This window comes from Trachypithecus francoisi, unplaced genomic scaffold (assembly GCF_009764315.1).
Source record: "Trachypithecus francoisi isolate TF-2019V2 unplaced genomic scaffold, Tfra_2.0 Lachesis_group20, whole genome shotgun sequence".
Taxonomy (NCBI): domain Eukaryota; kingdom Metazoa; phylum Chordata; class Mammalia; order Primates; family Cercopithecidae; genus Trachypithecus; species Trachypithecus francoisi.
Window position 1 is genome coordinate 13,256,726 of NW_022681466.1, and position 547,737 is coordinate 13,804,462.

The 547,737-nt window shown below is 56.0% G+C and overlaps 25 protein-coding genes, 3 long non-coding RNA genes, 1 other non-coding gene and 1 pseudogene across 115 annotated transcripts; 11 read left to right on the forward strand and 19 right to left on the reverse strand.

Moving 5' to 3' along the window:
- Nucleotides 1-1,154: 1,154 nt before the first annotated feature.
- On the reverse strand, nt 1,155-12,677 carry MCRIP1 (MAPK regulated corepressor interacting protein 1). 7 transcript variants are annotated; one of them, XR_004430518.1, is made up of 7 exons: nt 11,896-11,910; nt 7,078-7,165; nt 5,107-5,245; nt 3,222-3,277; nt 3,009-3,127; nt 2,152-2,253; nt 1,155-2,050 (listed from the first exon to the last, which is right to left on the reverse strand). XR_004430518.1 is itself a non-coding variant. In XM_033182635.1 (6 exons), exons 2-5 carry the CDS (start codon nt 3,227-3,229, stop codon nt 1,986-1,988), a joined length of 294 nt encoding a protein of 97 aa, XP_033038526.1. In that variant the 5' UTR covers nt 3,230-3,277; nt 12,603-12,677; the 3' UTR covers nt 1,155-1,647; nt 1,948-1,985. The 7 variants fall into 7 exon arrangements, 6 of the variants coding, with proteins under 6 accessions (XP_033038526.1, XP_033038522.1, XP_033038523.1 ...); XM_033182635.1 differs by lacking the exons at nt 5,107-5,245; nt 7,078-7,165; nt 11,896-11,910 and adding an exon at nt 12,603-12,677 and having other exon boundaries at nt 1,155-1,647; nt 1,948-2,050; XM_033182631.1 differs by lacking the exons at nt 7,078-7,165; nt 11,896-11,910 and having other exon boundaries at nt 1,155-1,647; nt 1,948-2,050; nt 5,107-5,240.
- Nucleotides 12,678-12,857: 180 nt separating this feature from the next.
- On the reverse strand, nt 12,858-14,452 carry PPP1R27 (protein phosphatase 1 regulatory subunit 27). The gene is made up of 3 exons (XM_033182636.1): nt 14,144-14,452; nt 13,884-14,034; nt 12,858-13,217 (listed from the first exon to the last, which is right to left on the reverse strand). The coding sequence occupies exons 1-3, from the start codon at nt 14,334-14,336 to the stop codon at nt 13,094-13,096; spliced, it is 468 nt and encodes a 155-aa protein (XP_033038527.1). The 5' UTR covers nt 14,337-14,452; the 3' UTR covers nt 12,858-13,093.
- Nucleotides 14,453-22,988: 8,536 nt separating this feature from the next.
- P4HB (prolyl 4-hydroxylase subunit beta) lies at nt 22,989-42,526 on the reverse strand. Its single transcript, XM_033182624.1, has 11 exons — nt 42,156-42,526; nt 41,026-41,232; nt 36,818-36,951; nt 36,502-36,639; nt 27,136-27,240; nt 26,832-26,957; nt 26,256-26,456; nt 25,704-25,824; nt 25,393-25,574; nt 24,969-25,055; nt 22,989-23,921 (listed from the first exon to the last, which is right to left on the reverse strand). The coding sequence occupies exons 1-11, from the start codon at nt 42,304-42,306 to the stop codon at nt 23,841-23,843; spliced, it is 1,533 nt and encodes a 510-aa protein (XP_033038515.1). The 5' UTR covers nt 42,307-42,526; the 3' UTR covers nt 22,989-23,840.
- An 8,301-nt stretch (nt 42,527-50,827) lies between these two features.
- On the reverse strand, nt 50,828-54,503 carry ARHGDIA (Rho GDP dissociation inhibitor alpha). 3 transcript variants are annotated; one of them, XM_033182640.1, is made up of 6 exons: nt 54,383-54,503; nt 52,834-53,050; nt 52,635-52,718; nt 52,423-52,499; nt 52,278-52,341; nt 50,828-52,181 (listed from the first exon to the last, which is right to left on the reverse strand). In XM_033182640.1, exons 2-6 carry the CDS (start codon nt 53,021-53,023, stop codon nt 51,982-51,984), a joined length of 615 nt encoding a protein of 204 aa, XP_033038531.1. In that variant the 5' UTR covers nt 53,024-53,050; nt 54,383-54,503; the 3' UTR covers nt 50,828-51,981. The 3 variants fall into 3 exon arrangements, with proteins under 3 accessions (XP_033038531.1, XP_033038528.1, XP_033038529.1); XM_033182637.1 differs by having other exon boundaries at nt 52,423-52,718; XM_033182638.1 differs by having other exon boundaries at nt 52,423-52,718; nt 52,834-53,080; nt 54,383-54,470.
- Nucleotides 54,504-74,675: 20,172 nt separating this feature from the next.
- On the reverse strand, nt 74,676-78,533 carry ALYREF (Aly/REF export factor). The gene is made up of 6 exons (XM_033181605.1): nt 78,148-78,533; nt 77,518-77,649; nt 76,019-76,166; nt 75,357-75,420; nt 75,078-75,255; nt 74,676-74,984 (listed from the first exon to the last, which is right to left on the reverse strand). The coding sequence occupies exons 1-6, from the start codon at nt 78,403-78,405 to the stop codon at nt 74,970-74,972; spliced, it is 795 nt and encodes a 264-aa protein (XP_033037496.1). The 5' UTR covers nt 78,406-78,533; the 3' UTR covers nt 74,676-74,969.
- Nucleotides 78,534-78,537: 4 nt separating this feature from the next.
- On the forward strand, nt 78,538-87,394 carry ANAPC11 (anaphase promoting complex subunit 11). 6 transcript variants are annotated; one of them, XM_033181608.1, is made up of 4 exons: nt 78,544-78,689; nt 80,814-80,876; nt 81,727-81,846; nt 86,952-87,332. In XM_033181608.1, exons 3-4 carry the CDS (start codon nt 81,738-81,740, stop codon nt 87,095-87,097), a joined length of 255 nt encoding a protein of 84 aa, XP_033037499.1. In that variant the 5' UTR covers nt 78,544-78,689; nt 80,814-80,876; nt 81,727-81,737; the 3' UTR covers nt 87,098-87,332. The 6 variants fall into 6 exon arrangements, with proteins under 6 accessions (XP_033037498.1, XP_033037499.1, XP_033037502.1 ...); XM_033181611.1 differs by having other exon boundaries at nt 78,546-78,679; XM_033181612.1 differs by lacking the exon at nt 78,544-78,689 and adding an exon at nt 78,719-78,930 and having other exon boundaries at nt 86,952-87,394.
- Nucleotides 87,395-89,144: 1,750 nt separating this feature from the next.
- On the forward strand, nt 89,145-89,943 carry NPB (neuropeptide B). Its single transcript, XM_033181606.1, has 2 exons — nt 89,145-89,557; nt 89,653-89,943. Exons 1-2 carry the CDS (start codon nt 89,309-89,311, stop codon nt 89,779-89,781), a joined length of 378 nt encoding a protein of 125 aa, XP_033037497.1. The 5' UTR covers nt 89,145-89,308; the 3' UTR covers nt 89,782-89,943.
- Nucleotides 89,939-98,421, reverse strand: PCYT2 (phosphate cytidylyltransferase 2, ethanolamine). Of its 10 annotated transcripts, none has more exons than XM_033181593.1 (14): nt 98,217-98,421; nt 96,462-96,550; nt 95,828-95,989; nt 95,519-95,585; nt 94,726-94,810; nt 94,507-94,551; nt 94,155-94,208; nt 93,712-93,850; nt 93,421-93,503; nt 93,062-93,139; nt 92,640-92,705; nt 92,366-92,431; nt 92,055-92,241; nt 89,939-91,980 (listed from the first exon to the last, which is right to left on the reverse strand). In XM_033181593.1, exons 1-14 carry the CDS (start codon nt 98,303-98,305, stop codon nt 91,292-91,294), a joined length of 1,899 nt encoding a protein of 632 aa, XP_033037484.1. In that variant the 5' UTR covers nt 98,306-98,421; the 3' UTR covers nt 89,939-91,291. The 10 variants fall into 10 exon arrangements, with proteins under 10 accessions (XP_033037484.1, XP_033037486.1, XP_033037485.1 ...); XM_033181595.1 differs by lacking the exon at nt 98,217-98,421 and adding an exon at nt 97,854-98,162; XM_033181599.1 differs by having other exon boundaries at nt 89,943-91,980; nt 92,055-92,143; nt 98,217-98,398.
- A 464-nt stretch (nt 98,422-98,885) lies between these two features.
- SIRT7 (sirtuin 7) lies at nt 98,886-105,439 on the reverse strand. 2 transcript variants are annotated; one of them, XR_004430294.1, is made up of 11 exons: nt 105,280-105,439; nt 105,071-105,208; nt 104,854-104,958; nt 102,528-102,598; nt 102,357-102,429; nt 101,547-101,645; nt 101,237-101,473; nt 101,037-101,117; nt 100,724-100,830; nt 100,157-100,243; nt 99,418-99,557 (listed from the first exon to the last, which is right to left on the reverse strand). XR_004430294.1 is itself a non-coding variant. In XM_033181604.1 (10 exons), the coding sequence occupies exons 1-10, from the start codon at nt 105,433-105,435 to the stop codon at nt 99,359-99,361; spliced, it is 1,266 nt and encodes a 421-aa protein (XP_033037495.1). In that variant the 5' UTR covers nt 105,436-105,439; the 3' UTR covers nt 98,886-99,358. The 2 variants fall into 2 exon arrangements, 1 of the variants encoding a protein (XP_033037495.1); XM_033181604.1 differs by lacking the exon at nt 100,157-100,243 and having other exon boundaries at nt 98,886-99,557.
- Nucleotides 105,440-105,510: 71 nt separating this feature from the next.
- MAFG (MAF bZIP transcription factor G) lies at nt 105,511-114,674 on the reverse strand. Of its 3 annotated transcripts, none has more exons than XM_033181615.1 (3): nt 114,449-114,674; nt 110,437-110,501; nt 105,511-110,344 (listed from the first exon to the last, which is right to left on the reverse strand). In XM_033181615.1, the coding sequence occupies exons 2-3, from the start codon at nt 110,470-110,472 to the stop codon at nt 109,892-109,894; spliced, it is 489 nt and encodes a 162-aa protein (XP_033037506.1). In that variant the 5' UTR covers nt 110,473-110,501; nt 114,449-114,674; the 3' UTR covers nt 105,511-109,891. The 3 variants fall into 3 exon arrangements, with proteins under 3 accessions (XP_033037506.1, XP_033037505.1, XP_033037507.1); XM_033181614.1 differs by lacking the exon at nt 114,449-114,674 and adding an exon at nt 111,190-112,128; XM_033181616.1 differs by lacking the exon at nt 114,449-114,674 and adding an exon at nt 110,623-111,029.
- A 75-nt stretch (nt 114,675-114,749) lies between these two features.
- LOC117066354 lies at nt 114,750-117,259 on the forward strand. The gene is made up of 2 exons (XR_004430295.1): nt 114,750-115,364; nt 116,420-117,259. It is a non-coding gene; the product is annotated as an uncharacterized LOC117066354 (long non-coding RNA).
- A 1,841-nt stretch (nt 117,260-119,100) lies between these two features.
- Nucleotides 119,101-129,215, reverse strand: PYCR1 (pyrroline-5-carboxylate reductase 1). 2 transcript variants are annotated; one of them, XM_033181620.1, is made up of 8 exons: nt 129,013-129,215; nt 123,099-123,225; nt 122,797-122,867; nt 122,028-122,204; nt 121,619-121,840; nt 121,347-121,439; nt 121,020-121,183; nt 119,101-120,077 (listed from the first exon to the last, which is right to left on the reverse strand). In XM_033181620.1, exons 1-8 carry the CDS (start codon nt 129,016-129,018, stop codon nt 119,915-119,917), a joined length of 1,023 nt encoding a protein of 340 aa, XP_033037511.1. In that variant the 5' UTR covers nt 129,019-129,215; the 3' UTR covers nt 119,101-119,914. The 2 variants fall into 2 exon arrangements, with proteins under 2 accessions (XP_033037511.1, XP_033037510.1); XM_033181619.1 differs by having other exon boundaries at nt 122,028-122,207; nt 129,013-129,204.
- Nucleotides 127,710-128,839, reverse strand: MYADML2 (myeloid associated differentiation marker like 2). The gene has a single exon (XM_033181621.1). The coding sequence runs from the start codon at nt 128,663-128,665 to the stop codon at nt 127,742-127,744; it is 924 nt and encodes a 307-aa protein (XP_033037512.1). The 5' UTR covers nt 128,666-128,839; the 3' UTR covers nt 127,710-127,741.
- A 13,272-nt stretch (nt 129,216-142,487) lies between the features above and the next one.
- Nucleotides 142,488-152,248, reverse strand: NOTUM (notum, palmitoleoyl-protein carboxylesterase). Of its 2 annotated transcripts, XM_033181618.1 has the most exons (12): nt 152,152-152,248; nt 151,014-151,348; nt 150,079-150,131; nt 149,908-150,003; nt 149,378-149,438; nt 148,527-148,585; nt 148,026-148,128; nt 147,100-147,291; nt 146,867-146,967; nt 145,733-145,880; nt 144,268-144,315; nt 142,488-143,253 (listed from the first exon to the last, which is right to left on the reverse strand). In XM_033181618.1, the coding sequence occupies exons 2-12, from the start codon at nt 151,334-151,336 to the stop codon at nt 142,947-142,949; spliced, it is 1,491 nt and encodes a 496-aa protein (XP_033037509.1). In that variant the 5' UTR covers nt 151,337-151,348; nt 152,152-152,248; the 3' UTR covers nt 142,488-142,946. The 2 variants fall into 2 exon arrangements, with proteins under 2 accessions (XP_033037509.1, XP_033037508.1); XM_033181617.1 differs by lacking the exon at nt 152,152-152,248 and having other exon boundaries at nt 151,014-151,885.
- A 16,655-nt stretch (nt 152,249-168,903) lies between these two features.
- On the forward strand, nt 168,904-215,105 carry ASPSCR1 (ASPSCR1 tether for SLC2A4, UBX domain containing). 9 transcript variants are annotated; one of them, XR_004430297.1, is made up of 17 exons: nt 168,907-169,103; nt 170,535-170,590; nt 175,521-175,635; nt 178,459-178,559; nt 187,852-187,909; nt 189,394-189,467; nt 190,163-190,574; nt 206,588-206,742; nt 207,039-207,120; nt 208,284-208,350; nt 209,006-209,068; nt 209,684-209,736; nt 211,651-211,789; nt 213,864-213,915; nt 214,195-214,264; nt 214,336-214,483; nt 214,704-214,802. XR_004430297.1 is itself a non-coding variant. In XM_033181624.1 (16 exons), exons 1-16 carry the CDS (start codon nt 169,002-169,004, stop codon nt 215,088-215,090), a joined length of 1,980 nt encoding a protein of 659 aa, XP_033037515.1. In that variant the 5' UTR covers nt 168,904-169,001; the 3' UTR covers nt 215,091-215,105. The 9 variants fall into 9 exon arrangements, 7 of the variants coding, with proteins under 7 accessions (XP_033037515.1, XP_033037514.1, XP_033037516.1 ...); XR_004430296.1 differs by having other exon boundaries at nt 214,336-214,508; nt 214,704-214,801; XM_033181624.1 differs by lacking the exon at nt 211,651-211,789 and having other exon boundaries at nt 168,904-169,103; nt 206,603-206,742; nt 214,704-215,105.
- Nucleotides 215,106-216,091: 986 nt separating this feature from the next.
- On the reverse strand, nt 216,092-221,008 carry CENPX (centromere protein X). 7 transcript variants are annotated; one of them, XM_033181642.1, is made up of 6 exons: nt 220,598-221,008; nt 218,440-218,543; nt 217,238-217,289; nt 217,023-217,076; nt 216,695-216,768; nt 216,092-216,606 (listed from the first exon to the last, which is right to left on the reverse strand). In XM_033181642.1, the coding sequence occupies exons 1-6, from the start codon at nt 220,914-220,916 to the stop codon at nt 216,592-216,594; spliced, it is 618 nt and encodes a 205-aa protein (XP_033037533.1). In that variant the 5' UTR covers nt 220,917-221,008; the 3' UTR covers nt 216,092-216,591. The 7 variants fall into 7 exon arrangements, with proteins under 7 accessions (XP_033037533.1, XP_033037532.1, XP_033037535.1 ...); XM_033181641.1 differs by having other exon boundaries at nt 216,680-216,768; nt 220,598-220,956; XM_033181644.1 differs by lacking the exon at nt 220,598-221,008 and adding an exon at nt 219,013-220,577 and having other exon boundaries at nt 216,680-216,768; nt 218,440-218,566.
- A 36-nt stretch (nt 221,009-221,044) lies between these two features.
- LRRC45 (leucine rich repeat containing 45) lies at nt 221,045-228,910 on the forward strand. 5 transcript variants are annotated; one of them, XM_033181630.1, is made up of 17 exons: nt 221,045-221,628; nt 222,042-222,103; nt 222,453-222,523; nt 222,768-223,006; nt 223,140-223,268; nt 224,700-224,812; nt 225,179-225,237; nt 225,465-225,542; nt 225,801-225,936; nt 226,023-226,100; nt 226,151-226,289; nt 226,392-226,462; nt 226,882-226,974; nt 227,334-227,426; nt 227,819-227,992; nt 228,074-228,221; nt 228,364-228,910. In XM_033181630.1, exons 1-17 carry the CDS (start codon nt 221,409-221,411, stop codon nt 228,558-228,560), a joined length of 2,100 nt encoding a protein of 699 aa, XP_033037521.1. In that variant the 5' UTR covers nt 221,045-221,408; the 3' UTR covers nt 228,561-228,910. The 5 variants fall into 5 exon arrangements, with proteins under 5 accessions (XP_033037521.1, XP_033037522.1, XP_033037523.1 ...); XM_033181631.1 differs by having other exon boundaries at nt 226,178-226,289; XM_033181632.1 differs by having other exon boundaries at nt 222,768-222,946; nt 223,128-223,268.
- Nucleotides 228,911-229,376: 466 nt separating this feature from the next.
- RAC3 (Rac family small GTPase 3) lies at nt 229,377-247,445 on the forward strand. Of its 5 annotated transcripts, none has more exons than XM_033181637.1 (6): nt 229,377-229,544; nt 230,134-230,205; nt 230,498-230,615; nt 230,734-230,796; nt 231,202-231,361; nt 231,448-231,949. In XM_033181637.1, the coding sequence occupies exons 1-6, from the start codon at nt 229,510-229,512 to the stop codon at nt 231,576-231,578; spliced, it is 579 nt and encodes a 192-aa protein (XP_033037528.1). In that variant the 5' UTR covers nt 229,377-229,509; the 3' UTR covers nt 231,579-231,949. The 5 variants fall into 5 exon arrangements, 4 of the variants coding, with proteins under 4 accessions (XP_033037528.1, XP_033037529.1, XP_033037530.1 ...); XM_033181638.1 differs by having other exon boundaries at nt 231,202-231,365; nt 231,448-231,948; XR_004430298.1 differs by lacking the exon at nt 229,377-229,544 and adding an exon at nt 247,434-247,445 and having other exon boundaries at nt 229,630-230,205; nt 231,448-231,645.
- Nucleotides 233,455-235,352, reverse strand: DCXR (dicarbonyl and L-xylulose reductase). Its single transcript, XM_033181640.1, has 8 exons — nt 235,208-235,352; nt 235,026-235,123; nt 234,435-234,589; nt 234,298-234,340; nt 234,121-234,220; nt 233,961-234,025; nt 233,768-233,885; nt 233,455-233,640 (listed from the first exon to the last, which is right to left on the reverse strand). Exons 1-8 carry the CDS (start codon nt 235,257-235,259, stop codon nt 233,537-233,539), a joined length of 735 nt encoding a protein of 244 aa, XP_033037531.1. The 5' UTR covers nt 235,260-235,352; the 3' UTR covers nt 233,455-233,536.
- Nucleotides 247,446-259,536: 12,091 nt separating the features above from the next.
- On the reverse strand, nt 259,537-262,832 carry RFNG (RFNG O-fucosylpeptide 3-beta-N-acetylglucosaminyltransferase). 2 transcript variants are annotated; one of them, XM_033181672.1, is made up of 8 exons: nt 262,518-262,832; nt 262,312-262,360; nt 261,682-261,787; nt 261,426-261,579; nt 260,958-261,046; nt 260,717-260,882; nt 260,073-260,158; nt 259,537-259,943 (listed from the first exon to the last, which is right to left on the reverse strand). In XM_033181672.1, exons 1-8 carry the CDS (start codon nt 262,782-262,784, stop codon nt 259,862-259,864), a joined length of 999 nt encoding a protein of 332 aa, XP_033037563.1. In that variant the 5' UTR covers nt 262,785-262,832; the 3' UTR covers nt 259,537-259,861. The 2 variants fall into 2 exon arrangements, 1 of the variants encoding a protein (XP_033037563.1); XR_004430299.1 differs by having other exon boundaries at nt 259,800-259,943; nt 260,545-260,882.
- Nucleotides 262,833-262,849: 17 nt separating this feature from the next.
- On the forward strand, nt 262,850-268,578 carry GPS1 (G protein pathway suppressor 1). 17 transcript variants are annotated; one of them, XM_033181665.1, is made up of 14 exons: nt 262,926-262,981; nt 263,392-263,476; nt 264,281-264,373; nt 264,874-265,055; nt 265,498-265,798; nt 265,892-265,969; nt 266,155-266,215; nt 266,726-266,811; nt 266,988-267,082; nt 267,262-267,367; nt 267,447-267,527; nt 267,606-267,743; nt 267,817-267,951; nt 268,028-268,444. In XM_033181665.1, exons 3-14 carry the CDS (start codon nt 264,296-264,298, stop codon nt 268,100-268,102), a joined length of 1,416 nt encoding a protein of 471 aa, XP_033037556.1. In that variant the 5' UTR covers nt 262,926-262,981; nt 263,392-263,476; nt 264,281-264,295; the 3' UTR covers nt 268,103-268,444. The 17 variants fall into 17 exon arrangements, with proteins under 17 accessions (XP_033037546.1, XP_033037547.1, XP_033037557.1 ...); XM_033181658.1 differs by having other exon boundaries at nt 262,949-262,981; nt 263,273-263,476; nt 265,486-265,798; XM_033181659.1 differs by having other exon boundaries at nt 262,949-262,981; nt 263,273-263,476; nt 268,028-268,441.
- Nucleotides 268,579-268,823: 245 nt separating this feature from the next.
- On the reverse strand, nt 268,824-276,935 carry DUS1L (dihydrouridine synthase 1 like). Of its 5 annotated transcripts, none has more exons than XM_033181671.1 (14): nt 276,667-276,935; nt 275,850-276,096; nt 275,143-275,251; nt 274,484-274,534; nt 273,879-273,991; nt 272,270-272,352; nt 271,925-272,028; nt 271,519-271,663; nt 271,175-271,271; nt 271,012-271,094; nt 270,252-270,397; nt 269,691-269,728; nt 269,279-269,346; nt 268,824-269,197 (listed from the first exon to the last, which is right to left on the reverse strand). In XM_033181671.1, the coding sequence occupies exons 2-14, from the start codon at nt 276,084-276,086 to the stop codon at nt 269,179-269,181; spliced, it is 1,293 nt and encodes a 430-aa protein (XP_033037562.1). In that variant the 5' UTR covers nt 276,087-276,096; nt 276,667-276,935; the 3' UTR covers nt 268,824-269,178. The 5 variants fall into 5 exon arrangements, with proteins under 5 accessions (XP_033037562.1, XP_033037561.1, XP_033037560.1 ...); XM_033181670.1 differs by having other exon boundaries at nt 269,279-269,354; XM_033181669.1 differs by having other exon boundaries at nt 269,279-269,396.
- Nucleotides 276,936-294,065: 17,130 nt separating this feature from the next.
- On the reverse strand, nt 294,066-314,404 carry FASN (fatty acid synthase). The gene is made up of 43 exons (XM_033181673.1): nt 314,089-314,404; nt 312,336-312,469; nt 311,411-311,563; nt 309,079-309,252; nt 308,700-308,900; nt 308,387-308,509; nt 308,195-308,310; nt 307,958-308,092; nt 306,745-307,207; nt 306,405-306,592; nt 305,907-306,096; nt 305,161-305,255; nt 304,799-304,933; nt 304,518-304,721; nt 304,310-304,425; nt 303,942-304,114; nt 303,678-303,869; nt 303,517-303,597; nt 303,248-303,424; nt 302,888-303,067; nt 302,614-302,817; nt 301,820-302,124; nt 301,054-301,443; nt 300,811-300,975; nt 300,592-300,713; nt 300,356-300,510; nt 300,071-300,274; nt 299,794-299,944; nt 299,535-299,713; nt 299,332-299,451; nt 299,071-299,193; nt 298,759-298,979; nt 298,468-298,669; nt 298,079-298,230; nt 297,898-297,989; nt 297,584-297,735; nt 297,237-297,479; nt 296,798-296,986; nt 296,330-296,560; nt 296,008-296,228; nt 295,778-295,876; nt 295,042-295,293; nt 294,066-294,972 (listed from the first exon to the last, which is right to left on the reverse strand). The coding sequence occupies exons 2-43, from the start codon at nt 312,460-312,462 to the stop codon at nt 294,835-294,837; spliced, it is 7,533 nt and encodes a 2,510-aa protein (XP_033037564.1). The 5' UTR covers nt 312,463-312,469; nt 314,089-314,404; the 3' UTR covers nt 294,066-294,834.
- A 2,883-nt stretch (nt 314,405-317,287) lies between these two features.
- Nucleotides 317,288-454,822, reverse strand: CCDC57 (coiled-coil domain containing 57). 5 transcript variants are annotated; one of them, XM_033181674.1, is made up of 20 exons: nt 453,727-454,819; nt 447,582-447,767; nt 440,784-441,198; nt 437,551-437,659; nt 434,769-434,870; nt 433,480-433,637; nt 433,254-433,328; nt 422,649-422,849; nt 416,064-416,222; nt 406,830-406,992; nt 405,957-406,088; nt 401,056-401,278; nt 399,806-399,958; nt 391,207-391,337; nt 385,142-385,342; nt 378,959-379,172; nt 348,264-348,385; nt 344,363-344,467; nt 343,570-343,786; nt 317,288-317,690 (listed from the first exon to the last, which is right to left on the reverse strand). In XM_033181674.1, the coding sequence occupies exons 3-20, from the start codon at nt 441,188-441,190 to the stop codon at nt 317,506-317,508; spliced, it is 3,057 nt and encodes a 1,018-aa protein (XP_033037565.1). In that variant the 5' UTR covers nt 441,191-441,198; nt 447,582-447,767; nt 453,727-454,819; the 3' UTR covers nt 317,288-317,505. The 5 variants fall into 5 exon arrangements, 4 of the variants coding, with proteins under 4 accessions (XP_033037565.1, XP_033037567.1, XP_033037566.1 ...); XM_033181675.1 differs by lacking the exon at nt 317,288-317,690 and adding an exon at nt 328,371-328,737 and having other exon boundaries at nt 453,727-454,821; XM_033181677.1 differs by lacking the exon at nt 317,288-317,690 and adding an exon at nt 334,192-335,251 and having other exon boundaries at nt 453,727-454,821.
- LOC117068119 lies at nt 356,289-356,392 on the forward strand. Its single transcript, XR_004430980.1, has one exon. It is a non-coding gene; the product is annotated as a small nucleolar RNA U13 (small nucleolar RNA).
- LOC117066373 lies at nt 367,571-371,186 on the forward strand (annotated as a pseudogene). Its single transcript, XR_004430301.1, has one exon. The product of XR_004430301.1 is annotated as an NADH-ubiquinone oxidoreductase chain 5-like (transcript).
- LOC117066374 lies at nt 444,953-447,520 on the forward strand. Of its 3 annotated transcripts, none has more exons than XR_004430302.1 (3): nt 444,953-445,136; nt 445,688-445,788; nt 447,221-447,520. It is a non-coding gene; the product is annotated as an uncharacterized LOC117066374 (long non-coding RNA). The 3 variants fall into 3 exon arrangements; XR_004430303.1 differs by having other exon boundaries at nt 445,688-445,778; nt 447,221-447,518; XR_004430304.1 differs by lacking the exon at nt 444,953-445,136 and adding an exon at nt 445,174-445,392 and having other exon boundaries at nt 445,688-445,778.
- Nucleotides 454,823-467,847: 13,025 nt separating the features above from the next.
- On the reverse strand, nt 467,848-468,657 carry LOC117066375. Its single transcript, XR_004430305.1, has 2 exons — nt 468,214-468,657; nt 467,848-468,057 (listed from the first exon to the last, which is right to left on the reverse strand). It is a non-coding gene; the product is annotated as an uncharacterized LOC117066375 (long non-coding RNA).
- Nucleotides 468,658-472,142: 3,485 nt separating this feature from the next.
- SLC16A3 (solute carrier family 16 member 3) lies at nt 472,143-482,969 on the forward strand. Of its 3 annotated transcripts, none has more exons than XM_033181680.1 (5): nt 472,143-472,303; nt 479,436-479,684; nt 480,183-480,326; nt 480,600-481,355; nt 482,199-482,969. In XM_033181680.1, the coding sequence occupies exons 2-5, from the start codon at nt 479,462-479,464 to the stop codon at nt 482,471-482,473; spliced, it is 1,398 nt and encodes a 465-aa protein (XP_033037571.1). In that variant the 5' UTR covers nt 472,143-472,303; nt 479,436-479,461; the 3' UTR covers nt 482,474-482,969. The 3 variants fall into 3 exon arrangements, with proteins under 3 accessions (XP_033037571.1, XP_033037570.1, XP_033037569.1); XM_033181679.1 differs by having other exon boundaries at nt 472,169-472,319; XM_033181678.1 differs by lacking the exon at nt 472,143-472,303 and adding an exon at nt 472,761-472,879.
- Nucleotides 482,512-516,209, reverse strand: CSNK1D (casein kinase 1 delta). Of its 8 annotated transcripts, none has more exons than XR_004430306.1 (10): nt 515,775-516,209; nt 507,540-507,650; nt 496,708-496,856; nt 495,891-496,119; nt 495,363-495,533; nt 494,650-494,798; nt 492,897-493,068; nt 492,346-492,598; nt 489,468-489,531; nt 486,143-488,318 (listed from the first exon to the last, which is right to left on the reverse strand). XR_004430306.1 is itself a non-coding variant. In XM_033181685.1 (10 exons), the coding sequence occupies exons 1-9, from the start codon at nt 515,848-515,850 to the stop codon at nt 489,499-489,501; spliced, it is 1,230 nt and encodes a 409-aa protein (XP_033037576.1). In that variant the 5' UTR covers nt 515,851-516,209; the 3' UTR covers nt 486,143-488,318; nt 489,468-489,498. The 8 variants fall into 8 exon arrangements, 5 of the variants coding, with proteins under 5 accessions (XP_033037572.1, XP_033037576.1, XP_033037574.1 ...); XM_033181685.1 differs by having other exon boundaries at nt 492,346-492,485; XR_004430308.1 differs by lacking the exons at nt 486,143-488,318; nt 489,468-489,531 and adding an exon at nt 482,512-483,548.
- Between the last annotated feature and the right edge of the window lie 31,528 nt (nt 516,210-547,737).

A 547,737-nucleotide genomic window follows, 5' to 3' on the forward strand; every position in this document is an offset into this window, starting at 1 on the left:
GTCACCCAGGATGTAGGTAGCCATCACCACCTGAAGAAACCGAGGCTGAGACTCCAACCTGCTCATGGCCATGGTGCAGCAATGTCCTGGCCAGGGCTCAAGCCTACCCTCCTCCTCCTGGGAATCTAGGAACCCCACGTTCGAGTGGACCTCTCTTTGCGGGACCTCTGTTGGCCGTGGCAACTACCACTGTACAGAAGGCACACAGGGAGGGGCCTTGTCCCCAGGAGACTCGGTGAGTGGAGAGCACACGGCACGAGGACTGCTGTGAGCTGCCCGCCCCTCATCCCCGTGGCGGTGTCCCCCAAGCTGCATCGGCTCGACAGCAGGGGCCAGCTTGGGTCACCCTAGCCTGGTGGGCATCGCAACGCTCCTCAAAGGACTCACAGGCCCACAGGGGATAGGTAAGGCCATGTGTTTACAGGGAGTTGTCTCGGGGCTGGGTACTGCTGTGCACACTGGCTGCCAGGCAGAAGCTGAGCTGGTTTATTACTGGAACACCCTTCCCTGCTCCTCCTCCCCAGGGAGGCCGGCCCTGCGCCAGCATCTCCTGCACCAGCCCACCCACCAGGAGGCGCCTGTGGGGCCACTCAAGCCCGGAACACTCTTCTGGGAAAGGGTGTTCCTGGAATAAATTCTGGTTTGGCTTCCAACAGGAGCAAGAATAGAGTTCCCTGTCTGGCCTGCCAGCGCGGCTTCCAGGTTTGAAGGTCAAGTGCACGCAGCTCTATCCTGGGCCCAGCGGCAGCCCCTTCACCTGGTCAGCGTAGGAGCCCAGCGGCACCCCCTTCACCTGGTCAGGGGAGGAGCCCAGCAGCACCCCCTTCACCTGGACAGGGGAGGAGTCAGCTCCTGGAGGGGCCACAGTACCCCAGGGGGTGGGTTCAGGGTGGCGCCTACTACCCCTGGGGCTCCCCGGGGACCCCCTGTAGCAGAACAAGGGTGGGGATATCAGGCAGCCCAGTCTCTCCCTCCAGAATGCCCTCCCCGCCACCACCTGCCCTAGGAGGCCTGACCACCCCCAGTGGCTTAGACTGAGAATTTCTGGGCTTGAGGAACCTTCACCATGATCTGGGGTTTCCAGCCCTGCCCGGGAGCTGGCTGTGCATGTGTGCTGCAGGGGCAGAGGCCTGACAGACCGCCAAGAGGCCACGCCCAGTGCCACTGCCTTTATTAACAGACCCTGGAGCTCCACAGCCACACAGACACTTGGCTTTCAGAGGGCACAGGAAGAAAAAGGGACCTGGTGACCCTCCCAGCATACCCCAGAGCCAAGACAGACCCAGCAGCAGCACCTCAGGGTCAGCCTGGGTGCCCCTACCCGTGGGGCCACTATGACCACAGATACCAGGAGACCAGGCCTGGTTGCTGAGGACCCCTTTGGGGGGCCCGGCAGCATCCTAGGCCCAAAGAGCTGGTGCCATCTTGAAGCTGATTCAGGGAAGGGGCCAGGCTGGACAGTAGGGGTGGTGTGAGAAGCCCCCCAGCATGTCCAGGCCACAGGAGCAGCAAGGGTCTGTGGGGGGGTCCCAGGTTGGATGGGGTGGGGCTGCCCTTGTCCTGCGTCCCGGCCATTTCAAGGACAAAACCAGCCCAGTCCCAGCAGCCTGGGAGGCAGCAGAGGCTCCTTCTTCTCCCCTCCTGATTCTGCAGTGGCCAAGGACAGGAGGGTGAGGGGAGAGGAAAGAGGGCAGGTCAGGGTCCCTGGGGGCCAGGCAGCTTCAAAAACGCAGCCAGGTGGCTGGGGGAGGGCAGGAGGGTGGGGAGGGCCCAGACCCCCATGATGGGGGCAGCCTGAGACCCCCAAGGAGGAAGGAGGGGATTTGGGAAGGAGAGGTAGGCCTCAGCCGTCAGTCACACTGGTGCTGGGGTCTGCAGCCCGCTGGAGCAAGACACCCCCATCCCAGGAGCAGGGCCACAGGACAGGAGGGAGCCGACACCTCACACCCTGATCTTCCAGAGGCCGGGGAGGGGCGCTGGGCGCTCTAGGACTTCTTGGCATCCTGCGTGCTCCGGCGCTTCAGATCACTCAGGTCGATGGGCTTGAAGGCTGCCAGGGAACAATGCGGTAGGTGGTAGGCACAGGCCCCCTCCTGCTGATGAGGCCCGGCCTGCCAGCCCAGCTCTGCCCCCAGGTCAGCCCCCACTCACTCTTCAGACTGGGATTAGGGACCTTCTCCACATACTCCTCCACCAGGCCCCGCTCGCCGCCCGGCACCTGGCTTCGCAGGTCTCGCTCCACGCCCTGCCAGGCTGCAGAGGCAGAGGGCAGTGTGCTCAGAGCCCCCTGCCCCAGGGGCTGGTGTCCACGTCAGGAGAGTGCCTACCCTCAGCTCCTGCCCTCCCAGACCCTTTTCTCCCTCAGAAGTGTCCTCCATGCTCCCCCACGGCCCTCTACCCACCCCAGCCTCACTCACCTGTAGACCCCGTCCCTGCTCCTCCCGCAGGCCTGTCCCTCCCCCGCAAGATGACCAGGACTGTGATCGGAGGGACCCCTACGACCCTACCCCAGGCTTCCCTGCGCCTCGGGGGCAGCACAACCTCCTCAGCTAGGCCTCTACCTTTCCCACCTCATCCACGCACCTCCCCAGCCCCAGCACATCACACACTCCCCTAATCCCAGACAACCACCTCCTGGCCACTTTTGCAACATGCCCCTTCATGGCTGGGTGCGTGCCTGTCTGTCTTCAAAGGCCCCTCCCTTTCCCCAGCAAGCTCCTTTAGCACTGCTAGCATGGATGACTGGCTCCCAACGCAGCCTCTATCTGGGGCATGGCCCACTCCTAGCCCCTCCTGGGTTCCCCCCCATGATCAGAAGCAGGTCTCCTCTCCACACAGGGTCCCCTCGGCCACCCCCATCCACCTGGGCCCTGAAGGCTGTGGACACAGTGATGGAGGAGCAGGGGCAGGGGCTGCAGGAGGTTCCTCAGAAACCTGGGTCCTGGGCTGGGGGCAGAGCTGACTCAGTCAAGGACAGGGCAGGAGCTGGGTGTGGCAGGCCCACCCACCTTCGTAAATGAAGCGGACGTTCTCCTCGTGGGCTGGGGTGAAGATCTCGCTGCTGCTGGGTGGGGAGCGGGGGCTGCTGGTCCTCTTGCCGTTGTACACGACTCTGGAGACAGGGGAGCTGGGGGAGCCTGGCGCATGAGGCAGGGCACGCAGCAGGGTGGGAACCCACACCCCCGCCCCGGTGGAGACCACCCCACCTGCCTGAGACCTACCTGGTCATTGCGGGGGCGTCTGATCCTAGCGCTCCACCGCCAGATCCCCTCAGCCTCTGAAACAGAAGCCAGCGCAGGAGTGGGACGCAGGGCCACCCTCTCCAGCATGGGAGGAGGGGGAGGCACAGGGTACACCTGCCTCCTCCCCTCAGATGTGAACAAAGTGCATAGTCTCCCTGCCTACCAGGGGGTCCCCCACAGGCTGGGGTCCAGCCACAGGCAGCCAGTGGGCTCCAGGTAACCCCAGGAGGTAGCAGGGAGCTGGCCAGAGCCAGCCAGACACACACACGACTTGAAGCAATCAAGTCCACTCAGCGGCCTGAGCTCTGCAAGATGTGGAGGCCTCAGCCTCAGCACAAGGAGCACCGTGGCCAGAGCCCCTCCCACCGCGGGCTGATGGGACCGTCAGCATCTCTGATGTCTGGCTGCTTCTCACTGCAGCAGAGCGCCTGCAGCCCCTGAGGAAACTGACTCTGCTCTCCCTGGTACAGGGCTGGGCACACGGCTTCCGCTGAGCCTTGATTTCCTTTCCGTAAAATGGGGATGAGCTTCCTAACGGTGATCCCAGCTCCACAGCACCTACCCAGACTCAGCTTCCTGGTTCCCTGGAGCATGAGCCACATCAGCACCCTGGAGATGGAACCAAACTCCAGCTCCCCTGGTGGGCAGAGGGGGTGACCCTGGAGGAAGCTGCCGGGCCTGACCTGGTGACCAGGACCCTGGGGTGCTGCCGTTTATAAACTCTCAGCCCAGGAGAATCCACAGCTCTGGAGAAAGGGAGTCTATTTTGAGGCTCAGACCCCCACACTGGCAAGCTGGACAGTGTCCCCACTCCAGCTGAGGGCACACAACCCCAAGGTGGGGAAGCCAACAGGGCTGGTCTCCAGCCTGCCGTGTTCCAGAGGGGCAAATCCAGGTTTGCGGGGAAGGGAGTCCCAGGATTCCCAGGAGGGGGCTTTTAGCACAAGCGACTCCCCTGCCCACCCCAGGGACCAAGGCTGCAGATACTCCAGGGCACACGGCTGCTGCACTCACAGAGGGCCAGGAGCACTGAGGCTTCGAGTCCTCTCTGGCCCGTTCTGCCTCATGTCAATGGTCCAGCCCTCAAACACCACATGTGATCAGAAGCCCACAGCTCAAGGGCAAAACCAGCAAAGAGCAGAAAACCAGCTCCCAGTCCTGAAAACCATCCCAGGCCAGGAGTGGGGTCCAAACAGGGCCAGGGGCTCCCCACCCATGGCAGCACCCAGTTTGCTCACAAAGTCACCTCTCCTTTCTTGGACTCTGGGATCTCTCTGCCCAGTCCTCCCGCCAGGGACTCCAGCCCACGAACACCAGACAATGCAGGGAAAGGCCTGTTTGGGTTGAGGGTCCACAGGGACACGCTACCTGCTGGGAAGCTCTCGTTACAGAGAACGGCAGGGCTCAGGTTAACAGGTGGACTGGCCAGCCCCCTGCCTCGCCCCCTGCTGGCTCTCACCACAGACCGACTGCTGCTTCAGGGGTACCCGCCTCCCAGCCTGCCCTCCCCAGTGGCTCTTCTCCCCATGCATCCTCTGCCTCCAGTGGTGACTTGGCCTTTATGCAGCCACACCTTTGGCCTGGGGTCCCCTGCTGAGCTCGGTTGTCACTCCTGCCCCAGATCCCACTGATGGCCCCACATCCTCCCAAGCAACTACCCTTCCAGGCTTCCTTTGCCTTGCTGCATGCATGCAGGCACACACACACACACACACACACACACACACACACACACCTGCCCCCACACACCTTAGCTGAATACACCTGCCACACACACATGCCTACACACAACCGCCCACGCCTGCACACACCTGTCTGTACATATCTGCCCACACACATGCTGCAGACACCCATCTGAACACACCTGGTGTGGCAGCATGCACTTGTAGTCCCAGCGACTCAGAGGCTGGGGTGGGAGGACTGCTTGAGCCCAGGAGGTCAAGGCTGCAGTGAGCCAAGATCGTGGCACTGCACTCCAGTCCAGGCAACAACAGAGCAAGACCCTGTGTCAAAAAAAAAAAAAAAAGCCCAGGGCATGATGGCTCACGCTTGTAATTCCAACACTTTGGGAGGTTGAGGGGGGTGGATCACCTGAGGTCAGGAGTTTGAGAGCAGCTTGGTGAACATGGTAAAACCCTGTCTCTACTAAAAACACAAAAATTAACTGGCCATGGCAGGCACCATTACTCGGGAGGCTGAGACAGGAGAATTGCTTGAACCCGGGAAACGGAGGTTGCAGTGAGCTGAGATCCCGCCAATGCACTCCAGCCTGGGTGACAGAGCAAGACTCCGACTCGAAAAAAAAAAAAAAAAAAAAAGGCGGGCTTGGTGGCTCATGCCTGTAATTCCAGCACTTTGGAAGGCTGAGGTGGGTGGATCACAAGGTCAGGAATTCAAGACCAGCCTGGCCAACATGGTGAAACCCTGTCTCTAATAAAAATACAAAAATTAGCCAGACATGGTGGTGGGTGCCTGGGGTCCCAGCTACTCAGGAGGCTGAGGCAGGAGAAGTACTCGAACCTGGGAGGTGGAGATTGCAGTGAGTCAAGATCACGCCACTGCACTCCAGCTTAGGTGACAGGGCAAGACTCCGTCTCAAAAAAAACAAAAACCAAAACAAAAAAGGCCAGGCACAGTTGCGGGCCTATTAAAATCGGCCTGTAATCCCAACACTTTGGGAGGCTGAAGAGGGCAGATCACTTGAGCCCAAGAGTTCAAGACCAGCCTGGGCAACATGGCAAAATCCCATTTCTACAAAAATACAAAAACTTCGCCAGGAGTGATGGCTGAGGTGGTAGGATTGCCTGAGACTGCAAGGTGGAGGCTGTGGTGAGCCATGATCATACCACTGCGCTCCAGCCTGGGTGACAGAACGAGACTCTGTCTCTAAATAAACAAATTTAAAACCCCATAAACATATACACCTATTGTGCACCCATACTTTTTTTTTTTTTTTTTGAGACAGTCTCGCTCTGTTGCCCAGGCTGGAATGCAGTGGTGCTATCTCAGCTCACTGCAAGCTCCACCTCCCGGGTTCACGCCATTCTCCTGACTCAGCCTCCCGAGTCGCTGGGACTACAGGCGCGCGCCACCGTGCCCAGCTAATTTTCTGTATTTTTAGTAGAGATGGGGTTTCACCGCGTTAGCCAAGATGGTCTCGATCTCCTGACCTTGTGATCCGCCCGCCTCGGTCTCCCAAAGTTCTGGGATTAGAGGCATGAGCTACCACGCCCAGCCGCATCCATACATTTTTTAAGTCAATAAGGAGTCCCGTTTGCCTCCTCTTGTTAGGAGAAGAAATGTACCCACACCCTCAACACCACAGGCTGTGTCCTCTAAGTCTTCCCAGACACGAGGAGCCCTTCCCACCTCTTCCTACTTCTTCCTCCAGCTCAGCAATCCCCAGGGCCTCATGCTGGCCCCACACCTGCACATATAGCCCCAGGCTTTCCAGCTCAGCTACCACCCCCAGGCCTCATGCTGGCCCCATTCCTGCACACATAGCCCCAGGCTTTCCTGGATGTGCCAGCAGTTCCCAAGAGGCCAGGGACCTGTTGTCCCCCTGGAAGCAAAAGAAACGGTTCTGCAGTTCACTCAACCTCACTGCCTCCTGGGGCTCTCCCAAGGAGCTCTGCTCAATTCTTCTGGGTCAATTTCTTCTGGGTCAGAATTGGGCAATAAATTTTCCATTAAAAATCAAGTATCTGTACACTCTATGACCCAGCCATTCTGCTCCTAGGTACACACACCCAAGATGCACACAAGGACAGCTGGAGAATCTCCACTTGCAATTACCCAAAGGGAAGAGCCACCGCCGAAGGGTATCAGTGCACACCTGGCCTATTCCCATAAGGGAATCAGCATCTGGAGGGGGCATTACAGCCCCTGCAGCAGAGACGGACACCAAGCACAAGAGGCAGGACCTGAGGGGCCACAGACAGGCCCTGAGACACACAGCATGGGAGGAAGCTGCAGAGGGCCGAGGCACAGGCAGGACCGGAGCCAGGGCCAGGACGGTGTCTGTGAGGGCAAGAAGGAGCCCTCCACGGAGAGGGCGGGAGGTCAAGCGAGCTCTGAACCAAGAGGTCACCATGGAGCCACAATGAGAAGGCCTCCAACAGCCTCAGCAGGGCAGCCAAGCACAGTGAGGCACACAGCTGAGGGGGGAGGGCAGGAAGTGTGGCTGGCAGGCAGCTCAGCCCTAGCTCAGGCCCAGTGGGCAGAAGGCTGGTGTCTGGCTAAGCAGAGGGAACCCTGAGGCACAACATGCATGCATCCCTGAGATGGTGGATGTGGAGGGACCCAGGACCACAGTGGGTGAGAGTGAGCAGGAGACAATGGCACAGGCCCAGAGAAGCACCAGGGACAGCCTGAAAAGACTTAGCACACGGCAGATGGCCACCTGAGGTGGCGGCCCCTGAGCCAGCAGGACACTGACCTGTTGCTCAGCTGCCCAGGTAAAGGGGAGTGGTGGCCTGATCGAGGTTGACCATAGGTGAAGGGTGGGAGGGAGGTGGCTCCATTCAACCCAGAGAGACAGCCCCACTTCGGAGGTCTCGAGACCCCACCCAGCCCAGCCCCCCAGCCTTCATCCCACCTGGGCCACCACCAGGGTGAGAGCAGCGAGGGAGGGTCAGGCAATGCCTCAGTCCCGTTTTCCTTCCCTCTTTCAGTCAGAATCAAGACCGAGCGTGCCGATGTCCCGGCCCCGGCCCCGGCCCCGCACTCCTCAGTCGCTACACCACGCCCCACTGCCTCTGAGAGTTTTCCTTCATAGTTTTCATATTTTAATATATTTGAAACTGGGTTGCACCTGACGATTGCTAACACGTCAGAGTTTAACCAATGGTGGTTTTTCTTTCTCAGTGTACTGTGAAACACAGTGCAGCTCATCATGGCTGGGGTCTCACATGGAAGGACCCTCAATGACACTCTCCTGACCCAGGACCACCCTTCCAGAGCCCCTCAAGCTACATAGTATTTAGGTACTTTCTCCCTTTCCCCTCAAAGCCTTCCACACCCCATGCCACTCCACCCCACCCCACCCAGGGCTGGAATAACCTCCGGTTCCAGACCCCCAGTGTCAGGACCGGTGGACACAGATGTCTACGTGATCTTCCTGACACCCTTTCCCCAAGTCACTTACCACTAGGATGTCACCCAGGCCCTCTGCTGCCATCAAGCCCACTGTCCAGTCCCCACTTGTTTCATCAGGTGTCACCTGCTGCTCCACTCCTGCCCCAACAGCCTTTGCCACAGGACCACCTGCCACCAGCCACCCAGAGTGCAGGCAACCTGCAGGTCTGTGCATTCTGCAGGACCTGACTGCCTGCTTCTGTGGCTGTCCAGCCTACAGGGCCTGGCCTACTGGGCTGCAGGTATTACCCTACTCTGGGGCCCCAGGAAAGCTCCTCTGAGCCTCGGCATCCTCATTCAAAGTGATGCAGCCCACAGGGATGCTCGCCTGTTCCAACAGGGACAGAAGCACAGCCATGGGAAGCGAGCAGCTCAGTGAGGTCTCTGTGGCTCCTTATCCAATACAATGATGGACAGGACAAGCATGTGCCATATCGTTCAACTGGATGCTGTTAAGAATGAAAGGGACCAGACGCAGTGGCTCATGCCTGTAATCTCAGCACTCTGGGAGGCCGAGGCAGGCAGATCACGAGGTCAGCAGGTCGAGACCATCCTGGCTAACACAATGAAACCCTATCTCTACTAAAAATACAAAAAAATTAGCCAGGCATAGTGGTGGGCGCCTGTAGTCCCAGCTACTCAGGAGCTGAGGCAGGAGAATGGCGTGAACCCAGAAGGTGGAGCTTGCAGTGAGCCAAGATCGTGCCACTGCACTCCAGCCTGGGCGACAGACTCCGGTGGCTCACACCTGTAATCCCAGCACTTTGGGAGGCTGAGGTGGGCGGATCACCTGAGGTCAGGAGTTCGAGACCAGCCTGGCCAACATGGAGAAACCCCATCTCAACTAAAAATACAAAAATTAGCCGGGCGCGGTGGCTCAGCCTGTAATCCCAGCACTTTGGGAGGCCGAGACGGGCGGATCACGAGGTCAGGAGATCGAGACCATCCTGGCTAACACGGTGAAACCCCGTCTCTACTAAAAATACAAAAACTAGCCGGGCGAGGTGGCGGGCGCCTGTAGTCCCAGCTACTCGGGAGGCTGAGGCAGGAGAATGGCGTAAACCTGGGAGACGGAGCTTGCAGTGAGCTGAGATCCGGCCACTGCACTCCAGTCCGGGCGACAGAGCGAGACTCCGCCTCAAAAAAAAAAAAAAAATTAGCCAGGCGTGGTGGCAGGCGCCTATAATCCCAGCTACTCGAGAGGCTGAGGCAGGAGAATCGCTTGAACCCTGGAGGTAGAGGTTGCAGTGAGCCAAGATCATGCCATTGCACTCTTTTACTGGGGTAAAAGAGTGAGACTTCATCTCAAAAAAAAAAGAAAAAGAAAAAAGAAAGGGGCTTAGTGTGGTGGTAATCCTAGCACTTTGGGAGGCCAGGAGTTCAAGACCAGCCTGGGCAACATAGAAAGAGCCCCATCTCGGCCAGGCGCGGTGGCTCAAGCCTGTAATCCCAGCACTTCGGGAGGCCGAGACGGGCGGATCACAAGGTCAGGAGATCGAGACCATCCTGGCTAACACGGTGAAACCCCGTCTCTACTAAAAATACAAAAAACTAGCTGGGCGAGGTGACAGGCGCCTGTAGTCCCAGCTACTCGGGAGGCTGAGACAGGAGAATGGCGTAAACCCAGGAGGCGGAGGTTGCAGTGAGCTGAGATCCGGCCACTGCACTCCAGCCTGGGCGACAGAGCGAGACTCTGTTTCCAAAAAAAAAAAAAAAAAAAAAAAAAAAAAACAGCCTCATCTCTACCAGGTGCGGTGACTCACGCCTGCAATCCCAGCACTCTGGGAGGCTGAGGTGGGCAGATCACCAGAGGTTAGGCGTTTGAGACCAGCCTGGCCAACATGGCGAAACCCTATCGCTACTAAAAAAAAAAAAAAAAAAAAAAATCAGGCAGGGTGCAGTGGCTCAGCTTGCAATTCCAGCACTTTGGGAGGCCGAGGTGGGCGGATCACCTGAGGTCAGGAGTTCCAGACCGGCCTGGCCAACACACAGTGAAACCCCATCTCTACTAAATAATATAAAAATTAGCTGGGCGTAGTAGCACACGCCTGTAGTCCCAGCTATTTGGGAAGCTGAGGCAGGAGAATCACTTGAACCCAGGAAGCAGAGGTTACAGTGAGCCGAGATCACGCCACTGCACTTCAGTCTGGGCAACACAGCGAGACTCTATCTCAAAAAAAAAAAAAAAAAAAAAAGTTAGCCAGGCATGGTAGTATGCACCTGTAATCTCAGCTTCTCAGGCGAATCACTTTAAACCCGGGAGGTGGAGGTTGCAGTGAAGGGAGATCATGCCACTGCACTCCAGTTTGGAAGACAGAGACAGAGCAAGATTCCATCTCAAAAAAGTGCCCCATCTCTGCTCTCTGCCCTCCAAAAAAAAAAAAAAAGAACGAAAGGGATGCTGTTGATTACTAAGCATGAAACAACTCTTCTGGGAAAACTGGAACGTAGAGTCAGCCCACTCTTAGGGAGGTGGAGGCACAGAAAAGCACTGGGGACGGAAAGAAGAGACTGCCACCAGCCACAGCAAACACTTGTCAGGGACTAAGGGCAGGGCAGCCACCACACTGGGTCCTTACACACACTGCCCACGTCCCCACAGCTGAGCCAGAAAGATACCCTGAGAACTCCCAGTTCAGCGCTGTGCTGCCACCAAGCAGCGGTGCCCCTCCCAGCGCCTCCAGGGCTACAGCAGTTGGGGCTCGGCCCGAATGCTGCAGCTGGCCTCAGCCTCCCCAAAGCCTGCCTCCACTCTGCCTGCACTTCACAGCAGGTTTCTGGACTCCCTGAAAGCCCCATTCCCCACTGATACCCGTGTGGCTTTGCTCAGAGACTGGCCCTCCCTCCAGATAGAGAGGGGAGTCTTATTGGGTAGAACTATAGAGAATCTTCCTCCTCCAGGGGACCCAAGGGCTTCAGAGCCTTCCTGGTGGGGAGGGGACAGAACCCCAGTCTCTGGCCTCCCAGTCTCAAATTCTTTCCCCCACACAGCCACGTCTAAGAACAGGACATGAGGTAACACTCCAGCAACGTGACAATATTGTGAGGTTCCAGAGTTAGAATCGGTGACGCCATCGCTATTCTGTGCTCCTCTGGAGTTTCTGAGATTCTAAGACTCCACTTTCTCTTCGTGTTCTGTGTCTTTTTCAGCCACTCCACTTTCTCTTCGTGTTCTGTGTCTTTTTCAGCCAATCAGGCTAGAATATGATCTACTACCCAAGCAGGTGCACAAGGATACCGCTGTCACAGCTGATACACTGGCACCTCGTGGTTCCTGGAAGACCCCCAGAGAAAGCCTCTAAGAGTTGCCCCACCTCCTCACCCTCTCCCCTGGGTGGTGGCAGCAACAGACTAGGCATGTGCGCCCTCCTCCCCATCCTGATCCCACTCAAACCACAACCTCCCCTGACTCGCCCCAGATCCAGCCCTGTCTTTTAGGAAGAGTTGGCTCTTCTTCACGTCCCACCTCCCACCCTCTCTACACGTTCTCGCCACATCCCACCCAAAGTCCACTCACGGGTCCCCGTTTACACCTCAAGGCCTTTGGTCAAGCTGTGTTCTCTGCCCAAAACTATCCTACTCATCCTTGGGGGTCCAGCTCAAAGACCACCTTTCTGCGACGGTTACCCTGGGGCAGGACGGAGAGAAGCACAGCCCGTGCCCCGTGTGGCTGCCGCCCCCGCGGTCACAACCACCGCCCAGTGAGTGCCTCGAAGGCAGGCGGAGGCCCGTTCTCCCCGTTAGGCCCAGCACCACTGCCTGGGTAGACGGGAAAGAGGGCAAGGCCGGAAAATGGACAGAAGAATGCGGACGGCCGGGCCCGCGGCGCTCCGAGCGTCGGAGGCATCCTCAGGCACGGTCCCTCCGGGAGAAAGCGGGGCTCTGTCAGCCCCACAGCCCCGACGGTGGCAGAAGGCGGGCCCTCCGCGAGCGTGCGGCGGCGCTGGGTCCCCGGCCCCTGCCCCGGCCTGGGCGGGAAAGGCGCTCAGTCCGACTCGCGCCCTCCCCACGCGCGCTCCCAAGTGCCCCGCGGGCCGCGCCCTCCCGCAGGTGCCGGGCAGGGAATGCGGGCTCCTCCCTCGGACCCCGGCCGCTCGGCCACTCCCCCGCGCCCGGCCCCGCCCGGCCCTGCAGGGCACCCGCGGCCGCCCGGCGACACCAGGGCGGGGCCCAGCCGCGCCCGCCCCGCCCCGTCCCCGCCGCCCGGCGCCGCACCCGCCTCACCTCACCCCGACCCGCCGCCACCGCCTCTTCCAGCTGGGAGGCCCCGCCGGAAGTGACGCCACGGCCGGCTGCGCAAGCGCAGACGCAGCGCGCTCCAACGTGACCACCCGGCACGCGGAGGGCGGGGGCGGCCGGGATTCCCGGGCGGGGTCGGGGCCGGTGGCGGCAGCTCTGGGCCGCCCCGGCCTGGACGGTGAGCGGCGCTGGCCACGGGCAGCGGCTGGAGCCCAGTAATCAGGACACCACCACAAGCACCACCTGTGTAGACCCAGGCCCCCTCACCTGGGAGTCACGTTTATTGAAAAAGTAAAAAGTGGCACAGTAAAAAATTCACCTGGAGACAAAGCCAGGCCTAGGAGGGGTGGCGGGGTCGTGGAGGGACGGGTCCGGCCGCCCCTGGCCCACGGGTGGGGCACGTGCTGGCCCCTGGGCGACGTGCGGCTTCCCCAGGGAGGCGGCCCTGGGCGCGGGGGCGGGCGGGCAGAGCTGGCTCAGTCCATCGTGGCCCCTTTGAAGAGCTCCACCAGCTCCTTGAAGTCCGGGTCGATGAGGTCGGAGGGCAGGTCACCATCGTCGTTGGCTGCGTCCCTGTCCGCTCCCAGGGAGATAAGGTACCTGGGGTGCAAAGGTCGCCCTGGCTGAAGCGGGGAGGAGCCGGGAGAGTGCTCGCCCCCACCCAGGTCAGAGGGCCAGAGTCCTGGGGTCACCTGTGTGTCCCCCACCTTCGGGTCTCAAGGTCCGGGTAGGGTGAAGAGGAAGAAACCTGACCCTTTGGAAGCTGTGGCCAGCTTTTCAAGTTGGCTCTATTGAGGACAAGGGCAGAAACAGGATTCCAGAAGCTTTTAGGGTTTGTAGGGTTCTTTTTTTGTTATTGTTGCTGCTGTTTTTAGAGACAGAGTTTCGCTCTTATCACCCAGGCTGGAGTGCAATGGCATGATCTCCACTCACGGCAACCTCCGCCTCCCGGGTTCAAGCGATTCTCCTGCCTCAGCCTTGAGTAGCTGGGATTACAGGCATGCGCCACCACGCCCGGCTAATTTTGTATTTTTAGTAGTGAAGGGGTTTCTCCATGTTGGGCAGGCTGGTCACGAACTCCTGACCTCAGGTGATCCGCCCACCTCAGCCTCCCAAAGGGCTGGGATTACAGGCCTGAGGCACCAAGCTCAGTCTGTATGGTTCTTGCCTACACCACCAGGATCACATTTTGGGGCCCACATCCTGGGGGCCCACTGAGGCCTGGAGGGGTCGACTTCAACCCTGTGTAGACCCAGGTCCCCTCACCTGGCTATGTCGGGGTACCCATCGCTGCAGGCAATGTGCAGGGGCGTCCAGCCCTCCTCATCTCGCTGGTGAATGTCCGCTCCGTATTTGACCAGCAGCTTCACGCATTCCAGGTTTCCAGAGAGCACGGCTTCATGCAAGGCGGCCAGGCCTGGGCAGGGAGGAAGGGAGGGGTCAAGACTGAGCCTCAGGTCGGGTCCTCCTTGCTGGCTTCCCCACCACCCCACAGCCCCTGGCCAGCTCTTCCAGGGCTTGCTCACCTGAGGGATGTATTGTGGCCAGGGAGACTTTCTGAGCTCGGATGAAACGCCTCACCTGCTCCAGGTCACCCTGACGGATGTGGTCCAAGAACAGGACATCATTAGGGAAACGCACGCTGCGATCAGCCAGCATCCGCCGCCGCCGCCGCTGCCGTGGGCTGTAGCGGGCATAGCGGGCAGTTCTGCTAGGCATCTTGGGCGCTGTGGGGCCGGCTGCCCCTGGGGACTGTACTGCGCTGGGGTTAATAATGTGTCCGGCCCCGACCAGATCAGCTTGAGGGCTCCTGTCGGTCGAGCCCCGGCCTCTGACTTGCTTATATAGGGCTCAGGGGCTATATAAAGCTGCATGGTCATCCTCCCCGGCGCGAGGGGCTGAAACTGAGCTGCACCCCCGCCCCGCGCCCCAGATCATGTTTAGTGACTCATCTTTCAGCCCACCTGTCACCGTGCCCGGCCAAAGGGGTCAGATCATTCCTGCCTGTCGCTCCCTGCCGCACAGCTGGACCTAGAAGGTGCCTTACCGAGGGTGGGAGGAGGCACTGGTGCAGAGCCCATGAGATAGCTAGGAATGCGAGGTCAAAGGCACAGTAGGTACGAAGGTCATTGGAAGGGCTTGCTGTCTACCTCCTGGAGAGTGAGGGGTGGCCACCCCCTTCACATCTGCAGAAGCACAAGTCCACTGTGCCATGGGGAAACAGGTCTGAGCCCCAGCGGCCGCCCTATCTGCATCTACAGAAGCACGGGTCCACTGTGCCATGGGGAAACAGGCCTGAGCCCCTCCATCTCACTACCTGTCAGTTTTTACCTTCTAGCGTGGCTTGCCTCACTCTCAGTAGTTTTCCCAAAACTACTCTGATGCACGAGGTGGGTGGATCACAAGGTCAGGAGATCGAGACCATCGTGGCTAACACGGTGAAACCCCCATCTCTACTAAAAATATGAAAAAATTAGCTGGGCGTGATGGTGGGCGCCTGTAGTCCCAGCTACTTGGGAGGCTGAGGCAGGAGAATGGCGTGAACCCGGGAGGCGGAGCTTGCAGTGAGCCTGAGATCATGCCACTGCACTCCAGCCTGGGCGACAAAAACTACTCTGATGGTGTTGCCTCCTGCTCAGAAACCCCCCAGGCATCCTTGGCTGGGATCTCCGTGCCTCAGGCTTCCTGCTCAGTCAGTCCTGCGACCTTTCCTCCACGTGCCTGGCTCCCCTGCCTCACCTCCCTGCAGGGGCAGGGTGTCCCCCACACACTCATGGGTTCACCCTGCACGGTGTCCTGCATGCCAAGTTTGACACACGCACTCACACGTAAGGTGGTGTCCAGTTTGCTCTCCATGTTCAGGGACCATCACACCCTGGGTAGTGTGCTCTCTCTGCCCTGCCCGTGTGATCTTACTTCTAGAAGAACAGCCAAGGGATTTATTTGTTTATTTATTTTATTTTATTTATTTATTTTTTTTGAGACGGAGTCTCGCTCTGCCGCCCAGGCTGGAGTGCTGTGGCCATATCTCAGCTCACTGCAAGCTCCGCCTCCCGGGTTCACGCCATTCTCCTATCTCAGCCTCCCGAGTAGCTGGGATTATAGGCGCCCGCCACCTCGCCGGCTAATTTTTTTGTATTTTTTAGTAGAGACGGGGTTTCACCGTGTTAGCCAGGATGGTCTCGATCTCCTGACCTCGTGATCCGCCCGTCTCGGCCTCCCAAAGTGCTGGGATTACAGGCTTGAGCCACCGCGCCCGGCCTTTTTTTTTTTTTTTAAGACGGAGTCTCGCTTTGTCACCCAGGCTGGAGTGCAGTGGCGCAATCTCGGCTCACTGCAAGCTCTGCCTCCTGGGTTCACGCCATTCTCCTGCCTCAGCCTCCCAAGTAGCTGGGACTACAGGCGCCTGCCATCACGCCCAGCTAATTTTTTCTTATTTTTAGTACAGACGGGGTTTCACCGTGTTAGCCAGGATGGTCTCGATCTCCTGACCTTGTGATCCGCCCGCCTCGGCCTCCCAAAGTGCTGGGATTACAGGCGTGAGCCACCGCGCCCAGCCAAGGGAATTTTTAAAACTCATGTTCCAACAGGCTCTTCACTGCTGGCTGCCTTTACTTTTGCAACAGCCCCAGTGGAGGTCCAAAGTGGGGCTTGGACTACAGGACGTGAGCAAGTGGATGGGACTGGACACAGACACAGAGTTGACCAGGGAGGTGTTTGTGGTCAGGGACAGCCATCGATTGTGCTGGGAACACTGCAGCACTTGAAGCTGGCTGGATGAGTCCGCTGGGGCTGTCTTGACAGACCACAGACTGAGTGGCTTAAAAAAACAGATGATCGGCCAGGTGCAGTGGCTCACCCCTGTAATCCCAAAACTTTGGGAGGCCGAGGTAGGTGGATCACCTGAGGTCAGGTGTTCGAGATCAGCCTGACCAACCTGGTGAAACCCTGTCTCTACTAAATATACAAAAAATTAGCCGGGCGTGGTGGCGGGTGCCTGTAGTCCTAGCTACTGCTCGGGAGGCTGAGGCAGGAGAATGGTGTGAACCCGGGAGGCGGAGCTTGTAGTGAGCCGAGATCGCACCTCTGCACTCCAGCCTAGGCAACAGAGCAAGATTCCATCTCAAAAAAACAAAACAAAACAAAACAAAAAAACTCTAGTCCTTCCCAGAGGTCTGGAAGCTGAAGTCTGGAATCCGGGTTTCAACAGGGCAGGTTCCTCCTGAGGCTCTGAGGAGCGTCTGTCTCAGGCCTCTCCCCGGTTTCCAGTGCTGCTGGCAATCCTAGTGTCCTTGGCTCTGGCAGCATCACCATGATCTCGGCCTTCATCTCCACGGTGTTCTCCCAGCCTTTGTCACTGTTCACATCTCCCCCTTGTATAAGGATACCAGTCATAGTTGGATATTGCCTCATCTTAACCAGTGACTTCTGCAAGCACCCTATTTCCAAACAACTGTCACATTCTGAGGTCTTGAGGGCTAGGACTTCAACGTTAATTAAGGAGACACACGCGTCAACCCGTAATGCTGGTAAAACCTTGCAGGTGGTCACTAAAGGCCTGAATAAGGACAGAACCAAGACTGGCCAGCAGCTCTTTGCAGGGGCAGAGGAGCTGGGCCACAAACAGCCTTGCATCATTAAGCTGATCTGCATCCAGCGAAATCAAATCAGCAAACATATTAGACACCTCTAGGTGCAAAGCCTTGGCCAAATGCTATGGGAGGGCTGGGCGCAATGGCTCATGCCTGTAATCCCGGCACTTTGGGAAGCCAAGACTGGAGGGTCAGTTGAAGCGAGGGGTTTAAAAAGACCAGCCTTGGCCAGGCACGGTAGCTCGAGCCTGTAATCCCAACACTTTGGGAGGCTGAGACCGGCGGATCATGAGGTCAGGAGATCGAGACCATCCTGGCTAACACGGTGAAACCCCGTTTCTACTAAAAAAATACAAAAAACTAGCCGGGCAAGGTGACGGGCGCTTGTAGTCCCAGCTACTCGGGAGGCTGAGGCAGGAGAATGGCGTAAACCCGGGAGGTGGGGCTTACAGTGAGCTGAGATCCGGCCACTGCACTTCAGCCTGGGCAACAGAGCGAGACTCCATCTCAAAAAAAAAAAAAAACAAAAAACAGCCTGGGCAACATAGTGAGACCCCTTCACTTTAAAAACATTTAAAACTGGCCGGGCGCGGTGGCTCGCACCTGTAATCCCAGCACTTTGGGAGGCCAAGGCAGGTGGATCACGAGGTCAGGAGATCGAGACTATCCTGGCTAACACAGTGAAACCCCGTCTCTATTAAAAATACAAAAAATTAGCTGCGTGTGGTGGTGGGCGCCTGTAGTCCCAGCTACTCAGGAGGCTGAGGCAGGAGAACAGCTGTGAACCCGGAAGGTGGAGCTTGCAGTGAGCCGAGATTGTGCCACTGCACTCCAGCCTGGGCGACAGAGCGAGACCTTATCTCAAAAAAAAAAAAAAAAAAAATTTAAAACTGGCGGGCACAGTGGCTCACACCTTTAATCCCAGCATTTTGGGAGGCCGAGGCAGACGGATCACATGAAGCCAGGAGTTCGAGACCAGTCTGAGCAACATGGAGAAACCCTGTCTATACTAAAAATACAAAAATTAACCGGGCATGGTGGTGTGTGTCTGTAATCCCAGCTATTCAGGAGGCTGAGGCAGGAGAATCTCTTGAACCCAGGAGGCGGTGGTCATAGTGAGCCGAGATCGCACCACTGCACTCAAGCCTGGGCGACAGAGCAAGACTCGCCTCAAAAAATAATAATAATAAAAAAATTTAAAAATAAAAAAAAAAGTAAAAAGAAAAATGCTGCTGCAGAAACGGCCCTGACGGAGGGTCCCTGCCTGGTGGAGGTTTCCTTGACCTGCGTTGGTGCCCAGGTACACCCCCTGCCCCCTCCCCTGCCCCCGGGCCCCTCGCCACGGGTACACCACCTCTCCAGGCACACACTGGAGTGGCCCTGGAGCCTCTAGCCAGGCCCAGGCCTGCAGACACCCGGAGCGGGGTCGGCTCCCAGTGTGGCTGCATATTAGGGACTCAGGGAAGGCGTGGATGGTAGGAATTCCGGGTCCCTTGGGAGGAGCAAGGTCCTTTTTTCTGGCTTGTTTACGTGAAGCCTAGAGACGCAAGGTGCTACACTGGAGACAGGAGGCAGAGGCTCCTCTGATGTGAAACTGCCTTTTCTCATGTTGTGGAAAGTTCTGTCTGCCCTTCCCCCTCAGAGGATCAGATGAAAGCACGCTGGATGAAGCTGACACCAACAGTGTGACCAGAAGGAACGCCCTTTCCAGGAGTGACTGGGCCTCAGGCTAGAGACGCGGTGGGGGCAGGCCCATCCGGTGAGCCTGTCTGGTGACCCCAAGCAAGCCTCTGTGTCCCTCCTGCTGAAGGTGAGCTGAGAGCATGCAGAGCTTTTGCTTTTGGGGTTTCTATCTGGATCACCGAAGGGATTGGTGCCCGAAGCCTCGCCAGTCACAACAGATCCCTTGAAAGCTATTTTTGTGCCTTTTATTCTAATAAGAATGTGGGAACTGTGTGTTCTACGCCATGATGGACACTGCCTGGAGCTCCTCACCCTTGGAACTTTCCATCAGAAGCTGGCCGTAAACAGTCGTACCTGCTCACTGTGGGGAGAATGTGCTGCTCATGCAGCATGACGTCAGAGCAAAACCTGTCTTCATGGAGTTTTGTCCCCTGATTCTTCTTGGTCCATATGAACTTGCAAATTGACCTAATTTGCATGATTTTAAGTTTCTGCCTTCTGGAGGATGAACTAGAACATCTAATTCACAAGGTTTACCATCCAACTTTTAAAAGTCCAGTGAGGCCTAACTGGGCTCAGTAGCTCATGCCTGTAATCCCAGCACTTGGGGAGGCCAAGGTGGAAGGATCACTTGAAGCCAGGAGTTCAAGACCAGCCTGCGCAACATAGGGAGACCACCTTCTCTTCAAAACATTTAAAAATTTGCCGGGGTGCCTATGGTCCCAGTTACTTGGAATGCTGAGGTGCAAAAGATTGCTTGAGCCCTGGAGTTTGAGGCTGCAGTGAGCTACAGTCATACCACTCCACCCTAACCTGGGCAACAGAGCAAGATCCTGTCTCAAAAAAAAAAAAAAAAGTCCAGTGAATGCAACCAGCAGTGTTCTGCAAAAGCACTCAGGAGACCCTGTTAGAAAAGTCAGCTGAGGCCGGGCGCAGTGGCTCACGCCTGTAATCCCAGTACTCCAGTACTCTGGGAGGCCAAGGTGGGTGGATCACCCACAGTCAGGAGTTCGAGACCAGCCTGGCCAACATGGTGAAACCCCGTCTCTACTAAAAATACAAAGATTAGCCGGGCCTGGTGGTGCATGCCTGTAATCCCAGTTACTCAGGACGCTGAGGCAGGAGAATCGCTTGAGTCCAGGAGGCAGAGGTTGCAGGGAGCTGAGATCGCAGCACTGAACTCCAGCCTGGGCAACAGGGTGAGACTCCGTCTCAAAAAAAAAAAAAAAAAAAAAAGGGAAAAGTCAGTGCAGGTCGCGCTGCAGTCCGGCAGGAGGCAGGAGGGTCAGCCTAGGGCCAGAAGGGTCCTTCCCTCCCTGAGGTCAGAGGACCCCCAGGGTGTAGTACATAGGTCTAGCAATCACAGTTTTAGGCTCCAGGCCAGTGGCTCCCTGGCACCTGGAGAGACAGAGGGTTGGGAAGTCCCAGGCTGCTAAGCCCTAACTGCCTCCCCCCAGAGCCTTCAAAGTCTCCCTACTAATCCAGCAGTCCAGCCAAAGAGGTTTTGGACATTGCCCCACCACCTTCCAGCAACAGCCAAGCCCAGGAATGTGCTCATCAGCTGCCTCTGCAAAACGGGAAAGGTATCAGTGACTCCCTCCCCTCCCCAGAGCACATGACACCAGTGCTCTGGGCAGCTGCGCTGTGTCCCGGCGTTCTCTCCAGAGGGCCAGCTCCCCACACAGCGGGTCCACAGAGTCACTGCACCCCATCCCAGAGCCAGGGAGCACAGGAACAAATGCAGCCCACCCCTTTAGCTGTGACTCAAGACAGCCTCCCTCCTCAGAGACCTTGCAAGGAGCCACAGCTCTCGGGGCTCTGCTCATATCTTGGGGGCAGAGCTAACATCCTCCCACGGCACCTCCAGATGCCTGTGCCCACTTTTCCGTGAGTATGTGGCTCACTGTGTCGCAGGACCCAGGCATGGCACGCAAACCCCGCTGAGGCCCTGGAGCTGAACTAGCCAGAAACCAGCCCCAACAGGGGCTGTCTCCAAAACCCACGGAGCTAGGGTCCAGGGCAGATGGCAGCACCCAGACTGCTGAGCTGGTGTGAGCCGTGTTGGGCCAAGGACATGTGGGCAAACCGGGCTGGTTGGTGCTGGCAACGTGCTGACACAGGTCCTTGCGGTATGCCGGCCGGATACTCCACAGCCTAGAGTGGAGGCAGGAGCGGGAGCGGCTGGGTTTGTGGAGGGCCCCTGGGGCTGACCAGGGCGGTAGCGGGGAGAACAGGAGAACTGGACCCCCAGCGAGGCCTGGTCTGGCTTGAGAGCTGTCTCTGGCTCCAGCAGCTGCAACCAGCCCACAAGCTCGGGAACAAGCTCTGAAACTGGGAGGACACCTGGGAATCTCAGCAGTGCGGAAGCTCGTACTCCGGGAAGCACGTCAGGACGTGAAGTTGGCAGGGATCAGAGTCACAGGCAGGGCTCCTCAAGGCAGCCTGGTGAGAGCCGCTTGTTCTGTCCGAGTTTCTGAGGGCCGAGCAGCCTCCCTAGAGCCACAACTCCACCCCCACTCCCTCCTGCACCCTTGGGCTCCTTCCTCCTGCCTTACCTGCCCTCTGAGACCACCATGAGCCCTGCTGGATCCTCAGGGCTTCTGCTGTTGCCCTGAGTGGAACCCACAGACACCACAGAGCTCCTGTTGCCTCCCCTGCAGAGAAGCAGCAAATCCAGGCTCAGCAGAGCCATCACCCAGCCCTGCACACAGGCCGCAGCTTTCTGTCTGGAGAAAAATCAACTGTTGGCTGGGCGCGGTGGCTCATGCCCATAATCCCAGCACTTTGGGAGGCTGAGGTGGGTGGATCACGAGGTCAGCCAGCAGATCCTGGCTAACACAGTGAAACCCCCTCTCTACTAAAAATACAAAAAATTAGCCGGGCGCGCGGTGGCTGGCACCTGTAATCCCAGCTACTCAGGAGGCTGAGGCAGGAGAATCACTTGAACCCGGGAGGTGAGGTTGCAGTGAGCTGAGATCGCACCATTGCACTCCAGCCTGGGCGACTCTGTGTCAAAAAAAAAAAAAAAAAATCAACAGTCTATGTGTTTTCCTGTACGTGAAGCACAAGAGCGCTGAGGTTAAGCCAAATTACAACTTAGACCAGAAGATGGCCGGGCGCAGTGGTTCACGCCTGTAATCCCAGCACTTTGGGAGGACGAGGCGGGCGGATCCCAAGGTCAGGGAGATCGAGACCATCCTGGCTAACACGGTGAAACCCCATCTCTACTAAAAATACAAAAAAAAAAAAAAAAGTTGGTTGGGCATGGTGGTGGGCACCTGTAGTCCCAGCTACTCAGGAGGCTAAGGCAGAGGAATGGTGTGAACCCAGGAGGTGGAGCTTGCAGTGAGCCGAGATCGTGCCACTGCGCTCCAGCCTGGGTGACAGAGCGAGACTCTGTCTCAAAAAAAAAAAAAAAAAAAGGACCAGGAGATTCTTCTTTTTAGAGACAGGGTCTCACTCTCACCCAGGCTGGAGTGCAGTGGTGCAATCTCCACTCACTGCAGTCTTGACCTCCTGGGATCAAGTGATCCTCCTGCCTCAAACTCCCGAGTAGCTGGGGCTGTAGGTGCAAACCATGCCCAGCTAATTTCTAAGTTTTTCGTAGAGACAGGGTCTCCCCATGTTGCCCCAGCACTGGGATTCCAGGCGCACGTCCCTGCACCCAGTCCAGCCTTTATCGTGTGAAGGGTTAGTGGTAAGCAGGACACCCTGTTCCTCTCATCCGCCCTTAAAGCCTGAGTCCACCTGATTTCTCGTCACTCCACAGCGGGGATGGGAGGGAACGACCTGGAGTCTGTGAGCATCACGTGGGGCCGTGTGGCTCCACCTGTGTCCACGTCCAGGGTCCAGAATCACAGAAGCCCTATCGCAGTCCAGGTGAAGCAGCCGGCAGGCAGGGAAGGCATCCTCGCCAGGAACCACCAGCCTGCACAGCTCCACCAGGGAGACAGGCGCCTGTTTCTGCATCTGCACCTCACTCCAGGACGAGGCCTCTCAACACCAGTGACCCCACCAAGGCCTGGCAGATGGCCTTGGCGTCAGCATTCCAGCCCAGCTCCCCAGGCTTGGCGAGATCATAAACCCGAGGCAAGGACAGGTGGTAAAATTTCAACTTTATTTGTCCAATGTGTTCAATTCCAGATTGTGAAATAGAAATGCCTCAAGAACTGTCAACGTCTGATTCAGCTCCAGCATCCTTGGCCACCTCCCCGCCTGGGAGTCAAGGGTCCTGGTTCTGCCTCAAGCAGGCCACAAACCATGCTGTAGAGAGGCCAGTGGTCACAAGCAATGAGCCCACGACAGGATGTGGAGCCCTGGCTTGAGGGAAGGGGAAGGCCCAGGCCTGTGCTGGGCTCCAGGGCTGGCAGCCACCAGCTCTTCCTCCAGGCATGGGGGACACCCTGACAGGATCTGGAAGTCTCCATTTACCCAAAAAATGCAAGAGCCATGATCAGTCATGGCAACACTGCACGCGGTACTGAGTGACTGTGTCCAGTCTGGCTCCGTCCCTCACACACGGGGGACAAGCTTCTCCAAAGAAGCCTGGCCAAGGTGGAACAAATACCCTGATGTCGAAAAATGTCTAAAAATCCCACAAATGGAATTTTCAAAGAGAGCAGAAACCTCCCGCAGGAGGGAGGCAGCGAGACTCTGAACACTCTAGCGAGTGCTCTGGACAGATCCATAAGTACATCGTGGTTTCAAGAAACAAGCCCCACCGGGGTGGGCTGCCTGGAGATGGATCCCTTTCCAAAAACTGAAAAGCAGAAGGAAGAGACGGGGGTGAATGGACGGTGTGTGGGGGCGAGGCGTCACTTCAGAAAGGTTCCCTGGGTTTCCGGCGACGCCCTCCTTCAGGTGAGGGCCGCAGGCTTCAGAGGCGTGCGCTGCTGCTGGGTGTGCGGCCCCGAGAGGTCTAGGCAGCGCCCCGGTCTGGCTTTCCGTCTTACAGTTCATCTTTCACAGCTTTCTGATCATCATCTTCCTCCATGTCTGGCTCCTCTGCTTCTTCCAGGTCCTCGAGATCCTGGGATACAGGAAAAGGCAGGGGACACGTTGGCTGCAACGGCTGAGGCTGCCGGCACCCAGAACCCCACGCTGCTCACACTGGGGACCAGCCGGCCACGTTGGACATGGCCACCGGCCACTGGAGCAGCCAACCCTGGTCTTTACGAGATACACGGGGTCTTCCCAGGAAGAGTGAGGCCTGGGGGATTTCTACCTATAGCAGGATGAATCAGAGTCCCCACTGTGTCAGGAACCCTAGGAGTCCCAGCTCAGCCTCAGACCCTTCCACTGGGCATGGCAGGCGTATGTGTGCCTCCCAGCTTGGCACCATGGAGCCTACAGAGAGTCCACATCTTGGCAGGGACGACAGCCCCAGCATGATGTTCAGGCAGAGTCACCACTGGGGTGACCATTCTACTTCCAACCCTCAGGCTCTGGCCAGCGACAGACCACAGGCAGCACAAGGGGGCGGCCCCCCGTCCCCAGCCTGGGCAGGGTGTTCCCACCTCCCACTCTGCACCAGCACTCCCAGCCAGCCCTGCCAGCCTAGGCTGACCACGCCCTCATCTCCCTCACCATGGCCAAGCACCCTGCCCCTGCTACATCCTCCCAACACCAGCCCTCCTGCTTCTCCGGCAGCGTCACCACTGCTGCTGGCCACGCGCTGACAGGCAGGACTCAGTTCCTGAGGGCGTCAGACCCATGTCTGCTCCCTTGTGCCCGGGCTCCGCCAGTGGGCTGGGGATGGACATGTGAGTCCAAGTTAGCAGCATGTGAGGAACCGGTGCCATGCGTCTGAAAACGTTTTCTAAGCAAAATCTGGTTTTTAAAGATGTCTTTGACCTCGCCCCCTAAAGAAGTGCTGGCCAGGGAGAGCTGTTTCAACAGAGCGCTGGGAGCACATCCCTTGCCCTGCTGGGTAGAGGTGTGGAGCCCCAGAGCCCTGGATGCACAGACGTGCCTCCGACAGCACCGTTCTCATCACAAGTCAAGCCCAAGTGGGCACGTCCCATGGGGCTGCGGGGCTGAATCCCAGAGACCGGCCCAGGGCTGTGACCCCACTCACGTCATCATCCCCTGCCCCATCCTGGCCACCGCTCTCCAGGAACTTCTTAAAACCATCCAGTGTGCGTTCCCCATTGTAATCGATGACCTGTGGAAGACAGGGATGAGTGCAGGGGCTGGTCCTGGCCCAGAACCAATCTCCCAGCATTGGCTCCTCCTCCCTAGAGAAAGGCAGAGCAGGCCCAGCCCGGTGGCTCACGCCTGGAATCCAGCATTTTGGGAGTTCAAAACCAGCCTAGGCAATATAGTGAGATCCCATCTCTCTCAAAAAAGAAAAAAAGGTGGGTGCTTCTGAAGGAGCTCCCACAGCTCTTCTCCCACCCAGCTAGCCCCAGGCTCCTTCCAGACAAAGAAGCACCCGGCCTGGCGTGGAGACCATTGCTTTCCCAGGGCCCGCCCTGGCCGCATCTAGAGGGAAGGCGCACCGTCCTGTCGACGCTGGCAGGAAAGAACTTGAGTGTGGGGAAGCTGTGCACTTTGACAGCCTCCACCTCATTGGCGGTCGAGTCCATCTTGGCGATAACGATGTTCTCATGGTCCTTGTACGTTTCTCCCAGTTTATCCCAAATGGGAGCCAACTGTTTGCAGTGACCACACCACGGGGCATCTGAAAAGAAAGCAGTTCTAGGGTGTGTCCTGGACCACAAAGTCGCTGGCAGATGCTTCCCCGGGAGTCCGCACACCTCCCGTGTGCCCTGGTGGCACGGACCTGGGAAGTAGAAGGGGCAACACTTACAGAACTCCACGAAGACGTTCTTTTTCTCATCAAAAGCCACCTCTTCAAAGTTCTTCCCAACAAGCACCTTGACAGGCTGCTTGTCCCAGTCCTCCGGCAGCTCCTGGCTCATCAGGTGGGGCTGGAGGGCAGGCAGGGCACGGTGAGGGGCGGTGCCACCTGGGGGACCACAGAGCTCCACAACCCTCACCCCTGCCTGGCTGAGGTGCATGGCTGCCCTTGGCATCACCAGGATGGCAGCCGCGGAAGCCAACAGTGCCAAGAATCCAGGAAGAGAAGGCTGAGCCAGTGGGCTGGGCCCAATGAGCCCACGCAGGCCACACCCTCGCCGGCCAGGAGGCTTCCCTGAGGAGCATCTGGACCACCAGCGTCACCAAGAGGCTCCTACAGGTCCCCACGGGTGTGACAACAGTGGTCTTCACACGACCTTGGGCTCCGTCCTCTTATCAGAAGATCTTACTTTGAGGATGAAGCCCAGGACACTGAGAGCCCAGAGACCCTAAGGTGGCAGCTCTACCTGGGGGGCACCCCTGGCCCGGGACGTGCCCGCACCTTGATTTTGCCCTCCAGGAAACGGTGACAGAACTCTGTGATCCTCTCTGCTGTCAGCTCATCCGATTCGGGCTTGTACTTGGTCATCTCCTCCTCCAGGGTGATGAGGCGCACGGCCGGGCACTCTTCCTTCTTCAGGCCAAAGAACTCAAGGATGCGCTGGTTGTCGGTGTGGTCGCTGTCGATGAAGATGAACAGGATCTGGGGGAGAAAAGGAGGTTGCACAGGTGCGGGAGATGGCTGGCCTCTGCCTTCAGCCCTGACGTCGCTCAGAAGGTGCGGGAGACGGCTGGCAGGACAGCCTCTGCCTCCAGCCCTGGCTTCGCTCAGAAGCAGATGGTGCCCCTGGTGCCTTTCCTCCAACCTGGACTCTGGGGTTGCCCAGCCAGACCAGCAGGTGACTGGGAGCAGAGGTCTGGCCTGGCTGGCCCCTCATCTACATCCAGGCTCTCCTGAATCGGGTGCCCGGTCCGGTCCAGCAGGCAGCCTCAGGAAGGCCCCACATTTCTGTCACCTCAGGAAGAGTTGTACGGTTCCCTGGCACCGCCCTACGAGCCACCCAGAGGAGCAGCTCACCTTGCCCTTAAAGCTCTCGGCTGCTGTTTTGAAGTTGCTCAGTTTGCCGTCATAGTCAGACACGCTCTTGGGCAGGAACAGCAGGATGTGAGTCTTGATTTCACCTCCAAAAATCTTCGGGGCTGTCTGTGTTATAAACTTAAGTTACTGGGTCTGAGTCACACGCTATTAATGCAGAATGTTCTCCCAATGGCCTCCAATGCTAGACGGCGGACAGCAGAGGTGACCGGGAGCCTCATGCTACCCCCAACCCACTCCTCCCCATCCCCAGCCTGGGGGCTGCAGGGCAGCAGGGGAGCCGCACCTGCTCAGTGAACTCGATGACAAGGGGCAGCTGGTTGTATTTGATAAAGTCCAGCAGGTTCTCCTTGGTGACCTCCCCTTCAAAGTTGTTCCGGCCTTCATCAAACTGTGGACAGAAAGGGGGCCCTGACTGAGCACTGCTGCCAGGAGCACAGCCCCTGAGCCCGCATTTCCCTGGACGTGGGAAGTCACAACAGCCAGCAGCCCTGCCCTCCTGTGGGGTTTTGAGCCACAGGCCCAGCAATGGGTATAGGACATGACTGTTCCCTGACAGCCAGACTGGCTCTGGCCACGGCCTTATGGCTGCCAGTGAATTCAACGGCTGGTTTTACACCCACAACTTGAGCCTGGCGCATGTGGTTCCAGCAACCCTTGAAGTGTGGCCCATCCCCAGGGCCCCCAACCCTTTCAGAGCACCCATGTGGTCAAAGCTATTTTCTTATTTTTTCTTTTTTTTAAGACGGAGCCTTGCTCTGTCGCCCAGGCTGGAGTGCAGTGGCGCAATCTCGGCTCACTGCAAGCTCCGCCTCCCGGGTTCACGCCATTCTCCTGCCTCAGCCTCCCGAGTAGCTGGGACTACAGGCACCCGCCACCTCGCCCGGCTAGTTTTGTGTTTTTTAGTAGAGACGGGGTTTCACCATGTTAGCCAGGATGGTCTCGATCTCCCGACCTCGTGATCCGCCCATCTCGGCCTCCCAAAGTGCTGGGATTACAGGCTTGAGCCACCGCGCCCGGCCCAAAGCTATTTTCTTTTGTATTTATTTCTGAGGCAGAGTCTTGCTCTGTTGCCCAGGCTGGAGTGCAGTGGCACGATCTTGGCTCACTGCAACCTCCGCCTCCTGGGTTCAAGTGATTCTCCTGCCTTGGCCTCCCGAGTAGCTGAGACTACAGGAGCCTGCCACCACGCCCAGCTCATTTTTTTTTTTTTTTTGTATTTTTAGTACAGATGGAGTATTTTAATAGATAGTTTCATCATGTTGGCCACGAAGGTCTCGATCTCTTGACCTCATGATCCACGTGCCTTGGCCTCCCAAAGTGCTGGGATTACAGGCGTGAACCACCGCACCCCACCGGTCAAAGCTGTTTTCACACTCACACTTCCCTAGCCTTTGCCTTTGCACTCTCCCGCTCACGTGCTGCAGCACAGACTCACAGAGGCTGCTGGCTGTGTGGTGTCGCAACAGCGGGAGGGCAGGAGAGGAGGATCCTGCTGGAGGAATCTAAAACACCACTTAGCAGTAAATTGTTTTTGTCTGGGAAAAATTAGTTTCCATAAAGGTGTGATTTATGATAACATGTAATGGGATGATTATTGTTTTAAATTAACTTGGCCACAGTGGCTCACGCCTGTAAGTCCAGCATTTTGGGAGGCCAAGATGGGTGGACTGCTTGAGGCCAGGAGTTCGAACTCAGCCTGGACGACATGGTGAAACCCCATCTCTACTAAAAATACAAAAATAAGCTGGGCGTGGTGGTGGGCACCTGTAATCTCAGGTACTTGGGAGGCTGAGACAGGAGAATGGCTTGAACCTGGGAGGTGGAGGTTGCAGTGAGCTGAGATTGTGCCACTGTACCCCAGCCTGGGCAACAAGAGCAAAACTGTCTCAAAAAAAAAAGACGGGCCGGGTGCAGTGGCTCACACCTGTAATCCTAGAAGTTTAGGAGGCTGAAGCAGGTGGATCACTTGAGTTCACGAGTTCGAGACCAGCCTGGCCAACATGGTGAAACCCCCCCTCTACCAAAAATACAAAAAAATAGCTGTGTGTGGTGGTGCGTGCCCGTAATCCCAGCTGCTTGGGAGACTGAGGCAGGAGAATCACTTGAACCCAGGAGGTGGAGGTTGCAGTGAGCCAAGATCGTGCCATTGCACTCCAGCCTAGGCAACAGAGCAAGACTCTGTCTCAAAAAAAAAAATACGGCCGGGTGCGGGGCTCAAGCCTGTAATCCCAGCACTTTGGCAGGCCGAGACGGGCGGATGATGAGGTCAGGAGATCGAGACCATCCAGGCTAACACAGTGAAACCCTGTCTCTACTAAAAAATACAAAAAACTAGCCGGGCGAGGTGGTGGGCGCCTGTAGTCCCAGCTACTCGGGAGGCGGAGCTTGCAGTGAGCTGAGATCCAGCCACTACACTCCAGCCTGGGCGACAGAGCGAGACTCCGTCTCAAAAAAACAATCAAACAAACAAAAACAAAAATCAGTTGGGTGTGGTGACACCTGCCTGTAATCCTAGCTACTCGAGAAGCTGATGCAGGAGGACTGCTTGAGCCTGGTAGGTAGACATTGCAGTGAGATCACACCACTGCACTCTAGTCTGAGTGACAAGAGTGAAACAGGCCGGGCGTGGTGGCTCACGCCTGTAATCCTAGTACTTTGGGAGGCTGAGGCGGGGGACCACCTAAAGCCAGGAGTTTCAGAGCAGCCTAGTGCAACATGGTGAAACCCCGTCTTTACTAAAAATACAAAAATTAGCCGGGCGTGGTGGCGGGCACCTGTAATCCCAGCTATTTGGGAGGCTGAGAGGCGGAGGTTGCAGTGAGCCAAGATTGCACCACTGCATTCGAGCCTGGCAACAGAGTGAGACTCCATCTCAAAAAATAAAAAATAAAGAAAGAAAAAAAAGAGAAGAAACAAAAGCATTTTTTACATTCTTAGTTCTAGTTTCGAATACAGCAGATCCTGAAAGGCGCCATCCATATGCCCGTGAGGCTCTGGCGATCCCTAACAATGTGCGGCAGCTTCAGGGAGTGCTCAGGCCACAAGATGGAGAGGCTGTGGCAGCCCAACCACCAGGGGTCAGTCTGCAGCTGAGGATGCGGCCTCGGCTCAGGCTCAGAGAGGCGCTCCTGGGCTGAGGCTCTTCAAGTGAGAATTTTGGGTGAGCCTTCCATCATTCCCTCTGAACTACTTTTTTATTTAAAAAAATTATTTTATTTTTTTATTTCTTGAGATGGAGTTTTGCTCTTGTCACCCAGGCTAGAGTGCAATGGCGTGATCTTGGCTCACTGCAACCTCCACCTCCCGAGTTCCAGTGATTCTCCTGCCTCAGCCTCCCGAGTAGCTGGGATTATAGGCATGTGCCACCACGCCTGGCTAATTTTTGTAGTTTCAGTAGAGACAGGGTTTCACCATGTTGGCCAGGGTGGTCTCGAACTCCTGACCCCAGGTGATCCACTTGCCTTGGCCTCCCAAAGTGCTGGGATTACAGGCGTGAGCCACTGAGCCTGGCCCGAAATATTTTTTTTTTTTTTGAGACGGAGTTTCACTCTTGTTGCCCCGGCTGGAGTGCAATGGCATGTTCTCGATCTTGCCTCATTCCAACCTCCGCCTCCCAGGTTTAAATAATTCTCCTGCCTCAGCCTCCCAAGTTGCTGGGATTATAGGCATGTGCCACCATGCCTGGCAGATTTTGTATTTTTATTAGAGATGGGATTTCTCCATGTTAGTCAGGCTGGTCTCAAACTCCCGACCTCAAGTGATCCACCTGCCTCGGCCTCCCAAAGTGCTAGGATTACAGGCGTGAGCCACCACATCCAGCCAAAAAAATTTATTTTACTTTTATTTTTTGTAGAGACAGTCTTACCATGTTGCCGAGGCTGGTCTCGGACTCCTGGCCTCAAGCAATCCTCTTGCCTCGGCCTCCCCGAGTGCTGGGATCACAGGTGTGAGCCACCAAGACTGGTGCCCTCCCCTCGAACTTTTTTATTTTTATTTTTTATTTTTTTGAGACGGAGTCTCACTCTGTCGCCCAGGCTGGAGTGCAGTGGCTGGATCTCAGCTCACTGCAAGCTCCGCCTCCCGGGTTCACGCCATTCTCCTGCCTCAGCCTCCCGAGTAGCTGGGACTACAGGCGCCCGCCACCTCACCCGGCTAGTTTTTTGTATTTTTTAGTAGAGACGGGGTTTCACCGTGTTCGCCAGGATGGTCTCAATCTCCTGACCTCGTGATCCACCCGTCTCGGCCTCCCAAAGTGCTGGGATTACAGGCTTGAGCCACCGCGCCCGGCCCCCTCGACCTTTTTTTTTTGAGAGAGAGTCTTGCTTTGCCGCCCAGGCTGGAGTGCAGTGGCGCAATCTTGGCTCACCACAAGCTCCACCTCCCGGGTTCTCGCCATTCTCCTGCCTCAGCCTCCCGAGTAGCTGGGATTAGAGGTGCCCACCACCACGCCCGGCTAAATGTTTGTATTTTTAGTAGAGATAGGGTTTCACCGTGTTAGCCAGAATGGTCTCGATCTCCTGACCTCGTGATCCACCGCCTTGGGCTCCCAAAGTGCTGGGATTACGGGTGTGAGCCACCGCGTCCGGCCCCCTTGAACTTCTTAAATGAGACTTGGGGAAATGAATCACTCGTCCTTTCTTACTGGCCATTTCTCTTCATGCGTCCTCAGAGTAAACCAGGTGCCATTTCCTGCTCTTGTGCACGCTGTGCCCACGTCACCCTGACCGGGCCTGACCACCAAAGAGCTGATACTAAACCAGGCCAGGAGCACCCGTCACCCCTGCCCAAGTCCTAGGGGCAGAGACTTCCAAGCCTGTTACATCTTCCCCGGAGGGGCAAAGGTGGATAAAAAGAGGCAGGAAAGCCGTGGCCGGGCGCGGTGGCTCAAGCCTGTAATCCCAGCACTTTGGGAGGCCGAGACGGGCGGATCACGAGGTCAGGAGATCGAGACTATCCTGGCTAACATGGTGAAACCCCGTCTCTACTAAAAAAATACAAAAAACTAGCAGGGCAAGGTGGCGGGCGCCTGTAGTCCCAGCTACTCGGGAAGCTGAGGCAGGAGAACAGCGTAAACCTGGGAGGCGGAGCTTGCAGTGAGCTGAGATCCGGCCACTGCACTCCAGCCTGGGCCACAGAGCGAGACTCCGTCTCAAAAAAAAAAAAAAGAGGCCGGGCGCGGTGGCTCAAGCCTGTAATCCCAGCACTTTGGGAGGCCGAGACGGGCGGATCACGAGGTCAGGAGATCGAGACCATCCTGGCTAACACGGTGAAACCCCGTCTCTACTAAAATATACAAAAAATTAGCCGGGCGAGATGGCGGGCGCCTGAAGTCCCAGCTACTCGGGAGGCTGAGGCAGGAGAATGGCGTAAACCCGGGAGGCGGAGCTTGCAGTGAGCTGAGATCTGGCCACTGCACTCCAGCCTGGGCGACAGAGCGAGACTCCGTCTCAAAAAAAAAAAAAAAAAAAAAAAGAGGCAGGAAAGCCAAGGTCAGGAGGCCCTTGGAGGGAATCCTTTGGAACATGAGCTGCTGATCACAGCCGGGCTCCCAGTGGCACTGGTGGGCTCGCACTCTGCCCAGGAGTAACACTGGGCTGCAGCTGCAGGAAACAGAAAATCCCCCCAACCCTGCAGAACAGCGTCTCCAGCTCCCTCCAGAGTGTCAGGTGCTGCCTACATCATCTCATACCAAGAAGCCAGGAGGAGACACTGCCGCAGTTGTCCCAAGGCTGCCATCGTTTCAGCAGAGATGCCACATCACACTCGATCACGGTCTACTGTGATAAGGGAAACTGGTCCCCTTAGCAGGGCACAGCAGCAGGAGGCCAGCCCTGCCAGGCCACAGTGACAAACAACATAGAAAGGCCCAATGCAGGCCAGGTGATGTAGCTCACACCTGTAATCCCAACGCTTTGGCAGGCCGAGGCAGGAGGATTGCTTGAGCTCAGAAGTTTGAGACCAGCCTGGACAACACAGTGAAACCCCATTTCTACAAAAATATTAAAAAATAGCCAGGTGCGGTGGCGCACACCTGTAGTCCCAGCTACTCAGCAGGCTGAGGTGGGAGGATTGCTTGAGCCCAGGAGGTTGAAGCTGCAGTGAACTGTGATTGTACCACCACACTCCAGCCTGGTAACAGAGCAAGACCCTTTCTCAAACAACAACAGGCCCGGTGCTGCCGGGTGGTGGAGAAGACAAAACGAACTATCAGAAGCTGTCACACCCATGGTCCCAGTGACCAGCGGCCCCCGCAGAGGCTTTCCTGGGCTGCAGTGCCCGCTAGGGAAGGAAGGGAAGAGCAGGCAAGAGCGGGCCACATAAAAGCACCTGACTCAGCCAGGCTGCCCACTGTGGCCACTGAACGCACAGGAAGACCTCACTCACTTTGAGGGATAGAAGTTAATACCCTGGAGGAAAAGGAACAAGTTGGACTCATCCTCTCAGCTGTGGGGCGAGCTCTGACTTCCAGCGCAGCCACTACTGTGTGCACAGCACAGGGGGTCGGGCTTCTGCCTGCAACCACCATGTTCACCATCACAGACACCTGGGCCACCTTCGGTGGGCAAGAAAGCACCACCCACCAACCGGCATCAGACCCAAGTGGGGTTGTCTGTGCCCAGCTCTAGTGGACTCCAGAGAATCGAGGCAGAATGTTAACCCATGGGGAGCCCACATGGATGGCCACGTGTGAGCATTGGCAGGCAAGAGCAATGAAACCGCCCTCCCGGCCTTCGCGGACACATGATCACCACTGTCCACAGAGTCCCAACGGCCGCGCCAGACATCCAGGGCATTGAAGGAGCTGTGGGCTGTGTGACAAAACAGGGCTCGCAAGTTTCATGGGCCCTGGAGAAAGTCTCCCCCAGAACCCAAGTTTCAAGACAAGACTCGGAACCTTCTCTCTTTTTTTTTGAGACGGAGTTTCGCTCTTGTTGCCCAGGCTGGAGTGCAATGGCGTGATCTCAGCTCACTGCAACCTCTGCCTCCCGGGTTCAAGCAATTCTCCTGCCTCAGCCTCCCGAGTAGCTGGGATTACAGGCGTGTGCCACTACCCAGGCTAATTTTGTATTTTTAGTAGAGACAGGGTTTCTCCATGTTGGTCAGGCTGGTTTTGAACTCCTGACCTCAGGTGATCCGCCCACTTCGGCCTCCTAAAGTGCTGGGATTACAGGTGTGAGCCACCGCGCCCGGCCCGGAACCTTCTTTCTAATAAAAGCTCTAAAAAGACCTTTGGTTCCCTCAACTTTATCCAACACCACACTGGCTTTTTCTAGTCAGATGTTTAATTTCCAGGGCACCCTGCAATGGTAACTGTGTCATTTAGAAAAACCCTCTTCCTTTCAGGAATATCAGGAAAACGTCTCCTGGTAAAGAGCATCTACTGTCTTGAGTTATCTTGAGGAAGTGGCTGCAAAAACAGCTAAGTGACAAGAACAAGGACATGGAAGCAAGCCGTCCTGACCCACCCGCACCACCACACTCCAGGAAGGTGGCTGTACCCTCTCTCCTACCCGGTCCCAGGGAGTGCTGGATGCTCAGTGCTTACTACAGAAAGTGAATGGGTTGGTGGCTCACACCTATAATCCCAGAACTTTGGGAGGCCAAGGCGGATGGATCATGAGGTCAGGAGATCAAGACTATCCTGGCTAATACGGTGAAACTCCATCTCTACTAAAAATACAAAAAATTTAGCAGGGCATGGTGGCGGGCGCCTGAAGTCCCAGCTACTCAGGAGGCTGAGGCAGGAGAATGGCGTGGACCCGGGAGGCTGAGCTTGCAGTGAGCCGAGATCGCACCACTCACTCCAGCCTGGGCGACAGAGTGAGACTCTGTCTCAAAAAAAGAAAAAGAAGGCCGGACGCAGTGGCTCACGCCTGTAATCCCAGCACTTTGGGAGGCTGAGGCGGGTGGATCACGAGGTCAGGAGATGGAGACCATCCTGGCTAACACAGTGACACCCCGTCTCTACCAAAAACACGAAAAAATTAGCCAGGCGTGGTCGTGGGCGCTTGTAGTTCCAGCTACTCAGGAGGGTGAGGTTAGAGGATCACTTGAGCCTGGGAAGCACAAGTTGCTGTGAGCTGAGATTGCACCACTGTGCTCCAGCCTGGGCAGCAGAGTGAGAAACCCTATCTCAAAAAAAAAGGGCAGCCAGGCGCGGTGGCTCACGCCTCTAATCCCAGCACTTTAGGAGGCCGAGGTGGGTCGATCACCTGAGGTCGGGAGTTCAAGACCAGCCTGACCACATGGAGAACCCCGTGTCTACTAGAAGTACAAAATTAGCCAGGCATGGTGGTGCGTGCCTGTAATCCCAGCTCCTAGGGAGGCTGAGGCAAGAGAATCACTTGAAGCCGGGAGGCGGAGGTTGTGGTGAGCCGAGATCGTGCCATTGCACTCCAGCCTGGGCAAAAAAAGCAAAACTCCATCTCAAAAAAAAAAAAAAAAAAAGGCAAATGGGGCTGGGTGTAGTGGTTCACGTCTGTAATCCAGCACTTTGGGAGGCTGAGGCGGGTGGATCACGAGGTCAGGAGATGGAGACCATCCTGGCTAACACAGTGACACCCCGTCTCTACCAAAAACACGAAAAAATTAGCCAGGCGTGGTCGTGGGCGCTTGTAGTTCCAGCTACTCAGGAGGGTGAGGTTAGAGGATCACTTGAGCCTGGGAAGCACAAGTTGCTGTGAGCTGAGATTGCACCACTGTGCTCCAGCCTGGGCAGCAGAGTGAGAAACCCTATCTCAAAAAAAAAGGGCAGCCAGGCGCGGTGGCTCACGCCTCTAATCCCAGCACTTTAGGAGGCCGAGGTGGGTCGATCACCTGAGGTCGGGAGTTCAAGACCAGCCTGACCAACATGGAGAAACCCCGTGTCTACTAGAAGTACAAAATTAGCCAGGCATGGTGGTGCGTGCCTGTAATCCCAGCTCCTAGGGAGGCTGAGGCAAGAGAATCACTTGAAGCCGGGAGGCGGAGGTTGTGGTGAGCCGAGATCGTGCCATTGCACTCCAGCCTGGGCAAAAAAAGCAAAACTCCATCTCAAAAAAAAAAAAAAAAAAAGGCAAATGGGGCTGGGTGTAGTGGTTCACGTCTGTAATCCCAGCACTTTGGGAGGCTGAGACAGGTGGATCATGAGGTCAAGAGATTGAGACCATCCTGGCTAACATGGTGAAACCCCGTCTCTACTAAAACAAAAATTAGCTGGGCATGGTGCACACCTGTAGTCCCAGCTACTTGGGAGGCTGAGGCAGGAGGATCGCTTGAACCCAGGAAGTGGAGGTTGCAGTGAGCCGAGATTGCACCACTGCACTCCAGTCTGGCAACAGAGCAAGACACCGTCTCAAAATAATAAATAAATAAGGCAAATGTTGTTACATGTTTTATCCTAAATGGAAAAAAAAAAAAAAAAAAGCTAACAGTCAAAAGCAGCACTTTTGGGATGGCTGTGGCAGGAGAGTGGCCAGAGGGCCCACGGCTGAATGCAAAGGCCACAAGTGTCAGTGCTGCTTACAACCCAACTTGGCAAAGCTGCAGAACATACCTACTGGGCCAAAGGTGCCAGGAGCAAAGTTCCCCTAATGATAAGGAGAGCAACGCCACCCTCTGCAGACCAACCCCGGAACTAACCCGGGCAGAGCTGCCTGGGCCCACTCACCTTCTTAAAGAGGACAACCCCATCTTTGTCGAGCTGGTATTTGGAGAACACGTCACTGTTGGAAGTGATCCCAAATGGTATGTCATCGATGGCCTCTGCTGCCTGCAAGAACTGCTTGGCAGAGTCTGACTCCACGTCCTGAATGAGGAGGGAAAAGCAGAGATAGTCACAAGCCCACAGCACCAAGCAGTAGGGGCAGACCCTGTAATGCCTGGGCCCGGGGGGGACATATGCAGAACTGCCAGCCGCAGGCCGTGGACCCCTCCTCAATGGATGACAGAAAAAAGAAAGACTGGAATGACGCTCTGGTCTCTACCTTGAAGAAGCCGATGACAGCCACCTCGCTGGACTCCACCAAGGACTCTGCAGCTGCGCCGTCAGGCAGGGTGGTGGCAGCCGGGCCCGTGCGCTTCTTCAGCCAGTTCACGATGTCATCAGCCTCTCTGCCAGCTAACCCCAAACAAATGTAGGTTCCACTCTCAAACAGGGAGTGCCGCCCGCCATGCCGGGCCTGTTCCCGTCTCTACTCTCTGCCAGCCAGGTTGAGGACACCTAACTCACCCTAAGCAAGATGTTTTCCCACCACGGAAGAGGTTTGGTGTCATCGGCCCGCCTCCTAAACCCCAGTGTATATGCGACTGTGGTTGTCTTTATGGCGAGTGGGGAGGAAAGAGGATGATTCTCGCTATGAATAACAGGATCACAAACCCATTTTTTCCCTCTGATCTCTTGGCATTTTGTTTTCTCTTTTGACACAGGGGCTCACTGTTACCCAGCTGGAGGCAGGATCTTGGCTAACTGCAGCCTCCACCCACTGGGCTCAAGCAATCTTCCCAACCTCAGCCTCTCAAGTAGCTGGGGTACAGGCGCACACTATCATACCCAGCTCATTTTTGTATTTATTGTAGAGACGGGGTTTTGCCATGTTGCCCAGGCTGGTCTTTAACTCCCATGCTCAAGCACTTTGCTCACCGCGACTTCCCAAAGTGCTGGGATTATACGCATGAGCCACCAATCCCAGCCTTTTTTTTTTGGAAGATAGGGTCTTGCTCTGTCACCCAGGTTAGAGTGCAGTGGCGTGATCATGGCTCACTGCGACCTCAAACTTCTGGGCTCAAGCAATCTTCCCACCTCAGGCTCCCAAGTAGCAGGGACCACAGGCATGTGCCCCCACACCCAGCTAACTGTTTTTTTTTTTTTTTTTTTTTTCCAGACAGTTTCGCTCTTGTTGCCCAGGTTGGAGTGCAATAGTGCAATCTCGGCTCACTGCAATCTCCACTCCCGGGTTCAAGCAATTCTGCCTGAGCCTCCCAAGTAGCTGGGGATTATAGGTGCCCACCACCGCACCTGGCTAATTTTTAGTAGAGACAGGGTTCCCCATGTTGGCCAGGCTGGTCTCACTCCTGACCTCAGGTGATGCACCTGCCTCGGTCTCCCAAAGTGCTGGGATTACAGAGGTGAGCCACTGCACCCGACAAATTTTTTTTTCTTTTTTTTGAGACAGAATCTACCTCTGTTACCCAGGCTGGCGAGTGCAGTGGCGCGACCTTGGCTCACTGCAACCTCCTCCTCCCAGATTTAAGTAATTCTCCTGCCTCAGCCTCCCAAGTAGCTGGTATTACAGGAGCCCGCCACCACGCCCAGCTAATTTTTGTATTTTTAGTAGAGACGGGGTTTCACTGTGTTGGCCAGGCTGGCCTTGAACTCCTGACCTTGTGATCCGCCCGCCTCAGCCTCCCAAAGTGCTGGGATTACATGCATGAGCCACCGTGCCCGGCCAATTTTTCTATTTTTTGTAGAGATGGGTTTCGCCATGTTGCCCAGGCTGGTCTCAAACTCCTGGGATCAAGCAATCCACCCACCTCGGCCTCTCAGTGCTGGGATTACTGGGATGAGCCACTGTGCCCAGCCCCAGTTAATTTTTTTTTTTTTTTTTTTTTTTTTGAGACGGAGTCTCGCTCTGTCGCCCAGGCTGGAGTGCAGTGGCGCGATCTTGGCTCCCTGCAAGCTCCGCCTCCTGGGTTCACGCCATTCTCCTGCCTCAGCCTCCCCAGTAGGTGGGACTACAGGCGCCCGCCACCGGTCCGGCTCATTTTTTGTATTTTCAGTAGAGACGGGGTTTCACTGTGTTAGCCGGGATGGTCTTGATCTCCTGATCTCGTGATCTGCCCGCCTCGCCCTCCCAAAGTGCTAGGATTACAGGCGTGAGCCACCGTACCTGGCCTGCCCCAGCTAATTTTTCTATTTTTTGTACACAGGGTTTCACCATGTTGCCCAGGCTGGTCCTCTGTATTTTTAAAATTTTATTTTTTGAGATGAAGTCTCACTCTCTTGCCCAGGCTGGAGTGCAGTGGCACAATGTCAGTTCATTGCAACCTCCATCTCCCGGGTTCAAGTGATTCTCCTGTGTCAGCCTCCGGAGTAGCTAGGATTATAGGCGCGCACCACCACGCCTGGCTAATTTTTGTATTTTTAGTAGAGATGGGGTTTCACCATATTGGCCAGGCTGGTCTCGAACTCCTGACCTCAGGGGATCCACCCATCTCAGCCTCCCAAAGTGCTGGGATTACAGGCATGAACCACCGCGCCAACCTGCCCTCTGCGTTTTCTAAATTTTCTTTGACATGTACATTAATCAAACACACATGTTCTCACCCAGGAGTCTGACACCACCAGGCCTCATCTTAAGAGAGCTGGTCAGTAACTCAAAACTCAGTGCCAGTTTTTCTACCTGTGGGAACAGGCTGACACCTAGTCCACCTAACTCCCGCCTCCTAACTTATCCCAGGCATTTCAGGAGTTCTCGCCAATGGCCCACCCTACGTGTCTCCCAGACTAGGAAGATGACACGCTTTATGCCACCAAAGGCAATCAAACGACAGGGAAGAAACCTACTCCTCCTGGGAGACTGAGGCTAAGGAAAGCTGACCCTTTCCCTCTTTGACCTTGACTCCCTGGTCCGAATGGGGAAAACCCCATTCAGATGTAGAAGGATTCTGCCAGTGCTAACAAGACGGTCACCAGTGACAAGTGGATTTAGGAGTGCTCATCTCATCTGCAAACCTGAGTGTTAGTGACAGAACCACGGTGACTTTGCACAGAGCACTTCCCATTCCAAAAGTGAACATGTGTAAAAAATGGAAACATCAATCATGCCTGTAATCCCAGCACTTCGGGAGGCTGAGGCAGGCAGATCACGAGGTCAAGAGATCGAGACCATCCTGGCCAACATGGCGAAACCCCATCTCTCCTAAAAATACAAAAATTAGGCCGGACACGGTGGGTCACGCCTGTAATCCCAGCACTTCGGGAGGCCGAGGCGGGCAGATCAAGAGGTCAAGAGATTGAGACCATCCTGGCCAACATGGTGAAACCCCATCTCTCCTAAAAATACAAAAATTAGGCCGGACGCGGTGGGTCACGCCTGTAATCCCAGCACTTCGGGAGGCCGAGGCGGGAAGATCAAGAGGTCAAGAGATTGAGACCATCCTGGCCAACATGGTGAAATCCCATCTCTACTAAAAATACAAAAATTATCCAGGCTTGATGGTATGCACCTGTAGCCCCAGCTACTCAGGAAGTTGAGGCAGGAAAGTCACTTGTACCCGGGAAGCAGAGGTTGCAGTGAGCAGAGATCACACGGCACTCCAGCCTGGTGACAGAGCGAGACTGTCTCAAAAAAAAAAAAAAAAAAAAGAAAAAAAGAAAAAAAAGAGAGAACATCAAAACAGCCAAGTAAGAGGCAACCACAGAGTTGCTGCCACTAGAACAGGACAGGGCACACCTGCTTACGGGGACAACCCTGCTAACACTGGAATGAACTGCTTTCAGGCCGCCCATCATGTGCATCTGATGTGCCACAGAACTGGTTTTATAGATGAGTCTTCTTTTGCCACAGTCACTGATTTGGCTACACAGGGGCTCCGCCTTCACGAAGGCAGCTTCAGAGGTGGCAGATGAGCAGCTGAGGGCCTGTGCTACAGACAGAGCCGGGTGGGCTTAGATTCGAGGTCTGCTACCGACAGGCACAATGCTGTTACTCAGCTGCTCTAAGCCTCAGCCCTTTGTCTGGGAAAGGCCTGCCTCACAGAGAGGATGCAAGGAGAAATCACACAAGCACGTGGAGCGGCAGCTGGCACACTACAAACAATAGTTAGCAGGTGTCACCCCGAGAGCTACAGCTACGCTGCTGCTCCTAGGAAGAGGGGCAGCACAAAGAGCCCATGTGGCCAGAAAGGCACCAGTCTCCCTCTCCTCGCTAGTCAGTCTCCAAACAGACCTCAGTCAGCCAACCCCTGAGTGGCACCTGACAAGACAGGTTCTCTACTCGAAGGTTCTTCCAGGATGAAAACTTTCCTCACAGGACCCTCAGGACACAACCAGGAGAACCCGGCCTGAGGAACGGGATCCCTCCAAGCCTCTGGAACCCGGCCTCCCCACCGCTCAGACTGCTGCCCGTGCCCTTCCAAGCCGACAGACCAGTCCCTCTCTAAAGACAGTTCAAGGGCAGTGCCACAGCCACACCTGTATATTCCTTGGGGGAAGCCGTGTCTCCGTTCCTGAAGAACTTGATGGTGGGATAGCCGCGCACGCCGTACTGCTGGGCCAGGTCAGACTCCTCCGTGGCGTCCACCTTGGCCAACCTGATCTCGGAACCTTCTGCCTTCAGCTTCCCAGCGGCTTTGGCATACTCAGGGGCCAGAGCCTTGCAGTGGCCACACCAAGGGGCATCTGGAAGCGGAAATGAGATGCTAGAAAGCAGCCTTGATCTCTCGGCACTGCTTCCCTTTCTCCTCTGGCACTTCTCTTCATAAAAACCTTATCTACTCACCAAGATAACCCCTCCTAATGCACAAGGCTGAGCTGATAGCCTGGTGCTCTTGGGCAATATCAGGACGGAGGCCGTGAACGACAAACCACTACCAACCAACACCAGCGCCCACTCTGCTATGTCACCGTCAGCACAGGAAGACAAACCTCTCAATGGTTGCTGACTTCTTATTACCTGTAGGCAACCAAGGCAAGGGTCTCTCTAGAATTTCCCTGAAGAGTACAGACAAAAGTGAAGAAGTGAACGTGGCGGCCTGTACCAGCACTGGCTGTGAGTATGGGATGCACATCCGTGCACACAGGCCCTGAGTTGCTTAGAGTGCGGGAATAAGACGATCTGTCAACAGAGTTAGCAACTGTGTCCGGCACAAGATTCCCACCCCAGGGACAGAGCTCAAATCCTTATGGACGTGAGAAGGCTTCGGATTCTCGTCCGAGACACCATCGGAATGACTATTGTGGCAAGGTGAAGGTGGGGTGGGCAGGAGCGGGGCGCCTTCCGGGTCGGCCCCCGGGGACGACTCGGCAGGGCTGGACCCTGGCGTGCTCTGTTGGCTCACACAGGTCGATCCTGTCCTTCTCGCACTAACAGGAAGATACTGCCGTGCGCAGGGCGCGTACCTGGACGGCCCCCCGGCTCCCAACCAGGCTCTCATCCCCGAGAAACCCCGGACACGGCCCCCAAGGCGGGCAGGAAGGGCGCCCTTCAGTCCCGGGCGCGCCGGGGATCCCGACTCCGGGGGCGGCCGTGCCGTGCCTGCGTCCCAGAGCCTGGCCCGACGGCCCCGAGCCCCGCCCGCCCGCCCGCCAGGCCCGGCGCTCACAGAACTCCACCAGCAGGTACTTGTGGGCCGCCAGCGCCTCCGCAAAGTTGCTTTTCCGCAGCACCAGGACGTGGTCCTCCTCCTCGGGGGCGTCGGCGTACACCCGGGCGGCCGCGGCCACGGCCAGGCACAGCAAAGCGCGGCGCAGCATGTCGCACACGGAGCAGGCGGGGCGCTTCGGTTGGCGCCGCCGGGACAGCGGGGGCGACGAGAGCGCGCGCCGGTCCCGGCCTCGCCTTTATAAATCCTGGGTCCGGGGCGCGCCTGCCCCCCCCGCCCGGGCGCGCTGGCCGCGGCGCGCACGCGTCCCTGAGCCCGCCTTCGATTGGCCGGCGGACTTCGAGGCTCGTCTTTGCCGCTCTGGGATTGGACACTCACACTAGGCCCGGCCCCGGATTCGGAAACCCTCCTGAGGCCTCCCTGGCCTTCGCCCGGGATTGGCCGAGGACCTCGCGCTCGCTGTCTTTCTTAGCCTTTCATTGGCTGCCGACGAGAACTTTTTCTGCCTTGGCTTCTAATTGGTGGCTTTCTCCCACACCTTCTACGGGTCTGGAATGGCTGCCACTTTCGGTAGCCGGAGCTCTGCGCCTCCTGATTGGCCAAGGGATGCGCGCACTCTGCGCGTTCCTTCGTCGAACGTGGCAGTGGGGCGGAGTTCCCAGTCTAGGGGCGGAGCTGCGGCTGTGCCTCCGAAACCCCTCGTGTTGCATTCTGACTGGACCGCGTACCCAACTGGCACGCCCCCTGGACCCCGGGCGAAGCTGGGGTGACGCAATTTCCGGCGCGCGTGTCAAGCGTGCGGCGGCGGCCCTGGCAGGTGGGGTCCGTTGCTTAGGGGCGGCGGTGGGCTCTGTCTGTGATATCCGGCGCGGTCCGACGCGCTCCGCGAGGTCACGCAAGACACCCACCGAGGCATGACGGCAGGGCCTTGGCACGGGAATCGTGCGCACAGGTCGAGGAAGCCTCGGAGGGATGAGAGCACAGGGGCGGGGGGTTACGAGAATGGGGCTGGAGAGACGGGCGGGAGGGGCGGGACCTGGGCGCTGGGGACCTGCCGGCTCCCAGGCCCCAGGAAGACGCCGCCCCTGCGTTGAGTGACCATAGGAAAGGTCCTCCCGGCTAAGGCCTTCAGGGAGCGGCCCTTTGCCCTGTACGATCTCTTCCCTCCCTTCCCACTGGTTGCCAAATCCTGTGAAGCTGTCCCTACTCTGGTGCTTCTCAGATGCTCTGGTCGGTTCAGGAGACCTCCCAGCCGTTATACAGCTGTGGAAATACCTTGGGCGCTGGGCGCTGCTTCACTCCGAAGGCAGCAGCTGGGTTTGCCTCCCAACTTGACCCGCCACCGAGGCTCCTGAGCACTTGAAATGTGGCCAGTCCACCCGAGACGGGCTGTGAGTGCGCAATGCACATCAAACTTCTAAGACTGAGTGTGCAGGGCCAGGCGCGGTGGCTCATGCCTGTAATCCCAGCACTTTGGGAGGCCGAGGCGGGCGGATCACGAGGTCAGGAGTTCGAGACCGGCTTGATCGTGGTGAAATCCCTACTAGAAATACAAAAATTAGCCGTGCCTGATGGCGGACGCCTGTAATCCCAGCTACTCGGGAGGCTGAGGCAGGAGAATCGCTTGAACCCGGGAGGCAGAGGTTGCAGTGAGCCGAGATCACGCCATTGCACTCCAGCCTCGGCAACAGAGCAAGACTCCGTCTCAAAAAAAAAAAAAAAGACTGAATGTGCGTGTAGGGGCTGGGGGACACAAGGTACAGTATTTCGTTAATAACTTTACTACATGTTGAAATACTCTGTATACATACGTTGGATTACATAATAATACTGAGGCCAGGTGCTGTGTGACTCACTCCTGTAATCCCACCGCTTTTGGAGACCGAGGCAGGAGGATCCCTTCAGCCCAGGAGTTAGAGACCAGCCTGGGCAACATAGTGAGACCCCGCCCCCCGTCTCTACAAAAAATACATTTTAAAAATTAGCCAGGCGCTGTGGTGTACACCTGTGGTCCCAGCTACTTGGGAGGCTGAGGTGGGAGAATCACTTGAGCCCAGGAGGCTGAGGCTGCAGTGAGCCATGATCCCACCACTGCACTCCAGCCTGGATAACAGGTAGACATCCTATCTCAAAAAATAATATTTGTTTACTCTTATCTTTTTTTTTTTTTTTGGAGACAGTGTCTCACTTTGTCATCCAGGCTGGAGTGCAGTGGGCAATCTTGGCTCACTCCGCCTCCCGGGTTCAAGCGATTTTCCTGCCTCAGCCTCCTGAGTAGCTGGGATTACAGGCAACTGCCACCACGCCCAGCTAATTTTTGTATTTTTAGTAGAGACAGGGTTTTACCATGTTGGCCAGGCTGGTCTCGAACTCCTGACGTAGGTGATCCACCTGCCTCGCCTTCCAAAGTGCTGGGATTACAGGTGTGAGCCACCGCACCCGGCCTCCTCTATCTTTTAATGTGGCTTTTAGAAACTTTAAAATTACATAGAAGGTCTGCATTTTGTTACTGTTGGACACTGGCAGCCCTCCCTCTCCCGCACTGCCTGGAACCTGCTGCTCTCCTTTTCCCCAGGTGCCTGCCCTCTCCATTCCCCTCACTTTCCTTTGCTGGGAAGCAGCACCACCACTGATTTTAAAGTTGAAACTTGGCAGGGAAAAGGGAAATGCTCCCATGTTAAATGTATACACATTGAGTGCAATAGCATCCTGACTTTTGAAATGGTAAAACGTAGAGTAAGTTGCTTTTGTACTTTGAGAGTTTGTGTTTGTTAATCAGTTGTTCCTGAGAGCATGCTTCTCATCCTTCACACAGGGAACTCCCTCCACTAGAATGTGAGTTCCTTGTGGTCAAGACTGGGTCCTCTGTGCCCCTCCCCCCAGTGCCAGCAGAGCAAAGGTCAGTCAGAGGCATAGGTTGTAACTGCTGGGAGAACTGTCTGCTTCCTCTGGGTGATTTTTCCGGCCTAGAAGGAATATGAGTATGTGCCTCGCTGAGCACTGGCCTGGAGCCGACTCGGGAAACACCATCTCTTCAGAGCTTGTTTTGATTGCAGGCACGGTCCCTTCTGCCCTCTGGACAGATGGAAATTGCTTCAGGTTGCTGCACTATCTTCCAGCGTTTTTGTGGTTGCCGTGAGCTGTTTTACAGACCACAATTTGGGGCCTGAGACAAGCTGGGCATGGTGTTGCCTGCCTATAATCTCAGCTGTTTGGGAAAGTGAGGCAGGAAAACAGCTTGGGCCCAGGAGGTTGAAGCTGCAGTGAGCCATGATCATACCACTGCACTTCTGTCTGGGTGACAGAGACCCTGTATCTTACAAAAAACCCCACCCCACATTTGTACCACATCTAGGTACGAGGTCAGAGTTCAGATGCCTAAATATTGGAGCTTGTGTTTTGTCCACTGTTGGGGAAAGAGTGAAGAGATTTAACTAACATAATGTTGATTAGCTTGTGATGGTTTGGCGGCAGCTTAGTCCAGAGCATACAGTGAAGTAAAAAGGAAAAGTGTTCACAGACAATGAGAACTAGGACCAAGTGGAGAAGACTGAAGGCACACAGACCCGGCAAGGATCCCAGTGGCTGTGGATAAGTCTCAGGGCACACAGACCAGACAAGGATCCCAGTGGCCATGGATAAGTCTCAGGGCACACAGACCCGGCAAGGATCCCAGTGGCCATGGATAAGTCTCAGGGCACACAGACCCGACAAGGATCCCAGTGGCTGTGGATAAGTCTCAGGGCACACAGACCAGACAAGGATCCCAGTGGCCATGGATAAGTCTCAGGCTGGCTCTGGGCCGGTGGAACACATCTCAGTGCTGGTGAAGGCCTGGCCAGGGTAGCAGAGGACAGGGCTGCATCAGCCCAGGAGGCTGTGGCCGACCTGACATCCTTCTGTGAAAACCAGGGTGCCCAACCAGAACTAACCTAGATAGATGGCAGCATTTTTGTTTTTTTCTTTGAAGATGGGATCTTGCTATGTTGCTCAGGATGGTCTCGAACTCCTGACCTCAAAGGATCCTCCCCTCTTCAGCTTCCCAAAGCGCTGGGGTTACAGGTGTGAGCCAGCATGCGCAGCCAAATCACAGTATTTTAGACGGATGCCATGGCTGCCCAGAGTGTCCTCTTAAGGTGCCTCTGCCCTTGGACTGGCTTCCTGCACCAAACCAACAGGGGCAGCAAAGGTGGGCTCTGGGAACGCTGGAGGGAGGAAGCCTGGTCTACGATGGCCTGAGATGCCCTCCTCTGTGGGGGTTCAGTGGATGGAAATGTGCAGGGCATGGGTCCTGCCCCCAAGAGTGCAGGCTGGTTCCGCTGGGCACCTGTAGAGGGCTGAGGGTCCTTTTCCTGAGGTCTGCTCATGTGCCTTCTAACCCTAGGGTGAAAAGATGGGCTGTGTTCACCTCATGCCCAGGCCCTTCGAGGAGTGTGTCCTTGGGGGTCAGGGCCCTCCTGTGGCTGGCATTTCTTTGGATCATCACAGGTGCTCCAGACATCCTTTAGGGAGTCTCAGGCTTGGGGAAGGGACCCATTAAATATTGGTTACTTTTTTTTTTTTTTTCTGAGACAAAGTCTCGCTCTGTTGCCCAGGCTGGAGTGCAGTGGCGCAATCTTGGCTCACTGCAACCTCTGCCTCCCAGGTTCAAGTGATTCTCCTGCCTCAGCCTCCTGAGTAGCTGGGATTATAGGCGTCCACCACCACACCTGGCTAATTTTTTTTTTTTTTTTTTTTTTGAGACGGAGTCTCACTCTGTCACCCAGGCTGGAGTGCAGTGGCACAATCTCAGCTCACTGCAAGCTCCGCCTCCTGGGTTCACGCCATTCTCCCACCTCAGCCTCCTGAGTAGCTGGGACTGCAGGCGCCCGCCACCATGCCTGGCTAATTTTTTGTGTCTTTTAGTAGAGATGGGGTTTCACCGTGGTAACCAGGATTGTCTCGATCTCCTGACCTCGTGATCCACCTGCCTCGGCCTCCCAAAGTGCTGGGATTACAGGCGTGAGCCAATGCGGCCAGCCAATTTTTATATTTTTAGTAGAGACAGAGTTTCACCATGTTGGTCAGGCTGGTCTCGAACTCCTGACCTCGTGATCCGCCCACTTTGGCTTCCCAAAGTGCTGCAATTACAGGCGAGAGCCATCATGCCCGACCAACTGGTTAGTGATTAAATGTTTTGATTGATGCATTTTTTTTTTTTTCCTTGAGACAGAATTTTGCTCTTGTTGTCCCGGCTGGAGTGCAACAGCGCAATCTCGATTCACCGCAACCTCTGACTCCCTGGTTCAAGCAATTCTCCTGCCTCAGCCTCCCGAGTAGCTGGGATTACAGGCATGTACCATCATGCCCAGCTAATTTTTTGTATTTTTAGTAGAGACGGGGTTTCACCATGTTGGCCAGGCTGGTTTCAAACTCCTGACCTCAGGTGACCTGCCCATCTCGGCTTTCTAAAGTGCTGGGATTATAGGCATGAGCCACCGCGCCCGGTGATTTTTAAATGTACTGCGTGTACAATATTACTCTTTTGAGACAGGGTCTTGCTGTGTCACTCAGGCTGGAGCACAGTGGTACAGTCATGGCTCACTGCAACCTCCGCCTTCTGGCCTCAAGTGATCCTCCTGCCTCAGCCTCCTGAGTAGCTGGGACTACAGGTGTACACCACCATGCCCACCTAATTTTTATTTTTTTAGAGATAGAGTTTCCCTGTGTTGCCCAGGCTGGTTTTGAACTGCTGAGCTCAAGTGATCTTCTAGCCAGATACTACTCTTCTTCTTAGCGGAGCTTGCTCTGAAGGCTGGATGCAGTGGCCGGATCTCAGCTCACTGCAAGCTCCGCCTGGGTTTAATACTCTCAGCCTGGAGTAGCTGGACTACGGCACCTCGCCCGGCTAGTTTTTGTATTTTTTAGAGAGCTTTTCACCGTATTAGCCAGGATGGTCTCGATCTCCTGACTCGTGATCGCCGTCTCGCCTAAATGCTGGGATACAGGCTTGAGCCACCGCGAGATACTACTCTTAAAAATATAGTTCTCGGCCAGGTGCGGTGGCTCACGCCTGTAATCCCAGCACTTTGGGAGGCTAAGGCAGACGGATCACGAGGTCAGGAGATCGAGACCATCCTGGCTAACATGGTGAAACCCCATCTCTACTAAAAAATACACAAAAAATCAGCTGGGCGTGGTGGCGGGCGCCTGTAGTCCCAGCTACTAGGGAGGCTGAGGCAGGAGAATGGCGTGAACGCAGGAGGCGGAGCTTGCAGTGAGCCGAGATCGTGCCACTGCACTCCAGTCTGGGCGACAGAGCCAGACTTCGTCTCAAAAAAACAACAAAAAAAATAGAGCTCTTAGAGCAAAACAGCTCCCTTTCAGCCTGCAGTCTGGTCGAAGTTGTGGTGGGGGTAGCAGCAGGCTCATGGGCACCTGAGCAGTGCTCTGAAGTCCCTCCTGTGTTCCCACTGAGCAGCAGCCCGCCGTGCCCAGAGTGGAGGGAGAAATCCAGCAGCAGCGCGGTGGTGAGCATGGGCCCTGTGGAGTGTGGTAGGTGCTCATGGTGCAGGGCAGTGCTGGGCACAGAGAAGGTTCTCAGAAATCATGGTAACCCGTGGTTATTTGGTCACATCCCAGACCCTGACCTAGCACTGGCTGGCACTGACATGTCACCCTCCTGAATGGAAGAAGTGTCCACCTGGGGGTGGCTGAGGAGGTGGATGCTAGGGGACTGCTGGGAGCTATGGACCTGCGGAGGTTGGGAGAGGAGACTTTAGGTGCAGGCTGCTGGAGGCGGGGAGGCCTGTCTGGAGCACCAGGCAGTACAAACAGGTCCCAAGTGGGGCCACGAGGATCAAGTTAGACTTGGGACCCGAGAGACACGTCATGCCCACTGTGCAGGTGTCACCTCATGTTACCCTGCACCAGGGGAGGAGCCAGCCCAAAGTCCTGGCTGCTGGCAGCATGCCCGTACAGCTTGGCACCCGGGTCTGAGTTCACATGTCTAGCAAAGCTGGGAAAATCCAGGAGCAAGAAGGTGAAGCCTTTTGGCTCAGCCCGAGCTCCGAAGGCCGTCGCCTGATGAGCCGAACTGCTGACGACATCCTGGCACTGGGCTTGGGGACTCTGCTGGAGCATGTAAGAAGCGAACCGGGAGCATGGAGGAAACTGCCTGGCAGGGGCAGCTGCCGTGGAGCTCACCCTCCCTGGCTGGGCTGCTGTCTGTCCAGTGGGGTGACCCTCCAGCCTGTGGTTTCACCACCCCACCACCTCTCTCCCCCACAGCACAGGCAGAAGCAGCAATGCGACACGAGACCACCTCACTTGGGGCCAGGAGCAGTTCTGGGAGAGGCTGGGTAGGGTCTTTGCTCCCTGCGGAATCAAGGGCTGGGGGCTGACCCAGCCTTTCTCTCTGACTGCTCTCAGATCTGGGTCTGGACCAGCTTCTGCAGGAAGGTGCCATTCTGTTGGGGTGTCTAACACAGGGTCAGCTCTAGGCTCAGCCTCTGTGGCCCCACAAAAGCCTGGCAAGGATGGGGTGAGGGGGCAGTGGAGCCCACATGCAATGCCCTGGCACAGGTGTGTGGTTAGTGACCTGAGGCATGAAGGTGTCTCCCTGCCCACCCCAGCCCTGCTGATAAACCCGAGCACCATGGCCTGTGTCGGAATGACCGGTAGGAGGCCCCAGGGTAGCAGCTGCGCAGCCCAGCTGCCTCTGTGCGGAGTATGATTTTTCTCAACACCTTACCACAGAAGGCAGTTTGAATTTGGCATCAGGCCAGAAAAGGTAATTTCTGAATGGACACTTGTAAGTGGTTCTTTGTTACTCCTCTGCCTCTTCTCCTTGCACCGTAGAGGGGCATGGGTTTGAAGTTCCTGAAGCCTCTTGGAGATAGAGCAGGAGGAGGAGGCAATGCTACCCCCACGTGACTGCAGACACAGAAGAGCTGGGCTGTCCTGATGCTGCAATGGTTGGGGCCCCTGACTGAACGCACCTGCCCCAGGAGGCCCTGCATGGTTCCCCAGTAGCCCCTTTGCACCATACTGCAGTGACGATGCCCTTAGTCTTCTGCCAATCCCATCACACTAAGCCTTTTCACTGTTGGGTTTCTGGCACTGCCCGATCCTGGAGGGCACCTGGCTGTGGCTGTGAAGGGCTGGTACTGTAGGCACCTCTGTGGCCCCCACTACCTGGGTACTGACTTCCTGCCTCAGCCACAGCCACACCCACATGTGTCAGGGGCTACCAGGCCAACCCTGACTTGGGCCTGTTCCTCCCTGGGTTTCCTTGGGATCGTCCTTGGAGGGCACGCTCACAGCCGAGCCAACTTGACACCCCGGAGCCCAGCCAGGGAATCAAGCAGCTCTCCCTCTGGCAGCATCCGAGCTGCACAGGCCAGGCCTGCCTCCCCATTCCCTAGGCAGGGACCGGCAACCGCAGCCGAGGTTGTCTGCACTGTTCTAGGCTGTGCTGCCTAGGGCTGGTGTCGCCAGGAGTCACTTTTTTTTCTTCCCAGATAGTTGCAAGGGGCCCAGCAGCCACGGCACTTCATGGGGGCCCTGCCCTCCCCTCCTACCACCCACGAGCGTCCTCATCTTCCCGTTTGTCTCCTAAAGCCTGTCGGGCAGCAGAGGAGCCAGGCCCTCCCCTGCAAGACCCTGGAGATGCCAAGCAGCAGACAGCCCCGGCTCCTTCAGGGGCATTTATTTCCCGGTCAGAAAAGGAGAAGCAGGGACAGGTGCCTCTGCCTGAGCCTGGCAGACACAACATGAAGACCAGGGACGGGGTGGGGGAGGCACAGGAGACGGCTCTCAGCAATGTGTGCACTTGGTCCCTTGTTTGTTCTTGGCTGGGTCAGGGAGGGCCTGCTGGGGGTGGTGGCACCGAGAGCCTGGGGAGACAGGCGGCAGGCCAGCGGCCCAGGGACAGCATGGACGGAGGCAATAAATACTGATGGCCAGGCGGGGCTCCTGGCTGGGCCCAGGTGAGGTGAGTGAGGCTGTCCATTGACGGCTCTCTTGGGGGTAGGTTCTGGGCGCTGTCCGCTGAGACAGAAAAGGCAGAGGCAGGACAACACCCAGCCTCCTGGATGGTACTGAGGTGACTTGAGTTTTGGCAATTTGGCTTTCCCCAAGCCGCTGGAGCCATCCCGCAGTCCTGGCCATGGGAGGGGGCGGGCTGACCAGGCACTGGTGGGCTGGGGAGCAGCAGCAGCACACCCCACATGTCCCTGGGTCACTGGGTTCGCCACCGGGGAAGGGATGGGGAGGCCACATGCTCATGCAGACACAGGGAGTTAGAGGCTGGTGAGGCCCCACGGCACACTCCACGTTAAGGCATCATGGTTAGACGGGACTGACAGTGACAAAGGGGCTGGCCAGGGAGCAGCAGGGCTGGAGGATGACCCGGCCCCCACAAGACCCTGCATCCCACACCCCAGCTCCACCATGGAGCAGCAGACGCACACATCCAGGGGCAACCACGGGGCCTGGAGAATGGCTGCTCCGCTCCTTCCTTAAGCCAGGCCTCAGGTGTGACGGAGACAGAACCTGGGGGCACGGAAAGGGCAGCAGAGGCCTGGCCGGGGCCTCTCTCCCACACAGCACAGGCAGAAGCAGCAACGAGACACAAGACCACCGAGGAGGCTGGGCCTGTGGGCGGGGGAGGGCCGAGGAGGGGGATCGGAGGCACTCGGTTGAGCCAGGCCAGGGAGGCGGACCAGGGTGGGAGGGGCACGGAGGGCCTGTCAGCACTTTGGTATTGGGAGGGGAGGGGCTGGGGGGACACATCCGCCTGTCCGTCGTCCGTCCGTCCGTCTGCCCTGCCTGCCTCTGGCTGGGCTCAGTCCTTCCAGTCCTTCTTGATGGTGAGATTCCACTCCCAGGAAAGGTGGTCGGTCTTGTCGTCGTCTGTGAAGCGGGACTTGATGCTGTAGCTGCCCCGGGCCAGCATACCCTTGGGTGCCTCCTCCACGGGGGTCAGGAACTCGTACTCCTCGGCCCGGGGCCCATAGCTGCCTACCATGTAGTCAGTCTTGTCAACTGCGGCACAAGGAAGAGGGCGGTCAGCCGCCCTGCTTCCCGGCTTGGCAGCGCGCACCCAAAGGGCCCCTCCGCCCTGCCTGGGGCCCCACTCACTCTTGACGCCTTTCCTGTACGTGTGCTGGATGTACTTCATGCCGGACACGATCTCTCTGTTAACCTGCAGGACCCGAAGCCAAGATCAGGGAAGGCCGGCCCCAGTCCCGCCTCCATTCCCTGGCCACAACAGCCTATAGCTTACCCGGAAAGAGATTTTTATCCGGTACTCTACACCCTCTTTCAGCACAAACGACTGCTTCTTGAAGCTCTCCAGGTCACCTGTTGGAGGGACCTCTCCTTCAAGGACTGCCCAGCAGCCAGCCCCGCGCCCCCAGCCCTGCGCGGCCCCTTGGCTGCACTTCCCAGGATCCCCACCAGGGGCCGCCCGAGCCCCCGCAGCCGCAGGGCGCTCACCTGTCAGGTCCAGCTCCAGGGGGCCCGGGGCCGAGCTGCACACCAGGGTCAGGCCAGTCACGACGACGTTGGGGACGTTGGGGTCTGGGGAGTAACAGGAGGTGAGGGCCTCACCCCCACCAGTGGAAGTAGAGGCTGAGGAGCGGCAAGACAGCTGGAGTGCACGGGTGCTCACCCGGCTCCCGCAGCCCAGACTCACCTGCTGAAACGGCCACGCGGCCCAGCAGGGCCTCCTTGTACTTTCGCAGGCTCTCGTCATCCTTGTCCAGCTCCTGGATCTCCTGGATGCTCTTCTGGGCCGGGGGCTTGTAGTTGACCGAGTGCTCATCTTCTTCGTTCTCTGCTGCAATCTGGGCCAGCTGCTCGGCTGTGGGCTCCTGCTCAGCCATGCTCACGCTTAGCCTGGGTCAGGACACCTGTGGGCAGGACGGTGGCAGGCCTTGGACCTGGATCCCCAACGGAAGCGCACTTTCTGAGCAGAAGTGTGGACTGCAGCCAGCGCTCCAAAAGGGCTCCAAAGGGGCCACCCTCGCTCCTCTCCACCGCCCAGCTCCTCCTCAGGGGCATCCTCTGGGGCAGTGTGAGGTGCCCTCACGCCAGGTATAACATCTAAGACAAAATGGGCACTGCAGCCGGTGCTGGGGAGAGAGAGCACACCTCCCCCTCCACGATGGAGGAAGCAGCAGCCCGGCATGCGTGGGGCGGGGCTAGCAGGCCCCAGATCCAACTGGCAAGGCCCACACTAAAACCTCTCTTAGGGTCTTGCTGCTCCTGCGCTGCCCAGGCCCTCGCCCTACCGGGTAACGGCGCTGGGTATCCCTCAGTAGGGATGCTCCTCTGGCCGTGCTAGTCACATGTAAACCTGTGTGGTCGGCTCATCCTCATCCTTCAAACAGGATGCCCCTGGAGCTCGGATGCTAGGGGCAGCCAGAATACCGCAGGGAGCCAACGGGGCACGAGGATCCTAAGTATCTCCGGTTTCTCTACAATTGTGAGTCTGTGACCTACACTTGGGAGCTACCACAGCCACTCAGTACTGTCGGGCCCTCTTGTAGATCGGGAGCCATGAGTGCCCGGGGCAGCACTGACCCGGCAGGGAGCTGAGCGCGGGAATATCAGGCTCAGATTCTTCCAAGCAGCGTGGGAGGTGGGTCAGGGAGCAGCCCACCCGGGACGCCCAGGGCGAGGTCCAGGCCGCCCTGCTTCCTCCAGGCGCTGAGGCCTCTGCGTCGCGCGAGGGTGGCCGCAGGCGCCGGGATCCTAGGGCGCGGCCCGCACTTCCGCAGGGCCCGCAATCCGCGCCGGGCGTGGCCCGGGCGCTGGGGGAGGCCGCGCCCCAATCCCCGCGTCGCCCCGAAACGCGATAGGCCGCGGTTGCCGGCCCAGCGCCCCCCGCGTCCCCAGGGAGGGACCCTCCGGTCTGGCCCGGACCCCACGCGCCTCGGCGGCCATGAAAGAAGCTCAGGGGCGCTCGGGCGGGGCTCGCAGTCCCCTGGCCCCCGCCGCCCCTCCGGCCCGGGCCCCGCACGTGGGGCCGGGGCCGCCACCGCCCGGTCCCGCCCCGGCCCCGCCCTGGCCCGCGCCGCCCTGGCCCGCTGTCACCGCGCCCCCGCCCGCCGAGACCCCGCCGCGGGCTCAGGGCGGGGCGCGAACAAAGGCGGAAGCCCCTACCCCGGCGCCCCCCGCCTCCGCCGGCGCCGCCGGTCCCCGCCCCGGTCCGCCGCCTCCGCCCCGCCACGGCCACTCACCGGAGGGTTCGGCCGCGCGGCTCAGGCTCCCTCCCGCACTAAATGACGAACGTCGTCGGCCGCCCCGCCCGCCCTGCCTGTCACTTCCGGGGTCACGAGACTTCCGTTCGCTCGGGCGGGGAAGGCCAGGGCGCATGCGCGGCGCGCGGGTGGCTGGGGGCACGGCGTCGCCATCTTGCGGCCGGGCCTCGTGGGCGCGTTCCGCGTGGGTTCTGGAGTCGTCACCTTCCACCCCGAGCCTTGTCAGTGGTCACCTCTGTAAGCCAGGGCACTTCCCCCACGCGAGCCCAGGGCGCCGGTGCCCAGGAGGCGAGGTCCCATCCCGCCTCGCCGCTGTCCAACCCGCGCCGACTGCAGGCCTGGGGCGGCCGCGTGGGCTGTGGAAGCCCGCGCAGGTGCAGTGCGCTGCCCTCCCCGGCCCTGTCGGTCCGACTGCGACTCTTGTTTCGGGACCTTGTTATCTAGTCCAGGGACTTCGGGGAGGTAAGGGGCACGGGGATTAAGTTCTCGTTAAACATGGGCGAGTGCGCCGGCGCGCGGGCTGCTCCAGCGCCTTGGTGTCTCCCGTGGAAGGACAGGGCTTCGGGACAAGGAGGAGCCCCTTGCACGCCCAGGCCCCGTGGAAAGCTCGTGGTGGGCGAGGGCGCAGCCAGAGCTTTTTTCTCCAGGCTGAGACAGAAGTCATGTGCAGCTCGCGTGGCTACTTCGCGCAGGCACAGCTGCAGAGGCCCTAGTACCCCTCAGGAATGTCGCGACTCCTCAGGACCAGAAGGCAGAGACCTCCTGGCACCGTGAGCAGATGACGGGCTTCCTTGGCCTGGGCTTCACCGCAGACGCTCAGTTCCTCACTCCACTTGTTCCGAGATTTCACACATTCGCCCATAAGGACCGTGTTGAAGCATCAGGAACGGCCGCATAACGTGAGTGGCCTGGCCCAGCTGTAGTGCTCGCACCCAGCCCTGTGCTCTCCTGTACTGGAGGCCAAGCCCCTTAAGGCCCTGCACCAGACACTGGCTGGGACGCTGCCCCACGTCCAGCCCGCAGCACTTGTTAGGACTGTGGACTCGTTAGCGTGGACTCCTCTTTTTATTTATTTATTTATTTTTTGAGACGTAGTCTCTGTCACCCAGGCTTGAGTACAATGGCACAATCTCGGCTCACTGCAACCTCCACCTCTCAGGTTCAAGCAATTCTCCTGCCTCAGCCTCCCGAGTAGTTAGGACTACAGGCGTGAACCAACATGCCCAGCCAAATTTTGTATTTTTAGTAGAGACAGGGTTTCACCACGTTGGCCAAGCTGGTCTCGAACTCCTGACCTCAGGTGATCCACCCGCCTCAGCCTCCCAAAGTGCTGGGATTACAGGCATGAGCCACCGTGCCCTGCCTCTTTAAGACACGGTCTTGCTCTGTTGCCCAGGCTGGAGTGCAGTGGTGCAGTCTCAGCTCACTGCAGCCTCAATCTCCTGGGCTCAAGCAGTCCTCCCACCTCAGCCTCCCGAGTAGCTGGGACTACAGGTGTGCACTACTATGTCCAGCTGATTTTTTATTTCTTGTAGAGATGGGGTCTTACTATGTTGCCCAGGCTGGTCTTGAACCCCTTAGCTCCAGCGAGCCTCCTGCCTCAGCCTCCCAAAGTGCTGGGATTACAGGTGTGAGCCACCATGCCTGGCCACCACCTTTTTAAATCACTCTTGAGTTCCATGCAGACAGGGCCCTGTCTGTTTGGCCCATACTGCCAGGCTTCTGGCAGGGAACCCAGGCTGGCCAAGAGAAGCAGAGACCACACGCACACACGCGCGCAGCTGCTTTGTTCAGACACATAAATGAACACAGGAAGGCATTTTTGGGAGCCACTCTGCCCAGCCCCAAATTCTTTTGAGCTATTTTCAGGTGATGCCTGCTCCCACCACCCACACTCTACACCCTACACCCTGTCCCAGGCAATCACAATCCTGCTTTTAGTATCTCTAAACTTGCCTCTGATGGACACTTCACATAAATGACGATTATACTGTGTAATGTTTTTGAGGCTCACTCATGTTTTAGAGAGTATTTTATCCTTTTAAGATTCGATTGTGTGGGTATACATTTTGTTTGTAACCATTCCAGTTGGCAAACATTTGGATGGTTTCTTCTTTGTGCATTATGAATAATGCCGCCATAAACATTTAGGAACATTATAAACCATTACAAACATTGCATTAAGCCTTTTCATGAACATGTGCTTTCATTTCTCTTGGGTAGATTCCTGAGTGGAAGTCCCCAAATGTTTCCCAATGTAGGTGTGCCACTTTGCACCCCCTAGCAACGCTGGGCTGCTCCAGGTGGCCACAGGGTTGGCAACACCTGCTGTGCTCAATCCCAGCTGTACAAATGTGAAGCAGTGTCGTGTCACACTGTGGGTTGCATCTGCATTTCCCTGATGCGTCTTCCTGGGCAGAAACCTATTTAAATCTTTCCTCATTTTTAATTGGGCTGAGTTATGAGTAGTAACATATCCTGTATACAGTCCTTTATCAGATATATGAGACGGGGCGCTGTAGCTCACACCTGTAATCCCAGCACTTTGGGAGACTGAGGCGGGCGGATCACCTGAGGCCAGGAGTTCGAGACCAGCCTGGCCAACATAGTGAAACACAATCGCTACCAAAAATACAAAAATTAGCTGGATGTGGAGGCGCACGCCTGTAGTCCCAGCTATTTGGGAGGCTGAGGCAGGAGAATTGCTTGATCCCAGAAGGCAGAGGCTGCAGTGAGCAGAGATCACGCCATTGCACTCCAGCCTGGGCAACAAGAGCAAAACTCAGTCTCAAAAAAAAAAAAAAGAGATATGTGATTTGCAGACATTTTATGTGGTTTGTCTTTCATTTTCTTAATGATGTCTTCTAAGGGGCAAAACCTTTTCTTCTAGTGAAGTAGTTTTTTTCCACATGGCTCATGCCTTTGCTATCCTGAGAACTCCTGAGCTGCGGAAGGCAGATCACTTGAGCCCGTGGTGTCAAGGCTGCTCTCCAGCCTGGGTGACAGAGCGAGACTCTGTTTTGTTATCTCAAAAACAAACTCTTAGCCCAACTGGATATTGTAAAGATTTTCCCTCGTATTTTCTTCTGTGATCTTCTGCTATAGTTTATGCTTGTTGACACTTAGATCTACAGTCCATATTTTTTGGGTTAACTTTTGCATACGGAGTGAACATCTTTTCTGTGTGTAGGAACATCCACCTGTCCTGGCACCTCTTGTTGAGAAACTGTGATTTCCCCCAGTGCAATGCCTCACCGTCTTTGTTGAAAATTTATTCACCATAGGCTGGGCATGGTGGCTCACGCCTGTAATCCCAGCACTTTGGGAGGCCGAGGAGGGTGGATCACATGAGGTCAGGAGTTTAAGACCAGCCTGGCCAACATGGTGAAATGTGGTCTCTACTAAAAAATATAAAACTAGCCAGGCGTGGTGGCGCATGCCTGTAATCCTAGCTACTCGGGAGGCTGCGGCAGGAGAATTGCTTGAAACCAGGAGGCAGAAATTGCAGTGAGCCGAGATTGTGCCATTGCACTCTAGCCTGGGTGACAAGAGCAAAACTCTGTCTCCAAAAAAAACCAAAAAAAGGCTGAGCGCGGTGGCTCACACCTGTAATCCCAGCATGTTGGGAGGCTGAGGCAGATGGATCACAAGGTCAGGAGATAGAGACCATCCTGGCTAACACAGTGAAACCCCGTCTCTACTAAAAATACAAAAAATTAGCTGGGCATGGTGGCAGGCACCTGTAGTCCCAGCTACTTGGGAGGCTGAGGCAGGATGATGGTGTGAACTAGGGAGGCAGAGCTTGCAGTGAGCTGAGATCGCACCACTGCACTCCAGCCTGGGCGACAGAGCGAGACTCCATCTCAAAAAAAAAAAAAAAAGAGGCCAGGCACGGTGGCTTAAGCCTGTAATCCCAGCACTTTGGGAGGCTGAGATGGGCAGATCACGAGGTCAGGAGATCGAGACCATCCTGGCTAACACGGTGAAACCCCGTCTCTACTAAAAAAATACAAAAAATCTAGCTGGGCAAGGTGGTGGGCGCCTGTAGTCCCAGCTACTCGGGAATCTGAGGCAGAATGGCGTGAACCTGGGAGGCGGAGCTTGCAGTGAGCTGAGATCTGGTCATTGCACTCCAGCCTGGGCAACAGAGCGAGACTCCGTCTCAAAAAAAAAAAGACCCTGTTTCAAAATAAAAAATTGTTTTGACTACTATAGGTCCTATAAATGTTTACATAACTTTATTAATATACATTTAACTTATATTTTATTAATACAGGCCTGGGAAAAGGAATTTGATAGGAATTCTGTTGACTCTATAGAACAATCTGGGGAGAACTACCAACTTAACAATACTGTATCTCCCAAACCATAAAAGTGGAAATTTAGCTCAGTATTTTAGCTTTCAGTGCACAAGTCTGGCACTTTATTGTTAAATTTGTTCCTAAGTATTTTAGTCTCTCTAGTACTGTGTGATTGGAATTTTCTTAATGTCATTTTTGGCTTGTTGGTTGCTAATATATAAAATACAACTGATTAATATGTTGATTTTATATCCTGCAACCCTGAAAACTCACGGGTCTGTAAGATTCTTTTTTTTTTTTTTTTTTTTTTTTTTTTTTGAGACGGAGTCTCGCTCTGTCGCCCGGGCGGGAGTGCAGTGGCCGGATCTCAGCTCACTGCAAGCTCCGCCTCCCGGGTTTACGCCATTCTCCTGCCTCAGCCTCCCGAGTAGCTGGGACTACAGGCGCCCGCCACCTTGCCCGGCTAGTTTTTTTGTATTTTTTAGTAGAGACGGGGTTTCACCGTGTTAGCCAGGATGGTCTCGATCTCCTGACCTCGTGATCCGCCCGTCTCGGCCTCCCAAAGTGCTGGGATTACAGGCTTGAGCCACCGCGCCCGGCCTGTAAGATTCTTCAAAATTTTATACACATAGGGCCAGGCATGGTGGCTCGTGCCTGTAATCCCAGCACTTTGGGAGGCCGAGGCGGGCGGATCACCTGAGGTCAGGAGTTCAAGACCAGCCTGGCAAATATGGTAAAATTCCCATCTCTACTAAAAATACAAAATTAACCGCGTGTGGTGGTAGATGCCTGTAATCCCAGATACTCGGGAGGCTAAGGCAGAAGAACTGCTTGAACCCGGGAGCGGATGTTGCAGTGAGTTGAGATGGCACCATTGCACTCCAGCCTGGGCAGCAGAGAGACCCTGTCTCTCAAAAAAAAAAAAACAAAAAGACACACACACAGACATATGTCTTTGCCAATGCTATGTCCTAGAATGATGGCATCACATTATTTTAACTGACTTTCTTGCATCACTAAAAGGCTGGAACTTTTAAAATAATTTTGTTTTTTAAAAACCTTTTTTTTTGAGGCGGAGTCTCGCTCTGTCGCCCAGACTGGAGTGCAGTGGCCGGATCTCGGCTCACTGCAAGCTCCGCCTCCTGGGTTCACGCCATTCTCCTGCCTCAGCCTCTGGAGTAGCTGGGACTACAGGCGCCCGCCACCTCGCCCGGCTAGTTTTTTGTATTTCTTAGTAGAGACGGGGTTTCACCTTGTTAGCCAGGATGGTCTCCATCTCCTGACCTCGTGATCCACCCGTCTCAGCCTCCCAAAGTGCTGGGATTACAGGCTTGAGCCACCGTGCCTGGCCCTTTTTTTTTTTTTTTTGAGATGGAGTGCAGTGGCACGATCTCGGCTCACTGAAAGCTCCACCTCCTGGGTTCAAGCGATTCTCCTGCCTCAGCCTCCTGAGAAGCTTGGGACTACAGGCACGTGCTACCATGCCCAGCTAATATTTGTATTTTTAGTAGAGATGAGGTTTCACCATTGTGGCCAGGATGGTTTCGATCTCTTGACCTTGTGATCTGCCTGCCTCAGCCTCCCAAAGTGCTGGGATTACAGGCATGAGCCACCACACGCGGCCGAAACTTTTTTTTTTTTTTTTTTTTTTTTTGTTGAGACGGAGTCTCGCTCTGTCACCCAGGCTGGAGTGCAGTGGCCGGATCTCAGCTCACTGCAAGCTCCGCCTCCCGGGTTCCCGCCATTCTCCTGCCTCAGCCTCCCGAGTAGCTGGGACTACAGGCGCCGCCACCTCGCCCGGCTAGTTTTTTTTTTGTATTTTTAGTAGAGACGGGGTTTCACCGTGTTAGCCAGGATGGTCTCGATCTCCTGACCTTGTGATCTGCCCGTCTTGGCCTCCCAAAGTGCTGGGATTACAGGCTTGAGCCACCGCGCCCGGCCCGAAACTTTTTAAGATAGGATCTATGTTGTTCGAGATGGATTCAAATTCCTGGGCTCAAGTGATCCTCCTCCCTCAGCCTCCCAGGTAGCTGGGACTATAGGCTTGTACTACTTCGTCCAGCTTCCAGCTTTTTCCATGTTTGTGAACTGCCTATTCATGTTCTTGGTGGTAATTGTTTCCCAAGATTCTGTTTGTTTTGAGTTTGTGAGACTGTCTGATTTACAGAAGTTTTTGTTTTTTGAGTCTTGCTCTGTCATCCAGGCAGTACAGTGGCACAATCTTGGCTCCTGGCAGCCTCGACCTCTGGAGCTCACGGGATCCTCCCACCTCATCCTCCCAAGTAGTTGGGACCACAGGTGGCACCACCATGCCAATTTTTTTTTTTTTTTTTATGTTACAGCAATGAGTCTGGGTACTTTTTGTATTTTTTTGTAGAGATGGGTTTTGCCATGTTGCCCAGGTTGGTGACTTACAGAAGTTTAAAAAGTCCTTACTGTCCTGCAAAGATAGGGACTCTTCTTTTTTTTTTTTTTTTTTTTGAGACAGAGTCTCGCTCTGTCGCCCAGGCTGGAGTGCAGTGGCCGGATCTCAGCTCACTGCAAGCTCCGCCTCCGGGTTCCCGCCATTCTCCTGCCTCAGCCTCCCGAGTAGCTGGGACTACAGGCGCCGCCACCTCGCCCGGCTAGTTTTTTGTATTTTTTAGTAGAGACGGGGTTTCACCGTGTTAGCCAGGATGGTCTCGATCTCCCGACCTCGTGATCCGCCCGTCTCGGCCTCCCAAAGTGCTGGGATGACAGGCTTGAGCCACCGCGCCCGGCTGGACTCTTCTTTTTTACCTAACGATACCATGAACACGCCCACCAAAACTGACAATGCTTTCTGACATCTAATAGTCTCTGCTCAATTTTCCCCAAGTTTCTTCTTGCCATCATGTCCCCACATCAGGGTCTGGACAGAGGCCACGCTGTGCACTGGGATGCCACTGCCTCTATTTCGTCCTCTGCGCTTCGTGCCGCTCAGGTGCTGAGGAGCCGGGGTGTCTTGCTGACAGTGTCCTGTGCTCTGGATTTGCCGGGCTGATCCCTCCGGTGCCCTGAGAACCCTCTCCCGTCGTCTGCACTTCTTAGGCAGGATGAGCCCGTCCGAGTGCTAGAGGCTGCTGGGGCCTTCTGCTGCTTTACCTCATCGGACTTGTCTTCTGGTCCTACCTGTAGTGAGGTATAGTTGGTTCTGGGAAGCTGGGCTGGTCCGGTCCACCCATTATCAGTGGCCTCCTCAACTGTCATCGCCAGTTTTCACTGTTTCTGACATGCATCATCATTGGGCACTGCAAAATGCTGATTTTCTAATTTTGGGTTCTTTTTGAGAAAGTCTTGCTCTTTTGCCTAGGCTGGAGTGCAGGGGCACACTCGTGGCTCACTGCGACCTCCGCCTCCTGGGTTCAAGTGATTCTCATGCCTTGGCCTCCCAAAGTGTTGGGGTTACAGGCGTGAGCCACCGTGCCTGGCCTGATTTTCTAATTATTTCTGTACTTCTTAGCTGGAATTCTTTATTTTTTTAAAAAAGGACCCCCTGTCATCAATTGTTGCCCCAAAATTAAATACTTCATACAGAAAAGACAAATGCCTGATTCTTTCCTTTTATTTCCCAGTTTTTATAAGTCAGTGCCCTTACAACTTCCAAAAGTAAACATGAGGTTTCTTTCCTTAAGCAGCATCATCAACTCTTGGATGTTGATATATTCAACACAAGCTAAAAAAAAGGAATCTTAAGTCTTAAGATATCATTAAGAGTAACTTGAATTACTTATGAAGGATTTATATACTAAATATATGCTCACATTAATTTTCATATAGATATTAATTTACAAGTAATAAACATGCTAAAACATTTTATAATTCACTTCAATAATGTGTAGAGATAACATAAAAATTAATTCTAGCCTACCTTAGGCTACATGATCACAGACAAGCTGATGTAATTAAAAGAAAAGATTTATTTCCTGGTACTTTCATGGCTTTATTTTTACATTAAAATTTTTCATGATGTATTATTTATTGCTATCTTTCACCAAATGGTTGGCCAGTCAATCCCAGGGTGACTTCTTAATAATAACAGCTAATACATGTAAACCATAAACATTTATGAAAATTATACACCCTCATATAAATTTCATTATAACATACATAAATTACAAAAGAAAGAAAAAGTCAACGAGGATATGGGGGTAGCCAAAAGGAATACAAACTAACAAATGAACCTAACTATGTACAAATTATGCAAATCACATAATTTGCAGGAGGAGGTGGAAAGAAAGAAAAGAACTCATCTAGGCAGCGTTTGAAACCAGTACTGTAGACGCTACAGATCAAACACAAAAACAACAGTGCACAATTAAGGAAGGTGCCCTCCATAGTGACTGTGCCTCCTGGGGGCACAGGTTGAGCAGTTCACCTGCAGCACTGACATGGCCTAAGTGAATGTCGTGTCAATCTGAGAGCCAGGTTTACCCCGTCACAGGAAGAAACTACACATAAGGAAAGGGGCAGGTGAGACAGGAACAGTAGGAACTAGACAGCTACAGAAACCAGTGGGGGTAAATGCATAAGCACGTGTCACAGATCCACTTCCCAGCTCTGTCCGAGGAGGGCCCAGAAGCAACAAGCACAGCCAGTGCCCAAGTCTTGGTTACTAAATCCCAGTCTCCAGTGAGGGAGGGCTCCCTGGAGAAGAAGCTGGGTCCAGAGCTGGGACAAGGAAAACCGAAGACATCCCAAAATAAGGAAGTGCTTAAATAAGGACGGGGCACAGGAGCAAATCTCCAGGAGCCCCCAGTGGCCAAAGCATGGAAACAGTATCAGATTATGACTCACGGAATCAAACATCCCTTGAGTTCATACTGATCCACACATGTAAAGAAAGAAACGGTAGGCCGGGCGCAGTGGCTCACGCCTGCAATCCCAGCACTTTGGGAGGCCAAGGCGGGCGGATCACTTGAGCTCGAGAATTTGAGACCAGCCTGAGCAACATGAGGAAACCCCATCTCTACAAGAAATACAAAAACTTAGCTGTGCATGGTGGTGAGCACCTGTGGTTCCAGCTACTCAGGAGGCTGAGATGGAAGGATCACTTGAGTCCGGGAGGTCGAGGCTGCAGTGAGCCATGACTGAGCCACTGCACTGCAACCTGAGCGACAGAGTAAGACCCTGTCTCAGAAAAAAAAAGCTGGAGAAGGGACTGCTCTTTCTTAGAGACGAATTCCAATTAATAAACGTCAAAGGAATGAGGAAAATGCAAAAATCACCTTTGAAAACTAAGTTGTTAATTACTGCATTGCAAGACCCACCAGCGGATGCTGAAATCGGTGGGTTGGCCGGGCGCGGTGGCTCACGCCTGTAATCCTAGCACCTTGGGAGGCCGAGGTGGGTGGATTGCCTGAGCTCAGGAGTCCAAGACCAGCCTGGGCAACATGGTGAAACCCCGTCTCTACTAAAAATACAAAAAAATTACCTGGGCATGGTGGGCGTGTGCCTGTAATCCCAGCTGCTTGGGAGGCTGAGATGGGAATTGCTTGAAGCTGGGAGGCGGAGGTTGCAGTGAGCTGAGATTGTGCCACTGCACTCCAGCCTGGGTAACAGAGACTCCATCTCAAAAAAAAAAAAAAAAATTAGTGGGTAAAACTTGGAAGAGAAACAGACATTCACTTAGTCTGGAAGTATATCCCCAAAGTATTTATGGATGACAAAGGGAAAACAGTAACTATGTAGTGGAGAAGCCCCGGCAGCCGCAGCTGCCACCTAAACTAGTATGACCAGGAGTTGGACAGACTGACATTGCATATCTCCACGATGCATTGAGAAGAGGACATCCCAGCTGTGGTATTCATGCCAAAAAATAAACCAGCAGGGCATGGTGGCTCAGGCCTGTAATCCCAGCACTTTGGGAGGCCAAGGCAGATGGATCACAAGGTCAGGAGTTCAAGATCAGCCTGGCCAGCATGGTGAAACCTTGTCTCTACTAAAAATACAAAAATTAGCCAGGTGTGGTGGCGGGCACCTGTAATCCCAGCTACTTGGGAGGCGGAGGCAGGAGAATCGCTTGAACCTGGGAGGCAGAGGTTGCAGTGAGCTGAGATCACACCACTGCACTCCAAATTGGGAGACAGAGTCAGACTCCATCTCAAAAAAAAAAAAAAAAAAAAAAAAAACCTTGTCCAGTCATAAGGTCAGAGTCCCCAATGCGAGGGGCATTCTACGAAATAGCTGACAGTACCCTTCAGAAGTGTCAAGGTCATAAAAGACAAAAGCTTCTTTTCTATAAATCTGAATATAAAAATGGTAACATTTCAGGAAATTCGTAAATAGAGAAATAGACTGACATTAATAGGCTGTGTTGGGTGTGGTGGCTCACACTTGTAATCCCAACACTTTGGGAGACCAAGGCAGGAGGATCCCTAGAGTGCAAGAGTTCGAGACCAACCTGGGCAACATGGTGAGACCCCATCTATACAAAGTTTTAAAAATCAGCCAGGCGCGGTGGTGGGTGCCTGTAGTCCCAGCTACTAAGGAGGCTGAGGTGGGAGATCCCTTGATCCTGGGAGTTCCAGGATGCAGTTAGCTGTGTTTGTGCCACTGCACTCCAGCCTGGACACCAGAGGGAGACCTTGCTTCAAAACTCAATTTTTAAAAATTTAGTTTTTTTTTTTTTTTTTTAAAGATACTGAGATGCTACTATGTCCATTTCAGGAAGAATATCATAGCACTTTTGAGACAAGTTTTTTTTTCTTTTTTTTTGAGACAGAGTCTCACTCTGTCACCCCGGCTGGAGTGCAGTCGTGCGATTTTGGCTCACTACAAGCTCTGCCTCCCAGGTTCACGCCATTGTCCTGCCTCAGCCTCCCAAGTAGCTGGGACTACAGGTGCCCACCACCACGCCTAGCTAATTTTTTGTATTTTTAGTAGAGATGGGGTTTCACTGTGTTAGCCAGGATGGTCTCCATCTCCTGACTTTGTGATCCACCTGCCTCAGCCTCCCAGCGTGCTGGAAATACAGGCGTGAGCCACCGTGCCTGGCCTGAGACAAGTTTTTCTATAAAACTTAATGACATAAAGTAATAGCTGGAGTTCAGGTATTCATTATGCTCAACAAAATCAATCTTTTATGACGCTACTTTGTTGAATGCCACTGATAATAGGACATTTAATTCCATTTAGGATATATGTATTTCCCAGTAAAGTCCTTCTAAATCTGCCACGGTGGCAATTTATCCATGGTAACGTCTATTCAGTCCAGACATAAAAAAGATAGAGATGAAAGACATTAAAAAAAAAGAATTACAAAGAAAAAACTGCAAAGCAAAACCACAATGAGATATTACTTCACACCCAGTAGGATGACTAAACTATAAAAGATGAGTGTTGGTGAGAATGTGGAGAAATTGGAACCCTCATACATTGCTGGTAGAAATATAAAATGCTGCAGCTGCTTCGGAAAAGTCTGGCAGTTCCTCAAAAAATTAAAGTTACCTCATGACCCAGCAATTCTACTCGAGAATTGAAAAGATGTTAATATAAAATGTATATAAAAATGTTCACAGCAGCATCATTCTTATAACGTCACGGAGTGGAGGCAACCCCAATGTCCATGAACAGATGAATAGACAAACAAACCATGTGGTGTATCCATGCCAGTCGTCGGCCATAAGAAGGAATAGTCTTAGACACAGCACAACACAGATGCACCTTAAAAACGCCGGCTGGGGATGCGCATGGTGGCGCACGCCTGTAATCCTAGCACTTTGGGAGGCCAAGATGGGCAGATCAGGAGATAGAGACCATCCTGGCTAACAGGGTGAAATGCCGTCTCTACTAAAAATACTAAACACATTTGCCGGCCGTGGTGGTGGGTGCCTGTAGTCCCAGCTACTCAGGAGGCTGAGGGAGAATGGTGTGAACCCAGGACACGGAGCTTGCAGTGAACCAAGATGACACCACTACACTCCAGCCTGGGAGACAGCGAGACTCCGTCTCAAAAAACAAAAACAAAAAACACTGGCTGGAAGCTGGGCTTGATGGCTCATGCCTGTAATCCCAGCACTTTGGGAGGCCAAGGTAGGCAGATCACCTGAGGTCAGGAGTTCAAGACCAGCCTAGCCAACATGGGGAAACCCCGTCTCTACTAAAAATACAGAAAATTAGTGGCTGGGCACAGTGGCTCACCCCTGTAATTCTAGCACTTTGAGAGGCCAAGGTGGGCGGATCAGGAGGTCAAGAGATCGAGACCATCCTGGCTAACATGGTGGAGCCCTGTTTCTACTAAAAATACAAAAAATTAGCCAGGCATGGTGGCAGGCGCCTATAGTCCCAGCTACTCGGGAGGCTGAGGCAGAAGAATGGCATGAACCCGGGAGGCGGAGCTTGCGATGAGCTAAGATCATGCCACTGCACTCCAGCCTGGGCGACAGAGCGAGACTCCGTCTCAAAAGAAAAAAAAAAGAAAAAAATTAACTGGGCATGGTGGCGGGTGCCTGTAATCCCAGCTTCTTGGGAAGCTGAGGCAGGAGAATCAGTTGAACCCAGGAGGCAGAGGTTGCAGTGAGCCGAGATTGCGCCATGGCACTCCAGCCCAGGTGAGAAGAGTGAAACTCCATCTCAAAAAAAAAGAAAAAAAAAGAAAAAACAACTTGCTGGATGTGGCAGCATGTGCCTGTGGTCTCAGTTACTTGGGAGGCTGAGGTGGGAAGATTGCTTAAGCCCAGGATTTGCATTTACAGTAAGCTATGACTGAGCTACCACACTCCAGCCTACTGACAGAGGAAGACCCTGTCTCTTAAAAAAAGAAACCTGGCCGGGCGCGGTGGCTCACGCCTGTAATCTCAGCACTTTGGGAGGCCCAGGTGGATGGATCATGAGGTCAGGAGATCGAGATCATCCTGGCTAACATGATGAAATCGTCTCTACTAAAAATACAAAAACAAAATTAGCTGGGTGTTGTGGTCAGCGCCTGTAGACCCATCTACTTGGGAGGCTGAGGTGGGAGAATGGCGTGAGCCCAGAAGGCAGAGCTTGCGGTGAGCTGAGATTGCACCACTGCACTCCAGCCTGGGCGACAGAGCGCCTCCGTCTCAAAAAAAAGAAATCTATTATGTTAAGTCAAAGAAGATAGATACTAGTGACACTGATTTTATGAAATGTCCAGAATAGGCAAATCCAGAGACAAAATGAAGGTTAGTGGTTGCTGGGGCTAGGGAGTGACTGCTAGTGGGTAGTTTTTTGTTTTTTTTTTTTAAGACGGAGTTTCACTCTTGTTGCCCGGGCTGGAGTGCAATGGCACGATCTTGGCTTACTGCAACCTCCACCTCCCAGGTTCAAGCAATTCTCCTGCCTCAGTCTCCCTAGTAGCTAGGATTACAGGCATGTGCCACCACGCCCGGCTAATTTTGTATTTTTAGTAGAGACAGGGTTTCTCCATGTTGGTCAGGCTGGTCTCGAACTCCTGACCTCAGGTGATCCGCCTGCCTCGGCCTCCCAAAGTGCTGGGATGACAGGCGTGAGCCACCGCGCCTGGCCTAACTAGTGGGTGGGTTTTTTTTCTGAAATTCGATGGTGGTGGATGTGTGACACAGTAAATACAGGGAAAGCTGCTGACCTGTGCAGTGACTTTAAGTGGGTGAACTTCATAATGTTAATTACATCTCAATAAAGCTCTTACTTCAGACAACCCTGCAGTAACAGCATTCTCTCTGGAGGGTCCTGGGAAGGCAATTTAGTTCGCACCAATTTGTACCAAATGGAACCACAAAAGGGTAAATCACCCTTTTGTGATTACTGAATGCTACTTTTTGAACTAAAAAACTGGTTTTCTTTTTTTGTACTTTTTACTGGGGGGTGGTGGGACAGGGTCTCACTGTATTGCCCAGGCTGGATTCAAACCTCTGGGCTTAAGCAACCTTCCCAAGTAGCTGGATTACAAGGAAACACCACCATACCCCGGTATAAACAAGTTTTAACAACAGTTTAGGCCGGGCGCGGTGGCTCAAGCCTGTAATCCCAGCACTTTGGGAGGTCGAGACGGGCGGATCACAAGGTCAGGAGATCAAGACCATCCTGGCTAACATAGTGAAACCCCGTCTCTACTAAAAAATAAAAAAAAACTAGCCGGTTGAGGTGGCGGACACCTGTAGTCCCAGCTCCTCGGGAGGCTGAGGCAGGAGAATGGCGTAAACCCGGGAGGCGGAGCTTGCAGTGAGCTGAGATCCGGCCACTGCACTCCAGCCTGGGCGACAGAGTGAGACTCCGTCTCAAAAACAAAAACAAAAACAAAAAACAACAGTTTAGGCTGGGTGTGGTGGCTCACAGTGGTTCACACTTGTAATCCCAGCACTTTGGGAGACTGAGGTGGGCACTTGAGGTCAGGAGTTTGAGACCAGCCTGACCAACATGGTGGAACCCCATCTCTTATTAAAAATACAAAAATTAGCTGGGAGTGGTGGAGCACAGGTGAAGTCCCAGCTACTCAGGAGGCTGCAGGCTGAGGCGGGAGAATCGCTTGAATTTTGGAAGTGGAGGTTGCAGTGAGCTGAGATCACGCCACTGCACTCTAGCCTGGGTGACAGACTCTGTCTCAAACAAAAAAAAAAAAAAAAAGAAAGCACTTTGTATTATATATATGTACATATATGTATGTATGTGTATATATACGTATATGTACATATATGTATGTATGTGTATATATACGTCTCTGTGTGTGTGTGTATATATATATTTTTTTGAGACGGAGTCTCACTCTGTCGCCAGGCTGGAGAGCAGTGGCGCAATCTCAGCTCACTGCAACCTCCGACTCCTGGGTTCAAGCAATTCTACTGCCTCAGCCTCCCGAGTAGCTGGGATTACAGGCACGCACCACCATGCCCAGCTAATTTTTGTATTTTTAGTAGAGACGGGGGTTTCACCATGTTGGCCAGGATGGTCTCGATCTTCTGACCTCGTGATTTGCGCCCTCCTCAGCCTCCCAGAGTGCTGGAATTACAGGCGTGAACCACCAAGACCGGCCTATATTTTATATATTTTTAAAACAAAACAGAAGTCAGTCTACTCCACGTCCTCTGCCTTCGGGTATCATCCACATCGAGGCCCTCCATGCCGGGCCCCAGCCCATGGCCTCCCCACACTGGCTGGCTCTTCCCCAGGCTAGACCACAACCTCTGGATGATGTCCTCACAGGGCTCCTTCCTTCATGGCCTAGCAGGGGCGAGATATTAATGCCGTGTCAACTGCCCACCCTGGCCATGCTGGGGGCCTGGCTTGTTCTTGAGCCTTCCAAGTGTGTTCTCAGCTTGGGACCTTTGCACCTGCCATTCTCTGCCAGTGAAGCTTCCCCCATACCCATTTATTTGTTGAGGGCAGGCCTCTGACCCTGAAGAACTAAGACTGGCCGGGTCCCTTTGTTTTCTTCCACAGCCTCTTCACCATCTAACATCCTGTATTTCACTGTCTTCTGTCTTTTCCTCATTAGAATGTGTGCTCTCTGGCTGGGCGTGGTGGCTCAAGCCTGTCATCCCAGCACTTTGGGAGGCTGAGGCGGGCGGATCACGAGGTCAGGAGTTCGAGACCAGCCTGGCCAACACAGTGAAACCCTGTTGCTATTAAAAATACAAAAATTAGCTGGGCGTGGTGGCAGGCACCTGTAATCCCAGCTACTAGGAGGCTGAGGCAGGGGAATTGCTTGAACCAGGGAGATGAAGGTTTCAGTGCTCCCTAAAAAAAAAAAAAAAAAAAAAACTCTAAAATGAAAGACTGTATTACTAGATTGCTGAGAGGATAAATGAAATGTATGCAGAACATCCAGCAGAGCTGCAGCCACGGACACTGGCTGGCCATTTGTGCAGCCTGAGAGAGGAGTGCTCTTGTAGCCCGTGTTCCTACCATGCCCCACACTCCACTCCTGTGAGGCTTGACTGCAGCCTGTCACTTGTATGTTTCCTCTATCAGACCCAAAAGTTACTCATTTACACAACTCTGTTGCCAGATACAGACATGACCATCTCATGAGATCTGAAAGGATTTCTGAGAGCAACAATATCGCCCCTTAACCCACAGAAGGCTGAACATGATTCAGTTAGCTTCCTAGTCCAGACTGCTTGTTAGATCTCTGTGCACACCAGCCAGAAGCCAGAGCACCTGTGGGAGCTGCACGCTGACACCTGAGACTCTCTCCAAGGACCCCAGGCTGAAGACAGAGCTGGGCAGGCCATGAGCCACCCTGGAAGAGCTCCAAGTCCCACAGGAATGCTGCCTCTCCTGCCTGGGGCTGGCCAGTTCCTACTCTCAACCCATGCCAGCGAGGGAAAGGGACCAGGAAGAACAGGGCTTCCCTTTTCTCCCCACATTTGAACACCCTGAGTGTAATTTGGCTTTGCTACCCTTCAGTCATATGTCCAATCTGGGTCAATCCCTGTGCTTTCTTTTTTTTCCAAGATGGAGTTGTACTCTTTTTCATCCAGGCTGGAGTGCAATGGCGTGATCTTGGCTCACTGCAACCTCCACCTCCCGGGTTCAAGCGATTCTCCTGCCTCAGCCTCCGGAGTAGCTGGGATTACAGGTGCATGGCACCACGGAACCACAGGACTGCCAGAGGCAGAGAAGGTTCCCCCCGAGTGCCCATGGGGCAAAGGCTGTCAGTTCAGTTTGTCAGCTATAGCTTGCTGCCTGAGCAAGCATCACTCAGTCACCAGGTGGGGGGCAGCAGGGCGCTGGGCAGTGTGGAGTGTCTGCCCTGCAAGGCCCTGTGCCCGGAGGACTGGCAGCACCTTTCAGGAGGGGACCAGACAGCCCAGCTGGCCAAGAGCTCAGGTCTACTTGCTGTCTGTGCAGTCAGTGGAAGAGCCCACTCTTGTCTCATACGCCCCTCAATGGGACAATAAATTAAATAGTCCTCTAGCCTTGGAAGTAAAGTAAGGTTTTGTGTTTTATGAATAAAGAAATGAAGGCTGAGTACGATGAGGCTCAGCCCAGCTACCTGACCTGCTGCCCACCAAAAGCCCCAGTGGCTTCCAGACCCAGCCTCTACCCTAGTTATAAATGGCCAGCCCTGCCCCCACCCCAGGAACAGAATCAGGTCATTCTCCTTTGACCACTCGGCAGCACCTGCCTCAAAGATCCCACCACTGGACCCCCAGCAAATGCCAGCTGTTGCTTCTATGACATCATTTTCTCTACTTCCATAACCTCCAACCCTCCCAAGACCATGCCACATGTGGACACTACCTCAACGTATCCACGTGCTATCAGCTGACAAACTGGAGGTCTGGCTCTAGGCAGTGATCTGCTGTGGGCCAGCTGGTGCCTCTGCCTAGCCTGTCCGATGCGGAGCACTCCAGATGCTGACACCCCTCAGCTGGCTCCTTCCTGGGGCCTTCTCTCCAACGACACCTACCCACCCAGTCCCCCAAGGCCTCATAATACTTCATTCCCATGCCCCTCATTCCTGAGAATGCCAGTAAGCCCCAAATGCCAGTAAGTCATTCCTCCCTCCAAATGTCTGCTACATCACTACTGCACAACCAAAGCAGTGCTGCCTGTCAGTCCTGCCATTTGTCACACCCTACAGAGGCTGATCATACTAGTCCACCAGGTGCCCTCTCCACTTCTTTTTTTTTTTTTTTTTTTTTGAGACGGAGTCTCGCTCTGTGGCCCAGGCTGGAGTGCAGTGGCCGGATCTCAGCTCATTGCAAGCTCCGCCTCCCGGGTTCACGCCATTCTCCTGCCTCAGCCTCCCGAGTAGCTGGGACTACAGGCGCCGCCACCTCGCCTGGCTATTTTTTTGTATTTTTAGTAGAGACGGGGTTTCACCGTGTTAGCCAGGATGGTCTCGATCTCCTGACCTCGTGATCCGCCCGTCTCGGCCTCCCAAAGTGCTGGGATTACAGGCTTGAGCCACCGCGCCCAGCCCCCCCTCCACTTCCTAAGCAGCAGGGAGCCAGTCCTAGCACGGCCCCAGAGAGCATCCCCCCTGCCTGGCATAAGCCTGCTCAGGCCTTGCTCCAACACTGAGGCCAGGCCAAGGGCACCTGCTTGGGGATAACCTGATTCCAACTCACCGAACTGATGACATTTTCCTGTCACATTCACAGCAACTAAAGCTGGGTACTTAGTAATCCTTTCTCCTGCTAGATAGACTGGGCTTCTGGAAGGGCCAAGATTAGTCATCCTGCTCATCTGGGTTTCTAGATGTGGCCCTGGCAGGCACGGGGCAAGCTGCTTAGATGGCAGCTGCTGACCTGTAGTGACATCTGTGACCAACAGTGAAAGGGCCACCCTTAGTCACACTCCCCTGGCCCATGACTCAGCCAGGCCCATCCCAGCGTGGAAGCAAGCTTAGCCTGGGATGTGTGCCCGCAGGAGCTGCTGGTGGAAGGAAAGGTTTCTGCAGACACGGCATACATTCCTGTCTGTCTCTCCACTAGCACTACCCACTGCCCTGGTCTTCCATACATCCCAGCAGTGGGACAGTGGCGTCAGGCAAAACTCGGGAGCTTCCTTGTCCCCCTTCCCATCTCATTCTCAAAGTGCTGTCACCAATCCAGCATCGGGGGCATAAGGCTCTCTCTCCACTGCCCAGCTTGGAGTGCAGGGGCGTGATAATGGCTCACAGCAGCCTCGACCTCCAGGGCTCAAGCGATCCTCCCACCTCAGCCTTTAGACTAGCTGAGACTACAGGAGCATGCCACCACACCCAGCTAATTTTTGTATTTTTAGTAAAGACGGGGTGTTGCCATGTTGCCTAGGCTGGTCTCCAACTTCTGGGCTCAAGAGATCCTCCTGCCCTGACTTCCCAAAGTGCTGGGATTACAGGTATCAGGCGTTGCCCCACTCTTTTTTGAGACGGAGTTTTACTCTTGTTGCCCAGACTGGAGTGCAATGGCACAATCTCAGCTCACTGCAACCTCCACCTCCCTGGTTCAGGCGATCCTCTTGCCTCAGCCTCCCGAGTAGCTGGGATTACAGGCATGCGCCACCACACCCAGCTAATTTTGTATTTTTAGTAGAGATGCGGTTTCACCATGTTGGTCAGGCTGCTCTTGAACTCCTGACATCAGGTGATCCGCCTACCTCAGCCTCCCAAAGTGCTGGGGATTACAGGTGTGAGCCACCACGCCCAGCCGCCCCACTTTTTTTTTTTTCTGAGACGGAGTCTCGCTCTGTCGCCCAGGCTGGAGTGCAGTGGCGCGATCTCGGCTCACTGCAAGCTCCGCCTCCCGGGTTCACGCCATTCTCCTGCCTCAGCCTCCTGAGTAGCTGGGACTACAGGCGCCCGCCACCGCACCCGGCTAATTTTTTGTATTTTTAGTAGAGACGGGGTTTCACCATGGTTTCGATCTCCTGACCTTGTGATCCGCCCGTCTCGGCCTCCCAAAGTGCTGGGATTACAGGCGTGAGCCACCGTGCCCGGCCTCCGCCCCACTCTTAAATGGACAGATTGTCACAGCTTCCACCAGTCACTTCATCAAATATACAACTAAGAATCCTCATACCTTGCTCTGTGGCAACGTTAAAAAAAAAACCAGAAAAACAAAGGAATTACACTACAAAGGCAAAACTGCTGAATCCACGTTTCTCTGAAAACCAGAGTACGAGAAAGAAAGGAACAGCCCAGAGATGCTCTGGCTGTGGGAAGTCTGTGGACAGCACAGGGCAGCCCGCCCCACCCCAACCTCCCCTCACCTGGAGGCACAGGCACAAGGGTCAACAGGTGGCTCCCGGCAAAGGTGTCCTCCCACCTGGTGAGTTAGAGAGGAAGGCGTTAGGTGTGAGGCAGGAAAGAGGATGAGAAAGGAAGCAGGCAGCTTCGGCCCTCCAGGAGTGGGGACCCCTCACCACCCCATAACCCATGACAGCGTCAGGCGCCCAATACCCCATGGGGCTGCACCCTCCATCCCCAACTCAGGTTCCCCCACCCCCCTCCCAGCTGGACAGACACCAAAGTCCTGGCCCAGGCTTGGACTCCAACAGTGGGACGAATCAAACAGTTCCAGTTCTACACACATTTCTATTTTATTATGGAAAAGGTGGAAACGCCACCTTCTCCACAACAGCAACCGGTAAAATTTATCCCAAAAATAACTCGGTACAAAACAGGTCTGTTTCAGAATTTAAAAAAAAAAAAAAGGAAAAAAAAAAAAGCCTTTCCATGAGTTTGTAAATCCTATTTTAAAACATGAAAGAAACAAATCCACCACTGGCCGCCCAGCCCCGGCCGCCGCCCGCCCGGCCAGGAGCACGAGGGAGCGCCTGGGCCCGTTCCACACGCGGGTGTGCCGGTCCGCTTAGCTGCTGTCCATCTGAAACACAGAGGAAAAGAGGCTCGCGTTCACAGAAGGCCTGCCCCCACGGTGGCTCCGACCAGGCCCCCAGCTGGCTCCCCCAGGACTCACTCTTGCATTATAGGCGTCCAGCTGGGCATCCAGCTCCTCTGCCGAAAGCTGCTGCTTTGAATGTCTGCCGGCACCTCTGCCTCTTCCACGGGCGCCTCCACGGGTGCCCCTCCGAGTGCCTCCACCACCACCAAAACCTCCAGCGCCACGGCTTCTAGTCATGCCACCTCTGTTTACGCTAGCAAGAAAAACAACACCGTTGACATAGCTGGAAGGACCCCAAGGGCGATACAGCTAGACCCTAGGCCAACACCCTTCCCTAGAGGCCCCGGAAGTCACCTCTGTGCAGGTCTCCGCTGTGTATCAATCTGTGATGTGACAAGCTGAATGTTCATGGGGCGGCCTGCGGCAAAGAATACAAAAGGGCACGTTCTAATGAGAGGCTGTGAAACCAACCCAGCTGGCACCACACCCTGGTCTCCATGCAAACACTGGAAAGGGCCTCTGTGTGTCTCAAATGCCCCCGACAAGGGAAATGGCCTGGAGATACTGGTGGGAGAACAAAATGGCAAGGAAGCACCCCCACCAACACCTCCTCACTCCTTCTCAGTCCAGACGAGGTGGGCTGCTTGCTGAGGTGTCGGGGTGCTCGTGGGTGGAGAGGTGTGGGTGACCTGACGAAGAAGAACCGGTACCTTTGTCTTTACGACTACAGCCCCGCACTCAGAGGTGTACTATGGCGGTTCTGAGAAGGCTTCACAGAAGTGAATCTTCCGGAAGGAGCTGAAGGAGGGGAGGGATGTAGCTTGCTGGATGGGGGTTCACAAGAGGTTGGTCCAGATGTGTGGGGCAGCATGAGAGGTGGCAGATGGAAGAGAGAGACAAAGGGGCAAATGCAAAGTGTCCTCAGCCACAGGGGTACCCCATTTTCCTACCTGGACAGGTGCCAGCCCCAAACTCCACAAGCCCCACAGTCAGCGTGGGTCCAACCCCAGACTCACCATCCAGAGGGACACCGTTGTACTGCTTCATGGCCTTCAGGGCATCTGCTTTCCGCTCAAAGTGCACGTCTGCTGTTCCTAAGCTGCGGCCAGAGCGATCATAGTGCACAGCCGCCTTCTTCAGCGTTCCAAATTCAGCAAAGAGTTCCTGGGAGTTGCAAAGAGCAGTTGTCAGAAAACCAAAAAAACTGGGTTCCTTCTGGTGGCCCAGGGGCAGGCCCTGGAAGCGTGAGTTGCTTTGGGGGTGGTTCCCTGGGAGGCACGACAGTGGTAACGGGACATGAGGGAAGGGCGGGGCAGGAGGGACAGCAACTTCCAAGAGCACCTGGGTCTGAGGGCTCCTGCCATTGTGGGGACCTGACACGTGTACCATGATGCAGGCAGAGGAAGTCGCGAAGCCCCCTAGCAAGGGGCACAACATTGAGTCACTATCCTCCTCACCGAAGGAAAACTGACAACACCCCCAAGGGCTGTTCCAAGAAACGGTCAAGGCTAAGAGCAAGGGAAGCAGCCGGCACCAGACCAGCCTGAAGGGCCTGTCGATCGGGAGCCCTGACCCCAGCCCCTCCCCCAAAGGCAGGTTCTGGCTCACCTTTCCCTCTCCTCCTACTCAAGCCTGCCGCAAAGTCTGAAGTCAAGCGCTGCCATGGAAACTGCCCTGACCTCAGGCAGGCTGGGAGTTGGAGAGGGAACCCAGAGTGTGGGGATACTCCGGCCGCAGGCACACAGCGGGAACTGGAGTTCACCAAAAGCGGTTTCCAGTGGATGCTAGAAACCACCTTAAAAAAAGTGTTGAGACACTGTGAGTGCTCACTGGCCCTACTCTGTCCTCCCAAGGCAAATGGCTGGGCTGTGGGCAACTGAACCCTGCCCAGCCATCTCCAAAACTGATTCCCAAAAAATCATTTCTTCACCAGAAAACAAGTTTAAATGCCATTGGGATGCAATTTTTCTTTTTTTAAAAAAGAAAAGCTTCAACCAAAGATGGGCTTGAGACTCATGTCACTGAAGGGACACGGAGGTGGGGAGTGACAAAACCACAGCGCACAACGCCTTTGCAAGACAACACTCAAGGCAAACAGAGCCAGAAAAATCACACAGGCTTCCTGGGCTTCATAAGGGACATAAAGATTCTTTTTCTCACACGAAGCCACTAAAACGGGCACAAAATTTAAAGAGCAACTGGGCTGGGTTAAACAGCCAAGAACCACTCACATTTGGTCAGTCTTGGTCCCTGTTAGAAACTGGAAGCCCTGACAGGGGATTGTCACTCACAGAACCCATCTTCAGACTATCAGCAGCAGGTCCTCAGGCTCGGCTAGGCTCGCACCTGCCTGCGGACTGAGCCCGGCTTCACTAGAGCTAGGTCTGTCCTGCAGCCCTTCAGAGCTGGGAGGGCTCCCTTCGCTAAGGCGGGAAGGGGACTCAGGGCCCCATCCCCAAATCACGATCCGTCCTGTGCAGGGCGAACGGCTCACCGAGAAGCCCTCGTCTCTTACCTGAATATCGGCGTCTGAAACTCCAAAATCCAGATTGGACACCAGCAGTTTCCCACCCGTCTCCACGCCGGCACCACCCCCGAAGCCACTGTCGAAAAGATCGTGCTGCCACTTGTCGGGAAGTTGTTTTGGCTGAAAAGAAAACCGTAACAACAGCAGATGTGTGAGTCTCAGTCCAGGCTTTCCTGGCCCTCACGGCTACTCCGGACCCTCCCTCTTCCCGGCCTGAGAGGATCCGGCCGAGACGCGGCCGCCAGCGCTCCCTCCGGCGCAGCAGCTGCCCCAGCCCGAGGCGGCATGGTCCCACCACGGCCGCACAACTTCAGTTCCCTTCGACTAACTTCCCGCCGCCGGTGCCGCGCCCAGCGTCCCCTCCTCTCCTGCCGCCACGAGGCCCCGGCGGCCGGAACAGACAAAGAGCCGGGAAGGGTCTCAGCCTCCGGGACCGGGCCCCGAAAGAACGACCTCGCTCCCGCCCACCACCCCCTGCGCACCCACACGCACCCTCCGGACCTCCGGGCGGCCGCTCCACCGGCCCTATCTGTCCGTCGGCCCAGGTCTCCACCGCGAGACGCCCTGGCCCCGGCTGGTCCCCTCCCGCTCTCCGGCGCGGCCGGCCTCCGCACTCACCCTGCTGTAGGGCGCCGGTCGGTTCCTGCCGCCTCCGCCGGCCGCGCCGCGGGCGATGGCCGGCCGGTTCCGGATGGGCCCGCCGCCTCGACTCACTCGCGCGGCAGCCTGCGCCCCACCGCCGCGGCCGCCCTGGGAGCCGGCCCGGCCGCGGCCCCGGCCCCCGCCGCGGCCGCCTCGCTGGCTCCGGTTCAGTTTAATGATGTCGTCCAGAGACATGTCCATTTTGTCGGCCATGGCGGGCGCGGAATCGGGCATCGGCTCGAGCCCGCGCGTCAGCACGCCGGCGCGTCACTTCCGGCGCCGCGTGAGGCCTTCCGGTGCCACGGACTCGGAGCCACTGCTGATTGGCCGCCGGCGGACGGCTGCGCGCGCGGGACGGCGGTGAGGCGGGAAGGCGCGTGCGCACTGGCTCGCGGGACTCGGCGGGCGCTGCTGAGGGAGCCGGGCCGCGACTGAGGTCGTTTTTATACCTTCCCGCGCGGACGCCGGCGCTGCCAACGGAAGGGCAGGCAGGGCGGCGCGTGATTAGGTTGGCGAAGGTGCGAGGGCGCAGGGGGTGGGGCGGCAGCCGTTGGGGGCGGAGCCTGCGCGCCCCTCCCTTCCCGCACGCCCCGCCCGATCGCCCTGGGCTAGGGGCGCTGGGGGCCCTGCGAGCGCGGCGGGTGCCCGGGAGCCGCTGGGAGTCCTTGTTTCCACTCCCGCCCAGGACTGCGCTCGGCTCGCGGCGGGGTCCCGCGGGCGCGGCCTCAGCGGGCGACAGCCGCCGCAGACGAGCTGCGGGTTGGTTGATTGGTCCCCACCTGCAGACCCCCCGAGTCTGCACTCGCACAATTTGCTAGTCATATCCTTTACAAGTTTTCGTACGTGGTCACGCCTGTAATCCCAGCGCTTTGCGAGGCCGAGGCAAGATGTTCGCTTCAGCCCAGCAGTTTGAGACCAGCTGGGGCAACATAGTGAGACCCCATCTGTTAAAAAAAATTAGTTGGGCTTGGTGGTGCACTTTTGTAGTACTAGCTACTTGGGAGGCCGAGGTGGGAGGATTGCTTGAGCCCAGGAGGTCGAGGCTGCAGTGAGCCATGATGGCACCACTGCACTCCAGCCTGGGCGACAGAACCAGACCCTGTCTCCAAAAGAAATTATATGACATATTTGCAACTTATTAATGAAAACCAATGTGCTATTTCATGGATTTTTTTTTTTTTTTTGAGACAGAGTCTCCTTTCGCCCAGGCTAGAGTGCAGTGGGGCAGTCTCGGCTCACTGCAACCACTGCCTCCTGGGTTCAGGCTATTCTCCTGCCTCAGCCTCCCAAGTAGCTGACATTACAGGCATGTGCCACCACACCCGGCTAATTGTTGTATTTTTAGTAGAGACAGGGTTTCGCCATGTTGGTCAGAGTGGTCTTAAACTCCTGACTTCAGGTGATCCGCCCGCCTTGGCCTCCCCAAGTACTGGGATTACAGGCGTGAGCCACCGCGCCCGGCCCATTTCATGAATTTTAAGTTGTTTTGAGATATTTGCTTTTGTTTTTGTTTTTGTTTTTGTTTTTTTTTGAGTCAGGGCCAGCCCATTTCATGAATTTTAAGTTGTTTTGAGATATTTGCTTTTGTTTTTGTTTTTTTTTTTTTGAGACCGAGTCTCGCTCTGTCGCCCAGGCTGGAGTGCAGTGGCCGGATCTCAGCTCACGGCAAGCTCCGCCTGCCGGGTTCACGCCATTCTCCGGCCTCAGCCTCCCGAGTAGCTAGGACTACAGATGCCCGCCACCTCGTCCGGCTAGCTTTTTTTGTATTTTTTTTTTAGTAGAGATGGGGTTTTACCGTGTTAGCCAGGATGGTCTCGATCTCCTGACCTCATGATCCACCCGTCTCAGCCTCCCAAAGTGCTGGAATTACAGGCTTGAGCCACCGCACCCGGCCATGTTTTTGTTTTTTGAGCCAGGGTCTCCCCCTTCACCCAGACTGGAGTGCAGTGGTGTGATCTTGGCTCACTGCAGCCTTGAACTCCTGGACTCCAGCTATCCTCTCGCCTCAGCCTCTCAGGCAGCTGGTGCAGGCCACCACAGCAGGCTTTTTTTTTTTTTTTTTGAGACAGTCTCACTGTGTCGCCCAGGCTAGAGTGCAGTGCTGTGGTCTTGGCTCACTGCAACCTCTGCCTCCTGGGTCCAAGCGATTTTTGTGCCTCAGCCTCCCGAATAGCTGGGTGCTGGGATTATAGGTGTGCGCCACCACGCCTGGCTAATTTTGTGTGTGTGCGTGTGACGGAGCCTCACTCTGTTGCCCAGGCTGGAATGCAAAGGCGTGATCTCGGCTCACTGTAACCTCTGCTTCCCAGGTTCAAGTGATTCTCCTGCCTCACCCTCCCGAGTAGCTGGGATAATAGGTGCCCACCACCACACCCAGCTAATTTTTTGTATTCTTAGTAGAGACAGGGTTTCAGTATGTTGGCCAAGCTGGTCTCGAACTCCTGACCTTGTGATCTGCCCGCCTCGGCCTCCATGCTGGCCTCTAATTTTTGTTTTTTTAGTAGAGACGGGGGTTTCACCATGTTGGCCAGCCTGGTCTCGAACTCCTGACCTCAAGTGATCCACCTTCCTCAGCCTCCCAAAGTGCTGGGATTACAGGCGTGAGCCGCCACCCACGGCTAATATTTTTGTATTTTTTGTAGAGACGGGGTTTCGTCATGTTGGCCAGGCCCACTTGAGATCTTTGAAGATATCCTCAACGTGAGGTAAAATGAAACTCCTGACAGTGTGATCTCCTTGTCCGTGAGGAGCTGAGTTCCCTCCCTTGGAGAGAAAAGTGTGCCCTTTCTCTAGATGGCTAAAGAAACCTCACAGATAGTTCTTTTTTTCCTTTTCTTTTCTTTTCTTTTCTTTTCTTTTTTTTTTTTTTTTTGGTAGAGACAGTCTCACTGTGTTACACAGGCTGGTCTCAAACTCCTGGGCTCAGGCGATCCTCCCAAGTTGGCCTCCCAGAGTGCTGGGATTCCAGTCGTGAGCCACAGCGGTTTGCTGCCAGGGCTCGCTGTTCTGCAGTAGCTCCCCTGTAGCCCTGACCCTCTGGACCCAGAGCCCTTTACCTGTTATTTGTTTTAATAGAAACGGGGCTCACAGCAGGGCACGGTGGTTCACACCTGTAATCCCAGTACTTTGGGAGGCCGAGGCGGCAGATCGCTTGAGGCCAGGAGTTCAAGACCAGGCTGGCCTACGTGGTGAAACCTCGACTACTAAAAATACAAAAATTAGTCTGGTGTGGAGTCGCGTGCCTATAGTCTCAGCTACTCAGGAGGCAGAGGCGCAAGAAATGAGGTGAGATCATGCCACTGCACTCCAGCCTGGGTGACAGAGACTCCGTCTCAAAAAAAAAAAATTAATAAAAATAAAAGTAAAATAAAATAGAAACAGAGCTCATGATGTTTCCCAGGCTGGGTTCAGACTCCTGGGCTGGAGTGTTCCTCCTGCCTTGGCTCCCTGAGTAGCTGGGATTACACCGTGCCAGGCTTATACCTATTTTGGTGCCTAAATGTTCTAGCTTTGCAGACTCAGTTTAGCCAGTCGTCCTGTTCCCCTCCACCACAGGCTCTGTTGCCATGAAGGTGAAGATTAAGTGTTGGAACGGCGTGGCCACTTGGCTCTGGGTGGCCAACGATGAGAACTGTGGCATCTGCAGGATGGCATTTAACGGCTGCTGCCCCGACTGTGAGTGTCCCCTCCATGCTGTCTGAGCTGCCCCGACTGTGAGCGTCCCCTCCGTGCTGTCTGAGCTGCCCCGACTGTGAGCGTCCCCTCCGTGCTGTCTGAGCTGCCCCGACTGTGAGCGTCCCCTCCGTGCTGTCTGAGCTGCCCCGACTGTGAGCATCCCCTTCGCGCTGCCTGAGCTGCCCCGACTGTGAATGTCCCCTCCGTGCTGCCTGCTGCACTAGCCTCGGTGGCTCCTGTTAAACCTGCACGACATCCCCACAGTTCCTTTTCTCTTCTTTTTTTTTTTTTTTGAGACAGAGTTTCGCTCCTGTTGCCCAGGCTGGAGTGCAGTGGCGCAATCTCGGCTCACCGCAACCTCCGCCTCCTGGGCTCAAGCGATTCTTCTGCCCCAGCCTCCTGAGTACCTGGGATCACAGGCGTGCGCCACCACACTCGGTTAATTTTGTATTTTTCAGTAGAGACGGGGTTTCTCATGTTAGGCTGGTCTCAAACTGTCAACCTCAGGTGATTCACCTGCTTCAGCCTCCCAAAGTGATGAGATTACAGGCATGAGCCACTGCACTCCCCCAACATTTTCATTGTCATTTCATGAAGAAAAGTTGATAGAAAAAAAGCCAGGTGGTTGGGACTCATGTTTGTATAAAGATCCTGCACAGACTTGATAGCATGAAACTCAGCTGTGAAATACATGGGATTAAAAAGGGATTAGAGGCCAGGCGGGCGGCCTACACCTGTCATTCCAGCATTGTGGGAGGCCAAGGTGGGCGGATCACAAGGTCAAGAGATCGAGGCCAGCACGGTGGCTCACACCTGTCATCCCAGCACTGTGGGAGGCTAAGGCAGGCAGATCACAGGGTCAGGAGATCGAGGCAGGTGTGGTGGCCCACACCTGTCATCCCAGCACTATGGGAGGCTAAGGCAGGCAGATCACAGGGTCAGGAGATCGAGGCAGGGTGTGGTGGCCCACACCTGTCATCCCAGCACTGTGGGAGGCTGAGGGAGGCAGATCTCGAGGTCAGGAGACCATTCTGGCCAACATGGTGAAATGCCATCTCTACTAAAAATACAAAAATTAGCTGGGCATGTGGTGTGTGCCTGTAATCTCAGCTACTGGAGAGGATGAGGCAGGAGAATCGCTTGAGTCTGGGAGACGGAGGTTGCCATGAGCCAAGAGCAAGACTCTGTCTCAAAAAAAAAAAAAAAAAAGAGTTTAAACTTTTTATTTGAAAATTCTCAAAATTGAATGGCATAGGCTAGGCGCAGTGGCTCACGCCTATAATCCCAACACTTTGGGAGGCCAAGGCAGGCGGATTGCTTCAGGCCAGGAGTTCGAGACCAGCCTGGCCAACATGGCAAAACCCCATCTCTACTAAAAATTTAAAAAAATTTTTTTTTTTTTTTTTTTTTTGAGACGGAGTCTTGCTCTGTCGCCGGGGCTGGAGTGCAGTGGCCAGATCTCAGCTCACTGCAAGCTCCGCCTCCCGGGTTCACGCCATTCTCCTGCCTCAGCCTCCCGAGTAGCTGGGACTACAGACGCCCGCCACCTCGCCCGGCTAGTTTTTTGTATTTTTTAGTAGAGACGGGGTTTCACAGTGTTCGCCAGGATGGTCTCGATCTCCTGACCTCGTGATCCGCCCGCCTCGGCCTCCCAAAGTGCTGGGATTACAGGCTTGAGCCACCGCGCCCGGCCTTTAAAAAAATTAGCCGGGCATAGTGGCAGGCGCCTGTAAATCCCAGCACTTTGGGAGGCCAAGGCGGACGGATCACCTGAGGTCAGGAGTTTGAGACCAGCCTGGCCAACATGATAAAACCTCGTCTCTACTAAAAATACAAAAAAAGTAGCCAGGCGTGGTGGCGCATGCCTGTAATCCCAGCTACTCAGGAGGCTGAGGCAAGAGAATCACTTGAACTTGGGAGGCAGAGGTTGTGGTGAGCCAAGGTCGCACCATTGCACTCCAGCCTGGGCAACAAGAGTGAAACTCCGTCTAAAAAAAAAAAAAAAAGTTTGATTACATTTAGGTTGAATGCAGAGTTTTGTATCAGCAAAATGGTTTTTCATGAGACCAAAATGAACATAAAGCAGAAGCAAGGGTCAAGGTTTTGCCCAGGGAGGACAAGAAGAACTCCCCAGAGGACAGTGGGCAATGGAGAGGACAGCAGGGAATGGGGAGGACCGAGAAGCTCCCCACTATCCCAAGTAACCTGGCGTATTTTTGTGGGGCCAGGTGTATGCCCATATTGATTGACAGGGTCTCACTATGTTGCCCAAGCTGGACTTGAACTTCAGCAATCTTACTGCCTCAGCCTTGCAAGTACACACCACCACACTCATCTGGCTTTGCTTTTTTTTTTTTCTTTTTTTGAGATAGAGTCTTGCCCTGTTGCCCAGGCTGGAGTACAGTGGCACCATCTCAGCTCACCACAACACCCGCCCTTCTGAGTTGAAGTGATTCTCCAGCCTCAGCCTCCCAAGTAGCTGGAATTACAGGTGCGCACCACCACGGCCAGCTAATTTGTTATATTTTTAGCAGAGACAAGGTTTTATCATGTTGGCCAGGTTGGTCTCAAACTCCTGACCTCAGGTGATCCGTCCGCCTCAGCCTCCCAAAATACTGGGATTACAGGTGTGAGCCACTGCGCCCACCCCCATCTTTGCTTCTTTAGGTGAAATTGAAATGACTGAATCTTAGTACAATTTTTTTTTTTTTTTTTTTTTTGAGACAGGGTCTTGCTCTGTCACCCAGGCAGCAGTGCAGTGGCAAAATCATAGCTCACTGTAGCCTTCAATTCCTGGGCTCAAGTGATTCTCCCACCTCAGCCTCTCAAGTAGCTGGGACTGCAGGCAGGCTCCACGATACCTGGCTAATTTGTGTTTTAATTTTTTGTGGAGGCAGGGTTTTGCTGTGTTGCCAAGGCTAGTCTTGAACTCCTGGGCTCAAGGGATCTGCCTGCCTGGGCCTACCAAGGTGCCGGGATTACAGACGTGAGCCACCATGCCTGAACAAAACTACATAAATTTTTAATTTTTTTTTTTTTTGTGGAAATGGAGTCTCACTGTGTTTCCCAGGCTGGTCTCAAACTCTTGATTCTGTCCTGCCACAGCCTCCCAAAGTGCTGGGATTATAGGCATGGTGCCTAGCCAGTACAAATACTTGTTATTCTAGGCTTACCTTTTACATTGGCCCTAACTAAACAGAAATCTCATTACTCAGGAATTAATCCTCATTTAATCAAATGGGTAGGGTGTAATATTAGGAAATTATTGATTGACTCTGCCTGATTGGATTTGTACTTAATAGCTAATTAGGTTAATAACTAAATTCACAAGGCATGGTTTTATTTGATCTCTTTTAAATTGCTCTGAAGGATGTAATAAAGACAGCACGGGGTACCCTAAGGGCAGTCACTCAACTTCTGGAGCAGCAGGTTAACTTCTGAAATTCCTCCAAACCATGTGTCCACGCCTAGTCTGGCTGCATCTGTGGGCCAGATGTGGGTGGTGAATCCTGTGGATGAGAGGCGGCACTAGGCAGCCCCCGACTGACTGCATTGGTGGGTCCACAGGCAGCCTGCAGAGCCCGGCCTGCACCATGCCAGCTGGGCCTGTGATGGGACATCCAGAGGGGTGTTACCTGAACTCTCAGCATCTCTCCACTGGCACAGTACGCCCAGGCTTTGTTAAAATGGGGCCTGTTGGCTGCACACTAAGGAGTTGAGAGTCTGATTTTTGGACCTGCTGATGGTTAAGTTATAATGAGTCAGTGTTAATGCGCAAAGCGTTTGACAAGTCTAATGTGCTTCCGGGCTGAGCAGCACCAGGTTTATTTTGCTAAAATTGAACTCCTTTGAAAAATTCAGAGTGGCTAAGTTCAACAAAGACCGTGGGAGCCCGAGGCTGGTAAACAGTGAGTCTATCCCGCATCCCAGAGGACTCTCGTGGCAATGCAGTTTTGCCGAGAGGAGTTTTAATTTAAAGAAATGCAATCAGGAGATCAGCAGGTCCTTGAATGAGTCAGCCTCAGTGCATCTGCGGACTCATCAGACACCCCAGGCCGGCTTTGGGTGGGTTACGCACTAGAACGAAGCGGCACCTTTGCCCAACGGGGCCTCTCCTGCGTACTCAGACCCCGCTCCTCGGGGCTAGCAGGCTTCAGCTCTCATTTGAAAGGGGTGATTTCAAGCAGAGTTGTGCTGAGGCTAGAAAGCCCCCATGGGCAGGTCTTCCCAGGGCTGAGAGTGGGCATGCTGTGGGGCCGGTGCCGCCAGGACAGGAGGGCGGCCACGAGCTCCAGCGCCACAATGCCAGACCGACCCTGCCCCGGGGCTGGGGCTGGGGCTGGGACTTGCCGTGCTCTGCTGGCAGCAGCTGTTTCATGGGGTTTTCCAGGCTCTTGGAGATCAGGGACACTTGTTTCTGTTAATCATGGCTGATAGGAGTATCCCTCTCTGTCAGGCCCTCTCCATGGAGAAAGCATTTCTAGGTGTTTGGGCTCATGCCCGCAGCCTGTGCCTGTCCTGGGAGGCAGGGCCCGTCAACACGACGTCCCCAGTGCCTGGGCGGCACCCCGGATTCCTGATGTCTAGGGAAGAGTCTTCTAGGTCCCCAAGCCCCACCCCTCATGCCCTTGATCAAGAGACCAGTTCACTACTCAGATGTGTGTCTCCTTGGTGCCTTGACCATTCATGTGACCTTTTTGGCATCACAGATCAAGTGTCTGCAGGTGGGCCCAGGGCCTGTAGGTCAGACGATGCCCTTTCTCCCCAGCCTCAAGCACAGGGAACAGTGGTCTAGACCAGAGTGCCTCCTCCCTGATGCCGCCTCCTCAGCAAGGTTCCTGGGCTCCCTGCTGAGCATGATGAGCCTGGGCGTGGTTGCCCCAGGTGGAGGCCTCATGTCTGGTGTAGTTGCTGGTCTTCGCCTGGGGGCAGGCTGGTCAGGAGACCGATTGGGTAACACTCCTGATTTCAGCTTCTCTGAAACATGAGAGGCTGCAGTGCTGGAGCCACTGCCCAGGGTCCCAACCTGCACCCCTGCCTGGCTTGTCACGTGCTCTGTGTCCAGCCTGGTCATGCCTGTCCTTTTCCCCACCTCCCCTCTGTAGGCAAGGTGCCTGGCGACGACTGCCCGCTGGTGTGGGGCCAGTGCTCCCACTGCTTCCACATGCACTGCATCCTCAAGTGGCTGCACGCGCAGCAGGTGCAGCAGCACTGCCCCATGTGTCGCCAGGAATGGAAGTTCAAGGAGTGAGGCCCGGCCTGGCCCTCGCTGGAGGGGGCGTCCCGCGGCCCCTTCCTCATGCTGGCGCTGATGGCTGCGGTAGCTGCTGCTGGGGACAGCGCCCCTGGGCTGTAACAAGGTGGAAACAAGGGCTGGAGCTGCATTTGTTTTCCTATCACTATGTTGACACTTTTATCCAATAAGTAAAAACTCATTAAACTACTCAAATCTTGCTGGAGGCCGCTGGGTGCCTGTGTTCTCAGCATATTGATGTGGTCTCGGTGTGTTTTGATATGAAAACTCTCATGAATAAACATCTCCGTGAAACGCTGTCAAGGCACTCATCAAACCCTGAGTCACAACTGGGAGGAGAAGGAGCGGGAGGGTAGAGCCTGAGGCATGCTCTTGCCTGCTGGATGGCCAGGCGGCCCTGGACCCTCCCTGGGGCTGGCTCTGAGGGACTCTGGCTGTGCACAGCTGGCGGCTGCTGCTTGTGGTGTCCCCAGACTGAAGGCCACCATCTCTAAGTAGGCGTCCATGGTTCTCACTGGTACTGTCTGCAGCTCCTCGCTGGAGCTGGGCCTCCCACAGTGTGGGGATCGGTGTCTTGACACTGGGAAGTGTGTCCACACATGTCTGAGGCTTCCCTACCTAGGGAAGGGTGGCCCTGGGTGGCTCCCTTGCTCCCCACAATTGTGGTGGGAAGGGGCCACTGGGGGAGCGGCAGCCCCGGGGTCTCAGGCTGCTTCTGGACAGAGCGCAGGCTGTGTCTCTAGTAACCTAGGGAGCCCTTGGCATTCATGGGGCCAGTGCCCTGTGCCCAGTGGGAGCCTCTTGACACTTCCTTCCTCACAGCACCCGGGAGTGGACCAGGCCTCACCTGAAATCTGTGTCAGAGCTCCCTAGAGACAGGACTCTCTATATGAAGAGTATATATGAAGAGTTTGTTGGGAGTATTGACTCACACTATCACAAGGTGAAGTCGCACAATAAGCCATCTGCAAGATGAGGAGCAAGGAAGCCAGTCTGAGTCCCAAAACAAAAGTAGAGAAGCCGACAGTGCAGCCTTCAGTCTGTGGCCAAAGGGCGGAGAGCCCCTGGCAAGCCACTGGTGTGGGTCCAAGAGTCCGAAAGCTGAAGAACTTGGGAGTCTGATGTTCGAGAGCAGGAAGCATCCAGCACAGGAGAAAGATGGAGGCCAGACTCAGCCAGTCTACTCTTTCCACGTTCCTCTGCCTGCTTGTCTCCTGGCTGTGCTGGCAGCTGATTAGGTGGTGCCCACCTGGATTGAGGGTGGGTCTGCCTCTCCCAGCCACTGACTCAAAGGGGAATCTCCTCTGGCAACGTCCTCACGGACACACCAGGGACAATACTTTGCATCCTTTGATCCCATCAAAATAACACTCAGTGTTCACCATCACACCCGGCAAGCATGGAACCCAGAAACAAGTACCAGGGCTCCAGTGCCAGTGCCTGTCCTGGGGTCCCAAAAGAAGACGTGACCAGGACCTTGGGGGAGCATGAAATGGTGAGGGCACAGTGAGCTTGAAGGCGGATGTCACCTGCCAAGAGAGTGGCTGGCAGTCCTGCCTGGTGCCCTTCCAGGGGCAGAGCTGGCAGAGAGGGGCCTCCAGGAATCGTGGAACCCCAGTGCCTTGGTGTGGCTTTCCTGAGGTCAGTGCCTGACCTTCTTCCCCGCTCCCAGAGCACCCCGTCAGTAGCAGCCCTGCTGGTGGAACCTTCCCCAAAGGGCACGAAGGAAATGAGGGCCCCACAAGCCACATGGACTCATGCCTGGAGCCAAGAATACCCCTCGGGGTGGGAAAACCGCCCCCTGGGCACTGCGCGGTGTGGCTGGCTCTCCAGCCTCAGGAGTCCTGGGGACTTCCTGGGGGACGACTCCTAGGGCTGAGCGCCCGTGGGCCCTCCCCTGCTCCCACTGAGGCCCACGCAGGCCGGGCCTGAAGGACGCGAGCGGCGTGGGTGGGGAGCTTGAGGGGGCGTCGGGCTCCGACCAAGCGCCAGATCCCCGCGCGCCTCCAGCGCTCACCCGCGCGGCTGGTTCCTCTGGGATGCGAAGGTGCGACGGGTCCTCCGCGCGCGCCGGCTGCACCCCCAGCCCGCCCGCCGCCCCTCCCGGCCCCCCGCAGCCTCGGCCCGCCCCCGCCGCAGATATAAGGCGGCCCAGGTGGTGGCTGCTCCGAGCCCCGACGCCGCCGCCGCCCGCCCGCCCGCGTCCCCATGGCCCGGCCCGCGACACTGGCGGCCGCCACCCTGGCGCTGTGCCTGCTGCTGGCGCCGCCCGGCCTCGCGTGGTACAAGCCGGCGGCGGGGCGCAGCTCCTACTCTGTGGGCCGCGCCGCGGGGCTGCTGTCCGGCTTCCGCAGGTCCCCGTACGCGCGGCGCTCCCAGGCCCACAGAGGGGCGGAACCCCCGGGCCGAGCCGGCGCCTCCCCGGAGCTGCAACTGCACCCCAGACTGCGGAGCCTCGTGAGTCCAGCGGGCGGGCCGGGGGCTGGCGGGGGAGCGGCGGCAGGACGGGGTGGGGGCGCGGCGGCCTCTTAGCCTCTGCCCGGCCGCCCCAGGCCGTGTGCGTCCAGGACGTCGCTCCGAACCTGCAGAGGTGCGAGCGGCTGCCCGACGGCCGCGGGACCTTCCAGTGCAAGGCGGACGTCTTCCTGTCCCTGCGCTCAGCCGACTGCCGCGCCCCCTGAGCCCGGAACCCGGACCTCTCCTGGCACTGCTGGGGACCCCCGCCGCCATCGTCCTACTCGGGGACCGCAGGCCCCGCCGGCGCGGGATGGCGCCCCAGCTCTCCCCTACTCCGCCCACCCCGCAGTTCGTGGTAAACAAATAAATAATGAGGTGGCCTCGGAGTGAGGGGTACTGGAGGACTGGCAGCCAGGCCACGAGGGGATCGGGACCTGGAAGTCCCCAAGCCTGGGTATGAGAGGGCAGCCGGGTGTGCAGCGGCAGGGCAAGGTTGGCGTGGGCCGCCCAGAGGTCTTCAGACCCAGGGGCCAAGCTGGCCACGACCCAGCCCCGCGGTGAAGCTGCGCCTAACCTTGGTGTTCCCTGGGGGAAACTGCAGGGCCACTGCTGGCCTGGTCCCCAGTGTCTTCCCCATCCCTTTGCTCCCCCCCTCGAGAGGCAAATCTGTGAGGGAATGGGCTGGAGCCCCTGGCTGCTTTCCTCTTGCCCCCATCCCTTCTGGCCAGGCCAAGTCCGAGGGTGCAGGGGCAAGGAGGAGAGCTGGGGGTCTGAGCCCTGGCCCCAGAGACCCAGAGCATGCTTCCCCAGAGCTGAGGGTGGGAGACAGGTGGGTTCTCCCTCGGCGGTTGGGTGACTCCAGCACTGGCTCGGGCCCTGGCCTCCAATGCTTCCAAGGGAACAGGGCCAGGCCCACTTCCGGGCCCAGGCAGCAACAGGCGAGGCCTTTCCACCCTCCCCAAGCCTGGGGCCCAGGCAGCCCCTGTCCTGCACCAATCTGTCTCTGGGGAAGTGGCTGGTCCCTCTGCTCAGGGGACCCTGCAGCCCAGGGGTCTGAGTGGGAGCCTCGGCACCACCCCACCTCTGAAAGCAGGGGCCTGACAGCATGAGGATGGCCTGTGCGCCTCACACCTTGGCCCCTGGCTCGGAGAGCAGGGTGAGAGGCTGCCTTCCTGGGCTGTGGGGAGCCTCATGTGCAGCTCGCCTCCGGCTCCTGTGCTGGGTCATGAGGTCAACCTCACAACAGCAGCAGACAGGCCCACGGAGGCCCCACATGGGTCAGGTGCTGTAGGGCAGGGCCCATTCTGGTGAGGAGTGTGGGGCTGAAAAAAGTCCTGATCATAAGCCTCATTTTGAGTGCGGCGAGACCAGGCAGTCTATGGGCTCCCCAGACACCTCCCAGAGGCTGCAGTAAGAGCCTCTTCAGCCTCTGGGCTGCTCCAGGCGGGCCCTGACAGGCGTGCAGGAGACAGAGATCCCATGGCCCCTGGAGGGGCCAAGGGGCAAGGAGCCTCAGCCCTGGCTCTCCTTCCTGTTCCAGCATCGCCTGCTATAGGGGGTGGCCCCTGGCTTTGGAGGGTTGGAGGCCGGGGTTTCACTCACTGCCAGGCTGCCCGCTGCACACCCGGCTGCTGGCTGCATGGTCAGGGCAGGGCCAAGAGGCTCTGCTTGCTGGGTGGTTCCCTGGTCCTTCCCAGCAGGGCTGGGAGCCCCATGCAACAGTGCCACCAGGCTTTATTCGGTTGTACCAAAGAGATTTACATCAGCCATGTACAAACAGAACAGAGTCCATAAGGAGAGCGGCGAAACGGCCGGGAATGAAGGCAAGCGTGTTTTCCTGGAGCCAGGCGCCGGGTGGCAGGACACCGTGTTGGGGGGTGCCAAGTGGGAGGTGTGGTCTGCACCCAGAGAACTAAAGGGGTGACCGTAGTCGCTGCTCCCTAAAGCCCTCCACTCTGCACCTCCCGCCACAGCTGGGTGGGCAGTCAGTGTGGCCTCTGTCCAGGTGGTGGGGACATCCGGGGACCAGGTGGGGGCGCACGCAGGAGTGCTGCATTTCGGGCTGCAGGTGCTGTCTGCCCGTCTCACTGCCGGCCTCTCCACTGTGCTGGACACTCTCTCTGAGCAGCTTCGCTGGAAAGGGTGGAAAGTGCTGCAAACCAGGCACCTTAAAGGCAGGCAGGAGGCAGAGTCGTCACCAGCCCTTCTAGAGCCAGGCCAATTAGAGAGGGCGGCCCTGCAGAGCCCTATGTCCAAATGCAGAAGGTGCAGAAGCCGAGCAGGGGGAGGGCCGGCCAGGGCCTCCACCAGGTCAGAAGTCGCCATCGCGCTCCCCCAGGGGCTGTGCCGCCTGCCGCCTGGCGGCCTCCAGAAAGGCCAGCTCCTTGGCTTCTTTCTTCTGGTTTCTTGCCTCATACTCCAACCTGGGGGGAGGGCAGGGTAAGTCTAGTGGAGAGCGCCTACGAGGCGGCTCCGAGGTGCCCCCACCCAGCTGCACCTGTTGGTGATGATCCGCTGCACGATGAGGTCCGTGGTGAGGTTGCTGCCACTGTCAATCTGACGGAAGATGCCCCTTCTCTTGGGTTCCTGGGGGTCCAGAGAGGAGGAGTGGGATGAAGGTCCCTGCTGACCTCCCCAAGACCCATCCGGTGCCCTGCCCCAGAGAGAGACCAGTGCCCAGGGTCCTGTGGGAGTGGTGTAGTCAGAGCAGCTGCAGCCACCATGCCCGTTTCCCAGGTAGGCACAGTGAGACATTAAATGGCTGGGAGGTGCCAACCCCTGTGCCCAGCAAGGGCCAGCATGACCCACCTGGTATGGGTCGGAGCCGTCCCTGTCAGGGATAATTTCCGTCTTGCCGTGACACACCAGGTCCACCTGGAGAAGGAGTGGGAGGTCAGGAGCCCTCCCTGGGGAGGCAGCTGCCATAGCCACCCACAGCCCAGCACAGGCCCTGGGGGTTGGGAGAGCCGACCCTGCCCCTTCCTCAGCCCAGGCACCTCCTAGGCCCTGTGCAGGAGGAGCCCATAGCCCGCCTGTGTTCCCAGCCCATGTGGGAACGAGGTGAGCCCATGCGGAGCCTCACCTTGAAGTGACTCAGGAGCTCTGCTGTGACCGCGTACGGGGCCCCAATCACCACTTCAGACACGTACTGCGGGGACAGTAGCACAAAGACTTGCTCGGTCCCTGCTACTGGTAAGCCAGGACCACAGGGTGGTGGGAGATGGCCCAGACATGGGGCTGGGCTTCCAGTGAGTAGCAGGGATAGGCTGGGCAGGCTGAGGACCCCTGGGGCTCCTCCATGAGGCAAGAAGGAACAGCACCTGGAGACCCGAGCACCCCTCCTCCTGCCTCAACAAACAGGTCTGGGCATGTGCCACAGAGCTCGGGGTGCTGGGTGCGGCTCTGCCAGGACCCAAGCCCCCTGCCCTGGCTCAAGGAGGCCCTTGGTGGGGGGATGTTGTGGGAAGGCCCCCCGTCCCTGGGCCGGCTCCTGGCCCCACTCACCCGGCAGGCCAACACGCTCAAGGTCCGCTCGTGCAGGTTCATGATGGGGTAGTTCTTCCCCTTGTAGCGATTGACCTCCTGCGGCCAGAGTGCGGCTAGCTCAGCCCCGAACCCTCGGGGGCCGGGTGTGCCCCTCCCAGCTGTCCCTTATGGGAAAAAGTCGGGAAGGGTGCCCGCCCTTGTGGGGATGCCCCAGACAGGATAGCTCTGGACCCCAGAAGCCCACGATCACCCCCCCAGGGTCTCCTCTGACTTCACCTGGGGCCTCCTCCTAGAGACCACCTGCACCCAACACCAACCCTTAGGGCCCCTCGAGCCCATCAGCTGCTCAGGGGCCCAGGGAGCAAGAGGGCAGTGACCTGGTCAAAGTGTAAGCCTGCGATGATATAGGGCCTCTCTGCCAGCCTGTGCACCTTCTCCAGGAAGTCCACATGCCCGATGTCTGCGCCCAGGTTAAGAAGCAGTCGGGATGGAGATGACAGGGAGCAGCTCCCTGACAGCTCATGCCTAAGGGCCTCCCCACCATCCTCCCTGCCGACAGCTGCTCCCCTGCAAACCAGCCCAGTCTGGGGCCCCAAGGAGTCAAACTGAGGCCTCCGGGTCCCACCCCACGTGGCACACGTAGGGAGCAGCAGAGGCTCAGAGGATACGGAACAGGTCGAAGGCGCCAGCCACGTAGATGACTGTCTCCCCTGGCTGGGGCTCCTTCCCGGAAGCAAACTGGATGATCTTCTGAGATGTCTGCAGGAACTGGGATACCCCGGTCCAGGGGTTCCGCCCACCAGGGCACTGCAAGCCAAGAGAGGGAGCAGGTTGGCTGGGGAGGCCTCCCAGGTGCTGCCCTCGCCAGGTCACCAAACCCTCAGCTGTCGCCTGCCAGCAATCCCATTTCCAGCCAGTCACCTCGGGCAGGGGACACACTGCCAGGCCAGGTGGCAGGCGGGACTGTGGCGCCACCCCACAGCCACAGCAGGTACCACAGCTGACACCACTTCAGCCCAGCCAGCGACCGCCAGGAGGAGGCAAGGAGCCCGGTGGCGAGTGCACACAGCCCTTGGGAGGGACCCGGCACCCTGAGACCACTGTCTGTCACCTGGGAGGATCCTTCTGAGGAAAGTATGTCCCCAGCGGGTATCGGGTGAGGGGGCTACAAAGGGAGAGAGGGCCAGGCCACTTGGTTAGAGAACACCTGTCCACAGGCAAGTCCTTGCTCCTCCTCCAAGCAGTGGCTGCCATGACCGGCCAGCCGGTGCTGCCGCTGCCTGCCCTCCCTCCCGGCATCCACCAGTCGGCCAAACCTGGCAGTCAGTGCCTGGTCAGTGCCAGGGAGGGAGAGAGGAGGGTGAGGCTCTGGGCTGGCCTTTCCCCAAGGGATGACCAGGACAGGTGGCCGGGGGAGCCCCCTGCAGCTGTGTGCTCAGCTTCCCCTCCACGGCCGCACTCACCTTGCCAAAACTGTCTGCATACTCCCGGTACTCAGAAGACATCTCCTGCACAGAAGGGCAGAGCAGGGCTGAGGGGCCTGCCCTCTAGGCGTGGCTACCCCAGGACTGGGTGGGGATGGGGAGCAGTGGGCAGGAGGGCCCTGAGGGGGCAGGGAGGTGCCCCTCCTTTCCCCTGGCGACCTTGACCCAGGGTCCTTGGGGATTCCGCCCTTGACTCACCTGGCTGCTGTGGTGGGCTTTGGTCACCAGCAGCATGCGGCCCACGAGGTCTGTGGTGGACACCCCTTGTGTGCGCTTGCACTCTCTGGGGGACAGAGCAGGAGTGGGGTCTCATCCTGGGACACTTGGAAGGCTGTCTCCTGCTACCACCACTAGGGACACTAGCGGCCCTGCTGTGGCAGAACCCATGGCTGCCCCAAAGACTAAGGGTCCCCTCCCTGCACAAGGCTATAACAGAAAACCTGGGTTGGGAATGTGGGGAAGGCCTCCACGCTTTTACTGACTGAAGGGAGTGACAGGAGCATGGAAAAGGACCCTTGCTAGGGCTCAGGTGTGCAATGCCGGGGAGAGGGCGGGCACTTGGGCAGTGGCTCTGCTCCCCGCCTCCCTCACGCCCACGTCCTGAACGCTGAGCATCTGCGGCCGAGTGAATTCTCAGCTGCAGCATCCCGTGCAGGAGCCACTGGCCTCATGTCTCTGACGCCTGGTAATTCAGATATAGTGCCAGTTCCATAGCAGTGCCAGCCACGTCCCCCGAGTTCAACAGCTGCCACCTCACAAAGCTGTGCCTTTGGAGCCCTGAGGCCACGGGTCTGCAGCACCAAATGGTGAGGGCCTCCAGGCCACCCCACAATGGCACCTCCATTCCTCAAGTTCCCGGTCCTTGGAGTGAGGAACATGGCCCAGGGCCCAGACGCTCCCCTCACGGGCTCCCGGGAAATAGCAAAGCATGAGCCAGGAGGGAGCCCCGTGTCCAGCTCCCTGGATGGCCAGGTCCACGGTGGAGACTCACCTGTACCTGCCGGCCTGCTTTACCTCCTCATAGGTGTCCCGGCCGTCTACAGTCAGGGTGATGTCATCTAAGCAGTGACACACAAGGACAAGGATCCTTAACCCAAAGCCATCAGACCGTTCAGAGCCCAGGACCCCCTCAGCCCCTGGCCTGCCCTAGTGCCACATGCCCATTTCTAGGTAGGGGCCCGGAAATATCTCAGATCCTCGAAGGGCATGGAGGTCCCCTGTTCCCAGATGTCCCACCAGCAGATCTGATCCTGAGCCACCTGATGTCCCCAGGCCCCCAGGCCCCAGGCCCACCACTCACTGCCGTGAACACAGAAGTCACAGTTGTATTTGTCCAGGGTCTCTAGCGTAGTGACGTAGGGGGCGGCTGGCACCACCTCGTCCACCCATTTGATGGCCTGCACCATCTTGTATCTCTCCTCCTGAGTGAACACCGGGGGCCCCTTGTGCTTGGCGATCTCCTCTAGGGAAAGGACAACAAGGAGACTGGGGACCCCAGCCCACCGCCCCTTGCGTACGAGGCCCCTTCCCAGCACCCAGCTGTAGCCACACACGAGGGCCGGTGGGGGCAGGCTGGCTGTCTTTCCTGGCCCTTAGCCCACTAGTGCTGGTCAACTGGGTGGCTGTCTCCCCTGTGAGGGTCTCAGGCAAAGGCAGAGATTCCTTCTGAAGAGCAGGTGCTCAGCCTCTCAAGGCTTGAGAGCCACACTGGCAGTGGTGGGGAGCAGCTCCCCTTCTCTTTCGCTGGGACAGGAAGTGCAAGATGGGAAAGGCATTAGGCCATCCTCAGCTGGGGCCGGGCTGGGTGAGCCCACAGTGCTGTCCCCTACAGCTGAGCCCTGGCAAGGCAGCCCAGGCCTGCAGGCTTTCAGTCAATGGGCGCAACCCCCAGGAGGGCTGGGGGGCCGTGAGTGGGCGAGGCCACCTGTGCGTACCATCAGTGTGCACGCCTACGATGAGGTAGTCGCCCATGGCCCGTGCCTGGCGCAGCTGGTTAGAGTGGCCGTAATGCACCATGTCATAGCTGTGGAGACAAAGAGAGTGGGTGGTGCCTGTGCCAAGGGTGGGGGCCAGGTGACCCTGTGGCTTAGGGGCAGAGTTTTGCTCCTCTGAGGACTCCTTAGGAAGCACTTTGAGAAGCTGCTGCTGGGAGCCCTGGGACTGGGATTCAGAAGATGTAGGTGCTCAGCTCTCCACCCCACTGGCTCCTGGGCCTGACGGTGGGACCCCTGTGCCAGATCTAGAAAGGGTGGCGGGGGCAGAGACGTCAAGGCCTGGCTGGGTCTGGAGGACTGGTGGGTGCAGGACAGACTGGAGCCCACAGTGAACTGCAGGGCCACGTGTCCTAGCCCCTCACCGAATATCAACTGCCCTGGGCAGTCACTTTAAAATAGGTCAATGTTAACTTTTGGGGTAGGGTTGGATCCTAGACTATGACAAGCGAACAGTCCCTGGGGCTAACCCAAAACAAATCCAACCACAAAATAAAACCCTGAAAACCCTGAAAATCGCCCTGAAAATCCTGTTTCCTCCTCCCCGACGGCCTCTGAAGCTCCCCAGACTTAACACTAAGGGTGTACAGCCACTGCCTTGCCACCTGGTTCTAGAGTTTTCATTCATAAATCTGAGTCTGCTAACATGTGAACTCTGAAGCCCAAAGCTACACAGCCCTGCCACCAACTGGGCCCCGCTGCCCTGGCTTGTTCGTCACTTCCTTACAGCAGCTGCCCACCCCCTCAAGAGTGGACGAAGCTGTCCCTGCCTCTCCAGGAGAGGTGTGACCCTGGCAGCCCACACAGTGCACAGAGCTGCTCCACTGCACACCACGCTTCCTCCCAGCACCCCTGCCACAGTGCACGGAGTCCCAGCAGACATGCAGGGTGAAGTCTGGCGGGCCCATGTACCCACTGGACAGGCTGGAGGGGAGGAGGGATCAGAGGCTAGGCCAGGGGACCACAGCCTGGAACGAGGCTGGGGCCTGGTCAGGGCAAGGTCAAAGTCCACTGACACAAAGCCACATTCCTTCTCCCAGAGGTGACTCAGGCACAGGGAACAAGGCCCTGCCTGCTCTCCTGGGAAGGGCTAATCAGAGGCGCTTGCTTTGGGGATTCCATGCGGCAGGCACGTGAAAGGGTCAGAGGTAGCAAATTATCAGTAACGGTCATCTCTTCACTTGTTGACAACACCAAACTTTTCTTAAAACAATGCCCTGTGTCTGACTGGCCAGAGAAGACCGATTGCATTTTAGCCCCGGGGAGGAGGACCCGGGAGCCCGCGGGCTTCACTGCGGGTCCCGGACAGGCAGGTCACACCCGATGTCCACCTACAGGGACGCTCGCTCGGAGGCCAGGGGAACCCCTGGACCGGAGCCGGGCAAGCTGGTTGCTGCTGGTTACGGAGAAGCAGGGAGGCCGTGGCTCCAGATCCCAGTGCGGTGGCTGCACCGGAGAGGTCGGCGTGACCGGGCGGGGCCTCCGCCAGGGATAGACGGGGGCGCCCACGGCAGGTCGCGGAGCCTCCGCAGCCCAACCCTCCCGGCGGGCCCGGCCCCGCAGCCTGCCATCCCCGGCCCACGCCGGACGAGGACGCCACCCAGAAGGCGGGCCCGGTCCCCGGGCAACGGCTGGCGCGGCGCCCCGGAAGGAAGCCGACCCCGGCGTCCCCGCGGCCCGCCCCGGTCCCGCGCTCACCAGCCGTCGCACCACACCCTCACGGCGCGCCTGTCCCCCGGGCCCGGCTGCTCTGCGCCGCCTGCAGCCCCGCGCCCGTTCCGGATCATGGCCCCGCAGAGGCGGCGCGGACAGCCCGGCAGCTCCCGGCGACTCCAGCGCCACCACCCGCCCCGCCAGGCGCACGCTCAGCGGCCGTCACGCGGGCCTCACCCGCTGCACACGGCCAATGGCGTGCGCCATTCGGCCCGAGCCCCGCCCCCACCGCCCCCGCCCGCCGCGCGCCCTCCGGCCGACGCCCCGCCCCCGAAGGCCGCGCCCCACCGCACCTCCGCGCGAGGCCAATGGCGTGAGCCCCTGACAGAGCCCCACCCCCTCCAAACGCACAGCCAATGGCGTGTGCCGCGCGGCCCGAGACCCGCCTCCGGCCCACACCTGGCCTCTCCGTACCGTCCACACCTGGTGCTGGGATGGCGGGGCAGTGCCGCGAGGGGGCGTCCCGCCGCCGCCACCTCCGGGAACCTCCAGGGGGCGCTGTGCCAACCAGGGGAGTTTTTCTCTAGTTATTTTTTGGCACAATAATCTACAGTTGTCCCTTCTCCAACCAAGGCGGTTTTAAGCCAGGACCGCGCTGCCAGGCAGCAGACCTGAGCCCGGGGAGCCCGCGCCGACCACCTGGGGACACTGGAAACCAGTGCAGAAACGTTTAATAGAAATAAAAAGGTCTGCATAGAGCCAAGGCTCGGAGCCACCCCTCTGCCGCACGTCCAGTACAGAGAGGGTTCTATAAAGTTTTCACACTTTTTCATTAAGAAGTAGTAGAAATAGGGTGAGGCCCTGAGACTGGCCTGGTGAGTGAGGAAAGGCCGCTGGGCACTTCCACTCTGCCGGCCGGGGCTGAAATAACCCGAGTTCCGTTCTCACAGAAAGGTGCGGCTGCCACCTCTTGACAGAGGCCGGATGGGCAGGTGTCCTCGATGGCCAAGTCGTATCGGGGGACAACCGCAGCAGTGCAAGGGGCTTCCGCGAGGACAAATGGCCAAAAATGTCACGGTGAAAACGTCATCCCCAAAGAGTTCTCACTAGACCCGTGGGGACAACCCAGCCTTCACCGTGACACTGGCCATCTGCAAAGTGCCAACTGTTCTTCATGGAGCACCAGGTTACGTCACTTTCTTCCTTTTTGTGCGTTTTGTGCAGCCCCTGCCAAACCAGCCTCCTAGGATGGGGGCCGAGCTAAGTGGTCCACCCCGGTCCCCAGGTGGGGCTTCCTCTCTGCTTCTGCACAGCGACTTCCGACTGTGGCTGCCTTCTTCGCCAGCACGCAGGGGAGTCGCCAGTGAGAAAATGGGATCCTGCCACCTGCCAAAAAGGGAAAGCGGCATCAGTCGGGCCTGGGACCCTCTCACAGCCACACCCGCCCCAGCTCGGGAAAGCTGCCTGCGGTCCCTGCCTTCCCATCCCCTTCCCGCCCGTGTCAACTGCGGCTGAGCTCTGGTTGGTGGCAGCTTCATTGTTATCAAGCTGCAGAACGGATGCAGGAGAGGTCACCTCTTAGGTGGTGACTCAAAGGTCAGCACCCACACTAGCTTGGTCTCCTCAGAACTCCGTGTCCTCGTCCACCACTGAGCGGCGTGTACACACAGGACAGGGCAGCAGTGGCCCCAGGGCTGCCTCCGTCTCCAGGGATGAGTCACTAGCAACTCTGGGCCCCACCTTCCACTTGTACCGCCAGGGGCAGGTGGACCAGACCCTCTCCCCCTTCCCAGCTGACTAGGGAGGCGTGGCCTACAGAGGACACCGTGAAGAAAGCATGTGTCTGACTGAGATGCAGAACCACAGATCATAACTTAAGATACAGATACGCACTGATAAGGAAAATGAGCTAAGTTAATGTAAAAAAAAAAAAAAAATACAGTACACGATAGCCCACATCACAGAACACCACACACATAACATACAAGAAGTGCCAGGCCCAGAAGGTGAAGGGATCCTTAATTTCTTGAACCCTTTGATTAAAAGAAGTTATTGATTTCCCCTATAAGACCCTGAAAATTCACAGAGAAAGAGAGTGTAAACTTTTTACTCAATACATACACCATGTCTAAATTATCACAATTTCTGTATTAAGGCACAGTCTGTTTAAGCTTTCCCAAAGTACGCCAACTCCCAAAACCAAGCACACAGATTCTGTCTGGCCAGAGCTGCCGAGTGCCCGTCCCCTTGAGATGCTTCCCACCAGGCATCTCGGAGAGCTCCATGGGGAGGCCTGGAGCAGGAGCACGTGGGCAGAATCCCTCTCCCCGCGGGGACTGTGTGTGCCACATCAGCCAGGGCAGGAGTGGCACATGCAGGGTCTCCGCCAACCACTGAGGTCAGGCCCTCTGGAGACCACCACGCTTCAGTCATGCCTCAGACACCACTGCAAACGCCTCAGAGCTTCCTCCACGCTCAGCTCACGAGAGAAGACAGACAAGGCCCAGCACACACAGGTGCAGGGAAGCAGGCTGCTGCAGGGGGCCTCTCACCTGCTGTAGGCGGGGATCTCCAAGCCCAGCTCGGCCATGAGGAGCCGCATGACATCGTCACACTTCCCGTGTAGCTTCAGAGCAGCCCAGTCATCCTTCGGGGTCCACTGAGGACAGGGAAAGCCGAGTGAGAGTAAAAGCAGCCCAACCCTTCCTGGTGGCCTGTCAGCCTCGGCCCCTGTGGGCTCGATCAGTGCTCCCTGAGCACCCACGGGGGCCCTATCAGACCGCCCTGGTGCATGGGTGTGGGATGTCTCCGGCTCTGCGTTCTAAGACCCAGGTCTAAGGATGTGGCTCTCAGAACCCAAGTTACCTGCAAGTTCACAATGTAGAGTTTCGGCCGCCGGCTAGGAGGCTTGGTCATGCACCAGAGGCGTGGATACTTCTTTAGAACCTGTGGAAACAGACAGACACACACACACAGGGGACAAGTTTGTAGAGTGCTGGGCAACAGAGCTGGACACCCTCGGGCAGGCGGGAGCTCGGCTCATTCCTGATGTCATCGGCACGTACCTTCAGGCTAGACCCTAGACACAGGATGGTATCTGCTCTGCTGGCAGCCTCAGTTGCCGCTTCCCAGTTCAGAGGCTGCCCCAACGTCCCCCTCTCTCCAAAGTGCACAATGGTGTCCCGAAGCTGGGTCCCACACTTGTGGCAGGTCCGGCCTGTCTGGTGTCTGTGGAGGGCGGTGCGTTCCGTCACATCGAACACTCGCACGTACTCCCTGTTGGGAACGCAGGAGGTGCAGACCTGGAGGCAAGAGGGCACAGTGAGTGGGACCCGCCTGCCCGTGGAGACCCTGGCTCACCGCAGGACTGCTCACTTCAATGTACATGTTCCCGTGGAGCTCTGAGATGGCCGTGCGCGGCAGCCCACTTCTCAGATGGAGCCCGTCACAGTTCTGAGACACCACATGCCGCACCTGGAAGGCAGAATGGGTGGTGATGGGGAGGTCAGTACTCAGCCACAGCGAGGCTGTTATGAGCCCAGCTGATGGCTCCCAAGACCAGGGGTAGCTCCAACCCTGCAGAGAACCTTAGAAAGTAAAACACACAACAGGTCCAACCACCAGAACTCAAGAGGGCCTATGGTGGGGAGGGGAGGGGCTATGTCCTTCCTCCAGCGCTGATGCACCTCTGGAGTGGCTGGGAGGGCAAGAGGCTGCACTGTCAAGGCAAGGATGGGAAGTGGCTCGGGGCTTTGGCAAGGGCCACTCCACCCCGGATCCATGCTCTCTTGGGTCATGACATTTCAGGTGCCTGGGGACCTAGGTAGGTCGACCCCTACACCCCCTTGGTTGAGGGTGTTCAGCAGAAGGTCCCCAGAGATGTCCTATAAGTCTCCCCTGTGACTAGGATGGCTTCTGAGGTCCACAGAAAGATGCAATGGAATCACAAAGGGGAAAGGCCACCAGCAGCTCTGAGGCTGGCTATGGATGGGAAGGTTCAGAGGGACGCTCCCCTTCTGTTCTGGAGAGGAAGCATGGGAGGGTCAAATCTGGGGCCTAACCCACTTGGTGGGTGGTCATGATGGGAGTCAACTGGCAGACGGAGGGAGGATGCAGTTGCCCACTGGACACCAAGCTGCTCTGCCTGTGTCCCAGGCAAGTGTACCAGCCACCCAGGGCTCTTACCAGCTTCTGCTCATGCAAACGAGTGATGCTCATGTGGGTGAGGGTTGGCTCGGCCTCACTCAGGTCCGCAGCACTGCCAGGCAGAAAGGAAGGCAAGGTGAGGGCAGCCGGAGCTCAGGCCCATGCTGCCTCTGCTCAGCCTATGTGGGAGGCCGCACCTGGCCCGCTTACCTCACGCTTCTCCCTTTCTGAAGCAGTGTCCACACTCCATTAGGGCCCCTGTAGTCTGGGATAGATGCTGCCTGCATGTCGAGAAAAAAAGTAATCCAAGTAAAAAGGCACCACCGTAGGTACTGGCAGAATTCCCAGAAACGGGAAGCCACTGTCGCTCCTGCCACATTCCAGGCCGGCCTGCATGTTGGCATCTATTCATTCCACAGGCTGACCTGCCTGAGCCCATATGAAGTGCACCCCAATTCGGCTCCTCCCTTCACCTGGACTTCTGTTTCCCGCCTGGCCTGGCTCATCCTTCCAGGCTGCACGCAGCCCTGCCTGTCCCCGGACGCCTCTCTGGCACCGAGCACAAAGCTGGGCTCTGTGGCACGTGTCCTCCACACTGCAGGGGAAGACTAATCACATTCCTAAGTGCCCCCAGGGCCGAGCCCACGGCTCACACATTTAGCAAAAGGTGAATCCCTAGGTGGGGGCAGGCAACTGTCCATTCTCACGTCCCAGTGTGACTGATCCTGCTCCACCTTAACAAAGGCAGAATAGGCCGGGCGCGGTGGCTCAAGCCTGTAATCCCAGCACTGTGGGAGGCCCAGATGGGTGGATCACAAGGTCAGGAGATCGAGACCATCCTGGCTAACACGGTGAAACCCCATCTCTACTAAAAATACAAAAAATTAGCTGGACATGGTGGTGGGCACCTGTAGTCCCAGCTACTTGGGAGGCTGAGGCAGCAGAATGGCGTGAACCCGGGAGGCAGAGCTTGCAGTGAGCTGAGATTGTGCCACTGCGGTCCAGCCTGGGTGACAGAGCCAGACTCCATCTCAAAAAGAGAACACAAACAAACAAACAAACAAAAAAAGGCAGAACAACTTCTCCAGATAAGATAAGCATCTAACTTTCCAGGATTTCAATCCTGTGAAACAAACTGGGGCCCAGAGAGGGCCCAGAAGATATGCCAGGATCAGGTATCTCCCGTTCCCTTTTGGGGACTCCTGACTCCTGCTTAAACTCAGAAAAATGCACCATCCCCTGGCAGTGCTTTGGACAGTCACATTCAAGATGGAAACCTCAGTTACACTCAGATGAAATCCACAAGCTGCATGTGCTTCTAGTCGCCATTGGAAGCTCCATAAGAGGACACATGACTGTTACATAATTACATGACTGGACCTTTTTTTTTTTTTTGAGACAGAGTTTCACTCTTTCGCTCAGGCTGGAGCACAGTGGCATGATCTAGGCTCACTGCAACCTCTGCCTTCCAGTTTCAAGTGATTTTCCTGCCTCAGCCACCCGAGTAGCTGGGATTGCAGGTGTCTGCCACCACGCCCGGCTAATTTTTGTATTTTTAGTAGAGACAGGGTTTCACCATGTTGGCCAGGCTGTTCTTGAACCACTGACCTCATGATCTGCCCACCTTGGCCTCCCAAAGTGCTGGGATTACAGGCATGAGCCACCGCGCCCAGCATGACTGGACTTTTACATGTGACTTGTGGAGGGAGGAGACCAAACACCAGGGCTCCAGGTATTTGAGTCACCAGTGAACTCCCTTTCTGCATTCTTCCTGCTAAGCCTCTGCTCTTCTTTGCTTGGAGTGCCTCATTCCCACCTTCTCCTGTAAATCTCACCCATCCTTCAAGGCCCAATCAAGGCTACCTCCCACAAAAAGCCAACCCAGGTAGGTCTCCCAACTCAAAGAGCACATAGTGTGTGTCTGGGTTTGTTCTAGTGACCCAGCACAGCCAGCTTTACATTATGGTTATTTGTTCACATACCTGATTCTTCTCACCTAAAGGATTCCTGAAAACAGAAATCACCTGGCGTTCAGATCTGCTACGCCTACGCATGACCAGCATGTCACACTCACCCATCGGATCAGATGGACGACGTGCCAGCTACACTTTCAAAGCTAGTGATGTCCCACAGCCCAGGATAACTTGTCAGTGAAACTTCTCAAAACACAATGCAATTCTCTCCTTCACCTGGTGTATTCTGGCTCTTCCTGTGTCACTTTCTACTTATCTTCCCTCAACATGGAGAGAACACAGTGAGAATCACGACAGCTTTGGGCTTAGCTCTGTCCACATAACCTGGGGGTGACTGCGAGCAGTCGGCTACTACACCCCATTCGTATCTCTGCTCCTTGTTTGTTTTTAACTGGCTGTACCACAAACCAAGCGTTTAAAAAGCGTTTACCTTAGGTAAGTTTTGGTCATTTTGTGTTTCTCTAAGAAAGAGAAAAAACCTTAAAGCTGCTTTAAAGGCGAGTTTTTCGCGATTACCGGAGCGCGTACTCCGTCCTGGGGTCCGCCCCCGCCTCCCTCCCTACCGTGCTGATTCCCGCGCCTGTGTAGACGACCAAGTATTTGGCGTTCCGGACGGCGCTGGCCAGCTCCCGGACTTTCCCTCGCAGCTCCTCCGGGTCGTCGCACACCTGCCAAGACGCCAGGGTGGTCACCGCCCCGGGCCGCCCCACCCGGGACCGCCCGTCGCCCTGGCTGCTCCCGAAACCGGGGGCGCCCGCGGCCGCCGCGCGCGGAACTCGCCTCCTCCTGCCGCCGCTTCAGGCCCTCGCGCCGCCGGCTCCGGCCCTGCAGCTCCGTTACCAGGTCCGCGCTCTCGGCCAGCAACCGGCCCTCCTCGGCGCTGCGCTCCGCCGCCGCCTTTCTCAGGATGCGCGACACCTGCGGGCAGGCGGGCGGTGAGCGGCGGCGCGGGCCGGGCATAGCTGGACCGGGGAGCGATGGCGGCGTACCTGGCGGAGGCGCTCCCTCTGCTGCTCCTCCCGCAACCTCCGGACCCGCTCCGCCGCTTTGCGTTCCGAGCGGCTCAGACCCCCGGCTGCCATCGCTCCCCTGGAGACCCGCTCTTCCGCTTCCGCCTCACACGGCAGGCCGCGCTCAGGGCGCATGCGCAAGACGGGCCCCGCCCCCACCCACCTCTTCCGGCTCCGCCCGCCGCGTCGCCCCAAAGAAGCACCTGCCAGTCTCTTTAAAAGGTTTATTGATCATATACAAAATAAAGAAAACCTTATATATCACAAACATACACTATGTACAGCAATAAATACCCGGGGGGCCAGGCCCAGTGCTGCCCCTCCTGGACAATAATTTAGCAATAAATACTGCGCTGGGCAGGGGTGGGGCACCAAGGCCACTGCCCTGCCCGAGGTCAGGCCCCTGCCAGCCCTACACGAAGTGTGAGCGCTCGGGCCTCACCCCGCATCCAAACCCCAGCCCCTCCTCATTCAGATCTTTAATAATCTCCATCCCACCCCAGCACATCCCGGGGTCTTCTCCCCCACACACACAACCTCCCCTGGCTAGACCTAGGCAGGGCTGGCAGGGGGACTGATCAACTCTGCTTGGACCCACCTCTCAGTGCCAGGAGAGCAACAGGGCTGGACACACGGGCAGCCCTTGTCCTGTTGCCAGGAGAAGGCTTTCTGTGCCCACTCCCGTTTGGTTAAAGGCTTCAGGGACTAGCAGATTGAGGGGTGGGAAGAGGGCAGGGATGGGAGACAAGGTTTGCTGGAGGGTCAAAGCCCAACTGGGGTCACCAAGAACAGGGAGGTCTCACAGTTTATCGGGGACACACTCTAGCTCAGACTCAAGGGACACCCATGGTATCAAAGCTGCTGCTCCAGGGGCAGGGTGGAAATGTGTGGGACTGGCCCAGCAGGTACGGCACACACCCAGGACACAGGCCAGAGGCAGGACAGGCATCAGTCTCAGACATGCCCTGCCTCTGTGCGGCACTGATTATGTACTTTACTCTCCCGACCTGCTCCAAGGCCAGACAGCCAACAGGAAGGCAAAAATACACCAAAAAGAATTATTCAGTGGCTTCTGGGGGGAAAAATCGTTAATGTGTTGGTTCCTTTCACCAAACCACAGCCTAAAAAAGTAACTCACAAGATCCCAGAGCGGAAACGGTGCAGCAGGCCACAGCTCAGACTTTCCAGATGTGGATGGGAGCTTTGGCCAAGTGGCCACTCCAGAGGGAGGCAGCAGGGACAACATGGGACCTGACCATTGTCCCACAGCAGGCTGCAGCCACTCAGGGCCGTGGGCCGGGCCCTGCCACCGGTCAGAAGTGCGCGCGCATATCTGAAACGTGCACCGAGAGCCAAAGCCCCAGCAACACCAGCGCCACCCGGAGCAGCAGCCAGGGGCCTCACTCTCCCGGTGGGACCTGACTTATCCCTGCTGGGTATTCCTCTGAAATCTGAGTGTCCATGTTAGGATAAAGGAGGAGTTGGGGCAAAGTCAAGGTGGAAGGGAAGACAAATATCACGGTTTACTTGGCGGACAAGTTTGAGAGACCTGGCCTTGGCCAAAGCCCTCGATTCGCTGTGTCAGAAAAACTGAGGTGAGAAGAGACCACCACCCTCTCAGTAGGAAAGCGGGATTAACAGAGATCAGAAGGACAGCACATTCACATCTGCACATGAACACAGCATCTATGTCAGGAAATCCAGGGGAAGGGGAAGAGGGGCAGAGTGGCTCCACAGGGCTGGCCTGACAGGGGATAGGAACACTCCCCTAGACCCAAGGAAGCCGCTCCAAATCCAAAGCTCTCGAAAGGAGGTATGGCCTCGCAACCCCAGAAGCCTCTGCTGCCAACGCACCCAGGACCTGCACCTCCCATTCAGCACCTGCACCTCCCATTCAGTACGCGCTGACCCTTACACCCTCCTCTTCTGCACTCCCTTTGCCTCCAGGTCTGCAGCCTGGCAGAGGTGCTCAAAATGGAGGGCTACCTGCAGCCAGGACAAAAGTGGGAGCCGCACAAGGACAGGGAGGGCCTATTAATCCCTGCTCCAAGGCAGATCATGACGTTTTCTTTATGGATACTTATGACTCCAACTAACGCCTGGATTCTACTTAGACAAGATCAGACTGAGGGGAGGGGGATGAAGTCACTAAATGACATGAATCTACAGCCAAAATTTCCATTTTCAGGCTGACCCAGGTAGAAACAGGACTTGTCTCTGAATGCTTAGAGCAAAGAAAAGCTCATTAAGATGACAAGGGTTGATGGTACATCCCTGTTCCCATCTCATGGGCACACCAGGCCAAACTCTTGGGTCAAAATCCCACCACCCACAGGGTTAAGCCCTGTCAGGCCAGTTTTTCATCTTACCAGCCCCCATTTGTGTGCTTTACAGGAGTCTGGGCCCCACAGAGAAGAAACCAGCAACCCTGGCGAAAGGCCAAGGCTCACATGGCCAGACACAGGGCTGTAGCCTCTTAGAGGTGGGTGGGGGCACCCCTTCCCCGTCATATGCCTATAAGGAGCCTCCTGAGCCCAGCCGGGAAGGGCAGCAGCCTCTGGCGAGGAACTGGGAGCAGGAGGCAGGTTGGGCCCCCAGAGGGAGGCACCTCCAGCAGAAGCCAAGCAGCTGATCCCTGGAAGACACAGATCCCAAAGGGAGGCAGAAGGCAGGCCCAAAGCCAAGAGCTGCCAGCGTGGACCAGTGGAGAAGAGGGACAAGACCGGCCCTGGAGACTGTAGCCCTTGTCTGCACTGGTGGACACTCCCAAGGCTCTCAGAGTGAGGCAGGGACAAGGAAGAAAGGGTTGCCCCTGGTGGGCCCCCAACCACTCTGCCTGGAAGCACCACCAGCAGCATGGAAACACCTCAGGGATCAAGTAGGCAGTAAAACCTGCAGCCCATGGTGCGGGTCCCTGGGGTTCCCTGGCTGAGGCCCCACATGAAGCCTATAGGAACAAAACTGAGGCCAGAGGAAGATAGCCAGAGAACGCTTGGCCACAGCCCTGTGGCCACCCACAGTGACTCCTTGGTCCCTGCAACACCACCACCCAAGGCCAGAGATGGTAGGTGTGGAGCAGTGTGGGGGGGCCCCAAGGGGCCCCCAGTTTCAGCTACCTGGCCACCAGATCAGCCCAAGCCCTAGACACAGATGTAGCCAAGGCTCAGTCGGGGGGGAGTGTGACAGAACCCCACATCTCACCTCCCAGGGACCAGGAGCTGGTGGTGGGCACAGACTCCTTGAGTTCTGATGCAGCAGGTGCCACCTGGCACCCCAGCCCAGGTCCGGCAAGCCAGCAGAAGCAAAAGCACAACTAAACCCAAAAAACGAACACGGGAAAACAGACACAAGAAGTGACACCCACAGGTCAAAGGTCACCAGAAGCACCAGCACTTTACCGCTGCACAAAACCTCACCAGGCACGGACGACACCACGGCACCGGCAAGAGACGGAAGCAGGAAGGGCAGAGGAGTAAGTCACTTTCGGTACAATTGCAAAAGATATCAAAGAGGACGGCCTTCTGGTCGGCTCACGGCTTGGCTTTTTTTTTTTGTCTTTTTTTAAACTAAGTTTTATAAATAATGTCTGATAACTCTGTGTATATAAAAACTAAACTCCAACAGCCACAAAGAGTTGTCCGTAAGTTTACAAGAAAGGGATTTTTTTTGTTTTTTTTTTTTTGTTTTTTTTTTAACTAGCAAAGTTTCTATTATACTTTCTTCCCTTTTCCATTTATACGGTCAAATGGTCTTCTTGCTTGTTTTTTTTTTTCTAAAAGACAGTTTTATAAATACTCTGCAGCTCTTTTTTTCTTTAACTTTTAAACATATAATTAATTTAATAACTTTGTAAAAGGAACTTCTCTCTTTTAAATAAAGGGCTATATAACCACACAAATAGGTCATGTAAACAGTGACACGGGACCCATCGCAGGGCACACTGGACTCACCCTCACGTAAGTGCACAGCCAGCGATTTGGTCTTGTTCAGTGCAACGGGTCAGGCCTGAGCGCACAGCCCTTGGCCCCAACTGCACGCCCCCAGCACCACTGTGCCCAGGCTGGTGGTCCACCCATCAGGGCCTTCAAGGCTGCCCTACTCTCAGAGCAGAGCCCATCTCTTTGTGCTGGGCTAAGCTGAGCTGCCCTCCTGGGGCCAAAGAGAGTGAATCCTTTCCAGCCCACAAGCCTGTGGCCACTCGGGAGTGGAGGGCACACTGGAACCCTCACTGCTCGGGGACACGTGAGGCCCAGCGTGCCTTCTCCTTCTCTTTCCCGCAACTCTCTCAAGTCCATTCCCACAGCACCAACTCTGGACTCCAAGACTGCATGGCCCTGGTACAAAAGGGGTTGGGGCGACCCCACGTCACCGCCGAACTGACCAATCCCAACATACAAAACACACGACGACAATGACGAGATCAAAGGGGCTCAGCCCGGCGCCCCGGGGTACAGGTTGTGCTTTGCAGGGAAGAGAGAAGGGCGGGGAAGAGAGGGAGGAGAGAGAAGAGAAGGAAACAGAGGGACAGGGCAGCCGAATTCGCCATGTGCCTAGTGGCCCCGCAAAGACCCGCCTGGGCAGACGCGCGTCCCTACGATCGGGCATCCGTCTTGGACTTTACTATTGTGATGACGCTGGTGGCGGCCACCTTGCCTGGGACGAGGGGCCCCAGGCCGGCGGCAAGGGGGCCCCGGGCTGGTGCCACGGGGCTGCGGGCCACCGTCCGGGCGAAGGTCTGCAGCGCCTCGTACTTGGAGCGCAGTGCGTCGAGCTCCAACTTCATGCTGGCGTTCTCCGAGGCCAGCTTCTCCACCTCCTGCTGCAGCTCCGCCTTTTGCTTCTCCAGCTCCTCCTTCTGCGTCACCCGCTTCACGCGGCAGCTGGCAGCGTAGCCGCGGTTCTTGAGCGTGCGCCGGCGCTGCTTCAGCTGGACAATCTCCTCCTTGGACAGGCCACGCAGGTGCTGGTTCAGCTCCCGCACCGACATGGTCACCAGCTCCTCATCCGTCAGGCTGGTGCCATTCTCACCCGGCTCCCGCTTCACCTGGGGCACAGTGCACAGGGTCACAGGCCAAGCGGGCATGCCCACTGTGCCCCCCAACCCCGGGCCTGAAGGCTCCTCCCCTGCCCACTCACCTTCAAGGCCTTGTTTCCTTTATTGGGGGTCGTCATAACCCGGGGGCACAGCGAGCAGGCGCTCTCTGCAAGACATGGGGCAGAGGTCAGTACCCTGGAGACCACCCTCGCCTCCCACCCCAGTTCACAGAGCCCTTGCCGCACAGTCCACCCCAGCCTGCTGCCCAGGTGCCCAGCCCCCAATACCTGATCGGAGGCAGCCCTTGACCTCTCCCAGGCTAGGCTGAGCTGCTTCCTGTCTACCCTACCCTCAGAGAACCAGGTGGGAGGTCAGGAAGGTCTGATGGGAGAAGGGAAACTGAAGGCTGTTAGGGAGGCAGGCGCAAGACAAGGGGCGGGGGAGAGATTAGAAGGAATAAGACGCGGGAGAGGCAGGCCTAGAAGGAAGCCGGGAGCTTTAAAAATAACCCCAGCACTGCCCCAGAGCACGGCTGTTCCTGGCGAGTCACGCTGACTCAGCACATTGCCTCCCGCTCCCCCGCCGCGCCCGCACTCCCTGGGTCCGCCAGCCAACAGCGCCCCAGGAGAGCCGCAGCCGAGCTGCTGGGGGCCAGAAAGGCCAGCCTGACCAATAGCAGGTGAGGGCCAGCCAGTGACCCTGTGCGTGCATCTTTCCAGGGTCCTACCTCCTACAACCACTTCCCCTGAGCTGGCCTGGGACAAAGCCCCCTGCTCCCTGGGTGCACAGGGGCCCCACTGGGGACCTAGCCAGAGAGGAGGCTGAGGGAACCCCGAGTGTCCCAGTCTCCTAACTTTGAGAAGCTGAGGGTGGGCCGTCCATCTAGCTCTGGTCTGTTGGCAGGACTGACCAGGGAGTTCCCCCACCTTCCAGGTGGCAGGCCATCAGCTGGGAGGAGCCTGACCCGAGGCCCCTCCGGCCCTCCCAGTCTGCCTCCTCCACTGATGGAGTAACCATCCTGTGGCTTTGGGTTGCAGGAAGCAGCCCCTGCCCCACCCCATCCAGGGTATTTCACAAGGGCTCCCACAGTGAGCCACCCCGGGGCCTGCTCAACTGAAGGCTGGCAGAGTCAGCCCCTCCGAGTGGCAGCCTGCTCTCTGGTCCCTGCCCCGGGTCAATTCCCACAGGGTCAGGGAGCAAAAACAAAAGTGCTGGGGAGGCTGGACTAAACAATCAACTCTCGCCCACTCGGGTCCCTCCAGCACTCCACTCTCACTTTCTTGCTAAGGACATTTCTGTGCACCTCATCCCAGAAACCCATCTGGGATTCCCAGCTCAGTCCAGCTCCCACCAGACCCTTGGGCACGGACCCCACCTCATGCTCCATCCCCCACTTTCCAGGTTGGATGCAGACAGATGGGAGTCTCCTCTAGCCAGGAGCATTTCAGGAAATTATGGGCTGGGGGGCTTCTTACTCTCACCAGGGTCAAGACGCCACCTCACTCAGCCTTGGACCAGGAGGTGAGGCTGCAAGCCCAGAGCAGGGAGGGGAAGCCAGAGACCCCTCTCCACAGTCAAGCCAGCTCAGAAGCAAGGTCCCAAGACTCCAGCCACTGGATTCTTCCAGATAAAGGATGGGGAAGACCTGAGCTGGAGGTCAGAAGGCCCACAGGAGCTCTTTCTTATACATCTGGCAGGACACTGCCCCAGGAGACAGGTCCCCAGCCTTGAGTCAGGGTGCAGGGACACTGCCCTGGCCCCAGCTTCTCCCACCCCCATCGCCCCCACCCCTGCTGCTAAGCATAATGACAGCGGTGACTTCCTGAAGAGATCACACGGAAAAGTGCCTCCTCGACAGATTTTGCCCTCCGCAGAAGGCCTGAACTCAGCACAAGTGCAACCCATCGCCTCCTAATCAAAGGTGTGCCTGGGGCGGGGGAGGGGCAGGCCTGAGCACAGCCAGTGCTTCCAGGCTCCTGGCCTGGCCTCTGGCAAACCCGGATACACAGACACAGGCAGAGCAGAGACAGCCTCAGGAGCTGGGCTCAGAGGGACGATGCAGGGATCCCAGGAGCTGGACTGAGGAGAAGCTGCCCCAACCCCAGTCCTCCTCCAGCCCTCAAGGCTGGCCAGAGCTGGGTCCTGTCACGCACCCTCTGCTCCCGCAAAAGCTAAGCCCACCTCACACAGGAGGCACAGGTGGTCAAGGCTCCGCAACCTGCCAGGGTACCTGGTCCACCCATTCACACTGAGAGCCAGGAAAGGGAGAGAGATTTGGGAGCTCCGTCTCCTTTGGCTAAAGTAGAAACTCCCGTGCCTGAACAAAGACAGCCCCACTCGGCTGCACAGCCCAGTGGCCGAAACTCCCTGGCACTCGTGGTCTCTGCTCTATAAGCTCTCAGCTCGTGAAAGTCACTCTTTGAACAGAACCTAAAACTTAGTTTCCACTGATGCATAAGTGACTGAGAAGATGCACATAAACGCCCCTCCAGGACCCTGAAATTTTCCCAGGGCATCAAACTCTAGGTCAAAGGTCAGCTGAAGCATTGAAACATCTGGAATCTATAAGCCCCGGGCTCACTGAGAGTGGAACTGTGTTTGTGTGCATGTGTGTGTGCATGCGCGGGGATGTGGAGGGAGGATCACTGAGGGCAAAACACCAAGTAGCCTAACCCAGCCATAAACTCCTGGGCAAAGGAAGTCTACCTTCGTGAATTTCCACACACCCAAGGAAAGGTGGCTCTGGCCACATCGCCCCCAGGCTGCCACTTTCTAAGTGTCCTGCGCCAGGCCAGACACCCAGCAGGGCCACTCCCTTTGCTAACTTCACACAACACTGAGACCCCACTTCAGGTAGGGGCAACTCTGGGGTGATTGGGTGCTGCGTTCTGCCACCCTGTGCCACCCACACCAGCCCATCTGCTGCACCCCAAGGCTAGGCACCCTGAAGCTCCCACTACCTACAGTCTCAACCCAGACTCCAGCGCCAGCTGGGGACAGAGGCAGGGCTGCTTCCTTCCCCTTGCTGTTTCCTGGTAGAGCTGTCCCTGCTTCCTCCCCACCCAATCCACTGTCACCCAGGGCTTGGTACACACACCGCTCTTTCTCCCAGGGCCTCGATCTCTAGCCAGCGGCTGTCCAACCAGGCCAGTCCCAGGGAAAGCTGACTTCCCCTTTGGCTAGCTCAACCCACCGAAGCTCCTCCCCTCCCTCACTCAGGGAACTATTTCCCAGTTTGGGAAACTGCTCCAGACGTGGGACCAGGACCAGCTGCCGGAAAAGAGCCGCCTGGGAAGGGGTGGACCGCCCGGGGCTTCACCTTTGACCCCGGGAGAGCACATGCAGCGAGCCACCCCCACTTCCTCTTCAAGCACCCCAGCCTTCAACTGGATCGCTCCGCGCTCACTTAAACAGGCACCCCAAGGCGCCGGGCCTGGCCCCCTCCCACATCCCCAAGGCTCCCTCCCACCTCCCGCTGGCGGCCTTTTAGTCCCCGAGGCCCCTCGCTCCAATCCCCTCCGATATCAGCTTGAGCACCGAGTGACCTCATGCTGATGACTCAGCAAGTCTCCCTCCGGGCTCTGGCACGCGACTGACGGAACCCGAGCCCGAGCCAGGGGCAAGGTCTTCCCCGCAGCCCCCCACCGCCGCCCCTCCTCCCGGGCTTGTCGCGGACCCCCGCGCCCGGGGAGCGCTGACGCGGCCACCTGATGAATCAGCAGCTGCGGGCCGGGCCGCCGGGCCCTGGCGCGGACCCCCGGGTGCCTCACTCGACCCCACCCTTTCCTCCCGCCGTCCGGTGCCCCTCCCTCCAGGACGCCCGGGTCTCCGAGTCCGCTCCGCACTCGCCCGGCTCCGCGGGTCCGCCGCCGCCCGCGGCCCACCCCCAGCACCCAGGCAGCAGGGGCAGGAGCTAGCTCCTGACCGCTGGGGAAATCGAGGCACGGACCGCCAGCAGGGTGCGCGGCAGACCCGAAACCAGCGGCCCCCGCCACCGGGCCTCCAGCCGCCCGCCGAGCTCCGGGAGGAGCGCAACCCGCGCGCCTTCTCGGCCCCCGCCGCCCCCGCCGCGCCGCCCCCGCCGCCCGGGCCCGCCGCCGCCGCCGCACTCACCACACTGCGGGCCCGGCGGGCCGAGGCCGGGACGGGGCGGGGCCGCGCGCGCTCCGAGGCCACGCGGGGCAGGGACCGGCGCGAGGGGTCCGGGCCCGGGGCTCGGGGGACTCGCCGCCTGCGCGGGCCGGGCCGAGCGCGCTGGGAAGGCCGGGCCGGACCAGGCTCAGGATCCACCGCCGCCGCCGCCGCTCCACAGACGTCACATGATGTTTGGTCACGTGGGCTCCATTCATGAAGCGGCGACGCGGCCGGCCGGCGCTTAAAGGGGAAGGCGCGGCGGCGGGAGGGCAAACTGCGCATGCGCAACCCGCGCGCCGTTGTCCCTGGCAACACTGGCTGCGCCAGCCCAGGTCGGCGTCTCACTGGCCGGGCCTGGGCGCTCCGGCAGAGCGCCAGGTCCCCACCCCCAGCTCCCGGCGTCCTGCAGCCTGAGCCCGCCTCGTCTGGCTCCTGCGCCCGCCCTCCAGGGCCCCTGCCCAAGCTCGCAGACGCCGGCGGCGTTCTCCAGCTCGAGTGCCCGGGCTAGGGCAGGTTCTGAGTGGTGGCGGCGCTGGCCTGGGCCCTGCCACGCAGAGGCGCTCTTGCGTCAGGACGGTGCCGCCGGGGTCCCGCGATTCCCACTCGGGGGTCCCGGAGAGGCGCGGGGCGGGAACGGCCTGGCAGCTCCCAGCACCAAGGGGCGATCCCCCCCCGCCCCGCAGCAGACCCCGAGCTGCCGGGCCCCTCCTGCGCCGCGTGTGCCCAGAGCTCCGCCCGGGGAAGACTTCGCTGCTTGTTGGAGATGCCCAGCGGCAGGGGTCGAGGACTCAGGAGGAAGGGAAACGGGGGATCCCGTGTCTGGACTTTCTCCTCCACCCTCTTCCCTTCGCAGCTGTAAAGCCGGGGAGGGGAAGGGTGGCCGCCCCGCCAGCAGGTGAGCGGGGAGGAAGGGGCGGGGACAGGCTGTGGGGTCCTCCTGGGCTCCGTCCGTGAATGATGCAGGTGGACAGAGGCCGGCCCCGGAGTCCCGAAGCCGTGCGGTGTAAGGCTCAGAAGCGTCCCTCCGCCCGTCCCTGCCAGACCCCAGGAAGTCCTCCCAGCCCCACAGCACGTTGTCGCCATGTGCGCTGTGGGGCTGCGTGTGGTTCTTATGGTGGTGTCCTTGGTCGTCGGGGTCGTGCACCCCCTGCTCTGGGCACAGCCCGAGTCTCACAGGCTCTAGGGGCATGATATGGTCCTGGTGTGGCTTCTGAGGCCTCAACCTTAGTGTACAAAACAGCACACGGGGCCCTGAGGCCGGGAGTGCAGCCCCGCCTCCTGCCTCTCCTCCCTGCTCCGGTCCTCATCCTACCACACCACACTGGGCTGGCTCGGGGAGGGCGCCTTGAGCTGCCAGGCATCCTGCTCCGCGGGAGTGTGCAGTCATGCATTGCTAGGCTGTGAGGGCTGGGTCCACACAGCGGGGACCTGGCGGGCCCCCGAGTCTCCTCAGGACCCGCCCTCGATGCCACATAGCAGGAGCTGGAGCCACGGTGCTGTCAGGAGCCAGGGGTGACTGGCCCTGGGGCTGGCAGCCCCCACCCCGCGGCAGACACTCACCAGGTTGTCCCCACTCACTCCCGCACCCCGACTCCTCCTCACAGGGTCGAGCCTGCTCTCATTTGCACCCTCGGCGCCGACTTGGAATGGATTTATGAATCCTCCTCACTGTGGTGCTGTCTTCTACTCCTGGGAAGGAGCCTCACTCACCCCCCCCCCCCCCCCCGCCCCCGCACTGTCATAGAGATGGGTGGGATGGGCTGACGAGGACACTCGGGGACTTCCCAGGCTCTTTTGCTGTCCGTCACCCCAGAATCTTCTTGGGGTGGGTGGGGTCCCAGGTCATCTGCAGAGTACCAGACAGTGGCTTGTAGAAAGGGTGTTGAGGGGAGGTGCCTCGTGGAAACAGCCCAAGCCAAACCCCCAGGACCTGTCTCCTCGTCATCCTAGAGAGCCCAAGGTGTTCCATGGTCAGTGAGGGCCGGCACTGGCTCTGCTCGAAGATCTCATCACCTCCCCAGTGGCTCCTGGCCAGCTCCCCACAGACAGCCCGGGGCACTTGTCCCTGGAAATGGTGGTGCAGCCATGCTTGGGCCAAAGCCCATGAGGGCACCAGAACCACGAAAGGCTACTCTACTGAGAGGGATACTGTGAGAGAGGTCCACGGGTTTCCAAGCATTCTCTCACTCCACACAGTCATCTCCATGACCAGCTTTAAGTGCCACCTTGAGGCCTGACTCCCCGATTGGACTTTGCTGCACCTCCAGGAGCTCACTTCCCATCACAGCCGGACGCCTCCCTCCCGCAGGCACCTCCCCAGCATCCTCCTGCCCCAGGCTACACCTTCTGTGGGACTGACCTTAAGACCCCATTGGTTCCTCCTGGGAGCAGCAGGTCTCAACCAGATGCTGCCAGGAGGCAGGTGCTAGCGTCCACACCCAGACATGGGTCCAGTCCAGCCCCGCTCTCCCTGGTCTCCAGGCAGGGCCCTCCCAGGCTGGACATTTCCCATCTCCGCCTGGCCAGGGGCTGTTCTGGAGCCTGAGCCTGTCCTGCACAAGTACCATGGACAGGGGTCAGCCGGGCACTGAAGAGGAGTGGCACAATGGGCAGGGCAAGGGCCCCAGCTGGCAAGCTGGCGTCAGGGTAATTCCAACCAAGAAACGGTGGCAGGCCAGCTGTGGTGTCTCACGCCTGTCATCCCAGCACTTTGGGAGGCAGTAGGGGAATCGCTTGAGCCCAGAAGTTTGAGACCAGCATTGGCAACATAGAGATACCCTATCACTACAAAAAAAAAAAAAATGGGCATGGTGGTGCACACCTGTTGTCCCAGCTACTCAGGAGGCTGAGGTGGGAGGATTGCTTGTGCCCAACGGTTGCAGGCTGCAGTGAGCTGTGATCGTACGACCACTCCAGCCTGGGCGACAGAGAACCTATCTCTAAAAAAACAAGTAAAATAAAATGAACAATAAACTGGGGCAGAAGCTGAGCCAAGCAGAGGCGGGCAGCTCTTCCTCCAGGGCCCACCTGGCTTGCTAGGGACTCACTCCAAACTGCTTGATTTTTGGAGGGGGCTTTACAGAACTGAGAGGTGTCAGAGCTGCTGGTGACAGGAGCAGGGAAACCACCATCCAGCCAGCCCACAGGGCCCCATGTAGGGTTCCTCTGCCTGGCAGCATTTCGATGCTTCCTAGCAGGATTCTTGGGTCGTTGGCCCCCAGAGCCATCTCCCTCCTCGACCTGCTGCACACCCACATAAAACGTGATGCTGCTTGGCTTGGGTCTGTCCTCACACTCTGTGGCTTCCTGGGTGTCTGCCTCCCCACAGCCTGCCTCATGTACCTCCCCAGACTTCTCATGCATGTCAGGAGCCTCCTGTGGACTCTGGCTCTACCTGCCTCTGCTTAATCAGGAACCCACAGCGGGAAGGCTCCTAGGGCCCGCCTGCTGAAGCAAAACCTCCCTGCAAAGCCTCTCCGCACCCCCTGCCCCGCCACCTCCTCACCTCCCCACCTCCCTGTGCTTCCTCTGGGGCCCAACACCTGTCTGCCTCACTTGAAACCCATGTTGCCTGCTGGCTTTGTGTCCTCAGGGCAGAAGCACCTTTGGCAGCCCCACACCCCTCATCTTGCTCTGCGTCAGCACCTGAGAGTGGCGCTGGCAGGGAAACTGGCTTTGAGGGGAACAGTCAGGGGGCAGCTTTGGTCGTGGGACAGGCCTGTGGCCTGTGGGACAATCTCTTCTGGGAGCACCTCTGCCCAGGTAGGAGGGATGCCAGGGTCTCCCAGCACTGCCGGGCACTTTGCTGGGGCAGGGGGTGATTCTATTGCTCACAGCCCTGACACAAGGGCATTCCCCGCCCGCTTGATGCCCACGTCCACCCACGCAGGAGGGGACCTTCAGGGGGCTGCAGGGACTCCTGGCCCAGCACTGGCCATCTGTGTCCCCTGCTTAGCTCCTGCACTGCCAGATCCCAGCCAGACAGCAGGCACTCACCCCACCTGCCATCCCCTTTGTGCCTGGGTGGGGTGGGTGCTCAGTTTGTGGGGAGCGGCCAGGACTCTCGCCAGGTGGAGAGTGGCAGTGGAGGATGTACCCATGCCATCTGCCCTGCCGCAGCGTTTCCTTCCTGTTCCCCTGCATGTCTTCCCTCCCTCGGAGGGAAGTGCTGGAGTCTGTCCCCCAAGCGCCCCTCCACATGCCTCATACATACCAAGCATCATTCTGCTGTGGGCCTGTGGGGGCTCTGGAAATGAGTTCCCATGATGAAGTTCCAGAAAGCTGCTCAGCTCTCCTAACCCCTGCACACCCTGACACCCTGCTGCCACCCAGCCCACCTCCCCTCACACAGTGTGCACTGCCTCTGGAGGGAAGGAGGCCTCATCTTGCTGTCTCCATACTCAGTAACTATGTGTTGGCTGAAGGAATCAGAGCATCCCTGGCCCTTGTAACCCAACCCTCAGCAGCTCCTCCAATCCTGTGGGCCTCCTGGGATCCTGGGATGGCTGACTGTATGTGTCCACTTGACTGGCCACAGGGTGCGTGAGCGTTTGGTCAAACATTATTCTGTTTCTGGCGGGGGTGGGGGTGGGGTTGCATGAGACTAATGCTTGACTCTGCAGACTTTTGCATTAGATTACATTGACATTTTAATCAGTAAGGCTCCAAGATGTGGGCAGGCCTTGTCTAATCAGTTGAAGGCCCCACTATTCCATCCACCGTGACCACCCTCCCTGACAGGCAGGGCCTCCCTCCTCATCTGGCAAACAGAAGTCAGGGCACTAGGGGTTGGAAACCAATTTATAAAACTGGAAGGGCCAGGACAGAAGTGATAGCACCCTGCCAGGGAGGTCAGGAGCAGGAGGCGGTGGCCACAGGAAGTTCACCGGCAACCCAAGGAGCCCTTTCCCCAAATGTCTGTGGGATCTGGGTGCTTGGCAGCCAAGAGGGGCTGTGGCCCTTCACGCTGGACTCGGGATGCATGGACCCTCCGGGCCTTCTCACACGGGAAGGAAAGGTTTCTCCCTGAATGGAGGGCAGGGAGGGGCCAGGAGGGGGTGTGGGATCCCACCTCTGCTGAGCCTTCACAGAGGGGACCCTTGACCTTTGCACTCAGGAAGGAGCCCATGCCAGCTGACACTGGAGTAAGAGTGGGTGAAGACCCTCCGGGCTCCTGAGCGCTAGAGGAAGGTGGTCCTGACATGGTTTGGGAGCAGAGGAGAAAGGAGGTTGAGGTTGGGGAATCCGCCCCTGTTCTGGGCTGGGAAGCACTTGCAGACCACAGAGATTTCCAGTGGGAAGTGACGTGGCCCCTCCCTGGCTATGTCCCTGGCTGGCCCCTGCGCTGATCAGAGCCAGACAGTGGGCCACTATCGGGGACCCCCTAGTCCCCCTAGTGATGACAGAAGAGAAAGTGGTGGCAGGGTGGTGGTCAGGCAGGACATGTCAATCCTTGCCCACTGGCGCCAGGCTGCGGGGGAGCAGCTTCGTGTGGCCAGAAGGCGACAGAGAGGTCCCTGCAGGGGATTCCAGCTTCACCTTGTCCAGGATGGTCTTCTTGATGGCGGCTGGTGACACCTGCTCCTGGTCAGCCATGGACTGCAGCTCCCTGGAGAGGCAGGGAGAGGTTGGGTTTGGAGCACAAGCGTACACCCAGGAAGAGAGAGCGAAGCCCACAGCTCCCAGTGCCAGTCAGCCCTGGGCAATGCTGTCACCCTCATCTCAGCACCTTTATTCCCCTCTGCCAGCGACACACCCCCACACAGCTGCTGGGCTCCTCTCACTGGAATCAGCTCAGCATCCCCAAATCTCCCCGCAGCACCCCCCAGACCTGAGTTCTCATGGCCCCACCACAGGATGTGGGTTTATGCCCGTCTCTCCTGCAGGCTGGAGGTGAGGCCAGGCCCCTCATGTTCCCCTCACTGTTATAGGGTGGCACTCGCAGAGTCTGAGAGTGTCTGGACTGGAGAGTGGGCAGTGTGGCAAGAAGGACGTCCTCACTCGCCCTGCAGACCTGAACTGGGGACAGCAGCTCTCAGCCTGGCTCTGCCTTTGACCAGCTGTGGGATCCCAGGCAAACAGCAAACTGTCTCTCTCCTGCTCTTTCCTTCTTTCACCTTCCATGGAATTTTCCTTGTGCCTGGATGCTGCTGTGTGTCCTGCTGGTCTAACTTAATCCCCCAGCGAGGGCAGGGGGAAGGTGGAACCAGGCACACAGAGGTTTCCTAACGTGCCTGGCCACCCCGCCACCCTACTGGTGTGGCCCCTGGCTCGAATGACGCTCCTGGCTATGACGATGGTGGACCTATGTGGGGAGCACAGGGCAGAGCATCCGGGTCCCTCTGTGGATGTCCCCTCCTCAGGAAACGGAAGGTGGGGAGGAGCACTGCACACGGTAACCCAGGGAACCTCAGGGCCCCGTGTCCTGCCCAACGCCAGGCTGGAGTTCAATACATATCTGCTGAGTGCGTGAATGAGCCGATGTACGCGAGATGGAGGCCTCGCCATGCAAGGACTGGAGACCAGGGAAGTGGGCAGGGTGGGGGCCCACCGTGTGCGGACGCAGGAGGCCTCCACAGCGTTGATGAGCAGGGAGCGGAAGCCCCCACTCTCCAGCACATGCAAGGCATGGATGGTGGCCCCACCCGGAGAGCTGACGTTGTCCTTGAGCTGGCCTGGGTGCTGTTCTGAGTGCAGCAGCATCTTGGCAGCCCCCTGCAGCCAGAAGAAAGGCTGACAGCTGTGAGCACCCACCTGCCTCCGCAGGGGACTGCCCCAGCCACCGCAGCACCCACTGACTCCCCACTTGGCTCCTCCCAGTGAGGCCCCAGGGCCCTGCACGGAGTGGCCCCACCAGAGGGTCAGGAAACACACTGACCAGGAGGGCCTGGGCCCCGAGGCGGACTGCCAGGCGCCGTGGAAGTCCCATCTTCACGCCCCCGTCAGCCAGGGCATCCAGGGCTGTGAATGCCTGTGGGGAGAAGGCACCCTGAGCCTCTCTCCTGGGCTTCTCCTCCTTCCCTTCTGGGCAAGCTCCAGTTCCCACAGCCTTGGAGCCCTCCACCGTGGCCCTCCCAGGGGGGCAGGGACAGATGTGCCCTGTGGTCCTGGGAAGTGTCCGCCGCTGCCATCTGTCCCCACAGTCCTCACGTAGGCGGGGCCGCTGCCACTGAGCCCCGTGACGGCATCGATCAGGTCCTCTTCCACCTCTGTGCAGAAGCCCACGCTGCTCAGCAGCTGCTCCAAGAGCCTCCCGTCCTCCACCTGGGCGTGTGTGCCTGTGGCGTACACGGTGGCCCCCTCCCGCACCACGACGGGGGTGTTGGTCATGCAGCGGATGACCCTAGGGGCCGGCCGAAACGCTGACAGCTTCTGGAAGAGAAACCAGTGTGTCTGTCTGGCCTTGGACGCAGTGCCTAGATGCACCCACCCCCCGAGCAGCGCCCGAGCTGTCCCAGTGGGCCGGACACTGCAACCCTTTTGCAGACGAACACTGAGGTACTGAGGGCCAGGGCTGCAGACAGCCCCTCTCCACACCCCACTAGGCCTGCAGTGCTACCTTCTCTATGGAGCCGATGGTGACGCCTGCCGCACAGGACACCACGATGTGCCTGTCCTCAATGTGGGTGCCTATCTCATCCAGGATGAAGGGGATGATGTGTGGCTTTACGGCCAGGAAGAGCACATCACTGTGCTGCACGGTCTCCTTGTTGTGGGGTGTCAGCTTCACCCCCATCTTCTGTGGGGCAACAGGTGGGCTTAGCCTGTTCCTGTGGCTGTCTGCACCCCCACCAAGCGAAGAGCCCCACAGGTAGAACGGCACAGACAATGCGAGTTGGGCGTGGGCAGGGCTGGGGGCTCAGGGCTCTGACCACCGCCTTGATGACCGTTCCCACCCAGAAATGGAGGAACTCTGTATGGAATGTGTCCCTATTGCAGACAGAAAAGGAGCCTCCATCCACACCACCACCCTGCCACCAGCCTCAGACTGCCGTTCCCCAGACCCCTGCTCTCCACGTGTGAGTGGTGGTCTCAAGCACCCCCCAGATGTGCTCTGTGGCTGCCCGGCTGTGGCCCCACCTGCCAGGCCCTCAGAGGACCCCTCGAAACTTTAACTCTGTGCAGGGAGCTCCGTTCCAGAGCAACACCCTCCTATTAGCTGTATACACTCACCACCCAGGTCCCAAGAGAAACTGGCAGGGCAAGGAGGCAGGGTCCATGAGACTCCAGCCCAGGGCCCCTGCCCTCACTGGGTGGGAGCACTCCTGCATCTCCACTCCCAGCCCCACAGGGACTCAGTCTCCTTTCCCCCTTTCACCTGCACCTACCCTGAGGGCAGAAACCGTGGCCAGGTCCATGTCTGGGGAGCTAGCCATTATCTTGTGGGCAGCCAAGATGCCTGAGAGGGGAAAGAGTTCCTCTTCATGGCCAGTTCTGGCTTCCCTCCCTCCGCATCCCCAGGAAGAAGAGTAAGACAGCACAGGTAAAGCCCCAAACACACAGAAGCTGCCAGTTCCCCCAGGATTCAGGTCTTGTGACCCAGCCCCCACCTTCAGCCCCCAGCCCTGCAGAAGTGGAAACGGGGCAGTCTGTCTCAGTGGACCTCACCGTCCCCCACCTGGGGACCTACCTGCTGCTGTGAAGCCCTTGACCAGGGCAAAAGCCAGCTGGCCAGCGCCGATGAAGCCCACGCTCATGCTGTCGGGAGACCCCCGGCCCAAAGCCCCCACAGATGGCACCGGCTCTGCGGGATGAGACTGGCAGGATCAAAGCAAGTTAGGAGGGCAGTGCCAGCCTGACCGCTCCTGCCGCAGCCGGGTGCCCACCCGGCTTTCCACTTTGCTGTCCGATGGCCCTGGCCCGCTAACTGCTCCGGATCCCCTAGCCAGAGCGGCGAGGGGTCCCGCACCCACTGCAGGGGTAGCGGCTCCGCAGAGGAAATGACTGGGAAGGGGGAAAAGTACGGGCAGGACCCGGCGCCCCGGGGGTCCCCCGCCCGGGCTCCCACCCCGCCCGGAGCTAGGCTACCGTCGCGCCCCACCCGGCAGCCGCGGCCCACCATTCCCGGAGCCCGACCCAACCCAGCTACCGTACGCAGATCGTCCCCAACCCTCCGCGCCGCGCCCGCCACGCGGCACCCGCACCCCCGCCCCGCCCCCGTCGCGCCAGCAAATCCGGGCGCGGCCGCCAGGCGCTGGCCAATCAGAGCGCGCGGCGGCGCCAAAGCGGTTGCATCATCCGCGCGCCCCTCCCGCGCCGTCCGCCGGGCCGCGCCGCTCCCGTGCCCTGGGATCCCCCGACCCCCGGACGCACAGCCTCTCAGGCTCGCGGTCCCCTGACCCGCGCTCCTCCGGGTCGCGCTTCCTGGGACCTACACGTGGGGTCCGAGGACGCGGGCGGAGGGGGCGGTCCGAGGCGGCCCTGCACGCAGGGCTTTGTCTTGGGCCACCCGGACACGGACGCGTCAAGCTGGCGGCCTTGGGCGCGTGGCCGGTGCTCTCCGAGAATCAGTCCCTTCTACTGTCATCGAGTTTGGAGAAGCCCGGCTGCACCGCGTTTTCTTTCCTTTTGTGTGTGTGTGTGTGTGCGGGGTCGGGGTTGAAAACAATTTGCCAAGTGGAAATATTTTAAATATAACACTATTTCCGCTGGGCGCGTTGGCTCACTCCTGTAATCCCAGCACTTTGGGAGGCCGAAGTGGGCGGATCACCTGAGGTCAGGAGTTCGAGACCAGCCTGGCCAGCATGGTGAAACCCCATCTCTACTAAAAATACAAAAAATTAGCCGGGTGTGGTGGCGGACGTCTGTAATCCCAGCTACTTGAGAAGCTGAGGCAGGAGAATCGCTTGAACCCGGGAGGTGGAGGTTGCAGTGAGCCGGGATTGGGCCTCTGCACTCCAGCCTGGGCAACAAGAGTAAGACTCCACCTAAAAAAAAAAGAAGAAGAAGAAGAAGAAAAGAAGAAAGGAAAAGAAAAGAAAGACATGACATTGCAGCCACGGGTGTTCTTCTAACTGGGCACACAGTGGTGCTCCGCTAGCAAACGCAAGACGCCCACCCCATCGTGCCCCCCTCCCATGCGACCCGGAGCATCCTCCAATAGCCAAACATCACGCCTGCCCTGGATTTTAGGGAGAGTGAAGCTCCAGTCACTTCCCCCTGAGAGCATGCTCAGAGTTCATCTGATTCGGGCTCTGGATAGTCAGGGTCCCTGTCGGTGGCGAGATTAAGGGCGAAGTCAGAAGGGATCACTGGCAGCCCATTCCCCTGCCAGGGGGTGAGAGGAGCTACCTTATTTTTTCTGTGCTGTATCTTAGATGATGACAGGCTATTCTAGCACATCATTTCAGAAGGTCTGGGACGCTCCTGCCACAGCGGCGGGACCACGTGTTCTGGCTGTCTGTCTCCCTGTTCCCCCCACTGTAGACATGTAATGACCACCACCAACACTGGGAGGCTGCTCTGTGGTGGCCATGGGAGGAGCTTGTCCAGATGGACAGCTCAAACCTGGGGCACAAAGGCTCGCATCGCCATGGTGCTTTGAGAGCCAAGCTCCCAGGCCATTTCAAAATCAGTTTTCCCCAAGTGATAACAACAAGTAACTATTTTACCTAAAAACCCAAATATCCAAAATGGACAGCCCTCTGGGCCAGGGATACACCATCAACAGCATTAACTCTGAAGGAAGCCTCCAGCCAGACCTCCTAGCCCTGGGCCTCCTCCCCTTCCTTTCTCTCCCTCAGGACCTTTGAGAAGGTGGCAGAAGGCCACTGTACAGGGAGGAAATTGGGAAGTTGGTGACAATTAACTCATTTCAGAATTCTGGCCAGCAGAAAAAAGGAGAGGAGGCTGGGTCCCCTGCAAGACTGGTGCCCAGGTCTCCCCTGAGTCAGGAGGCAGGTGATCCCTGCACCCCCTCCCCGCCACCCTCAGCCAACGGCAGGCCCCACAGCTGACTGCCCTTGTCTGGGATCTGCCATTGACCCACCCGCTCTGAGTAAAGGACGTCAGCCAGACCCTGTTTGTTGGCTAACGTGAGCAAGACCTCTCCTCAGCGGCCAGCGAGGCCCCTTCCTTATATTCTTTTTTGTTGTTGTTGTTGAGACGGAGTCTCGCTCTGTCGCCCAGACTGGAGTGCAGTGGCCGGATCTCAGCTCACTGCAAGCTCCGCCTCCCGGGTTTACGCCATTCTCCTGCCTCAGCCTCCCGAGTAGCTGGGACTACAGGCGCCCGCCACCTCGCCCGGCTAGTTTTTTGTATTTTTTTTTAGTAGAGACGGGGTTTCACGGTGTTAGCCAGGATGGTCTTGATCTCCTGACCTCGTGATCCGCCCGTCTCGGCCTCCCAAAGTGCTGGGATTACAGGCTTGAGCCACCGTGCCCGGCCCCCTTATATTCTTCATGGCAGCAGCACGGGCCTGGTTGTGGGGACCGCCATCCAAAAGGAGCAACAATGCGTCTGTCTATCGCTGTGTCCAGGGCCTCTCAAGACCCCCAGATGGGCATGGGGGAGGAGGTGAGCGCTGCAGGCCTCTGGGAGGGATGGGCATGAGCCACAGGTGCCTGTCGGAGCCAGGCTGACCTGTCACCCCTCTGAGGCAGAGGACACTACCTGACCCTTCCCCAGGAGGCTGCTCAGACCCTTAGGAGCCCAGCCTGCCCTGACCGCAATCCCAGGCCACTTCTTCCTCAGCCTTCCCCCAGAGCATGCTAGGAGGGGCCGCCAGGAGGGGCAGGTGCCCACGGTCCCCTCAGAAGAAACTGCTGGTCCAGAGGCAGGGTGCATCTAAATGTCAGCGTTTATTTCCTGCTCAAGGACGTCAGTGGGACCCAGTCAATGGGCTGAGGGGCTGTTGTGCCACTGCCCACCCGGCTTGGACTCGGGGCGGCCAGTGGGTCAGCTCCTGGCTGGTCCAGGCTGGGCTTCTGTGCAGGAGAAGCTGGCTGGAGCGTGGAGGATGATGGCCTCGGCGTCAGGAGTGTTTGGGCAACTGGACCCTTGAGCAGAGGCAAACAGTGCCCAGACTCTGTGTCCAGCGGCTGTCCTCAGCTGGGCTCCCCCCCAGTGCCACAGAGGCCCACAGTGCACAGATGCCCACCCGGCCACTGCTGAAGCTGCTTTGTCACAGCCGATGGTGGGTGTCCAGGTGGGGCTCTGTGGCTATGGCAGAACCAGGTCCTCCCCATCCACTGTGCACTTGCCGCCGCTGGGCTCTGTAGGCTCTTCCAGGCCACCTGCACCACTTCCAGCCTGCGGACACCGCGGAGGCAGCCTGCTTCCAAAGGCTGTGGCTACTAGCCCGGAGGCTTCCCAGACATGGGTGGGAGAGGCTGGTCCAGATTTCTGGCTCCTCTGTGCGCCGGCACAGCTCCCCAGGCAGGCCCCTCTTCCCAGGGTTCTGGGAGCTGCCTCTCTGAGCCAGGAGTGGTTCCGGCTCCCCACGCCCCTCCCTCCCCTCAATTGGCCCAGCTGCTCTCCTGGGTGCCTTTCCTCTGGAAGTCATTCATTTTTCAGCTTGCCTTACCCAGCCTGAGTGTGGTCTATAGACACTAATGGAGGTACTGGGTGCCTCGCAAATCCTTCTAGCCTCAGCGTCCCCAGCTGCAAAATGGGTCACAGCAGCAGCGGCTTTAAAGTTTTCCCTTATGTGGCCGGGCGCGGTGGCTCAAGCCTGTAATCCCAGCACTTTGGGAGGCCGAGACGGGCGGATCACGAGGTCAGGAGATCCAGACCATCCTGGCTAACACGGTGAAACCCCGTCTCTACTAAAAAAATACAAAAAATTAGCCGGGCGAGATGGCGGGCGCCTGTAGTCCCAGCTACTCGGGAGGCTGAGGCGAGAGAATGGCATAAACCCGGGAGGCGGAGCTTGCAGTGAGCTGAGATCCGGCCACTGCACTCCAGCCTGGGCGACAGAGCGAGACTCCGTCTCAAAAAAAAAAAAAAAAAAGTTTTCCCTTATGTTACAGTGACCAGCACTGAGCCCCAGGAGCGCCGGGAAATGCTGAGAGAGAGAGAGCTGGGGATTGGTCTAGGTGAGGCCCTCCCCTGCGTCTGCTCAGGGCCTCAGTCCTGCTGTCCTGCCCCGTCCCTCCATTCCTCCGTGAGCCCAGCCTGGAAGTCAGGGAGCGACCTCTCCCGTTGTACTCCATCTGCCCTGAGCCCGCGACTTCCCTCCTACTCGCTACTTGACACCTTGGTTCACCTGAGTTTCCCTTGCAGGGCCTGGAGCTGCTGGCCAGAGAGCAGAGGTGGGCGGGCTGCCGCTGTGGGCTACAGGCTGGGCACGAAGCGAATCCTCTGGGAGTAGGCGAGGTCAGCGACGTACAGGAGCAGGTTGACATAGGTGAAGATGGCCACCACCAGCTGGCTGTCCCAGGGACAGTTGCCTCGAGCGCAGTCAGGGGGCCGTTTGGGCTCGCCATACTTGGGATCGAAACAGAAGACTGGCCAGATCACGGCGGCACTGAGGTACAGGAGCACAGCCAGGAACGTGTACACCACCACCAGCCGGTCAAAGGGGCAGCCCAGGCCCCCTGTGTGGCCCATCACACTCAGGGCCACCACGGCCACTGTGGCAAGGAAGCACAGGCTATAGACGGCGACGCACCACTGGGTGGCCACATAGCGCCCGTAGCGGCTGTCGTGGACCAGCGCCCCAAAGATGATGCAGGCCACAAAGGCCTGGACGATCTTGAGGAGCCCTGACACTGTGGCCATGTAGCTGGTCACCTGGCCGGGCCGGGCCCGCGTCAGGGCCACCTCCATGGCGTAGGCCAGAAAGAGGAGCCCGGCGAAGACGCTGGCTGCCAGGCGGAAGTCCCTGACAGCACAGCCGGCAGGCTCGGGGGGACACTCCCGCCGGGCGAAGTACAGCGGGTACAGGACCGCAGCCGTGGCGCACAGCAGGGTGGCCAGCATGGCGAAGGCGGCGGTGAAGTTGCCCCAGGAGAGCCGCAGGCAGCCATGGAGCCGTGTGAACTCACAGGCCACCACCAGTGCGGAGACAGCAAAGCAGAAGCCCCAGGCAGCCATGCAGAAAGTGCCCTGGACGCCCGTGAAGCCGCCCCGGTGGGCCACCAGGCTGAAGGTGGTGCAGCCAAAGGCCAGCTGCAGCACGCGGGCTGTGCCCACAGGGGACGTCACGGCGCCCAGGTGCAGGTATGCACTCCCAGGGGGCTCCATGGCGCTGCCCATCTGGCCAGCCACGTTTCCGGCTCACACAGTGCTCCAAGGCCCTGGGGTCCCTGCTGGACCAAGACCCCTCAGTTCCCTGCAGTAGTGGCAGGCGCCCGCAGCCTGCAGAGGCGGTGACGACGGTGACATTGCAGCAGGGCAGCCTCTCTGCTGCCTATGTGAGGCGGCCCCCCCAGCGCTATAAATAGACAGCTGTGATCAGAGCCCTAGAATAGCAGCCCACGTGCCTGTCCCCATCTTAGAGAGACATCTGACCCCTGGTCCGCTGTGGAGCCCCTGCCGGGACCATTAACCCGTTGGCTGCTGGCACCACCCCCACCTCCACCTTCCGCTGCCTCCCGGCGCACCTGCATCTGTCAGTCTGGTGAGTTGGTTTCACAGCTCTCGGGGGAGGGGGAGGGAGAAGGAAGGGAGCAGAGAGCATGAGGGTCCCCAGGGTAACCCCAGCTCCAGCAGCCTCCAGGGCCAGCTGTGTGGGGGAGGGGTGTAGGAGGCGGGAGGCAGCCAGGGCTCGCGGCGGGTAAGGGGATTTCCCCAGCACTTATCCCACCTCTTCTGGATGGCCGTGTGGTTCAGAGCCTGCGCGGGCTTCAGGATCCTGCTGTCATAGCCTGAGGTTCACAGGGCTCTACTGTGGCCATGGGGGGAGCAGAGCATGGAGACCGTGGCTCTACTCCCCAAGCCCCCCTCCCCACCCTCATTCTGCCTGGGGCAGAGACGTTTGACTGTTAGTTACCGTCTGCAGGGGCCATTCCGGGCTCTTCATTTGTTCTTCACATTAAACACCTAGACAAACACTCAACTCTTCCCTTTTTTTTGAGATGGAGCCTTGCTGTGTCGCCCAGGCTGGAGTGCGATGGTGCGATCTTGGCTCCCGCGTTCAAGCAGTTATCCTGCCTCAGCCTCCCGAGTAGCTGGGATTACAGGCGTGAGGCACCGCGCCCGGCTAATTTTTTTTGTATTTTTAACAGAGACGGGGTTTCACTATGTTGGCCAGGCTGGTCTTGATCTCTTGACCTCTTGATCCGCCTGCCTCGGCCTCCCAAAGCGCTGGGATTACAGGTGTGAGCCCCTAGGCCCGGCCCCTCTTTTTTTTCCAAGGCAGGGTCTAGCTCTGTCACCCAGGTTGGAATGCAGTGGTGAGATCACAGCTCACTGCAGCCTCAACCTCCCAGGCTTAAGTGATCCTCCTGCCTCTTTTTATTTATTTATTTATTTATTATTTATTTATTTATTTACTTATTTATTTAACCATTTGCAGTCACTCCCAAATCTTCCATTTTTAAACTAAAATATGAAATGTTTTTGAAAAGGAAAAAAAAAGATTTCTTTTTGTTTTCTTTTTTTTAAACGAAGTCTCACTCTGTTGCTCAGGCTGGGGTGCAGTGGTGAGATCTCGGCTCACTGCAAGTTCCGCCTCACTGGTTCAAGCCATTCTCCTGCCTCAGCCTCCCGAGTAGCTGGGACTACAGGCGCCCACCACCACGCCCGGCTAATTTTTTGTATTTTTAGTTGAGACGGGGTTTCACCATGTTTGCCAGGATGGTCTCGATTTCCCGACCTCGTGATCCACCCGCCTTGGCCTCCCAAAGTGCTGGGATTACAGGCGTGAGCCACTGTGCCTGGCTGGAAAAAAAAAATTATTTCTTACCAAATTTTAAAGTTTTTTCTTTCTTTCTTTTTTTTTTTTTGAGACGGAGTCTTGCTCTGTGCCCCAGGCTGGAGTACAGTGGCGCTATCTTGGCTCGCTGCAAGCTCCGCCCCCCGGGTTCACGCCTTTCTCCTGCCTCAGCCTCCCGCGTAGCTGGGACTACAGGTGCCCGCCACCACGCCTGGCTAGTTTTTTGTGTCGTTTAGTAGAGATGGGGTTTCACGGTGTTAGCCAGGATGGTTGCGATCTCCTGACCTTGTGATCCACCCGCCTCGGCCTCCCAAAGTGCTGGGATTACAGGCTTGAGCCACTGTGCCCGGCCAATTTTTTCTTTTTTTGAGATGGAGTTTTGCTCTTCCCAGGCTGGAGTGCAATGGCGAAATCTCGGCTCACTGCAACCTCTGCCTCCCGGGTTCGAGCGATTCTCCTGCCTCAGCCACCCTAGCAGCTGGGATTACAGGCGCCTGCAACCATGCCCAGCTAAATTTTTGTATTTTTAGTAGAAACGGGGTTTTACTATGTTGGCCAGGCTGGTTTAGAACTTCTGACCTCAGGCAATCCACCCGCCTCAGCCTCCCAAAGTGTTGGAATTACAGGCGTGAACCACCGCGTCCAGCTTTGTTACTACGAAGAGAAACAAAAATTGCCTGTAATTGCATCACCTGGATTCAACCACTTTGAACATTTTCTGGTAGATCCTTGTAGGCATTTCCTGAACGTTTTAGTTAGAAAAACTTAAATCCACAGAAGGGCTACAAAATAGCGTGACAGACATTCACATACCCTTCATCTCGTCACGTCTGAGCTCTCCCTCCCACCAGACACTTAATTTAATTCTTCGATTATGACGATGTGACCTTAGATTTCACAGACCTGGTCTTCCTTTTTCTTTTTTTTCTTTTTTCTTTTTCTTTTTTTTTTTTTTTGAGACGAAGTCTCACTCTGTCACCTAGACTGGAGTGCAGTGGTGCAATCTCAGTTTACTGCAACCTCCACCTCCCAGGTTAAAGCAATTCTCCTTCCTCAGCCTCCCGAGTAGCTGGGACTACAGGCGTGCACCACGATGCCCGGCTAATTTTGTATTTTTAGTAGAGATGGGGTTTCTCCATGTTGGTCAGACTGGTCTGGACCTCCCGACCCCAGGTGATCCAACTGCCTGGCCTCCCAGAGCATTGGGATTGCAGGCGTGAGCCACCGTGCCCAGCCTTAGAACATTTTTCGATTAGCAGAAAAATTGACCAGGTAGTACAGCCTCCCACACAGCCCTTACCCAGCCTTCCTGTGGTTAACCTCCTAGTGAGCTGTGCCGGTCGGGCTTTGTTACAGTGAATGAATCACAGCCAATACTGACACATTGTTATAGACTAAGGCTCGCACTTGATTCCTATTGCCTCAGTTTCACTCGCTGTCCTTTTCCTGTCCCTGGAGCCCATCCCGGACCCCACAGCACACTCAGTCCTCAGGTCTCAGGCTCCTCTTGGCTTCTCTCGTGTTCGATGACCTTGGCAGTTTTGAGGAGCGCTGGCAGGTGTTTTGGAGCGTGTCTCTCTGTTGGGATTGGTCTGATATCTTTCTCTTGGTTAGACAGGGGATGTGGGTTTTGGGAGGAAGACCACAGAGTTGAAGTCCCCTCCTCATCCCGGCCTGTCAAGGACATATGCTCTCCACCTGCCAGGTCATGGGTGGGGCTGGCCTGGGCCACCTGGCTGACTCAGAGCCTGTCAGGTTTCTCTACTGTGAAGTCCTCCTGTTCACATGGTGCCCTTTGTGGAGAAGTCACAATTTGCAGCCCCCAAGGAAGAAGTGGGGGTTAGGTTCCCCCTCCCTAGGGGCAGAGTGTCTACAAAAATTACGTAGAATTTTTCTGCAAAGGAGACTTGTCTCCTCCCCCATTTATTTGTTTGTTCAGTGATATGTCTATAGCAGTGTGGATTTACAGATGTTTCTACTTTGTTGGTGGTGGCGTGTTTTTTTTTGTTTGTTTGTTTTGTTTTTTTGAGATGGAGTCTAGCTCTGTCACCCAGGCTGGGGTGCAGTGACATGATCTTGACTCACTGCAACCTCCACCTCCCAGGTTCAAGCAATTTTCCTGCTTCAGCCTCCCGAGTAGCTGGGACAACAGGTGCGTGCCACCATGCTCAGGTAATTTTTGTATCTTCAGTAGAGACAGGGTTTCACTATGTTGACCAGATGGTCTTGATCTCTTGACCTTGTGATCCACCTGCCTTGGCCTCCCAAAGTGCTGGGATTACAGGCATGAGCCATCACACCTGTCCTGTTGTTGTATTTTTGAGATGGAGTCTTACTCTGTCACCCAGACTGGAGTGCAGTGGCACGATCTTGGCTCACTGCAACCTCCGTCTCCTGGGTTCAAGTGATTCTCCAGCCTCAGCCTCCTGAGTAGCTGGGCTTACAGGCGCTGGTCACTACACTAAGCTAATATTTGTATTTTTAGTAGAGATGGGGGTTCACCATGTTGACTAGCCTGGTCTTGAACTCCTGACCTCAAGTGATCCACCTGCCTCAGCTTCCTGAAGTGCTGGTATTACAGGCTGAGCCACCCTGCCTGACTGGGTGTTTATAGTTTGGATTAGAATCCGGAGCTACAGGGGCTCTTGTGGTCTGCCAGGCCCCCCGACATGCTTCCATCAATGTGTGTGTGTGTGTGTAAGCACTTCCTTTTTGGCACTACAAGATATTCCAGGTTCAACCTGTGTATTTCCTGTGATACTGTGATATAATAAATGCGCCGGGCACGGTGGCTCACGCCTGTCATCCCAGCACGTTGAGAGGTTGAGGCGGGCAGATCACCTGAGGTCAGGAGTTTGAGACCAGCCAGGCCAACATGGTAAAACCCCATCTCTACTAAAAATACAAACATTGGCCGTGCATGGTGGTGGGCATCTGTAGTCCCAGCTACTCGAAAGGCTGAGGCAGGAGAATGGCGTGAACCCGGGAGGCAGAGGTTGCAGTGAGCCGAGAATGTGCCACTGCACTGTAGCCTGGGCGACAGAGCGAGATTCTGTCTCAAAAAAAAAAAAAAAAAGGCCGGGGCAGGGCGCGGTGGCTCAAGCCTGTAATCCCAGCACTTTGGGAGGCCGAGACGGGTGGATCACGAGGTCAAGAGATCGAGACCATCCTGGCTAACACGGTGAAACCCCGTCTCTACTAAAAAATACAAAAAAACTAGCCGGGCGAGGTGGCGGGCGCCTGTAGTCCCAGATACTCGGGAGGCTGAGGCAGGAGAATGGCGTGAACCCGGGAGGTGGAGCTTGTAGTGAGCTGAGATCCAGCCACTGCACTCCAGCCCGGGCGACAGAGTGAGACTCCGTCTCAAAAAAAAAAAAAAAAAGGCCAGGCGCAGAGGCTCACGCCTGTAATCCCAGCACTTTGGGAGGCCGAGACGGGCGGATCACCAGGTCAGGAGATAGAGACCATCCTGGCTAACATGGTGAAACCCCGTCTTTACAAAAATACAAAAAACTAGCCGGGCGTGGTGGCAGGTGCCTGTAGTCCCAGCTACTTGGGAGGCTGAGGCAGGAGAAGGGCATGAACCTAGGAGGCGGAGCTTGCAGTGAGTGGAGATCATGCTGCTGCACTCCAGCCTGGGCGACAGAGTGAGACTCTGTCTCAGAAAAAAAAAAAAAAAAAAAAATTGGCTGGGTGTCGTGTCACATGCCTGTAATCTCAGCTCCTGGGGAGGCTGAGGTAGAATCAGTTGAACGCAGGAGACCGAGGTTGCCATGAGCTGAGATCGCACCACTGCACTTCAGCCTGGGCGACAGGGTGAGAGAGACTCTGTCTCAAAAAAAAAAAAATGAGTTGGGAGTGGTGATGCACACCTGTAATCCCAGCTACTTGGGAGGTTGAGGTGGGAGGATTGCTTGAACCCAGCAGGTTGAGGGTGCAGTGAACTGTGATTATGCCATCACATTGCAGCCTGGGCAACACAGTAAGACCCCATCTCCGAAAGTAAATCAATAAATAATAAAATGAGGAAAGTACTTCCCTGAATTCTGTGTCACTCCAGCAAAGTCACTAAACTGGAGGAGGGGCCATGGGAACCTCAGTTGGCCCGAAGGTGGGTGATACCTGCTACATTTGGCCATCTGTCCTCGGTTTCCATATCCAAGTATTCAACAAACCTCGAACTGAAAATACAAAATATACTGACCCAGCACAGTGGGTCATGCCTGTAATCCCAGCGCGTTGAGAGGTTGAGGCAGGCAGATCACCTGAGGTCAGGAGTTTGAGACCAGCCAGGCCATCATGGTGAAACCCCGTTTGTACTAAAAATACAAAAATTGGCCGTGCGTGGTGGCAGGTGCCTGTAGTCCCAGCTACTTGGGAGGCTGAGGCAGGAGAATGGCAGGAACCAGGGAGGCAGAGGTTGCAGTGAGCTGAGATCGTGCCACTGCACTCCAGCCTGGGTGGCAGAGCGAGACTCCATTTCTTTTTTTTTTTTTTTTTTTTTGAGACGGAGTCTTGCTCTGTTGCCCGGTCTGGAGTGCAGTGGCCGGATCTCAGCTCACTGCAAGCTCCGCCTCCCGGGTTCACGCCATTCTCCTGCCTCAGCCTCCCAAGTAGCTGGGACTACAGGCGCCCGCCACCTCGCCCGGCTAGTTTTTTGTATTTTTAGTAGAGACGGGGTTTCACCGTGTTAGCCAGGCTGGTCTCGATCTCCTGACCTCGTGATCCACCCGTCTCGGCCTCCCAAAGTGCTGGGATTACAGGCTTGAGCCACCGCGCCCGGCCGAGACTCCATTTCAAAGAAAAAGAAAAGAAAATACAAAAACCAAAAATAAAACAGTAAATAAGGCTGGGCACGGTGGCTCATGCCTGTACACCCAGCACTGTGGGAGGCCGAGGTGGGTGGATCACCTGAAGTAAGGAGTTTGAGACCAGCCTGACCAACCAACGTGGTGAAATCCCGTCTCTACTAAAAATACAAAAATTAACCAGTCGTGGTGGTGGGTGCCTGTAATCCCAGCTACTCCGGAGGCTGAGGCAGGAGACTCACTTGAACCTGAGAGGTGGAGATTGCAGTGAGCCGAGATCACGCCACTGTACTTTAGCCTGGATGACAGAGGGAGACTCCATCTCAAAAATAATAATAATAATACAAATAATACAAATCTAGAAAGCAATATGATGTAACAACTGTTTACGTAGAATTTACATACCAGGTGTTATAAGTAATCTAGAGGTAATTTGAGTCCACAGGAGGCGGTGCAGAGGTTATATGCAAATAACATGCCATTTTGTATCAGGGACTCCAGCCTTGTGGATTTTGGTGTTTTGGAGGTCCTGGATCCCATCCCCCAAGGATACAAAGGGACAGCTGTACTTGGGACTGGCATCAGAAATGGAGGACACACTTGTGGGACTGAGACCTTAGCCTGCAGGATCCGATACCGTCTGCAGGGAGAAAGTGTCACTATGGAACAGGGCTGGAGGACGCCCAACGCGAGTCTGCTGGAGACTCACTTGGTGTTTGGGGAAAATCCCCACACACATTTTGGTGACCAGAGGTGAAGTATTCTGTGTTGGATGTTGACTGTTGAGGATGTGAGAGCAGGGAAAACACTGTTTTTTTTTCCTGTCTCAGACACCAGCCCAGCCCTGGAGTCAGCCATGTCTCTCCCAGGAACCTGGTTCCTTGTGTTGGGGGAGTGGCATCAGAGACCAAGATAAGGGGGCCAGGCACATTTGTTGCTACTGCGGTATACATTCACAAATATTTTTATTTTTACTTATTTATTTATTGAAGATGGGGTCTCGCTCCGTTGCCCAGGCTGGAGTGCAGTGTCGTGATCTCAGCTCACTGCAACCTCCACCTCCTGGGTTCAAGAGATTCTCCCGCCTCAGCCTCCTGGGTAGCTGGAATTACAGGGACGCAGCACCACACCTGGCTAATTTTTCTATTTTTAGTAGAGATGGGGTTTCACCATGTTGGTCAGGCTGATCTTGAACTCCTGACCTCAGGTGATCCGTCCACCTTGGCCTCCCAAAGTGCCGGGATTACCAGAGTGAACCACCGCGCCCGGTGGGCTTTTTTTTTTTAAGTACAAAGTTTAAATTTGTAATGGATATTGTCACACAGTGGAAGTTCCTTGTCTCCGGTCCCTGGATAGCAAAGGCTACGCCTCGGCCATCGCTGCTGGAAGAGACACGGCTCAGTGTTGGGTGAATGTCCTGAGTGTTTTCACTCCGGAGAATGAAAGGCGCCAACCGTCCTGGGAAAGGTGAGAAGTCAGCGTGGACAGCCTGGGGTCATCGTCACCACGGAGCTACAGGCCAGCGTCCTGTTCGTGTCCTAGGGCTCGTTTGCCCCTGGTCCTGCAGGAGAGTGTAGCACCAATTGACCGACTGACCATCAGATGAGCTGGGCCTCTCTCTCTTTCGGCACAAACATGGGAAGAAAGGGTTTATTCATTGGTGAAATCCCTGTGGGCCCAACCCACAAGTGTCCTGTTCAGTGAGCTTGGTCCCTCAACATACCACCATCTGCCCTCAGGTCCCTTTCAGCCACCTCAGAGGAGCAAACGTCACGGCTGCTGGACCGCAGTGCTCAAGCCAGAGTTGGCCAGGAGCCAGCACCTCGCATGTGGTTCCCCAGCTCGGACAGCACTGCAGGCCCCGCCCTCCCAGCAAAGCCTCCCCAGACAGGGCGACAGCCAGGCCTCTTTCAGGTCCCCCAGCCCCCTCTCCCTCCGGAGCTCTGTCCTTGTGGGGAGTCCTGTCCGAGGCCCTGCCTGGAGGTTTGGCTCTGGAGGCACCGAGGAGGAGGCCACCAGACTCCCCAGACCCCTTCTCTCACCTCCAGCCCTTGGTCTCCACGTCTCTGACTTTGTTGTCTCCTGTGGCTGCTGAGACTGCATGGATTCCCACCAGAGACTACATAGGAGCCCAGAGGGGGATGGTGGACAGGCCACTTGGCTCTGCCTGGGGTGGCAGACACCTGCTGATGGGCACCAGTCCTTCCCAGGTATTCTCGGGCCCAGGGCAGCCCTGACGCATTGGCACAGAGAGTCAGACCCCAGGACATGTCCCCAGGGCACAGGGTCTCTACAGTCCTGGTCACTCTGGGAATGGAGCTGTGGCCGCAGGGCAGGTGTGGAGCTCAGGCTGACCTGGCCCCAGCATCCTCCTCTGACCCTTATGGTCACACTGCCTCTCTGGGCCTGTTTCTTTGTAAACTGGAGTATTTTATTTTATTTTATTTTTTGAGTCAGAATCTTGCTCTGTCACCCAGGCTGGAATGCAGTGTTGTGATCTTGGCTTACTGCAACCTCTGCCTCCTGGGTTCAAGCAATTCTCATGCCTCAGCCTCCCAAGTAGCTGCGACTACAAGCACCTGCCACCACACCCAGCTAATTTTTTGTATTTTTAGTAGAGATGGGGTTTCACCGTGTTAGCCAGGATGGTCTCAATCTCCTGACCTCGTGATCTGCCCGCCTCAGTCTCCCAAAGTGCTGGGATTACAGGCATGAGCCACTGCGCCTGGCCTTTTTTTTGGTATTTTTAGTAGAGACGGGGTTTCACCGTGTCGCCCAGGCTAGTCTCAAACTCCTGGCCTCAAGCAATCTGCCCACCTTGGCCTCCCAAAGTGCTGAGATGACAGGCATGAGCTAGTGAGCCTGGCCTGTAAACTGGCGTTTGTGATGAAACCTACCTAGTGGGGCTACTTGGGGATCACATGACAATTGGCATGAAATGCTTTGCTCAGAAAGCTCCACCCACAACGGTGCCCAAGGTTAGCATTGGTGTGACCTCGGTATCATCAAAACTACAGAGATGTGTGTGTGTGTGTGTGTATGTGTGTGTGTGTGTGTTTTGAGACAGAGTCTTGCTCTGTCGCCCAGGCTGGAGTGCCGTGGTACAATCTTGGCTCACTGCAACCTCCACCTCCCGGGTTCAAGCAATTCTCCTGCCACAGCCTACCAAGTAGCTGGGATTACAGGTGTGTGCCCCCACATCCGGCTAATTTTTGTATTTTTAGTAGAGACAGGATTTCACCTGGTCTTGATTTCACTTGGCCAGGCTGGTGTTGAACTTCTGACCTCAAGTGATCCGCCTGCCTCAGCCTCCCAAAGTGCTGGGATTATAGGTGTGAGCCACTGCGTCTGGCCTATTTTTTGTTTTGTTTTGTTTTTTTTGAGATGGAGTCTCGCTCTGTCGCCCAGGCTGGAGTGCAGTGGCCGGATCTCAGCTCACTGCAAGCTCCGCCTCCCGGGTTCACGCCATTCTCCTGCCTCAGCCTCCCGAGTAGCTGGGACTACAGGCGCCCGCCACCTCGCCCGGCTAGTTTTTTGTGTTTTTTAGTAGAGATGGGGTTTCACCATGTTAGCCAGGATGGTCTTGATCTCCTTACCTCATGATCCGCCCGTCTCGGCCTCCCAAAATGCTGGGATTACAGGCTTGAGCCACTGCGCCCGGCCTGTTTTGTTTTGTTTTGTTTTTTTTGAGACAGGGTCTTGCTCTGTCACTCAGGCTGGAGTGCACTGGCACAATCACTGCTTGCTGCAGCTGTGACTTCCCAGGTTTAAGCAATCCTCCTACCTCGGCCTCCCAAGTAGCTAGGACCAGAGTTGTGCATCACCACCCCCAGCCAATGTTTTAATTTTCTTTTTTTTTTTTTTTTTTTAGAGACAGGGGTCTCCCGGCCGGGCGCGGTGGCTCAAGCCTGTAATCCCAGCACTTTGGGAGGCCGAGACGGGTGGATCACGAGGTCAGGAGATCGAGACCATCCTGGCTAACATGGTGAAACCCCGTCTCTACTAAAAAATACAAAAAAATTAGCCGGGCGAGGTGGCGGGCGCCTGTAGTCCCAGCCACTCGGGAGGCTGAGGCAGGAGAATGGCGTGAACCCGGGAGGCGGAGCTTGCAGTGAGCTGAGATCCGGCCACTGCACTCCAGCCTGGGCGACAGAGTGAGACTCCGTCTCAAAAAAAAAAAAAAAAAAAAAGAGACAGGGGTCTCCCTATGTTGCCCAGGCTGGTCTCAAACTCCTGGGCCAAAGCGATCATCTCACCCTGGCCTCCCAAAGTGCTGGGGAGACAGGCTAGAGCTTCATGTTCTTGTCCCAGGAATCCCACATCTGGGGTTTAGCCACGGACATACTTGCCCTTATGCAACGTGGTGCCCACACGACAAGGCTGTGCACGAGCACCCTTTGCACCTGAGTGTGCAGGAGAGCCCTCCGCAGGCCCTGGACTGTCACACCTGCGGCAGCTTGCTGCGCACCCTGAGATACAGTGTTAAGAGGAGGAGACACCAGTGTGTGATGTGTAGCCATCTGTGTAAAAGAAAAAACTGCATGCATGCCAATGTGTGTGGGCGCAAGCCACCCAGGTGCCGAGGCAAGAGACTGAGGACACGAGCTGTTCCAGTCTAATAAAATATATAAAACAACAAGAGATATAGTAGATCTAGATCATACACGATTATATATGAGTATCATTAATCATTAGTTTGTAACAATTACTCTTTCCTCCAATATTATAATAATCCTCCCTCTACCATCATAACCTAGGAAAAACCAGGCCATACAGAGATAGGAGCTGAGGGGGCATAGTGAGACGCGACCAGAAGACCGGAGTGCGAGCCTTCTGTGATGCCCGGGCAGGGCCACCAGAGGGCTCCCTGGTCTAGCGGTAACGCCAGTGTCTGGGAAGACGCCCGTTGCCAAGCGGACGGTGGTCTAGTGGTAGCGTCAGTGCCAAGGAAAACCACCCACTACTTAGCAGACCGGGAAAGGGAGTCTCCTTTTCCCGGGGGGGAGTTTAGAGAAGACTCTGCTCCTCCCTGTCTTGTGGAGGGCCTGACATCAGTCAGACCCGCCCACAGTTATCCAAAGGCCTAACGTCTCCTTGTGATGCTGTGCTTTAGTGGTCCCACTGGTCCGCCTTCATGTTCCATCCTGTACACCTGGCTCTGCCTTCTAGGTAGTAGTAGCAAAATTAGTGAAAGTACTAAAAGTCTCTGATATGCAGAAATAATGGCACATAGGCTGTCTCCCCTCTCTCTCTCTCTCTCCTCTGTTTCTCTCTGCATCGGCTCCCAGGCAGGGAAGGGCCCCCTGTCCAGTGGACACATGACCCACGTGACCTTACGTATCTTTGGAGATGGCTCACACTCCTTACCCTGTGCCTTTGTTTTGTGTCTAATAAATATCAGCGCAGCCTGGCATTCGGGGCCACTGCTGGTCTCTGTGTTTTGGTGGTAGAAGTCCCCTGGGCCCAGCTGTCTTGTCTTTTCTCTCTTTGTCTTGCGTCTTTATTTCTACAATCTCTTTGTCTCTGCACACGGGGAGAAAAACCCACCGATCCTGTGGGGCTGGTCGCTACAAATATGTGCACCTGTTTACTGGAATTTTCACAGAATGATCTCTGGGAATATCCACAAGGTAATGCTGTTTGCCCTTGGAAGCAGAGCCAGGGAACCTGGGCTGGGGGGGAAATGGACATTCACCTTCATACCTTCTGCATCTTTTGAATTTTGAACCATGTGCATGAATGACCTAGTAGAAATGAATAAAATGCAAACGTTTAAGGAATTGTCAGCTGGGTAGGAAGTGTTCTGGGTTGATAAGAGTTTTGAAACTAGGGGCTGGGCAGTGGCTCACACCTGTAATTCCAGCACTTTGGGAGGCCGAGGCGGGCGGATCACCTGAGGTCAAGAGTTTGAGACCAGCCTGGCCAACATGGCGAAACCCCATCTCTACTAAAAATATAAAAATTAGCCGGGCATGGTGGCACATGCCTATGATTCCAGCTACTCAGGAGGCTGAGGCAGGAGAATCACTTGAGCCCAGAAGGCAGAGGTTGCAATGAGCCGAGATTGCACCACTGCACTCCAGCCTGGGAGATACAGCGAGACTCCGTCTCAAGAAAAAAAAAAGTTTTTTTTTTGTTTTGTTTTGTTGTTTTTTGTTTGTTTTTTTTGAGACGGAGTCTTGCTCTGTTGCCCAGGCTGCAGTGCAGTGGTGCAATGTCGGCTCAGTGCAACCTCTGCCTCCTGGGCTCAATCAATTCTGCCTCAGCCTTCTGAGTAGCTGGGATTACAGATGCATGCCACCACACCCAGCTAACTTTTTATATTCTTGGTAGAGACAGAGTTTCATCATGTTGGTCAGACTGGTCTCAAACCCCTGACCTCGTGATCTGCCTGCCTCAGTCTCCCAAAGTGCTGGGATTACAGGTGTGAGCCACTGCGTCTGGAAAGAGTTTTGAAACGAGAGAGAACCAGGGATCGCATAGCTCTCTGAATGTGACAAATGCCTCTGAGTCGCTCACTTGGAAATGGTTCATCCTATGTTACGCGAATTTTTTTTTTTTTTTTTTTGAGACGGAGTCTCGCTCTGTCGCCCAGGCTGGAGTGCAGTGGCCGGATCTCAGCTCACTGCAAGCTCCGCCTCCCGGGTTTACGCCATTCTCCTGTCTCAGCCTCCCAAGTAGCTGGGACTACAGGCGCCCACCACCTCGCCTGGCTAGTTTTTTGTATTTTTTAGTAGAGACGGGGTTTCACCGGGTTAGCCAGGATGGTCTCGATTTCCTGACCTCGTGATCTGCCCGTCTCTGGGATTACAGGCTTGAGCCACCGCGCCCGGCCTGTTATGCGAATTTCTTCCCAATAAAAAATATAAAAAGGGGCCAAGTACAGTGCCTCACACCTGTAATCCCAGCATATTGGGAGGCTGAGCAGCGAGGGTGGCTTGAGCCCAGGAGTTCAAGACCAGTCTGGGCAAAAAAGGGAGATTCCATCTCTACAAAAAATTCAAACAGTAGCTGGGTGTGGTGGCGCGTGCCTGTAACCCCAGCTATTTGCGAGGCTGAAGTGGGGGAATTGCTTGAGCCCAGGAGTTCAAGGCTGCAGTGAGCTGTGATTGTGCCACTGCACTCCAGCCTGGGCAACATGAGATTCTGTCTCTAAATAAATGAATAAGTAATAAGAAACGCAGCTACTACCATCCACCCTGGGAAGTGGGCATCTACAGAAGGGTTGAAGGGAAGCAGGGCCCCTCCAGAAGACCCTGCTCTGAGTCTGTGCATCCAACAAGGGGTCAGGGCTGGGGAGTCCCCATGGCTCCTCCCTGTGTCTCCTGCTGCGCTGGGGCTGGGGAGGGGAGGGAGAGGTGTGCAGCGTGCGAAGCACATAAACACGCCAGCATTGAGGTTCTTTTTTGTCTCTTTTTTAAAAATCATTTTTAAAAAGTTACAAAACAATATCATTCATCATATATTTCTTATTTTCCTTTTTTAAAAAATTAAAGTAATAAAAAAGTCACTTTATAAAATAATATAAAAGGGCTTGATAGGCGGGGCCAGGTGGGGCGTGTCTGAGCTGGTGGGCTGAGGAATCCAGTGCTTCTCTTCTGGCTCCCCACTCGTCATCGGGAAGGGCCCCCAGGTTACAGCTGGGGGTGACAGCAGGTCCTTTCTCTCTGGCTGGGCTGTGGGAGAGGGGCAGGGAAAGCTGGGGCAGGGAGGGTGGCGGGCAGACCCAGGCAGAGGGATGGCTGGGGCCCTGTCCTGAAGAGATGGGAGGGCCTGCTGGTGGGGGGTGAGGTGGCACTGGGGCAGCGGTGGCTGGGCCCCTCCGTGCTGGCGTCTCCTCCAAACGGTCCGCCTAGCTTCCGTCGCTCAGCAGCCCCAGCAGCTTGCTGGGCTCCAGTCCCTGCTGCTGGGCCACCGTCTGCACGTCAAAGCCCATGTGCATGAGGAACTGGGCCACGTTCATCTCTTGCCCCGTGAACTGGTCTCGGACGGTGGGGCATGAGGGGTTGCAGTGGGGCCAGGGGCAGCTGTCCACCAGGTGGACGGGGCAGCCCTTGAGGGGGCTCTTGCTGGTCTTGTGGCTGTCATGGAGGCTCCTGTCCCAGCAGTGCAGTGCTCGGGGCAGCGATGTCCCCTTCACCTGGACATCAGTCCAGTGGCTGCAGAGGAAAACCAGGCGGGTCACATGTGGGGAGGGGCATCAACACTGAGGCGGCGGTTTTTTTTTTTTTTTTTTTGAGACCAGGCTAGAGTGCAGTGGCACGATCTTGGCTCACTGCAACCTCCGTCTCCTGGGTTCAAGCGATTCTCCTGCCTCAGCCTCCTGAGTAGCTGGGATTACAGGTGTGCACCACCACATCTGGCTAATTTTTTTATTTTTAGTACAAATGGGGTTTCACTATGTTGGCCAGGCTGGTCTCGAACTAACTTCAGGTGATCTGCCCACCTCAACCTCCCAAAGTGCTGAGATTACAGGCGTAAACCACCATATCTAGCCTGGCTTTTTTTTTTTTTTTTTTTTTTTTGAGACAAGATCTCCCTCTGCGCCTCAGGCTACAATGCAGTGGTACGATCACTGCTCGCTGCAGCCTCAACCTCCTGAGTTCAAGTGATTCTCCCACTTCAGTCTTCTGAGTAGCCGGGATTACAGGTGGGAGCCACTGCTGTCATGGGGCTGAGCCTTTGTTTTCTTTTCTTTTTTTTTGAGATGAAGTTTCACTCTTGTTGCCCCCAAGGTAGAGTGCAATGTCGCAATCTTGGCTCACTGTAACCTCCGTCTCCTGGGTTCAAGCGATTCTCCTGCCTCAGCCTCCCGAGTAGCTGGATTATAGGCGCCCGCCACCATGCCCGGCTAATTTTTTGTATTTTTAGTAGAGACGGTGTTTCACTACATTGACCAGGCTGGTCTTGAACTCCTGACCTCAGGTGATCCGCCCGCCTCGGCCTCCCAAAGTGCTGGGATTACAGGCGCGAGCCACTGTGCCCAGCCCAGGGTTGAGTCTTAATTCTTGCCATACAGCTGTTGGTACAAGTGGCTCTGGCACCCCTACAAGGAAATCCCGCCCCTAGAAGGGCCAAGAAGAGACCCGTGGGAGGCCAAGTGCGGTTGAAGAACCTGTGGACTTTTGAAGTTGATGTCAGGGACGCAAGCTGCCCAGAGCAAGGACACTGACCTCCGGATGATGATCTCATGGGAGAGGCAGGCAGGGGCAAAGCTGGCCCTGTTGGAGAGGAGACAGTGGCTTGTGAGCTCCCCACCCCCTCAGCCCCTTTTCCACCCCTACTCCCCTAGAGCTGTCCCCGGCCTGGCCATCGCCCCTTCCTGTTGTTGTGGCTGCCAGCTGCTCCTCTGACCCGGGCCTCCCCCTAGTCGGCCAGCTCCCGGCTGACCCTTATCCCTTTGTGCCTCAAATCCCTGCTCAGAGTCCACCTCTTCCAGGCAGGCCCTCCCAGGTGGTGGCAGGAGGTTGTCCTAGACAGGCAAATATTCTGCTACTATCCAGAACTCTTTTTATTTTATTTTGAGTTGGGGTCTGGCTCTATCGCCCCAGCTGGAGTGTAGCGGTACAATCAAAGCTTGCTTGCCTCCCGCAGGCAAGGTTAGCTCACTGTAACCTTGAACTCCTGGGCTCAAGTGATCCTCCTGCCTCAGCCTCCTGAGTAGCTGGGATTACAGGTGACACCACCATGCCTGGATAATTTTTTTATGTGCAGTAGAGACACGGTTTCACCGTATTGCCCAGGCTGGTCCTGGACTCCTGGCCTCCAGCAATCCCGCTGCCTCGGCCTCCCAAAGGGGTGGGATCACAGCCGTGAGCCAGCGTGCCAGGCCCAAGACCTCTGTCTCTCTCTGTATATACAGAGAGATAAGAGATGTTATATATACATATATGTGTGTGTGCGTGTGTGTGTATATGTGTATTTTTTTTTTTTTTTTTTTTTTTGAGACAGAGTCTCGCTCTGCCGCCCAGGCTGGAGTGCAGTGGCCGGTCTCAGCTCACTGCAAGCTCCGCCTCCTGGGTTTACGCCATTCTCCTGCCTCAGCCTCCAAGCAGCTGGGACTACAGGCGCCCGCCATGTCGCCCGCTAGTTTTTTGTATTTTTAGTAGAGACGGGGTTTCACCATGTTAGCCAGGATGGTCTCGATCTCCTGACCTCGTGATCCGCCCGTCTCGCCTCCCAAAGTGCTGGGATTACAGGCTTGAGCCACCGCGCCCGGCCTATATGTGTATTTTTTGAGACGGAGTCTTATTCTGTCACGCGGGCTGGAGTGCAGTGGCACGATCTCAGCTCACTGCAACCTCCGCCTCCTGGTTCAAGTGATTCTCCTGCCTCAGCCTCTTGAATAGCTGGGATTACAGGTGCCTGCCACTACACCAGACTAATTTTTGCATATTTTGTGGAGATGGGGTTTTGCCATATTGGCTGGGCTGGTCTCGCACTCCTGACCTCAGGTGATCCGCCTGCATGGGCATCCCAAAGTGCTGGGATTACAGACGTGAGTCACCGCGCCCAGCCTACAAAACCTCTATTTTTTTTTGTTTTGTTTTGTTTTTCTTCTTTTGCTTTTTCAGGACCTCTATTTGTAAATCAAGAGGGAGCTACTTGGCGTGGGGCTCCCAGGGCCCATGCACTCACGGCACGTCCTTGAGCGTGTGGCGCAGCTCGCGGCCGAGGTTCTGGATGTACAGTCGTTGGCTCTCCTGCACTGGCTGCCCCGTCAGGTGCACGTTATCCACCGTCAGCTGTGCCTCGTCAAACAGCCACTGCACCACGAACACGGGGCCTGCGGGCAGCGGGGCTCAGTTCGGCCTCCCCATGACCCCTGCTGCTGCCACACACCCCAGGCTCAGAGCTCAGCACCCCCAGGCCCCCTGCAGTACCGCTCACCCCAGGCTCAGAGCTCAGCACTCCCAGGTCCCCGCTGCTGCCCCTGACCCCAGGCTCAGAGCTCAGCAGACCCCCGGCCCCCTGCAGTACCGCTCACCCCAGGCTCAGAGCTCAGCACCCCCAGGCCCCCTGCAGTACCGCTCACCCCAGGCTCAGAGCTCAGCACCCCCAGGCCCCCTGCAGTACCGCTCACTCCAGGCTCAGAGCTCAGCACTCCCAGGTCCCCGCTGCTGGCCCTGACCCCAGGCTCAGAGCTCAGCAGACCCCCGGCCCCCTGCAGTGCCGCTGAGGCTCACAGGCCAGCCACCCTTGGCCCAACTCTCCCCGGGGTGCCAGTCACAAGCCCCCACAGAATGTGGCTTCCTTCTTTCAAACCAGCCTTTTTATAATCCATAGGTTCATAATTAACTAACTACATAAACTGCCTTTCTTTGAAGAAGGGCTCTTATTAACTCCTCCATGACCTTGGCCTGGTTCTCAGCGACTCCACTTTCACCGAAATTTGGTGATGATGGCCTTGCACATAACCTCACCATTCCTCAGAGTGTGGGACTGGGGAGGAACTGGCCCAGGGTCCTGCAGCAGGGAGGGGCAGCATGGGGATGAGCTCCAAAGCACATCCCTAGCCCCCGGTATAGACAGGGTGACCGACCACCTGCCCCACTTTGCCTGGGACTGGGGGGTGTCAGTGCTGAGGGCAGACAAGTCCCAGGCACGCCACAGCGACTGGTCGCCCTGGTACACAGCCGGCCTCCTCCCTGGACCAGGGCAGTGGTTTCTAAGCCCAGCCCAAGAGACTGGAGTCCACGCTGGATTTTCAGAAGCAAGGAAGTGTGGCCACTCCACTGCTGCCCTGTGTGCTCTGCTCAGCTGCCCACTCACAGCGCAGAGTCGGGTAGATCTTATAGCCAAAGAAGCAGTTCCACTCCTCGCCCTCCTGGAACTGGCGTCGGCAGCGCTCCGGGACCACCCCGTTCCAGTACCTGGAGCCATAAACACAGGTTAGGCGGCCATGGGCCTCATCCCCCGGAGCTCCCTGCCCACAAATGCCACTCCACCCAGGCCCTTTTAGGGCAGAGCTGAAGCACAGGAATGGGCCCTCCCCACTGGTGCACCTGATGCCACGGCGGATGGCCTCTGTGGGCGCACACGTGATGGTGTCAACGCAGTCTGTATGGCGATACTGCTTGTTGTCCAGGAACCAGCCGGAATCAGCCAGGCCTCGTACCTGGATGGCGGGGTAGCCCAGCTCCTCCAGCTGCTCAGCCACACGGTCCACATTCAGCAGCACCCCAGTGCCCCCCGCACTGCAAGGAGGGCCAGATGTGAGGCCAGGTGGTTGCGGAGAGGCACTCACCTCCTCCCAGAGTCTGCTCAGTGTCAACCCGTGCCCCAAGGTGGGCAGGAGTCCTGATGCGTTCTGAACTGCAGATGCATTCTGCATTCTCTGTTCATGTGCAAGACCCATGGTTGTCCCCTCCACAACAGTCCAGGGCTGAGGCTGGCAGGTCACATCTCCTTGACACAGCCAGGCTCTCCCCTCTCTCCTCCCTTTCCTCTCTCTGTCTCTTTACCTCAGTTTCCTTATCGGAAAATGAAGATAAACTACATGGCCTCAGGCCCCTTCATGTGTTCCCCATATGTCCCCTGGGTCTCCTGCATGCCTGCTGGGATACAGGGACCCACAGGGGTGATCCTCACCTACTGGGCCCTGGAGAAGGGGTGTTAGTCCACGACCAACCTCTAACCAACGACCTAGGTCCCTGCGGCCCAAACCTTCCGCTATATCCAACAACCATGGGGTCCAGAAACATCCTCTAGACAGCGTCCGGTTACCCAGCACTCTGAAGCCAGGCCTCGGAGACATCCCCAATGATGTGGGTTCTCTCAGCTCCAGCCTCTCACCCTCCCAGCCACCTGCCAAGATATGCACAGACTCCACCCCCTCCTCGCCTCCCATACACCCCCACCCCACACCCCTTCTATGTACCCTGCACACCGTCCTCGCCCCTCACCTCCAGCCCCTGCCCGCCCTGCCCACCTGCTCCCGGCCAGCAGCAGCACCTTGGCCCCGCTCAGCCCTCTGCCCAGAAGCTCCCGCACCACCTCCTGGATGATGAGGGCGCCCATGAAGGCATACTCGTCTGCAAGAGGGACGGGGTGGCCTCAGGTGGGGGCCTGGGCAGAGAGAACCACCTCCTACCCCAGAATGGCTGGCAGAGGAGTTCTTGCCCCGCTGGGGGCTAGGGGGAATCTTCTGAGGAGGGGTCAGGGGTGGGGTAGACTGGAGGAACGTGGGTGCACCAGGCCATGCTGGGGCCTCCTCCCCAGAGAATATTCAGAAATAAGGACCCCTACAGTCGGGGACAAGCGAGCAGTGAATGCGTGGGTCAGACACCCTGGGACATACTGTCAAGGGCTTTGAAAGTGAGACAAAGCTGAGAGTCAGCTTTTCCCCAGAACCCCCCGTCCCGCCTCGTCCCTGCCCTGCCGCCCTGCCTTGTCCCTGCCCTGCTGTGCCCTGGGAAGGTTGGGGACTCACTCTTCTCAGACTTGGATGAAGCCCCACTCCAAACATCACTGGAGCAGTAGGGGATGAAGCTGCAAGACAGAACAGAGTGAGCCTGTCACAGAGCCTGCTGCCCGGCAGCCTCCAGAAAGGATCCCCAGGACAGGACCCCCAGAAAAGACCGACCAGGACAGGACACCCCCAGGAAGAGCCAACCCAGGACAGAACCCCTCCCCCAAGACCCAGGACAGGACCCCCCTGAGGAAGGACCATACCAAGACAGGACCCCCCAGGAAAGGCCAACCTGGGACAGGACCCCCCCAGGAAGGGCCAACCCGGGACAGGACCCCCCCAGGAAGGACCATCCCAGGACAGGAACCCCCAGCAAGGAAGGACCATCCCAGGACAGGAACTCCCCCCAGGAAGGACCAACTCAGGATAGAAGCCACGCCCCAGGAAGGGCCAGCCCAGGCTAGGACCCCCCCAGCAAAGAAGGACCATCCCAGAATAGAACTCTCCCCAAGAAAGACCCCCAGGATAGAACCCCCTAGGAACGACCATCCCAGGACAGGACTCCCCCAGGAAGGACCAACCAGGACAGGACCCCCTCAGGAATGATCATCCCAGGATAGAGCCCCCCCAGGAAGGACCGTCCCAGGACAGGCCCCCCCTCCCCCGCAGGAAGCACCATTCCAGGACAGGACCCCCTCACCGCCAGGGAAGAAACGCCTCCAGAACCCCTCTAGGACAGGACCTCCCCAGAAGAACCATCCAGAACAGGACCCCCAGGAAAGACCATTCCAGGACATGACCCCCCAGGAAGGACCCCCGGAAAGAACCACCCTCCAGGCAGGACTCCCAGGCAGGACCCTGCACCCCCTTACACCATGTTTGCGTTCCACCAGTAGGGGTTCTCCTCCGGCTGTGAGGACAGGATCCCTGTGCCTGGGGACACAGAGGCGGTGGGTCTTTCTAGTGGGAGGAGGCTGTGTAGGGACGGGTCTGGGAACCCCTGGCGAGGAGTAGGGGTTCCTACTTGGCCCCAGCAAGGGAGGTGCTGCTGGCCCGAATCAAGGTCGCCGGGAAAGTGCAGGGTAGTCGGGTGTAGTTACCCCGTGAAGACACCACGGCCACGGTGCCCGGCTGGGCTATGACACCAGGTCTGACCTTGACTTCAACTCCCTGCCCTGCTTTGACCCCGGGAAGGGCCAGAATTGCCCGGCAAGCGCCTGAATGTTAATGTGGAATGGACCCCAAAGGGCGAGAGTGAAGGGCGCCCCCTGCTCTTAGGAAACCCGGGCGCCGGGCTGGGCACGATGTGCGGCGCGGGGGCCTCGCTGGGGCTCCAGGGCGCGGGCGCGGCTTCCTCCCCGGCCTCACGTCGAGGCCGCCTTCTCCAGGGCCCGCCGCTGACCTGTACGAGTGCGCGGCCAGTCCCGGGAGCTCATGAGGCGCCGCATGGTGTTGTATCTGGAGTCGCAGTTCTCGCGGTTGAAGCAGTACCAGCCGCCTGCGGACACGGCCACCGCTCAGGCCGGCGCGCGCAGAGAGCCCTGGCCTCCCCCAGCCTCGACCCCGGACGCACCTTCCAGGAAGAGGAGCCACCGCCGGCTGCCCCTGGACTCTTTCAGGTAGTAGCTGCGGGGAGGACGCACCGTGGGGGGTCGGCCGGGGCTACAGACCCGCCGCGCCCCGCGCGCCCAGCTCTGGCGGAGGGAACGCGCCACCTGTTCCGGCCGTGCGCGGCGGTCGCACGGGGGCGCCCTCGGCCAGGCCCACGCGGAGCTCAGGGACGGCGGCGGTCCCGGGAGGTGGCGCTCGCGGGTCGCGAACGGGCCGCGCGGGGCTGTGGTGCGTGGAAAATCCCCACGTCCAGCCCAGCGCGCGTCCCGTTGTCACCTCGGCGCGGGCGGTGGTCCTCCCGGGGCGCTCGGCGGCTCTCGAAGCATGAAACGCGTCGGCACGGAAGGAGCGCGCATGGCGGGGGCACGGGACGCTGTGGGGAGCGCGGGAGGCACCGACACGGCGGGGGAGCCTTCCTACCGAGCCCCGACCCCACGCCCACGTCTCCCGCTGTCCCTGGGTGTCCTCGGCCTGTTGAGCGCGTGGGCGCCCCCACCACTCCCCGACCTCCGGCCTCACGTCTTCTATCTACTTCGGGGCTATGGGGAGGTGGGCAACAAGCCTCTCCCGCCCCCCGGTGTCGCCGGTTCCCGCTAGAGCCAGGCGCGCTCTCGGGCTGCCATCTCCCCGCCCCGGGACCGAAGGACGCCAGCAGAGCGGCTGGGCCCGGAGGCCGAAGGGTCAGTGCCCGAGCTGGCCGGGGACCAGCCCTTCCAGGGCCGCTCCGCTCCCCACATGGAGAGTCACCGAGCCGGGCCCTCCTCGGGGCCAGCACTGCGGGGCGCCCGACGGAAGCCCTTTCTCCCCGGGGAGAGAACGGCCGCGGCCCGCAGGGAAGGTCCAGCCGGAGACCAGGCGCGTCGGGCGGGGCGGGGAGGCGCAGGGCGCCGGCCTTACCCGGCGGGGCTGCCGTCGTTGCAGGTCACCGAGGTGTTGAGCAGGAGGTGCAGGCGCAGGTCCTCGTTGAGCTGCTGCGCGGAGCAGGGGTACAGGGACTGCGCCAGGCTCTTGACCTGCGCCATGAAGCTGTCCATGTTGCCCTCCACGGCCGTGAAGTCCAGCGGGAAGCTCTCCACGGGCTGTCCGGCCGCCGGCGCCGCCTCGGTCCGCGGGGGAGGCGGCGGCTGCTGACCCCGGCGCCGCCAGGTCTTCCTGCCCTCGCTGCCCCCAGCGCAGTGCAGTAGGCCCAGCAGCAGCAGCACACGCACCCCTCGACCCATGGCCGCGTCCACCTGCGGGGAGCGGGCGTCCTTGAGGCGGCGGCGGCGGAGGGTGCCGGGCCGGGGATGCCGGGGGCACTGGTGGTCCTGCTCCTTCGCCCCCGCTCCCGCCTGCCGGGCCTGGCAGAGAAGGCGCGCGCGGCTGGGCGTCGAGGCTCTCGGGGCTGGGTGCCGTCGGCCTCCGCAGCTGGGGCTCCGCGCCCGGCCGTCCGAGGGCAGCGCAGGGTCTGGGTGCGCTGGCTGCGGCCCGCGCCAATGAGCGGCGGGGGCCGAGGCTGGGCTTATTTGCGGGGGCCGCGGCGGCCCGGGTGCCCGCGCGTTAGATGTGCCGCCGCCGCCGCCCGGGCTCGGCGGAGGGGGGAGGGGGCCGCGCTCGCTCTTTTCTTGGCGGAGGCATCGCCTTTTCTTCCCAAACCGCAAGCCTGACGGAGGGGCCTGGACTACCCCGCCGCGGCCGCCGGAGGCGCTCCCGGCCCGGCTCCGTGGGGGGGCAGCGCGGCCGGGCGGCCCCGGCGGCTCCATTCACCGCGGCCAGCCCGGCGCCGCCGCCCCCGCCCCCGGGGCAGCTGGAAGGGGCGGCGGCGACGGGGAGGGGCGAGGCTTTTCCGCGCCGGCGGGGGGGAGCGGGACGGGGAACTCCGCCCGTGGCGCAGCTGGCCGCGGCCGACGGGCTGGGGGCGCGGGGCGGGCGAGCTCACCTGGAGCCGCCAGTGTCCCTCCCATCCCCCAGGGCCCAGGCCCAGAGCAGGCCGTGGGGCACTCGGACCCCGGCCCGCCTCTCTCCACCCCGCGCAGCCCTGGGGCCCCGCTCTCACCGCGGACAGCGCGGGCGACCCAGTGGCCCCGTCCTCTCAGCGCCCCTGGCCCTGCGCCGTCCCGCTGGTGCGCCCGGCTCCGCTGCGCTCCCCCTCTGGCGCTGGCGCGGAGCCGCCAGGGACTTTTATCCAGCAGGGCCCCCCGGGATCAAAGCGGCGGCGGACACAGGGCTTCGAGCCGAGGGCTCGGCAGCAGCGGCGCGGGGGCCTCCTAGAGAAGCGGACAGGTGGGGCGCAAGGTCCTCGTTCCCTGGGAGACCTGCGAGATGGACCGCGCGCCCCAGCAAGGCGCCGCAGGGTAGTCGCCCAGTTCTGGGGCGCTCCTGCTGGCGCTGGGGTCAGAGAAGAAGCTACAACTTAAGGAGATCACGGGGCCAGAGGTGAGGTTCTGGATCTCCACCCGCCCCAGCCTGGCTGCTGGCCCCATGACGAGGACCCCAGCCGCCACTAGGGGAGGAGGCCAAGGGTCCAGTGGCTGCCCGCTAGGCCTCTGCTTGGGGGCCTTCATGCCACGAAGGGCACCTGGAGATGCTTCACCTTGGAGAGCACCTCTGTCCACTACTGAGGTTCCAGGTGGTGGTGTCAGAACAAGGTTCCTGTGGGAAATCAATACTGGACCTGGGTGGACAGGAGGGGCTCAGGAGGCTTCCTGCTGTGGGCAGGAGGTGGGATGGACAAAAGAAAGGGCGTACACAGGGCCAATGGGGCCGGGCAGACTTTCTCCTTGACCCTCTGGTCTGCAGCCTGCTGAGCACCATGACACCCATTTTAAAGATAGGAAACAGGTCTTACGTTTCAGGACAAGGATCTAGACCCAAGCAGAGCTTCCAGAACCCCTCCTAATTCAGGACAGTGGGGAGTCTACAGCACCACGTGGGGCAGGAGAGCAGAAGTGCAGGGCTGTGACTGCAGCCAGGATGTCCCCTGAGCCGAGGGCCGGGGCCCTGTGGATGTCCTCCTTGCCAGCCCCGGGCTGAGTGAGGAGCTTAGGCAGAAAGTCCTAGCACCGCTGGCACCTGCAGACAACCGCGTTGCCTGGGCTCTTGTGAAACAGAGAGACCGAACCCTGAGAGCTGTTGACCCATGCGTTTGATGGGTGTAAGGCACCCCAGTGTAAACCACAAAGCCTAAGATCAGGCTGGGGTGCCCTGGAGGTCAGCCCGGCCAGGGACATTTTCAAAGAGGCAGGCTGTTATGAACTCAAGTCCATTCCACAGCCTCCCCCTTCATCACAGGGCGGGTTGCAGCATTTCCCTGACAAGGGGAACTGAGGTTCAGGGACGCTAACAGAAGAGCTGAGACTCGCCCTTAGCTCTCTACTCACTCAAAAATCCTCCCTGCTGTCCCTCCGTCATCGGGTCAGTTTAAAGGCCACGTGTCGGGCTGGCCAGGGCAGTAGCTTCAGATGCAGGTCCCATCCTGAGGTGTTCTCCCACCCACACCCTGGCGGGGAATGCTGACCCAGGGCAGATTTCAGCATCCAACAGGAACCTGTCTGGAGGAGGCCTCTCCCGCCGGGTACCTGCTATTCCAAGTCCAGAGTGTGATGGCATCTTCCAGTTGGCTGCACAGGGTTGATCTCCAAACCACCCTGGCTCTGAGCCATCTCCTGGTGCGGTGTGGAGATGCCAGGCAAGGCCTGTGACCTTTCCCTATGCTTCGGCTTTCTCTTATTTATTTATTTATTTATCTTTTTTGAGATGGAGTCTTGCTCTGTTGCCCAGGCTGGAGTGCAGTGACGTGATCTTGGCTCACTGCAACCTCTGCCTTTCAGGTTCAAGAAGTTCTCCTGCCTCAGCCTCCCAAGTAGCTGGGACTCCAGGCGTGTGCAATCATGCCTGGCTAATTTTTTTGTATTTTTAGTAGAGACGGGATTTCACTGTATTAGTCAGGATGGTCTCCTGGCCTCTCGATCCACCCACCTTGGCCTCCCGAAGTGCTGCGATTACAGGTGTGAGCCACCATGCCCAGCCGCTTTCTCTCCTTTAAAATGGGGCGATGGCCGTGCCTCCATCAGAGGACTGTTGTGGGATTATAAGAGCCCATGTGTGAAAGTACATGGCAGGGGTGGCAGTTATGATCGCCAATGAAAATTGCAGGACGGGAGAAGAATACGCGTGTTATAGTCTCTCTGACATCTCCTGCAATGCAGATGAACCTGCATGTTGAACCACAGTGAGTTCATGTTTTGGTTTATTCAACACTGGTAGCATATACAAGAAGGGGCTCAAACCCAAGACTTCCCCAGAACCTCTCTGCCTTTCTGTCTACCTCTCCCATCCCCCTCTCCCCTGAAGCCCCTGCCATGACCGGATGACTGACAAGGCTGCAACCACATGACTGGGAACAGGACTCCTGAGGCTCTGCAGCTGCTCACACCCATGTCCTCCTCTTGACTCACACCGACTGGCTCTGTCCTCACACTCCCCCAGCCCCTGGGGCAGCTTTATCCTCTGCACCTGGAACTCCCCACCCAGAATTTTGAGCACCCAGAGTCTGGCAGCAGCTCCCGTGGCGGGTCCTGTGGGCCAGCAGGTGCTGGGCCTCTGCTTCTAGTCCACATGCATCAAGACGGGGCCACCCTGGCCCTGACAGGTATAAGGAAGGGGGACCCAGGTCCACCAGTAGTGGGTCAGATGCTACCTCATGCCCACTAAGATGACCATGATCAAAAACAGAAAATAACAAGTGTGGATGCAGCTGCGGCAACACTGGAGCCCTAGAGCATCGCTGTGGGGATAGACAGTGCGGTGGCCACGTCCCTCACCGTGGAAAACAGGTTGGTGGCTCCTCAGTATGTTGCACAGAACACGTGACCCAGCAGGCCCGCTCCCAGGGATACACCCAGAGAATTGAAGACAAGTGTTCAAACAAAAACTGGCTCATGGATGTTCACAGCAGGACTAGTCACAATAGCCAAAAGGCGGAAAACAGCCCCAAAATCCATCGGCAGATGAGGGGGTAAAGACAACGGAACACAGCCATACAACGGAATATATTCTAGCCCTAAAACGAACGAAGTTCTGCCATATGCTGCACTGTGGACGAATCTTGAGGATATCAGCCAAGTGACATGAGCAGGACGCTGAAGGGCACATGCGGTATGATTGAGTTCATTTCGAGTGTCCAGAAGAGGCAACTTCATAGAGACAGAAAGTCCGCTGGTGGTTTCCAGGAGGTGGGGAGAAACAGAAACAGGGAGTGATTACTATTGGGTACAGGGTTTCTGTCTCTCTCTTTTTTTTGTTGTTTTTTTTTGGTGAGGCAGAGTTTTGCTCTGTTACCCAGGCTGGAGTGCAGTGATGCGATCTCGGCTCACTGCAACTTCCGACTCTGAGGTTCCAGCAATTCTCCTGCATAGCTGGGATTACAGGCGTGCACCACCACACCCAGCTAATTGTTTGTATTTTTAGTAGAGATGGGGTTTCACCATGTTGGTCAGCTGATGTTGAACTCCTGATCTCAGGTGATCCACCCACCTTGGCCTTCCAAAGTGCTGGGATTATAGGCATGAGCCACTGTGCCCAGCCGGTACAGGGTTTCTTTTTGGGGTGATTAAAATGTTCTAAAATGGATTGTGGTGGTTGCACAATTTTCTGAGTGTACTCTGTCATGTGATTAGATTTTCTTTTTTTTTTTTTTTATGTATTTTTATTTTTTTGAGACGGAGTCTCGCTCTGTCGCCCAGGCTGGAGTGCAGTGGCCAGATCTCAGCTCACTGCAAGCTCCGCCTCCCGGGTTTACGCCATTCTCCTGCCTCAGCCTCCCGAGTAGCTAGGACTACAGGCGCCCGCCACCTCGCCCGGCTAGTTTTTTGTATTTTTAGTAGAGACGGGGTTTCACCGTGTTAGCCAGGATGGTCTCGATCTCCTGACCTCGTGATCAGCCCGTCTCAGCCTCCCAAAGTGCTGGGATTACAGGCTTGAGCCACCGCGCCTGGCCCTTTTTTTTTTTTTTGAGATGGAGTTTTACTCTTGTTGCCCAGGCTGAAATGCAATGGCTCGATCTTGGCTCACTGCAACCTCCCCCTCCCAGGTTCAAGCGATTCTCCTGCCTCAGACTCCTGAGTAACTGGGATTATAGACATGCGCCACCATGCTCAGCTAATTTTTTTTTTTTTTTTTTTAGTAGAGACGGGGTTTCACCATGTTAGTCAGGCTGGTCTCGAACTCCTGACCTCAGGTGATCCACCTGCCTTGTTCTCCCAAGTGGTGGGATTACAGGCATGAGCCACCGCACCCAGCCTGATATTTTAAAGTAATTAGTTTTGACGGGGCATGGTGGCTCACACCTATAATCCCAGCACTTTAGGAGGCCCTGGCAGAAGGATTGCTTGAGCCCAAGGGTTTGAGACCAGCCTGGGCAGCATAGCAAGACCCTGCTTCTAGCTAAAAGAATCAGTGGGTAAGACCAATGACCATCAGGCTGGGTACAGGGCACCAGGCGGCAGGGGTGAGGCCTGAGGCCTGGTGAGGGGAGTGGCCAGCTTCGGATGGGGTGGGCTGGCTCCACTCTAGAAATCTTCCTGGCAGGTAGGGTGTTTCAGAACCCTCCTTTTGCCTATTAGACAGATACCTACTTCCTCTGCACCAGAACGGATGGGGTAGGACAGCCAAGTACCAGCCGCTGCAGGGCCTGCAGTTGGGTCTCGAGTTCCTCATCTGTCAAACGGGGATGAGAACAGCACCTGCCTCACAGGGTCCTCGTGAGCATCAAAGGTGCAGGATGTTTGGGGGCTCTGCTCAGCGTCTCTGGCAATGACCATGTGGTAAATGGCAGTTATGCTGCCCAGGCACCGTGGGGGTGCTGGCGATCCCCCAGGGACCAAGATTGACTGCGAGGGCCCGGGAGGAGAAGCAGCACCATGCCTCATCCCAGGCTGCATGGTTCTGTGTGGTGTCTCTCTCAGGGTGTGCCCTTCTCTGCTTCCCTGGCCCTGCCCCATCCCCACTGTCCCGTTCAGGGAGGACCATGCCGGGTTCCCCAGGCTCCCATTCAGGTGGCGCTGGGGCTTCTGACTGAGCCTAGACTCTGTGTGCCCCACGGCAGGAAAGCTGGGGAGACGAAGGTCCAGAGGGGACTCTGTCCTTCAGGAGAGGCACCCCGAGACAGGATGGGGTGAGGGTTCAGTTTACTGCCTCCCCCCTGGGGAGAGAGCTGGGGATGCCCAGGTGGTTCTGAGTCAACCCACCGGGGTCACGGCTGTGCTGGGGGGCTGGAGCCCACTCCCTGGGAAAAGGGGTCAAGATGGAACGTTTCAGGAAGCAAGGGCCCAGGCTGGCGGGCGGGCGCAGGCGGAGAGGGAGGAGGGTGTGATGGAGGGCGGTTGGCGGTACAGGGGTCCCCTCGAGACCTCGTGTGGGGCCCTGGAGCTTGGTGATATGAGCCTCCAGCACACAGCATGTCAGGCAGCCGCGGACCCGGCTTCCCTGTCCAGACTGGAGGCGGCTCCCTGCCGCACATCCCGGGCCCCTCCCCCAAGGGCCTTGAGCGCCAGGGCCGCTCTGGGCTCCAGCTGCTGCCGGCCGTCTGGGGCCCAGCTGTTGTGTGCTGGCCTCAGCCGCCCCTCCCCGCCTGGCCACCTGGGCTGCCCTGCGCCCCAGCTGCTGGCCTCTGAGGCCCAAGTGAGCAGGGAAGTGAGGCGGGCCACCCGCTTCCCCATGTGGCAGTCTCTTGGGGGAGGCCGCCCACTTTCCCCTTGGTTGGCTCTTGAGGGAGGCCCTGCTCTGCAGCCGGCTCAGAGTGGGGGAGGTGCCCTGAGGCCAGGCCCTGCCGTCGCAGAGCTTGGCCTCCTTTTGGTTTTCCCCAACCTCCTTTTCTAGTCACCCCATCCATCAGAAGGACCCTTCTTGGCCTCATATCCTGGGACCTTAATGAGCCAAGTCCCTTGTCAGGAGCTGCTGTGGCTCTCGCCCAGGTCCTCGGAGGGGCGAGGGGGGCCACCGGGCGGGGCGGCTGCTACTGGGCTTGGTGTTGCGGCTGCCCTCTCCCCGGCCCCAGTGCCCGGAGTGAGTGGCCTCTGGGTTCCGTGGTGGAGAGGATGGGCCTTGCCCTAGGATGTCCTTCACCCAGGTGAGAGCTCCTGGAACCCAGCGGGGAGGCGAGGCTGTCATTTTTGGACCCAGGTATTTGGCGGGATCTGCCCCTCTTGGCACCCCTGCAGCTGAGCCCCACCCCATCCCGCCTCCTCCCTAAGGCTTCACCTGGCTGGTGCCAACATGTAGCCTACTGGGAGTGGCAGGCCCACCAGGAAAAGGCCACCTTCCAGAGCTGGGGTAGGAGGGGCATGGGGATGGGAGAGTCCCAGCTCATCAGTGGAGATGCAGCCTCTTGGGACATCACGCAGAGTGTGTGTGGCTCCTTCCTGGACAGGTGAGGGAGGCTGGAGGTCAGGCTCCCGGATGCCAAGGGGAGGGGCAGAGAGGCTGGTCCTTTGCCCTCCCAGCTGCCAGGCTCCACCGCCCTCATGAGCTGCAGGCCGCGGCCCCCACCCGTCCAGCCTGCTGGTCCCCACGCTCCTGCTCCTGCCGCAACAGCGGCAGCAGGCCAGGAGGCCATGTGACCTTCGCTCGCCCTCCCTCCCTCCCTGTGATCCCCACGTGGCCTCTGGGGAGGCAGAAACAAGCCCTCAGATCTTGCCACTGGGAACCTTTCAGCGCCAGCGACATCAAAGAGGGGCGGCGGCAGCGGGGGCGGCCAGCGGATGCTTCTCTTAAAGGGCCACGCCATTTTTAATTCAAAGCAGATCCTGGGAGCAGCTGTCTAGCTGCTGTCTGGGAGGGAAGGTGGCAGCTGAGCCCTCTCCAGACCCGGCTACAGTTGCTCCTCAGAACTAGTTAAACTGGGCTGGGTGCTATGGCTCATGCCTGTAATCCCAGCACTTTGGGAGGCCGAGGCAGGCAGAATACCTGAGGTCAGAAGTTCGAGACCAGCCTGGCCAACATGGTGAAACCCTGTCTCTGCTAAAAACAGAAAAATCATTACAGAAGGAAAATCCATCAGCCAGGCATGGTGGTGGTGCGTGCCTCTGTAATCCCAGCTACTTGGGATGCTGAGGCACGAGAATTCCGTCTTTTTGTTTTTGTGTGTGTATGTTTTGAGACGGAGTATTGCTTTGTTGCCCAAGCTGGAGTGCAGTGGCGGGATCTCGGCTCACTGCAAGCTCTGCCTTCCGGGTTCATGCCATTCTCATGCCTCAGCCTCCCGAGTAGCTGGGACTACAGGCGCCCGCCACCACGCCCGGCTAATTTTTTCATATTTTTAGTAGAGACGGGGTTTCACCGTGTTAGCCAGGATGGCCTCGATCTTTTGACCTCGAGAGCCACCCCCCTTGGCCTTCCACAGTGCTGGGATTATAGGCGTGAGCCACCGCGCCTGGCCGAGAACTCCTTGAACCCAGGAGATGGAGGTTAGAATGAGCTGAGATCACGCCACTGCACTCCAGCCTGGGTGACAGAGTGAGACTCTGTATCAAACAAACAAACAAACAAACAAACAAAAAACTAGTTAAACCAGAGAGGGGTCGGACCAAGAAGAACAACCAGCACTATGCTGTCCTCAGAACTGAGGCTGAGCGAGGTCCCAAGTGGCCAGACGGCAGCAACATAGAAACTAGATTCGTTTAATAAAATAAATATCGTGAGCCTTCTCGCACATTTATGTATGAGCTGTGATTCTTCTATTATTATTATTTTTAGAGACAAGGTCCCACCCTGTGTTGCCAGGCTGGAGTGCAGTGGTGCGATCACTGCCTGAGCCCTGAACTCCCAGGCTCAAGTGATCCTCCTGCCTCAGCCTCCTGAGTACCTTGGACTACATCCTCCTCCTTAGCCGCCCCAGATGCTGGGATTACAGCGGTGTGCCACCCTGCCTGGCCCTGAGGTGGGATTGTGAACCTGCCCAGGTATCCATCCTCCCTGGAGGCCACTGACTGAGGCCAGAAGTTAGCCAGCTCCATGAGCCACAGGAAGGTTCCCTGACCACTTCCCATTTATTCGCCTGAGCCCTGTCCCAGGCATGGGAAGGTGGGGCTGGGATAGCAGACATGCCTTTGCAGGGCTTGTCTTCTGGAAGAGGCAGATGATGAAAAGTAGCTGTTCAAGGAGCTCCCTGACAGGGTGACGGGAAGGGAAGACGGGAAAGCCAGGCAGAAAACAGCCCCTGTGCTGGGCATTCAGTGGGCCTGGCAGAGGCCTGGGTCAGCCCTGGGATTGACTTTGTGCAGCCTGGGGCGAGGAACCCAAACTCATCTTCTGGCCTGGCTCAGGCTTCCTGCAGCCCACCAGGGACTCACTACCTGCAATGACCTCTTGGCCTTCCTGTGCCAAGTCAGGGTCCACTCACTTGTCTGGCGGGTGCTACAGGTGAGGATCCGAGGCCTGGGCAGGCGAGTTCTATGCTGGAGACCAGCACAGACCAGGTCAAAGTTCAGTTCAGTGCAGGTAGGGGGCTGGACCTCATGCCTGGACCACTCCACACCTGGACACTGTGACTTCCCATGCAACATCCAGCAGTGAGCATTTTGTGCTATTGACTTAGTGCATGGTGGAGAAGAATAGAGTCACAGGTGGCTACAGAGTGGGATCATGCATAAATCTTTGAAAACGTGGGCTGCAGTGATAACAGCAAAAGAGACTGTGGTATCCTGTGGTCACCTGTTGTATAAGGAGGAAGGGAGGTTAAGAATCTACATCTGGCTGGGTGTGGTGGCTCACGCCTGTAATCGCAGCACTTTGGGAGGCTGAGGTCGGTGGTTCACTTGAGGTCAGGAGTTCAAGACCAGCCCGATCAACATGGTAAAACTCCATCTCTACTAAAAATACAAAAATTAGCCAGGTGTGGTGGCGGGTGACCATAATTCCAGCTACTCTGGAGGCTGAGGCAGGAGAATCACTTGAACCCGTGAGGTGGAGGTTGTGGTGAGCCGAGATCACGCCACTGTTCTTGCACTCCAGCCTGGGCAACAGAGCAAGACTCTGTCTCAGAAAAAAAAAAAAAAAGGATCCACGTATGTGCCCACCTGGCACCTGACACAGGAATTTGCTCATCTTTGCAAAAAGAAAAACAAGCAGGCTACCCTAGAAGTTAATGAAAATGGTTTTCTTGGATAGGTGCGGTGGTTCACGCCTGTAATCCCAGCACTTTGGGAAGCTGAGGCAGGCCGATCATGAGGTCAGGAGTTCGAGACCAGCCTGACCAACGTGGTGAAACCCCATCTACTAAAAACACAAAAATTGGCCCAGCGTGGTGGTGCACACCTGTAATCCCAGTTACTGAGGAGGCTGACACAGGAGAATTGCTTGAACCCAGGAGGCAGAGGTTGCAGTGAGCCGACAGCACCACTACACTCCAGCCTGGGCAACAGAGCGAGACTCCATCTCAAAAAAAAAAAAAAAAATTAGCCAGGTGTGGTGGTGTGTGCCTGTAGTCCCAGCTACTCAGGAGGCTGAGGCCGGAGTTTGAGGCTGCAGTGAGCTGTGGTCTCACCACTGCACTCCAGGAGGCTGGGCAACAGAGCGAGACTCCATCTCTAAAAAGAGAAAACAAAAGAAAATGGTTTTCTGGCCGAGCGCGGTGGCTCAAGCCTGCAATCCCAGCACTTTGGGAGGGCAGGACGGGCGGATCACGAGGTCAGGAGATCGAGACCATCCTGGCTAACACGGTGAAACCCCGTCTCTACTAAAAAATACAAAAAACTAGCCGGGCGAGGTGGCGGGCGCCTGTAGTCCCAGCTACTCGGGAGGCTGAGGCAGGAGAATGGCGTAAACCCAGGAGGCGGAGCTTGCAGTGAGCTGAGATCCGGCCACTGCACTCCAGCCCGGGCGACAGAGCGAGACTCCGTCTAAAAAAAAAATTAAAAAATTAAAAAAATTAAAAATTAAAAAATTTTTAAAAATTAAAAAAGAAAATGGTTTTCCATTGGGATGAGTGGGAGAAGAAATAGGTCAGGCCATGTCTTTATACTTTGGAGTCAGATATATACACATATATATGTATATATATATACACACAGATATATACACACATATATATGCATATACACGTGTATGTATACACATGTATGTATATATACATGCACACATATATATGTGTGTGTGTGTGTGTATATATATATTTTTTGAGACTGCGTCTCACTCTGTTACCCAGATGGGAGTGTGGTGGCGTGATCTCAGCTCACCACAAACTCCACCTCCCGGGTTCAAGTGATTCTCCTGCCTCAGCCTCCAGAGTAGCTGGGATTACAGGCATGCACCACCACACCCAGCTAAATTTTATATTTTTAGTAGAGGTGGTGTTTTATCATGTTGGCCAGGCTGGTCTCAAACTCCTGACCTCAGGTGATCCACCCATTTTGGCCTCCCAAAGTGCTGGGATTACAGGCGTGAGTCACCACACCCTGCCTGAATCAAATACACATTCTGAACAATGAAAATATAGCACTATAAAAAGGATGAAGAAAAAAAAGAAACCCCAAATTTAGTAAAAACCAAAATAAATAAACCTAACCTAACTATGTATCAAATTGTTAAATGAACCTAACCTGACTATAATGGTTAATTTTATGTGTCAACTTGACCAGGCTAAGGGATACCCAGAGAGTTGGTAAAACCTCATGGCTGGGTGTGTCTGCAAGGGTGTTTCTGGAAGAAATTAGCATTTGGATCAGTGGCCCAAGTAAGAAGATCCACCCTCACCACAGCGGGCAGGAGTCATCCAATCTGTTGAGGGCCCAGATAGAACAAAAAGGTGGAAGAAGGACAAATTCTCTCTTCTTGAGCTGGGACATCCATCCTCCTGCCCTTGGACATTGGAGAAGGCAACCTGGTTCTCAGGCTTTTGGACTCCAGGACTTACACCAGCCACCCATCCTACACTTCTTGGGCTTCAGGATAGGAGTTACACCTCTCGCTCCCCTGGTTCTCAGACCTGCAGACTTCGATTGAATTCAATTATATTATAAACCAGTATATTGGGTTATACAGTGATTTGGGGTATTGAGTTTTACACTGGTTTGAGTATTTAATTACACACTGGTTTATAATACACTGGTTTTCCTGTCTCAAGTTTGCAGACAACAGATCACAGGACTTCTTTTTTTTTCTTTTTCTTTTTTTTTTTTTTTTTGAGACGGAGTCTCGCTCTGTGGCCCGGGCTGGAGTGCAGTGGCCGGATCTCAGCTCACTGCAAGCTCCGCCTCCGGGGTTTACGCCATTCTCTGGCCTCAGCCTCCCGAGTAGCTGGGACTACAGGTACCAGCCACCTCGCCCGGCTAGTTTTTTGTATTTTTTAGTAGAGACAGGGTTTCACCGTGTTAGCCAGGATGGTCTCGATCTCCTGACCTCGTGCGTGATCCACCCGTCTCAACCTCCCAAAGTGCTGGGATTACAGGCTTGAGCCACCGCGCCCGGCTACACAGGACTTCTTTCTCAGCCTCCATAATCATTTGAGCCAATTCCCATAATACATTTCCTCTTTTTTTTTGAGACGGAGTCTCGCTCTGTCGCCCGGGCTGGAGTGCAGTGGCCGGATCTCAGCTCACTGCAAGCTCCGCCTCCGGGGTTTACGCCATTCTCCTGCCTCAGCCTCCCAAGTAGCTGGGACTACAAGCACCCGCCACCTCACCCGGCTGTTTTTTTTGTATTTTTAGTAGAGACGGGGTTGCACCGTGTTAGCCAGGATGGTCTCAATCTCCTGACCTCGTGATCCGCCCGTCTCAGCCTCCCAAAGTGCTGGGATTACAGGCTTGAGCCACCGTGCCCGGCCTTTTTTTTTTTTTTTTTTGAGATGGAGTCTTGCTCTGTCACCAAGGCTAAAGTACAGTGGTGTGATCCTGGCTCACTGCAACCTCCACCTCCCGGGTTCAAGTGATTCGCTTCCCTCAGCCTCCCGAGTAGCTGGGACTATAGGTGTGTAGCAACATGGCTGGCTAATTTTTGTATTTTTAGTAGAAATGGGGATTTCCCGTGTTGGCCAGGCTGTCCTCCTGTATATATCTATGCATATCCTATTGGTTTTGTTTCTCTGGAGAACCCTATAATACACTAACCTAACCTAACACAAAAAAACATAAATTAATTCAAATAACTTTTGAACACAATACTCTGTATTTCTCTAATGGGACATACTCTAAAGGACAAAAATAGCTACAAAGAGATCTTGAAATTTCCATAGTAGGTCTGTTGTTAATGGCAAGATTGCCACAGTACCTCTGAAACTATTTGGAGGGCATTTTAGAACAAACCAAATGAATAAATATATTGATTTACTGACAATTAGGGTTCTCACTGTGGACAAAGGAGGTATTAGATTGAACCATATAGGTTTTGTCATTTTTTTGTAGATCAAAAACGATTAGCTGGGTGCAGTGGCTCACGCCTATAATCCCAGTACTTTTGAGAGGCGGAGGTAGGAGGATCACCTGAGGTCTGGAGTTCAAGACGAGCCTGGCCAACATAGCAAAACCACATAGCTACTAAAAATACAAAGATTAGCTGGGCATGGTGGGAGGCACTTGTAATCCCAGCTATTCAGGAGGCTGAGGAAGGAGAATTGCTTGAACCGGGGAGGTGGGGGTTGCATTGAGCCGAGATCATGCCACTGTATTCCAGCCTGGGCAATAGAGTGAGACTCTGTCTCAAGAAAAAAAAGAAAGAAAAAAAGATCAATTAGGGCAATTTAACAGAATTCAACCCAATACAAATATGGAATGAAGGAAGAAGGGGGAAAAGGCTGAGGTGTGGCTTAGAAATATTCAGATGAACTCAGGACACTAACTGTGTCCCCTGAGAGGGCCCAGAAAGCAGTGACACCCCAGTAGCCATGAGCACATTCAGCACCCAGAGCTTGGTCTCTAAATCCCATTTCCTTGTAAAAGAGATTGGAGTTTCTCTGAAAAATGGCTGACTTCGGGCCTTGGGCAGGGAGGAGGTGCCCAAAGAATAATGGAAATGTCAAAAGGATACAGGAAAGATGTCCACACTTGGACAATTAACTGTGGATTAACTCAGAATATGATATCAAAGTTAGATTTCCCAATTTTGTATGAAATTATGGTAGCTATATAAGAGGCTGGCCTTACTTTTTTTTTTTTTGGACAGAGTCTTGCTCTGTTGTCCAGGCTGGAGTGCAATGGTGTGATCTTGGCTCACTGTAACCTCCACCTCCTGGGATCAAGCAATTCGCCCACCTCAGCCTCCCAAGTAGCCGGAATTACAGGCACCCACTGTCATGCCCGGCTACTTTTTGTATTTTTTTGTAGAGATAGGTTTCACGCTGGCCAGGCTGGTTTTGAACTCCTGACCTCAGGTGATCCACCCGCCTTGGTCTCCCAAAGTACTGGGATTACAGGCATGAATCCCCACGCCTGGCTGAGACTGGCCTTATTCTTAGGAAATACACAAACTGAAGTATTTAGTGGCAAAGGTGCACAATGTCTTTACTGCAGCCTCGACCTCCTGGGTTCAAGTGACCCTCCTGCTTCAGTCTTTCAAATCTCTGGGACTACAGGGACATGCCACCATGCCTAGCTAACTTTTGTACTTTTTGTAGAGCTGGAGTCTCACTATGTTGCCCAGGGTGGTCTCAAACTCCTAGGCTCAGATGATCCTCCTACTTCGGCCTCCCAAAGTGGTGGGATTATAGGTGTAAGCCACTGTGCCTGGCCAGAAAAAGTTTTTTACATATATATGGAGAGAGAGAGAGAGAATATGATAAAGCAAATGGGGTGACATGTAAACACTGATTTATCTGGCTAAAACATATACAGGAGGCCAGGCGTGGTGGCTTGTAATTCCAGCACTTGGGGAGGCCAAGGTGGGCAGATCACGAGGTCAGGAGATCGAGACCATCCTGGCTAACATGGTGAAACCCCGTCTCTACTAAAAAATACAAAAAAATTAGTCTGGCATGGTGGCGGGCGCCTGTAGTCCTAGCTACTTGGGAGGCTGAGGCAGGAGAATGGTGTGAAACTGGGAAGCGGAGCTTGCAGTGAGCCAAGATCGCACCACTGCACTCCAGCCTGGGCAAGAGAGAGAGACTCCGTCTCAAAACAAAACAAAAAAATTAGCTGGGTGTGGTGGTGCACACCTGTAGTCCCAGCTACTTGGGAGGCTGAGGCAGGAGAATTGCTTGAACCCGGGAGGCAGAGGTTGCAGTGAGCTGAGATTGCACCACTGCACTCCCGCCTGGCGACAGAGGGAGACTCCATCTCAAAAAAAAAAAAAAAGATATACAGGAATTCTTCATACTGCTTTTGCAAACTTTTCTTCTCCTTCTTCCTCCTTCCTCCTTCTTCTTCTTTCTTCTCCTTCTCCTTTTTTGAGACGACATCGTACTATATTGCTGGGGCTGAGGTGCAGTAGTTATTCACAGGTACGATAGTCATTCACTAAGGCTGGAACTTGGACTCAAGCAATCCACCTGCCTCGGCTACCTGAGTAGCTAAGACTACAGATGTGAGCCACCTTGCTCAGCTAAGTTTGAAATAATATTAGGATAAAAAGTCATCCCTCCCATCAAAAAAAGCATAGGACCCAGCTTAAAGGAGGTCTCACTGGCCAAATTTGGACCCATTTGAGCATCAAAATGCATGCTGACTGAAAATGAAAAAAATACATGAGTTCATATTAATATTATATACATATATATATATTTTTGAGACAGTTTCACTCTTGTCACCCAGGCTGGAGGGCAATGGCGCGATCTCAGCTCACTGTAACCTCCGCCTTCCAGGTTCAAGTGATTCTCCTACCTCAGCCTCCCGAATAGCTGGGATAACAGGCACGCGCCACCATGGCCAGCTAATTTTTGTACTTTTTTTTTTTTAGTAGAGACAGGATTTCACCATGTTGACCAAGATGGTCTCAATCTCTTGACCTTATGATCCGCCCAACTCAGCCTCCCAAAGTGCTGGGATTGTAGGCGTGAGCCACCGTGCCCAGCCATATTTAATTTTTTTTTTTTTTTTTGGAGACAGAGTCTCGCTCTGCCGCCCAGACTGGAGTGCAGTGGCGTGATCTTGGCTCATTGCAAGCTCTGCCTCCCAGGTTCACGCCATTCTCCTGCCTCAGCCTCCCAAATATTTGATAATTTTTTAAAGGAGGGGAAAGTTGACCGAAAGTGCCAATAAATGTAGAAGAAACAATAAACTTGGGAAGCCATGATTTTGCAGCTTCATGGTGTAACAATGAATCTACTCATTAACTGATGCTAAAACTGTTGGGCAAATGGTTATTGGAAAAACTTGATATTTGTGGTCTAAAAGAATGACCTCACACATGCCTTAATTACTCCACAAGGAGCAAGACACCTTGACCATGGAGGAATTTCGCAGACCCGAAGTTGACCAACTGGTTAAGCTTCATGTCCTCACTCATGGCCATGCTGATGTCCTGCACCTCCTGCTGACTTGTCACCTCCCTTCACCATTGCCCCAAACGTTTAACCAAGGATCCAGACTGTGGGACAGTCTAAGGAAAATAGGAACAGACGTTTCAAAAACACCACTGAAGAATTAAAACCCACCAGGTGATGTGTGGTTCAGTAAGGCTCTGAGGTTGCACAGGGCATGGGACTGGCTGGTTGGATGGGAGGGCTGTGGCTAACCTGAGGCTTTCCCCAGGTTTCTCCAATGTACATAGGTGTCCGTGTTTGCCAGCATACAGGTGTGTGTGTGACATGGATATGTCATCGACAGGAAGGCACAACAGCACCCACGCAGAGGAGGTGTCCTTAGACTCAGCAACGACTGCCGGGTGCGGTGGCTCCCAGCACTGTGGGAGGATTGACTGATAACTGCACCAGTTCCCCCTTCCACAGGCTTCTGCGCATCTGAGCCCTGGCCAGGAGTCCGCAGAGACAGACAGGCACATGGAGAGAGGAGCACCAGGCCCGGTTGAGCCGTGGAGGGGGCGGGGCGGGGGGGAACACGTGTAAGTGCTGTCCATGACTGGGCCAGGTGCTGGGAGCTAAGCACATTCGATGGCTGCGAGTCAGGACGGTAGCTCCTTCTGAAAGCCTGGAGCTGGTGGCACGTGGCCCTGGTGGCAGTAAGGCCAGGTGCTTTCCCTGCTGCGGCGGCCGGGGATGAAGGTGTTTTCCGGGACTTCCACCAAGCCCCTCCTCAGCACGGGTTGGTGCCGCAAGTCCTCGAATGCCTGTGGGTCCGCAGGAGCTCCGGGGAGACTCAAGTTCGCTCACCCCACGGTTCTGAAACCGGCCTCCCGCCTTTCCTACCCTCAGGTTTAGGGACCGTCTCAGCAGCCTCAGGGCTGCCAGATATTGCACTCCCATTTTAGGATGAAGGAAATCAGGTCTAGACTGAGGGTCACGAGTCCCAACACCCAGGGAGGATCCGTACAGGGGCGGGGGGCCTGCCGCAAAGCATAAAGGTCAGGAGGTGGACGCTGACCACAGGGACAGGTGCGCAGGGAAGAGGCTCAGCTGCTGGAGTGGAGGAAGCCGGGAGGGTCGGGAGAGCAGGGCACCCAGATGAGGACCGGTCAGGGACGAAGCGAGGATGGGCGAGCGCGGACGACTGGGACCCCGCGGCCCAGTGCCGCTCACTGGGGGTGACCGCGCGCCCAGCCCCGGCCCAGCCTGGCCCCGGCGAGCCCGTCCGAGCCGAGCTTCCCAGAGGTAGAGAGATCTGCCGCGCTCTCCGGGTCGCCTGGTCTGGCGCTGGCTTCGGCGGCCCCAGGGCGGGACGGTGCGCCCTGGGCGGGGAAAAGGCGGGGCCTGGCGGGACCCGGAAGCGCGCTGCGGCCCCGCCCTAGGCCGCGTGGCTGCGCGTCCCGGCTGTTGCCGATAAAGTTGTTTGACGCCGGGCCGGCGGCTGGTCACGTGAGCTGAAAATGGCGGCCCCGGCAGGCGGCGGAGGCTCCGCGGTGTCGGTGCTGGCCCCGAACGGCCGGCGCCACACGGTGAAGGTGACGCCGAGCACCGTGCTACTTCAGGTGCGGCCGCCGGCCCGTGGCGGACGGGTGGGCGGGTGTGGGGGGGGGGGGTGCCGCGCCGAGGCCCCGCCCACTGCGGTCGGCGTCCGGGTGTTCGGGGGCGGGGCCTCGGCGGCCAATGAGCGGCCTCCTGCGCGGCGGCCCCGCCCCCTGTTCGCGGGCACCTGCGCTTCCGCGGGGGTCCCGGGGGTCCCAAGTAGGGGGCGGGTGGCGAGCCCTCCCAGGGGTGCGGTAGGAACGGCGCCGCGTCTCACCCCATCGAGTACTCGGCGCCCGGCCGAGCCCAGCTCGCGAGGGCGCCGGGAAGAGGGAAGAGTGGAGCCCTAGACCCGCGTTCCCATCCCGGGGTGTCCCCCGGAGCGGGAGCCCGGGTTGCGCGGTGGCAAGTGTCCCGGCTGTGGGGTCTGGAGGCGATTTTTAACGAGTCACGCACTGCACTTTTAGTCGGGCACCTTGTGACCTCGAATCAATTACATGTAAAAGTATTGGCCGGGCGCGGAGGCTCACGCCTGTAATCCCAGCACTGTGGGAGGCCGAGGCGGGTGGATCACGAGGTCAAGAGATCGAGACCATCCTGGTTAACACGGTGAAACCCCGTCTCTACTAAAAAAATTAAAAAAAAAAAATTAGCCGGGCGTGGTGGTGGGCGCCTGTAGTCCCAGCTACTCGGGAGGCTGAGGCAGGAGAATGGCGTGAACCCGGGAGGCGGAGCTTGCAGTGAGCTGAGATTGCGCCACTGCACTCCAGCCTGGGAGACAGAGCGAGACTGCGTCTCAAAAAAAAAAAAAAAAAGTATTTACTGAGCCTCTGCTGCGTGGGGGACCGTGAGGACCTGAAGGTGCACACGACTCAGAGTTTGCGGGAGCAGCCCACGGCGTGGGGTCACTGGGCCTGGGCAGGTGAAGGGTGCAGCCAGGAGGCTGTTGGTGCCAGGCGTACAGTGTGCGGAAGTGGGGCGCTCCCACAGAGGCTGCGCAGGACCCCTTGGTGCCAGGGCCACGGCTTTGGCTCATGGAGAAGAGGGGCGGAGGAGGTGCAGGCAGTGGGAGCAGGTGTACAGAACCGTGCCAGAGCCAAGGGGTAGCCTGTGCTGGGCAGGTTTAAGGCAGGTTGCAGAACTACAAGGTTTGAAGGAGAGCCCAGGGTGTGTGCCAGGAAGATGCCCATGTTGCTGTACTGCAGGGAAACCCTGAGTGGAGTTTTCCTACAAAACTGAGGGGATGGTGAGGAAGGGAGATAGAGTGGACAGGATTTGCAGGTGAGAGCCTGCAGCTGTTGCAGGGACCGTCCATAGTGTGGTCTTGTGCTTGGCTTTGCCTGAGCAGAGCCACCTGGCTCACCAGGAAGCTGAGTGCTCTTGGCTGGCCTGGCCCACTGCGCCTGCCAGCCCTGTGCACTCAGCGGTTCACCGTCCTTTCATCTCATCTCCAGGTTCTGGAGGACACGTGCCGGCGACAGGACTTCAACCCCTGTGAATATGATCTGAAGTGAGTTTGCTCCAGCTCAGCAGCAGGATCTGAGTATATCTGTGCCCCTGCCCCCTGAATATACTGGCTCTCACTTGGAAAAGCCCCCAGGTGGTTTTAAACAGTCATATATTGCCTCCCAGCTCTGGAGACCCAAGGTCTTGGCAGGGCCACACTCTCTCCGAATGCCCTAAGGGAGAATCCCTCTTGCCTCTTCCAGCTTCCCGTTCCTTGGCTTGTGGCCGCATTGCTGTCTGTCTCCAATTTCTTGTGGCCTTTTCCTGTTTTCTCTGTGTCTTGGGAAGACCCTTGTCATTGGATTTTGGGTCCTCTTGGATAATCTAGAATGATTTATCAATTACATCTCCCAAGACCAGGATACCCAGTAAGATGTTCAGAGATCCTGGGGGTTAGGACATTGACCTGTCTTTTTTTGGGGGAGCCACCATTCAACCTCCTATAGGTTTTATGGCATTGGGTTGTATAAGTTCCCAGTGGGGCTCTGAGGGGAAAGAGCTGGCCATGGAGAACTAGGATGCCCTGAAAACTGCGGGTGGATCTCTGCAGTCTCAGCCCTGGGAATTACACGCACGGGTCTGTGTGGGGGTATTGTTCCCAAGAGAGGGCTTCTGCCAGACTCTCAAGGAGTCTGAGCAGAAGGGTCAGAGCCCTCATATGAGTAGGACATGCATGTCTATCCCACACGCGAAGCTTTTCACTTTATTTATTTATTTTTTGTTTTTGAGATGGAGTCTCGCTCTGTCTCCCAGGCTGGAGTGCAGTGGCACGATCTCAGCTCACTGCAAGCTCCGCCTCCCGGATTTATGCCATTCTCCTGCCTCAGCCTCCCGAGTAGCTGGGACTACAGGTGCCCGCCACCTCGCCCGGCTAGTTTTTTGTATTTTTTAGTAGAGACAGGGTTTCACCGTGTTAGCCAGGATGGTCTCGATCTCCTGACCTCGTGATCCGCCCGTCTCGGCCTCCCAAAGTGCTGGGATTACAGGCTTGAGCCACCGCGCCCGGCCGTTTTTTGTATTTTTTAGTAGAGACGGGGTTTCACCATGTTAGCCAGGATGGTCTTGATCTCCTGACCTCGTGATCCGCCCGTCTCGGCCTCCCAAAGTGCTGGGATTACAGGCTTGAGCCACCGCGCCCGGCAGCTTTTCACTTTAAAAACCTGTTTTGCGGTTTGTTTGTTTTTTTTGAGACAGGGTTTCACTCTTGTCGCCCAGGCTGGAATGCAGTGGTGCGGTCTCAGCTCACTGCAACTTCCACCTCCTAGGTTCAAATGATTCTCCTGCCTCAGCCTCCCAAGTAGCTGAGATTAGAGGTGCTCGCCACCACGCCCAGCTAATTTTTGTATTTTTAGTAGATACAGGGTTTCACCACATTGGCCAGGATGGCCTAGAACTCCTGACCTTGTGATCCGCCCGCCTCGGCATCCCAAAGTGCTGGGATTACAGACATGAGCCACCGCACTTGGCCTTAAAGACCTGTTTTTATAGTACTGTTGTCCTAACACTGGGGGCAGAGGGCAGGAGACTGTCCTCCCGGCCTTGCCCACCCTGCCTTATGGGGCTCTCCTGGCAGGAGTTTCTTAGGGGTGATATCTGCCAAGTCATTCCAGTCTTCTACTTTGTGTCTGGACCATGTGATAATCCCAGGACCTGTGCTCTGAGTGCCAGGTGGTCTTGGGCTTCCTGCCGCTGACTTCCCACCATCCTTCTCCAGTCTCTCTTGTCAACTGAAGAATGAGGTTCATACGTTTGGAAAGGAGGGCTTTATTTCTCATAACCGGTTGCAGCTTGCAGAGTGGCCATTCTAACAGGCCAGGATGTGTAGCCTCCAGCCAGAAGCTGGAAACTGACACTTCAAGAGAGGGAAGAATAAAACAGGGATTTACACCAAATGGGGTGGTTGATACAGACGTACTTAATACACTATAGGAGGATCGTGAGTATTCATGAAAGGAGAACTGTGCACACAGTTGAGCTTTCTGCCTCTCCATGGGTCCTGTGTTCAAAAATTGGCAGCGCCAGCATGACCTGAGGGTGGAATTTTTGGCCTCTGAAGTCAGAGGTGAAGCAGGCTGGGTGAAGTGGCTCATGCCTGTAATCCCAGCACGTTGGGAGCCTGAGGCAGAGGATTGCTTGAGCCTAGGAATTCTAGATCAGCCTGGGGAACATAGTGAGACCCTGTCTCTACAAAAAAAGTAAATAAATAAATAAATTAAATAAATAAATAAATGGCAAACCAGCGGACATGAAGACCCTGACCATGCAACAAAAACCCTGACCATGCCACGAGAACCCTGACTGTGCCAGAACTACTCCATGGTTGGTGGTTTCTTATCAGGAAGAAATACCTGTAGGTTGTTTTGAAGAAACCGCAAGAGAGAAGGGCCTGGCGGAAGGTTGGCTGATGTCAGATACCAGCGCAAGAGTCTTTGGAAAGGCTGCTTTCTGTTTATCCCTTAGGGAAGAAAGCCTGTAGGCGTGTCTGATCTCCCACCCAGCCATGGCCAGGAACTCAGCTTTCAAGGTTTCCGGGGTCCCCTGGGCCAAGAAGAGGCCGGTTTAGTTGGTTGGGGGCTTAGGGTTTCCTTTTTAGTTCTTTTTTATTTTATTATTATTTTTTGAGATGGAGTCTCACTCTGTCACACAGGCTGTAGTGCAGTGGTACTGTCTCAGCCCACTACCACCTCCGTCTCCCAGGTTCAAGCGATTCTCCTACCCCAGCCTCCTGATAGGTGGGATTACAGGCATGTGCCACCATGTCCAGCTAATTTTTGTATTTTTAGTAGAGACGGGGTTTCACCATGTTGGTGAGGCTGGTCTTGAACTCCTGACCTCAGGTGGTCCGCCCACCTTGGTCTCCCAAAGTGTTGGGGTTACAGGCATGAGTCACCGTGCCCTGGCCGTTATTTCGACACAGAGTCTTGCTCTGTCACCTAGGCTGGAGTGCAGTGGCATGATCTCAGCTCGCCGCAACCTCTGCCTCCCGGGTTCAAGCGATTCTTGTGCCTCAGCATCTTGAGTAGGTGGAATTACAGTCACGTGCCATGCCCAGCTATTTTTTGTATTTTTAGTAAAGACAGGGTTTCACCATGTTGGCCAGGCTGGTCTCAAATTCCTGACCTCAAGTTATCCGCACGCCTTGGCCTCCTAAAGTGCTGGGTTGATAGGCGTGAGCCACCGCACCTGGCCTCATTTTTATTTCTTTCTTTCTTTTTTTTTTTTTTTTTTTGAGACGGAGTCTCGCTCTGTCACCCAGGCTGGAATGCAATGGCACAATCTCGGCCCACTACAACCTCTGCCTCCTGGGTTGAAGCACTTCTCCCACCTCAGCCTCCCGAGTAGCTGGGACTAGAGGCGTGCACTGCCACGCCTGGCTAATTTTTGTATTGTTAGTAGAGATGGGATTTCACCACATTGGCCAGACTGCTCTCAAACTTCTGACCTCAAGTGATCCGCCCGTCTTGGCCTCCCAAATTGCTGGGATTACAGGCGTGAGCCACCATGCCTGGCCCATTGTTACTTCTTTTTCTTTTTTTTTTTTTTTTTGAGACGGAGTCTCGCTCTGTCGCCCAGGCTGGAGTGCAGTGGCATGATCTCAGCTCACTGCAGTCTCCGCCTCCCGGGTTCACGCCATTCTCCTGCCTCAGCCTCCCGAGTAGCTGGGACTACAGGCGCCCGCCACCTCGCCTGGCTAGTTTTTTGTATTTTTTTAGTAGAGACGGGGTTTCACCATGTTAGCCAGGATGGTCTCGATCTCCTGACCTCGTGATCCGCCCATCTCGGCCTCCCAAAGTGCTAGGATTAAAGGCTTGAGCCACCGCGCCCGGCCCCATTGTTACTTCTGATTGCTCACCTGCCCATGGTCTGTGTGGTGGTGTCTGGTGGGAACCAGTGAGTGCGATTTTGAGGCAGGTCCTGCAGCACCATGGCCATTTTTTCAAATCTCCTTTTCCCCTGCTAATGGTACCACTTGCTTACAAAGCACAGCCAGTGCAGAGGAATGCAGCCCCGTGCATGAACAGTGCCCTCCTCTCCAAGCTTCCCCGCCTGCCTGCCCTGGAGTTCCCCCGATCTGCTATCTTGTCTTGCCCTAGACATTTCAGGTGGCAATTTTCCAGAGTCACTTTCTGGCCAGTATTGAAGATTGATAGCAAAGTTTGTTCTCTCTTAATTCTTCCAGATGGCCCCAGGCTTTCTAAACTCTCTTCACTAGTTGTCTTCAACAGCAGCTTGTGTTTCCAAAGTGGGGCCAACCACTTTGAGTATATTCAGATTTCTTTTTTTGAGACGGAGTTTTGCTCTTGCTGCCCAGGCTGGAGTGCAGTGGCACGATCTCGGCTTACTGCAGCCTCTGCCTCCTGGGTTCAAGTGATTCTCCTGCCTCCGCCTCCCAAGTAGCTGGGATTACAGGCCTGAGCCACCATGCCTGGCTTTTTTTTTTGTATTTTTAGTAGAGACGGGGTTTCACCATGTTGGCCAGGCTAGTCTCAAATTCCCGATCTCAGGTGATCCACCCTCCTCGGCCTCCCAAAGTGCTGGGATTATAGGCGTGAGCCACCGCGCCTGGGCAGCCGGGTTTTCTGTGGTGGCTCCAGCTCTGATGGCCAGGGGCTGTAATACCCCTGCTTCTGTGAGTGCAGCAGCATTCACGCCCCAGTTGTTCTCTCTGTTTTCCAAGCGTCTGCACTGGAGCTGTCAGCACCCCAGACTCTGAAGGAGCAACCCCCTCGGCGTGCCCCAAGGCCCAGTTCTCCCTTTTCCCTGCTCCCTTCTGCTTGCAGGAGGCCCCATGTGATCAGGGACCCGCGTTGTGCCTCTGCAGGTCATGACCTCCTGCTGTTGGGGAGCTGCCATAGGACATGGATGGCGGGACGTGGATGGCAGGGCGCATCAGGGTCTGCAGGGCAGTGAGTGGGCTCTGGTCTGTCTTGCAGGTTTCAGAGGAGTGTGCTCGACCTTTCTCTGCAGTGGAGATTTGCCAACCTACCCAACAATGCCAAGCTGGAGATGGTGCCTGCTTCCCGGAGCCGTGAGGGGCCCGAGAACATGGTGGGCTGTGCTCTGGGGCAGACTGACTGTGTGGAGCACAGAATCGTTCAGCTGGCTGGGGACGGAGGGTGGTCGGGGGTGCTGGGGAAGGAGGACATGAGTCTTAGCACCAATTCTGCCTTCCCTGGGTTGGGTCCAAGCAACTTTCTGTGTTTTGATAACTAGCAACTGAAAATGAGCATTTCATGTTTTTTTTTTTTTTTTTTTTTTTTTTTTCAGACGGAGTCTCGCTCTGTCACCCAGGCTGGAGGGCAGTGGTGCAACCTTGGCTCACTGCAAGCTCTACCTCCCAGGTTCATGCTGTTCTCCTGCCTCAGCCTCCCGAGTAGCTGGGAGTATAGGCACCTGCCACCATGCCCTGCTCATTTTTTGTATTTTTAGCAGAGACGGGGTTTCACCGTGTTAGCCAGGATGGTCTCGATCTCCTGACCTCATGATCCACCTGCCTCGGCCTCCTAAAGTGCTCCCAAAGGATTGCAGGCATAAGCCCCTGCACCCGGCCCGCATCATTCTTTGTGTGGAAGTTTTGCTTGCTTTCTGGTGGGGTCAGTTATGCCCTCCCCGGCTTGGGGTGTCAGCAGCATTCACCCGCCAGCCTGACCACCTGCTCATAGAATTGCCCAGAATGTTAGAGCCCAAAGCGCTGCATGGACGCCGCAAGGGCAGCCTGTGATCCGGGCAGTTTGGGAGGCCGAGGTGGGCAGATCACCTGAGGTCAGGACTTTGGAACCAGCCTGGCCAACATAATGAAACCCTGTCTCTACTAAAAATACAAAAATTAGCCAGGTGCGGTGGCGGATGCCTGTAGTCCCAGCTACTCGGGAGGCTGAGGCAGGAGAATGGCGTGAACCCGGGAGGCGGAGCTTGCAGTGAGCCGAGATCACGCCACTCACTCCAGCCTGGGTGACAGAGCAAGACTCCATCTCAAGAAAAAAAGAAAAAAAAAAATTGGGATGTTAAGACATAGTGGACCAGGCACGGTGGCTCAGCTGTAATCCTATAATCCCAGTGCTTTGGGAGGCCGAGGCAGGGGGATCATGAGGTCAAGAAATTGAGACCATCCTGGCCAACATGGTGAAACCCTGTTTTTACTAAAAAACAGGCCGGGCGCGGTGGCTCAAGCCTGTAATCCCAGCACTTTGGGAGGCCGAGACGGGTGGATCACGAGGTCAGGAGATCGAGACCATCCTGACTAACACGGTGAAACCCCGTCTCTACTAAAAAATACAAAAAACTAGCCGGGCGAGGTGGCGGAGCTTGCAGTGAGCTGAGATCCGGCCACTGCACTCCAGCCTGGGCGACAGAGCGAGACTCCGTCTCAAAAAAAAAAAAAAAAAAAAAAAATACAAAAAGCAGCTGGATGTGGTGGCACATACCTGTAATCCCAGCTACTTGGGAGGCTGAGGCAGGGGAATCGCTTGAACCCGGGAGGTGGAGTTGTCGTGAACTGAGATGGCTCCACTGCACTCCAGTCTGGTGACAGTTTGAGCCTCTGTCTCCAAAAAAAAAAAAAAAAAAAAGACATCACAAACATTTACCATCTCATGTGGTTTCTGAGCGTCAGGAATCTGGGAGCACCTTAGTTCAGGGTCTCTCCTGAGGCTGCAGTCAGGTTCTGTGGAGCTGCAATCTTTTGAAGCCCCCACTGGGACACGAGGAGTGTCTCCAACACAGTTCCCTCCCGTGGCGCCTGCACACACACCACACACACACCACACACACCACACACACCACACACACCACACACCACACACACACCACACACCACACACACCACACACACCACACACCACACACCACACACACACCACACACACCTGCACACACACCTGCACACACACCACACACACCACACACACACACACACACCACACCACACACACCACACACACCACACACACACCTGCACACACATACACACCTGCACACACACCACACACACACATGCACACACACACACCTGCACACACACCACACACACACATGCACACACACACACATGCACACACACCACACACACACATGCACACACATACACACCTGCACACACACCACACACACATACACACCTGCACACACACCACACACACACATGCGTGGGTGCAGACACACCCCACACACCCCTGCACACACACCTGCACCCACCCACACAGAAACATGCACACACCTGTACACACCACACACACACCTCCACACACCACACACCTGCACACACACACACCTGCACACACCCGCACACACCTGCACACAAACATACACACACACCTGCACACACCCACACACACCTGCACCCACCCACACAGAAACATGCACACACCTGTACACACCACACACACACCTCCACACACCACACACACACCTGCACACACACACACCTGCACACACCCTCACACAGACATGTACATACCCGCACACATACTTGCACATGCACATGCACACACCTGCACGCCCACACACCCATCCACACACATATCTGCGGACACATCTGCACACACACCTGTACACACCCCCACACACACGCTCACACACCCCCACACACCCGCACACACCTGGACACACCCGCACACACAAATACCTGCACACACCCTCGCACACACCCGCACACACATGTGCACAGACACATGCTGCTGCAGCCCTGCCAGGGAGCCTCCATGGCCCTCCCTCCAGAGTACACAGGAGGGCAGCCTTCTCCGTGGGGGTCAGCCTCTCCCCGAAGGCCGGGGCAGGGCAGTCGCCCTCTCTCTGTCTGGAGAATCAGTCGGGGTTGAGATGGAATGGGTGCCTTTCTTCCTAAGGAAGTTTCTCATGTCTGGTGCTCTCCAGGTTCGCATTGCTTTGCAGCTGGACGACGGCTCCAGGTTGCAGGACTCTTTCTGTTCAGGCCAGACCCTCTGGGAGCTTCTCAGCCATTTTGCACAGACCAGGTGAGCATCAGTGGGCCAGTGGGCTCTTCCCTACCCTGTTTGGTGGGAAAGCTGTTGTGGTTACTGGGTCTGGTCCAGAGCTGAACACCCAAGCTCTGTGCTGGCCTGTGGTGCCTCTTGGCACTTTGCACTCCTCGGTAGAGGAGGGGTATGTGGGCTGCCGGTTCACGAGCAGCAGCCTCGGGGGGATGGGCTGGTCACGGCTCATCATTCTGAGCTTCATGGGCCCAGCAGCCCAGCCTTGCCCTCCTAGAAGAGCAGGGATGTGCTTCTGTCATTGTGGGGGCCTGGTGAGCGCTAAGGGGAGACGTTTGCTGCTGGGGACAGGGCTCCCTGTGCTTGATTTCCCTGGATGGGCTCATAAAGTCTTTTTTTTTAAGAGGCAGGGTCTCACTGTGTTGGTCGCTTAGGCTGCTCTTGAACCCATGGGCTCAAGCAATCCTCCCATCCATCTCAGCTGCCCAAACTGTGGGATTACAGGCGTGAGCTCCTGTGATCCACCAGAAAATCTTTTTTTTTTTTTTTTTTTTTTGAAGTGGAGTCTCACTCTGTCGCAGGCTGGAGCGCAGTGGCGTGATCTCGGCTCACTGCAAGCTCCGCCTCCCGGGTTCACACCATTCTCCTGTCTCAGCCTCCTGAGTAGCTGGGACTACAGGCGCCCACCACCACGTCCGGCTAGTTTATTGTATTTTTTAGTAGAGACGGGGTTTCACCGTGTTAGCCAGGATGGTCTCGATCTCCTGATCTCGTGATCCGCCCGTCTCGGCTTCCCAAAGTGCTGGCATTACAGGCTTGAGCCACCGCTCCCAGCCAGAAAATCTTAATAGTAATTGGCTGGCTGGGCACAGTGGCTGACACCTGTAATCCCAGCACTCCAGGAGGTCGAAGCTGGCGGATCGCTTGAGCTCATGAGTTCGAGACCAGCCTTGGCAACATAGTGAAACCCCTTCTCTACAAAAAATAACAATGTTAGGCCAGGCATGGTGGTGCATGCCTGTGGTCCCAGCTACCCCGGAGGCTGAGGTGGGAGGGTCACTTGAGCCCGGGAGGTGGAGGTAGCAGTGAGCTGAGATCACACCAGTGCATTCCAGCCTGAGTGACAGAATGAGACTCTATCTCAGAAAAAAAAAAATAAAAACAAGTAATTGGTGTGTATCAGTTTCTATCTGTCGCTTAATGGTTTAAACGTTGTTCCTGAATGGGTAAAAATGGGCGCTTTGTCAATTTGGGTCTTTTCATTGTGGCTGGAAGTCTTGGTCCACAGTAAAAGGCTCCGCCAGCAGAATGGAAGGACTCAGGGCTGGGGTTTGCTGTGAGCCTGAGAGGTTCTCACCCTCCCTGGGCCTCGGTTTCCTCACCTGTACCCCAGCTGGTGTGTGGATGGAGTGAGTTCACGTCTTGAGGACCGAGCGTGGGGCCTGTGGGAAGGTGTCTGTGCGTCAGGAGCTGGGAAGGTGGCTGTGCATCAGGCACTGGGAAGGTGGCTGTGCGTCGGGAGCTGGGAAGGTGGCTGTGCGTCGGGAGCTGGGAAGGTGGCTGTGCGTCGGGCGCTGGGAAGGTGGCTGTGCGTCGGGCGCTGGGAAGGTGGCTGTGCGTCGGGAGCTGGGAAGGTGACTGTGCGTCAGGCTCTGGGAAGGTGGCTGTGCGTCAGGAGCTGGGAAGGTGGCTGTGCGTCGGGCGCTGGGAAGGTGACTGTGCGTCGGGCGCTGGGAAGGTAGCTGTGCGTCGGGCGCTGGGAAGGTGGCTGTGCGTCGGGCGCTCCAGGTGGCCGCAGGGCCGGGCCTGCTCCCGCTGCGTGGCACAGGTGTTGCGCTCATGGGTGAGGGCCCTGAGGTCTGCAGGTTGGGTCTCAGTGGTCATGGGGATGGAGGCCACCCTGGCAGGTGTCGGGGTGAATGGAGACCTCTGGGGATGGCAGCGGGTTAAGGACAAGCACAGAATTTTCCCTCCAAAATGCAACTCAAACAACAGTAATGGAGCCTAAGAGCAAAACCGAAGCCACAGGCAGGGGTGAGCGGGACCCGAGGCAGGAGGTGACAGAGCCTAAGAGAAAAGCGAAGCCTCGGGCAGGGGTGAGCGGAACTCGAGGCAGGAGTGGCGCCAGGCAGGGAGGCAGTGACCCCAGGCGCTGTGTGGGCGCTGGGTGAGGAATGGGGATCCCGGCGCCCTGGCTCTGTGCTGCTTCCTGAGAGAACAGTGGCAGAGGGCGAGAAGAAAACCAAATAGCACGGGGAACAGAAGTCAGGAAAGATGAAGGTCCTGAAGGAAATGTCCCCGGGCCGGGCGGCGCCCCCGAGCGTGAGCAGAGTCCAGTGCTCCCACGGGTGTGGGTGCTTGGTGAGGGCTGTCCTCCCTGGCTGTGCTGTCCTCAGATGGGGATGGAGGTAAGGAAATGGCCCAGAGTAGCCCCGGGCTGCCACTGGGGAGGAGCCTGAGGGTGTCTGGAGAGGTGGGGCGGGCACTGCGGTAGGATAAGCCTCTTCAACAGACTTTGTAAACCTCGTGTGAAACTTAGTTTAAGAAGCAACAGGTGTGGCCGGGCGTGGTGGTTCTGGAGGTAGCTTTGGCGGTGGCTATGGGGGTGGGTTTGGGCGCTTTGGAGGAGGTGGCAGCGAGCTGAGATTGCACCACTGCACTCCAGCCTGGGCAACAAGAGCAAAACTCCATCTCAAAAAAAAAAAAAAAACAGTAACAAGAAACAACAGGGCGGGGCGCGGGGGCTCACCCCTGCAATCGCAGCACTGTGGGAGGCCTAGGCGGGCGGATCATGAGGTCAGGAGTTCGAGATCAGCCTGGCCAATATGGTGAAACCCCATCTCTACTAAAAATACAAAAATTAGCCGGGCGTGGTGGTGGGCGCCTGTAGTCCCAGCTACTTAGGAGGCTGAGGCAGAGAATTGCTTGAACCCAGGAGGTGGAGATTTCAGTGAGCCAAGATTGCGCCACTGCACTCTAGCCTGGGCAACAGCGCGAGACTCCGTCTCAAAAAAAAAAAAAAAAAAAAATCTGGAGCAAGTGGGGCAGGTCTTTCGAGAAACCGGGACAGCAGGAGGTGGTGGGGCCATTGGTAGTGAAGCCCGGGGCCCTCAGCCTGTCGCCCTGATCTGTGTGGCAGTGTGGGTCTGTGTGCGGGTGTGTCTGCACGTACATCTCATTTGCTGAACACTCATGCCTGGGGTGCAGAGTGATTTGTGGCTGACTCTTATTGCTGGTGAATATGCTGTGGACATCTTCCTGAAAGGTCCCACACCTGTCACTCCTCACAGCCATGCTGTTCCATCATGTGGGTGTCATGTGGGTGTTGCAGGGTGTCTGGCTGTGTCTCAGGGGCATCCTGGGCAGGGCTGGAGCAGAGCCTGCAGCTGGAGGCCTTTGCACCTGGTCACCCACCCCAGCTCCTCCCGTGGGCTAAATTCCAGAGGTGGAATTTAAGACAGGGTTTCTTTACATTTTATCTCTGGGATGGGCATGGCGGCTCTCACGTGTAATCCCAGCACTTTGGGAGGCTGAGGCAGGCAGATCACCTGAGGTCAGGAGTTTGAGACCAGCCTGGCCAACATGGTGAAACCCTGTCTCTACTAAAAATACAAAAATTAGCCGGGTGTGGTGGCAGGTGCCTGTAAACCCAGCTACTCAGGAAGTTAAGGCAGGAGAATCACTTGAACCCAGGAGGTGGAGGTTGCAGTGAGCCGACATCACACCACTGCATTCCAGCCTGGGTGACAGAGTGAGACTCTGTCTCAAAAATAAATAAATAATAATCAAATACATTTCTAAAAGCTCAGACCCAAGCTTCGTCCCAGAAGCTGGAGTTTGCTAACCATGGAGCAGGATGTGGACGAGGTTTTGTGGTGGGTGGCGTTACCAGCCCCACGGTGAGGGTGGAGTGCCTCGTGGGCTCTGTGCTGGGAGCTGGTCCCCAGCAGGTCTGCATGAGGGAGGGAGGCTGTCTCGTGCCTAGTGTTCCTGCACTGGCCCAGGAGGCTTGGGGAGGCCTTGGGAACTCCAGGTGTTCGCAGAGTGGGACAGGTGGGAAGCTGTTGTTTCTCTCTTCGTGTGTTTCGGAGGAGGTCTGAGTCCAGGGACAGTGTAAGCGCTGTGCTTGGAAGGGGTGTTCCAAGGCTGGGGGCTGCAGGCCTGTAGCCTGCCCAGGAGTTGCCCTGGGACAGAGCCTGCTTTGTGTATTTGGGGACCGCTGGGTGACTTCCTTGGATGAAGACCGCCACATGTTTGAAAGGTCACAGCTCCACTGCAAGGGTGTCACCATAGCACGCAGCCCTGGCCTGACCAGCGACTTGAGCAGCAGGGGCGTTGGGGATGCCAGTGAGCCACACATGTCGGCCACGGAGTTGACTCACATTTTCTTTTCTTTCACCCAGGCTGGAGTGCAGTGGTGCCATCTTGGCTCACTGCAATCTCCGCCTCCCAGGTTCAAGCAATTCTCCTGCCTCAGCCACCCGAGTAGCTGGGATTACTGGTGCGCGCCATCATGCCTGGTTAATCTTTGTATTTTTTTTAGAGACGGGGTTTCACCATGTTGGCCAGGCTTGTCTGGAACTCTAGACCTCAGGTGATCTACCCCACCCCGGCCTCCCAAAATGCTGGGATTACAGGCGTGAGCCACCGCACCTGGACAGTGACTCACTTTTTCTTGTTACCACATTAAAGAAGAAATAAAAACAGGTGTCATTAGCTTTAGTAATATGTGTAATTAACTCAGTATACCCAAAATACGACTTCCTGGACATGTAGTCAGTAGAAAAGCAAGCCATCTCAGTAGAAAAGCAAGCCATCTCAGTAGAAAAGCAAGCCATCTCGGTAGAAAAGCAAGCCATCTCATGCTTTTGTTGTGCAAAGTCTTTGAGATCTGCGTGTACTGTGCACTTGGAGCATCTCGGTCTGGGCCGGGTCCTTGTGGACTGGCCGCTCCTCCGCTCTGCCTCTCGGGCTCTGCCGCAAGGAGGCAGGAGACGGAGGCTGCACGCTGCTGGCTTCAAGCTTTCCCATTTTCTCTGTGATCTGAAGGTTCTGCCCAACAGAGGGGTGTGAACAGCCACGCTGAGCTCTGGAGGACACTGTTGTCCACCTGCCTGGTGGGCCTGTGTCTGAGTTTGGGATCTTTGTGTTGGGGAGTGTGCCTTCCGTGATAGGAGACACATGAGGTGGAAATGAGGATTTTATTGCCTACAGGCCCTCTGGAGGCACCCGGAGAAGGAAAGGGAGCACTTTTCTGGCCAGCATCTTTGCTGGGGTACAGGTTGTTAATGCTAAAGGATTTTCTATGAGGAGTTTCTCTCTGTGGGTTTAGCGCCAGCAGGCAGAGCCCCAGGAGGTCATACTGCGACTCGGGAGGTGCTGTGGCACGTCTGGGCAGTGCACGGGGGCAGGCGAGCGAGTCCCATAGCTTGAACCCCAAGTCCTGTAGAGACCTGGTTGCCATGGAGCAGTGGTGAAAGGCAGGGGTGTGGACGGACAATGCTGAGCTGCTGAGCAGGAAGAGAAGCGGGGACTGTTGGGGTGACTGAGGGTGAGCCGAGGGACCTCACAGCAGCTGAGCTGCTTTCCGTCTGAAGACCGTGAGGGAGCAGCGTGGGCTTTCTGTAAATGTCAGACTCGAGCTCAGCCATGGAGGGGATTTGCCCTCTCTCAGAGGTGCCCCCGGGCTGTGCTGGCGTGGGCACCCACCCCAACTGGGAGTGGCCCCCCGGTGTGCCCGGCCCCCGGCTGGATCTCTTCCCAGGTGCCCAGCCCTCTGCTCCCAGCCTTAACTCAGCGCTTGGGGTCTGGCTGAGTCCATCCCAGCCTGTTCCTCCTTCTGTAGGTAAAGCTGTGACTTCAGGAAAGCCGGGTAATTTCTGTAGCCCTCTGGCTGTGCTGGGCTGTAGGGAGGGGCTGCTGGTGAGAACAGGGCTCTGCCAGGTGGAGCACCGGCCCGTGGCCACACTCAGGGTGGGTCTATGCATGCTGCCAGGCTAGCTCAGAGCTCTGGGGCCCATCCCTGTCCATCCCTGTCCATCCCTGTTCATCCCTGTTCATCCTTGTCCATCCCTGTCCGGACCTGGCTGGGTTGGGACGGCCGGAGGCTGCCTTCCCCTGAGACTCTCCCAGGCTCTTTCCAGCCCACTTCTCGGCTGGGCTGTCGCGTGGTGGGTGGTGCCCTCTGCGGGCCTCCCCGAGCCGAGTGGCTCCTGGCCTGCAGCCACAGCTCTGCGGGCTTCTGTTCCCAGCAGGGCGCGTGCTGCTGCCTAGGCTCTCGTCAGCACCTGTGTTTGCACCCGGCTTTGTCAGACCCAGACAGGACATGAACACGGAGGGCTCCAGACTCACTGCCTTGTCCCCAGCACACAGCCGAGCCTTGCTGGAGCGGGGCCCCACCGGGGCGGGGTTTGTGGTGCATAAAGAATATGCCCGCGAAGCCAGCAGCAGAGGCGTGTCTGCCCTCCTGGCCGTCCCGCTGGCTTCTGGCCCTGGCCAAGTGGGGAGCTCTGCTGGCTGCAGAGTCCGTGAGAGTGTGCCAGTACCCTGCTGCGAGCAGGCACCCGCGGACGCGCCCAACAGCACCCTGTCTTGCGTTTCTGGCTTCGGAGCACCGTGTCTGGTGGCCTGGACTGGCCTGGGGTCCCCGGGAGGCCCTGGGTCTTGCCCCTGCAGACATTGGGCCTTGCAGAGGTCTGTGTAGGGGGCAGGCGGGGAGTGGCTTCGCCATGCACAAGGGGCTGTGTCTCCTCGGGCGCTGGAATTTCCCCCGGGCTATGTCGTCCTGCGCGCTGGGCCGGCGCAGAAGGTCTGGAACCGATTGCCGGCCGCCCCTCCCCTCGGCTGGCCGCCACACAACGTGTGCACAAGCCGCTCCCTCAGATCCCGCACGAGGGAATCTGATCCCTCTGGAGGAGCCGCACATCAAAGCCCGGCTGGCGTTTGATGTCACGCTGCTGTGCTCTGTCCCTGTTTGTGATTTGAGGTCCCCAAGCTGGCGGTCGGTGCTGGGGAAGGACTGTGAGTTGGGACTCCGGCCACCACACGGCCCAGGGCTACCCAGCCATAGATAAGTGGCCTCATGGCTATCTCCGGCCCCTGGCCATCCCTGTCACGCTGGGGAGCTGGACCCTCGGCCCTCCCCGCTCCCCTTCCTGGCCCAGGGGGTTGTGCTTCCCTGAGGCCGCGCTCCGCCTCTGTCCAGGCTCTGCTACCGTGCGTTTTGGGGCCTTGTGTTTTCCTGAGCCCTGGGTCTCGGGGCCTCTGAGCCGAGTCTCCAGCCATTTGGAGGGAAGGCAAATCCAAGGCCCTTTGTTGGCTGCTCTGTGGGATGGGAGCTCAGCGAGTGTGTCCCAGCCTGTGTGCAGAGGACACCCGCCATGTGCGTGGTGCGCACGTGCTCCACAGGCCAGAGGCCATCGGGGAAGGGGCTCCATTGTAGGCAGTGGGTCCAGGGAGAGCATGGGGCTAAGTTCACGGCCCTGTGGGGCCTCTGCAGCCAGACCAGGCTGTCAGAGTTGGGGCCGGGGTGGGGAAGGGATGCCCTCCCCTAGGAGTGAGGACATGAAAAATAGAGGCCACGAAACAAAAGAAAACACGTCAAACCCACACACGTGGCTGAGTCCTCAGGTGGCGGGGCTGGGCCTGTCCTGGGTGTGGCACCTCGGGCTTTTCTGCTTGGTCCGTTCCCATTTCACGGAGGTGAGTCCTGACCTTTTTTTTTTTTTGAGACAGAGTCTCGCTCTGTGGCCCAGGCTGGAGTGCAGTGGCGCCATCTCGGCTCACTGGAAGCTCCGCCTCCCGGGTTCACGCCATTCTCCTGCCTCAGCCTCCCGAGTAGCTGGGACTACAGGCGCCCGCCACCTCGCCCGGCTAGTTTTTTGTATTTTTTTTTAGTAGAGACGGGGTTTCACCGTGTTAGCCAAGATGGTCTCAATCTCCTGACCTTGTGGTCTGCCCTTCTCAGCCCCCCAAAGTGCAGGCGGGAGCCACTGCGCCCGGCTGAGTCCTGCCCTTTTGAGTAGGTCAGCAGATCCCAGGGTCGGGAGCACGGCGAGTGCACGGTGGGCCCACGATGGGCCCCTGCGGGCCTGTAAGCACGCAGGTGGGTTCAGGCGGAGGCTGAGCGCTCCTGTCCCAGGAGCCCACTCTGTGCACGTACATGTATGGGTGTCTCGACCTGGACACTGCAGGCACCCTGTCCTCTGACCCTTCCATCCCAGGGTGTTGCTATAAGCAGTTTGCAGCCCAGTTCTTACCTTATCTTTATGCCCTGTATTCTGGTCACCACCTGACCTGAAGACAGGTGTCTTCCTGTCCCACCTGAGCCCCGGCAAGCCACACTGGCCATAGGGTCCGGCAGGGCACCTGCATGACCTGAGGCCAACCCTGGCCTCCCCTTTGCCTAGGCTCTGGCCACCTGCCCCCTCCTCTCAGATTCCCCTCCCTGGAGAGGGACTGATCAGGGGCGTCTCCAAGGAAGGCCTGAGACGGGCTTTTGTTTTTCTCAGTGGGGAGGAATTCACGGTGGGGAGTTAGAAACACAGGCGCGCCCCTGTTATTCAGCAGGTGCCGCCAGCAGTTCACATGCTCTGGAGCTGTACGTGGCGGCATGTGCCTGTCTCCCAGGCTGCTGTGCACATCAGGCCTGTGTGGGAGGCATGCTGTATATGCACGCCCACTTATGCACGGGTCCAGCTGTGTCTCCTGGGGGGCAAGGCTCAGAAAGACACTGGTGGCAGAGTCCGACATGGACTTACAAGTACGACCTCCCTGGCCACGGGCAAGCGGGCGTGAGCGGAGGCAGCACCCCTCCCCCCATGCTTTGGTGACATCAGGCGTCGGCACTGAGGGAGGACGGCAGGCAGTGGAGACAGGGGCACCTCCTCTTAGTGGGCGGCTTTAGATGAAAGCCCAGACCTTGGGACCCTCACGCTCAGGCTTCTGAGTGCAGGTGGCCATGAGCCGCATTCGGGAGCCAGCGCTGCTTGTCCCTCCCGTGTGGTCCCTGGGCCGTATCGGCGGCTTCATGTCCTGCCAGCGGCCCCAAGACTGGAGGTGGGGGGAACCCCCAGGCCGCGCACCGTAGGCCATGCTCCTTGGGAGTGCCTCCAGCTGTCAGGTGTCTCCTCCTGGTGGTTGTGGGGCACAGTGGGGGCCTGGGCTGAGGGCTGTGACCTGGGCCTGGGACGCTGTCCTGGGTAGGGGGTGGGTGAGGGCCCCACACCTTTGCCTTCTGAGTCTCCTGCCCCGGGGCCTCCGTGGCACTGGCTGAGGTGCCCTGGGCTACCTGACGGTTTCTTCCCTCTCCTCCCAGGGAGTGCCTGCAGCACCCCAGCGGGGCCACCCCAGTCTGCGTGTACACGAGGGACGAGGTAGGCGGCCCACTCTTGCCCACCCAGTCCTCACTCACTCTCAGCCCACTTCCCAACTGGAAAACCCGCTCTCCCGCAGCCGTCTCGGGGCAGTGGCGGGAGACTCGGGCTCTTGAAAGCACGACGTGTTTCATGGAAAAAGAGGGAGTGGCCGGCCCTCGGAGCCCGGGCTGCCCCGAAACCTCCCTCGGCGCCCTGTTTGTTTTTTCAGCTTCTCTCAAAGCCCAAGAGTTACAAAAGTGGTTTCATTTAATAAATATTTGCTTAGCTCGGTGTTTTGATCATTTTCAAAACCGAGTGTGGCGTGGCGCAAGCAAAGCCCGCCGTGGGGGGACCCTCCTAGCGCTCGTCCCTGGCCTCACAGGGGCCTTTTGTTTCCACCCTGGCTGAGTGCCCTTTGCTGCGGTGGGGGGCACTGTCCCGGAGGAGCCCTGGGGGCCCCTGGTGTGGACGGGACACTCCCCCCATTTATCCCTAGTTGGAAGCTCCCCGGCCAGGGCTGTGAGGGGGAGGCTCAGGTCTACGTCCTCCCTCGAGGGGAGAGCCACGGGGCTCAGGACCCAGGCCCAGCACTGGCCTGAGGCTGGGGTCCCTGGGGACCCTTACACCCTTTGGCTTTTGTGCTGGGCCCTTGACTGTGCCCTTGCTGGAGGCAGCTTCTCCACCCCTTCCTCACAGGTCAGAGCTAGCGTGTGGGATGTGGCCAGCCAGGCCCGAGCCCTGCCCACCCCGAGCCGAGCCCCAGGAATGCCCTGAGAGCAGGAGAGTCGGAGGAGGACGGGACACTGTCCCAAGGCAGCCGGGCCGCTGTGACCCATGGGGGAGGCGGCCGTGGGGTGGGTCTCGCCCTGGCCAGACACCAGAGCCTGTGAAGCCGTATGTTGTGATTTTGGGGCCCACTCAGCTCAGAGGCTTTTGAAGAGTGGGTGCTGCTGGCCTGACCTCCACCCACCAGATGGGGGAGGGCTCCCGGCAGGGACTGGGCCTGCAGAGGGCTGGCAAGCATCATGGAGCTGGGGTGACCCTGGCCCAGAGGCCCGGCCGGCTCAGTCTCAGATGTGCTTGTCTTGCCCAGGCCTCCTCCCCGCCCCCATGGGTGACAGCACGTTCCTGCCTCTCCCGCTCCGGGCAGGGGGTCCTGGCTCCAGGGCCTCTTCCTTGCAGCCCAGCTCTGCCAGTCCAGGCCTCAGTGAGCTTGGGTGCCAGCTGTGGAGACCAGGCTGGGGGAGACTCACTCAGGCATGGGCAGCAGGTCCTGCCCCGGCTGCAGACCAGACTCAAGCTGGGCCTTGCGGAGGGTGTGGACCGGCAGGGGCCAGATGTGGGAGTGGGTAGGACGGAGGCCGGAGAGGGCATGTGGCCTGTGGTCCTGGTGATGCCGGTGCCCAGAGGTGATGTGGTGGCTGGAGCCAGAGCCCAGAGGGTTTCCCTGGGCTCTGGGGTCCCAGTGCGAGGCCCACCTGTCCTGGCTGCTTCTCCCACAGGTGATGGGTGAAGCCGCCCTGCGGGGCACGACGCTGCAGTCGCTGGGCCTGACCGGGGGCAGCGCCACCATCAGGTAAGGGCGGTGCCGCTGGGGCCGAGGAGTCTATTTAGCTACAAAAAGTGGTCTTGGCCGGGCGCGGTGGCTCACACCTGTAATCCCAGCACTTTGGGAGGCCGAGACGGGCAGATCACGAGGTCAGGAGATCGAGACCATCCTGGCTAACACGGTGAAACCCTGTCTCTACTAAAAAATACAAAAAATTAGCCGGGCGAGGTGGTGGGTGCCTGTAGTCCCAGCTACTTGGGAGGCTGAGGCAGGAGAATGGCGTGAACCCGGGAGGCGGAGCTTGCAGTGAGCTGAGACCTGGCCACTGCACTGCAGCCTGGGGGACAGAGTGAGACTCCGTTTCAAAAAAAAAAAAAAAAAAAAAGTGGTCTCAAAGGAAAGGAGAAAGGACATGTGGCAAGTGGGGAGAAGGTGTACCTGGGCCCTCGTCATGGAGGGCGCCTGGCGGCCTCCGCCTGCCTGTGAGCGTAGGGACCAGGCTGCGGTGGCCTCATCTCTGTGTCCCCCAGAGGGGAGGTGGATCTTGGGAGGGTGCATGGGATGAGAGAGGGTGAGCCGGGGGCAGGAGAGGGTGAGCCGGGGGCGGGAGAGGGTGAGCCGGGGGCGGGAGAGGGTGAGCCGGGGGCGGGAGAGGGTGAGCCGGGGCAGGCGGCAGGCAGGGCCACCACAGGGTGCTTCCCTTGTTCTCTGGCCCCACTCAGGTTTGTCATGAAGTGCTACGACCCTGTGGACAAGACCCCAGGAAGCCTGGGCTCGTCGGTGTCGTCAGTGTCGGCTGGCCAGGCGCCCGCCAGCACTTCACTTCCCTTGGAGTCTGGGGAGCTCAGCCGCGGCGACCTGAGCCGTTGGGAGGACGCGGACACCTCAGGGCCCTGCTGCGAGGACACTCAGGAGAAGCAGAGCACGAGGGCGCCCGCACCTGCCCCCTTTGTTCCTTTCTCAGGCGGGGGACAGAGACTGGGGGGCCCTCCTGGGCCCACAAGGCCTCTGACATCATCTTCAGTCACGTTGCCGAAGTCCCTCTCCAGCCCTGGAGGCCCCTCCAAGCCAAAGAAGTCCAAGTCGGGCCAGGATCCCCAGCAGGAGCAGGAGCAGGAGCGGGAGCCGGAGCCGGTAAAAGGGGCCCTAGGCCTTGGTCCTTTCTCCTGACATGGTAGCCCTGCGTGGCTTTAGCTGGTCAGCCTGGTGGCATGGCAGTGATGCAGGGCAGAGGAACCCGAAAGTGGGGCTCTGGCCAGGAGGGTTCTGGCTTTGCCCAGGAAGGGATTCGGGGTAGGCAGGTGGTAGAGAAAGTAGCTTTACTGAGACGGTGGCTCTGTCTGGTCCCGCATGAGGCTGTGTCTGCTCCGGGACGAGGCCGTGTCCACTCCTGGATGAGGCTGTGTGGGCTCTAGGATGAGGCATGTCTGCTCCAGGTTGAGTCCATATCCGCTCTTGGATGAGGCCGTGTCTGCTCCGGGATGAGGCTGTGTGGGCTCCGGGATGAGGCCGTGTCCGCTCCGGGATGAGGCCGTGTTGGCTCCATGACGAGGCGGGAACCATGTCAGCTCCGTGTTGGCTCCGTGATATGGCACAGAGCGGGGCTGCCCTGGGGTGGTACATGGAGGGCAGCAGCTCAGGGCATGGCCGCGGTCACATTTACATCCACATGTACATCCACATTTATATCCACGTGCACGTTCAGGGGTGGGGTATTCAGAAATCTCCAAAAAAGGGGTGGTAACTTCTGGGTTATGGCCAGGGAAAGGGTGAGTTGTGGCGTTGGTGGACGCATCAGCCACTCTTCAACCTGGTTTGGAATCAAGCTCCTCTTCCTACCTGCGCAGGGTCTGGGCTTGTTCTTAGCTTCTCAGGGAGGTGATTTTATTTTTTTTTGAGACAGAGTCTAACTCTATCACCAGGTGGGAATGCAGTGGCGCGATCTCGGCTCACAGCAACCCAACTTCTACCTCCCAAGTTCAAGTGATTCTCCTGCCTCAGCCTCCTGAGTAGCTGGGACTACAGGTGCACACCACCATGCCCAGCTAATTTTTTTGTATTTTTAGTACAGACAGGGTTTCACCATGTTGGCCAGGATGGTCTCAATCTCTTGACCTCACGATCCGCCCACCTTGGCCTCCCAAAGTGCTGAGATTACAGGCGTGAGCCACCGCCTCCAGCCCTTTTTTCTGGTTTTAAACCCCCTTTACTGAGGCACCGACTTTTTTTTTTTTTGAGATGGAGTTTTGCTCTTGTCGCCCAGGCTGGAGTGTAATGGTGCACTTTCAGCTCACCGCAACCTCCACCTCCCGGGTCCAAGCGATTCTCCTTCCTCAGCCTCCCGAGTAGCTGGGACTACAGGCCCCACCATGCTCGGCGAATTTTTGTATTTTTACTAGAGACGTGGTTTCACCATGTTGACCAGGCTGGTCTCAAACTCCTGACCTTAGGTGATCCACCCACCTCAGCCTCCCAAAATGTTGGGATTACAGGTATGAGCCACTGCGCCTTGCCTTTTCTTCGTTTTTTCGAAACAGAGTCTCGCTCTGTCACCCAGGCTGGAGTGCAGTGGTGCGATCTTGGCTCACTGCAACCTCCACCTCCTGGGTTCAAGCGGTTCTCTTGCCTCAGCCTCCCGAGTAGCTGGGATTACAGGCACCTGTCACCATGCATGGCTAATTTTTGTATTTTTAGTAGGGATGGGATTTCACCATGTCGGCCAGTCTGGTCTCAAACTCTTGATCTCAGGTGATCTGCCCACCTCGGCCCCCCACAGTGCTGTGATCACAGGCATGAGCCACCGCACCTGGCTGGCCCCACATTTGGATCACGCTGATCGTGCGGAGCCTTGTGTGCCTCAGGGTTCTGCCCATCACCAATGTCCGCCTCCCCCTTCCCTGTGCTGCCCGCTGGCCGTCAGCCTCCAGGGTTGTCTCTGGTGCTTTGGGTCAAGCTGGGCTTGCAGGGCCCCTCCCTGGCCCACTGCAGCCACGTCAGAGCTCAGAGGAGGAGCACGTGGCGTGGGTCACCCATCCATCAACTGCTGCCTGGAAGCTGATGTGGAATTTTCCCCCTGGAGCCCCGAGCCATCCAGTTGCCTTCCCAGTGTCCCCGTGGGCTTCCTTGGAGGTACAGCTTGGTGGGCGTCCTCGCCGGGAGACTCGTGTGGGTTCCGCCTTCTTGGGACTCCACTGGGCCATGGCCCCTTCAGAAATACCGTGAAACCCGTCCACCCCGTGGGAGTGAAGGCATCACTGCGGATTCCCCAGGAAGTCCCTTGGGCTCTTGGAACATCCCAGGCTCCTCTCCTCCTTGGGCTTGTTCCCGGAGGTGCTGGGTCTTCCTCCCAAAGCCCAGCCCCTGATTGCCTGCTCCTGCTCAGGACAGGGTAGGGCCTGTCCCTGTGGCCATGCATTGCTGCCGGTTAGCACTCAGGCTGGCAACATGGATGCTAAGCATGTCTTCTGCTCCCTTCGTGTGTGGGGAAGGTTAGGGACCCCACCTGCGCTCCCCCCACACGTCCACAAAGCCACCAGGTGATCCCCAAACCTCAGAGTGTCCTGAGAAGGGCCCAGAGCCAACCCTGATGCCCTCGAGGCCCCACGCAGGCTGGGAGAGTGGCCGCCCCGCACTTACAGAGCTGGATGCAAGGTCCGAGAAAAGTTTGCGGGAGGACAGGCGTGGGAGTGCTGGAACCGGAGGGAGGAGGAGCCACCAGTGACAGACACAGCCACACACATGGGTATTCTTTTTCCAAAACGCCTACAAGGGGGTTGGTTCGAGAGCGTGCCATTCAGTGGCACAAATTTTTTTTAATTTTTTGAGACGGGAGTCTTGCCCTGTGGCCCAGGCTGGAGTACAGTGGTGTGCTCTTGGTTCACTGTAGTCTTGACCTCTTGGTCTCAAGCCATCCTCTCCCCTCAGCCTCCTAAGTAGCTGGGACCACAGATGTACACCACCATGCCGGGCTAATTTATTTATTTATTTTTATTATTTTTTTTTGAGACAGACTCTCGCTCTGTCACCCAGGCTGGAGTGGGTAGGATCTCAGTTCACTGCAACCTCCGTCTCCTGGGTTCAAGTGATCCCCCCACCTCAGCCTCCCGAGCAGCTGGGACCACAGGTGTGAGCCAACACACCCGGCTAATATATATATATTTATTTATGTATGTATGAGATGAGGAGTCTTGCTCTGTCGCCCAGGCTGCAGTGCAGTGGTGTGATCTCAGCTCACTGCAATCTCCGCCTCCTGGGTTCCAGTGATTCTCCTGCCTCAGCCTCCCAGGTAGCTGGGATTACAGGCACCCACCATCACGCCGGCTAATTTTTGTATTTTTAAAAGAGATGGGGTTTCACCATGTCGGCCAGGCTAGTCTCAAACTCCTGACCTCAGGTGATCCACCCGCCTCGGCCTCCCAAAGCGCTGGGATTATGGGCATGAGCCACCACGCCCAGCCTAATTTATTTTTATTTTTCGTAAAGACAAAGTCTCCCTCTGTTGCCCAGGCTGGTCTCAAATTCCTGGGCTCAAGCAATCCTCTTATCTCAGCCACCTAAAATGCTGGGATTACAATTGTGAGCCACCTCACCCGCCTGAAAGTTACTTTTTATAGTATTATGGATAGTATCATGCTTCCTGTTACATTGTTGACTGACTGACTCCTTGTTAATTCTAGTGGGGTCTTGGGTTCTGTTGGGGTCTCTGCAGACCTCTTTCCCTTTTCCTGTCATCGTTTCTCTTCCTGTGTTGCAGCGACTGGGCCTCTGGTGCTTTTGGATAGTGGCGATCTTAGTGGACATCCTTCCTTGTCTTGATTGTAACAGGAATTACTAGTAGTTTCTCTGCCAAGGAGGATGTGTGCTATAAAAAGCCTTTATCAAGCTGAGAAAGTCACTGTTCCTAACTTTCTGATATTTAAAACAATCTTAAGTGGGTGTTGAACTGTTCCAGTGTTTTCAGCATCAATAGAGATGACCGTATGCTTTGTTTTATTGGCTTGTGCCTGTGTGTTCGTGAGACAGACTTTTTTCCTTGCTCTCTCTTCATCCAGTTTGGGAATCAAATTTCACCTGGCTCACAAGGGAACTGGGCAGTGGCCCCTCTTTTCTGGGTTCTGGAAATTCTCCGAAGGTTATGGCCACTGCTCACTGCAGACTCCACCCACCACTGGGGCACTGGGCCCTCGGCGGGGAGTGTGTGCAGGCAGGCGGCCAGGTGCTGACCTCCGAGCATGCCTGTGTGGGGTTGTGGCCTGACCCTCTGTCTCATGCCTCCCCCACACCGTGAGGACCTCGTGTCTGTGGGGTCCCTGGCCGTGTGGCTGACTTTTCCTTTGTCCCTGTCCTGACCCCGCATCAGAGCCCTGCACCTGGGCTACTGGAACCTGACTTCCTTAGCTTCCTCACCTGCAGAACTAGGGTGTTTGTGGCATTTATGGATTTTGTGCCAAAAGAGGCAGACTGGGGGACTGTCATGCAGCTGTCAGTGAGGGATGGGGGTAGGCTGTTTCGCAGCCCTTGTGTCCCCTGAGGGCCAGGCTGCCAGCTGCCAGCCACAGCACAGAGGCTGGGTCAGAGCTTCCTGTGCTCCTGCTGACCTAGTGGGCCTGGAAGGCCCCCATGCCTCCATCTCCTGTGGACATTTAAAATATTTGTGTCTGGGCCGGGCGCAGTGGCTCACAGCACTTTGGGAGACCGAGGTGGGCAGATCACCTGAGGTCAGGAGTTTGAGACCAGCCTGGACAACATGGCAAAACCCTGTCTCTACTAAAAATACAAAAATTAGCTGGGATTAGGTGGCAGGCGCCTGTAATCCCAGCTACTTGGTAGTCTGAGGCAGGAGAATCACTTGAACCCAGGAGGCAGAGGTTGCAGTGAGCTGAGATCGCACCACTGCATTCCAGCCTGGGTGACAGAGTGAAACTCCGTCTCAAAAAAGAAAAGAAAAGAAAAGAAAAGAAGTGGCCAGGAGGACTCTGTGCACATAGCCCTGGCCTCGGCTGTGCCCTGGGCACTCGTGCTCCATGTCCCGGACCTCAGGGAGGGCTCTGTGCACATAGCCCTGGCCTCGGCTGTGCCCTGGGCGCTCGGGCTCCGTGTCCCGGACCTCAGGGAGGGCTCTGTGCACATAGCCCTGGCCTCGGCTGTGCCCTGGGCGCTCGTGCTCCGTGTCCCGGACCTCAGGGAGGGCTCTGTGCACATAGCCCTGGCCTCGGCTGTGCCCTGGGCGCTCGGGCTCCGTGTCCCGACCTCAGGGAGGGCTCTGTGCACATAGCCCTGGCCTCGGCTGTGCCCTGGGCGCTCGGGCTCCGTGTCCCGGACCTCAGGGAGGGCTCTGTGCACATAGCCCTGGCCTCGGCTGTGCCCTGGGCGCTCGGGCTCCGTGTCCCGGACCTCAGGGAGGGCTCTGTGCACATAGCCCTGGCCTCGGCTGTGCCTGGGCGCTCGGGCTCCGTGTCCCGGACCTCAGGAGGGCTCTGTGCACATAGCCCTGGCCTCGGCTGTGCCCTGGCGCTCGGGCTCCGTGTCCCGGACCTCAGGGAGGGCTCTGTGCACGTAGCCCTGGCCTCGGCTGTGCCCTGGCGCTCGGGCTCCGTGTCCCGGACCTCAGGGAGGGCTCTGTGCACGTAGCCCTGGCCTCGGCTGTGCCCTGGGCGCTCGGGCTCCGTGTCCCGGACCTCAGGGAGGGCTCTGTGCACGTAGCCCTGGCCTCGGCTGTGCCCTGGGCGCTCGGGCTCCGTGTCCCGGACCTCAGGGAGGGCTCTGTGCACGTAGCCCTGCCTCGGCTGTGCCCTGGGCGCTCGGGCTCCGTGTCCCGGACCTCAGGGAGGGCTCTGTGCACGTAGCCTGGCCTCGGCTGTGCCCTGGGCGCTCGGGCTCCGTGTCCCGGACCTCAGGGAGGGCTCTGTGCACGTAGCCCTGGCCTCGGCTGTGCCCTGGGCGCTCGGGCTCCGTGTCCCGGACCTCAGGTGAGGTCAGGAGTTTGCTTCATCCTCCTCTGGCCACTTCTGAGTGAAGCAGCCTCATGCCTCCCACTTGCCTCCTGGCCACACACCTGGGAGGGCAGAGGCCGGGCGTCCGCACCATGTCGGATGTAGGGGCTTCCATCCAGCCCGGCGTCAGGGTCCAGTCCCTCTGCTTTCTGTCCCCCTGGCTGTCCTGGGACTGTCCCTGTTGAGTGGACAAGGGAGTGGGGAGTGAGGGCGCTGGGTCCATTCTGGGACTATGATGGTGTTGGCACGCCATCCTCCCTCTGGGAACTCGGCTGAACTCTGCACTGTGACACCTGAGTCCCCATGAAGCGCTTGTGCCCCTCGACCCAGAGTCAGGCTGGAGACAGACGCGTGTGCTCTGGGTGAGCAGGGGTGACCCCCTCTAGGCCTGGTCTTGTGGGGACCCCTCGGTGTGAGGGACACTGGCTGTCACGTTCCCCCATTCTAGAGGTGTGGGCCTCAGCCCTTTCTTCCCTCCGTGCCCAGGGCGGGTCTTGTCTGCGGAGCGTGGGGTGTGGAGCACGGGGCTCGCAGCCCAGAGCAGTGCCCGCCCGTGCTCGCCCGTCGGGAGGTGCTGTTGGGGTGGGGTCCCGGCTGGCAGGCGAGGTCCAGGAGAGGGAGCGTGTGCCTGGCCTGCGCAGCGTGCTGAGGGCCTTTGATCTGGGACTGAGGCAGCTGATTGACAGAGGGCGTCCTGCCTGCCCCGCGCCTCTGTCGCTGCCAGCCGCACACGCAGAGGGCCCGCAGCCACATGCCGCTGCTGGGTCCTTTCAGTGCTGGGGGGGAGGGGAGAAGGGAACAAAACAGAACTTTTTTGGGGAACTTCAAAGGTACACTTTAGTAAGCAAAAAGCGTTTCCAAGTTTCCCATGAATGTTTTGCCTGTGTGTGGTTTTTGGATTTAAATAAAGAGTCAGAAGAAAGAGACAGGAGAAAATACAGGCAGGTCCTCGGCCGAGGCCCGGGGTGGTTCACAGACCCGGGCGGTTCCTGCCTTTGATGTCAGGCATTAATTATTAGAAGGTAGTTTTACTGGCGATCAGAACCGGGCGCTGGGAGAGGCTGGGGCTGCCCGGCGCCCCCTGGCCCTGTCTTTGAAGTGACTCCACGGGCCGGGAGGCCGCCCTGCAGCCCTGTGCTGGGCTGGGACGCCAGTCCCTGCAGACACCCCCCACGACTCGGCCTCCCGGCAGCTGGCACAAGGGCCGCTCCTGATCAAAGGCTGGGTCTGCCCGCATGGACTGGCGGCTGCTGCCCTGCCTGCCCCTCCTGCCTGCCTCGGGGGTGAACCTTGCTCCTGGAGCCGGGGCCTGAGGTTTCCTCAGCACCCCTGCTCACCCCTGGCCCTCCGTGGCCAACGGCTGGTGTGGGACTCGTGGGGCGGGGAGGAGCCTGTCCCAGGGTTTCGGGGGTAAACCAGCGGGGAGGAGGCTGGGTCTGGAGCGGGTCATGCACTGGGTGTGGTGAACACACCCTGCCTGGGACCCCCGTGTGCCTGGCAGGGCAGGTGCTGTTGTCCCTGGGCAGTAGGCATCCTCAGAGGGGCCAGGGGCTCCTGCCCGTGCTGTCCCTGCGGCCAGCCCAGTCAGTGGCCAGGGTGGCCTGGGTCCCTGCTATGCCTCCTGGGTGTCTGAGGACAACCGTGGGCTCTGAGGCAGGGCCCAGGCTGTCCCTAGAGGCGCAGCCTGTGGCCTTGATTGGAATGGCCATGAAGCGTGGCTGGCAGATGGGTCAGCGATGTTGCAGGTGGCTGGCTGAGTCCCGGCTGTTCAGAAGCCTGGTGACTGACAGGCACTTGTGTTTCAGTGAGGAACCCGGGGAGTGGGGGTGGGTGCTCGCCACTGGGGCTGTGGGGAGAACCGGGAGTGTGGGGGCTCCATGCTGGGTGAGTTGGCGGCTGCAGAGCGCAGACCCCACTGGCCCCTCCTGGCCTGGACTCCCCTCCCTGCTGGACCCAAGATCCCCTGGTTGGGATTGTTCCAGGAACTCAGGTCAGGGGCCCTGTCAGCCCTTCCCTGGCTCCTCCAGGAGCAGCCTCCAGACTCCACCCTGCGGATGAGCCCCCTTGCCAAACCGCTTCTCCTGCCTCTCCGTGGGTGTTGGTACACTTTATCCACGGTGACACACGCCTGCCACACCGTAACGTGCCCAGCTCCGGACAGGCTCATGGTCAGCCCAGGCTCCAGGAATCCTGTTCTTATTTTTCTTTTCTTTTTTTTTTTTTTTTTGAGACAGGGTCTTGCTCTGTTGCCCAGGCAGGAGTGCAGGGGCGCAATTATGGCTCACAGCAGTCTTGACCTCCCATCTCAGCCTCCTGAGTAGCTGGGACTGCTACTGCTACTCAGCCTCCCGAGTAGCTGGGACTGCAGATGTGAGCCACTGCACCTGGCCTCTATTTTCATCTTTTAAAATATTTTTCTTTTTAAAATTAAAAAATGATTTTTTTCTCATGAGCACTTCATGCTTTATATTTTCATCTTTTCATATTTATTTTATTTTATTTTTTATTTTTTTGAGACAGAGTCTCGTGCTGTCACCCAGGCTGGAGTACAATGGCACGATCTCAGCTCACTGCCACCTTTGCCTTCCAATTCAAGTAATTCTCCTGCCTCAGCCTCCCAAGTAGCTGGGATTGATTACAGGTGCCCGCTCCCTGTAATTTTTGTGTTTTTTGTAGGGAAGGGGTTTTGCCATGTTGGTCAGGCTGGTCTCGATCTCCTGACCTCTGGTGACCCACCTGCATCGGCCTCCCAAAGTGCTGACATTATAGGCGTGAGCCTCCATGCCCAGCCTTTTTTTTTTTTTTTTTTGAGACGGAGTCTCGCTCTGTCGCCCAGGCTGGAGTGCAGTGGCACAATCTCAGCTCACTGCAAGCTCCGCCTCCTGGGTTCACGCCATTCTCCTGCCTCAGCCTCCCGAGTAACTGGGATTACAGGCGCCCGCCACCGCGCCCGGCTAATTTTTTTGTATTTTTAGTAGAGATGGGGTTTCATCGTGTTAACCAGGATAGTCTCGATCTCCTGACCTTGTCATCCGCTCACCTTGGTGTCCCAAAGTGCTGGGATTACAGGCGTGAGCCATAGCGCCCGGCCTTATTTTTATTTTTACTTTTTGAGACAGAGTCACACTCTGTCGCCCAGGCTGGAGTGCAATGGCATGATCTCAGCTCACTGCAATCTCCACTTCTGGGTTCAAGTGATTCTGCTACCTCAGCCTCCCGAGTAGCTGGGATAAGAGGCGTGTACCACCATGCCTGGCTAATTTTTGTATTTTTAGTAGAGTTGGGGTTTTACCATGTTTGTCAGGCTGATCTCAAACTCCTGACCTCAGGTGATCCGCCTGCTTCAGCCTCCCAAATTGCTAGGATTACAGGTGTGAGCCACCGCGCCCGGCCTGTTTTCATCTTTTTAAAAGAACTTTTTTTTTTTTTGAGGCAGGGTCTGTCTGTTGCCCAGGCTGGAGTGTGGTGGTGTGATCTCTGCTCACTACAACCTCCACCTCCTGGGTTCAAGAGATTCTTGTGTCTCAGCCTCCTGAATAGCTGGGATTACAGATGCCCACCACCACACCTGGCTAATTTTTGTATTTTTAGTAGAGATGGAGTTTTCATCATGTTGACCAGGCTGCTCTTGAACTCCTGACCTTAAGTGATCTCCCCGCCTTGGCCTCCCAAAGTGCTGGGATTACAGGTTTGAGCCAGCGCACCCTAACATGAGGCCCTAATAGAACTTTTCTTGGCCAGGTAAAGTGGCTCCCACCTGTAATCCCAGCACTTTGGGAGGCTGAGCTGGGAGGATCACTTGAGCCTAGGGGTTCGAGACCAGCCTGGACAACGTAACGAGACCCCATCTCTACAAAGAAAATTTAAAAATTAGCAGGGCGTGGTGGTGTGTGCCTGTAGCCCCAGCTACTTGGGAGGCTGAGACGGGAGGATTGCCTGACTTGAGAGATCGAGGCTGCGGTGAGCTGAGATTGCACCGCTGCACTCCAGCCTGGGCAAGACGTTGTCTCAAAACTGAAACATCCCTGCTTTGGGCCTTCCTTGTTGGCCTCTCCCCAGCCGTGTGGCTGCTCGCTGGCAGGCTCAGACTGTGGGCATCGGTGCGGATGTTGTGCTCAGCCTGGGTGAGGCGCTGTCTCCTCTGAGTGGGATTCGAGGCCCGAGGCCTCTGCTTGGTGCAGGCGGGATGTGTGCTGAGGGTGTTCCCCATGCTTTGGCTGTAAAATTTGGGCATGGAGTTTGTGGTGTCTTCAGAGGCAGTCCCACCTGCGTCCTGTGTGAGCGCCTGTCCACGTCGGTCGCAGTGGTGTCTCCACGGAGCCTGCGTCCATGCCCAGGCCTGCCTCTCGCCCTGGCACAGCCTCTCCTGCTGTGCACGTCCCAGGCCTTTGATGGCATCCACGTGCTCCGCCGCCTGCCTCAGAGGGTGGCCGGGGCACTGAGTAACTCGGGAGGTTTGGCCCGTGTCTGGCGTAGTGATTCATTTAAGCTCAGAGCCTCCGGGGAAACTGCACACTCCCCTCTCACCAGGGCCCTGGTGGGGCAGGCCAGGCCGAGACAGGAGAGGGAGGGAAGGCCGGGAGGGAAAACACAAACCCTCAGAGACGCTGGAAACTCTGAGGTTGGGGCCACCTCTGAATGGGTTCGCATTTTTCCTCTGTGTGTCATCACATCCTGGAAAATTACTGTCAAGAAAAGGAGACCTCTGGGTAGTGTCCCGGCCCGTGTGCATGCCCCTGGCGCCCTTGCCCCACAGCCCCCAGCCTCCCTCCCCTTGGGTTCCCAGCTCACCGGCCCGGGGCTGCCCCAGCACCATCTGTCATCGGGCTGTGCGCCCAGAGGGCTGCCCCCAGCATCCCCGACTGCGTCCCTGTCCTCAGTCCTGCCCGTCCTTTCGGGCCTTTCTCCGGCCCCCTTCCTGTTTCCCTGTCCTCAGTCCTGCCCGTCCTTTCTGGCCTTTCTCCGGCCCCCTTCCAGTTTCAGGGCATCTGGATAAATGGTTAGCATTGTTGCGGCCCAGTCCGTGCAGCCCTCCTGGAGGCTGTGACCTGGGGGTCCGCAGGGGACCTGGGTTTGCAGGAGACAGGAAGGGGCCAAAGGGGCAGAAGCTTGCGGGGGCTTCACCTGCAGGAGGAGTTGGGTCTTTCACAGCTGCCCGGCCACCCTCGGAGCCTGAGAGGCCAGCACCCCTTCCCCTCATGGTGCCGGCTGGACCCTGCACTCTCCGTGCCTCTGTGTGTCATGTGGCCATAGTCGCCCCAGCCTTGTGGCGTATTTTGAGCTTCCGAGGAGCTCAGCACACACAGCCCCTGTGAGAACGCTGGCGCTGGCGCTGGCGCTGGACCCTGCTGTGTCTCTGGCATCGTCCCCATCCTCTGAGACCTCTCTGGCTCTGCCTAGCAAGAGGGGCAGGGCCGGGAAGAAGGGGGTGTGGGGCCTTTGGGAGCTGGGCCCGGGTGCTGAGGCGGAAACCAGGCCGGGCTCAGCATGCCAAGCTCCTGGTGGAGGCACTGGTGTCCGTGCGTGTCAGCGGCGCAGAGAAGGTTCCAGGCTCCGTCTCCTGAACCTGTCTGGAAGAGCCCAGCTGCTCCCACGGACCTGTGACCTGCCGCCGGGGGCCGGGGGTCTGGGCCTCTTTGCATCGGCTCAGGGGAGGCCATCCACGGCTGGGTGAGGGTCAGCGGCCATTTGGATGCCCCAGCAGCCGCGGGGCTCTCGCCTCTGCCAGAGCAGGCAGCGTCCGAGCTGGCAAGGGCTTTGGGGAGCAGCGGGAGGCCTGAGGGTGCCGAGTGCTCTGAAAATATTGCTGGTTCTTCAGGGGCAGGCCTGGCCCGCTGGGCAGAGCAGAACACGGCCTCCACTCAGAGGTGGGGTGGGGGCGCCGGGATGGCGGAAACATGAGGCCGCGTGAAGTGGTCATCAGCTGGACCTTGGGGTTTGGGCTTGGAGGCCTGCAGGGCAGTGGTCCCCTGGCTCTTGCTGCCCTGTGGTTCAGTTCCTCCTGCTGCCGCACCTGTGTGCCCTGTGGGTCGGCAGGTCTTGTGAGAGGCCTAATCTGAGACAGGAAGCCCCACACAGGCTTCTGGAAGGCTCTGTCCCGGCTCTCGGCCACCCTATTGGCTGAGACCGACCCCAGCGGCTTCCTGAGGCTTGGTGAGGCCCCCAGGGTCACCTGCTGGTCACACACCTGGGGGACCCCACCAAGGCTGAGCCCAGGTTGGGGCCCCCGCACTCTGCTGAGGTTGGGGCCTCATTCCCCGCTGGCCCACCCTCCCCTCGGGAACGTTCCAGGTGGGGACGTTTGTAGTGACAGTGGTATGACATCCAGTTATCTCCTCCCTGAAACCTTCACCCTGAACCTCACTCAGCACAGGGAATTGGTCAGACTGTGGTGGGTGCAGGTGTCCTGCTGACACAGCCCCTGCTGGGACGTGGGAAGAGTTCTGAGGCACAGCTCTGGCCCCAGCATGATGGTGCATGTGGGAAAACTGCCCGGGTACTTGGGGACAGCAGGAACAGTTCCAGCGTGGGTGTGTGAGTGCCACCTCCCCCGTGTGGTGGGCATTGGTGTGATGCTGGCAGCTGGGACCGGGGTCCTCTTCTCAGCAGATGCTGCTGTGTTCCTGGGGGACAGTCTGTGGTTTTCTTTTGTGTGCCTGTGTGTGCTTGGGTGTGTGTGTGTGCGTGTCCTTGCGTGTGCACGTCTGTGGGTGTGTCTGCACACATGTCTGCGTGTGTGTATGTCCTTGCGTGTGCACGTCTGTGGGTGTGTCTGCACACATGTCTGCGTGTGTGTGCGTGTCCTTGCGTGTGCACGTCTGTGGGTGTGTCTGCACACATGTCTGCGTGTGTGTGCGTGTCCTTGCGTGTGCACGTCTGTGGGTGTGTCTGCACACATGTCTGCGTGTGTGTGCGTGTCCTTGCGTGTGCACGTCTGTGGGTGTGTCTGCACACATGTCTGCGTGTGTGTGCGTGTCCTTGCGTGTGCACGTCTGTGGGTGTGTCTGCACACATGTCTGCGTGTGTGTGCGTGTCCTTGCGTGTGCACGTCTGTGGGTGTGTCTGCACACATGTCTGCGTGTGTGTACATGTCCTTGTGTGTGCACGTGTGCTTGGGTGCATGCAGGTGTGTGTATGTGCATGTCTGTGTGTGCACGTGTGTGCGTGCATGTTTGCCCCAGAGCGGAAGGAAAGAGAATGCAGCCGGACGATCATATCTGCGTGAGGGGTGTTCACTTTGTGTCTGGCAGTCTTTCTGTGGAATGAAATATTTCAAAATAAGAAATTGAGGGGAAAGGCCGGGCGCGGTGGCTCAAGCCTGTAATCCCAGCACTTTGGGAGGCCGAGACGGGCGGATCACGAGGTCAGGAGATCGAGACCATCCTGGCTAACACGGTGAAACCCCGTCTCTACTAAAAAAATACAAAAAAATTAGCCGGGCGAGGTGGCGGGCGCCTGTAGTCCCAGCTGCTCGGGAGGCTGAGACAGGAGAATGGCGTAAACCCGGGAGACGGAGCTTGCAGTGAGCTGAGATCCGGCCACAGCACTCCAGCCTGGGCGGCAGAGCGAGACTCCGTCTCAAAAAAAAAAAAAAAAAAAAGAAATTGAGGGGAAAGAGAAAGGAGGGTGCTTGTCTCTCTCCTCGCCTCCTGCTCTTCCTCCCTGTGTTGGAGGCTCCAGGACGCCTCACCCCAGGTTGACGTCATTTTTGGCCTGCAGAGGCAGCCCCTTTCTTTTCTCCGGGCACCAGCGAGGAGGCTGGGCTCCAGCTGACGGCAGCCCCTGCAGGAGCCAGGGCTTGACTCCCGTGCAGGACCATCGCTGTTGCTTTTTTCCCTCACGATGTCTCATCCACCAACCTCTGTTCTCCGTCCAAAGACCTCTCAGTGAATCCACCTGGCGTGGCAGCAGCGCTGATGCCGCAAATGCGGGCCAGGCTGCCGGGCAGAGCTCGCCAGTCAGCAGGGCCAGGTATGGCTGGGGCAGCCGTGAGACCCCAGGCCCCGCCACTGCGGCTCCCGCTTCCTGGTCCCTCTTCTCTGTGGGATGGAAAGCCTCTCTCCGGGGGAAGGCTCGGGGCTAAGCTGATGGATGCTTGAAGTTTCTCCACACACAGGGTCCCCTGGCATCTCCCTCTGTCATTTGGCGGCCAAGTGACATTTCCCAGCAGCCCTGCTGCAGACGCCGTCTGTTCTCGGGGGAGAGTTAGGTGGCCTGGGCCCTCGCGGCGGCCGTTCATCCAGCCTGACCCCAGGCTGCAGTGAGGCTGCTTCCGATCGGGGCTTCTCTGCCCAGGTGAAGGGCGGGCATGGGAGGTTTCTGTAGAGGCCGCTCTCCCCTGCTGCCCCAGCCCCGTGTGGGGCCCTGAGTCCGTCTGATAGACGGAAGCTTCCTGAGCCGGGCCCTTGGGATGATGAGTAGGAAACTAGGGAGGATCCACAGGAATTTTAGAGATTTCATCAGTTTTGTTTTCCAAGTGAAACTCAACAGTCCCCTAGCAGCGTGACGCTGATGGCCCCATCCCCTATGGCCCCCATCCTGGAGGCACCCTGGTGCGGGCTGTGGGCCTGGGGATCCTTGGCGCTGTCCAGCATGCAGACGTGCCAGCAGCCCACGTTTCCCCCAGTGACTCGAGGCTGTGCCCTGGATGTGGCTGGCTGAGCACGTTGTGTCCCGGGGACAGGGCCCCGTCTGGTGGTCAGGCTCAGTGCGTGCCCATCGGGGTGCTCTGCCCGCTCGGGGAGACAACGTGGCTTCCAGGGGGCTCTTCCAGGGAGGCTCTGGACCAGGCTGCAGCGGATGCCAACCTGCCACAGGCTGGCCTGGCCGCTCATGGACATGGTGGCTCCTGGCCCAGGGTGCACCGCGTCCTGCCCTCCTCTCCCCTGGGAACCCAGGCGTGCTGGCGGCCCTCTGGAATGCAAGCGCTGGGGCTGTGGGGGGCCGCCTGGCGCCTGGCATCTCGTTATAAAAAGCTCTGGCGCAGGCTGCTCTCGGTGGCTGTAGGATGGTTGTGGCTTTGGAAGGGCAACCCCCAGGGACCTTGGTCAGCCACCTGTGGCCCCACTGCTGGGCCGTGGTCAGCCCTTGCTGGCTGCCCTGCCACGACGCTGCCAAAGCCAGTGGGGCTTCTGCCAGACTCCCGTGACAAGTCATGACAGAGCCACGTGCTGGGTGGCTGCAGGGCCCTGTCGCCCACGGCAGTCAAGGTCTTATGTGTCTGTCTGGAGGGCAGCCCTGGAGACACCTGGGACAGGTGTACCTCTGGCAGGCGCACCCTGGCTGTCACCCAGTGTGGGCATGGTGGGGCGCTGGAATGCTGTGCAGGGCAGGAGGCAGTGGCCCGTGGCTGCGTGGGAGACTGCAGGGGAGACGGGACCAGACCAGGAGGGTTGTTCCCAGGGCCTGCCAAGCCATCCCCAGGTGTTGAGAGTTGGAGGTAGGGGTGGGAGCCCAGAGCCAGCTCCAGGCCACCCGCACTCCCAACGCCTCTCGGCTGTTCTGTGTGAGGGGGACAGGGCCGAGTGTGGTGTGCCACTCACTCCAACACTGGGCTGAATGCACCGAAATCACTGCCCAGGGCTCCGGGAGCTGCATGGCCCAGCTTTGTCAATTTCATTGCTGTGATGCCAATTAGGGGTGACACTGTCCCTCCCGCATCCCAGGGTGGGCAGAGGGAAGGGCTGACTTGTTCCCTGGGGGCAGGCGTGCATGGAGTCAGCCTGGCCATGGAGCTGTGGCCAAAAGGGCAGTGGGGACAGCGGGGGCAGCTGGGCTGGGGTTTTTGCCGACGCTCTAATTTGGCGGCTGTCGCCACCCCTGCCCCCCACACAGACCCTGACGTGGCCTGAGCCAGACTCCAGGGGCCGTGCACCCTGATGGGTGGGGAGCAGGGGCTCAGCGTCAGGTCTGGTGCACTGACTGGGAGAAGAGGGGTCTCCAGCCCTGGACAGGCCCTGAGTGGGGTGGGGGCCCCCAGCTGCTGTGCCCAGCCCTGCCCCCAGGACCTGGCCCTGGCACTGTGCTGGCCGGGGCCAGGGAGAGAGTGGGCCCAGCTCCCATGTCTGTGTGCCCACCTCAGCTGGGGGCGCCGACAGCCCGGGGTGTGGAGGGCCCCCCGTGACACCCACCGTCAGCCGCGCCCTCTGCCTCTAGCCTGTGGACCTGGAGCCCGTGGACCGGGAGCCTGTGGTGTGCCACCCTGACCTGGAGGAGCGGCTGCAGGCCTGGCCAGCGGAGCTGCCCGACGAGTTCTTTGAACTGACGGTGGACGACGTGAGAAGGCGCTTGGCCCAGCTCAAGAGTGAGCGGTGGGTGCTCCCTTGGTGCCTCCCAGCTTCTTCGAGTCAGGGTTTGCCCCATCAGGTGCCTGTGCTGCCCGCCGTCCCCAGGTGCCAGCACTGGCTCCTGGCCCAGGTCCCTGACAGGCTGCCCTTAAGAGCACCTCAGAGGGTTGGGGCCCAGGGAGGGGCGTTCAGATCTTCCTGCCTTGTGCGGGGAGAGCAGTCCACTTCCACCCTGGCGGGTGCAGGTGAGCAGCCCGGGGCCTGTTGCCGTGGCCCCCATTCCGACCAGAAGCCCTGTTCCCTTCCCCTCCTCACCACAGGAAGCGCCTGGAAGAAGCACCCTTGGTGACCAAGGCCTTCAGGGAGGCGCAGATAAAGGAGAAGCTGGAGCGCTACCCAAAGGTCTGCAGACGGGATGTGGGGGCAGCAGAGGCACAGCTCTGAGTGGGCCCCCCCCCGAGGTCTATGGACGGGATGTGGGGGCAGCGGAGGCACAGCTCTGAGGGGGCCCCCCGTCAGTTCTGTGGACGGGACGTGGTGGGCAACTGATGCACAGCTCTGAGCAGGGACCCCCTGAGGTCTGTGGGTGGGATGTGGGGGCAGCGGAGGCACAGCTCTGAGCAGGACCCCCCCCCCCGTGGTGGCATGCCTGCCCCTAGTGGCCAGTCCATCCTCCCCTGCTCATGATTTAGAATGAAACTTTTTTGTTGTTGTTGAGACGGAGTTTCTCTCTGTCGCCCAGGTTGGAGTCAGTGGCACGATCTTAGCGTACTGCAAGCTCCGCCTCCTGGGTTCACGCTGTTCTCCCGCCTCAGCCTCCCGAGTAGCTGGAACTACAGGCGCCCGCCACTCACGCCCAGCTAATTTTGTTTTTGTATTTTTTAGTAGAGACAGGGTTTCACCGTGTTAGCCAGGATGGTCTCAATCTCCTGACCTCGTGATCCGCCTGCCTCAGCCTCCCAAAGTGCTGGGATTACAGGCGTGAGCCACAGTGCCCGGCCTTTTTTTTTTTTTTGACATGGAGCTTTGCTGTCGCCCAGGCTGGAGTGTGGTGGTGTGATCTCGCCTCACCACAGCCTCCGCCTCCTGGTTCAAGCGGTTCTCCTGCCTCAGCCTCCTGAGCAGCTGAGATTTCAGGTGCCCACTACCACTAGCTCGGCTAATTTTTTGATTTTTTTAAGTAGAGATGGGGTTTCACTATGTTGGCCAGGCTGTTCTTGAACTCCTAACCTCAGGTGATCCACCCGCCTCGACCTCCCAAAGTTCTGGGATCACAGGTGTGAGCCACCGCCCCTGGTCGAATGAAATTTTAAACAGCAAATTTGAACACAGGTCAATGTGGTTTTAGAACTCAGGCCACCGTGCGCACGCACGGTACTCGGCTGTCTCCGTGCCCAGCCTGCCACGGGGGAGTCGAGGCCCGGGCCCTGATTGGGGGTGGCTGCTGCTTCTGCCTGCCCCAGCCCTGGCATCTGTGGCCTGGCGTGGGCCGAGCGGGGAGGCCATGCCCTGGTCCCTGGTGCAGCTCCGGCCGTCCCTCCGACCCCTCCACTTGTCTGGCCTAGGTGGCTCTGAGGGTTCTGTTCCCCGACCGCTACGTCCTACAGGGCTTCTTCCGCCCCAGCGAGACAGGTGGGCAACGCTGCCGGGTGTCCGGGGGTGGGGGACGGGGGCCCACAGAGCCCCTCCTGGCTCCTTCCTTCCAGGCCACAGGACGGCAGCCACCTGGCCTGCGGGTCCCTGGGCACTGGGCAGGTGCAGGTGCTGGGGTCCCCTTGGGGATGCAGAGGCGACCCAGTTTGCAGAGTGTCAGGCAGGCTGGGCACTCGCTACAGGTGAGCCTGTGGTCCTGAGTGCTCACGTCACCCACCTACTGGGCACGGCTGGGGCAGAGGGGCACCCAGAGGAAGGCACCATACCCTGGGAGGAGGGCAGTGGTGCTGTGACATTCAGGGGCTTGTGACCTGTACCTCAGACAGCTGGGTGGCAGCAACCCAAGGTCGCAGGGACCTCCCCCAGGGAAGCACTGAGGCTGGGGCGGGGCGTGGGACTCGGGGGTACGGGCTGGCAGCGGGAGTGCCCTCCTGCAGCAGGGCGGGGGTCCCAAGTGTGGCCCGCATGGGGGCCCAGCCACGTCGAGCACCTGGGGTGCTGTGGGAGGAACAGGGCTGAATTCCCACCCCTCGGGGTAAGGCCCAGGAGGGTGGGAACAGTGGCCCAGTGCCCGGGGCAGCCCGGGGCTGGTGTGGAGGAAGAGCTGTCTGTACGTTCTCTTTCTCCTCTGCAGTGGGGCACTTGCGAGACTTCGTGAGGAGCCACCTGAGGAACCCCGAGCTGTCGTTTTACCTGTGTAAGTTTTTTCTCCTGAGCCCACTCCTGCCTCCAGTGCTCAAGACCCTGGTGCTGTGGGCACACTGCCCGTCCCAGCTGGGGCTCGCAGCAGCTTCTCCACAGGAGCAGCATCTGTGGCCTCCCGCCCAGCTGCCTCCTGCAGCCCGTGGTGTCTGTGTGGGGACCTAGCAGGGCCCTTCTCCCTGAGCCGGGCCGTGGGAGCCAGGCTTCCTGCCTTCTGTCCCGGCGCCCCGTTCCCCTCTGGAGCCCTGCTGCCACCCAGCCTGGTCCCCACCCCGGGGCTCAGGCCACTCCTGCCCGAGGACTGTGGGAAGGGTAGGTGGACAGGAGGCGGCTGGCCTCCGTTGGAGTGTCTAGGTGGCAAACGGTTAGGCTGCCCACGCCAAGGGGAGCTGGGCTGCATGGGTGGTGACCCCTGCAGTTGGGCCTGCCCCGCCCCGGCCCCTCCGAGCCCCCAGCTGGGGTTTCTGCAGCAGGAGTGTGGGCATGGGGCGTAATCATGAGGGGCTCTTCTGCCCCACTTGAGGTGTCACCCACATCTTCAGGCCTGTCTTCCTTTGGGACATGGATGGGGACCGCAGTGCTTCCTAACACAGATGCCTTCTCTCCTCAGTCATCACCCCTCCAAAAACAGTCCTGGACGACCCCACGCGGACCCTCTTTCAGGTACCTGAAGGCCTCCCTGGGGTGCTGCGGGGCGGGGCCCTCCAGGGAGGGCAGGACACGAGGGTGAGGCCTGCAGTCAGGAAGGAGTGGCTTGGCAGGCGCTGGTGTGGGATAATCAAGCCTTTGAGAGCGGGTGGGTTCAGAGGGGGCCGTGCGCCTCTGAAGTTGTTTCTGACAGGTCTTTCCAGCCTCCTCTGCTTCCTGCCTGGCCCCGGGTGAGAAAGGGCCTGCTAGGCGGCCTGCCTGAACTGAGGCCGCTTGGAGGTCTCGGCCCCCCTGGGCTGCTGTGCTGGGGCCAAGGCAGCACCAGTCCCCGCCCAGGCGTCTGGGTGAGGAAGGGCCTGGCAGGCCTGGGAGCAGGGCTTGGGGAGCCCCAGAGGGATCAGGCCCTCAGCTGGAGACGGCTGCCTGGGGCTTCAGCTGCAAAGTCTGCGTTCCTGCCCCTTCCCCCTTCCCGGCCTCTCCCGCTGGCCCCACTGGCCCCTGCTAGGAATGCCCTGGTACCCATAGCTGTGCGCTGCTTCTGTGGGTCCCTGCCACCTCCCTGAGAGCTCCTGAGGGTGGGGCCAGAGTGAGGGTGCCCGGTCCCCAGCCCTGCTGGGCCGCCCTCCAGAGCCAGAAGCAATGAATGTCCTGTCCTTGGCCTGTGGGAGAGCCGCCTGGGGCCTTCCGAAGCCCTCTGGCCTAATGTTTCCTCTTCAAAGCCTCTTCAGATATTTTAATTAGCAACAGAGGCTTTTTTTTTTTTTTAAGTGGCCACAGGCCTCTGCAGAGGCCTGGGCTGGAGGTGAGAAGTTTGCTTGCTGCCTGGGGCTGCAGCCACTTGCTGAGATGGGGCAAGAAGGCTGGCAGCTGCCAGGGGTGATCAGGAGCAGTACTGAGCGGGGTTGCCTGAGGCGGAGGCAGGGAAGGGGTGAGACAGTTCCCTCTGAGCCCCCGAGCTGCCGGGTGGACTCTGGGCCTCCTTCCTCCGTCTCCACCCCCTCCTTTGCTGGCCAGCCAGTTGATAAACATTGAATTTGGAAGATGCTTTGGGATGGAGGAGGACCAGTGCCCAGGCCTGCAGCCCACCCTCCCACTGGGAGGCCCCCTAAGAGCCCTGGGGTGCTGCTGCCCTGTTCCTGGGGATACATGGCTTCCCCGCCAGCCACCATCTCCTGCCCTCCGTCAGCTCGGCTCTAGTCTGGAGGCCTCTTGGGGTGGCGTCCCTGGTGACGTTCCTGCCTGCCTGCCGTCAGAGAGCTGGCAGGGCTGAGGGAGGGAAGCCTGCCTCCGTGGCAGGCAAGCAGGCGGTGGGCGTGGAAGCACCAGCTTTCATGTCTGTCTCTGGCAGGGCCCTGCTCCGGCTGCCTGCTGCCTGGGGGGTGTCCAGGGGCCAGCCCCCTGCTTCTGAGAGGGACAGCGTGCGTGGGTGTGGGGGCTCGGGTCGCCTGGCAGCCCTCTGTGGCCCTGGCCCAGGAGAGCACAGGTTTTCTGGGAGGGCCGGGAGGAGGCGGCCAGGATCGAGGACAGGGAATTGTGAGCAGTGTGGAGGCACCACTGTGGGAACAAAGCCCCCACTGCTGCCTGAAACCTGCTTCCTGGCCCTGGGCGTCAGGGCTGGCACGGTCACCTCTGTGTGCGGTCCGCGTCCTCATGTCATAAGGAAGGTCATCCTGGACTAGGCCCACCTTTGATGTCACGGTCACCTCACTTATCTCTTCAAAGTCTCTGCTGTTTGGGCTTCCTTCCGTTGGCTTTGGTGGGGCAAGCCTGGCTCCTAACACCCTCTGTTTGTTGGAGCTCTCAGGCTGCCTCGGGGGACCCTCTGCCAGGACACTGGCCACCCACCTGGGAGGGAGTGACTGGCACTTCCGGCCTGAGTGCCTGCTGGGCGCCCACCCCTAGCCAGTTCTGTCCTCCCTTTCCACCCAGGACAGCCCCGTCCTGTACTGCTCTGTTGCCCACTGCCAGGGCCTCTCTGGGAACGACAGGCCCCTTCCTCCCACCCACCAGGCCCTGCCCCACCTGGACCCTCTGAAATGTTCCTCGTTGCCAAATGGTCTTGCAGAAGGTGGGATGGCGCCTGCAGTCCCTGCTCCCGCTCTGTGGGTGGATGCCCCGTCTCTCCCTCCCGGGCACCGTGGTGCCGCCTCCCGGGCACTGTGGTGCCATCTCCCTGCCCAGGCACCATGGTGCCACCTCCCTCCCCGGTGTCTTGGGCTGTAAGGGCTCCTCTCTTGGCTTCATTTCCCCGAGGGTGGTGCCGTTCTCTTTGGAGGGGGCGACCAGGGCTCTGGACCACGTGTGCATGCAGCCCCTGCAGAGTTGCTGCCCCGTGGGGGTTGGCGTGGGCCTCCTTTTGGAAACTCTTCCTGGCAACACTGAGTGGGGTAAGGGGCTGGCAGCAGAGAGGTGGCCGGATTTGGGACCCCAGTGTCCTGGACAGCAGCTAGGGAGGGGCCGGCTCCAGGCCCTCAGGCTGTGTCAGGGCAGGGCGGGCGCCCCCACTTCTCCCTGTCAGCCGAGGGAGCCAGGCAGGGGCAGCCTGAGACCTCCTGGGACAGTGCTGGTGGGGAAAGGCCCCTCAGCCTGAGCCTCCCTCCAAGGCCCGTCCTGGGCCCTGCTCTGGGTGGCTGGGGGGATGGTGTGACCCACCTTCCTTTTCTCACCCCAGCTTGGTGACCGGGTGGTTCCATTCACCTGGGGTCCCTTACTGAAATGGCGCCTGGGAACCAGGGCAGAGAACACCCTTTCCACCGGTGGGGGATGGAGGTGACATGGACTCGCGGAGGCTCCTTTTTTGGGGTCCATCCAGAGGCCGAGCCTTTCCAAGCACTGGTCAGCCTCCATGCCGCCCAGTCTGCTGACCCTCCTCTCCACCATCCCCTCGTCCGAGCAGTGGGATCCCTCCTGAGTCAAGGCTGGGCACAAGCATGTGGGGACAGGCTGGGTAGGCTGCCTGGCTCAGTGCTCCCTGCACAGAGGCGCAGACAGAGCCCGGGTGCCCCAGGCCCGGCCACCAAGCCTACTTCCCTCCACTGGCGTTCCCGAGTCCTGCCTGCCCCTTTCTGTGCATCCCACGGGGCAGTGCCGGGTGAGGGTCCTGGCCTGTGTGGCTGTGATGAACACCAGGTGCCTCTCTGCATCGGTGGCTTCTGAGGGAGCCCTCTTGCCCCTTGCAGGTGGACTGCAGGTGGGGCTGGCCAGGACTCCTGTGCCCACAGCGGCCTCTGGGCAGTGTCCCCTGGGCTTCTGTGAGCAGTTGCAGCCTGGGTGTGAATCTTGGAGGCCCCATGGTGACGGAGCATGCCGTCCGCCTGTGAGAGGCTGAGACCGCTCCTGGCGCCGTCCTCCTCGTGCTCCCTTCCTGGGCCGTCCGCCTGTGAGAGGCCGAGACCGCTCCCGGCGCCGTCCTCCCCGTGCTCCCTTCCTGGCTCCCCAGCTTCCGGCGCCTCTTCAGGGCCACTCGGGCAGCCCCTGCCCACCCCACAGGCCCTTCTCTCCTCACAAGGCTTTGATCCCAGGCGGCACAATTGGGTTTTCAAAGCATTCACGGCCCTTGTTTGTGTCCCTGGGCCCCTGGCTGGAGGCTGAGGTTTCAGTGTTCCTGGGTCTGGCCTTTGAAGCTTCCTCTTATTAATCTTTTAACATCCCCCAGCCCCACTCCCACCCCCAGCCCGTGGCCCCAAGCAGCCTGGAGCCGGGAGGGGGAATCTGGATCTAGGAGGGGGATACCCCACCCTGGCAGCTGCACCTCTCCACGGTGGTCCCGGCACATACGCCAGGACCCGCCACGCCTGGCCCCACCTTCCTCAGGTGCAGAGGCCAGAGGAGGGAGGACTGTGATGCTGCGTGGCTTGAGGACCCTCGAGGCTGCAGCCTTCAGCTGGCTTGGGGCTTGGGGTGGTCCCATGGAGGGCGCTGGTCCCAGGGCACCCTGGCCTTGCATACAGGGGTAGGGTTGGTGCCAGACAGGAAGCTGGGCGAAGAGGGGTTCATGGGGGCTGGGCAGGCAGAGCCCGCCTGATGGTGGAGCTGTGGCCATCAGCAGGGCCGGGCCCTGGGGGTGTGGCTGCCTCCACCGCAGGGGGGGGTGCTCTGCCCACGGTGCCCACCCGGCCCCTGACCCCCCGCCCTCCCTGCAGGCAAACCTCTTCCCGGCCGCTCTGGTACACTTTGGAGCCAAGGAGCCGGCAGGTGAGTGTCGGTGGTTGGGGCCGGTGTTAGAGCCCGGCCAGCCTGTCTCTGGACCTCAGAGCCAGCTGCCTGGAAGGGCGTTCAGTCTGGGGCCTCCTTTGGGTCTGAGAGGGAGCTCTGCGGCCCCCAATAACCACCTCCCCGAGAGAGGGCTGGGACAGCCACTTGCTGGTCACCGCCCTCCCAGAGCCGAGTGCTGGTGGGCAGATGCTGGGCGGATGGCGGATGGCGGGTGGGCCCCCCCTCAGAGGCTCAGGGTGAGCTTGGGCCTCCTTGCAGGTGTCTACCTGGAGCCTGGCCTGCTGGAGCACGCCATCTCCCCATCTGCAGCCGACATGCTGGTGGCCAGGTAAGTGCCTGTGGGTCTGGGGGCACCTCCCATGGTGGCACTCACCACCCTGCATCTTCGCCTCCCCCTAGGTGCATGTCCAGGGTCGCCGGGTCCCCTTCCCCATCGCCAGCCCCTGACCCTGCACCTGAGTCTGAACCAACTGCTGAGGAGGGGGCACTGGGTCCCCCTGAGCCCATCCCAGGGATGGCCCAGCCTGTGAAGAGGAGCCTGGGCAAGGTGCCCAAGTGGCTGAAGCTTCCGGGTACTGCGGCCGGGTGGAAGGCAGGGTGCTGTGGCCGGGTGGAGGGTGGGGGGCCGGGTGCTGTGGCAGGGCCATTGGGCTGAAGGGCTAGGTGCTGTGGCCAGCAGGGCCGAGTGCTTCAGCTGGGCTGGTGGGCGGGTGGCCGGGCGGCAGGAGCCCAGGGCCTGTGGTCACCCTGGTGTGTTTGTACTACAGCCAGCAAGAGGTGAGAGCCACCAGCCCGAGGTGCCCACTCTGCCACCCACAGGACCACCTCCCCTGCCAGCAGGAATAAAGACTTGTGCATCCCTCAACGCATTCCTGTCGTGCTTCCTCCAGAAAAGGGCCCCCATCCTCTGCCCTGGCTCAGCTGGACCGCAGTTTCCAGGCCTGAGAGCCTGGTGGACCGTGGTGTGGGCCCCCGAGGAGCCTGGTGGACCGTGGTGTTGCATCCTGAACCCACATGGGTCCTCTTCATTTTTACCTAACAGTTATTTATCCCTCCTCCAAGGAGAACAGAAGTGCTGGAAGAAAGGCTTTTTTGGGGAAATTACCTGCAACCCAGGAGCCAAGCCCTGGGCCAAGAGCTGGGGGAGGAGTTAGTAGGTCCCCCCACATCTGCAGGGCAGGGCCTGACCTTGGGCCTCCCACTGCCCCTGAGCGGCTATAGTGCTGGGTTCTGGCCCTGGCCCACCCCACAGCCAGCCTCCCCAGCAAGTCTGATGATTTCCACAGGCTCCCAGGGCTTTCAAACTGACCTACTGAGGTGGGCAGAGCGGGAAAGGGGTGGGTCTCAGCAGCCCTGCCTTCCCGGGGCCAGTGGGGCTCAATCAAGGATGAAGAGGCTTGCCTCAAAGTTGTCTTTGGGCACCAGGGCAGGAGAGAGGCTGGGCCACCTCTGATGGGTCCCACGGGGCAGCTCTTGTGCTTCCCACCCTGACTCCCTACCCCTTGCCCTCCCTGCGTGGGGCACCAGGATGGCACTCAGCTGAGAGCCCCTGGGCTGCTTCCAGTCCTGGGCTCTGACGAGAGAGAGTGAGGTGGGCTGGAGGGGAAGTGGCCAAGGCTCTGCCCACTTCCCAAGCGTTGGCACAAGTGGAGCTTATGCCAGAGGCCCCCGAGAGTCAGAGGGCAGCCAGACTTGGGTGGGGCATCCAGGCAGGTCCCACAGCCCTGTGTCTCCAAGGGTGGGCAGAGGGCATGGCTGAGGGGCTGACCTGCACCCCCATGGCACTGCTTGGGACCAGTGTCGGAGAAAAGGGGAGGCCTGTTCTTCATTTCAGCAGGCTGTTGGGCCAGGGACTCTCTCACCCTGTGCGTCTTGGTCCTGCCTGTGGCCACTGCCTGCGGCCACAGGAACATTCCTGGAAGCCACTGCCCACTGTGGCTGCCCCAACCCCTGGGGCAGGAGGAACATTTTGCAGGCGGGTGTGCGCGGTCCGGGTTCCGCAGCGCCTGGGGGCGGGGCCGAGTCACTCGCACACATGCTGGGTGTTAGTGCGTCCTCCTGGTGCTTTGCTTTCTTACCAGGAGTGGAAGGTGCACACGGGGAGTGAGGCTTTGAAGCAGTTTGACTTTGGTGATTAATGGCAAGAAGGCCAAGCTGGGAGAGACAGTTTTGATTTATTGATGTTGCTTTGTGAGAACAAATTTATAGCCTGGGGAAGCATCTTCCAAGGGGAATATCGCATGGCTGGAAAGGTCACACGCCAGCTTTGATGTCGGGTGGCAGGAATGTGGGCAGGAGGCGGCGCTGCCAGCCGCTGTTTGTCAAACACACAGGCTACCTGCTGGCCGGGCCTTTCCCAGCACCTGCCTGTAGGACCCTGGGTGGTACGCACTGTTGCCCCAGGGAGGAGAGGCAGGGACTCCCCAGGTGCTGCCCCTTCCCACACCAGTGTCCCCACTGGACACTCCAAGGGCAGCAGTGCACCGCAGTCCTGCTCCTTCTGCACAGGCTGGAGACACCTGGGGATCTTGCTTGAATCAACTCTAAACCCCTCAGGTCCTTCCCCGCCTGTTATCAGAGGCCGCTGGAAACACAAGGCCTGCTTCTATGGACCAGGGGCTCCTCTGGGGGTGGCCTCAGCCACGGCTGCGATCCCTAGAAGTCCAGGAGCTGTGGGGGAGAGAAGTGCTTAGGGCCAGCCAGCTGGGCACCTCCATTGGCGCCGTGACCCACGCTCACCCACCAGCTGCGGGAGCACCTTCTCCAGCTGGTCCACATCCACACGGGGCGCGTCTTCTGCCTGGGCCTGCCGCACCCCGCGGACTGCTGCTTCTGCGGTGAGAAACGCGCGAGGTGGGGGATCTTAAACCCAAGCCCAGCGAGGGCCACAGCCTGGGCCGGTGCCCCTACCCACACCCACGGGCAGCCCCCAGAACCAGGCCACAGCACCTGACAAACAGGCTCAGGAGACCCAAGTTTAGGACCTTGTGGGAAACTGGGGAAAACACCTCTTGGTTTTCCCGCTGTGAAAACACAAAAAGAATTCTGGACGCGGTGCCTGGAGGGAGTGTGGGCCCCGGACTCACCCACAACAAAGATCTTCAGCAACTCCGCCGTGAGCTGCAGCGCGTCCCCGCTCACTGCAAGGCAGAGGAGGTCATGTGGGACCCTCACCCACTGCTCCGGCTGGGGCCTCCAGACCTACCCCCGCCCTCCCCAGGCCTTGGCCCTGCGGACTTGCGGGAAAGGGTCTCTGAGGACAAGTACGGGGACCACCTCCCGCCCACACCCCTACCCGCACCTTTGGTCTTGTCATCCTTAAAGTGCAGGTGCAGCAGCCTGCTCACCAGCTCCTGGAGGGAAGGGGGTGTCAGTGCCAGGCCCCGCCCTCCCCCCGCACCCCCCAGGGTGGTGATCATTCTGGGTGACGGTGGCTGTGATTTCCGGCTGGAGATGCCCTCTGTGCTTGGGCCTCTCCCAGGGCAGGGGACAAGGGCCAGCCTAGTGGTTAGGGTGGCAGAAGCTGGAGAAGCAGGATGTGTGGGCAGCTCCACTTGGGGCGCCAGGACTCTTCACAAGGTCTGTGCAAGGAGCCTCCCTACAGCGTGAGTGGTTGTAGACACGGGAGCAGGCCCTGCTGCTGGGGCTCCAGGGAGAGTGGAGAAAGGCCTCGTTGAGTCTGGCCTGATCTTGCACTCCCATCCCCGGCGGAGGGCCATGGCTCTGCTCTCCTTGTGGAGAGGCAGGGAAGGCAGAGCCCAGGTTGGGTCTGGAGGCTGGAGGTGGCTGCTCCCAGGTGGGCTGGACTGAGGGAGTGCCACCCGTAAGGCCTTGCTTGTGCCAACTCTGTTCTGGGTGCTGGGTCAGCTCCACCGGTCCTGCCCTGGTGCTCATGATCCTGCAGGAGGTTCTGGTGTCCTGGGAGTACAGAGCTAGGCTGTGCCAGCGTGGTCCGCAGGCTGGAGTGAGGGGTGGGCCAGACGCTGAGGGCCCAGGGCCTGATCAGCTCTCCGTGGCAGGCAACTGGGAGTCCTTTCTAGGTTTTTTGTGGAAAGCAGTACCGGCATTTGAAAGGACCACTCTGGCTGCCAAGCCCAGGGTGGGGGAAGGGAGGGGCTGCGGAGCCAGGGCCTTTCTGCCTTCCTGATGGACGGAGGACAGGGACAAGGGAGGAGTCCACACTGAGACCCCAAAAGGATAGCACTGCTCTGAGGAGATGGGGGGCTGTGGGCATGTGTATTTTGGAGCCAGGACGCAGGAGCTCAGTTTGGGATGCATTGTGTGAACACAGGAGCTATCCACAGAGTGGCGGGTGGCAGCGGCAGTGGTGGCGGCCGAGACTCAGGAGGGCAGCCCCGGGTGGCTGGTGGAGCCACCAGACTCAGTGAGGCGGCCCAGGCCAGGCACTGGCCCACAGTGGCTGGGAAAGGAGCCAGCATGGAGTGTCCGGGGCTGGGGGCAGGGGCAGTGGGCACCCAGGAGCCCAGAAACACAGGCACTAACCTGTGAACAACCGGCCAGGCCGCCAGCATCGGCCACAGGGAGGTCACAGCACCTCACCCTGAGCAGTCCAGCAGGTGACAAGCAGAGCATGGATGGGTGAAGCCCTGAGACGCGGGAGGTGAAGAATGTTCCCCAGCCGGGCGCGGTGGCTCAAGCCTGTAATCCCAGCACTTTGGGAGGCCGAGATGGGCGGATCACGAGGTCAGGAGATCGAGACCATCCTGGCTAACACGGTGAAACCCCGTCTCTACTAAAAATACAAAAACTAGGCCGGGCGCGGTGGCTCAAGCCTGTAATCCCGGCACTTTGGGAGGCCGAGACGGGCGAATCACGAGGTCAGGAGATTGAGACCCTCCTGGCTAACACGGTGAAACCCCGTCTCTACTAAAAAATACAAAAAACTAGCCGGGCGAGGTGGCGGGCGCCTGTAGCCCCAGCTACTCGGGAGGCTGAGGCAGGAGAATGGCGTGAACCCGGGAGGCGGAGCTTGCAGTGAGCTGAGATCTGGCCACTGCACTCCAGCCCGGGCGACAGAGCGAGACTCCGCCTCAAAAAAAAAAAAAAAAAAAAAATGTTCCCCAGCAGGGGGCAGCAGGGTCCAGCATCCCGGCTCGTCCTGAGCCCTCGCTGTCCCCTAGCCAGGGTCCCAGTCACCACCCGCATGAGCTCAGCGCCACCTGCTGGTCCTTCCTGCTGCTTACAGCCAGCAATACCGGAAAGGCACCAGAAGACGTAGAGAAGGCACTAGCTTCCCACCTGCTCCGGGACCCCACGCCAGAGAGTGGCGGATGCCAGAGCTGCCTTGACAATCCAAGGGGCTGCTCCGTACACCGGCAGCGGCCTCGGAAGGCAGGCCCAGCACTGGGGCAGTTGTGGGAGGGCCTGGGACACACCCAGCTTTGCCCCATGACCTGTGGGTGCCACACCAGGGCTGCAGGACCCCTGCTCCCCATCGTCTTCACACTCATCCTCTGCAATGACCACAACTCCAGCTCTGGCCAGAGCCCCCGGGCCTCTAGTTGTCAGGTGGGCTTGATGGAGAGAACACATGACCTCCTGGGGTGTGTACCCAGTAACCCCTCTCCGGCAGTGGCCTTTGAGCTACTCTAACCTGGGGGATTCTCCCAACCACCCAGTGAGGTGGCCCATGCCTCAGTGACTTTCTGAGTTCTGGCGAGAATCTTCAGCAACTCCACCAGAGTGCCTCACACTGACCCCCTGCTGTCTTGGGTGATAAACAAGGGCCTGATGCAGGAGAAACAAAGAGTTCTCCCTGCGTCTACAGGACTTCCCTGAAGTCCTCCCCCCACGATGGGTTCACAAGGGCCTGAGACCCTCCCTTCCCAGGCCACAGAGGCCCACGAGGCCCTGCTGACATCGAGGAAGCTCAGTGCCCCAACCTTCAGGTAGAGCAAAAGAAAGAAAGGCTCAGAAACCATTCTGCCTGCACTGATGGGGCCCCGCACACGGACTCTGCACATGACACCCTGTGAGAGCTCCACTTGCCAGGGGCAGGGAAGAGCGGGGCACGCCCTGCAGCCTGAGCGGATCCTGGCTCAGACGGCCTGGGTCTGACCCTAGCTCTGCTGAGTCACTTAACGCCCCCGTGCCTCAGTTTTCCCACTCGCGGGTGGGGTTAATCCGTGTCAAGTGTGAGTAACGTGGAGTACCGAGGAAACCACGCGTTCCTAGCCCAGTGCTGGTGCCCACTATGGAGCAGGCAAAAGGGAAACCACTGTGCCTGGCGGCTAGGGTAGGTCCTGCCGGCTCCTCGGGCTGGACGGTCTCACTGTCCCCGTCCTGGGGCCTGATCTCCCCTTAACAGGAGACCCCAGGCTCAGGGCGCAGGGCAGCGGCCCAGCTCCTCTCTTCGCCGGCTTGGACTCCGCCATGACGGCGCCCACCCCTGCCTGTTTCTGCAGACCCTTTCCACCTTCCCGCAGCCCCGGCTGCCCCACGCGCCCTCCTACTAGCTGCGAGACCCCCGCCCAGGAGGGCGCGGGGCGCGCGGCCGGGCTGGGGTCGGAGTCTGAGAACGGGCCCAACCTCAAAGACACAGGTGGGCGGCGCGGGGGCTGGCGTCTGGCCCTCACGGTGTCACGCGTGGGGTCGGGACGGAGCGTCCACACCCGCCTGGCCCCTGCCTGCCGGCCCTCACCTTCCGGAAGCCGGCTCCAGCTCCGGCTCCCTCCATGATCGCAGCCTCGACGCACGCCCTCCGGAACCCCGCCCCTCCAGCCAATGAGAGCAGAGCGCGTCCTCGGAGCCCCGCCCCGCTCCCCTAGCCAAAGAACCCGGAACGCCTTCTCTCGGAGCCCGCCCCAATGCCTCAGCCAATGAGGCTGGAGCGCGCCCTCCAGCAGCCCCGCCCCCACATCCCTCAGCCAATGAACCCGGAGCGCGCCCTTCCGGGGCACCACCCTCACGCCCGTCAGCCAATGAGCCTGGAGCATGCCCCCTCGGGGCCCCACCCTCATGCCGCTAGCCAATGAACCTGGAGCGCGCTGCCCCCTTTCAGCCTGCGGCCCGAAGGGCGCGCCAGTTCCTTTGCTTTCATTGGCCCGCACCGAGAGCTGCCTGCGCAGAGCCTGCTGGGAGTTGTAGTTCCCGCGGCCTCTCCCGGCACGCCTTGTTCTTCCTGGATACTGAGGCCCAGACGCGGCAGCCGAGAGGGCGGGGGTCGGGGCTGCAGGCGCGGCAGGGCCGGGTGGGGTCGCGCGACGCGCCTGCCTGCTTCCTGCACGGGTAGTCCCCAAGCACTGGGGGGCCCCAGCCCAAAGCGGACCTTGACTACCGCCCAGCCCCGCGCTCCAGGACCTCCCGCCCGCGGAGCCCACTCGGATTGCTCTTCGTCTGGGTCAGCGGAGGCCCCGTCTCCCGTACTCGGCGCTGGGACTGCTCCGCACCGGGCGGCTCCCTTTAAGCAGCTGCGGGAGCATGCGGAGGAGGCCCTGCCGGCCCCGCGGGTCATGGAGGAGTTCCGGCGCTCCTACAGCCGCCTGTGCAGGGAGAGTGGGGCCGAGCCCCAGGAGGCTGTCCTGCAGCAGCTGCACCAGCTTCCCAGGGGCCGGCTGGACCTGGCCACGCAGAGCCTGACGGTGGAGACCTGCAGGGCCCTGGGCAAGCTGCTGCCGAGGGAGATGCTGTGCACGGAGCTGGTCCTGAGTGACTGCATGCTCAGCGAGGAAGGTGGGCAGGCGTGGCGGGGTGGATCCCTCTGCTCCTTAGCTGCCCACACCGTTGCCTCGGCAGCCCCAGAGGTCGCTTCCTCTCCAGGCTCTCCTCTTTCTGTGACGTAGTTAAAGCGAGCAGGGGCGCCCCTTCCTGCACCTGGGAGTAGAGGACAGTTCCTCTGTATGACAGGGGAGAGACCTTGACATGCCCCGCTTACCTGGGTCCCCGTGTGCTGAGCCGGCTTGGTGCCTGACAGGGGCCGCCGGTGTTTCAAACATGACTTCATAGCGAGACTTGGCCAGCGCCAACCCAGACCACCGGGACAGTTGTCCCTCCCTGGGTGTAGGGAGATGCCCTGAAAAGGGGCCAACGGGGAGGATCTTGGGGTCAGCAGGGGCAGAGAGTGACCGCTGGCCCCCCTTACACAGGGGCCATACTGCTGCTCCGAGGCCTGTGTGCCAACACCGTGCTGCGCTTTCTGGACTTAAAGGTGAGATACCTGCGCTCTTGAGTGTCCAAGTGTGCCACCCAAGGGCAAGAGGAGAGGGGGAAGATGCCAGGTCTCAGGGGCCGGGGGTCTGGGCAGGTGGCTGGAAACTGTGAGTCCCCAGGCTGTTCTCTGATGGCCTCCTGTGTGTGACCATCTCCGGAGCAAGAGTTCATGTCGACAAACAAGCCGGCCCTTGGAAGCCCCCTGAAGGCAGGGAGCCCAGGAGCTGAGGGAGGCTGCACCTCCCTGCAGAGTGCACCCCAGCCTTGTCCCCTGGCTGACCAAGGCCCTTGGGAAATTCAGAGCCAATCAGGGCACGGGAGTGACTGACGGCCTGTTTCTCTCCTAGGGCAACAACCTTCGGGCCGCAGGGGCCGAGGCTCTGGGAAAACTCCTCCAACAGAACAAGTCCATTCAGAGGTGGGGGGTGGTCCGGACCCACCATCACTGCAGGCCCTGTCTCTGTGGTTGAGGACTGGCCCCAGAGCACATGGTTCTGCAGCCCGAGTTCCACACTGCCAGTTGCCCGTGTTTCACATACGCTGGCAGGGAGTAGTCAGAGGCTCCGGCCCATCAGACCCCAAGCCCACACCTGTCCCTAAGCCCTGGACCCCACAGGCCAGGCAGTCCCCTAGGCGAACTCTGGCTCCTGCCCCTCCTGCAGCCTTACGCTGGAGTGGAACAGCCTGGGCACGTGGGACGATGCCTTTGCCACCTTCTGCGGGGGCCTGGCGGCCAACGGCACCCTGCAGCAGCTGGACCTCCGCAACAACCAGATCAATCACCAGGGTGCTGAGGAGCTGGCCCTCGCCCTGAAGGGCAACACCACCCTCCAGCAGCTGGGTGAGGCCCCCAGGCGCCTCAGGCTCCTTCATCCCTCTGAGGCTGCCTTTGCTCTTGGAAGTAAGGGGCTAGGGGACTTGCCTGCGTTCCTGCTCTGTTGACCACAAGGCAGTGCCCCCAGGGAAGCACCCCAGCCAGGCCAGCTCCCCTCTGCCAGGTGCATTCTGTCTTGTGACTACAGGTTTCCTTCCAGACCTGCGCTGGAATAACATTGGCCTCCTGGGAGGCCGGGCCCTCATGAACTGTCTCCCCAGCAACAGAACGCTGTGGAGGCTGGACCTGGCTGGGAACAACGTCCCCGGAGATGTCCTCAGAGCCGTGGGTACGGTGCGGGGCTGTGTGGAGCCACCTCAGAGCCGTGGGTACGGTGCGGGGCTGTGTGGAGCCACCTCAGAGCCGTGGGTACGGTGCAGGGCTGTGTGGAGCCACGTGTCAGCCTTTGACAGAGGCCTGTCCGCGGAGGTCGGGGTGCTCGGCTCAGGACTGGAACTGATGAGGAGAGCAGCCTGAGAGCCCGGGGAAGCGGGAAGGAGCAGAGGGGTCGTGGGGCACCTGTTTGGCACTTGATTGGCGTTGACCACACATTGGCACTGAGGCGCCCTGTGTGCTTGCTGAGTTCTTAGGACCTGTGCGGTGTCAGGGTGCCCATTTCACAGCTGGGAAAGCTGAAGCCGTGTGGCTCACAGCCCTGGCCTTGATGGCTTTGCTGATGTTTCAGGTGGCCCAGGCCTGGGCCAGGAAGGCTCCCTGGTCACCCTGAGTTTGTGGCTCTGCATGTGAGTCATGAGAGGTGGGGCCGCCTGGCCTGTGCTGGCCTCCACATTCCCTCCCACCAGCGACCCTAAATCCTTGCAGCTGATGTCTCAGCCTTAGGCCCCAGTGCCCCAGAGCCCCAGACCCAGCTGAGAACTTTGCCAGGCCCCGTACTCCCTAATCCGCGCACAGCGGCAGCCTCTTCCGGCCCCTGTGCTGAGGCTCCCCCCTTCTGCTGGCTCTGCCTGGCCTCTGGCTCCAGCTGCACCGTCCCTGGCTTTGCCTCAGTGCTGCCCTGGGTGTTGTCATCGCTCCTGACCTCTGCCCCCTAGCCACATGCCACCCAGATCTTTCCAGAACATGAGCTGGGCACAGCGTTCGCCTCAGCATTGTGTGGTGCCCCTTGACCTTTGGGATAGTGGCCAGATGCCCCAGGATGGCCCTCGTCTTTTGCAATGTAGCACCCCCCACCACCTCTGCCACACGTGTGCCCGTGCCCAACACCAGGTGCCTCCTGCTTACAGCCCCAACCCCATGAAGCACCTTCCACCCTCATGCACTGAGGGGCACCCCTTACGTGCCAGGGGAGACGCTGCCCTACAAGGGCAACCAGCAGCCAGCTGCCGGGTGCAGGGCCGGTGGTCACCAGCCACTCCTGAGGCTAAGCAGCTCCAGGGCGACACAGCTCCTTGTGTGTGTGTGTGACAGTTCGCTCTGTCACCCAGGCTGGAGTGCAGTGGCACAATCCCGGCTCACTGCAACTTCCACCTCCCGGGTTCAAGCGATTCTCCTGCCTCAGCCTCCCGAGTAGCTGGGATTACAGGTGTGCAATACTATGCATGGCTAATTTTTTGCATTTTTAGTAGAGATAGGGTTTCACCATGTTGGCCAGGCTGGTCTCAAACCCCCGACCTCAGGTGATCCACCCACCTCAACCTCCCAAAGTGCTGGGATTCCACGCATGAGCCCCTGCGCCCGGCTGACACAGCTCCTTCTGCAGAGCAAGCCATGGGCCACAGCCAGGACCGGCTCACCACCTTCCAGGAGAACCAAGCCCGCACTCACGTCCTCAGCAAGGAGGTCCAGCACCTCCGGGAGGAGAAGTCCAAGCAGGTGAGAATGGCGCCTTCGCTGAGCTTGGAGCTGCTCGTGGCTGGAGGGCCTGGCCATGTCCTGCCTCCCTCGGCCCCGTGGTCTACCCACCTGGGGCCCCAGAGCCTGTCTGAGTGGCTCGTACCAGGAAGCAGGGGCGGCCTCCTGGTCTGATCTCCTGCAGGTGGGCTTCCTTGGGGAGCTGGTGTCTGAGCCCCAAGGCCTCACTCTGCAGGAGCCACCCTTCCTGTGAAGGAGACAGGGCGCTGTGGGTGGAACCTTTTGCTGCCTTGCTGTGTTGGTGGGCGCCGGCTCTCCTTCCCCGGAGAAGATTGGGTGCACACGCTGTAGGTGCTCTGACAGGGCTGTGGCTGTCTCTGTCCCCAGTTTCTGGACTTGATGGAGACCATTGATAAGCAGCGGGAAGAGATGGCCAAGAGCAGCAGGTGAGCGGGCCCAGGGCAGGGGCAAGGCAAGGCTTCAGGGATCGGGTCCTGGCTCAGACTCAGGTGGGACCAACCTGAGCCCACAAGTGAGGCCACGAGGTGGTGGCTGGAGGCTCAGTGCCCAGGCGACCGTAGATGCTTAAGGAACAGCAGCAGCTACCAAGGCCAGAGGCGTACAGGAGCGCTCTGGGGTTTGGGTGACTCTGCACCCTCCTCTCTGCCCACAGGGCATCGGCAGCCCGTGTAGGACAGCTTCAGGAAGCCCTGAATGAGAGGCACTCCATCATCAACGCTCTCAAGGCCAAGTAAGTAGGGGGTGGCTCAGGATACTTCAGAGACGTGCCCACAGCACAGAGAAGGGTGGTGTGAGCCTGTGTGCAAGTCCTGTTTGCAAAGTAGAGTTGGGAAATGGTGAGGCTGGGGCAGTAACCCAGAAGTCTTCCTGGAGGAGGCGGGTGCTGGCTGGGATTGACTAGGTGCCCAGCAACAGTGAGAGCAGCGAGGACTTTGTAAGGCACATGAAGCTCCAGCCGGGGCGGGGGTGCTGCCCTTCCATTCCGCAGGCTGCAGATGACGGAGGCCGCCCTGGCTCTGTCAGAGCAGAAGGCCCAGGACCTGGGGGAACTCCTGGCCACAGCGGAGCAGGAGCAGCTGAGCCTATCGCAGAGGCAGGCCAAGGAGCTCAAGCTGGAGCAGCAGGTGGGTGGGCGGCTTTGAGAGGGGTGGGCCAAGGGGTGGGTGGCAGCTTCGTGACCCTCACAGCCCATACCACGTTCCCCTCCCAGGAAGCTGCGGAGCGGGAGTCTAAGCTCCTCAGAGACTTGTCTGCTGCCAATGAAAAGAACCTGCTTCTGCAAAACCAGGTAGCTGTGGGGGAGCCAGGGAGCCCAGGGTGGGCACGGCAGGGCTGCAGCTTCCCTCTCTGGTACCGGCTTTCCAGGTAGAGGAGTTGGAGCGGAAGGTCAGGTGTCAGCAGGAGCAGCTGTTCCAGACCAAGCAGGAACTGACCAGCACATCAGCCGAGCTGAAGATGCGGGCCATCCAGGCCGAGGGTGGGCATGGGCAGGCCTGCTGTGGAAGGGTTGGGGATGGGCACCCTGGGGACAGGGTCCCCCAGGGGATGCTTACACACGCTCTGCCCCCTGGGCTTCCAGAGCGCCTGGACATGGAGAAGAAAAGGTGCAGACAGAGCCTGGAGGACTCGGAAAGCCTGCGCATCAAGGAGGTGCCCTCTTTGTTGGCCTCATCTGGCCTTTAACGCTCCTCAGCCTCTGTCCTTGGTGTCATGCAGGTGTCCCCAAAGCACATGCCTGGTGGGAGCTCCCCTTGCCAACCTGGGGTCACTGGGTGGCTGTATTTTGCCAGCCTGAGCGGATGTCAGACCCGGAACCTTCTATTGGGGCTGGGAGGAGACCCCGGCCATGCCTCAGCCGTAGTGCAGGCTGCCACTGAAGAGACACCAAGCCCCGCCTGTGCAGGGTGCGCATGCTAGGGTAGTTTCCTGCTAGGCCACCCGAGGCAGTGCTTTCTCAGAATGAACAAGGATCCCAAGAGACGCCTGCCTTCCAGGGTGGGGAGTCCATTGGGGGAAGGTAGGGAGGCCTGGCTCTCCAGCCTGGCCCCACAATTCCTGCCCCTGAGCAGGTGGAGCACATGACCCGGCACCTGGAGGAGAGTGAGAGGGCCATGCAGGAGCGGGTGCAGAGGCTGGAGGCTGCTCGGCTGTCCCTGGAAGAGGTGAGTGCCCACCAGGCAGGGCCAAGCTCTGCCTTAACCCTGGGCTGAACAAGGCAGGCACCCCTGATGTTCACCACCTCAGGACCACAGAGACCCCTTCCTGGCCTCAGAGCCTCATAAGTCCCACTTTGGGGACCCACCCACCAGTGTGCCCAAGAAGCCAGAGGGACTTAGGTGGCATTCGGGCTCCGTTGGCCGTAAGCACCTTGCCCAGCGAGCTAGGTGGCAGAGCAGCTGCGTGGCCCTCAGGAGGCTGGCAGAGAGGAGCTCCCCTGGTTGGTGTTGGCTGGATGGGCCAGAGAGAGAAGGGCCTTGGGCCAGGGACAGGAGAACGCGCTGGCAGGTGGCCGTCTATGTAGGAGTTGGGCCGAGTGAAAGCAGCGGCACTCAGCGAGCGTGGCCAGGCGGAGGAGGAGCTGATCAAGGCCAAGAACCAGGCCCACCTGGAGGAGGTGAGCCACACAGATGTCCGCCACCCTCCAGGCTGCCCAACATCACGATCCGCATGCAGACTCCAGAGCTGCGGTCTGAGTGGGGAGGCGGGAGTGTGGTGTTGAGGTCAGCTTCAGCCTTAGATCAGGGCCTGAGATAGTGGAAAGGTTTGGCTCATCTCTGCAGCCTGTGACTACACGCATGGAGGGACTGGAAGGGTGGTGTGACCGGAGAGGGAGGAGGGAAGCCCAGAGGGCATCTGAAGGAGGTGGCTGCCAGGGGAGCGGGTTCAGAGTTGTAGTAACTAGAGCAGCCAGTCCTGCAGAGGGGTGGGGTCGTGCCCATGCAGACATTCCCTCAGGTGAGCTCAGGCTGAGCCCCTCATTCTCCATGGCGGCTCCTGTGCTCACAGCGACAGCGTCTGGCTCACCTGGAGGACAAGCTGCGACTGCTGGCGCAGGCACGGGACGAGGCGCAGGGCGCTTGCCTGCAGCAGAGGCAGGCGGTGGCCGAGGCCCAGACCCGGGCCAGCCAGCTGGGCCTGCAAGTCGAGAGCCTGCGGCGGCGCCTGGAAGAGCTGCAGCAGGTAGCCGGGACTCCAGCGGGGGCCCCCGGGCATGCTAGGCCCCGATCCCGCACCTTACTCCCCGACCTTCGTGCCTGGCAGGAGCTGAGCCTCAAGGACCAGGAAAGGGTGACCGAGGTGAGCAGGGTGCGCGTGGAGCTGCAGGAGCAGAACGGCCGGCTGCAGGCAGAGCTGGCGGCTCAGGAGGCGCTGAGGGAGAAGGCGGCGGCCCTGGAGCGCCAGTTGAAAGGTGAGCCAGACCCTCGCCCTCCCGCCGCCCACTAGTGGGACGTGAGGCTAGCCAGAGAGCGGGGCTGGCCAGGTCTCCCGTGCTGAGGCCGTGCCACGGTGCGCTGGGACTGCGCCCGCTCAGTGCGCTCCTTGCCCTGCAGTGATGGCGAGCGACCACCGAGAGGCGCTGCTGGACAGGGAGAGCGAAAACGCGTCTCTCCGGGAGAAACTGCGGCTCCGGGAGGCGGAGATCGCCCGCATCCGGGACGAGGAGGCCCAGAGAGCGAGCTTCCTGCAGAACGCCGTCCTGGCTTACGTGCAGGGGTCCCCCGTGAGGACCCTAAGCCCCCCAAAGTGAGGCAGGCCGGGAGGACCCGGGCGCAGTAGGAGTACATCAGGCGGCGCCCGAGATTTCTTGGACCGGGGGCCGCCTCCCGCCCGGGCCGCCTCTTGAGACCCGGGTCGTCTGTTCCACGCGGGGGTTGCGGCGACTGGAGGTGGTGCCGCGGCTGCCGGGCGATCCCGTGGGAGGCGCCTGGGAAGGGCTTCCTCGCTGCCCCTTCTTCCCGGTCGATGCCACCTGGAAGCGCACCGGGAAGGGGTCCCGCGGGCACGTCTCTCCCTCGCCTTTTGCGATGTCACCGTGAACGCTGCGGCTGCCTGCGCGCGGCGGGGTTTGGAAATACAGCGCGTTTGCACTTTGTGATACATTCTGGCCCCGCCTCTCCCTCCAAACGCGCGACCCTCCGTGCCTCTCTCCAAACGCGCGGCCCTCTGCCCCCAGCCCTGCAGGGAGGGCCTGCCGGGGTGCGGCCGTTCGCCCCTCCTCGCCGCTGCCTGGAGGGACGGGAGGGCCGCTGGGGCTGTCCGTCTGGGGGTTCGGGCGGCTGCAGACCCCGGAGTTCCCAGCTGGCTCCCGGCAGCAGGGGGCGGGTCCCCGAGAACGCGCAGCGCGCGCAGCCGTCCCCGCTGGGTCCAGGTCGCTGGGCTCTCTCCGGCCTGCGAGGCGCCCCGAGGGACCTGCAGGAGACCCCCGGGCCGGGGACGCGCTGGAGGCGGGGGCTCCGCGGCTCGCGCAGCTCTGCCCGGGTTCGGGCGGCCCCGCCCCCAAAGCCGCGCGGCCGGGCGCCCCCGTCCCCGCCCCCGCCCCCAGCCGGCCGCGCTCGGCTGTCTCCGCGCCCGGCGCTCGGCGCCGCTCGGCTGTCTCCGGCCGCTCGCTCGGCGCTCGGGTCCGCGGCCGCTGCGGCGCCGGGCATTTCTCCGCAGCTCGGCTCGCGGCCGCGCCCGCCGCCGCCCGGCCCGCGCCCATGCAGGCCATCAAGTGCGTGGTGGTCGGCGACGGGTGAGTGCGCGGCCCGGAGGTCGCTCGGCTGGGCTGGGCCGAGGGAGCTCGGGGGCTCAGGGCGCAGCCCGGGCGGGGCGGGGGTGGCGCCCGGGTCCTCGCGAGGCGGCCCCGCAGTACCCCGCCCGAGCCGCGTGCACCCCGGGGCCGAGGGGGGCGGGGTGGGGCGGGGCGGGTTCCGCGGGCCTCCAGCTCGGGCCCACCTGATGCTGCCCGGCTCCCGCCCGGGCTGGTTGCCGACGAGGCGGGGCCGCCGCCTTGTCCTCCCAGTGGGTGGGGCCAGGCCTCTCACCTGGGCTGAACCCTTCGCCGGCCCCACCCTCTCCTGCCGCCACCCTCGGAGTCGGGGCCTCTGCCTGGGGCCCCAATGTTGGGCGCCCTGCGCCCCCATTCACCACCCCAGCCCCCGGAGCTCGGCCTGCCCTGGTCGTCCTCCAGCCCTAGGTCGCCGCGGATCTGGTGGGCTGGGACCCCCGTCTCCACCCCAGACGCCCCTAACTCGCCTCTGGCTGCTGGGGAGGGGTTTGCCCTTGTTGGGCAGAGGGTCCGAGGCCGGGCCTGGGAGCCACGTGGCTTGCCCTGTCCGCAGCGCCGTGGGGAAGACATGCTTGCTGATCAGCTACACGACCAACGCCTTCCCCGGAGAGTACATCCCCACCGTGTGAGTGTGGGGGCTTCCCGGGAGAGCACAGGCCCTCCGTGTGAGTGTGGGGGCTTCCCGGGAGAGCACAGGCCCTCCGTGTGAGTGTGGCATGGGGGATTCATGGGCAGGATCTCCCCTGGGCTTCCATGTCGGCTCAGGTGGCCCTGTCTCTGGGCTTCCCGGCTGGGGCTGAGATGCTGGCTAGAGTTCTAGTTCCGTGCAGAGTTGTGAAACCCAAGACACAGGCCGGCAGGGCCAGGGGTTTCTGGGACCCCTCCGAAGCCCTGACCCTGCCCTCACTACTCTGCAGTTTTGACAACTACTCGGCCAACGTGATGGTGGACGGGAAGCCGGTCAACCTGGGGCTGTGGGACACGGCGGGGCAGGAGGACTATGATCGGCTGCGGCCACTTTCCTACCCCCAAACTGTAGGTGACAACGGGGCCAGCCCCGGGAGCTGGGTGGGTCCCTGAGGTCCGGAAGAGGGAGGGAGCAGTGCCCTGGGGAGCCCTTGACCACTCCAGCAGGCCCCACCTTCTTCCCAAGGACGTCTTTCTGATCTGCTTCTCCCTGGTGAGCCCGGCCTCCTTTGAGAACGTTCGTGCCAAGGTAGGGCAAAGCTGGGGGCCCCTGTGGGGAGAGGGCTTGCCCCAGAACCTGCCCCAACAAGTTGTTTTTTAGAGGCAGTTGAGATACGGTTCTGCCTGGAGTAGGCACATGGGGTGGGGTCTGAAAATGATCGTGGGGGCTGATGGGGTGGCGTAGTGGTGGTGGGCGCAGCTCTCAGAACGGAGGGGCTATCTGCCTGCTGAGAATGGGCCTTGGCTGGAAGGCCCTGGGAGGTCTCCAGGTTCTCCGGCTGCGTATTTTTTCTCAGTATCTCCCCACCAAATACGCCCCTGGTCACCCCTTTAAGGAAGAAGAGCCAAGTGTAGCTCTGGAGCAGTGGGGAAAGTCCCGGAGGGCCGTGACTTGCTCAGGTGGGCCTAGGGGTCAGAGCGTTTGTCCCTGCAGTGGTACCCGGAGGTGCGGCACCACTGCCCCCACACGCCCATCCTCCTGGTGGGCACCAAGCTGGACCTCCGCGACGACAAGGACACCATTGAGCGGCTGCGGGACAAGAAGCTGGCGCCCATCACCTACCCACAGGGCCTGGCCATGGCCCGGGAGATTGGTGGGTAGGCGCAGGCGGCCTGCAGGGGAGGGGTGGGGAGGCTTCGCTGTACCCGACCCTCATTGTCTCCCCGCCTCACTGCCTAGGCTCTGTGAAGTACCTGGAGTGCTCAGCCCTGACCCAGCGGGGCCTGAAGACAGTGTTTGACGAGGCAATCCGCGCAGTGCTCTGCCCGCCCCCAGTGAAGAAGCCAGGGAAGAAGTGCACGGTCTTCTAGAGCCCTGGCACACCTGAGCCTGAGGGCTGGCGGGGAGCAGCCCTAGACATGTCTGCTGTTGTGTGGTGTCCCTGAGTCGGCTGTGGGGAGCGGTTAGGGTGGGCAGGGGGGAAGCATGGGGATGAGGCTGGGCGGCAGGATCCTGTCCTCTCTGCTGCCTCCTTCTGGGGTGTGGCTCCAGCCTTCCCTGGCCCCCGCCGGAGGCCAGGAGGGAGCAGGGTCTCCCTCAGGGCTGCAGGGGCAGGTGCAGGTGCAGGGAAGCCCCAGGACGGGCTTCCCTGGAGGGGGAGGGTGGGGGGGAGTTCTGTCCATTGCGCCCCGAGGCGGGGCGGCCCCTTCTTATTTTATACAATAAACATTCTCCACCTACACCTCTTGCCTCTCACTACCTGCCCTTCTGCCCTGGGGCAGTTTGCTCCTAATTCCCCCAAGTGATGGTGCAGAGCGGGTTGCCACCCCAGCCGCACCTCACCTCGGAGCCGAGTTCCTAGAGGGCAGCACTAAGCTTCCTCCACCCCACCCCAGGGAAGAGGGGCCTGCTGAGCCCCCAAAGGAGCCCACCCAGATCAAAGCAATAGCTCGTGCATTGAGCGCTTGGGATGTTTGCTTGGCTGTGTACAAGGCCTCCCTCAGGCTGATGTGCGCCTCTGGGAGGGCACATGTCGGGGAGAGGCAGGCCTGGTTCTCAGGCAGCTCCTGTTGTGCTGACTGGGACAGTCTGAAGAGACTGAAGCAGGTCAGGCCTCATGGAGCCCCATGGGAGCCAGGGCACCCTCCCCCCATCCCTCGGCTCCTCTGGCTGGCACTGGGAGTAAGGGCAATCCAGGTGGAGGGGCAGGGTGGAGGAGGGCACGGGGGTCGGGGGGTGGTGTGGAAAGCAAAGAGAGCAGCGACCCAGCACAGTCTGCTGACGCTGAAGCCAGCAGCAGGTTCAGGTGGGCCCTGAACCAAGGTCCCAGGCCTGGAGTCACGCGGGATTGGAGGGGCCACCGTCTGCTTCCGCCTGGTGCTGTGTGGGGGCAGCTCCTACTGGCTGGGGAAAGCCGACTGCGGAATTCTCAAGAATTTTGCTAGCCAGTTGTTAATGATCATTAACAATTAAGTTATAGAAGTTTACAATTTGTGTTATTAAAAGCAAAATCAACAAACATCACTTCCTAGTTATTTCTGCACACATGGCTTTCTCTGCCCCTGGGTTATGTACATCTGCAGGACCTATGGACACAGACACCACATAATGGGGTGTTGAGGGCATCTCTTCCAGCTCCACATTCAATGGCATCTAACTGGTAGCTTGCAATCAGCTGTGGTGGGAGTGTTTACACCATGGGAATTGGCAAATTCTTCATATTGGGACTTGATTTACAGTTACTTGTCTAGACTTAAGATGATTAAACTGTAGATTAGACTTCAGGGTGCTGTGTCTGCTCATTACATTGTGAACAGCACAAGTTGAGGAAATGCTGTTCTCGTATCCAAAAACCATCTGATTCAACAAAGTGGCTCAGGCCACTGACAAATGGAGAAGCGTCACATCCTCGTTTCCCCTTTTGTCTTACTCATTAGCTTAAAGGAGGAGGAGCCAACCGTACACTCACAGAGCAGGTGATCAACACGTACATGCACACACTGTCGCACCCCAGAGGTTCTGGACAGGTCCAAAGGCCAACCTTGCTGACATTCACCACCCTCTTTAGGAGCTGGCCTTTCACCGCCTCCTACCTCCCTGACAGCAAACTGGCCAGGCCTGAAGACCTCAGGAGTGGGAGCTGGGCTCCGCCTTGGATTGGAATATGAACCTCATGGGTCTCTGCCCGCATTCCATACCAGGCCCCAAGACCCCAGCTACCTGCTGGCAGCCTAGGAATAGCACATAGCCTGGGCAGCAGAATCAGGTTTATTGGAGGGATTGGGGGTAGGATGGGCACGGCATGGGGTTTGAGGTGTGTGGAGGGAGCTCAGTTGGCCCAGAAGCCCCCTTCCACCGGCAGAGTGGAGCCCGTGGTCATGCCGCTTCGGTCACTCAGCAGAAAGAGGATGGCATCCACCACATGCTCTACCTCTGTGGGCAGGGTGGGGGTCAGGGGCATGGATGAAGGAGGCTGTCGCCCATCTTTCCCTCCCACCCCTGCCCAGGGCACGCACAGGGGCTGCTGGCACCACGCTGGCTGATCTCCCACCTGACTCACCAGCAAACTTGCCAAGTGGGATTCGGTCCAGTATAGTCTTGGCCTTGTAGGGGTCACTCCAGTTGGCCTGGCCCATGTGCGTCATCACCACTGTGGGGTTTACTGCATTCACTCGGATCTACACCGGGACAGCTGGGGTCAGCAGGGCGAGTAGGGTGCCCTAGGTTGGGGGAGGTACCCCAGCCCTGCTCACCTTGTGGGGCCCGAGCTCTAGGGCCATCACCTTGGTCAGCATGTCCAGGGCACCCTTGGTGGAGCCTGTGAAGAGGAACCCAAGCTGGCTGTGGCTGGGGTTGGTGATGAGGGTGAGGCTGGGGTGGGGGTGGGGCTGAAGGCACAGCTGGGGTACTCACAGTAGACGCTATGGTTAGTTACTGCCCGCTGGGAGCACTGGCTGGAGATATTCACGATGGCCCCCGGGGCTCCCCGGGCTATTAAGCCCCTGGCCACAATCTGAAATTGCAGTGAGACCGTGAGGCAGAGCTGGCACCACTCATCAGAATTCTCGTCCAGCCCGCAGGGCAGCTCACCTGTGACACCTGGATGACCGCACGCAGGTTCACTTCAAAGGATCTAGAGGCCGAGGCACAGACCTGGTCAGAGATTAGGGCTGCTGCCTCCTCCGGGACAGCCCCTCCCTGAGGTTTCTCCGCCCTCACAGGCTCACCTGTCAAAGGCGTCCTTGGTGACCTCCAGGAAGGGTTGCAGCAGGGCGACAGCGGCGTTGTTCACCAGCAGGTCCACGGGGCCCACGCTGCCCAGCGCCCGTTCGGTGGCCTCCCAGTCACCCAGGTCCACGCACACGGGCTCTATCCCCGGGCACTGTGTGTATCAGGGGGCAGTTACCAGAGGCTTTGTGCCCAGCAAGCGGCACAGCTGGGGGCTGGGGCTGGTGACCTTTCAGCTGGACAAGGAAAGGAGTTAGGAGTTCCGGAGGTGTCAGGACTGTGGGGCCAGCAGCCAGGCGCTACCTCCGGCCGGTTCACTTCCTCCCTGCGTCCGAGCGACTCCTGCCCGGGGCCTGCTCCGCAGCCATTTCGGCCTCTTTCTGAGCCCGGCAGCCCTGGCAGCTCTGCCGGCCACCCGACCTCCCACGCAGGCCACCAGCCCCGGAAGACGGTGCGAGGGCGCCCAGGCCGCGGTGAGAAGCGCAGCGCTCGCGAGGGGAGGCGAAGTCGCGCACAGGGATACCGCCCCCGCCGGCTGGCGCCCCCTCCTGGCTCGCCGCCTCGCAGCCCTGGGACCCGGCGGGGCCTACCTCGCGGACAAGGCTGTCAAGATCCGCCTGTGTTCGGCTCACAGCCACTACCCGCGCGCCCGCCGCGTGCAGCGCCTGGACCGTGCCGCGCCCGATACCTGCCGGGAGCGCGGCTCAGTGAGGACATCCCCTGCCCACCTCTGCCCTCCGCTGGCCTTTACCGACCTTTCCCCGCCGCCCACCTTTGCCCGCCCCGGTGACCAGCACCCGGCGGCCGGCGAGACCCAACTCCATGTCGGCACAGTCTCCGCCCTGCGTACTGGGGCCGCTGGACGTGAAGGTCTGGCCACGGTGGGCGGGGCGGGGCGGGGCCAATGGCAGGGCGGCCTTCAGATAGGGGGCGGGGCCATTCAAATAGCTGCTCCCCGCTGCGGTGATTGACGGAAAGGAGTGGGCACACGGAGGAGGGGCAGGGTCTCCGCTGCCGCAGAGACGGGCCTTTTTTTTTTTTTTTTTTTTGAGACAGAGTCTCGCTCTCTGTCGCCCAGGCTGGAGTGCAGTGGCCGGATCTCAGCTCACTGCAAGCTCCGCCTCTCGGGTTTACGCCATTCTCCTGCCTCAGCCTCCCGAGTACCTGGGACTACAGGCGCCCGCCACCTCGCCCGGCTAGTTTTTTGTATTTTTTTTGTAAAGACGGGGTTTCACCGTGTTCGCCAGGATGGTCTCAATCTCCTGACCTCGTGATCCGCCCGTCTCGGCCTCCCAAAGTGCTGGGATTACAGGCGTGAGCCACCGCGTCCAGCCCAGGGACGGGTCTTTTGAACTGCCTGGTGTGACCCATCCTCCGTGCTTAAAATCGATTTAGTGGACCTTGGCTAGCATATTTTCCCCTGCCAAGATTATTGCAAAAAGACGATGTGGTGGTTAATGTTAGAAAGAACGTGTGGTTAATATCAGGAAGAACACGTGAAATGGAGAATTCAGGGCTAACATTGCTTGTTTTGTTTCTGAAAACATCCGCATGTCCTAAAAAGTGTCGCCTGTGCCCATCATCTCTCAGGCTTGACAGCAGGACACCGCTGGCTCACTTGTAAAGCCAAGGGAAAGAATTTGGACCACCAAGTACGTCTGGAGAAGACACCAACGTCAGCAGCGCTCTGCTTTCATCTGTGGGCGGAGGATTACCTAGGTACCGAAGCCAGAGACTGAAGACACAAACTGTTTCAGTATAATAAAGAAAATAGCGGCCGGGCGCGGTGGCTGAAGCCTGTAATCCCAGCACTTTGGGAGGCCGAGACGGGCGGATCACGAGGTCAGGAGATCGAGACCATCCTGGCTAACATGGTGAAACCCCGTCTCTACTAAAAAATACAAAAAACTAGCCGGGCGAGGTGGCGGGCGCCTGTAGTCCCAGCTACTCGGGAGGCTGAGGCAGGAGAATGGCGTAAACCCGGGAGGCGGAGCTTGCGGTGAGCTGAGATCCGGCCACTGCACTCTAGCCTGGGCGACAGAGCGAGACTCCGTCTCAAAAAAAAAAAAGAATAAATAAAAAATAAAGAAAATGCTGACGTATGCTGTCTTCTCTCTGTTTCAGCTACTTAAAAGGGAAGGGCCCCCCTGTGCTATGATCACATGACTTGCTTGACCTTATCAATCACTTGAAAGATTCACCCTCCTTACCCTGCCCCCCTTGTTTTGTGTGCAATAAATATCAGTGCGCCCACCCATTCAGAGCCACTATTGGTCTCCGTGTCTTGATGGTAGTGGGCCCCTGGGCCTAGCTGTTTTCTCTTTATCTCTTTGTCGTGTGTCTTTATTTCTCACAATCTCTTGTCTCCGCACACGGGGAGAAAACCCGCTAAGCCCCATGGGGCTGGACCCTACCTTCATCTGAAAGGGACCTGAACCCCAGGTCACCTCGGTCAGCCAGCATCCGCCCAGGGGCACCTTTTAGAAGTTGAATAAGATAGGAAGGGAGGCCGGGCGCGGTGGCTCAAGCCTGTAATCCCAGCACTTTGGGAGGCCGAGACGGGCGGATCACGAGGTCAGGAGATCGAGACCATCCTGGCTAATACGCTGAAACCCCGTCTCTACTAAAAATACAAAAACTAGCCGGGCGAGGTGGCTGGCGCCTGTAGTCCCAGCTACTCGGGAGGCTGAGGCAGGAGAATGGCGTAAACCCAGGAGGCAGAGCTTGCAGTGAGCTGAGATCTGGCCACTGCACTCCAGTCCGGGCGACAGAGCAAGACTCCGTCTCAAAAAAAAAAAAAAAAAAAAAAAAAAAAGATAGGAAGGGATTGGTGTCATGAAAGTACATGGTGGTCCAGCAAAGACCAGCATTGCTTCCCAAGGCTTTGGGATTGTAGCAGGACGAGCTGCAGACAAAACTCCTCAGACACCGGGTTAAAGAAGGAAGAGGTTTTTTATTTGTCCGGGAGTGTCGGCAGACTCACGTCTTAAGAGCCGAGCTCTCTGAAAAAGAAATGCTTGGCCTTTTTAAAGGCTTACAACTTTAAGGGGTCCACGTGAAAGGGTCGTGATAAATCAAGCAAGCGTGGGAAACGTGACTGGGGGCTACACACATCAGCTAACAGAACATAAAGTTTTACAATGCTTTTTTTCATAGTGTCTGGAATTTACAGACAACACAAGTAGTTTAGGTCAGGGGTTGATGTTATTATTACTACTTTTATTTTAACTCCTGGGGCCGGGTGGTGGTGCCAAGGTTGTCTGGCTATTTATCTTACTTTTGTTTCTTTCTCTCTTTCCTCCCGTCTTGTGAACTAGGCAAGGTTGGGGGGAGGAGGGCAGCAGGAGTAGCAGTGGTCTCCTTCCTTAATGCCTGTCTTACTATAATCTCTTAATCCTGTTATCTTCGTAAGTTGATGACGTACATCACCTCAGGACCACTGTGATAATTGTGTTAACTGTACAAATTGATTGTAAAACGTGTGTTTGAACAATATGAAATCAGTGCACCTTAAAAAGAACAGAATAACAGCGATTTTTAGGGAACAAGGGAAGACAATCATAAGGTCTGACTGCCTGTGGGGTGAGGCAAAAAGAGCCATATTTTTCTTCTTGTGGCGAGCCTATAAAGGGATGTGTAAGTAGGGAAAATATCGCTAAATTCTTTTCCTAGCAAGGAATATTAATACCCTGGGAAAGGAATGCATTCCTGTGGGGAGGTCTATAAATGTCTGCTCTGGGAATGTCTATCTTATGCAGTTGAGATAAGGACTGAGATACACCCTGGCCTCCTGCAGTACCCTCAGGCTTATTAGGATGGAGAAAAACTCCGCCCTGGTAAATTTGTGGTCAGACTGATTCTCTGCTCTCAAACCCTGTTTTCTGTTGTTTAAGATGTTTATCAAGACAATATGTGCACCACTGAACATAGACCCTCATCAGTAATTCTGTTTTTGCCCTTTGCCTTCTGATCTTTGTTGGACACTTATCAGTAGTTCTGTTTTTTGCCCTTTTAAGCATGTGATCTTTGTACCTACTCCCTGTGCTTACACCTCTTTCCCTTTTCAAACCCTTAATAAAAGTTGCTGGTTTTGAGGCTCGGGTGGGCATCACAGTCCTACCGATATGTGATGTCATCCCTGGCAGCCCAGCTGTAAAATTCCTCTCTTTGTACTCTTTATTTCTCAGCCGGCTGACACTTACGGAAAATAAAAAGAAATATTGGGGGCAAGTTCCCCCAATAGGGGACCGTGGGCACACCTCTCATCCTGCATGAGGCGATTGAGCCTGCAGACCCTGATGCCAGCCCACTCCACCGCAGACCACACCTGAGGACGAAAGGGCAGCAACTCTTCTGCAAGGATAATCCTGCTGTCCATGGCCCTTCTCTCCACACCCAGCCAGTCATGGGCAGAGGACAGACAACAGCCTGCACACCTCTCCCCTGCAACTCTGGCCCCGTCCTTCAGCCCAGCTCACCGGCTCTGAACCGGCCTGTTCAGAAAAATGAGGGGCGCATCCTGGACCTGAGGCCCTCCATAGGGAAGGTGGGGCTGAGAGTTCCGCTGGAACTGCAGAGGTAGGGTCATGTTGCAGCAAATCTAGCTTATCCTCCCCCAGAGAATGCACATCCACTTCTGGGTGCACCTCTCACTTAAGGCCACCCATAAGAGGCTGCCCAAGTTGGAGGTCCAGCTCCCAGTTCTGCTGAAAGAGAACCCATGGACTGAATCTGGGCTCAACAGCTCTGCAGCCCAGGCCTGGCCTGAGGGTCTTACAGGCCCTGAAGTTTTCAGCTGTGCTTGCCTCAGCCAGGCCCTGGCGTCACCATACCACCTGGGGAGCTATAGGCCTGGGGTGGACGGGCACAGGGCCCAATGCTGGGCAAGAGAGCAGAGGGCTAGGGACCAGGATCGGGCCCTCCAGGCAGTGGTTGGGAGGGCACAGGGCACAGGGTAGGGGTGGGGGAAGCCAAGGGTGCTTCTGACCAGCCAGCAGGACTCATAGGGCGCAAGTCTTGAGCCATAGATCTCTGGACCAGTGAGGCCTGGGCCACTCTCCTGGGGGCATGTGCAGGCCGTTGGAGGGGTCTAAGCAGATGGGCCTTCCAGGAAGGACAGGTTGAGGGGTGTCCTTCCCTTGGCTGCTGGCAGGCAGAGAGCAGGCTCCAAGGGTAGGGGCAGAAAGCAGAGTTTACAGGGCAGTCAAGGCAGGGGCGGTGGACTGGCCGCAGTGCCAGGTCTGATGGGGACAATGCACTGGGCTGTCCTCCAGAACAAACCAGGACCTTGCCTCCTGCTGTTCTTGGCCACCCTTGCCTCCGGCCTATCCACCTCTCCGGGCCCAAAGCCCCAGATGATGCAAAGGCCCTCCAGTCACCAATTCCATACTCCTGGCCACAGAAGGTCCTCCGGGCAGTAGTTCTAGACTTTCCTACCATGACCCACAGAACAAAGCAGCTTTTACATGGAGGCCCAGTGTGTGCAGGTGCACACACACGCATCTGTAACTGATCCTAAGGAAGGAGACCACTACTCCTCCTGCTGCCCTCCTCCCCCCGACCTTGCCTAGTTCACAAGACAGGAAGAAAGAGAGAAAGCAAAAAGTTAGAAAGAAACAAAAGTAAGATAAATAGCCAGACAACCTTGGCACCACCACCCGGCCCTAGGAGTTAAAAAAAGTAATAATAATAACATCAACCCCAACCTAAACTACTTGTGTTATTTGTAAATTCTAGACACTGTATGAAAAAAAGCATTGTAAAACTTTTTGTTCTGTTAGTTGATGCAGGTAGCCCCCAGTCACGTTTCCCTCGCTTGCTTGATTTATCACCACCCTTTCGCATGGGCCCCTTAAAGTTGTAAGCCTTTAAAAAGGCCAAGAATTTCTTTTTCGGGGAGCTCGACTCTTTAGACATCAGTCTGCCGATGCTCCCGGACAAACAAAAAACTGACATTTATCAGTTCCCCAAATTAAGCATAATAAATTATAAAAGTATTATTTGGGAACTGATAAATGTCCACATTAAAATGAAATCTTCACAATTTATGTTCCTCTGCTGTGGCTCCAGCCGGTCCCTCCGTTCGGGGTCCCTGACTTCCTGTAACAGTCCCTGTTTCTCCTGTTCTTAGCCTCATGGCAGCTAGCCCAGAATCCTGGTCTGTGCTGGTCCAGGGAGAAGGGCTTCTATTTATTAAAACCCATCCACACCAACTCAGGGGGGACACAGTGCGTGGGGGAGACAAAGGTGGTGTGTCACCATAGCCCCTGATGTGGACGTGGGGGAGCGTGGTGGGGCGATGGGTGTGACCCAGGCCTGGGCGAGCAGGGCAGGTATAGAGGCCTTGGAGGTGCTGGAGCAGGCGTGGCCTGGGAAGGGCGTGGTGGGGATGGCAATGGGGCGGGGAGTTAGCAGGCCTGTTAGGGGCAGAGTCTGGGATAAGTAAGGGCATGGGGGACGCGCTGCGGGTGACTACTGAGTGGGGTCGTGAGAGGAGGGCCTGGCACAGGCCGGGTGGGGACCCAAGGGCCGGACAGGCGCATGACCGTGGCGTGTCCCGAGCCTGGGCGCAAGTGGGGAGGGTTAGTGGGTGTGGTGGGTCTGAGCTGGGGGAGGCAGAGTGTGGGTTGTGGGCATGCGCAAGGCGTGGCGTGGGGATGAGTCAGGAGGAGGTGGGGCTGTGGTGGGACTGGGGCCTGATCAAGAGTGAGGTCAGGGCAGGGAGGGGTGGGCCTGAGCGAGGGCGGGGACAAGGTGGGGCACGTGAATGGGCTGGTTGTGGGGGGTCAGGAGGAGGCAGGGTGTGGGTGGGGCGGGAGCTTGAGTGGTAGCACAGCAGGGGCGGGGTCATGAACGTGGCGTGGGTGGGACACCAACCCTGTCATGGCAGGCCTTAGCTTGGGGCGGGGTCAGGGCAGGAGCCCCTAGCTGCTCTAGATGACTGGGTACCTGGTGTCTATAAGGGTGTCCGAGTTGCTGGGGAGGTGCTGCAGTCCCTGAGCAAGAAAAGGATGCTGGGGAACAAATCCTCCACCTCTGTGGAGGCAGCAGCCTGTCAGGGCAGTTGGGCTAGGCTCCCCAGGTCGCCCCACTGACAAGGTGACGCTGACCTGCAGTCTTCCTCAGTGGGTGGCACTCATCTTCCAGCAGAGCTGGGATGGGACAGTTCTTTCTGGTCCCTGGCTGTCAGCACCACCATGGAGCTCAGGGAATCACCCGGATCTGGGAGTGGAGCCAGAGGTGGTGGCCTCAGCCTGTGCACCAGCCCCCTGTTCCCACAGTCCCTGGGCACCCCCAGGCCTGAGGGTACTTCTTGTGTTTGGCCAGTTCCCATCCCCTCTGCCTAGAGCCTTGTGTGGTCTCCGTTCTCCCCATTCTCATCACCAGCCCCCAGCCCTGCCTCCCAGTACCTGCTTTGCACTCCTAAGGCCTGGTCCCCAGCCCCACCCCCACAACCACCTTGTGTGACCCCGGCTTGGTGGCCATGGCTTCTGTCAGCGTGGGCTTTGCACCTTTGGTGGAGCCTGCTGAGAGGCAACACTGAGGACCTTTAGGGACTGAGCCCTCCTTCCAGGGAGGCCCGTCTGCAGAGCCAGGGGCCTGCTTGATGGACTCAGTGTGCAGGTGGGGCAGAGGGACTCACTGTAGGTGATGGGGTTGGGAAGGCAACATGGGCCACGATGGAGATTTTGACCATGGAGCTGGGCACTCCGTGGTCCATAAGGCCTCAGACTATGATCTGAAAGCAGAGTGGGGGACAACTCACCCCACCCCACCCCACTCCCACCCGGCCCACTCAGCGATGGGCCTCCCCCTCCCACTGGCTCACCTGGGACACCTGGGGTGCAGAGCACAGATTCATACTGAAGGACCTGGCAGGAGAGAGCGACCATGGCCACCTCCACTGGCCCATCCTCAGCAGCTCCCCTGCCTGACTGTTGTCCCTGTTTCCCACTTGTCACAGGCCTCCTTGGTAACCTCCGGGAAAGGCTGCAGCAGGGCCACAGCACCATTGTTCACCAGCAGGTCTACGGGGCCCACGCTGACCAGCGCCTGCTCAGCGGTCTCCCAGTGACCCAGATCCACGCACATGGGATCTAACCCGTAACACTGTGGGATGCTGGGCAGTGGCCTGGGAGTGGCCTGCCAGGCGGGTGAAGCATCCCTGAGGGTGGTGGGTGCAGGCACAGGCCACACCAAACTGCATGCCTCATCTCCTTGGGGAGGTCAACCAGGTCAGTGCTGGTGCGGCTCACAGCCCCCACTCTAGCTCCCAAGGTATGCAAGGCCTCTGCAGGTTTCCACCCTGTCCCTGGCAGTGTTGGGGGACTCGGTGGGTAAATGGCCCTGCATATGTGGTCAAGGCTGGGGTCAGGGAAGCAGGCAGGAGTGGGAGCTGCAGCCCCTGCTGCCCAGAAATGACCAGTGAGGGGCTGGAGGCCCAACAGTGGGCAGAGCCCGAATCTGAGACCCAGCTGACCAGTAGCAGGACTAGGGAGGCCCCTGAGGGCAGCCCCTCCCACTGGACCCAGGGAGGAGGCCTGCCTGTGTGGTCTGGGTCTGGGGGTTGGCCTGGGGAAAAGACAAGCTCACTCCTCTCTTGGGGGTCTTATGTTGACCACGGAGGGGCTGGTGTCCTGTCCCAGTGGGTGTCCTGTGCTAGCCAGGGTGGAGAGCAGCTCAGGGCCAGGGCCCAGGGCCTGCAGTGAGTGGGTGGGTTCAGCTGCAGGTGGGAGCCTGACCAGTGGGACTCAGGGCCTGCACCAGGCCTCTGTGAATCTTGCAGCCCGGCCACCTTGCTCTCCCAGCCAGTCCCTCCTGTACCTCCACCTCTCCTGCTTACACCCACCTTCCCCTGCCCCAGTCACCAGGGCCGTTGCAGCCCGGCCACCTTGCTCTCCCAGCCAGCACCTCCTGCACCTCCACCTCTCCTGTTCACACCCACCTTTCCCTGCCCCAGTCACCAGGGCCAGAAGGCTGCTGAACTTCAGCTGCATGGTGCTGACTCCCAGCCTGGTCCTGCAGTGAAGAAAAGATGTGCAGGTTTATAGGTCTAGGCTGGCAAGTGGGGCCAGGTGACCTGGAAGGGGCACCGGGAGGTGAGCAGGGCAGAACCATTCCCCTCAAGAGGTAGCCCTGCTCACCTACTCCCTAGGCCTGCCAGCTAGAAGCTCCATCCTGGGTTCTGGAAAAGAAAGAAAAATTGGATTGCATGTGTGCATGTATGCGTGCAGTACTGTGGCGGGGAGCGGGAGAGGGACAGGGCAGTAGAATTTTGGTGTCTTTCCGTTTTTTTTGGTCTGAACAGAAATATTACCCTGTAACAGCTTCTACTGGAAGGGGAAATCTAGCTTCCCCATCAGCTGGGGGTAGGGCAGTGGATGACATGGGGATGGGGCATGGACTGTGACTCTGGCCCTGCGTAGCTACACTGAGGTTTAACTCTTGCAAAACGGGGCCTGGCCAGGTATCAGGGGAACCCACCTGCAATATTTCAACGTAAGTTCTATTTTCTTTTTTTTTTTTTTTGAGACGGAGTCTCGCTCTGTCGCCCAGGCTAGAGTGCAGTGGCCGGATCTCAGCTCACTGCAAGCTCCGCCTCCCGGGTTTATGCCATTCTCCTGCCTCAGCCTCCCGAGTAGCTGGCACTACAGGCGCCCGCCACCTTGCCTGGCTAGTTTTTTGTATTGTTAGTAGACACGGGGTTTCACCGTGTTAACCAGGATGGTCTCGAACTCCTGACCTCGTGACCCGCCCGTCTCGGCCTCCCAAAGTGCTGGGATTACAGGCTTGTGCCACCGCGCCTGGCCAGTCTCCATTCACAGCCAGAGTCCACCACTCCTCACCACACCCGACGGCCCCCTTCCGCGGGAACAATCACCATGCAGGTGACCGAAAGTGCCTTTGGGAGGATGGAAGATAGAATGACCGTAGGAGGTTCTGGCTGTGGAACACGATCCTTTCTTGATTCAAGGGGCCCCGGGTCTGGAGCCTGGGGATCAAGATCCTTACCTCAATGACATCTGCAAAATTCCCTTTCCTAAATAAGGGCACAGTTGCAGAGTCCAGGGACGCGAGTGACCATCCCCGCAACTTCCTCTCTTTCCGTGCTCTTGTTCAGGGAAAGCTCCTGGGGTGGTGAGAAGCTGTTCTCACCACCTCCTTCCTACAATGACAACTGTGGACAGAACTTGGCCCCTGCTGCCTGCGCTGGGGTCAGCTCCAACCAGGTGGGGTCTGCCTACGCTTCAGCAGCTCAGCCTCAGGCTCTTTTACCCAGGGTCTTCCCGGGGGCTCTAGTGCAGGACCCTGTCTGGCCCCTCCCAGCTTCTGGGGGCCCCTGTTGCACCTGTATCCCACATGGGTTCTTGGATTTAGGGTCACTTATTGTTGGGTTTAGGGCCCTCTGGATGATCCAGGGTGGCCTCATCTCCAGCTCCCCTCTCCATGACAGCTGCGAAGACGCTCACTCCAAATAAGGTCTCAGTCATGGTCCCAGGGATTAGCAGGTGGACTTGTCTCTGGGCTTCCAGTTGGCCCAGTTGGCCTCTTAACTGACTCTGGTTTAGGCCTCCCACTGCTGTGGGGATGGGGTGCTGGGTGAATGAATGGGTGTCCCCTGTTGGGTTGGCATGGCAGGGCTGGGAGGTGAAAGTCTTGGGCAGAGCTGGCCCGGCCACCACCACTTGCTGCCCTACCTCCAGGATGGGCCGCAGGGTGGACACCAGGTGCCACTTGGCCCTGGGCTTCCTTCTGGGGGAGCGTGTGGGAGGCGAGGCATGCACCCTGGCACTGACACAGTCACATGGGTGTGCACACGCAGGCATGCACACTCCCAACAGCAAGGCTCACCTGGGAGACCAGGGAGGGGGAGGGCTCTGTGGGTGGTGGGGTCTGAGGGTCTGGGATGACAGGGCTGGAGGAACAGGGTAAGTGCTCCACAGGGGTGAGTATGGGGGTGAACGTGGGGGTAAGCGTGGGGGCCTGGCATCTCAGGAGAGCCTGGGAGTAGAGTCGCCGCCATGAGTATGCGTGAAGGACTCCATGCTTGTAGGTAATGGTGTTCGTGGCCCTTCTCATGTGGGCTGCAGGGGGTCTGTGCTGGGCTGGACCTGGACAAATGTCCTTCCAGAAACTTCTTTTTTTTTTTTTTTTGAGACGGAGTCTCGCTCTGCCCCGCCCAGGCGGAGTGCAGTGGCCGGATCTCAGCTCACTGCAAGCTCCGCCTCCTGGGTTTACGCCATTCTCCTGCCTCAGCCTCCCAAGCAGCTGGGACTACAGGCGCCCGCCACGTCGCCCGGCTAGTTTTTTGTATTTTTTAGTAGAGACGGGGTTTCACCATGTTAGCCAGGATGGTCTCGATCTCCTGACCTCGTGATCCGCCCGTCTCGGCCTCCCAAAGTGCTGGGATTACAGGCTTGAGCCACCGCGCCCGGCCATTCCAGAAACTTCTGAGCTTCCCTCTCAAATTCCTTCCTGTGGAGCCCCTTGAAAGGGGGAGTTTATTTGCTTTTCCTGTTTCTCAGAATGAGGCAAGTGCCCTTGAACAAAACTGCCTGAAACTGGAGCCAGACAAGCCTACAGGGGAACCTGAGCAGGAGTGAGCGGGGCTGTAGGTTCAGGGTTCAGAGCCAAGTTCAGGGAGAAGTGAGATCTGGGGGTGTTGGAGGGACTGCCCTCGGGCATCTGCTGGGAAAAAGCTGCCTGGCTGAGCTTAGGGCCTCGAAGAGGACAGTGTCCAGGTGGGGCGGGGTGGGGTGGGGGTGAATGGGTTCAGGGTGCCCGACAGAGCTGGAGAAGTAGGGGGACACAGTACATGGCCCTGACCCAAGGCCCCTCCTGACGTGGGGCAGCTTATACCAGGGACCCCTCAGAAAAGGGGCACCTCTGCAGGCCAGGTCCCACCAGTGTCCCGGAGCAGGAGGTGGCTTGAAGGTCCTTGGAAACCCCCACATCTGGAAGGTGGGGCCAGGGGAATCCGTGGCCGTATTCTCAGGGCCCCAGAACATGGTGTGGCAGGATGGTCCCTGGGCCTCCCACACAGGGTGCCCCAAGCGCAGAGAGGGCTGTGGCTGAGGGGACCCCGTACCACCACCCTGGCCTTGCCTCCTCATGGCTCAGCCAGAGCCTCTGCTTGTTCCAGACCCGTCCTGGTCCTCCATGGGCTACCTGGTGACCCCTGGCCCTACCGCTTCTACTGCATTAGAAGCTTTCAATCTGCCCCTGTCCCCTCTCCCCAAGGCAGGATCACTGTGTGGCTTCTGGGCCTCCACCCCAGCCTCCCGCCTGGCCACCTGGCTCTGCTGCCTGAACCTGCCCAGCTCCCAGCCTCACTCCTGCAAGTCTACCCCCCGCCTCTGGGTGAAGTTGTAACCTCGAGTCACTCGAGCCCTGCCTGTCCACAGTCACGCAGGGCTCAGCACCAGCCACTGCCCGCTGCGCTCTTCACTTCCTCTTGGCCTCTGTACTCAGCTGGGAGTCAGCTGCTCTGAAGGTCACCCCTCCGGGCTCCTGTGCCCACGATGTGGCTCTCAGTCCCACACCCCATATCACTCACGTTCTCCACGTCTCACAGGAGCCGGAGCCCAGAGGAGGTGCCCCAGCACCCGGCCGGCCGAGTGTGCTTCCCATGGCTGCTGAGAAGCAACGAAAGAGTGAAGGGAGCAGGGGAGACGGAGCCTGGGGACAAGGGGCGGGAGGGAACAGGCTCAGGGGAGACGGAGCCTGGGGGTGAGGGGTGGGAGGGAACAGCCCAGGGGAGACGGAGCCTGGGGACGAGGGGTGGGAGGGAACAGGCCCAGGGGAGACGGAGCCTGGGGACGAGGGGTGGGAGGGAACAGGCCCAGAGGCATGATTTAAGAGAACAGCAACAAAGACTTCTGCCCCGTGGCTGGTTCCAGGCCTGAGGAGGAGTGCTTTGTCACTCTCCTGGGACCATCAGTAAGAATCGTCAGGACTGAGCCCTCACTGGGAGCATAAATTGGTTCAACCATTGGGAGGACGTGTGGTGATTCCTCAAGGATCTAGAACCAGAAATACCACTTGATTGAGCAATCCCATTATGGGGTATATACCCAAAGGATTATAAATCATTCTACTATAAAGACACATGCACATGTATGCAGCACTACTCACAATAGCAAAGACTTGGAACCAACGCAAATGCCCATCAATGATAAACTGGGTAATTAAAATGTGGCAGGCCAGGCGCAGTGGCTCACGCCTGTAATCCCAGCACTGTGGGAGACCGAGGCAAGTGGATCACATGATGTCCGGAGTTCGAGCCCAGCCTGACTAACATGGAGAAACCCCATCTCTACTAAAAATACAAAATTAGCCAGGCGTGGTGGCACATGCTTATAATCCCAGCTACTCAGGAGGCTGAGGCCAGAGAATTGCTTGAATCTGGGGGGCGGAGGTTGTGGTGAGCCAAAATCATGCCATCGCACTCCAGCCTGGGCAACAAGAATGAAACTCTATTTTAAAAAAAAAAAAAAAAGGCCGGGCGCGGTGGCTCACGCCTGTAATCCCAACACTTTGGGAGGCGGAGGCGGGCAGATCACAAGGTCAGGAGATTGAGACCACGGTAAAACCCCATCTCTACTAAAAATACAAAAAATTAGCCAGGCACAGTGGCAGGTGACTGTAGGCCCAGCTACTCAGGAGGCTGAGGCAGGAGAATGGCATGAACCCAGGAGGCGGAGCTTGCAGTGAGCCGAGATCACACCACTGCACTCCAGCCTGGGCGAGAGAGCGAGACTCCATCTCAAAAAAAAAAAAAAGAAGAAGAAGAAGAAAATGTGGCATATATATGCCATGGAATACTGTGCAGCCATAAAAAAGAGTGAGTTTGTGTCCTTTGCAGGGGCAGGGATGAAGCTGGAAGCTATCATTCTCAGCAAACTAACACAGGAACAGAAAATCAAGCATCACATATTCTCACTCATAAGTGGGAGTTGAACAATGAGAACACATGGACTCAGGGAAGGGAACATCACACACTGGGGCCTGTCAGAGAGTTGGGGGCTAGGGGAGGGAGAGCGTTAGGACAGAACCTAGTTCATCTGGGGCTTAAAACCTAGATGATGGGTTGATGGGTGCAGCAAACCACCATGGCACACATATACCTATGTAACAAACCTGCACATTCTGCATATGTATCTCAGAACTTAAAGTTAAAAAAAAAAAAAAAAAGGCCAGGCGCAGTGTCTCACGCCTGTATTCCCAGCACTTTTTTTTTTTTTTTTTTGAGACGGAGTCTCGCTCTGTCGCCCAGGCTGGAGTGCAGTGGCCGGATCTCAGCTCACTGCAAGCTCCGCTTCCCGGGTTTACGCCATTCTCCTGCCTCAGCCTCCCGAGTAGCTGGGACTACAGGCGCCCGCCACCTCGCCCGGCTAGTTTTTTTTTTGTATTTTTTAGTAGAGACGGGGTTTCACCATGTTAGCCAGGATGGTCTCGATCTCCTGACCTCGTGATCCGCCCGTCTCGGCCTCCCAAAGTGCTGGGATTACAGGCTTGAGCCACCGCGCCCGGCCGTATTCCCAGCACTTTAGGAGGCCAAGGCAGGTGGATCACCTAAGGTTAGGAGTTTGAGACCAGCCTGGCCAGTGTGGTGACACCTCGCCTCTACTAGAAATACAAAAATTAGCCAGATGTGGTGGCGTGTGCCTGTAATCTCAGCTACTCAGGAGGTGGAGGCAAGAGAATGATTTGCACCTGGGAAGCAGAGGTTGCAGTGAGCCAAGGTTGCACCATTGCACTCCAGCCTGGGTGACAAGAGTGAAACTCCATCTCAGAAAAATAAAAAAAAAAAAAAGTTTTTAAAAAAAATTTAAAATGAGGCCAGGCGCAGTGGCTCAAGCCTGTATTCCCAGCACTTTGGGAGGCCGAGTCGGGTGGATCACGAGGTCAGGAGATCGAGACCATCCTGCCTAACATGGTGAAATCCCGCCTCTACTAAAAATACAAAAAATCAGCCAGGCCTGTTGGCAGGCACCTGTAGTCCCAGGTACATGGGAGGCTGAGACAGGAGAATGGCATGAACCTGGGAGGCGGACTTGCAGTGAGCGAGAATGTGCCGCTGCACTCCAGCCTGGGCGACAGGGTGAGACTCCGTCTCAAAAAAATAAAGATTGAGCCCTCGGAGACACAACTGCAGTGAAACCATTAAGTGGAGGCCGGCAGCACGAGAACCACACAGGCAGGGCCAGAGGGATCACAGGGGCTTCCTGGAGAGGCAGGCGGCAGGCATGGCTGAGAGAGAGCACAGGGGACCCTGGGAGGGAGAGGTCACCTGTTCGGGGCATCATGTCTGTGTGCACACAGAGGCACAAGCCGATGTGAGCACATGTACTTGGGCATCCACACAGGGACACACACAGGCACACACGGGTGTAGGCACACATGGGCTTGCACCCGGGGACACACACACACATGCACACGGTCATGCACACTTGAGCACACATGGCAACACATGGACTAGACAGCCACATAAGTGCACACATGAAGCACATGTGAGCATGCAAGCCTGAGCATGGGGGTGCACACACAGTGGCCAACAGACCCACAGACATGTGTGTGTACACATATGTACCCACACCCCCACAGGCACGCACCAGTGAATATGTGTGTAGACACTCTGGCCCACGGCGGTGAAGAGGACCCTGGAAATCAGCAGCTTCGGCCTTGATGTTGCTCTCTGTGAGGGTCCCTGCTAGGAGCCAGGGTTGGCCAGGACCCTGTCCCTGGGCTCAAGTCCTCCTCCAGGAGAGCCACCATGTGGTGACAGGTCTTGGGTGGCTGCTGGCCTTCCTGGCTGAGCCAGGTTTGCACCTGGTGCTGGGAGCTGGGCCTGGTTCTGGAGCCCTGCAAAGTGGCCATAAGTAGGGGCTGGAGAAAGGCTCCCCCTCCAGGAGGAAAGCCAAGGACTCCCTAAGGCCATATTCTTTCTTCTGGGCAATGAGGGGGTTGAAAAGACCTAAGATCCCCCAGCTCCCATCTTCCCCAGGACAACTGGCCAGTCCTTCCAGCTCTCAGGATGGTCCCATGTGGTGAGGCACCAGCAGGGGCCACTGTCCCTAAGATGACTGGGTGGGAGTGGGGCCCTCCTGTTTGCGTCCACACACCCACACATACACACACTTCCCACACCCACGGACACATACCCCCACACACATTCACACACCCACACAAAACACACCTGCACACACACCTATATCCACATCCACACACACGTCCACACATCCCACACACAATCTCCCCGCACACACCCACACCCCCACACACCCTCACATGCCAACACACGCACACACACTCCCACACACCTACACCCACACACGCCCACACACCCCAACACATCCACACATACACATCACACACCCACTCACACCCCCCACACACCCACACCCTCCACACACCCCACAGACACACACCAAACACATACCCACACACCCCCACCCCCACCCCACAGACACATACACCCCAAACACACCCACCAAACCCATCCACACACCTCACATCCACATACATTCACACCCTTACACACACCCATACACACATACACCAACAACCACAAACTCCTACATCCCCCTACACCCACACCCACCCTCACACACATCCCCACGTGCACCCACACATCACACACACACACCCTGCACTCACACCCACACACCTCCCCCCACACACCCACACACATCCATACACTTGCCCCCACACACACCCACACACGCAGCCTCACACCCACCCCTCCACACACACCCACAAACGCACCCTCACACACCCCCACCACCCTACACCTTCCCACACTCCCACACACACCCACATACACCCACACTCACCCACACCTATGTAAACACACCCACCCACCCACACACCCACACCCGCCCATACACACTCCACACAAACACCCACACCCCACACCCCACACATCCATCACCACACAACCCCGCACACATACCCACACACCCCAACACACACCCACAAACCACAGATGCACACCACACACCCACCCACATGCACTCACACATTTCCGTGCACACATACACACATTCCACACACTTGTGCACACCCACACAGTCCCACACACACTTGCAAACACACATACCCACACACACAGCCCCACCCCCTACACCCCTTCCACACACACACCCATGCCGCCCCCACACACACACCCACACACTGACACACCCACACACACCCCTACCCCTCTACACACTTCTCCAAACACCCACAGCCACCCACAGCCACCCACACACCCATACCCCACACACACACTCCCACACACACACCCACACACACCCATATCTCCCACATACACACTCCCCCCACACACCCCCACAGATACCCACACAGACACCCACACACCCATACCCCCCACACACACTCCCACACACACACCCACACACACCCCTACCTCCTACATACACACTACCCCCATACACACTGCCACAGACACCCACACACCCACACCAACACACTCATACCCCCCACACAGACACTCCCCACACACACACCCCCCACACACACACCCAGCTTCAGGGCGCTTTCACAGGCATGCATGTGTACACACTGGTTGTTCCACAGGGCACTGAGATAGCAACACAGCCTCCGGGAGGGCCTCCCAGGACAGCTTTGCCTGGTTTCCCTTGTTTCCTGCAGGACCCTGTGTGGTGTCCCCCGTTGTGGAGGGGCTGCCGGGCTGCAGGCTGGAGGGCTGCCTGGAAGTGCCTAGCCGGGCTGCAGGCTGGAGGGCTGCCTGGAAGTGCCTAGCCGGGCTGTTCCTCAAGCCTGGCTGTGTTCTGTGCGGCAGACCCCTGGGAGGCGAAGCTGGCCTCGTGCTCCTGCACCCGGGCCCCGCCGCGGTTCCTCAGGGCTTCTCAGGAGAGGACACCCTCCAGGCGCAGCTGGCTGCTGGGTAGGCTCTGCCTTTCCACGTACACAGGGCCCACTGCCTGCTGGCACTGAGGCTCATCTGCCAGGCCTGGGAAGCTCCATTTGGGATGTCCACCCTAGACCATCGCTGCAACCTGGCCACCCGAGACTCCACACCTGCTGTGCTGTACCCGAGACATGCACAGAACATCTCAGCAAATGGGCAAATCCTCGAGTGCAGCGTGGGCAAGTGATGAGAGTGGATCACTGTAGAAAGCAAGCCATGCTCCACATCCCCAGATGCCTGCGCCCAGCCACCAGCCTCTGCCACTGTCCCTATGCATCGTTCATGCATAGTTCATGTCTGCCACTGTCCCTATGCATTGGCCTGTTCTGCATAGTTCGTGTCTCTGCCTCTGTCCCTATGCGTCAGCCTGTTCTGCATAGCTCGTGTAAGCAGAATCAGACAGTGTGGTCTTTGGTGACAGGCATCACTCACTGACCATGTTTCCGGGCCCATCCTTGTGGAAAGTCTGGGTCCAAACTTCACTCTGTGTGTGAACGAAGGGCAGCATCTTGTATGGGCAGACCACAGTTCGTGCATCTAACCATCAATCAATTGGCGCTGTTTCCACCTCTTGGCTATCATGAACAAAGCTGCTGAGAACATTCGTGTACATGTTTTTTTTGTGTGGACACATGGGTTTTTTTTCGAGACGGAGTCTCACTCTGTTGCCCAGTCTGGATGCAATGTCGCCATCTCAGCTCACTGCAACCTCCACCTCCCAGGTTCAAGAGATCCTCCAGCCTCAGCCTCCTGAGTAGTTACGATTACAGGTGCCCACCACCACGCCCAGCTAATTTTTATATTTTTAGTAGAGATGGGGTTTCACCATGTTGGCCAGGCTGGTCTTGATCTCCTGACCTTGTGATCCACCCACCTTGGCCTCCCAAAGTGCTGAGATCACAGACATGAGAAACCATGCCCGGCCCCAGCTTTCATTCTTTTGCATGTGTATGTCCACTTGTTCCAGCATCCTTTGTTGAAAAGACTTCTTTGCCCCACTGAATTATCTTGGCACGCATGTCAAAAATCATTTGGCTACAAGTGCCAGACTTTATTTCTAGACTCCATTCTCCTCAGTGACTGTATTTCCATCTTCTGTCGGTGCCTTTCTACCTGATTCTTGCAGTTTTGTGCTGTTTGGAAATCCTCCAGTTTTCTTCTTTATCAGGATTGTTTCGCCTCTCCTGAGTTCCTTGTATTTCCACGTGAATTTTAGGATAAGTCTGTGTTTGTCAGCGTCTTCGAAAACGCCGGTGGGGCTTTGATGGTGACTGTGCTGTGCATGCTGGGAGTGTCTGGGGAGCATGGCCGGCCACTCCAGCGGTGCTGTCTTCTGATCGCAGCCACGGGATGTCTCTCCATTTACTTGGAGCTTCTTCCTTTCTTTCTACAATGTTTTGCTGTTTTCTGAGTATAATTTTGTGCTTCTTTTTGCTGAATTCATTCCTAAGTATTTTATTCTTTTTGGTACTATTGGAAACTGCGCAATCACAGCTCACTGCAGCCTCAAACTCCTGGGTTCAAACCATCCTCCCACTTCAGCCTCCCTAGTAGCTGGGACCACAGGTGTGCACCACCACAGCCGGCTAATTTTTTTAAAATTTTTTTGTAGAGATGGAGTTTCACTTTGTTGCCCAGGCTGGCCTTGAACTCCTGGGCTCAAACGATCCTCCCCCTTGGTCTCCCAAAGCACTGGGATTGCAGGCATGAACCACATTGTGTCTGGCTTGGAATTGTTTTCTTGATTTCACTTTAAAGTTACGTGTTGCTTGTATATAGAAAAATAAATGTATTCATTTGTACTTTGTTCCATGTGAGATTAAGAATGGTTTCTTGTCTACTGATCCTGCAAGCATGTGAACTCATTATTAGTTTGAATAGCTTTTTGTGAATGCCTTCAGATTTTGTACATATAAGATTGTGTAATTCACTGTCGGATGTGGTGGCTCACACCTGTAATCCCAGTACTTTGAGAGGCTGAGGTAGGCAGATCACCTGAAGTCAGGAGTTCGGACCAGCCTGACCAACATGGTGAAACCCCAACTCTACTAAAACACAAAAATTAGCTGGGCGGAGTGGTGGGCGCCTGTAATCTCAGCTACTTGGGAGGCTGAGGTGGGAGAATCGCTGGAAACCAGGAGGTGGAGGTTGCGGTGAGCCGAGATTGCACCACTGCACTTCAGCCTGGGCGGCAAGAGTGAGATTCCGTCTAAAAAAAAAAAAAAAAAAAGATTGTGTAATTCACAATCCTTTCTTTCCAACGTGCATGACTTTTTTTTTCTTGCCTAATTGCCGGGGATAGATCCTGCAGTCGAAGAGTGAGAGCAGACACCCTTGTTTTCTTGCTGTTCTTAAGGGGAAAGCATCCCCTTCTCCACCAATACATATGACTTACTTGCACGTGTGTGTTTGCTGAACAGACGCTCTTCATCGGGCTGATGACTCTCTCTTCGTGGTCTGGTTCGTTGAGTGTTTTCTCGTGGAGGCGTGCCGAGTTTTCTCCTACGGGTTTTCCGCATCTCGATGATAGTGTGTGTCTGTTTTTTATGCTATCGCTATGAGGTATTCCATTATTTTAGTTTATTATTAGTTTTTGAGACAGGATCTGGCTCTGTTGCCCAGGCTGGAGTAGAGTGGTTCAACCTTCGGCTCACTGCAACCTCTGCCTCCCTGGCTCAAGTGATCCTCCTACCTCACAGGTGCATGCCATCAGGTCTGGCTAATTTGGGGGAGTGTGTGTGTGTGTGTGTGTGTGTGTGTGTGTGTGTGTATTTTTTGCCATGTTGCCCAAGCTAGTCTCAAATTCCTGGGTTGAAGCCATCTGCCCACCTTGGCCTCCCGAAGTGCTGGGATTATACAGGCATGAGTCGCCTGGCCTGGCCCGGCCCATTAATTGAGTTGTGTGTGTGAAGTCAACCTTGTATTCCTGGAACAAATACCACTAGGCTATGGCGCATCATTCTTTTCTATGTTGCTAGACTCAGTTTGCTAGTACTTTGTTGAGGATTTTTGCATCTATATTCATAAGAACGACTGGTCTGTAGTTTTCTTGTGATGCCTTTGTCTGGTTTTGGTATTAAGATAACATTGGCCTCATAGTATGAATTGGAAAGTGTTCCCTTCTCTTTTCTTTTTTGAAAAAGTTTGTGTTAATTCTCAAAACTTGGTAAAATTCACCAGCAAAATCGTCTGAGTTTAAGCTTGTTTTTGTGGGAATAATTTTTTTTATTACTAATTCCATCTCTTTGTTACAGGTGTATCCAGATGTTCTAGTTCTTTTTTTTTTTTTGAGACGGAGTCTTGCGTTGTTGCCCAGGCTGGAGTGCAGTGGCGCGATCTCGGCTCACTGCAAGCTCCAACTCCCAGGTTCAAGCGATTCTTCTGCCTCAGCCTGATTGGCTGGGACTACAGACCTGTGCCACTATGACTGTAAATTGTTGTATTTTTAGTAGAGATGGGGGTTTCACCATGTTGGCCAGGCTGGTCTCGAACTCCTGATCTCAAGTGATCTGCCCACCTCAGCCTCCCAAAGTGCTGGAATTACAGGCGTGAGCCGTCGGGCCCCGCTTTTTTTTTTTAGACCGAGTTTCACTCTTATCACCCAGGCTGGAGTGCAATGGTGCAATCTTGGCTCACCGCAACCCCCTCCTGGGTTTAAGTGATTCTCGTGCCTCAGCCTCCTGAGTAGCTGGGATTACAGACACCTGGCTAATTTTTGTATTTTTAGTAGAGACAGGGTTTCACCATGCTTGGCCAGGCTGGTCTCAAACTGCTGACCTCATATGATATGACCACCTCCGCCTCCCAAAGTGCTGGGATTACAGGCATGAGCCACTGCACCCGGCCAGTTCTTCTTTAAATGTTTGGTAGAATTTACCACTGAAGCCATCAGGCTGAAGACTTTTCCTTGTCAGGAGGTTTTTGATTACTGACAAGGCTGGAGTGCAGTGGCACCATCACAGCTCACTGTAGCCTCAACTTTATGGGCTGAAGTCATCCTCCTGCCTCAGCCTTCTGAGTAGCTAGGATTTCATGTACACACCACTGTGCCTAATTATCAATTTTTTTTTTTTGTAAAGATAGGGTCTTGCTAAATTGCCCAGGTTGTGTTCAGGTGATCCTCCCATCTCAGCCTTGCAAAGCACTGAGATTATAAGCATGAACCACCATGCCTAGCCTCTTTTTAAATTATTATTTTATTATTTTTAAAATTTTGTGTGGGTACATAGGAGGCATATTTATGGGGTACCTGGGATGTTGTGATACAGGCATGTAGTGCGACAGGCACACATCACAGAGAATGAGTGTCCCCCCGCAAGCATTTATACTCCTTTTAGTATTACTATTTTTTATTATTATTTATTTTTTTGAGACGGAGTCTCGCTCTGTTGCCCAGGCTGGAGTGCAGTGGCGCGATCTCGGCTCACTGCAAGCTCCGCCTCCCGGGTTCACACCATCATCCTGCCTCAGCCTCCCAAGTAGCTGGGACTACAGGCGCCCGCCACCATGCCTGGCTAATTTTTTTTATTTTTAGTAGAGATGGAGTTTCACCGTGTTCGCCAGGATGGTCTCGATCTCCTGACCTTGTGATCTACCTGCCTCAGCCTCCCAAAGTGCTGGGATTACAGGCATGAGCCACTGCGCCCAGCCTATTTTAGTATTATTTTTAAGCTGCTCCACACAGAGCAGGGCTATGCCACAGGCAGCGTGGTCCAGAGTAGCCTTGTTTTCTAACGTAAAGTTTGCGACTATAAATAACTCCATTAGCAAAACGGCATCTCCTAAATTTTAAGTTCTCACCCTTGTCCATGCTATCTCTCTGCAGCTGAAGCCAACTGGGTCCAGCAGGGACTTGGGCCTGGGACAGCCAGAGTCTCTTCCCAGAACATTGAGTCTGGGACTGGCCCTGCCTGGGAATGGTTATCTGAATCAAAGTGGAAAACTGCTAGTTTGAAACGTCTATAAACATAACCCAACAATACAAAAGGGAGCAGCGTAACTGATCGCTTAGGAGAAAAGACTCAGGACCTCATGGACCCGAACTTAGACAAAAAAAAAAGAGGATAAAGGAAACACGGTAAGCTCTCGGACTGGGCACTGCGCAGCCTCAGAGTGCGGCTTCAACATGAATGACCATCTCCCTTCAGGAGACAGCAATAAAATGCGTTAGGTTTTAAGACTAGTGTTGACAGAGTTGAGGTAAAACGGATACATTGTTTTCTCAGAGGAGCTGCAAGCTGGACTCTTTTAGAAAGCACGTGTCCACCAAGATTTGCTAGAGCCTCATGCGCTGGAAAAACCCACTCGGAGCACTTTGTCCCTAGACACCCTTTCTGGTGGTGCGAACGCACTCTAGTCCATGTTCCCCACACTCCAAGGACACCAGGCCTGTGTGGCACAGGCTTGGGAGGGAGGGAGGGCCACGAGGTCAGAGGAAGACGAGTGTGCAACCCCCAAACCGCGCATCCAGGGGAGCCAGCGTGAGGGACCCGAGGCCATGCGGCCAGACGCCCACCACGGACACGGGATACCTTCTCTTGGGGCGTCCACAATTCTGCAGCAACTTTCAAAAATTCGCTATTTTCTCGTTTCTGTTGAAATGCAGGCTTTGGACTTGCTGAAATTCACCCCTGCCACTTGTTCTGAGCCCCAGAATTCCTCTCCCAGCCCAGAGCCTGCAGTGGACAAAGCCAGGGGCCTAGGCTTTTGGCAGTCCCAGGCCCTGAGGACCCAATCATGATTAACCTCAAGTCTCCTTAGGGTGCCTTCTACTCCAGGCTGAGCATGAACAAATGAGACAGAAACCAGTGAACACGCGGGTTATGTGGGGCCTCCTCTCTGCCCTCCACACACCCGTGCACAAGTGCACACACCCACGCATGCAGACACTGCCACGCACACACCCACTGATGCACACGGACACACACATGGGTAGATACTCACCTGTATGCACGTACACACCCGCTCTCCATGTGTCCACTCAGCCTTGTGTACACGGCCATGCACACCCACCCTCATATACACCCACCCTCACACACACCCACGTGCACCTGGCTCCACACAACACACATGAGAAGGCAAACATGACGCTCAGGAAGGTGGCCTCTCGGGGCAGCGTCCAGTGTCCGTCCCTCCCGGCAGGACCCCCACATGCCACCCCTGCTGGAGGCTTTGGCTTCCAAAGAAGAATCTAGTAGGTTCGAGGCTGGGTGGGCAGGACGGCAAGGATATAGCCCTGCCTGGGACAGAGCCTTCCTGGGGAAGGAGGGGGGCACGGCAGGGACCCAGGGAGAGCTGCGCTGGTGGGTGATTAAGACAGGAGCCGTGTGGAGTAAGAACAAAGCCTTTACTCACGTTCGGCAACAGCAAAGCAGGAGGCAGAGGGGAGATGATGGCCCCTGGCCCATTTCCCTCCATGGAAGGCAGCAGGCGGGGAGGTGGGTCTGCTGGGATGGGTGGGTCAGGGCAGTCTCACCCCATGGGGCCCCAAACAAAAGGCTCCTGCGTTTATGGGCCCAGGCACAGTGGGGCAGGAGCACGACCCAGGAAGGAGTCCTGAGCCACAAGTCAGAGCAGAGCAAACACCTCTGTGGTCCCAGTCAAGAGGCCTCCGAATGAGGGACCTGGGCTGGGAGCAAAGCTCTGGCTGAAAGCATGACCTTCCCGGGCCTGAGTCCCACTGCGGTGCCCGGCTGTGCACCCAGCCTGCAGCAGAGAGGGCAGCATCCCCCACAAAGCCTGCCAGGCTAAGTCCTTGCAATGGCTGTGGCTGGGCCAGGACCTTGACCTGGATCCTGCTCCTTGGCACCTAGCCAGCCTGGCACCCACCTTCAACAACAGGTAAAAGCCGGGCGCGGTGGCTCACGCCTGTAATCCCAGCACTTTGGGAGGCCGAGACGGGCGGATCACGAGGTCAGGAGATCGTAGACCATCCTGGCTAATACGGTGAAACCCCGTCTCTACTAAAAAATACAAAAAAAAACTAGCTGGGCGACGAGGCGGGCGCCTGTAGTCCCAGCTACTCGGGAGGCTGAGGCAGGAGAATGGCGTGAACCCGGGAGGCGGAGCTTGCAGTGAGCTGAGAGCCGGCCACTGCACTCCAGCCTGGGCGGCAGAGCAAGACTCTGTCTCAAAAAAAAAAAAAAAAAAAAAAAAAAAACAGGTAATGGAGCCTGGATGGCAGCTCCCTCCCAGGTGCCCGGTGCTAGGGTGGACGCCTGTTCCCGTGGGATCAACCCTGAGGCTGGGTCAGTGGGAGGGGCACTGCGGCCCCAGCCCTCAGCCTGGCTGTCTTTGTTCTCCCAAAACACCCATCAATGCAGTCCACCAGGGGCTGGGAGAGGGGACTGCAGGCTAGCCAGAGGGTGTGCCAGGTGCCTACATCTCACTGGTATGGCCATGGCACCTGAGGGAGTCCACTGAGGCCATGGGGGGCTCCAGCTCCCCGCACCTGGGACAGAGCGAGGCAGCCCTGGGTCGGGGTGGTTAGTGTCACCGAGGGATCGGGGCACCCTGCTTCTGCCTGGGACACCAGTCCGTGTCTGGGTAGAGAAGGCAGTGGACAGACTTAAACCTGGGGAAGGAAGAAGTGGGGGTCAGGGCTGTGGGTGGAGGGAGCAGCGGGGGTCAGGGCTGTGGGTGGGCGTGCTGATGCCAGAGCCCCTGTGGGGCTGAGGGCCTGCCCATACCACTGGCCACTCACCGTGTGGGGTCCTGCTGTACGCTGAAGCCTCCAGCCACGTTCACCACATTATGTGGGTTCTCAAGACCCCCATAGCTCAAGGTAACCTGGGAGAGAACGGTGTAGGCAGAGAGTGTGGCCTGGTCCGGTCTCGGGCCACGCCTCCCCCTGGTCAGGAGCCCTGCTGCAGCCCCGTTGCCCACCCACTTCTCCCCAAGTCCTCAGGGAGGCCAGGCTTGGGAACAGCATTGAAAGGTGCCATGAGCTGAGTGGGGGCACCTCAGGCGGAGCCTGGGGGACAGGAGCGAGGGACCTGAACCCTCCAGAGCAAAGCTGACCCTCATTCCCTCTCTGCTCCACGTGACGGGACCTGCTCGAGTCCCCATCACCACACAGACCATGCCCACTGCCCAGCTGGCGTGGGGCCTCCCTGGCCCGAGAACTGTGCTTTTCCCCTCGTCCCTCCACCCCAGACACCACACCCCATCTGTACCTGAAGACCCTGTATCCAGCAGACCAAGGGGCCTTTCCAGGGTCCATCCCCAGCCACATGCAAATCCCACCTGCCTGCTCAGCCGGGCATCAGGCCAGGGCAGTGGGGCCCCTGGGGGAGTCAGGGTGAGGCAAAGCCCACGTGGCAGAAGGACACAAAGTGGCGCCGGTACCTGCTGGAGCAAGGTGTCTGGCGGTAGCCTCTGCAGGTTCTCCAAGTGGGAGTGGAAGAGGGGGCTGTGCAGCAGGCGGGCGCCCAGAAGCCCCTCCACGATGTAGCCCACCGTGCAGTCATCCGGCAGCCGCACCTGCTCAGCCGTGCTCATGAAGCTGCCCAGGCTGGGGGGAGGCCGGTCAGCAGCTTTCAGGTCTCAGCCTCCGCCTCCCAGCCCAGGCAGCTGAACCCCCACTCACCTGGCCCACGGGCTCATCTTGAGGGCGAGGCCTCTGCTGAGGCAGAACCCGGCCCCACCAGTAGCAAACCAGAACTTGACCGTGGTCACCTGGGGATGGGGTGCCAGTCAGAGCTTCCGGGGCAGCGCTTCTCACCCCTGACTCTTCATGGGACTCCCCAGGCATTTTTCTTAAGCTGCCCCTTAGGAGATCCCACCCAGGTAACAGAAGCTTCCTGGGGCAAGAGGGGCTGGGGGCTTCTGCAGGCCATTGATCCGCGGCCTCCAGACCCTCCCCACCTGGTCCAGACACCCCCTCTCTGCCCAGTACAATGAGGGCCTCTTGGCCTGCTCCTGAAACACCACGTGCAAACCACCTGGGTGGATCAGCTTGGGCCCCCAGCCCTATGCCCTTCTCAAGCCAGCTTTCCACGCTCTCTGCTGTGCCTCCTGGGCTGGCATCAAGAAAGGAATCTGCTCTGGCACTCACAGTTCTGCCACCCTGGACCCTCTCGTTGGCCTCGATGGGGTGGTCCAGGCTGGGCCGCCCCAGGTAGATGTCCTGGCTGGGTGAGAAGCTGGAGAGCAGGTGTAGGAGGCTCCTAGGGTTCACATAATTGTCATCGTCCACGTGGCAAAACCACCTGTGGGCGAGGGAAGTCCTCATGAGGGCCTGGCACGCTGGACAGGAGGTCCCCACCCAGCTTGGCTCTGGGCTCTCCGTGGGTCGGGTCAGTGCCGCATACTTGCGCCCAGACTCGATGAACTTGTCGTACTCCACGGACATCTTGCAGCAGAGGGCCTGGCGGGTGCGCAGCGCTGAGCAGTTGGTGTTGATGACACGGCCACTACCTGCAAGTCGGAGACAGGGGAAGCACGCAGGTAGAGGCTGGCACAGGAGTCAGGATGTGGCCTGTGCCCCACCTGCCCCCAAGGGCCAGGGCACCATGTGGCTGTGTGACATGCCTGGACTCCTTGCCTGGGTCCAACCACAGCCCTAGCCCTCACGCGCTGACCCTGCTGGTGCCCCCGAGGCTGAAGCAGGCGGCCATCAGTTGGGATCTCTTCGAAAGGAAACAGGACGGAGGCAGGTCGTCCTGACCTGGCCTGGAAGGGCGGACTCCCTGCTGGAGCTCCTTCAGGAGACGTGGCACTAGCCCCACGCCCCGGGAAGCAGCCAGTGTGAGAGGCTGGTGGGGAGCAGAGCTTGGCTGGCAGGGTGGGCCCTCCGCAGGCCGTGTGACCTGGGCAGCGTCGTGGGCCTCCCCGGGCCTCCGGAGCCTCGACAGAGAGGGGCACCCACAGCAGCGCAGTGGCCGCGGCTCCGGGCTCTCGGGGGCCAAGTCCCGCGGGCTCCAGGGCTGGGGGACACTCACCACCCTGGAGCTCGAGCTCAGGGTCGTCCCCGTCGGTGAAGATGAACGTCTGGGGGAGAAACAATCTATGAGGCGTCGGGGGCGCTGCCCAGGCCGGGGACCGACCCGCCCCGCGCGGAGCCTCCGGGGGCCTGGGCTGGGCCTAGACCCTGGGATCCGGGGAGGGTGGGCGTGGGGCTCGCCGTTGGGGTCGGGGTCCGGCGCACCTGCCTGCGGGCCTGGGAGATCCAGGTGTGCAGCAGCAGCCGCAGGCGCGGCCCGTGGTTCTTCCGGGTGGTCTTGACGGCTATGAAGACGTCGTCGGGCCGCAGGCTGGGGGCGGCGGGCCGGGACGGAGGCGCGTGCAGGGCCGGGGCGGGGGTCCGGGCCGGGACGGGCGCACGGGGCAGCGGCAGCGGCAGTAGCAGCAGCGCGGCCAGGGCCGCGGCCAGCGCGAGGCAGGCCCGGCACAGCGCCCCACGCGCGCGGCTCATGCGGCCACCGGACCCCCGGCGCCGGGAGAGGCGAACTGGGCCGGAGCCGTGGGTGGGCGGCGTCCCCTTTAAGAACGCAGCGGTCCCGCCCCGCCCCGCGCCCCGGAAGCGACGGCTCCGCTGCCCCGGAAGTGGACGGCACGCCGCGGCGGGGTGGGTGCAAGATGCCGCTGCCGGTTCAGGTGTTTAACTTGCAGGTAATGAGCCGAGGCCGCGCCAGGCCTCCGCGCCCCCGCGCCCCCCGCCGCTGGGACCGGGCTGAGGTCGAGCAGGGGCGCGGGGCCTGCGCCAGGAGTCGACCGGGCGCGCTCCGTGCCGGGTCTCCGCGGGCAGCGCGCGTCGGGGGCTGCAGGGCCGAGGGCGCGTCTCCGCGGTGGCTGCGCGCTGCGGTCCGGGGCCGCCGGGCCGCGCCCGCCCCGCCTCCCCTCCCAGCAGCTCACGGGAGAGGTTCCCGGCCGCCCCGACGCTAACGCTCTTTCTCCCTTCAGCAGCCAGCCAGCTCTGTGTCAGGGTCGGGGGGTGCAGAAAGTCAGGACAGAATGAGGGATAGCTCGGCCCCCAGCTCGGCCTCCTCGTCAGTGACAGATCTGTACTGCACCCCTCACAGCAGTAGGTCAGACCTCCTCCTGCCCGGTACGGCCGGGGACTTCAGCCTGAGCGCCAGCCTGTCGGCCTGTACGCTGCTCTACGAGGTACCTTCCAGGACAGGGACCCCCGAGCGAGGGAGGGGGGAGCAGGGCCCCGGCCGCCCCTGCTGTGGCTGGGCCCCTGCTGCTCTGCCGGCTGAGGACAGGGACGCAGTGCCAAGCGCAGGAGGGGAAGGTGCCCTAGTGGGCCCGGGGCCTGCGGAGGGAACCGAGCTCTTGGTGCTTTTTCCGAAGGAGCGCGGGAGGCTCACGGGTCCGGCGGGTGCCCGGCATGGCGGCTTTTCCAGCCTGCTTTAAGCCGAGGTCCTGGCTCCTCTGTTCTCCCAGCTGGGGGCCGTGGGGCTCCCTGAGATGACTCTTTTCCCCTTCTCCCAACCCTGTGGCGTGATTCTCAGCCCAGTATTGCTGCTCCGGACAGATTCCGGGAGCTGGTCCTCCTGCCTCCTGGGGTTGAGGTGGCGTCCCGTTCTTCTCCGTGGCTTGGAGGAAACTGCATCAGGATGGTGGCTGGGAACGTGTAGGGGCCTTCAGGGGTCCCTGTGTATGTAGTTGGTTGTCCCATGTCTGCTTTCTGGCTTTCAGAGACGAGCGTCTAGAATCAGGCGAGGGGTTTCTGCTTCTGAGCCTTAGAGTCTTGTGAGGAGACCCCTCCCTGATGTGGTGGCACAGGAGCCTGGCTGGGGGCGAGGGTGACTGGGAGGGCACGCCTGGGGGACAGTAATGGTGGGAGTGTGGTCCGATTGGCCTGGAAGATCTCGGGCGGAGCTGACCTCAGAGAAGAGTGCGGGTCTCTCGCCCTCCTGGGGCAGTCCCCAGGACGAGGTGCCAGGTGCCTGGCCCATGTTGCAGGGGGCTGTGGAGCCCATGCAGATCGACGTGGACCCCCAGGAAGACCCGCAGAATGCACCCGACGTCAACTATGTGGTGGAGAACCCCAGCCTGGTACGGAGCCCCGTGGGGGAACCTTGGGTGTCTCAGTCCTACTGAGGGGTCCAGGGCAGACTCCCCACTGCAGCCTGCACAGCAGGTAGAATGATCCTTCTCAGTGATCTCTGTTCTCTTTTCCTGATCCCAAAACCATCCGGATTTCTGATTGCCCACTCATGTGAGGCTTGTAGCCCAGCTTCAGATACTGCTGATGGAGAAACCAGGGCAGGTCTCCTCCCCGCTCAGCCTAGCGACCAGCAATCAGTAGTGGGTGTCCATTCCCGAAACCCCCCAGTGCAGAGCCCCACTCCCAAGGCTCCTACCCCAGGCCCACCCCAGGGGTCTCTGCAGGGCCTGGAACAGCAGTCAGTCTCGCACCCCCATGCCCGGTTCCTGTTACAGGCCCAGGGTGACATTCTGGCTAGGACAGTCAGGCCCCAACTCCTGACCCTCAGGGCCTAGGGCCAGGGTCCCACCTCACACCTTGCCTGACCCTCGTGTGCACCTGCTCCCAGGATCTGGAGCAGTACGCAGCGAGTTACAGCGGCCTGATGCGCATCGAACGGCTGCAGTTCATTGCTGATCACTGCCCCACGCTGCGGGTGGAGGCCCTGAAGATGGCCCTCTCCTTCGTGCAGAGAACCTTTAATGTGGACATGTATGAGGAGATCCACCGCAAGCTCTCAGAGGCCACCAGGTGAGGCCAGGGGCTTGGTAAGAGGAAGTAGAGGCCACCAAGGGAGCAGGTGCCTGGGGCTGGGCCCCCTTCCTGTGTCCTGAAACTCCCACCCCTGCGCTGGGAAGTTGGGCAGGTAGATTTCTTGCTGTCTCTTGGCCAGGAGTAGAAGTGCCCTGTGTGTGTGCACGCAGGGATTTGATTCCAAGGGGAGCTGTTGGAGACTGTGGCTCAGGGGCTGCCTCCCTGCTGGCTTCCCCACCTGGCTGCAGGCTCCTGGGGGCAGCAGTTATCTCTGTGTCTCTGGTGCAGACTGGTCCCTGGAGGTGGGGTTTGAGGCTAGCCGGAGGTGCCCACCTGTGTGCCAGTTGGGCCTTTGAGGGCAGCCTGAGATTGGCGGCTTCCTGCCCTCCTCCCTGGCCCCTGTGACCGTCACCATCCTGATGGCCAGGTCCTCTCTCAGGGAGCTGCAGAACGCACCCGACGCCATCCCTGAGAGCGGCGTGGAGCCCCCACCCCTGGACACAGCCTGGGTGGAGGCCACGCGGAAGAAGGCCCTGCTGAAGCTGGAGAAGCTGGACACGGACCTGAAGAACTACAAAGGCAACTCCATCAAAGAGAGCATCCGGCGCGGCCATGACGACCTGGGCGACCACTACCTGGACTGTGGGGACCTCAGCAATGCCCTCAAATGCTACTCCCGGGCCCGGGACTACTGCACCAGCGCCAAGCACGTCATCAACATGTGCCTCAACGTCATCAAGGTCGGCCTGCCTTGGCAGGCAGGCGGGTGGGGGCAGCATGGCTGGGCCATCGGAGCGCCTAGGCTCACTTGGTCCTGCCCCCTCGTCCACCAGGTCAGCGTCTACTTACAGAATTGGTCTCATGTGCTCAGCTATGTCAGCAAGGCTGAGTCTACCCCGGAGATTGCTGAGGTACGGGCCACCTCCTCAGAGACCTTGCCCCACGATTGCTAACCACTGCTGGCCCTTCCTATCCTCCCCCACCTCATTCTCCCCCAAATCTGAATCTGTCTTCATCCCCTCTCTGTCTGGGGGCTGGGCATCGAGCTCCAGGAAATGTGGGGCGTGGGCCTCACGCATGTGGCTTCCCCCAACAGCAGCGAGGAGAGCGTGACAGCCAGACTCAGGCCATCCTCACCAAGCTCAAGTGTGCCGCAGGTGAGGGCCTGGGTCACGCCCAGCTGGCCCCACGTTCAACGTGTGTTGCTCTTCCAGCCCAGGGCAGTAGGCTGGTCCCTGCCTCAGCCAGGGAAACCTTCCCTGGCAGGGCGCAGGATGTTGTGGGGCACATGTGCGGGTGTAGGTGGCGCCTAACATCTGCCCTGGGGAAGCCAGTGGGTGACGTGTGGTCAGGGTCTGGCTGCTGTCACTGTGGGCCTGAGGCAGGTCTGCCAGCCCGAGCTGCTCTGAGCGTGGTGTCCTTCGCAGCCATGCTAGCACCTAAAGCTTCCCTGCACGCCTGGCTTCAGGGAACCTGCTTGGCACTGGCGGGGCTGTTTCCACGCATGATTAGGGTATCTGTCCCCAGTGCTGAGGAACAGCTCCTGGGGCAGGAGAGGCCAGCGAGCTGGCTGGTGGTCGCGTTCTCCCTGGTCTCCAGGCTTTAGCGGCTTCCCCAGGCTCTGGGTCTCACCCCCTCTCCCCACTGCCCCCGGCTCCCTCCACTAGGTTTGGCGGAGCTGGCCGCCAGGAAGTACAAGCAGGCTGCCAAGTGCCTCCTGCTGGCTTCCTTTGATCACTGCGACTTCCCTGAGGTGAGGAGCCCTCTTGGGGACTTGGGAGGCAGAGCATGGGCTCATGGGTTGGGCTGCTTTTGTAGGAGGATGAGGTCTCTCACAAACGGGGTCTTAGGCATTCTCTGAGTGGGTGATGGGCAGGCAGGGGTGGCCTGGCCCTTCACTTTCTGTGACACCAGGTCTCTGCTCCTCAGCTGCTGTCCCCCAGCAACGTGGCCATCTACGGTGGCCTGTGCGCCTTGGCTACCTTTGACCGGCAGGAGCTGCAGCGCAATGTCATCTCCAGTAGGTAGGTGCCCTGGTCTGGCAGTCCCCGTCCCTCTCCACAGCTGCTGCTTTGGCCTTGCATGTCCTGGACCCCTGGCCCTGCCGTTTTCTCAGGTGTTTTGTCTGGGGACTGGTGTCCCACTGGCCACTTGGAGGGAGGGGCAGGCAGAGGACAGAGCTCTGAGGGGTCTGCCTCCCTAGCTCCTTCAAGTTGTTCTTGGAGCTGGAGCCGCAGGTCCGAGACATCATCTTCAAATTCTACGAGTCCAAGTACGCCTCATGCCTCAAGATGCTGGACGAGATGAAGGTGGGGTCCTGCCTGGGGTGGGGGTGAGGTGGGGCTCTGCCTGGGCTCTTGTCCTGGTCCTCACCAGCCCCTTCCCTAGGACAACCTGCTCCTGGACATGTATTTGGCTCCCCACGTCAGGACTCTGTACACCCAGATTCGCAACCGTGCCCTCATCCAGGTAAGTGTGGGGGTCAGGCTGGCGCACGGCAGGTGGGCATACAGAGGGCTGTGGAGCTGACTTCCCTCCGCCCTGCAGTATTTCAGCCCCTACGTGTCGGCCGACATGCATAGGATGGCGGCGGCTTTCAACACCACAGTGGCTGCCCTGGAAGACGAGCTGACGCAGCTAATCCTGGAGGGGCTGATCAGTGCCCGCGTGGACTCGCACAGCAAGGTGGCTGTGGGCTGCAGGGTGGTGGGGGCAGCTGGGGGTGAGCCTGGGCCCCGCTGAGCCTGTGCCTGCACAGATCCTCTACGCCCGGGATGTGGACCAGCGCAGCACCACCTTTGAGAAGTCTTTGCTGATGGGTAAGGAGTTCCAGCGCCGCGCCAAGGCCATGATGCTGCGGGCAGCTGTGCTCCGCAACCAGATCCACGTCAAGGTGGGCAGGTGTCAGAGTGGGCGGGTGCACGGCGTGTGGGGCCTGGTGGCTGAACTGCTTCTTGTCTCCCCTGCAGTCTCCACCCAGAGAAGGGAGCCAGGGGGAGCTGACTCCAGCCAACAGCCAGTCTCGGATGAGCACCAACATGTGAGGGGTGGACCTTGGCCTCCAGGACATCTGCACCCCCTCCCCATCTCCACGGACCTCCTGACCTCCAGGCGGCTCAGTGCTGCCTGCAACCCGGCTAAGAGGCCTGGCCACTGGGTGCCCCCCAGCCTGCATGCCCTTGCTGGGGCTGGGGAGGCAGGCGGCTGCTTGTTGTGGCCCTTCCTGGAAGGAGAGGCCTGCAGGGCTCGACCCTGTGGGTTTCTGTCCCCAGGGAGCAGACTGCGGCACCCAGGCCCAGCGGCACCAGTTCCCAGACCCCTCCTGTTGCCGCCTCTGTCAGGTGCAGACAAGTGGGCGGTACCCATTAAAGAGCAGACTGAGCATTGCCCTTGGCTGTTCTTTCCTGCTGTGCAGGAATTCCTGAGGGCTGTCTCCCTGGGGCTGGGCTTGGAGGCAGGGCCTGGTGAGACAAATGGGCAGCCTGGCCCTCGGGCTCAATAGCCCCCAGCAGCGGCCACTGTGGCCCACAGGCTTTGCGGCATCAGGAAGCTCCCGGAGGCTCTGGCCACTTGCCTATGGAGGCGCCTAGGGGAGGCGGGGAGCGGACCTAAACCCCCACTTTCCTCTGCACAGATGCCCATGCGCCGCCTTCAGTTAGTCGTATCTGGTTATTCAGAAGCCCCCACTAGCCCCAACTGCACCTGCCCCGGCTCGTGCCTCTGTGGGTCTGGGCGGGGGCGGTGGTCACAGGCTGTGGGCTCTTGCATCTTTGAAAGGATTTATTGTTCCCTTTTGCACACGCGTGCTGAGGACAGGGCAGGTCCAGCCTGGGGCCTGCTCCCCACTGCAGCATTTCCAGGCCCCCGGAGTGGGCCGAAGGGGGACGTGGGCGTGTCTTTCCACATTAAGTAGCAGGAGATTCCCTGAGTAAAGGCGTTTCCTTAAGTAGGACGTGTCCAGGCTCCAGCAGCAGTCCTGGGGGTGGGGGTTCTGGGCCTTCAGGCCAGGGCACTGCCCATGACTTCAGAGAAGCCACCCGGTGTTCCGTGTGCTGCCGGCTGAGGCTCCTGTAGCTCAGGCTGGGCCTCTTTCCAGGCCAGAGACTTCTCCAATTTGGTTTTAAAAAGCAATCCGTGACCTGGCAGAGCGAGAGGAGTCGGGGGTCAGGAGGCGGAGGGGCCTGTTTGCCTGCTGCAGGGCGGGTGGCAGGCGCCCTCACCTGGGCAGTCCGCAGTCTCTTTGGAGGCTCGCTTCTTGCAGCAGCCGCGGCACAGGCTGAACACACATCTGTTGCCCTGGGCACAGGAAAGCTCGGGAGCCTGTGGCCAGCACCACTCCTGGGGCCAGGCTGGGAAAGTCTCTGCTAGATGCCCACGGCCTGGATGCAGCCCTGGGGACCGCCCCCAAGCCAGGTGCCTCTCCCTCACCCAACCACCCAGACTTATTCCCACTCCATTCCTGGGCAGGGGCTTGGCTGGAAGCAAGGAGCTGTCCTGAGGCATCCATGCCACCTTGGGCCACACTGCAAACCCAGCTGGGCGGGCACCACACCTGCTACCCCGAGTGCGGAGACCACCCTGTTCACCCACCAGAGCGGAAGCCTTGGTGGCATGTGGCCGGAACCCACTCACCTTTGGGTTTCCACACTGGTCACACTTTGCATATTTTGCTAGGAAAAGAACAAGAGGGTACTGATGAGTGAGGGCCGGGGTGGCCTGGCTGTGGGGGCTGCCCCGCCGCCTGCATGGAGCCTGCTGACAGCGTCTGTCCCAGCTGTGGCCAGCCAGGCCAGGAGGCTCAGGGAGGGCAGAGGATACAGGCTGGCCACATCTGCTTTTCCTTCTGCGAGCAATGGGTGAGGACCCCAGCCTCCCTCTCAGGCATCTTATGTGAGGCCCGAGGCCCTGAGCTGTAGACAAGCCCCTCAGTGGCCACCTGAGTGGCACCTGGCTGAGAAGCTTGTCCCACAGCCCCATCTGACTCACTGAGCCCATGTCCCACATGCCTGGGCTGTGGCCTGCACAGGTTCCCTGTGCTCAGACCCCAAGTCTGGCTGACTACTCTGCCAAGGCCCCCAGGCGTCTGCTTCCAGCTCTGGGCCTTGAGCCTTGCTGACCGAAAGTACAGGTTCCTGTCACTGGCAAAGGGAGGACGGGGGTGACGAGGAGGCCATCAGCGGAAGCAGTGCTTACGCTTCAGAGAGGGGTCGAAGGTCTTGTGGGGGTTCCTCAGCTGCTTCTTCTGCTTGTTCTTGGACAGGATTTCCGTGCCACACTCCTCCTCCTCCAGGGCCCGCTTGCTGCGCGCACCCGACTTCTCCTTGCTCCCCTCCCTGGGCCTGAGGGGAGGACAGCGGGCAGAGCCCAAGGACACTGTGAGAGGGGCCCAGTAGCCACAGCCACACGGGTCTGAGCCCGGGTGAGGCCCCAGGGTGAGGAGGCGCCAGGCAGCCATGGTGAGTGCTGTTGCTGTGAGGAGCATGGGCAGCGCGCAGCCCACTCAGGAGTGGCCACTAGGGAGTCTGGGGCCTCCGAGACGGAATCCGCAGCTCGGGCAGCCCCGAGCTCTGAGCCACCAGCTCCAGGCAGGGCTGTGGCCACAGATGGCCTCACCTCTGAGAACCCAGCAGAAGCTGGGGTCAAGCTATTGACCCATGGGCAACTCCAGGATCAGAGAAGCTCAGAGAAGTATCTTACAGAAGAAAAGATTTAAAATCCCAGTGTCCACTGAGGGAGGACACAGCTGAGTCACCAGCACCCGCCACCTAGGACACCGAGGGGCACATGGCAGGTGTGTGCTGCTTGGAGCTGAAACCTCCCTCCTCCTTTCCCTCGGGCAGGAGCTGACTGGCCATAATGGTTGAGGACAAGCGGCGCAGGCGCAGCACTGTGGGCACAGGGTGGAGCCCACACCTTGGCGCACATCACTGCCCAGGGCTGGCTGGGCTCTCACCCCGGCCGGACGTAGGGCTGGCAGATCCAGTGGAAGGGCAAGTCGCCGGTGGGCTTCGCTCCCTCCTGCCTGGATATCTCCTCCTGCAAAAGCCCAAGGCCCTGGTCATGGCCCCCAGCCCTCACCCCTCCAAGGCCAGGCTCCCACCCGCCCCCGCGCCTGCCTGGCACCGCAGCTTCAGCTCCTGGCTCACGGCAGCGATGCCCTCCAGGGTCTTCACCTTGGCCAGCTCCTCTCGCAGCTGCTGGTGCACCTGCAGCCTGAGACAGAGGCCCCGTCATGCAGGCTGGGCTCCCGGCTCCACCATCAGGCCCCAGGCTGAGCACTGGGCACACAGGGACCTGTGTCTTTTCTTGTCCAACTCCACTCCTAAGTCACCCCAGCCCCTCAAGACCTGACTTAGCAGCAAGTTGTTTTGACAAAACCTGCAAAATGCCCCAGGTGGGCTCTGATAGTATCTGCCTGGGCAACCCCCCAGCGTGGCTTCTGCCTTAGGGGATGACTCACGTGTGGTGCCACAGCTTGAAGAGGTGGGCCCGGACATAGGACAGCGGGCAGGGGTGCTCTCGCACGATGTCCAGGTATTCCTCGGCCAGCTCCCACACGGCAGGGCTCCGGCCCTCGAACAGGGCGGGGTTGTGCAGGTTGCCCTCTGGGAGGAAGGGGAGGAAGGATGCCTCATGGGCTGCTCCAGGTGGATGGCATAGGAAAGCCTGGGACACTCAGGACACCCTCCTGTGCCACCTCACAAGGGACAAGGCCAGGTCAGGCCCCTCAGAGCAGAGTGGGACTGATGAACACCATCTGCGAACAGCGCTGTTGGGAGGGCAGTAGGCAGTGGGAAGAACCCACCTGGGTGGTGGCATCAGGCCATGTGCATGGGGCCCCAACTGCTGTCCCGGGCCCTGCCCACCTGCGCTCATAACGCCCTGCACACCAGTGTCCCGGAGGCAGCGCTCCACATCCTGCAGGCACTGGATGTTCCCATTAGCAAACACAGGGATGGCCACCGCCTTCCTGTTGACAGAGAAACACCTGTCCCTCCACCTGCCCGGCACATCCCCAGGCCCCGGACAGCCCCGCCTCCCTCCTGGCAGGGAGCTTCTGCTCCAGGCGATGCTGACCCCAGCCACGGCCCTAGCCCCCTCGGTGGTCACGGGCGTCAGGTGAGCCGAGCACCCTGCGGTGTGGAGCTTGGACCCTCTAGCAAAGCCCCAAGGACTGAAGGCTGTGTCACCCAATGCCCACATCCACTCACCGCACGGCCTTGATGTGCTCCCAGGATGCTGCACCCGACAGGGGCCCTTTCTGCTCCTTGGTGCGCCCGTGCACCGTCAGCAACTAGGACAGACCAGCAGTCTCTTGACCCCTCCAAGCCCCCTCCACCCCTCAGAGCCCCCTCTGCCCCTCCACCCCTCCACGCCCCCTCTGCCCCCACTCCACCCCTGAGCCCCCGCCACCCCTCCATGCCCGCTCTGCCCCCGCTCCACCCCTCTGAGCCCCCGCCACCCCTCCATGCCGCCTCTGCCCCCGCTCCACCCCTCTGAGCCCCCGCCACCCCTCCATGCCTGCTCTGCCCCCGCTCCACCCGAGCCCCCGCCACCCCTCCATGCCGCCTCTGCTCCCGCTCCACCCCTCTGAGCCCCCGCCACCCCTCCATGCCGCCTCTGCCCCCGCTCCACCCCTCTGAGCCCCCGCCACCCCTCCATGCCCCCTCTGTGCCTCCGCCCCTCAGAGTCCCCTGTGCCCATCCGTGCCCCCTTCACCCCCACTCCACCCCTCCGAGCCCCCTCTGCCCCTCCAAGCCCTGTGCCCCATGCCCGACTCCAGGGACCTTTCCTCACCATCTCAGCTCCTGAAGCAGGGCTGAGGAATGACTGGGGCCTGTCCCAAAGGCTCTGCACTCTATGGGAGCCTCAGGCTGCATGTGCTGCCCAGGCCCATGTAAGAGCCAGGCCAGGAAGTGGCAGGATCCCCACTGCCCAAGGCCAAAGGTGTGGAGGGACTGGCTCCAGGCTGGTGGGGCACGGGGGGAAAGTGGGGCCTGGGCCCAGCAGCCCCTGTGCAAGCTCATCCCTGGGTCACCAAGGTTGCTGTCTGCCTTCAGAAGGTTGAGTGTCTTGAAGGGCACCCCTGGAGACAGCAGCCCATCCAGGCCTGCCCCAGGCCAGGCTCGGTGTGCAGGGGACCCAGGCAGGGGAGCAGCTCTGCTGACAGCCTGTTGGCCCCTTCCTGACCGTCTAGGAAGACTAGATGCTGAGTATCCCCAAAGGAGGCCCTGCCGGCCTCTGTGACACTAGGAACATGGTAGAGATGCCGACATTATTCTATCCACAGGGACAAAACTCTGGAGCCAGGAAAGCCGTTTCTGTTGTGAAGGCCTGAGCTTGGGGTGCTGGCACTCAGAGTCTGTGGGGGTAGGCCGGGCGCGGTGGCTCAAGCCTGTAATCCCAGCACTTTGGGAGGCCGAGACGGGCGGATCACGAGGTCAGGAGATTGAGACCATCCTGGCTAACACCGTGAAACCCCGTCTCTACTAAAAATACAAAAAACTAGCCGGGCGAGGTGGCGGGCGCCTGTAGTCCCAGCTACTCAGGAGGCTGAGGCAGGAGAATGGCATGAACCCGGGAGGCGGAGCTTGCAGTGAGCTGAGATCCGGCCACTGCACTCCAGCCTGGGCGGCAGAGCGAGACTCCGTCTCAAAAAAAAAAAAAAGAGTCTGTGGGGGCAGGCCAGTCAGGAGGGCCACTGCCCCCATGAGGCCGACAGTGCACAGTGTCTGAGTGGACACAGGAAGAGCCTCAGCTGTGTCGTCTGCGCAAAGGCCCAGCCAAGGCCCACGACACCCCCGCAAGCCCAGGGCTCACCTGGCAGCCAGCCTTCTCCAGCATCTGGGCGTACCTCACGGTCTTGTCGATCTCCGGGAAGACACGGATCTTGCACGTGACAGGAACAGAAAGTTTCTCGTGGGCCAGCAAAACTGGGGAGAAGACAGGCAGCTTCCGAGGGGCCATGGTGTTCCCACTTTAGCGGCCAAGCCCGGGAGCCCAGGGCCCCACAGATAGCGGAGTCCAGGCAGCTTTGCTGGGAGGTTGGGAGGCAGCCTGGGCCACCATCTGGGTGTCTCCCTCAGGCTACCGGGCAGGCTCCCTCCGCCATTCCCCCAGCCCTCCCAAGTTCAAACAAGCAGGGCCGAGGCCAGCTTTATCTCCTAGGACGTCTGGGGCTGGGACCGAGCAAGGACTCTGTCCTGGCACCTACTGTCTGGTTTTAAGGGGTGGGTGGCACAGGACAGGCAACTTCACAGCCACCTCCTTCCAGCAGAGAGGCTGCTTTGGGCAGGAAGCCCCAGGGTGATGCTGAGAGCTCCTGCCAAAGCCTATCCTCTCCTAAGCCCCAACTAAGTGGACAGTGCCCATGTGTCCCTCTTGAGGGTCTCTGGGGTCCTTCACCGCCCACCTAGCCAACTCACTCATTCTTTGGAGCAGGTCCCACTCATCCTGCAGGAAGGCACCATAGTGACCTGCAAAGAGCAAGCATGGCCTGGCTGGCACCTGTGTTAAGGCTGGTGGAGCCGAGGCCTTGCGCCCCCTCTGCACCCCCTCCTCCATCCATGCAGGCCAGGAGCTGCCCTGCCAGGCCGGACCCAGGTCCCCAGAACCAGCAATGTATCTAGTTGGGGCAGTGGAACAGTCAGAGCAGTGGTTTGTCAGCATCAGATTCAGGGGCTCTATTTGCCCAGCTGCCTAAGCTCAGAAGGTGCTGAAGGGAACCCCCACCGCCCCACGGTCTGGGACCAAGTAACACCGCCTCAGGGGCTGGGTGAGGTAGACAGGGTCAGCCCACACGCCGCAGTGCCAGGGGGTGGCGGGGACCCTGTATCAGCAATCATGTTTATGCAGAGGGAGCTCCCTGAGGGAAGGGAGAGGCAGGAGGGCTCAGCCCCCAGCCCCGAAGGCCTGAGGACAGCCACCCTCCAGAGGCAGAGCACAGAGGACGGCTGGCTCCAGCCTGAGCCACTGTCACGACAGAGGCAAGGCCTGCCATCCTCCATGCTCACCACACCTGGGGCTGCACTGAGCTGGCTCTGGCCCCTGCCCCGGGTGCCCCCATGCTCCACACGGAGCTCACCTCTCTTGGCTATCATCTGTGGGCAGCCCAAGTTCAGGTCAATGGCGTCACAATAATCCTGAGCCAGGAGAGCCGCCTGAACAAACACTTCCGGGTCATTGGCACAGAACTGGAGAAGACGCAGGAGTCAGCCATGCGCCCAGCCAGGCGCTAGTCCCTTGCTGCCCAGCCCTAGGAGAGGTCCAGTGTGACCCCAGAAGGGTGTGGGCCCAGGTTCACCGCAGGAGGGTGCCCTGTCCTGTGGAGGCTTACAATATGACAAAGCCAGGAGGAGTCCCCAAACTACCCAGATTTACAGATTTTTTTCTGAACTGTGGCAGAAGCCACAATCACTAACTTCTGAAGAGCAGAGCCATCTCTACTGGTTCTGAAGAGGGAGTGTGAGTGTGAGAGGCAGCAATCCAGAGGCCCCAGCAGGGCTGCGAACCTCACAGCACCCTAGCTGCCTCAGCCAGCTCCTAGAGAATGGGGTTGGAGTCTGGGAGGTGCACCTGGCAGCCCTGACTCCACCACAGGCATCACTGCTGTGGCCATGTGGACTCTACACACCTGGTGCCACCTTCTCCCTCTCCTCCTGGAATTGAGCTGGCTCTGGAAAGGCTGAAAGTGATGTCCGGCCACAGAGGGAAGGGTTTTTCCCCAGGCATTCCAGGGCCCGGGACCCAACCGACCCAACCGCTGCCGCCGCCACAGCCCCTCCCGCGCACCTGCACGATGAGGGGCCGGTCCTCGGGGCACACCTCGCAGTACAGGTTCTCCTTCCGGTAGTTGGCGTCGCGGACGAAGACCTGGGCGTGCAGCATGGGCGTGTAGCAGAGCTGTGCTCCGTGGCGCCGGCTCAGCAGCCTCCAGGCCAGCTCGCTCTGGTCCACCATGGGGGCCACCACGTGGCGGGCGCCACGCAGGGTGCGGCTCCAGAACTCGAAGCCCTGCAGCTTTGGCATCGTCTCCAGGCTGGGGGAAAGGCGCAGACCGGGGGCTCAGCCAGGCCCAGCGAGGGGCTGAAGACTCAACTCAGAGGCAGCGGTCAGTCTTCTACGGCCGCTCCGGTACCACCGTGGGGTCACACGCAGGGGCACTAAAGGCGGGGGTCGGTGCAGGCTGGAGAAAGGCCACTCCAGTGCCGCCACCTCCTAGCGGACCTCGGGGGAGCCGCTGGACCCCTGGGCCTTGACCCTCCCTGGGGAGCAAGACTCGATGTCGGCCTGGTAGGATTGGCGTGAAGGGGGAAGATACCGTGACGCCAGCGTCCCCACGGGCCTGGCCGTGAGCAGGTCGCCCTGCGGTGAAGTTAGGACCCCGGCAGGGTCACGCCGCGGCCGGGCACTGCGAGGACCCCCGGCCCCTTCCCGGGAGAATTGACCCGCGCCAGGCCAGGGGAAGGGCAGAGCTTCCCTCTCCGCAGGCGGCCCGGCTGGCTCGAAACGCCACAGGGACGCCCCTCGCGAGACTCAGCCAGAGCCACGCGGCGGCCAGCGTTCGCGATGTGCAGTGACAGGAGCCCACACGCCTACGCGTCCTCACCGCGCAAGGGCCCCGCCGTGTCCGCCGCGCGCCTTTGGCTCCGAGGGCGCCGGGAGCCGGTGTCCCCGGCCCGCCCCGCTCCGGCCTCGCCGCCGCCCAGGGCCCCTGCCGCTCCCCGGCCGCCACGAACGCCCGCACAGCGCCGGGGCCGCCGCCGGGCCGCAGCCGGGCCCAGGGCTCCGCGCCGCCACCGGAAGGTGCCCCGTCCTGCGCAGTCCGGGCGGCCCACGGTGCGGCGGGAAACGCGTTCCCCGGAAACCGCGCCCGGCTCCGAGGGGACCGGCGACGAGAGGTCGCGGCGCGGGGTCGGAGGTCAGAGGACGAGGTCAACACCGTGCCCGTCAGGCCGTGGCTAGAGAGGGGTCGGGACTCGCCGGGACTCACCGATAGCTCGCTGGAAACGAGGCGCCGGCTGTGTGGAAATTGGGCCTCGCTGAGGCGCACGTAAGGCCCGGGCCGCGGGTCGACCGTGGGTGCTGAGGCCCAGCGTTGCCTAATCCCCGAGTTCCAACTCGGGGCTTCATCCGGTTCTCGCCTAAAGCGGCCCCAGAGCCCTGCCTCGAACCCACGCACCTGCCGCCTCGGAAAGCCGCTCCGTTGCGGAAAATCAACCTCCAGGGACCCTCCTTGCCCGCCCTGGGTTTCCGCAGCCGCCAACCTTTCATCAGCTTTCCTCCACCCCGTGGACCCTCCTTGGGTTATTTCGAGCTGTGGGGACCTACTCGGAACCCCAGAGTGGATGTGAAGGTTAATTTAAACTGAAGGCATTTGAGACCCGACAGATGCAAAAAGAAGCTTTGTCAGAGCTTGCCATATCTGAGAGCGAAGTCGAAAGTTGAACCAGGACATTCAGTACATGAAACATGGGAAACCAAAATCTCTTGGGCCCCCCAGAATCACTAAGGAAAACTCTGGCTGGAAGCTGCTCAGGGCAAACCTGCGTCCTGCTGTGTTCAGAGCCACCCTCTGCTCACTGAGATAGATGCACATCTGACCGCCTCCTTTGAAAAGCCTCATCAGAAGGTTGGGCGCAGTGGCGCACGTTGAGACCAGGAGTTCGAGACCAGCCTGGCCAACATGGTGAAACCCCGTCTCTAGTAAAAATACAAAACTAGCCGGGCGTGGTGGTGTGCACCTGTAGTCCCAGCTACTCGGGAGGCTGAGGCAGGAGAATCACTTGAACCCGGGAGACGGAGGTTGCAGTGAGCCAAGATCACGCCATTGTACTCCAGCCTGGCCACAGAGCAAGACTGATCAAAAGGGAAAAGAAAAAAAAAGGCTAATCAGAAACTCAAAACGTTGTAATCGTTTGTGTATCACCTATCTGTGCCCAGGAAGCTCCCTCCCCCATTGCTTTACTTTAAGTTGTCCCACCTTTCCAGACCAAACCAATTTTTTTTTTTTTTTCTGAGATGGAGGCTTGCTTTCTGACCCAGGCTGGAGTGCGGTGGTGCGATTTTGGCTCATTGCAACCTCCGCCTGCCAGGTTCAAGCGATTCTCTTTTTTTTTTTTTTTTTTGAGGCGGAGTCTCGCTCTGTCGCCGTGCAGTGGCCAGATCTCAGCTCACTGCAAGCTCCGCCTCCTGGGTTTCCGCCATTCTCCTGCCTCAGCCTCCCAAGTAGCTGGGACTACAGGCGCCCGCCACCTCGCCCGGCTAGTTTTTGTATTTTTAGTAGAGACGGGGTTTCACCGTATTAGCCAGGATGGTCTCGATCTCCTGACCTCGTGATCCGCCCGTCTCGGCCTCCCAAAGTGCTGGGATTACAGGCTTGAGCCACCGCGCCCGGCCAAGCGATTCTCTTGCCTCAGCCTCCCAAATAGCTGGGATTACAGGCGCCCACCAACACGCCCAGCTAATTTTTGTATTTTAAGTAGAGACGGGGTTTCACCATGTTGGCCAGGCTGGTCTGCAACTCCTGACATCAGGTGATCCGCCCGCCTCGGCCTCCCACAGTGCTGGGATGACAGGCATGAGCCACCGCTGCTGGCTGCAGTGTTCATCTTACATGTATGATTGATGTCTCACGTCTCCCTAACATATAAGACCAAGCTGTGCTCCGACCGCCGCAGGCGCACGCCAGGACCTCCTGGGGCTGTGTCACATCGGCAAAATAAACTTTCTAAATTAACTGAGACCTGCCTCAGATTTTCTGCATTCGCAAATAGAACAGCCTTGGTGGTCTTCAGAGGTGGCCAGGTGTCCCTGGTGGTCTGCAAGGCTGGGTGCACACTAGGGAGAACAGGCAAGGGCCCCGGCTGTCCACCGCCCTGGCCGAGCATGAGGCTTTATACAAGCAAAAAGTAAAAGCCAAGGCCAAATTGTAAACTGCCTGAATTCCAAATGCACCCACATCCCACACAGCGCCATCATCAGAGGCTGGAGGCCCTACTGGTTCAGAATGTTTAAGCACAGTATCGAACCAGTAATTGTAAAAGGCAAAAGATTTATACGATCTGAAGAGAAAGCAGAGTATTCGAACCAGTAATTGTCCACTAAGCTACACCGACCCAGGGGCGAGTCTTAGGAAACCAGACTTGGCCGGGCGCGGTGGCTCAAGCCTGTAATCCTAGCACTTTGGGAGGCCGAGATGGGCGGATCACAAGGTCAGGAGATCGAGACCATCCTGGCTAACACGGTGAAACCCCGTCTCTACTAAAAGATACAAAAAACCTAGCCGGCGAGGTGGCGGGCGCCTGTAGTCCCAGCTACTCAGGAGGCTGAGGCAGGAGAATGGCATGAACCCGGGAGGCGGAGCTTGCAGTGAGCTGAGATCGCGCCACTGCACTCCAGCCTGGGCGGCACAGCGAGACTCCGTCTCAAAAAAAAAAAAAAAAAAGAAAAGAAAATAATTTTTTTTTAACTTAGCAAACACATCTGTAGACATAGCCTGCAGGGGAAACACCCTGGAGAATTCATCCGAGCAAGTCACTAAGCCAATAAAAACCACCAACAACCAGTGGGTTCGAATCCAGAGTTTCCATTCTACAATATATTATCTAAAGTAGTATCCATTTAAAAATTATGAGACATACAAAGAAACAAGAACATGGCCAGTCATGGTGGCTCAAGCCTGTAATCCCAGCACTTTGGGAGGCTGAGGCGGGCAGATCACTAGATCAGGAGATCGAGACCATCCTGGCTAACATGGTGAAACCCCGTTTCTACTAAAAGTACAAAACATTAGCCAGGCGTGGTGGCGGGCGCCCGTAGTCCCAGCTACTGGGGAGGCTGAGGCAGGAGAATGGCATGAACCTAGGAGGCGGAGCTTACAGTGAGTTGAGATCGCACCACTACACTCTAGCCTGGGTGACAGAGTGAGACTCCGTCTCAAAAAAAAAAAAGACTGGGCATGGTGGCTCATGCCTGATATCCCAGCACTTTGGGAGGCTGAGGTGGGCAGATTACCTGAGGTCAGGAGTTCGAGACCAACCTGACCAACATGGTGAAACCCTGTCTCTACTAAAAATGCAATAATTAGCTGGACATGGCGATGGGTGCCTGTAATCCTAGCTACTTGGGAGGCTGAGGCAGGATAATCACTTGAACCTAGCAGGTAAAGGTTACAGTGAGCAGAGATTGCGCCATTGTACTCCAGCCTGGGCAACAGAGTGAGACTCCGTCTTAATAAAAATAATAATTAGGGCCGGGCACGGTGGCTCAAGCCTGTAATCCCGGCACTTTGGGAGGCTGAGGCGGGCAGATCACTAGATCAGGAGATGGAGACCATCCTGGCTAACCTGGTGAAACCCCGTCTCTACTAAAAAATACAAAAAACTAGCCGGGCAAGGTGGCGGGTGCCTGTAGTCCCAGCTACTCGGGAGGCTGAGGCAGGAGAATGGCGTAAACTCGGGAGGCGGAGCTTGCAGTGAGCTGAGATCCGGCTACTGCACTCCAGCCTGGGCGACAGAGCGAGACTCTGTCTCTTTTTTTTTTTTTTTTTTTTTTCAGACGGAGTCTGGCTCTGTCTCCCAGGCTGGAGTGCAGTGGCCGGATCTCAGCTCACTGCAAGCTCCACCTCCCGGGTTTACGCCATTCTCCTGCCTCAGCCTCCTAAGTAGCTGGGACTACAGGCGCCCGCCACCTCGCCCGGCTAGTTTTTGTATTTTTAGTAGAGATGGGGTTTCACCGTGTTAGCCAGGATGGTCTCGATCTCCTGACCTTGTGATCCGCCCGTCTCGGCCTCCCAAAGTGCTGGGATTACAGGCTTGAGCCACCGCGCCCGGCCGAGACTCTGTCTCAAAAAAAAAATAATAATAAATAATAATAATAATTAGGCCAGGCACAGTGGTTCACACCTGTAATCCCAGCACTTTGGGAGGCCGAGGTGGGTGGATCACGAGGTATGTATTTCATATATATATACGAAATTAAAGTGGTAGAGTGGAAAATATCCATTTAACACAACAAAGGCAATAACAGAAGAACAGAGGAATAAAAAAATACATACGAAATACATAATTTTTGTAAAAATACAGAAATTAGCTGGGTGTTGGGCTAATTTAATAGAAACCTACCAAAAGTACAAAATTTAGCAGGGTGTGGTGGCGTGAGCCTGTAACCCCAGCTACTTGGGAGGCTGAGGCAAGAGAATTGCTTGAACACGGGAGGCAGAGGTTGCAGTGAGCCAAGATTGCACCACCTCACTCCAGCCTGGGTGACAGAGTGAGACTCCATCTCAAAAAAGAAAAGAAAAAGAAAAGAAAAGAAAAGAAAGAAATTAGCCAGTTGTGGTGGTAGGCCTCTGTAATCCCAGCTACTGGGAAGCCTGAGGCAGGAGAAGCTCTTGAACCAAGAAGGCGGAGGTCGCAGTGAGCCGAGATCACTCCACTCCACTCCAGTCAGGGTGACAGAGCAAGACTCTGTCTCAAACAAAACAAAGCAAAAACTAAACAAACAAAAAAACCAGTGGCATATGTAACTCTAGCTGTATCAATAATACCATTAAATGGTAATGAACACTCCAAGTAATAGGCCAAGATTTTCAGAGTGGGTTAAGAAATAAACAAGATCCAACTATATGCTTTTTACATTCTAAACGCCTTATTTTTTATTTTATTTATTTTTTTGAGACAGACTTTCACTCTTGTTGCCCAGGCTGGAGTGCAGTGGTGCAGTCTTGGCTCACTACTACCTCTAACTCCTGGGTTCAAGTGATCCTCCTGCCTCAGCCTCCCAAGTAGCTGGGATTACAGGCACCCACCACTATGACTGGCTAACTTTTGTATTTTTAGTAGAGATGGGGTTTCACCATGTTGGCCAGGTTGTTCTCGAACTCCTGACCTCACTCTGTCACCCAGGGTGGTCTCAAACTCCTGGGCTGAAGCCACTCTCCCACCTTTGCCTCCCAAAGTGCTGGGATTACAGGTGTAAGCCACTGCACCCAGCCCATATACATAGTTGATGATGATAAACATGTCCATTCATTAGTAAGATGTAACAATTATAAACAAAACTTATTCCTAAAAGGAAAATTTTGGCTGGGTGCAGTGGCTCATGTCTGTAATCCCAGCACTTGGGGAGGGTGAGGCAGGTGAATCACCTGAGGTGAGGAGTTTGAGACCAGCCTGGCCAACATGGTGAAAATACAAAAATACAAAAATACAAAATACTAAAAATACAAAAATTAGCCAGGTGTGGTGGCGTGTGCCTGTAATCCCAGCTACTAGGGAGGCCAAGGCAGGAAACTCACTTGAACCCAGGAGGTGGAGGCTGCAGTGAACTGAGATCATGCCACTGCTTTCCAGCCTGGGCGACAGAGCGAGACTCTGTTTCGAAAAAACAAAGGAAATTTTTAAGTATCAACACCTATGTTAGAAAAGAAGAAAGATCTCAAATCAATAATCTACGCTGTTTTTTTTTTGAGACGGAGTTTTGCTCTTATTACCCAAGCTGGAGTGCAGTGGCAGGAGGTGGAGGTTGCACTGAGCTGACATCGCACCACTGCACTCTAGCCTGGGCAACAGAGAGAGACTCCGTCTCAAAAAAAAAAAAAAAAAAAGAAAGAAAAAGAAAGGGCAGAAATGTCCCTATTTGCACAAACTATGGATACATAAAACAACATGGATTTCAAAGTTATGCTGAGTGTAACAGAAAGGCCAATCTCAAGAGGTATATATGATTCCATTTATATAATACTCTTAGAATAATGTAATTTTATAATTCTATTATTTTTGTAGATGGAAAACTGGTCACCAGGCCCCTGGCTTGGGGTGCCTTCCTTCCCCATGATGGGACACCTGCCTTTGGATTTTGCCTTCTCACCCACTCCGGGCAATGGAGGTGATAGGCTCGGTGGCCAGAGCCAGGCTGGGTTGACCCTCGGAACTGGCTAAGCTTCCAAGACCCTCTCTTTGTCATGAAGTCTACTTTTTCCATTAACAATATAGTTAGACCTGCTTTTTAATTCTTACTGTTTTCTTGGATTTGTTTTTATTTTTATTTTTCAACTAATTGTCTCTGTGTATTTAAAATCTGACTCTTTTGACAACATGTAGTTGAGACTGCATTTTTATTCTGATCATCCTCTTCCTTTTAACTGGAATGTTTAGTCCATTTACGTTTAACACAGTTATGATGGTTGAGTTTATGTCTGTCCTCTCCCTTCTTGTTTCTACTTGTCTCTTCTATTTTGTGTTCTTCTGCTGCTCCTTTCCTGCCTTCTTCTGGGATAATAAAATAGTATTGTTTTAGTGTTCTATTTTATATGCTCTATTGGCTTCTTAGTGATACTTCATTTTATTGCTTTCTAGTTGTTCTAGGGCTACTCAACATACATCCTAAGTTTTCTAAATCTCTTTAGAATTAGTATTTTACAATTCACACCTGACACTTCCCTCTTTCTATCGTACTTCCAGCTGCAGAAATGTAATAAATTTATGAGTATAGTTTCCTTGTTCCTTGGTGACATATATTTCCTTGTTCCTTGTTGACATATATTTTACAGGCACAAGAGTTACGAAGGCCACCCTACAAAACTTTTTTTGTCTTGTAAGAAAATGATGAGAGAACAAAAAGCATATTTCTTATATTTATCTGCTTATTTACCACTTCCAGGCGCTTTTTCCTTTCTATAGATCTGAATTCCATCTGGTATCTTTTCCTTTTAGGCTAAAAAAACATCCTTTAACCTTTCTTATAGTTCAGGTCTGATAGAGATGAATTCTCTCAGCTTTCACTTATCTGAAAATTTAGGTTGGGTTGGGCATGGTGACTCACACCTGTAATCTCAACACTTAGGGAAGCCAAGGCAGGGGCATCGCTTAAGCCCAGGAGTTCTAGACCAGCCTGGGCAACATAGCAAGACCCTGTCTCTACAAAAAATGTAAAACATAAAAACTAGCCAGGTGTGACGGTACACAGCTATATAATCCCAGCTACTTGAGAGGCTGAGGCAAGAGGATCCCTTGAGCCTGGGGGACTACAGTGAGCTATGGATGGACCACTGCACTCCAGCCTGGGCAACAGTAAGATGTCTCAAGAAAGAAAAAGAAAAAGAAAAGAAGAAAGAAAGAAAGAAAGAGAAGAAAGAAAAAGAAGAAATGAAAGAAAGAAAAGAAGAAAGAACTCAAAGAAAGAAAGAAGAAAGAAAGAGAACGAGAAGAAAGAAAGAAGAAAATGAAGAAAGAGAGAAAGAGAGAAGAGAAAAAGAAAGAAAGAAAAAGAAAGAAAGAAAAAAAGAAAGAAAGAAGGAAGAAAAAAAGAAAGAAAGAAAAGAAAAGAAAGAGAGAGCCGGGCGCGGTGGCTCAAGCCTGTAATCCCAGCACTTTGGGAGGCCGAGACGGGCGGATCACGAGGTCAGGAGATCGAGACCATCCTGGCTAACACGGTGAAACCCCGTCTCTACTAAAAAATACAAAAAACTAGCCGGGCGTGGTGGTGGGCGCCTGTAGTCCCAGCTACTCGGGAGGCTGAGGCAGGAGAATGGCGTGAACCCGGGAGGCGGAGCTTGCAGTGAGCTGAGATCCAGCCACTGCACTCCAGCCTGGGCGACAGAGCGAGACTCCGTCTCAAAAAACAAACAAACAAACAAACAAACAAACAAAAAAAAACTATTGCCTCGGTTGGTGGCTCACACCTGTAATCTTAACACTTTGGGAGGTCATGGTGGACAGATCACTTGAGGTCAGGAGTTCGAAACCAGCCTGGCCAATATGGCGAAACCCTGTCTCTATGAAAAATACCAAAAAATTATCCGGGCATGATGGTGCACACCTGTAATCCCAGCTACTTGGGAGGCTGAGGCAAGAGAATCACTTCAACCCAGGAGATGGAGGTTGCAGTGAGCCAAGATCGTGCCACTGCACTCCAGCCTGGGCAATAGAGAGAGACTCCATCTCAAAACAAACAAACAAAAAAGAAATAAAAGAAAAGAAAAAGAAAAAAAAGGACCAGATGCGGTAATCCCAGCACTTTGGGAGGCTGAGGTGGGCGGATCACGAGGTCAGGAGTTCAAGACCAACCTGGCCAAGATGGTGAAACCCCGTCTCTACTAAAAACACAAAAATTAGCCAGGCGTGGTGGCAGGCGCCTGTAATCCCAGGTACTCGGGAGGCTGAGGCAGGAGACTCACTTGGATATGGGGGGCAGAGGTTGCAGTGAGCTGAGATCACAGCCCTGCACTCCAACCTGGGTGACAGAGTGAGACTCCATCTGAAAAAAAAAGAAAAGAAATATCTCTATTTTACCCTTGTTTTTAAAGGATTTTTTTTTTTGTCAGCTATAGAACTCAAGATTGGGCCGGGTGTGGTGGCTCAGGGAGGCTGAGGTGGGCGGATCACGAGGTCAGGAAATCGAGACCATCCTGGCTAACACGGTGAAACCCCGTCTCTACTAAAAATACAAAATATTAGTCGGGCGTGGTGGCGGGCGCCTGTAGTTCCAGCGACTCAGGAGGCTGAGGCAGGAGAATGCCCGAACCCAGGAGGCGGAGCTTGCAGTGAGCTGAGATTATGCCACTGCACTCCAGCCTGGGCAACAGAGCGAGACTCCTTCTCAAAAAAAAAACAAAAAAATTCAAGATTGACATTTTTATCCTTATAAATGACTTTCCACAAAAGGATAAATTCCATGTAAATGATTCCACTTACATGGAATACCTAGAATGGGTACATTCATAGAAACCAGAAGTAGATTTGAGGTTGCCAGGGAGAAGGGGGTAATTCGTTGGGGGACAGAACCACTTCGCAATTGTCTTCTGTGAGAGGCCAGAGATTATTTGTACCGTTGCTACCCTGTGTGTGGTGTTCTCCACCCCCACCCCCATTTCCAGACTTTTCTCTTTATCTTTGGTTGTTAGCAGGGTGTCCAGGACAGGCCTGGCGCTGGTTCTGTTCGGATTCAGTCTGTTTGTGGGGAGCTGAGCTTCTTGCACCTATAAATCAGTGTTTTCAACAGATTTAGCAAATGTTCAGCTATTATATTTTCAAAAATTTTGCCCCATTCTCACTTTCTTCACCTGTCAGCCTCCGATTGTTTACCACCAAAATCTCGATTGTATTTTATTTTATTTTTATTATTTTTTTGACACAGAGTCTCGCTGTGTCGCCCAGGCTGGAGTGCAGTGGTGCGATCTCGGCTCACTGCAACCTCCGCCTCCCAGGTTCAAGCGATTCTCCTGCCTCAGTCTCCCGAGTAGCTGGGATTACAGGCATGTGCACCATCACACCCGGCTAATTCTTGTATTTTTAGTAGAGCCGGGATTTCACCATGTTGGCCAGGCTGGTCTCAAACTCCTGACCTCAAGTGATCCACCCGCCTCGGCCTCCCGATGTGCTGGATTACAGGTGTGCGCCACCACGCCCAGCCTCCATCCACCCGCCTCGGCCTCCCGATGTGCTGGATTACAGGTGTGCGCCACCACGCCCAGCCTCCATCCACCCGCCTCGGCCTCCTGATGTGCTGGATTACAGGTGTGCGCCACCACGCCCAGCCTCCATCCACCCGCCTCGGCCTCCCGATGTGCTGGATTACAGGTGTGCGCCACCACGCCCAGCCTCCATTGTGTTTTGATGGTGCAGTGGGCTTGACATACCCTGAACTTCGTTCCCTTGGGTTTCCCTGGGAAGGACTGGGGAGCCCTGTGTTCTTGAGGCCTGACTGTTCCCTGGTAGACCCTCTCCAGCACTCTTTCACAGCTGGCAGTGGCATAGGCCGTTGCTTTGAGTGGCACACCAGCCTTATGAATGGGACCCTAAGCAGGGGCAGCAGCCCGTGGTCTTCTCAACTGGCCTCTCCTGGCATGGACTCTCCACCCTACAGGCAAGCTTGGGTAAGGGGGCTGGGGGATCTCAGGCACCAGCCCTGGGATGGAGCTTTCGCCCCAACAGAGAGCTTGGCTGAAAGAAGGCAGCCGTAGCCTTCTCAGCTTCTCTTGCTCAGAACAGAGCTTCTGTAATACCGAACAGGGGGTGAGATGTGCTGGCGGCTGGCCCCTCTCTGGGAGATGTTGCAGCCCTAGGCCGGCCACTGGGGACAAGGGAGCCCGTGTCCATGGCTGCCTCTGCTCCAAGTGGAGCTTCCATCATGTTGAGCAGGGGGAGCAAAGGGGGTCAAGGTGCTGTGACCCACTGATCTTGCCAGAATTTACTTGATTGTCCTAAATAATATTTCTCCTTTTGCTGTGTGCCCTTAGGACATTTCCAGAGATTTTCAATGAATTTCCAGAGACTTTTCAAACTAAAAAGTTTCCACCAGTTGTGGTTATTTTGCTGAGGGGAGAGCCTACAGAGCTCCACACATCAACATTCTGATAGTGTGGATTCCCTTCAACTGTATGTGTGGTGTGTGTGTGTGTGTGTGTGTGTGTGTACGTGTGTGTGGGTATATATATAATTTCTATTTTATATATTAAATATATATATATATTTTTCTTTTTTTTTTTTTTTTTTTTGAGACGGAGTCTCGCTCTGTCGCCCAGGCTGGAGTGCAGTGGCCGGATCTCAGCTCACTGCAAGCTCCGCCTCCCGGGTTTACGCCATTCTCTCGCCTCAGCCTCCCGAGTAGCTGGGACTACAGGCACCCGCCATCTCGCCCGGCTAATTTTTTGTATTTTTTTAGTAGAGACGGGGTTTCACCGTGTTAGCCAGGATGGTCTCGATCTCCTGACCTCGTGATCCGCCCGTCTCGGCCTCCCAAAGTGCTGGGATTACAGGCTTGAGCCACCGCGCCCGGCCATATATATATATTTTTGAGACAGGGTCTCACTCTGTTGCCCAGGTTGGAGTACAGTGGCACAGTCATGGCTCACTGCAGCCTTGACCTCCCAGGCTCAAGCAATCCTCCCATCTCAGCCTCCCAGGTAGCTGAGACCACAGGCAAGCACTGCCATACCCATCTAATTAAAAATAAATTTTTTTTTTGTAGAGATGGGATTTTGTCATGTTGCCCTGGCTGGTCTGTAACTCCTGGGCTCAAGCAGTCCTCCTGCCTTGGCCTCCCAAAGGGCTGGGATTACAGGCGTGAGCCACCATGCCCAGCCTGATGTGATATTTTGATTTTTTTTTTGAGACAGGGTCTGGCTCTGTTGCCCAGGCTGGAGTGCATTGGCATGATCTTAACTCACTGCAACCTCTACCTCCTGGGCTCAAGCAATCCTCCCACCTCAGCATCCCAAGTAGCTGGGACTACAGGCGTGCACCACCACACCTGGCTAATTTTCGTATTTTTTTGTAGAGATAGGGTTTCACCATGTTGCTCAGATTGGTCTTGAACTCTTGAGCTCAAGTGATCCACCTGCCTTGACCTCCTAGGCATGAGCCATTGCACCCGGCCAGTTCGATGTATGTTTAACTCATTACTGCTGTGATTCATTTTGATGCTCAAATCGTCCCAGATTTGGCCAGTGCAAGCCACTCCATGTAGTCTGGCTCCTGTGTTCATATCACCGTTTTTTTTTTTTGTTTTTGTTTTTGTTTTCTGAGCACGTCCTTGTTTTCTGTACTTTCCCTGCCCCAACCCTGGAATCAAGCACGTTTTGCAGGGAGTCCTGGTTTTGTCAGTGGGTAAATGGTATTTAGAGATCAAGATCTTAGTATCAGGTGTCCTCATTACTTTGGGGCTATTGTTATTTTCAGGCTTTTTTAGCAGACCAAATTTAAAATGATATAAATACAGATACGCATACCTGCGCACGCACGTATATCGTTTTTTTTTTTTTTTTGCGACGGAGTTTCGCTCTGTCACCCAGGCTGGAGTGCAGTGGCCAGATCTCAGCTCACGCAAGCTCCGCCTCCCAGGTTATGCCATTCTCCTGCCTCAGCCTCCCGAGTAGCTGGGACTACAGGTGCCCGCCACCTCGCCCGGCTAGTTTTCTGTATTTTTTTTAGTAGAGACGGGGTTTCACCGTGTTAGCCAGGATGGTCTCGATCTCCTGACCTCGTGATCCGCCCGTCTCGGCCTCCCAAAGTGCTGGGATTACAGGCTTGAGCCACCGCGCCTGGCCACGTGTATCGTTTTAAAGGCATGGGTCTACTGATGACCGATGCCTTCGGTTTCAGTCCATCGCCTTGGCTGTCTTCTCTTTCTCCCATTCTGTATTTCTCTTCTGTCTCATTTACAATACATCTTCTAAAAAAGATCAAGATTTGGCTAGGGGTGGTGGTTCATGCCTGTAATCCCAGCACTTTGGGAGGCCAAGGTGGGCGGATCACCTGAGGTCAGAAGTTCGAGACCAGCCTGATTAACATGGTGAAACCACATCTCTCCTAAAAATACAAAAATTAGCTGGGCGTGGTGGCGCGCATCTATAATCCCTGCTACTCGGGAGGCTGAGGCACAAGAATTGCTTGAACCCGTGACAGTGAGACTCTGTCTCAAAAAAAAAAAAAAAAAAGGAAGTTTTTTTGGGATTCTTTCTATCTTTAGAACACACCCACGGAAAGTGGCTCAGGTTTTCTCTGCTGTGTGTTCACCATATCAGTTTAACGTGCAGTTTGGTTCATTTGTTTCTGTTTATCCTCAACTTTAGTTTTGTACCCAAGTTTGCAGACTTAATTTTTTTTCACATGTATACGGTGAGGGTTAGGGTTAGTTTTGACTTTCTAAAACATCAAAACTATATTGAAAGGCATACTTAGAGAAAGGTCCCTTTTACTACTATTTCTTCGACTCCTTTCCACTCACACTGGACTTATCCTTCCTGTGTTTCTTTCTGTAAAAATAAGCACACACACACATACATACTCCTATTTCTCTTTATCTTTTTTTTGAGATTGAGTCTTGCGCTGTTGCCCAGGCTGGAGTGTAGTGGCACAATCTCGGCTCGCTGCAACCTCTGCCTCCCAGGTCCTGCCTCAGCCTCTCGAGTAGCTGGAATTACAGGCACCCACCACCATGCCTGACAAATTTGTGTATTTTTGTAGGGACAGGTTTTCACCATATTCGCCAGGTTGGTCTTGGACTCCTGAGCTCAGGTGATCCACCCGCCTCAGTCTCCCAAAGTGCTGGGATTACAGGCATGAGCCACCACTCCTGGCCCATTTCTTTACTTTTTGTAGAGATGAGGTCTTGCCATTTTGCCCAGGCTGGTTTCAGACTCCTGGCAATTTTTTTTTTTTTTGAGACAGAGTCTTGCTCTATCGCCCAGGCTGGAGTGCAGTGGTAAAATCTAGGCTCACTGCAAGCTCCACCTCCTGGGTTCATGCCATTCTCCTGACTCAGCGTCCTGAGCAGCTGGGTTTACAGGCGCCCGCCACCTCGCCCGGCTAATTTTTTTGTATTTTTAGTAGAGACAGGGTTTCACCATGTTAGCCAGGTCTCGATCTCCTGACCTCGTGATGCGCCCGCCTCAGCCTCCCAACGTGCTGAGGTTACAGGCGTCAGCCACCGCACCTGGCCTAGAATAACTAATGTCTTTGGGCTGCTGATTCCAACATCCGTGTCTGGTCAGGGTCAGTTTTGATTGATTTTCTCTCCCTTGTGGGTCTTGTTTTCTTGCTTCTTTGGCTGCTAATGTTTCACTAGTTGCCAGGGATTGTGAATTTTACCTAAATATTTTTGGGCTTTGTTCTGGGGTGGAGTAAATTTACTTGGAAACAATTTGCAGGCCGGGCGCGGTGGCTCAAGCCTGTAATCCCAGCACTTTGGGAGGCCGAGACGGGCGGATCACGAGGTCAGGAGATCGAGACCATCCTGGCTAACACGGTGAAACCCATCTCTACTAAAAAATACAAAAAATTAGCCGGGCGAGGTGGCGGGCGCCTGTAGTCCCAGCTACTCGGGAGGCTGAGGCGAGAGAATGGCGTAAACCCGGGAGGCGGAGCTTGCAGTGAGCTGAGATCCGGCCACTGCACTCCAGCCTGGGCGACAGAGCGAGACTCCGTCTCAAAAAAAAAAAAAAAAAAAAAAAAAAAAAAAAAAAATTTGCAGCCGGACGTGGTGTCTCACGCCTGTGATCCCAGCACTTTGGGAGACCGAGTTGGGCAGATCACCTGAGGTCAGGAGTTTGAGACCAGCCTGGCCAACATGGTGAAACCGCGTCTCTACTAAAAATGCGAAAACTAGCCAGGTACCTATAATCCCAGCTACTCGGGAGGCTGAGGCAGGAGAATTGCTTGAACCTGGGAGGCGGAGGTTACAGTGAGCTGAGATTGCGCCACTGCACTGTAGCCTGGGTGACAGAGCAAGACTCTGTCTGAAAGAAAAAAAAAAATTGATGCTTTGGGGTCTTGTTTTAAAGATTTTTGTTTTAGCCGGGCGCAGTGGCTCACGCCTGTAATCCCAGCACTTTGGGAGGCCGAGGTGGGCGGATCACGAGGTCAGGAGATCGAGACCATTCTGGCTAACACGGTGAAACCCCGTCTCTACTAAAAATACAAAAAATTAGCCGGGTGTGGTGGCGGGCGCCTGTAGTCCCAGCTATACGGGAGGCTGAGGCAGGAGAATGGCGTGAACCCGGGAGGCGGAGCTTGCAGTGAGCCGAGATCGCGCCACCGCACTCCAGCCTGGGTGACAAAGCGAGACTCCATCTCAAAAAAAAAAAAAAAAAAAAAGATTTTTGTTTTAGGTGGACCACAGCTAACTATTAACTAGTTAGCTAATAGGTCTGGGCCTTGAGACAAACCCTTCTGAGTATTCAATGTCTTATGAATTCTGAGGTTTTCTAGTCTGCTTGGTAGGAACAGGCACTGGTTTCCAGCCCTGTGCAATATCTGGCACTGTTCTCTCTAACCCTTCAGCTGGTTTCCTGCTCATATGCACTGATTGTGCTCAGCCTGGTGCTCACCGGACAGCCCCTGTAGCCCCCTGCCTGGCGGTCCCAGGAGAGCCCCTGCACCCCCCCCTCCCCCCCACTGTCTGCCAGCTCCTCCCGGGTGCTGTCCCACAATCCCGAGCCTCATTCTCCCCCTGGACTCTCAGCTCTACCTTCCTCAACTCAAGGAGTCTGCTGGGCTCCACCTCTCCCCGTGCCCGGCCTGGAAGTTGCCAGGCAGAAAGCTGAGGTTACCCCAGGGCTCCCGGCACCTCGTTCCCACCCAGGGGTCACTGTCCTTCTTTGGCCAAGGCCTGGCATCCCCACAGCTATAGCATCTCCTGTCCTTTGCCTGGATTTTCAGCTGTTTCCAGTGGGAGGGTGAATCCAGGCCTTGCTACTCTCTGGATCACAACTCCAATTCATTGCATGAATTTTCATTTTAATTCAAAAGAAAAAATAACTGAAGTGAAGATAATCGCATCACTTAATGTAATTGTATCTTCCTTTTTTTTTTTTTTTTTGAGACGGAGTCTCGCTCTGTCGCCCAGGCTGGAGTGCAGTGGCCGGATCTCAGCTCACGGCAAGCTCCGCCTCCCGGGTTTACGCCATTCTGCCTCAGCCTCCTGAGTAGCTGGGACTACAGGCGCCAGCCACCTCGCCCGGCTAGCTTTTTTTGTATTTTTTAGTAGAGACGGGGTTTCACCATGTTAGCCAGGATGGTCTCGAACTCCTGACCTCGTGATCCGCCCGTCTCGGCCTCCCAAAGTGCTGGGATTACAGGCTTGAGCCACCGCGCCTGGCCAATAATTGTATCTTCCTAACGAAGATACGTGGCTTCTCTCAGGTGTCCCTGAAGCTAATTTGCAACTTGGATGCACCCCAGGCACATCAGAGCCCGTCTTCCCCTGGCAGGAGCTGCGCCAGGAACGAGGCCCCTGGACACCACATTCTGGTGTTGATGAGCCGGGAGAAGCGGGGGGGGGGGGGGGGGTAACAAGAGCCCATGTGCTGGGCACTGCCCGCCTGCCCTGCAGGGCCTGAGGCTGTGGAGCTAAAGCAGTTGGGTTCTGAGGCCAGATCAGCCCTAGGCCACCCCCAGATAGGCCTGTGAGCCTCTGTCTTCCCTGGTGGCCCTGAGCCTGTGTGCATGGCTGGGGTGGAAGTTGCCAGAGGAGGGGTGGACAGAAGCCAGAGGGGGCCACAGCTGAAGGGAGCACCGGCCCAGTGTTTGGGGGGCCGCAGAAGGGGTGTGGCTGAGCCTCGCTCCAGTGCCTGCCTGCTGTTCACACTCATGCCTGGATACTGCCCACCTGCAGCCGCTGCACCAAGCCCATCCCCCAACAGGCCCCTGGTATTCACTGTAGTCCTGGCCACCTGTGCCCATCTCACCCTCAGCCTGTCAGGCCTGGCCCACTACCCTGCCCTGGGAGATGGCCCCGGTGCCCTCCCCTGCCTCTCCAACAGGGGCTCTCCCAGCCCCCACCCACCTCTGTGCCTTGGCATTCACTGGAAGGCCTCTTCTATGGGCGCGCTGTGCTTTCCAGAACCCCAGGCTGGCCTGTTCTGCTCATTCCCGAAATCCAGTTTTGGCTCTCGCCTCCTGTCTCTACCCCAAGCTCATGTCTACCCAGTGCCCCCGCACAGCCACCCGTGGGGTGCTGCCCTTATGGGTCCTGGAGGCTGCGTCCACCCCACCCCTCGATGCTGGGGGTCCAGGTACCCAGGGCTCCCTGCTCCTTACTCCCTCCCAGCCTCTACTCCTTTGCCTAAACCCAAATCTTCTGTGTCAGCCTGGCAGCCCGTGGCGCTACTGTGTTGGTGAGGCTGTGACGGCATCTTTGGCAGGGGCCAATGCCTACAATCTGCTGACTTCAAGCAAATACTATTCTCCACAATGGGCCTCTCCTCGTCAGCTGAAGCCAACTTTCCAATGTCTGCACCTCCTACACCTTTCTTCCTGGTGCTGTTTCTTGGCCAGAACCTTGATACACCGCCAGCCCCAGTGCCTTCCAGGGAAACCCGGGGCTGCCATGCAGGCTCCTTTCTCACTCCCTGGCCCAGCCCCGGCTCTGGGACATGGCCTAGGGATGTGTGAGAACTGGGGATCAGAGGACAGAGGGCATCCCCTTCATGGCCCGTGACTGGGTGGGGCGGAGCTGGAGAGCTTGCAGCTGCCGGGTCAGGGAGGAGGGAAGAAAAGACGGCGGCAGAGATCACATGCGGTTTAATTGTGGGAGGCTGAGAGCAGCATTTTTACCAAATTGGTGTAAAAATGAAACAGGGTCCAGACGTGAACAATGACAGCTATAGTAAATTTCAAAACCCGAGCAGCAATTTGAATCATTTCTTGAAAAACAAACACAGACAAACACCAAACACGGAGGTGGTGCCCGGCGCGGTCCGCAGGGTTGGAGGCCAGCCCTGCATCATGGGTGTGGCCAGGCACTGTGCCTGTGCAGGGACCCAGCTCCTCGGGGACTGGCCCCCACAACCTCCCACGCAGCGGGCTGAGCCAAGGCCTGGCCAAGAGGGGGCCGCAGCCAGCAGGCCTGGGTGGCCACCCGTGCCCGCAGGGGACAGCGGGGAAATGGGGGCAGTGTGCGGGACCCACACACTGCCTGAGGAGTCTTTGCAGGGTGGACAGGCCTGGGGGTCTCTACCAGCAATGCAATAAATATGCCAATCCAAGCACAGAAAGACCAAGCGCAGACCCACGGGCGCACGAGGCCCAGCCCGGTTCCTGCAGGCATCGCCGGCTCTTCACAGACCAGGAGTCTCCAAGTCGGCGGCTCTGGTGTCCCCGAGGTGCCGTGGGAGGCGGCGGGTGGGTGGGACATGCCTAATGCCTACGTCTAGCAGCCACGGAGGGCAGTGGCACTGGGCGGGCAGGGTCCCACCGGCAGGACCCTTCCTGCCCTGTTGTGTGGCGGGGGGGTTGGGGATGGCAGAGTGGCCTCGGTGGTGGGGGGCATGGGCCTAGCCTTCCCGCACGCTCACACGTGGCTCAGCCAGGGAGCTGTGGATGATGCTGACGATGGACTCCAGGCCGCTGCCCTCCAGCAGCGTGCGGTGGTCACCCTCGATGACGTGGACAGACACTTTCCCGTCGCATACCTGCAGGGGATGCCATCAGCTGCTGCCCCACCCCACTCCCGCCCCGTTCCCGTCAGGCTGCTTGCACACCTGGGAGAGGTTGTAGTCTGCGCCCAGGTCCTCGCCGTAGGCGCCACCCATCTTGGCACGCAGCAGCATCACGTTGCCATGGTACTTGGCCTTGGGCGTGTACTGCTCAGCGGCGCGCAGCTTGTAGTAGAAGGACAGGGCCGCGAAGCTCAGCTCCTGGCGGTCCAGGCCCTGGTGGCTCTTGATGATCAGGTCCACGGCGGCCGCCACGCGCTCCTCCAGGCCCTTCAGTGGCAGCAGCGCCTCCAGCACCTGCGGGGTTGGGCTCTGAGCAGGTGCCAGCAGCACCCACAGCACCGTGCTGCGCCTGCGGGGTGGGCTTTTTTTTTTTTTTTTGAGACAGAGTTTTGTTCTTGTTGCCCAGGCTGGAGTGCAGTGGCACAATCTCGGCTCACCACAACCTCCGCCTCCCAGGTTCAAGCGATTCTCCTGCCTCAGCCCAAGTAGCTGGGACTACAGGAGAGTGCCACCACGCCCAGCTAATTTTTGTATTTTTAGTAGAGAAGGGGTTTCTCCATGTTGGTCAGGCTGGTCTCGAACTCCCGACCTTAGGTGATCCGCCTGCCTCAGCCTCCCAAAGTGCCGGGATTACAGGCGTGAACCACCATATCCGGCCGGGGTCGGCTATTAAAGGGGTGAAGCTGGGGGGCCTTTAACGCTCTTGGCGTCCCATCCCACCCTTCCTTTCCTGCCCAGTGCTCTGGGTCCGGCGGCCTCAAGGGTGTCCGGGACCAACCCTGGTGTGCTCCATGTCCGTGAACTGCTGCACGAAGAAGCATATGGCCTCCGTCTCGGCCTCAGCCTCACAGCCTGGGGTCAGCTTTGCCCGGTAGCTCTGAGAGAAAGGAGGGGCTGCTGAACAGATGGAAGGGGCGGAGCCTCCCAAGCGACCATCCCCCAAAGCCAGGGCACAGGTCGGGAGCCCAGATGTTTGCCACAGGCCTCCAGGGCTGGCCTGGCTCTCACCTGGGTGTAGGCCAGTACGTAAGTGTGCGAGCCATCAAACAGGAAAAGGCTGTTGTGGGTAGGGGCTGGGCTCTGCTGGGCCTGCAGCTGGGAGCACATTTCAAAGGCCACGCAGGCCCCATAGGAGTAGCCAGCCACGCGGTAGGGGCCCTCGGGCTGCACCTGCCTGATGCAGTCGATGTAGTAGGCAGCCAGGCTGTGGATGCTGTCGAGGGGCGCAGCTGCAACGGCAGTGCCAGGCACTCAGCATGTGCAGGTGGCAGTCACGGGCCCCGTGATGGCCAGCACTGACCACCGCGTCCAGAGGAGGGCCCGGGAGTACCTCGGGTGCACTGCAGGCCATAGGTGGGGATGCTGAGCCGGGAGGCCAGGCTGTGGAACACAGTGGTGGAGCCCTCGATTGGGTGCACCAGGAATAGGGGTCGCTCAGAGCTCTGCACTGAATTGAGCTGCATCAGGGTGGGGCCCTCGGGGTTCACCAGCAGGGAGCGCAGGTTCAGTTGAGTCTGCTGCCGGGTCAGACTGTCCTCCTTGGGCGTGGGGGATGCCAGCTCTGTGAAGACAGGGGCAAATGCCAGGCTGGTCTGGCTGCAGGGCCCTGGCACCCACACAAGGACACAGACATGCACGCAAGTCCCCATGGTGCTATGTCTGGTGGGAGTCGGGGTGGAATGCTCAGAACGGCACCGTGATGAAGGGTGGGACGCCTGCTGGGACGTGGTCCAGACAGCAAGGAGGAAGGGCTGGGGCAGACCCGGGACCCCACTCCCGCCTGGTCACCCGCACGCACCATTGGTCGCATCCGCCTTCAAGGACAGCTCCTGCAGTTTCCGGAGCGTTAGCTGCCGCACCTCGCGCATGGACAGCACCAGGTTGAGCTTGTGCTCAAGCGTCTGGCGCACCTCCACGCTCATTAGCGAGTCCAGGCCCAGGTCCGCCAGTGAGCTGTCCAGGTTGACGGCAGCCAAGTCGCGGATGCCTGGAAGGGATGTGCTCGGTCAGCAATTCCGGGAGGGGCGTGGGGACGGCCTGAGTGGGGCAGGGTTGACATCCAGGGGTGTGCAGGCTGTACATCTCCCAAAGCACCATCACCAGTGACACCTGCGCCTGCACCCTGGCTCTGCAGATAGGGAAACTGAGGCACACAGGGCCATGACTGCTACGTCCATCCCAAGACCCTGATGCCAGCAGGGGAACCGCCTGGCACGGCTCCTGCTGGCAGCGCTCACCCAGGATGTGTGCCACAGCCTTCACCAGGTCCTGCTCGCCGTCCCTGTCCCTGCAGGCCGCAGCCTTCTCAGCCAGCACGAAACTGCTCAGGACCATGTGGGGCTGGTTCAGGAAGAGGTCCAGCACCTCCAGGCAGGAGGCCACACGCTGGGGCAGCGTGCCACCGATGACTGTGGCGTTGATGTTCACTGTATCCGCCAAAACGCCCACGTCGCCGATGGCGCCCCACTGCACGGCCAAGCCTGTGGGCAAGGGGGCAGGTGGGCAGGGCTGTGGGGAGAAGGTGGGGGTGGGGAGTGGCCACTGGGGGGTGTGGGCAGGGCCCAGGGGAGAGGGTGGGGCCCACCTGGGAGGCCTTCATGTCGGCGTTTCTCACAGATGCGCTCCATGGCAGAGTTGGCAAAGCCATAGTTGCTCTGTCCGGCGTTGCCGCGCCCGGAGCTCACAGAGGAGAAGACCACAAAGTAGTCCAGCTCAGGGCACGCCTCCCGGGTCACCCTGTGGGCACGCGTGTCACTCCCCATCGGCCGGCACCCCCAGGAACCCCCAACCTCCCATCCCCAGGAAAGGCCAGAGAGGGCTGTCAACGAACCACCTTGGCTCCCACAGCCCTGAGCCCAGACCCCAGCAGAGGCGGGAGCAGGGCTGCGTGGTGCCCACCTGTCCAGGTTCAGGGTGCCACTGTACTTGGGCTTGCAGACGTCCTGGAAGAACTCCGGGGTCTGGTTCTCCAGCATGGCGTCTCTCAAGACCTGGAGGAGGCATCCTTAGCACTCCCTGTGGCTCCAGGGCCTCACCCGCCCACCCAGGGCCCTGCCTTGGTCTCGGGGCTTCCCCTCACCATGGTTAGGTTGAAGATGCCGCCCACAGGCCCGAGCTGTGCCGCCTCGGCGATGAGGCCCCGGGCCCCCTCCAGAGAGCTGATGTTGCTGGTGGACACCAGCACCTGCACGCCCTGGCGCCTCCACTGGCGGACCTGCTTGGCCTGGTAGCCTGCGGGACACAGGACTGTGAGATGGACCGGGCCAGGGTACACAGTCTCTTCCCCACATGCCAGGCTGGGGAAGTGGGGAGCAGCTGCAGAGCCCCGTCCAGCAAGCCCCTGCCAAGATGGAGGGGAACAGACCCCACGTGCCGTGACGGCCCATGATGGTGGGCTGCCGAGAAGGACTCAGGGGCCCGGGGCTGCACCTGGCCCAGGCTGGTCCACAGGCACCCCTGCTGACTCACCTGTCCGCACCCCGGAGCGAGAGGTCAACACAAGCTTCTGTGCCCCACGCTGGATCAGCCACTGCGCCAACTCCAGGCCGAGGCCACCCAGACCTCCAGCGATGATGTAGCTCTTGTAGGCCGGGCAGAAGGTCTTGGAAATGGCCGACATCAGCGTGGGTTTGGCCCCCTTCAGCACTGCCTCCGGCTCCTCCGCAAGCACCTGCATCCGGACAGCAGCACCCACTGGCTCAGGCACTGCCTGGGGACCAGAGCCTGGGATGCGCGAGGCGCTGGGACTCCTCCCCTCACCTGCACGAGGACTTTGCCGATGTGCTTCCCCTGGGCCATGTAGCGGAAGGCGTCCTCCACCTGGGCCCCAGGGAACACCGTGCACTTGAGGGGCTGTACCACCCCCTCCCGGATGCCGGCCTGCAGGAGCGCCGCCACCTCCTGCCATTCAGCACCGCCCTCCAAGAGCGCATCCAGTAGGATCCCGTGGAATGTCACGTTCTTCAGAAAGATGGCCATGCCTGTGGGCAGGGGACGTGCTCACCCAAGGCCTTCCACACGTCCACCCCCACCCATCCATGCCCACCCCCGCCCAGGTCCTGCTGGCCTCACCAAGTGGGTGGTTCTGAGAAAGGTCGAATTTGCCAATTTCCAGGAAGCGACCGTGCTGAGCCAAGCACCTCACGCTGGCCTGCAGCTTCTCTTCCGCCAAGGAGTTCAGGACCAGGTCAACACCTAGGGGGCCAGAGGGGCCCAACAGTCACACCCACTGCAGGCCCAGCCACTGCAGCCCAACGGGCCAGACCCTGCTTCTTCCTGGGCAGGAGACAGGTGGGGGCTGTGGGGGCTGTGGGGGCTGTGAGGGCTGCTCACCCTTCCCGCCTGTGTGCCGCAGGACATGCTGCTCGAACGATGTGTCCCGGGAGTTGGCGAAGCTGGTGCTGTCGAGCTGGGGGAACCTGGCCTGGAGGTACGCCCGCTTCTCAGACGACCCTGGTGGGGAAAGGAGGTGCCGCTGGTGAACCGGGGTGGTGGAGCCGGGAGGGCAGCGACTGGCTCTGGGGCCAGGGCCTTACCCACGGTGGTGAAGACGCGGCAGCCTAGACTGAGGGCAATGGCGATGGCGGCCTGGCCCACGCCGCCGGAGCCCGAGTGGATAAGCACTGTCTCCCCAGGGCGCACCCGCCCGCGCACCACCAGCGAGTAGTAGGCTGTACAGTAGACGACGGGTACTGAGGCCGCCTCCTCCAGGGTCCTGGGGATGCAGTAGGTGGGTCAGTGGAGGCCTGGCCACCACCCACGTGGGGCCCAGGCTCACACCCTGAATACACTCACCAGTTGGATGGTACGTCCCAGAGAAAGTCCGGTGACAGCAGGACAGAGGTTGCCAGGCCCTCGGTGGGCACCAATCCCATCACACGCTTGCCAGTGGGGTCTCGGCCCGAGAACTCCATGCCTAGCAGGCTGTCCTGGGAGGCCCACTTCCCTGGGGGAGACGGCACTGAGCCCCCTACTGCCCACCCTTCCCTCCCAAGGGGCTTCTAGGTAGGTCCTGGCTGGTGGGGTCTGTTCCCCGGTCCAGTCCACTCCCACGGCCCCATGCCACCCATACCTGGAATGGCCTCAGGGGACAGCTTGCCGGTGGCCAGCATGATGTCGCGGAAGTTGAGGGAGGCGTAGTAGACCGTGCAGAGCTGGGCGCCGGGGCGGGAGGGCTGGGCATGGCGCAGCGAGGAGCAGACCCAGCGGATGGAAGACAGGTCCCCCCGGGTGAGGGTGGTCACAAAGGCGTGTGCTGTCGGCTCCTCAGGCTTGTCTAGGGAAACAGGAGGTGGGGCTACTGCAGGGCCTGCAGGCGCAGTCTCCTGGGAGGGGCAGGGCAGTGCGGGGGGCTCACCCTCCTCCAGCAGGAAGTGGCGGAAGGCCCCCCAGGTCCCGTCGCGGTAGACGTTCATCACCAGGTCTCCCTGCAACACCTTTTGCAGCTCTGCGGAGGCCGGGTCCACCTCCGGGACGCGAGAGGCGCTGCTGAGGTTGGAGAGCAGCACGCACCTGGGGGCAGAGGCGGTGAGCTCAGCCTGGGGACGGGGAGGCGAGTGGGGAAGGGAAAGGGGAGAGGGGCCGTGCTCCTACCGGAGGCGGTGCCCGCCGGGCTCTTGGCGGAGACAGTTCACCAAGCCCACCACGCCCGAGGTGGCACAGTTGACGGCCTTCAGCCACACCGGCCGGGAGGAGTCTTCGTCAGCCAGGATGCCCTGGGGCAGGACAGGGACGGTCAGGCCGCACTCGGCAAGCCGGGCAGTGGGCGGGGCCTGGAAGTGGGGCGGGGCCGGGCAGTGGGCGGGGCCTGACCTTCAGCGACTCCACCCAGCGGAAGCTGGTGTCGTCCACTGGCAGGAAGATGGGGCTGTGCTGCGGGGCGGGCCGGCGGCATAGGAAGAGTGCAGAGCCGTAGAACGACTTCTTCAAGCCCACCAGGCGCAGGGACACACTGGGGAAGAGGCTCTCCCACGCGTCCTGTGGGGGCGGCGGTCAGCACCTTGCCGGCCTGGTCCTCACCCGGCCCCACCCCGTCCCCCTGCCCGGCGGCCGCACCTGGCTCAGGATGCCCTGGCCATACTGAGGTTCAGCGGAGGTGAGGAAGGCCACGGTCTCCCCGAGGGGGTGCCCCCGGAGCAGGGTGTGCAGCAGTAGGAAGCCCCCTTCTCTCAGGGCAGCCACCATGTTGCTGAGAGCTGAGGCCGGGTCCCCAAGGGCAGCCACAGCACAGTTGCACACCAGGAGGTCAGTGCTGCCCAGGGCGCTGGGGGCCGGGTCCGCAGGGTCCCACTGGCCCTGGGCAATGTCGTGCTGCTGCAGCTCGGCCTCGGCAGCCTTCAGGGCCTGAGGGTGGCGGTCGGTGGCTGTGTAGCTCAGCTGCAGCAGGGGCTGGGTGCCAAGCAGGCCTGGGATGCGAGAATACAGGTGACCGTGGCCAGCCAGCACCTGAAGGGGGTAAATTCTGGAATCAGCCCCGCACCAGGCCGGTGCCCCTGAGCTGGGGCTGGGCAAAATGTCTATGAGACCACAGTCTGGCAGAAAGGCTTCCCCGTCAACCTGATGATGGTGCCAGCCGCGGGCACGCACAGATGTCACTGGTCTTATCCCCGGGGTCCTGCCTAGAGCACACCTCTTGGAGCCCACGGGCCCTCCACGGTGGCTGTGTGGACTGCACAGGACACCTGCACAGAACCACACAGGCAGCTGGGTGGCCCCTCCCACTGCCCAGGGCCTCCCCGAGTCTGTGTCTCCTTCTGTGACTGACATTGGGGTGGGTTGCACGACGTTCAGGGCAGGGGCCTGGCTGCCAGGAGGCACCCACCTCCACCACCTTCATCTTCCGGCTGGGCATGTTCTCCACGGCAGTGTCCAGGCAAGCCCTGAGCGCTGGGGAGTCCAGGAGGCCGCTGAGCAGAGGGTCCTCTGGCAGCTCGGGCCTCTTCTGGGCCAGCACCTGCGCCAGCTCCAGCTGCAGGTTCCCGTTGAGCTGAAGCCTGCAGGCAGCCGACAGCAGCTGGGGCAGTCCCTGCTGTGGGGGGTCCTGGGGGACCTGGGCCCCGTCCAGTCCGGGCACCACCATCCTCAGCCCCTGCTGGGTCACCTTGGTCTGCAGTGCCTGCACCAGCCCTAGGGAGGGAGGGAGGCAGGCCTGGTGTTCCCAAAGCCCCAGGGCATCTGCCTGGCATGGTCTCTCAGACCCACTCTGTCCTGAGGCCAACACCCAGCTCTGCCTACAGGATGAGAAATAGCTGAGGGATGAGGAGGGGGCTGCCCACCATTGTGACGTTGACTCCTGACCACCGTGGACACAGTGAGGGGCCACATTCAGCTGCAGGGGCTACTCTGCCTAGCCAAGGTGTGACCTGGGGCTGAATCTGTCATCTTTGTCCCCAAGACCCCCTTCAAGACTGAGGAACAGTGACCAGGGACCAGGAAGCCTGGGGGCTGGGAAGGGAGGGAGGCTGCCGTCTGTCATAAGCTCCGGCCGGAGAGTCGGGCTGGGGTTGCTGACTCCGAAGGGGGCCCCGTGGAGAGGCAAGTCTGGGGTCAACATGAAAGGGAAGCAATCGCCCCCCATCGCCAGGGGTGTCCGAAGTCGGCAGGGCCGGGCCTCACCTTTGCACAGCTGCAGCTCCTTCTGCAGGGCAGCGCGCTCAGACAGGCACCCCTCCTCCACGTGGGGCGTGAAGCAAAACTTCTCCAGGATGGGCACCTGCTGGTCCTGCTGCCGCCGCGGGGCCGACTCAGTGTGGACACGGGACATGTGGACGCCTCCAGCCACTGTGATGCTCAACCACCTGCTCACCACCACGTCAGCCACTGTGGGGACAGCCGGGTGAGTGTGGCATAGTTGGCTGGGGGCACTGGGTTGGGGTCGGGGCGGGGCTACCTTGGGCGTTGTCCTGCAGCGTGTACAGCTTCTGCCTATGGGTGGCAGGGTCGATGTGGATGGCGGTGATGCGGGTGGGCAGGTGCAGGCTACGCTTGGCCAAGCCCAGGATGGATATCTGCAGCATGGCGTCCATGAAGCTCACCCAGTTGTCCTTCCACAGCAGCCTCCCCGAGTCACCTGCACACAGGGCCTGGTTGGTGCTGTGGAACTCCCAGGTCCCTGGGGCCACCTCCCAGAGCCCGCTGGGCCCCTCTGCTCCCTCCCAGGCTGCATGCCCAGCCGTGGGTGCCCTCTGTGGCCCCCACAATGGCGACCGCCCTCCCCGGTGGCTTGGGCAGCAGCACAGTCAGTACCCACCTTCCAGGCAGGCCTCCAGGATGCCATGGAAGTGAGGGCCATAGTCGTAGCCACACAGACGCAGCTCCTTGTAAACCTCAGCCTGGGTCAGGAAAAGGGGCTCCTCGGGGCTGGGGGTGGGGCTTTCTGGGTGGTTGAAGAGCTTGGGGTCAGGGTCCTCCCACTGGTACACCTTCCCTGCAGGCAGGCAGGTGTGGAAGAACCTGAAGATGGGTGGCATGGCCAGCGGGCACAGCCCCCGCAGCTCCCGCGCCACCAGCCCTGCTTACCACTCACTATCAGGTTGCCATTCTGTGACACCTCAAAGGCACGGGAGGCCTCCAGGAGCCGTACTTCCAGGGACACGGTCCCTGCAGAGCAGGAGAGTCAGAGGTCAGAGGACAGCACCTGCCCCCAGCTGCCCCCGCCTCGGTCCTGGGGTGCTCCTCACCAGTCTTGGGCAGGATGGTGGCCTGGTGCAGCACCACGTCCTCAAACACCACAGGCAGCTGCTCCACGGCCAGGCCCAGGGCCCGGGCCAGCGTCTTCCACACTATGCACAGGTAGCCAGTGGCGGGGAAGATGACGCGGCCGTCGATGGTGTGATCTACCAGGTAGTGGTCGGGAGACTCGGGGCTGGTGTCTGCAGAGGGCACAGGCCTCAGCACTGGTGTGGGGAGGGAAGAGCTTGCCCACCCGCTGGGCCCCTGCTCACCAATGTTGTAGATGGCGGCTGAGGGGGAACCAGAGCCGTTGGGGAAGTCCTCGGCAGCCGGCACGTCCCAGGCCAGGCTGTGGTCCCACTTGATGAGTGGGGAGATGAGGGGGGTTCCTCGGGGAGCTGGGAACTCCACAGGCGGGAACAAGGCATTGGGGTTGGCGTCGATGCTGTGGAGAAGGGAGGCACAGGCGGCACATCCGTCACCAGGGTCCAGGGGCTCTGGGTTCAGCCGACCCACTCCCTGCGGTGGACCATCCAGGGCTGCTCTCACCAGCCTGGGTCAGCGAGGGTCCCGCAGCCCTGCTCACCCACCCCACGCTGTCGACTGCAGGAGATAAGGCCCGGGATGGGAAGGGACCCACCCTGAGAGGTGCAGCCTGCCGATGCCGGTGAGGAAGAACTCCAGGTTGTCCCTGTGATCCTTCTTCATCAGGGGGATGATGGTGCAGCCCGGCTTCAGGCCACGCTTCAGGACAGCCTGGGGGCGGCAGGGCGCATGGGCTCCCTTGGTGCTCAGCCAAGGTGCCTGTCCCAGGCTCCTGGCGCCCGCTGCCCCCAGGCTGGGCCTACCTGCAGCAGGGCGTGGGGTGCGATCTCCAGCACCACTGCGTGCTCAGGCACGTGCCACAGGGCCTCCTGGAACAGCACAGGGCTCACCAGGTTGTTGACATTGTACTCAGCGGAGGACGTGCGTGCCAGGCTGCTGTGCCACTGGGCCTCAGGGATGGAGGTGCTGAGCCAGCGGGCTGAACGTGGCTTCGGCTCCCGGATCACCTGCATGAGGGGCCAGGTCAGTGCTGGGTCATGGACGCCCCGGCCCGCCCCGCGCCCCCTAGGCCCTGTCAGCACACCTTCTTGAGCGCCTGCAGCAGTGGGGGCGCGATGGCCTCCATGAAGTAGGAGTGGAAGGCCATACCGCCGGTGCGAACCTCCTTGGCAAACACTCCCTCCTTCCTCAGCTGCTCCATGAACTCAAACACAGAGGCCTGGGCATGATGGGAGCCTGCATGAGCATCCTGGCCGGGCACCCAACTCAGGCTCAGGGAGGTAGAGGGAACCAAGAGGGAACGGGCAAGGGACCTGGGGACAAGCCTGCCCCATGCCCCAGGCCTGTCAGAGCCTCACGGGGCACAGACCATGGCCGCATGTCCCTGCCAGACTTGCAGTGGCAGGCGCAGGGGACAGAGGAACCCGACTGGGCCGCAGCACCCACCTGAGGTCCCGAGATGGTGACTGTGTCCTTGGAGTTGTGGCAGGCGGGCACCACGCCCGGGGGGCAGCGCTGTTTACACTCCTCCCAGGACAAGCCTATGGCAGAGCCAGCCTCAGAGGCTTAGTGTGGGGACCGAGCCGCTCCCAGCCACCCACCTACCCAGGACACTGCCTGCAGCTGGGGGCAGTAATGACAGGCGTGGTAATGGCAGCCTTGGAGCCTTCATGAGAAACGTTCACCCCCTGCTGTGTTTGACTCGTGGGTGGAGGCGTCATTACAGAGCTGCCAGGGGCAGCTCCTGGGAGCCCAGTCCCAGATGGTGGCCCCCTCAGTCCTCTGCAGTCCCAGTTCTTTCCAAGCCCTGCCCACATGTGGCCCACGGGGCTCAGAGATGGGTGTCAACGGAGGGCACCAGTCTGAGGGAACCCCGGTGCCCTGTGTGTTGGCTTCACCAAAGCCCCTGGGTTCTTACTATGCTGGGGCTGTGTCCCGGGGGCTCCACGCAGGCCTGATGCCCATGGGCATGTGCCTAGGCCCAAGGCTGCCAGGTGTGGGGCCACTGGGGCAGCTGCACGGGGACTTGCGCACGGCTGTGTCTGAGCTGGGTGTCCCCGGGCCAGCGGGGGCCACTAGATGCTACAGGGGTTGGGGCCGGCCAGGGCTGCAGGTGAGGATCCCACGCCGAGAGGGCAGCCTCCTTTCTTGGAGGTGCTGGGGCCCCCCCGGGAGACCTCGGGGACACCCACCCACGGCTGCCATGGCGCCCAGGGGGAAATGCGCTTCTTTGATGCATTGGCCCCTCCAGTAGGCAGCGAGGACGGCCTCCTCCTGGGACAGGCAGCCGTCAGCGTAGCCACAGGCCACCTCCCCCAGAGAGTGGCCGACGATGCCGTCTGGTCTCAGCCCCATGCAGCTCAGCAGGTCTATGAGGCCTATCTGGGGTAGAAACAGGGTACTCGGGTCGCAACCTCCAGCAGGTGCAGCGGTTGGGGGCGGCCCCCGGCCCCACTGGGCCATCTCCACCCCCGCCACATTGACCCTCCCAGGTCTCTTGGTAGGAAAGAAGCCCCTCTGGCCCCACTGAGACCCCTCCCCATCCCCGCTCCCGTCCTACCCCCAGCACAAGGCTCTGCCCAGCAAAGAGGCTGTCAGGGTCCTGACTAGAGACTGCAGCTCCCAGGCTCCAGGGAAAGCCAGAGCCCCGGGCTGGCGTTGCACACACACACTGGCAGGCTGGGTCCTACCTGGATGGCAGTCAGGCTCACGAAGGAGTGGACGATGTCATCAAAGGTGCTCTCGTCCGTGCTTAGAAGCAGCTGTGACACCTTCAGGCCGAACGGCTTCACAGCCTCATCGGAGCGCAGGATGGAGTCTCGGAAGTGGTCTAGGCGCATGAGGCTCAGCCCCATCCCGCGCCACTGCGTGCCCATCCCTGTCCCAGAGAGCACGTCACGAGGCTTAGTGCCGTCCCACACCACTGGGTGCCCATCCCTGTCCCAGAGAGCACCTCAGGGGACCACCAGCTCCAGCTCGCCTGCCCTCTCCCCAGGGAAGGACCACCTTGGGGACAGAGTGTGGGCTCACCAGAGCAGATGAACCAGAGCGGGCGGTCGCCAGCGGGCACCTGCTGCACCTCTGGGTCACCCTGCTCACCACCCAGCACGGCATAGCCACGGAAGGGCATGGCCGTGGTGGGGACGGCCGCGATGTCGTTCAGCATGCTCAGGAAAGCCAGCTCCTGGCTGTGCTGGAGGCCCTGCTCCAGCAGCTCCTGCACGGCCTCAGGGGTGCGTCCACTAGCCCGCAGCAGACGGGGCAGGCTGGCGTGTGGGGCGGGTGCTGGGGGTGGCTGTGTGTGGGGCCTCAGGATGACGTGCACATTGGAGCCCCCAAAGCCAAAGGAGTTGATGCCCACGTTGCCACCACGGACGGGCAGGGGCTGGGCCACCACTTGCAGCCGCCCATCCAACAGCGCTGGGATCTCAGGGTGGGGGCTGTGGAAGTGCAGGTTGGGGGCCCAGAGCCCATGCTCCAGGGACAGCAGCACCTATGGGGGTACATGGTGGGTGGGCAGCCGCCCCACTCCCTGCACTGCTGCCTGAGCTGGGGGCAGGCACCTCCCCGAGACTCTCATGTGGGGCCAGGGTTCCAGGGCCCTCTCCGACACTTCCTGTCCCCAACCTAATCCTGCCATGGCACAGGGGTCCGATGACTGAGCCGCCATGGCCCTGCCCTCAGCTTGGTCCAAGACCTCCCCTTTGGGACTTGCTGCCTCCCAGCCTGATGTGGCCCCTCGAAAGCCTGGCTGTGGCCTGAACACTAAGGCCCCATTGGTCCAGATGGTGCATCTCAGAGGCTGCAGAGGGCCTGTGACTGCGGGTGTCGGAGCTCCTGTGCCTGGTCTCTGAAGAGCCGCAGGCCTCTGTTAGTGGGTCAGGAAGCTGTAGTCACGGGTGGGCGACACGGGAGACCCTGATGCTGCAGCCGACCCCCCCAGGCCAGCTCCTGTCTCGCTCTTCTAACCCAAGTGGCTCCTCCAGCTTGGCTCCGTGTCCGGCAGGCGCTCAGAGGACATGAGACCCCCCAGGAAAGGTCCAGCGAGCCTGGCTACGAGCTCTCCCTGCCATCAGCCTCAGTGCCTCTGCTCAGACCCGAAGCATGACCCGGGGGACAGGCGTTCCTGGTGGGCAAGCCCCTGCTTCCACTTGGCAAACAGGAAGCAGCAGTGCTCAGCCATGGCGCAACCCAGTCCCAGGGAGCAGGGGCCTGAGGGTCCCCCAAGCCCAGCTCCACCTACCTTGGCCAAGGCTGCCAGCCCCGAGACTGGCTCCGGGTGCCCCATGTTGGACTTGGTGGAGCCGATGAGCAGCGGCTCCTGGCGGGTGGCGCACAGGGCTCGGGTGATGCCATTCAGCTCCTGGGGGTCACCCACCTGTGGGAAACATGGGGGGGTCAGGGGCTCTGGCCAGGCCACCTCTCCAGGCGTGGGCACGGGTTAGGGTCATGGGGTGGTGAGTTGGTGGGGGCACATCACCTTGGTGCCTGTGCCGTGGGCTTCGATGTACTCAAATGACTCAGGGGCCACTCCAGCCGACTGGTACAAGGAACGGATGAGCTGCTCCTGGGCCTCTCCAGAGGGGAAGGTCACGCCTGCGGAGGGCTCAGCTCAGTGCTGCGGCCCCAGCCCCGGCTCCCACCTGCCCCCAGGCACCCCGGCAGAGCCCACCTTGCTCCTTGCAGCCATCTGTATTGGTGCCAGCATTCAGGATGGTGGCGTATACCCGCCGGGCCAGGGACTTCTTGGTCAGCAGGACGGCCACCACACCCTCTGAGCGGCAGTACCCGTTCCCTGGGTGGAGCAGCACCTCAGGCCCCGCGCTCAGCCCCACACCGGCCCTCACCCCACCAGGAGGAGCTCTGGGGTGTGGCGTGGGTGTTTCGGTGGGGGGTCCTGGGAGCTGGCAGGATCCTGCACAGCATGGGCGGGTGCAGGGGACCATCCTGTGCCACTGTCCTGGCTGCCCCGGCCGCACACTCACCCTCTGCGTCAAAGGCCTTGCAGGTGCCCTCGGGGCTCAGCATACCCAGCCGCAGGAACTGCACGGAGGTGTTGGGCTTCAGCAGGACATTGATGCCCCCCACGATGGCAGCAGGGCATTGCCCGCTGGAGATGGCCTGGTAGGCGCTCTGCAGGGCCACCATGCTGGAGGAGCAGGCCGTGTCCAGGGCGATGCTGGGCCCTGCAAGGAAGGGCGCTACGGCTCAGGTGGGGCTGCGAGCACAGGAGACCCCTGGGCATACCTCCCGCCACCAGTCTGGACACATGCTACAAGGAGTGAGCCCACACCACGTGGTTTCTGCTCAGCACGTGGGGACCTGAAGGCCACCCACCATTGCAGGAGGCTGGGCAGGACCCACCTTTGAAGTCGAAGAAGAAGGAGAGCCGGTTGGCCATCATGGCTCGCTGGCAGCCCACCATGCTGTAGCCCACGAGCGTCTCAGGGTCTCGGCTCAGGGCCTCCGAGGCCTCAGAGCCGCTCACGCCCACCCAAACGCCAGTGTGTGTCCCTCGGAGTGAAGCTGGGTTGATGCCTGCCACAAACAGTGGTCAAGACCCCGTGGCTGGGTCCCACAGTGCAGCCTGCCCACCCACCCAGCTCTGGGGTGAAGGTCCTATCTCAGCCTCACTGGCTTGGGGTGGGGGGGCCATCCCAGTGGGACCCTGGAAGGGGCCTAAGGAGGGTGAGGTGTGCTGTAGAGGGGCCGGAGCAGAGCCTGTGGGCAGCAGCCAGCCCAGGTGAGGCCTGGAACAAGAACCAGGTCACAGAGAGAACGAGCCGGAAGGGGCAGGCAGGCCCAGGGGAGGGCACCAGGCGCGGCCAGAGTGGCTCCGGGAAGGACAGAGGGCTGCATTGTCCCTAGGCGACGCCTTTGGCCCCTGGTGTCACCGGCAAGCTCTGATGAGCCCATTGGCCAGTGGCCTCTCCAGCACCAAGGGCAGCCTGCGCCAGGACAGGCTGTGATAAGGAGCCGAGGAGACAAAGCCCAAGTGTCCAAGCTCAGAAAGGAGAGAGGATCACCGGCCACCCCCGGGCAGCAGAACCTCAGTCTCGGGGTGGGGCCTGGCAGCAGGAAGGGCGCAGCGGAAGGGCCTCCGCCTCTCAGCCAGTAGGACCCCTCCTCGTCCCTGGTGGGCTGGCTCTGCCCGAGGGTGGGTGTGTGTGTGAACCGCTCACGCCCAAGGGCAGCCAGGGGCTCAGCCTCCATCAGGAGGTCCTTCTCCACCCAGGGAGGGAGCTCCTGAACCTTAAGAAACGGTGTGGCCGGGCGCAGTGGCTCACGCCTGTAATCCCAGCACTTTGGGAACCCGAGGCGGGTGGATGACAAGGTCAGGAGATGGAGACCATCCTGCCCAACATGGTGAAACCCCATCTCTACTAAAAATACAAAAATGAGTCAGGCATGGTGGCACACGCATGTAATCCCAGCTACTTGGGAGGCTGAGGCAGGAGAATGGCATGAACCCGGGAGGCGGAGGTTGCAGTGAGCTGAGATCATACCACTGCACTCCAGCCTAGGTGACACAGTGAGACCCTGTCTTAGAAATGAATAAACAAGCTGGGCGCGGTGGCTCACGCCTGTAATCCCTGCACTTTGGGAGGCCGAGGTGGGTGGATCACGAGGTCAGGTGATCGAGATCATCCTGACTAACACGGTGAAACCCCGTCTCTACTAAAAATACAAAAAATTAGCCGGGCGTGGTGGCGGGTGCCTGTAGTCCCAGCTACTCGGGAGGCTGAGGCAGGAGAATGGTGCGAACCTGGGAGGTGGAGCTTGCAGTGAGCGGAGATGGCGCCACTGCACTCCAGCCGGGGCGACGGAGCAAGACTCCGTCTCAAAAAAAAAAAAAAAAAAAAAAAAAATGAATAAACAAACAAATAAATATAAATAAAAAAGAAATAGGCCGGGCATGGTGGCTCAAGCCTGTAATCCCAGCACTTTGGGAAGCAGAGACGGGCGGATCACGAGGTCAGGAGATCGAGACCATCCTGGGTAACATGGTGAAACCCCGTCTCTACTGAAAAATACAAAACACTAGCCGGGTGAGGTGGCGGGCGCCTGTAGTTCCAGCTACGCGGGAGGCTGAGGCAGGAGAATGGCGTGAACCCGGGAGGCAGAGCTTGCAGTGAGTTGAGATCCGGCCACTGCACTCCAGCCTGGGTGACAGAGCGAGACTCCATCTCAAAAAAAAAAAAAAAAAATGGCGTTGCGCTTGTCCGAGGTCACGTGCCAGCCAGAGCGTGGGCCAGGCTGGCGGGATGGGGTGGGAATGCCTGGGGTTGGGGAACGTGGGCAGGGTGGTGGGGAGGATGGGAGGGGAGAGACAGCAGGGCCAGTGCTACCTGCTGCTTGGCTGGTGGGGTGGGGGCCCAGGGGGCCCCCCAAGAACCTCCGCTCTGCCTCTCGTCACTCCAGCCCCTGCCCCTGCCCCAGCACCAGTCAGACATCGGGAGTGAGGAAACTGGTACACCCAGGTCAGGCACACCCATGACACCTCTGGGGTGCAGTTGTGAAACCCTGGCCTATCCCGTGGCCCACACCTCCCTGAGCCCATTGGCCAGGGGCACAGCCAGGGAGGGCAGGTGGCGCCAGCACCTGGTTCTACGAGAACCAAGAAGAGAGAGAGCGCTGCCTATTCCACACGAGCAGCAGGAGCCCTCGGCACAGCAGTCTCGAATGCCCGACCCACCTGCATCCACGATGGCCTCATAGGTGACTTCCAGCAGCAGCCGCAGCTGAGGGTCCATGGTGTGTGCCTGCTTGGGGTGGACTCCAAAGAAGGAGGCATCGAACCTAGACAGGTCCTTCAGTTTGCCGGACCGCCGGGGCAGGCCATAGAGCCCTGCGGGACAGGCATGTGTTTAAATCTCTGACTGACGCTGCCCGGAGATGGGGGCCCTGTGGGGTCCCTAGAGGGACCATGGTGGAATTAAGGACTCTGCTATGCCTGGGAGACCCAAACAATGGAGCAGGCTCCCCAGGAGGGGAAGACCGTGGCCCCAAAGCGGGGACTGGTACGACCAGGTCTGTTGCACAAGACCCAAGCCCCAATCCAGAGATGGGCCCCAGAACAGAAAGAGCTTGGTGGGAGTGAGGCTGGGGGACCCTCTGCCTGGCTGGTGTCTCAGCTTCACCATGCTGACTCACAGCTTGCCCGTCAGGTAGAGCTGCTCTGTGGAAGAGCCTACTGGGCATGGGGGAGTTGGACCAGCCTCCTGGAGCGCACCTGGTATGCAACCTGCCAGCTCAGGACACAGGCGGGGGCAGCCTAGCTGGAAGGGCTCTGGCCCCCCACCTGCCCCCTGCATGGGTGACAGTCCCCAGCCCGTGACCCATCCTCTGAGCTTGGCTCCTCCGTAACAAGCAGGTGGGCCCTGCCTGGGCTGGACCCTGGCCTTGCAGCTCTTAGGGGAGCCTCATGGGCACATTTTCTAGGCCATTCTGGTGCAATGTCCAGGAAGGAGGCTGCAGCTTGGACTCACCCATGGGTGACCAGTGGCTCTGCACCTGGGACCAGACTCAGGCCAGTGCCTGGGTGGTGAGGACACAGTGCAGCAGGGAGGCTGCTGTGGGGACTTCCCACCCCGGGCACGGGGAGCCCCGCAGCCACATACCCGCCTTCCAGCGACGGTCATCGTCCGTAACCATGTCCACGCCGCCGATGAGGTTGTCCCAGAACTCCTGCAAGTTCTCTGACTCCGGCAGCTTCCCGGACATACCGGCAATCACCACCTCCTCCATGGCTGCTCTGCAGGGCGGGCCGTGTGAGTGCCCCACACATCCCGGCCACAACACCCCCGTTAGCCTCGGCACCCAGAATGGGTGGACAACCATGGGGCCAAGTGCCACCCTGAGGGTCCATGCGGGCCCTGGCCCCTGTGGCTCCCTTCCTCATGTGGCCAGTTCCTGGGCCCTGACCCCGCTCTCGCTGGGAGGGGCTGCGTGCTCTGGGAACAGGCCCACCTCTGGGCCCTGACCCATTCAGTTCCGGGTATTGGCTAGGGGACCCCACTGGGGCCCTGCTGCCCTGGCCTCCCCAGGAGTTAGTAGTTTCTGCGCCTGTGTCGGCTTCCACTCAGCTGAGCCTCAGCCCTCCAAGGCTCCTGGAGCTCGTCTCAGGCCATCCCTAGGGGCGTCCGGGGGCTCACAGTAAGGGGCAGGCAGGCCACCCGAGATGGGGACAAGGCCCCAGGTGGCCAGCCTAAGAGGCATCAAGGAAATGGAGAGGCAGGGTTCCAAAGCCGGGCATGGAGGTGGCAGAGAGCCCTAGGGGGGGTACTCAGCACCCATGCCCACCCGTGCTGGGGCGGAGGCCCGCTGTCCAGGCCAGCCCAAGAGCCACCAGGGCTGGGGAGCGACGAAATGGGGATAGGCCTGTGCTCTGTGCGAAAAGTGGCTCCTGCCCCACTGTGGACCAACCCAGCCAGTCCAACCCCTCCAGCAGGGTCCAAGCTGGAGAACCACTCCCGGCCAGGACACGCAGGTGTTGCCTGGCACCCCTCACCTGCGCAGGTGAACCCAGACTCCTGCTTGCCTCCCCATACCGACCCAGAACACAGCAGGCCCTCCCTGAGGCCCGGGTCCCTAAGACCCCGAACGGGTGCCCAGGCCGCCGGCTCCTCATCCACAATGGAGGCTGGTGCAGCCCTAGGGAAGAGGCGGAGGCCAGCGCTGGTCTGGCTACTTGCACAAGGCCCCCAGGGCCTGATGTGCGGGCCACCCCTTGGCAGTGCGGCCTCCCTCGGGCCGACCCGGCAGGGAGGCGGCCGCCTTCCCACCCACCACGATTCACAGAGGCTTGGCTGCCCCGGGCCGGCTCCAGGCCCGCACGCTGGGTCCTCGCCGCTTGCTATTCACGCGGGGTCGACGGCCAGGCAGGGGGTGGGGGCTGCTCGGGACCCCTGCGCTTCATCCAGGCGGCGCCACGTGATGGGGAGGCCGGCCCCGGCGCCCACTCCCTCCCTCGCGGCGTTCCCTTCGGGCTGCGCCTCGGCTACGGGGCGGCCCCGGGAGGAGGATGCCGCGGACAGGGCCCGGTGGCGCCTTTGTGGGCGCGGGGAGGCCGAGCTGGGGGCTCCTCCAGGCCCTCCAGGGTCCGCGGCCTCCCCCCGGGAAGTGAAGGCGGCTGTTGGCGGCGCTCCCCGGCGTCCTTCCCCCGCCATCCGCCCACCTGCTCCGCGCGGCCCCGGGCGCTTCCGAAGGGGCTCAAACACCGAAACCCAGGCAGGCCGTGGAGGCGACCCCTGGATACGGGGCCAGGCCATGCGCGCCCTGAGGGCGGAGGATGAGGAGCCGGGCCGCCCCCGGGACCCCGGCCCCGGCCCCGACCACGACCCGCGCCCCGGCCCCAGCGCCGGCTGCTCGTACCTGGTGAGGGCGCGGGCGGCGATGCGGGCGGCGGAGAGCGAGGCTGGAGCGCGGCGGAGAGCGAGGTTGGAGCGCGGCGGAGCGGGAGGCTGAAGCGCGGCGGAGCGGGAGGCCGGGGCCGCTGCCGTCTCTCTGGCTCCCTCTAGGCTGGCGCCGACGCTATTTAAACAGCGGCCATCCCCGGGCGGCCACGCCACATGGGCTGACAGCTTGGCTGCGCCGCCCAGGCCAATGAGCGTCGGGGCTGCGCCCCGGGACCCGGCGCGCCGCCGCCGGTGGGGTGATGCCCGTGCGCGCCGCCGCCCGAGCCGGGACCCTGCGCGAGAACGCGCCGGGGGGGTGGGGCTGGGCCTGGGGGGGTGCCGGAGGCGGGGCGGGCGGGAAACCACCGCCCCCCGACTTCCGCCTCCCGCCTCGCGGGCCCGGACGAGCACGCGGCTGTGACCGAGCCCGCGGCGCGCCTCCGACCCCCGTGTTCGCCGGCGCCACGTGTGCGGGATGGGAATGCTTGGGCCACACTGGGAACTACACCGCGGCCACACCGGGTGTCCAGCCGACCGCGGCGGGGCGCTGGGACCCAGAGGCGCGCGGAAGCACGGACGGACCCGTCTGCCCGCATCTCGGCCGCCGACTCCACGCAGCCGTCGCTGCCCGCGCGGAGTAGGCTGAGGGCGTGGCGCGGCAGCAGCAGCAACCAATCGGGTGCCAGGGGCGTTCGCGCCGGCCCAATGGCGGCGCGCAGGTGGGCGTTGCTAGGCGATAAGGTGATGGGCGGGCGCCGGGGCGGTACCGGATGCCGCGCTGGCCGCGGCGCGAGTTCGGTCGTTGACCCCGGCCGCGGGCACCCGGGCCGGGGTTACTGCCGGTCATCTCAGCGCCTCCCGGGATTTCCTCGCGGGGCCGGCGGGGAACCCAGACGGACGCCAACCCACCCGACGGCCCCTCCTTGGCAGCCTCCCGGGGATGGGGATGAGGCGCAGGGCCGAACGGGCAAGCGCACTCCAGGCCGCTGGAGCTCAGCGGAGGGGAGGGGCGCGGCCACGTGGCCAGCGGGGTCGACCGGGGCACCCACCTGGTGTAGTGCGAACAAAGGGAGCCGCTGCCCCGCTTCCCTGGGCGAAGGCTGCGAGTTTTCCAGGGCGTACCCACGGGTGGGGGCTCAGCCCGGCCCTCGCGCTTTCTCTCCCTCCCGAGTGATTTCCCTCCTGGAATGATTGCCAGCTCGGCGGCCTGAGCCCTGAAGCGCGCCCTCCCTTTTCTGGCAGCCTCGCGCCTGCAGGGCCACGCACCCCACGGGGGGCAAGCGGGCCTTGTGAGGCCACAGGTGTCCCTGGCTGCATGTCCTACTTTGTGGGCTCAGGAAGCCCGGGCCGCTGAAGGGGCACCGGAGACTGGGGCCCCGGCCCCTCTGCAGGTGCGCGGTCTCCTCCCTTTCCTGAGAGCAGGCCTGAGGGTCACGCGGCCACTCCACGTGTCTTTTCCCTTCTGGGTCTGTGGTTCACGCACGGTGGGACGGAGGGTCAAGGAAGGACAAGGGGAGACAGGGCCGGGGCTGGCCCCACACTGCTGTCCCCACTGCAGGGGTTCTTCTGATTCAGGGTGAGGCCCTGTGTCAGCCTCAGGCATGCAGGCACACAGCTCCGGCTCTCCATGCTCCAAACCTCCCAGGTGGCCCTGGAGGCTGCCAGTGCTGGTGGTCAGTGGCCAGCAGGGCCCTGCTCTCTGCAGCCTGTTGGGGGCTGGGCCAGCTACAGGGGAGCCCTGGCTGGCTCCCAAGGAGGTTGGAGACTCGTCCAGCACCCTGAGGGCTTCTACAGAAAGTGAGCGGCAGCAGCTGGGCTTGGTGGCTCACGCCTGTAATTCTAACACTTTGGGAGGCCAAGGCGGGCAGATCACGAGGTCAAGAGTTCTAGACCAGCCTGGCCAATATAGTGAAACCCCATCTCTACTAAAAATACAAACATTAGCCCCGTGCGGTGGCGCGTGCCTGTAGTCCCAGCTACTGGGGAGGCTGAGGCTGGAGAATAGCTTGAACCCAAGAGGCGGAGGTTGTGTGGGAGACCACAGAGCACTGAGAGTCCCCCAGCCCATCCCCAACTCCGTCTGTGGATTCCCATGAAGCAAGGGAGGGACGCTAACTTCAAACGCCTGTGCAGCAACGACTCCTGCCCTGGGGACCACAGCCTGTCTATGTGGTGTGATCTCTGCTTGTCACGTTTATCCAGCCTGCACACCTTTGAGCTAGGCCAGCCGATGGCACTGTCTGTATTTTACACGGGTGTAAACCGAAGCTGCAAAGGTCCCATGATTTGCCAAGGCAGCACGGCAGGTTAGGGCTGGGAGCAGCCTTCTCCCATCGTCTTCCCAGAGAAGCTGTCTGCCCGGTTCAGAAAGGTGGCCCGGGGTATACGGCAAGGCCTGTCACCTCGCCTAGCGGGGTACCGGCTGCCTCCACCCCTGCACTCTGCTGCTGCCTCCACCTCTGCACTCTGCTGCTGCCTCCACCCCGGCACTCTGCTGTGGGCAGAGTGTGACCAGGCCTGGGTGCCAGGCAGGGGGCGGGGGTGGGGGGACAGAGGCAGGGCTTTGGAGGAGTGGGGGTGGGACATGAACCCCCGACAAATCACCCTCCTGCCGGTGCTGGTTGCAGAGCACTGTCCGTGTGGAGGACATGCAAGGACTCTTGGAATTGCTTTTTGGCGGGGTAGTGTGGTGTGTTCTGGGCAGACAGGCATCAGTTTACATGTGTGTTTCTCGTCCTTGCAGGTACCTGGCCCTGGGCACTCAGGTGACAGGGACATCTTGCTGTTATCCTTTGTGGGGGTGGGCGTGGAAGGTCCAGCAGTGACCGCTGTCCTGGGTTGGCCTCCACCCTGTCAGCGCCTGACATGTGCGCCCCAACCTGCCTGAGGCCCAGGTGCCCACCTGGCTTCCAGGGGTCACTTTGGCCAGGTTCACTGGTATCCAAGGCTCTCACTCCTTCTGGGAGGGCCCCTCCCATGGCACTCTCAGGAGACACTTGCTCTGTGGGTGGGCTTTCTGCTCTGACCCCTACCCGCTACCGGGCTCTGAGGAAGAGGCCACGCTGCCCCTGACACCACCGGTGTGCAGGTGGCTGTGGGTGGTGACAAGGCAGGCCAGGCTCTGGCACAAGCACTTGATACTGCATTTCCCAAGTAGGACAGATAAACAACGCTATGGCCACGCCCGCGCCCCAGGGAAGAACCTGGTTTTAATGGGCCCGGCACTCAGGGAGGCCTTCGGTCAGCAGGGTCGCCTCAGCAGCATTTGGGAGCCTGTCCTGCAGCTCCCTGCCTCCACCCTGCACGCTGCGCCCACACAACCCCGACACGGAGGTGAAAGCGCAGGCACCATGTGGAAGCCCTGAGGGGGGTGGGGCAGGGCAGGCGGAGGAAGTCAGTCCTTAATGTTGTAGTTACGGATCTTGGGGCGCCTCTGGCAGCCTTTAACTTTTGCAGGATGAGACCGGGAGGCTCCTGTGGGCTTGGCCTTTGCCTGGGCTGCCGTCTTCATCCCTGGGGTGGCAATGCCTGCCTGCATCTTGACGGGGCTCCTGTCGACTGCTGGAGGAGCCGGGAGCTCTATCAGGTGAAGAGAAACGAGAAAAAAACAGCATGCGTCAGGAGGGGCAGGAGGCTGTGCTCGCACGTACTGCACATGTGCAGTGCTTCTGTGTCCCCGGCCAGCAGGAGCCCTGTGACCCTTGGCCTGGCTGTCCTCCAGGAGTCCATGAAGGCCAAAGGATCCTCCTGGAGTGACCAGAGAGCCGTGGCCTCACCTTGCTCAGTGGGTCCTGCTTGGCAGGGCCTGGGCCTGCCCCTCCACTGGACACCTGGATATCTGGCTCTGAAAATGGTCCTGCCATGGCCATTGCGTAATGGGTCCCAGGAGGGGGCGGGGCGCTGCAGTAAATGGTTGACTCGAAGCCTCTCCTCCTAGGCCGCCCCGGGTGTCCCTACCCTCTGAGACACATCCCCTGCCCCCGCCTCCTCGATGGGCCAGCAGCGCCAAGCTTTCGAGGCCAAAGGAAAGGCTGCGCTAGTGGGTACCATGTGGCCGGGCACAGGCCAAGGGCCCAGGAGTGTGCCACACACAGAGGTTGGGGCCTAAATGCCAGGTAGTGCTTCCAAAGCATCGGCTGAGACCGTCTTCGCAGAGGGGTATTGTAGGGGGTCTATATCTGGCCAGTTTTTCTCTATTTTTCATTTTTTGAATTAAGAATGTGGGTTTTTTTTTTTTGGTAAAACAGCAGCAAAATGTTATTAAAAATCCATGGCAAGGGCCAGCGCTGTTGCTCACGCCTATAATCCCAGCACTTTGGGAGGCCAAAAAGGGCGGATCACCTGATATCAGGAGTTCAAGACTAGCCTGGCCAACATGGCGCAACCCCGTCTCCATTAAAAATACAAAAAATTAGCTGGGCATGGTGGTGGGCACCTGTAATCCCAGCTACTGAGGAGGCTGAGGCAGGAGAGTCACTTAAACCCAGGAGGCGGAGGTTGCAGTGAGCTGAGATGGTGCCATTGCACTCCAGCCTGGGCGACAAGGGCAAAACTCCATCTCAAAAAAACAAAACAAACAAACAAAAAATCCACAGTAAGATGTGAGCTCAGCATCCACTGAGGTCTAGAGGGCTCCAGCACGTGGCTGAGTGTGGCCCGGTGGGCAGTCTGGACAGGCTGACCTGAGCAGGTCAGCCGGCGGCCAAGGCCTCCTGCTGGAGCCCAGCCTGTGTGGTCTGCGTGCAGCCTGGCTGACTGGGAAGCATCTGTGCTTTGGGGTTGCCGGCAATGACGCACTGATTCTCCACTGGGCTGTGCAGTGCACATGGGGGCAGCCACACGCTCCTGGCCCTGGCCCTGGGCCCCTCTTCACATCTCAGCTTCTTCCGCTCTGATCCACTCCTGGGGTCTCAAGACACCTGAAGCCAGTCTTCCTTTCCCTGTAGCCTCGTCAGCATCACACGGTCCCTGGCCCCCTGCTGGGGTCCTGGGGGGCCCTGGATGCTGCCTGCTCCCTTTGCTTCCAACCCCCAGAGGAATTCCTCCTCTTCACACAAAGGCTCCCACCTTATCTCTCAGAATAATCCCCCCATCCCCACTCCCTCCCCCAACTCCCCACGCTCGCAGCAGGTGGGGTATCCCGTGGAAAGGGCTTCCCGCTGGGAAGTTGGTCCTCTGACCAGGCCCTAGTACTCCACTGTGACCCTGAGGGGTCTCCTCAAACGCAGGGGCCTTGGTTGTCCCTCTCTAAGGCACAGGGAATCTGGAGGCTTTGCCCAGCTTGATCCTCCTGAGACAATGCCTGCTGGGATTTTCAGAAAAAGTGAGCTGAGGGAGGGTGAAGGGCCTGCCTCTTTGCCTGGGAGGCCTGAGCTGGTGCTGCTGGGAGAACCCTGGCTGTATCCTGGGGCAAAGCAGGGAGGTGTGAGTGGGGCACAGTCCCTGGGGCAGGGAGGGTGAGCTGGCCCCCTCCCCAGGGCAGGCCGGCCCCTAGCTCAGAATATTCACTTTGCGGGCTCTGGTTTCTTCACTGGTCCTTTTCCTGCCAAGCCCTCCTCAGGGATGGTGGCAGGGAACTGGCCATGAGTCCAGGACCCCAGGGCAGGGTACAGCCCTAGGCCGGAGGCACGGAGCTGGATGTGTCAAGGCGGCTGCCCCAGGCGTGACTCCCTGTGACCCCGGATTCTTCTCCTACCTGATGCTAATCTGAGGTCAACCCAGTAACTGGTCTGTAAAAACACTCTTGGCCTCCACTACTCTCCGCCCCTCCTTCTCGCCTGACCTGTTTTGCCGAGCCTGGCCGGGATTTTGCTTTCTGCATTAGGCTGATTGGGCCAGAGGGAAACCATGTGAACCACAGTTTGCTGGGCACAGCGTGAGGAACGCGCCTCTTGGGTCCTGTGCCCCTCCCCCACCAGCTGCTCGTGCACTGGCCCTGAACAGAGCTTCTGGAAAGTTCCTGAAACATCCGAGGCCTTGCAGTGATTAACCAGGGGAGGGGGACTGGGGCCTGCTTGACCCTTCCAGGCTTACCCTGCCCCAGGGCCCAGTGTGTGTGCTCAGGCAGGGCCACCTGAGCTGGGCTCCATCCCCTCAGGTGGCTGCACTATACTTGGAGGGATTTGGAGACGGAGTCTCGCTCTGTCGCCCAGGCTGGAGTATAGTGGCGCGATCTCAGCTCACTGCAAGCTCTGCCTCCCGGGTTCACGCCATTCTGCCTCAGCCTCCCAAGTAGCTGGGACTACAGGTGCCCACCACCATGCCCAGCTAATTTTTTTGTATTTTTAGTAGAGACAGGGTTTCACCATGTTAGCCAGGATGGTCTCGATCTCCTGACCTCATGATCCGCCTGCCTCGGCCTCCCAGAGTGCTAGGATTACAGGCATGAGCCACCGCACCCGGCCTTGGAGGCTTGAAGCTGGTGGAATCTCGGGGAGGACACAGCCTGTCCTATTGCAGGGGAGGTGCAGCCCTTGCTCCCGTCTCAGCCTGGGGGCATGAGAACTCTGAGCACAAAGGGGACAGAGCTGGTCCCCAGCTTTCTGGCCACCCTGTGGGTTTCTTCTCCTGCACCTGAGCCACAGCCCAGCTCTTGACCAAGTTGGCCTCTGGCGGCTCATTCTCCAGGCTGCTCCGGGCTCTTTGGGTGCCCCTGGGCACACCTACCTGGCTTCCTAGGGCTTTGGGAAGGGCTGGACAGTGAGCCCATTGCCTTCCCTGGTTCTCCAGAGCCTGCCTTGGGGCTGGGGAGGGCCTGGCCCTGATAGCAGCTCAGGCCTCAAGTCCATTCTGGCACAGAGGCCCTTCTGTCTCCCTGTGGCCTCTGCTGTTCTCTGGGGTTCACCCCTGCTGTCCCAAGGGCCCAAGTTCTGCTGAACCCCCTCTGGCTGCCACAGGGCTCCTCACGCACCCAAGATCAACCCTTCTCAAATGCATCGAATTATTTCGAAGTCTCTTGGGAACAAGGCTTTTCCCACTGCTGTCAGCACGGCACCCAGGCCTTCAGTGCAGACAGTGACAGCAAATGTGGCTTGGCTCCCCCCACCCTGAATCTCCAGAAGCTGCACCTTTCCAGGGTCCCCACGTGGGCCTGTGAGGCTCACACTTCTGTCTCCCCAGCCCGTGTCAACCCTCACCTGCCAATGTCTCCTAATGGATGCCCCCACCCCTGAGCTCCTGGAGCTCAGCCCTGGGGGTCACAGTGGCCCTGGGGCTGCCTTTGTGGGACTGAGTGTGACAACAGAAGAGCAGTGAGGTGCAGGGGAGGGAGGCCCAGGTGATCCGGTCCCTATGGCCCCTCCACATGGGGATGCCCTGGGCCTGCTCTGTCCAGCCTCCTTCCCCACCTCACTGGCACATGGAGCCCGGAGCCCCCACTGGGCAGATGCACAAGAGGGGAGGGTACTAGGTGCTGCAGGATCCAGGGCTCTGGGCAGTCCTGCCACCCATCACTCAGCCTAGTGAGGCAGGGCCAGCAGGAAACCCCAGATCCGTCAGGCCCCGTCTGCTGGCCTTTGAAGCAGAGGAGAGGTGGGACTTCGGGGGTCTGGGTGCCGACCACAGGCTGACCCCTTGTTCCATGCCAGCACCTCCTCTGGGCGACCGTGGCTCCTCCCCTAACGGCACTGGCGGGTCCCCTGCTGCTGAGCCTGCCCAGGCCTGTCTGCTAGACTGTCAGTGTTGCCTCATTTGGGCCCCATCCCAGCCCTTGAGAGGGGTCACCCAGTAGTGGGGTGCAAGCTGGGGCCCCAAGGAAGGGAATTTAAGGGAAACACTTCATGGGCAGAAGGCTTTGAGAGAGGCGGGTCTGTCCCTACCGGAGGCTGCATCGTGGACGGCAGGCACACAGGCCTCACTTGGGCGAGAGGAGACCCAGAGATGCACGGCCTTCCTCCTGGGCCGGCTCCCCACCACAGCCCATCCGAGCTCAGCCCACAGGAAGGAGAGGTGCCAAGAACCCCAAGCACAGGCGGCTACAGGCTGGTGGGTGCCAAGGAGGCCGTTAGGAGGCTGGGACGGTGAGAGCCAGGGACGGGCAGCAAGCTGGACAGCCTCTGGGTATCTCCGCACCCCACCCTGCTCCTGCCTTTCAGAGGAGAAAAGGCAGGAGAAGGCCCTGAGGCCCTGGAAGGGAAGTGACATGCAGCACCTGAGCTGGGGCAACAGGAAGTGGCAGCTGTCTCAGCTGTTTTGGAGGCATGGGAACTGGTTTCCTGGTCCTAAAGTGAGGAATGCCGGCCTCATGCCCCTTGGGCCAGGACTCTGCACTGAGTGCTGAGTGCCTGGGGTGGTGTTTAGACAACTCGTGGTCTCTGTTGGCACTGTCTTGGGACAGCAAAAAGCAGCATGGGCCAGTGTGCAGGACAGATTCCAGGTAAAATTCATGAAAAGGGAACTTTCAAAAGGGGCCCATGGGGCCCTCCCAGGTCTGCCAGGCCAGCTCACATCTCCAGGTGGGCACCCTAGCATCTCAGGGCCACAGACCAGCAGGTCACTGCCATGTCCCCGGGGAACAGCACTGCCTGCCACTCACTTTGGCTGAGACCCGTGTCTCAGGGCTGGTCCCTGCATGTCTTGGCAGGAGGATGGACAGCTGGGAAGGAGGCCACGCTCTCCTCCAGGGAGCCTGGCTCTGCGGGAGCTACGCCAGCCACACACATATCAGCTGCCCAACCTGCTTGGGACACGGAGGGCCACACGCCTGGCCAAAGGCCTCTCCCCACTCCTTCTTTTCCCCTGGAGACCAGGCCCCTGGAGTTGCTCTCCGGAGATCTGGGCAATGATCCTCTGGATCCCAGGGTTTTTGCTTCCCCTGGGAAGACAGGCAAAGGTGCACACACCTGCAGCAGGTCAGGGGTGGGGGATGCATGGCACAGCGGCTTGGTGCCCGGGTGGGGCACGGATGCCGTGGAAGTGGGGAGTAGGGATTGGCTGCCTCGGACCCTGCTGTGTGGCTTGTTGCCCTCCATGGCATTTCTGCACCTCCTGTTTGACTCCAGCTGCACAGCACACAGGGCGAGGTTAGCATGAGGGGCCAAAGTGGCCCCCCCACCAGAAAGGAGGAGGAATAGGCCCCCAGGTAGGTGCGTGCTTCTGGGCCTGGCACTTGGCACACTGTGGGGATAGGCAGATGGAGTTGGTCCGCACGTTCCAGAATGAAGGGGGCCTGTTGTGGTGGAGGAAGAGGGCAGTCTGGGTTGAAAAAACACCCCCTGCTGTCCAACAGCTGCACCGCCTGCTCCCCTGGCAACACCTGCCACGCGGACTGGAGAAGACACATCAGCCCCTGGGCTGGAAGTCGTGGACCAGCGTCCACCTGAGACGGGACTCTGGGATGGGCCAGCTGCCGGCCCTCCTGCCTGGGCTGCTCTCAGCATCCTACAGTGCCATCGGCTGCTCTCAGGACAGGTGCCTCCAGAATAGACTCTTATACAGAAAGCGGGTGGGCTCCAGGGCCCAGAGTCACAGCACGGATGAGGAGGCTTTGGGTCACTCTGCACACACCTCAGGATGGAAGTCCTGGTCAGAAAATGCATGAACGTTTCTTGAGGACCCCCCTGCTCCTGGGGCAGGCTGGTTTCTATCCCCATTCCCCGTCCCACGTGCCTCCTTGCCTCTGTCCACGTGATGTTGGAGCAGCGAGCCTTCTCCAAGCTCAGAGTCAGAGGCCACAGGCCGCTGTCCCTTTGGCCAGGCTGCAGTCCTTGACTCTGGAGCACTCGGAGAGCAAGTGGCAGAGATGAGTGACCTGTGGCCGCTCTGGCTGCTAGTGTGATGAGTTGATGGCTTGTCCAGGTCCTGGCGTTTTGCTGAAAGAGCACCTGACCTGTGCTCCCACCCCTGTAGATGGTTCCTCTGTGGACAGCCGGGCTGTTCTTGCTCCTCGGAGGAGTCCCCCAGCCCCTCAGGAAAGAGGTTCAGCCCTGGCCACGGACCTGGCATAAAATTTGCACACAGCAGGGTCCACCGAAAGCCTAAAACAACAGTGAGTTTCAGGGCGAGTGAGTCTCAGGGCGGGAATCTCTCTTGCTTGTGTTGCATTGGTGTCACGTTGTCACTCGCTTTCAGTTTTAAATGGAAATACACAGGGTAGTGCATGTGACAGTGTCCAAGATATGCACAGCAGATTTTCATTCACAAAAAATCTGGCCCCAAGAGCTAAATGGAAATACCTTCCGCTGTCCTTCCCAAGACACAGAGCAAACACCTCGGTTCCCAGGGGTCGGCATCAGTCCTGGTGGAGGCAGTGACTGTGAGCGTGACCAACTGAGCTAATTTGTCCTGAAATTTAGTTGGGACAGCTACAGTTTAATTCTATGACCAGAGAGTGAAGCGTTTCACTGAAGATCTATGACTCGTGTCTCCAGGGGCAGCCCTGGAAAGGAAGGAGCCTCACTTTCTCCAAGAGGAAGACGCGTGCTCCAGGGCAGGGGCAGGCTGGGTGTGTCTGTGTGAAGTGGGTACACGTTCATGCTCTTTAAGCTGCAACTGTGCTTCCTGTAGGACAGAATGAAGTTCTTCGAGGAGGCCAATGAAGGCAGAATATGGGTAAGACCAAACTTACACAAAATCCTTCTACATCTTCATATCAAAACATGTTAAACATAAACCTCCAAATACCTACAGGGATACAAGCACAGGGCTTCCGAAACAGGCGGGATACACAGCCTCAGTCTGTCTGAGGCCCACACAGAAAGTCTTGGGGGAGTCACTGAAGGAAGGAGGGGAAAGAGCTCAGAAAAGCCGTAAGAGCGAGACATGGACAGGAAACCAGGTGGCCCCGGTGCCCCACAGGAGTTCAGAGTCGAGGGCTGAGGTGGCACAGAGGGGAGCGTGTGGCACGCATGCCTGAGAGGGGCCTACGAGGCAGCTGCAAGGCATGAGGTTCTGTGAACCTGGTGTGAACTGGCAGATGTTATCACAGGACAAAATTAGAATGTGTAACTTGTAAAGCAGCAGAGGAAAACCTGGTTTCTCCAGTGTAAAACAAGAGTGTAGGAAAATGAAACAAATGGAAAATAAATAATGTGGAGATTTTTTTTTTTTTTTTTTTTTGAGACGGAGTCTTGCTCTGTCGCCCAGGCTGGAGTGCAGTGGCCGGATCTCAGCTCACTGCAAGCTCCGCCTCCTGGGTTCACGCTATTCTCCTGCCTCAGCCTCCGGAGTAGCTGGGACTACAGGCGCCCGCCACCTCGCCCGGCTAGTTTTTTTGTATTTTTTAGTAGAGACGGGGTTTCACCGTGTTAGCCAGGATGGTCTCGATCTCCTGACCTCGTGATCCGCCCGTCTCGGCCTCCCAAAGTGCTGGGATTACAGGCTTGAGCCACCGCGCCCGGCCATAATGTGCAGATTAAATTCCAGTAGACAATAGTTCAATGGATATTTATAGATGAGTAAACTAACTAAAGAAAAAAAATCTTAGATTAAATTTTTTAAAAATAAAGATCCAACAATAAAAGATCCACTTAAAAAGACAGAAAAAGTGAAAATTAAAAAATAGAATTAGGCAGAAAATGTCACAAGAGGCAAAGAACGCTTCTTTTTTTTTTTTTTTTCAGACAGTCTCGCTCTGTCACCCAGGCTGGAGTGCAGCAGTGGGATCTCGGCTCACTGCAAGCTCCACCTCCTGGGTTCCCGCCATTCTCCTGCCTCAGCCTCCTAAGTAGCTGGGACTACAGGCACCTGCCACCACGCCCGGCTAATTTTATTTGTATTTCTTTTAGTAGAGACAGGGTTTCACCTTGTTGGCCAGGATGGTCGCAATCTCCTGACCTCGTGGTCCACCCGCCTTGGCGTCTCAAAGTGCCTGGCCTTTTTTATTTATTTATTTATTTTTTTGAGAGGCTGCCTTGCTCTGTCGCTCAGGTTGGAGTGCAGTGGCATGATCATGGTTCACTGCAGCCTCGACCTCCTGGGCTCAAATGATCCTCCTGCCCCAGCCTCCCAAGTAGCTGGGACCACAGACATGTGCCACCACACCCAGTCTTCTTATCTTTTAAAGCATGTTTGGCCTTGTTTTGACAGAAAGGTGGCTTACATGTTTTCTTTTCTTTTTCTTTTTTTTTTTTGAGACAGAGTCTGCTCTGTCACTCAGGCTGGAGTGCAGTGGTGAGATCTTGGCTCACTGCAACCTCTGGCTCCAAGGTTCAAGTGATTCTCGTGCCTCAGCCTCCCAGGTAGTTGAAATTACAGGCGCTTGCCACCATGCCGGGCTAATTTTTATATTTTCAGTAGGGACGGGGTTTTACCAAGTTGGCCAGGCTGGTCGTGAACTCCTGACCTCAAGTGATCCGTCCGTCTTGGCCTCCCAAAGTGCTGGGATTACAGGCGGGGGTCATAGTGCTCACCTTCTTGTCTTTTAAAGGGTGTTGGGCCTTGTTTTGGATAAAAGTTGGGTTATGTGGTGTGTTTTTTTTTTGAGACAGAGTCTGCTCTGCCACTCAGGCTGGAGTGCAGTGGTGCGATCTCGGCTCACTGCAACCTCTGCCTCCCAGGTTCAAGTGATTCTCCTGCCTCAGCCTCCCGAGTCGTTGGGATGACAGACATGCACCACCATGCATGGCTAATTTTTGTATTTTTAGTAGAGATGGGGTTTTACCAAGTTGACCGGGCTGGTTGTGAACTCCTGGCCTCAGGTGATCTGCCCACCTCGGCTTCCCAAAGTTCTGGGATTACAGGCGTGAGCTGCCATGTCCGGCTTTGGATTCCTATAGCTGCAGTTTCTCAGGAAGGTTCTAGATGAGCCTTCACTGCAGACAGCATCAGCCCCATTCCCACGGTGTGGCTCCTCCGGAATCTCCACTGAATGTCCACAGTGATCACCGGGGACCCATCACCCCGGCTGTAGCTTCCGTATGTCATGACCCTGTGTGAGCTCTGGAAGTTGTTCACCTTACACGCTCCTTTCTCCTCTTTGCCTGGCTTTGTGGAGTTTTCTTCTACACATGTGCAGGCTGGTCCTTAGTACACACTCAAGAGAACCCTGTGCAGATTTCTGGAGCTCTTTTCTGCAGTTTCCTCCATGCTGGATTCTGCCCTGAAACGCCGGCTCCTGCTATCTCCCCAGGCCCCAGTGCAGTCTCAACTCCGTAACGGTACTCAGCTCTGCTCAGGCCCTGCTTCTCTCCCTGTACTGGCAGCCCAGACACGGCCTTCAGGCAGAAGGCCAGGGCCCCAGGGCTCGCCTTGCCTGTGTCCTTCCCACAAGGGTGGCGGTCTTGTCCTCAATCTCAGTCTTGTTCGCAATCTCAGTCTTGTTCGGCCAGTTGTCCAATGTCTACAAACCGTTGTTTCATATACTTTTTCCAGTTTTCTAGTTGTTTATGGAGGAACATTAAAGTCTGGTCCTTATAACTACAGCCTGGCCAGAAGCAGAAGTGAGTGCCAGCTGTTGTGTGGCCATAGAATAAATATTACCAGAAGGTAAGCCGATTTGGTTATTTCTTAATGTATTTACTTTGTTCTAAAAGTTATTTCAACACAAGTTACTTTCCTAAGTGGCAATCATGGTTTCGTCATTACCATTTCAAGAAAAGAGCTAACAAACATCGACTTGACCATCTGTTTCCGAGAAAGTTCTGAGGCTGCCCTGTCCTTCTTCAGAAGCCACAGGTGTGACAATCAGTGAAGGTGGGAGGCTGGGGTTGTCTGTGCCATTCAGGACACCCCAGTGCTCCCTTCTTGGCCAGAGCACCGGTTCTTGGATTCCTGTAGCTTCCGTGACAAGGTGCTGTGGGGCTGTGTGTCTAGCCTCATAAAACGTCACCAGCGTGACCCGCTCTGTTAGTCACAGCTTGTCCTGAGAGCAGCAACAGGGCTAGAAGGACAGGGGCAGGCACTGAGACACAAGAGAGCAGGGTCCTCTCCTTCCTGGACAAAAGGACTGTCCTGATCCCGCTGCAAGGCTGCCGTGGCAGTGACCAGTGAGGCCTGTGCTGCATGTTGTTGCACACTGAGGAGCTGCCTCCATTCGTTCTCCCTCGCATTCCTGGAGCCACACGCTCCTCACCAAGCTTGCCTCCTGGCTCATGTGTGGGGTGAAGGGCTCCATGCCAGGCCGGGCTTGGGGCTCATACCTGTCCTCTCAGCACTTTGAGAGGCCAAGGTGGCAGGACCGCTTGAGTACAGGAGTGCGAGACCAGCCTGGGTGCCAGAGTGAGACCCTGCCTCTACAAAAAAATTTTTAAAAAAGTAAAAAGATTAGCCAGGCATGGTGATGTGCACCTGTAGTCTCAGCTACTCAGGAGGCCAAGGCAGGTGGATCACTTCAGCCTGGAAAGTTGAGGCCACCGTAAGCCAAGATTGTACCACTGTGCTCTGGCCTGGGTGACAGAGCAAGAATAAAGTAAATAAATAAGAGCCCCATGGCCCCCGTGCCTGCCCTGCAGCTTGGTCTTGCAGCTGTCTTGGGCTGTCCATCTCACCTTGGCCACCAGGAGCCTGATGTGCACCTTCTAGTGCAGGTTTCCTGGGCCCCGATGGAGAGACCACAGACGGAAAAGCGGACTGTGATGTTCCCTGCGCATTTACAAGGGAGGCATAGACTGTTCTTCACGGTTCCCCATTTCTTCTTGTGTCACAGCCGGCTCCTCGCCCATCCATGGCAGGCGCATCCCAACCTGCTCTCCTGAACAAAATGAACGGAAGCCCTGGGTGTCACAAGAAGCACAAAAGTGCCTGCGGAGGTCGGGGCTGGAGGCGGCATGGGGCCTTCGGGCTGGGGGAGCAGGGAGCGGCAGGGGCGTGAGGATGAGCTGGTGCTGAGGCCAAATGCTCAGGGCATGTTTGTATGCCTTGGGAGCCCAGCTGGTCCTGCAGAGGCCAATCACACTGAAATGCCACTCTGGAGTTCCACCATCCTTTCAGGAAAAGCCCAGAACAGTCTCAGTTCAAAAGCACAGGACACTAGGCAGGGGATGGAGGGAGTGTGTCCTGGGCGCCCACTGGCTCCTGAATGCAGAGGCTGGCAGCCCCTGCAGGGCCACAGTGACGGGGTGGGGGGCGGCTGGTGCTCAGGTATCGCAGTCCCCTGCTCTGTCTTCTCAGAGCCAGGTGTGGGAGTTGAGACGCACTCAACCACAAGTGTGGTCCCACTGGCGTCCACCAAACCTCTAAAACTGTAAACATGACTCTTAGCTGGAGGGCCACCCGTGGGGCAGGAGTGTGCCATGATTTGGCCCACACCTTGTTTGGATTTACTTAGTTGCCAATATTTTAAAAAGGAAACACTTTATATATAGAACGAACAGGATTTCCAGCGTCTCTGAGAAAAATGGGAAGACAGGCTTGTTGGCCCCACACTGCCATGGAGGGCGGCCCTGGGGTGGCACTGACACGGCCTCGGAAGACCAAGCCCGCCTGCAGGGCCACCACTGACCCCACTCCACAAGGTTGGCAGTCACCCTGTGCATGGGCACCTAGAACCTTCTCTGCAAAGGAGGCTCTGGCCTGGACTGGATCCAGGGCTTGGATTCAGATCCTGACTCCACCAACTGGGGCCGTGTGACTTTGGACTTCGCCTCCATCTGAGCAAAGAGCCCCAGCCTGCGACAACCACTGGGGCCCGAGCAGGGCGCAGTCACTCCAGCCCTGTGTGATCTCGGGCGGAGGCTCCACCAGCATTCGGGCTGTCCAGCAAGAGGGGGCAAGAGGGGGAAAGGGGCCGGCTTTTGTCCTTCTTTCCCTTTGGATCTTTAGATGAGAATAGCCTGGCTGTAAGGTGTCTTCAACACACACAGCAACTGCCCAGAAATGCTCTAATTCTACCAACAGTTTAAAAAAATAACCAAGTTAGCAGTCAGTCAACAGAATCATGTGACCTTAAGATAATATTTTATGGGCCAGGCACAGTGGCTCACGCCTGTAATCCCAGAGCTTAGGAAGGCTGACATGGGAGGACTGCTTGAACCCAGGAGTTTGAGACCATCTTGGACCACATAGTAAGACCCTGTCTCTACAAAACAAATTTTTTAAATTAGCCGGGCATGGTGGCTTACACCTCTGGTCCCAGCTACTCAGGAGGCTGAGGCAGGAGGATCACTTGAACCTGGGAGGTGGAGGCTGCAGTGAGCTGAAATCGCACCACTGCACTCCAGCCCAGGCGACAGAGGGAGACTCTGTCTCAAAAATTTAAAAAATGTATGCAACCTTTTTTTTGTTTTTTTGAGATGGAGTCCCACTCTGTCGCTCAGGCTGGAGTGCAGTGGCGAGATCTTGGCTCACTGTAACCTCCGCTCTCTGCGTTCAAGTGATTCTCCTGCCTCAGCCTCCAGAGTAGCTGGGATTACAGGTACCCGCCACTGTGCCCGGCTAAGTTTTTGTATTTTTAGTAGGATGGGGTTTCACCATCTTGGCCAGGCTGGTCTTAACTCCTGACCTCATGATCCACCCGCCCAGCCTCCCAAAGTGCTGGGATTACAGGCGTGAGCCAACTCGCCCGGCCACAACCTTTTTTTTTCCTTTTTTAAAGGAAACATCTCAAAATCTGTGGAGAAACAAATATACATTTCAAAAGAACAAATTTTTTAAAGAAAAGCCAGCATTAACATGGGGCCCCTTTAAAGTTGTGACCCTTTTTGCTCCTAAACCATCCTCTGCAGCTGGAGGGTGGGGTGGGGAATGAGAGTGGGAGGGAGGGGGGCCTCCACCCAGAAGAAAACAAAATCACTCACCCCGACCCACCCAGAGGGTGCATGGCAGGGACCACCTCCAACTCCCACCTCCAGGGAGCGGCCCACTGAGCCCTGGCCCCAATCTCGATGAGGCCCCACGTGGCAGCCCTACCCCCTTCTCCTGTGCAGTCTTCCCCGCCCCCACAGCACAGCCGCATTCCTCAGAAGCTCTGGCCCAGCATCTCCTCTGACCCCATGACACACTTGGCCCTCCCCCTGCTCTAATCAGATGAGTCCCTTCCAGAACTCCAGGGTGTACAGTGAGGGCTAGGCCTTGGGACCCTCAGCTATGGGCTCTGTGGCCATGTGGCCTTGGGCCTCAGTTTCTGCATTTGAAAAAGGCATCGTAGTAGCTGTACAGCCTTAGCCTAAATACCTGAGCACAGGTGAAACACCAGGTATAGTGTCTGGCACTTACCAGGCACTCAACAAATATTCAAGGAAAACACACAAAATCATTCTGATTGCATGTGTCTGTAAACCAGGCTTCAGCCCTCCCTCTGGTCTCCAGTCCAGGCCCCCACAGCAGGGCCCTCTCGGGAAAGCTCCTGTCTCCCTTTGAATCTCTGACTTTCAGAACTCACAACAAACACCCATTTTTCTGTTGCCAGCTTTCCTAGTCCCCTTTGAAAAGGACAAAAATGTCAACAACACATATACCACATACAAGACGGCCAATTGATAGGAAAAATCACCAACCTCATCCTTTAAAAATGGCAAATTGGGCCGGGCGCGGTGGCTCAAGCCTGTAATCCCAGCACTTTGGGAGGCCGAGACGGGCGGATCACGAGGTCAGGAGATCGAGACCATCCTGGCTAACACGGTGAAACCTTGTCTCTACTAAAAAATACAAAAAAACTAGCCAGGCGAGGTGGCGGGCGCCTGTAGTCCCAGCTACTCGGGAGGCTGAGGCAGGAGAATGGCGTAAATCCGGGAGACGGAGCTTGCAGTGAGCTGAGATCCGGCCACTGCACTCCAGCCCAGGGGGCCGGGGAACGACTCCGCCTCAAAAAAAAAAAAAAAAAAAATGGCAAATTGACCGGGTGCGGTGGCTCAAGCCTGTAATCCCAGCACTTTGGGAGGCCGAGACAGGCGGATCACGAGGTCAGGAGATTGAGACCATCCTGGCTAACATGGTGAAACCCCGTCTCTACTAAAAATATAAAAAAAAACTAGCCGGGCGAGGTGGTGGGCGCCTGTAGTCCCAGCTACTCCGGAGGCTGAGGCAGGAGAATGGCATAAATCCGGGAGGCGGAGCTTGCAGTGAGCTGAGATCCAGCCACTGCACTCCAGCCTGGGCGACAGAGCAAGACTCCGTCTCAAAAAAAAAAAAAAAAAAAAAAAAAGGCAAATTGGGCCAGGTGCGATGGTTCACGCCTGTAATGCCAGCACTTTGGGAGGCCGAGATAGATCACTTGAGCCCAGGAGTTCGAGACCAGCCCGGGCTAACATGGGGAAAACCCACCTCTACAAAAAAATTAAAAATTAGCCAGGTGTGGTGGTGTGCACCATAATCCCAACTACTCAAGGGGCTAAGGTGGGAGAACCACTTGAGCCCAGGAGGTGGAGTTTGCAGTGAGCTGGGATTGCACCACTGTACTCTAGCCTGGGTGACAGAGGGAGATCCTGACTCAAACAACAGCCAGGCAAATTGGGCCAGGTGCTCACGCCTGTAATCCAGCACTTGGTAGGCCGAGGTGGGAGGACTGTTTGAGCCCAGGAGTTCAAGACCAGCCTGTGCAACATGGCAAGGTCTTGTCTACAAAATGTAAAAAATTAGCCAGGTGTGGTGGTGTGCGCCTGTGGTCCCAGCTGCTTGGAATGCTGAGGAAGGAGGAATACTTGAGCCCAGGAAGCTGAGGAGCCTGGGAGGTCGAGGCTTTAGTGAGCCATGGCAGTGCCACTGCACTCCAGCCTGGGCAACAGACTGAGACCCTGTCTTAAAAACACAAAATAAGGCTGGGTGCGGTGGCTCACGCCTGTGATCCCAGGACTTTGGGAGGCCAAGGCAGGAGGGTCACTTGAAGTCAGGAGTTTGAGACCAGCTTGGCCAACATGGTGAAACCCCGTCTCTACTAAAAAATACAAAAAAGCTAGCCGGGCGAGGTGGCTGGCGCCTGTAGTCCCAGCTACTCGGGAGGCTGAGGCAGGAGAATGGCGTAAACCCGGGAGGCGGAGTTGCAGTGAGCTGAGATCCGGCCACTGCACTCCAGGCCGGGCGACAGAGCGAGACTCCGTCTCAAAAAAAAAAAAAAAAAAAAAAAAAAAAAAAACCAATAACGAAGTATCAGTTTTGACTTATCAGACTGACCAAAAAACAAACAAACAAACAAACAAAAAACCACCCAAACCATTTGCTAAATCCACCAGTACTGAGTGAGAAAGGTGCCTCACGCCTGCAGCCAGGAGCAGGAGTTGGGCCAATGTCCTGGGGGCAATTGGGTAACAGCACTCAGAACTCAAACTGCCCCTACCTTCAACCCAGCTATTTCCCTCCTAGATACTGATCTAACAGCAGCCTCTGTGAGCACGCAGGGCACACGCACAGGAGCTTCACTGTCTTAAGAGCTAAAAATGACAGGCTGTCCAAGTGTCCACACACATCAGACAACAAAACAAAGGGAGGTGAGCTGATGCAGCGGCTCACAAAACTACCAGAAAGATCTGTCAGGCTGGGCGCGGTGGCTCAAGCCTGTAATCCCAGCACTTTGGGAGGCCGAGACGGGCGGATCACGAGGTCAGGAGATCGAGACCATCCTGGCTAACACGGTGAAACCCCGACTCTACTAAAAAATACAAAAAAACTAGCCGGGCGAGGTGGCGGGCGCCTGTAGTAGTCCCAGCTACTCGGGAGGCTGAGGCAGGAGAATGGCGTAAACCCGGGAGGTGGAGCTTGCAGTGAGCTGAGATGCGGCCACTGCACTCCAGCCTGGGCGACAGAGCGAGACTCCGTGTCAAAAAAAAAAAAGATCTGTCAGCTCTGTGTGTACTGACATAGAAAAATACTGCAGACATAAATAAAAAAGCAAGCTGCCCACACAATATGCGATTGAAAGGAAAGAGGATACACACATATATTTAAAAAACCACTTCTGGCCGGGCGCGGTGGCTCAAGCCTGTAATGCCAGCACTTTGGGAGGCCGAGACGGGCGGATCACGAGGTCAGGAGATCGAGACCATCCTGGCTAACACGGTGAAACCCCATCTCTACTAAAAAAATACAAAAAAACTAGCCGGGCGAGGTGGCGGACGCCTGTAGTCCCAGCTACTCGGGAGGCTGAGGCAGGAGAATGGCGTAAACCCGGGAGGCGGAGCTTGCAGTGAGCTGAGATCCGGCCACTGCACTCCAGCCTGGGCGACAGAGCGAGACTCCATCTCAAAAAAAACAAAAAAAACAAAAAAAACCACTTCTGTTCTGAGGGTGGCTGGGGAGTCTGGAGGGGTGCAGGGGCACTGGGCAGCTGTGGCCTGAGGGGTAGGGACTGGGAGGAAGAGAAGAAGGGGAAGGAACACAGTCCACTGAAACGTGATGTGGTGTTACTCAGTGCAAGACGCCCCACGCATCCGGAGACAGGGTTTGGAGCATCCTTTGTCCCAGTGGGGTGCTCCGGAACTTGCAGTGCTTTGCTGCCCATAGATGTGGGACAGACTCTCGGGTGGCTGGTGCCTGTACCGACTCCTGAAAGGACATTTGGAGCACTTGATACGCACCCATAAGGTGCACTCTAAGAAGGTGGAGGCAGGTCTGCTGCAGGGCTCGGCTTCAGAAGCAGGTGCTTCTCTGGGGGTGAGGTCAGACATCTGCCTGGGTGCTTCTCTGGAACTGCCTTAGGGAGGGCTTCCGTCCTCACTGGGTGCCACTCAGCCTGTGGTGCGCTTTATGTACGCTGGCTTTTGTTGTGCTGCTGAAGAATATCTTTCCAGGTAAAAACACTACCTTAGAAATCTGTGATTTCTTCACCCATATCTAAGGTTAACCCTCGTCCGGCCATTTGTAAATACTCAATTCTACTTCTGCGTATTTTCGTGGTTTGCCTTGGAGTCCCTCCCTCGGCCTGGAATGCCTGGTAGTGTGTGGTCTCCGTGAGAGGAAGTGGAGATCGAGTGAGCTGTGTTCCCACCCTGCCAGTTGTTGAATGGTTCTTTCTCTCCTTGGCTCCTGGAGAACAGCTACATTCTTATCTACCAGGCGCCGCTGAGCGGGCCGAAGGTGGGGGCGGGGGTGGGGGTGGGAGTGGTGAGAAATTATGTCTGTATTTTGATTAGAATGACACTACAGATTACTTTACTTTGGAGAAAACTGCTGCCTTTGTACGTTTAATGCTTCCATCCAGGAAGTGTCTATTTTTCAAGCCTCACATTTTTTTGGATAATGCTTGGTAGTTTCTCTAGTCTATCAAACATTTTCTGAGACTCCTAGGTTTTGTAGACTGGGGGCCTCCCATGCTCCCATTTCTCCCAGTTATCTCCCTGTAAACGGAAGGGACAGGAATCAAGGACCATGCCCCTGCATCTGTGGTGCCCCCACCCCTGTGCCCCTGTGGGTACCCCACCTGCAGACCATGCCCCTGCATCTGTGGTGCCCCCACCCCTGTGCCCCTGTGGGTACCCCACCTGCAGACCATGCCCCTGCATCTGTGGTGCCCCCCACCCCGGTGCCCTGTGGGTACCCCACCTGCAGACCATGCCCCTGCATCTGTGGTGCCCCCCACCCCGGTGCACCTGTGGGTACCCCACCTGCAGACCATGCCCCTGCCCTCAGAGACATTCTGAAGCAGACCAGTGGAATTAAGTTTAGGAAGCAAAATGGCATGGCCTGGGGCTGGTGCAGGAAGGAAGGAAGCTGGATGGGGGACAGGTCTCCTGTGCAGGCTTTGGAGGAGGCAGGTGCTGGGCAAACAAGAAGGGTGCCTGCAGGTGCTGCAGGGTCTGCAGGTGGGGTACCCACGGGTGCACCGGGGGTTGGGAGGCACCCACAGGTGCAGGCAGGCTGGAGCTGGAGTGCAGGTGGCTGGGGGAAGAAGGGAGGGAGATGAGGTTGGATGTGCTGGGCCCCATCAGTCTGTGTGGAGACCTATCTGAGGCTGCCATAAAAACGCAGGTGAGAGGAGGCTAGGCTTGGAGGTGGGTCCTCCAAAGAGCTGCATCCAGGGTGTATGGGGGAGCCCCAACTCCAGGCAGCTGTTCCAGCCTCAGAGGTAGGCCGTGCCCTGGGATGGGGTAACTGCTGGGTCTGGATAGGTTGGCAAAGGAGGGCTGTGGACATGAGCAGGAGGGTGGCTCGGGGCCCGTCCCAGGCCCAAGAGGAGTTGGCTGTTCAACACAGCTGTGTGACATTGTGACTAAACACCATGTCCGACAGTAGTCGTTCATGTCATTAATTTAGATGCTACTAAATTGTTAACTATTTCAGTATCATTTCATTATCATGATTATTATTATTTTGCAGAGATGAGGTCTTGCTATGTTGCCCAGGCTGGTCTTCAACTCCTGGGCTCAAGTGATCCACCCACCTTAGCCTCCCAAAGTGCTGGGTTTACAGGCTGAGCCACTGTGCCTGGCCACATTATTACTTTAAACTCTAATCGTGACTGTGTAGTGTGCACACTCTGTTACCCACAATGCACGGAACATGTTTAAAGAAGAGGAGGAAACTTCCTCTCCATTTCTAGAATGGAGCTCGCAGACTGCGTGTCTGGGGAGCGACTCCTGAGCTGCACTCCGTCCTGTGTCAGTGCCCTGGAGGGCCCAGTGTCGCCGCTGAACCAGAACCCTGGTGCCCTTAGGTGGTACCCTTACTTCACCGATGCAGTTTCCAAGGTTTGAAGGAAAGTATTCTTACACCAAGTAAAAATATCACACAGATAATTCAGTTAAGCACGCTCAAACATTCAAAATACAAGGACAGCATCAAGATACTTCGCAGATCATTAAACAACTCAACCGCATTACCTGCTTCAGTCTTTTCCTCAGTCCTCCACAGGGGGAATCAAAAGCCCCATGGACTTACGCTGAAGTGTATCTTTCTTGCTTGCTTTTAATTGCAACATCGCTGCTAAGAAATACCAGCCATTGCCAGGCATGGTGGCTCCCGCCTGTAATCCCAGCTACCCAGGAGGCTGGGACAGGAGGATTGCTTGAGGCCAGGCGTTCTAGCCCAGTCTGTGCAACATAGAGAGACCCTGTCTCTACAATAAATAATAAAGAAAAACTAAATACCAGCCATCCTGTCTCAGCCTAGGGAGGCGGGGCACAGCAGGGCCTGCATCTGGCCACCCCTCCTCTAGCTGTTGAGGCCCCCAGTGCTTCCCCAGCTTTCCTGCCAAGAGGCCCCAGTGCTAACTGAGCTGCAGGCACCAGGCTTTCAGGGACATGGCCTCACTCACGGGGCTCAGGGTTTAAGACTCTGTTAAGACAGTCTCCTGGAGCTGGGTCACAGGGAGGCAACATGACCCCCATAGCCAGGAGATGGACAGCAGGTCTGCGGAGGGCTCTGGGCAGCTTCTCCCTCTCTGATTAAAAGAAAAAAGATCAGGAGAGAGGCTCTTCACCTTGGCCTTCTGAGGGGATGCTGGGAGTGTCTGCAGCCACTGAGGAGCCATCAGGAGAAAAGAGAATTCCAGAGGGGCCACCTGAGGCCCGTTTACCTGGGACTGCAGGCTCCAATAAGCTCCTGTGCCTCAGTCAGCGAGTCCTGTCACGGGGCCGTGCACGCTGCCTGCTGAGACCATTTTGGGTGCTCGGGATATGGACCCCGCAGTTACCTCCTTATTTTAGTAAAGGGTGTCATTTTCCACAGTTATCACGAGGAGATAAAACGCTGGGAAGCTCTGGTTCACATCACTTTCATATCCTGTCCTGTGACTTGTAGCTAAAAGCATCTTACCTGATCCACACCAGCCCAGCCTTCCCTCCCAGGCCACCCACACTCTCAGTCTCGGTGGATGTGTGCTGCTGTGTCAGCAACGCTCCTTCCTGCAGCACGGCCTCTGCCCCAGGTGACTCCTGCAGTCACCAGCTCCCTGGTCTCACGGAGAGCTTGGTGGCCCTCTTCACTCTCTGCCAGATCTGCTTCCTGAGGTGCCAACCCACCATTTTACAACCCGCTTTCTCAAACCTCCTACACCGCTCCTTCCTTCTTCAGAGCCTGTGGCCAGCGTCGGGCTCTCAGCCTGGATGCTGAGCATGTAAGAGGAAATGAAAGGAATCTGCCAAAACCTTTTCCCACCACCAGGCCAGCTGCTGGGGCCAGGGACGGCCTCCCTGGGGCCTGTGCACTCCTGCATGATGGAGGCTGCCCTGGCCACTGCTTCAGACCCTTTGCAAGGGTGTATGTCCAGCAAGCAGCTCAGAAGTCGGAGCGAGCATCTCCCTCAGGTCCAGGGCAGGTGCTTGTGGCGCTCTGGGACTCGGAGGGCAGGTGCTTGTGGCCGCTCTAGGACTTGGTCCCTAGGCCTGGGTTCCTCAGCTGAGACGCACGTCCATCGCACCTGCAGCCACTGCCTGCCCGGCTGCCTGCTATGTGGACAGAGCCCTTGGTCTCTGACCCAGGAACCTCCTGTCTCCTGCCAGGCTTGCTTGTCAGCTTGCAGACTGGGTAAGTGCACAGTGCTAGCTGCCATCAACCTCCTGGCTTTGGTGCCCACCTCTGCCTCTGTCCTATTAAGGGCCAGCGCTGCACACGGCACTGAGCCCCTTCCCCTGCCTCCTCCAAGACTTCTCTCCCGAGTCATCCCATTTCCCACTGCCTACCAGCAGGCTTTACATGGCAGCTTGTGAGCCTCCCCTCTTGACTCCACATTTTCACAAATATGGCCTCGTTTCACTGCTGCTTTTCAGAGCAAAGTTTCTTGGATATGTTGTCCATCCCATCCTCTCCTCAAGCCAGCAAGGATTGAATGACAATTCTACTACTCCCCCAAGACCACACTTAAGACCACCAGTGACATTCACCTTGCAAAAAGGCCAGGGCTGCTTCTCTGTCCTGACCTAACTGGACCTACCTGCAGCATTCTACTGCACCGTTTAACCACTCCTTCCCTCATTATAACTTTTTTTTTTTTTTTGTAGAGACAGGGTCTTGCTCTCTCACTCAGGCTGGAGTGCAGTGTGTAATCACAGCTCCCTGCAGCCTCGAACTCCTGGGCTCAAGTGATCCTCCTGCCTCAGCCTCCCAAAGTGCTGGGATTACAGGCATGAGCCACTGCGCCTGGCCCTTTTTTTTTTTCTTCAGATGATGTCTCACTATATTGCCCAGGCTGGTCTGGAACCTCTGGGTTCAAGTGATCTTCCCACTTTAGCCTCCCCAAATGCTGCAATTACAGGTGTGGGCTACTGCGCCCAGCCTATAGCAATCTTCATGTCAGACAAAATAGGTTTTTTTTTTTTTTTTTTTTTTTGAGACGGAGTCTGGCTCTGTTACCCGGGCTGGAGTGCAGTGGCCGGATCTCAGCTCACTGTAAGCTCCGCCTCCTGGGCTCCCGCCATTCTCTTGCCTCAGCCTCCCGAGTAGCTGGGATTACAGGCGCCCGCCACCTCGCCCGGCTAGTTTTTTGTATTTTTTAGTAGAGACGGGGTTTCACCGTGTTAGCCAGGATGGTTTCGATCTCCTGACCTCGTGATCCGCCCGTCTCGGCCTCCCAAAGTGCTGGGATTACAGGCTTGAGCCACCGCGCCCGGCCACAAAATAGGTTTTTTGGTGAAATACAACATGAGGGGTTATAAGGGATGTTACATACTGGTAAAGGGAAGAAAAGATCAAGAAGGCAAAAACCCTAAACATATATGCAGCTAACAATGGACCTCAAAACACATGAAGTAACAATTGACAAAAACAGATAAATTGATAATTGTAGTTTAAGAACTAATATTTTCCTCTCAGAAGAATTAACATCACAGTAATTTAATTCTCTGACCAGAATGTAAAAATATTAGAAATCAGTAACAGACAACAAAATAAAATTCCACAAATCTAGAAACTTAAGGAAAAATTCCATTTAAGTTAAAGCAAAATGAGTTGAATTGTAAGTCCTGCTAGGGAAGGACGAGAGAACCATGGGGATGCCAAGATTTAGGAGACACGGTAAAAGCAAAGCAGCGCTTGGGGGAATATGCATTTCTTCGACTGCACTGATCAGAAAACAAGACAGATTTCAGACTTGAAGAAGGCATCACGAAGCTAGCACTCCTCCACTATCCTTGTAAACCACCCAAAAGCAAAAAAAAAAAAAAAAGCTAACAATGAAAAGCAAAAATGCAAACTTCATTTTCATTAAAACTAAGAGCCAGAAAAGGTGATGGTGGGGGGGGCGGCTACCAAAGGCTGCAGGAATTTGGCAAGGGCTGTGTCAAAGACATACAGATGCCTTGTTAAAGACCCAGAAAGAGCAGGGAGAGGGCACTTCTCAAAGGCGAGGGCACGCCCTGAGGGTAGGACCTAATTCTTTGTTTCAGGAGTAGGAACATGGGCTGGCAGCAAGTGCTTCCCTGACCTTGTTCTATTCCTGGAAGAGAGGAGGGAGAGTGAACCAGGAACAGAACAGGCCGTATCTGCAAAGTGCAGTATATGTGGGGAAGGGGAAGCGAGAAGCTAGATCAGCTGTTAAAAGCCTGACAGGTGCAGACTTGTACTTAAAGCTAAAATCAACAACAAAACTCTGCTAGATTGGACAATGGCTCTGGCTTCATTTTCCATACAAACTTTTTCAAATAGCTAGTCGAGTAAAAATTTACCTGTTTTAAAGATGAGGCCACGCACAGTGGCTCATGCCCGTAATACCAGCACTTTGAGAGGGTAACATGAGAGGATCGCTTGAGCCCAGGAGTTCGAGACCAGCCTGGGCAACATAGCGAGACCTTGTCTCTACAAAAAACTAAAACAATCTTAGCTGAGCGTGGTGGTGTGTGCCTGTAGTCCCAGCTACTTGGGAGGCTGAGGTGGGAGAATCGCTGGAGTCCAAGAGGTCGAGGCTGCAGTGAGCCAAGATTGCGGCACTGTACTCCAGCCTGGGTGACAGAATGAGACACTGTCTCTAAAAAGAAAAATAAAAAACAATGAGGGGGGAGCCAAGAAACGAAAGTGCTCCAAGAGGAAAGGAGAAAGGAAACAAGTAAACTAATGAACACGAACAGTCTCCAGAAGAACTTTCCATTGAGCTGATGAAAATTCGGACAACATGTTTTGTTGTAAATTAAAAATGCAAGGAGGCAGTGCCCCTAAGAATCCTGAGCACAAAGGAGAGCCATGGAGTGCAGGTGGGAGGGTCAGGAAGACAGAGCGGGACGCACCACAGTCATGATGCCGGAACTGAAGCACACAGGGAACAGAAGCCAGCCACACAACCCCATTCCTTCCTAAGGCAGAAGGGAAGCTACATCAATCCCAATAACACTTACAATAGCGTTTGTGGGGAGGGGCTGGCGGAACCAGACTCAGACAAGCCAAGCCTAAAAATTATACAAAAATAGGCTGGGCATGGTGACTCACACCTGCAATCTCAGCACTTTGGGAGGCTGAGGCAGGAGGATCGCTTGAGTCCAGGAAATCGAGATCAGCCTGGGCAACACAGGGAGACACCATCTCTACTAAATTCTTTTTTTTTTTTTTTTTTGAGGCAGTCTCATTCCCTCACCCAGACTGGAAAGAGGTGGTGCAATCTCAGCTCCCTGCAACCTCCACCTCCCAGGTTCAAGCGATTCTCATGCCTCAGCCCCCCAGGTAGCTGGGATTACAGGCATGTACCACCAGGCCCAGCGAATTTTTGTATTTTTAGTAGAGGCAGGGTTTCACCATGTTGGCCAGGCTGGTCTTGAACTCCTGACCTCAACTGATCCATCTGCCTCAGCCTCCCAAAGTGCTGGGATTACAGGCGCAAGCCACTGCCTCCAGCCCTCTCTCTACTAAATTTAAAAAGAAAGAAAAAAGAAAAAACAAATACATGCAAATAACCAAGAAAATTCTGAGAGAGAAGGGTAAAGAGGAGATCCTAGATCAGCCAGACAGGTAAAAGGACCAGGAAGTGACACTGATTCCGACCCGATGGAACCGCCTGTGAACAGACTGAGAGCGGCTGAATGAACCGTCTGGATACAGCCCCAAAAGCACATGGAACATTTATCATCATAACAAAGGCGGGAGTCCAAATACGCAGGAAGCATGAGCAATGGAAAACTGGGAGCCATTGCCATTGGGGGTGAATAAGAAGGGGTTCTGGCTGGGAGTGGTGGCTCACTCCTATAATCCCAGCACTCTGGGAGGCTGAGGTGGGCGGATCACAAAGTCAGGAGTTTGAGACCAGCCAGGCCAACATGGTGAAACCCTATCTCTACTAAAAATACAAAATTAGCCTGGAGTGGTGGCAGGTGCCTGTAGCTCCAGCTACTTGGGAGGCTGAGGCTGGAGAATCACTTGAACTCGGGAGGCGGAGGTTGCAGTGAGCCGAGATCGTACCATTGCACTCCAGCCTGGGCAACAAGAGCAAAACTCTGTCTCAAAGGAAAAAAAAAAAACAAACCAGAAAAGATATAAAAAACAAGGACATTAAATTACATAAAAATAAAAAATATGAACATAAAAAAATACCACACGAAACATTTAAAAACATGAAGAACTGGGAGAAAATATTTGCACTGCTGTCACTGAAAAGGCTGAATTTCTCTCACATATAACAAGCTGCTACAAATCAGTAAGACAGACGACAATCTAATATACAAAGGGGCAGAGAACTGAAGAACAGGAAAAGGAAGTAACTCCTAAACACACACGAAGAGGCACGACCTCCTAACAGAGGCGCTGATTCCAATCCTGCCTGCCACCAGCAAAAGCTCCGTGAGGCTCCATGACTCTCAGACACTGCTGCTGGGAGCAGCCTCCGGGTGGGCAGTGGAGGCGGAGGCGATGGTGTCCCCCACACGTGGTGTGCAGGCAGCCTCGACTAAGCAAGCCGGGGCACTTACACGTGTCTTTGCACACACTGCAGGCTGTGAGGTTTCTATTCTAACAGTATCTGTGATGGCAAAGGACTGGAACTAGCCTGCAATGCGCATGGAGAGAATGCTAAAATGAATGCGGCACATCCTCACGATGGAAGACAGAAGCTGCAAGGTAAGAAGGGGACGCCCTCCACGCAGGCACACAGGACGGACGCGCTCCCGCCCCCACATTGCATGTCCCCCCACTCTAGCTGCTTTGAAGCAGCATCTGTCTCTCTCCACCCTTCTCGCTACGTCATGGACCCATGCAGTCCCCACAAGGTGCACCCTTCAAATAGACCTTCCTGAAAACTTCCTGAGACCACTCGCAGGAGCTGGCACTGTGACCTGCTGAGTTTACCAGGCCTATGACTTAGGTGCACAGCAGAGTCTCAGGGCGACGATGTCTGTGCAGCAAAGCAGGATGAGGACAAGGATGCGGCGTGACGCTTGTCTGGCCCCCGAGGCTGAGCATCACTGGGGTTGGCCTGGTTCTTCCCCGGGAGCCGGGCTGTCTGAAGTGTACCAGTGCCTGCGCGTCTCACCTGGGTTCCATTCTATGTCAGCATGCACCCGGGTGGACAGTGCTGCACTAGGAGGTGGCATGGTTTCTGCCCTTCAGGGCTTTGCACCATAACCCGGGAAACACTCAGGCGCCAAATGAGAGGTAAGGAGACTCCATGCATTACTCAACCAAAGTGCAGGGATTTCAGGGTGTGGGAGGCATGCAGGGCGCTGACTCTCCACATGCCCCTATGAGAGGGTGGCCCCCACCAGCTGCCAGCTGTGGGCAGCTCCTGGGGAGGGCAGTCTCCTACCTGGAGTTGAGTCACCCTGGGAGGTGAGGCCAGAAGGGCTGGATCCCAGGTCTAGCAACCTCCAAGTGTCCTGGAGGGCGCCACTGGCAAGGGAGGAGGAGCTGTGGGATTGGCGGCCATGCTCCTCAGGGCGCTTGGGAGCCTGGGGTGGCTTTGGGCACCTGTCTTCTTTCTGCTGAGGTGATTTACCGGTCACCATGTGGATGCTGTGTTGCGTCTAGAAAAGACATCATCGTCTTGAAAGCCACCCTCTCTAACCCAGAGGAAGCCACAGGACTCCCCCCACCCACTCCCCAGGGAGCAGTAAGGAGACAGCGGGCCTGGCTCAAAGGCCCAGGCAGATGCTCCCAGGACCACCCAGGAGAGGCAGCTGCAGACGGGTGCATCTGGGGAGTGAGTCTCAGCGCTGGGAGCACTGAGTGTGAGCAGGGCCTGAATCTCAGTGCTCATCTCAACCAACGACAAAACACGTCTAGGGCAGAGACTGCCCCATTTCGATGGGGAATGAGCTGAAATGCAGGGCAGATACCCTGAGGGGCACAGCAAGGAAGGGCCAGCGTGGGCCCCATGTGCTTTAGGGGTCCTGAGGCCCTCCCAACACCCTTACCGCCCTTGTGGGACCACCCGGCAAATGCTCTGCAGCTCACCCTGCCATTGCGAGCAGCCCCTGGCGATGGCACAAAGGCAGGTGCAGAGCGAAGGCCTCGCCGAGAGGCCCAGAGGGCCCAGACCCCAGCTTCCCTGCCGGCCACACCCCACGCAGCCGCACGGGCACAGGCACCACCACTCTCACCTTCGGGCCTCGCAGGGCATCAAATCTGCTGCCCACCTGTGCTGGGCGGGGCCGGTGCTTTCCCAAGTGTCCAGAAGGACACTCACCCTCAGCGCTCTCGGCGTCCTGCCGTGGGGATTTACACGAGAGGACTCTGGTATTCACATCCACTGGTGGGGTGTGTCCATGAGTCTTCCCACAAGATTGGGAAGGAATGCCTTCCCACATTTCTGGTATTAAAGACTCACATCATTTGGTGACAGCCCAGACTGAAGGGACCTGTTTCCCAGACAGGATGAATGGAGCAGGTTTCCCCAATCATTCATTCCCAGGAACCTCCTCTGCAAGGCCAGGGCAGCCTGTGCATGGCCTGCCTGGGATGAGAGCCCCCTGGCCCAACATGGGCACGAGTGGCCCCCAGTGATACCACCTGGCTGATTCTGCTGCTTATTTTTTTTTGAGATGGAGTCTCGCTCTGTCGCCCAGACTAGAGTGCAGTGGCGTGATCTCAGCTCACTGCAACCTCCACCTCCTGGGTTCAAGCGATTCTCCTGCCTCAGCCTCCCAAGTAGCTGGGATGACAGGCGGCTGCCACCATATCTGGCTAGTTTTTGTATTTTTAGTAAAGATGGGGTTTCGCCATGTTGGTCAGGCTGGTCTTGAACTCCTGACCTCAGGTGATCTGCCCGTCTCAGCTTCCCAAAGTGCTGGGATCACTGATGTGAGCCACCACGCCCAGCCACTTTTTTTTTGGGGGGGTAGGGGGTGCGGAGAGACAGATTCTCACTCTGTCGCCCAGGCTGGAGTGCAGTGGCACGATCTTGGCTCACTGCAACCTCTGCCTCCTGGGTTCAAGTGATTCTCCTGGCTCAGCCTCCTGAGTAGCTGGGATTACAGGCACCTGCCACCACGCCCAGCTAATTTTTTGTATTTTTGGTAGAGATGAGGTTTGGTCATGTTGCCCAGGCTGGTCTCAAACTCCTGACCTCATGCGATCCACCCGTCTCGGTCTCCCAAAGTGCTGGGATTACAGGTGTGAGCCACTGGGCCCAAACATTGGCCACATTTTTTTAAAAGAAAAATAAATTTAGGCCGGGTGTGTTAGCTCATGCCTGTAATCCCAGCACTTTGGGAGGCTGAGATAGGTGGATTACTTGAGGTCAGGAGTTTGAGACCAGCTTGGTCAATACGGTAAAACCTCGTCTCTACAAAAATACAAAAATTAACTGTGTGTGGTGGCGGGTGCCTGTAGTCCCAGCTGCTCAGAAGGCTGAGGCAGGAGAATCGCTTGAACCCGGGAGGCAGAGGTTGCAGTGAGTCAAGACCATACCACTACACTCTAGCCTGGGTGACAAAGTGAGACTCCATCTCATAATAAATACATAAATAAAATAAATACAGGCCAGGCCTGGTAGCTCACGCCTGTAATCCCAGCATTTGGGAGGCAGAGGTGGGCAAATTGCTTCAGTCCAGGAGTTTGAGACCAGCCTGAGTGACACAGTGAAACCCTGTCTCTATTAAAAAAAAAATTAGCCAGGCGTGGTGGTGCACGCCTGTAGTCCCAGCTACTCGGGAGGCTGAGGTGGAAAGATCACTTGAGCCTGGGATATGGAAATTGCAATGAGCCGAGATTGTGCCACTGCACTCCAGCCTGGGCGACAGAGCAAGACTCTGTCTCAAATATAAATAAATAAATTTTAAAAAGAAATAAAAAAGGAAACAAAAAGGGGTCTTGGCTCCATAGAGTTTTCTTTTCTCAGTTTTAAGAGTTATTTCTTACGCCTGTCATCCCAGCACTTTGGGAGGCTGAGGCAGGAGGATCACTTGAGTTCAGGAATTCTAGGCCAGCCTAGGCAACATGGCGAAAACCTATCTCTACAAAAAATACAAAAATTAAGGCCGGGCATGGTGACGGGTGCCTGTAATCCCAGCTACTTGGGAGGCTGAGGCAGGAGAATTGCTTGAACCTGGGAGGCAGAGGTTGCAGTAAGCCCAAACTGTGCCACTACACTCCAGCCTTGGGTGACAGAGCAAGACTCCATCTCAAAGTCAAAAAAAAAAAGGAATAAGAAAGGATAGCCAAGACAATTTTGTAAAGGAACAGAAAGAAATAAGGTCAAGCTTGCTCTAAGAGATATTAAAGTATGTCACAAAGCCACAGTATTTAAAGCAGTATAGTACCATTTCAGGAAGAGACAACTCATTGGAACTGTGTAGAAAACCCCAAAATCAATGCAGAAGCTGAATTTCTCAAGGCTGCAGCATCAGACAGATCCATAGTCTACAAAACACTGACTGATTTTTCAAAAAGACACAGAAAGGCAGAGGGAGTGTTCTGGGTTAAAGGATAAAAACACAAGAGTCAGATGCAGCAGGAATTCTGGACTCTGAGGTTATGGAAAATCAGCAAGGAACACACATAAATCACCCACAGAAGAAGAAATACAAATGGCCAATAAATAGATTAAAAGCATTTAATGCCACTAAGGATATAAGAAATGTCTTTGTTTTTTTTTGGTTGAGACGGGGTCTCACTGTGTTGCTCGAGCTAGTCTTGAACTCCTGGGCTCAGGTAGTCCTCTCACCTCAGCCTTCTGAGTCTGGGGTTACGAGGTGTGCGCCACCACACATGGGTAATTTATTTTTATTTTTATTTTTCTGTAGAGACAGTCTTGCTGTTTTGTTTTTTTTTTTTTTGAGACAGAGTCTTGCCCTGTCATCCAGCCTGGAGAGCAGTGGTGTGATCTCAGCTCACTGCAGCCTCTGGGTTCAAGCAATTCTCCTGCCTCAGCCTCCCGAGTAGCTGGGATTACAGGCGCCCACCACCACGTCTGGCTAATTTTTGTATTTTTAGTAGAAACGGGGTTTCACCATGTTGGTCAGGCTGGTCTCAAACTCTTGACCTCATGATCCACCCACCTCAGCCTCCCAAAGTGCTGGGATTATAGGCGTGACCACCCCACCCAGCCATCTTGCTATCTTTTAAAAGATACGAGTTGTGGCTGGGTGCACTGACTCATGCCCATAATCCCAGTACTTTGAGAGGCCGTGGTGGGCAGATCGCTTGAGCCCAGGAGTTCAAGACCAGCTTAGGCAACATGGCAAAACTCCATTTCTACAAAAAAAAAAAAAAAAAAAAATTAGCCATTAGGATGGTGGCGCACACCTGTGGTCCCAGCTACTTGGGAGGCTGAGGTGGGAGGATCATTTGAGCCTAGGAAGTCGAGGCTGCAGTGAGCTGTGATGGCACCACAGCACTCTAGCCTGGGTGAAAGAGCCACATCCTGTCTCAAAAAAAAAACAAAAAATAGAATTTTTTGTTTTTTTTTTTCACTTATCATACTGGTAAAGATTTAAAAAATAGTACTCAGATATGTAAAGTTATAGTAAAACATATACATGATACAATTTATAATTAAAAAATAAAAAAAAAACGGGGGCTGGGTGTGGTAGCTCACACCTGTAATCCCAGCACTTTGGGAGGCAGAGGCAGGTAGATCACCTGAGGTCAGGGGTTTGAAACCAGCCTGGCCAACATGGTAAAACCCCATCTCTACTAAAAATACAAAAATTAGCCAGGCGTGGTAGCGTGCGCCTGTAATCCCAGCTACTCGGGAGGCTGAGGCAGGAGAATTGCTGGAACCCGGGAGGGGGAGGTTGCAGTGAGCCGAGATTGCACCATTGCACTCCAGCCTGGGCAACAGAGCAAGAATCCGACTCAAAAAACAAACAAACAAACAACCCCCCCAAAACAAAACCCAGCAGAAAACACACTGAAATGTTACTGGTAACTATGTCTGGATGCTGAAAATTGGAGGCTTTTTATATTGTGTTTATCGTAATTTGAAGTTTCTGTAATGAAAACGCAACACAATTTGGGAAATTTTTTTTAAAATGCATGTCTTAGATGAAGGGGTGTTACCTTAGCTGTAAAATGGGGCTGCCCCTGTCCCAAAGGTGGGCTGCGATCCAAAGGCCTCCTGGGCTCCTGGCCTGGCTTCCGGGCCTCGGGGGCAGGAGGGAGGGCGTGGTGCGGCGGCCGCCCTGGGAATGGGATGGGGACAGGGTTTGTTGTCTGAACATCAGTTCTGGATTCCTCTTGTGCTGAGTGCACTCAGAAAGAACAGCATGTTCCTTTTCGAAACCAAAGTAACTTCCATTTCATAGAGAACTTAGGGAGGGGCGGACAACAGTGAACTGTGACACACAGAATTTCGGCAGAGCTCTTGCACACACAATGCCATGCCCCTGCCACACACAGCCCTTGCTGTCCTCACAGCGGGGGCAGCAAGCACATTTGCTAAGAAAAGCACAGAGACGGCCTTTCTGTGGCAGGCACAAATAAGAAGCAAGAGCTTGCCAGGTGCGGTGGCTCACGTCTGTCATCCCAGCATTTTGGGAGGCTGAGGTGGGTGGATCACCTGAGGCCAGGAGTTTGAGATCAGCCTGGCCAACATGGTGAAACCCTGTCTCTACTAAAAATACAAAAATTAGCTGGGCGTGGTGGTGGGTACCTGTAATCCCAGCTACTCAGGAGGCTGAGGCAGGAGAATCACTTGAACCTGGGAGGCAGAGGTTGCAGTGAGCCGAGATTGCACCATTGCACTCCAGCCTGGGTGATTCCATCTCAAAAAGCAAACAAACAAACAAACAAACAAAAAGAAGTAAAAGCTTAAGTATAACAACTTAAAAATGATGGTTCTACTCAAAGTTTCGGCATGCTAGAAATGACCCCACATCAAACGAGATCCTTTCATCAATTCCATTCGTGTTATGTAGACACATCAGAAGACATAATTACTGAAATAACATTTCCCAGAATAACAAATCAGTTTTGTTAAACTCACTGAGGATTCCAACAGGTTTTTGGAGGGCGTTTATAATTGTTGACATTTCACATACTGGAAATTGAAACAGACTTTTTTTTTTTTTTTTTTTTTGAGACGGAGTTTTACTCTTGTTCCCCAGATTGGAGTGCTGTGGCACGATCTCAACGCCCCCACAACCTCCGCCTCTGAGGTTCAAGTGATTCTCCTGTCTCGGCCTCCTGAGTAGGCGGGATTACAGGCAAGCGACACCACGCCTGGCTAATTTTGTATTTTTAGTAGAGATGGGGTTTTTCCATGTTGGTCAGGCTGGTCTCGAATTCCTGACCTCAGGTGATCTGCCTGCCTTGGCCTCCCAAAGTGCTGGGATTACAGGCGTGAGCCATGTGCCTGGCCAAAACAGAAAATTTTTAAAGCTTTTTAATCAATTTACTTGAAGTTGGCCATGATGAACATATTGCTTATGATCAGCATCTGAGGAGCATCGCAGGATTCGCTCTGCCCTGTGGACATCCCGAGATGGGCCCTAAAGTAAAGCATCAGTTTCTTCCAGACAATAAAAGAACCCAGAGAAGATAACACTTGGAAATGAACATGTTTCCCTTGGTTTATAAACACCTGAATTTAAAAGCCATGAAGTCAGAAGATGCACGTGTGGGCAAAAAGCTCCTGAAGACACTCAACACCATTGGTCACCAGGAGAATGTAAAAATTGAATCCACTATGGGATCCTGCCTCACATCCACTAGGATGGCTAGGATCCATAGGATAGAAAACAGCCGGGTGCGGTGGCTCACCTGCAACCCCAGCACATTGGGGGGCCCAGGTGCAGGTGCTGGTACTGGCCTGGGCAACACGATGAGACCCCACCTCTATTTTTAAAAGAAATTTTTTTAAATAAAAAAATAAAGTTTTAGGCCGGGCGCGGTGGCTCAAGCCTGTAATCCCAGCACTTCGGGAGGCCGAGACGGGCGGATCACGAGGTCAGGAGATCGAGACCATCCTGGCTAACACGGTGAAACCCCGTCTCTACTAAAAAATACAAAAAATAAAATAAAATAAAATAAAAAAATAAAGTTTTAAAAAATATGCAATAAAAGTATTCTTAATAAAAAACCGGACAGAAAATAGCAAGTGCTGGTGCAGATGTGGAGAAATCAGAACCTTCCGTGCACAGCTGGTGGGCATGGGAGGCAGTTTGGTGGCTCCTTACTGGGTTAGACACAGAATGACCACACGACCCAGCAAGGCCACTTCTAGGGAGGCACCCAAGAGAATGGAATGTTCACAGCAGCATTATCCCCAACAGCCCAAAGGCGGAAACCATCCAAATGTCCATCGAACTGACAAATGCCTACAGCAGCCTGTCCCCCACCAAGGAGCTGTTCCCACGGAAAGGAATGAAGTGCGGATGCCCCAGCACGAGGGACTCTGAAATATGACACAGAGGAAAGAAACCAGGCACGAAAGGACACATCCTGTAGGATCCCGCTGAAGCGAAACGTCCAGAGCAGGCAAAGGCATGGAGGCAGAAAGTGGGTGCTGGGCCGGGGACAGGAAGTGACTGCGAATGGGTGTGGGGTTTCCTCTGAGGTGATGAAGGCATTCTGGAACAAATGATGATGCTCGCACAACATTCTTAATGTGCTTAATGCACTGAACTGTATACTTTGTACACTTTATAAGCTTTCAACCCTACATTTTATGTGTATATTACCAAAGTTTAAAAAAATAAAAAAAAAAATAAAATAAAATAAAAAAATAAAGTTTTAAAAAAATGCAATAAAAGTATTCTTAATAAAAAACCGGACAGAAAATAGCAAGTGCTGGTGCAGATGTGGAGAAATCAGAACCTTCCGTGCACAGCTGGTGGGCATGGGAGGCAGTTTGGTGGCTCCTTACTGGGTTAGACACAGAATGACCACACGACCCAGCAAGGCCACTTCTAGGGAGGCACCCAAGAGAATGGAATGTTCACAGCAGCATTATCCCCAACAGCCCAAAGGCGGAAACCATCCAAATGTCCATCGAACTGACAAATGCCTACAGCAGCCTGTCCCCCACCAAGGAGCTGTTCCCACGGAAAGGAATGAAGTGCGGATGCCCCAGCACGAGGGACTCTGAAATATGACACAGAGGGAAAGAAACCAGGCACGAAAGGACACATCCTGTAGGATCCCGCTGAAGCGAAACGTCCAGAGCAGGCAAAGGCATGGAGGCAGAAAGTGGGTGCTGGGCCGGGGACAGGAAGTGACTGCGAATGGGTGTGGGGTTTCCTCTGAGGTGATGAAGGCATTCTGGAACAAATGATGATGCTCGCACAACATTCTTAATGTGCTTAATGCACTGAACTGTATACTTTGTACACTTTATAAGCTTTCAACCCTACATTTTATGTGTATATTACCAAAGTTTAAAAAAATAAAAAAAGGGCTGGGCGCGGTGGCTCAAGCCTGTAATCCCAGCACTTTGGGAGGCCAAGGCGGGCGGATCACGAGGTCAGGAGATCGAGACCATCCTGGCTAACTCTGTGAAACCCTGTCTCTACTAAAAATACAAAAAATTAGCCGGGCGCGTGGCTCAAGCCTGTAATCCCAGCACTTTGGGAGGCTGAGGCGGGTGGATCACGAGGTCAGGAGATCAAGACCATCCTGGCTAACATGGTGAAACCCCGTCTCTACTAAAAATACAAAAAACTAGCCGGGCGTGGTGGCGGGCGCCTGTAGTCCCAGCTACTCGGAGGCTGAGGCAGGAGAATGGCGTGAACCTGGGAGGCGGAGCTTGCAGTGAGACGAGATGGCGCCACTGCACTCCAGCCTGGGCGACACAGCGAGACTCCGTCTCAAAAAAAAAAAAAAAAAAAAAAAAACAAAAAATTAGTCGGGCGTGGTGGTGGGTGCCTGTAGTCCCAGCTACTCCGGAGGCTGAGGCAGGAGAATGGCATGAACCCGGGAAGTGGAGCTTGCAGTGAGCTGAGATCACGCCACTGCACTCCAGCCCAGGTGACAAAGCAAGACTCCATCTCAAAAAATAAAATAAAATAAATAAATAAAAAAAGAAAGCTAGTTTGTGTTTTTGAGACAGGTTCTGGCTCTGTCACCCATGCTGGAGTGCAGTGGTGCAATGACGGCTCACTGCAACCTCGACCTCCTGGGCTCAAGCGATCTTCCCGCCGCAGCCTCCCAAGTAGCTGGGACCACACCCAGCTAATTTTTTTATTCTTTAGTAGAGACAGGGTGTCACTATTCTGCCCAGGTTAGTCTCAAACTCCTAGCCTGAAGTGATCCTCCTCCCTTGGCCTCCCAAAGGGCTGGGACCACAGGCATGAGCCACTGCACCCAACTGAAAGCCAGGTCTTGTTTTTTGTTTTCTCAATCCTTACTTGGTTGAAGGAAAGCTAGTTTATTATTATTTATTTATGTACTTATTTATTTATTTTTTTGAGACAGAGTCTCACTTTGTCTCCCAGGCTGGAGTGCAGTGGCACGATCTCGGCTCACTGCAAACTCTGCCTCCAGGTTCACGCCATTCTCCTGCCTCAGCCTCCTGAGTAGCTGGGACTACAGGCGCCTGCCACCACACCCGGCTAATTTTTTTTTGTATTTTTAGTAGAAACGGGGTTTCACTGTGTTGGCCAGGATGGTCTCGATCTCTTGACCTCATGATCTGCCTGCCTCAGCCTCCAAAGTGCTGGGATTACAGGAGTGAGCCACCATGCCCGGCCGGTAAGAAAGCTAGTTTTTTAAAAAGCTATAAAACGTGTTAAAATCTTAGCAAAGTTAGCTCAATTTTGATGGGCTTGTTTCCTTGGTGTACTACCTTTTTTTTTGTTTTGAGACAGAGTCTTGCTCTGTCATCCACGCTGGAGTGCAGTGGTGTGATCTTGGCTCACTGCAACCTCTGCTTCCCAGGTTCAAGCAATTCTCCTGCCTCAGCCTCTTCAGTAGCTGGGATTACAGGCACCTGCCACCATGTCCGGCTAATTTTTGTATTTTTAGTAGACAAGGGGTTTCACCGTGCTGGTCAGGCTGGTCTTGAACTCCTGCAGGCCTCAAATGATCCGCCCGCCTCAGCCTCCCGAAGTGCTGGGATTACCAGCGTGAGCCACCACATCTGGCCTTCCTTCGTTTACTATTTACTGACTTCCCCTAAAATATAAAGGGTTATAATCTGTTCACACAGCAAAGGTGCTGTCCTACCAGGGTAATTTTCCATACTTTTCGTTGACTTACTATGTCTTGATGGTTTAAGAAAACAAAGCTTCCCATGCTTAGGAAAGAGCTAAGTTTCTCTATAACTGTTCTCTCTTATGTTTAAGCATTTTGTCACTTTCACATGGGTAGCTAAATATTATTCCTCAGGTACCCAGGAGTCTTAATGTTCAAATCTCCTGACATCTTTTTATTTTTTTTCTTCTCAAAATTGAATTCTAAATGTCAAATAAAATAAAGCTTTTAGGAAACTTTTTTTTTTGAGATGGAGTCTCACTCTGTGGCCAGGCTGGAGTACAGTGGCACAATATCGGCTCACTGCAACCTCCCTGGTTCCAGTGATTCTACTGCCTCAGCCTCCCAGATAGCTGGGATTACAGGCACCTGCCACCACGCCTGGCTAATTTTTGTATTTTTAATAGAGAAGGGGGTTTCACCATGTTGGCCAGGATGGTCTTGATCTCTTGACCTCGTGATCCACATCCACCTGCCTCGGCCTCCCAAAGTGCTGGGATTACAGGTGTGAGCCACCACGCCCGGCCCCAGGAGAACCTTGATATTTAAAATGATCTATGTTATGTCCCAGAAGTTCCCCAGAAAATCACAACATTTTTTTCTTATAAAAAGAGAGGTATTTGAAATAATTAGGTACAAGGTGGGGTGTGGTGGCACGCGCCTGTGGTCCCAGCTACTCGGGAGCCTGAGGCAGGAGGATCTCGTGAGCCCAGGAGGTTGAGGTTGCAGTGAGCTGTGATCACACCACTGCCCTCCAGCCTGCATGACAGAGGTCTCTATCAAAAAAAAAAAAAAAAGAAGAAAAAAGTAAAAAGAAAAAAGATGTTAAGGAAACGATTAGTTTCTTTGATGTGTTAGGATTGATGAGTACCAGGGGAAGAACTGCTGAGTTGGGAGAAATGCGTGGCCTGCCCTGAGCTGTGTGTGTCAGGTAACTCGTTGGTCTGAAGCACTGAGAATTGCGCACAGTGCTGCACGGAGACATCCCGGCTGCCCACAGCGCTTCTCTTCATCGGAGTCCTGAGGCCATTTGCCTGACGCTGTCAGCCGGCAGCAGTCCGGAGCAATTGGGCATAAACCCCATCATTGTTGTTACGTTAACTTGGGAATCACCTCACTTGAACGTGAGCTGTGCGTCTCCAATGCCAGTAGTTTGCAGCAGGGCGACCGTCACTCACTCTGGGGCTGTGTTACCAGGCAGACGGCCACCGCCTGGCCCACACTTTTTGCCCATCCACTGGATATTCTTGCTAGAGTCATGGAATAGTCAGCTTCACAATTATCTGTAAGTAATTTCCTCTGTAAACATCTTGCTCATCCATTTTTTAGAGATCAGATGTTCTGTTTCAGGCATCTTTGAAAACAGCGTCAACGTCTTGGATTAACTTTGTCTAGAACTCTTTTTTGGACTCTGTTTCCAGATGTCTACAGGACAATCAAATGTTACTTCTCAGTTGCACTATTCTTGCTATGAGCAGACCTTTCACTTTTGAAAAGTGGAAGTGGTAAATTCACCATGGCAGTCTTTTGTCATCCACAGTTTATTTATTTATTTTGAGATGAACTCTCAAAGACGACTCCTGACCCAGGCTGGAGTGCAGTGGTGCAATCTCAGGTCACTGCAACCTCCACCTCCTGGGTTCAAGCAATTCTCGTGCCTCAGCCTCCCGTGTAGCTGGGATGACAGGCGCCCGCCACCACGCCCAGCTAATTGCTGTATTTTTAGTAGAGACGGTGCTTTGCCATGTTGACCAGCAACTCCTGACCCCAGGTGATCCACCTGCCTCAACCCCAAAGTGCTGGGATGACAGGCGTGAGCCACTGTGCCCAGCCCCATCCATGGTTTTTGTGTTACTCTGATGCTCCCCAGAAAGCTTGGAGTGCTTCATCTTCAACAGGGACTATCTCAGAGCCTGGGGAAAGGACTGGGTACGCATTATGGGCACAGGCTTCTGATGGCGGCATTTAGATGATGCTGAGACCATCCCAGGACTGAGTCTCTAGTCGAGAAGCAGATGGATTGTTGAGACCAAGAACCAAGATGGAGTAGAACAAGAATGGACCTCACAGGAGGGGATGAACTGACGGTGGAAGATGACGGCTTTTGTTAAGAATATGGTTGATGTCTTTTTAATGTTCTACTTTCTGGATATATAAAGAACTCTTCCTCTTTCCTCTGAAGCTATGTATAGTCCATAAAAATTTTGCAGTCTCTGCTTTTGTGAATCAAAACAGAACATTTGTAAGTGATATTTTTTTTTGAGACAGAGTCTCGCTCTGTCGCCTAGGCTGGAGTGCAGTGGCGCAATCTCAGCTCACTGCAAGCTCCGCCTCCAGTTCACGCCATTCTCCTGCCTCCGCCTGCCGAGTAGCTGGGACTATAGGTGCCTGCCACCAAGCCCAGCTAATTTTTTTGTATTTTTTTTTGTTTTTTTTTGAGGCGGAGTCTCGCTCTGTCGCCCAGGCTGGAGTGCAATGGCCGGATCTCAGCTCACTGCAAGCTCTGCCTCCCGGGTTTATGCCATTCTCCTGCCTCAGCCTCCCGAGTAGCTGGGACTACAGGCGCCCGCCACCTCGCCCAGCTAGTTTTTTGTATTTTTAGTAGAAACGGGGTTTCACCGTGTTAGCCAGGATGGTCTCGATCTCCTGACCTCGTGATCCACCCGCCTCGGCCTCCCAAAGTGCTGGGATTACAGGCGTGAGCCACCGCGCCTGGCCTAGAATTATTTTTTAAAGAGGCTTTTACAAGTCCAATCTGAAATTCTTTACGGAAACTCCTAAGAAAGCAAAGTCAAGAATGCAGAGACGGTGAATGCGCACTCTCGCTGCAGCTGTGGAAATCATCCAGCCATCCACAACCAGCTCCATTCTGTGAGACCAGAAACCACCTGTCCCACCCTTCTGTGCTTCATCAGCCTGACTACTGGGTTTTCATGCAGACGTGTGAGTTATGCCTCCCTCAAGCCTTGTCACGACATCCGCACATTACCCGTCTGATGTGCAGGGAAAAAACACCTTTCTCTGAGATTACTTTCCACCAAAAGCAGAGAAACTGTAGGGAACGCAGAGACTGCCTTGCCTGCTGCACTTCCCCGAGGTTATCCGCGTCCAGCCCCTCGTTGTCTCGGAGCTGCTTTGCGATTCCACCACTGATAGGCATGCGGGTTCTACCCCACCCGCCTCTCCCTCGACAAGAACCAGTTCTGCCTCCATCTGAAACGCGATTCCTTTACTCCATATACAATTGTGCTTGTTTGACCTTTCCTTGGAACTGGTTACAGCATCTGTCTGGTTTCCTCATTGTTTAATGAATAGAATACAATCCTAAACAATGCTCATTTTTCATATTTGAGAGCCACATTTTACTTCTTTCTGAAAATTATCTTTTAACACATAGTTAAATAAATATTACTGGATGCAGTTAAACATCAGAAAGGACACTGCATTATGAACCGGGATGAGCTACAGTTGTCCTGAATGTTTCTGCTCTAAGTAACACAGCACTGAAGTTATGTTGTTGTCTTTTTTTTTTTGAGACGGAGTCTTGCTGTCACCCAGGCTGGAGTGCAGTGGCGCAATCTCAGCTCACTGCAACCTCCGCAATTCCGTACATCGGACCAACCTCGTCCAATGGGTTTGAGGAGGGTACTCCATCGACAATCCAACCCTTACACGATTCTTTACCCTTCACTTCACCCTACCCTTCATTATCGCAACCTTCACAATTCTACACCTACTCTTCCTACACGAAACAGGATCAAATAATCCCTGTGGAATCCCCTCCGACTCCGACAAAATCCCCTTCCACCTCTACTACACAATTAAAGACATCTTAGGCATGATCCTCCTCCTCCTTGTCCTGATAGTATTAGTATTATTTTCACCCGACCTTTTAAGCAACCCAGACAACTACACCCCAGCCAACCCACTAAGCACCCCACCACACATCAAACCAGAATGATACTTATTCGCATACACAATCCTACGATCTGTTCCTAACAAATTAGGGGGAGTCCTGGCGCTTCTCCTATCCATTCTCATCCTAGCAATTATACCTATACTCCACAAATCCAAACAGCAAAGTATAACATTCCGCCCACTCAGCCAATTCCTACTATGACTCTTAATCACAATTCTACTAACCCCGACCTGAATTGGAGCTCAGCCAGTAAGCCAACCCTTCATTATAATCGGACAAATAGCATCCATAATATACTTCATTACAATCCTAATCTTAATACCACTAGCCTCCCTAATCGAAAACAATCTCCTCAAATGAACCTGCCCTTATAGTATAAGCTAATACACCAGTCTTGTAAACCGGAAACGGATATTTTCTCCCAAGGGCAACTCAGAAAGAAAGCACCTAACTTCGCCACCAATACCCAAAATTGGCATTCTATCTAAACTACTTTCTGTATTCTAAGGGGCACAATCCTTAGAGAACAACTTAAGTACAATCTAATTTTACATGCTCCTATGTAATTCGTGCATTACTGCTAGCCAACATGAATATTATATAGTACTATAAATGCTTAACCGTCCATAGAACATACAATTACATATTTACTAACAGTTTTTCCAAGGCATGCTTACAAGCAAGAACCCTGTTGAAACAACTCAACTATAATACAGAGTATTTAAATACCCAAAGTCTAAGACACAGTCCACTAGAATATCAACCGAGTTAACAAATCCATTAACGTACATAGTACATTCCATCCTTTACCGGACATAGCACATCGCAGTCGAGCACTCCCAAACAACCCCTGCCAATACGGATACCCTCGTCAGTTGGGTGTCCCTTGTTCACCATCCTCCGTGAAATCAATATCCCGCACAAGAGTGCTACTCTCCTCGCCCCGGGCCCATAACTCGTGGGGGTAGCTATAAACGTCAGGGACATCTGGTTCTTACCTCAGGGCCATGCCATTAAAACCGCTCACACGTTCCCCTTAAATAAGACATCTCGATGGATCACGGGTCTATCACCCTATTAACCAGTCACGGGAGCTCTCCATGCATTTGGTATCTTTTATCTCTGGTCTGCACGCGACCCCATTGCAGAATGCTGGTCTCGCCACAATCAGTCCCACCGCGCCTGTCTTTGATTCCTAGTACATGACATTATTAATCGCACCTACGTTCAATATTCTAGCCCCACATAAGACCATACAAGGTGTTATTTAATTCATGCTTGTAAGACATACAGATGGCCGGCGCGGTGGCTCAAGCCTGTAATCCCAGCACTTTGGGAGGCCGAGACGGGCGGATCACGAGGTCAGGAGATCGAGACCATCCTGGCTAACACGGTGAAACCCCGTCTCGACTAAAAAATACAAAAAATTAGCCGGGCGAGGTGGCGGGCGCCTGTAGTCCCAGTTACTCGGGAGCTGAGGCAGGAGAATGGCGTGAACCTGGGAGGCGGAGCTTGCAGTGAGCTGAGATCCGGCACTGCACTCCAGCCTGGGCGGCAGAGCAGACTCTGTCTCAAAAAAAAAAAAAAAAAAAAAAAAAAAAGACATACAATAATAATCACCGCACACCTACCACCTACCACACCTCAATTCAAACCATAGCAAACTAACTCCACTCAACCCTCCCTCCCCCCATCTCCGACCACTCCCATATAATTTGCCTTTGCCAAACCCCAAAAACAAAAGCCTGCTACCTAGTCGAAGATTACATTTTTATCTTTTGGGTGTACATAATCTCAACTGTCATTCCCTCAACTAATAAAAATTTATTTCGCTTACCACCCTTAACACCTTTACCAAACCCCAAACAACCCCCAAAGATAGCTCTCACAATACCCACTACTACGTTTATGTAGCTTAATATATTCAAAGCAAGACACTGAAAATGCCTAGATGGGCTCACAAACCCCATAAACAAACAGCCTTGGTCCTGGCCTTTCTATTAACTTCTAGCAAGATTACACATGCAAGCATCCCCACCCCAGTGAAGATGCCCTACAAATCACCATGATTAAAAGGAGTAAGTATCAAGCACGCTCAATGCAGCTCAAGACACTTTGCTTAGCCACACCCCCACGGGAAACAGCAGTGACTAATATTTAGCAATAAACGAAAGTTTAACTAAGCTATGCTATTCTAGGGTTGGTCCATTTCGTGCCAGCCACCGCGGCCATACGATTGACCCGAGCTAATAGACATCGGCGTAAAGGGTGTTTTAGATAAATCCAACTAAATAAAGCTAAACTCTCTCTAAACTGTAAAATCCTAGCCAACGTAAAATAAACTACGAAAGTGGCTTTAAAAATCTGGGCCGGGCGCGGTGGCTCAAGCCTGTAATCCCAGCACTTTGGGAGGCCGAGACGGGCGGATCACGAGGTCAGGAGATCGAGACCATCCTGGCGAACACGGTGAAACCCCGTCTCTACTAAAAAACACACAAAAAAAGCCGGGCGAGGTGGCGGGCGCCTGTAGTCCTAGCTACTCGGGAGGCTGAGGCAGGAGAATGGCGTGAACCTGGGAGGCGGAGCTTGCAGTGAGCTGAGATCTGGCCACAGCACTCCAGCCTGGGCGGCAGAGCGAGACTCCGTCTCAAAAAAAAAAAAAAAAAAATCTGAATACACTATAGCTAAGACCCAAACTGGGATTAGACACCCCACTATGCTTAGCCCTAAACTTTAATAGTTAAAATAACAAGACTACTCGCCAGAACACTACAAGCAACAGCTTAAAACTCAAAAGACTTGGCGGTGCTTCATATCCCCCTAGAGGAGCCTGTTCTATAATCGATAAACCCCGATACACCCGACCACCGCTTGCTCAGCCTATATACCGCCATCTTCAGCAAACCTCAATAAGAGACATAAAGTAAGCACAAACGCCCGCGCAAAAATGTTAGGTCAAGGTGTAGCTTATGAGTTGGAAGAAATGGGCTACATTTTCTACCCCAGAAAACCCCACGATAACTCTTATGAAACCTAAAAGTCTAAGGAGGATTTAGTAGTAAACTAAGAATAGAGTGCTTAGTTGAATTAGGCCATGAAGCACGCACACACCGCCCGTCGCTCTCCTCAAATATATTTGAGAATTAGCTTAACTAAACACTCTAACATTTATATAGAGGAGATAAGTCATAACATGGTAAGTGTACTGGAAGGTGCACTTGGATAAATCAAGGCATAGCTCAACACAAAGCATCCGGCTTACACGCGGAAGACATCAACATCACTTGATTGCCTTGAGCCAATACTAGCCCAAAAATCCAATCAATGCTACTACCAAATTTATATAGATATATTAAACCATTCACAAATATAAAAGTATAGGTGATAGAAAATTTATTCTGGCGCTATAGATACAGTACCGCAAGGGAAAGATGAAAAAAGAAATGACCAAGCACAAAATAGCAAGGACTCACCCCATACCTTCTGCATAATGAACTAACTAGAAACTATTTCGCAAAGAGAGCTAAAGCCAAACACCCCGAAACCAGACGAGCTACCCAAAAACAGCTAAAAGAGCGCACCCGTCTATGTGGCAAAATAGTGGGAAGACTTCTGGGTAGAGGTGATACACCTACCGAGCCTGGCGATAGCTGGTTATCCAAGATAGAATCTTAGTTCAGCCTCAAGCTTACCCACAGAACCACTAATCTTTCTGTAAGCTTAATTGTTAGTCTAAAGAGGGACAGCTCTTTAGACACTAGGAAAAAACCTTATATAGAGAGTAAAAAATTTCAACTCCCATAGTTGGCCCAAAAGCAGCCATCAATTAAGAAAGCATTCAAGCTCAACCTTAATTACCCGAAGAAATCCCAAACATCTTACTGAACTCCTCACATTACATCGGATTAATCTATTATATCATAGAAGCAATAATGCTAGCATTAGTAACATGAATAAATTCTCCTGCGCATAAGCCTAAATCAGACCGAAAACTTCACTGATACCTAACAGCCAAGTACTAATAACTACAAACAAGCCAGTACTATATATACTGTTAACCCAACACAGGCATGCCCTCAAGGAAAGGTTAAAAAAAGTAAAAGGAACTCGGCAAATATAATGCCGCCTGTTTACCAAAAACATCACCTCTAGCATTACCAGTATTAGAGGCACTGCCTGCCCAGTGACACATGTTTAACGGTCGCGGTACCCTGACCGTGCAAAGGTAGCATAATCACTTGTTCTTTAAATAGGGACTTGTATGAATGGCAACACGAGGGTTCAACTGTCTCTTACTTTCAACCAGTGAAATTGACCTGTCCAGGAAGAGGCGGACATAAAATAATAAGACGAGAAGACCCTGTGGAACTTCAACTTACTAATGCAACCAAAACCATTACAAATCCACGGACTTAATATACTCTGCCCCTGCATTAGAAATTTTGGTTGGGGTGACCTCGGAGCATAACTAAACCTCCGAATAAGCTATGCCAAGACTACACAAATCAAAGCGAACCATTATATATAATTGATCCAATAACTTGACCAATGGAACAAGTTACCCCAGGGATAACAGCGTAATCCTATCCCAGAGTCCATATCGACGATAGGGTTTACGACCTCGATGTTGGATCAGGACATCCTAATGGTGCAGCAGCTATCAAGGGTTCGTTTGTTCAACGATTAAAGTCCTACGTGATCTGAGTTCAGACCGGAGCAATCCAGGTCGGTTTCTATCTATTCTATATTTCTCCCTGTACGAAAGGACAAGAGAAATAGGGCCCACTTCACAAAGTGCCCTCCTTTCATAAATGACCTAGTCTTAATTTAACAAAAACCCACAGACACAACCCAAGAACAGGGATTGTTAAGATGGCAGAGCCCGGTAATTGCATAAAATTTAAGACTTTATAATCAGAGGTTCAACTCCTCTTCTTAGCATTATGTTCACAATAAATCTCCTACTTATTACTTTACCCATTATCGCTGCCATAGCATTTCTTACACTCACTAAACAAAAAATACTAGGCTATATACAACTACGCAAAGGGCCCAATACTGTAGGCCCCTACGGACTACTACAACCCTTTGCCAGTGCAATAAAGCTCTTTACCAAAGAGCCCTTAAAACCTTCAACCTCTACCACCACCCTCTATATTATTGCACCAGCTCTAGCCTTTTCCATTGCTCTCCTCCTATGAATACCCCTTCCCATACCCAACTCCCTAATCAACCTTAACCTAGGACTTCTATTCATTCTAGCTACATCTAGCCTAGCTGTTTACTCCATTTTATGATCAGGGTGAGCATCAAATTCAAACTACGCATTAATTGGAGCACTATGAGCAGCTGCCCAATTTCATATGAAGTAACTCTCGCCATTATTCTACTATGAGTGCTACTACTAAGCGGCTCATTCAACCTCCATGCACTTATCACAACACAAGAGCACCTCTGACTTCTCCTACCATCATGACCCCTAGCTATAATATGATTTACTTCCACATTAGCAGAAACCAACCGAGCCCCTTTTGATCTCACAGAAGGAGAATCAGAACTAGTATCAGGCTTTAATATTGAATATGCTGCAGGCCCATTCGCCCTTTTCTTCATAGCCGAATACATGAATATTATTATAATAAATGCCTTAACAACCACAATTTTCCTAGGTACACTATACCCCATTTACTCACCAGAATTATTCACAACATGCTTTATTACCAAAACACTCCTCCTAACCTCCTTATTCCTATGAGTTCGAGCAACCTATCCTCGATTCCATTATGACCAACTTATACACTTACTATGAAAAAATTTTCTCCCCCTTACGCTAGCATTCTTCATATGATATATTTCAACTCCCATTATAACCTCTGGCATCCCCCCTCAAAACTAGAAATATGTCTGACAAAAGAGTTACTTTGATAGAGTCAATAATAGAGGTGCTTAACCCTCTTATTTCTAGAATTATAGGCATCGAACCTACTCCTGAGAATTCAAATTCCTCCGTGCTACCTATCACACCCCATTCTAAGTAAGGTCAGCTAAATAAGCTATCGGGCCCATACCCCGAAAATGTTGGTTATACCCTTCCCGTACTAATTAACCCACTAGCCCAACTTGTTGTTTATTTTACCATAATTATAGGCACTTTCATCACATCACTGAGCTCCCACTGATTTCTTGCCTGAGCGGGCCTGGAAATGAATATCCCGCTTTACCTCGATCTTAATTAAAGAAGCAAATTCTCACTCCACAGACGCTGCCACTAAATATTCCTCATACAATCCACTGCGCCTGTAATTCTCATAGTAGCAATTATATGTATAATTTATTCCCCGGACAATGAGCCATAATAAATAATCCCAACCAACTCTCAGCCCTAATCATAATAATAGCCCTTGCTATAAAATTAGGAATAGCCCCTTTCACTTTTGAATTCCAGAAGTTACCCAAGGAACACCCTTAATTCCCGGCTTACTTCTCCTTACATGACAAAAATTAGCTCCTATTTCAATCATATATCAAATTTATCCGTCAATTAATACAAGCATTCTTCTAACCCTATCAACCCTATCCATCATGGCAGGCAGCTGAGGAGGCCTCAACCAAACACAACTACGTAAAATCCTAGCATATTCTTCAATCACACATATAGGCTGAATGATAATAACACTAACATACAACCTAAATATTACAATTTTTTACCTATTTACATATATTATTCTAACAACCACTGCATTTCTAGCCCTAAACCTAAACTCAAATACCACAACCCTAATATTATCACGCACCTGAAACAAACTAACCTGATTAATACCACTAATATCATCCACCCTTCTGTCCATAGGAGGCCTACCCCCACTAACCGGCTTTCTACCCAAATGAGTTACCATCCAAGAACTCACAAAAAACAACAACTTTATTATGCCCACTATTATAATTATTATAACTCTACTCAACTTATATTTTTATCTACGCCTAATCTATACCACCTCCATAACACTACTCCCCACATCCAACAATACAAAAATAAAATGACAATTCGAAAATACAAAACCCACACCTCTCATCCCTCCACTCATTATTCTCACTACACTCCTCTTACCATTATCCCCAACAACTCTAGCTATCTCCTAGAAATTTAGGTTAAATAAGACCGAAAGCCTTCAAAGCTCTTAGTAAGTTAAGTATACTGAATTTCTGAAGCACACTAAGGACTGCAAAACTCTACTCCGCATCAACTGAACGCAAATCAATCACTTTAATTAAGCTAAGCCCTTACTAGATCAATGGGATTCAAACCCACAAAAACTTAGTTAACAGCTAAATACCCTAATCAACTGGCTTTAATCTACTTCTCCCGCCGCAGGGAAAAAAGGCAGGAGAAGCCCCGGCAGAAATCTTAAGCTGCTCCTTTGAATTTGCAATTCAACATGAAAATCACCTCGGGGCTGGTAAAAAGAGGACTCAACCTCTGTTCTTAGATTTACAGCCTAATGCTTACTCAGCCATTTTACCTTTTTTCCACCTATGCTCATTAACCTCTGGCTATTCTCTACAAATCATAAAGATATTGGAACCTTATATTTATTATTTGGAGCATGAGCTGGAACCGTGGGCATGGCTATAAGCCTTCTTATTCGAGCCGAATTAGGTCAACCCGGTAACCTATTAGGCAATGACCACATCTACAATGTTATCGTTACAGCCCACGCATTTGTCATAATTTTCTTTATAGTTATACCCATCATAACTGGAGGTTTCGGAAACTGATTGGTACCTTTAATAATTGGCGCTCCTGACATAGCATTTCCCCGTCTAAATAATATAAGCTTCTGACTTCTTCCACCATCCGTCCTACTTCTTCTTGCATCAGCCATAGTAGAAGCTGGTGCCGGAACAGGTTGAACAGTCTATCCGCCTTTAGCAGGAAACTTATCCCACCCAGGAGCTTCTGTAGACCTAACTATCTTCTCACTTCATCTAGCAGGCATCTCTTCTATCTTAGGAGCTATTAATTTCATCACAACTATTATTAATATAAAACCTCCTGCAATATCCCAATACCAAACCCCCCTGTTTGTTTGATCAGTCCTAATTACAGCAGTCCTACTACTCCTATCCCTACCTGTATTAGCCGCTGGCATTACAATACTATTAACAGACCGTAATCTCAATACCACCTTCTTCGACCCTGCCGGAGGAGGAGATCCTATTTTATATCAACACTTATTCTGATTCTTCGGCCACCCCGATGTCTATATTCTTATTCTACCTGGGTTTGGGATAATTTCTCATATCGTAACATACTACTCTGGAAAAAAAGAACCATTCGGGTACATAGGCATAGTCTGAGCTATAATATCAATTGGGTTCTTAGGCTTTATTGTGTGAGCTCATCACATATTTACAGTTGGCATAGACGTGGACACACGAGCCTATTTTACTTCTGCCACTATAATTATTGCAATTCCAACTGGCGTTAAAGTCTTTAGCTGGCTCGCTACACTACACGGAGGGAATATCAAGTGATCCCCCGCAATACTCTGAGCCTTAGGCTTTATTTTCCTTTTTACCGTAGGAGGTCTAACCGGCATTGTATTAGCAAACTCATCACTAGATATCGTACTACACGATACCTATTACGTCGTAGCTCATTTCCACTACAACTTATCAATAGGAGCTGTCTTTGCTATTATAGGGGGCTTTATTCACTGATTCCCCCTGTTCTCGGGCTATACTCTGGATCAGGTCTGCGTCAAAGCCCACTTTACTATTATGTTTGTGGGCATAAATTTAACTTTCTTCCCACAACACTTTCTCGGCTTATCCGGAATACCACGGCGCTATTCCGACTACCCTGATGCCTACACTACATGAAATATTGTATCATCTGTAGGCTCCTTTATTTCCCTGGTAGCAATATTATTAATGGTCTATATAATCTGAGAAGCCTTTGCCTCAAAACGCAAAGTACTATTAATTGAAAACCTACCTCTAACCTAGAGTGACTATATGGCTCTCCTCCACCATACCATACATTTGATGAACCAACTTTCATCAAAGTTAAATAAAAAAGGAAGGAATCGAACCTTCTGAAACTGGTTTCAAGCCAATCCTATAACCCCTATAACTTTTTCAATAAGATATTAGAAAAATTATTTCATAGCTTTGTCAAAGCTAAATTATAGGATATACCCTATATATCTTATATGGCCCATCCAGTTCAACTAGGCCTACAAGATGCCACATCCCCTATCATAGAAGAACTAATTGCATTCCATGACCACGCCTTTATAATCGTAGCCCTAATTAGCTTCCTAGTCATGTATGTTTTATCATCTGTACTAACAACAAAACTAACCAACACCAATATTACAGATGCTCAAGAGATAGAAACTATTTGAACCATTTTGCCCGCAATTATCCTAGTCTTAATTACTCTCCCATCCCTACTTATTCCCTACTTAACAGATGAAATTAACAACCCCTCATTCACCATTAAATCAACTGGACATCAATGATACTGGACCTATGAGTACACAGATTACGGGGGCTTAATCTTTAATTCTTATATACTCCCACCATTATTCTTAAACCCAGGGGACCTTCGACTTCTAGAAGTTGACAACCGAGTAGTACTTCCAATCGAAGCTCCCGTCCGTATAATAATTACATCCCAAGACGTCTTACACTCATGAACCATCCCCACACTGGGTCTAAAAACAGATGCAATCCCCGGGCGCTTAAACCAAACTACATTTACTGCCATACGACCAGGAGTTTTCTACGGACAGTGTTCAGAAATCTGCGGGGCAAATCACAGCTTTATACCAATTGTTGCAGAACTAATTCCACTAAAAATTTTTGAGATAGGGCCCGTATTCACCCTATAGATATATTGCATTTACCCTACTTAATTTACTCTTAAAATATCGAGATCCATTATATAGCTGCCACAGCATTAACCTTTTTTTTTTTTTTTTTGAGGCAGAGTCTCGCTCTGTCGCCAGGGCTGGAGTGCAGTGGCCGGATCTCAGCTCACTGCAAGCTCCGCCTCCCGGGTTTACGCCATTCTCCTGCCTCAGCCTCCCGAGTAGCTGGGACTACAGGCGCCCGCCACCTCGCCCGGCTAGTTTTTTTTGTATTTTTAGTAGAGACGGGGTTTCACCGTGTTCACCAGGATGGTCTCGATCTCCTGACCTCGTGATCCGCCCGTCTCGGCCTCCCAAAGTGCTGGGATTACAGGCTTGAGCCACCGCGCCCGGCCAGCAACACCCCTTCTAACGCTAACCGCCTGACTCTTACCTCTCATGATCATAGCAAGCCAATATCATCTACACAATGAAAGTCCTTTACGAAAAAAACTCTATCTCTCCATAATAATCTTTCTACAAATTTCCCTAATCATAACATTTATAGCTACAGAATTAATCTTATTTTATATCCTATTCAAAACCACCCTCATCCCCACCCTAATTATTATCACTCGATGAGGTAATCAAGCAGAACGCCTCAACGCAAGTACATATTTCCTATTCTACACATTAGCTGGCTCTCTCCCCTTACTAATTATATTAATATTTACACAAAACAGTCTAGGCTCATTAAATATTATACTGCTAACACTCACAGCCCAAAAACTAACAACCACCTGATCCCATAACTTAACCTGACTAGCATGCATAATAGCCTTCATAGTAAAAATACCTTTATATGGCCTACACTTATGGCTCCCCAAAGCCCACGTTGAAGCTCCCATTGCCGGATCAATAGTCCTTGCCGCAGTACTTTTAAAACTAGGCGGCTATGGTATAATACGGCTCACCTCAATCCTCAACCCCCTGACAGAATACATAGCTTACCCCTTCCTTATACTATCTCTATGAGGCATAATTATAACAAGCTCAACCTGCCTCCGACAAACGGACCTGAAATCACTTATCGCATACTCCTCTGTAAGCCACATAGCCCTGGTAATTATGGCCTACCTCATCCAAACCCCCTGAAGCTTTACTGGCGCTATTATCCTTATAATTGCCCATGGGCTCACTTCATCTATACTATTTTGCCTAGCAAATTCAAATTATGAGCGAACCCATAGTCGCATTATAATACTTTCTCGAGGACTTCAAACCCTACTTCCACTTATAGCCTTCTGATGATTCATGGCAAACCTTACCAATCTAGCCCTACCCCCCACTATCAATCTAATTGGAGAATTATTAGTAGTAATAACTTCATTTTCTTGGTCACACATTACCATTATATTCACAGGACTAAACATGCTAATTACTGCCCTTTATTCACTACACATATTCACTACAACGCAACGAGGAATACTCACCTTCCACATCATTAACATAAAACCCTCCTTCACACGGGAAAATATACTAATATTTATACATATTTCCTCTATTATCCTTCTATCCCTCAACCCCAGTATTATTATAGGCTTCACCCCCTGTAAATATAGTTTAACTAAAACATTAGATTGTGAATCTAAATATAGAAGCCCACCACTTCTTATTTACCGAGAAAGCTTGCAAGGACTGCTAACCCATGCCCCCGTACTTAACAAAACGGCTATCTCAACTTTTAAAGGATAACAGTTATCCATTGGTCTTAGGAACCAAAAACATTGGTGCAACTCCAAATAAAAGTAATAACATGCACACCTCCATTGTTATACTAACCCTAACTTCCCTAATCTTCCCAGTTATTATAACCCTTATCAAACCCAGTAAAAATCATTTATATCCTAATTATGTAAAAATGACTATAATATTACCTTTATTATTAGTCTCCTTCCTATAGCTCTATATATCTTCCTAGACCAAGATACAATTATCTCAAACTGACATTGAATGACTATTCAATCACTAGAACTAGCACTGAGCTTCAAACTAGATTATTTTTCCATAATATTTATTCCAATCGCACTATTTATTACTTGATGTATTACAGAATTTTCACTATGATACATAAGCTCAGACCCAAACATCGACCAATTCTTCAAGTACCTCCTCATTTTCCACATCACTATATTAATTTTAATTACCGCCAACAATCTCTTCCAACTCTTCATTGGATAGAAGGTGTAGGAATTATATCCTTTCTACTAATTAGCTGATGACACGCTCGAACAGACGCCAACACCGCAGCGACTCAAGCAATCTTGTATAACCGTATTGGTGACATCAGCTTCGTTCTAGCCATAGCATGATTTCTCCTTCATTATAACTCATGAGACTTTCAACAAATATTCATCCTAGACCCTAGCCCAAATCTTCTACCACTAGTAGGTCTCCTTTTAGCAGCAACAGGAAGATCAGCTCAACTTGGCCTTCACCCTTGACTACCCTCTGCTATAGAAGGCCCAACCCCAGTTTCAGCCCTACTTCATTCTAGCACTATAGTGGTAGCTGGGTATTTTTACTCATTCGCTTTCACCCTATAATAGAAAATAATATGTTAGTCCAAAGCCTTACACTATGCCTAGGAGCTATTACCACTATTTTTATAGCAATCTGCGCTTTAACACAAAATGATATTAAAAAAATCGTAGCTTTCTCCACCTCAAGCCAACTAGGATTAATGATAGTTACCATTGGCATTAATCAACCATACCTAGCATTCCTACACATCTGCACCCACGCCTTCTTCAAAGCCATACTATTCATTTGCTCCGGATCTATTATTCACAACTTAAACAATGAACAAGACATTCGAAAAATAGGGGGACTATTTAAAACAATGCCCCTTACCTCAACTTCCCTAACTATTGGTAGTCTAGCACTTACAGGTATACCATTTCTTACAGGTTTCTACTCCAAAGATCTTATCATCGAAACTGCAAACACGTCATATACCAACGCCTGAGCCCTATCTATCACTCTCATCGCCACTTCCCTAACAAGCGCCTACAGCACTCGGACTATTATCCTCACACTAACAGGACGACCTCGCTTTTCAACCTCAATTTATATTAACGAAAACAACCCAGCTCTACTAAATCCAATAAAACGCCTAACAATAGGCAGCTTACTCGCAGGGTTTCTTATTATCAATAATATCTCCCCCACCACACTTCCCCAACTAACAATACCTTATTACCTAAAACTCCTGGCCCTATGCGTAACCACCCTAGGTTTCCTAATAGCCCTAGATCTAACCCTTATAACCAATAATCTCAAAATAAATATCTCGTCACACATATTCAAATTCTCCAATATATTAGGGTACTTCCCCACTACAGTTCACCGAACAATCCCCTATCAAAATCTAGTCATAAGTCAAAATCTGGCCTTTCTCTTACTAGACTTAATCTGACCAGAAAAATCAATACCCAAAACAATTTCACACACCCACACTATTACCTCCATCATCACAACTACCCAAAAAGGCATAATTAAACTTTATTTCCTCTCTTTCCTTATTCCCCTCATCCTAATTCCACTTTTAATAATATAGCCTATTACCTCGAGTAATTTCAATAACAACATATACACCAACAAATAACGTTCAACCAGCAACCACTACCAATCAACGCCCATAGTCATATAAAGCACCTGCACCAATAGAGTCCTCACGAATTAACCCGGGCCCCTCTCCCTCAAAAATTACCCAACTTCCCATATTATTTAAATTAATTACCACCAACTCATCATAGTCTAATACTCATAAGATCAACCCTACCTCCACTGCCAATCCAACCAAAAGACTACCCAAAACCTCAAACCCTGAAACCCACGCTTCAGGGTACTCTTCAATAGCCATTGCAGTAGTATAACCAAAAACAACCATTATACCTCCCAAATAAATTAAAAACATTATTAAACCTATGTAAGTACCCCCATAGTTCAAAATAATTACACAACCAATGATACCACTAACAATCAATGCTAAACCCCCATAAATAGGAAAGGGCTCAGAAGAAAACCCCACAAACCCTATAACCAATAGTACACTCAATAAAAGTAAAATATATGACATCGTTTCCACATGGGTTCCAACCATGACTAATGATATGAAAAATCACCGTTGTATTTCAACTACAAAAACATTAATGACCCCTGCACGTAAATCTAATTTAATTATAAAAATAATTAATCATTCCCTTATCGATTTGCCCACTCCATCAAACATCTCCACATGATGAAATTTCGGCTCTCTACTAGCAACTTGCTTAATTTTACAAATTATTACTGGCCTGTTTCTAGCAATACATTACTCACCAGATACCTCCTCTGCCTTCTCTTCTATCGCACATATTACCCGAGATGTAAATTATGGCTGAACTATCCGCTACCTCCACGCTAACGGCGCCTCTATATTCTTTATCTGCCTATTCCTGCACGTAGGCCGAGGTCTATATTATGGCTCATTTCTTCTCCTTGAAACCTGAAATATCGGCATTGCACTCTTACTTATAACCATAGCAACAGCCTTCATGGGCTATGTACTCCCACGAGGACAAATATCATTTTGAGGTGCCACAGTAATCACAAATTTATTATCCGCAATTATCCAAATTAGAGGCGTGAGCCACCATGCCCGGTAGCACTAAAGTTTATAAAACATGATGGTGCCAGGCGCGGTGGCTCAAGCCTGTAATCCCAGCACTTTGGGAGGCCGAGACGGGCGAATCACGAGGTCAGGAGATCGAGACCATCCTGGCTAACACGGTGAAACCCCGTCTCTACTAAAAACTACAAAAAAGGCCGGGCGCGGTGGCTCAAGCCTGTAATCCTAGCACTTTGGGAGGCCGAGACGGGCGGATCACAAGGTCAGGAGATCGAGACCATCCTGGCTAACACGGTGAAACCCCGTCTCTACTAAAAATACAAAAAAACTAGCCAGGCGAGGTGGCAGGCACCTGTAGTCCCAGCTACTCGGGAGGCTGAGGCAGGAGAATGGTGTAAACCCGGGAGGCGGAGCTTGCAGTGAGCTGAGATCCGGCCACTGCACTCCAGCCCGGGTGACAGAGCAAGACTCCGTCTAAAAAAAAAAAAAAATTAATAAGTATATTTAATATGGTTGTTAAACAGAATAAAATAAAAAGTAGTATCCAGCACATTTGGTTTAATAAATAACCAAAGGAATTCTGAAACTTCCCCTTAAGTCACTGGTGAAATAGAAAAACAGCCCACACTAGCCATGCGCAGTGGCTCACGCCTGTAATTCCAACACTTTGGGAGGCCGAGATTGCGCCACTGAACTCCAGCCTGGGCAACAAGAGTGAAACTCGGTCTAAAAACAAAACAAAACAAAACAAACAAACAAAAACGCTCGCAATGGCAGGCTATCTAGACAATAATTACACTGATAATAATATCCCTCAAAATCTCTGGGGCTTGGCCAAAGTGATACTCATGAAAATTCTCACCTTAAGAAATGCAATTACTAAGCAAGAAAGAATAAAAATAAATGTGAAACATTCAATCTAAGAAATCAGGAAAAGAACAATAAAATAAACCCAAGAATAGGAATGAAAAGAGATGAAATGGGAATTACTTCTGTTCAAGATACCGGAGTCATCCAGTGGTTCCAGAGTGTGGAAACCCCTGGAAGGGGGAGAGGGTGCTCTTACACACACGCCACACACACACACGTGTCAGGGAGCATGTCTGACATGCCCCATAAGCTCTCCAGAAGAGATGAGACAGAAATGGAAGAAAGCAGTGTTCGAAAAACAATGGCTGAGAATTCTAAAGAATAGAAAAACAACCAGCCAACCAACCTAAAATTTGGTCCTAAAATTTAAAAAACATACTGATTCCTGAGCAGGATTCAGGGAAACAAATCCACACTTAGACACAACAATGTCTTAACAGGAGCACTTAGCAGATTGGGAGAAAAGTCTAAAAACAGCTTCCCCAGGCCAGGGGCAGTGGCCCACTCCTGTAATCCCAGCACTTTGGGAGGCCAACGTGGGTGGACCGCTTGAGCTCAGGAGTTCGAAACCAGCCTGGCCAACATGGCAAAACCGTCTCTACAAAAAATACAAAAAAAAAGAAAAAAATAGCTAGGCTGAACCCGGGAGGCGGAGGCTGCATTGAGCCATGGTCATGTCACTACACTCCAGCCTAGGCAACAGACAGCAAGACTCCGTCTCAAAAAAAAAAAAAAAAAAAAAAACAGCTTCCCCAAAGGAACTGAGATCAGACTGATGGCTGACCTCTCTGAAGACATAAGAATATTATCTTCAAAAGAAGTTGAGCCGGGCATGGTGGCATGCATCTGTAGTCCCAGCTACTCGGGAGGCTAAGTGAGCTAAGATGGCACCACCATGCCAGCCTGGGTGTCAGAGTGAGATCCCATCCCTTTAAAAACAAAAAAAAAGTTGTAGAAAAATGTCAACATACAGGAAATTCTATTTCTGGCGAAAGCATCATCCTAGAAAGTCATCTGCAGATACGTAGCGTGTACTCCCCACAGACTCTTGCTGAAGGAGCTGACAAAGCAAAGGGCAGAGATCCCTGAATAAAAGTCCATTTCCCTTTTCTCTTTCCTAGAAAAGACGGGGCTGCCTCGTATCTGAGTCTGAGTAGAAAGCCTTGCGTCCGATCACTGCCCTCCAGGCTCCTGGAAGACCCCATTGCGGTAACAGGGAACGGAGGTCAAGGAGCAGTCCTGGGAAGAGCTTCAACCAACTATTTCATAAGATGTGAGCAAAAGTTATTACTTCCAAATTAATATATTGTTATCAGATTTTAAATACGTATATGTCATTTAATAAATTAAATGAAAATAGATACTTTACTATTTATGCACATATGCCTAATAAATAGTATTGAATCAGCTGCCAACTACTGGGAAACAACACAGCGAGATCCGTAATTTGTTCTTTTTCACTAGATCATTTCCAGATGCATCAAAGACTCAGCAGGAAAATGACATAACGATAAGATACCAGCGGCCCCACAGTAAGCCCCCTACATACACACAAAATTAAAGTACAAATTGAAAACAGGAAATCCTTTTATCTATTTAGATTGGCCCTCCAAATAAATTTTCTTTCTCTCTTTTTTTCTGAGACAGAGTCTTGCTCTGTTGCCCAGGCTGGAGTGCAGTGGCTTGATCTTGGCTCACGGGTTCAAGAGATTCTCCTGCCTCAGCCAGCCAAGTAGCAGGGATTACAGGCATGTGCCTCCACACTTGGTTAATTTTTTTTTTTTTTTTTTGTATTTTTAGTAGAGACTGGGTTTCACCATGTTGGCCAAGCTGGTCTCAAACTCTTGACCTCAGGTGATCAGGTGGTAGCTCAGACCTGTAATCCCAGCACTTTGGGAGGCTGAGGTGGGCAGATCACTTGAGGTCAGGAGTACAAGACCAGCCTGGCCAACATGGTGAAACCCTGTTTCTACTAAAAAAAAAAAAAAAACTAGCTGGGTGTGGTGGCACATGCCTATAATCCCAGCTACTCGGGAGGCTGAGGCAACAGAATCGCTGGAACCCGGCAGGTGGAGGTTGCAGTGAGCCGAGATCACACCACTGTACTCCAGCCTGGGCAATAGAGCAAGACTCTGTCTCAAAAAAAAAGTTAGGTATCATGAAGAAGTTTGCTAGAAACAACATTTTAAGGAATCCCAGCTTTCTACAGGATCAAGGAAATGCCATGTGCGGCTGATTTCTGGAAGGCACAGAGGGAGGGTGAGCTCCAGGCACTGCTCACTCTGTGGGTGGAGGGGCCTGCAGGCAGGGTCCCACAGCACCTGCCTCCTGCTTCCCCCTGCAGGCCCCTGAGTGGGGCTGTTCTCACTCCCCGTCCTGGTCTTGGCCTGAACCCTGCAGCAGGCAGGTGAAGCTCCTTGTCTCGGAGGGGCCCCACCACGTCACCTGCTGGAGTTGGCTCCACAGTCTGAATGGGTATTGGCAGGAACCAGTGTCACCAGAGCACAGGGGATGCCCCGGCACCTCCCCCCACAGCCATGTATATGGGCACCGGCAGCGCGAGACAGGCTCTATGCCTGAAAGCAGCTGAGAGCCAGTGAAGTGATGGTCAGCTTGCTCCCTGCAGAATGGGGCCCCTTCCCAGAGGTGGACAGGTGAGGACATGCACTGAGGCAGCTGCAGGTGACCCCTGGGCCACCAGTGCTGGGGCAGAGTAACTGTTGTGAAGTGGACTAGAGAAGCATCTAGAAACAGCCGCAGGCAGAGCAGGTCCTGCTAAGCCCCTGGCTGGACGGCTGTCGCATGTTGAGTAATGATGATATGTTTGTCACAGCTGGCCATTCTGTACTACTTAACGACTGCAGCCACATCATTGTGAACCAGATTATAGATCTTAGGGAAAAAATGCAGATAGACCAGTCTTGCCTAAACCTTTGCAATCAGGACTGATCTTTTTAATTTTTTAAAATGTTTTTAGAGACTGGATCTCCTGTGTTGCCCAGGCTGGAGTGCAGCGATTCTTCACAGGCAGGATCATACCCACTGCAGCCCCGACCTTCTGTGCTCAGTAATCCTCCCACCTCAGTCTCCCAAGTAGCTGGAACTTCAGGCGCACGACACCATGCCCAGCTAAGAACTCAAGTGTTTAGGTGGGAAGGACGGTCTTCCCAAAAAGAAACAAATGGAGTATGTTAGGTATAATCAAAGCCAAGCCAAAAGTCCCCATTCTTCTCTTCTCACTCTACTTTCTTCTCTAAATTGCCAAGAAATTGACAAACTTCTACTGAGTCCTCCCTGTGGATGTGCGCGTGCATGCACACACGGTCTCACATACAAATGCACGCGCGCATAGTCTCACAAACACGTGTGCACAGTCTCACAAACGCGTGTGCAGTCTCACAAATGCGTGTGCAGTCTCACATACAAACGCATGTGCACACACATACAAATGCACATACACAGTCTCGCACACAAACGCGTGTGCACACACAGTCTCACATACAAATGCATGTGCACACACACACAGTCTTGCCTCAGGGAGTGCTGGGATTGCAGGCGTGAGCCACCACACCCAAACGAGGAGACATCTCTTTAGCCAGATTTGGGCCTGGCGACACAGGAACTGAAGAAGGTAGAAAGTGTCTGGCACTCAGCAGGGGCTCCTCTACTGGATGGGTGGATGGATTTATGAATGGGTAGGTAGGTGGATGAATGACTGGATGATTGGATGGATGGGTGGATGGGTGAGTGAAAGGATGGATAGGTGGGTGGGATAAGTGGTTGGATAAATGGATGGATATGTGGGAGAATGGGTAGATGGATGGATGGATGGATGAATGGATAGATGGATGAATGGATGGGTGGATGCATGGATAGATGAATGGATGGATGAATGGGTGGGTGGGTGGATGGGTGGATGGATAGATGGATGGGTGGGTTGGTGGATGAGTGAGTGGATAATTGGATGCATGGCTGGAGAGAATAGATGGATGGGTGGATGGGTGGGTGAATGGATGGATAGATAAGTGGGATAAGTGGTTGGATGGATAGATGGATGGATGGATGCATGGACGGACGGATGGATGGATGGATGGATGGATAGGTGTGTGGGTAGGCGGATGGATGGATGGATGGGTGGGTGGGTGGATAGATGAGTGGATGGACACATGGGTGGGTGGGTGGGTGGATGGATGGATGGATACATTAATAGATGGATAGGTGGGTGGGTGTATCAATGGATGGATGGATGGATGGGTGGGTGGATGGATAGATGGATGGGTGGGTGGGTGAATGGATGAATGGGTGGGTGGATGGGTAGATGGATGCATGGTTGAGTGGGTAGGTGGATGGATGGGTGGATGGACACATGGATGGGTGGATGGGTGGATGGATGGATGGATGGATAGGTGGGTGGATGGATGGGTGGATGGATGGTAGATGGATGGATGCATGGGTGGGTGGGTAAGTGGACAGATGGATGGGTGAGTGGGTGAATAGATGAATGGGTGGGTGGATGGGTAAATGGATGGATGGTTGGGTGGGTGGGCAGATGGATGGGTGGACTGATACATGGATGGGTGGGTGGATGGTAGATGGATGAATGGGTGGGTTGATGGATGGTAGATGGATGGGTGGGTGGGTGGGTGGGTGGATGGTAGATGGATGGATGGATGGGTGGGTGGATTGATGGTAGATGGATGGATGGGTGGATGGGTGGGTGGTAGATGGATGGATGGTGGGTGGGTGGGTGGATGGTAGATGGGTGGGTGGGTGGGTGGGTGGATGGTAGATGGATGGGTGGGTGGGTGGGTGGATGGTAGATGGATGGATGGATGGGTGGGTGGATGGATGGTAGATGGATGGATGGGTGGGTGGATGGATGGTAGATGGATGGATGGGTGGGTGGGTGGATGGTAGATGGATGGATGGATGGGTGGGTGGATGGATGGTAGATGGATGGATGGGTGGGTGGGTGGATGGTAGATGGATGGATGGGTGGGTGGATGGATGGTAGATGGATGGATGGGTGGGTAGATGGATGGATGGGTGGGTGGGTAGATGGATGGTAGATGGATGGATGGATGGGTAGATGGATGGTAGACGGATGGATGGGTGGGTGGGTAGATGGATGGTAGATGGATGGATGGATGGGTGGGTGGATTGATGGTAGATGGATGGATGGGTGGGTGGGTGGATGGTAGATGGATGGATGGGTGGGTGGGTGGATGGATGGTAGATGGATGGATGGGTGGGTGGGTGGATGGTAGATGGATGGATGGGTGGGTGGGTGGATGGATGGTAGATGGATGGATGGGTGGGTAGATGGATGGATGGGTGGGTGGGTAGATGGATGGTAGATGGATGGATGGGTGGGTGGGTGGATGGATGGTAGATGGATGGATGGGTGGGTAGATGGATGGATGGGTGGGTGGGTAGATGGATGGTAGATGGATGGATGGGTGGGTAGATGGATGGATGGGTGGGTGGGTAGATGGATGGTAGATGGATGGATGGGTGGGTAGATGGATGGATGGGTGGGTGGGTAGATGGACGGATGGGTAGATGGATCGGTGAGTGGGATAAGTGGTTGGATGGATGGATGGATGGATGGATGAATATACAGGTGGGTAGATGGATGGGTGGGTGGATGGTGGAAGGATGAGTGGGTGGATGAACCGATGGGTGGGTGGGTAGATGGGTAGGTAGATGGATGGATGGATGGATGGGTGGGTGGGTGGCTGGGTGAATGGATGGGTAGAAGGATGGGTGGTTGGATGGATGGATAGGTAGGTGGGTGGATGCATGGAGGAACAGATGAATGACTCACTGAAACACTCAGTCATAAAGCCAGTGTCCCTTGCCTTTCTTAGGAAGTCAGCCCGGGTGTGTCTGTGTCCAACAGGCCCAGCCTCCACCTGGGTCAGGAGACACTGCTGTCTTTATCTGGAGAAGTCTATGGTCATCTTTGCTGCTCGCCACAGAGCCGCACAGAAATGCCAGCTGCTTTGCTAAACTGCGGCGTTGTTCTCACTATGGTGCCAGCAAAGTGAGTTCCCAGAGCGTCCACAGCTGAGATGAGGTCCTGCTCTGTACAGTGGCCTCCAACCAGGCCCCACTCACAAGAGGGGCTTCTGCACTCCTTTGGGCCTTCCTGAGAAGGCTGCGGCCAGAGCCCTCCCACTGACCCCAGGCGCACACCCAGAACCTGGCCTGCACCCAGGCCACGGCCTCCACTTCCCGGACTCACCTTCGGGCCGGCCCAGCTCCGCACGGAGCCTGTTCCCCATCTCGATGAGCTGCTCCTTCTCCAGGCGGAGGCTGAGGATTTTTCTGGCTGCCTCCTTCAGCTTCCTCTGGAGTTGGTGCATAGATAAGGTCTGGGGGGCGCGTGCCACCGGCTGGAGGTGCAGGAAAAACTCTCCCTGGTCCTCGGCCTCCACAGGCTCTCCCTTGACAAGGCCCTGTAACAGAACTCACAGGTAGAAACCCCTGCGAGGCTGCCCTCATGGAAGGATGCTGGGGTGCCTACCCACGGAGCCTCTTCACCTGCTCTCCCAGGGTGGGCACTGCTGGGTGCCACCACTGGGTGACGTCCTTCCAAAAGAAAGACAAAAAGGGTCGCTGCTCCCAATGCTTCAGTGGGTCCTTCTCTTCCACAAATAGAATAAAGGCCCACAGATCTCCCAGGCCAGGGTGGCCCCCGGGCCCTCACAGCCCTCTGCCTCCTCCCCACCATCCCTGCCTTCTGGTCACATATGCCTTTGTGTCTTTCTTTTTTTTTTTTTGAGACGGAGTCTCGCTCTGTCGCCGGGGCTGGAGTGCAGTGGCCGGATCTCAGCTCACTGCAAGCTCCGCCTCCCGGGTTCACGCCATTCTCCTGCCTCAGCCTCCCGAGTAGCTGGGACTACAGGCGCCGCCACCTCGCCCGGCTAGTTTTTTGTATTTTTTAGTAGAGACGGGGTTTCACCGTGTTAGCCAGGATGGTCTCGATCTCCTGACCTTGTGATCCGCCCGTCTCGGCCTCCCAAAGTGCTGGGATTACAGGCTTGAGCCACCGCGCCCGGCCTCCTTTGTGTCTTTCAAGTGAACACAGTGAGAATCTCAGGACATCCAACCAGCACAGCAGCTCCCCAGGGAGAGCAGAGAGAAGGCTGTGGCCTCTAGCAGTGCCCAGGACCCAGGAGGACACCTCCCGCTGGCGTGGCTTGGCCCTCCTCCACGCCTTGGGGTCCCTCCTTTCTCTACCTGCCGGATGGACACCCCACAACCACGCTGCAGGCTGACTGTGGCTTCCCTCCTGAAGCAGGCGCAGGGGGAGCCAAAGGCCGTGGAGAGGGAGAGGCCGACACAGAGGCAGTGGAGCTGGCTGGGCTCCCCCTCAGCACCCAGGCCTAGGCCAGCCCTAGATCTGAACCCCTGGGAATCACTGTGTTGTCCTTGCTCAGCCTGGCCTGGACGTGCGGCCTACACCATGCCAGTGCTACAGAGTGCGGTCCCAACACAAAGGGATGCCTGGACCAAAAACGGGGCACAGGAAAAACCAGTGGTGTCCAGGCCCTGGTGAGACGGAAGCCGACGACCTACTTCTCCCATCCGCTCCTGGCCCCTGTGAGGAGCCAAGCTGCACCTTGTCCTGGCCACACGAGCTCTGAATCCCTGGAACGGGCCAGCACACCCTGTTCCTGCCAGCTTCCCGGTATGCCTCTCCAGGGCTGGCAGGTGCTGCTGCCTTCCAGGTGCTGCTGTTCTTCGGATGGCCTGGGGCGCATCCACTGTATGCAGTGCCTCTGGGCATGTGCCGCAGGTTCATGTGGGACGCTCGGGGGGCCGCAAGGATGACACAGCAAAGGGGAGAGATGTCTGCCTTCCTCTTGGACAGAGAAAGTTCTATGGCGCCGCAGGCCCCGGCCAAGGCCAGGTGCAGGGCAGCCCCCACAGAGGCTCGCCACAGGCCTGAGCCCGAGTCCAGACTCACTTCCTCCAGTGAGCGGGCCTCGTGCCTGCTCCGTGAGCACCCTTGGCGAGTGTGGCACAGAGGCTCACTCGTGGCCCTGGGAGGATGGGCACGAATGGGCTCTTGGGCCTAGGAGAGGCCAAGGCAGATCTGGAGGAAGGGAGGTCTTGTGCTGGTAAAACAGATTGCAGATGGTGCAGGGCTAGGGGAGAGCAGCCAGGCGGTGAGACTCCAAGTCTGGGTCTAAAGCCCTGGGTCCCCTACAGGAATGCACTGGGTTATTTTGTTACTTTAACTGAGGAAAGAACAATCCTGAAAACAGATTTTGCAAACCTCAAAACACTTAAGAGATTTAAGAGACAATTCCCTCTTCAAAAGCAGTCCCCTCTGCCCGCAAAGACGCCCTGATGTTGCCCCAGGCCCTTGCGGCTGGTGCCAGGCTTGAGGGGCACTGAGGGGCCTTCTTGCTGTTGACCCCACAGGCACAGGAAGGAGGGCACAGGTTGCAGGGCCCATGTCCTAGTCGTGATTCTGCACACAGTGACCTGGGGGCAGGGAGTGAATGATTCTACCTCTCTTGGATTCAGTTTCTGGTAAAATGTTATTTGGTAAAAGTTTATTTTGATGATTCTCTAAAATCTTTCCACAAAATAAGATTTCTACAGCCTGAGACATATTCAGGAATGTCTTCACCACTGCATGCTCCAGGGGCTGCCCACCCATCTGCCCCCATGCCTGGGACTGCCCCAGCACCCAACTCGTGAGGGGGAGATGTCTCCATGTATCCGGACAATTAGGAGGAAATTAGAAGGAAACTCTGGTCTGCTGAAATGTCTTCACATCTTGAGGACACGTGTGAGTGAGTGACACAGAGAAATCCTTCTCAGAGGCTGAGGCCTGGAACTGGTGCAGTGGGTTCCATCAGGCTGGGCCGGCGCTCACCACCCCACAGTCACTCCAATGCCATGGCCAACACTGCACCCCAGTGGACCCAGGGACATAACACATCCTCCAATTCAGACCTGGCGGCCAGTGCCTGGGGGGAAGTTTTATGTTTTAAGGACTAGAGGCAGTTGATGTGGGTGGTGCAGTCAGGGAAGGGCAAAGCCAGGCTGTGGGACTCAGCCTAGTGGGGCCTGCCTGGGAGCAGAGCGACCCACTGTTGTCCACAGGCTCTCCCTCTGCCACAGGAGAAGTGGGAACACGTGCCTCTGTACACACCTGGCCTCGGCTTTGCAGGCCTGGCTCCTTGGCTGTGGCCGGGGAAGGGACCAGCTTTTGTCAGGGGTGCTGGAGGACACTCCCTGGGCCCCTGTGCGCTTCCTCACTGGCCCTGCACAGGCTTCCTGCACTACAGGAGGTAGGCTGGAGACGCTGCGCTGCGTCACACCTCAGTACTTGGTGGACGCACACAATATGTGACCCGGTCCATTGCCTGTGTGCAAATGTCACCAACCATCCGGATAACGCCCTGACGCTCTCTCCTGCGCAGGGTCCAGGGTCCCACGTGGCATTTCTATGGATGATGCCCTGACGCTCTCTCCTGTGCAGGGACCACAGTCCCACCTGGCGTTTCTACACTGTCTCTCCTGCGCAGGGTCCAGGGCCCCACGTGGCATTTCTACACTGTCTCTCCTGCGCAGGGTCCAGGGTCCCACGTGGCATTTCTACACTGTCTCTCCTGCGCAGGGTCCAGGGTCCCACCTGGCGTTTCTACGTGGGGTCTCCCAGGTCTCCTAACTGGAGTGGCTCCCCAGCTTCCACGTTTGGGCACCCACCAAGCGTGTAGAAGTCCCTCTGTTTGGGCCTGCCTGAGGTTTCTTCATGCTTAAGCTCAGGTTCTGCATCTTTGGCAGGGACCCCGAGAGTGAGTCTGTGCCGTCTCAGTGTGGCCCGCCTGGAGGCGGGTACACCCAGCACTGGCGATGGGAGCTCTGATCACTCGGCTCAGCTGGGGTCCAACAGGCTGCTCCACTGGAAAGCCAGCATTACCCTTGAAAATAAGTCACGTGTGGGTGATGCTGCTTTGCGTCTGTCTGATGGGAATCCCTCTGGCTCAGTACCCATCTGTGATCACCCAGCGTGCCATTCCTGTCACGTTCCCTGGCTGGCACTCTCACGTGGAGGAGCACCCTGTTCCCCTGACTGATCTGTCCATTGCTATCAGCCTGGCCCCATTATTTCCTGGTTGAGTCCATGGATTATGGTCTTCAACATCACTGCTATTGGCCTAGATCTCGTCAGTGGGGGCCCCTTTTCTGCTGGTTCCCGTGCCCTCCGAACCTGCCTCCATGCTGGAGCTCCGGCTCCTGTGAGCACAGCAGGAACCATGGAACCAGTGCCTGCAACTGTGGAACTGACATCTGCTGTGGCCGAGTCCAGGCTGCGGGCCCTCTCAGGACACAGCTGGGATCAGATGCACACGCAGCTCTACCCACTTCTCTCTATACCCAACATAACAGACACACTGATCCTCTACCTGAGGGCCCTGCCCCCTTCTCCATCTGGGCTCCTTTCCCAGCGGCAAGCAGCAACGACCTGGGCCCGCCCTCGTCTCCAGGAGCTCAGCCATGTTGCTTGGCAGAGGACAGAGCCGTGGTGGGCCTCGCCTGGGTGGAGAGCCCGGCCACAGGATGCTCAGACCCAGGAGGAGCCTGGAGCCCGACTGTCACCTCCATGCACATAGACACAGAGCCTGGAGTGTCTGCCCCGACTGTGCCTTAGCTCCAATAACTGGGACTGGGCTGCAGGTGGCTTCAGCTCCCACTCTGTCTGCTATGGGATTTAATTCCTCAATTTAAAATTCTGCCTATTTGGGCCAGGCACGGTAATCCCACCACTTTGGGAGGCTGAGGCAGGCAGATCACTTGAGACCAGCCTGACCAACATGGTGAAACCCTGTCTCTACCGAAAATACAAAAATTGGCTGGACGTGGTATACCTGTAATCTCAGCTACTTGGGGGGCTGAGGCAGGAGAATTGCTTGAACCCAGGAGGAGGAGGTTATGGTGAGCCAAGATAGCACCAGTGCACTCCAGACGGGGCAACAGTGTGAGACTGTCTCAAAAAAAAGAAAAAGAAAAAAATTCTGCTTATTTGTATAAATTCTTGCTCCTTCATTCTAAACAAGTGGGAAGACAGTGAACTACACAAGGGCTGCCAGTGAGAGCTCCTGGGGCCCCTTGCTGCCCAAGGAGGCGCCCACCCGTGTCCGGGAACACACGGCGTTCAGGTGGGTGGGACACGTGTGGGGGTGCAGACATGCTTACCCCCCGCTGTGCTGCTAGCTGGCCCAGGGGCCACAGCCCCCACTGGGCAGGAGCCACCCTGGAGTGGCTGGACTGGGAGCCCAGGAGGGCTAGGGTGCTGGGGACCCCTGAGGACCGCACCGCCGTACCAAAGATACAGGGGCAGTGCAGCTCAATATCTTACCAACCAGCTCAGCCCTTCCTGTGCACACTGGCTGGGCACCTGCTGGGGCCTCAGGCTCCCTCCGCCTTCTCATACCTGCTCTGTCGTCCCCCTGAGGCATCCTCATGGTCTTGCCCATCCCATGCCAAGGCAGCTCTGGCCTGCTCCTCACTGTCCTGGAGCCTGAGACAGCCACGGCCCATCTTCCTCAGTCCACTCTATTCCAGTCCGAGTCCCTGGGGTCCTGCTCCCCAAGCATGGTGCCCTGGGGATCGGCGCTGTCTTCCACTTTGTGCCTTCTAGACATCATCTACCGTCCCTGAAACCTTCTGTGGATTCATAGGTCACCCCAGTTACCAACAGTCTGGGGTACGAAGTCAGGGGGGCTGGGCAATCTGCCCTTCACAGCCTTTCCCTCTGGCCTTAGGTAGGAAGAAGGGAGCCCTGCTGGTCGGCTCTGCCAAGCTTCAGAATCAGGACCTGGGGTCATCTCCACAGCTCAGAGCTGTGGCTCAAACCCAGCCATGGAGTTGGGGGTCACTCCCTCGGGGCCAAGGGCCTGACCAGGACCAGGATAGGAGTGCCGTGGCATGGAGCAGCTGCGTGGCTCTGAACGCAGGAGTGAGGGCCATGTGGCCCCTCCCCACGCAGGGAGGGCCCACCGCTAGGCATGGGGCAGGCAGGACTGTGCACGCAGATGCCCCCTCAGCAGGCCGTCAAGGCCCTGCATTAAAGCAAACATGAGCCACCTTCAGTGTGTGAGTTTCCAACACAAGATGCTGTTAGCTGAAGGGAGGACTGGGATGGGCCCGGGCCTGTCCCCACCAACAGGGCGTCAAGGTGAAGGACCAGAAAAAGAGGAAGCAAGCGGAGGAAGAAGGCAGAGGAAGAAGGGGGAGAAGGGTGGAGCAGGGCCCACTTCCAGGCACAGCCTTCACTGCAGCTCTCGTACCACCTGAGCTCCCAGGGAATACAGGCAGCAACGCTGGCAGAGCACAGGCAAGGACAGTTTCTGTGGCAGGAGCCTCGACAGGCAGGTGGCAGGAGGAGCTGGCGGGCACCCACCTCTCTCCCTAGGGTCACGGCGTCCGAGGCTGGGGGCTGCTTCTTGCCTGAAGGCTCTGCTCCCCCATGCTGGGCTATCCTGAGATGCTTCCCCAGCTCAGCCACCTGCTTCCGCAGCTCCAAAACCTCCAGGTGTACCTGGTCCACCTCACGGGGAAGCTCACGCTGGAAAACGGCCGGCTCCAGGGGTTCCCGCAGCACCTAGAGCCATTTCAAAGGCAGTGTAAGGAATCAAAGCAGTGGCTGGGCTGCAGCAGGCCCCTGGGGCACCAACAGGAAGCGCTGTGAGTGCGGGGAAAGAACATGGGAGCCTGAGATCAGGGCCTCCTCCCCAGCTGGATGCAACTGCCCTCTGCCCTCCGCCCCCAACCACAGCCGCTGATCCTCCTGCCCCGCCCAGCTGGCCCCGGCGGCTCCCCTGTACCCTGCTCTGGACTCCCAGGCTGGTGGGGAGAATCCGTGCATGGACAGAGGCAGAGTGCCACGAAACCCCTTCCTGAACCCTCCTTCCAGGGAGAAATAAAGGTCTCCAGAATTGCAAGTAACCAGTAGGAGGTGTAGATTTTTCTCTTCTGCTAATCAAAGGGGGCAGAAATGGGGAGGCCAGAGGGAGGCAGGCGAGGAGGTCGGAGGGCTGAGGCTATTGAAAGGTAGGTGGATAGGCCGGGTGCGGAGGCTCAGGCCTGTAATCCCAGCACTTTGGGAGGCCGCAGCGGGCAGATCACGAGGTCAGAAGATTGAGACCATCCTGGCTAACACGGTGAAACCCCGTCTCTACTAAAAATACAAAAAATTAGCCGGGTGTGGTGGCGGGCGCCTGTAGTCCCAGCTACTCAGGAGGCTGAGGCAGGAGAATGCTGTGAACCCAGGAGATGGAGCTTGTGGTGAGCCAAGATCGCACCACTGCACTCCAGCCTGGGCGACAGAGCGAGACTCCGTCTCAAAAAAAAAAAAAAAGAAAGGCAGGTGGAGGCCAACAAGAGGCCCGAGTGAATGGGGGGCTGGGGGAGGGGAGTCACAGGCCACAGAGTACCTCCGGGAGGCAACAGGCTGGCCATGAGACCCACCCTGGGGGCCCTGGGCTGGCCTCCAGCTCTGGCTGCCTCTCTCACTGACCACACCACTCCCGGCGAGAGGAGGGAAGAAGAGCAGAGCAGGTGAGAAAGATGAATACCTCCCTGCACCAGAGCCTTCCCGCCTCATTCCCAGTAACATAAAATATTACTTTCCCTATTCCAGGGACTCCTACGGTGAATTCCTTATGAATACTTCATTTTTGAATTTGCCACCTACACAAAAATAAAGGTTATTATTTAATTTACAGACACTGCTAAGTAAAAACCCAACCAAACAATATTACTTCAAGGTGAACATTTTCCCCAGGATAATCAAATCATCTATGATTAACCAAGGTAAAATTAAAAGCTTGTATTTATTTGTATTTATTTACTTATTTTATTCAGACGGCATCTTACTTTGTTGCCTCGGCTGGTCTCAAACTCCTGGACTCAAGCGATCCTCTGCCTCAGCCTCCCAGAGTGTTGGGATTACACCTGTGAGTCACCACACCCAGCCTGTTTTTATTTTCAGAGACAGGGTCTTGCTCTGTCGCCCAGGCTGGGGCGCAGTGGCGCGATCATGGCTCACTGCAGCCTCAACCATCTGGGCTCAAGCAATCCTCAGCCTCCTGAGTAGCTGCGATTACAGACGCACCACCATTCTTGGCTAATTATTTCAGTTTTTAGTACAGACGGGGTCTTGCTGTGTTGCCCAGGCTGGTTTCAAACTGCCGAGCTCAAATAATCCTCCCACCTCACCCTCCCAAAGTGTGGGGATTACAGGCATGAGCCACCGTGCCCAGTCTTGTTTAGTTTTTGTAGGGACAAGGTCTCCCTATGTTACCCAGGCTGTTCTCAAACTCCTGGGCTCAAGTGATGTTCCCGTCTCAGCCTCCCAAAGTGTTGTGACTACAGGTGTGTACCACCGTGCCCAGCCTAAAAGCTTTTTAAATGTTTATTTCTTGTCTGTAGGATTTGTGTGGGAAATGGGGGAAACAGCAACTGCAAAGTGTCGGGGATCTGGAGCCCCGTCATGGGTACACGGATCTTCAACCGCCTCGACTGGAGCCTCTCACATGTACACGGATCTTCCTTGACAGGAGCCCCTCACGCGTACACGGATCTTCCTCGACAGGAGCCCCTCACGCGTACACGGATCTTCAACCCCCCCCGACTGGAGGACTGAAGCCCCTCACGTGTACACGGATCTTCAATCGCCTCAACAGAAATGGAAAAGTAGCCAAGTTCCTCTTCACTGCAACAACAAAGATGCACTTCCAATCAAGGTGAGACGTTAGGCATCAGCAGAAAATGAGAGGTATGAGGGGTAATGCACATGTTAATTAGCCTCATTTAGCCATTCCACAGTGTGTACATGTTTCAGAACATCATGTCACACACCACAGAGATATACAATTTATTTTTGTCATTTTCTCTTTTTTTTTTTTGAGATGGAGTCTTGCTTTGTCGCCCAGGCTGGAGTGCAGTGGCACAATCTCAGCTCACCACAACCTCCGCCTCCTGGGTTCAAGAGATTGACTGCCCTGCCTCAGCCTCCCAAGTAGCTGGGATTACAGGCACGCACCACCACGCCTGGCTAATTTGTTGTATTTTAGTAGACACGGGGCTTCAACATGTTGGCCAAGATGGTCTCAATCTCCTGACCTGGTGATCTGCACACCTCGGCCTCCCAAGGTGCTGGGATTACAGGCGTGAGCCACCTCACCCAGTCATATTTGTCAATTTCAATCAATCCATCAAACATCTTAGGAAGATTAAAAAAAAGGCATCCGGCCGGGCGCGGTGGCTCAAGCCTGTAATCCCAGCACTTTGGGAGGCCGAGACGGGCGGATCACAAGGTCAGGAGATCGAGACCATCCTGGCTAACATGGTGAAACCCCGTCTCTACTAAAAAATACAAAAAACTAGCCGGGCGAGGTGGTGGGCGCCTGTAGTCCCAGCTACTCGGGAGGCTGAGGCAGGAGAATGGCGTGAGCCCGGGAGGTGGAGCTTGCAGTGAGCTGAGATCCGGCCACTGCACTCTAGCCTGGGCGACAGAGCGAGACTCTGTCTCAAAAAAAGGCATCCAATTTCTGGAGCACTGCCTACTCCCTCGGCAGATGGGAAATCTGGAATACTTTGTTTCTAGAGAGATGTTCTGCATTAGGGAAGAAGCAGAGGCTTCAGGGAAGGTGTGATTTACATATTTACAATGTGAGAGGACATGTGGAAGTTCCCTCGTTACGTCGCCTCACAAGGAATAAAGGCAACGTGATGAGGATAGCACGACTCAGAAGCACAAGCAACAGGAGACATGAACAATGGGACTGGATCAAAACTGGAGACATTCGGTGTCCTTCAAAGGACACCATCAAGAAAGTGAAAAGACAGGCCGGGTGCAGTGGCTTATACCTGTAATGCCAGCACTTTCGGAGGCGGAGGTTGGGAAGATCACCTGAGGTCAGCAGTTTGAGACCAGCCTGGTGAAACCCCCTTTCTACTAAAAATACAAAAATTAGCTGGCCATGGTGGCTCACACCTGTAATCCCAGCTACTTGGGAGGCTGAGGCAGGATAACTGCTTGAACCTGGGAGGTGGAGGTTGCAGTCAGCCGAGATCACGTCACTGCACTCCAGCCTGGGTGACAGAGTGAGACTCTGTCTCAAAAAAAAAAAGAAAGTGAGGCCGGGCGCGGTGTCTCAAGCCTGTAATCCCAGCACTTTGGGAGGCCGAGACGGGCGGATCACGAGGTCAGGAGATCGAGACCATCCTGGCGAACACAGTGAAACCCCGTCTCTACTAAAAAATACAAAAAACTAGCCGGGCGAGGTGGCGGGCGCCTGTAGTCCCAGCTATTCGGGAGGCTGAGGCAGGAGGATGGCGTAAACCTGGGAGGCGGAGCTTGCAGTGAGCTGAGATCCGGCCACTGCACCCCAGCCTGGGCGACAGAGCCAGACTCCGTCTCAAAAAAAAAAAAAAAGAAAAAAAAAGAAAGTGAAAACACAAACCACAGAATGGGAAAAAATGTAGCAAATCATAAATCTAATAAGGGACTTGTATCTGGAATATAAAAATAATTCTTACAACTCAAAAAGACAACCCAATTAAAACTGGGCAAGGGATCTACATGGACATTTCTCCAAAGAAGACAAATGGCCGACCAAGACACACGTGAAACGCTGCTTGACATCAGGAGTCATCAGGAAAATGCAAATCAAAACCACAGTGAGGCCCCACTTCACTCCCACCAGGATGACTAGCATCACAGCCAGAAAACAGCTAGTGTTGGTGGGGATGGGGAACCGGAACCCTCACACAGTGCTGGTGGAGGTAAAATGGTGCGGCTGCTGGGGAAAACAGCGCGGCGGCTCCTCGAGGGGTAAACACAGGGTGACCGTTGGGGAAAACAGCGCGGCGGCTCCTCAAGGGTTAAACACAGCGCGGTGGCTCCTCAAGGGTTAAACACAGGGTGACCGTCGTCGGGGAAAACAGTGCGGTGGCTCCTCAAGGGTTAAACACAGCGCGGCGGCTCCTCGAGGGGTAAACACAGGGTGACCATCTGACAGAGCAATTCCACTCCCAGGTGTACACCCAGGAGAACTGAACTTTGCATAAGTCCACACAGGAACGTTCACAGCAGCGTCATGCACAATCCAAACGGCGGAAGCAACCCAAATGTTGAGTGCATGAGTGATACACGAAGTGTGATCCATCCGTACAATGGGATACGCCAGCCACGGGAAGGAATGGCGCCCTGACATATGCAGAGCTGACCCTGAGAACATTCTACTCAATGGAAGAGCCAGGCACAAAGGACCAAAGGACGAAAGGACAACTGCCGTATGACTGTCAATATGAGGTCCCGTCAGCAGACAAACTGATCGGGACGGGGAGGGGAATGGTTCCTAGAGGCTGGCAAGCAGGGAAGGGGTGATACTGCTGTGTGGTTTTGGTACCGAGCTGCTATCTGGGGTGGGAAGAAAAGCTCTGGTAATAGTGAGAATGTTTCTACAACAACGTGAATGTACTGCCACTGATAGGTACACTTTAAAATGGTCAAAATGGTAAACTTTGTTATATATTAATGCATTTTACAATTAAAAGAAATTTTTTTTTTGAGATAGAGTTTCACTCTTGTTGCCCAAGCTAGAGTACAATGGTGCGATCTCGGCTCACTGCAACCTCCACCTCCTGGGTTCAAGCAATTCTCCCACCTCAGCCTCCCAAGTCGCTGGGACTACGGGCACCTGCCACCATGCCCGGCTAATTTTTTGTATTTTATAGAGACGGGGTTTCACCATGTTGGCCAGGCTGATCTTGAACTCCTGACCTCAGGCGATCTGCCCAACTCGGCCTCCCCAAGTGCAGGGATTAGAGGCATGAGCCCCCATGCCTGGCCCCACAATTTTTTAAAGTAAAAATCAAAATGATGTTAGGAATCTGTAGCAATCAAACCAAGGCAGTGACCCCAGCCCCACGGGAAACAGGGTGGGCTTGCTGCTGGATGCATGCAGATACTGGCCCCAGCAGGAGTATGACCCGACCCCCAAAAGGCAAGGGCCCAGGAGGTTGAAAAGAACAGCGTTTGCCAAGGCTTGAGTGTCTCAGATGAAGTGCAGCTCGTCACTGACATGGAGCACATGCGCCCTGTTGACCAGGACTCCTCTGAGTGGGGAGGTGGCATCAGGCAGCCCACACACACGCCCCGTTGACCAGGACCCCTCTGAGTGGGCACAGCCAGGGCCTGGTGGTCTGGCCGTCAGCACTGCCTCCACTGCCTGGATGGTGCTTCCCAGATTCTCATGGCATGCCTTCCATGAGCACACCTGAGATGAACTGGTTCCTAGGACCTCCCTGTGGCCCATTCCTCAGAAGAAAACAGGCACAGAGAGGTCAGTGGATGCCCGAGGTCACCTGGGATTGCACCAGGCAGTCGCTCAGAGCCCACACGCCCTCCCCCAGCAATGGCTCTCTAGGAGGAAGACCCCACAAACTCGAGTGCCTCACCTTCTGTCTGAGTCGTGTCACCAGCAGGTTTAGGAGCTGCACTCTGTCCCCGAGCTTCCTGAGTGCCAGTCCGGAGGACACTGGGCCAGCTTGGACAGACCCTCCAGCTTGACCAGCTTGGACAGACCCTCCTGCAGAGAAGAGTGGCTTCTGTCAGCTCAGATCTGAGAACGAAGGAAGGCCTTTCAGGGGAGACACACATCTCTATCAGCTCTCCCTTTCCCGGGAGGCCATGGCACCAGCGGCTGACCCCAACGCAAAGCTGTTGTTCATTGGCGTCAGCAGATCTGGGTCCACATGACGATTAGAGATGCTGTACAGAAAGCATAATCCTCATGTAAAGAAAGCAAGAATCCTTGTAGGAAAAAGTCTGACTTTACCATGTCGTGTCTGATAGAGACCAATTGCTTCAGTCTGTCCAAATAAAGAGCCACTTATTTAGAAATTGAGAAAAAAGATGTCACATAACACAGGGTCAAATAAAAAAATCACAATGGATATTAACAACTATTTTGAATGGAAAGATAACAACAATACTACTTTAGAAACTTCAGGAATGAATCTAAAGCTGTCCTTACAATAATAATTACAGCTTTAGATAAATATTTTAGAAAAGAAGACAGGCTGAAAACCAGTGAGCCAAACATTCATCTCAAGAAATTACAGAGCCAGGCACAGTGGCCCCTGCCTATCATCTCATCACATCGGGAGGCTGAGGCAGGAGGATCCCTGGATCCCAGGAATTCAAGGTTACAGTGAGCTATGATTGCGCCACTGCACTCCAGCCTGGACAACAGAGTGAGACCCTGTCACACACACAAGCAGAAAAATAAATTTAAAAAGAATGACCAAATTAGAGCCAAACAGGGCTGGGCATGGTGTCTCACACCTGTAATCTCAGCACTTTGGGAGGCTGAGGTGGGCAGATCGCCTGAGGTCAGGAGTGGGAGACCAACCTGGCCAATGTGGCAAAACTCTGTCTCTGCTGAAAAAAAATACAAAAATTAGCCAGGCGTGGTGGTGCGCCCCTGTGGTCCCAGCTACTCGGGAGGCTGAGGCACGAGAATCAATTGAACTCGGAAGCTGGAGGTGGCAGTGAGCCAAGATTGTGCCATGACACTCCAGCCTGGACAACACAGTGAGACTCCGTCAAAAAAAAAAAAAAGCCAAATAAAGTAGGAGGAAGAAAAGATAACGTCAGTATGAAATACTGAGGAAACAGAAAATAAATGTATAATAGAGAATCAACAAAACCAACAGCTGATTCTTTGAGAAGGCTAAAATAAACACCCAGGAATACTAAGCAAGGAAAAAAATAGAAGCAAATGACCAATATAATTAATGGCAAAAAGGAGTTATCACTTCAGACCCCACAGATATTTAAAAACTCATAGGATACTACAAGCAACTTTATGTCAAAAATTTGAAAATTTAGATGAAATGGACAATTTCTTAGTAAAATATAACATCAAAAAGGTATAAAAAAGAAAATCTGAATGTCCTATAACTGTGAAAAAAACTGAATTCACAATTTTAAACCTTCCCACAAGGAAAACTCCAGGCCCAGCTGGTTTCAAAGTTGAATTCTACCAATTATTTAAGAAAAATTAAGATAAGTCTGATACAAACTTTTTTAGAAAACAGAAAAATAGAGAATACTTTTCAACATATTTATGAGGCCAGAGTAACTTTGATTCCAAAACCTCACATGAACATTATGAGAATTGAAAATTATAGGCCAGTCTTACTCATGAACATAAATGTACTAATCCTCAATAAAACACGGGCATGGGCAAACCAAGCTGGGCCTGGTGGCTCGCACCTGTCATCCCAGCTACACGGAGGCCGAGGCAAGAAGACAGCGTGAGCCCGAGAGTTCAAGAACAGCTTGGTCAAAGAGCGAGACCATGTCTCATGTAAACAAAAAACAAAAGGAATATCAGCACACCAAATCTGTCAAATGATAAAAAGAAGAATCTATCACTACATGTTGAATTCTTCCTGGAACTGCAAGGGTGGTTTAACACGATGGAGACCCTGCAGTCCAACCCCATTTCCCCCAGCTAATCTCAGCTAAAGGCCCAGCCAGAACACAAAAAGCCCCACTAGGGGAAGATTCTGAACGGTGAGAAACAAAGCCTGAGTGTCTAGGGGCCTCGGATCCCAGGGATGGCTGGCAGGGAATCCCTCGTCTCCTTCCTGCACACACTGGCCTGGTGCTAGACAGCCACAACCCAGAGCTTAGACCAAAAAAAAAGGCCGAAGAGAAGCTGCTCCTGGGACCAATGGAGCAGGAAGACGGGGACATGCAGGTGGAGCCCTTGGGATCACACCTGCCCTCCTGCCAGCCCACGGTCCTACAGCCTGATATAGACAAAGGCCATCTCAGCTTCTGGGAGAGCACGTGGGGAGGGTCACAGGAGGAAGGAGGTCTGCATGAAGACCCCCGAGGATCCGCCGTGTAAAACCAGCCAGAATCAACAGAACCAGCACAGCAAAACCTCTGACAACTGGGCCTGGCGGGGGACACTGCCCAGGATTTAATTGGCCACTTGCCAGCTCACGTGTAGGCACAGTAAAATAGCATCATCAAGGCTCTGGAAAGTAATGGACATTCAAACCTCAGCCCACCAGAGTGGGCCAGGATATGCAGTGTGAACCCAGAAAGGCTGACTTAACACAGGTTTAATAAGAACCAGAATTTCATAATGTGACATTCAAAATGTCCATGATACAGTAAAAAATTACAGGAGGCTGCCTGTAATCCCAGCACTTTGGGAGACTGAGGCAGGAGGATCACTTGAGCCAAGGAGTTTCAAAACAGCCTGGGCAATATAGTGAGACCCCATCTCTAATTTAAAAAAAAATACTCGTAATATTAACAACCAAGAAAATCTCAACGTGAATGAAAGAGACAACACCAAGATGACACAGACATTGGAATTATGGGATGAAGATGTTAAAGCAGCCGTTATAACAATACTCAAGCAAGTTACTGGGGATGGTGGAGGTGAGAGAATTGCTTGAAGCCAAGAGTTGAAGATCAGCCTGGGCAACATAGTGAAACCCCATCTCTACAAAAAAAAAAAAAAAAAAAAAACACAAAAATTAGCTAGGCATGGATGGTGGTACGTACCCATAACCCCAGCTCTTCAGGAGTCTGAGGCCAGAGAGTCGCTTGAGCCCAGGAGGTCCAGGCTGCAGTGAGCCATGATCATGCCCACTGCACTCCAGCCTGGGTGACAGAGCAAGACCCTGTCTCTAAAAAAAAATGAACAAATACACAAACAAAAAACTCCAGCAAGCAATTTAATACACTCTAAAAACATATGGCAAAATGAAAGTTCCAGTAAAGTAAGATATAAAGAAAACTAAGGCCAACTGTGATGGCTCATGCCTGTAATCCAAACACTTTGGGAGGCTGAGGCAGGAGGATCAGTTGAGGTCAGGAGATCAAGACCGGCCTGGGCAACATAGTGACACTCCATCTCTACAAATATAAAAAGAAATTAGCGTGGTGTGGTGGTGCACACCTGTAGCCTGTAGTCCCAGTTACTCGGCAAGCTAAGGTGGGAGGGTCCCTCGAGCCCAGGGGGTCAAGGCTGCAGTGAGCTATGACCATACCACCACACTCCAGCCTGGACAACAGAGCAAGGCCCTGTCTCAAAAACAACCACCACAATTAAAAAAAAAAAGAAAAAGAAAACCAAAATGGAAATTTTAGAAACAGCAACAAAAATCTCACTGAATGGGCTTAGCAGCAAAATGGAAATGACAAAAGAAAGAACGGAAGAACCTGAAGAATAGAGGAAAAGGAACTATCCAGTTTGAACGAGAGAGAAAACAAATGGAAAAAAGGGACAAAACACAGCCTCAGGGACCAGCAGGACAATAACAAAAGACCGAACGTTTGTGTCCTCAGAGTCCCCAAAGGAAAGACTGTGGAGCTGAAAAAATACTTGAAAAATAATGGATGAAAACGTCTGAAATTTGGTGAAAGACATAAACCTGCAGATTAATATCAAAAAGAATAAACCAAAGAAATCTATGCCCAGATACAACATAATGAAATTTCTTTCTTTCTTTTTTTTTTTTTTTGAGACGGAGTCTTGCTCTGTCGCCCAGGCTGGAGTGCAGTGGCCGGATCTCAGCTCACTGCAAGCTCCACCTCCCAGGTTTACGCCATTCTCTTGCCTCAGCCTTCCAAGTAGCTGGGACTACAGGCGCCCGCGACCTCGCCCGGCTAGTTTTTTTTTTTTAATTTATTTTTTATTTTTTAGTAGAGACGGGGTTTCACCGTGTTAGCCAGGATGGTCTCGATCTCCTGACCTCGTGATCCGCCCGTCTTGGCCTCCCAAAGTGCTGGGATTACAGGTTTGAGCCACCGCGCCCGGCCTACAACATAATGAAATTTCTGAAAACTAAAGGCAAAAACTCTTTTTTTTTTGAGATGGATTTTTGCTCTTGTTGTCCAGGCTGGAGTGCTATGACATGATCTCGGCTCACTGCAACCTCTGCCTCCTGGGTTCAAGCGATTCTCCTGCCTCAGACTCCCAAATAGCTGGGATTACAGGTGCCTGTCACCACGCCCGGCTAATTTTTGTATTTTCAGTAGAGACAGGGTTTCTCCATTTTGGCCAGGCTGGTCTTGAACTCCTGGCCTCAAGTGATCCACCCGCCTCAGCTTCCCAAAGTGCTGGGATTACAGGCGCCTGCCATCACACCCAGCTAATTTTTGTATTTTTAGTAGAGACGGGGTTTCACCATCTTGGTCAGGCTAGTCTCAAACTCCTGACCTTAAGTGATCCACCCACCCAGCCTCTCAAAGTGCTGGGACTACAGGCATGTGCCACCACGCCCAGCTAATTTTTGTATTTTTAGCAGATACAGGGTTTCACCATGTTGGCCAGGCTGGCCTTCAACTACTGACCTCAGGTGATCCACCTGCCTTGGCCTCCCAAAGTGCTGGGATGACAGGCATGAGGCATGAGCCATGGCGCCCAGCCTGTCAACGTAATTTTAAAAGTCAAGTGTGAAAGAGTGTCTATCACATTCACTTGCCATTAGTTTTCCTTCACTCCTGACGTTCCTAGTTTCCTTCCTTCCGTTGTCTCTAAAGTACCTCCTTCATCAGTTCTTTTAGATCTAGTCTGCTGGTGATAAACTTTTCCTTCATCTGAGAATATCTTTATTCACTCTCATTCCTGAAGAATATTTTTTTTTTTTTTTTTGAGGCGGAGTGTCGCTCTTTCGCCCGGACTGGAGTGCAGTGGCCAGATCTCAGCTCACTGCAAGCTCCGCCTCCCGGGTTTACGCCATTCTCCTGCCTCAGCCTCCCGAGTAGCTGGGACTACAGGCGCCCGCCACCTCGCCCGGCTCGTTTTTGTATTTTTAGTAGAGACGGGGTTTCACCGTGTTAGCCAGGATGGTCTCGATCTCCTGACCTCGTGATCCGCCCGTCTCGGCCTCCCAAAGTGCTGGGATTACAGGCTTGAGCCACCACGCCTGGCCCTGAAGAATATTTTTACTGAATGTATAATTATGGGTTTACAGTTTTTGCTTTCAGTACTTGAAAAATATTATGCCACTTCCTTCTGAAGAGAAATGTGATGACAGCTGCTGCTGAGAACCCACTGCCGCTCCGGTCACAGTCCCCTGTAGGCCATGCATCACTCTCTCTGCATGCTTTCAACAGTCTTTGTCTTTAGGCCAGGTGCAGTGGCTCACACCTATCATTCCAGCACTTTGGGAGGCCAAGGCAAGTGGATCACTTGAGGCCAGGAGTTTGAGACCAGCCTGGCCAACATAGTGAAACCCTGTCTCTGCTAACAATACAAACACTACCAGCTGGGCATGGTGGCACATGCCTGTAACCCTAGCTACTTGGGAGGCTGAGGCACGAGAATCGCTCGAACCCAGGAGGCAGAGGTTGCAGTGAGCCAAGATTGTGCCACTGCACTCCAGCCTAGGCAACAGAGACTCCGCCTCAAATAAAGGAAATTCATTTCAAATATAAAAGACGGAGGTAGGTAAAAAGAAAAAGGGATGAAAAAGTTATACCACGCAAACGCAAATCAAAAGAAAGCTTGAGTGGATTAATTAATATCAGACAAGGGAGACCTCAGAACAAAGAACGTTGCCAGGATAAAGAGGAAGATTACATAACAATACAAGGGTCAATTATCCTAAAGAAAAATAATCCTAGATGTATACACATCTAACAACAAAGATACAAAATATATGAAACAAAAACAAAGAATCATTATTTAAAAAATGAAGATGTATATTAAAACAGGAATAGAGAGAAACTTCCTTAACCTCCCTCCACTACCCCCACTGCAAAAAACCTTCAGCAAAAACGAAACCTAAGAAAGTGAAATGCTGAAAGTCCTTCCTCTGGGATTAGGGAGAAAGACAGCTGTTATGAATATCACACTGGAGAGTTTAGCTAGGGCAATAATGCAAGAAGAAGTAAACAATATCCGCATTGGAAAAGAAAAATAAAACCTCCTTTATTTTATTTTATTTTTTTTGAGACGGAAGCTCGCTCTGTCACTCAGGCTGGAGTGTAGTGGCGCAATCTCGGCTCACTGCAACCTCCACCTCCTGGGTTCAAGCGATTCTCCTACCTCAGCCTCCCAAGTAGCTGGGATTACAGGTGCCCGCCACCACGCCCAGCTAATTTTTTTGTATTTTTAGTGGAGACGGGGTTTCACCATGTTGGCCAGGCTGGTCTCAAACTCCTGACCTCAGGTGATCCGCCCACCTCGGCCTCCCAAAGTGTTGGGATTACAAGTGTGAGCTACCACACCCGGCCAAAACCTCCCTCATTTGAGACAATCTGTGCCAGTGGAGTGTCCTGTCTGGCTCCTCCCTTTCTTTTCCTGCCTCAGGCCTGTAGGTGGGGCCTGCCTCCCCTACCTAAGGGGGACTGTGGCTCCAGCAGGGTGAGGCAGCTGAGTGGAAGGCAGCTAGGCTGGGCTGTCAACCTTGGTGATGCTGGGGAGGTATCCAGGCAGGAGAGGGGCCTCCAAATAGGGGAAGGGGCTGCAGCAGCAATGGGGGATTGGTTACACCAAGAGGACTCGATCAAAGTATGTGTCAGTGAGAAGGGGCGAGCCAGGTTTCTCATTGTTGGAAAAGGAAGTTAGAATAACGAAAAAGAATGCTAGAATGCTAGAATGAACCTTTTGATGTTTGACTAACCACAATGGAATAGATTAGCCTGTGAGTTTGTCTTGAAATGAAGACCATCCATTCACCAAAGACACCAGTGAAGGAATAAAAGGCAAAGCAACCCATAAAACCAGTGCAAGGCTCATATTCAGAATCAAATACCCTAAAAACAATCTATGACAAAAGGCAGATCATCCAATAAAACATGGGCAAAAAACATGGCCTGGAGCTTCAAAAGAGAGGCTGTCAGAAGGCCAATTCTATGGACTGAACTGTGTCCCCTAAAATTGACAGGTTGAAGCTCTAACCCCGAACATGATTGTATTTGGAGACAGGGTCTTTGAGGAGGCAGTTAAGGTTACATGAGGTCCTAAGGCTGGGGCCCTGGACTGTTCTTATAAGAAGAAGAGCCGGGCGCGGCAGCTCACGCCTGTCATCCCAGCACTTTGGGAGGCTGAGGCAGGCAGATCACGAGGTCAGGAGTTCGAGAGCTGCCTAACATGGTGAAACCCCATCTCTACTAAAAATACAAAAATTAGCCGGGTGTGGTGGTGTGCACCTGTAATCCCAGCTACTTAGGAGGCTGAGGCAGGAGAATCGCTTGAACCCGGGAGGTGGAGGCTGCAGTGAGCTAAGGTCACACCACTGCACTCCAGCCTGGGTGACAGAGCAAGACTCTGTCCCCCTCCAAAAAAAAAGAAGAGGAAGAGACACCAGGAGTGAGCACGCAGCGGGGAGGAGCCATGTGAGCACGCAAGGGAGAGGCCACATGAGGGCGCAGGGGACAGGGTGCTGTCTGCAAGCCACAGAGAGACCTCAGGAGGAACCCACCCTGCCGGCAGCCTGATCTCTGACATCCAGACTCCAGACGTGAGAAAATAAATACCCGTTGTTTAAGCCACCCAGGCTGTGGTGTTGAGTTATGGCAGCCCTAGCCAATCATACACCAATGCACACAGGAAAGATGTTCAATCCCACGAATCTCATGAAATTTGCAAATTAAACCAAAATAGGATGTGCTACGTGTCCACTAGAGGGAACAGAAGGAGCCACTGACCATGTAAGTGCGGGTGTGCATGCAGCACCATGGCTGCCTCGCACGCTGATGGAGTGTAAATTGTAGGGATGCTTCGGAGAAGAATCTGGCATTATCAAGTGAAACACAGTGTAGGTCTGAAGACGCCAGAGAGAGCACAGGTGCCACAGAATTCCATTCACACCGAAACAGGGAACGCTAACTGCAGTGAGGAGCCAGGGCACGTGGGCTCTGGAGGGAGCACAAGGGGCTGCCGGGCTGGATGACACTGCCCCGACGTCTGCAATAGCCTCAAGCTGTCTATTTGCTGTGAGTGGACTTTCTGCAGGGGTCAGATTTCAGTTTATAAAGGGACAGCAAGTAGCCCAGTGAGATGCGGACTCTCACCAGTTGTCTCTGTTGAGGTGCGGACGCTGGGCTGAAACTCAGCACGAGGTGAGGACATCTTTAAAGGATCCAGCACATCTTCTAGATGCTCTTCTAGAGTTTTAAACTTATGCTTTAGAGTTCGTATTTCTGCTTCAAGGGCCAGAACATAATCTGCCAAAAAAAGCCCAGTGAATATAACACACACACACATCCTTTTGCACCGCCCTCCTGTGAGCACCAGCTCAGGGAGCTGATGCCAGCTCGTGCCCACTGCCTCACTGTGCATGTCCTCCTGTCCTCCCCACACGAGAGCTTCACAGCAGTTTCCACACTCTCTGTGTGTGTCAGACTGAAAGACCTTCCCTCCCCTCAATGGCCAGAGTGTGCCAGCCAGAGATCAGCACAGTCTCCGCGCTCTCCATGAAGGGCTTGCGATCAGGAGCAAATGTTTCACCTGCCGCCTGCCCACGTGCCTCTGTGCGAGGGGCCAAGTCCCACCTCGAGAACGGAAGCTCTGCATCCATCCCGGCATCCGCCCACCCACAGCCACTCATGGGGTTCCAGGGCATCGGGCAGCCCTCATCAGCTCTGCATGGACACTTCTCTGGAGGAAAGGCCTGTGGTCCACCAGCCCCTGCTACCAACCCACTCTGGGACAGCACGACACCAAGCCAGCCCTGGTTGAGGTCTAAAACAGGTTTTTTAAGTGTGTCAAGCAGGTACCCTCATTTTTTCCTTCTACTTTACAAGTATAAAAGCTTTCTGGTATAAAACTGAAGATTCCGGCCGGGCGCGGTGGCTCAAGCCTGTAATCCCAGCACTTTGGGAGGCCAAGACAGGCGGATCACGAGGTCAGGAGATTGAGACCATCCTGGCTAACATGGTGAAACCCCGTCTCTACTAAAAAATACAAAAAACTAGCCGGGCGAGGTGGCGGGCGCCTGTAGTCCCAGCTACTGGGGAGGCTGAGGCAGGAGAATGGCGTGAACCCAGGAGGCGGAGCTTGCAGTGAGCTGAGATCCGGCCACTGCACTCCAGCCTGGGCGGCAGAGCGAGATTCCATCTCAAAAAAAAAAAAAAAAGCTGAAGATTCCTTCTCTTGGAGAAAAAGCAGTTTTCATGCTTTGAATTTATTACAGGGGATGTTAACTTACAGGACTCTGAAATGAAGCCTCCTTGAAGCCAGTCGAGACCCATGCTCCTGTCTGTCCTCCTCCCTCCCTCTCCCACTTCCCCTCCCGCTCTGTCCCTTCCTCCCTGTTACTCACCAGGAGTGGCGGTGTCTCCCCCAGCCTTTGGGTCAGGCTGGTTTGCATCTGTGCTCTCTGCCGCTGTCTGGACGGGAGGAGGAATCTGATGGCTTAGAGCCTCCATTTCTTTCCTCATCTGGGCAATCGCACTTCGCAAGCTCGTGTTCTGCTCTCGGAGCCGCTGGATCTCATTGGATGGAAAGTCTTTACTTATTTCTTCTTCATGCTGCCCGAGGAGCATCTGTCAAATGCAAGGAAAAATGACTACAAAAAGATGAACGGTTCCCCAGCTCGTCCTGGCAGACTGCGCCTCCGCCCTCCCTGCGCCCCTCTCAGGGCCAGTCCCCTGCTTGAGCTTGGCCTGTGGTCCCTCCCCCTCCCCGGGGTTGTGATATCCCTCCTTCCTGGCCTGACAGAGGTGCAAACATGACACTCAAATTCCTGAAGCCTTCCATACTGTTGCGATCCCTAGAGTGTCAAATCCACAGAGGCAGAAAGTGGAATGGGGGTGCTGGGGCTGGGGGCGGGGAGGGGGAGCCCGTGTTTCTGGGGACAGAGCTTCAGTTTGGGAAGAGGAGAACGTTCTGGAGAAGGGTGGTGTGAGGGCTGCATCTCCGTGTGAATGCACTTCACGCTGCTGAACGGTGCACCAAAAAATAAAGTGGCCAGCTTTGCGTTATGTATACTTTAGTACAGTCAAACATCCACTGAATAGGATGAAGAGCAGGTTCGGAGCACACAGAAGAAAAGGTAGTGAATATAAACACCAGGCACCAGAAAATACCCAAACTGAAGCTCAGAAGGAAAAGGGCCAAAGACGAAAAAATGAGGAGAGCTCTGGAGACCAGAAACAAGGTGCACAAGGAACCAGGAGCCCAGACGAACACGAAGGCAGCAGACGCGTCTACGACGAGGCCAAACATGTTACAAATGCGATGAAAACCGTACACCACAGATGACGAAGCTCAGTGAAGCCTAAGCAGGATAAACAGAAAGAAGATCATACCAGAGAGCATTGCAAAATCAAACTGCTGAAAAATCACCAACACAATGGAAACTCTACAAGCAACCAGAGAAGAGAGACATGTTACACTCCGGTCAAAGGGCAGGCATAGGGATGACAGAGCTCACAAGGAGCCCCCAAGGTGGGAGGACAACAAGGCGAGGTGGCTCTGGTGCAGGAGGAGAGGCAGGCCCCACCCACCCGGTTCTGGGTGAGGAGTGTCCTTCTCTAACCAAAGGTGGGGGCACTTCTGCCTCCGACCAGGAGGGACTCGCCGCTATGAGTCTTTCCCTCTGGCTGTGAACAACTAGAACAGCAGACACATTAGAGGAAACACCTGCTTCCAGACGCCAGCACAGACCCCGGATACCAGAGAGGGAAACAAAGTCCCAGGGCTCTGGCCCAGCTCAACCATGAGTCCAGCCAAGATGTGTGCAAAAGGCACAGCTTCCTCTCCTGCGGAGCCACCCTGAGGGATGCAGAGCCTGTTCCCCGCGCCGCACTCCGTGAATACAAGCCTGAAGCAAGACCTGGACCCCTTCCCAGGGTGCTCTGACTCCCTGGCCCACGGGCTCCTCCATGCTCACCAGCAAGGCCAGCTGGCCTGGGCTCCCAGGAGGAGAGCTTCACACGCCGTGCTTAAGGGTGGAGAGAGGCCGGGCGCGGTGGCTCAAGCCTGTAATCCCAGCACTTTGGGAGGCCGAGACGGGCGGATCACGAGGTCAAGAGATCGAGACCATCCTGGCTAACACAGTGAAACCCCGTCTCTACTAAAAATACAAAAACTAGCCGGGCGAGGTGGCGGGCGCCTGTAGTCCCAGCTACTCAGGAGGCTGAGGCAGGAGAATGGCGTAAACCCGGGAGGCGGAGCTTGCAGTGAGCTGAGATCCCGCCACTGCACTCCAGTCCGGGCGACAGAGCGAGACTCTGCCTCAAAAAAAAAAAAAAAAAAAAGGTGGAGAGAATGCGAACAGAACATGAACCTCAACTGGCAGTTTAGAAACGGAGACAGTAAACTGCCCACCGCAGCGCCGTGATAACACTGGTGAACAACGTGAAGGACCATTGGTGAGAAAATTCCTAGGTGCGTGACGGTGTGGCCACTTGATAAAATATGCAGACATTTAGATTCTGTTTGTGAAGAATTGTAATGACATGGGAATATATTTATGGTAGAACCAAAATGAAGAAAGACTTCTCCTGGAGAAACAGTCGCATGAGGGGCAGACCGCCGAAGGCCGCGCTCGACCTGGCCAGCTACAGACTGGGATACTGAGTGCTCACGGGCTTACCAGGCTCTGTCCTAGGATGCGCTGAGGGTGCTGGCCGCATGACCTCACTGGCTGCGCATTCCCGCCACAGCCGCAAGCAAGGCTCAGAGGGCTCGGCAGTGTGAAAGGAAAATCTCATTAAGCTAAAGGGAAAAGTCAAGCTGGGAACTGCTCAGGGCAAACCTGCCTCCCATTCTATTCAGTCACCCTCTGCTCACTGAGGTGAATGCATATCTCACTGCCTCCTTTGGAGAGGCTCATCAGAAACTCAAAAGAATGTAACCATCTGTCTCTTATCTACCTATGACCTGGAAGCCCTCTCCCCACTTCAAGTTGTCCCGCCTCTCCAGATGGAACCACTGTTCATCTTACATGGTGATTGATGACTCACGTCTCCCTACAATGTATAAAACCAAACTGTGCTCTGACCATCTGGGGCACATGTCATCGGGACCTCCTGAGGCTGTGTCGGGGGGTGCATCCTCAACCTTCGCAAAATAAACCTTCTAAATTCACTGAGACCTGTCTGAGATTTTCTGGGTTCACACTTTGGTAACCACAGGGAGATTCTGAGTGGAGATGCCTCTGACCTTTGACAAAACTCCTATCAGTACTTGGTACTGGAATAAGCCAACTTTATGGCTCAAACCAACAGGACAATTTGCCGAGGTCTGGGAGCACCCCCTCCAGAGAATCCGATCTCCCCAAATTTGGTCAAGATTTACAGTTCATTTTGCTGTACAATATTGGCAGAAGAGCTGAGGCAGGACTTGCTTGTCTGTTAGAGAGCAGTCTTCAGCCTGAGACCCATTCCCTAGGTAAGTAACTGAATTGGCATTTGTCTTGGCTAAAGTTAAGATTAACAACCAAGCCGGGCATGGTGGCTCACGCCTGTAATCCCAGCACTTTGGGAGGCCGAGGCAGGCAGATGACCTGAGGTCAGAGTTCGAGACCAGCCTGACCAACATGGAGAAGCCCCATCTCTACTAAAAATACAAAATTAGCCGGGCGTGGTGGCGCTCACCTGTAATCCAAGCACTTTGGGAGCCGAGGCAGGCAAATCACCTGGGTCAGGAGTTTGAGATCAGCCTGATCAACATGCAGAAACCCCATCTCTACTAAAAATGCAAAAAATTAGCCAGGCATGGTGGTACGCATCTGTGGTCCCAGCTACTCGGGAGGCGGAGGCAGGAGAATCACTTGAACCCGGGAGGCGGAGGGTGCGGTGAGCAGAGATCATGCCATTGCTCTCCAGCCTGGGCAACAAGAGCAAAACTCCGTCTCAAAAAAAAAAAAAAAAAAAAAAGCCAGGTGCGGTGGCTCATGCCTGTAACCCCAGCTACTTGGGAGGCTGAGGCAGGAGAATCACTTGAACCCGGGAGGTGGCGGGGGTGGTGGTGCAGTGAGCTGAGATCACGCCACTGCACTCCAGCCTGAGTGACAAGAGCAAAACTCTGTCTAAAAACAAACAAACAAACAAACAAAAAAACTCTAAAAATTAGCCAGGCATGGTGATGCGCATCTGTAATCCCAGCTACTTGGGCAGCTGAGATGGGAGGATTGCTTGAGCCTAGGGATAGGAGGAGATTGCAGTGAGCTGAGATTGCACCACTGCACTTTAGCCTGGATGACAAAGCGCAATCCTGTCTCAAAACAAATGAGTAAAAACCACATGAATGAAGCACGAGCTAGGAACAATCTTCATACCAGTTAGGATCTGAGTCCTAAGTACACTAGGCTGCCTTGGCACTCTTGGAGGAAGCCCTGCCCATCTAGGCCCTTCATGACAAGCCAAGCCTCAGGCAGAGAAGCGAATCGAACAGGAGAGAATGCACACCAGCGGTGGCTTTGTGTGGGGAGGTGGGACCAGCAGGGGGCAGGGACTCTCGGGTGGTCGTGTTGCGGTGGTTGTGTTGCGGTGGTCGTGTTGTGGTAAGGGTGCTTGGGCACATTGATGTGTCGACTGCACTGACCTGTGTGCTCCAGGCCTGCGTACACTCTACTGCATGTACCACACCCCCACGGAAAAAGAAAAGCCATCTGCAGGCCTAGGGTAGTCCTCCCATGCTGGGCCCTCTGTGCTCTCCCCCAGCCTCCTACAGCCCTGTACCCCACTCCCATCTGCCTGTGGACCCAGCTCTGTTCTGATGAGCTGTGACAACTCAGGCAAGCTCCTCAGTGTCGCCATGTCTCAGTGGACATGGTGCCAACCTCCAAGATGAAATGAGTGGAGGGACGTCAAGGCCTAAGGGCAAACCCTGGCATAGGATGAGTACTTAACTACTGACCACTAACGTCACTGCCCAACAAAATCAGGAGTGGTGATGACAGATTCCTAGCATAAAATGACCTGCTGTGACGGTCCTCAGGCAATACCATAAGAACAAACTCACATGAACGTCTGCTATCTAGTAATATTTGGATTTGGGATTTTTAAAGCTTTCGAACATGAAAGATACAAAGAAGCCCGAGTTCACCTTAACTCTCTCAAGCTTCCGACTTAACCCTTGTTTGTGCAACAGGTCATTTAAAAAGAACACAACTGAAAGACTTAACTCCAGTCTTGGTAGGATTTGGGGATCCAGTCCTATTTTCCCACTGCTGCTGTTGAGCAAAGTCTCAAAGAGCAGGCTGGGCACTCTCACCTGTGCCCCTGGTCCGGGGAGCCCATGCATCCTCAGGGCCTGCACGGCCTGGTCTCGTTCCAGGGTCACGGCCTTCAGCACCACCTCCTGCTCCCGTAGCGCCCGCTCTGTCTCCTGCAGCTTGGCAGCAACCTGGGAATGACGCTGGGACTCAGTCCCTGTGTGGATGATGGGGCAGCTCCCATGCCTGCTGAGGCTCCAACAGCACACATAGGTGGGAGATGCTCAGAGCACCAGGCTCCCCACTGCGGCCAGGCCACCAAACCCTTCCTGCCACCCACACCCCTGGCTGTCCTTGCAGGCCAGCGGGGATCATGGGATCATGCAACACTACTTAAACCACGAGGCTGGCCAGCTACAGAAACCGCTTATGCAAGAAAGTCACGGTGGGTGGACGGGCGGGGCGCATTTTTATTACTGTAATTTTTGTTGCTACACAGCATACTGCTCAGTGAGGTTTAGTGTTTTCAAATTTAAAGAACCATTTGGGCCGGGCGTGGTGGCTCAAGCCTGTAATCCCAGCACTTTGGGAGGCCGAGACGGGCGGATCACGAGGTCAGGAGATCGAGACCATCCTGGCTAACCCGGTGAAACCCCGTCTCTACTAAAAAATACAAAACACTAGCCGGGCGAGGTGGCGGGTGCCTGTAGTCCCAGCTACTCGGAAGGCTGAGGCAGGAGAATGGCGTAAACCCGGGAGGCGGAGCTTGCAGTGAGCTGAGATTCAGCCACTGCACTCCAGCCTGGGCGACAGAGCGAGACCCTGTCTCAGAAAAAAAAAAAGAACCATTTGGTGAGAACCAGACCCATCCTGCCCAGCCCCACCTCTGCAGAGGCGCCGAGAAGGCCCCAGGCCCTGGTGGCCCCACACACCTGACTTTTTGCCGTGGTCAGACCCTGAATCAGGGCCTCTGACTTTTGGATCTGGTCCCTTTCAATGTCGTCACAGCGGCGCTGCCAGTCCAAGCCCAGCTGCACCTGATCACGCTCCAGGCTCCGCTCCCTTTCCACCGCCAGGGACAGCTGTTGCTTGTACCTAAGGACACGTCCAACCGCCCAGCATTAATGCTTCCTGAGGAGGAAGCATTCCACAGGAAAAGTGGAGGAGTGACGGGAAAGGCAGGGCTGCCGCTGTCCCTCCTGCTATCACGCGGCCTGCGCTGGCCTGACGTGCTCTGGGCTCCCGTGGATGGGCACACAGGGGTGCCCAATAAGATGAGCAGGCGCCAAGGATGGCCGGATGCCGGAGAAAACCCAACATGATGGAGGAGGGCGATGGATGAGGGGGATGCGCACAAAAACAGAAGAACCAGCAAGCAGGAAGAGAGGGAGGAAAGCAACAACCTTAAAAGATCATAAACTGGTTATGCACAAAGGAACGGAGCTACGAAAGCAAGCAGAGCAGGGTGGACCCAGCCACGGGGCGGGCAGGGCTGGGAGAGGCCCCAGAGCAAGCGCAAAGGGACAGAGGGCTGGAAACACAGGAACCCGGGGCTTCCTCCAGAAGACCAGCATCTTAGATCAGAATGGAGGGAGGAAGCCACCCAGGATGTAAAGGGGCAGGTCCACCAGGACAGAGCAGATGCCAGCCTTCAGAGAGCTCTAGAGACCCCACACGCACACAGTAAGGGGCAACGTCACAGTACGAAGGACAGAGCAGACGCCAGCCTTCAGAGAGCTCTAGGGACCCCACACGCACACCGTAAGGGGCAACGTCACAGTACGAAGGACAAAAGAAAAGTCTACAGGGGAAAAAGAACAAAAATTGGACGGGGACTAGGCTTGACACCAGCAACTCTGGGACAGAAGGCCATGGGGCCACACTTTGGGGGCAGAATTCCAGGCTGTGGGCGATCCTGTGATGGGGAGAGGTCCCTCCTGTCCGAGGCAGTGACGCAGAGATGGTGGCATGGCTCTGCATGGGAGGGAGACTCTCCTGCTGGCCTCATTGCACCGGTAAACTTCAGGGAGTTTGAATGATAGCAATGGAGCCATCATATTGAGAGGGTCCCTGGAGGGGCTGTGTGGCCAGGGCTGAGGATGCCTCTAGGGTGGAGAGTGACCCTGGCTGTCAGCCAGCGAGGGAATGGAGGCCTCGGCCCCACAGCTGCAGGGACTGAATTCTGCCAACAGCTGGGTGAGTCTGGAAGGGCCCTGGGCCTCCAAGGAGAGGCAGGCCCGGCCATCATTGATTCTAGCCTGGAGAGACCCTGAGCTGGGAACGGCTGAGCCCTGCCTAGGCCCTGGCCCCAGAACCTGAGATAATAAATGGGTGTTTAAAGTAGTTAAGCTGCTAAGTTTGTGGTAATTTATACACAATATGTTCTTGTTTTTGTTTAATTATTTTTATGGTTTTTTTTTTTTTTTTTTGGATACAGAGTCTTGCTGTGTCACCCAGGCTGGAGTGCAGTGGCGTGATCTTGGCTCAGTACAGCCTCTACCTCCTGGGCTCCAGCAGTCCTCCTGCCTCAGCCTCTTGAGTAGCTGGGACTACAGGTGCATACCACCACGCCTAGCTAATTTTTTTTTTTTTGAGACGGAGTCTCGCTCTGTCTCCCAGGCTGGAGTGCATTGGCCGGATCTCAGCTTACTGCAAGCTCCGCCTCCCAGGTTCACGCCATTCTCCTGCCTCAGCCTCCCGAGTAGCTGGGACTACAGGCGCCCGCCACTTCGCCCGGCTAGATTTTTGTATTTTTTAGTAGAGACGGGGTTTCACCGTGTTAGCCAGGATGGTCTCGATCTCCTGACCTCGTGATCCACCCGTCTCGGCCTCCCAAAGTGCTGGGATTACAGGCTTGAGCCACCGCGCCCGGCCACCTAGCTAATTTTTGTATCTGTCATAGAAACAGGGTTTCGCCATGTTGCCCTGGCTGATCTCAAACTCCTGGGCTCAAGCCACCTGCCCGCCTTGGCCTCCCAAAGTGCTGGGATTACATGTGTGAGCCACCACGCCCGGCTACACATACTTTTTTTTTCTTTTGAGATTGAGTCTGGCTCTGTCACCCAGGCTGGAGTGCAGTGGTGTGATCTCAGCTCGCTGCAAGCTCTGCCTCCCAGGTTCACGCCATTCTCCTGCCTCAGTCTCCCGAGTAGCTGGGACTACAGGTGCCTGGCAACACGCCCAGCTAATTTTTTGTATTTTTAGTAGAGATGGGGTTTCACCGTGTTAGTCAGGACGGTCTTGAACTCCTGACCTTGTGATCCACCTGCCTCAGCCTCCCAAACTGCTGGGATTACAGGCGTGAGTTACCGCGCCTGGCCCCACACATACATTTTTAAATGCCTGTAACTGCAAAAATAAATAAATCTGTAACACGACACAGCAGCTGTCACCACGCCTATCTTCCCACTTCAAACAAATGGGACACTGGGCAGAAAATGGGGCATGGCTTTCACAGAGTGAACGACAAACACACAAGCAGTGCGGGGCCCAGGTCCCTCAGAGAAGGTCCTCACGAGATGGACCCACTCGCCTCCCGGCTTCTCTCCACAGGCCCTTCCGGGTCCCCACAGGGACGTGAACCATGCAGAGCACGGTGTTCTTGCTGTGAGGAGAAGACAAAGACTGGAGTTTGGAGAAGCTGAAGTGGCTGAAGTGATGAGGCAGAGTGGCAGAAAGGAGGGGATCCCGGGATCTGTGCAGGGATCTCCTAGAAGTTGTGGCTGACAGCCACGTGCAAAAATACACAGGAGAAGCCCACATGGGCTGGGCCAAGAGCAACTCGTGGGAACGGAGCAGCCAGCAGAGAGCTCCACGTGCGCTCATTCCCAGAGCTCGACAGGACGGCCGGCAGAGCGTCCTTGGAGCTCTCTCTCCAGGGCACGCAGTGGGGTCTGGGAGAGTCATGGTGCTGAGTCAGCCCTGGTGAAAAGGCTTCTCCAGACCTGCCCCACCTGCCCTCGCACCAATTTTTAAAAAGTCTCAAAAGGGTCAAGCTGCCATGTAAATACTTAACTGCAGCCAAACAAAAAACACCACAGCCAAATCCAGACACTTGCCAACATCCTATTCACCATGTCTGACATCCAGTGAAAACTTATCAGATGGGCAAGGAAGTACAAAAAAAATGTAGCTCTCGGCCGGGCGCGGTGGCTCAAGCCTGTAATCCCAGCACTTTGGGAGGCCGAGACGGGCGGATCACAAGGTCAGGAGATCGAGACCATCCTGGCTAACACGGTGAAACCCCGTCTCTACTAAAAATACAAAAAAACTAGCCGGGCGAGGTGGCGGGCGCCTGTAGTCCCAGCTACTCCGGAGGCTGAAGCGGGAGAATGGCGTGGGCCCGGGAGGCGGAGCTTGCAGTGAGCCGAGATCCGGCCACTGCACTCCAGCCTGGGCGACAGAGCAAGACTCCGTCTCAAAAAAAAAAAAAAAAAAAAAAAATGTAGCTCTCTCCAGTAGAAAAATCAGCCAATAGAAACAGACTCAGAAATAAAGATATGATGGAATTAGACAAATACATTTAAGCAGCCATTAAAATAAGTTCAGAGATTTAAAGGCAACCGTGCACATAATGAGGAGAGAAATTAAATGTATAAAAAAGTCTAAATATTGCAATATGTGCTGTTTTCTTTCAGTGAATGGAAGAGTTTAACAAAGAAAGAACATTGGAATCAAGAGTTGAGAATGTAAGCCAGATGCATTGGCTCACACCTGTCATCCCACCACTTTGGGAGGTCAAGGCAGGTGGATCACCTGAAGTCAGGAGTTCAAGACCAGCCTGGCCAACATGGTGAAACCCCGTCTCTACTAAAAATACAAAAATTAGCCAGGTGTAGTGGCGCGTACCTGTAATCCCAGCTACTCTAGAGGCTGACACAGGAGAACTGCTTGTACCCAGGAGGTGGAGGTTGTAGTGAGCTGAGATTGCGCCACTGCACTCCAGCCTGGGCGACAGAGTGAGACTCTATCTCAAAAAAAAAAAAAAGAAAAAAAAAATTGAGAACTTTATCACAACATGTTTCTTTTCTTCTGCATTAGCTTGTATTATGAGCATTTTCTACATACACAAGTAATACGTAAATCTAAGTGTGCTTTCTTGAAGATAATATTTCATACTGTTTAATTTCAGTCAGTGGAAGTATTTAACAACAACAAAAAAGAATGCTGGGGCCGGGCGCGGTGGCTCAAGCCTGTAATCCCAGCACTTTGGGAGGCCGAGACGGGCGGATCACGAGGTCAGGAGATCGAGACCATCCTGGCGAACACGGTGAAACCCCGTCTCTACTAAAAAATACAGAAAACTAGCCGGGCGAGGTGGCGGGCGCCTGTAGTCCCAGCTACTCGGGAGGCTGAGGCAGGAGAATGGCATAAACCCGGGAGGCGGAGCTTGCAGTGAGCTGAGATCCGGCCACTGCACTCCAGCCTGGGCGACAGAGCGAAACTCCGTCTCAAAAAAAAAAAAAAAAAAAAGAATGCTGGAAGAGCTAAGAACATTATTACAACATGTTTATTTCAGCATTGGTACTATTCCTTTTTTTTTTTTTTGATACCAAGGCTCGCTCTGTCGCCCAGGCTGGAGTGCAGTAGCACCATCTTGGCTCACTGCAGCCTCTACCTTCTGGGTTCAAGTGATTCTCCTGCCTCAGCCTCCAGAGTAGCTGGGATTACAGGCATCCGCCACCACGCCCGGCTAAGTTTTTGTGTTTTTAGTAGAGAAGGGGTTTCACCATGTTGATCAGGCTAGTCTCCAATTCCTGCCCTCAAATGATCCACCTGCCTTGGCCTCCCAAAGTGCTGGGATTACAGGTGTGAGCCACTGCGCCTGGCCGGTAATTTTTTTTTTAGACAGAGTCTTGGTCTATTGCCCAGGCTGGAGTGTAGTCACACGACCAAATACCTTTCAACTATGAAAGGAAACACTGTCAACCTAGAATTTCTCATCTAGTGAAGATGCTCCTCAAAAATATGGAGACAAAGTTTCAGACAAACAAAAGCTGAGATGATTCCTGAGCAGCACATCCGCACCACAAGGTATATTAAAGGAAGGGCTGAGGCTGAAGGAAAATAATACTACACGGAAACCTTATATCTGATTTGTAAAAAATGAAGAACATCAGAAAAAAATATTAGAAAAGGTATAAAACTTTTTCTTTCTCGTTTTTATTTTTACAAAGGATAGTCTGATCAAAGCAAATATAATGATTCCCCTTACATAAAATATAAGAAAACCATAGTAAAAAGGAAGAGGAGGCTGGGCACGGTGGCTCACGCCTGTCATCCCAGCACTTTGGGAGGCCAAGGCGGGTGGATCATGAGGTCAGGAGTTCGAGACCAGCCTGGCCAACATGGTGAAACTCCGTCTCTACTAAAAATACAAAAATTAACTGGGTGCAATGGTGGGCGCCTGTAATCCCAGCTACTTGGGAGGCTGAGGCAGGAGAATCGCCTGAACCCAGGAGGCAGAGGTTGCAGTGAGTCGAGATCATGCCACTGCAGTCCAGCTTGGGCAACAGAGCAAGACTCCGTCTCTCAAAAAAAAAAAAAAGAAGTAGCAGAAACAGAGGTCATTCTTTGAACAGAAGCAGAAATTGAATTGAAGAGTTTTATATTATACATACAGTGGTAAATATTAAACACAGACTGTATATCTTATAAATCTCAGAACAACCATTAAACATGTAAGACAAAGAGGTTTATATAATAAGAAAACTGGAAATAAAATGAAATTCTAAAATATATTCAATGGATTTTTTTTTTTTTTTTTTTTTTGAGACGGAGTTTCGCTCTGTCGCCCAGGCTGGAGTGCAGTGGCCGGATCTCAGCTCACTGCAAGCTCCGCCTCCCGGGTTTACGCCATTCTCTCGCCTCAGCCTCCCGAGTAGCTGGGACTACAGGCGCCCGCCATCTCGCCCGGCTAGTTTTTTGTATTTTTTTAGTAGAGACGGGGTTTCACCGTGTTAGCCAGGATGGTCTCGATCTCCTGACCTCGTGATCCGCCCGTCTCGGCCTCCCAAAGTGCTGGGATTACAGGCTTGAGCCACCGCGCCCGGCCTCAATGGATTTTTTTAAAGGCAGAGAAAAAGAAACAAAGAACAGATAAGGATAATGGAACGCGAATAGACCAGGCACGGTGACTCATGCCTGCAATCCCAGCACTTTTGGGAGGCTGGGGTGGGCCCATCAGTTGAATCCAAGAGTTCGAGACCAGCCTGGGCAACAGAGCGAAACCCCGTTTCTACCAAAAATACCAAAAAATTAACCAGGCATCAGAGCACACGCCTGCAGTCCCAGCTACTCAGGAAGCTGAGGTGGGAGAATTGCTTGAACCCACCCGGGAGGTTAAGGCTGCAAGTGAGCTAAGATTGCACCACGGCACTCCAGCCTGGGTGACAGAGCAAGACCTTGTCTCAAAAAAATAAATAAATAAAATAAAATAAAGAGAATAGCAAACAGTAAGTGGAGATTTAAGCCATAATATACAAATATATCAATAATGGCATTAAATTAAATTATCTAAACCCCCTGAGGAACAGGTAGAGTGTTACACTAGATAAAAGAAGACTCAAACACAGGCCACCCACAAGCCAGGCACGGCGGCTCGCACCTGTCACCCCAACACTCTGAGAGGCCAAGGCGGGAGGATCGCTTGAGTCCAGGAGCTTGAGACCAGCCTGGGCAACATGGTAAAACCCTGTCTCTACAAAAATATAAAAATTAGTTGGGTGTGGTGGCGTGTGCCTATAATCCCAGCTACTTGGGAGGCTGAAGTGCAAGTATGAGTTGAGCCTGGGAGGTTGAGCCTGCAGTGAGCATGAGCCCTGATTGTGCCGCTGCACTCCAGCCTGGGTAACGGAGTGAGATCCCATCTCAAGAAAAAAAAAAGATGAAGCACAAGTTAAAGCAGAGGGTGGGAAACTGAAGCAGAAAAAGCTCAAGCAGCCCTGTTAATATCAGACAGAGAAGACTGTGGACAAAAGAATATTACCAGGAGGGTCAGGTGTAGTGGCTCACACCTGTAATCCCAGCACTCTGGGAGGCTGAGGCAGGAGAATTGCTTGAACCCAGGAGGTGGAGGTTCCAGTAAGCTGAGATCGTACCACCGCACGCCAGCCTGGGCGACAGAGCAAGACTCTATCTCAAAAAAAAAAAAAAAGGCCAGACGCTAACACCTGTGATCCTAGCACTTCGGGAGGCTGAGGCGAGTGGATCACCTGAGGTCAGGAGTTTGAGACCAGCCCGACCAATACTGTGAAACCCCGTCTCTACTAAAAATACAAAAAAATATTAGCTGGGCCTGGTGGTATGTGCCTGTAGTCCCAGCAACTTGGGAGGCTGAGACAGGAGAACTGCTTGAACCTGGAAGGCAGAGGTTGCAGGGAGCTGAGATCGTGCCACTGCACTCCAGCCTAGGCAACAGAGCGGGACTCTGTCTCAAAAAAAAAAAAGCACACTGGGACAGGGGCCTGACTGCGGAGGGCAGGAGGGAAGTATGTGTTTACAGAAGATTCCATAGCTTGCCTGAAGTGGTGATTATATGGCGTAGTCATCCTTTTTCACCCTGCTATAAAGAACTACCTGAGACTGGGTAATTTATAAACAAAAGAGGTTTAATTGACTCACAGTTCCACATGGCTGGGGAGGCCTCAGGAAGCTTACGACCATGGTGGAAGGCAAAGGGGAAACAAGGCACGTCTTACATGTTGGCAGGAGAAAGACAGAGTGTGGTGGGGGGAGCTGCTAAACGCTTATTTATTTATTTATTTATTTATTTTTGAGACAGAGTCTCGCTCTGTCGCCCAGGCTGGAGTGCAGTGGCGTGATTTTGGCTCATTGCAATCTCCGCTTCCCAGGTTCAAGCGATTCTCCTGCCTCAGCCTCCCGAATAGCTGGGATTACAGGCGCATGACACCACACCCGGATAATTTTTGTATTTTTAGTAGAGACAAGGTTTCACCATGTTGGCCAGGCTGGTCTCAAACTCCTGACCTCAGCTGATCCGCCTGCCTCAGCCTCCCAAAGTGCTGGGATTATAGGTGTGAACCACCACGCCCAGCCCACCAAACATTTATTTATTTATATTTTATTTTTTATTTGTTTATTCATTTTTTTGAGACAGAATCTCACTCTGCTGCCTAGGCTGGAATGCAGTGGCATGATCTGGGCTCACAACCTCCGCCTCCTGGGTTCAAGTGATTCTCCCACCTCAGCCTCTGGAGTAGCTAGGACTACAGGTGTGAGCCACCATGACTGGCTAATTTTTGTAGTTTTAGTAGAGACGGGGTTTTACCATGTTGACCAGGCTGGTCTCGAACTCCTGACCCCGTGATCCACCCACTTTAGCCTCCCAAAGTGCTAGGACTACAGGCGTGAGCCATCACACCCAGCTCACCAAACACTTTTAAACCATCAGAACTGACTCAGTATCATAAGAACAGCACGCGGGAAACCACCCCCATGATCCAATCACCTCCCATCAGGGCCCTCCCTTGACACACGGGGATTACAGTTTGAGATGAGATTTGGGGGGACATTGAGCCAAATATCATATGGCATACACATTCCTCAAAATTCATCAAGTGTAGAGTTAAAATGGATGAGTTTTAGCAAATGTATTCTGTAACAAAGTTGAATGTGTATGGGAAATAGAAGTTATCTTTGTTCAAGTAAGTGTTCATCCCAATGGATAGGAAAAACATGAGGACATGAACAATCAGACAAGACAGATGAGGAGATTCTTTGTTTTTGTTTTCCTTTTTGCAGAGATGGAGTCTCACTATGTTAACCAAGTTGGTCTCCAACTCCTGGGTTCAAGCAATCCTCCTGCTTCTGCCTCCCTAAGTGCCAGGATTATAGGTGTGAACCACCACGCCTGGCAACAGGAACTTCTCAGTGCAGGATCAAACAGCAGAAGCACCTTTATGGCTCTTATTACAGACTGAGAAACACCGTCCTCTGGCCGCACTCCCTCCAGCAGGCGGCCCCTTCTGCGTCTTCCCACACCACCCTGCGTGACTGGACATTCTATCTGTCTTGTTCACTGTCTTTCTCCCCCAAGAAAATGTGAGGCCAGGGACTCGACCTGTTCAGTTTTGAATCCTTAGTACCTACAACAGCACCTGCCCATAGGAGACACTAAATGGAAATAACTGCCTGGGGACAGTTACCTTTCAATGTCCTGCTGGGATCGGGCCACCTGTGCCTTGAGCTTCACCTCTTCTTCCTGTAGTGTCTGAATCTGAAGGTCTTTGGAGACCATCTCCTTAGACAGTTGAGCAATCTGAGCATCCCAGGCAGATTTTACAGTTGACACATCTTCACGAAGTCTAAACATGGAAGGGAAACTATGTAGATGTGGTTCTCACTCACTCAAGTTGTCTCTTACACAGCACTCCCAGCAAATACACACACACACACACATACACACACACACACACACACACACACACCCAGCTCTCAAAGGAAATCCACATCAGAGCTGAAACTTCCTGGCCTAGATGATGGAGATGGTTCTGCACAGGAAGAAGTAAGCATCCATCCACCCAACTGCCTCCATGCATGCATGCATCCCACCAACCCAGATTCCAGCTAAGCTCCTGCAGCACACCAGGCCATGTGCCAGGTTCTTGGTGTGGGGAAGGTGAGGCATGACATGCCTCCTATGCCCACAGAGCCCACAGTCATGAAGTAGCACCACCTCTGACCAACTTACCCGCATGTCCTCACCATGCCTAGCACAGCACCCCATGTGCAGAGACATTCAACACGTTTTCAAATTGCATAGTAAAATAAGGTTCTATAGAACCTATTAAACAACCTTAACAGCAGGACGCCTCTGGTACCCAAAATTGAATAAATTTCCCAAGAAAATGTTCGGGACAATATCTAGAGCTGTTAACTCAGGTAGCCACGGTACTAACCTAGGCAAGATGACACCTGCCCACTTGCATGGGCTTAGGCCTATTTCCCTAAAAGATGGGGTAGACAGCTCACAAAAGCAACTGTAACATGACACACAACAGACTTCAGATGCTCCTGCGCTGACGAACTTCCAACTGACAGTGAGAAGCAGAGGGTGAGCTGGCTGCCCCCACAGAGGCCACCCCTTGTCACAAGGGGTCAGTTAAACCCAGCATGAGTGGTGCATTCAAGCCTGGTGTTATACAGAATGGAAAAAAAAGCCACCAGTTTTGGACACATATTTTAGCACGGCTGAAAAGAGACACCATCAAAGGCATCAACATTTCCAGTCATCTCTGGCAATTCGGGCTGACACAGAGTGTCTGTCTGGGCTCCTTCCACGCGGTGCGCGGGCACCAAAGAAGTGTGTGTCTGGGCTCCTTCCACGCGGTGCGCGGGCACCGGAGAAGCACACTCGCCAGCGGCCTCGGGCTCTGGGAAGCAGCTTTATCCCTGGACCATGAGCCGCCTAATGACGAGGGCCGGCCCCACTCCCAGCATCAGGACGGTGATGCGACTCTGCCTGGGGCCTCCCGATGCACAGTCTCAGGTGTAGACAAATGGGCACGGCTGCTGAGCCCTCACTGCAGGGACAGAGGGCACCACGAGCACGAGCGGGAGGGCACCGCTCACCACAAGAGCGAAATGCTTTCTGGGAGAAGCCAAGGTGGGAGGATCACTTGAGCCCAGGAGGTCGAGGCTGCAGTGAGCCATGATCGCACTGCTGCACTCCAGCCTGGGCGACAGAATGCAACGCCTTCTCTTTCTTCTGCGTAATGGGATGGTTAAAATAAAAAAAAGAAGGCTGGACATGGTGGGCTCATGCCTGTAATGCCAGCACTTTGGGAGGCTGAGGCAGGCAGATTGCTTGAGGTCCAGGAGTTCGAGACCTGCCTGGGCAACATGGCTAAACCCTGTCTCTACTCAAAATACAAAAATTAGCCGGGTGTTGTGGCACGCACTTGTAGTCCCAGCTACCTGGGAGGCTGAGGGGGGAGGATCACTGCACTTCAGCCTGGATGACAGAGTGAGACCTTGTCACAAAAAAAAAAAAAAAGGAAGAAAAAAATGCTTTCATGTTAATCCTACAGGTTTTCTCTGTAGTTCCAAACTCCAAACCAGCACAAAACTACTGAAAACCTCATTGAGAACTACAAAGCTAGCCAGGCATGGTGGCTCACACCTACAATCCCAGCATTTGGGAGGCTGAGTGGGGAGGATCACTGAGGTCCAGGAGTTTGAGACCGTCCTGGGCAACATGGGGAGACTCCATCTCTATTTTATTTTATTTTATTTTATTTATTTATTTATTTATTTTGAGACGGAGTCTCGCTCTGTCACCCAAACTGGAGTGCAGTGGCCGGATCTCAGCTCACTGCAAGCTCCGCCTTTCGGGTTCACACCATTCTCCTGCCTCAGCCTCCCAAGTAGCTGGGACTATAGGCGCCCACCACCGAGCCCGGCTACTCTTTTGTATTTTTTAGTAGAGACGGGGTTTCACCGTGTTTGCCAGAATGGTCTCGATCTCCTGACCTTGTGATCCGCCCGTCTCAGCCTCCCAAAGTGCTGGGATTACAGGCTTGAGCCACCGTGCCCGTCCTCTATTTTATTTTTAAAAAGAAACAAAGGAACTGAAATAAATAAAGCTGTCACTTATTTCTATTTTTTTAATTAAAAATATCATTTTTTTAGAGACAGAGTCTTGCTCTGCCTTCTGAGTAGCTAGGACTATAGGTGAGCACCACCGTACCTGTCTAATTTTTTGGGGGTAGACATAGGGTCTTGTTTTGTTGCCCAGGCTCAAGTGATCCTCCTGCCTCGGCCTCCCAAAGTGCTGGGATTAGAGGTGTGAGCCACTGTGCCCAGCCGAGGTCATCATTTAATGCTAACTCATACTTGGGATCATGGGACCAGAATGACAACGGAACTCCCCAGAAGTAAACGCGGAAAGATACAAGCTTTAGAACGTAGAAGTTTGTTTCTTACTGCCAAAATAATACTGCGTACGTGTAGCAATAATTCTCAATGAGCAAAGAGTATTTATGGACAGAAAACGAAAAGACAATCAAGAACAACATTTAGCTTAAGGCTGCAAGGGGAGGCCAAGGTTAGGCGCACAGGAGTGGTGAGGCCCGGCCGCCTCGGCCCCTCTCACCTCGCACACCGACCGCAGAGGCTTCAAGTGCCCCCATGCGTGGCAGCTTCAACAACTCTGCTGGAATCTGACTCATCAAACAACAAAACAGCATGCTGAGTCAAGAGAAACTATCCTGAATAAGCCCTTAACTTCCCGGTACTGTGTAGTTCTAAGAGCCATTTCCCCCTTAAACAGGAATACAATGTGACAGAGAATTCTGTCAGTGGTGGCTCACGCCTGTAATCCCAGCACTTTGGGAGGCCAATGTGGGAGGATCACTTGGGTCCAGAAGTTTGAAACTAGTTTAGGCAACATGGAGAAACCCTGTTTCTACAAAAAATACAAAAATTAGCTGGGCGTGGTGGCGCACACCTATAGTCCCAGCTACTGGGGAGGCTGAGGCAGGAGGATCACTTGAGCCCATGAGGTCAAGGCTACAGCGAGCTGTGATACACCACTGCACTCCAGCCTAGGCAACAGAGTAAGACCCTGTCTCAAAAAAAAGAAAAAGAGGCCAGGCGCGGTGGCTCATGCCTGTAATCCCAGCACTTTGGGAGGCTGAGGTGGGCAGATCACAAGGTCAGGAGATGGAGACCATCTTGGTCAACATGGTGAAACCCCATCTCTACTAAAATACAAAAAATTAGCCGGGCATGGTGGCACATGCCTGTAATCCCAGCTACTTGGGAGGCTGAGGCAGAAGAATCACTTGAACCTGGAAGGTGGAGGTTGCTGTGAGCTGAGATCGCACCACTGCACTCCAGCCTGGTGACAGAGCAAGACTCCGTCTTAAAAAAAAAAAAAAGAAAAACAAAAACAAAAAGAAGAGAGAATTATCTGTAAAAAAAAAAAAGTGATGGAAATTTTCCTAAACAAAGAGAAAAAGCCAGTGGCTAAGTGTAGTAAATACTAGAAAATGACTCGTCTTAAGCGTCTTCAGTAAATACAGCTTCTCCATGGATCACGTCTGGAGACTGGAACTTAGTGCTAAGCACTTCACCGTGGCTGCAGTGGTGTAGCTTGTATGCATCTCACCCTGTACACCAGGCACAGGTGGAACAGGGCTGCCCATATGCCCTGGCCTGGCTCAGACACTAGAAAGGAAACGGGATTTAAAAAGAAACTAGTGGCTGGGCGAGGTGACTCACGCCTGTAATCCCAGCACTTTGGGAGGCTGAGGTGGGTGGATCACCTGAGGTCAGGAGTTCGAGACCAACCTGGTCAACATGGTGAAACCCTGTCTCTACCAAAAATACAAAAATTGGCCAGGGGTGGTGGCAGATGCACCTATAATCCCAGCTACTCGGGAGGCAGAGGCAGGAGAATTGCCTGAACTCAGGAGGCGGAGGCTGCAGTGAGCTGAGATCACACCACAGTACTCCAGCCTAGGTGACAGAGTGAGACTCCGTCTCAGAAAAACAAAATCGAAACAAAAAAGGAACTAATGAATGAGTGAATGCTTGGGCTGCTGCTGGGAATGTGGTGCAGCCACTGGAAAGCAGAAATGTGGCTCCTCAAAAGCTAAACACAGAATTAGATGATCCAGAAATTCCACTCTGCATCTGTGCACAGAAGAATGGGAAGCACAGTCTCAAAGATAAATTTGTAACCGAGGCTCACGGCAGTATTTTTTTTTTTTTTTTGAGATGGAGTCTCGCTCTGTCGCCCAGGCTGGAGTGCAGTGGCCGGATCTCAGCTCACTGCAAGCTCCGCCTCCCAGGTTCACGCCATTCTCCTGCCTCAGCCTCCCGAATAGCTGGGACTACAGGCGCCCGCCACCACGCCCGGCTAGTTTTTTGTATTTTTTAGTATAGGGATGGGGTTTCACCATGTTAGCCAGGATGGTCTCGATCTCCTGACCTCGTGATCCGCCCATCTCGGCCTCCCAAAGTGCTGAGATTACAGGCTTGAGCCACCGCGCCCGGCCGGCAGTATTATTCTTAAGAACCAAAAGATAGAAACAACTCACACGTCTATCAACGGATGGACGAATAAACAAAACATGGTCCATCCAGACAATGGAATATGGCTCAGCCTTAAAAAGGAAGGAAATTCGGCCCGGCGCAGTGGCTCACACCTGTAATCCCAGCACCGTAGGAGGCCAAGGCGGGTGGATCACGAGATCAGGAGATCACCAGGTTAACCATCCTGGCTAACACGGTGAAACCCTGTCTCCACTTAAAAAAATACAAAAAAATTAGCCAGGCATGGTGTGGGTGCCTGTAGTCCCAGCTACTTGGGAGGCTGAGGCAGGAGAATGGCGTGAACTCAGGAGGCAGAGCTTGCAGTGAGCCGAGATCACACCACTGTACTCCAGCCTGGGCGACAGAGTGAGACTCCGTTTCAAAAAAAAAAAAAAAGGAAGGAAATTCAGACTTAATGCCACTAAACTGTACACTGTAAAATGGTCAAGATAAGGCTGGGCACAGTCTTATGTCTGTAATCCCAGCACTTTGGGAGGCGGAGGCAGGTGGATCATCTGAGGTCAGGAGTTCGAGACCACCCTGGTCAACATAAGAGAAAACCTGTCTCTACTAAAAATACAAAAATTAGCTGGGTGTGGTGGTACACGCCTGTAATCCCAGCTACTCGGAAGGCTGAGGCAAGAGAACTGCTTGAACCTGGGAGGCAGAAGTTGCAGTGAGCCGAGATCGCGCCACTGCACTCCAGCCTAGGTAGCAGAGCCAGACTCCATCTCAAAAAAAAAAAAAAAAAAAGGCCGGGCGCGGTGGCTCAAGCCTGTAATCCCAGCACTTTGGGAGGCCGAGACGGGCGGATCACGAGGTCAGGAGATTGAGACCATCCTGGCTAACACAGTAAAACCCTGTCTCTACTAAAAAAAAAATACAAAAAACTAGCCGGGCGAGGTGGCGGCGCCTGTAGTCCCAGCTACTCGGGAGGCTGAGGCAGGAGAATGGCGTAAACCCGGGAGGCGGAGCTTGCAATGAGCTGAGATCCGGCCACTGCACTCCAGCCTGGGCGACAGAGCGAGACTCCGTCTCAAAAAAAAAAAAAAAAAGACACCACAATTTAAAAATTCAGAGAAAAGGAATGAAATTCTGACACATGTTAAAATGTGTGCAAACTTTGAGGACATTATGCCAAGTGAAACCAGCGAGTCCCAAAAGGACAAATACTGCATGATTCCCATTTACAGGAGGTCCCCAGCCTGGTTGCACCCACAGAGGCAGCAAGTAGAATGGAGGTGGCCAGGGGCGGGCGGGACTCGCCGGGAGCTGGCAGGGGTTGGGGGGCAGCTGGCGGGGGTCAAGGAGGCATTGGTGTGTACTGGGAAGATGGAAAGTTCTGGAGATGACAGTGGTGATGGTTTCACAACAATGTGAATGTGCCTAATGCCACTGCCACTGATCTGTACACTAAGAAATGGCTACAATGGCAAATTTTATGTTATGCATATCTTACTATAAACAGATGAATGCATACATACATAGAAACTACACAATATCAAAACTAAAGAAAAGGCAAAAAACAAAACCAAAAAGCCTGGTTAAGAAAAGTGACTGAGAGCTACAGAAGCCACTCCCTGTCTGCTGCCTGGCCCACTTTCCTGTAGTCTGGCACCAGTGGGCCCAGGTCAGTACAGCCACAGCCGTCCCTGCCCTCACCTTCTGGGTGGAGCCAGGCACATACTCACTGGTCAATGGCAGCATCCTTCTCCTTGGCCGTGTGGGCCTGCCTCCACTCTGCCCTGCGGAGCTGTGCCTCCAGGGTCTCGCAGTGGGCCTGCAGCTCCAGAACGCTGGCCTTCAGCTCCCGCAGCTGCTCCACATGGGCTCCCTTCACCGCCACCAGCACCGCGTCCTTCTCCCTGGCTAGACGGTCGAGCTCCTCATGCCTGAAACAGTGAGCGTCCCATGGTGCTCACCCAGCCCCCAACACCCAGGCCCCAGACCCTCTTTGGAGGCATTCATTACCCTGCCTCGTGCACAGGTGCTGCTATATGTCTGCCTCAAGGCTTTGCAGCAACCACCTGGCCACCTGTTCCTCATTCCTTGCAGGCTAACATGGACCAAGGCCCCTGGCCTGCCCTCCAGAGCCCACAGCCCCCCCGGAGAAGCACACCAAAAGGAGGTGCATAGAGCACAGTTTGACCCGACCAACCTGTGAAAGCAAAAAAAGGTAGATGCTCATTGCTTTGTCTCCTGGCAGCCAGCCAGGTCTACTGAGCCACACTGCACCCAGCCTATTTATTTTCCAGTTAGAGGCAAAGTCTTGCTGTGTTGCCCAGCCTGGCCTTGAACTCAAGCAATCCTCTTACCTCAGCTTCCCAAGTAATTGGGCTTACAGGCCACACCACTTTGCCTGGCAAAAATCTTTTACTTTAAAAATATTATGTTAGAAGCCGGGCACGGTGGCTCACGCCTATAACCAAAGCACTTTGGGAGGCCGAGGTAGGTGGATAGCTTAAGCCCAGGAGTTGAAGACCATCAGCGTGGGCAATATGACAAAACACCCTCTATGAAAAATACAAAAATTAGCCTTTGTGGTGGCAGGCACCCATAGTCCCAACTACTCGTGGGGCTGAGGTGGGAGGACCACTGGAGTATGGGAGGTTGAGGCTGCAGTGAGCCGTGATGGTGCCACTGCACTCTAGCCTGAGTGACACAGTGAGACCCTGTCTCAAAACAAACCACTGCGCTCCAGCCTGGGTGACACAGTGAGACCCTGTCTCAAAACAAACCACATTAGCAAAAGGACTAAATAAATAAATATTTTAAAAAGATTTACGTGTTGGTTTTCTACCCTGAGCATATTAGGCTCTACTAAGTGGAGTGCTATCAGGTATATGTAACGCTATGGAAGCCATCTCAGTGACGTCTTTGATCTAACCCTACCAGGACTGAGAGAGTGAACAGCTCTGCTGACTGGTTTCAGGCCCCTTGGCAAAGCCAACCCCAGCTCTCTGCTTCCACCAAGTTGGAAAAGCTCATTCAATTATCAGCTGATGGATGATTTAAAATCATTCTTGGCTGGGCACAGTGGCTCACGCCTGTAATCCCGGCACTTTAGGGGGCCAAGGAGAGCAGATCGCTTGAGGTCAGCAGTTCGAGACCAGCCTGGCCAACACGGTGAAACCCAGTCTCCACTAAAAAAATTCAAAAATTAGCCAGGCATGGTAGTGCATCCCTGTAATCCCAGCTACTCAGGAGGCTGAGGCAGGAAAATCGCTTAAACCCAGGAGGCAGGGGTTGCAGTGACCCGAGATCACACCACTGCACTCCAGCCTGGGCAAAAGAGACTCTGTTTCAAAATAAATAAGTAGGCTGGGCACAGCGGCTCACCCCTATAATCCCAGCACTTTGGGAGGCTGAAGCAGGTGGATCATGAGATCAGGAGTTCAAGACCAGCCTGGCCAATATGGTGAAACCCCGTCCTATTAAAAATACAAAGAATTTAGCCAGGCGTGGTAGCACATGCCTGTAACCCCAGCTCCTTGGGAGGCTGAGGCAGGAGAATTGCTTGAATCCAGGAGGCGGAGGTTGCAGTGAGCCGAGATCGTGCCACTGCACTCCAGCCTGGGTGACAGAGCGAGACTCCGTCTCAAAATACATACATACATACATACATACATACATACAAACATACACATAAAATAATTCTTGAGGGGAAGTCACCAGTTGGTCGTTGGCATATAACTTGGAAGTAGTTCAGAGAACGTGTGATGTTGCCATAAGGGGCTCCACTCCCGTCTGATCATGCATGTGAGGGTCAGGCTCTCACAAACTGACTTGGGGGAAGCCCCACAGGTCTCAGTAGAAGGAGCCTTCCCAATAATATTTTACATTTTACTTAACGATTACTGAATTTTATGGCATCTTGTATTGTTTTAGCAGATGTATACCAATAATTACGAGAGTATCTTAATTAAAAGCCTTTCTGAACACTTGGAGCCTTGTGACCCCAGCAAATTTTATTTTTAGTTTATATGACCATATCTAGTATATACTATATCATATAATTTATATGACTATTTTGTTGTTACAGATGATTGACTTCAAATGTATTCAAACACAAAAAATATATTCGTATAAGATTCTGTGGGGAAGAGGGATGGAAATAGTTCAAGGGGAAAAAGGAATGATGTACATTTTCTGACGGCTACAGCAAGGCTGGTTCAGGTAGTTTTCTGAGATCGATGACAGTGGTGTTTTGTTTTGGTTTTTGAGATGCAGTCTGTCTCTTTAGCAGACTTCACCATGTGGGCCAGGCTGGTCTCGAACTCCTGACCTCAAGTGATCCACTTGCCTTGGCCTCCCAAAGTGCTAGGATTACAGGAGTGAGCCACCGGCCTTGTTAGTGGATATTAAATCACTATGGTATTTAGATTAGAATTTATTATTATTATTTTTTTGAGTCTCACTGTTACCTAAGCTGAAATGCACTGGTGTGAGCTTGGCTCACTGCAACCTTGACCTCCCATGCTCAGGGGATCCTCCTGCCTCAGCCTCCCAAGTAGCTGGGACCACATAAGTGTACCACCACACCCGGCTAATTTTTTAAAAAATTATTTGTAGAGACAGGATCTCCCCATGTTGCCCAGGCTGGTCTCAAACTCCCGAGCTCAAGGGATTCTCCTGCCTCAGCCTCCGAAAGTGCTACGATTACAAGTGTAAGCCATTGTGTCCCGCCTACATTAGAAACATTCTAAAGTAGGAGTAGTTGGAGCTGAGAAATAAGAAAAATTATTTTAATTTTTAAAAATAAATATTTTATTTATTTTTTGAGACAGAATCTTGCTCTGTCACCTAGGCTGGAGTGCAGTGGCATGATTTCAGCTCACTGCAACCTCCGCCTCCCGGGTTCAAGCAGTTCTCATGCCTCATCCTCCCTAGTAGCTGGGATTACAGGCACACACCACTACACCAGGCTAATTTTTGTATTTTTAGTAGAGAAGGGGTTTCACCACGTTAACCAGAATGGTCTCCGTCTCCTGACCTCGTGATACGCCCGCCTCGGCCTCCCAAAGAGCTGGGATTACAGGCATAAGTCACTGTACCCAGCCTAAAAATAAATATTTTAAAGAGTGACTGAACAGTTTTATTTATTAATACTAGAAATTACACTCATTTTCAACAATAGTTAACCCTTGAACAACAGGAGTTTGAACTGCAGGGATCCACTTATACAAGAATTATTTTCAATACATATATTGGAAAAATGTTTTTGGAGTTTTGTGACAATTTGAAAAAGTTCTTAGACTATGTACCTTAAAATATTGAAAAAGTTAAATTGTCATGAAACCATAAAATATATATACTAATTTTATCATTTACTACCATAAAATATACACACATCTATTTTTTTTTTTTTTTTTTGAGACGGAGTCTCGCTCTGCCCCGCCCAGGCTGGAGTGCAGTGGCCGAGTCTCAGCTCACTGCAAGCTCCGCCTCCTGGGTTTACGCCATTCTCCTGCCTCAGCCTCCCAAGCAGCTGGGACTACAGGCGCCCGCCACGTCGCCCGGCTAGTTTTTTGTATTTTTTAGTAGAGACGGGGTTTCACCATGTTAGCCAGGATGGTCTCGATCTCCTGACCTCGTGATCCGCCCGTCTCGGCCTCCCAAAGTGCTGGGATTACAGGCTTGAGCCACCGCGCCCGGCCTACACACATCTATTTTTAAAAGTTAAAATATATCAAAATGTATCAAAATGTATGCACACAAACACTTACAGGCCTTACACTGGGCTATTTGGAGTCTAGGGAAATGTAAACAAACAGAAGATGCACTATTAAACAACTGCACACAGTTAACTCAGTCTGAACCACACCACGGTGGTCATTTCGTAGCCACTGCATTTCCTGTTATTATGGTGAGCTAAAGTGTTTCCAGTATCTGCTTAAAACACCATGTGACACGGCCGGGCATGGTGGCACTTTGGGAGGCCAAGGCAGGCAGATCACCTGAGGTCGCGCGTTCGGGACCAGCCCGATGAACACGGAGAAACCCTGTCTCTACTAAAAATATAAAAATTAGCCAGGCATGGTGGCGCGCACCTGTAATCCCAGCTACTGGGGAGGCTGAGGCAGGATAATCACTAGAACTCGGGAGGCGAAGGCTGTAGTGAGCTGAGATCGTGCCACTGCATTCCAGCCTGGGTGATAAGAGCGAAACTCCATCTCAAAAAAAAAAAATGAGACACTAATGAGACACTAATCATCTCCGTGTGAGCAGTCTGTCTCTCCAGTAAATTGCATATCCCAGTATAGAGTGACATCTCAAGGTTCTTCATATCCCAGTATAGAGTGACATCTCAAGGTTCTTACCTATTTCTCATTGTGTTTAGTAATACTGTAAACCTTCAATAATACCATGGGATCTATGCAAAGGGCCACCCGTGATGCTGGAAGTGAGCAGAGGAAAGTCATGCATTTACAAGACAGGTCTGCAGCTGCTGGACGTTCTAAAACACATTAATCCAGTCTGCGTGTGGTGGCTCGCCCCTGTAATCGCAGCACTTTGGGAGGCCGAGGTGCCTGGACCACTTGAGGACAAGAGTTTGAGACCAGCCTGGCCAGCATGGCGAACTCCATCTCTGCTAAAAATACAAAAATTAGCCAGGTGTAGTGGTGCACATCTGTACTCCCAGCTACTTGGGAGGCTGAGGCACGAGGATCACTTGAACTCCAGAGGCAGAGGCTACAGTGAGCTGAGACTGCATCACTGCACCACCTGCCTGGGCAGCAGAGAGGCTCTCCAAAAAAAGTTATTTTGATAATGGACAATGCCTCTTGCCACCCAGAACCCATGAGTTCAACAGCAAGGCGTTGACATGGTCTGCTTGCCCCCAGACACAATGCCTCTAATTTAGCCTTTATCAGAGGCCATATGGAACTTAAGGCTCACTACACATGGCGCTCTTTGGAGAGGATGTCAATGCTGTGGCCGAAAACCCCACAGAGAGAAGAACACCTTGAAAGCCTGGCAGGTTTCCACCACTGAAGCCATCATTGCTATAGAAAAAGCCACGGAAGTCATCAAGCCCCAAATAATAAATTCCTGATGAAGAAAGCCATGTCTAGATGTCGTGCCTGACTTCACAGGATGTCCAATGGTGCCAATCAAGTAAATCATGGGATCAATTGCAATATGGCAAAAAAAAAAAAAAAAGGTCAGGGTGCGGGGTGAAGGATTTCACAGCACGGATCTTGGAGAAACCCCAGAGCTGACCCCACAGCAGAGGAATGAATGGGGTACAACTCAATGGGGACAAGTGCTTCCGAACCGGTGCCAGACGATGAGGAAACAGATACAGAAGCAGTGCCAGAAAAGAAACCGACATCAGACAGACACTCCTGCAGAAGGGCTCCCACCACTCATGCCTGCCTTGATTTTTTACCACGTGGAACTGTCTATGACACGGGCACTGAGACTCAAGTGTGAAAGTGGGATTGGCACTGTATAGAAACCTTTTTAGAGAAAGGAAAAAGTAAAAAAGTCAGACAGAATTACAATGTATTTCTGTCAAGTTACACCAAGGGTGCCTGCCTCTGCTGCGCTCCCTTCCACCTCCTCCACCTCTGTCTCCTCCTCCTCAACCTCCTCAATGTGAAGATGATGAGGATGAAGAGCTATAGGATGATCCGCTTTGGCCGGGCTCGGTGGCTCAAGCCTGCAATCTCAGCACTTTGGGAGGCCAAGACGGGTGGATCACGAGGTCAGGAGATTGAGATATCCTGGCTAACACGGTGAAACCCCGTCTCTACTAAAAAATACAAAAAACGGCCGGGCGCGGTGGCTCAAGCCTGTAATCCCAGTACTTTGGGAGGCCGAGATGGGCGGATCACGGGGTCAGGAGATCGAGACCATCCTGGCTAACACGGTGAAACCCCGTCTCTACTAAAAATACAAAAACTAGCCGGGCGAGGTGGCGGGCACCTGTAGTCCCAGCTCCTCGGGAGGCTGAGGCAGGAGAATGGCGTAAACCCGGGAGGCGGAGCTTGCAGTGAGCTGAGATCCGGCCACTGCACTCCAGTCCGGGCGACAGAGCGAGACTCCGCCTCAAAAAAAAAAAAAAAAAAATACAAAAACTAGCCGGGCGAGGTGGCGGGCGCCTGTAGACCCAGCTACTGGGGAGGCTGAAGCAGGAAAATGGTGTAAACCCGGGAGGCGGAGCTTGCAGTGAGCTGAGATCCGGCCACTGCACTCCAGCCTGGGCGACAGAGCGAGACCCTGTCTCAAGAAAAAAAAAAAAAAAAAAAAAAAAAGATGATCCACTTCCACTTAACAAACAGTAAACATATTTTCTAAGATTTCTTTTTAGACAGGATCTCACTTTGTCACCCAGGCTAGAGTGCTGTGGCACCATCTCGGCTCACTGCAGGCTCAACCTCCCAGATTCAAGTGATCCTCCTGCCTTAAGCCCCCTAGTAGCTGGGACTACAGGTGTAAGCCATCACACCTAATTTTTTATATTTTTTGTAGAGAAGGGGTTTTGCCATGTTGCCTAGGCTGGTCTTGAACTCCCAAGCTGAAGCAATCCACCTGCCTTGGCCTTCCAAAGTACTAGGATTAAAGGTGTGAGCCACAGTGCCCAACCTACTTCTACTTTTTTATTACTTTCTTTTTTCTTCTTTTTGTTTTTTGAGACAGAGTCTCACTGTGTCGCCCAGGCTGGAGTGCAGTGGCGCAATCTCGGCTCAGTGAAACCTCCACCTCCCGAGTTCAAGTGATTCTCCTGCCTCAGCCTGCCAAGTAGCTGGGATTACAGGTGTGTACCACCATGCCCAGCTAATTTTATATTTTTAGTAGAGACGGGTTTCACCATGTTGACCAGGCTGGTCTCGAACTTCTGACATAAAGCAATCCATCTGCCTCGGCCTCCAAAGTGTTGGGATTACAGGCATGAGCCACTGTGCCTGGCCTCTTATGATTTTCTGTTTTTTTCTTTTCATTTTTTTTTTTTTTTTGAGATGGAGTCTCACTCTGTCACCCAGGCTGCAGTGCAGTGGCGCGCCATTTTGGGTCACTGCAATCTCCACCTCCTGGATTCAAGCGATTCTCCTGCCTCGGTCTCCCAAATATCTGGGATTACAGGCGTGCACCACTACGCCCGGCCAATTTTGTATTTTTCGTAGAGATGGGGTTTCACCATGTTGGTCAGGCTGGTCTCGAACTCCTGACCTCAAGTGATCCCCCTGACTCGGCCTCCCAAAGTGCTGTGTGATTTTCTTAATGACATTTTCTTTCCTCTAGCTAACATTACTTTAAGAATCAGCATAGAATACACATAACATGCCCAATGTGTGTTAATCAACTGTATTATCAGTAAGGCTTCTGGTCAACAGTAGGTTCTTAGTAGTTAAGTTTTTGGGGAGTGAAAAGTTATATGTGAATTTTTGACCGCATGGGGCTAGATGCCCCTAACCCCCTCATTGTTTAAGCAACAACTGTATTTCAATTTATGATTTTGAAATATGCTAGGTGTAGACTTAAAAACACACGAAGAGAAACAGTGTCTGTCCAGCTTCGTCATGGCCGTACGGTGCAGCTAAGCAAGCAGTCCTCCACCACTGCCATCTGCTCTGTGTCTATTTGGGCTCGACTCTGCCTTGGTTTCCTCATCTAGATATGAGAACCCTGATGGGTGCCCTCACAACGCGAGCCAGCTGAGGGCACAACCCTCTCTCACCACCACCAGTAGGGTCTGCACAGCAGGCTGGAAAGCAGCTTCCCACTGCAGATCTGATTAGAAATAGCAAAGACAGTGTCCTTGAAGTTCTTCTCGATTTATACAAACTGCACAAATATCATGTCAATAAAAGATGCAAGAAAATGCACCTGAGTCACTGTCCATCACCCGTTGTGATTACACAGTATCTTCCTAAGCAGCCTATGTGTTTTTTATTTATAGTCACAACGTTTCTTCAGAAAAGAAAAAGGAAATGACCTGCGGGAGCTGACACAGAGGCTGCCCCTGTGCAGGTTCATGGGGTCCCACTGAAGGCACCCAGGCCCAGGATCCTCCCAGCTGAACTCACTGACCTCCCCTACCAGACCCCATGGCCTAAGCTCCCCTCCTGAGCAAAGCTGCCCCACCTGGCCCTGTCCTCTCAGAGCCTGCCTGGCTCCATCCCATCTTGACCTCACTGCCTTTCAGCTTGTAAGGTGGATTCTCCAATTGCTTCGCCAGGGCCACTGCCCCGGGACCACCATGATGGCTACTTTCTGGGTATCCCATGATACCCGGCAATGCCAGGCACACGGAGAACCTGCTGCTGCTCTGCCTGGGGTCACATGACCCACACTGAGTAACAAAAACCATTTCTTTTTTTTTTTTGAGACGGAGTCTCGCTCTGTCGCCCAGGCTGGAGTGCAGTGGTGCGATCTTGGCTCACTGCAAGCTCCGCCTCCTGGGCTCACACCATTCTCCTGCCTCAGGCTCCCGAGAAGCTGGGACTACAGGCACCCACCACCTCGCCCGGCTAATTTTTTTTTTTTGTATTTTTAGTAGAGATGGGGTTTTACCGTGTTAGCCAGGATGGTCTCGATCTCCCATCCTCGTGATCCACCCGCCTCAGCCTCTCAAAGTGCTGGGATTACAGGCGTGAGTCACCGCTCCTGGCCCAATAAAAACCATTTCAACAGGAAAAGGGCTCTTTAAAACTTGATAGTTATAGATCCAAGGGAAGAAAATTCTTTACCCACAACAGTTTAAAAAATAAAGGTTACTGTATCACCAAAGTAGAATGGCTATAATCTAAAACTGATTAACTCGTTAGTAAGTAAAGCCTTGAAGTTTTAAAAGTTAATATCTAACTTAGGTGTTAACTAATTAATTAATTTTTGATTTTTTGATTTTTTGATAGGGAGTCTTGCTCTGTCATCAGGCTGGAGTGCAGCAGCGTGGTCTTGGCTCACTGCAACTTCCACCTCCCGGGTTCAAGAGATTCTCTGCCTCAGCCTCCTGAGTAGCTGGGATTACAGGCACGCACCACCATGCCCAGCTAATTTTTGTATTTTTAGTAGAGACGGGGTTTCACCATGTATGTTGGTCAGGCTGGTCTCGAATTCCTGACCTCAAGTGATTCACCCGCCTCGGCCTCCCAACATGCTGGGATTACAGGCCTGAGCCACCACGCCTGGCCAGGTGTTAAAAATTGTGTGTTTTGTTTTGTTTTGTTTTGCTTTTGAGACAGGGTCTCATTCTGTGGCCCAGGCTGGAGTACAGTGGCACAATCATGGCTCACTGCAGCCTCAATCTCCCGGGCTCAGATGAGCTTCCCACTCCACCTAGTCTAAGTTTTACGTTTTACAGCACTAAGAAGTCTAAACACCACTCAAAAAGTCCAAAGCAGGGGCATAAACAGAAATCCAAAGCAAGGCTGAGTGTGGTGGCTCATGCCTATAATCGCAGCATTTTGGGATGCCAAGGAGGTGGGTGGGTCATTTGAGGCTAAGAGTTCAAGCCCAGCCTGGCCAACATGGTGAGACCCTGTCTCTACTAAAAATGCAAAAATTAGCCAGGCATGGTGGTGCCCGCCTATAGTACCAGTTACTTGGGAGGCTCAGACATGAGAATTGTTTGAACCTGGGGTTTGGTGGGGAGATTACAGTGAGCCAAGATTGTACCACAGCAATCCAGCCTGGGCACAGAGCAAGACCCTTCTCAAAAAAAAAAAAGAAAGAAAGAAAGAAAAAGAAAGAAAAGAAAAGAAAAGAAGGAAGGAAGAAAGGAAAAGAAAGAAAGAGGGCCGGGCGTGGTGGCTTACACCTGTAATCCCTGCACTTTGGGAGGCCGAGGGTGGCGCATCACGAGGTCAGTAGATCGAGACCATCCTGGCTAACACGGTGGAACCCCGTCTCTACTAAAAATACAAAAAATTAGCCGGGCGCGGTGGCGGGCGCCTGTAGTCCCAGCTACTCAGGAGGCTGAGGCAGGAGAATGGCGCGAACCCGGGAGGTGGAGCTTGCACTGAGCAAAGATCACGCCACTGCACTCCAGCCTGGGAGACAGAGTGAGACTCTGCCTCAAAAAAAAAAAAGAAAGAAAAGAAAAGAAAGAAAGACAGAAAAAAGAGAGAGAGAGAGAGAGAGAAAGAAAAGAAAAGAAAGAAAGGAAAAAAAAAAAAAAAAGAAAAGAAAAGAAAAGAGAAACAAAGAAATGCAAAGCAGTGGGCTCCCAGGCCCCAACCCCTGGAGTGGGACCCTCTGCTCCCTGGGGCGTCAGCACAATGGTTCCACTTCCCTCCTCTCCTGGGAGCACTGACATGCAGCACGATGTTGGGAGGCAAAACACTCACTTCCTCTTAAATGTTTCCTCTTCCTTCTTCCTGGTTAGCTGCACAGAGTGAAGTTTATCCTCTAAGTCCTTTACCCTGAAAAAAAACAAATATTTGTGGAAGGAGCAAGTGAGATGAAAGCAAAGGCCAGCCTGGAATGAGCAGAAAAGGTAGAATCCCCCAGACTCTGGTCCTGGCCTGCGAGGCTGCCACAGAGCAGGCCTCAGGAGATGAAGGACTCACGCACCGGGCGCAGTTCATGGCCTCCAGGTCCCGGAGCTCCGCGGCTCGACTCTGGAGCTTCCTCTCCAGCTCGGCGTTGGTGGCCTCTGCCCTCTGCAGACTCTCTGCAGCCTTTGTCCCGGCTTCCTTCAGAGCCTCCAGCTCTTTGTGCAGTAGTTTAACCTTTGAATGATAAAAAAGAGTTCAAAATGAGGCGATAATTAGAAGACACTGAGGCATTAGGGTACATATTGCCATTTTATCAGGATTGGGAGGGAGAAGAAAAATGAAAATTCAAGAAGCAAAGAAGCAGTAAAAGAGTGAGAATGTCCTAACACAACTCAAATGAGACTCAATGACTTTTTTTTTTTTTTTTTTTGAGACAGAGTCTCGCTCTGTTGCCCAGGCTGGAGTGCAATGGCGCGATCTCGGCTCACTACAACCTCCCCTTCCTGGGTTCAAGCAATTCTCCTGCCTTAGCCTCATGAGTAGCTAGGATTACAGGCATCCACCATCACACCCAACTAATTTTTGTATTTTTAGTAGAGACAGGGTTTCCCCATGTTGGCCAGGCTGGTCTCGAACTCCTGACCTCAGGTGATCCACCTGCCTCAGCCTCCCAATGTGCTGGGATTACAGGTATGAGCCACCGCACCTGGCCTTCACTGACCCCCCTGACAGCACTCAGTACCCCACCAAAATCAGTCCATTAGGGTGCCCTAATACCCTAATTGGTCCAAGCCCAACAGACCAATTTAATTGCACTTCATTTCTTAGCACATAATTTGCACGTTATTTAAACAAGGAAATTAAACACAAAGCCAGGGGTCTAGGAAGGGGCTCGGTGCTGAGCAAGCCACTCGAGCTGCACACTGAGCTCTTCGGTACCTTCCCGGGCCTGTTTCCCAGCCTGTAAGCCACGGGTGGTGACGATGGCTGCTGCACCCAAGTCAGCCGACATGAGGACCGGGCTGCGCCCGGCCTGGCAGGCATTGAGACTCAGCTCTTGCTTTTCCTACTGATCTGCGTATTATGATGCCACCACGGGCAGGTATCCAGGACTGTGATCAACTCACACAGCAGATGGGGGCAGAGGTGAACTGGCACCCAGTGCCCACCTTTGATGGGAGTGCCCACCCTGTCATGGGGCACAGGGCATCCACATGGCCCACCTGCTTGCCGGTCTGGAACTCCTGGGCCCAAGGGATCTTCTTGCCTTGACCTCCCAAAGTGCTGGGATTACAGGTGTGAGCTACCACACCTGACCAAGGAAAAACCAAAAAACCTTCAAGACCCAAGGGTGTCCCCAGTTACCTTGAGCTCCTGGGACAAGGCTGTGTTGCTCATGCTGTCAGTCTGCAGACGGAATTCATGCTCCCTCTTCTGCATTTTCAATTCAAACTCCAGCCGCAGTTCCTGGAACAAATAGGTTTCATGGTGAAAGAACAGTGGGAACCCAGCAAAGACCCCCACCCATGTCCTGGGAGGTGGGATCCAGAGGTGAGCAGGACACAGTGGTCAACAGAGAAGGACCACACACACTGTCGAGGAGAGAAGCTGGGGTCAGTGACACCAGTAACAGCACTCTGGGAGGCCGAGGCGGGAGGATCGCTTGAGCCCAGGAGTTCAAGACCAGCCCAGGCAACATAGTGAGGCCCTGTCGCCACAGAAAAAAAAAAAGAAAAGAAAAATCCTTATCTCCATTGAGTCAATTCTACCTCTGACAATAACAAACACCAAGATCTTCCAAAACAAGAGACAAGAAATCAGAACAAGGGAAACCATGAAACTGACAAGCATGTAAGACCCCAGTTTAGTAACTAAAAGGCTGAGATGCCAGCAGCAGAACAGAGCTTCCCAACAGCCGGTGCCAGCATCCCAGAGCTCACACAGGATCAGACTGCCCAGAACCACACTAGATGCGTGCCGCCCAAATTTCCCCTAGTAACCAAAGCTGCTATGTTAAAACATCACGTTTCCTTCCTTCCAGAGACAAGGCTACTATCCGAACATGATAAAAAATACATGTTCCCAACATCTGAGATGGCTCTCCCTGAATGAGCCCTGCTGAGTCTGAGAAATTTGGCGTGGACAGCCTGGGAAGTCAGTCAGAGTCACGGCCCAACCAGAAACCCTGACAAGAATGGCCGTGCCCCGCCAACTACAACCAGTCTCAAATTGCCACTGTTCCCAAATGCTGCCGAGAGCCCCCCACCTGCTGGGCAGGACCACCCACAGCTGGATCCTCCTCAAACTCCTTCTTTGGAAGTGACGTTGGAGCCACTTGAGAAAGCCTCATTACTTAGAAAAGTCACCACTGGTCACTGCTTGACCACAGATTTTAGATGCTGGCTTCATGCCTAATGAACTCCGGGTGTTCTCAAACTCACCTACAATCGACAAAGCTCTTTGGTCTCTGAGAATTCCAAGAGAAAGTCCTCTGCAGGCCATTTCAGAAGCAGCCTCAGGGACCTGTGAACAAGGGGAGTGAGCTCAGCACTTCCGGGGACAAGTGAACAGTCCACACGAGGGCCCATCATGACGTGAGCGTGGCCTCCTTCTCTGCTGACCTGACTGTGGCAAATTCTCAACACACTGGCCTATGCTACTATGACCAAGCTCCCAACATCCGACAGGACCAGAGAGGGGACCCTGTCACACCTCCACAAAGCCCTTCATCACTGCTGCACCTGCACAGACGCAGCCCCTCATGACACCCCCATAGACACAGCCTCTAGTAACACTTGCACCTACCTGCATAGACACAGCCACTTATTGCACCTGCACCTGCATAAATGCAGCCCCTCATCACACCTGCACTTTCATAGAAGAAGCCCCTATGACACCTGCAGAGACACAGCCCCTCGTGACTCCTGCACCTGCAGAGATGCAGACCCTTGTGACTCCTGCAGACGCAGCTCCTCCTGACACCTGCAGAGCTGCAGCCCCTCGTGACACCTGTCAGAGACGCAGCCCCTCCTGACACCTGCACCTGCACAGACACAGCCCCATGTCATATACCTGCACCTGCACAGGCACAGTCCCTCATCACATGTATACCTGCAGAGACGCAGCCCCTTGTCACATATGCACACAGTAGCGGCATCTCTGACTGTGGTCTCTGGATATAAATCTACAGGATGTCTTTCAACAAAACCCCACCACAACTGAGTCTCTTGGAGGTGTAGGCTGAGTTTCAAGAACCCCGAGGAGAAATTCGGTGACTGCCATTTGTCAGTTGAAGCATCTGTTTTTAAACTTACCATAATTGAATTCCAAATTCTTTTCTACAGTAAAAATTCATGTTTTTAAAATTATACTTTTCTAAAAATAAATTTAAAAGTTTCATCATTTCTGAGGTGTGCTGGTTAATTCCATGTGTCAAACGACTAGGCTACAGGCTGCCCAGATAGCTGGTAAAAAATTATTTCTGGGAGTGTCTGCAAGGGTGTTTCCAGAAGAGCCTAGCATTGTAATTCACGGACGAAGTAAAGACGATCTGCCCTCCTAGTGTGGACGGGTGTCATCCAATCCACTGAGGGCCTGAATAGAACGAAATGCAATGAAGGGTGAACTCGTTCTCTCTGCTTGAGCTGAGACATTCGCCTTCTCCTGCCTTGGACACTGGGCTCCTGCATCTTGAGCCTTCAGAACTGGACCAGGACTCACATCAGTGGCTCCCTGGTGCTCAGGCCTTTGCACCTGGGCTGAATTACACCACCAGCTTCCCAGGTTCTCCAGCTTGCAGATGGCAAACTGTGGGACTTCATGGCCTCCATAACTGCATGAATGAATTCCTATAATTTACCTCCTATATATCTACACATCTCCTATTGCCTGTTTCCCTGGAGAACCTTGACTAATCCATGAGGAAAGGAAACAAGGAAACACCGTGGAGGTGGCTGCATGTAGACATCCCATCCTGTGTCCCTGCAGACCATCTCAGTGGCATCTGCCCCGATGACACCATTGTACTCCCAAGGGGAATGCAGGCAATGAACCAAATGGTTGTCTTTTCCTCAGCCCTACATGATTTCAGTTTCCCAATGGGCAGGCGGGGAAAGCACCCAGGAAGGGGCTGACCCAGAGGCTCTACCTGTCTCTGCAGAGCAAGCTCACCATCGAGCTCCTCAAGTTTTCTCTCCAGCCTCCATTTTAGATTTTCATATTGTTCCCGGTGGTGGTCGATCTCACCATTCTTGTCACTGTGGTAATAAAACAGCATTAAGAAAAGCCACACCAAATATTCAGCAAAGGTAATACATTTTCAAGGTGTACTTGACACGTGAAAGTTGGTGCTTTGCTTTTACGAAGGGGTGGCTTCAGTAGGACCCACAGGGTAGCAGAACTTCCAGCCCCACCTGGACCAGCATGCTACACCAATCTATAAAAGAGGAAATTAAATAGGGCCCAAAGTCTCACAACATAAAACCCAAAATGTCCAGGATACAATTAAAAAAAAAAACCTGACAACCAAAAACCAGAAAGATCTGACCGGTGCGGTGGTTCATGCCTGTAATCCCAGCACTTTGGGAGTCCAAGGTGGGTAGATCACAAGGTCAGGAGATCAAGACCATCCTGGCTAACAAGGTAAAACCCCATCTCTACCTAAAATACAAAAAAATTAGCCAGGTGTGGTGGCGGGTGCCTGTAGTCCCAGCTACTAGGGAGGCTGAGGCAGGAGAATGGCATGAACCCAGGAGGCAGAGCTTGCAGTGAGCCATGATTGCATCACTGCAGTCCAGCCTGGGCGACAGAGCAAGACTCCGTGTCAAAAAAAAAAAAAAGAAAAAAAAAAAAAAGAAAGATCTGAGCTTGAAGGAGAAAAGACAATAGGTAGATGCCAACACGAAGATAACACAGACGCTGGAATTCTTCAACAAGGATGCTATAGCAGTCGCTATAAAAGCACTTCAAGTAATCGAATAAAGCAAATGGAAAAACAAATCTCAGCAAAGAAAAAGCTATAGCAGGCTGGGTGTGGTGGGTCATGCCTATAATCCCAGCACTTTGGGAGGTCGAGGTGGGTGGATCACTTGAGGTCAGGAGTTCGAGACTAGCCTGGCCAACATGGTGAAACCCCGTCTCTACTAAAAATACAAAAATTAGCTGGGCGTGGTGGTGGGCGCCTGTAATCACAGCTCCTCCAGAGGCTGAGGCAGGAGAATCCCTTGAACTCCAGAGGCAGAGCTTGCAGTGAGCCAAGATCACGCCACTGCACTCCATCCTGGGTGACAGAGAGAGACTCTGTCTCAAAAAAAACAAGAGTGTGAGACTGAACAAGTACCTGAACATGGCTGAGAACATACCACGCTTGGAGAGAAGAATGAGCAAGAGACTTGAAGAGACACCTCACCACATAATGTAAGGCACTTTTAAAAGGATACTCTAAACACTCTGGAAAACAGCTATGAGAAAGTCAGCCCCCACACGGAGGGCAAGTGGGCCTCAGCTGTCCAAGCACTGCATGCGCCTGCATGGACTCGGCGTCTGGACAAGGTGCAGCCTGAGTGCCAGCCTTCATGCTGGGGACGGGAGCTTCTAGACACTCTCTCTCCACTCAGGGAGAAGCTGACCTCCAGCTCAACTCTCTAGCTCTTTCCCTGGACCCTGGGAAGGTGGCACATGGGTGTGTGCCATATTACCAAGCAGTGCTGCTTGGGTCAAATGACTGTTGACTGGCACTTTCTATCCACGCTGTTTATCCACACTGAAAGATGCGATAAAGGAACCATAAATACTGTGGGCTTCGTAGAAGACAGTGACTCTCGTTGGGGTACATCTGTTGCAGGGACCACAGACGTGATCCCTGTGGGCTGCTACAGGAGATACTGGCTGTGGAATACTGGCTGGGGCTTCTGAGCCAGAGTGGCACCGCACCTACCAACGTGGGTCTCCTCTCCTTGCACCTGACCTGCCGCAGAAGGTCTCTCTGCTGCACAGGAGCACCTGGCGTGGTCCTGTTGGCCTGCTCACACCCATCTGAGACCCTTCTGAGCAAACGGGCCCAGCATACACAACAGAGGGTAGCCGGTCAGTTAAAAGGGTGCGGCAGAACCCAGCACATTGACACAAAGAACAGACACCACAAATCGATCAGGAAAGTGCTGGACGCACATTTCGGAGCGGTGTGCGCAGTCAGCTCTCTTTAGGGCCTGGAGATGACACAACAGATGGCCTGTGGCAGCTTTCACTTTGCCATTCCACCACAGCGTCTTCTCTGAGAAATGACTTTCTATTATAAGAGTAGTTTATTCCTGTGGCTTTAAAAAGTGCTTTAAAAAGCTGCTTATGGCCAGGTGCAGTGGCTCATGTCTATAATCCCAGCACTTTAGGAGGCTGAAGCCAGTGGATCACCCGAGGTCAGGAGTTCAAGACCAGCCTGGGCAACACGGCAAAACCCCATCTCTACTAAAAATACAGGAAAAAAAAAAAATAGCCAGGCGTGGTGGTGGGCACCTATAGTCTCAGCTACTCGGGAGGCTGAGGTGGGAGAACCACTTGAACCTGGGAGACTGAGCTTCCAGTGAGCCGAGATCCTGCCACTGTACTCCAGCCTGGGCAACAGAGCGAAACTCTGTCTCAAAAAAAAAAAAAAAAAAAGCTGCTTACATTAGAAGAATACATAAAACATAAAAAAAAGTATCCAGGCTCCTGTTAAGTACAAACAGAGAGTGCAGCCGGCTCTCCTGACACCTGCACACACGCATTACACAGGAAGGGCCTCTAACTGCTAATGTGCTATGATGAACCTGCGGTGCTTCCGAAGTGGGGGATGGAAGATTTTGTCAGAGAAGCCTGTCCTCCTTCCTTCCCTCCTGTCTCCCCAAACTCTCCACAGCACGGCTGGGTGAGTGGAGCTGAGGGGATACCAGGCATGTGGGTAAGTTCCAGGGGCCCCATGACAGGCCCCACGACAAAGGCTGTAGGTTTTTATGTCGACTTTGCCTTAAGTCAGCTCATTTGGTTTTGAAATTACTAGAGACTTCATATTAAAATCATTATAAATTCAAATATGTGTTAATATAGATTAGTAATTAACGAAATAAATTCCAAATATTTAAACCAATCTCCATTAATTTCAGAGTTATATCAGAGCCCAGAAAAAGACAGGGCATTCCTGGATCCACACACATTCACTCAACAAACACACGTTCAGAGGCCACGAGGCACTCGGCCACTCAGACAGACCAGCCCCCGTGGCCCGGAATCAGCAGCAGGAGGAGGGGCAGTGAGAGTGGGCAGTGCTCGGGCGGCACAGCGGAGCAGGGGGCGTGTGGGGGCCTCCGCCAAGCGCTGCGGGGGAGGGCTCGTCGGTGGGTAGCTCACCTGTAGACGCGCTCCAGCTCCAGGCGATGCTCCTGCCACACCAGCTGCTGCTGCTGCTGCAGCTCCTCCACCTTCCTGGTCTCTCTGGCTAGCGCCTGCCTCAGCTTAGCTGCCTCTATCTTGAGCTCGCTCACCTCTGCCCGCCTGGCCTCCTCCCACTCCCTGGCCCGGGTGAAGGCGGCATCATAGCGCTCCAGCTCAAGGTCCCGCTCCTCCAGCACCTGAAGGTTGTAGACAAAGTCCTCCTGCAGGCACCGCAGTTTCCCCTGCGCCTCCTGTAGCTGGCTCCGTGTGTCCTGCAGAGCCGCCTCCTGCAGCTGGCTGCGATGGGCCTGCAACGCCCTCCACTCCTCCTCCTTGCGAAGCAGCAGCTCATTCAGGGCCGGCTCTGAGTCCAGTGGCAGCATGGTGGCCGCTGCAGTAAAGAGAAGGCAGGTTCGGGGTGCGCCGTGAGGGGCCCTAATTTTCCTTCCACAGTACCCACCTCACATTCCCTATCAAGTTACCATGGCCGGGCGCAGCGGCTCACACCTGTAATCCTAGCCCTTTGGGAGCCTGAGGCAGGCAGATCACCTGAGGTCAGGAGTTCAAGAACAGCCTGGCCAACATGGCAAAAACCTGTCTCTACTAAAAATACAAAAATTAGGCTGAGCGTGGTGGCTCATTGCCTGTAATCCCAGCACTTTAGGAGGTCAAGGTGGGTGGATCACTTGAGGTCAGGAGATTGAGACCAGCCTGGCTAACATGGTGAAACCCTGTCTCTACTAAAAATATAAAAAATTAGCCTGGTTTGGTGGCACGTGCCTATAGTCCCAGCTACTCGGGAGGCTGAGGCAGGAGAATCGCTTGAACCCAGGAGGCGGAGGTTGCACTCCAGTCTGGGCGACAGAGGAAGACTCTCTCAAAAAAAAAAAAAAAAAAAAAAAGGCCAGTCGCGGTACCTCACTCCTGTAATCCCAGCCCTTTGGGAGGCCAAAGAGGGCGGATCACCTGAGGTCAGGAGTTTGAGACCAGCCTGGCCAACATGGTGAAACCCCATCTCTACTAAAAACATAAAAATTAGCCTGGCATGGTGGCGCATGCCTGTGATCTCAGCTACTCGGGAGGCTGAGGCAGGAGGATCACTTGAACCCAGGAGGTGGAGGCTGCAGTGAGCAGAGATTGCACCACTGCACTCCAGCCTGGAGGATCACTTGAGCCCAGGAGGCGGAGGCTGCAGTGAGCAGAGATTGCACCACTGCACTCCAGCCTGGGCAACAGTAAGACTCTTTTCTCCAAAAATTAAAAAATTAAATTAAAAAAAAAGAAATCCAGAGGAAGTAGAGGAAGGAAAGATGGGAAACATGGTTTGTCCAGCTACAAGAGCTAGGTTCTATAAAATAGCTTCAACGCAGCACTCTGTCCATTTCACGGCTGAGAAAACTAAGGCTGCTAAGTGGCTACGCGAAGACTGATACTGGGTCAGTCCCTCAGAACCAACGCCCCTTCCCACCCAACGCCCTGCTCCTGAAAGATCCACCACCTGATACGGTTTGGATATTTATCACTGCCCAAATCTTGTGTGGAATTGTAATCCCCAACGTGGGAGCTGGAGCCTGGTGGGAGGTGTTTGGATCGTGCGGGCAGACCCCTCGTGGCTTGGTGCCGTCTTTGTGACAGTGAGTTCTGGGGAGATCTTGTCATTTCAAAGTGCCTGGTGATAATGAGTTCTGGTGAGATGTGGCATCTCTCCGCCACTCACACTCCCTCTCTTGCTTCTGCCTGTTCCCCGTTTACCTTCCGCCATGAGTGAAAGTTTCCTGAGGCCTCCCCAGAAGCTGGTGCCAACGCTATGCTTCCTGTACAGCTGGGAGAACCGTGAGCCAATTAAATCTTCTTTCTTTATAAGTTACCCAGCATCAGGTATTTCTTTCTAGCAATGTAAGAACGGTTTAATATACCATCCAAGAGTACATTCCTTTGTTCTCTTTTTTTTTTTTTTTTTTTTTTTTTTGAGACGGAGTCTTGCTCTGTGGCCCAGGCTGGAGTGCAGTGGCCGGATTTCGGCTCACTGCAAGCTCCGCCTCCCGGGTTTACACCATTCTCCTGCCTCAGCCTCCCGAGTGGCTGGGACTACAGGCGCCCGCCACCTCGCCCGGCTAGTTTTTTGTATTTTTTAGTAGAGACGGGGTTTCACCGTGTTCACCAGGATGGTCTCGATCTCCTGACCTCGTGATCCGCCTGTCTTGGCCTCCCAAAGTGCTGGGATTACAGGCTTGAGCCCCCGCGCCCGGCCTCCTTTGTTCTTTTATTTTTTTCATCATGGACTGGTATTTTGGTAAAGCCATAAAAATAAAGTGCTAGAAAAAATAAAATTTAAAAACAAAGATCACAAAAACCAACAAACTGGGCACAGTAGCTCTTGCCTGTAATCCCAGCACTTTCAGAGGCTGAGGTGGGCGGGTCACTCGAACTCAGGAGTTCCACGCCACAGTGAGTGGTCTATTAAAAAAGAAAGTTTCTTCTGGCTGGTCCTGGCTGCCCCCAACCCTCTAGAGGTCCAAGTATGAGCTCCATTTGGACACAGAAATCCCCCACAATTCTTCTCTGGTGTCCACACAGGGGCACTACCTGGCCTAAAAGGGCCACACCCAGTTGAGGGACAAGCACAAACTTCCAGCCTGGTGGGACATGGCCCAGGAGCTGCTGCCAGAGCAGAAAGAAGCCCCAGCCTGCCTTAGGGTACCTCTGCATCTCAGGGCACAGCAAAGGTTGTACAAAGCCCCAACTCCCAGAGGGAGCGGGTACAAGGGCACAGCCAGGCTGCGCACCAGCCGTGACAAAGCACGAGGAGGAGGTGGGTAAGGGGCTGCAAGACCCGTGGGCCCTCCAGAAAGGGCTGCTCAGCAGGGCATGAGGCCCCGGGGGTCCTGAGACGGCACTTCTCTGACGAGGCTCTGGAGCAAACATGGCCTTCATCCCACACGCTTCCTGTGATGCAGCCCCCTGCCCAGCCCCGCCCAACACCCTAGGCCCATCACGCCACCTGGACCACCGCGGCCTGGCTCCTCCAAGCTGCACGTGCCCACCCATTGCCCGAACTAACGGGGTCCCTACCGACCATCTCAGTGCTCTCCCACACTCCTGTGCCTCGTCTCCCTCAGCTCCTACAGTGTCCCTACCGTCCACCCTGCGTAATGACCCTTGACCTCTCGCTGTCGCCCACCCTGTGCCCACACCTTGGCCACCACAGTGTCTTACTGCAAAAGACCTCAACTGGCCTCTGCTGCGCACTCCCACTTTCTTGGCTGCCAAAGGAATCTCTTCAAAAATGCTTAACCAGGTTTCCCATTCCACTGAGGACACCTGGACCCCAGACTCCTTCCTGTCACGGCCACGCGCCCCCAGAGCCTGGGATGTGTGGCAGGTGCCCCTCTGCCTGCAAAGTTCCTCCTAACCACAGGGCAGGCTCCTCCTGCCACTGGGACCTCAACCTGAATATCACTGCAGGGAAGCTCTCCTAACTTCCATCTCATGTTGGCACAACGCCATCGCCCCCGTGTCAGCTGTAGTGAGTCCCACTGTCTGGCACAGTCTTGGCGACTGAAACATTTTGTACATAGAGGCCATGCACATACCTGTGCACACACAGGGAAAGAATTGGAATATCAGCAAATACACATTAAATGATGGAACATCACTGTGATCTCTGATGACTCAGAACCCTTCACACAGTGCCCGTGAGTCATGACAACCATTCTCTGCAGAGCCTGAGGTCTGTGAGGTCTACGGGCCTCTTCTCTGAGGACTGCCTGTGGCTCTCATCCGGTACCAGGCGCCCTGCCACTGGGCTTGCCTGTAACTCATCGATCACAGCCACCCATGGGGGTCGCTCTTCTGAGAATCTGATCACGCGATCTTACCTCAAATCTGCCCGCGACTCCTGACCATTTTCAAAATAAAGTTCGATCTCCTTGGCACAGTGTATGAAGACATACCGAGGACGGGGCCCAGCCTGCGTGGCTTCAGCTGCTCCTTGTAGGCCCAGAGCAGCCTTTATCTGCCAGTTTCTGCACACGTGCTACTCCAGGCCCCCAGACCCCTCTCCCCACATTGGGTGAGGTTCCTTCCCACCAGCTCTCAGGACTCAGCAGGTCTTATCAAAAGCTTCAGGCAGCCAGGACAGGCAGATGGCACGCACCACCCCCTCTATGTGAGATGGGTGCTACCAGGCCTCTGTGCTCTGCACAGAAGAGCAGCTTGATAAATCCACACAGCAAGTGACTCGCTGCAGCACCCAGGGAGCGCCCAGCTTCTCCAGCGCCTTATCCATCACACTCAGGACCCACAAAAAGCTCCACACACCAAGGGCCTGTAAGTCAGCTGGGCTTGGCGCGCCTTTCCTTCTGACCTCATCATAGAACGGCCTGCCCTGCTTCCGTACAAATCCCATCTCTGGATGATCCCCAAAGCCTCAAGGCTGAGATTAATTGGCTTTCAAAAGCACGGATTCAGCGTCTGGACGCAATCTGCCTGTTGGCCAGCAGGCGTCACTAGCAAGCACCTGGTTTCAAGAAGGACCACATGAAGCTTCCGGGTTGGGGAGCGGCAGGAGAAGCCTCCGGGGAGGGTACGGACCCACTGCCAAGCAGGCACCCTCTTCCAGGAGAACCTCCCAGCAAGGGCTGGAACAGCACCAGGGGGCATCCCATCACTTAGATTTTCTCATTTTAAAAATACTGAGCTGATCTAATGGTGATGTTGTAGGTTTACCCGTTGTGGTATAATGACGCATCATGGTTTTCTTACAGTTCCTGGCTCATAACTCTCCCTCATCACAGTCTTTTGTTACAATGTTGGGCGTGTCAGGCCTCAGGAAACAGAATCCTCCCAGGTCTCTACTCTCACCTGACTTTCCATTGTAGGTCATAAGCGTCTCCCCAGAGCTCCCACCCTCTACCCTGGGCGAAGGAATGCTGACTTCAAGAAGCCTCCCTAAAAACCCACAAGGACAGGGTTTGGAGAGGTTCCTGGGGAGTGGTGGGGGGGCTGGGGGGTCCTCCAGGAAACCCCTTTCCCCATGTCTCCCCCTACGCATCTCATCTGTATCCTCTGTAATACCTTTTATAATAAACTGTTAAACCTATGTGTTTCAGGCCGGGCACGGTGGCTCAAGCCTGTAATCCCAGCACTTTGGGAGGCCGAGACGGGCGGATCACGAGGTCAGGAGATCGAGACCATCCTGGCTAACACGGTGAACCCCGTCTCTACTAAAAATACAAAAACTAGCCGGGCGAGGTGGCGGGCGCCTGTAGTCCCAGCTACTTGGGAGGCTGAGGCAGGAGAATGGCGGAAACCCAGGAGGCGGAGCTTGCAGTGAGCTGAGATCTGGCCACTGCACTCCAGTCCGGGCGACAGAGCGAGACTCCGCCTCAAAAAAAAAAAAAAAACAAAAAAAAAAACTAGCCAGGCGAGGTGGCGGGCGCCTGTAGTCCCAGCTATGTGGGAGGCTGAGGCAGGAGAATGGCGTAAACTCGGGAGGCGGAGCTTGCAGTGAGCTGAGATCCGGCCACTTCATTCCAGTCTGGGCGACAGAGCGAGACTCCGTCTCAAAAAAACAAAAAAACAAAAAAAAACAAAAAAAAAGTATGTGTTTCCCTGGGTTCTGTGAGTCACCCCAGCAAATCGAACCCAAAGAGGGGGTTGTGGGAACCCCAACTTGAAGCCAGTGGTCAGTCAGAAGTTCCAGAGGCCAGGACTCGTGACTGGTGTCAGAAGCGGGGCAGTCTTTGAACATCATTGCAAAATTATAACTGAGACAGTGAAAGAAATCTGACCTAACTAATTCCATCTTGCTTCTAACCTCCAAGCTCTCCTTGTTCATTCCTGGGTGTAGGCCGAGCTAAGTTTGGGAGAAACTTAGTTTGAAACAAAGACAGTAACAGCCCTTTCCTGAAACAAACCCCCTTTTTACTTGGGGACTAGACTGCCTTTGTAGGACTAACAAATTAGCCAAAAGATTAGAAATTATGGTTTAGGGCCAGGCGCAGTGGCTGGCCCCTGTTGTCCCAGCACTTTGGGAGGCTGAGGCAGGATCACTTGAGTCCAGGAGTTCGAGACCAGCCTGGGCAAAATGGCAAAACGCTGTCTCTACCAAAAATACAAAAATTAACTGGGGCATGATGGTGCACGCCTGTAGCCTCAGTTACCAGGGAGGCTGAGGTGAAAGGATTGCTTGAGCCTACGAGGTTGAGGCTTCAGTGAGCCGTGATCGCAGTACTGCACTCCAGCCTAGGTGACAGAGTGAGACCCTGTCTCAAAAAGAAAAAAAAAAAGAAACTATGGTTTAGGAGTCATGCAGCTATAGGCTACAAGATTCTGACCTTCTCCAAATTGTTCCTGGGGTAACATCACCATTGTAAAACCTAAGATCAATCACTGTTGGAAATATTTTGCAGACCCTGCACTCCATGGATCAGCTGGCACCCCCCAGAATGATAAACTGGCTCATCCCATCTTGTGGCCCCCACCCAGGAACTGACTCGGCGCAAGAGGACACCTTCAATTCCCTAGGTTTTCATCACCAACTCACTGGCCCCTACAAACCAAGTTATCCTTAAAAACTGATCCCCGAATGCTCGGGGAGACTGATTTGAGTCATAATAAAACTCCATTCTCCTGCACAGCTGGCTCTGCGCGACTCACTCTTTCTCAATCCTAATTCCCGTCTCAGTGAATCGGCTCTGCCTAGGCAGCGGGTGGGGTGAACCCGTTGGGTGGTTGCATCTTGGGGACTGAGCCCTCACCCTGTGGTCTGACCTCTCTCCAGGCAGGCAGTGGTGGAACTGAACTGAAGGACACCCAGCCGAGTCTGCTGCAGAACTGACTACTCACATGCTGGTGAGAAACGCCCTCTCCCGCCACATTTGGTCACAGAAGTCTTCCTCTGTGCTGATGATTCTTGTGGTGTGAGAGTAGAGGAAAAACAGTGTGAGTTTTCCAGACCTGTGAATAAAATACACACAAAATAAAATCTACTAAAAATACACGGAGATGGGGTTTCTCCATGTTGGTCCCAACCTCAGTGATCCACCCGCCTCGGTCCCCAAAGGGCTGGGATTACAGGTGTGAGCCACTGCACCAGGCCCAAATATATATATCTTTTTATGATCTCCATATGTAAATGTATTTAATACTCTTAACTTATTATTATTTTAGACAGAGTCTGGCTCTCTTGCCCAGGCTGGAGTGCAGTGATGCGATCTCGGCTCACTGCAACCTCCATCTCCTGGGTTCAAGTGATTCTCTGCCTCAGCCTCCCAAGTAGCTGGGATTACAGGCACCCGCCACCACGCCCGGCTAATTTTTGTATTTTTACTAGAGATGGGGTTTCACCATCTTGGCCAGGCTGGTCTTGAATTCCTGACCTTGTGATTCATCCGCCTCAGCCTCCCAGAGTGCTAGGATTACAGGCGTGAGCCACTGCGCCCAGCTAATACCCTTAACTTACAAGACACTTTCTGGGACTGGAAGGCAGGTCCGGGGTGGCTCACTCACTTTGTACTCAGGAAAGAAGACTCAGGCAGGCACCACCATGCCCAGTTAATTTTTTTTTTAATTTCTTGTAGAGATGGGGTTCCACTATGTTGTCCAGGCTGGTCTTGAACTCTTGGCCTCAAATGATCCTCTCACCTTTAAATGTACTGAATTTAGCTCTTGCGGCCCGTTGGATTCCAGAGAGTGCTGCTCAGCCCTCTGGGAGGCTAAATTCAGTACATCCACTCTTTTGTTTTGAAACAGAGTCTCACTCTGTCGCCCAGGATGGAGTGCAGTGGCACAATCACGGCTCACTGCAGCCTCAAATGCCCATCTAAAAACTACAACTCGGCCGGGCGCACTGGCTTACACCTGTAGTCCCAGCACTTTGGCAGGCCGAGGCGGGTGGATCACAAGGTCAGGAGATCGAGACCATCCTGGCTAACACAGTGAAATCCTGTCTCTACTAAAAATACAAAAAAAATTGCCGGGCGAGGTGGCAGGCGACTGTAGTCTCAGCTACTCGGGAGGCTGAGGCAGGAGAATGGCATGAACCCAGGAGGCGGAGCTTGCAGTGAGCCGAGATCCAGTCACTGCACTCCAGCCTGGGCGACAGAGCAAGAAACTGTTTCAAAAAACAACAACAACAACAACAACAACAACAACAACAACTCAAGCGATCTTCCCACCTACTTACAGGTATGAGCCACTGCACTTGGCCTCTCATCTACTCTTTAAATAGGCCCAGGGGACAAAAGTTATGTACCTGTGACCCCATGTTTTTTTTTCACTTCCTCACTGACTGCCAAAGAGTAGCCACAACCATTTTTAAAACTGAAATAAGAGAGATTGGCAGTAGGTCTTAATTCTGTCACTGGCACTTGCTGGAGAAGAAGTGCACCACCACCATGAAGGAACATGAAGGGCTGTTTTCTTTAAATGTGCACTTGCCAAAAAAAAGTGAATAAATGAGAAATAGAAGTTGAAGTCAAAGTCTTGTCATTGAGTTTAGACTTTGCGGACTTTTAGAACCACGTACACGTTTCACGTGCCAAAAACAAAGCACAACAAAAAACAAAAACCCTTAAAATCAGTAAGGACTCAAAATGAAGTAGAAACAGGTGAACCTAACTTGATTACAAGTGGGTAACTTGTAATAAACTCACAGGTATTTTTGTGTTTGTTGAGATGGGATCTCACTCTGTCACCCAAGCTGGAATGCAGTGGCATGATTATAGCTCACTGCAGCCTCAAACTCCTGGGCTCAGATGGTCCTCCCACCTCAGCCTCCAAGTAGCTGGGACTACAGGCACACGCCACCATGCCCGGCTAATTTATTTTATAATTTTTTATAGAGATGGGCGTCTCACTTTGTCGGCCAGGCTGGTTTCCAACTCCTCACCTCAAGCGATTTTTCCCCCCAGCTTCCCAAACTGCTGGGATTACAGGTGTGAGCCGCTGTACCCAGCCACAGGTTTTAATATGTACACGGACACAGATACACTGAAATAGATTTATATGTGTATAGTGTATAGAAACACACGTTGCCGGCCGGGCGCGGTGGCTCAAGCCTGTAATCCCAGCACTTTGGGAGGCCGAGACGGGCGGATCACGAGGTCAGGAGATCGAGACCACCCTGGCTAACACGGTGAAACCCCGTCTCTACTAAAAATACAAAAAAAACTAGCCAGACGAAGTGGCGGTGCCTGTAGTACCAGCTACTCGGGAGGCTGAGGCAGGAGAATGGTGTGAACCCGGGAGGCGGAGCTTGCAGTGAGCTGAGATCTGGCCACTGCACTCCAGCCTGGGTGACAGAGCAAGACTCCGTCTCAAAAAAAAAAAAAAAAAAAAAAAGAAACACACATTGCCTAGCTCTATCCATTAAGAAAACCAAGAAGAAACGGCATCGCAGAAGCAATATGTCTATCTGGTACCAGGATCTTGGTTTCAAAACACCACCTTCTAAACTACAAGGAACCAGGACTCCTTGGAGAAATGACTGATGCTGGGATACGTCAAGGCAAGCGTAAGATGAGCCTGAATTCTGTGGTGCCAGAAAGAAAGAAAATGCTCCAGAAGGTTGGGACGTGCTATGAGGACAGAGAGGCCAACTTGAAGGGGCTTCTAACACCTTAATCTGGACAATGTGAGCAACAAAGTACATGATAGCAATGGGTTAGAATCCATGGAATAAAAAGATGCAGTAATACCAAGACCGCACCCCTGCACTACAGCCTGGGTGACAAAGTGAGACTCGTACTAACACTGAGACCTCACCCCTGCAACTCCAGCCTGGGCGACAGAGTGCAACTCGTACTAACACCGAGACCACGCCCCTGCACACCAGCCTGGGTGGCAGAGTGAGACTCCATCTCAAAAAAAAAAAAAAAAAACTAATGAAAATTAATAGACAAATGATGAGAAGAGATGGTTCTTTCTTACAGGAGAATCCCAACTAATAAATGTAGGAGTAATGGAAACAGAAAAATCATTTAACAAATAGCACATTAATAGTTATTTTGGGGAAACACTCATGGGTGCTAAAATTAGTGACAGAAGTATATGGTTAGAAACAAGATCTTGCTGGGCGTTGTGGCTTGGGCCTGTAATCCCAACACTTTGGGAGGCCGAGGCAGGCGGATCAGTTGGGGTCAGCAGTTCAAGACCAGCCTGACCAACATTGTGAAACCCCGTCTCTACTAAAAATACAAAAAAAAAAAATTAGCTGGGCATGGTGGCAGGCGCTGGTAATCCCAGCCGCTCAGGAGGCTGAGGCAGGAGAATTGCTTGAATCCGGGAGACAGAGGTTGTAGTGAGCCAAGATCGAGCCACTGCACTCCAGCTTGGGTGAGAGAGAGAGACTCAAGTCTCAAAAAAAAAAATAATTAATAACAACAATAAAAAAAAGGCCGGACGTAGTGGCTCACACCTGTAATCCTAGCACTTTGGGAGGCCAAGGTGGTGGATCACCTGAGGTCAGAAGTTTGAGACTGGCCTGGCCAACATGGTGAAACCTCGTCTCTACTAAAAATACACAGATTAGCTGGGAGTGGTGGTGGGCGGCTGTAATCCCAGCTACTTGGGAGGCTGAGGCAGGAGAATCACTTCAACCCAGGAGGCGGAGGTTGCAGTGGGCAAAGATTGTGCCACCAAACTCCAGCCTGGGCAGCGAAGAGAGACTCCATCTCAAAAAAAGAAAAAAGAAAGAAGATCTTTTACGTAGTGGCAAAATATTTCCCCACAAAATATGTATTATTTATAAAGGGAAGGACCCCAACTTTGTGGACACATTTGGCAGACACCACCTCAGCCCCCAGGACCCGATGAGCACCAACAGCCAGGGGCATCCTGTGGCTCGTAAGACACTGGGAAGGACACAATTTCCCTGTTGAGGTTTTCTTGCCAAAAATGAGTAATATGAAATCAATTACGAGAAAACATCAGAGAAACCCAAAATGGGGGCATTTTACAAAATAGTGGACTTATCATTGGATAAGTCCACGGTACAGTCATCCACCAAGCAGCTGCTAAGCAAGAATAAATACTGGAGACCAGATCATGGGATTGTATTAACATGAACGCCAGTGTCTGCATGTTGCTGAATGAACTGTGGTTCTGTAAGACATCAGCCTTCTAGGGGCTCTGGGCAAAGGGTACACGGGAAATCTTTGTGCTGCTTTTGTATCCTTTTTCTAAGTTACAGACAATTTTTTTTTTTTTTTTTTTTGAGACGGAGTTTCACTCTTGTCTCCCAGACTGGAGTGCAATGGTGCGATCTCAGCTCACCGCAACCTCTGCCTAGTGGTGTCATACCCTACCTTGTTTTAACCTGATTGGCGCTCTCTTAGCTGAGAGCTGGACAGACTCCATGTTGGTTTCTTTGCTTGCAGCCTCTTATCCCCCTCCCTTAAGGACGTACCTGGTGCAAGTCGACTCCAAGCACATCCAGGAATGCGCTTACTGATAAGAAACTGGAGCAAGCTGTACCAGCAGCTCCTGGGAACGCGCGCTCTGTTGACGGTACCCAAAGCCCCTGCGTTTATCATTTTGTGGTAATTGAAGCCCCTGCACCTGAAACTGTTTTTTGTTTGTTTTTTCCTGTAACTCTTTCTGTAACCATTTCTCTTTTAACTTTTTTGCCTGTTCTGCTTCTGTAAAAAAAAAATTGCTTCAGCTAGACTCCCCCTCCCCTATTTAGACCAAGGTATAAAAAGAAATCTAGCCCCTTCCTCGGGCGGAGATAATTTCGAGCTCTAGCCATCTCTCGGTCGACGCCGGCAATAAAGAACGCCTGAATTAGTCTCAAGAGTGTGGCGTTCTCGGCCGGGCGCGGTGGCTCAAGCCTGTAATCCCAGCACTTTGGGAGGCCGAGACGGGCGGATCACGAGGTCAGGAGATCGAGACCATCCTGGCTAATACGGTGAAACCCCGTCTCTACTTAAAAATACAAAAAACTAGCCGGGCGACGAGGCGGGCGCCTGTAGTCCCAGCTACTCGGGAGGCTGAGGCAGGAGAATGGCGTGAACCCGGGAGGCGGAGCTTGCAGTGAGCTGAGATCCGGCCCCTGCACTCCAGTCTGGGTGGCAGAGCAAGACTCCGTCTCAAAAAAAAAAAAAAAAAAAAAAAAAATACAAAAAATACAAAAAACTAGCCGGGCGAGGTGGTGGGCGCCTGTAGTCCCAGCTACTTGGGAGGCTGAGGCAGGAGAATGGTGTAAACCCAGGGGGCGGAGCTTGCAGTGAGCTGAGATCCGGCCGCTGCACTCCAGCCTGGGCGACAGAGTGAGACTCCGTCTCAAAAAAAAAAAAAAAAAGAGTGTGGCGTTCTCTCTGTAACTCGCTCGGTTACAACATTGGGTTCAAGCGATTCTCCTGCTTCAGCCTCCCGAGTAGCTGGGATTACAGGCGCCCACCACCACGCCCAGTAATTTTTGCATTTTTAGTAGAGACGGGGTTTCACCATGTTGGCCAGGCGGGTCTCGAACTCCTGGCCTCAAGCAATCTACCCGCCTCGGCCTCCCAAAGTGCTGGGATTACAGGCGTGAACCACCGCGCCCAGTCTTTCTTTTCTTTTTCTTTTTCTTAAACTCAGACGCAGCAAGGCTGCCCGGGCGCGGAGCCGTCCTTGTCGACGGCGGAACCCGGGGAACTCTCCCGGGGCTGCGGGGCCCTGGTCGGCAGCGCCCACCGCCCCAGGTCATCCAAGGGCGACCAAGGAAACACTCCCGCCCAGCGCGGCTGCACACCCCGCCCCGCCCCGCCGCAGCCTCCGCCAGCGGGTCCCCGGTCCGGGCCCGGCCGGGCTCTGAGGGTCGACCTCGCGCTCCAGGTCCCCACCGGAGCGCTGCGTCCGACAGGACAGCAAGTCCCGAGGTTTTCCACAGGAAGAGTGGTCGGAGCGCCTCCCACGCCGCCCGACCGCGCCTCACCCGAACGCCCGCCAGCAGCGCTGCCGGGTCCCGCCGCGTTGCCACAGCGACCGGGTCAGTCGGCCGCGTCCGGCTGCGCTCGGTGCAGCGCTCGGGTCCCGCCGACAGGAAACGGGGTCCCTGGCGCTGGGTTCCGGCCGCTCCCGCCCCGCCGGGTTCAGCGCTGCGCCCAGGCCCGAGAGACGCCCCGGGCCGAGCCGACCGCCGCCGCGGATCGAGGGAGGGAGCCCGGCCTCCTCCCCGGCCAGCGGGGCGACTCCGGACTGGGTTCCGGGCTATGGGGACGGCGGGCTGCGCCGCGCGAGGCGCCCCCACCCTCGCCGCCCCCAGCTTCGCCGCCCCCGGCCCGGCCGAGGGTCCCCAGGCGCCCGCACCCTGAGGCCGCCCGGCTCGCGGTCCCGAAGGGTTGTCTTGAGCTTTTGCCCTGAGATGAGGGGAGCACGGGGGCGGGGGCGGCCGAGGCTGCCCGTGGGGGTCTGTACGGGCCGGGGGCGCCACCAAGTCCTGCCTGAGGGTCGGCTGCGGCCACCAGGCCACGAGTTCCCGGCTCCGTCCACGGGCTCGGAGACTGGCGGGGCCCCGGGCCGTGCGCGCAGCCGCTCAGATCCTGGTTGGGGAACTGGGGGAAAGGAAGGGGGTCGAGACCGACCAAGGCCCGGAGACCCCCCCATCATCCTGTGGGAACAACATCCTCAGGGCCAGCCATTCTCCACCATTCACATCCTCCGAAAATGGCACCTGTTCTTATCCATCTGCGGATCAGTGAATGGAGCCGGGCCTGGTTCACCCGAACCCTCAGCCCGCACTTCTGCGTGGGAGTGGAGGGGGTGTCTGGTGTCTGGGAATTCCCCTGGTGGGGCAATAAGCCAGGGGTCTGGTGTCATCCCCCACCCATATTGTTACACTGGGTCACTCCAATCCCTGCTGTGCCTGCAGCCCAGGCACCCTACAGCCCGTCCTCCCGGACCCACGTGTCCCGGTGGGGCTGCCCCTCACCCACTGTCCTCAGTCCCGTCTCACACACCAAACCCTCTTCTGCCTCCGGGCCTTTGCGCCAGTTGCCTCTGCCTAGACCTGGTTCCCTGGATGCCCCCTCCCCACCCCACGTGTGTGTCCGGCTCCCTGGATCCACCCCCCACCCTGTGTGTCTAGCCCCCTGGACCCACCCTACATGCTGTGTATCTAGCCCCCTGGACTCCCCTCCCCACTCCCTGTGTCTAGGTCCCTGGACCCCCCACCTGCCCCATGTGTCCAACTCCCAGGACTTCCCCCACCATGTATCTGCCTCCCTGGGTTCCCCTGCCACCCCGTATGATTGGCTCCTTGTCCTGCTGCCTTCTCAGTGCTTGTACACCCCCAGCCTCATCAGACTTGTCACTCTATTAGAACAGGATGTAGGGCCTGGACTGTTGGCTCCCTGCTACCCCCAGCCACAGGGCAGTGCTGGGGTTGACCTGGCCTTGGTGGCACATTTGGCCCCTGGATCAGCTCTAGGACTAGATGTACCCAAAAGGATGCCCATATCCCTGCCTCAGCTCCTGCCTCTGCTCACCCAGAAAGCTGCCTTGCTCCCATGTCCACGATGCAGCCACCAGGCCTGGGTAAGTGTGGGTGTCAGAGATCGGCTGGGCCACCCAGAAGAGGAGCCGCACTTGTTGGGTCTGTATCCTGGCTCTGCATGCCTCAGTGTCCCTGCCTGTAAAGTGGGATCTATAGGAACCCACGTGTGGACCGGGCACAGTGCTCACACGTAAAAACCCAGCACCTTGGGAGGCCAAAGGAAGGATTCTTTGAGCTCAGGAGATAGCCTCTCGCTCTGTTGCCCAGGCTGGAGTGCAGTGGCACGATCTCAGCTCACTGCAGCCTCCACCTCCCAGGTTCAAGCGATTCTCTTGTCTCAGCTTCCTGAGTAACTGGGATTACAGGCGCTTGCCACCAAGCCTGGCTAATTTTTGTATTTTTAGTAGAGATGGTGGGGTTTTGACATGTTGGCCAGGCTGGTCTCGAACTCCTGACCTCAAGTGATCTGCCTGCCTCAGCCTCCCAAAGTGCTGTGATTACAGGTATGAGCCATCATGCCTGGTCCAAAAAAAATTTTTTTTAATTAACTGGGTGTGATGGCACGTGCCTGTGGTCCCAGCTACCTGAGGCCAAGGTGGGAAGATCACTTGAACACAGCAGTTTGAGGCTGCAGTGAACTATGATCACACCACTGCACTTCAGCCTGGGCGACAGACCAAGACTCTGTCTCCAAAAAAACCCCCTAAACCCATGTGATATGGATAGGGCCTCTAAGAAGGTATTTAAGGTTACGTGAGTTCTAAGGGTGAGGCCCTGAACTGTTGTCCTTATAAGAACAGGAAGAGGCACCAAAAGTGAGCACACAGAGCAGAGGGACTCAGGGAGAGGGTGCCGTCTGCAAGCCACGGATTGGCCTCAGGAGGAACCCACCCTGCCGGCAGCCTGATCTCTGACATCCAGACTCCAGAAGTGAGAAAGTAAATGTCGTTTAAGACCCCCAGGCTGTGGTGTTGAGTTATGCAGCTCCAGCAGGTCATTCACCAGGTCATGGGGATCTGGGCCTGGAATCATGTGCTGGCCACGTCAGCAGCATGGCGCCCATGGTCACCGCTTCAGCTGACCACATGCCCGCATGCCCCAGGGACAGAGCAGGGTGTGCCACGGGCACTGCCTGGGTCCTGAAGCTGTGGGGCAGGCCGGTCTGGTCCTGCCCAGAGCCCTCACAGCCTGTGCTCTGATTCAAGGGCCATTCAGTTGGGTAGAGCTCCAGGGTTCCAGGGCACCTGCTGTCAGCTCAGGCCCGAGGCCACACCTCACTGAATCCCCTCAGCAGCAGATGCCCGCGTACCCGTAGATTCCCTCAAACCAAACTGAAGGTGCTGGCCCTGGCCACACCCTTGGCATCTGGGGACGCTTTTCCCTGCCCTTCAGCACTTCCTTTGGGGCAGAAAGATGTTTTGGAGCTCTGGACCCCTAGCCTGAAGAAGATGCCCCCCAGCACTGCAGCACCCCTCCCCCTCCTTCCTACCCCCCCCCCACTGCAGCACCCCTCCCCCTCCTTCCCTGCCCCCCGGCACTGCAGCACCCCTCCCGCTCCTTCCCGGCGTCCCCCCACTGCAGCACCCCTCCCCCTCCTTCCCTGCCCCCCAGCACTGCAGCACCCCTCCCCTTCTTTCCCTGCCCAGTTCCCCAGCTGGGCTATACCTGGACACCCTCAGTGTGGGTGGCTGGGAGTTGCCTGAGGGAGACCACATTCACCTTACTCCTGGCCTCCAGAACCCAGCAGGACTCACAGGTGGAAGGCAGACAGGGTATGTGCCAGGGCCTGGGGCTGCCAAAACAAGGAACCTCAAACTGGTCCTTTCTTCTTTCCCAGTTCAGGAGAGCTGAGGATGTCAGCCAGGCCACGGCCCCTCCAGAAGCCCTATGGGAGAATCCTTCCCACCTTTGCCTCAGGTAGCTGGGACCACAGGCACCTAACACTTCCAGCTTCCGCGTCCTTGGCTGCAGCCACATCGCCCCCTCCCACCCCCACATCCACCATCATGTGGCTTCTCCTGTGTCTCTGTCTCCAAGTGCTGCCCTTCTTAGGATGCCATCGCGTTGGAGTGGGACCACCCAGCCAATTACATCCGCAATGACCCTATTCCCATGCCACATTCTGATAGACCAGTAGCTACGACTGGATCCTATCTGTTTGGGAACCACCATTCAGCCCTGGACCTGTGTGGGGCTGATAGCCCCCAGTGCTGGCTCCCGCAGGCCACCCTGCAACCGCCCTCATCATAGATGCCACGACAGTGGAGGCCAAGGGCCCTTCCTGGTGCCCCGGTGAGTGGCATGGCCAGGACCTGACCCTCCCATGCCTCTGTGGCAGAGCAAGGTGTGTGGGGAACTGGCTGTCCTCTCAGCGGCATTCCTGGCACCCATGCCCCGCCCAGCCCAGAGCAGATGCCAACACACATCTGGGTGTCAGGCAGCCCCGTGTCACTGAGTGGGGTAAAGAAGGGAGGGTGAGAGGAAGGTCAGAACGCCATGGCTGAGGGCGTAGGTGTGGGCTGTGGCTCTTGCTTCCCAGAACACAGACTGACCTTGGTGGCAGACTTCACCGTGGGAGCCCCCAAAAGCTGCTTGCCTGGGGCCTCCAGGCCTCTTGCGGGGCCCTAAAAGCACAGGGATCCAGGACAAGCGGTGCGGGGGCCCCCGCCTGGGCACAGCCTGCATGGGCCAGAGCAGGCCACTTCCCCTCAGGTTTGGGGAATGCCCACGTCAGACTTGCAGAGGCAACTTCTCCATCTGCCTGGCTCCCAAGCCCTGTGGCAGGAGGGGAGCCAAGAAATGAAAGGGCCCGGTGGGTGTGGACGGGCCCTGTTCCCATCTGGACTCGGCCAGTGTCTGTGGCACGCCCTGCTCTGTCCCTGGGGCACCCAGGCATGTGGCTCAGCTGAAAGGGTGACCATGGGCACCATCTGCCTGGCTCCCAGGTCCTGAGGCCGGAGAGGAGCCAAGAAATGAAAGGGCCTGGTAGATGTGGGTGGGCCTCAGTGTCTGCCTGCTCCAGGAGGAGGGGGGTGGGCACTGACTCCTGGTTGAGGGCTGGGGGCAGGGAGGCTCCTCTGGACAGGAAGACCCTCCAGGAACAGACCAGCAAGACCGGCACTGTCCAGATGGGACCAGGAGCCGGACAGCGGTGTCAGACATGCCCCACAGCGGCCACAATCACAGCCACTTCCCGGAGGTGAAGACCTGGAGGCAGGGCCACTGCTGCCAGGGATCCTGGTATGGACACGGGCAGGACTAGGGGATGCTCCCTCGAGGCTGGTGTGGAAGAGGCCGTGCTGCCCAGCGGGTGGGCACCCAACGGGGCTCCAAGCCAGGCTGTCCTCCCAAGGCCAGCCTCATCCAGGAAGAGAGGGGCCAAGGTGCCCCGGCATCCACCTTCCTTGACTGCCCTGTCCACTGCAGCGACAGCAGCCTGTGGGCAGGAGGTGCTTTGAGGGAGCCAGGGGGAGCCTGGGGGATGCACGGCATTTCCACACTGTAACAACATCCGGTAGAGGTCACAAAGTCCACCCGTCTTGGGGTAAAAGTGAGGAAACTGAGGCTGGGGAAGCTAAGGGGCTCACGTGGCCCCTAGAAGGGATGGGGCTGCACCCCGGCCGCTGACAGTGTGGAAATGGCGGTTCCTGAGCCAGTGAAGCAGCAAGGGGCAAGGTACGGGCGCTGTCAGAAGTCCCACGCCCCTCCCCAACCCCCCAGGAAGTTCCACTGAGCGCTCAGTGCTGAGTCACCGGCTGCGGGGCCTGCAGTCCTGGCCGGACAGGAAGGTTGAGCAAGGCCTTGCCTTCCCCCTCGGGCGGGAGACACAGATCCTGGCACACAGTCCGGCCCCACTCCCCAGGCCCCCAGCCCCATAGCCCTCCAGTCACAGCCTGGCTGCTGTCCTCACGCCCTTGGCTCTGGCCTGGTGAAGGCCAAGGGCACCTCAGAACCTCCCTGTGCCTTCATGTGTCAGGCTGGGGCTGGGCACGAGGCCACAGCAGGGGCTGGCAGGTGGCGACCTCTGCCTCTTGACCTGGGGTGCTCCGGGTTGAGACATGGGGTAGCTGCAGTCCCAGCAATGACAAGCTCTGCATAACCCTGGCGAGTGGACGGCCAAGGGGAACCCAGCCTCAGTTACTGGGGAGTGGACCGGCAAGGGGAGCCCAGCCTTAGTCACTGGCGAGTGGACAGCCTAGGCGAGCCCAGCCTCGGTCACTGGGGAGTGGATGGCCAAAGCGAGCCCAGCCTTAGTCACTGAGGAATGGATGGCCAAGGTGAGCCCAGCCTTGGTCACTGGCGAATGGATGGCCAAGGGGAACCCAGCCTCGGTCACTGGGGAATAGACGGCCAAGATGAGCTCACCCTCGGTCACTGGGGAGTGGACGGCCAAGGCGAGCCCAGCCTCGGTCACTGGGGAGTGGACGGCCAAGGCGAGCCCAGCCTCGGTCACTGGGGAGTGGACGGCCAAGGGGAGCCCAGCCTCGGTCACTGGGGAGTGGATGGCCAAGGGGAACCCAGCCTCGGTCACTGGGGAGTGGATGGCCAAGACGAATCCAGGCGGTCACTGGGGAGTGGATGGCCAAGGGGAGCCCAACCTCGGTCACTGGGGAGTGGACGGCCAAGGGGAGCCCAACCTCGGTCACTGGGGAGTGGACGGCCAAGGCGAGCCCAGCCTCGGTCACTGGGGAGTGGATGGCCAAGGCGAGCCCAGCCTCGGTCACTGGGGAGTGGACGGCCAAGGCGAGCCCAGCCTCGGTCACTGGGGAGTGGACAGCCTCGGCAAGCCCAAGAGGTCACTGGAGGAGGAGAAATGCAGGAAGAAGGCAGCTCTCGACAGCGCAGCGGGTGCACAGAAGCCCTGAAGGAACCGTGTGTAAGGTGCCGAGGGTGTGTGCAGGTGGAGCTTACTCAGGGAGGCCGCACCAGGACCAGCAAAGCAGGTGATACCTAAATGACATTCCAGGCCAGGGAAGAGAGGACAGAGGCCCGGCCAGGGCTAGAGCATAAACCAGACTGGTGCTGACCATGGCAGAAGGTCCTCTCCGGCTGTGCGTGGAGAATGGGCAGCAGGGATGAGAGCCTGGGACCAGGCTGGTGGCACTGGCTATTCCTGAAGCCTGCATCTGTTCCATCCAGGTGCTGGGGTGGGCAGGACACCAGGATGCCAATGGCTCACTGAGCCTCTGGGGGCACCACTAGGGCTCGGGGACCACGGGACTTGCCACTGGACATGGGGGTTGAGGATAAGGGAGAGAGGCTGAGGCAGCCCCGCGTGAGCCCAGCAGGACTAGGGTTACCGTGAGAGGAAGCTCCTGAGGGCTGTGAGAGTGGACGGGGCCATCCCGGGCAGGTGTGGGCATGGAGGAGAGGAGCAGGGATGGGGCCCATACATTGGGCTCAGGAGACGTGGGGAAGACCCTGAGCTGCAGAAGAGGAGGACACCCAGGACCAGGCAGGGCCCGGAGACTGGGGCAGCGACAGAGCCTTGCTGGGCCTGCAGGTCTGAGGCACTTGGGGGTTGGTCTGGAGGCCTAGGAAGGGCGTGTGGGGCAGCAGCACACTTTGCTGGTGCCACCTGGGAAGGTGCCCACCCGTCTCCAAGGGGCGGGGGAGGAGCTAGTCTGTGCAGAGAGGGTGACACTGTCCCGGTCACCCTCCCCTAGACAGCAGGGAAGGTCGGGTCACCCCCAGGCACTTGCAGGCCGTGGGGGCTCCCCAGGAGCCGGTGGCTGCCAGTAGGGTCTCGCAGGCCAGAGGCCTTGTTCCCTGGGCCTGCTCTGTCTCTGGAGGCCCCAGCTGGCAGGGGGACCGATGGGGCCCTTCCCCACCAGCCTCCCAGGTGCCAGTGGCCACCCCTGAGCAGGGGGGTCCGAGGCCCCTGCCTGGGCTGCTCCCCCATTGCTTGGCCAAAGGGTGCAAAGAGGGGGCTGGAGGGCTGCACTGAAAGGCGGGGGAGCTGCACTGAGAAGCGGGACTACAGGCGAGCACGGGCTGCGCTGCTCCCACCCAGCCTTGAGTTCCAGCCCTGACTCCTCTCCTTCCACACTCCAGTCCTGCCTCCATGGCAGACCCAGGGCCGACGTGGGCTCCAAGGAGGGCAGAGGAAACCCTGACCCCGCAGTCCCCAGCTCAAGAGGAGGCAGGGGTGGGACACAGGGCAGGTGGAGTGGAGAAAGGGGGAAAACCGCACTCCAGGATGCTGGATGCTCAGGGCCGGCGGGGCTGCTGTTCACAGCAGGTGGGGGGAACTCTTAGGGCCACACTCTGTCCAGCCTCCAAAAGGCTGAGCCGAGAGGAGAGGGCAGTGTCCCCACCCATCCAGCCACCTGCCACCCCAATCCTGGGACAGAGTTGTCTCTGCTGGCCCAGCCTGGCCTGGATGCCCCAGGCTGGGCTCCACGGCCACCAAGGCTCTGACACCCCAAAACCTTCTTGCCAAGGAAAGATGTTCCTCCCCGAGTGCCCAGGAGAGCTGCCTCCTGCTCCATGCCCACCACTGAGGCCTCCAGCTGATGACCCCCTGGCCTGCTGAGGATTGAGTGTTGGGGCCAAGGGGCTGGGGTAGGGCTCCACTCCACCCCAGGAGTGGGAAGGGGAGACCCAGGGCAACCTCTGGCCCCACATGCAGCCCCTGCCCGGCACACCCACTCCAGCTTAAACACAGAAGCAGGCTGACCACACTGATTTTTGTCCTTAGGATAGATTCCGGCCAGGCATGGTGGCTCATGCCTGTAATCCCAGCACTTTGGGAGGCCGAGGCGGGAGAATCACCTGAGCTCAGGAGTTCAAGACCAGCCTGGCCAATATAGTGAGACCCTGTCTCCATCTAAAAAAATTTTTTTTTTAAATAAATAAGAAAAGAAAGTAAAGATCTCTTCCACAAATGTGCTGGGACAACTGGATATTCACATGCAAAAGAATAATGCTGGATCCCTATCTCACACCATGTATAAGTATTAATGGAAAATAGATCAACAAACAAAACGTAAAAGCTAATATAAAACTCTCAAAAGAAAGCATATTTATTTATTTAATTATTATTATTATTTTTTAGAGTCTCACTGTCACCCATCCAGGCAGGCGTGCAATGGTGTGATCCCGGCTCATGGCAACCTTTGCCTCCTGGGTTCAAGCAGTTCTCATGCCTCAGCTTCCCGAGTAGCTGGGAAGGCTACTGGCATGCACCATCACACCGCGCTAATGTTTGTATTTTTAGCAGAGACGCGTTTCTACTGGCCAGGCTGGTCTCAAACTCCTGGCCTCAAGTGATCTGCCCACCTCGACCTCCCAAAGTGCTGGGATTACAGGTGTGAGCCACTGCACCCGGCCCAGTTTTTTGAGATGATACCAAAAACACAAGCAACATAAGAAACAAAGATACAATTTTGTGCATCAAAGGAGAGTGAAGGCAGCCCACAGAATGGGGGAAAATACGTATCTGCAGACCATGTATCTGTTAAGCGTTTAATACCCAGAACCTGTAAAACTCAGCAAAGGGCTGGGCATGGCAGCTCACACCTGTAATCCCAGCACTTTGGGAGGCTGAGGCAGGCGAATCACTTCAGCTCAGGAGTTCAAAGAACAGCCTGGGCAACATGGTGAAACCCTGTCTCTACAAAACCACACAAAAACATTAGCTGGGTGTGGTGGTGATGCTCACCTGTCGTCCCAACTACTTGGGAGGCTGAGGCAGGGGAAGCTCGTGTGAGCCCGGGAGGTGAAGGCTGCAGTAAGCTGAGAATGCACCACTGCACTCCAGCCTGGGCAATAGAGTGAGACCTTGTTCCAAACATGAAAGAGAGTAAAACTAAACAACAACAACAACAAAGACAACCCAATATAAGAATGGGTAGGATCCGAATGGACATTTCTCCAAAGAAGATACAAAATGGCCAATGGGGTAGGCCGGGCGCAGTGGCTCATGCCTGTAATCCCAGCACTTTGGGGGACTGAGGCGGGCGGATCACGAGGTCAGGAGATCGAGACCATCCTGACTAACACAGTGAAACCCCGTCTCTACTAAAAATACAAAAAATTAGCTGGGCGTGGTGGCAGGCGCTACTAAGCTACTCGGGAGGCTGAGGCAGGAGAATGGCGTGAAACTGGGAGGCGGAGCTTGCAGTGAGCAGAGATTGCGCCACTGCACTCCAGCCTGGGGCACAGAGCGAGACTCCGTCTCAAAAAAAAAAAAAAAAAAAATGGCCAACGGGCATATGAAAAGATGCTCAACATCATTAGTCATTAGAGAAATGCAAATCCAATCCATAACGAGACACTACTTCACACCCACAAGCACGGCTTTATGAAAAACAGGCCTGGTGTGGTGGCATGGGCCCGGAGTCTCAGCCAGGCAGGAGGCGGAGGCGGGAGGATCACTTGAGCCCAGGAGTTCCTGCCTGGGCAACATAAGATGATCCTGGTCTCTGAAAAACAAACACCTCCCAGAAAACCTCCACAGAAAATAACAGGCGCTGGTGAGGATGTGGAGAAACTGGAATCCTTGAATACCCTGCTGAGAACAGAAGCAGCCAAAGCCTCCGAGGAAGACAGGGTGGTGGCTCCTCACGGAGAGGAGCGTCGCCCTGGGACCCAGCAACTCCGCTCCTACGTTCACACCAAAGAGAAATGAAGACATCTGTTCACACAGACACTGGCCCATGAATGTCCATGGCACCACTGTTCACAACAGCCAAAAGGTGGAGACGACTCAAATGTCCGTCAACAGATGAGTGAAGAAATGAAATGTGATCCATCCACATGAGGAAACATCATTCAGTCGTAAAAAGGAATGAAGAGGCCGGGTGCGGTGGCTCACGCCTGTCATCCCAGCACTTTGGGAGGTCGAGGCGGGTGGCTCACCTGAGGTCAGGAGTTCGAGACCAGCATGACCAACATGGTGAAACCCTGTTTCTACTAAAAATATAAAAATGAGCCAGTCGTGGTGGTGGGCACCTGCAATCTCAGCTACTGGGGAGGCTGAGGCAGGAGAATCGCTTGAACCGGGGAGGCGGAGGTTGCAGTGAGCTGAGATCACGCCACCACACTCCAGCCTGGGCGACAAGAGTGAGACTCCATCTCAAAAACAAAAAGGAATGAAGCACTGATAGACCCTCTCCCGTGGATGAACGTGGAAGACGAGATGCTCAGTAAAGAAGCCAGTGACAAAGGCCACACCCGGCAGGGCTCCATTCACATGAAATGTCCTGGACAGGCCAGTCCACAGACACAGAAAGCAGATGGGCGGATACCAGGGAATGGGGAGGGGCTGTGGGAAGGAGGATGGGGAGCGATTACTTAACGGGTGCAGTGTGTTTTTATTTACTTATTTATTTTTGAGACGGAGTCTCGCTCTGTCTCCCAGGCTGGAGTGCAGTGGCGTGATCTCGGCTCACTGCAAGCTCCACCTCCCGGGTTCACGCCATTCTCCTGCCTCAGCCTCCCATGTAGCTGGGACTACAGGTGCCCACCACCATGTCTGGCTAATTTTTTGCATTTTTAGTAGAGACAGGGTTTCACTGTGTTAGCCAGGATGGTCTCGATCTCCTGACCTCGTGATCCGCCCACCTCGGCCTCCCAAAGTGCTGGGATGACAGGCGTGAGCCACCGCGCCCGGCTGGTGCAGGGTGTTTTTAAGGGGTGATGAAAGAGTTTTCAAACTAGACAGCTGGTGGTGGACAACGTGAGCACATCCAGTGCCTCTGAGCTGCCCTCCACCGTAGCCGTGTGCTACAGAAAGAAGCTCTACCTGAATTAATTATTATTATTTATTTATTTTTTTTTTGAGACAGAGTTTTGCTCTGTTACCCAGGTTGGAGTACAGTGTCATGATCTCGGCTCACTGCAACCTCCACCTCCCGGGTTCAAGCGATTCTCCTGTCTCAGCCTCCCGAGTAGCTGGGATTACAGGCACCCATAACCATGCCTGGTTAATTTTTGTATTTTTGGTAGAGATGGGGTTTCACCATATTGGCCAGGCTGGTCTCGAACTCCTGACCTCAGGTGATCCGCCTGCCTCAGCCTCCCAAAGTGCTGGGATTTCAGGTGTGAGCCACTGAGCCTGGCCTATTTATTTATTTTTCTTTTTGAGACAGAGTCTTGGTCTGTCACCCAGGCTGGAGTGCAGTGGTATGATCTAGGCTCACTGCAGTCTCCGTCTCCTGGGTTCAAGCAATTCTCCTGCCCTCCTGCCTCAGTCTCCTGAGTAGTGGGAATTACAGGTGCACACCACCACGCCTGGCTAATTTTTTGTATTTTCTGGTAGAAACTGGGTTTCACCATGTTGGCCAGGCTGGTCTCAAACTTCTGGCCTCAAGTCATCCGCCTGCCTCAACCTCCCAAAGTGCTGAGATTACTGGTGTGAGCCACCATGCCTAGTGCAATTTATTGATTTTTGCTTTTTGAGACAGGGTCTCACTCTGTCCCAGGCTGGAGGGCAGTGGCACGATCTTGGCTCACTGCAGGCTCAAAATCTCAGCCTCAAGCAATCGTATCACCTCAGCCCCCTAAGTAGCTGGGACTACAGGTGTGCATCGTCACACCTGGCTAATTTTTGTGTGATTTTTTTTGTAGAGACAGGATTTTAATATGTTGCCCAGGCTGGCCTTGAACTCCTGGGCCCATGTGATCCACCTGCTAAAGTGCTGGGATTACAGACATGAGCCACCGCACCCAGTCCCACCTTGATCTTTAAAAGGAATGAATAAGTAATACAAAGTCCCTGCTGGCCTGCTGGCAAAATGGGAAATGTAGGAAAGTAAAGGAGGAAATCGAACACAGCCCTACCTGACCCCAGGTGGGTGTGTCCTGGTCTCTATGTACATGTGTGTTGCCCAGGCTGGTCTCAAACTCCTGGCCTCCCAAAGGGATCCTCCTGCCTTGGCCTCCCAACCTGCTGAGACTGCTGGCATGAGTCACTGTGCCAGGCCTGGGGATGATTTTGTAGGTAGCAGTAGAGGATTAATACAGTTTGCAAGTCTGTGGGGAAGGCGGGACCTCGACACCAGGCCCTTTTGTCTCCCAGGTACGGTAGAGGCCTCCCAGTCCAGTGTCTCCCCAGAGCCAAGGCTTCACCTCTACCGATCAGGGTAGGGGTGGTGGGACTTTGGCAGGGTCCGTGGGTAAGTAGCAGCTGTCGCTCAGGACCTGCCCAGAATCCTCTGGCATGATTTGCCCCTAGCAGCCAGGTCCTACCCCAACCTGGTTACCGCATCTGGATAACAGAAAGTCCTGGAACCCCACACAGGTGCACCAGCCTCCCCTGGGGTCTACAGCCCACAGGCGAAGCCCTCTGTGCCCCAAGTACCCAGGGAGAGGGTACAGCCCATGCCAAGGCTCAGAGACTGAAGGAGAGCCGAGAGGAAAGGCTCAGGAGCCTTGTGGTCTGGACAGGCCGGGGCCCCCAGGCTGCTCTCTGGCCCTCCCTGGTCTTGTACCCACTGTGGCTCTGCAGTCCACACCTGGGACCAGTGCTGGGGCAGCATCTCCTCCCTGCGCACCCTGCCCCTTGCCCCCCTGCCCACCCTGTCCTTGGCCCTCCCCCACCCACCTTGCCCCTTGCCCCCCTGCCCACCCTGCCCCTTACCCTCCCTGCCCTTTGCCCTCTCCCTGACAGGGAAGGCCAGAGCCAAGCATGATTGGCTGCTGAGTCTGACCTCTCTGAGGCTCCATCCTCTCATTTATGAAGAGACAAAGGAGAGTTCCCCGAGAGGGGTCCTAAAGTGTGGTGGCGGACGGGCACAGACGTGTCCCAGTTGAGCAGTGACCCCCAGGCAGAGGCTGCCTGTCCTCAGAGCCTGTGTCCCTAAGAAACTCCCCATGGGCTGGACCTCAGTCCCCACGCCACACATCCCCTGCACTTGCTGGCACCCACACATGGCTGTCCTGGCAGAGCTCAGTTGAGGGCACCAGGGAAGACGTCAGGAAGACGAGAGGCCAAGCCACCCGGCCCCAGGACACAGCCCACGCCTGACCCGTGGACAGAGCCGGGGCGTGGGGTAGAGGGAGGATGAACCTGAAGTCTAACGTGAGAGCCCGGCCAGTGCCGACAGGATGATGGGGGCAGGACATGGAAGAAAATGTGGTTTCTCTTTTTTTTTTTTTTTTTTTTTTTAGGCGGAGTCTCGCTCTGTCGCCCAGGCTGGAGTGCAGTGGCCGGATCTCAGCTCACTGCAAGCTCCGCCTCCCGGGTTTACGCCATTCTCCTGCCTCAGCCTCCCGAGTAGCTGGGACTACAGGCGCCCGCCACCTCACCCGGCTAATTTTTTTTTTTGTATTTTTAGTGGAGACGGGGTTTCACCGTGTTAGCCAGGATGATCTCGATCTCCTGACCTCGTGATCCGCCCGTCTCGGCCTCCCAAAGTGCTGGGATGACAGGCTTGAGCCACCGCGCCCGGCCGAAAATGTGGTTTCTCAATGGGGTTCTGGAAGGACTGTGGGAGGTCTTCCGGGGTGCTCAGGAGGGGAGGATGCACCTAACAGGTGAGAAACCCTCCCAAGAGCCACCAGGTGAGCTTTGTTGCGCCCACTCTACAGAGCAAGAGACTGAGGTCCAGAGAGATCCCCACACTTCTTTCTTTCCCCACTTGACCACATTCCTGGAATGGCCGCCCAGGACACAATGGGCATTAGTTTTGAATGTTCCAGCAGCACTGACCCCATCTCAGTTCTGTCTCCCAGTGACAGAGCGAGAGGTCACTGAGGACATCAAGAAGACCTGGCCAGCCCACAACAGCTGCTCTCATCAGACCACGAACACCTACACCCCAACACCTGTGCAGATGCAACCCTACACCTATGCAGACACACCCCTATACCCATGCACAGACGTACCCCAACACCTGTGCACAGACACCCCAACACCTATGCAGATGCAACCCTACACCTGTGCAGACACACCCCTACACCCATGCAGACGTACCCCAACACCTGTGCACAGACACCCCAACACCTGTGCAGATGCAACCCTACACCTATGCAGACACACCCCTACACCCATGCACAGACGTACCCCAACACCTGTGCACAGACACACCCTCACGCCCCTGCACACCCCTAGCCCCACACTCCTGCACACTCATACCCCTACACCATGCATCACACCTGAACCCCATGACCAAAACCCATCATGGGCAGCAGTGTGGTGGGTCAGGCCCCACTGGGCCACGGTGCTGGCTCTCCTGCCCTTTTCACCTCTGCACCCTGCCTGAGCTGCCGCTCACAGGGAAGGCCCAGCAGCAGCCAGGTTAATATGCATTTTTCTGACTTTGGGAGGCCGAGGCAGGTGAATCATGAGGTCAGGAGTTCAAGACTTGCCTAGCCAACATAGTGGAACCCTGTCTCCACTAAAAATACAAAAATGAGGCCGGGCGCGGTGGCTCAAGCCTGTAATCCCAGCACTTTGGGAGGCCGAGACGGGCGGATCACGAGGTCAGGAGATCGAGACCATCCTGGCTAACATGGTGAAACCCCGTCTCTACTAAAAATACAAAAAACTAGCCGGGCGAGGTGGCGGGCGCCTGTAGTCCCAGCTACTCGGGAGGCTGAGGCAGGAGAATGGCGTGAACCCGGGAGGCGGAGCTTGCAGTGAGCCGAGGTTGCGCCACTGCACTCCAGTCTGGGCGACAGAGCGAGACTCCGCCTCAAAAAAAAAAAAAAAAAATACAAAAATGAGCCGGGCGTGGTGGCGGGTGCCGGTAATCCCAACTACTCGGGAGGCTGAAGCGGGAGAATCGCTTGAACCCGGGAGGTGGAGGTTGCGGTGACCCGAGATCGCGCCACTGCACTCCAGCCTGGGTGACAGAGTGAGACTCTGTCAAAAACAAAAAGAAAAAAATGTATTTTTCTGGGAGCCTGGACAGGTTCTCTGGGGCGAGTGAAGGGAAGGCGTAGATTTGGGCCATGGTCCTGGTCCTGGGTCTAGGCTCTGTGTGGTGGGGGGCGCCAGCCTCCCCTGGCACCGTCCTGCCTGCATCCCCTGTCCAGCCTGGGCACGTCCCACCACACGCCCCGCACGGGTCTGGAGTCTGGGGAAGGTGTGGCCACAGGTGTGGAGTGACAGGCTGTGACAGTTGTGTCACCAGATCCTCTGGGCAGGGAGCTGTAAGGCAGGCAGGGTCAGGAGCTGGACGGCCCAGGACCCCAGGGAGGCGGGGCCGTGGCTCGGCCGGAATGTCCTTCCCCGTGACTCGGCTTTCTTCCCCTGACCCGGCCAGTCCTGGCCGCAGTCCTGTCCATGGGGTGGCAACTGGTGCTGGGTGGTATGGCCAGGACTGGGGCAGGACGGGGTGGCCCTGCTGGGATCTGGAAAATGGTGTGCGGGGTTCCCAAGGATGCAGGATGTGGGCTGTGTGTGGCTCCCCAGACCCTGGAAGGTTCCCTGGGACCTGAGATCTGGCCCCGATAGGTCTGGGGCCACCCCCTCTGGGGCAGCGGCTGTGACGTCCCTCAGAAAAAAGCCTCTCCGCACTTCCTAGGTCATGTCATGACACAGAGGTAGGGCCTGGCTCCCAACCTGACTGAAGACGAGACCCTTAGGGCAGCCCATGGGGGAGGAAGCAGATCCCAGCCTTCCCTTCATGCCCGTCCCCTCCCACAAAGGTTGCTCTTGGAAAAGGTGGGACCACGTTCCCCAAGGAACTTAAGCCTGCCAGGGAGCAGGGTGGGAAGAACCTGGGGGCCAGGCCCCTAGGAGGACATTCCAGGGCCTGGAGGGCCCCGTAGCTGGAACTGGGAACAAAAGGAAGTTGGAGGCAGGTAGGGGCAGGTGGGGGCACCTGAGGCTGGGGGAGAAGTCAAGACTGGGGGCTGTGGGGTCACAGGGGGGCGTCCTGTGAAGCTGCTCACTGGCCAGGGCTGGTGCCACCTGTCCACACCCACACCTCCTTTCCTGCAGAAAAGTGCGGTCTGGGCCTAGGGGCTGACCCAGGGCCACTGTGGGGGAGCAGGCATTGGAGCCAGGTCTGGGGTGGGTGCTCCCAACACCACCCAGAGTGCAGCTGCAGAGATGCAGACACACGTGGCCTTTCCCACCCCTTCCCGCACCTCCAGGCCACTAGCAGGCGAGGGGATCACACCACACCCAGAGGTGCCTCTCCCGTTGCACCATCGCTGTCTCTGACACATCCATGATTGTTGAGGGAGGGGCATGTCCCCCGGAAGGCACCTTACCCAAAACCTGAGTGGTATTCAGTGCCCAGGTGCCCATGGAGTCCTGTGTCAGATGGAGCCTGGCCACCTGGGCCCTGGTGCCAGGCCTGCAATGCCCCCCGCCTCCAACTGCTAGGCCTTTCTACAAGCTGAGCACTTGGAGGTCAGGGGTGCCCCATGCTACCAGAGTGCCAGAATCCTCAGAGAGGGGCCCAGGGTCGCGGAGGCTCTGGCCCAACCCCACAGCGCCCTGTCCTGTCCAGGCCCGGGGTGAGCTGTCCCAGGTGGCCTGCTTGCTAGCTGTGCTGAGCCTTTCCTCTGGGTAACAACCTCTGGGGCTGGGTAACAACAACAGCCAGCCCCCAGCCCCAGCCCCCAGCAGCCATCATATCACTGTGAGCACTCTGTGGTCTTCCAGTCCCCCCAGTCAAAGCCCACAGACTTGACCTCTCTGCTGGGAGCCAGTGCTCATCAGTCTGCCTGCTCCCTCCCCTCTGAGGGCAGGGAGGCTCCACCCCAGCTCTGGGTGGGCAGTCCTGGGGTCCACACTCACGAGAAGCCATGCCTAGGAGGAGGCCAGGCCTGGGGGTCCGAGCCAAACCCCAGGTGCTCCCTGGGACCCCTGGAGGGATGCGTGGGCATCTTCCCAGCTGGGAGAAGACCTGGCTCTGGAAGGGGCACCCCTTTGTGCTTCAAGAGGCAGGAGGGGGCAGTGAGACCCCAGGCTCTCCGGCTCTGTCTTCCTCCCCCTGTTGCTGCTCTACGGTGGGTTCAGGGTTCAGGGATCAGGGCGAAGCTGTAGGCAGACGTGGAAAGTGTCTTGATGGCTTCAGTGGGGGCCCCAAGCCCAGCCGGCAGGCCTGGTGACTCAACAATCCGGGATGGGGAGCACGGTGCCCCTGCCTCCCCAGCAGGCAATACCTTGTGGAGGACCCATTCCCACGGCTGTCCACGGTGCCCCACACCCCCTATGCTGCTCTCCCTCACCAGAAACTGATGAATCGCCTGGTACAGGAAGATGGGAGCACCACCTGCATCACCCAAGATGGCTCCACCACCTGCCCTAGGCAGTAGCACAGCCCAGCTACATGGGGTCTTCATCCACGAAGTCCGAGGCCCCCTCACCACTTGCCACAAGCCTGGGTTCTGTTCACAGGCTCTCATCTTGATGTCTGGGGATGGGGGTGGTTGGGCCCCAGGTAGGAGTGAGGGCCAGACTCAGCCTCTGTGAGTGCTGGTGGGAGGGTGGGCTCATTACATTACACAGAAAGAACAGGTGGCCTCACCGGACTTGGCATCCCGGAAGGCTGGGCTCCAGGTGGAGAGCCAAGGCCCACATGGCTTCATTGCCAGGGATGGGCCTCCCCTTGCCCTCTGGAGGGGTCCTCCATTGATACCCACTGCCTCTTTTGTGCGAAGGTACCGGCTTACTGGTGCCTGGGCCTCTGAAGCCCCAGGGTCTGTGAGGGGCCAGTTAAAGCGTTCCTGTGGCCCTGATAACTAGACTCCTTGGTCCAGGCCAACAAAGGCCTTACTCCCTGGAGTTGCCTCAAACCTGAGCACCCAAAGTGCTCCGTTATTTCCATGTTGCAAACAGGCTGGGAGAAGCGCCTCGCGAGGTCCGGCGGGTGGACAGGCCTTGCCTCCCCAAGGTGGAGACGTCCGGGTTCTCAGCCGCGAGCGGGGCGGGGCAGGGGCGCAGTGCTGGAGTGGGTGGCTTTGCAGGGCCCCGCAGGGCGCGGAGCCACCTGGGGAAACGGAAGTTCAGGGAGGGCGAGGCCGTGCCCCAAATCCAGGCAGCGCAGGCTGCGGGCCGCTCCCCGAGCCCGGAGGGGCCGCCGTCCGCACCGGGACCGAGGAGGAAGCGGAGGTCTGAAGAGGGACAGGTCGGATGTGGCCTCAGAGAGGGGGGATGCGGGCCCCGGAGCTGAGCCAGGCGGCCGGAACCCCACGGGGCCCGCGCGCCCCTCCCCGCCAAAGGGGCCCCGGCGTTGGGGGGCGAGGGGTCGCTGCCCTGGAGGACGCTGGGACCTGCCGCGCTGCGTTCCCCGCGAGCCGGGGAAACGGAGGGACGGGGGAATGGGGGTTGGCGGGGAGCAGCGAGCCTGGACTCCCGGGGAGGCGAGGCAGGGTGGCCCCAGTCCCGGGGCGCAGAGGGGGCAGGCGAGCTCCGGCCCGGGGGCGCCACGGGGACGGTTCCGGTTGGGGGGTCCCTGGGCCCGGCGGGGTTGTGGGACGCGCCGTCGGGGAGCTGCGGCCCGGGAGCCCGTCCGGAGGCGGCGCGGGGTCCGGGCGGGGCGCGCAGGGGCGGCGCCAGGCGGTGACGTGCGCGGGGGACGTGCCGCGCCAGCGACCCGAGCACTTAAAGTCGCCCCCGGCGCGGCGCCGGGCGGCAGAGGCGGGCAGAGGCGGCGAGAGGCGGGCGGAGGCGGCCCAGCGGCGGCAGGTAGGCGCGGCCGCGACGCTCGCGCGCGGGCCGGGGCCCAAGAGCTTCCCCGTGCCCGGCAAGGGGGCGGCCTCTGGGTCCGCACTCTCGCCCCCACCCCGCCCACTTTGTCCATCAGGTCCGGGGGCGCCCGGGGCACGGACTAGCCCTCTCGCCCCCCGCGCGGCCCCCACCGAGGGCTCCCGAGAGCCAGCCGCGCCCCTCCGCGCCCTCGCATCCCTGGCTGCCCAGTCTCGTCTCCCCCGGTCCGGCCGGGCGCCCACCCGTCGGGCTGCCCTCAGGGGCTGGGCTCCGGCCAGGAGGTGGCTGTGCTGGCGGCCAAGCCCGGTCCGGGTATAAATAGCTCGGTCCGCGGCGGCGGGGGGCGCGGGCTATATTTGGTGGGGCTGCTGCAGCCCTCCCTGTATGGGTGGCCTCCCCGAGGGAGTGGGGAGCACGTGCGCTCTGGCCGAGGCGCTTTCCCCTGTTCACACCACCCTAAACACTCCCCGACCCACACCCGCCCTTGGGCAATGACTAACAGCCCGTGCAGGGAAATGTGGGATCCCCTCCAGGGCCAGGCTGGGCTCCCTGGGTTCGCCCTACCTCTACCCCGGGCCCCAGGCTGGGAAAACCAGGCACAGACTTTGGTAGCCTCCCACTTCCTAACCCACGCCTGTTTCCCCATCTGAAAAGTGGGTTGATCAGGAGCCTCCCTGGGTGTTGGACCAGCCAAGAGACAGGGGCTGCAGAGTGGAAGGGAAGTGCTTAGTTCTGGCGGGGCCACCAGGGGTGGCTGGAGTCGGTGAGAGACGAGGCGGGGAGCGGAGGGGCCACTGTCCTCCTCTCTGTCCCAGAGGCACCGAGCTTCCTGGCCAGGAGGCCTGGGCTGAAAGGGTCCCTCTCCTGGTGATGGCCGGAGTTAGGCCTGTTGGGCGGGAAATGGCAGTTGGCCCACCCCAAGGCCCAAGGGCTTGTCCATGCTGAGCACAAGGGTGGGTGGTCTTGTGTCTATTGGGGCTGGGGAGTCCAGGGTCCCAGCTTCACTTCACAGGCCTGGGAGTCAGGTGGGGGCTGGCCTGACCGTGCTGGGAGAGGAGCTGTTCTCCAGCGTGGTGTGGAGGAGGCTGGGCTGGACTCCCTGATGGCGAGCAGGAACTGAGTAGGTGCTAGGAGGCCATGGGGGGTGTCTGCCCCCAGAGAGGCTTTGAGTGCATGGGGGCACTACCTTGGCAGGTGCAGTCTTTCCCCCAGGGGTCCGTGGTGTGGACAGAGTCTGGGGTGGGCATCTGGAGGCCTGATCTCAAGGCAGACTTGGTAACGACCCCATGTGACCTTGGGCAGGGCCCACCTTCCAGGCCACCCAGAAAGCCATGTGGCCTGCATGGTCAGGCCAGCCCCCACTGACTGAAGCAGGGCACTTTACTTTGGAGGTGCAGCTACCAGAGGGCTCTATGGATCCCAGCCCAGCCGTCAGGCCGGACGGGTCCCCCCACTGGCCTGCAGTGACCCTTATGCCAGGCTTGGCGGGCTCAGCGGTGGGTCCTGGGGTGACCTGACCACGTGGGACAGAAGGGCCAGTGCCGCCCCCTCCAGTGAGGAGCCAAATGTGGGCTACACTCTGGGCCCCAGCGGGGGCCTTCTGGGCGGTGGCGCAGAGCCATTGGAGGTGCCCAGGCCCTGGCGCAGGGGCGGGGTGGGAGCAGACAGGGCTCGGGGAGTCCTCCCAGCGTCACCTGCCCCAGTCAGTCCCATCTGTGAAATGGGCCACGCCGGGCAGCCGCACGCACGGAACCGCGGGGCCCTGCCCCGAGACCCGCGGTTCACGAGTTGATGTCCCCAAGCTGCGCCCACTTGACCCACCTCTGCAGCAAGTGGAGCCGGCCCCGACGCCTGGCTGGCTCCCGGGCTCCGCTGACCCCGGTGGACCCGCGCGCCGGCAATTACGGTAGCGTCCGGTAGGGCGCCTACTGCGGGCAATACGGGGGCTCCTCCCATGGCGCGGTCACGTCCCCCACGTCCCGCGGCCGGCGGGGCGGGACCGGGCGGAGCATCCTTCCCTCCCCCTCCCCCAGGTGGGCCCCGCCCAACCTCGCCCACCCGCGCCGACCCCCGCCGTCAGAGCCGGGAAGCCGGAACCCGCAGGCGCCCTCCCTCCAGCCCGGGCCGGGGTGGAGTTTGGGGTTCCCCCCTCCGCCCCCCACCTCCCGCCTTCCTGCCTCCTCCAGGTCACTACTTCCCCCCGGGTCCCCACGACGCCCGCTGGGCGGCGGTGGGGTGGGGGCGCCTCCTGACCCGAGTCCCCCTCTAGTCTTGGCCTTCGGGCCCTGGCTTTAGGGTGGAGGGGTGCATGGGAATCCAGGAATGGGGCGAGGTGGCCTCGTGGAGGGGCGGCCTGGCAGGGTCCAGGAGGCCTGGGAGGTGGGGGAAGGCGGCTCTGGACCAGCTCCGGCCCCCACCGCCTCCCGGCCCCAGGGCGGTGACCTCAGCCTTGAGGAGAAGGGGTCTTCAAGCTCTGAGACCCCGCAGTGCCAGCTCAGGCCTGAAGCCGGCGGCGGCGGCACATGCAGCCTCCCTTTCCCACGTGGGACTTGAGCCCAGTCCTTCTTGGGGTACCAGTGGGGGCTCCTGGCCCTGGGTGTAAGTGGCCAATCCGGCCTGTGCGTCTGCCCCGCCAGCCCCTGCCTTCATGATGTAAGCGGACACAGCGGCAGGGCACGGGCGTGCGCAGGGGTCTGCGGGGGTCAGAGGTGGGGTGCACAGCCCAGGCCTGGGGCAGACCCTTGCGCAGCGTCCACCCCCTGCCAGCTCGGCCCGGACACCTTTGCAGGCGGCTGGGGCGGGGCTGCCGGGGGTTATTCACTGATCCTTCCTTGTTTGCACAACAGGGACGGCGGGGGAAGAAGGGAACTCAGGGAGGCCCCTCCCCCAGGTGCCGCGCCCTCCCGCCCTCAGCACCCCTTAGCAGCCAGGCGCTAGCCACAGAGGGGCCGTTTCCTTGGTCCTCAGGCAGCTCCCTGGGATCCAGGAAGGAAAGGAATTGCCCTTTTCCTGCCCCGCCTCCTGCCTGGGCCGCAAAGGCAGGGCCAAGGCCCATCCTTCAAGGGCTGGAGTCAGTTAGGTAACAGACCTCGGGCTCGGGGCTCAGGCCACTGCACGGACCCAGGGAACAGGCTGACAGTCCAGTGGAGGCCTCAGCAAGGCGGCGGCACTGCGCATAAACCTGAGGACGTAGGCGGGTGAGGGGTCTGCAGGTCCAGACGCCTGAGGGGAAGCATGCCAGGGTGCCCACTGCCCCCCAAGGAGGTCAGCGAGGTTACTGGAGAGAGGCCCAGGAGGAGCAGGCGTGGGCAGCAGGGGTCAGGTTTCGGACCCTCTGTGCGTGAGTCCACGTTGGCTCTGCAGGTTGGCATTTCGAGCCACCTGGCATGGCGCTCCAAGCCTGTGACGGGGCAGTGCAGGGGTCTGACTGGCAGGCACCCAGGTCCTGAGGGCTTCATGGTTGAGTCCTGGCCTAAAGCCAGGAGTCCTTACAGACCCCTGTGCCCTGCACCCTTGAGGGAACTGCTGCCAGCAGCCCCTGGCTTGGGAGGGCACACGGCTGTGGGATGCGGGGTCTCCTGCAAGGGCCCTTCCCATCCACCCCTGCCCCAGGCCTCCTGCTCAGCTTCCAGCAGCCTGGGGTCCTGGAGTCTTTGGGGGACCCGCTCTCCGGCAGCCCCCACCTGGGAGATCAGCTTTCTCATCCCAGAGGCCAGGTTATTTCTGGGCGGGTTGGCATGCTTCCTGGGGGGCGGGGAGGGGGGGCAGTAAATGTCAGGGGAAGGCCAGCCTATGGCGTTTGCCCACGGAGAGGCCAATGCTTGTTGATTGTGGCGTGTGCTCCAGGCAGGACAGCCCCAGGGTGGTCCTCGGAACACCAGGCGACCTGTACCTTGGCCCATCGCAGTGCCGGGGTTATCCTGGGAGATGGGTTGTCTGCGCCGTTATTTCGTGCCCCTTCCCCGTACTCCACCTCCTGTGGAATCCCCTGCCCCAAGCCATGTGGGCAGACAGCTGGCTCCAAGTCAGCCCCTGGACACCAGGCTGGAGTGGGAACTCCTGGAGCCATTTCAGCATGGCTGGCACCCCAGGCTGGGTGAGGACAGACGATGGTGCCAGGCTGTGGTCTGGGGGCTTGTCCAAATGCCTCATCTTGACACAGAAAATGGCTCTCCCCATGTGAGCTTCACGTGGAAGCCACAAGCACCTCAGGTCTCAGAACATGCTGTGCCCTCCTGGCCAGTGAGTCCTGGCACTGCCCCAACCCTCTGCCAGCCCTCCTTGACCCTAGTTCAGGGGCGCCGCGTCTCCTGAGGGTGGCCCCCGGCCCCTGCCTCCTCGCGAGCCCTCGTCTGTCTCCGGAGGACCCTGGCAAGCTCCAGATGCTGGGTTTGCCTGCGTCCCCTGCCCCCGCTGGTGCAGCCAGGAAGACTGAGAGGCCCTGATGCCTCTTTGTGTTTTGGAGGGGAGCCTGAGGTATGCGAAATCTGGCTCTTCTGTTTCTTGTATACACATTTCTTTCCTTGGCCTTGCATGGCCTATTTATTTTAAAAAGTGTCAACCCGCAACCCCAAACAAGCTGGGGCCCTGAGGCCGTCAACCCTCCAGTCTCCCCTGTGACCCGCAGTCTGCACCCTTTCCCAGTTTCATTCCTCAAGTGCATATATTTTTAATATCTATCTTGTAGTTACCCTGCTGTCTACTGTCATCTTAAGAACCCTTTAAACTTAATACCAGTATAAGCAGGACCTACCCTGCCGCTTAGTGACCCCAGACAGCATGTCCTGAAGTGCTGTGTCCTGAGGAGGTCCCACAGTCCTCCTCTGTCCTGTCCCAGGCACTGTGGTGGGGGCATCCGGTGTCCAGGTGCAGAACCAAAAGCTGCTCCTGGGTTTCCCAGAAATGGTCGTGAGGCCTTGGCCCCAGGGAGCCAGCACAGATTGGGGAGTGGACCTCTGGCCCTGTGGCGGGGGTCTGTTCTGCTCCAGGGGACCGCATCTGCCTTGTCATCATCCAGACAGCCACAGCTGGCTCCTGGGTCCCCCGTCAAGCGGCATTTCCCAGTAATAGTGACTTCGTGGAACACTTACAAAGCCCTTACAAACCATCCTCGGAGCTCTAAGGCAGGGACTCCAGGAGGCACAGCACCTGTGGTGGGGATGGTCAGGCAGGCTGGAGGTGGGGAGGGTTCGGGAAGAGTGAGGAGCCACGCACGGAACCCCTCAGACTCTCCCAGCAAAGGTCCTTGCCCTTGTGCGGGTCCTGCCTCTAGTCACGTGTTTGCCTTAGAGGCAAAGTTGGGCCGTCACGGCGGACCCACCAGGATGGGGTCTGCGGACACACTTGCAGGAGAAGCCCAAGGAAAGGGGGCGGGGTGGAGCCCCACAGATGGCGTGGAGCGTGTGCAGCAGGCCTGCTGCCGCCTCCCAGGGCGCTGGTTCACAGCACAGTCTGGAGAAGCTGAGCCGGCTGGACCAGACCACCCAAGGTCTCAGGTTGCAGCTCCCTGGTGAGGAGAGAACAAGGTGACTTCTGGGTGGGTTGGGGCATGAAGATGGAAGTTGGGCCTTGGGTTCCAACTTGACTCAAACGAGCTGAGCTCCTGGAGTTTACAAAAGGGACACCAGCTTCAGACATCGTGGGGGCTGGCGTGGTTTGCTCTGGTGGGCTGGATGGGAGCCTCCCCAGCCCCTCCCCTCCCCAGGAGGCTCTAGACCCTCCTGATTTTAGGCTGCAGCCTGTGGGTCACTCCAGGCACAGGTGGGGTGAGTCTCTTCTCACTGGAGAAGTTGCTGAGCAAAAGGGCCGGTGGGAGGCAAGGGGGCATCCAGGGATAAGGGGCCAGCTCTGGCCCCCCTTCCCCACCTCACCCACTCTAATACTGCAGCCCTGTGCTTCCAGCTGCCCCCTCCAGCCTGGTGCCCAGCCCCTCGCCACCAGCGACTGCCCGCCTCCTCTTGTGCAAGCTCCTGGCGGGCTCCACTGAAGCCAAAGTGGGCCCTTGGGGGCAGGAGAGCCAGAGCAAGGCACGCTCCACCTAGATTTAGATGGAGAGACCTGGCGGACGCCACCCCCAGAGGCCCCGGGGCGAGCTCAGTGCTGGGGACCGGAGGTGCAGGCTGTTACCAGAATCATAGTGAGTGTGGCCCTGCCCAGCACGGGTCAGCCAGAGCGAGCCAGGACAGAAATGACGGCCAGGCCGATGTTCCTGCCGGGGGCTGCTCCTCCCAGGAGGTAATCTGAGTCCTGGCTGAGCCCAAAAAAGCCACTGCCCTTTAGAGCCAGCTGTGTGGGTGCAGGAGGCAGTGCGGAGGGAGTGGGACCCCCAGCTGCTAGCCTCCCTCCAAATCCTCCTGCCTCCACCAAGCACCAGATCAGGGGGCCACACGTGTGGGCGCTGGGCAGCTGCCCCTCAGCTGAGCTGCGGGGCCGTCCAGCCCAGGTGTGTGTGCCACCCAGCTCGTGTGGCTCCCCGACGGGCTGCAGCTGGGATGATCACCCGGGGCAGCCTGAGTCAGCCTGCGTTCTCTCTCAGGTGAGGCGTAACCAACCCTCTTGGCCATGGGAGGGGCCGTGGTGGACGAGGGCCCCACAGGCATCAAGGCCCCCGACGGCGGCTGGGGCTGGGCCGTGCTCTTTGGCTGCTTCGTCATCACCGGCTTCTCCTACGCCTTCCCCAAGGCCGTCAGCGTCTTCTTCAAGGAGCTCATGCGGGAGTTTGGGATCGGCTACAGCGACACAGCCTGGATCTCCTCCATCCTGCTGGCCATGCTCTACGGGACAGGTGAGGGCGGCCTCACACCGGGCCCCCGTCCGGGGCTCTGCTGGCAGATTCTGCCAGGCGCAGGAGCCCGCGTGTGGCCAAGCTCGGCAACAGGGCCTTCTGCCCGCTCCCCAGGAACCCTGGAGGGAAGCCCTTGGGGCCGGGATCCTGCTGGGCAGCAACATGTTCTCCACGGGGCCAACCCAGGCAGGGCGCGAAGTCCATCCTGGCCCCTGTCCAAACGGGTCGGCTGTATTTATAGACAGTCCCAGAGGACAGGGCTCCCGAGAGCCGTTCCTGAAAAGATGGCTGTTCCGGAGCTGCAGGGACCCACGGAGCCCAGCAGTGGCGCTCGCGTGTCACTCCACCCTGCGCTCTGGGCCTGGCCCCCAGGGTGCCCCGGTGCCCCGCGGAGGGAGGGGTGGCAAGGGAAGGGGAGGCCGGCTGCAGACGAGCTCAGTGGGCTGGCGGGGGCAGAGCTGGCTGCAGGCCCAGCCCCTCAGCTGCTGCCCTCCTCAGGCCCACTCTGCAGCGTGTGCGTGAACCGCTTTGGCTGCCGGCCGGTCATGCTTGTGGGGGGCCTCTTTGCGTCCCTGGGCATGGTGGCTGCGTCCTTTTGCCGGAGCATCATCCAGGTCTACCTCACCACTGGGGTCATCACTGGTGAGTGGGGCCGGCCGCTGGGCCGCAGGTGCTGGGAGGGGCGGGGGCCGCGCACTTCTGCTCCTGGGTCCAGGCCTCTGGAGGACAGCAGGGCGGGGGGCTGCAGGATGTCCTGGCCCCACCTCGTTGTCCCCCTCTCGAGTGTGTGGGTGGCAGGGGCTCTGCACACTGGGAGCCTGAGCCCGTGGGAACCTGGGGGTAGAGACGCGGGTCTTGGGCTTTGGGGGCAGCCTTGGGGGGCGCTCTCACCACGTTACATTCCCTTTGCTCCAGGGTTGGGTTTGGCGCTCAACTTCCAGCCCTCGCTCATCATGCTGAACCGCTACTTCAGCAAGAGGCGCCCCATGGCCAACGGGCTGGCGGCAGCAGGCAGCCCCGTCTTCCTGTGTGCCCTGAGCCCACTGGGGCAGCTGCTGCAGGACCGCTACGGCTGGCGGGGCGGCTTCCTCATCCTGGGCGGCCTGCTGCTCAACTGCTGCGTGTGCGGCGCACTCATGAGGCCCCTGGTGGCCGTGGCCCAGCCGGGCTCGGCGCCGCCGCCATCCTCCCGGCGCCTGCTAGACCTGAGCGTCTTCCGGGACCGCGGCTTCGTGCTGTACGCGGTGGCCGCCTCGGTCATGGTGCTGGGGCTCTTCATCCCGCCGGTGTTCGTCGTGAGCTACGCCAAGGACCTGGGCGTGCCCGACACCAAGGCCGCCTTCCTGCTCACGGTCCTGGGCTTCATTGACATCTTCGCGCGGCCGGCTGCGGGCTTTGTGGCGGGGCTTGGGAAGGTGCGGCCCTACTCCGTCTACCTCTTCAGCTTCTCCATGTTCTTCAACGGCTTCGCGGACCTGGCGGGCTCCACGGCCGGCGACTACGGCGGCCTGGTGGTCTTCTGCATCTTCTTCGGCATCTCCTACGGGATGGTGGGGGCCCTGCAGTTCGAGGTGCTCATGGCCATCGTGGGCACCCACAAGTTCTCCAGCGCCATCGGCCTGGTGCTGCTGATGGAGGCGGTGGCCGTACTCATCGGGCCCCCATCGGGAGGTGAGCGCTGTGCCCCCAGGCAGTTCCCCACGTCTGCCCTTCCCATCAGATGCCTGCTTTGCGAGGCAAAGATGCACACCCCTAGGCAGCCGTCCGCACGGTGGGACTCAGAGCTGAAGGGGGGTGCACTGTGTTGAACCGCTGAACCGACCCTGATTCTGCGGGCGCCAGCGGGTCTCTGTTAGGAGTGGGGGGCTCGGTCTGGCACAGTGCACCCCAGACAAGGCAGCTAGGGGCTGGATCCGTGGGGTGGGCAGCTCCTCCAGGCTCTACATGGGCACCACGTGGCAGCTCCGGGCAACCCCACAGCCAGTTTTTGTATTTTGGGGCCTCCTTTTTGAAGGCTGACTGAGCTAACGTGAGGGAAATTAGGTTTGACTGGAGCAGCCTTGCCCAGGCTCTGGCTGCCTGGCGAGGGGGTCCTGGGCTTGGGGAAGGCCAAGGTCTCACCTCCAGACTCCTGTCTTGGAGTCCGCAGTGGCCAGGACACAAGGCTGGTGCTGAACACAGCAAGGCTTCTGGTGCTGCCCACTGGAAGCCTCAGGGGGATTCCGTGGGGACCAGCCTGACTCCTGCCAACAACCAAAGCCCAAACTCCGCAAAGCCACTGCTATTTTTAGCCTCTTAAGTCTTTGTTCCCCTGGGGAGGAGGGAGAAGCTGAGGAGGGAGGATGCCCCCAGCTGGAAGACATGGAGGGGAGAGAACACCTCCCAGCCCCACGAACTCAGTGGCAGACAGGGCGACCCGTGTGTGCTGAGACACAGAGACACAGGCTTGGGGGGAGCTCTGGGCCCTGGGGGCAGCCCGCAGAAGCAGCTGGGACTAAAGGGGTCTTCCTACAGGCAAGCTCCTGGATGCGACCCACGTCTACAAGTACGTGTTCATCCTGGCGGGGGCCGAGGTGCTCACCTCCTCCCTGATTTTGCTGCTGGGCAACTTCTTCTGCATTAGGAAGAAGCCCAAGGAGCCACAGCCCGAGGTGGCGGCCGCGGAGGAGGAGAAGCTCCACAAACCTCCTGCAGACTCGGGGGTGGACTTGCGGGAGGTGGAGCATTTCCTGAAGGCTGAGCCTGAGAAAAACGGGGAGGTGATTCACACCCCGGAAACGAGTGTCTGAGTGGCTGGGCGGGGCCGGCAGGCACAGGAGGTACAGAAGCCGGCAATGCTTGCTATTTATTTTACAAACTGGACTGGCTCAGGCAGGGCCATGGCTGGGCTCTGGCTGCCGGCCCAGCAGATCGTCGCCTGATCAGTGTTTTGCGGGGAAAAGGTGGCGGGGTGGGAACCATGTCATTCCAGAGTGGATCTGTGGTGAAACCAAGCCACGAAGTTACAAGGCATCCTCACCAGGGGCCCCGCCTGCTGGTCCCAAGCGGCCTGCGGCCACTGCTATGCTCAAGGACCTAGAAACCCGCGCTGCGAGACGTGACTTTAATGGGAGGGTGGGCCGCAGACAGGCTGGCAGGGCAGGTGCTGCGTGGGGCCCTCTCCAGCCTGTCCTACCCTGGACTCTCACATGGGGCCTGTGCCCACCCCTCTAGTGTCTTGGGGACAGCTCCTTCCACCCCTGAAAGGTGGAAATAAACCTGCATGTGGGTGGAGCGTCAGGACAACGGTTTCCTAGGACTGTGTGGTTTTGCCGTGTGGCCTAACTCTGTGTCCCGAATCTCACATCTGCTGGTAGCCTGGCTGTTCCTACAGTGGCTCTGTCCTCACCAGCTTTCCCTGCAGCGGCACAGCATTCGTAGCAGGGGCAGGCACTGCGTGGAGGGGTGCGGGGCGGGCGCCTGGAGGCCGCCTGTGCCAGGGTGGCCTCTGAAACATTCCCTGGGAGCCCCTAAGTGGTGGTTATACGGGAGCTGAGGTGGAACAGGCCACTTGATTCACTGCTATGTTTAAGAAACAGGACTCTCCTGCCTTCTCTTTTTCGCCCCTCTGGCTGGCAGTGTGCGCGGTGTGGCCGGTGCCCAGGGCTGGTCTTTGTGCCGTCCTCCATCCAGCCTGGCCCAGCACTTGGGCTTGTCCTGGGCACCTAACACCCACCTGCCCTCGTGGCCAGCAGTGGCCTGCGTGGCTGGGAGCCCGGTCAGAGGCCGCCGGGGCCCTCAGTAGGTGCGTCGTGGGCGCTGGGGACGGCAGCGGGTGCCCTGGCGGGCTGCGTGCAGCCGGAGAGATGCCATGTCCCTGCTCCTCTGCAATGAAAAGCAAGCGAAAAGTGCACATCTCAGCTCCAGGTGCCCCCATCTGCCCCTGGCCTTGCCCCAGCTGGGCTGGAGCTCTCTCAGCCCGGGCTCATGCCTGCAGCCTCAGGGCTGTGGAGGCCTCTAGCAGGGCTCAGGCTGGCGGGCAATGCCAGCAGCTGCAGGGATCAAGGTCCAACTCTGCACAGCCAGGCCCATGTGTCTCGACAGAGTCCACCAGCCCCACTCAGTAGCTGAAGGGAGAAGGACGAGGAGGTGGGAGCAGGCAAGGTAGTGGGAAGCAGGCAGCCTGGGCCTCAGAAGACACATGGCCTTCCCCGGCCGGCACCCCCACATCAGGGCCCCATGGGGGCTGCTCAGACCCAGGGGTTGCCGCCTCTGGACCTGGCTGTGCCTGGTTCTGCTGGCCTCAGGAGTGACCTGGGCTTACAGATACTGGCAGGGAGGTCATGGGCCGGGTGGGGGGTGCTCGCTCCTGGAACCCTCTGTTTCCAGGTATCTCGGGCCCTCACCCTCCCCTAGGCAGGAAGCAGGCCCCTCTAGCTCAACTGTCGCCCCTGATCTGCCCCACTCTGGTCCCCACACCCACAGCACACAGCAGAGGCCCAACACGAAGTAGCCAGGCAGTGCTGCTCCTAGACAGACATGCCTGAGGGGCCCTGCTCAGTGATTCAGGAGTGGTCCAGATGTGGGAAGGCAGCCATGTTTGGCTGGGGACACGGGACGTCTGGGGGCTGGGGTCCCTGTGCCGTGGAGTGGGTGTTGAGTTCTACCACCCCCTCCTTCAGCTGGTGCCTTAAGAGGAAAGAAGCCATGGGGCAGCAGGTCTGCTCTGACACAACAGGCAGGCGTGAAGGGAAGGGAAGCCCGGGGCCCGCTGGAGGAAGCTGGGCGCAGAGGTCTGGTGTTTGGGCTGCGCAGAGCTACCCCCCAACCCCGGTGACAGATTCTGGGGCCAAAAGTGGTTCAGGTCTACCATGTTGTGAAGACCCCCTGACCAGAGACACATCCATCTAGAACCACTGCTACGTGTGTGTGTGGGGGGGGGGGGGGGGCGGGGCAGAGGGCGCACCGACTTCTTCACACGATCCCAGATCAGAGGAGGGAGGTGTTCACCCGGCCTGGGCTTTCCCAGAGAACAGCCCTGGAACAGATGTGTGCAGGGCCCGTGCTAGGGGAGGTGGCGGGGGAGGCGCAGGGAACCCAGAAAGGGCCTGGTGGCCACAAACGCTGCCATCCCTGCGCCTTCCAAGGGGTCTGTGGTGAAGCTCCCGGGAGGCGTTGCCCAGTACCTGGAAGGCCTGCTCTTCCCATCTAAACCACGTCTGAGGACACGGACCCAGCCAGACTCAGGTGCAGAGAACAAGCCCTCTAACCCGGTCCGCTCAGGCCCTCACAGATGAGATGCAGAGCCGCCACCCAGCAGGCCCTGAGGACATGTAGCCCCTGCTCCCTCTCAGGGCAGGCAACGCCAGGAGGGAGGCTGCGGGCCCGGGAAGGTCAGGCAGGAACTGGAACTTGGGTCTTGCCATTTTCCCGTTGGGGCCGGTGAACGGGGCAGGGGCTGAGCCTCACCCACGGCCGCAGTGAGGCCCCACCCACTGTCTCAGTCTGGGGCAGCAAGAGGGAACCACGTGAGGCAGCCTGGAGATGGGGAAGGCCCTGGGAGACGGCAAAGTCTGGGCAGGAGGGGCTGGCAGAGCTCCAGGCCACAGGCCTCCCCAGGGTCGGGGCGGAGTGCGTCACGGGCAGAGTCGGCGGGACAGCCCTGGAACCCCCTCAGCATACACCCACGTGAGGCTCAGAAAGCTACACTGTTCTTAGTTCGAGCAACCTCCACGCAAGTGGCCCGAAGTCCTTATGCTTTCACTACAAGCCAAAATATCCTCATCTTAGGCAGTGTGACCCTGCTGGCGTGGCTGTGGCCAAGGACCAAAGCAGTGGCCTGGAGTGGAGAGTGGAGAGTGTGCGGTGGAGGTAGGGGCGGGAGGGGAGCTGGGAGGGGAGGCGGCCTAGCCTGGCTGAGCTCACCCACACACAAGAGCACAAGTCAGGAGTAGGTGCGGACCTCCCTGCTCCGGCAGCCCGACAGCCCCCGAAGGCCTTGGATAGGGGCCACTGCTGTATGCTCTGGGAGAGGGGGCAGAGAGGAACCGCATCCTTGTGCCTGTGCAGGGCCATTGGGGCAGCACCTGGGCTTCAACAGCTCAAGTGACAGGGGAAGCCCTGAACCCTGCAGCCCTATGGCAGTGGGAATGGACATGCGCTCACCCCAGGCGGCTGGAGTGCCGCTGCCGGTGCCACCTCAGAGGGCAGGGGCTCTCCAGAACCATCACAGAGAACATGCGTGGACTCCCGTGTGCACACCAGAGCCCAAGGGGGCAGCACGGCGAGGAGCAGTCGCCACCCCTCCCTGCCCGGCAGGAGGCCCAAGGCACAGCTCTCCTCCTGCTCTGCCAGCTCCCAGACACCCACGGCCTGAGAAAGAACAATCATCTCAAAAAAGTATTTTCACATAGTTCACCTCAATGCATCGAAAACTCTCAAGCTGATGAAATAAAGACCACATGAAAAGGGGAGGGAAGAAAGGTAGAAGTCATTATGAATTTATTATTTACACAATTGTTAAAGTACACAAATACAGTGGCGACACAAACGCACAGCTTGGAGACTGGCCACCAGCGCACAGCTGACAACGTCCTACCTACGTTTCCTGCACGGGGCGACGGGGACTAGATACTGGGCAAGGACTGTCACAAGCACACTCCGAAGACACAACCTGACAAGGCTCGGGCTGGAACCCGGGCGCAGAGCTGCCTCGCACAAACGTTCTGGCACTACGTCAGGACCACGGGTATTTACAAAGCCAGCTTGCGCCACTTCAGGCCACAGCCGCAACGTCTCTCCGGGTCGGGGACGTCTACCTTCAGGAAGGCGTCCAGCAACAAAGAAAATCTCTAACTTGGCTCTGACCCACCCCGACTTCCCTCTGTACTTCGACACACAGCTCCCACCCGCTCAAGGCCCCGTCCTCCAAAATGCTTATTACACAGTAACCAGCCTAGGATTCAGAAAGCACCCATGGACTCAGCCAGCCAGCCAGCTGGGAGCATGAACAACTGTGTTCTGGGACGCCAGCCAGTTACGGTGTCCGGGGATCTCTGGGGAGGAGAGGGAAGAACCCAGGTGCACACCTTCGGGGCCCTAGAGTCCAAAGGGAACATTGTCCATCGTGATGGGGTCCAGCAGAAGTGCCCACGAACACAGACTGCACTGCGCATTGGGGTTGGGAGCACACGGCCACTGGCTACTGGCCAACTGCTGCGGAGTGAGAGGCGAGAAGGCATCCTGGGCATCTCAGGGCCCAGCAGCGTGGAGCCTGGGGCAGCACCAGCTCACGGAGGCCGCCTGCCTTCTGGTGGGACTCGGCGCCACACATGCTGCTTCACTTCTGACCAAGAGACACGCGCCCAACAGAAGGTCACAGAGCGCAGACCCTACTTCCTGGCCATGAAGGTTCTGGGTCGGGTTGGGAGAGTCACCTGCTCCTTGGCACCTCAGGGTGGGTCCTTCGGTCCTGCCGGCTTTTCTGAGCTGGTCTTGGCACCCGGCAAGGACAGCCCTGCTCCCGGTTTTGAGCGCAGGCATTCACACAGACCTACTGCCAATCCGCACAGGAGCACTGAGTGTTGAGAAAATGTACCGAGTGCAAAGGCAGCAAAGGCAACCAACACTGCAGTAACCACACGCCTCTCGGGTCACAATCCTCTCCCAAGGGACCAGAAACGCATCTTCCACCTTAATCCTGGGACTCCCAATTGTCCTGCTAGGGTCTCAAAGCCTCTGCTTTCAGGTTCTTAGCTGCCTGCCCACCTCCTGGGGAAGAAGAGCGCAGTGCTTTGCCTGGTAACACCCCCCGCGCACCCCTGCTTCGCGGCAGCCTGCGGGTTCCTAACTCCTCTCCAAGGGCCTCAAGAGCTCCCAACAGCAGGTATTTCAATTACAGGAGGAGGGAGCGTGAGACGCCAAAATCAGGCTGAAGAGGTCCCACCACACATGGGCACGCACACATACCACAGACTTCTGATGAGAAATCTCCTCTCCAAAGTGGACAACAAAACACTGCAAAACAAACACAACACACACCCTTGAGATCTGCCTGCACCCTCTCCCTGCCCGACTCCACCTCATACACAAACTCCAATCCAGCGTCTGTCTCAGAATTCCTTAGAATCAACATTTTTTTGTAAGACCGCAAAAACAGACAAGAAAGAAACAATAAAAAGACAGATATTCTTTACACAGATTTAAGCCAGTAATTTTTAGCAAAATGATACAAAACTGTCTTAACCAAGTAGAAGATTGGTAGTTACAGTGGAATCGTCAGGGAGTACAGGGCGGCCACCACTGGAGGGAGCTGAGGCCCTGGAAAGGGAGTCTGACTCTCTGTAATTCTCTCTCTGTTTTTCTTCCCAGCCCTGTTACAACCGAGTTCACGTGGAGGGCCGCAGTGCAGCCCCAGCGGTGGCAGCTCTTGGAGTCTGTCCGTTTAGTCTGTTTCCCCCATGAGCGTCGCTGGGTGAGTGGCCTGGAGAGCTCCCGGTGTTAACATTTCGATCCTAGACCGGGGGACGCGTCACTAGTAAAGCCATTGGTAACAGAGTAGATCAGCCATGCATTGTCTGCCCTTCACAGCAATAAGGAGAGTTCTCATCGGTGCACGACAGACTGAAGACCACTGGAAGCCACCCGACCAGGAATCTGTCGGAGCCAAAGCACAGGAGAAGGTCAGCATGGGGCCGGGGGAGCCAGTCAGGCACCCGGGCACAGATACCACAGTGACGGTGCTGGGCAGGGAGGGGACGCACCGCCACTGCCTAGCCCCAGTCTAGACGCCTGCGTCCCTCGCCACGCACAGGGGCCTCTGGGGCCGGGACACGTGCTCAGCAGAACGAGTGACAGGAAGATGGGAAGGAGGAAGAGGCATGCAAGCAAGGTGCCCGCAGAGCCGAGCTCGGCACGGTCGGAGGATCAGAGTGGAGCGGAGACGGGTGCTCCTGCCTCCCTTCCTGGAAAGGAACCTGGTGTTTGAAAATGAGTACCCCTCTCGGGGAAGACGTGAAAAGCAGTTCCTGTCAACACATTTCCCGAGTGTGCACAGTGTGAAAACTGCAGCAGGTCTCCCAGCAGCACGGACCCGACAGAAGCGCAAGCCCCTGCTGGAAGGAGCTGCCGAGCGCGTGGCCGCCAAGGAAGGAGCACAGCGTGGACGCCGGCCATGCACCGACGGCGGGGAGTGAGTGGGCTGCAACTGGAGGAGTTAATACAGATGAAGCTGCGTGGACAAGACGGCTGGGCAGAGACCAAGTGTGAAAAGAAACACAAAACAAGGACAGAGATAAATGAGACAGGAAGAGAGAGGCGACTGGAAAAGCCGGCATGGCAGAGACCGCCAGGAGTGTGGCGCGGCAAGAGCTTAGGAGCCCCCAACACAAGCGTGGAGCCACTCAGCGGAGCAGGACACAGACGGCCTCCAGGCACGGCCCACCCTAGACAAGGCAACTCAAGTGCTCAGGGCACCCGCCTTGCCGCTCCTGCCCCGCGGGTGGGCGCCCAGGACAGGAGGGGAGCAACGGCACACAGAACGCAGTCATGGGGAGGCCACAGGCCAATAGGATGGTTTCCTGGGCTCACTCTGTTCCAAGGCTCTCTGTGGACAGCCTCCCCCCAAGACTGGGCAGCGGACTGCCCCGCTCTGCACCCCACGAGAAGAACAGAGCAGAAGAAGCCTCACTCTACCTCCAGCACCTGGCATGCAAGCCCAGCCCACCTGCAAGCTCCCACGGGCGGGGCGTGGTGGCTCCCACCCACTTGGCACTGCTGCCTGGCGCCCGCCGCGCGCACACTCACCCAGTGCTGCCTTCCGATGGGAGACGAGCAGCTACTTGCCGTGGTGTTCGAAAGGAATGCTATTCTGAGGTGGGGAAAAGACAGCTGTTGGTAAGCGTCCCGCCGGCCCCCTGACTACCTGTGTCGCCGGCCCCATGTCCAGATGGGCGTCCTTGCCTCAACCAGGTCCACAGACTGACGGATGCCGCCTGGGTAAGCCCAGGCACGGCGCACAGCCTCACTAGCCTCTCGGGATGGGCCTCTGGATAGGAGTGGCGCCCACTCCTCTTCTGCAATCACTTGCTCTTAAGGCCAATGAGGGCACGGGACAGGCCCTCCTGAGTGTTCTCAAGCACTAAGGAAACCTGACTCCCAGCGGGATGGCAGGTACTGGGCAGCCCCACAACTGGGTCTCAGGGCGCAGCCTGCAGGCAGCGGAGACGCACGTCCTCGCCGCTATGACAACAGAGCTCAGGCCTAGTCCTGGACAGGGGTTGATCAAAGCGAGTCGACTGTTGAAGTGAGGAAGCCTTCTTCTCACAAAGTAAAAACCCCAAACAGACTCAGCAACTAGATGGCCTTTACGGCCCAGGCTACTGTGTACAAAGAGCCCTGGCCGAACACCAACAGCCCGAGAAGAGAGGGGTTGAAGACGGAACAGACCGGGGGAGTCCAGGCTGGGGCGGGGTCCTACAACTATGGGGGCCTCTGTGACCTGCAGGCAGGGCTGCCATGTGGTCCTCCACCCATCCACACACCCAGCCATGGCCAGCAACCCCTGGGAGACCTTCCTGCTGCCTCCTCCCATCTCCACGGGGCGCAAGGACTCCTGAGAGGAGCAGAAAGAACCAGGAAGAGCGACGGCCCGAGGAGGAAGACTGGCCGGGGATGAGTCACTGCCCATGGTGACTGTCTCTCCAGCTCACCTGAGCAAGCGGGTGAGGCGCTCAGAGCAATCGAGCCTCCTGTATCCCCCTTGGGATTCAAAACGGGGGGCTGCCGGTCATAGCCACCACGTGTGCCGGTGCTGGCAGAGTCTGGCAGGACGGGAACACAGCCAAAGCCTTCCCGTGAGATGGTGACGGAGGGGGCCGGCCCTGGAGGTGGGGAGCCCTCAACATGCCTCTCAAGAAGGCCCCCCAGGGTGTCCAGGAGCAGAGGCCAAGATGCTTCTTTTGGAAAGAACACACCCCCAAACCAACTCTCTCTGGAGACTCCTCCCTGCTGTTAAGAGTCCACGTCGTATTTCCTCATATGGAAAACAAGGGCCTGAGAGCCAGCCGTGGTTCCTGCCACAGCTCACCATGGAAGGAGGCACTGCTCACGGCCACCTCGGGGGCTCGCGGCTATGATGGCCACACCCAGGTGCTGCCAAGGCTGTGTTCCGAGAAGAGGCAGCTGGACTCAGGGCTGTGGCTGCTCAGCCCGCTCAGGACGGCTTCACTGCCCTCAAAGATCCCAAACCACTAAACACTTTACTTTCTTTAAAACAAACAGAAAGCATTCAGGCCCCTTCCCTAGTCTTTGCTGGCCAAGCGCTGCGGCAAGGCGGCCCAAGTCCAGTCAGCGCCCAGCGAGGGGAGCACTCTCGGCTCCTGCGCCATGGTTCAGGGCTACAGAGCCAGCCGTGCGTCAAGAAAACACAAGGGCATGGACAGACCCTCCTGGGACCTGCTCACGGTAACTGATGCGCAAGTGCCAGGCTCGTGGAAAGAAGCCAGTTAAACCCTCTCTGTGTCTGGAGGTGAGAGCAGGGCTGTGCGCAGGTAAGGGACCCACTCTCGTGATGCAGCCCAGACCCCTTGAACCCAATTCAAATAACCACGAAGTCAAAATCCTGCATCTTTGGTCTCTTTGGAAGTTATCACACAAGAAATCCACTTCTAATGATATCATTAGTTAGTTAGAAATGTGCAGTAACCCCAATCATTTTATTAAAAGACGGCAAGTGGTCAAGAATGCTCCCCACTCTGGTGTGTTCCTGGCTAGCCAGCTACACCCAGCCCCGCTCGCGGCAGCAGGCCTGGCTCCATCCTGTGACCCCAAAAGACACCTCCCCAAAAGCCAGGCTCCAGGGCATTTCCAAACCGAGTTCCTGCTCATGCGGAAGACCCGTGGGGGATCTGGGCACCCCCCAGGATGCCTGCTGGTGACACACGGCCCTGCCCCACTAACCCTGTCCCTGTTGGCGAACAACCCAGAAAACTATTTGAAGAAATACAATGGATCCATATGGAGAAAGCTGTTCTGGTTCAAAGAGCACGTTAGCAAACGCAAAAGACAACAGAAGCCAGAGCAAGGAGAGGAGAGGCTGCTGGAGGATGCTGAAGAGGAGGCGGCCGTGGCCAGGCCCGGGCTGCGCAACAGGGTACTTCTCGTCCGAGGGAAGACGGGCGAGGCCGTCAAAAGAAGGGAAGCCTTGTCGCAGGGCACGCCACCAGGGAGGGTCGCGCGGGGAGCCCGTGGAGGTCCCTACGGGCCTCCATCCCTGGCCAGTGGCAAGAATGAGGAAGAATGAGGAAGGTTCCCTTGGGCCAGGGGCACCCACAACGGGACGCAAGCAGGCGCGTGGTGTTGGCTGCCTGGGGACGGCTGCAGGCAGTGGGGCACTCAAACGGCAGGAGAAAGCCCCCATGGTTTGCTGGCCTCGGGCACCTGAGACCTGAGACTGGCCACCTGCGACCAGGAGACAAGCCCCATGACGGCCCAGCTTGTCTCCCAGGCCCTCCCGAGAAGCCTCATCTGCAACCAGGACACCACACCCTGGCGAGATTAAAAACTCTCAAACATGGGGGGAAGAAAGGAAAGAAGGAAAGAAGCCCTGGAAAAACCACAGCCCGCTCTTGACTCAGACGGGGTAGCCCGAGGCCCAGCGCCCACCCAGGAGCTCTGCACCTACCTGTGAGGTGGACATGCGAGAGGTATCTTGTCGGCCCGTGAGGTCGGACGAGGAGATGTTGACGGGGGCCCCGCGGTGCAACCGCATACTCACTTTCCGCTCTCTCTCCATGCCGGAGACAGGCCGGGGGGAGGTGTTCGCTGAGGACAGGAGAGAAACGGAGTGGGTCGCCCCTGTCTGCTGCCTCTTGCTTGCGGCTTCCTGTGAGAGGCTGTGGCCAGAGAGGACCCCGGGCTGCCTGGACAGTCAGGAGCTGGCAGCAACCGATGGCCACCAACATTCAGATCCGGCCGCAGGGACACAAAGGGACATGGGAGCGAGGTCAGGGGGCTCATAGGGGAGGAACGCGAGATGTGGGAGGAATCATGTATACCGGCAGGTGTCCTCATTTCTAAAGGCAACCGAGCAGCCTGGCTCATCCACCCCAGGAGGAGCATTGCCTGACACGGGGCACTTACGGCATCCACCACCAAGTGTACCCTCCCCACCAACCCTGGGACACAGGAAGTCACCCCAGAGCTGCTCCAGAGCGCTGGGAGGGGGGCACTCACCCGTGTGTGAGGTAGGGGTGAGGGGTGTGGGGGGAGCCACTTCCTGCGTCCCCCGCAGGCGGCCGGAGGCTGTGGAAGGGAGGCCGCGGGTAGCCGGGTTCCGTGAGTGTCTCAGCCGCTCCTCTCGGTCCCTGCGCTCCCGCTCGGCGTCGTCGGCGGCCCGGCTGGCACCCTGAGGAGTCAGGAGATGAGGCCAGAGTGGAACCAGGTTTGACAGAAAGCAACCCTAGGTCCTAGGCTGCCCCGGCCACGGGAGAAAATCCCTACCAAAGGCCACTGGGACAAGACTGTCTGCGAAGCCGCCCACAGACCACGCGTTTCTCCCCACGGGACGCCAGCGTGATCCTCACAAGGGGTCAGAGTCAGGCCTCTCAGCTACCCCAACAATCAAAAAAACCCCACTCGCATGTCATTTCCCTGTGGGCTCAAAACTTCCTTAAACTTCAAAATGGGCAACAGCTGGCCCCCTGCTTCTCTGTGAACATGCTCACTGACACATGCAGGGAGAGAGACAGGAACCATCGGAGGCCAGAGACAGGCCCCAAATGGTGACAGCTGGGGACGAAAGCAGGGTGGGAATGAGAGCGTTTGCTCAGACGAGGAGTCCACTCAGGGTCCAGACCCTACGGCCTGCAACAGCCTGTGCAGGTGTGGTGGGTTCGGCCGGTAGCCGGGTTTGTGCTGCACTGTGCAGATGCACAGGGGTGGGGAGGTCAGATTCTAAGCCGAGACAGCAGCCTATGAAAGAGCAGATTCTAACTGCCAATGCTGTGTGGCAGGGGCCTGAAAACTACAGCCCCGGGGCCAAACCCAGGTGCCACCTCTTCCTGCAGGTACAGCTCACTGGACACAGCCACGTCCACCAGGCAACACACAGCGGGACACACGCCTGCAGCTGCAGCACCATTCAGCCAGCACCGCCCAGACTCCTCAGGCTGCCATTTACGGAAAACACTGGCCTAGCCTGCTCTGAGGGCCAGGTGACTCCACTACCGCAGGAGGGTCGCTCTGCCGCCTCCAGAGGCAGCACAGCCTCGGCAGAGGGACCCGTCCGCTCTGCAGAGCGCACCCCTCCCAGCACCTGGAGGCGCCGAGGCCGGGTCCAGGGCACCCCTGCCCCTCCCTGGCCCCTGCACGACTATCGGACAAGGCCGCCGTTTTTGTACCCTCCCAAGAGGCAGTTCTGCTCCTCCATCAGACTGTCGCCTGGAAAGACTCCAACTTCTACTTAAAACTGACAACTAAACAGCAAGTTTTTAATGAAAGAACACAGCAGTTCCACAGGAGCTTCAATTCTGGCAGCAGTGTCTGAATACGAATTCAGCTCAGACATGGACCCAGGGCTGGGCTGCGTTTTAGAGGCTCCAGGGCATGCTCACACCCGCATCAAGAAAGCCACAGGCAAAACCAGCTCTCGACAGGGTCAGTCAGGCTGGACCAGCAGCACCTCAACAGGCCCCACCCCCCACTCATCTTGTGAGCACCACGACCATCTGGCACAGTGAATGGGAACACGTACCCCCAGCCCCCACCCTCTGCCCCCAGGGCATGCTCTGGGCCCTATCTTACTTCTTGGCACCCCTTTCTGGCAGACACCCACTCGGTCCAAGTCCTGCCCACTACACACTCGCCCTTCACCACCAGAGACACTCCCTATACAGTACAGCCCCTCAACAAGACGGTCACTGGCCTCTCGCTGACGAGGCATCCCCTGCACACCACACTGAGCGAACGTGCTGGCAGCACAACTTACAAATTTGAGCATGTTCCAGTCGAACACGTAGTCGTAGGAGAAGCCCTGGCGATGGAACAGATTCCGGAAAAGCTGCCTCAGGTAGGAGTAGTCGGGCTTGTCGTCAAAACGCAAGGAACGGCAGAAATTCAGGTATGTGGCAAATTCGGCTGCAAAACAACAAACTCAAAGCTAACTCAGGAAACCCAACTGCGACTCGAGGTGTCTGCCAACGTCACTGTCTACCTCCTGCTGCTGCACACTCAAGGGGAGAAAGACAGATGCAAAACACCTGTCAGATTTCTAAGACTCTAGGCCTTAAGAAAGCTTTTAAAAGAATTCAAGTCATAAAGCACAATTTAGTCTCATCTGAGGTGTGTATCCTGGGGCAGTCCTACAAATGCAAAGGGAGAGAGGTCCCACCACTGCCCATCCGTCCCTTTCCAGCCACTTAGGACCCCAAGGCTCAGGCCTGCCTCACCTGCCATCTCTCCAGGGCCTCCAAGTGCTCTCCACACTGATGGGCACTTGGCAAGTAAGTCAAGATGAACAGGAGGGCAGGCTATTACCACCACACACAAAAGCACCCCACTTTCCTGCCACCACCCCTTTGGAAGGGGAGCAACTCTTCTGACAAAACCCAGGCTGAGCCATCTCAGCACACCCGAGGCGGGCCCGACGCACGAGCAACCCCCGTGAGCAGCTCCACTGAGAAGAGGCCTCCAGATACTTACAAGGGTAGCCTTTACACAACACTTCAATGGGGGTGGACATTTTCTTCTCGCTAATCCTTTCATATTTCTGTCTCTTGGTAGCGGCCTTCAGCCCCTGCCAGGGTAGAGAGCCCAGGTTGAAGTACATTAGCACGTAGCCCAGAGACTCCAAGTCATCTCTTCGGGATTGTTCTGAAAAGAAAAGGGAAAGGCGTGAAGAACGGCACTTGCGTGCTCACGTCAAAGCAAAAGACGCAGCTGGCACTTCCAGTGGAGACAAGCCTCAGACACGCACGCCCGGATCACTCTCACCCAGAGCTGCCCCTTATGCACACTAAGGAAATTCCCGAACACCTCACAGGTGACTCAGCAACATCTCAGCATCCACCTGCCCCCATACACCTGGCAGTCATGTGCCAGCCTATCTGCTGCAAAGGTCTGATGACACACTCGCACCCCCCGCTCCCCGAGAGGCTGGCCTCTCCCTGGGTTGAGGCATGGACATGCCCAAAGGCACCTTAGGTCAGTGACCCACGCCCAGGGGCTCACCAATTCCAAGGTGCGTGTTGATGGAGGCATACCGCGCCGTCCCTGTGAGGTTCTTGTTCTCGCGATAGGGGATGTGCTGGTGGGTGCGTGCGTCCCGGTACTTCTTGGCCAGCCCGAAGTCGATGATGTACACCAAGTTGCCCTTCTTCCCCAGGCCCATGAGGAAGTTGTCTGGCTTCACATCCCGGTGGATGAAGTTCTTTGAATGAATGTATTCGATGCGACTGATCTGCGAGCAGAGCAAGGCGCGAGATGGCAGCCCAGGGCGGTCTCAGGGAGGGACAGCTCAACTGCAGGACACTGTGCCAGTGGCTGCGTTGTTCCTGCCCCTCAGCCACAGCAGGTGAGTTTAACAATTAGTGAGCGGGACGCCCAACTGACCAAATTGTTCCCCCAGGTGCCTTCAGCAACCTTCACCCTCCACAGGTCTAGGCGCTTTGCCTTCAGCTCCCACAAAACAGAGAGGTGAGGTGACAGAGAGGGGACAACCCGCCACTAGACATCGGTCTCTCCCAGCACTGTCCTCCGCACAGGCTACACACCAGGATTAGCAGAGAAACTGCACAGAGGTGCTTGGGAATCACATGCGTGTTCCTGAGAGACGGAGGGGCCCACTGCATGGAAACGTGTTATGCTGGTACCGAGAGGGTGGCCTCCAAGCCAGTCAGCGGAGCCACCAGAGCCTCAAGGCTAAGGCTTAGCACATTTCCATTTCCTCTGTGAATTAACAGCTGTAATAATGGTGAGAACAGCACAAGTGAGCGGCTGATTCCACCAGACGGCAAGTATGTGCCAAGTGTCAGGAAACGGTCCTTACCATTTGGTCAGCAAGCAGCAGGACGGTTTTGAGGCTGAATTTCCTGGAGCAGAAGTTGAAGAGGTCCTCCAGGCTCGGCCCCAGCAGCTCCATCACCATGACGTTGTAGTCCCCCTCAGCCCCGCACCATCTGATGGTGGGGATGCCCACTAGGTGAGGAAATCAGACAGCGTTTCAGTCCAGGCCCTGCCTCAGCTCCACACTACGTCTGTGCTGTGCACACCAAGGGGTCCTGGTGACAACCCTGAACGGGGGAGGGGTGACGGAGGCAGAAGACCCCGGCAACGCCAGTCCTCAGGGACCCATCTTCGAGATTAGGCCCCATCTGTTAGCAAATGGCCTGAGGCAGACGTTGGACCAGGGCCAAGCGGGCAGGAGCTGCAAAGGAGACAAGGAGGGGATCGAAGCCCCACCTCCCTGACTCTCACCTTCTAGGGCAGGGGGGCAGGAGACACAGGAAGCAGTCATGATGCGGGAGAGAAAGAGCTCAGGCAGAAAGGACCAGAGCCCACCAGAGACGTCACACGGGAGAGGGGAGGAGGTTCAGGAGAGAAAGCAGCTACCATGGGTTAGGTGAGAGAAGAAAATATGTTCAATGACTATGATGTTGGTAGAAGTATTTGACTGGATAAGAGAAAAACAAAAGCAATGAAAACTTTGTGGGGATTTACACAGTAACCCAGGCTTGAAATACACAAATCAGGGAAGTGAGAATACAGACACAATAAATCTAACAGGAAGAATTTACAGATGGCTGCATAGTATCAGTGCTGAAGGCATAATCAACACTAAAAAGACACACGGGCCAGGTGCAGTGGCTCATGCCTGTAATCCTAGCACTTTGGGAGGCTGGAGCGGGAGGACTGCTTGAGCTCCAGTTCGAGACCAGCCTGGATAACATAGGGAGACCCTTATGTCTCTACAAAAAAACTTTGGGAATTAGCTGGGTGTGTGGCACGCTTCTGTGGTCCCATCTACTTGGGAGGCTGAGGCAGGAGGATCACTTGAGCCCAGGAAATGAAGGCTGCAGCGAGCCGTGATGGCACCACTGCACTCCAGCCTGTGCCACAGAGCAAGACCCTGTCTGAAAACAAAACAAAAAAAATCTACTTTAGAAAAAAATGGGTGAAAGACCTGGACACTTCACCCAAGACTTTACGTATGAAAAGTCAACGACCACAAGAAGATGCTGAGAGATGGAAACACATGCTGATAAAGACGCGTGCAGGAACACGCAGGAGCGCGCACTGCAGCCTCACGCCAGAGTCAAATTCGAACGCTGCAGCAACAGATGGGTTTCTCAAAATACCACCCCCAAAATATGTCCTTCGGTCCTATTTTTTCTCTCATATCCACAAGAACATGTTTTTTTGGTATGTTTTCACAGCACTAGGTCCTTAACTATACACATGGCTCTACACACATACAGCTTATGAACGGCCTGGATAAACCTTTCATGTCCTTCCATGGCAAGACAGATTTTTAGTTTAGTCTTACAGCAAGTTTTTGTACCATTAGGAAAATTTACTTCATTAAAAAAGTTGTTTCATTATTTTATTGTTTTGAGGTGAGGTCTCGCTGTCACCCAGGCTGGAGTGCAGGGGCGCTATCCCGGCTCACAGCAACCTCCGCCTGCCGGGTTCAAGCAATTCTCCTGCCTCAGCCTCCTGAGTAGGTGGGATTACAGGCAGGCGCCACCACGCCCGGCTCATTTTACAGGTCATATGTATCTCCCTCTCCTCTGAAGGTGTGTCTTTTTGTTTGGGTAAGTTTTTCCATCGTGGTATCTTTTTCCTATTTATAATAGTTCCTTATAAATTCTAGATACTAAACCATTGTAGGCTTTTTGTGAGGCAAGTATCTCTCAGTTAATGGCAGGTTTTTAATTTTCTTCTGGAGTTTCTTGATGAAAAGACTTAATTTTCATGAATATGAATGCCTTTATCATTTGCTTTATGAGTGCTTTCAGTATCTTACATTAAAAAATAATTTCTGCCCTCAGCGTCAAAAAGAGATGCTATAGACCATCCTGGCTAATACGGTGAAACCCCGTCTCTACTAAAAAATACAAAAAACCAGCCAGGTGAGGTGGCGGCGCCTGTAGTCCCAGCTACTCGGGAGGCTGAGGCAGGAGAATGGCGTAAACCCGGGAGGCGGAGCTTGCAGTGAGCTGAGATCCAGCCACTGCACTCCAGCCTGGGCGACAGACAGAGCAAGACTCCGTCTCAAAAAATAAAAATAAAAAAAAAAAAATAAAATTTAAAAAGTGTAAAAGTCACTTCTACTTCTAGCAAAAACAGTTATGGGGCCTGATTCGCCCTCACACCTTAAGTAACTAAGGGAAAAAACAAAACACACAGCCTCACACCTGACAGAGCGGTTTCAACAACGCCGGCCCGGCCAATGACTGACAGCCGTACCAGCCAATAACAGCCGTGCTTGAGGGCGGGAAGGAGCGGCGAGAGGGCGCCCTGGGCTGCCCCCTGTACTGCTGGGAGCTTAAGCACAAAGGCCAGACCTAGCAGATCCAGGAATCCAACCTCATCCCAGAAGAGAGCTGAGGAGGAGCCTGCAGAACGTGGAAGAGCACAGCATGCGTGACATTCTCGATGTCCGGCATCCACAGTGGAAAACAAACCTAGAGTAAGAGGTCAACTGAAACAGACCCGGATGTTCAAATCAGCAGAGAAAGTCATGAAACGTTACTACAGATTTCAACTGTATTCCACATCAAAAAGTTTTTTAACTGGCCAGGCTCAGGCCTATAATCCCAGCACGATGGAGGTGGAAGTGGGAGGATCACTTAAGCCCGAGTTGAGACCAGAAAGGAACATAGTGAGACCCTCGTCTCTACAAAAAAATTTTAAAAATTAGCTAGGCTTGGTGCTGTGTGCCTACTCTCGGGAGGCTGAGGTGAGAGGATGGCTTAGCCCCAGGAAGTTGGGACTGCAGTGAGCCGTGACTGCACCACTGCACTCCAGCCTGGGTGACAGAATGAGACCATCTCACCAAAAAAAAAAAAAAGGTTAAAGGCATGAGGCATATACATATACGTGTGTTTATGTTTGACTTCGGTCTTTTGTATATATGTATATATATTTTTTAAAAATGTATATATAAACCTGAATACATATGAGATATATATATGCAAATACATATCTACTTTCAGATTCTGGAATAGTTGCATATAAATGTATATATAAACCTGAAAATATATGATATACACATGCAAATACATACGTACTTCCGGATTTTGGAATAGTTGCATTCTGCGCCACAGCTGACCATCCCTAATCTGAAAATCCAAATGGCCCCCATTTGCATCTCCTTTGAGCTTCATGTCAGCACTTTTCATAAAGTTTCTGATTCTGGGTGTTTCAGATACTCAACCTTACTACGGATTTGTGAATTCTCTTTCTCTACATATTCAGCATTATGGATTCCCAAATTCCCTTTCTCCACTCCAATGCATCACAGTTCCTTCTTCTTAATACTCATTTTGAAGTTTTCACTGTCCTAAATTTAGGCAACAGACAACCTTTCAAGCTTTTTCCTGTACCCTCACAACAAATGCCTATCGGTTTTGAACTTCTTTTCTTTCTGCCACATGTTCCAGATTCACCTTCCTTCTTTCTGCCCCAGCCCTGGAATCAGCTGCTTCTCCAAGCACTCAGGACTCCTCTTAACAGAGAGCGATAAATACTTACAACCCACCGAGGCCCAGCGTGCTCAGTGTTCTAGGCTGTCACTCCTTCTAAGCCCTTCTCGTGGCCAGAACTACAGTTTCATCGTGACAGCTTTATAGTAAGTGCTGGTGTTTGCAGGGCAAATGGCCCTCTTCTTCACAGATGTTTTAATTAACCCTGGCCTTGCACTCTTCTTGGTGAATTCTAATCACCTCGTCATGTCAGAGAAGTGGCTGGATGTCGATAGGAACGTCACTGAATGTTAAGAGCAACTTTGGGAGACCTGACACTGGCATCTTCCTTTCTCTGAACATAGAGGAGAATTAGGCAAATCTTTCTTAAATGTCTTTCAATAAAGTTTATATATTTTCTGCATACAGAACTTATCTGTCTTAAAATTTATCCCTAGATACCTTTTTGCTACTGTAAGCAGTACTTTTTAAATTACATTGTGTAACTAATTATTGTTGGTTTAACAAAATAAATAGATTTTATATTTTGATCTTAAATTTGCTGAACTCTCTAATCTGTTGAGATCCCTATGTAGGAAACGACATCACATCAATATGCCAGTACCAGCAGTTTTTTTTCTGCCTTTTCCACCCCCTGCCCTGCTGAAAACAGTGTTGTGAGGCTGAGGATGATGAGGGCTACACAAAACTCTGCTGCTCTGCAGGGGGGAATGGAAATCTGCATAACCACCTTGGAAAAATCGATACATATCAATATGCGGACGCCTGCGTTATCTTGCAGAACTGGATATTTGCACGTGCCAAGCAACAGCCACTGCACCTTCACACGTAGGTGCTGGCACACGTAGGTGCTGGCACGTGTGCCCCAGACACATGGACAAGATGTGCACAAAAACACTGTCCCTAAGAGCAAATGCTAGAAGCTCCCCAGGGCTCAACGCAGAATGAGTAAGAGGAAGCTAGTTTATACAGCTATGTAGATAATCAAGCAATGAAAATCAATTACCTAGAGCTGCAATCCATAGGGAAGAATCTCAGGAATACTCTGGGTCAAAGAAAGTTACAAAATATAGACCGCATCGCATAACACTAAAACTTTCATGTATTCAAAAGACATATGTGGCATGGACTCATGATCCATCTGAACTGATGGTGTACTGACTGATGTGACTGATGGTGTACTGACTGGTGTGACTGATGGTATACTGACTGGTGTGACTGACGGCGTACTGACTGATGTGACTGATGGCATACTGACTGATGTGACTGACGGTGTACTGACTGATGTGACGGACACTGTACTGAATGATGGTGTACTGACTGACGTGACTGATGGTGTACTGATTGACGGTGTACTGATGTGACTGACAGTGTACTGACTGATGGTGTACTCATCTGACTAATGGTGTACTGACGTGACTGATGTAACTGACGGCATACTGATGTGACTGACGGCATACTGACTGATGTGACTGATGGTGTACTGACTGATGGTGTACTGACATGACTGATGGTGAACTGACGGTGTACCAACTGATGTGACTGTGTACTGACAGATGTGACTGACGGTGTACTGACTGATGTGACTGATGGTGTACTGACTGATGGTCTACTGACATGACTGATGGTGTACTGACTGACATGACTGGTGTACTGACTGATGGTGTACTGACTGATGGTGTACTGACCGATGTGAGTGACGGTGTACTGATGGTGTACTGACTGACGTGACTGGTGGTTTACTGACTGATGTGAGTGACGGTGTACTGACTGATGGTGTTACTGACGGTGTATGTACTGACACAAAATTTCTTTCTCTCTCTCTTTTTTAAACAGGGGTCCTGCTGTCATCCAGGCTGGAGGGCAGTGGCACCATCACAGCTCACTGCAGCCTTAACCTCCCGAGCTCAAGCCATCCTCCTGCCTCAGCCTCCCAAGTAGCTGAGACTACAGGTGTAAGCCACTGCACCTGGCCTGTTTATTTTTCCTCCCTGCCCCCCAAATGTCTCAGCAGAATCACCCCTTTTGGTAGCTGTAACAATGTGCCCCGTCATGCATGGCATTAGAGAATGGATAAAATACAGTAAAAGCAACATGCTCTTGGCTCCCAATGCACTTGTGCTCAATGGACTTACTGCTACTGGTGTTTTTGCAGTAACAAGTGAAGCCAATGGGTTTGAAAACAGAGACCCAAGGCTGCCTAAGTATGCCAGTCATCCAGGGCCACCCTGCTGCCCTGTCCAGGTGCTGTCATGGTGGGAAGCAGCCACTCGTGCTATTTGTCACCTCCACACTTTTCCCTCATGGTGCCCAAAGATAGCTAAATATATGCATGGGGATAAAAAAATGGGAGGACGGCCGGGCGCGGTGGCTCAAGCCTGTAATCCCAGCACTTTGGGAGGCCGAGACGGGCGGATCACGAGGTCAGGAGATCGAGACCATCCTGGCTAACACGGTGAAACCCCGCCTCTACTAAAAAATACAAAAAACTAGCCGGGCGAGGTGGCGGCGCCTGTAGTCCCAGCTACTCGGGAGGCTGAGGCAGGAGAATGGCGTAAACCTGGGAGATGGAGCTTGCAGTGAGCTGAGATCTGGCCACTGCACTCCAGTCCAGGCGACAGAGCGAGACTCCGCCTCAAAAAAAAAAAAAAAAAAAAAAAAAAAAAAAAAAAATGGGAGGACAAGACCAGATACATGAAGACATGCTCCACCCTGATCTGTGAAAAGTTTCAATATAAATGTGGGGACTCAGCATAATGCAAATAGAAATTTTCATAAAGTTTTCAGCAATTCAACCCTAAAATGACTTATATAACTGTAAAATGTTTCTAGAAGGCCGGGCGCAGTGGCTCAGGCCTGTAATCCCAGCACTTTGGGAGGCCGAGACGGGCAGATCACAAGGTCAGGAGATTGAGACCATCCTGGCTAACATGGTGAAACCCCCTCTCTACTAAAAAATACAAAAAACTAGCCGGGCGTGGTGGCGGGCGCCCGTAGTCCCAGCTACTCGGGAAGCTGAGGCAGGAGAATGGCGTGAACCCAGGAGGCGGAGCTTGCAGTGAGCTGAGATCTGGCCACTGCACTCCAGCCTGGGCGACAGAGCGAGACTCCGTCTCAAAAAAAAAAAAAAAAAGTTTCTAGATAATTTCATTATTTGGATTTTGAAAGTTTCTTGTAGGATGACAAAGAAACAAAAACTTAGAAACAGATGAGCGAGGGCCTGGCACAGGCATGGGGCATGGCAGGCAAATCGGCTCCACAGGGAGGAGTGTTCCTCTCAGACGGGCAGGACAGGGTCCTGGTTGTTGATTTTAACGTCCTTGATAACCATACACGTTACATACGTTCTTTGGTGTTGTACAATATTTCACAATAAAGATGATGGTAGGCAGTCGCCCACCCTCAGCCACAGAACCTTCACCCACTGGCCCAGTTCTACACAAGCACTTCCCTCCTCCCTCCCAGAAACCACGCCTGCCATCTTAGCCTTGACCAAAAGCAGCTGGGAACTAAGTAAATGTCGTTTGCTGAGGGGTTCCCCAAGGAGGGAGTGACCTAAAGCCGCTTTTGGGGGATGTTAGGATCGGAAAGAGCACTTACAACAGTCCCTGGGTTTTGTCCACCAGTCCAGTCGGTTTTGATAAAAACTAGGTGTCTATCCAAGTCTTTCACCAACATAGCTAATTTTGGTTTCTTTCTACTATTTCAGGTATTGAATCTACTGTCCCAACCAGATTTGGGACAGGTGGGAGCATCTGCGGCACATTCCTGACGGCTGAAGGCCACATAGGGTGGCTGCCATTTCCTTCTCTGGGAGCAGACAGCTGCTTGAGCAGTAGTCTGGGGGGCTAGAACGCCCAAGTTCAAGTCTGTCCTCTGTGAAGTTACACAGCCTTCTAAACCCAGTTTCCTCATTTGCAACATGAGGCTGAAGAGCTCAGTACCCACTGCCCAGGGCTGCTGTGGGCAGTGACCGGTGTGTTTTTAATGCTCAATCTTCCCAAGCTGCAGATAACAGAATGCACTCAGCGTGGAGCTTTCTCCTGGAAGGCAGCTTCCATCAAGCAGACGTAAGCAATATCAGAACCTGGCACCACCGCTTGACTCTCACGTGAAAGGAAGGAAAACCACAATGAGAGGTGCTTGCTGCCCGTTTTTTCAGAGACAGCAGGACAATCTGCACCATCCACAGCAGACACTGCACAAGGGGACAATCTGCACCACCCACAACAGGACAATCTGCATCACTCACAGCAGACACTGCACAAGAACGGGCGGCGGCAAGATCTGGTGGTTTCTGGATGAAGCAATTTCTTCCCATTATTTGTCAACTCCCTGGTTTTGTCTCAAAGTGAATTCAAGAACCACCACCAGAATGAGGCCTTCTGCCTTCCCAGACATCATTTGTTTTCTAAAATGCAGATCTTTAGATCTTTACAGTATCTGGACAGGCGCGGTGGCTCACGCCTATAATCCCAGCACTTTGAGAGGCCGAGGTGAGCAGATCGCCTGAGATCAGGAGTTCACAACCAGCCTAGCCAACGTGGTGAAGCCCTGTCTCTACTAAAAATACAAAAATTAGCCAGGCGAGGTGGCTCATGCCTGTAATCCCAGCTACTGCAGAGGCTGAGGCAGGAGAATGGCCTGAACCCAGGAGGCAGAGGTTGCAGGGGGCCAAGATCCCGCCACTGCACTCCAGCCTGGGCAACAGAGTGAGACTGCGTCTCAACAAACAAACAAACAAACAAACAAAAACAAAACTTTGCCAGTATCCACCAGATGTGTGTGCATTTAACACAGAAGACCTGACCTACATTTTGGAATGGTCAGGGACATGGCAATGCGCTTGAAGCCCAAATGGGAGAAAATCCGTTTCTGAAATCCTGTTTGGTTTCCAGGATCCTAGGGAAGGTGCATGGGCAGGAACAGGAAGGTGCTTCTTTACTCTCTTAAGCCAGTGGCCACAGGGGAAGGAACTTTGCCTGCTAGGGACCTTCAGCACTGTCTGAAGAAAGTTTCGAGTATCACAACTGGGGCCTGGGGTGCTGCCAACATCTACCATGCAGAGAACACACCACTACAAACAGCACTAGTGCTGGGTGGAGAAGTCCTGTTCAGGAACCACGTAGCTACCTTTTGGTTCGGGGTTGGCTTCCCCAGTGACCATCCTGGGCTTTTTTCTTTTTTTTGAGACAGAGTCTCGCTCTGTCACCCAGACCTGAGTGCAGTGGCGTGATCTCCACTCACTGCAGGCTCCACCTCCCGGGTTCAGGCCATTCTCCTGCCTCAGCCTCCAGACTACAGGCGCCTGCCACCAAGCCCGGCTAATTTTTTGTATTTTTTTTAGTAGAGACAGGGTTTCACCATGTTAGGATGGTCTTTATCTCCTGATCTCATGATTTGCCTGCCTCGGCCTCCCAAAGTGCTGGGATTACAGGTGTGAGCCACCGTGCCTGGCCTATCCTGTGCTTTTAAGGACTGGCTTTCTTCCCTTTGCCCTTGTGTACCCCTGGCTTGCAAGTTCACCTGCAGATGTCTCTCGTAAAAGGTTAAGGTATTTTTAAGCTTGCAGGTTTTACTCGACCCCCGCACCAGGCTCCCGCAGGCCAAGGTCACACCTTGCACCACCCTGCTCTACTTGGCTCGTCACACCTCCAAGGCAATGCAGGCTCCAGGCCCTTGAGAAGCCGGTCCACCACCAAGGGCCGCCAGACAGGCTCCCAGGGCGGGGTCTCTGCTGAGCTTTCCTTGGGTTGGTGATGGGATTTTTCATTCCTGTGGCCTCCTCTGGTCATGGTGAGGCCCGTGTAGGATACATTGGATGGTCCTCTCTGTAACGGGCTCCCCAGGACCACGGGTGCTGCCAAAGACATTTTGTGTCACATAAACCTAGAAATGTCGGTTTCTTGTAGTAGCACAGATTACGTTGCTTGTGCTGAGAAAAGATGTCAAAAAAGCCCATCAACAGTCCTCCCTTTCCCGTGACAAAAGGGCTAACAGAGGGCCCTGAACAGCTTCTCCTTTGGCCGGTTGCCCAAGGGGACTCACCCAACCATCCGCCTACAAATGTGCCCCGGAGGCTTCTGACCGGGAGGGCTCCACGGACATGGCACAGCCACTCTTCAGACAGAAAGCCCTGTTCCCAAAGAGCGCACCTGCCAGACCGAAGCTCTGCTGCTGAGATGCGTGCTTCATGACTCTGAAATCCCCACAGAGAATGCCCTCCTGCTCCATCAGCCGAACTGTTTCAAAGTCCAGGGAACTCGCAAGAGCTGGACTCTGAGGTCAGGAAGGAGCACTCTGCTCCACACTCGGCCCACCATGGAACACCAGGTATCTAAGGCCCTGGGCTGAGGGCTCGCCGAACGGGGACAGTAACTGAGCTGGAAGAGGTCATGATGGTCGCCAAGCTCAAAACCCTTGTTTTGCTCAGGAAAAAATGAGCCCAGAGTGTGTGAAGGGACATCCCCCAAGCTGTAAGCAAAGCATGCGAAGGAGCAGAGGCCTCACCCAGGGATCACACACCAGGAAGGTCCCACCAGCAACAGCCCCCGCGACCACTGAGGGGCACAGACACCATAGGGAGCATGCATTAAAATTCACACAAACTTTATTTCAGACACCATGACCCGACATGAAGTAAAATTTAAACAAAAGGACAAGATGGCATGTTTCTTTTCTTTTTTTTTTTGGGACAGGGTCTCACTCTGTCGCCCAGGCTAGAGTGCAGTGGTGTGATCTTAGCTCACTGCAACCTCCGCCTCCCAAGCTCAGGCGATTCTCCTGCCTCGGCCTCCTGCATAGCTGGGATTACAGGTGCACGCCACCACACTTGGCTAATTTTTGTATTTTTAGTAGAGACGGGGTTTCACTACGTTGGCCAGGCTAGTCTCGAACTGCTGACCTCAAATGATCCACCCGTCTCGGCCTCCCAAAGTGCTGGAATTCCAGGAGTAAGCCACCGCGCCTGGCCCATAAGATATATATTTGTGTTGAGGGAGGGTCTCTGGACCCGAGACTCTCTGAAGGAAGCTGTGACCTCTTCGTCAGGGTGTGGGGAACACTTCCCTTCCTTTTGCCCGGAGCCAGTTTTGGGTTTATTTTAACCAGCAATACTGAGTTGCTGTTCTCCCTTAGAACCCTGGTGTTCCTCTGTGACTGGTAAAGGACCTACCTCCTCCCTGCATCATCTTGTAGATTTTGCTCTCAATGTGGAGCTGAGGGTGTTTGGTTTTGACACATTCAAGCTTGATGGCTACTTCTTCTCCTGCAGCAATGTCCGTACCTTGGCAAAGAAAGAAAACCACAACAGGAATTACCTGGTGTCCACCAAATAACCCAACGTGCTGGAGAAACGACAAGCACTACGTGAGTTTTCCAGTAAGGACCAAGTGATGGACGTGTTCTCCTTTCTAGCATAGTAAGGCGGGTTCATTAGCTAACACATCTCTGGGGGAAGTTATCCTTAGTCCCATTTTCACAACAGGACAAATTTGAACTGCACAGAAAGTCTATGCGGTTTCCATCACCCGCCTACCAGTCTCCAGGTGCTGCAGCTCCCTCTCCACAGTAGCCCTTTTGGTCTGCATCCTCCCATCAGCCCTGCCCAGGGCCCCTGCATTCGCCTGCCCCAGAGAGCCCATGGTGGAGCTCCAGGGTGCCATTCCCTTTTCTCCACGCTGCCTTGACAGGCCTCTGGGAGGGGGTGGTTTCAGATTCTCCCTGAGGAAGGGCTGGGTTTTTACCCAACAATCACAGCCCCAGTTCACCCAGGCACGGCATCGCAGGCAGTGGGAGTCATCTCCAGCCAACCTACTGCACGCAAACACCCTCCACCAGGCGGAGGGAGGCCCTTCTCTGTTCCTGGGGCCGCAAAGCCAGAAGAATCGCCTGTTTTCAAAGCCCTAAACGCACCACCTACCAACACACACCGGTCGCACATCTTTCGTCAGTCAATGGCTAAAACCAATGACACATCTAATACCCTGATGACTGGACTATGAGTCTGGAGGCAAAATTAAACTTTTTATCTAGAAATGTTCCATCTCTGCTTTACTCTGATAAATGACAAACGTGACAATCACCATCCCTCTCAGGTTCACCCACAAATACTCCTGAGTTTGAATCTGGCCCAAAGCCTTCCCCAAATCCACTGCATGAGGTATCCCAGGAGCTTGAACCGAAGAGGAGAGAAAAAGAAGCTGCACACAGCACATACTCAGCTCTCTCCTCTTCCATCATGGATCCCTTCGGAGTATAAGACACTGGAATCGGCCGGGCATGGTGGCTCACGCCTGTAATCCCAGCACTTTGGGAGGCCGAGGAGGGCGGATCACGAGATCAGGAGATCAAGACCATCCTGGCTAACACAGTGAAACCTTGTCTCTACTAAAAATACAAAAAATTAGCTGGGCGTGGTGGCGGGTGCCTGTAGTCCCAGCTACTCGGGAGGCTGAGGCAGGAGAATGGCGGGAACCGGGAGGCGGAGCTTGCAGTGAGCCAAGATCGTGTCACTGCACTCCAGCCTGGGCGACAGAGCAAGGCTCTGTCTCAAAAAAAAAAAAAAAAAAAAAAGACACTGGAATCCTTCCCAACAGCGTGGCTATGTGCAAAGGAATTCACACTAGCTTCACACTAGCTTCAGCAGCCCAGACAGAGCCCTGGGAGACTTCCTTCCCGGGGGCACTAGTGCTGGGCAAAGTGACCTGGCTAGTTCTTAGCGACTCAGTTTCTCTTGTCAATGGAGATCAGTGGTGAGGTCTGACATCTATCTCATGAGAGTTGTGGAGATGAATGGGTTAAGTTTCTCATACAGCTTAAGATTCTCATACAGCTTTAAGATTCCCTGATGAAAGGCAGAGTAAGGTCAAGTGAGCACTAGAGCCGTCTGTTGATATCCACACACGTCCACTGAACACCCAAGAACCCCCTCGTCTGCCCAGATGGTGGCATGAGATGTGCCACTTCCAGCCTGGGCCTCAAACCCACCGCCACTGCTGCGTTCCACAGGAATCGCCATGATCAGGTCATCGCCAGTGACCATTCTAGATTAAAGAACGTCACTTACTATCAACACAGACTCTTCGGAGTACTCAAGGTAATAAGTTTTGTTCTTCCTGCCTACAGTTGAGACAGTCTATCCAATTACAAGAGAAATGACTTCATCGAAAAATGTACTGTGCAAATGAAAAACGAACTCTGAGTTCCTTTAAGGACCTGGACTCTGAACTCAACTCGCCAGCCGGAAGGGAGGGTGACTCATCCCACTAGTTATGTCAGCAGCTCCCTGAACCCCCAAGCAGGCGCAGTGCAGCCTCGGACAGCACCGCCACCCTCGCCAGCTGGCAGCCCAGTGACCCCACGGCCTGGGGCCAATGGCTTGGGGCCACACAGCCTGCTGACTAGCATCTCTCACTCCACTTCTCTGTAGATGACACAGCTAATGTCTGCCAGTCGTACCTGCAACACTGACTGTCGTGGGGCAAAGTCATCACCAGCCACTCTGGCACACACCACCAATCACACCCTATCATGGGGCTGGGACCTCTTGCTGTGCAAGCACACAGAGCCAGCCCTGCTGTGGAACCAGACACCAAGGTTGCCCTGAGTCTCTACAGGGGAGCAGAGGATGCAGGCCCTGCACACAGATGTGAGGACGGCAACTCTCTGGGGCCTCCAGCAGGCAGGCGCCTCATCACCTGCTATGCAGAAGCATCAGGCAGCAGAGCATCAAGGTCTGTGCATTCCTGGGCACCACCTGCCTCAAGGTCGCTGAGCACCACTCAGACCCCTGGCCTGCAGCCCTGTCCTACCTCACCCACCGGGGGCACCCCCACACTCTACCAGTCGTGCTGCTCAGTCAGGTCCTCCAGCTGCCATCAGTCCACAAGGCAGCACGGAGGCGCTGAATAACTGTGGTGGCAATCTGGCATCGCTGCAGCATCCTGACCTTATTATACACAAGTTTTGGTGTGCAACCGATTGAAAATTACAAGCCTGGTCCTTCACTGCAGGCTAAATCTGAGAAGCACGACTAAAAGCGGAATGAGAATTTGAAAGACCCTGAGCCCTGGGTGTCAGAATCAAAACAAACCAAAACCTGGCGACACACAGATCACCAGGCTGTCTGGGTTGTCTGTTTATACAAAGGACATTCTACCAGCAGAACAACCTCAACTCTTCCCTGCAGCTCAACAATCCTGGTCTGCTGTGAGACAGGGCTTTCCTCAGTCTGTGTCTGGGTGTCAGTTAATGTTAGTCCTACAAAAACAAAAAGATGTCCCTCAAGTTCAGCAGACAAAAGCAGATGGTGGCCGGGTGTGGTGGTTCACGCCTGTAATCCCAGCACTTTGGGAGGCTAAGGCTGACGGATCACTTGAGGTCAGGCATTCAAGACCAGCCTGGCCAACATGGTGAAACCCCATCCCTACCCTCAATACAAAAAAAACTCGCCAAGCGTGGTGGTGAGCGCCTGTAACCCCAGCTACTCAGGAGGTTGAGGCGGAAGAACTGCTCAAACCCAGAAGGCGGGAGTTGCAGTGAGCTGAGATCATGCCACTGCACCCCAGCCTGGGAGACGGAATGATACTTTGTCTCAAAAAAAAAAAGGCCAGGCGCAGTGGCTCAAGCCTGTAATCCCAGCACTTTGGGAGGCCGAGACGGGTGGATCACGAGGTCAGGAGAACGAGACCATCCTGGCGAACACGGTGAAACCCCGTCTGTACTAAAAAAATACAAAAAACTAGCCGGGCGAGGTGGCGGGCGCCTGTAGTCCCAGCTACTCGGGAGGCTGAGGCAGGAGAATGGCGTAAACCCGGGAGGTGGAGCTTGCAGTGAGCTGAGATGGGGCCACTGCACTCCAGCCCGGGCGACAGAGCGAGACTCCGTCTCAAAAAAAAAAAAAAAAAAAGCAGATGGTGAATTAAGTGAACCTAACCAGAGTGTGGCCCTGTCCTGGCAAAGGAGGGTAATTCTGAATTACCAGCCTGGATACTGGCAACTCCCATTAAGGATTGTCTTGTCAACAAAGAAACAGGGAGACGCCTTGAGCAGCAGGACAAAGGTCACCTCACAGGGCAGTGGTCAGCAGTACTACGACTTCTCATTACAGACGCTTGAGTTAAGCAGAGTCAAAGGTCAGCAGAGGCCACAGCCCTCAACACTGCAGTGAGGAGACCCCGGAAGCTACAGTGAGAACAGGTGGCCGCTCTCCTCTCATGGCTGGTCAGCGTCTTGGGGTCCTGCTGCATGCCAGGCACCCTGCAGGCTGCCTCTTGAGAAATCAGTCAGTGCGGGGAAAAACGTGTGCTTCAGAGATGAAGAAGCAGTTAGCTCCCAAAAGATACTTGTGTACATTACGAGGTCAGTCCATCCACGTAACAGGTGGACAAACGGGGGCCCTGACAAGCTGACAGTGCAATGGGATCAAGTACAAACGCCAACAGATGCACCTGTCCAGCCCACCAGCCAGGTAACCCGGGCCTGCCACTCACCTCCAGCACATGCGACGGGCGAGAACAGAGGCCAGCTGGGCTCTCACTGCCTCTCTGCATGGGCCCCCTGCGGGGTGAACACAGCGCCTCTCCCTCTAACCTGGCCCAGCCGAACCTTCCCCCAGACACCCCTGTGGTACTGGGGCTGGGAACTTATGGTCCACATTAAGGACACTGTCTGTTTTCAAATGTTATCAAGTTTTTCAGTGGTACTCTACCAGCAAAAATGAAAGGACTTCTGGTTTATGGCCACACCACACGGACACGAATGTGGAGGGCAGCACGGGGCCGGGGCCAGGTCACACGACAAGCTGCCAAGGTGTGCGCTCCACAGGTTGTGTGTGGGCTCTGCCGCCTCCCAGCCTGCCCTCCTGAAGGGCCTTCCAGATCTGGCAATCTCAGACTGAAGACTGAGATTGTTCTTTTTGGGGTCCCACTTTCCAAGGCCTGGGCATTCAAGAAATAGCCCCCAAATACTGCCCCCTTTAAAGGGGCAATTTTGGAACACGACAACCCGGCAGGATCCTGCAGTGCAGCACTGCCCTCCAACTATCACAGCAGGGTCGGGGCAGGCAGGCCCACACCACACTTCTAGGCCACAGGCACTCCACTGCAGCACAGCCTTCCCCTCCCTTCCCCGGCTCAAACATCGGAAAGCACAGAAAGTCCCCAGTGGAAAAACAAAAACCCAAAAGCCAGGCTCAAAGCAAGGTGAACCCCACCCGGAGGATACCAAAGTGAACAGTAGGAAAGGTCTTAACGATACTTATACTAGAATACACACGACACGCAGAGGTCAAGATGAAGACCTAGTTCCTCAATTTATGTCTAACTGGCTGCCCAAACAAAACTATGGTGGGGATTGACCAATCCATCTCAAGGTCTTCAGATCAGCCATCTTTGACTCTAACTGCCATTCTGCTCAGACTCACGCTTCTTCCAAACTGCCTTACTCCGGCTAACGTGACCACCTCGCCTTTCATTTCCTCAGCGGGGTCATCTGAAAGGACCACAGTGTGGCCAGGAGCCAATGCTGACGGAAAAAAAAAAATCAGCCGTGCCCAACCCTACACAAGTAACTGGACGTGCACCCTGATGGATGGCTGTCTGGGGGAGTCCAACCCCAGGGAGTCAGAGCCACAGCCACCTGCAATCCCGTATCCAGCATGACTGTATGCCCAGCGAGAGGTGAGGCCTGGAGGGTGGAACGCTAAGTGAGGAGACAGCCTTCCATCCTCCACCTCTGGAATTAGTTGGTGACAACCACACCAAAATTTGTCTGACTCTATCTTTGGAAAGCACAAAAGCTGTTTGACAAGGTCTCAGAGAAGAAAACAGATAGTTTCAAAGTACTTCTTTCTTTTTTTTTTTTTTTTTTGAGATGGAGTCTCGCTCTGCCGCCCAGGCTGGAGTGCAGTGGCCGGATCTCAGCTCACTGCAAGCTCCGCCTCCCGGGTTTATGCCATTCTCCTGCCTCAGCCTCCCGAGTAGCTGGGACTACAGGCGCCCGCCACATCGCCCGGCTAGTTTTTTGTATTTTTAGTAGAGACGGGGTTTCACCATGTTAGCCAGGATGGTCTCGATCTCCTGACCTCGTGATCCGCCCGTCTCGGCCTCCCAAAGTGCTGGGATTACAGGCTTGAGCCACCGCGCCCGGCCCTTTCTTTTTTTTTTAGACAGAGTCTCACTCCCTCACCCAGGCTGGAGTGCAGTGGTGTGATCTTGGCTCACTGCAACCTCCGCCTCCCAGGTTCAAGCGATTCTCGTGCCTCAGCCTCCCAAGTAGCTGGAATTACAGGCAGCTGCCACCATGCCTGGCCAATTTTTGTATTTTTAGTAGAGACAGGGTTTCGCCACGTTGGTCAGGCTGGTCTCGAACTCCTGACCTCAAGTGATCTGCTCGCCTTGGCCTCCCAAAGTGCTGGGATTACAGGCGTGAGCCACCATGCCTGGCCCAAAATACTTCTTTTTGATGCCTGCCTAAAGGTGGTTAATGGACTGGCTTTGCAGTGTAACTCAGATCCTGGGATTAAAACTTTCGCCAAAATCTACTGTTCTATAAATAAGCCAAACGACTTCCACTTACCAAGCACTCTGACTTCCAAAACACTGCCAAGAACACATCCAGCTGACCACCTGGTATAAATGTTTAAATAGTCAAACCCAAATGTCTAAAGCCTGCTTACTCAACAGGCCACTAAAGCATATGTACAGGTTCAAAAGCAACAACATGGCATGTGACGGGGTTAGCCGGCAGATTAACCAGGCACCCAAAGTATGAGCCACCCATATGTATGGATTCAGCCTAACGCTGTCAGCCCACCAGGTCCTGAGTCCTCTCTCTGGTGAAAAGTGGGAAGGGAGTGAGAACTGGGGACTGTCCACATGTGGGTTCATCTAAAAGGTATGACCAGAGGCATCACTGACATCCCATGGGATTCCTGACCCTGGCTGACAGATGCCCCAGCCAAAACACGCCCCAAAGCTAGCGCTGCTGGAACAGAAAAACAGCTCCCCTCAAAGGTCTGCAGCAGCCCCTCTGCAGGCACATCGCCTGCGGCTACATATCCTCAAATGCAAGGGGTCTTGGAATAACTCGTGCACTGCACAATCCCACTGACAAGTGCAGAAAATTGTTACTGTAAAATTACAAACTTCCGCCAGGCGCGGTAGCTTCCCAGCACTTTGGGAGGCCGAAGTGGGTGGATCACTTGAGATCAGGCGTTCAAGACCAGCCTGACCAACATGAAGAAACCCCGTCTCTACTAAATATACAAAATTAGCCCGGCGTGGTGGCGCATGCCTGTAATCCCAGCTACTAGGGAGGGTGAGGCAGGAGAATCACTTGAACCTGGGAGGCGGAGGTTGCGGTGAGCCGAGATGGCGCCATTGCCCTCCAACCTGGGCAACAAGAGCGAAACTCCGTTTCAGAAAAGAAAAAAAAAAAAAAATTACAAACTTGAAGATTTAAGCCAACCTTTCATTACACTTGTGTTCACGTGCATATTTTTCCATTGTAAACATGACACAACCCAGAACGTTCTAATCCCATTTTTTTTGAAATCCACCTTGAGACTGTTACAGTCTAAAGGACAGCTCATGAGTACAACTACTTCATCTGCCTCTCACTTCGCCAGCATCTTAACCCTGGGTGACTTTTTCTACAGTCACCTAAACTTAACCCTTGCTCATCTGCACTCAGTCACCGCTCCAAGGCCAAGGGGCATAGGTGAGAGAGAACCCCCAGCGGTCAGTCACCAGGGCGACTGCGAGGCGGAGGGCAAGCCCCGCTCCTAGCCGGGCCACTCCCCCACTCCCACAAGGCATTTGGGTCTTTCTGACATTTTCCCCCACGCGTGCAAAACGCAGGGGCAGCCTCTGTGGGGGGCGCCAGACAGCCCCGGACCGGGCTGCGGAAGAAAGACCGTGGCCTTTGTTTACTGCGGTGACCTTAGGCGTGGAGGAAGCCGACGCCCGCTCCGCGGCCCCGGCCTTGCCCCCTCCCCTCCCACGGCCCGCTGCCCCCACCCCCGCCCTGCCCCTCCCCCAGGCCCGCCTCCCCACGCCCCACCCAGCCCTTCCCGGGTCCGCTCCCCGCGACCCTGCCCCTACCCGGGTCAGCGGCCCCGAGACCATGCCCCAGCCCGGGTCAGCTCGCCTGTCCCCTCCTCCCTCCAGACCCTGCTCCCCCGACCTGGCCCTGCCCCTCCCCCACGTCCACTCCCCACTGCCCTCCCCACCCCTGGCCGCGCTCGCCTAGTGGCCGTTGGGTTCTGGCCACGACCCGGCGGCGCCCAGACTTGCACGCAGACCCTGCGGGGGCCTCCACTTCCTTCCGCGGTCGCGATTGGTCTTGGCAGCCGCAGGGCCCGGGTCCTCGAACGGCGGGCGGGCGGGCGGGGGCGGCGGGGCCTCACCGAGATAGATGTCTCCGAAGGAGCCGCTGCCGATCTTCCGGCCCAGCCGGTACCTGTTCCCGACTCTCAGCTCCATGGCAGCAGCGGCGGCCCGATTCGCTCCTGCCCTCCCGGCCGCTTCCTGGGTCTGAACTCCGGGAGGCGGCGCCGCTGCTGCCGCTACTGCGGGTCCGGCTGCCGGCTCCGCCCCCCTCACGGCCCCGCTTTCACCATCGCTTTCCTGTCACCCCGCCGCTCCCAGCGCCTCAATACGGGGCGGATGGGACAGTCCGAGCGCCGCCGCCGCTGCTCCGGCCCCTGCCAACCCCGCTTGCCCTCTCCCCGCCGCGGATGGACTCGGATCTTCCGGGCCTAAATCCCCCTTCAGCTGCCTAAAGGAGCCGCCGCCATCGCGCTGTGACGTCACTTCCCCTAGCAACCCGGCGGGGCGGGGCCGCGGCGCTCCGCGGGCGGGGCCTGGCCCTCGGGGGCGGGGCCGGGCGGGGCGAGCGCTCCCGGCCTCCTCCCAACTCTGCGCAGGGCCCAGCCCTTCTGCCCCGCCCTGTCCCGTTACCCCCGGACCTCGGGCCGCCAGCCCCTTCCACCTGCAGTCTTCCGCTGCTCTCGCGGGGGCTCTTCGTGTGTCCCCCAAGATGTCGAGGAAACCAGATGAGTTCCTCGCGACAGGCGGTGCCTTTTGCAGGAGGGGACAGGTAGCTGGGACCTGGACAGAGTGACAAGCCAGGCTCAGGGGACACAGGTGAGACCCCCTCACTGGGCTACCAGTTCCCGGGCTTGGGGCATCCCAGGACGTCAGTGTCTGCGGCCTTACCTCCTGACACCTAAGGCCAGAGACAGAGTGGGCCTGCGCCCTCGGAGGTCCTCATGTCCAGCTCGGAGGTCAAGGGCAAAGCCACCACCTTTCACAATACGAGGCCAGACCACCTGCCTCCCGCCAGTCCCTGCAGCCTGGAGACCAAGTCAACATTCTTATCTGTGTTGGTTCTGAATGTTCCTCCTTGCAAAAGAAAACAACGAGTGGACGTTCAGGCTGATGGCCAGCTTCAAAGATTGGGGCCTTTGATTCCCATCGCTGGGAAGAAAGCCCTTCAGACAAGCCCCCTGGGCTGCAGTGCGTAGGGACCTTGAAGAACCCGTACCCATGGTCCCACGTCCGTGTATGTCGAGACCTGTCGCATCCTCGCTGAAACTCAAGAACGTGAAACAGGTAAATGTGTGTTTTGAGGCAGTAGCATACCAGGGCTCTGGTGTGGGCACCACAGCGTGAGTGAGACAACAGCCTCAGCCCGTCCAGGTCACTGCAGAAGAGGAAAGCAGCCCCCGCAGGCCCCGCAGTGGTGCCCGCCTTTCTCCACCCCCAAGTTCTTCCTCTCCACCCCTCAGCTCCAAACAGCTGGAGGTTGGGTCGGGGAGGCAGGCGTCCATTCCTGAAGTTACACAGCAGGGCCTGGGGACAGGAGATGCCGCCGGCCAGACCACCGTCAGTCACTAATGAGGCACAGGCAGTCGTAACTGCCCAGTTTCTGAGTTACAGGAGCCTGGGGTGGGGGGCTGCCAGACTAGTACAACTGACCTTGTTGGCAGAATTGCTCACGGCTTTTCTGTTGATGAACAGAGCCCACTCTCCCGTGGGTGACTGTGATCCTTCTTCCGGGGGAGTCCTGCTCTCCCTGACCAGGGGCACCTGCCCACCTGTCAGCTGCTCCTCCCTCAGCTGGTCCTCCTGGGCTCTGATGGCCCCAACATTTCTAGCTCTTCTCACCCATAGTGCCCCAGCTTCATGCAGCTGCAGCAGGTACTGTGCCCATCTGCCTGACTTTTGTGTGTTTGTGTCTTGACTCTATAACCCGTGCACACAGAGAGGGCTGTGGTGTAGTGGGGATGGCCAGAGCCCTGGGAATGTGCGGGCTGGTCAAGGTGAGGGAGGCTGATGGCTGTGGCTCCCCCACCACCAGCCCCAGCCACGACAAACTGACAAAGGAAGAGGACAGTGGTGCCCTGGAGCCCCGGGGTCAGAGAGAGGAGGCCAAAACAGGTGTGGAGCCCAGCGAATGACACCACGCCTTCCGAAAAGACAGGACGCAGACATGGCATGAACAGGACATCCTACAGCCAGAGCCCCAGGTTCTGAGCTAGCAAACTGTCGGCAGGGGGCTGAAGCTGAGGATAGTCATTGCCAAGGAACAGCCTCCATCACAGGGGAGACGCTTGCACAGATGCGGGGATGAGGGGTTGGTGACCGCTGGGAACGGGCGTGTGAGGCAGAGTCTCCAGGCGTGGTCTGTGGGGTGGTTTGATGATACTAGGACATCTTTCAGACTAGAAGGACGTCCGGACCTGCAGGCTGGAAAGCCCCCTGAGCTCCCAGCAGGACGTATGAGGGCAAGCCCACACCCGGGACCGTCCTGATACAACTCCTGAACACCACAGTGTCTCCTTTACTGTTGCTATCAAGAAATACCTGAGGCTGGGCAATTTATGAAGAATCATGATGTAATTTGTATATTTGTCCCTACTAAACCTCATGTTGAATTGTAAACCCCGAGGTTGGAGGTGGGGTTTACACTGAGTGGTGGCTGAGAGGTGGCTGGACCGTGGGGGTGGATTTCTCAGAAATGTTTAGCACCATCCCCTTGGTGCTGTCCTTGAGATAGTGAGTTCTCCCGAGATCTGGTTATTTAAAAGTGTGGGGCACCTCTCTCCCTCGCTCGCTCGCTCCTGCTCTGGCCACGTGACCTGCCTGCTCCCCCATTGCCTTTCACCATGATCCGAAGCTTCCAGAGGCCTCCCCAGAAGCCAAGCAGGTGCCAGCACCATGCTTCCTGTCAAGCCTGCAGAACCATGAGCCAAGTAAACCTCTTCTCATTATTTATTTATGTATTTATTTTGACACAGGGTCTCGCTCTGTCACCCAGGCCAGAGTGCACTGGCGCACTCTCGGCTCACTGCAACTTGCGGCTCCCGGGTTCAAGCGATTCTCGTGCCTCAGCTTCCTGAGTAGCTGGGACTACAGGCACACGCCACCATGCCTGGCTAATTTTTCATATTTTTTGTAGACATGGGGTCTTACTATGTTGCCCAGACTGGTCTCAAACTCCTAAGCTCAAGTGATCCATCCACCTCAGCCTCCCAAAGTGCTGGGATCACAGGCGTGAGCCACCACGCCTGGCCCTCTTTTCTTTTAAAATTGCCCAGTCCTAAGTATTTCTTTATAGCAAGGCAACCACAGCCTAACATAGCTCATGATGCTGAGGTCTCGAAAGTTCAAGATCCGGCGTCTGCCTCTGGTGAGGGTCTCGCTGCCTCCACTCATGGCAGAAGGTGAAGGGGAGCTGGAGTGTATGGAGACCGTGTGCGAGAGGGAGCCGGAGTGCGTGGAGACCGTGTGCGAGAGGGAGCCGGGGTGCGTGGAGACCGTGTGCGAGAGGGAGCCGGGGTGCGTGGAGACCGTGTGCGAGAGGGAGCCGGGGTGCGTGGAGACCGTGTGCGAGAGGGAGCTGGAGGAGTAGGGAAGTACAGGCCTTTTTTTTTTTTAAGATGGAGGCTGCAAAATCCACCTTCCAGGTTCAAGCGATTCTTCTGCCTCAGCCTCCTGAGTAGCTGGGATTACAGGCACCTGCCACCATGCCCAGCTAATTTTTGTATTTTTAGTAGAGACAGGGTTTCACCATGTTGGTCAGGCTGGTCTCAAACTCCTGACTTCGTGATTCGCCCGCCTTGGCCTCCCAAAGTGCTGGGATTACAGGCGTGAGGCACCACACCTGGCTGTGCAGGCCTTTTTAAAAGCACCTCTTGCTGGAACTAGTAAGAGTGAAAACTCACTCATTACCAAGAGGACAGCACCAAGCCATTCGTGAGGAATCCGCCCCCATGACCCAGACACCTCCAACACTGGGGATCAGATTTCAACCTGAGGTTTGAAGGGACCAACACCCAAACTATAGCAACAGGGAAAGGAAAGTTTATGGATACCCATTTAGAAAGAATCTGCTAAGAAAGGGAAAGAATCGGCCGGGCGCGGTGACTCACACCTGGAATCCCAGCACTTTGGGAGACTGAGGCAGGTAGATCATCTGAGGTCAGGAGTTTGAGACCAGCCTGGCCAACATGTGAAACTCTGTCTCTACTAAACATGCAAACATTAGCCACGTGTGGTGGCATGTACCTGTAGTCCCAGCTACCCAGGAGGCCGAGGCAAGAGAATCCCTCGAATCCGTGAGGCAGAGGTGGCGGTTAGCTGAGATCCTGCCACTGCACTCCGCCCGGGCAACAAGAGCGAGACTGTATCTCAAAAACAAACAAACAAACAACAACAACAACAAAGTGAAAGAATCAGACTGGCTTGGGGCTCTGCTGTCACCTGCCCGTGACCTCCCAAAAGTGTGTATCAGAAACTGACCTGCCTAGTGCATCAGTGGAGTGGGTGCTTTGGAGGGGGTCTCGGATCGTGAGGCCCCGCCCTCATGAATGGCTTAGTGCCTGGTGAAAGGGCTTGATGGAGGGAGTTTGGTCCCTTTTCCCCTTTTGTCTCTCTGCCGTGTGAGGACACCACGTTCCTCCCCTCTGGAGGACACAGTAACAAGCTGTCATCTTGGGAGGAGACACCGGGCCCTGACCAGACGCTGAACCTGCCAGCACCCTCATCTTGGACTTCCCAGCCCCCAGAACTGTGAGAAATAAATTTCTGTTCTTTATAAATACCTAGTCCATGGCGTTTTGTTACAGCAGCATGAACAGACTGAGATAGCGGCTTACACATAACTAGAAACTGCAGAAAACATCTTCAGACAGCTGAGACGGCTCCCAGGACTCATGCCTGGCACAGACACCATCTGCCTGGCAGGGCGAAGAAAGACATCTGTGGGTGTGGGAGGATTCTGAGTCTAACACCCTGAGCCTAGCCAGGAAGGGGCCAGGAAGGCCTCCCTGTGAACGACGAATGAGACAGAACCCAGATCTCAGACAGGGCAGGGAAGGGGAGGGGGCACCATGTCAAGCAGCACTCTCTGTGTAAGTCGGCACCTGCGCACACCTGCATGTACACATGTGTATTGTGTGTGTATGGACATGTTAGAAATGGATGTGTGCATGTGTCTGCATGTGTGTGTGTGCATTTATGCACACATAGTACACAGGTGCATGCACATCATGTACATACATGTTTGCATATGTGCATGTGTGTACGTGCATGTGTTTGTGTGTGCATGCACACAGCATGCATGTGTGTTTATACTTGCATGCATGCTAACATATGGTAGAGAATAAATAATGATCACCTCTCTGGAACTGGGTAAAGTAAGTGCTAAACAGATTTTCGACAGGAAGTGCTACTGCAAGGAATTCCTCTGTAGGCTAGCCCTAAAACCTGGAAGCTGGGGGCAGGGAGCAGTGAGGAGTGGAAATCTTCCCAGAGCTCTCATCAGAAGTGAGGAAGGCTGGATACGGTGTCTCACGCCAGTAATCCCACGCTTTGAGAGGCAAAGGCAGGAGGATCAGTTGAGCCCCGGAGTTTGAGACCAGCCCGGGCAACATGACAAATCCCCATTTCTACAAAAATACAATTAGCCAAGAATTGTGGTGCGCACCTGCAGTCCCAGCTACTTGGGAGGCTGAGGCAGGAGGATTGCTTGAGCCCCGGAGGTCTAGGCTTCCGTGGCCGTGACCGCACCACTGTACTCAAGCCTGGAAGACAGAGTGAGACCCTGTTTCAAAAAAAAACAAAAACGAATGATGGCCAGGCACGGTGGCTCACACTGTAGTCCCAGCACTTTAGGGGGCCAAGGCAGGTGGATCACTTGAGGTCAGGAGTTCGAGAACAGCCTGGCCAACAAGGTGAAAACCTGTCTCTACTAAAAATATGAAAATAGCTGGGTGTGGTGGCAGGCGCCTGTAATCCCAGCCACTTGGAAGACTGAGGTGGGAGAATCACTTGAACCTGGGAGTGGAGGCTGCAGTGAGCTGAGATTGCACCACTGCACTCCAGCCTGGGTGACAGAGTGAGACTCTGTCTCAAAAAAAAAAAAAGGAGGCACTAACCAAAAAAAGAAGGAGGCAGTAACGTGCTACAACACAGACAAATCTTGAAAACCCACGATGCTCAGCAGCAGAAGTCTCAGAAGACTCTATACTGTATGAGTCCATTTACATGGAATGTCCAAAATAGGCAGATTCATCCACATAGACTGTGGATCGGTGGTTGTCAGGGGCTGGTGGGATGTGGGCAGTGACTGCTCATCGGGAGGGGCTTGCCTTCCCTTTCGGGACGGTGACAATGTTTCAGAACTAGACAGAGGTGAGTGTTACATAATATTGCAAATGTACTAAAATTAACGGAAATGTACACTTTTAGATAGTTAAAATGATGAATTTTGTTATGTAAATTTTACCTACATTTAAAAAAAAAAAGTCCAGGCGCAGTGGCTCACGCCTGTAATCCCAGCACTTTGGGAGGCCGAGGTGGGTGGATCACAAGGTCAGGAGTTCGAGACCAGCCTGGGCAAAAAGGTGAAACCCCGTCTTTACTAAAAAATATAAAAATTAGCCCGATGTGGTGGTGCGCACCTGTAGTCCCAGCTCTCGGGAGGCTGAGGCAGGAGAATCGCTGGAACCTGGGAGGCAGAGGTTGCAGTGAGCCGAGATTGTGCCGCTGCACTCCAGCCTAGGCAACAGAGTGAGACTCCATCTCAAAAAAAAGTAATTAATTAAATTAAATTTTAAAAAACCCAACCTAGACAACTAGTGAGACCTTGTCTCTACAAAAAAATAAAAAATTAGCCAGGTGTGGTGGCTCACACCTGTAGTTCAAGCTACCCAGGAGGCTGAGGCAGGAGGGTGGCTTGACTGCAGGAGTTGGAGACCAGCCTGGGCAACATGGCGAAACCCCGTCTCTACAAAGAATATAAAACTTAGCCCAGCATGGTGGTGCGCACCTGTGATCCCCGCTACTCTGGAGGCTGAAGTGAGAGGATTGCTTGAGCCCCGGAGTTGGAGGTTTCAGTGAGCTGAGATTGCATCACTGCACCCCAGCCTAGGCCACAGCAAGACGCTGTCTCAACAACAACAAAACAAGAGGCTGGGCACAGTGGCTCATGCCTGCAATCCCAGCTCCTTGGGAGGCAGAGGCAGGAGAATTCCTTGAACCTAAGAGGCAGAGGTTGCATTGAACTGAGTTCAGGCCACTGCACTCCAGCCTGGGCGACAGAGTGCAGAGTGAGACTCTGTCTCAAAAAAAAAAAAAAAAAAAAAGAAACAAAACCCAGAAACAAAAACCACCAAAACCCACGAAGCAGCCCTGAGTCCAGAGCCAACTCCCTTGCTGGGTTAGAGGTCCTCCCCTCCCATCCCACTTGCAGTTTCCTGAAGGCATCAATGTTGCCCCGCCCCTGAGCCTGGGGGTGATGAAGATGGACAAGCCAGCCCTGCACAGATGAAGGCCACTGACAGCTGCACAAGGGGGGCTGCGGTTTGCAGCTTCCAGCAGCTTTCAGGGGGACGGGACTTCAGCCCGATAAAAGATGCCAGCATGGAGGTTCCCAGATGGGACCTGAGGGTGGTATTCCAGGAGCTAGAGGCAGTATGTGTTCCTGAGTGTGTGCATACAAGTGTGCGTGTGTGCACGTGTGCATGTGTGTCCGTGTGTGTGCACGTGTCTGTGTGTGTGCATGTGTGCCTGTGTGTACCTGTGCACGCATGTGTGTGTGTGATGTGTGCACGTGTCCGTGTTTGCATGTGTGTTCACGTGTGTGCATGCATGTGTGTGTGTGCACAGGTATGTGTGTGTGCGTGAGTGTTGGGCAAACCTATCTATCACCCACCTGCTGGCCAAGGGTAACTCCAGGAAGTGCGGGAATCACCCAGGGCTCAGGTTAGACGGAGGCACGGGTAGAGCTGAGGAAAGCAGCCCTTCATGTTCCTGAGGCTCCTAGCCAGCCCTGGTGACTAATTGGGCAGAGGCGAGCAATGCCCAGCCCATGCCAGGCAGGAATGGAAGGGAGTTCATGTTCCACCTCCCACGACTTAGCCCAGGCACCGATGAGGCCACCATGAAGGCTGGGACTGTAATGAGGTTGCCCTAGAGATGCCCTGTGCAACGCGGCAGCCGTCAACCACATGTGGTTATTTAAATTAATTAAATAAAAGTGAAAAGCAGTTCTTCAGGCTCCTAAGCCACATTTCAAGTGCTTGGTGATACTCGGAGTGGTCAGGGCTGCTGGAGACCAGTGGTCTGGACCAGAGGTGATTTCGTTCTCTAGGGGGGATGTGGCTGCTGCCAGAGAGAATGGCCTGGCCCTGAGTCAGTAGGGCTAAGGCAGAGACCCCCTACCCCCTGCCCCAGACCCAGCCCTGATTCATGCCCCTGGCAGCATCCAGGGTAACGGCTGGCTACGAGGGAGAGCTTTCCATGCACATGGCTCCTTCCACAGCTGGTTTACCTGGTCAGGTGAGGGTGTGAGCCTTGAAGAAGCCAGGTGGGAGGAGGGGTTTGGTTGTACTGGCCCTTGGTAGGGCTAAGGGTGGCCCACGTCTGTGGTCATCGCACGGTGGGGGCTGCATGCCCCTGATGGAGTTGGTTCCCATCAGACATTTTGAGTCCTGAGCTGGGAACCTATTGGGGGTGGAACCTGCCCCATACCTGGACCCTCACACCTTCCCCCACATGGCCCACAAGGTGATGGACCGCCTGGGCTGGGTGCTGCTCCAGTTTTTGTGTTCAGAGGTCGTCCAGGGTTCCCAGGCCCAGCCCTGCATGCCTGGCTCAGGAGCACCCTCCCTCAGTCCTGGGGCCCGTCCTTAGCCTGGCAGCCCTGGGCAAACTGTGTATCCTCTAGTCAGTTTCTCCAGGGTGACCGGCAGTGACTGAAGTCCCTGTTTCCTGTTCCACCCTCGCTGTGCAGGGTTGGGCACACAGGGCGCCATCAGTGCACTGTCTGCAATGGCGAGAAGCCAGCGCTCCACGCAGGAGGAACGATGTGTCCTTGCCACTGCCCTCATTTGTGACTTGGACAGCCGCTCCCAGCAGGATGGAGTCCTTTCCTCCAGAGCCGGGGAGGAGTGAGGCCTGGCGTCCGGGTGGTACCTGCCTCACCCAGGTCTCAGAGAGCTGTTCCTCGGCCGCCTCTGCCACTGGAGGTGTGGGCAGGTGATGGGGTGATGCCCACAGGAGTGCAGTGGATGCGGCCCTGGCCCAGCCTGCAGGAAGTCAGAGGGGTCCCCACCAGGGCTGGGGCTGCTGCCCCATCCCCGTCCCACCAATGAGTCCTGCTGCTGGCTGGTCAGGGCACAACTGGAAGGGTCATGCCTGTCCCCAGCTCCCAGAGGTCTCGCTCCTCTCTCGTGGCTGGCACAGAACCAGCAGAGAGGCCCAGCCTGCGTGCTCTTCAGCACCCCAGGCACCATCCCGGCCAGCTGGGGTGCGTCTGTGCCCAGACGCCCTCGACCCCCCTCTTCTCTGAATCTCACAGCTGTGTGGGGTGACTGGGCATGAGTCATCAGCCACTGAGGCCTCCCACCTGCCCCAGGTGAGCACAGCCTCTGTAGGGGCCACCCAGTGAATCGGCAGCCATGGGAACTTCCCTAGCACCTCCTCCCCAGGGTGTCCATCCAGGCCACCTCCTTTCTCTGCCGCCTCGTCCAGGCAGGACATCCCACCCAACTTAGCTGGCAGAGCTCTAGAGGTCAGGCTAAGTGACCAGGTAACATGGGGTAGCCCTCGCCAGTCCCAAGCATGTTCCCTGAGGAGGCCACTGGGAGGTATGTCCCTGGTGCTGGAGCAGGCTGAGGGCATTCTGGGTCAAATTAATGCAAGATTTGGGACCTCTGAAACAGAGCTCTGAGCACATGCTGGGAAGTTGGGGGCGGGTAGAAGAGCTGCTGGGAGCGCCCAGCACAGCGCGGGATGCAGGATGCGGGATGCTCAAGGAGGGACAGCTGCACAACTGGGAGTTGCGATGACGTCGAGGACCGGGGAGGCATTGAAGGCAGCTGACTCCAGACCAGCTCTGTCTGCTCCAACGCAGCACTGAGGCATCCAGTCGAGGCAGGCAACTCAAGTCAGAGCAGACCCAAAGGAACAAAGAGAGAAAAATTAAAAAGACAGAAAGCAGTGGGGCAGGAAGGGACGAGAGAGAGGGGAAGAATGAGGATTAAAAAACCCAAAAGCTGGGCCATGGTGGCTCACGCCTGTAATCCCAGCATTTTGGGAGGCTGAGGCAGGCGGATCACTGGAGGTGTGGGCAGGTGAACTCCTGAGGTCAGGAGTTTGAGACCAGCCTGGCCAACTTGGAGAAACCCCATCTCTACTAAAAATACAAAAATTAGGCCGGGCTCGGTGGCTCACGCCTATAATCCTAGCACTTTGTGAGACTGACGCAGGTGGATCACCTGAGGTCAGGAGTTCAAGACTAGCCTGGCCAACACAGAGAAACCCCGTCTCTACTAAAAATATAAAATTAGCCGGCCATGGTGATACATGCCTGTAATCCCAGCTACTCGGGAGGCTAAGGCAGGAGAATCACTTGAATGGGGGTGGGGGGTGGGGGCGGAGATGGTGGTGAGCCAAGATTGTGCCACTGCACTCCAGCCTGGGCAACAGGAGCGAAACTCTGTCTCAAATAAATAAATAAATACAAACTTAGCTGGACCTGTAGTCCCAGCTACTCGGGAGGATGAGGCAGGAGAATTGCTTGAACCCAGGAGGCAGAGGTTGCAGTGAGCCGAGATTGTGCCACTGCACTCCAGCCTGGGCAACAGAGTGAGACTCTGTCTCAGAAAACAACAAAACCCCCAAAAGCTGGGGCATGGGAGGAATGACCCCGCAAAAGCACCCTGCAGGAATGAAGAAAGGAAAACAAGACAGCACAAACAAAACGCAAGAAAGGAAGTGACTGCAGAGTTTTAAATAATACAATTAGAAACACTTAAAAACCAGTAACACTGAAAACCGACATGAAGTCGCTAAATTCCTAGAAAACTGTAAAACGAAAAAAACAAAACAAAACAAAAGGCAAAAAACTGAATAGATTAAAAGTGTTTGTTGGGGCCCTCCCCTCCTCTAGCACGGGGCCTAGGCTGCTGTATGAGTGAGTTCCACTCAGCTTCTGGGGCCAGTTAATTCCTGTCTTGGACAAAATGTTCCAGAAAGTCAAAAGAGTGGGATGTGTCCAGCCCACTTTATGAGGCTAGGACGATAGCAACTCCAAACCAACAAGAATAGACAAAAACAGAACATGAGAGGCCTGTCTCACTCCAGATTTTAGGTGCAAAAAATATGAAATAAAATATTAGGGGCCAGGTGAAGTGGCTCATGCCTGTAATCTCAGCCCTCTGGGAGGCTGAAAGCAGGGGATCACTTGAGCCCAGGAGTTCAAGACTATCCTGCGCCACATAGTGAGATCCTGTCTCTACTTAAAAAAAAAAAAACTGTGGCCGGGCGCGGTGGCTCAAGCCTGTAATCCCAGCACTTTGGGAGGCCGAGACGGGCGGATCACGAGGTCAGGAGATCGAGACCATCCTGGCTAACATGGTGAAACCCCGTCTCTACTAAAAAATACAAAAAACTAGCCGGGTGAGGTGGCGGCCGCCTGTAGTCCCAGCTACTCGGGAGGCTGAGGCAGGAGAATGGCATAAACCCGGGAGGCAGAGCTTGTAGTGAGCTGAGATCCGGCCACTGCACTCCAGCCTGGGCGACAGAGCAAGACTCCGTCCCCCCAAAAAAAAAAAAAAAAAAAATTAAAAATTAAGCCTGGGCAAAAACATAGTGAGACTTTGTTGCCATGAAAAAATAAAAAAATTAGCCAACGTGTTTGCGTGCACCTGCAGTCCCAGCTACTTGAGCTGCTGATTTCAGGAGCATCACTGGAGCCCAGGAGTTCGAGGCTGCACTGAGCGGTGATTGTGCCACTGTACTCCAGCCTGGGTGACAGAGTGAGCTCCTCTCTCTAAAAAAAAAAAAAAGAAAGAAAAAAGAAAAAATTTGAAATAAAATATTGGCTAGCTGGACCTCATGGTCTGGGTTTCTCTAGTTTAATATCAGACAATATCAGTGCAATTTGTCCCATCGATATGCTACAGAAGAAAAACTCTGACCAACTCAGGCATAGAAAAGCATTAGATGGATTATAATTGATTTCACCTACTGTGTTGATGATTTAAAAGCTCTTAGCAAATAGACATATTTTCCAATGGTACAGGTTAGACACCCGTGTCCACAGCAACCATGCATGCGATGGAGACACTTCAGTGGCTGAGCCCATGACCAGGACAAAATGCCCAACGATGTGCTCCTGGTTCCCGCGGCCTCAGAGACGCACAATCCAGCAACCGTGCTCTTTGGTGTTACCTGGGTTGAAAACTTATGCCTATACAAAAACCTTCATGTGAATGTTTATAGCATCTTTATTCATAATCATCCAAAACTGTCCAAACTGGAAGCAACCAAGATATCCTTTCTTTGGTATCAGTACCTCCATCCAGTGACACAAGATAGAAGGTGCCAGCGCGCCACACCAAGGCACGCGTGAATTGTGAATGAGGGTGAAAGAAACCAGTCGGAGGCCGGGCGCGGCAGCTCGCGTCTGTGCTCCCAGCAGTTTGGGAGGCCGAGGTGGGTGGATCACCTGAGGTCAGGAGCTCGAGACCAGCCAGGCCAACATGATGAAACCCTGTCTCTACTAAAAAAAAAAAAAAAAAAAAATTAGCCAGGCGTGGTGCTGGGCACCTGTAATCCCAGCTACTCGGGAGGCTGAGGGAAGAAAATTGCTTGAACCCCTGAGGCAGAGGTTGCAGTGAACTGAGATCGCACCATTGCACTCCAGCCTCGGTGACAGAGTGGGACATTGTCTCAAAAAAAAAAAAAAAAGAGAGAGGGAGGGGTGAACAGGTGGAACACAGAGAATTTTAGGACAGTGAAACAATTCTACATGCTAGCGTAGTATGCTACTATAATGTGGAATACACAAAACTACACGTGTCAAAATCCATAGACTGTATAGGAGACAGAGTTGGCCTTAATGTATGCAAATTTAATCACTTGGGAGATGGAGGATCCCGGGATGGAATTCATACTGTGACAAGAGACTCTCACTGCATTACAGATGCATGGGACAACCTCATGGAAGGGTGCTAACCTAAATAACTTTGGACATGGGTGGAGTCTGTAGGACAAAAGACAGAGGATGTCAACACTGTTGTCTAGTTGATAAAGGCATTTCCCACGGGGATGCCAGCTAATAATTCTGAAACCACTATACATACATTCTGGAAGTGAACAATTGAGTATGTGGTGGCAGGTGGTAGGGGTCAGGTTTCTCACTATGGGAATGGGAGCTTACAGATAAACAAGGGGAAAGGCTAGAATGATCCATGTGGTAAAGAATTAGAGACATTGTATAATCTTATGCTTAATGTAACCACTTGTGGATATGTGTACAAATAGATGTGCATATACACAGCTTCATATACACACATCTGTCTCTTTGTTCTGTCAGCTGAGAAGCAATGAGCACACTTAGCCTTCAGATCTTGGTCTCTAAGATCCTTCTCCAGTGAAAAGAACCACAGGTCTTTGGCTAAGTGGCTGATTCTAGGACTGGAACAGCAAATACACAAGATGATCCTGGAGTGCCTTGCAGTGCTAGTGTTACGGACTGAATTTCTTTGCCCCCAAATCACAAGTTGAAACCCTAAACCCTGATGTGACTGCATTTGGAGATGGAGCCTTTGAAGAAATTATTAAGGTTCAATTAGGTCATGAGGGTCATGATTAGATGGGCGTCTTTTTTTTTTTTTTTTTTTGGTAGAGGTAGGGTCTCACTATATTGCCCAGGATGGTCTTGAACTCCTGGACTCAAGTGATCTTCCCACTTTGGCCTCCCAAAGTGCTGGGATTATGGGTGTGAGCCACCGTGCCCAGCCAAGACTGCTGTCCTTATGAGAAGTGGAAGAAACACCAGGAGTGAGCATGCAGGGGAGAGGCCATGCGAGCATGCAGGGGAGAGGCTATGCGAGCATGCAGGGAGAGGCCACATGAGCACACAGGGGAGGTTACTTAAGCACAGAGGAGAGGCCACGTTAGCACGCAGGGGAGGCCACGTGAGGACGCAGGGCGAGGCCATGTGAGCATGCAGAGGAGAGGCCACATGAGGACTCAGGCAGAGGCCATGTGAGCATGCAGACAGGCCACGTGAGGACGCAGGGAGAGGCCATGTGAGGACACAGGGAGAGGCCACGTTAGCACGCAGAGGAGAGGCCACGTGAGGACTCAGGGAGAGGCCATGTGAGCATGCAGACAGGTCACGTGAGGATGCAGGGAGAGGCCACGTGAGCACGGAGGGGCGCCATCACAGTAGAGGCTCAGTAGGAACCCACCCTGCCGGCAGCCTGATCTTGGACATCCAGACTCCGTAACTGTGAGAAGAAAAACATCTGTTGTTTAAGCCGCCCAGGCTGTGGCATTTAGCTGTGGCAGCCCTGGTAATATAGTGAGAAGGTGAAGAAGTGATCAAAAAACAAAACCAGCACCGTGTTAGCTCATAACTTGCAGCATAAATCTCCACAAGTCCATACCGATATAAGGAAAAGACTGAGTAAATAAATAAGTGGGGAGGAGAGATGAATCACAAAGGAATTCCAAGTAATTCATGTGGACACTATGCCCCTAACAAGGGGGAACCTAACCCCCCCACGCCTTCCTTGGGTGCTGCAAATAGTGACTTCCCCGCCAAGAGCACCGTGTGGAAAGGGGGACGTCGTGGTGGGGAAAGCTGACAGGCTCCACATCGGCCAGGTGGCCCAGGCCAGCCCCACCCATGACCTGGCAGGTGGAGAGCATATGTCCTTGACAGGCCGGGATGAGGAGGGGACTTCAACCCTGCAGTCTTCCTCCCAAAACCCACATCCCCTGTCTAACCAAGAGAAAGATATCAGACCAATCCCAACAGAGAGACATGCTCCAAAACACCTGCCAGTGCTCCTCAAAACTGCCAAGGTCATCGAACACGAGAGAAGCCGAGAGGAGCCTGAGACCTGAGGACTGAGTGTTCTGTGGGGTCCGGGATGGGCTCCTGGGACAGGAAAAGGACAGCAAGTGAAACTGAGGCAATAGGAATCAAGTGCGAGCCTTAGTCTATAACGATGTGTCAGTATTGGCTCATTAATTACACACAAACACCAAACTAATGTCAGATGCTAACAAGAGTGCCCTCCTATCTATCTTCACATCTTATCTGGAAATCCAGATTTATTCTAAAATAAAACGTGTATCTAAAAACGGAAAAAGTTGCTGTAGGTTCCTGATTGTTCCCATAGCAGGTTAAGGCTCTCCCCCATCGTTCCTAGCTTGCTAATAGTGGTAACAAGAATGAGCATTTAAATCTATCGTCTCGAGATGGAAAAAACACATGTACACAAAACGCAGTGGAAGGGCTGCCTACGAGTCAGAGGAATGAGAGCAAGGATGGCGGAGTAACAAAGAAACAGGTGAAATCAGAGAGGCCTTGTCTGTTCTGATCATATTCTACACCTGGGACCCCTTCGGGAGGTCCAGCCAAAGCACGAAAGAAAGGCCAGGTGCAGTGGCTCATGCTCATAATCCCAGCACTCTGGGAGGCCAAGGCAGGTGGATCACCTGAGGTCAGGAGTTCAAGACCAGCCTGGCCAACGTGGTGAAACTCCATCTCTACTAAAAATACAAAAATTAACTGGCTGTAATCCCAGCTGCCTGGGAATTTGAGGCAGGAGAATTGCTTGAACCCGGGAAGCGAAGGTTGTGGTGAGCAGAGATCACACCACTGCACTCCAGCCTGGGGGACAGAGCAAGACTCCATCTCAAAAAAATAAATAATAATAATAAAAAAAGAAGGAAACCGGTTGTGGATTGTGTTAAGTTAAAAATCACAAGATCTATACATTCAGAAAGGAGACTTTACTTCTTATAAAGGTTTATAGCCTGTAAGGTGGCCATTCTGACAGGCTGGGAAGTGTGGCCTCCAGCCTAAGGCCAGAGACACTTGGAGGGAGAGTGGGGTGAGACAGGAATGTAAGCCGAATGGGTTGGTCAGGTATACATACTCAACAGGTTACAGGAGGCATCGTGAATATGCATGCATGTTTATCTAGACACGTGTGCTGGATAAACATGCATGTTACATATGACCCATGTTCGCCTTGGGGTGGAGGCAACATGTAAACGTATTACAATTAGGTCGTATACCTTGAAAGGTCTTTTCAGGACATGAAGGCATATGAGGGCAGAATCTCTGTAAACCAGCCAGAACCCATCTATGGTCAGGGTCTCTTATCAGGGAAAAGTTACTGAAATGACTCTCTTGTCCAAGGAAAGCTCTAGCTATGGCTGGCGGAGTAGTGGTGTGGAGTCAGGGTCGGCGGGTGGAGGAGCTGCAGTTGTTTCAATGCTGATTTTTTTTTTTTTTTTTGAGACGGAGTCTCACTCTGTTGCTCAGGCTGGAGTGAAATGGTGCTATCTCTGCTCACTGCAAGCTCCGTCCCCCAGGTTCACGCCATTCTCCTGCCTCAGCCTCCTGAGTAGCTGGGACTACAGGCGCCGGCCATCACGCCCGGCTAATTTTTCCATTTTTAGTAGAGACGGGGTTTCACCGTGTTAGCCAGGATGGTCTCGATCTCCTGACCTTGTGATCCACCCGCTTCGGCCTTCCAAAGTGCTGGGATTACAGGCATGAGCCACCGTGCCCGGCTTTTTTTTTTTTTTTGTAGTAGAGACGGGGTTTCACCGTGTCAGCCAGGATGGTCTCGATCTCCTGACCTCGTGATCTGCCCACCTCGGCCTCCCAAAGTGCTGGGATCACAGGCATGAGCCACCGTGCCCGGCCTCAATGCTGCTTATCTTGAGGCTAGTGCTTGTTTAGCTGCTAGAGGAAAAGAGAAATCTGCGGCCTTTAGAACAGAGTTGGTTCTTCACGTGCAGGGATGCACGACTTACTTTTGCCAGGCCTGGCCCTTAGGTCCTGTTTATAATTTGTTATTTTATTGCCACAGAGCCTATTCTTAGTCTTATGATCTCTATTTTAACATGAACGCTGGTCAATTCTGTCTAAACCACACAAGGAAGCGGGTAGAATGAGGTGCCTCTGACCTACCATCCCAGCATGGCTGGAAACTCAGTTTTTTGGTTTTATTTTTTGAGATGGAGTCTCACTCTGTTGCCCAGGCTGGAGTGCAGTGGTGTGATCTCGGCTCACTGAAACGGATTCAAGCAATTCTCCTGCCTCAGCCTCCCAAGAAGCTGGAATTACAGGTGTGTGCCACCACCCCTGGCTAATTTTTATGTATTTTTAGTAGAGACGGGGTTTTGCCATGTTGGCCAGGCTGGTCTCAAACTCCTGACCTCAGGTGATCCACCTGCCTCCACCTCCCAAAGTGCGAGGATTACAGGCATGAACCACCATGCCTGGCCAAGATTTTATTTTCAGTTTACAATTGGAAGGCTAGTGGACCCGTGCAGCATCTCGCTGACTTTTGGGTGAGTGTGTTGAGGGCCCCCGCACCAGCTGCTCTTCTGCTGAATGGTGCAGGGTGGGGAGGCCTGCGCGGCTCTGCACTGGCCACACAATCCCCTCAAGAAGATCTATGCGAAACAAAGGAGCATGAGCGAGGGAAGCTCTGCTCAGAAAGGACCATCTTGTATCACTCAAATTGTGGGAAATGATGAAAAATAACAAATTGAAATGTCATGAAAAAGCACACCAATAAGACTATTTTTAAATATACAGAAGAAGCTGGAAAATACGGAAAGAGGAACCATTCAGACAATATACTCAGGAAATATCCAGGACTGTTATACCTAAAACAGCCCTCACTGTCCCCCTCCTGGCAGCGCACCTGAGCCCAGAGTCTGCCAGGGATAGCTCTGAGGAGCCAGGCAGGGCCAGGGATGGGCTCTGAGGGGCCAGGCAGGGCCAGGGATGGACTCTGAGGGGCCAGGGATGGGCTCTGGTGCCTGCCTGCTTCCTTGAGGGTTCCTTGGTCAGAGCCAGCGATGCCAAGATTAGCAAATAATCTTGGCCAGAATTAGCAAATAAAAATATGGGATGCCGATAAATCTGCACTTCAGATAAACAACAAATACTTTTTAGTACATGCCCAACGCGGTAGAGGTAAATCTATATGGGCTGAAGCAGATTTGCGGGGCTGTGGGCAGGGTGGGGAGTGACTGCTCATGGGCACAGGGTTTCTTTCTGGGGCAACACAAACGGTGTCACATGAGATAGTGAGGATGGCTGCACATCTCCGAATATACGGCAAAACTGTAAGCTTTCAAGAAGTTAATTTCATAGTAAGTGCATTATATTTCAACAAATCTGTTTTAAAATCTTAACTGAGTCGGGCTTGCTGTCTCAGGCCTCTAGTCCCAGCTACTCAGGAGACCGAGGCAGGAGGATTGCTTGAGGCCAGGAGTTCAAGACCAGCCTGGGCAATATAGCGAGACCCCAACTCTACAAAAAACACGTTAAACAAAAACGTTAACTGGGCGTTCCGTGTTGTATCCAGCAATCCTAACAGCCCTCCGCCCCGAGAGCCCCAGTCCTTTCCCTGCGGCTGGGCTGGGTCCCCCGCCCTGGGCGATGCGGGTGCCCCGCAAGAGTCCACAGAGCTGGGCTTCCGTGGCGGCAACCCCAATCCCAGCGCCACCTGGTACAGCCCGGACCGTGGGTCCCTCCGGGTCAGGACGCAGACGCGCCCGCGGCGGTAACCGGGGACCCGGGGGCCTCGGGCCCACCCCAGCCAGACCGCGGGTAGGAGCGCAGGGCACTGCCCGCGCCGGGACTGGGCTGAGATTTCCGATCGTCCCGGATGTCCTTCGGGAGACTCATTCGCAGCAGAGGTTGCGGAGGCGCAGGAAAGAGGCGGGCAGGTGCCTCGGAGGGCCACAACCCACCGCACACAGAGCACAATCCACCATGTCCAGCTGCGCGCCGAGCGTCGGCTCCACCATAAATAGACACGGCTGGGCTCTAATTGGCCTAGCTGGGGTCACGTGCTCTCCGATGGCCCAATCACTAAGGCTGGATGATGCTGCGCTGTGAATGGCCAGGCCCGGGTCATGTGCCCGGAGTGGGCGGGGCTGGGCGCTTCGGCTCGCAGGGTCTGGCGATCCGACCCGCGCTCTAGAGCGGCGAGGGCAGGGCTTCCTAGGGCGCAGGGGTCGAACCCGCGCTCCCTGCCAGTCTTAGGGCCGCATCCCTGCTGAGGCGGGCGTTGGAGAAGGGTGGGAGAGGGGAGGGCGCGCTGGTGCGTGGAGGGGAGGGGAGGGCGCCGGGAGGGGTCCAACGACAGGGCGAGGGCCGCGGGTTTTGGGGCTGCGAGGAGGGAAGAGGAGGGCGAGGGGAGGGGAGGGGAGGGGAGGGGAGGGGAGGGCGGGGGCTTCGGGGCTGCGGGAGGGAGGGGCGGGTTCAGGGCTGCGGACCCCGCCCGGGGCAGCGCCTGGGTCAGGCCTGGGGCCGACTGCGGAGAACTTGGCCACTGCGGACCAGACTGCGGGTCCCCCAGGATGGAAAATAAAAAAGACCCAAACAGCTCCCCTGTGGCCACGGGCGTTCCGATCAGGGGGTTGTGTTTAGTGGGGAACGCCAAACATCTGGCAAGGTCGAAATGATTTTGCGATGAGCACCGCCTGGCTTCTGCGGTGACCGCGACTGTTTGCGCGGTCGCGGCCTCACCTGCCCGGTGCATCCGCCCAGCTTGTCAGGCAGATCAACATCACCCGGTAAAACGGATGACTTAGGCCGGGCGCGGTGGCGGGCACCTGTAATCCCAGCGACGCGGGAGGCAGAGGCAGGAAAATCGCTTGAACCTGGGAGGCAGAGGTTGCAGAGAGCCGCGATTGTGCCACTGCAGTCCCGCCTGGATGACAGAGCAAGACTCCGTCTCTGAATAAATAAATGTATAAGTAAAACATATGACTTAGGTACACACACATGGGGGGAATCCTCGTAAAGCCGGAACGTGCTGCACATTCCGGGGACTGGGACAGGAGAAGCACACGAGTAGATCTAAGTCACTGGAAATACCTGGTTTGCTGCTAGAGGTGGGTTTGCAGGTGCTCGTTATTACGCTCGTTGTTATTATGCTGTTGTAGTAAAACAATGTTAGTTGCAGTATTAAATTGCAAATGTCAGTATCCTTCACTGCCAGAACAGCGTGCATACCACTAGCATATAATTTTTGTAGTTTTTTAATGTTAAGTTTGTAACAAGTGCACAAACTTAATTGTACATTCGCTGAGGTTCTTTGTTTTAAAGACAGTCTTGCTCTATGGCCCAGGCTGGAGTGCAGTGCGTGATCATGGCTCACAGTAACCTCAAATTCCTGGCTTCAAGCGATCCTCCTGCCTCACCCTCCTGAAAGGACTGGGATTACAGGCGAGCCACCATGCCCAGCCTCCATTTGCTGAGTTTTATTTTATTTTATTATTATTTTTTGAGACGGAGTCTTGCTCTGTTGCCCAGGCTGGAGTGCAGTGGCTGGATCTCAGCTCACTGCAAGCTCCGCCTCCCCGGTTTATGCCATTCTCTTGCCTCAGCCTGCCGAGTAGCTGGGACTACAGGTGGCCGCCACCTCGCCCGGCTAGTTTTTTGTTATTTTTAGTAGAGACGGGGTTTCACCGTGTTAGCCAGGATGGTCTCGATCTCCTGACCTCGTGATCCACCCACCTCGGCCTCCCAAAATGCTGGGATTACAGGCTTGAGCCACCGCGCCCGGCCCATTCGCTGAGTTTTAACAAATACAGTTGTGTAACCGAAGATACTATCAAGACAAATAGAACACTTCCCTCACCCCAGAAAATTCTCTTATGCCCGTTTCCATTCTATGTCCACTGCTACCATGCCACCTATTCTGATTTCTCCACTATGGTTCCCCTGTTCTAAGAGTTCCTGCCAACGGATCGTGTCCTTTTGGGTGCATGTCCTTGTGTAAGGCGTCTTTCCCTTCGCGTCATGTTTCTGGAGATTCATCTGTGTTGTTTCACGTCTCAGGAGTTTGTTCTTTTGATCACCGAGTAGTCCACTGTAAACACACCAGTGTGTTTACCTGCTGAATTCATGGACACTTGTAGCTGTCTCTAGCTATTGGCCATCATGAATAAAGTTGCTGGTGACTTTCTTTTTGAAGTCTTTGTGTGGACATGTTTTTATTTCTCCGGGCAGATACTGAGGCGTGGGTCAAAGGAAAGGCGTATGTTAAGTTTTATAAGAAGTTGCCAGATTTTCCCACATGGCTGTTTCCATGTTACTAGTGGAGTCTGAACCTTCCATTTCCTCCACATCCTCACAGCACTTGGTAATGCCAGCAGGTGTGTGTGTGTGTGTGTTGTAGCCGTTTTATTTATTTTTTTGAAATGGAGTCTCGCTCCGTCGCCCAGGCTGGAGTGCAATGGCGCAATCTCAGCTCACTGCAACCTCGACCTCCTGGGTTCCAGTGATTCTCCTGCCTCAGCTTCCTGTATAGCTGGGATTACAGGCATGTACTAGCACACCTGGCTAATTTTTGTATTTTTAGTAGAGATGGGGTTTCACCATGTTGGTCAGGCTGGTCTCAAACTCCTGACCTCAGATAATCAACCTGCCTTGGCCTCCCAAAGTCCTGGGACTACAGGTGTAAGCCACTGTGCCCGGCCAATTTTTGTATTTTTAGTAGAGATGGGGTTTCACCATGTTAGCCAGGCTGGTCTCGAGCTCCTGACCTCAGGTGATCCACCTGCCTCGGCCTCCCAAAATGCTGGGATTATAGACGTCAACCCCCGTGCCCAGCCTGGTAACCACCATTCTAGTGTCTCCTATAAATTCTGCTTTTTTGCACTCCACATGTATTTCAGTGGATCATGCAGATTTGTCTTTCTGTGCCTGGCTCACTTAGTGATGTCCTTCAGGTTCATCCATGTTGTCAACAACGACAAGATTTCCTTCTTTTTAAAGGTGTATTCTAAGGTGTAAATGTGCTTTTTCTGTGGGGCATGGGTCAGAGTGATGGGAAAAACTGTAGGGAAAGGATGCAAACCTTCTGAAAGGGTGGAAGGTTCTGCAGAGCCCTGGGGGAGAATAACTGAAGGCAGCTGTCCTAGAACTCTGAGGCAGAGGGCAAGTAGTTGGTACAAAGGAGTGTGGGGGAATTTATCTTAAACAGGCTTGTTTACTTATGTTAACCAGGTTACTTATGTTAACCTTTGATCATGTGTGCAATGTTCCCTGAAAAGGGAATAATAAATGTTAATTACCTACAGGTTGTGTGCACTCTTAGGTTTTTGGCATTGCGCCTGCACTGAATAAAAGCAGACAGTGGCCGGGCACAGTGGCTCACGCCTGTAATCCCAGCACTTTGGGAGGCCAAGGCGGGCGGATCACAAGGTCAGGAGTTTGAGACTATCCTGGCTAACATGGTGAAACCCCATCTCTACCTAAAATACAAAAAATTAGCTGGACGTGGTGGCAGGCACCTGTAGTCCCAGCTACTCAGTAGGCTGAGGCAGGAGAGTGGCATGAACCCGGGAGGTGGAGCTTGCGGTGAGCCAAGATCGTGCCACTGCACTCCAGCCTGGGCGACAGAGCAAGGCTCCATCTCAAAAAAAAAAAAAAAAAGCAAGCAGTTCCACCTTCTCCAAGCTGCTCTCTGGCCACTAGAGCCAGGCAGCCCCCTAGCTGCTCTTACACTGCATACCTGTGTCTGAGTACTCATTTCACCCATCGGCCAGGGTCTGCGGGACAGACCTGGCGTTTTTCGTTCTCCATTCATTCGTTGACGGACTCTTAGGCGGGTTCCATACCTTGACTGCAGTGACTCATGCTGCCCCAGTGGCATTTTATTGGCAATGAACTATTACAGGAGGGTGTTTGAAGTGGCTTATGATCTGGAAAATGAATCTTCCAGTGCTTCTCTGCCCCCAAACCTTGGGTAAAATACCAACAGTGCAGTTGGCCTAAAGGCACCACTTAAATTGTGTTGCAGATGACGTTGCTAAGGATGGCTTTCCGGTCTCCTGGTTCTGGGCAGCTCCCTCCACTGCTGGTTTTAGCCATGTTGCAAGGAGAGTGTTAGCAACTCAGTAGTGATGAGGTTTAATGGACATTTTATTTAACCATCTGTCAAGTAGGCCAAATGAAATGTTACATATGAAAAGAGCCTATATTCCGATTTCTGCCTGGGGATGTAAACATTAGCTTGCACGATGCCTGGAAGCCCCTGACCCTGAGCTCCCAACTGCCTGCCAGCTGCTGCCCCCCACCCCCGCCTCCCTCCCCTCCACCCCCCTCAGCCTCCCCTTCGTCCTCCCATCCTTCCTTCCCTTCCCCCTTCCCTCAGCGTCCGATGAAGCTAGTTTTGGAATGGCTTTTTGGAGCAGTTCTTTTGTACGGATTGGTAACCTTACGAGTTTAATATTCTCACGGGTCTTCCAAAGTGCAAAGAGAATACAAAGTTACTTTTGCTTTTCTAATAAAGTAAAACGCATCCTATCCTGACCTAAGAAGCACGAATCTTGTCAGGCAGAAAAACACCTCATAAACCTGTGAAACATATGACTCAGGCATCCCAGTGGTCTTAGCTTTCCTATCATGAGATGTCTGCTATAGTCCATCATCCTAGGAATTATCACGCATCCGTGGCTCCTGGCTATGCCACAATGACTGGAATCCTATGAAATGAGAGCATTCTGGAAGGATGACCCAACACAGTGCCACCCTGCAGCTTTGCCACAAGCTGCCCTGGGTCCTGCATCCTCTTCGAGGTGGAACGAGGACACAGCCGAGAGCTCAGGATCTTCCGACTGCTGCCCACAGTGGCAAAGAGAAGAAACCTGCTGGGAGAAGATGAGTCAGACGGAGCCAGGAGCCCGTGGCCGGTGACGGCAGCGGTGGGGACACACAACGTCCTGGAAGTGATCTGTGAGTGAGCGGACGGTGGATTTCTCCTGCAGTTGGTGGCAGGAAGGACGTCATCACACACCATTTCGTGACCAGCCCCTGGACCACAACTCACGTGAGCAGAAGGGCTTTCTTCTTTGCTTAAGACGTCTGTGCTTACTGGCTCCAGGTACAAGAAGGTTTTCTATGCTTACAGTCATATTAAACATTTTAATAAAGGTTTTTCTTATTGTCCTTGTGTTTACATTTGTAAATTATTCATACGTTGACGAAATATAAAAACAGAGACTCATCTCCGGTTCCCGGTACAGTGAGGTGAGAGCTGCTGTGCCAGGTGCGGGAAGCGCCTGGCCCCAGGTTCCTCCTGGACAGAGGCCAGAAGGGCTGATTGCTCAGCAAGGCTGAACCAGTGAGGCTGGGGAGGAGGAGGAGGTGCTGGAGCAGGAACGGCCGGCCGGGAGGGGCGAGGCTGGGGGACAGTCACGCAGGGCTGGGGCGGGCGTGCGGTGCGGGAGCGTGTGTGTGTGTAGGAAGCTTGTGTGTGTGCGTGTGGGGAGCGGGTCTGGGGAGGGTTCACTTGGGCCTGAGCCCCTTCCGGGCCCCTCGTGTTTGCTGGAGGCTGCGTGTACTGTGTCCTCACCCTAGACGCTTGCGCTGAGGGACAGATTTCTATCAAACACCCTGATTGTCTCCTTCAGTAAGTTCCTGGCACATCTACCCGGAAGTCATGGGCTGGGAGAGATGACATGCCCCGGGGACCGTGAGCAGTGGAAACCACGTCATTGCAAGGAAATGATCACACAAACACCAGCCTGGCAGAGTGGAAATTTTGCCAAACCCCAGAGCTGCAGCGAGCGACTGGGCAACCTTCCTGAGGACACCTCTTCCCCAGCTCCAAGCTCCTCCCTGCCCCCGCAGGGCATCCCTGGACCTGGCAGCTCACTCCAGCCAGAGCGGCCTTCCACAGCCCTCAAGGGGCAGAGCTACAGTTGAGGACCCCGTAGGTGGTGGAGGTGCCCAGGGCCGGGCTCTGGGGCTGGCAGAGGCAATGTGAGTGCCTGCCGCCTGCAATGTGACCAGGGGACTGGGGCTGAGCAAGGGCACAGAGGGGAGAGTGTGGCATGAGGGAGGGGCGGGACCCCGCAGAGGCTTCCACACCTTCCAGACAGCAGAGGAGAGGGGGAGGCTGCCAGCAGGCAGAGTAGGGCTCCGGGGGGCGGCAGGCGGGCCCAGGGAGTTCTAGGAAACAGGACAGCCACTGTCCACCTGCAGAACGCTGGCTCCGGGCTTGCAGATGGGCCCAGTGGGCGGGGTCATGATTTTCACTCCTGAAGGGCCTGGGGTGACAAGCCGGAGGTCTGGGAGATGGGACTGGAAACCGGGTTCAAAAAGAGGAGTTCTCCACTCTGTCAGCAAAAACCCCGGAACCCCAGTGTCCACAGTGACCAAATGTTGGTAAAGTCCCTGAGGACGGGACCCAGGGCACGCCCCTCACCGGACAGTGCCCTTGGGCCCTGCAGGGGATAGAATGTGGGGTCATGAAGATCGCAGAAGTCCGTCTGAGGAGCAGGTGGGCACACGTGGTGCAGGGAGATGCCATGCACCAGAGTCGGTTCAGAGCAGCGGAAGCTCTAGGGGGCACCTGCAGGTTTCTATAAAATGGGGGATTTGTTAAGGGGCCTTGGCCTGATGCGACGGTGGGGCTGGCTGAGGAGTCTCTGGGAAACCATGTGGGAGCTGGAGGTCACAGGGCAGGCCGGCGGGAGGGCAGCGGGGCAGGGATTTGGGTCCTGTCTCCAACACTGAGCCTGGGCCAGGCAAATAAAGTCCCCACAATTGCTGTGGAAAGAACCAAGTGAATGCCTAAGTTCCTGCCAGGCTTCCAGGAGTAACTCCGTAAAACAAAACCAACCAACCAACCAACAAACCCAGAAAAGGCCCTAGGTTCATGGTAAAAATTCAAGAGGTGGAAGGGGCTGGACGATGGGAATTCCAGCTCCACTTCCTGCCCAGAAGCAGCCCTGACTCCGGCTCCTGCTGCGACCTTGGAGGCCAGCACAGGTGTGTGCCCCTCCTTGGAACCATCTGTATTCTTTTCGCCCAAATGGGCGACATGACGCCCCCTGCTTCTTCACTCGGAGCCAGTCCCTGTCCCGCCTGGGGCTCCACCTTGTTCTCGCGGTCACTGCGGAGACCCCTCACCCCTACCCTCTGTTCTTAACTTCAGGAAGTTTGAGATGCACAGGGGAGGGTGGAGAGGAGAATAATCCTCACATACGTGGCTATCACCAAGAACTCACAGCATCAACACTCAGGCCGGCTTGTTCTTGTTTTAATTTTTTATTTATTTTTTGGTTACGGCAGCACTTCTATTTTTCCTTACACAATGATATGTTACTGGGGCCTAATGTTCTCACCTAACATTAGAAAACCAAAATTTGGCCAGGTGCAGCAGCTCACGCCTGTAATCCTAGCACTTTGGGGGGCCAAGGCAGGCGGATCGCTTGAGATCAGGAGTTTGAGACCAGCCTGGCCAACAGGTGAAACCCTGTCTCTACTAAAAATACAAAAATTAGCTGGGTGTGATGGCGGGCACCTGTAATCCCAGCTACTCAGGAGGCTGAGGCAGGAGAATCACTTGAACTCGGGAAGCAGAGGTTGCAGTGAACTGAGATTGCGCCACTGGACTCCAACCTGGACAACAGAGCAAGACTCCGTCTCAAAAAACAAAACAAAACAAACAAACATAAATTAAATTAAAAGGATGAATGCATTTACAGGTGTAAATACAAACCATTTCCAACTCAAGACAAGTCATCGCCCACAGTGTTCTGACAGGAAAACAACAGCTAAGAAAGGAAACTGGGTCCCACGGCTTGGACTTTCCCACCCCGACAGACTGGCAGGACAGAAACCATGGGTTCAGGAGCCCTTGCCAGCCTCTAGAGCAATCCCAGAACACTCAGCCCTGACACGTTAATACCCTGCACAGATTGGAGGCTGCTGGCCACGCACTCACCAAGCCTTGTTCTTTCTTATGGTGTTTGTTCCTTACAAATTTAGCACTGACGGTGTCTTGGGGCCTGCCCCGGCCCCTCTGCTGAGTCACTGACCATGGAGGTTGATGGGGCCATTTCCTCAGACACGTCTGCAGCCATCCTTCAAGTGTCTGGGCTGACCGGTCTCCCATAGCGCACAGACTCCTTCTCCGCGCTTTCCCCTCTGAGACACGGACAGCAGGATGCAGGCCGACGACCTCGTGGGTCTTCCTCTCCAAAGCCGGAAAAGTGACCCCTGTCCCCTCCACCGGGCAGCAGAACTCAATGCCCCCAAACCTGGACAGCATCTGCCAAGGTCGGGTCTTTCTCCCTCATGGGACCAATGGGTGGCCGGGCTCTGAGGCCGCGAGGTCCCCGACACTGTGAGGGGCACGTCCCGGCCTCTGCATCTCCTCAGGCGCCTCCCACTTTTCTGGTGGGTTGCTGTTTTCCTTTCCTTTCTTTTTTTTTTTTGAGACAGAGTCTCACTCTGCTGCATAGGCTAGAATGCAGTGGTGCGATCTTAGCTCGCTGCAGCCTCTGCCTCCTGGGTTCAAGCAGTTCTCCTGCCTCAGCCTCCCGAGTAGCTGGGACTACAGGCACCCACCACCACGCCCAACTAATTTTTGTATTTTTAGTAGAGATGAGGTTTCACCACATTGGCCAGGCTGGTCTTGAACTCCTGACCTCAAGTGATCCTCCCACCTCGGCCTCCCAAAGGGCTGGGATTACAGGCGTGAGCCACCATGCCCAGCCTTCTATTCTTTATTTTTTATTTTATTTTTTATTTTTGAGACGGAGTCTCGCTGTGTCGCCCAGGCTGGAGTGCAGTGGCGCAATCTTGGCTCACTGCAAGCTCCGCCTCCCGGGTTCACGCCATTCTCCCGCCTCAGCCTCCGAGTAGCTGGGACTACAGGTGCCCGCCACCATGCCCGGCTAGTTTTTTGTATTTTTAGTAGAGACGGGGTTTCACCATGTTAGCCAGGATGGTCTCGATCTCCTGACCTCGTGCTCCACCCGCCTCGGCCTCCCCAAGTGCTGGGATTACAGGCTTGAGCCACCGCGCCCGGCCCTTTTCTTTATTTTTTTAAGGCAGGGTCTCACTCTGTCACCCAGGCTGGAGTGCAGTGGCAGAATCATAGCTCATTGCAGCCTCAACTTCCTGGAGCCCAAGTGAACCTCCTGCCTCAGCCCCCAGTGAGTAGCTGGGACTATAGGTGCCTGCCACCATGCCCAGTGAATTTTTGTGTTTTTAGTAGAGACGGGGTTTCGCCATGTTGGCCAGGCTGGATTGGAACTCCCGGCTCAAGGGATCTTCCTGCCTTGGCCCCCCACAGTGCTGGGGTTACAGGCTGAGTCCTGCGCTGGCCGGGTTGTTATTCTCTTCCTGTGTTGTTTGCATTCCTCTTCTATTCTGTGACCAGAACCTGGTGTAGGAGACTGTCCACGTTCCCACGCTGTCATCAATACTGGACTACGGATTTTTGAAGCTTACAATTTCTTTTTTTTTTTTTTTTTTTTTGAGGCGGAGTCTCGCTCTGTCGCCCGACTGGAGTGCAGTGGCCAGATCTCAGCTCACTGTAAGCTCCGCCTCCTGGGTTTCCGCCATTCTCCTGCCTCAGCCTCCCAAGTAGCTGGGACTACAGGCGCCCGCCACCTCGCCCGGCTAGTTTTTGTATTTTTAGTAGAGACGGGGTTTCACCATGTTAGCCAGGATGGTCTCGATCTCCTGACCTCGTGCTCCACCCGCCTCGGCCTCCCCAAGTGCTGGGATTACAGGCTTGAGCCACCGCGCCCGGCCCTTTTCTTTATTTTTTTAAGGCAGGGTCTCACTCTGTCACCCAGGCTGGAGTGCAGTGGCAGAATCATAGCTCATTGCAGCCTCAACTTCCTGGAGCCCAAGTGAACCTCCTGCCTCAGCCCCCAGTGAGTAGCTGGGACTATAGGTGCCTGCCACCATGCCCAGTGAATTTTTGTGTTTTTAGTAGAGACGGGGTTTCGCCATGTTGGCCAGGCTGGATTGGAACTCCCGGGCTCAAGGGATCTTCCTGCCTTGGCCCCCCACAGTGCTGGGGTTACAGGCTGAGTCCTGCGCTGGCCGGGTTGTTATTCTCTTCCTGTGTTGTTTGCATTCCTCTTCTATTCTGTGACCAGAACCTGGTGTAGGAGACTGTCCACGTTCCCACGCTGTCATCAATACTGGACTACGGATTTTTGAAGCTTACAATTTCTTTTTTTTTTTTTTTTTTTTTTGAGGCGGAGTCTCGCTCTGTCGCCCGACTGGAGTGCAGTGGCCAGATCTCAGCTCACTGTAAGCTCCGCCTCCTGGGTTTCCGCCATTCTCCTGCCTCAGCCTCCCAAGTAGCTGGGACTACAGGCGCCCGCCACCTCGCCCGCTAGTTTTTGTATTTTTAGTAGAGACGGGGTTTCACCGTATTAGCCAGGATGGTCTCGATCTCCTGACCTCGTGATCCGCCCGTCTCGGCCTCCCAAAGTGCTGGGATTACAGGCTTGAGCCACCGCGCCCGGCCGAAGCTTACAATTTCACGGGTGAAAATTGCACTTTGCCTTTCTGTGATGATGAGTGCAGTCGGGCATTTTCACATGTATCTAAGCTGTTATCTTGTTTGAGACCGGACTATGCCTTCTTCTCTTCCTTAGTGGCTTCGGGAGCTCTCTGTGTGCTGAGAAGATGGGCTGCTTACCTGCTGTCCCATGAAGTTCCACACACCGCTGACTTTGGGGTGTGAGCCTTGCTGCTCCCAACAAAACCCAGCTCTCAGGCTGGCTCTTAAAGTCCCATACTCTGGGCTGGGCGCAGTGACTCACACCTGTAATCCCAGCACTTTGGGAGGCCGAGGCAGGCGAATCACGAGGTCAGGAGATTGAGACCATCCTGGCCAACATGGTGAAACCCCCTCTCTACTAAAAATACAAAATTTAGCTGGGTGTGGTGGCAGGTGCCTGCAGTTCCAGCTAGTCAGGAGGCTGAGGCAGGAGAATCGCTTGAACCAGGGAGTCAAAGGTTGCAGTGAGCTGAGATGGCACCACTGCACTCCAGCCTGGGCGAGAGTGCGAGACTCTGTCTCAAAATCAATCAATCAATCAATCAATCAATCAATCCCATACTCTGGACTCTCCCCAAATCATGCAGAATGTGTGGGATGCAAGTTTCTCTGTGAGAGGGCAACAGCCCTGGGGGGACCTTCCTGTTGGTCCATGACCGCCCAGCCCACTGGGAGTTCACCTTGAGGGCGAGGAGGAGGGCTCCATCTCTTGTCAAAAGTCTCTGCTACCTCTGGGTCTCAGTTTCCCCACCTGTTAGCCCAACTCCCTTGCAGGCCAGGAAGCTCTGGCAGGCAGTCTCCCGCCCATGCCCTGTCCTGCTACCAGAGGGCAAGCAGCCCTTCTCGGCCCGGGGCCAGCCCGGCACAGCTGGCATTGCTCCTGCAGGGTGCTCGGCCCATGGTGCTAGGAGGCCACCTGCTGAGGCTGCCCTTCCGGCAGTAGAGGCCTCAGAGGCAGGCCCATCCTGGGTCAGGGCAGGCTGGGGCTGGCCCAGACGATTTCAGCAGAGAGGAAGGGGTTCCAGGCAGGCCGGGGGGAGGTGTGCAGGGCGCGTGTGACGGAAGCTGCCTCCTGGGCCTCTCCCTTACCCCCGGACATGGAGAAGCCTCAGGTCCCACAAACCCAGACATGCCCAGCAAGGAGATCGGGGGGCACTGAGGTGACCAGGCTGATGGACCGAGGGGGGGAACGGCCAGGATGGGTGGGCTGGGCAGGAGGGGCAGCGCTGAAGTGCATCCCTGGGGACCTCCGGCCACAGTGCACTAGACGGCTGGGTGGGCAGTCGGGCTCAGCCCAGACACCAGGGAGCAGGGCCGGGGGTCACATCAGCGCAGGCTGAGCTCAGGGCTTTCCCGGGGACGGGGGAGAAAGTGACACAGGCTTTCTTATCAGGGTGTTGAGGGCAGTGGAAGGGGTGGCTCATGATGGTGGGAAAGGGGCAGGGGCCTTGGAGCCCTGGGTTGGTGTGGAGAGAGGGCCCGGGCAGGGGTCCCGGCATGCTTGAGAGCCAGCCCTGGGGTGCACACAATGGCCTTCCTGGCAGCTCTGGGAACAATGTGACTGGCCACTTTGTCCGTCTCAAGGCCCCCCACTGTGCTGTCTCAAGGTCCCCCGCACAGAGCTTGGTGACCAGGACCAGGGGCTGCATGTCCGTGCTGGGGCCCCATAGCTGGTCCCAGAGATGGCAGGAGTGCCAGGGCTTCCGGGGTGGACCCCTGCTCTCTGGCCCATGTTCCCCCAGCCCGGCAAGTGACAGCCCTCAGCAGGGAGGTTGGGGCCCATGGAGCTGGGAGAGCAGTAGGGAGCCTGTGCAGACTAGCCACCACCCCCAGGTGTGGGAAAGGCAGGCGCCTGGGGCCTGGGGAGTCTGAGGTCTCGGTCCCGCCCCACTGAGGATGTGGGAAGGAACGGTAGAGGACTCTGAGGGTCAAGGTGGTCTCTCCTGAGAGTGCCAGGGAGGGCCTGGACCTTCTCACATCTTGGTGAGAAGGGGGCTACCCCACACGCCCTGTACTCCACTTCGCACACACCCTGTCTCCCCCGCAGGGACCCCAATTTCTAGGGCTCCCACCACTGCTCTTCTCGGACCCCTCTTGTCTTCAAGGAGGGGTTGGGTGGGGCTGGCTCTCTGGGAAGCTAAGCAGCAGCTGGCACAGGGCCTCCGCGCAGGGTAGGAAGTGGTGTCTGCACTGGTGGGAACGCGGTTTACCCGTCCACAAAGGCTGCTCAGCCGCTTCTCCAAGTGTGAGGTGTGCTCAGAGAGGCCCGTGGCTGAGTGGCCAGGCCCAAGGCCTTCATGAGAAGTGGGTCTCTTCAGCTTCCCAGGCTGGGACTTTGAAGACCAGAAAATGTGAAATTAGGGCCTGCCACAGGGAGAGGGAGTTGGAAAAGCCCCGATCCCTTTACAGATCACTCCCTTGTACTGAGTTTTCTGAAGCCTCGGGTGAGGGCAGATGCTAGGAGCCGGGC

Coding starts and splice junctions, on each gene's coding strand:
- MCRIP1 (XM_033182631.1), bottom strand. Junction 2,254..3,008: donor CGTCCGCTTCATTTACGAAG/GTGGGTGGGCCT, acceptor CTGCCTCTGCAG/CCTGGCAGGGCGTGGAGCGA. Junction 2,051..2,151: donor CCCTAATCCCAGTCTGAAGA/GTGAGTGGGGGC, acceptor GTTCCCTGGCAG/CCTTCAAGCCCATCGACCTG.
- NOTUM (XM_033181617.1), bottom strand. CDS start 151,858: ATGGAGCCGCCGGGGCCGCCCGGCCGCGCTGCCCCCCCACGGAGCCGG. Junction 148,129..148,526: donor TTCATCCAAGTCTGAGAAGA/GTGAGTCCCCAA, acceptor TCCCTCTTGCAG/ACGAGTATGCCTTCATGGGC. Junction 146,968..147,099: donor GCCATCCGCCGTGGCATCAG/GTGCACCAGTGG, acceptor TTATGGCTCCAG/GTACTGGAACGGGGTGGTCC.
- RFNG (XM_033181672.1), bottom strand. CDS start 262,784: ATGAGCCGCGCGCGTGGGGCGCTGTGCCGGGCCTGCCTCGCGCTGGCC. Junction 261,580..261,681: donor TTCATCGAGTCTGGGCGCAA/GTATGCGGCACT, acceptor CCTCGCCCACAG/GTGGTTTTGCCACGTGGACG. Junction 259,944..260,072: donor GTACAGCAGGACCCCACACG/GTGAGTGGCCAG, acceptor TTCCTTCCCCAG/GTTTAAGTCTGTCCACTGCC.
- RAC3 (XM_033181636.1), top strand. CDS start 229,751: ATGCTGCCCGGCTCCCGCCCGGGCTGGTTGCCGACGAGGCGGGGCCGC. Junction 230,616..230,733: donor CACTTTCCTACCCCCAAACT/GTAGGTGACAAC, acceptor CTTCTTCCCAAG/GACGTCTTTCTGATCTGCTT. Junction 230,797..231,201: donor TTGAGAACGTTCGTGCCAAG/GTAGGGCAAAGC, acceptor TTGTCCCTGCAG/TGGTACCCGGAGGTGCGGCA.
- ARHGDIA (XM_033182637.1), bottom strand. CDS start 53,023: ATGGCTGAGCAGGAGCCCACAGCCGAGCAGCTGGCCCAGATTGCAGCA. Junction 52,342..52,422: donor GGATAAAAATCTCTTTCCGG/GTAAGCTATAGG, acceptor CGGGTCCTGCAG/GTTAACAGAGAGATCGTGTC. Junction 52,182..52,277: donor GTACAGGAAAGGCGTCAAGA/GTGAGTGGGGCC, acceptor CTTGTGCCGCAG/TTGACAAGACTGACTACATG.
- CSNK1D (XM_033181681.1), bottom strand. CDS start 515,850: ATGGAGCTGAGAGTCGGGAACAGGTACCGGCTGGGCCGGAAGATCGGC. Junction 496,120..496,707: donor TGCTGCTTGCTGACCAAATG/GTAAGGACCGTT, acceptor CTCTGCTCGCAG/ATCAGTCGCATCGAATACAT. Junction 483,549..492,345: donor CTCGCATGTCCACCTCACAG/GTAGGTGCAGAG, acceptor TTTTCATTGCAG/AGGAGCAGGGACATGGCATC.
- MAFG (XM_033181614.1), bottom strand. CDS start 111,217: ATGGACGGCCCACCCTCAGCTTCTCAAA. Junction 110,502..111,189: donor CCCACCCTCAGCTTCTCAAA/GTTAGGAGACTG, acceptor CATGTCTTGCAG/AGAGCGCCTGCTCGCTGTGC. Junction 110,345..110,436: donor AAGGAAACAAGGCCTTGAAG/GTGAGTGGGCAG, acceptor ACTGTGCCCCAG/GTGAAGCGGGAGCCGGGTGA.
- ANAPC11 (XM_033181607.1), top strand. CDS start 81,738: ATGAAGGTGAAGATTAAGTGTTGGAACGGCGTGGCCACTTGGCTCTGG. Junction 81,847..86,951: donor TAACGGCTGCTGCCCCGACT/GTGAGTGTCCCC, acceptor TCCCCTCTGTAG/GCAAGGTGCCTGGCGACGAC.
- NPB (XM_033181606.1), top strand. CDS start 89,309: ATGGCCCGGCCCGCGACACTGGCGGCCGCCACCCTGGCGCTGTGCCTG. Junction 89,558..89,652: donor ACCCCAGACTGCGGAGCCTC/GTGAGTCCAGCG, acceptor CGGCCGCCCCAG/GCCGTGTGCGTCCAGGACGT.
- MYADML2 (XM_033181621.1), bottom strand. CDS start 128,665: ATGGGCAGCGCCATGGAGCCCCCTGGGAGTGCATACCTGCACCTGGGC.
- GPS1 (XM_033181657.1), top strand. CDS start 262,949: ATGCCGCTGCCGGTTCAGGTGTTTAACTTGCAG. Junction 265,056..265,485: donor AAGCTCTCAGAGGCCACCAG/GTGAGGCCAGGG, acceptor CCTGATGGCCAG/GTCCTCTCTCAGGGAGCTGC. Junction 265,970..266,154: donor CTACCCCGGAGATTGCTGAG/GTACGGGCCACC, acceptor TTCCCCCAACAG/CAGCGAGGAGAGCGTGACAG.
- P4HB (XM_033182624.1), bottom strand. CDS start 42,306: ATGCTGCGCCGCGCTTTGCTGTGCCTGGCCGTGGCCGCGGCCGCCCGG. Junction 41,233..42,155: donor GTACCTGCTGGTGGAGTTCT/GTGAGCGCCGGG, acceptor TTCCGCTTCCAG/ATGCCCCTTGGTGTGGCCAC. Junction 23,922..24,968: donor ATGGGGCAGGGGATGATGAC/GTGAGTGGGGTC, acceptor CCTGTATCCCAG/GATCTCGAGGACCTGGAAGA.
- CENPX (XM_033181641.1), bottom strand. CDS start 220,916: ATGAGGGTGGGGCCCCGAGGGGGCATGCTCCAGGCTCATTGGCTGACG. Junction 217,290..218,439: donor GCCTGGCCGGTTGTTCACAG/GTTAGTGCCTGT, acceptor CCTTCCCTCCAG/GAGCTGGTGAGCAGGCTGCT. Junction 216,769..217,022: donor GCTGAAGATCTTTGTTGTGG/GTGAGTCCGGGG, acceptor TTCTCACCGCAG/AAGCAGCAGTCCGCGGGGTG.
- DUS1L (XM_033181667.1), bottom strand. CDS start 276,086: ATGCCAAAGCTGCAGGGCTTCGAGTTCTGGAGCCGCACCCTGCGTGGC. Junction 274,535..275,142: donor ACAGATGATAGCCAAGAGAG/GTGAGCTCCGTG, acceptor TGCTCTTTGCAG/GTCACTATGGTGCCTTCCTG. Junction 270,398..271,011: donor CAGCCCTACGTCCGGCCGGG/GTGAGAGCCCAG, acceptor TCCTCCCCTCAG/GCCCAGGGAGGGGAGCAAGG.
- ALYREF (XM_033181605.1), bottom strand. CDS start 78,405: ATGCCCGATTCCGCGCCCGCCATGGCCGACAAAATGGACATGTCTCTG. Junction 77,650..78,147: donor GACCGGCGCCCTACAGCAGG/GTGAGTGCGGAG, acceptor TTTTCTTTTCAG/CCAAAACAACTTCCCGACAA. Junction 76,167..77,517: donor TTTCAGACGCCGATATTCAG/GTAAGAGACGAG, acceptor TGCAACTCCCAG/GAACTCTTTGCTGAATTTGG.
- SLC16A3 (XM_033181680.1), top strand. CDS start 479,462: ATGGGAGGGGCCGTGGTGGACGAGGGCCCCACAGGCATCAAGGCCCCC. Junction 480,327..480,599: donor CACCACTGGGGTCATCACTG/GTGAGTGGGGCC, acceptor CCTTTGCTCCAG/GGTTGGGTTTGGCGCTCAAC. Junction 481,356..482,198: donor CATCGGGCCCCCATCGGGAG/GTGAGCGCTGTG, acceptor GTCTTCCTACAG/GCAAGCTCCTGGATGCGACC.
- ASPSCR1 (XM_033181623.1), top strand. CDS start 169,002: ATGGCGGCCCCGGCAGGCGGCGGAGGCTCCGCGGTGTCGGTGCTGGCC. Junction 209,737..213,863: donor CCACGCGGACCCTCTTTCAG/GTACCTGAAGGC, acceptor CCCTCCCTGCAG/GCAAACCTCTTCCCGGCCGC. Junction 213,916..214,194: donor TGGAGCCAAGGAGCCGGCAG/GTGAGTGTCGGT, acceptor GCCTCCTTGCAG/GTGTCTACCTGGAGCCTGGC.
- DCXR (XM_033181640.1), bottom strand. CDS start 235,259: ATGGAGTTGGGTCTCGCCGGCCGCCGGGTGCTGGTCACCGGGGCGGGC. Junction 234,341..234,434: donor ACCAAGGACGCCTTTGACAG/GTGAGCCTGTGA, acceptor CTCGGCCTCTAG/ATCCTTTGAAGTGAACCTGC. Junction 234,026..234,120: donor AACTAACCATAGCGTCTACT/GTGAGTACCCCA, acceptor TCCTCTTCACAG/GCTCCACCAAGGGTGCCCTG.
- PYCR1 (XM_033181619.1), bottom strand. Junction 122,868..123,098: donor CAAGGGCTTCACAGCAGCAG/GTAGGTCCCCAG, acceptor TTCCCCTCTCAG/GCATCTTGGCTGCCCACAAG. Junction 121,440..121,618: donor GTGGCAGCGGCCCCGCCTAC/GTGAGGACTGTG, acceptor TTCTCCCCACAG/GCATTCACAGCCCTGGATGC.
- CCDC57 (XM_033181674.1), bottom strand. CDS start 441,190: ATGCTGCCACTGGACTCAGAGCCGGCCCTGAATGAGCTGCTGCTTCGC. Junction 437,660..440,783: donor GAGCTGGAGCGCGTCTACAG/GTGAGCTACCCA, acceptor TTATTACCACAG/TGACAAGAATGGTGAGATCG. Junction 391,338..399,805: donor CACCTCAACAGAGACAACTG/GTGAGAGTCCGC, acceptor TCTTCTCTGCAG/GAGGGTCTGTCCAAGCTGGT.
- LRRC45 (XM_033181630.1), top strand. CDS start 221,409: ATGGAGGAGTTCCGGCGCTCCTACAGCCGCCTGTGCAGGGAGAGTGGG. Junction 225,543..225,800: donor ATCAACGCTCTCAAGGCCAA/GTAAGTAGGGGG, acceptor TCCATTCCGCAG/GCTGCAGATGACGGAGGCCG. Junction 227,993..228,073: donor GCCTGGAAGAGCTGCAGCAG/GTAGCCGGGACT, acceptor CGTGCCTGGCAG/GAGCTGAGCCTCAAGGACCA.
- SIRT7 (XM_033181604.1), bottom strand. CDS start 105,435: ATGCGCCCTGAGCGCGGCCTGCCGTGTGAGGCGGAAGCGGAAGAGCGG. Junction 102,430..102,527: donor CAGAAAGGGAGAAGCGTGAG/GTAAGCGGGCCA, acceptor TCTGCCTGGCAG/TGCTGCGGACCTGAGTGAGG. Junction 99,558..100,723: donor GAGATCCCCGCCTACAGCAG/GTGAGAGGCCCC, acceptor CCTTTTTGGCAG/GTGGCAGGATCCCATTTTCT.
- PCYT2 (XM_033181593.1), bottom strand. CDS start 98,305: ATGATCCGGAACGGGCGCGGGGCTGCAGGCGGCGCAGAGCAGCCGGGC. Junction 93,504..93,711: donor TGGCGCCTTCGACCTGTTCC/GTATCCTCTGAG, acceptor ACCTGGGCGCAG/ACATCGGGCATGTGGACTTC. Junction 91,981..92,054: donor CAGCGGATCATCACCAACAG/GTGCAGCTGGGT, acceptor CCCTCCCCCCAG/GTTGGAGTATGAGGCAAGAA.
- FASN (XM_033181673.1), bottom strand. CDS start 312,462: ATGGAGGAGGTGGTGATTGCCGGTATGTCCGGGAAGCTGCCGGAGTCA. Junction 305,256..305,906: donor GGGCGCCATGGCAGCCGTGG/GTGGGTGTCCCC, acceptor GCTCTGCCATAG/GCTTGTCCTGGGAGGAGTGT. Junction 298,980..299,070: donor TTCTCAGAACCACCCACTTG/GTGAGGCCAGCA, acceptor CCCTGCCCACAG/GCATGGCCATCTTTCTGAAG.
- PPP1R27 (XM_033182636.1), bottom strand. CDS start 14,336: ATGCCTAGCAGAACTGCCCGCTATGCCCGCTACAGCCCACGGCAGCGG. Junction 14,035..14,143: donor GGCCACAATACATCCCTCAG/GTGAGCAAGCCC, acceptor CTCCCTGCCCAG/GCCTGGCCGCCTTGCATGAA. Junction 13,218..13,883: donor GGGTACCCCGACATAGCCAG/GTGAGGGGACCT, acceptor TTTGCACCCCAG/GTACCTTATCTCCCTGGGAG.